The sequence below is a fragment of the Gopherus flavomarginatus genome, chromosome 10 (assembly GCF_025201925.1).
Source record: "Gopherus flavomarginatus isolate rGopFla2 chromosome 10, rGopFla2.mat.asm, whole genome shotgun sequence".
Taxonomy (NCBI): Eukaryota; Metazoa; Chordata; order Testudines; family Testudinidae; genus Gopherus; species Gopherus flavomarginatus.
In genome coordinates, this window is record NC_066626.1 from 36,702,300 (window position 1) to 37,170,074 (window position 467,775).

At 41.0% G+C, this 467,775-nt stretch overlaps 2 protein-coding genes across 6 annotated transcripts; both read left to right on the forward strand.

Moving 5' to 3' along the window:
• The first annotated feature begins 41,060 nt into the window (after positions 1-41,060).
• CWC22 (CWC22 spliceosome associated protein homolog) lies at positions 41,061-86,785 on the forward strand. 2 transcript variants are annotated; one of them, XM_050916799.1, is made up of 20 exons: positions 41,061-41,254; positions 46,641-46,761; positions 49,858-49,925; positions 50,847-50,960; positions 51,154-51,402; positions 52,526-52,654; positions 60,166-60,334; positions 60,959-61,012; positions 61,836-61,971; positions 62,074-62,280; positions 62,401-62,463; positions 63,466-63,558; positions 65,129-65,210; positions 67,739-67,799; positions 75,237-75,314; positions 76,613-76,765; positions 77,097-77,224; positions 78,146-78,247; positions 78,343-78,539; positions 84,047-86,785. In XM_050916799.1, exons 2-20 carry the CDS (start codon positions 46,735-46,737, stop codon positions 84,640-84,642), a joined length of 2,706 nt encoding a protein of 901 aa, XP_050772756.1. In that variant the 5' UTR covers positions 41,061-41,254; positions 46,641-46,734; the 3' UTR covers positions 84,643-86,785. The 2 variants fall into 2 exon arrangements, with proteins under 2 accessions (XP_050772756.1, XP_050772757.1); XM_050916800.1 differs by lacking the exon at positions 62,074-62,280.
• An 80,181-nt stretch (positions 86,786-166,966) lies between these two features.
• Positions 166,967-409,001, forward strand: ZNF385B (zinc finger protein 385B). 4 transcript variants are annotated; one of them, XM_050916811.1, is made up of 9 exons: positions 302,476-302,593; positions 303,294-303,361; positions 325,114-325,256; positions 346,898-347,008; positions 379,785-379,947; positions 402,469-402,714; positions 404,915-405,093; positions 405,386-405,487; positions 407,578-409,001. In XM_050916811.1, exons 3-9 carry the CDS (start codon positions 325,167-325,169, stop codon positions 407,794-407,796), a joined length of 1,110 nt encoding a protein of 369 aa, XP_050772768.1. In that variant the 5' UTR covers positions 302,476-302,593; positions 303,294-303,361; positions 325,114-325,166; the 3' UTR covers positions 407,797-409,001. The 4 variants fall into 4 exon arrangements, with proteins under 4 accessions (XP_050772765.1, XP_050772767.1, XP_050772768.1 ...); XM_050916808.1 differs by lacking the exons at positions 302,476-302,593; positions 303,294-303,361 and adding an exon at positions 166,967-167,267; XM_050916810.1 differs by lacking the exons at positions 302,476-302,593; positions 303,294-303,361 and adding an exon at positions 175,263-175,378.
• The last annotated feature ends 58,774 nt before the right edge of the window (positions 409,002-467,775 follow it).

The window sequence follows — 467,775 nt, forward strand, 5'->3', positions numbered from 1 at the left end:
CATTATGAGATAGGGGTGTGATTCCCCTGCTGGTGTATACATACTCACACTAGCTCTTCTCAAACTAGTGCAAGTATACATAGCAGGGTAGCCACAGATTTCGGGCAGGTTTGTACTCAGTATGGCTCAGCTGTGACTACACTGCTGCTACCCAGGCTACCACAGCTTACACTGCTAGATATATCCATGCTAACTCAGTGAGAGCTAGCGGGAGTACATGTATGTGAGTACGGGAATCACATACCCAATTCGTAATATAGACATAGCATAAGATATACCTAATATGCTCAGTCTTCAGGTCCTCTTGTGTTTATACTGTTCATACTCTGAAGGACATCTCTGCCACAAAGGTGTAAATGAAGGTGTGCAGCTCAAGATGTATACCATAACTTAACCACTCTATAGTAAATGTGTCAATTGGGTTAGGATTTGCAATTTTAAATGACTTTTTTTACACTTCTTAGTGAATATTAGGGGTGAGAGGCTTGAGTGGAAGCCTATTTTCTAAACCAGTGTTAAGAATTAAACATCTGGAGTAGGACTGATTTACTCCAAGTGCCCCACTGCCAAAGGGTGAAATGCTGAGTTTATGGTTAGAGGTTTTTTCCTAATATCTAGCCGAAATCTCCCTTGCTGCAGATTAAGCCCATTACTGCTTGCCCTACCTTTAGTGGATTGTTTTATCAGTTTTCTCTTGCCTCTTGTTTAAAAAAAATGTAAATCGCTGTCATTTAAGTGTCTCATGGCTCTTACTCTTTTCATGTCCTTTTCTACCTAATCCGCGGGAATTGTCTGACAACTATGCCTGTGTTACTTCAGATCTAGACCATCTTTAATTTAATGTGAACCTTTTCTCAAAGAACAGGAAGAAATTTTTTGCCTTTGTATTAATATTTGGATGACACATTTCACGGATACATCAGACTCCTGCACTGAATCCTAATTTTCAGGACTAAGGACTTGCTCTTGTTCCTATTGAATTCTAAGACAAAATTCCCACTGACTTCTGTGACAGCTCAATGACAGGTCATGCAGCAAAGAACAGAGAAACATCCAACAGGTAAATATTGGAGGTCCTAACATAATTACATTACTTCTTAAATTAATTTAGAAACTGAAGCTGGCACAGAGTTCGGCATCACATCTCATCGTGAGGCTCCTGCACAGGAGCGTATCAATCTGCATTGCTAGCGGTAGTGTCCAGGTGGAACCACAAGCTCTGTCTCTCACCATAGCTCCCTGCTGTGAATCCAGCCAAACTAGACTTCTGTAGGAGACCTGTCTTTACTTCACAGAATCATAAAAATGTAGAGTTGGAAGGGACCTCAAGAGGTCAAGTCCAGCCCCTTGTGCTGAGACGGGACCAAGTAAGCTTAGACCATCCCTGACTGGTGTCCAACCTGTTCTTAAAAACCTCCAATGATGAGGATTCTACAACATCCCTTGGAAGCCTATTCCAGGGCTTAACTACCCTTGCTGGCCAAGTCAGGCCTGGTAGTTCAAAAGAATGGGGGTTGAAGTCAGACATATCGGTCTTAGAATGGTTAAAGCCCTTTTTCCTATGAACTGAAAGAGGTTACCTCAGGTTAATTATGGATACCTGAGTCCAATTAAGGGCAGCCTGTGACCTTTAAAACCTCTTCCACTGAAGGTCAGGAGGGTTGACAAGGAAGTTGTGGAAGGGTTGTGTACAGCAGAGGGGGGAAGTCTTGTGAGGTAAAGATCTGTTGTTGTTTTTTCTCTACAAGGGAAATCTTGTGTTTATTTTTGTGTGAGAAGTGCAGCTGGGCTCAGAGTGGGTTGGAAAGGGTGGCTGGTGATTGGTAGCCAGCATAAGAAGAGACAGTACTCCAGTGGGAGTTAGGAGTTATTATTTTTGTTTGTTTAAAGAAACTTCTCAGGGCAATCCTAGGGCCTGCACTGTAAATACTATAAATAAACCAGTGTTAAGAATTAAACATCTGGAGTAGGACTGATTTACTCCAAGTGCCCCACTGCCAAAGGGTGAAATGCTGAGTTCATGGTTAGAGGTTTTTTCCTAATATCTAGCCGAAATCTCCCTTGCTGCAGATTAAGCCCATTACTGCTTGCCCTACCTTTAGTGGACATGGAGAATGATTGCTTGATCCCCATCCTTTTCGTAACAGTCTTTAATAAATTTGAAGAGTGCTGTCCAGTCCCCTCTCAGTCTTTTTTACTCAAAACTAAAACATGTCAAGCTTTTTTTTAACATTTCCTCATAGGTCAAGTTTTCTAAACTTTATATCATTTTTGTTGCTCAGCTCGGAATTCTCTCCAATTTGTCCCATTTTTCCTAAAGTGTGGGACCCAGAATTGGACACACTATTTCAGCTGAGGCCTCAGCAGTGCCTAGTACAGTGGAACAATTACCCATAGTTTTACATATGACACTTCCGTTAATATACCCCAGAATATTGGCCTTTGTTACAATTGCATCATATTGATCTCAAATTGAATGAATCAACTATAACCCCCAGATCCTTTTCAGCAGTACTACCACCCAGCCAATTCTCCTCCATTTAGTAGTCATGTATTTGATTTTTCCCCTCCTTTCCTAAATGTAATACTTTGCATTTGTCTTTAGAGTGCAATGATCCCAGTAAGCATTTGCAAACAAGGTAAAAATTTGTCATCGGACATACAGAATCTGAAAGGCCTTAGGTTAGCATAGAACAGCAAAGGTTGTCAGAGTTCAGACTGGCTAACACCAGATCAGGGGTCCCTTGAGCCATCTTGTCTCTCCTTGTCTCTATCCCTTTGTCTTTGGTTCCAGATGCAGGGCTGGCCTGGAAGGTAGGAGATGTGGGGCACCTCACAGGGCGCCATGGTTGAGGGGGCACTAAGGTCAAGAGGCAAGGAATGGGGCAGGCCTGGGGTGCAAAGCTGTGGAAGGAAGCTTGGGGCAATCAGGGGTGGGAGGGAAGGCAGTGGAGCCCAGGGGCAATGGGGAGGGTGGAGAGCCTGGGGAGGCAGCAGGGGCCAGCAGGGGATGGATAGAGGGATGGGTGGGAAATCCAGGGAGGCAGTGGGTACCAGGTGTGATGGGGAGGAGGCAGTGGGGGTCAGGGATGCCAAAATCCAAGTTCGCCCAGGGCACCTTTTTCTCTAAGGCCAAACTATCCAGGTGTATGTGTGCTGTATCTCTGCGAGCCCAGCCACTTGACACCTTTCCCCTTTGTTCTCTGCTTAGGACCTTTGCTCTGCTTTCCTGTAGAGAAATGGGGGGAAATCTCCTTCATTCTTGGTCACTAGGTGGTGAATACCCCAGATAGTGGGGTTCACATTGTCTGTTTCGATCCTCTATTCACAGTTATAGACTTTAGTCAATTGGTTAATTACCCTGCTTTCCAACAAGGCTGCTAAGCCAACATCTCATTCTTTCCCTTTACATTCAGTGCACAGTAATGCAAAGCAGAGGGAAACTGGGGCATGCATGGAACCATAAAAATTTGTCACAGACCTCCAAAGCTGAAAATAGTGTAGGAATCGCTTCTCCCTCTAGCTATACTGCTGCAGCTGAGATGACTGAAGACATCTAAGCTGGAACTCTTGCAGTATAGAAAGAAGGATCTGCTAGTAGGGTATTCTTTGTGAGGACCCCTTGGCCTTGGAAGTCACCCCCAAAGGTCTGTGCTCCTCCTATGTGACGTTCTATGCAAATTATTTAATGAACTTATTTGCATAGCTACAACTAACTTTCAGTCAACACATCCTTCCCCAGAAGATGGCAGGACATGGAGCTACACAAAATGTAGCGAGGTGCATCTCAGGGAGGTGTGTGGGTATGCTGGACTGTGCTGGATGGTGCCTGGGACACTGGGTTGGGTGAATTTTGAGTTGTAGCTGTGTGGGTGAGGAAGCCTGAGAGGAGTGAAGAGGCTACCTGCTGAGCAGGCAGCCTCTATCACAGAACCCTTCTGTGGCCAGAAGTTGCAAATGCTTATATACTGCCAGAAAGTACCTCAGGTGGATGTGAGACTTGGCAGTCCTACCCCAATCTCCTCATTCTTGGTCTGAAAGAAGCTGTATTTGCTGACCCTCAAGGTGTGTGTCAAAGCTTATCTTTTTATGTGAGGTGAAGGGGCGATTGAGTGGTCTCTAAAGAGAGTGGTTATTTTTTTCTGTGCTGTAAGGTGTAACTAGCTATTGCTGTATATGGGGGAGTGGTGTCTGTTTGACAATTATTTAAAAATAATATAAAGGCATGTAGCTCATGGGATAGGCACCTTGTTCGCGTGTATGTGTTGCCGTGTGTGTGTGTTGGCCTGAGTGGTTAGCCAATGGTCAAGGCCATGTCAAGTTGTTTCTGTTAGGGGGAAAAACTGATGATACGAGTCAATTATTTCAATCCTATTTATTTACCAAAAATGTACACACTGTTCTCTTCCCTGAACTCAAACAACAGCAGGCAGTTCCCCAAGTCTGCCTTTCCAGAGAGTCCTGTGCCCAAAAGGAGCTCTATCTTTTGGCTTCCTCCAAGGATCGTGCTCATGACTGTTTCTCCTGCTTTCTGCTGGTCTCTCATACAAAACAGACACAGCTACAACCAATCGATCCCCAGTCCCTTGTGGCGGGACAGTCTAGCCCTTAAAAGCAGTAGTCTCTAGTAGTCAGCCCACCCCACTATGTGCCATGCCCCCTTGAGGGTTTAAAAGGTCCAATATAAGGACCGAAGGGAGATGTGGAGAGAGAGTTAGCAGTCCCAGGAATGAACAGTGCTAGGGAAATATTTCTGTCACTCTAGTTTTAAGGGCCTGGAGCCTTGCAGAGAAGACAGGGCAAGGCTCCCTTCTTCCCCCTCTTAATCAGTTAGGAATGATCTAGGAGAATGCTGCTTCCTCCCTCTAGCAACATAGATGTCTGCAGATGCTGTAGGGAGTAAGAAGGCCCCTGAAGAACCCTGAGTTAACACAGAGCAGACACCAACAGGAGAAGGCTGCCTCCTGGGTCTTCAGGCTAGCCTGAGGATTAATTGAAGGGAGAAAAGGGCTGGCTAAGGAAAAAGCTGGCTAAGACCCAACAGAGAGATAAATTATAACCTAGCCCCAAGGAGAAGGGCTGAAGCTCCTGCTACGAGGGGAGAGAGTGATGGTTTGAAGCCTAGTCTCAGCTCCAGGAAGGGGAAGGTGGTCTCCTGAACCAGGACAGTTTGCTGACCAGCACTTTTTCAGGGACCCAGAACAGGGTGAGCTGGGGCAACTAACAGTCATCCTTTGTAGAAAAATTAATAAATCAGACGCCACAAAGGGGGTGCATGTTCTTAAGACAACCTAAGTCTGGTAATTGATTGAAGGAACCCAAGAGGGATTGAAAGTGCACTGGGAGGGCCACAAGGGACTATGCAGAAGAGGCTCGCACTTTGACTCCCCTGTGTTTCACAGTCAGTCCCAGGGAAACCCCTTGGGCCATACAGTTTAACTCTGCTCTAACCTTGACCTGCAGGTCAGCCCCTTGGGCAGTATTTTTTTTATTGTCCCTTTACCTAGATATCCCTGAAATACTTAATTGTTCTTTCCGTTTAGCCTTCATCAGCTGTAATGGGGTCTCCAGCCATTGACACCTTCCATATAGATATGCTATACTAGAGCAGAGGTGGGAAAATAACAGGTTATTTTCTGACAAATGCAGTGTGGGGTCAACTGAAACTTCACAATTTGGGTCAAATTTGGCAAGCAGTATTGGCCAAAGGGGTGGGGGGTATTCAAAGGGTCAGGTTTGGTTTTTTTTTCAAAAGTTTTAACATTTCATTTCAAGAGTTTTTTAAAATAAATATTTCAGCTTTTCATTTTTAAAACATTCCATTTTGAAATTTACCTCCTTTTATATTTTAAAAGGCAAAATACTCCAAAAATATGGGGAGGTGGAGGAACCACCAAATTTCAGATCAGGTCAAACAAACATTTTGTGATACCCAACATGATTTTTTGGGAGAAAATAACCAAAAAAAATTCCATTTTGGAGCCACCTCTTTGGATTTTTCAGTTTAGACGCCAAATTTAAAAAAAAATCAATTTGCTCAGTTCTAGGCTACATGCACAGTGTTTCTAAACTTCTTGTGTCACTGTATTCAATAATTCAGTGTTCTGAACCATAAAAAATGCTAAATGTGTACCCATCTCATCAAATAACTACAAAGTGATTGTCCTCTCAGAAGGTCAGATTAGATTGCGGCTCATCATTTCCAGGAAGATCTGCGGTTCAAACTGTCCTGCATGTTTACTGTAGGTAATCTGCAAACAGCTTCTTCTTATTACTAAATACATGCACAGCTCTCATCTGCAACTAGACCCAGTAACTACTTTTCCACATAAACCGTGCAGCTAATGCCAGATACAAAGCAGGTTTGGTTTTTTGTGAAAACTAACAGTAGAATTCTCTTCTGATGCATGCATTCAAATTCTACTGAATTTTGGGTATCTTCTGAGGGGATAGTGAAGAAATCCTTTTAGAAAATATGGTACAAGCTTTGATTAGGCAAATCTTTGGCATTATCATGCACACTTTCTCTACAGCACAAGGCCAGCTCTCATTTTGTACATTTCGTTACTTCCACTTTTTGAAGGATAGGTGTCACTTAATAGTCTCATGTATCTTGCCATTTAACCATACTGTTTTGGGGTTGTTTTCTTGTCTTCCTGCTTTTTCTACTTTAATTTGGTTTTTTTTTTGTTTAGGCCTAGGCATATCTTCTCTAAGATGCCATTAAGAAATGTTTGTCCCCATGATATGTGAGGATATTAATTTGGAGATTTCTTTCACTAGTTTCCTTCATTTTTAACCCTCTGTCCCTTCCAAAATGCAATGTCTCATTGCTAGTTTTTTGCTATGAATTCTCCCCTGAGGATGATCAACTTATATAGTGACCACTATTCCTCAATGGGTCAGCTATAGTTATGTCATGAACCAACACCTGCGTGTTGTTTAGGCAAAGTTGTGAATCCCCTCTCCCCTAGTCAGCCGTTGAATTAGTTGTTCCAAGAAGTGATTCTTTAAGGTGTTTAGAAATAGCTTCTCTACGCCTTGTCCTTCTATTCCATTTCCTCAGTTTATATGATGGTGGTTGGAAACCTCCCATTATTACTGTTTTATTAGACTCACTTACCACCCGGATCTCCCTTAACGTTATGCACTTATTATCCCTTTCCTGATGAGGAAGCTGATAGTGGAACTTATTGGTTTAAGGTGTATCCATGCAAAATTTAATGCAAGGTCCTTTCCACTCAGAAATTTTATCTCGTATTCTATGGAACTTTAGGTTAAGTGCTACTCCTGCAGCTCCATTTCCTTATCTGTTTGGTTTATAACCAGGTATCATTAGTATTGCATTGATTTCTGTCATACTACTGTGTTTCAGAAATGTCTATTGTGTCAAGATCCTATTCTATTGCCAGGCATTTCAGTTAACAAAATTTTGCTCTTAAGCTTCTCATACTGTTATTTAGACACTCAGATCCCCACCATGCAAACTATTTATGCATATGCTTTACTGCCATCAGAAATTTTATTGATTTCAATGGGGCTACTGTAAAGTTAAGTATATGTGTTTGCATATACAGTTTTTATTTTGGCCATTTTTCTACATCTTTGTATTTAACTCCTTTGTCTGATACTGTTTCCTTTCTAGAATTTACCTGTGTGATCTTGTCCTGTTTCCTCCAGTTCACCTGTAATTTCTGTCCAGTTTTAGCGGCCACATAGCTACTGTATTTGTCTCTCTAATATTCCTACCGTGAATAGTTGTCCTCCCAGAATGCTCCTCAGCATCATTTTGGTCTTCTGATAGTTCCTAGCCTGTGGGTTTATCCAGTAGCGGAGACAGGAATCAAGGGAATATATAAAGCACACCTTCGTTGTTCATTTCTATTTTACAATATTTCTCCTGTAGTGTTGGTTGTTTGTTTGTTTGTTTTAGCAGAGAGCTCCACTTCAATGAGATTTCTAAATTTGTCTTGTTAGCTATGTTTAACCAATATTGTTCCTTGTTAACTCTTTCCTTTTCCTCATTTCATTCACACTTTCTGATAAACACTTCTTCCTGATCGCTACTGGATTGCTACCAACACTCACAATGGCAATTGGCAAGCAACAAAACCTGTGCAGTAATAAAAATAATAACCTGCTGATATTTCCAACGGCAAAAAAGTATATTGCAGACTTGGCAGGTAGTCATTAATCTCCCGCTCTTTCAAACTACCAGCAAAGTCATCTGCTAAAAGCTTAGAAACACTAGAAAAATTCATGCATTAATTATGTTATATTTAAGTAAATCCCCATTATAAGACACCCAAAGGCAGCAAAACAGTGGAAACTGACTTCCTATTTCCATCTGTTCTGTTTAAACCATTCCCTCTAGCAAAAATGTTCATCAGAATCGTATCTTCATAGACTTCATTTTTGGAGGGTGAAAGGCTTAAATTAAGTTTCTTAAACTTCCCCTTTTTATACTGAAGCACAGGGGGGCAGTGTTTCACTTTAAAAAAATCAAGTGCTTATGTTGTCAGTAGTAATAACCTCTGTTACCAACACTAGAGATACAGCAGTGTTGCAGAGAATTAAATTTAAATGATAGGGAACAGCAATGAAAAGTATTCCATGTTCAGAACTACTACATTAGCAAAATATCTAGGTTTGAGATTATTCATGACTGTGACCTGGGCAACTGTGATCAGAACTATAAGAAGCCCATGAGAATACTTCCAAAAACAAGCAGGTAATTATAGCTACAGCTAGGGATATGGATAATGAAAAATCTATATTATTGCTAACAGTTGGAATAGTAACTATATAATAGATATTTGGCAGGAAATAATAATATATGTGAATTTATAGGACATCCATGCCTGGAGGTATCTGAATGAAAAGGCACTATTTCCTAGTCAAATCTTATACCAGCAAACAAGACAACTTCTTCTGATACAAAAATTTCACAAACAAAAGATCTAATACACACACTAGATAAAGGAACCTATGAACAATTCGGGCTAAAAAGGGGAAATAAGAGGCCCATGTCAGAAGGGGTGACTAGTGGTGAGGGGAGAGGAGGTGCCATGGAGAGGGGTAACTAGTGGTGTTTCCGAAGGATCAGTCCTAGGACCAATCATCTTCAATTTATTCATAAATGATCTGGAAAAAGGGGTAAACAGTGAGGTGACAAAGTTTGTGGATGATACTAAACTACTCAAGATAGTTAAGACCAAAGCAGATTGTGAAGAACTTCAAACAGATCTCACAAAACTAAGTGATTGGGCAACAAAATGGCAAATGAAATTTAATGTGGATAAATGTAAAGTGATGCACATTGGAAAAAATAACCCCAACTATACATACAATATGATGGGGGCTAATTTAGCTACAACGAGTCAGGAAAAAGATCCTGGTGTCATCGTGGATAGTTCTCTAAAGATATCCACGCAGTGTGCAGAGGCGGTCAAAAAAGCAAACAAGATGTTAGGAATCATTAAAAAGGGGACAGAGAATAAGACTGAGAATATATTATTGCTCTTATATAAATTCATGGTACGCCCACATCTCGAATACTGTGTACAGATGTGGTCTCCTTACCTCAAAAAAGATATTCTAGCACTAGAAAAGGTTCAGAAAAGGGCAACTAAAATGATTAGGGGTTTGGAGAGGGTCCCATATGAGGAAAGATTAAAGAGGCTAGGCCTCTTCAGCTTGGAAAAGAGGAGACTAAGGGGGGATATGATAGAGGTATATAAAATCATGAGTGATGTGGAGAAAGTGGATAAGGAAAAATTATTTACTTATTCCCATAATACAAGAACTAGGGGTCACGAAATGAAATTAGTAGGTAACAGGTTTAAAACAAATAAAAGGAAGTTCTTCTTCACACAGCGCACAGTCAACTTGTGGAACTCCTTACCTGAGGAGGTTGTGAAGGCTGGGACTATAACAATGTTTAAAAGGGAACTGGATAAATTCATGGTGGCTAAGTCCATAAATGGCTATTAGCCAGGAAGGGTAAAGAATGGTGTCCCTAGCCTCCGTTCATCAGAGGATGGAGATGGATGGCAGGAGAGAGATCACTTGATCATTCCTGTTAGCTTCACTCCCTCTGGAGCACCTGGCATTGGCCACTGTCGGTAGACAGATACTGGGCTAGATGGACCTCTGGTCTGACCCGGTACGGCCGTTCTTATGTTCATATAAAACAGGTGAGTTTTTATTGACTTTTATCAAATGACACTCTCTTTTAACATTAAGTCTGTGGATGTTTATAATGTCAATTCAGCTTTAAGATGGGTTAATTTGTTTAAGAGGTAACCTCCCTTAAGGTTTAACTCGCACAATTCGTGCAGAGGGCTCCTCATACAAGTAAGAGTTTTAGGCATTAGGTTCTTATGGATTAATTTTATTTTCCTAGGCCTGCACTCATTCTTAGAATGATTGGATTTTTTGTTTGTGTTTTTTTTTCTCAACCCTGTCTATCAATTGAGGAAACGGGCTGTCCTTCCCTTAACCTAGTTTCTCTGCTGAAGTCATTGTTAAGCTCCATAGAGATTTGAGACATGAAGCCAGTTTATTTCTACCCTGGTCCCACTTCATTCAGATATGTTGCCAAAGGCTTACTTGGAAATCATCCTCATCGTGTATATGAACAGCTTTTTTTCCTTTTTCATTTGCAAAAACACTAAGGGCTCAACTCAAAATTGAAAATAATTGTGAGATGTGTATACCTCGGTTCAAACAAATCACTTAATGGGAGAGTACATTAAAAAGCAAGAGATGTTTTCTTTACTGATCAGATATGAAAATCTGGCACAACTACTACATAACTGATATCTTTCAGGTGTTCTGACTCTTTTTTTAAATATAGAAAAATTCTTAGCTACTTATTTAACTATTCAAAATAAAATGAGCCAGTATATTGAACCTGACACATTTTGGGGTAATATATTTAAGCAAATTGCTCTTTGTGTATGTGCAGTTTCTCACTCTTGTTTGTGAAAAATGTTTTTTGTGCCACAAATGATGCTGCATGTGTCCCTTTATGAACAAAAATGACATTTGTAGTCAATTTTTAAACATATATAATCCATTGTATAGAATCCATTGTATTGAATATTGTATAAGAAATTCAAATATGCTTCTGCATCATGGAGTACCTGAACGTGAACACAGTGGCAAATGAGGACAGCTACATGCATGGAATTAAGTGACAGGCTACAACTTTTATTAAACGATAACACAAAGAGGCACTACCTGCCTATCACCAATACTCTCCTATATCAGGCATTTAATTGGTACCAGTGCAGGGGTTACCATAATACCTGTAACTAGCACAAGAGATGCAGAGATCCTTGCCATATAACCCATAATGCAGGGTAGGGGCTCCACAGTCTGCCCCCCAGACTGTGCTGTCTCTGAGTCCTAGCAACCTCCCCACCATGAGGGGGACAGAGGGTGCAGCAGGGTGGGGACCTCTGCTTCCAAGGGCCACATGGTATGACCTCAGCCTGTGAAGGCCACAGGGTCTCACCCTATCATATGAGCCCAAAGCCCATCACCAAAATCCCAGATCTTCTACTCCTGGGAACTGTTCATTGTATTCTCTTCACTCTGCTGGAAAATGGACGAAAAATTCATCCCCAGTATCTCTGTTCCTGTTTAACCTACTGTGGCTTGAAGCTACTGCAAGGAAGGCAAAAAACCCCAAAACTCCCTGGTCTTCTGCCAGTGGGCCCATGGGATATAAAAAAAATCTCTTTCTGCCCCCTAAACAGGTGACCCACAGCATCTGTCACGCCAAGTTTCCATTCAAGTTCAACTGGGCAGAGTGAGATGCTAGAATGAAGCAGCAATAGGCTCCACATGGCCCCTGCACTGAGTTAAACCCTAGGAGGGTGGTCAGCATTCCCCATCAGCACTCCTGTCCCCTAGCTGGCCAATAGGGGACAGAGACTCCCAGGGGGAGGAGCTACCTATTAAGTACCTAGCAAGTGTTTTGTCGCCATTGCTGCTGGGGCTAGCCCTAGGGTGACCAGATGTCCCAATTTTATAGGGACAGTCCTGATATTTGAGGCTTTTTTTTATATGGGCTCCACCCTCATCCCAATTTTTCACACTTTCCCTCTGGTCACCCTAGCCAGTACCATCAAGTTTCCCAACCTATTGGTGCGGGTGGGTGGCATTTCTGCAATGGGGAGGTCCATTCATATAAACTTGAGTAGACAGTTGTTACCCTGAGTATCCTTCATAATTAACATTGCCTTTAATAAATCCAAGCTGTCATTCCCCAAATGATGTCTACAGTGAGGGTGAAATAGTCTGCTTTGTGGTTTTTAATATGTTTTCTTTTAAATGCTTTTGTTCTAAAGAATTGATATTTTGTCACCATTTTGGTCACCAGATTGGTCACCATTTACCACTGTCATTCCCCTGGAGGGAACAGAACTGTGGGGTCTGTGCCTAATTCAGACCTGCTGAGGCAATCATGATTGAGAGACGTGCAGGCCAGGGCCCAGGCTGAACATAGGAGAATTGTGTGATTCCATCCCAAGCCAGGTGATGGCTAGAGCTCTGAGACCTGAAAGAGGATGCACTCAACAGGACCAGAAGGGGTCAGCAGTGCAGTTATCCCAGTAACTGTGACAATTACTACTTTACAGAAATACTGTATGTACATGTGAATTAGTAGAAATACAACCTTCTGGCGATACTAGAACATAACTCTAATAACCAGTATTAGTTTGTTACCCTAAATTAATAATTTGTTTGACAAAAGGCTGCATGGACCTCTGTGAACCGAAAATCCAGAGATTTGGTACATCTCTAAATATCGTACATCTTGGTACCAGGATGAAATCATTGAGACCTTGTGCAACTAATGTTCTTTGACTGACACCTATAATGGTTAGGCAAAGTTTCTGAAACAGACTATCTCACAACAAAGCTTATCTTTATATATCTATTAATGATCCTGCATTGATTAAACTTATCTATCAAAATGATATTTAAAGAGTGACTATGTCTAGAGCACAAACTTTAAGCATCTTTTTAATCCCTGAGTTTATGGCATTAATTATTGTAGGGTTTAATGGGTCAAGTGAAATAATAAAATAATAATATCCTCTCTAGCACAGTGTTCTAAAACTAAGTTATTTAAACATGGTTTCACAAAGATTTGTAAGAAGCCTCACTGACTAAGCAAAATAAAATGTTTTAGATGAAATCCAAGTGATATATGCTTGATCAAATTGCATCTCTTTTAGGGCCTTTTACAAACTGCATGGACCATCAATAATAATGAATTTTTGCTTGAAAGTCTTGTCATTCATGTTAGAACTAATAAGCTTAAATTTTTTTTGTGATAATCAAAAGGGGGAGTGCTCACTGCTAATACCCAAAGCTGTCTAAAACAGCATTAGTAGTAAACTAAAATGGAACACATGTGGAAGGCATAATCACTGAAATTCAAACACAGGGCTAGATTTAGTGGTGATGTGCAAAGTAGAGTTAAACTGCACTTCTGTAAATGGATCTAGAAAAGTTTAATCTGATGTAAAACACACTCTGGAGCTGGAATTTGTAAATTAATGTAATGGGGGCAATGTTTTAATTCACGTACTCTTGTATGCTTCTGAAAGTTGATTCTCCTCTATATCCTCTCTTTTTATCTTCTCGCTTTAAGTATTTGTAAGAGTCTAAATTGGCGTAGCTTGAAATGTGCAATTCACTCCACTTTACATATCACCTCCAAATTTGACAATAGTATTCTAAGGATCTGATTGTAGAAAAACAGATGAAAGATTTAAGCCATATTTTTTTTTCAGTAGACTGTTCCAATTGATTATTTCTGAGCCTCCAAAAATAACTAGAGAGAAAATCTTTAGGGCATTTATCCACTTCATCTCTGACCCAAGATGAGTCTCCTATGAAAAGGACTACACGATGCAGAGACTTTAAGATACTTCAATAACAATTTTTTATTTTATTTTATGATAAACTATAAAACAGAGAAAGTTTTAGCAATAAATTATTCCCAGTCCACTGAATTAATTATAGGAAGCCAATCTTGTTGCCCACAAAAATAATTACTAATAGTATTCTTTCACCTGTGTTCTTTCTTCATAATTCTTTGTCAAATGAAAAATAAACACACATTGAGAAGGCCAAAGGGTCCTGTCCTGAGAATACACATGCATGCATTATCTGTAGGCGTGTCTCCCCTTTCCAAAGTAATGTCTTTCTCTCTTTACTTGTAGAGCAATATACGAGTCTCTTGTTCCAAGGCCTTGGTGTGTCTGCCTTGATCCCAGATTTGCCTTTCCCCTTCATTGTGAGCTCTGTTGCGTCCCCTGACCCACCACCTTCTTTTCTCTTCCCTTTGTATTTTACAGGAGGTCAGGCTAGATGATCACAATTATCTCTTCTGGTTTAGGAATCCATGGATCTATGAATACTTTCCACAACTGCCACACTGAACATGTAACCTGATCCTGTTAAGGGATGAGTTCCTCCATAATATAAACACATTCTACCAACAAGAAAATAATACTGACCTCACTGTTGGACTAATGTAGTCCAGTTATTTGAAACTCTCCTGGAATTCAACAAGTAAGTTTTAAAAAGTGTAAAAATAAGATGCATAAGGAAAAGATGGCACTAACCAACAAATATCTTGGAATACTGACTGGCTGTTGTAGATAAATCTAACATTTTAGTAAAGGTAGGTTAAATTTTAGAACTTAGTACTGGTTTCCTTGATTGAATTTCCTGGCTTTCTCTTAATTGCATGGCTGTTTTATGAATGGTAATATGCAATGTGGAGTACTGTAGGCACATGCGTTGACATTGCAATGTGCTGGGCGGGAGTACTCAGTCTCCAGCTCTGCCCCAGGCAATGCCCCCATTTCACTCCTCCGCCCCAAGACCCCGCCTCTGCCTCTTCCCACCCTTGCCCTGACCTATTTGCCAACTCCCCCGAGTGTGCCGCACCCTCGCTCCTCCCACCTCCACCCCCAGAGCTTCTGCACACCACAAAACAGCTGATCATGGTGTGCGGGAGGCACACGGAGGGAGTCAGAGGCGCTGATCACTGGGGTCTCTGGCAGGCAGGAGGTGCTGGGGGAAGGGGAGAACTGATAGGGGGGTTGCTTGTAGGTGCTCCAGCCCCCACCATTTTTTCCCCAGGGGTGCTCCAGCCCCAGAGCACCCACGGAGTCAGTGCCTATGACTGAAGGGGCTTTTAAAGAAACCTTGCATTTTATTGCTGAACTGCCAGTTTTGCTGTGTTTTAAACCTTGAGGGATTAGTGCTTACAAAAAAAATAACCTACCCAGAAATTGGAAGTTGTATAACCTCTGATCAAAAACATGATCAAGGCCTTGAATCTCAAATAGAGCATTAAGGAAAAGGTGCTTGAATTTTAGTTGTAATCAAGCTACAGAATTAAATTATACAGACTGAGAAGAGAGGAGACTGACCAATTCCTATACATTCCCTTCCCATAACTGCAGTGTTTCCGAGGTCCACAGTAGGCCAGGTAGTCTGCTCCCTAGGTCTTATCTGGCAAGATCGTAGCCCCACAAGATACATCAAGAAACTGAAGCAATTTTAGAGATAATTACCAAAGAGTTTGCCAGCATTCTTAGTATCCCTGAACATAGTGTAAATCAGTGGTTCTCAAACTTGTTCCGTCACTTGTGAAGGGAAAGCCCCGGCGGGCCGGACCAGTTTGTTTACCTGCTGCGTCCGCAGGTTTGGCCGATTGCGACTCCTAGTGGCCGCGGTTCACTGCTCCAGGCCAATGGGAGCTTCTGGAAGTGGCGCGGGCTGAGGGACGTGCTGGACACTGCTTCTAGCAGCTCCCATTGGCCTGGAGCAGTGAACTGCGGCCACTGGGAGCCGCGATCGGCCGAACCTGTAGACTCGGCAGGTAAACAAACCGGCCCAGCCCGCCAGGGGCTTTCCCTGCACAAGTGGTGGACCGGCTTTGAGAACCACTGGTGTAAATCATGTAATAAGTCCCTCCCTCCAAAGTTAGTGACATACACTACATTAAAGCATCTACGTCCGAATCTGGCAACTGATTTTGTGTGAGCAGTCCCCTGCACCTGTACAAAGCCCCTCTGAAGTCAGTGGGTCTCCCTGCAGGTTCAGGGGTCCACTCACACAAGTCTCGGTACAGGATCTAGGCCTTGCTTGCTTTTTTTTTTTTTTTAAATGGACCATGTTAGATCTTGTCTGTATGGATGGAAGCTAAGTTATGTGATTGTTACAGAGCTAGTCTTTACAAATATTTAAACTACCATCCACTTAATCATTTGGCCTAGCAATGTATTTCTAGTCTTTTATCATAAATTAATCCTTCTAGTCCTTAAAAATTTCAGTTGCTCTTTTCCGAATTCCCTCCAGTTTAATGCCATTGATCTGTTATTGAAGGGACCATTACTAAACAATATTCAAAATGCCAATGACACTGGTTTAGAAATATTTGAGCTGTCTCATTCAGTAAAAGATTTGAGTGACTGCACCATATTAAGAGAATGGTCAATTAATATTTTGTAAAAGATTGGGGTAGCTAATTTTGGCTACTACTGTAACAACTGTAAAGCAAAGATTGCCAGGTCTAGCCCTGTTTACAGAAGTATGTACCAGTCCCACCGGACTCTATGGAACTGTTGTTACTTAATTTAGAACAAAATTTCAGGGGTATTTTCTAGGCCTTGGAGAATATTTTTTTGCAGCTGAGAGACCAGATGGAACTTCATTTTGTGTGTGAATATATGAATAAAGTAAAGTATTGCAACTTTAATGGCCATTGTAACTTAAAAATTAAGAGGTGACAAAATAAGATTTTACAGAGGGGCTTTTTAGAGATACATAAAAAATTTCAGCAAGAAAAAAATTCATCAAGTGGAAATAAAAAAAAAACCCAATAAGTTAAAACTCCCAAACAACTGTATACTTAAATTCACCTTCAGAGTTCATACACATTAATTCTGGTATATAGCATTTTCCTCCAGTCTTCATTTTCATTGGCTTTAGGGTGAAAATCTTGGATTGTATCTTAAGTATGTAGTCTGGTGCCTTTGTGAAAAAGAATTACTGTTACTCTAGAATTACACAGAGCAAGTAAAATTAAGAAAGTAATACTGTCACTCTATATATCCTGATAGGGCTTCACCTGGAATACTCTGTGTGGCTCCAGTCCCTGAAGCTTAGGGATACAATGAAGAACAAAATGGAACCAGGACTGGAGGATGAGAAACATAAAAAGAGAATGAAGACACTAGATTTATGTTGCCTGGAAAAAGAAGGCACAGGGAGTACATGTTCAGTCTAGAGATAACTTCAAGTCAACAATATAAATAAAGGAAGGGAATTATTCACAGTCCAAGATGATGGCAGGACAAGAGCAATGTCCTGAAGTTTAAAAAAAGAACTGGGGGTGGGGGGGAGGGAAATCTCAGGCTATGTAATAAGAAACTGTTCTCAACAGCAATTATGCAGACTTAGACTTCTCTGAGAAGCAGCTGACATAATGTCACTGCAGATATCAGAAAACAGATAAAATTGGTATTTTACACTAAGTAATTTCTGGCACCCAAAGATATGCTAACGCTTTACAGAAGTCAAAGATAGACATGGCCCTATCACAAAGAGTTTACAATTTATCTATGAGATGTGACACAAGTGGGGTAGATGAATAGCAAGGGGATAGTCAAGGAGGAATAAGGGTTACAACATGAGGCATCCACATGAAAAAGGTAGTGATTCGTTTTGCAACATGTTCCCCCACTAGATGTTAGGACACTGGAAACCCAGTGCCAGCTCTTGCCAAGGCTTTAGGCCTCAGATGAGAACTGTCAAATTCATTGCAGGAAATCACTTTGTTTCACCGGTTTGTTAGTATAGTTAAGATGGGTGTTGGAGTTACGACTTTTTTAGACTTTACGAAATGTTTGTAAGTTGCTACATGTATTAATCCTACTTATAATGTCTGTATCCCATGCTACAATGTAATTATTATTTGCTATATAGCTGGAAAATATTTGTTTTGAACTGTGTAACTAACCAAACAAGAAAAAACTTTTACCTATAAGAGGTATTACCTCTTGCTCATCAGGAAGGACTATCAAAACTAAATGGGCCAACATTGGATATCACATTACAAAGACTTTGCTAATTGTCCCTGCACACCCAGGAAGATGTTACATGTAAAAGGGCTTGTTCCATTAGCTCAAATTCTGGAAAAAGGAAACAAAGATAGCTGACTAAATATAAAATCCAGCTCCAGGGCTGGAGCTATGAAAATGAACAAGAGATCCCCTGAGTCATCCTGGGTTAGCTCCAAAAGACATTCAGTGCTGACAGATTACTGCAACTCTGTCACCTTTTGGAACCATAAACTGTAACTCATCTGTGTATATATGTTTACCTGCTTTAACATGTGAATAACTCTCTCATTTCTTTTTCTAGTTAATAGATCTTTAGTTAGATTACTAAAGGATTTGCTACAAGCATTGTGTTTGGCATGAGATCTGAGGCACAAATTGACCTGAGGTAAGTGACTGCTCTCTTGGAAATGAAAGCAACCTGAATCTTTTGTGATCTTTGGTGTGTGGCAACCAATATCAGTAAATCCAGCTTGCCTGGATGGCAAGGTAGACTGGAACACCCAAGGGGACTTCTGTGATTCCATGGTAAGACTTACCGTGCTTCAGGAGTTCATATTTGTTACTAGATGGTGAAATCTAATTATAGAACATACAACCAGTTTGGGGTCTTGGCCCCACTTCTTGAACAGTTTGCCCTGAGGTTGGCAGTCATGGTCATAAACCACTCCAGACAGCGTGACAGATGTGTGACGGGTTTGGTCACAGAGACCCCCTTGGAACGGTCACCTGATGTGCTGGAATTACCTATGAGCCAGTTTTCCCTGGCAGCTTGGGACTCCAGAACCCTGTTTTGTTGAACCAGACACACTAGCCTGCTGCAACACAGACCCAGGTCTGGTCCATGCCCTCAAAGCTTCAGGTTTTACCCAAAAACTGCTCAGCAGGTTTCCTATCTCCAGCACCCAGACATCCAGCTCCCAAAGAGATCCAAACCCCAAATAAATCTGTTTTACTCTGTATAAAGCTTATATATGGAAAACTCATAAATTGTCTGCCTTCTATAACACTGATAGAGAGAGATGCACAGTTGTTTGATCCCCTCAGGTATTAATCACTTATTCTGGGTTTACTAATAAACAAATGTGATTTTATTAAGAATAAAAAGTAGGATTTAAATGGTTTCAAGTAATAACAGGCGGAACAAAGCAAGTCACCAAGCAAAATAAAACAAAACACCCAAGCCTAAGCCTAATACATTAAGAACCTGAATACGGGTAAATCTCACCCTCAGGTGTTCCATTAAGCTTCTTTCACAGATTAGACTCCTTCCTAGTCTAGGCCCCATCCTTTCCTCTGCTATAGTCCTTGTTAGTTCCAGCTCACGTGGTAACTAGGGGATTTCTCATTACTGGCAGCCTTTTTTTTTCTGTTCCATCCCCTTTTATATCTTTGGCACAAGGTGGGAATCTTTTGTCTCTCTCTGGGTCCCTAACCCTCCTTCTCAATGGAAAAACACCAGGTTTAAGATGGAGTCCAGTATCATGTGACCTGGTCACATGTCCTGTGAGACCCCAGCCTTCATTTTTCCAGGGCTGGCCTGCACGTCCCCAGGGAGGTTTGCAAGTAAACAGAGCCATTCACAACCAATTGTCCTAATAAATGGGAGCCATCAAGATTCCAAGACACCATTAATGGTCCACACTGTATAATTATATAGGACTTCAGAGTAATACTTCGTATTTTTAGCTTCAGATACAAAAATGATATATTCATACAAACAGGTTTAACTCACTCAGTAGATTATGTATCAGAGGGGTAGCCGTGTTAGTCTGGATCTGTAAAAGCAGCAAAGAATCCTGTGGCACCTTATAGACTAACAGACGTTTTGGAGCATGAGCTATCGTGGGTGAATACCCACTTCCTCAGATGCATGTAGTGGAAATTTCCAGGGGCAGGTATATATATGCTTGCTTGCTAGCATATATATACCTGCCCCTGGAAATTTCCACTACATGCATCTGAGGAAGTGGGTATTCACCCACTAGCTCATGCTCCAAAACGTCTGTTAGTCTATAAGGTGCCACAGGATTCTTTGCTGCTTCAGTAGATTATAAGATTTGCAATTATACCTTACAAGAGACTTTTTGCATAAAGCATATTCCTGTTACATTATATTCATGCTCATAAGCATATTTCCATAAACATATGGAGTGCAACATCACAAGATGTTGTGATGGAGTAGGGGCTGTCTGTGTGGGGGATGGGAGAGCCGGGGATGTCTTTAGGTGAGGAACAGGATCTTTAAGCCTGTAACCTGAGCCAGGTAGGAGGGAGGGAGTTAGTACCTTGGCCTGGGAAGCTGGACAAAGGAATCGGCAAGCTGGAGGAGGGGCAGTTCAGTTTCGGTTTTGGGCTGGGTGAGGGGAATTCAGGGGATCCTATGCTGGACCCAAGCACCCTGAAACTCCAGAAGGACTCGACTGAGGGATCCTGACTGTGCCTGCAAGCTCTGCTGTAACCTGCATTCCTGTTGTCCAATAAACCTTCTGTTTTACTGGCTGGCTGAGAATCACTGTGGGTCCCAGGAAGAGGGGTGCCGGACCGGACTCCCCCACACTCCGTGACAGATGTATTGTCCTTTTAAACCTGAGATGGATGTTTTGCCACTAACACTGCTAACTGAAACATACAAATAGGGATCAGACTGGAGGAAAAAAGTTAGTGGCATTCTTCACAATTCCACCCACAAGTCACTAAAATGAGCTGCTGCTCCCATAGATTGTGCAAATTTTCAAAATATGATCATATGGTCTCATTGAGCTCTTTGGGCCCCCTTTGTGGAGCTTCAGTGTGCCATGGGGCTCTGATAAGCTCTTTTGGCTTGGTTCCCTGTGCAAAAAGTAAGTGGTGCTGTTTTCCAAATGCCACCTATTTATAGTACCAAACTGAGGTACCAATAATAGTAAATTGTGCAGAACTGTGATCCTCCTGCTACTTTCTTACATGAGGAATGAAATAGTAAACAATGCTGACATTTAACTAATCATCTCTGGGCATCTGAGTTAACACCTTACTTAGAGAATCTGGAACAATAGCTCATTCATTAATCATAGCAGTGTCTCTGCATCTGTTATCTGTGCCCATACTTTTGAGATTTTCTTCACTACAATAACTAGAGACTTTTTTACAAAATGAAAGCTGAGTTTCTACACAATAAAATACTTCAGTGATGTGCCGTGGATTATAGCATATGGTCACATACCAGCTGTTTGAGTCCTGCCTATAACTCTTATTTCTACTGTACACTAAAGGATCTCAATGAACATTAATGGGAGTTAGTTATGTGTATAAATCCTCCTTCCTAACTATGCACAATCAGGAAATAGAGTCCTAAATCTGTCATTATGTGATTGATTAATGAAGCAATATTAACTGTATGTGACATTTGTATTAAGCTTTTTGCTACCAGGGTAATACACTGATTTAGTGTTGCTATAGTTGCTTTTTTAGTAGTATTGTTTATTTCTAATGTGTTTGTGAGAGGGATCTCCTATTATTCAGTTGTAGTAGCAGTTAATGGAGCTATGCTAACTTACAGCTGAGGAACCAGTCCAGTTAGTTTAATACAGATGATTCTTTAGTTTGTATCATTTCAAGCATAAAGACAAAAACTGTCATGGGAAAACAATACGGTCTGTAAGACTGTTTTTCTTATGGCTCACTAATGGGAGTACATGTAATTGTGTGTTGCATTGAATTGTTGAATTTGAATTTGTGCTAGCCACATTATCCTTTCTCTCCTTCTGAAAGTCTCCAAGATTATATAATGGGAGATTCTCTAGATATGGTTTTAATTACTATTAGTCTTGGTTGAATTGTTATTGATCTCTATGTTTTCAGTGCATAGAACATTGTTCTAAATTTGCCTTATCTGAAAATATGATCTCTAATTTTGATTAGCCATGAATTGGATCTTCTTGTATTTCAGGTTGGAGTCTATTATTATGATGAAAACAGACCGTGTGTGTGTGTAACATATGCTAATGTTGAAGCACCACATTTGCAGTTTGTGATATTTAGTGTCCTTAATTCTTGTGCATGTCTCAAGCTGTCGGTTGTCAATCGAGTACAGCACACCAGCTTGTGATTACTTTAAAATGTTGTTCCTACAGATGAGTAAATCTCTCAGATAACTCACAAATACACACAATCCCATAAGAATATGAAATCATCCTAAAACACCATCTAGCCACAACAAATATGCAATTTCTTACTTGCATGCTTTAAAATTTTTTTTTTTAAATGTGCATTGTAACTGTTGCTTTATGCATTTTAGTGGAGTTGTGGGTCAGGTTATAGTATTCCAGAGGCCACCTTTCACAATAATTGAAGGACCTGTCAAAAAAGCCATATGTTGTAATTAAGTTCTGTTTGAAGCAGACACCTTTCTGGTCGCATGTGGGCAATCACCAGTAATAACATAGAGACTTGGAGAAGCTGTAACATAAATTTTTTTTTTTAACAGAATAAAATTAGGACACTAGCTAGTGCTGTATGGCAATATTCATCTTATGACCTAGATTTGAATTAAAGCTAGATATGTGTTCTTGTCTCACTACATTCAGTCAGTGTGTGTTTTGATGATGCTTCTATCTTGTGTTTCATTGTTTGAAAGTGCTGTCACACCATTGCCTGCTCTGTGCTCAACTTTGCATGTGAGTAGATCTATGAAAGTCAAAGGGGAGTAAAGTGAAATGAGTGTGAATCTATGTACAATGAAAGATCAAACCACTAACAAATTTCAGATATTCATCCTCAAGATCTACTATAAGAACTTGCATTAGATTGAGTTGGTGTCATGGCTTTTTTCATATAAAGTGCATCAGTACTGCTAAAGAAATAGTTTCTAGTAATGTGCAAGGGTTTTTTGTTTGTTTGTTTTTTCTCTAGATCTACTTGAGTTCAGGGGAAATAACCTGATGAGAAAATTTGCTTTTATATTTAGTGCACCGGTTTTGTGAGGTCAGGGAGCATTTCACTTATGTAAATAAATGAGGAAATAATAGGAGGTATCAGAAGGCAGTTCATTTCCATTTCCTTGCCACCATCATGATTTCCAGTTGTGATAGTGTATTTTTTAAAACATTGACTGAAATTTCACAAATGAGAATTTTGCAACAAGCTGGGTTGGGTTTATACAGCCAGGACACTAGAAGCAGAAAGGGCTGCTGAGAAAATCTGCAGTCATTCGCTGGGAGAAGTGTTTGGGGGCTCTAGAGATCCGTAGCCAGTGGCCTATTATTGCTTAGGCCAACAAGGCCTAGGCCGGCAAATTTGCAGGGGCGGCAAATTTGCTCGTGACACCTCCTCAACTCCACCCCTTCCCCAAATCCCCGGCCTGCTTCTTCTCCCAGGCGTGCCATGCTTCCCTCCTTCCACCTCCCTCCCAGGCTAGCTGTGCGTAAGCGCTGGGAGGGAGGGAGAAGCAAGTAGCAGTGCGCTTGGAGGAGGCAGAGCAGAGGTGAGCTGGGGCCCACGGGTGCGGGGAATAACCCGGGGGGGCCGGGAACTGCTCCCTGCCCCAGCTCACCTCCACTCCACCGCTGCCATCCCCTGAGCATGTTGCAACACCCCTTCTCCCCCCTCCCTCCCAGGCTTGCCATGCAAAAGCGCTGGGACGGAGAAGTGAGTAGTGGTGCAATTGGAGGAGGCGGAACAAAGGTGAAGTGGGACTGGCGGGTGCGGGGAGTGACTCTTGGGGAGGGGCAGGGAACCGATCCCTGCCCCAGCTCACCTCCACTCCACTGCTGTCATCCCCCGAGTGCGCCACAACACCCCTTCTCCCCTCTCCCTCCCAGGCTTACTGTGGGAGAACAGAGGTGAACTAGGGGGGTGGCAATTTTTTGAGGGCCTTGGGGCACCAAATTTGTTAATCTGCCACTGCCCGTAGCCTAAAGTTACTCCCTGGGAGGAAGGAGTAGCAAACCCAGAGAGGTGATAGTACCACTTGGTGAGGAAAGGGCTCAGGGAAAGGCAGTCAGGTCTAAAAAGGAACAGACCTGGACTGCTGACTAGAGGGTCCCTGAGCCAGAACCCAGAGTAGAAGGTGGGCCTGGGTTCCTCTATCAGCCACTGAGGAAGAGATGCTATGCAGCAGTGAATGGAAAGACTGTCCAGGATTACTGAAGGAAGACTTTGGTACCTTGGAAGGGGAAAACAGGTGTAGTGACTTGCCTGGAGGGCCAAATCATTAAGATGAGGTGCAGCTTAAGGAGCGACAGAGATGCTGCAGATCCAGAGAGAGAGGCAGAGAGATGGTGTGCAACTGTGAGGAAGGAAAGTTGACCTGACGAGCTATTCCCCAGAGTGATCAGGAGGAGGCACCATCCTAGTGGTGAGTAGAGCACCTGTCTCAGAGACAGATAATTTATATACGATTTACTTATCTCTATCAAATATTGTGTCAAAGCACTGACATTTTTGAGGAGCATCCATTGGACCTAGTGCCCTAATACACTGGAGCCCTTCATGAGATTAGAAAGATTGCCTCCTGTACTTACTCACGCCCCATTATTTGTAGTTCCTCCATAGTCCTGGGATCTGCAGAAGCCTAAACCCAGCACTGCTGCTATAATACTGTTTCTGTTTGGTGTTACTGTTGTATGAGACACTATTCCTTAAAATGCTTTTCAATTGGAGATGGTGCCAACCTGTGAAGTTTGAATCAGAATCTGAATTTCCCCAAAATTTGGGAGGTGCTCTGGCTTGACCCACAATAGAACTAGGACTGAACCACCAAGTTGGTCTTGTCATGGATTCAAACAGACTGCAGTGGGAGGGGGAAGCTTAGGACTTGTTGGCAGTGTTATGGTTTAAATTGTTTTAAATGAGATTTGGAGTCTACTATAAAACAAGAATCTAATTCTACTTTGTGTTTAAAAACCAAATAATTGTGTCACAGTTTTAGGGTTAACTGCATCTTTGACCGCCGCCCCCGCCCCTCCGATTTACCTCAAGGGCACCCATTTAAGGTTTCAGATTCCCAGCCATTATCTCTCTCAGGCTGAGACCTGGGTATCTCTCCCTCCAGACCAGAGGTTTAGGCTTGCAGTCCTTCTGCACTGCACTGTGATTTCCCCAGCAGGTCTGACCAAGGTATGGCACCTGTGGTTAACCTTTCTACAGGGGCTACAACAGTGTATACCAGTTACCAGCCAGCCTTCACAAAGCAAAATACAGTTATTTTTAGGGTAAAAGCTTTACCCTAAAAAACAAAAAAAAGTTCATATTTGCATGCTAAAAGCTTCCCAGAGGCTACCCATCAGTCTTATGGAGCCCTAGTAAGCCGAAGCCCTTCCAACCCTTCTGTAAGGGCTCGAGCTCCTCCTTGGATAGAGTCCTGTCAGTTCACTGAATCAAAAGAAGGCCCAGTGTGTCATTTATACACAGCCTTTTTAATGCCAGAAGCCTTTTCTTTGTCTGCAGGTCTCTGGAAAATCCCATCCGAACCAGGTATGGTACCTCTCTAGAGGTCTTTACCTCCTAATCACCCCTCGACACATTGTTTTTAGTTGTTGGAGTTTGGCAACCCTCAGAGTTGCATACAGACCCTGGCCCATAGTGATTCATAAACTTAATATTGCATGTGGTTGCAATATCTGTCACACATTACTCTGTCTCTTACTGGGTCATCAGCAAGTTTGTATATTTTTTCTTATTGGTTCTGTATTCTGTACTTCTGTTGTGACTCTTCTCTGGACGCACAATGGAAAATAATCTCTCTGATGCACTGCAACTTTCCATCTCGTAACAATACAAATTAATACAGCAGGAAACAGTTAAAGATCTTTAGATTCTCATTCCTAAGTGTATGTCTACCCAGAAACAAAACAAAACAAAACATGGCAGCAAGTCTCAGAGCTTGAGTCTACAGACTTGGGCTTCTGGGGATCATGCTGCAAAAAATAGCCATCTAAACCATGCAGAAATTCTGGCTTGGGCTCTAAAACCCACCCTTTTCCCTGAGCGCCAGGCCAAGCCCAAACAGCTACAGGACTATTTTTAGCACCATAGCACAAACCCCAGGCTGTAGACCCAGAGTTTGAGAATCTCTGCGCAGGGTTGTTGGTTTTTTTGCCATGTAGACATACCTTAGGAGTCACCCTTCAACATTAAAATGACCTTCCCTGCCTCTCCTTCCCTAACCAACCCTCTACTCTCCATCAATCACACAGAAAGCGACTGCTGGAGATGTATTGTAACTTGTCAGAGAATGTTATGTCTCCATGTTATTCAGTGGCTTTCAAAGCAGACATTCATTTTTCAGAGGTATTTCCCATGTGAAATATAAATATCTATTTTAGAAGCAATGAAGAATGATTGTTTCCTTTTCTTTTTCTCAAGATTGTTTCTGCCAAAAAATGTCCCATCTTTCCGCTCACTATCTTACAGTATATTGAAATAGACAGGTGGTATAACACTTCATGGGCAATTCAGCTGCAGGAAGCCGCCCTTCTGAGATGGCATTGCAGCGTTGATGCCATATGCCTCTTTATTTGACACCTGTTCACACAGTGAGCGTCAGGAAAAAGATTACTTGCACAGCAGAGAGTGAAAACTAGGAGGAGTTCATGGGCATTTGTGGCTGTCAGCAGCCAATGTTGTAGTGCACTTGGTTTGTGGAGCATCTAGTAAAACACATAACCACTTGTACTATCAAAATGTATATAACTAAAAATGGACTGCGTGTTGGCAGGATAATCACCCACTTAAGCACTTACAGTTACAAATCTAACTAAAACTAAGCAAAAGGAATTCTGCAGGTCATATCTGGTTATGGGCAGAAAAGCATCCACATAAAATGGCATCTTATCCACTAGATCCGCTGCCTGTGTGTTTTTGGAATAAGAGCTCTTTGCTTCAGTGACAAAAACAAAGAATATTATTTACTACTGTTAGCACTGCAAAGCCATAAGAGAATGAGTAAAATTCTATTCTGATGTATGCATCAACAGCTGAATTAACTGTATTTTGAATATTTATTACTGGTCATGATGGGCAGGCTAGAGATAATACTGTGGTGCTGGTGGCAGACCAGGTACCAGCTCATGCCAGGGCCCCTAAGGCTCAACTGAACACTGACAAAGGCAGAGCTGGAAAACAGTCTGGCTCTATTGGTAAAATAGGTAATAGATTTTTTTAAAATGTGTTCAGTGTTTAAACTTTATGAAATGCTTGTAATTTGCTACATTCATTAATCTCACATAATATCTATATTATAAGCTAGTATTTAAGTGTTTGCTCTGTAACAGTGTATGCTCTGAAACTGCAACCCCCACAGTCAGGAGAGAACCATTATCCAATGTGAACTATCAGTTTGCTATAGGAAGTGGTATCTTCTTCCCAACAAAAGAGAGCCCGTAGGCACCAGAGAAACCATTGTGGAACATCAAATGACAAAAGACTTTAATTGCCCCACACACACACACCCATGAAAAGGAGATGTGCATTGAGGCTCATCCCATCAGCTTGAACTCTGGGGGAAGGAAATTAAAATTCCTGCCAGGAAGAAACTATATCTCTATGTTGCTTGGACCTTGGGAGGTCAAGATTTCTCAGCATAAGCAAGGGATCCCCAGCTGTTTAGCCTGAGTTAGTCCTAGAGGACACATAGCGCTTTCATATTACAGCAGCCTCTATTACCTTTTGGAACCTAAAACTGTAACTCATTTGTGTGTGTGTGTGTTTACCTGTTTTAACCTTGGAAATAGCTTATTCCTTTTCCCTAGTTAAATGTATTGTAGAATTGGTAACAAGCGTTGTCCTTGATGTGAGATCTGAGGTGCAACTGAGCTGGGGTAAGTGACCACTCCTTTGTGACTGGGAGTAACCTGAATATTATGCTTTTTGGTGTAAGTGACCATGTGTCACGAAGGCAAGCTTGCCTAGGTGGAACGATGGATTGGAGTACCTAAGGGGACTGTCTGTGACACCATGCTGAGGCTGTTATAGTGTCTCAGAAGTTCACAGTTGATACTTGATTAGTGAAATCTAAGGATAGAACTCTCAAAAAGTGTTGGGGTGTGTGCCCTGCATCTTCTTAACAGTCTTTCCTGAGGTTGGTACGTTCCTGAGCCACTTCAGACAGCTTGACAAATACTGTTGGGCTTTCAGGCTTAAGTTTGTAGGGCTGGCCCATAACATAATGATGTTATAGCCTGTAAACTAAGAAAACTTGAGTTCGAGTCATTGAAACACAATAAACATGTTTCCCTCTGTATCCATTTTTACAATCACTGTTTAAAGTCAATCAGCACCTTTCCTTTTATGGCCACTTCATCAAAGTGTATCTTTTTTCACAGCCTTAGTTATCTACTTAAGATTGCCATCCCTCTGGGATTGTCCTGGAGTCTCTAGGAATTAAAGGTTAATTAAAGATTGTTATGTGATGAAATCTCCAGGCATATGTCCAGCCAAAACTGGTAACCCTATATCTATCTATAAACCTGATCTTTCGTGTACCATTTCCTTCTCTGGAGATCTAAAGCAAGGATTCCTGGACCATTTACCAAACTTGGTTCATTCAAACATACATCTTTCTTTCATCATATACCAGTTTATATGACCATCAACAAATAATGTCAATACATGTTTTGATATTACAACACCTGCACATCATTCCCCGCTGACATGGAGTCCAATGTGCTCTAGCTCATGAGCTTTAAATGAGTTTTTGCCCTGTAGTGTGCAATTATCACAATCAGTGCACCACAAGAGATTCAGCTGTAAGTAATTCAGAGCTTTTTAATAGCACACAAGCTGAACAACCCATATGAGTCATACAGAAGCTTTTTCCTGAGACATTAAAGATCCACCTTTTCAGTTCCAGGCGCAGATAAATGATTGGCATAAACCTATTTAAAAGACAAAATGTAAACAAAGAAGAAACACAAGGAAATTGCCCATAATGTCACACTCCCATTTTTTCAACTCTTCCTAATCTATTGATCCTCTTCTTTCTAACCAAACTAAAGGCAATCAGAAACAAGGAAGAGGTGCTAACCTTATTGACTTGCCTAGTAGCTGCTGAGAGGAAACTGGAGCCACCTGCAGGGGCTGCAACTGATCAGGAGTCATGGGGAGAAGAGACAGAGGCAACCTGGCAGTCAAGTCCAGGGGAATAGTAGAATTAAATCGGTATGAAGAGAAGCAAAGAAAGGGATGAGGTGGTAGAGAAGCATATCCAGAGCAGAGACAGAAGAACAGAAGGATTGAGGGAGAGATGAAATAAAGATCCAAGATCAAGAAATCAAAATTGGAAGAACCTTTTAAATGTATGATTTAATATACCATTGGCTACAATTGCATGGTTGCTAATCTGCAAGAATACTTTAAGGAACTTGGCTTGTAATGGAGGCCACAGTTTAGGCAAAATCCCCTGGCAACTGATGCAACTTAACTACTTCCAGTTATAATTATATAGTTGTCAGCTAATACACCAATAGAAGTTGTTTTTTTTTAAATTGGACTTGAGCAGGGACCCAGACCCATTTCAAATCTAGGCCATGTCAGTTGTTGTCACTAATAGTTGTTACCATCTGATCACTGTTCAGTTCCCTATGGAAATAAGTTAGAAGTCCTTTAATGACAGGAAAAGTCTTGAAACATTGTAGCTTAAATATTAGTCAAGAAAATAAGAGCCCAATTCTGTCTTACATTATGCTTTGACAGCATGAAGGTTGTAGATCTAGCTGAACTGGCCCCTGGAGAATACCTGTGGGGCAAGGAGGTTCCCATAGTGATATGCTATCAGAAAGGATCTATGTCAGCCCCTGGTGTAGTGGGCATATTGACCATGCCCTTCCCCCCCCGCGTACTGCTGTACTCCTGATATTCTCAGCTGGCAGTGCCACACAGCGGCATAGTCTCCACCACTGACCCCTAGAACAGTGAAAACCTGCAGGTGACTTAACACCACTGTTGTTCCCCCAGCACATACTGCACCACTATTCATAAGCCACACAGAGAATCAGGCCCTATGCGTTTTGCTTAGGAGAGACTGTGAGGACAAAAAGCAGTGGGGAAAAAGTAAAAAACACACACTGAAGAAAGAGCAGCAATTGTGAAATACTAATGAGAAAAGGTGGCCATATATAGGTCACCCACTTGTGCTGGCCTGCCATATTTTATTATGTGAATAGCTATTCAGCTGTTTCCCAGATAAATGAGATTTGTGCTTTCATACTCCCAAGTGCTTTGCAAGTGGGAAAGCAACACCTGTGAAAGTGAGCAGGGTATTTAGATTGTAAATTCCTGAACCCTAGGAGCGGATTAGGTTTTAGATGGGGGGGGGGGGTTGAGCTAACTTTTTTTATTATTCTTTTAAAAGGGGAACCATAGACACATTGAATGTGTTTCTTGTTACTGCTAGAGACCCCAGTAGAGGGTTTATGTATATGGCAGAGGCTGCATTATAATATAAATGCTAAAAATAAGTGAAGACAGAAAAATGATGACAAATTGTGGCACGAACAAGATATGTGTGGATCATACCCTTCAAACCACCTTGTTTTATATTGTATCTCTTCCCCACATTCTTATGTATTTTGTCTTTTAAGGCCTCAATCCTGAAAGTCATAGTGTACATGCAGATTCTTGCTCCTGCACGGAGCACCACTAAAGACAATGGGGCTCCACACCGGAGCATGAATCCGCCTGTACACAATCAATTGCCAGATTCTGGGCCTTAGTTTGTAGTATCTTTGAGACAGGATGGAACCATGTCTCTCTCATTCTATGTCTCTAGTACCACGCTTTGGGACATTGTATTAAAATAGTATGATTGATCTATCTGTAATGGTCAAACCAAAAACCTGAATCCAAACACTCCTCAAACTTTAGGTGGGAGGGAGGTTCAAAATTCAGGTATTAATTTTGTAGCTTGGCACTATCTGTGGGTAAGTGTGACTAAAATGCTGCCCCAAATTTGAACCAGCAAACACCAATATTATAAAGACACAGATTTTGAACCTCCTAATATATTATGGGTGTGCATAAAAAATGTAGGAGGGAAAGTTCATTGTGTTTCAAAACATCTGGTTATATGATAACTCTGTCATGTCACTGCAGTTTGTGACATGACACAGCACCAGGTGGTAGAATCAAACCCAGCTTAATGTGACATGATATAATTATGTTAACATTTGTAAATCAAATCAAGCATCTCCATTACCCTTGAAAAATGTGATAATCCAATAACAAAGCAAAATGTTCATGGAAAAAGTAAGCAGTAAGACCCCAGCCAATCCCATAATTACTAAAGCCCCAACCCAGCAAACACATATGCACATGCTTAATTTCAGTCAGGCAAATAGTCCCACTGGACATAAGTTCCATTATAGCACTGATCTTGAAAAGCAATCCATATAGACAAAATGTGGCTCACTTTGTCTGGGGACCAACTGTTTGTAGGATCTGAGTTTAAGTGCATTCTGTTTTAAGAGACATATCTAAGTAGTCTAGTCATAGAAGAACTCTGACAATCTACAACTCTCTACATTTCCAAATTTACAAACATAAACAAAATTTAAAGTGTAAATTTAATTCTATTTACATCTTTGGATTTTTTTTAAAAAGTGCCCCCACACTGCTCTGGGTACATATATATTGACAACAGATCTCACAAATAAAGCAGTTACAAATTACAATCTCTCCTCCTCATTATTAAGATTAACAAATATGCCTGTCTTGCTTTGCACTAACCTATCCTCTATTTCACCAACGTCTTCAGAAAACAGAGGCCCCACAGCATGTCCAGAATGGACCTCAACTAATGGACAGCTTTCCAGTGACTTCAATGGTTATGCATAAGGCTATGTTTTAATCACAGGTATTTTTAGTAAAAGTCACGGACAAGTCACTGACAATAAACAAAAATTCACGACCTTGTGACCTACCCATGACTTGTACTATAAATACTCCTGACCAGAGGTGAAAGCGGGCTGGTATGATGTACCGCTAAGAAATGGCCGCCGCTACTGGCCCGTACACAGTCCACATTAAAGCAGCAGCAGCCAGAGCCCTCGGCCCTTTAAATCACAGCTGGAGCCCCCGGAGGTGCAGGCTGGCAAGCGTGGAAGGGCTGACTGAGAGGCTGAACCAAAGCCCTGTCCCTACCGCCCAAGGCAGGGCCTCTGTACTGGCAAATAATTTACCTTCCTTTCACTCCTGCCCCTGACTAAATCTTAGGTTCTCTGGGGGCCTCCAGGGCGCTGCTGCTGTTTTTTTTTAGGGGGGCGCTTCAGGGCACTGCTGCTGCTCCAAGAAGGGGGCAGCCTGGGGCACTGTGGCTGCTCTGGGGCAGCTCCCAGGACCGCTGCTGTTCTGGCATCCCCCAAGTCAAGCTGTCTGGTGAGCAACAGCAGGTGCGACAGGCTCTGGGGCTGCCCCAGTTGGGCAGCCCTAGGATCAGCTGCATCACTGTTGCAGAAGTGCCGCAGGTCCCAGAAAGTCACGGAATCTGTAACCTCCCTGACAGACTAGCAGCCTTAGTTATGCTTCGAGCCCAAGACTCAAAACTGTAGATCTACTGAATCAATGAAGGAAGTAAATTAATGTACTGAAATTATCATGAGAGATTGTTAAATATTCCAGTAACCAAGAATGATCAGCTTATCACAATACTCAAACATTTCAAAAGCTTTTAAGAATAATTTATTTATAGAAAGTAACAAGATCCATTAGAAACAGTCTGATTATGAGAAATAAAATGTCATTTGTAATATAAAACCATAAATATTAGAGAATTACTTTCATACTGCATCATTCTTCATGTTCAAAGGGACTTCAGTAGGAATTTTCTCTTCCTAAAGAGCACTCACTAGGGCCGTTAATTTTTTATAATCCCTATTTTAAGAAGCATTTTCCTTTCAACATCCTCAGTAGTTTTTCACTTCAAAATATGTTGAGCTACTTATGAAACTCCCTCATTTTACTTTCCTCCCTTGACCACTTCAATTGCACTGTGGGTTTAGTACCTCTATCTTGTATTTTTCTAACTTGCTTTTCTGCACCATTTCAATAGTCTTTTACTATGTCATTTCAGAAATTTGCATCATTACATTTGATTTTTATAGTCCACAACTCTGCACCTATACTTTCTCACCAACTTGAACATTCATTGTCCTGGTTCTATAACTACTTATATCATTTCGCTTTTCTTAGCATCAGCATTTTTATTTCTGTCCATTTCAAAAGAAATTGCATATTCCCTGTCATAGTTCAGGAGGTAGTTATCATACTTTGGTTGTGTAGCATTTTTTCTCCTACCATAATTTTTTCACTGGTTGTGTTGCAAAAATCTGTAATACATTTTACTGTCCAGTTGTTTTTCTCAATGTGCTTGTTTTGCTGCATCACTGTCCGTCAGCTTTGAAATGCCCTTCCTTTACAAAATCAAGAGTTAATTATTTTCATTATTCCACTTTAAAATGAGATGTAAACATTAAGACCTTGCAAAGCATGTTTAAAATTTGTTTACAAATATACATGAGATCATCTTGATTTTTGGCATGGATGGAAGGTAAGTGTAATCGAGGTTTCTTTGTTCTCCATATAAAAAGAGCAAAGCATGTACTGTCAGTTTAAACTATCCTTATTTAATTCAAGTTAAAAGGCAAATATGTAATAGCTATGGAAGAGTGTCTCACTATGACCAGCTGTGATAGAGTAAAAGAGCCAGGAAAGGGCAAAGAACTACTGCCTGTCATATGACCCAGCACGGGGTGTGCAGGCTGAGAGCCTTTGGGGACTGCAGCCCATGTTGGGCAAAGGAATTGGTTTCTTCATGAATTTTTATGTTTGAACAATAAATTATGCCTTAAGGCAAAGCCTGAAATGGACTTCGGTGTGGAACTGATTCTTTCCTGAGCTGGTGAGGCAGACAGCTGATCTAATATATATCAGACAGCAGTGCCCCAGAGGGCCAAAAACACACAGTATCATTGTTCTGAGTCTCCCTGCATCTGCAGAGCTGCCACAGAGTGGACTAATTGGAAGAGAATACAGCTTTAGCTTTATTACTTCCTGCCAGAATTTTCATGTGGAAATCCATGGATTCTGGTAGATGGTTCACCCTCTATGATGCCCTGTTCCACTCCCTGAAACTCCAATAGAAAGGAAGGGCAGATGTTACCACAAAAGAGTCACAGGGAGATCTGCACATCGCAGACCCCTCCACATACACCTCCTGGGATGGTGATCTAGTATATTGTGCTGCAAATACAGTACATTCAAGTACATTTAAATTATTGTGGGAAATGATGCAAATAAGCTAGTTAGCTGAATGTTGTCATTACGACGTTTTTTGCTGTAAGTATAATGCAAAAGTATTCTAAGATCATCAAAATTATTCTGGTTTAGATCCCTTTCTTCCCTCTGTTAAAAAGGACAAATTGTTAGAATTCTTCTAACATTCCTCCTACCATTTTTCCCCCTTAATCTCCCCCAACACAAATCCCATGCCACTGCACGCGCGCGCACGCGCACGCACGCACACACACACACTAGCAGACTGCAGAATCAGCTGTCACATAGGTCTTACCTCTCTGGTTCCTACAAAGCAGCTCAGAACTGCAGATGTCCCAGCAAAAAAAATCTGTCTCTTTGCTGAATTAATGCTTTTCTGACCCTGATATACTGTGCCCTCCAATAGTTTATTATTTTCATTATTCCACAAACTTTAAAATGAGATGTAAGCATTTTAAGACCTTACAAAGCATGTTACTTTATTTTTTGACCTACGTGGTTAGTAACATGCTTTATATGATCTTTCACAATCCCAGTAAACTTTTATATGCTGTGAGCCAGCTTCTCTGCTAGTGTAAATTGACGAAGCTCCATTTACTTCAATAGTAGTATGCTGGGCTGGGCACACTTTTTGGCCCAGGGGCCACATATGAGTATGGAAATTGTATGGCGGGCCATGAAAGCTTGTGAAATTGGAGGTTGGGGTGTAGGAGGGCTCTGGGCTGGGGCCAGAAATTAGGAGTTCAGGGCGTGGTAAAGGGCTCCGGACAGGGACAGAGGGTTGGAGTGTTGGGGTGGGTGAGGACTCCAGCTGGGGGTGCAGGCTCTGGGGAGGGGCTGAGGATGAAAGGTTAGGGGTGCAGGAGGGTGCTCTGGGATGGAACCGAGGGACTCAGAGGGCAGGAGGGGGATCAGGGCTAGGGCAGGGGGTTGGGGCACAGGTGGGGGTCAGGAGTGCAGGCTCCAGGCAGGGCTTACCTCAAGCAGCTCCTGGAAGCAGCAACATGTCCCCCCTCTGGCTCCTACGCGTGGGGGAAGCCAGGGGCCTCCACATTCTTCCCTGTCTGCGGGCACTGCCCCTGCAGCTCCCATTGGCCGTGGTTCCTGGCCAATGGAAGCTGCAGGGGTAGCGCTTGGGGTACGGGCAGCGCGCAAAACCCCCTGGCTGCCCCTACCCATAGGAGCTGGAGGGGTACCACGCAGAGCCACGGCATGGAGCTGGGCAAGCATGGGCCCCTGCTCCCCAGAGGGAGTTTGAGGGCCGGATTAAAACATCTGAAGGGCCAGATGTGGCCCCTGGGCCACGGTTTGCCCACCCCTGCATTATGCCAATTTACACCACTGGTAAGCTTTGAAAAAAGACCTGTTAAATAGTCATCAGGTCTCCTAACAAAGCTCCTAATGTTCAATAGGAATTTATAGTGCAATGCATTCTGTGTTAAGTTAAGCTTTATGATAATCACCGTAAGTCCTGAAAATTTGCTCAGCTGTATTCATGCTTAACTAGTGACCTAATTTAAGCAGAAGAAATGTATGCTACCCTTTCCCTCACACACACATACATTCTAACTGCAGATTTAATTTGAGAGAAAATTAGACAAAATTCTCAGCATTTTTGCAGGTCCTTGTGGGGCTTCTCCCAGGTAATGTATTGTTTTCATCTGACCACCTTCAATAGATTGTTTTAAAGCCCATGGAATTCTAGGCTTTGGGACAGATTCCACCCAGTTAAGCAAGTGACATTCCCATAGAAAACTTGGGACCAAATTCAGGAGTGATTTAAATAGTGAAGAGGCAGCCTGGCTAGGGTAGTGGTTCCCAAACTTTCCAAAGCCACAACCTCCTTTTAGGCCACCAATATTTTAATAACACCTTCCCACAATCCTCCACCCCAGATAATGACTCTCTGTACCACACAAATATTACTAAACAAGATGACATAATTTGCCTTATCTGTTAAGTTAGAGATTAACTCTATTAACCTTATCTGTTAAGTTAGAGATAAGTTAGAGGGCCTTTACTGAATTAGTGGGGCAGTGCGCATCTCTTAGGGCAGGGTAAGAAGGCCTTTAAGCAGCATCCTGTTCCAGGCTTAGCCTAACTTCCCAGGTGAAGAGAATAAGTCCTGAGGTCACATGATAGAAGATTGACTCAAAGTCAAGCCTGCTGGGATATAAAGGTAATTTGAAGGCAGAGAGAGAATGGGGCAGGAGGTGCTGGGTTAGGGGATGGATATGGAAGAATGTGTCAGATCTAGGGCCCTACCAAATTCAGTCAATTTCATGGTCACAGGATTTTAAAAATTTGTAAATTTCACAGTTTCAGATACTTAAAACTGAAATTTCAGTGTTATAACCAGGGGAGTCCCTACCTAAAAGAAGGCTATACAGGGGGTTACAAGGCTATTGTAGGGGGATTGTGGTATTGCCACCCTTACTTCTGCACTGCTGCTGGTGGCTGAGCTGCCTTCAGAGCTGGGCGCCCACGCCTACCCCAGCCAGCCCAAGGCCCCTTTAACTACCAAGTGCCAGGATGCTGGGCCTGTAGCTGAGGGTCAGGGCTGGGGATGCCCTGGCCAAAGGCTCCTACCATACGCTGGGCTCTAGCTGCTGGTCCTGGCTGGGCTGGTGAGGGACAGGACTTCCTCTTCCCTGTAAGGGCCACTCCTGGGAGTGGGTCAGACCTCCCTCAGCTGCAGGAAACTCTGCAACTGCTGACTGGGAGCCCAGCTCTGAAGGCAGTGCCACTGCCAGCAGCAATTCAGAAATAAGGGTGGCATGGTATGGTATTGCCACCTTTACTTCTGCACTGCTGCTGGCTGCAGCACTACCTTCAGAGCTGGGGTGGCCTGCCAGCATCCACCACTCTCAGCAGCCCAGCTCTGACAACAAAATAGAAGTAAAGGTGGTAATGCAACCCCCCTACAATAACCTTGTGAGCCCCCCACAACCACCTTTTGGGTTGGGACCCCCAGTCTGAGAAACAGTGGCCTCCCTCTGTGAAATCTGTATGGTCTAGGGTAAAAGTACACAAAAGACCAGATATCATGGGTGGGTGGGCAGATTTCATAGTCCATGACGTGTTTTGCATGGATGTGAATTTGGTAGGGCCCCAGTCATAGCAGATGGCTAAAAGTCCTGGTTAAGAATACTGCTCTGTAGGTAGCAGTGGTAATTACAGCCCTCTGAAGCAGAGGCCTTAGGCAGGGCCAGCTGGCAGGAAATGTTTATCTGTTTTGATTAATGATGAACAATGTTTGTGCAATAAATCTATCCCTAAGAAAAAGAAATGAAATGCTGATGCTGGTGGGAACTTTGCTGATGCAGCTGGCTAGGGAGGGGTAGGCCTCATGACTTACATCAGTGGGGAAACTGAGGCAGGGGGCAAGACAGATGGGTTTTGGGAGACCCTGTTACAGAGGTCCTATTTTCAGCTGCTCTCATGGCCACCCTAGGGTAGTCACTCTGTGGTGCAATTTTTAAAATCCCATCCAAATACCCTCTAGCCTAGGAAAAGATGCATTGGTCTAGGAGTAGAGATCATGTCTGTTAGTCCCATCTCTCTCACTTGTTAATAATTCTGGGCACTTCATAACCTTTACTACTGAACAAAGCCTCATGGCCCTACCTTAGCAGATAGGCAAATATTACTCTCCATATCTTACAGATGTGATATCTGTGAGTCTGCACAAAGCCATTTCTGGCAGAACTGGAAATAGAAGCCAAATCTCTTAATAATGGGGTACAGCCAAGTTTTATCCACGTATTATTCTTCATATTACTATAGTGCCTAGGAGTGCTGTACAAATACAGAACAAGAAGATAGTCCTCTGCTTAGCCAAACTACCAGCTTCTAGAAGGCCATTGGTTCTTGTTTTGCTATTCTCCTCTAGATTAAAGAGCTCTTTAATACCAAGTATTTTCACCCTATGAAGGGAATTATACACTATAATCAAGTAACTTCTCAGTCTTCTCTTTGATCAGCTGAACAGTCAGCTCTTTAAGCCTCTCACTGTAAGGCATTTTCTTCAGTCTTCACATTTTTGTGGTTTTCTGTAGTCTCTTCAATTTTTCAACATCCTTTTTAAAACGTAGACACCAGAACTGAATGCAGTATTGATCTCTCCAATGCCATAACCAGAGCTTAAATCACCTCTCTACTCCTATGTTTATATATCCAAGGATTGCATTGGCCCTTTTTGCCCCAGCATTGCACTGGGAGCTCATGCTGAGCTGTCCACTAAGAACCCTAACTTTTTTCCAAGTCACTGCTCTCCAGGATACCGTCACCCATTCTGGAGGTATGGCCCGCACTCCTTCATTTTTATTTATATATATATATATATATATATATATATATTGCATTTGGTTGTCTTAAAATGCATTTTGTTTGAAGAGTTAGTTTACTAACTGATCCTGATTGCTGGCCATAACTTCCTTGTCCTTGTCATTATTTACCCCTTATAGCACCACTTGTTACAATGGGATTCTGAACTCAGCAAGACCACAGGCTGTGCAGCATGGCCGTGATCCATAAGCTTTCACTGTAACATAGATGCGCTGCATTTGCTGCAACACCCTCCCTGCAGTGAAACAGAGCATGGTAATGCACCCTCTCTGCAGAGATAGCACATAGCACTGGATATATGTGCTCTACTCTGCATACTCACAGAAGATGACAGCAGCTAAGGAAGATGAGGTCAGCCTAAATCCCTCTTTTCCATGTTATTCTTCTGCTTAAGTCTCCAGTTCTTCCAAAAACAGATGTTTCTTGGAGCTGAGATTCTGGCCTACCAGAGCCATCAGTCTCAATGAGAGGCAGTCTTTCTAGTTCAACATGCTAAACCTAACCTGTCTCTCTGCCCTGGAACTTCAACCTATGCTGCTAAGCCTGTTTCATAGGGCCGTTGGCTTTTCCACGGGCATCTTTCCCTACAGACCTTCTGGGAACCATGGATTGTGAATCCATGTCCATCAATGGATCCTAAATCCTGGCCTGCCTCCAACAGAGCCAGCTGCTGCACAGACCTTTTCACACTGCTGCTGCTGCTGCCTCCCATCCTCCCTCACAGGGGCTGGGTTGGGACACTCACCACCCAAGTGCCCCCTCAGGCATAAACAAGGTAACCTGGCACCATGATCCTGGGGCACAGAGGAGCTACCTAAAATGAACACCCAGAGCAAGCAGCTCACACGGACACACCTACACCGAAGAGGTGTACATGAGCTTAGAGGCTCATGTACTGAAAATATTTGACCATACTTAGTTATTTTATATGTAATTATTAATATGTTAAAATACTGTATTTCTAAGGTGACTATATCAGATGACATATCACAGGAAACAAAGTCTAGCTGTAATGCCTGGAGGCAGCAACAAGTCCATTTATGTTAAATCATTTATTTTCAAGTTGCTCTATGTACAAAGAAAATCAGCTGTTTGTAATTCCCCCACAGCTTATCTCCAACCTTACAAAACTGCATGGCTATTGTGATCAGAGAAGCTATTGTGAACAAGCTATTCTGCAATAGCTTGCTATGTCAATGCTATTACACAATAAAAATGATTTTATTCTAGAATAATTCCTCCACTTTGGAAGCACACTAATTATTCCGGAATAATCAGTTACTTTGATTCTGGACTAAAGTATCCACGTGGCAAGCTAGTAGGGCTATTCTGGTATAGATATGTGGGTAATGTATGAGCAATAGCTATTCTAATCAAATTCCAGGGTAGACAAGCCCTAAACATCAATTTTCCCCAGGAAGGCCATCCACCTCAAAAGGATTATCAGTGATTTATGATGAATCAATAAAATAAAACTAAACTTTAAAAAAATACAAGGGAAATTTTTAAATTACCTTAATATCTTTTGATTCCCCTCTGCTCCCTGGCCTGGGAAGCAGTATAGAAATTGTCAGCGGAATTGGTTTCTTTGGGGGGATGTTAGAGGGGCAGCTGCTTTTCTTACCATACTCTGTGTGACTATATAGTCACCACTTTTGCATTCTGTGACCTGACTAATGCTGGCACAGTCTGACTCATCAACATGCTTTGCTGTGATATAGCAGTAGCTGCTCCATAGTTAAGGTTGAAGTTAGTTTTTCACGAAAAGCCAGACTTTCAGCAACCCTTCATCCAAAGTTCAACATGCAGGTGCCCCTAAACATCCCGGGCCACAGCTACCCCGGGGTAGATTTACCTAGGACGTGTCTTCCTTCGATTCTTAAGATTCCTACTTTCTACTTTTAAGGGGCGGGTGATTTTAATCCAAAAATGGGGTCAGCTTTTAAACTCCCCCTCCCTGATGTGAGCCAGTGACCCCCCGGGTCGGCCCGTGGTCTGCAGCCTTTGAGTAGCTTCAAACCTATCAGCCTTCGAGAGCAACGGGCTCCTGAGCCCCGGGCCGGAAACAGCGCTTCTCTCGGCGGTGGTTATTGCCCGGGGCGGCGATAGACCTCGCGTGGTGGGGGCACCACAGGGAGCCTAGAGCCACAAGCACGTCCCTGGGCCTGCCGAACAGCACCTCGGGAAAGCGCCCGCGCGCAACATCGCCTCCGCCCAGCTCGCACTAGACGCTGGGAACTGTCGTTTCGGCCGTTTGAGGCTCCGCGGACGCCATGTTGCTGACGTAGCACCCTCCTGCTTTGGGGGTCGGTGAGGGTTGGGTTATTTTCTGCATTTCTTTCTCGCTGTTATGAACTCGGTTAAACACCAGATGAATACTGTTAAAAGTATTAACATCAACAAGGTGTTACTCCACTTCCGGCAGGAAAACCCCGCCCCCGCGTCTCAACCGGAAGTAAAGATACTTCCGGTAAGATGGCGGCGTTTGGAAGACTGAGGTAAGTTCCGACCGCGGGAGAACCTGACTGTCTTCCCCCTTCCACTCCCACGGAGGCGGCTGTGGCCTGCCTGGGCCTCCGTCACCTTGTGTGTGGAGCACGCTGAGGGCAGGGGATGGCGCGGGCTCTGACAAGGGGCTGCCTTGGTCGGGGCGGACTCTAGCCGCCCATCCCTTCCCCCCATCTGCCCGGTATCCGCACAGACTCGCTCCTGTTGAGCCCCTTTTCCTGAAAGGGCGCTGCTATCGCAGTGGCCCGCCCAGGTTAATGCACTGGCTGCTAGGTCGGCCCCTCACGAGTCTGTCTTTAGATCCGCGCTGCAGCACCGGCCTCTGCGGAATTGGCTTCTCGCCGTTTCACCGCTGCTCGCGGCCCGGGAGTGTCAGAGAAGGGAACTGGCGCCTCTCGGGCACTAAAAAGCCTGGTCTACACTTCGAAATCGCAGCGGCCGAGCTACGGCGCCCGGGGCTTTGAACGGTGTCGTGCCCTGAGCACCGTAGTTACCTCGACCTCACCCACGGTGTAGGCACGGCTACGGGGAGAGAGATATTTTTTCCATCGAACTGGCTGCCACTTCTCAGGTGTATCAATGATCTCGAAGGAAAAGCCCTTCGGTCCCCATGTAGCTATGCTGCTGTGGTGCTAGTAGTATAGACATAGCCTAAAAAAGCCGGTAAAACTGCAGGAACAATAGAGGCCTTGGAGCTTGCAGGTTGTTTTCAGGTTTCACAAATCACTGTGTCAGTCTTCACTTGGAAGTTTTAAGCTGCTTCAGCAAAGTAAGCAGTGATGGGATAACAGTTGTCTCATGGATTAGTAACTGGTTAAAAGATAAGAAAGAAAAGGTAGGAATACATGGTCAGTTTTAAGAATAGAGAGGGGTAAATAGTGTTTCCTCCAGGGATCTGTTCTGGGCCCAGTCTTATTTAATATATTCATAAATGATCTGGGAAAAGGGGTAGACAGTGAGGTGGCAAAATTTGGAGATGGTACAAAACTACTCAAGATAGTTAAGTCCCAGGCGACTGCGAAAAGCTGCAGAAGGATCTCTCAAAACTGGGTGAGTGGGCAACAAAATGGCAGATGAAATGCAGAGTGATGCACGTTCGAGAACATCCCAACTATACATATAAAATGATGAGGTCTAAATTAGCTGTTGCTACTCATGAAAGAGATCTTGGAATCATTATGGATAGTTCTCTGAAAACATCCACTCAGTGTGCAGTAGTAGTCAAAAAAGCAAACAGAATGTTGGGAATCATTAAAAGAGAGGTAGATAATAAGACATAAAATATATTGCTGCTGTATAAATCCATGGTACACCCACATCTTGAATACTGTGTGTAGATGTGGTTTCCCCATCTAAAGAGAGATGTATTGGACTTGGAAAAAGTTGAGAAAACTGCAACGAAAATGATTAGGGGTATGGAACAGCTTCTGTATGAGGAGAGATTAATGAGACGGGGGCTAAAGGGGGATATGATAGAGGTCTATAAAATCATAACTTTTGTGGAGAAAGTAAATAAGGAAGTTTTATGTACTCATAACGTAAGGGCTTGGGGTCACCAAATGAAATTAATAGGCTGCAGGTTTAAAACAAAAGGAAGTATTTTTTCACACAATGCATAGTCAACCTGTGGAACTCCTTGCCAGAGGATGTTGTGAAAGGCAAGACTATAACAGGGTTCAAAAAAGAACTAGATAAATTCATAGAGCATAGGTCCATTGATGGCCATTAGCCAGGATGGGCAGGGATGGTATCCCTAGCTTCTGTTTGCCAGAGAAGCTGGGAATGGGCGAAAGGGGATGGATTACTTGATGATTACCTGTTCTGTTCATTCCCTCTGGGCAATCTGGCATTGGCCACTGTCGGAAGACAGGATACTGGGCTGAGTGGACTTTGGTCTGATCCAGTAGAGCCATTCTTATGTTTAATCATAAAGGTTTAAAAACAGTGAAAGATCATGTGCTGCAGGAATCGGTGTAGGTCTCCTTAACAGTCCTGCGAAAGAACAGTTAATTTTTTAATCCGTGCCAAAGAACAGGGCCAGAATGTGGTTTAGCACATGATTTGGACCTTTCTATATGGTAATGCCCAACTGTTTTATCAAATGACTTTTTTGTTCTGTTGGGTCATAATTTTTGTTATAAATATCTAACTCTTCTTAAGTGCACTTTATATGTGGCTAAGATTACTTTTTAAAAAAAAGCCTCAATTTGGGGAAATACAGGGTTCTAGCATCTATAATTCAGCCCACTTAGGGCAGTGTTTTTCAAATCAGAACTATAGGACAGGAAGTGACCTCATGAGGTCATCTAGTCCAGCCTCCTGCACCTATAGCAGGACTAAGTATTATCTAGGGGGTTCTCATGACAAATATTTTGGTGGCCACAAAGTGCGGGCACCAACTTTTGCTGGTGGCTGCTCTGACAATTTTTCCTAAAATACTTAATTAACTTTAGGAGAAACAAGTATATATACATATCAAAATCCTTGTAATTTATTTACTGCTAGCTAGTAAGTCTGCTGCTGTGAGAAGTGATTTTTGTATGTTTGTTAGTATCACTTTTCACAGCCTCCCAGCTAGTTAACAAGTCTCTGCAGTGAAAAGGGATAGTAACACTTTTCACAGTAGACTTACTCAGCTCTGGCAAGTTGGGGACAAATTAAGCCCTGGATAGGGAGGTGGATGCATAGGCAGCAGGGGCCATTGGCAATGAGGGGTGGATGAGGCAGCAGGGAGCCTGAAGCCTGAGGGATGGGGCCCCAGGAAGGACCATAGCCTGGAGCCTTGCAGCCAGGAGATGGAGCCTTGCGGCCAGGGGACAGGGCCAAATCCTGAAGCCCTGTGGCTGGAGCCTGCCGTTTCAAGGCTGAAGCCTAAGCCCTACAAACCCTGGGAAGGTAGGGAACTCAGAGGCTGCCTGCTCCTCCAGGGTTGTGCCCCAGGTGTCTCCGGGGGGAGGGGCAGAGCCCAACCCCTGCCTGCAGCCCCAGCAACCAACACCAAGGTGGGACATCCAGAAGGAACAGGGAGGGGCAGCTGCTTTGCCCCCCAATCACTGCCCAACAGGCTGTGGCTGCAAGAGAAGCCCCTAGTGGCTGCATTTGAGAAATATTGATCTAGACCATTCCTAACAGGTGTTTATCTAACCTGCTCTTAAAAATCCAAAATGATGGAGATTCCACAACCACCGTAGGCAGTTTATTCCAGTGCTTAACCACCCTGACAGTTAAGTTTTTCCTAATATCCAACCTAAACCTCCCTTGCTGCAATTTAAGCCCACTGCTTCTTGTCCTATCCTCAGTGGTTAAGAACAACAATTTTTCTTCCTCTCCATGTAATAACTTTTTATGTACTTGAAAACCATTATGTCCCCTCTCAGCCTTCTCTTTTCCAGACTAAACAAACCCAGTTTTTTCAGTCTTCCCCCATAAATCATGTTTTCTAGACCTTTAATCATTTTTGTTGCTCTTCTGTGGATTTTCTCCAATTTGTCCACATCTTTCCTGAAATGTGGTGCCCAGAACTGGACACGCTGCTCCAGTTGAGGTGTAATCAGCATGGAGTAGAGCAGAAGAATTACAACTCATGTCTTGCTTACAACACTCCTGCTAATAATTCCAGAATGATGATCGGATTTTTTGCAACAGTGTTACTGTTGACTCATAGTTAGCTTCTTGTCCACTGTGTCCCCAGATCCCTTTCCACAGTACTTTTTCCTAGGCAGTCATTCCCCATTTTGTATGTGTGCAATTGATTATTCCTTTCTATGTGGATATTGAATGCGACCACCAGGGACTCTTATTGCAGCCACAGCCTCCTGGGCTGGGGGGAAGGAGTAAGAGCAGCAGCCCCTCACCCTCCCTTTTGCGCCTGGATGCCCTGCCTTGGTGTTAGTTGCTGGGGCCGCCAGCAGTGGTTGGGCCCTGATCACCTCGGGGGCACAATGCTAGAGGAGCAGGCACCCAATGAGTTCCCCACCTTCCCGAGACAGTGGGGCTCAGGCTTCGGGATTCAGACCTGGGATGGTGGACTGGCAGGCTCTGGCCGTGGGGCTTCAGGCTCCAGATACTTTTATATTACTATCACTTTTCACAACAGACTTACTAGCTAGCAATAAATAAATTACGATACGGATGTGTATATATGCATATTTCTTTGTTTTTCCTAAAGCTAGGTAAGTATTTTAGGAAAAAGTGTGAGAGTGGCCGCCAGCAAGAGTCCTTTACTTTGTTTAGGATGCACTTCCTTTTCCAGAGTGCTGGAGGGGTGGAATACCTAATTTCAAAGACAAGTGTATTTACTAAACTTCTTTTTTCCCCACAATCATTGCTGTCTCCCATAACAGCCAAATTTCAGAACTTGACTATCTGCATTTGCAATACAGCTATTTGTGCTTGCATTTCTAAAATCAGAGAATCTAGAATAATGCCTGACAAAATTATCTTAAATAAGATAAAAATATTACTCAGAACCTAAAAATATACTTCACCCGACTGAATTCAGTATATTGTGTTTGGTAAGTTATGGATGGTACTCCTTTTCCTTTGTTTGTTTGTTTGTTTCTTTACTGATTTCTTTTTCAGTTACTAGTCCTATAAACTTTATATAGAAGGGAAATATCTGTAAATCAGGAAATTAGAAAAGACAAAAGGCAATAAGAGAGAGTGATTTTCATCTGGCTCTAACATCCAGTTTTCACCCCAGATTTATAAAAAAGTGGTGGTGCTGTATTTTCTTTGTCGCCGGCCAAATGTTATTTTGCAATTGAAATGCTGTTAAAATACTGCCAATGTGGATTTTATGTTAAGAGGTTAAACCTTCCTTCCCCTGATGAGAGTTTGAGGGAATGTCTTACTGAAAAGTATAATCAGTAGGATGACAAGATTGCAGCCGGCAGCAGGCTTGGGCAAACAAAGCTGTCTTAATTTTGTCTGTGTGATATCCAGTTCAGAGAATGGAAATTAATACTGCCTTTGTTTGGAAGTGGATTTGAGATCTTTATGATCATCTTGATTATTCTAAAATTTTATTTTAAATTTTAATTAGAATCTTGTCTTACACAGGTTCACACCTGAATTCAGTTTCAGGCCATCAGAAAATACTGAATTCAGACAGACTTGTTTTTATGTTCTGATAGAATAATGTTTCTGTTATCCTTGATTTTCTGTTTTTAGCAAATTAAAACATAAATATAATGTAACTGTAGTTATGTGAAGCAATAAGAAATATTCAAGTTAATGTTTTGGTGAGATGATTCCTAAAATTGATTGATCTAAAGCTTTGTAAAGATCACAATTTATTTCTCCAGTGATTGTTTTACCTTTAAAAATAAATCTATTGTTTCATCAATTATAGAATGTGTTGCTTATCTTCTGTAGGTGAAACATTTTTTCATAAGAGACCCCACGTTTGAGTTGAGTACATTGTTGTTATTTCTGCAAGTTCTGAACTTTAAGTGAGCTACAGGAAAAAATGAAGAGTAGAGTGGCACAAATAAATGTAAGTATTGTGAAGTTTAATTTTTTGGGAGAAGTACAACATTGTTTGGGGATTTTTGTGTGAGTTTAGCATGTAGGGGCCTATGTCCACTTCAGATGTGAACACAAATGCCCTTATCTTTAACTGGAGTTACAGCATATATTGGGGAGAGAATACATGCATCATAATTAAGAACAAAAAATGTTACAGTATTACCTAAACCAGCAAACTGCAGCTGGTTGATGTACAGATATTCTTAGCAACAGATGTCCCAAGTGCTCCTGGCAGCAATGTGAAAAGGGAATGAAATGTGAAGAGAAGTGAGTAAAAGATGGAAACAGTTCAGTAGAAAGCATGAGTGAGTTGAGGCATAATGGAGGGTTATGAGAATGGTGGGGAGAGGAAATTGCATATTTCTCTGGATTATGATATTCGTTGTTCATTTTACTATTATTCAGTCAAGATTACAAGTATGGTATTTGGATTCCTACAATTCTGAGAGACTTACTGCTTACAGTGAAGGGTCCTGCTCTTTCAGAATCTGAACATTGTATGTTTCAGAAGAGACAAGTGCAGTACTGTTAGGAATGTAGCAGCAAGCAAAACTTCTGTTTAAAAGTATAGCCTTTCTTTTAGAGTATTGGCCTCATGGTGCTACCTCTATGAAGTTAAATATTTTTTATGTAATTTCATTCACAAACAATGTATATAAAAATTTCCCTTCAGATAACAAAGTAGAGAAATGTAAAAGCTGACGAAGTGGGTATTCACCCACGAAAGCTCATTCTCCAAAACGTCTGTTAGTCTATAAGGTGCCCCATAGGACTTTTTGCTGCTTTCACAGATCCAAACTAACATGGCTACCCCTCTGAAAGTAGAGAAATATTACCAATACAGTTGAGATCCAGCTAATATACTTTAAAAGCTAAGTATTTGCAGAAATAATGGAATTTTTTATTACTTTCCGTATTTTGGAGTTTCTTGCATGAGATATTGTTAAGTAAGTAATTAGTGGATGTAATTTTTAGAAATTAATTTATAGTATAGAAGTGCTCACTTTAAAGTTTTGTCTTCTGGTCATCACATAGTCATGACTACAGTGAAATTAATGTTATGCTTAGAGATTATATCAAGGAGTATTTTTTCTCATTTATTAATGAAAGGTGCTTAATCATTAGCCTGCAGGAGACTAAAATCCTGCATTTATCTTCAGAACAAGCATAGCACAAGCATCAATAATGCAAACATCTTTATGCAGCTCTGTTAATGTGTTTGAACACTGGTCTGGAAGGACAGGGTTTTAGGGCTGGGAGCAGATATTATATATGGAGTGTTGGGGAAAGCTGAATAGTCTCTTCCATGCTCTTTCTGCTTGAAATGCAACAGTCAGACACCACTCACAGTAAATCATGCAGCTGTTCAAAATGTGATCATGGATATTCTGCTGAGCTTGGCTTCCCAAAGGGCTCAGCTCCATAAATTAGATTAGAAAGGGAAAAGGCACTCACAGTAAACTGTAGATGTTCATGATATGATCCTCCCTCTGCTGTCTTACCTGATTTGATCGGCAGTAAAATAGTTAACATTTTTAATGTTTAAACATTTTTGGAGTTAACACCCATTGAGATGCTTGTGGCAGTTCATGTATCTCAGAGCTGTTTCAGAGTCCCTGCAAACTCATGTAGACATTGCATTGATCATGTTAAGGACTTGTCTATGCTGTTTTTTTTTTTTCTTCACTGCAAACCCCATTGTAGATGTGCTGCACAGGTGCAACTGGCCCATTTTGCACCGTTGCAGATTTTTCTATAGAATGAAGGAGGGAGGGGGGCATATTTCAACCCTAAGGGCTAGAAATGTGCCTTTTTAAAATAAGTTGAGATTCTGGAACACATGATGGCAGCTTAAAAACACAAAGTATTGGCTCACTGAGCCAGTATGAGTCAGCCCAGTTGGACCCTGAATGGGAGACTATTTCAGTCTTCATTTGTGCAGGTATTACTATTTCTCCTAGAAGCCTCAATCAGAATCAGGATCTGGTTGTACTCTGTACAGCATCTAGCACAAATAGACCCTGCTCCAAGTAATAAAAATATAATTTCCTTTGTTAAATATTCAAACATCATTTGGTATTGCTGTCCATCAAGAGGACCCATTATTAAGAAGATGTCACTTGTATTCAACTGTTTAGCTTTCTAAACTTATATTTGACTGGCTCCAAGGTGATATAGAAACTAGTATATCAGCTTGTTAGTGGGCACACTGCCAGCCTTATAGATGGAGTGAGGGTCAATATATATTCTATGAGTACTGGTGACAGAATTCCAGCCCAGGAATGTTGTAAACAGCTCTTGATATAGTGTTTCTGGATCAAAGTGATGGGTTACTCTACTTCATAGGTTTGGGGGGGAAGGAGGGGAGGGTTTGCCAGATGGTATCGGTTTGTGGTTCTGGTGAATCAGGAATAATATTTTTCAGAGGGAGGAGTTAAATGTTATGACAAAAGGGTAGAACTCAACAGAGATGCTTCCTAAGCATAGTCAAATTCATTGTGAAAGAGCTTGGTAAGCTGTAGGAACCTATTTATAACTTCTTTTGTAGATCTATTGTAAGTGTACTTCTGATAATTCTGAATCACTGTGCGCAACTCTGGTTCATTTTGTGAACAGAAGTATTAACTTTACAGTTAAATCTTTGTTACTTGACAGATTTATGAAGTGATTGCCATTTTAACCTTTGAAAAGTACATTTACAGAATGGTTTAAATGATAAATGTATAATTTAGAAAATGTAAAACAAGGGGTACAATGTAACTTGGACACAGATGATAAATGAGGCAACTCCACAGAAATTTAGGAGAGAGATAGGAGGGCATTATGGAAAAAGTATATGATAAAGAAAAATTTGGAGGAGAAAAAAAGGGAGAGCTTTGTTAAACAATGGGTATAGTAGGGGAGACTTAAAAATATAGGGGGTGGCATGACAGCAGGTGTAAAATTTCAGAGTGGGAGAAGGACATAAAATAACCCTTCATGTAAGAAGATAGATATGCTTAGTAAATATGCTATTATATAAAATGTACTGTGATCTAAAATAATTTAATACTTTGTTTTAAAGCATGGTTCCAGTTATGAAAGAAAAGAGAGCCACGGCTCTCACCGAAGGAGTTCCTCTCCAGAAGACAGGTAAACAAGTATTTGTTTTAATTGCCTTTAATAGTAGTTAAAATTGTGTGTAATCTTCATCCAGAGTGAATCAGATAAGTACAAAAAAACACATTTTTGTTCCATGTTTTTCACTTATGCTAATAAGTGAACATGAAAAATATAGATGTAATACAATGTCATTAATTGTGGATGAAAATGGAAGAGCGGTAATTGAATGTGTTCTTAATTAAAGATTTTAAAACTCTTCAATGTTCATTTTGAATACTGAACAGCTTTAAAATGGAAATTGGATTCCAGTCTTTTGCATGGCTCCAGTGCTGTTAATCACAATTGTCACTTTTTAGCAAGGTTATGGCTGTCAGCTGGAGACTCAAAAATACCATTTCTTGTACTGTCTACCATACATAAGGCATGAACTGAATTATTTCAGGCTAACTGTCTTTTAATTTCCATTTCACTTACAGTGAAACATTTTGTGGTACTAAAACATGAAGTATGTTTTCTTTTGTGCCAGTACATGTGGTATACCAAGTAAACAGAGGTGACAAATATAGTGAATGGATACATTTAGTGGGCTATCTTGTGACTTGCGTAGTGCTGAGTACACTTAATATTTAACTTCATTACTATTTATCATATAACTGTGAGTGCTCAGTTTTCTTTTATAATGCTTCTTTTAAAGGTCACACCCCTATCAGATTAATTTGTGTTTGACCAGGACTATATGATTTATTAAAGTGTGCATCTTTCTGTCTTGAATTATATATTAATAGTGAGGCTCAGTTCATTGGTACAAAAGTGGGGCCTACTGGTTTTTAAAACATTGGTATGTGTGCATCAACCCATGACTGAAAAACAAACCCAAGAGAGTACAATTCCTATAAACCAGAAGTTTAATAAAGCTATACTAAAAAGGTTTTTGTTTGGGGATGGGAGTAGGTATGCAGAGCGTGAGAGGTCTTGGTCCCCTAGAAACAGAGGTTACTCTGATCACAGCAAGTATGATCAAGAATATTCAGGAAAGGAGCGTGATGACAAAACTGTGGAAGCCAGGTGAGTATTAAGTATTTTGAAAATGAAAAATAGTGTTCGTTCTGCTTAATATTGTTTTTAACTATTAGTATTTTGTTTAAAAGTAAAACCATTACACTTGCCTTGGTCTGAATTCTTGACCATATGTTCAGCCTTCATCTCCATAAGATGGGAATTCTTTAACGTTTACTTTCTCTCCCCCGCCCCCTATCAGACAAAAGTTGGAGACTCCCCAAGAGAAGGGGAGAGAGAAGGAATCTGATCGAAGGAAACAGAAAAAATTCCCTTCACCTGATAGAAGAAGTCCAGAAAGATCAGTACCCCAGAACTCACTTGCTCATGATGAACCCCCTTCAAAGAAGAGAAAAGAAGAGCTGGATCCAATTCTCACCCGCACAGGTGGTGCATACATTCCTCCAGCAAAGCTCAGGATGATGCAGGAACAAATTACTGATAAAAATAGGTAAGTCAAAGTTAACAAATTTCACAATTAACAGGATTTACTGGCATAGTAGAGCACTGTAAAACAAAAGTGTAAAATATTTTTGATTGCTGATCAAACATGAAAGTTGTTCAGAACCTGTGAAATCCAGAAACAGCAATGCCATGTGCTGTAATTTTTGGGGTTTTCACCTACCTTTGAAATGTAAATAGTAAAAAGTAGTATATAAATATGCATCATAAATGTGTATGTTGATATTTTATCTTGTAAAATAGCTTTGAAATATCTTTAATTAAAATATATCCAACAATTTTGAAAAAGTTGACAGTTATGAGTACAGTGGACATACACAGCAAAAAGGAGTAGGAATACATATATTTTCCAATTTTGTTTGTTAAAAAAGGAGTAGAGTTCCTTTCATTTATAAGTATTTACTACTGGAATTTCTTTTTTTAGTCACTAAGAATGAGGAATGAATTCATATCTACACTCACTAAATGTTAATCACACGTATTCATAAATAAGAAACATGATTACATGGAAAGGGGTGTGAGTCTGTATAATTTGAGACATTTTTCGGTGACAATTAGTTTTGGCAGGAGTTGTAAATATGCCAAAATCAAATGCCTTTTTTGCAAACAAAATTAATGTTTTTCACAATTACTTAGGAAGTCTTTCAAAAAGCTATTACTGAATATTGCAGATAAGTCTTAACTATATTGTGGTAATTTTTTTTGAAGTATAATATTTTAGTATAATACTGTTTAACATTGCTGTGTGTTGTTTTGTTCTGATTCATTTCCTGTACAGAACTTGCTATTAGCAAAGAGATTTGTGGGATAAAGTTTTCTCTTTTCTTTCTTCTCCGTAGAAAACCATACTTCAGCATTAACTTCACAGTTTTTATTGGGTTTGGGGGGAGAGAGAGAGTTTTTGTAAATCAGATTAGTTTAGTAGTAATGAGTTACAGTCAGTATACCATAATCATAAAACCAAAACTGAAAAAGGCATCAAAATATATTGTAAACATTGCACCTTGGAGCTCCTATTGACTACAAATTAATTTCACATTTTTGGTATATTAAAGTGTATTTATGGTGTCCCTGGATATACCTGTATTAATAATGTAATATTTTCATAACAGTTTAGCATATCAAAGGATGAGTTGGGAAGCCCTGAAGAAGTCAATCAACGGTCTTGTCAATAAGGTGAACGTTTCTAATATAGAAAATATCATCCATGAACTTCTTCAAGAAAATATTGTCAGAGGAAGGTAAGTGTCAAATGATTGTTGTTTCATAATAAATAATTCTTTGGTTTTTCTAGTTATAATATGTAAAGAATACTAATGCTAAGACAAACTAATAATAGTCAAGTTTTTAAATAGCTCTGAAACTCTTCTATGCTATAAAAAGAAGAACCTGCACGGAAAATAAGAATGGTTTGTTTGTTTGCAGAGAAAACACATCTGCTGCTGGTAGATTGGAGAGAATAGAGTAAGGAGTTATCCACTCTTTGCCTAAGTGATTTTCATTTTAGGAATACTTTTTTTAATCCCTAATTACAGGCTGTAAATCCAGGTGTATCAGTGGAGAAAAGCACTTTTAAAAAACAATCCGTATCTAGTAGTGTGCTTGTGATCACTGCTGTCTCTTGTGCATATGCTGTGCCATAATTATCCTTGTCTTTGTAACCTGTGGAATGGACTACTGCAGTGTGTTCCCAGGCCATATGGAAACTATAGCTGACATATAATGCATAGCTTGTGTTGCTTGTGATGCTGTTGGTAGCATACCATACCAGTTTTTCAAAGACCAGATTTGTTCCTAGTTTTCAGGTATAGTTCAATATGTTGATCTATGAAGCTATTTATAGTTTGGATTTTAGTTATGAGACTATTGCTTCCCCTAAGGTCATCTGGGGTGTTTTTGCTAACACTCTCCAAATTTAAATGAAGGAGGGCCCTTGATCTGCCAACATCAAATTCTGCTGATTTTCTAGGGACCTTGCATCAGCCATCTCTTCTTTGTCTTTTGCCTGCTAATGGTTATATATTTATATTTGTACAGAGGTTTTAAATAGCTTTTAACACTTATTTTATTCAATGGGTTATTTGTATTTTTTACAGCATCAAAAGTCTTTCATGGTTAAATGGTTTTTAAAACTGAAAAATTGAGTTAAAATCTTGAAAGCAATTCTGAAAGGTCAGTTTGTAGGTAATATCTTAGCTGACGGTTTATACCTCACTTAATATAGTATCTGCTTTTCTTGGTTTAAATAGTTGAACATAATATAAAAAGGAAAAACAACACTGAATAGTTGGGAGCAGGTATAGTTACAGAATCAAAAGAAGCAGGCACATATATTGTAGGAGGATATTCTGACACGAGGATCATGAAATTCTTGTTCAGCGAATATTTAGAGGTGTCTAATAAAAATTGGTGAGGATTAAAAGGGGATTTAGTCCAAGACTAAAAATGTTGCTGCAGACACACAACTTGGCTGTAGTACAGTTGAGAAGAAATATTCAGCATTGTTACTTTCCCAACTTTGATTAATTCTACCAAGTAGAACAAGAAAATCTAAATTAATCTTATACTTGTCATTACACACACTGTCGGAGTAACATCATCTGAGGCAGGAAGGGCAGACTTCTGGGGATCTGAGTTTTACACTGTTAAATAATAGTTGTCATATTGTTGTTAGAGAAGTTTAGGGAACAGGATGGGATAACCTATTCAGTAGAAATGATTTCATCTCAAGCATTAGAATAGATCTTCCAATTCATTTCTCATCCTTGATCACTAGGCATTTCCCATGGATCTGGAAGACCACAGCCTAAAAGTAGCAGACCTAATGGGAAAGAATGTCTTAGTTTACGCCTGCTTGACTGAGTTTCCCAAGCAGCATAGGCTCCAAATGCTCTGTCTTCACTGCTTCTGCTTAGAAGTTGAAGGTTGTTTCATGTTGTCAGGGCAGCAGGCCTGACCTTCCCAGTAAAACAAGATTGAGTAAAAGTAGTGCATGTCATATGAAAACAAAAGATCTAGCATGTATGACATTTGCACATAACAAAAGTTAATTTAGATAAGGTGCTGATTTTGGGTTGGTTACAGTGCAGGAAGCAAAAATCATGTTCTGTCTATCAGTAGTACTTCTGTGGCCCCATCATCTCATTGCCTCATAATCTTTATTGCACCAGTGAGGTAAGGAAGTACTGTTATTCCCATGGGCACAGAAAGGCTAAGTGACTTGGGTTAAGGTCACAAAGGAAGTCTGTGGCGGAGCAGGGATTTGAACTCAAGTCTTCCAAATCCTAGGGTAGTGCTGTAATTGCTGAACTATCTTTCCTCTCTGTTCTACTTGTCCATTTCTCTCTGACATATAGACAGGGAGAATATCTCTGACCTAATAGCTGCTGTTAGATGGCTCATGGCCTCCCCGCGCTCCCCTCCCCCTCCTTCAGCTCCCTCAGTTTATACCTGTGTGTTTTGTCTAGAAAGATAAGTCCTCAAAAACATTTTGAGAAAGGAGAAAAATTATGTTCATCTCAGTTTTATAGTATTAATCTCATGCAATAGTTATTGCAGATTGGTATAAACATTAGATATTAAACTACCGTCAGCAGACTTAAAATTAATAAAGATATATTGATATCAGAACAGCTAATCCAGAAAAATAGAGATGCCTTCTTTGGTTTTATGTGAGAAGTAAAAACCTTTTGGTCTTCTCCTAAGGTTGGAAAGAAAGAGAAGCAGAAAAACCGAGAGCAACACATTCTGCCTTGAACAAACACAATTATTTTATGTCTAGAACTAATAATTTAAAAAATACATATTTTATTGTTGCTCTGGGTAGACTATAACACCTTCTATACTGTAAATATTACAATTATGGTACTGTTTAGGACAGGGGTCGGAAACCTGTGGCCCATGGGCAGGATTTGGCCTGCTGCCTAATTTCACCCAGCCCTCAGCAAGTCTCCGTGCTGCGGGCCATAAGCCCTGAGCTTCAGTTTTCTCCCCACCCCTATGTGTGGCTAGAGCCGTGAGTGCCAGCTTGCCCCACTGCAGTGGGAAGCTAGGGTTCCCAGGCCATTAAAAGTCAGGTCGGCACCTGGAAGCATCTGACATGTCCCTGCTGCCTATGCGCGCGGGTGCAATCAGGGAAGCTCAATGCACTACCCCTTCCCTGAGCGCCACCTCTTGTGGGGACCATGGCCAATGGGAGTTGCAGGGGCAGCGTCTGCAGGCACAGGCAGCATGTACTGTGCAGCGCTGCCTGGCCACACCTCCGCCTACGGGCTGGACATGCCAGCCGCTTCCAGGAGCAGTGTGAAGCCAGGGCAGGCAAGGAGCCTGCCTTAGCCCGGTTGTGCTGCTGACTGGGAGTTGCCTGAGGTAAGTGCTGCCCGGCCGGAGCCTGCACCCTGAGCCACCTGCCCCCAAAGTAGGAACCCCCTCCCACACTCTAATTCCCTCTGAGATCCCGCACCCCCTCCTACATCCTAACCCCCTGTCCTAGCCCTGAGCCCCCTCCTGCACTCCTAACCCTTTGACCTCAGCCCAGAGCTCCCTCCTGCACCCTAAAACCACTCATACCCAGCCCCACACCAGAGCCTGCACCCCAGCCGTAGTTCTCACCTCCTCCTGCACCCCAAACCCCTGTCCCAGCCCAGAGCCCCCTCCCACACCCTGAGCCCCTCATTTCTGGCCCCATCCTGGAGCCTAGTGGAAGCACTGAGCGCGCACACACACACACCACCCACCCACACCTACCTGTGGGGCTGGATCCACAAATGCCAGCTCACCTCGCTGCAGGGGGAAGCTCTAAGCCTTCGCACAACGCCCTATGGGGCTGTGTGCAGCCCGTGACTGTTTTTTTGTGGGTCAGTGGCTGCTATAGAAAAAAAGATTCCCCACCCCTGTATTAGGGTATATCTACACAGGGATAAAATACTCACAGCTGGGCTGAGTCAGCTAACTTGGGTTCACAGGGCTGAAAATTTACTGTATAGATGTTTGGGCTCTGGGACCCTGCAAGGTTGGAGGGTCCCAGAGCTCAAGCTCCAGCCTGAGTCCGAATGTCTACAAAGTGATTTATTTATTTTATTTTTTTTTAGCCCTAAAGTCCAAATCAGCTGACCCGGGCCAGCCATGCCATGCTGTGGGGCTTTTATCCCAGTGTAGATGTACCTTTAGAGGAGAGGGATGTATTGGGTATGCTGTTTTTTTTTGTTTGTTTGTTTTTTAATCTGAAGGGAGGGAGGGATCCAACGGTTGCAAAGAATGTAAAAAGAAGAAATAACTGTCTAGCTCCCAGGCATCACTTCTAGCAGGAGGTGACAGTAAAGTCTTTGACAGCCTATTGTAGAACAATTTTTGTTGTAGCACCTTCCTCTCTATGAATTTTATATCTCAAAAATGGTATTTCTTACAGGCAGTGATTATTTTTAAAATATGGGTTACATAACTTACTAAAATAGTTGTTCAGCCTCTTGGAGTTGTTTGTGTGCTTGTGATAAAGATTTATCTAGTTTTATTAAGTTGCATGCACTTATTTTAAATATAAAAACAGAACCATTTGGCTTTATCTCATTAATTAAATTGTAACGCCTAAATTGACACACACAACCCCCACATGTTTTTAAAGGCAAATGCAAACTTGGAAAGCCAATTTTTTTTGTTCAGCTGTTAATATACAGTCATGATAGTTATCTTTGTGTCGATTTAAGATGGTCTCAGAAGAAGCATAAGGCTAATCTTTATGCCAAGTGAACTCTTGCACTCATGGAGAGTTCTGTTGAAATGCAAGCAGTCAGAGCTCAATTGAGTGGAGAGCTCCATGTGGGTGCATAGTTCAGATTTCAAGATCGAGGTCTTAAAGGGCAAATCAGTTTTGTATGTTACATTTGTAATAAAGTAATACAGGTAAAGGAATTTTTTACATTATTTTTAGGTTCCATGTCCCACATGCTACAGAGAATGAGTAAATATTAATAAGAATTATTTTGTTTCTGTGTTACTTAGGCTAGCCAGGAAACTAGAATGCACAATCTTCTTCCATGCCATTAATTTTCTGGAACTAGAACTGTGTGAGAACCAGAATTTCAGTTTCATGCAAAATTCTTCAATTTTGAAATTTTGTTTTCATTCTGAACTGTAACAAAAACATAATTTTTGAAATTTCCTTCAGAATGAAATTTGTGAAAAAAATCTTGTTTGGGCTCTGCCAACATGTTTTGTTTTTTGTTTTGTTTTATTTGTTTCAATTTTAAATTTATATCATAAAATAAATTTCTAAACCGTCATTTTAAATCTAATTTTGTACATGTTCCATTCCAATAGGGTCATTTCAATTTTTTTTGAGACAATATTGTTATAATCAGCATATTCCCTCCCCTGTAACATTTTAATTTTGTTGAATTGACATTTTCCAGCAGAAAAAAATTGGATAATTTTCAGGAAGTTCTATCTGGAAGGAGATGTTAAAATGAAAATGTGGTGCATTGAGCCCAGTTTTGTATAATTATTTAAATTTGGTGATATCTCCACTATACACAAATTGTAATCTGCCAGTTATACTTCAGTTTAGATTGAATCAGCTAAATTTAGGTTGAATCTTTGGGGATTTATGATTAGACCAATTCACATGATAAAAGTCTCTCTCTCCCTCTCTCTCTCTCTCTCTCTCTCTCTCATATAACCTGAGACCAGCATGACTCCAGCAAAACTGCAACTTTAGGATAAAAGTTGACATGCAGAATTCTAGCCTGAAAATAAATGTTTCAGGTCTGATGTTGCACTCTTGGACACACAGAGATTCTATTATACTCACCATATGTCCTGTGAGACAAATTAACTCTTTTATTACAGTCCAGCATATATTAGTCATGATAGATTTTATGTAATGTGTTCAGATGAGTAGCGTGTACTAATAATATTGCGCTGCATTTGGTAAATGTGTTTGATACCGTAATTTAGTGAAGTGGCAAGGGATGGAGTGCCCTTAATCTTTTAGGTTCATGTCAAAACCTTAATTTAGCCATTTAATGATTTGAGTGAAGTTGGAGTCCCTGAAAATGAGGAACTAATAGAATTAGGTAGTGGCAGGCATTTTGCTAGCTTCCTCATAGCTTTGCCAGTGCACTTAAATCCTGACATGCAACAGTACCCCAATTAAGGTATTGGGTTTCTTTTGATCTGAGTCTGCCAATTATGCTGAACTGGGCCACGTTGTTAACAGTAGCAGTCTTTAGTGGGTAGAAAGTAGTTAAAATAACCACTTTATCATCTTCTCCCTGTCTCACTGTTTACTTTCTCAAAAGCAATGTTTCTGTCCTCAGCTGTCAGTTCAAAGCATAATTACAGTGTTTAAAAGTTTGCTGGTGCATGTGGGGAAAACTCATAGCATTATAATTTGAAGACTATTCTGGTCTTGCTGAACATCCTATTTTCTTTATTAGTCTTAAACTGGGTTGTGGGTTTTGTTTTATTTTTTTGGGTTGGTGACATTGCATGGAAACAAGATTTCTGTTCCTGAGAAGTTCATTTGCTTTTGATTATACTCATTATTAAAAAAGTCATAATTCTGTGTTTATCACAATTAACTGCAGTGGAGATGGCTATTCTGTCACAAATAAATATTAATTCAGTTGAAGAGTAAGGAACAAGGTCAGATGAACTCTTAACCCACAAAGATGCTGTTTTCACACACATTTCTTATTTACTGTAATTTAAAACACGGTAGCAGCAGAATTACTTTTATAAGGTGTTAATGGTCTTTTGAGTATCAACCATTACAAAATGTAGTTATGGGAAAAAAAACAATTTATGGTAAGATAAAAAGTAATGATTAAATAGTTCTCATCTAATTTTAGTGACATTTTCTGCTCATTTTTTTTCAATTACATTATATACCTATCACACGCTTTGAGATCATGTTGTTAGCTAGAATTTGTATTTATTTGGGATAATATTTTTGTATTTTCTTTAACTATAGATTTCCTATTCCCCCCCTGCCCCGTTTTCCCAAACCATCTTTAATCTTTCACTTTTTAATAAAAAAGGGTAATGAGTTTCTTGCCTCTAATTTTACTTTTTCTAAATTAAGTTGAAAAATTAAAAGCAGAGTTTTTTCTTCTTCTAATGGCTTTTTTCCCAGAATGTCATCAAGAGGGGCTTCCGAAAGGATTTCACCTTTAATCTTCATTTTCATTTTCTTTTTTTTAAAGACTAATTGGAAGTGTAAGTCATTCCTAATCTTTAGTAAAAAGTTAGTCTTTTAGTAGATAGTAGAAATAACATTGAAATAATGGCTAGGAAATTGAACTAGGTTTAATCTTCAATTGAGTGGTCTCAATATACAGTAACCATTGTGTTTTGTATTTGTACACTTGTCCCTCTCTGAAGTGGCCTACCTGCAAGGGAATGGCTTTTGTACCTTAGGGCTAAGTTAAAAGGAAGATGAAGGTGCAGAAAGAGAGAACTAGAAAGATTAATTTTTTTCAAAGATAAACTATTCTAGATCTCAGATCATACAATTAATCACTGATTTAAAATCTTATTTAAGTAAATTGTAATCCTGTTGTTAACATTAATATGATTTAGAATCGGTACTCCAAACATAATCTGTAGTTTTAGTATGAAAATAACCACTGTTTGGAACAACCTTTTAACTATCTGGAACACAGAATATGCTTCTGTTACAATGTAGATGGTGAATGAAATCATTTCATATTTTCATGATTGGCACTTATACTTTTGTGTGTACTCTTACTTACAGGGGACTGCTGTCTAGATCAATTTTGCAAGCACAAAGTGCCTCTCCAATCTTTACACACGTTTATGCAGCAGTTGTAGCAATTATCAATTCAAAGTTTCCAAATATTGGAGAACTGATTCTCAAGAGGCTAATTCTAAATTTTCGCAAAGGATATCGCAGAAATGATAAGGTATGTAAGAAAAGCTTATGTAAGAACTTAAACAGTGCCTTTAAGGGGCTGGACTTAATGACCTTTCAAGGTCCCTTCCAGTTGTAGGAGATAGGTATATCTCCAGTTATTAAATTTATTAAACCAGTGATCCCCCTAGTGTGTTATCCTATTACTGAGTGGTCAGTAATGTATGTTTCAAAGGAATGTGTCTGACTACCCAGAATCTGGCATAATATACTATATTAATTGTAGTAGTAGTGGTTTTATATCATGGTGGTCTTTTTATTAAACTGACCACATCTTATGCCCTGCAGCTTGAAGATTGATAATCTTTTTAACTTCAGTTAATGCAACAACAGTGGCTTTTATTTTAAAGTGTACAATCCTTTTAATAATCTTAAAATAAATGCTTGGGTATCCTGCACTAGTGTTTTAATAGATTCATAGACTGCAGTGCTAGACGGGAGCATTATGATCATCTAATCTGACCTCCTGTATCACACAAGCCACAGGACTCCCTGGTGAATTTTAAATTGTGATTTACATAAATACACAGTTTGTGGGGTCTGTATTTTAGTTGAGAGCTCTTTCAATATGTGAAGAAGCTGAAGTATATTTAACTGTTCTTTATTCATTTTTCAGCAACTTTGTCTGACAGCTTCAAAGTTTGTTGCACATCTAATCAATCAGAATGTGGTACGTTATTTTGTATTTGATATGGTTTCACACATTATGGTTGTACTAGAGGTTACACTTAGCAATCTTTGAACAGTAAGATGCTTAATTTATTACTTTTTGATAAATGTTTCTTTATTTAAAAAAGGAACTAAGACCACAAACAAATAATATTTGTTTAGGGAAAGCAGGGATCCTCTTATAGTCTAGCTCTGCACTTAAGACTACGTGAGCAGATCCTGGTGCTCACAAAGAGACCCAGTGCTTTCAGTAGAGCTTCTATACAGGCACAAGACTCTGTTCATGCAAAGACAGTTGCAGGATCATTGCCTAAAATAGGACCTAAACAATGTAGGGCTTTATAGGTCAATATCAACCTCTTTAATTGCACTTAAAGACAAATTGGTGTCCAGCAGTTGTTTCCTTTTCTCCCCTCTAAATAAGCTTTAGCAGTAAATATAAAGGAGAGGAGCATGAAAGGAAGATGCTGAACTTTATTTCTCTAAATGATGTTTGATGTTAGTGTTTCTTCAGAATGTGTTCCATTACCTTCATGATGGCAATGATTTTCTTGCATTGCTTGACTGAATGAGGACAGCCATATTTGAGTAGTAAAGTAGCGTCCAGTACAAATAAGGTGCAAATATAAGAATCAGAACCCTTATTTGAAATGCTGACTTTAGTTTATGTGGCTTCCCAGACTGAAACAAGATGTAGCAGTCACAAGAAGTGTAGTTCTTGGTCAACTAGTATTTTATAACAATAGTGCAATAAAATGGATCGTAATTTTGGAAGTCAGAGGTTCTTGCTTTTATAAAATCCTGGACTATTTTTCTCCCTGAAGGCTCATGAGGTTTTATGTTTGGAGATGCTCACATTGCTTCTTGAAAGACCAACAGATGACAGTATTGAAGTAGCAATTGGATTTCTAAAGGAATGTGGACTCAAATTAACTGAAGTTTCTCCTAGAGGTATTAATGGTGAGTATAATTAGCTGGAATAATTACCTTTAAATCTGTAGTCTTTTTTTATTAGTATCTGATCACTTCAGATTAGAATTAGCTTTTCTCTTTAATCTAAAGCAATCTTTGACCGCCTTCGCCACGTTCTTCACGAATCTAAAATTGACATGCGTGTTCAGTACATGATAGAAGTTATGTTTGCTGTACGTAAGGATGGATTCAAGGATCACCCAATCATTCCAGAGGGACTAGACCTAGTAGAAGAAGACGATCAGTTTACTCATATGCTACCTTTAGAAGATGATTATAACCCAGAAGATGTTCTTAGTAAGTGAGATGTAAAAATTTAACTTCCCAATTTCATTCTGTATAAAAACAAATTTAAGATGAAACATGCAATAATTTTATTTTTTCTTAGTTTAATTAAGATTTTCTTTTATTTTAAAGATGTTTTCAAGATGGATCCTGATTTCATGCAAAACGAAGAAAAGTACAAAACCCTTAAGAAGGGTATGTAAACCAGGTTCATTTAAGCACTGAGGTGGGATATAAAACTATGAAGCATATGATAGCATTCTAGCTAGTTTATAGATAGTGTTTTGCAGGGGGAAGTGGCAGAAAAAAATTTCCAACAATATTTATTGTTGAGGTAAAAGCCGATTTTAATTTTAGCTGAATTTTTCTTATTGAAATGATGATGTAGACTCACATATGCACGAGAGACACATCACTTGTTTTATTACAATACTCCATAAATATTGTCAGTTACTTACATCCTTGTTGTAGTTGCACGATTTTTAATCTGCCACTTGTGTCCTAAAGATTTGTATAGTAATTTAATACACACTTAATACAGATTTTTCTACTGTGTGTTCTTTGGCAACACTTTTGTTTCCAAATGACAATCCTGCTTTCAAATATGAAATCTATTATTTTAAAAATTAATATTAGTTATAAAGTAAATGTAAGGCAGCTTTTTCTCCACAAGAACAGGGATCTCCACCTCTCCTGAGAGCACTGAGTACATTGCTTTTCCTCCTGAGCCTTTGTCACAATGATTTTTCCTCTGCCCCAGAGTTGAGTTTCAACACAGAGCCCTCCATCGCTTGCCCGTGTCAAATCAGTCTGTGAAAGGAATTTTTAAAATAGGTTTTTGAAGAAGTACCAACCAGTTTCCCTCTCCACCAGTTTTTCCTCCTTGTATGCCTGAATTGAGTTTGGTGTCCCTATTTTTGGGGGGTGGGGGTGGGGGGAGGGTCCTTTTATTTGTCTGTCTGCCATATATTTTAATATACCTGTTACTATGTTATCTAGGCCCTCTGGAGTCCCATTTTTCTAAGCTCTGTGTCAGAGTGACTTTCCTTTCGTTGAAGCTCAGTTGCAGCATGTCTTCATGCTCCAGCTTTGTCAGGCTCTCCCTCCCTTAGGACTAGACATACCCCGAGGTATTTGGGGCCACATTTCTGCGTCACTAGGCATACAATCCATATTTACTTTGGAATTTGGTTCCAGAAATTCTTGATGAAGGTGATAGTGGCTCAGAAGCAGATCAAGATGCTGGAAGCAGTGAAGAGGATGAAGAGGAGGAGGAGGAGGATGAAGAAGGTAGGAGTATGAGTATAGACATTTACTGTTGATCTTTTTTGTGGTAGATCAAGAAAAGAATGTAACTTGCTATATGCTATCTGAAGCAATTGAGATTTGAAGTATGCAGTCAACAAAAATGACATTTCTATTTAAAATTTGTTTTTACTATTACAAGATTAAATATGCTTATTTTTCTTTTTTCAATTTGTTTATTTTGTCTTTGACAGCACTTTGTGCATATTAAGTTTCATTTTTGTTGATTATGCATGTCTTCCCACTGGTTCTGCAAGAGGGTGTTTACCAGTTATAGCAGCAGCAAGGCTAAAACTGAAGAGGTGGGAGGAAGTGGGCAGGGTCCCATAGAAAGAGAAACGGGAGTAGGGAGAAATTTATGGCTTTGCATGTTTGATTGTGTCAGTTGCATTCCCGAAAGATCTCTATAAATATAAACCAGAGAGTAGAAAAATTTATAATTTTTCTGAAGGAATTTTTAAGAACAGTTCAGGACATACTATTTGTGCTCTGTCTGAATGTTTTATGGTCAATTTCAAAATTCAAGTTTGCAATTACCTTTCAACTGATGTTTTTTAAAAAGGGAGTTTCAAGACAGGATAACTTATTGTACAGGCCATTGTTACAAGTTATTTACTCTAAATAAACAATCGTATTGGTGTCTATGCATTTTGTAGAATTTCTTATGTAATTACTGAGAAAGATATGATGGATGAGAATAAGTTTAGATGTTTACTTTGTAGGTCTGCAAAATCTAGAAGTAAAGCTCTATTCTGTTTGTAGAGCAGTGGGAATCCTTTCTTCACCAGCTTGTTACAGTATCCTACAAAAAAAAGTAAACATAGAAATGACTTAGGTAGCAGGCTGAAGAAGAAGATGGTAATTCACAGAAGCCTGTTATCACTTCTGCTGCATGTTTGAAAATTCCCATATGAAATAGGATGGTAATTTCCTTCAGAGCAGCTGTTTAGATATTTAAGTCCTTTTTAATTCTGTTCCAGTGCATGACATCAAATATCCTTTGGACATCAAATATCCACTATGGGCCTGATCCAACTACCATTGATGTAAATGGAAAGGTTCCTGTTTATGTCAATGGGAGCTGGATCTCGATCTAAATACACACAGTTGTGTAAGTAATTGCCTTTATTAAACTTTGTTTTAAACATTTTGTTTTAATAAATGTTGTAGTCTCTGTTCAGGTTCTGGATGGCTAAACGTCAGCCAGCCAGCATACGAAAAGAAAATGTTCACTCAGTTAGCCCCAGCTCATAAACAAGTGCCTGTATTCTGCACAGGCATATGGTTCTGCCCTTTGCAAAATCAGGATCTTAATACGTGTATCATTGAAAATTGCGAATAACGTGAATTTGACTTTTTTTAAGCTGTAGTCTCATATCATGCAAGTACCAGTATTTTTTGTAAAAGTTTACAGCACCTACTAAATGCTCCTAAATGTATTTATATACAATATTACATAATGGACTGAAGACTTACTGAAGATGCATATATCTCTACTTTCTTAAAATGTATGTATCTGCTTCAGTTTGTAAATATCCATTTTTTTTTCTTCAAGGACAAAAAGTGACTATCCATGACCAAACAGAAATTAACCTGGTCTCTTTTCGTCGTACAATTTATCTTGCTATTCAGTCAAGGTAAAAATGCAATATAATTTATACCGAAAAAGTGTGTGGTCCTCTAGAAATTAATGCATTTGTATGAATTTGTTGAAGACATAGTTGTTAATAGCTTTATCATTATCGTACAGTCTTATAAACAAATTGAAGAGATGTTTTAAAAGTGGAGTGGGCAAACTTTTTGGCCCAAGAGTCACATCTGGGCATGGAAATTATATGGTGGGCCACGAATGCGCATGAAATTGGGGGTTGGAGTGCGGGAGGGAGTGAGGGCTCTGGGATGGGGCCAGAAATTGAGTTTGGGGTGTGAGAAGGGGGTCCGGACTGGGGCAGACAGTTGGGGTACGGGGAGGTGGGGAGGGCTCTGGGGTGGGGCTCAGGAAGAGGGGTTAGGGGTGCAGGAGGGTGCTGTGGACTAGAACCAAGGGGCTCAGAGGGTAGGGGGGGATGAGGATTAGGGCAGGGGGTTGGGGTTCAGAAGGGGGTTAAGGATGCAGGCTCCAGGTGGCGTTGGAGGGGGTCTGTGGGGGCGGTGCTTGGGGCAGGAGCATCGTACAGAGCCCCCGGCTGCCCCTATCTGTAGGAGCCAGAGGGGAACATGTCGCTGCTTCTGTGAGCCATATGGAGCCACAGCATGGAACTGGGCAAGTCCTGGCCCCCACTTCCCAGTGGGAGCTTGATGGCTGGATTAAAACATCTGAAGGGTTGAATGTGGCCCCCTGGCCATATTTTGGCCACCCCTGGGCTAGATGAACCATTGATCTGACCCAGAATGGTCATTCTTAAATTCTTAATTTAGAGACGATTTCGTACATTACAGTTCTAAACTTCCTTTTTGGGTGAAGACTTTTAAATGTTACACTAGATCATGCTTCTGTTTTATGGAGCACTGGTAAGTTAGGGCAGATTGGAGGTACGGGGAAGCAGTACTTTTCCAGACTCTGCCCACAAAATAAGCTTCACCCATGTGAATCTCCAGTCTTACAGCAAATTGTGTAAATATGCAAATTATAATAGCATGTGTTGCTTGGCTCCCTTCTGTTGTTTCTTGAACATGCCATGAGCTCCTTGTGCTTGGCTTTTTCATGAGAGTTAAAAAATAACTGGTAGTATCTGCCAAATGCTAGCCTCTTGTGGTACCAAAATGAGTCATCGCTCAAAGTAAATTGTACAGATGTGCGATCCTCTCTCTTTCCTACATGAGGAATGAAATAGTGAACAGTAATTTATTACTGGGCAGCTAAGTTAACACCTTGCAGACATGAATGGAGGCAGTTCATACCTCTCAGAACTATTATTGTTCCAAGCTCTCTTGAGACTCTCCTCAGGACTTGTTTACCGTACACAGTTTTATTGACAAAAGTCATCAGAGCCATGAAATTGATAGCTGGCTCCAGAGCCAGGCTTTTGCCTGGTCTCTGCTGCAAGCTGGGCTGCCACCCAGGCTCTTGACTTGGGCTGCTGCTGGGGCTCTCCACAGGGAGCCCTGATGCCCCCTGGGGTCACAGCTCCCCACTGGGAGCACAGCAGCCTACCAGACTCTGGGCGTGGATCTCCCCAGCGGAGGCGAGAAGGCCCAGGCGACTTCCCCCCGCTCCGAGTTAGGTGTGCAGCTGGGCTCCTGGAGGGGAACTGCGTGGTGTTGAGAGCCTTGGCTCTCAGTCCCCACACTGCCCCTCTTCAGTTGGTGGAAGTTCTACTGGTGAGTACGCGCATCACCGACAGAAGGAGGGTAGTGTGGACATCAGCCACCACTGTAATAAGTGCGGTGGCTGTAAGTTGACCTAATGTAGGCCAACTTATCTTCGTAGCAGAGAGAGAGCCTCATTGTCAGTTACTTAGCAGTTTTAGAATTTCTTCACAACATAACAGCATAACAGTAACAGCATTTTTTAAATGAAAACTGAGATACAGAAGATCAGATAGCAAGTTCAGAAAAGCATACGGGCATGGGTATAGAGGTTACATTTTGGTATTTTACAGGAGTTAGTCAGAATGAACTAACATATTAGTTTTGTTACTAGACTTTGTGTATTTTCATTTAGTATGATGTAATAGTAATGACTCATATGAAAGAGTCATCTTGTTTTTAGTCTGTCTGCAGATTTATTGATTTTGGATTCACTTTCAGATACAAAATTGTTAAATAGCAGAATGCTATTGGAAATATGTTAACTTAAGCTTGAAAACTTTTTAAGGAAAGCTGTGGAACACAGTGCTTTTCATGAGTAATTAAAGTGTGGTGAAAGGAGAATTTATTCAGCCTTCTTTAAAAGGCAATCATAGTCCTTGATTTAGATAGCTTTCCCCCTATTGTTTCATTTGTCGTCATACTTCAAATACTGATTTCCTCAACCCCCCTTATGTTTGGAAGGAGCTTAAACTAGCATTGCTAGGGCATTTTAACAGCAACAAGTTCAATTACTTCGTACTTATATCATGCTAAAACACTTTGTACATTTAACATCATTGATATCAGCATAATTCTGTATGTTTTTAATATAATGTGTACTCAAGGGGAATACAAAACTATTTTTTCTTTGCAGCTTAGACTTTGAAGAATGTGCCCACAAATTGCTAAAGATGGACTTTCCTGACAGTCAAACTGTAAGTAAACCTTGCTTTTTATTCCCTTTCTGTTTCTTGGGGGAGGATGATGTGGGGAGGGAGTATAATTTGATCATTAACGTTTTAACAAAATAAATATTCACGTGATATACACCTACAATGCAATCATGTTACTTATAAAATGGAATTAACTGCCATTACAGTTATTTCTCAATGATCATTATGTAATTTTTATGACAAATACCATGACATTTGATTGGGATGGGGGGGAGGGGTTGGTTTTTCTTTCTCATTTAGCAGCTAAGTTAAGCTGCATAGCTGGGTGGCTGCCCAGCCAGCTATCAAGTGCCGTGCACTTCAGGTGTCCCCTCCCCCTCCCCACTGCCATGCTGCTCCTGCCCTCTGCCTTGGAGCCCCTGGCCAGCTGCTCCCAGGAGCCTCCCACTTGCTGTGTGGAGCAGTGCGGGGAGGAGGGTTGCTGATGTCAGGGTGTCCCCTGCACCCTGTACCCCATCTCCACATAGTGTGGGAGGGAACACAACAAGGCTCAGCATGGAAGAAGCTTGTTGAGACACAGCAACAGCTGCCAGCAAGCGGGCTTCAGACTGCTCAGTGCTGATCTGCTTCAAGGTGCAGTGTCTGTGTCTCTCTCTCTCTCTCTCTCTCTCTCTCTCTCTCTCACACACACACACACACACACTCCCCTTCTAACACATACTTGTGATGGTGTTGCTACTTGATAATACTTTCACAGTGTGTTTTAGTTTTTTGACTGGTCTATGCATTTCATAATTTTTATTTCTCTCTTATGCTTAAATTTAATTATTTTGAGTAGTGAGTTCTAAAATGCCTAACCTGTCCTGGCTGGAGTATTTATTCCTATGGTAGTTTTTTAAAATATATAATATCTAGGTTTTTTTGTTTCTATTGGTGATGCACGTTACCTCGCTATGGTGCACATAACAAAATTGATTCCACACATGGATAGAAAAATTAGGGGGAACACTGGTTAGCAGTTTAGACAGTTGGGTGAAATGCCTTCTTTTCAATATACATTTTTAATGATAAAGTGATGTCATTCTGTTTATAAAAATGTTTGTTATACAAACTGTTGAAATGTTGTCATTTGCCAAAATGACAAAACTACTACTATAGAACAGCTACAACTTAGAGGCCAGAGAATATCTCTGAAGGAAGATTTTTTTAGTACGTTTCTGGATAGCTATTGATTTTATCTGTTCAGCTAGAAATTCAACACGATAGCTTCAAAAGATGGAATTGCACCCTGTTTTTATGGGGATGCTTTAAAAAAAAAGTTTTGTTGCTTTCACAGTCGTGTTTGAACAATATGTACTGTATTAAGCAATCATCTCCAAGTATGGCTGTTTTGGTGTAAGCTTGAAGAGTGTCTATTTGTCTGGAGATAGTATATCTAAAATCCATTTGACTGCTATGTTTTCTGAAATTGCTGTTTGACTATCACTTAAACCAGATCCTGAAGCAGTGGGCAGGATCTAAATAGCCATGTAATTTTCAAGACAAGTATTTAGGCAGTGGTGAGATTGTTCCTCTTTCATGCATTGATCTTCAAAGTAACAATTACGATACCTAAGCTAAGGCTCACTTATCTATTGATTATTGACAATCTCTTTCGAGTCTGGGCAAGGACTCTCTCTCCGATGCAAGGACTCTCTTTCGAGTCAGGGCGGTCTGATGTATGCATTCCCAACAATCCCACTCATCAGCAGAATTCTGTCAAAGATGAAGAGAGATAAGCCCCAAGTCATCATGATCGCCCCAGAGTGGCCACACCAACATTGGTTCGGCACACTGATGGACCTGGCGGAGACCGCTCCCTGGCTCCTTCCCAAACGACCGGATTTGATTTCGCAAGATCATGGGAGCCTCCTACACCTCAACCACGACTCCCTCCACCTCATGGTGTGGATGCTGCATGGTTGAACCCGCAGGAGCAGACCTGCTCTTAACGAGGTCCAGCGGACGAGGTTCTCCCACTGGGCGTCTGAGGGTAGCATTTCTCTGTTGTGCTCCTCCTTACAATCTATCTTAGATTACCTGCATCATCTTAAGAACTAGGGGCTGACCCTCTCTTCCATCAGGATGCACCTTGCTGCCATCTCCGCTTTCCAGCCGCCGATCCCAGGTCAGACGATGTTCTTGCACATGTTGGTCAGATTCCTGAGAGGCCTCAAGAGACTCTTCCCACCAGTCCAGGCTCCTGTCCCACAGTGGAATCTTAAATTGGTTCTTTCTAGGCTCACGGGCCTGCCCTTTGAGCCTATGGTCTCCTGCTCCCTTTCCCACCTGTCATAGAAGGTCGCTTTCCTTGTGGTAACATCAGTGAGACCAGTGTCGGAGATTGGAGCCGCCATATACAATGTTCTATAAGGGTAAAGTTCAGCTGCGTCCCCATCCAGCCTTTCTGCCAAAAGTGGTGTCTTCCTTCTATGTCAACCAGGACATCATCCTCACAGTGTTTTGTCCCAAGCTGCATAGTGAGGAAAGGAGGCTACATACCCTGGACGTCAGACATGCCCTGGCATTTTACCTGGAGCATACCAAGCCCTTCCGCAGGTTGACCCAGCTCTTCGTCGCGACAGCAGACAGGATGAAAGGCCTTCTGGTGTCCTCATAGAGTATTTCCAACTGGATCACCTCCTGCTTCTGGACCTGTTACGAGTTGGCACAGATCCCAGTGCCGCCAATTGTGAGGGTCCATTCAACCAGAGCTCAGGCATCCTCGGCAGCCTTTCTGGCGCACATTCCCATCCAGAACATTTGCAGAGATGTGACATGGTCTTTGGTTCACACGTTCATGGTGCATTACGCCTTCACGCAGCAGGCCAGAGATGACGCGGGGTTCGGCAGAGCTGTGTTGCAATCTACACGTCCTTGAACTCCTACCTGCCTTTGTTGGTGCTGCTTGGGAGTCACTTAATATGGAATGGAAATGAGTGAGCAAGCAAGCGAAGAAGAAAAGACAGTTACCTGTTCCATAATCGGTGTTCTTTGAGATGTGTTGCTTATGTCCATTCCATGACTCGCCCTCCTTCCCCACTGTCAGAGTTTCCGGCAAGAAGGAACTGAGGGTGGGGGAGCTGGCAGCACCACTTATACCACAGCATGTGTTCGCCACTCCAGAGGGCGCCAGAGCTGGTCCTGTATGGATTCCACTGAAGGAGAAACTTCTGGCACTGGTGCATGTGGCGAGTACACACACCTAATATGGACTGGGCATGAGCAGCACATCTCGAAAAACACCAGTTACGAAACAGGTAACTGTCTTTTTCTTCTCCTTAGCCCCAGTTGTCTTTTTCTGATTGGTTTTTCTATAGCGGAGGTCCTTAGCAGCCGTTTTCTTTGAGTTTTCTCCACCCCCAATATGGTATAAAAACTTCACAGCCCACAGCAGCTGTTTTTCTGCATATCCAGTAAATTAAGAGCCAGGGCCAGTGTTAGGTGGGTAGCATGCAGGGCAATTCCTCAGGACCCTGCAAAGCTAAGTTGCTCAGGCTTCAGCTTCAGCCCCGTGCGGTGGGGCTTGAGCTATGGCTTTCTGCCCTGGGTCCTAGCCTAACGCAGCCCTACTCTCTGACTTACTTTGGTGGCCTCCCTGAAACCTGCTCGTGGACCCCTGGCTAAGAACCGCTGTTCTGTAGGATAGAGGTGGAAATGGAGCAGGCATTTTGGAGAGTGCACCTTTTTTTTGAGTCTTCTAACTTATCTTTCAACCACTTAAACACAGGGACACTTCCAAGTAGAGTGACTTTTCCATGATACAAAACCACATCTGGAGCTAAAGGTCTTCACAAAAATAAGTGATTCACTTCACATGTGAGACTCGAACTCTAATATTTTCGAAATACTTGGTTACATCATGATTGGAAAGGTGTTTTTATTCTGTCATTTAAATGTTGATTACAGTCACTTTTGCATGCAATTTGTGCATTAGTATGTAAAAACCTTTGAGCTATATGGTATATAAATTGTCTGTAAAAAATAAAATTCACTGGCTTTTTAAAGAAAATGATGGGCTTAGAAGTGCAGACTGTTGGTGTCATAGGCATTATCAGAAGTGTTATGAGCAAAGAAACTAGTGAAGTAACCTTTAAAGCTATAATTGAAGTTAAAATTGCTATGTGAACTTGTCACATCTCTCTAAAAATTAATTTAATCATTTCAAAGTTTAATTTTTAATGTAGAAGACAGTTATTCTAGACCTAACCTCAACTTGTTTTGATAACATTAGCAAGAATGTCTTTGTGGGTAAATCTGTTTTCATGCATGTGGTTATTCAAGATATTCTCCTAGAAATCATTGTAATATTTAATTAAAATGTTAAAATATTTAATTACTGTAAACCTCAAGGGATATCAATGTTGTAATTGCATTTAATATGAGGAAAAAGTAATTGGTTTTGCAAGTCGTGCTGACTTTATTAGCAATGGCATCAGCACTTTGCCCTGTTTTATTGTTTGAAAACTGATTACAGCATTACTGTAAAACAGGAGGGTAATAGAAAAAAGTTAATATGCATTTTAATATATCAAGCTAACACAATGTGACTACATTGAAAAAATGGCCTTTAACAGATTTGTAAGTTAACTTTTTTTGGTACAGTATTTGCTGAATGTTATTTGTTTAACACTGAATAGATGTCTTTATTTTTATTTTATGTTTTTTGTTAGCTTGTTTTGTGTATTTGAGCTGTGTAATGGGCAAAAATGTTTCTTTTAGGATTTCATGATAGAAGGAATGGAGTGCAAATGGAAGTACATTACAACAGATTTAATATAAGACTTACCAAATTTAAAATATAAATATGTTTAGACTTTTTTTTAATTGTAGTTGTATTAAATATATTTATTCTCTATTGATTGGGGGAAATTTTTGTTCTGACTTCTCAGTTTTGAGGAAATAACCATAAATGTGTGTGTTCCATTTTTCCTAAGATTTCTAATTAGTCTAAAGAGACAAATATATTTAAACTAATTGCTAAAGAGGTATGACTGACAGTCTAATTGTAACTTTTAGCATGCAGTCTCTTTTGTTTTTAACAAGTCAGACAAGTCATCTTGTTGAAATGCTATGATGTGATCTAAACAGCTAGACAGATCCTTCATTACATTTAGATCAGACATCTCCAAAAATCTACAAAGTTGGCATTTTAAAACATAATGTATTTGGGAACTACTATCATAATTTTTTATTTTTGTTAATGAAAATAAAATGTTAACTAAATTTTATGAAGTGCAGTGTTAAATGTACTGTCCATTTATATGAAAATGTTTGCTTCTGTTGTCTTAATATTAATTATTCTTTATAAATGGTTTTTAAGCTGCTGCCGCAGGGGCAGATTGTGGACCCGTTTACACAATTGTGCAGGGGAGTAAGGAGGTGTAAGGTGATTCCATACTCCTGTATGTCAGCTACCCGGATAGCAATGTAGAGAGGAAAGAAGTTATATCCCCATTTCCCCATCTCACTTCTGCCCAAGTGTACCTTCCCCAGTGGAGCAGAGGGAAACTGGAAAGCAGATTATGACTCAGGCTGTGTACACTACCACTTCTGTTGATATAATTTATGTCGTTCGGGACACCTAAATTATGCTGACATAAGCACTGGTGTGAACAGCACTATGTCTACGGGAGAGCTTCTCCCACCAACATAGCTACTGTTGCTCATTGGGGATGGACTAATGTTGGCAGGAGAGCTCTCTCCCATCGCCGTAGAGCAGCTGCACTAGAGATCTTAGAACTGCGCAGCTGAAAGCTCTCTAGCATAGAGCTAGTCTCAGAGTCATGATCTGGTCTGCTCCAAGGGGCAGTGCAACAGGGCGGTTCCCTTGTTAGGACTTTTGGCAAATTCATGATTGAGCCTTATTGTTTGATGTAGCTTTTCTTGATATATAGTAATTAAAATGTAAGAAATTTCTGATTTGAGGTGAGGGAAATCCAGATAAAAACATTGCATGTTTCAAAGTGATTTATCTGTAAGGTAACTTAACTTACACTTGTTAATCAATTATTCTTCCAAATTATTTTACTTGTAAAATTCTTCAAGAACTCCTCCTTTCAGTGACGACAGAAAGTTCTATATAGCAGAATAGAATGTGCATAAAAATATCTAAACTGGGACTGTCAAGTAAAGTGTCATTTTTAAAAAAGCCATATACTATATTTTGACAGTTAAACATATAAGAATTAGAGAAACAAATGTACTTTTCAACGTTTATGTGGTGTCTTTTTAGTTTTAATGAACTAGCCCAGATCTTATATTTGGGTTTTTGGCATTGAGAAGAAATTTAACCAAAACAAAAAAAACTCCAAACCTGTTTTAATTGGTGGGGTTTTTTTTAGTTCTTTTATTTTGTGTTCTTGTTGGGCCTTACTGAAACTTAACTTTGGTATCTGACTTACTCAACATTCCCTTAATTGTAATACAAGAAGGGAATAATTTTAGCCTTATTTGGATTAAATTTGTGGTTTAGAGTAGACATGAATGTGAGAGTAATTTAGGCCTCAATCCTGCAAAGATTTTGGCATGGTCTATATTTGAAAGTTATAGCAGCAGCAGCATTGGGGGTGTGAAAAAAAAACACCCCTGACTAACATAGCTCTGCTGATATGAATGCTTCCTTCCCCCTTCCAATCCCCACCCACACCCCCACACCTCACTCCCACCCCCACGGATGTAGCTATATCAACAGAAGAGGGCTTCTATCAATGTAGCTAATGTTGTTTGTGGAGGTGGTCTTCCTACACTGGCAGAAAAAACCCTTTTGTCAGTTAGGCTGCATCTACATTATGGGGTTATGCCAGCATAACTGCTAGTGTAGTCTCTGTAGGGTAAATGTAGCCATTCACACATGCTTAACTTTGCACAAGAGTAGTCCTAAAGAAGTCACTACTCACAAATGTAAAGTTAAGCACATGCATAAGTCTCTCTGTAGAATCAACACCTTAAGTTCTGATCTTGAGATCACAGAGCATTCTCAACTGCCATTTACTCAAGGAATTTCACATTTACGCTTGGCTTTATCACTCACTTTCTATGACCCTTTTTCTTATTGCATAAAGGTATCAGTGCTTTAAAAGTGGTTTCCTTTTTTACAACCTATTGTTTGTTTAATCTTGCAGTTCAATGGTAATGTTGAATTTGTGATGACATTTCTTTAGTAAAACTACAGGATTATAACTTCCCTACAGATCTGGGCAGGTGGAGAAGTTTGGATAGAGAAAGTTAATAGCCAAGCCCCAGATACTTTCCAAAATAGTGGAAATACAGAAAACTACTGAAATTGACCCCTCCAATCTTTCTTTAGGAAAAAATTTAAGTTCTTTCAAAGATGGCATCCATGTGAAAATCATTCTTTAATATTTTTGCATTTATGGAGTTGATTTCTACTACTACAGAGAATTTATGTAGAGGAATTTTTGTGTTATCTTAAAACAGAAAGAACTCTGCAACATGATCCTTGACTGCTGTGCTCAACAAAGAACATATGAGAAATTCTTTGGTTTACTGGCAGGGGTGAGTTCCACTTTCAGACTTCAAATTTTACAGCAAGAAACATACGCTTTATGTAATATGCAGTAAAAGTTTTCATATAGGCATCTGATATTTTATGATAAATACGTCAATTACGTGTGGCTCTTTTGTTCTGAAGTTGATTATATGAGCTGAGGTAGTTGGATTATCCATTAGATGGTAGTAAGCATTCACAGTAAATGCAGAATGGGAGCACACTTTTTCCCTGTTTTTTCTTTAATGTTCCTATCTTGTAGAAGGATGGTCCAGTGGCCAATGCATAGCAGTAACAGTAATGGCACTACATAAGTGCAAAGTACTATGCTTTGTTATAATTTTCTTGCAGGAGCAGGAAAGATGGTATTTTGGAGTTCTCCGTTGTTTCTCCACTTCATTAAGGTTGCTTAGTTAGTTAATTTAGCAAATTAGGATGACTTTACTCATTCCTGCACCACACTCTCACTAAAAGAAACAAATCAGGTTTTTCTCTTCCTGTCTGTATGTATGTAAAATTGGTTATAACTTTTGTTACAATTACTTATTAAGTAGCAGTTTTTCTTTTACTCCACCTGTAATCTCAGTATAGCTGACAGTAGTAAAGATTACATAAGTAAAACTTTTGATGTCCTTACAAGGTTTACTTACAATACAAAAGTTTCATTAATTTCTAGACGATCAGATTTCAGAAAATGTTACTGCTGATGTAACTGTGCACAAAGGACCATATTTCCTTCTCCTATTATTGAACTAGTACTTAACAATTACCTTATAATTTGCTAGTAACTGGTTATAAGAAAGCACTTGGTTCCATCATAATCCTGGATGTTGAAATTTATAGTACTTTATTACAGATTGCCACTGAAAAATATTTCAACGTTCAGGATTATGATGGAACCAAGTGTGTTCTTTCTATTTCTTGGAATTGCTGTTTCTCCCTGAAATGTCTTAACACTAACTGTGCTCCCTTCTACTTCTCTAATTTCAAATAAACTTGCAATGATGCAATTAAAAATATTATGGCCTGTGGTATTGTATTAAGGGGTCCCACCAGGTGAGACTATTAGAAACCAGATGTTGCAAGGTAGAAGAAATTACCTTATCTAGTAACATGTCAAATTTGGTAATTATTATTTCATAATACAAGATTAGTTTCCTCTGAGAAACTGCTGGAGGTAATAAATTGATCTTTATATTCCATTTAAAGGTATTTTTTCCTTTCCTTTTAAAAGGAAAGACTTGCATAAAATGTTTAGTTCTAAGTGTATTTTTGTTTAATTTTCTATTTAATCTGGTTATTTCAGCGTTTCTGCATGTTAAAAAAAGAATACATGGAATCCTTTGAAGCTATTTTCAAAGAACAGTATGATACTATCCACCGTTTGGAAACAAACAAATTGAGAAATGTGGCCAAGATGTTTGCTCATCTTCTGTACACAGATTCACTTCCCTGGAGTGTAAGTAGAAAAGGGCTTTGTCCTAGCTTCTTTCTTCAATAGTTAGTCTGTGGTGCTCAGAAATAAATTACAATATATCGTGCTTTGTGTCAGGGATACCATTTTAAGTCTAGGTTTTTTAAGCCTACTAAGACTGTCTGCTTTAAAAAAAAAAAAAAAAAAAAAAGGCAAAATGTTATTTTAATTGCTATTCTTACGAACTATATTGCTATAGTGTTGGGATGAAAGACGCTATTTTATGTATGGGCCAAAGGATGAGCTTGAGCTTCTAAAAATAAGAATAGAACCGGATGTATGTATTTAACCTGTGTTTTTTTCTTAACATTTTCAGGTCCTTGAATGTATAATATTGAGTGAAGAAACTACTACGTCGTCAAGTAGAATTTTTGTCAAAATATTCTTCCAGGAACTTAGTGAATATATGGGACTTCCTAATCTTAATGCAAGATTAAAGGATGAGTAAGTTGAATTTTTACTCTTTAGCGTTGTCTTTTGAATGCTTTCACCCTGTAAGAATACATACAAACTCTCCATTTTCAGGTGAAAGTTTACTAAATGAAAATACAAAACAAATTATGGCCCCGATTCTGTAAAGAGATGTGTGTGCACATTGATGTCGGTGTACATGCTGTGACTAGTCAAAGTTAAACATGCATAAATATTTGCAGAATCAGGGCCTGTATCTTCTTGGGTTTGTTCCACTGCTATTTCAACTTGAATAGTAACTTTCCAAGCTAAAGCACATGTATTTGTATACATCAGCATCATTCCTGAAGGGTGTGGGGTAGAATAGTCTTTTTTTTTGCAGAGCCTGAAATATTAACTTTGTATTTTTATAAGATTAATTGCTTAATTTTAAGCACAACAAAAGTAAAACATTCTCTTATGTGTGTGTTCCAGTACTTACACAACAGTGAGGATCCTTCCATTTGTTCAGGTTATTTCTTGAGGATCTAAGGCTTACTCCTTTTCAGGAGCTACGCTCCTGTATGATGGTAAATGAAACAGACACTCAGAACTCATTGAAGCCCAAACTTTGACCTACTTTAGGACCCAATTCAATGGAATTTCTACATGGAGAGCTGCTACAGAATCAGGCTCTTAAAGTTGTCATAATCTGAAGGGAAAGGCCATCTCTTTTTATAAAACCACAACAGGCTTATGGAGAAATTTTAAAATTCTGCTAAAGGAACACTTACTTTGTTGGACTCACGAAAGCATTGCTTTTTCATCCATTGCAGTGTCCACAAAAAGCTATGCATGAACAAAGGCTGTTTTTTGTCCTGTGGGATTCCTATGATGTATTTTTCAACAAATGCGTGTAGAAATTAAGAATAGTCTGCTGCGTGAGGTTTAACTTCAATGTTTTGTTTTTATCAGAACACTGCAACCTTTTTTTGAAGGATTATTGCCTCGGGACAACCCAAGAAACACTCGATTTGCCATCAATTTTTTCACTTCCATTGGTCTTGGAGGACTAACGTAAGAAATCTTTTTTTTTTTTTGGTCTTAATCCTGATTTGACATTACTTGATTTTCTGTTTAAGGATTGAGACTTGTTTTTTGTTGCTAATTAGGGATGAATTACGGGAACATCTGAAAAACGCACCAAAGATGATCATGACACAGAAACAAAATGTTGAGTCATCAGATAGCTCATCATCTTCCTCAGAGTCTGACTCCTCCGATTCCAATTCTGTCAGCAGTAATAGTAGCTCGGGATCATCTAGTGGCAGTGACTCCTCTTCTAGCAGTGGCCATAGCAGTGACTCAGGTATTAAACAACATCTCTCCTTTATCTCATTCTCTCTTTACTATGTGCACTGATATACTTACCACGAGGAAATAGCTATAGTTGATATTTAATTATTTATTGCTAAATCTGCACTTTAAAAATTCCTATCTGTAATTTTGATAAAATTCTGGAAATCCTAGAAGAAAAGAAATTGCTTTCAGTCCATACATGGTGACAGGTTTCAGAGGGGCAGCCCTATTAGTCTGTATTAGCCAAAACAACGAGGAGTCCTTATGGCACCTTAGAGACTAACCAATTTATTTGGTTGTGATGAAGTGGGTTTTAGCCCACGAAAGCTTATGCCCAAATAAATTGGTTAGTCTCTAAGGTGCCACAAGCAGGACTGGAGCTAGGGGTTTGAGCGCCCTAGGCGGACGGCAATTTCGCCACCCTGCGCTCTGGTCCCGCGGCTCCGGTGGAGCTGCCGCAGTGGTGCCTGCGGAGGGTCTGGTTCTCCGCGGCTCCGGTGGAGCTGCCGCAGTGATGCCTGCGGGCAGTCCACCGGAGCTGACCGTCCGCAGGCATGACTGCGGCAGCTCCACCGGAGCCGCAGAGCAGTGGACCCTCCACAGGCACTGCTGCGGCAGCTCCACCAGAGCCGCCTGCTGCCCCCTCTGGCAAAACGGCACCCACCAATTATTCTGGTGCCCTAGGCGATTGCCTAGCCTGCCTAAATGGTAGCGCTAGCCCTGGCCACAAGGACTCCTCGTTGTTTTTTAAATCCATAGTAATTTTAATTATAGAAGTTATAACTGTTGAGTGTCTGTTTCCAGACAGTGAAAAATGTTTCTGAGGAACCTATTATATTGTGTGCTGTTTCCTTAAACTGATGCATCCATTGCATGAAGTTACTATTCAAATTTAATCTGAGACTTCCTGATACTTGTTTATAAATAATGGCCAAGCACTAGTGTCTTTTTGGTAGGATTATCAGTGAACTGTAAAGGTTAACACACCTGGTTTTTTTATTATTATTTTAGTACAGGCCTGTCTCATGGCTCTGTCCGTTGGATTCCAATCCTTTTTATTTTTTTTTTTTCCTCCTTCCCTGTAACCACAGTTGTGCTATTTCATGTGTCAAACAAGGGATTGCTCATTTCTCTGCAATTCATTTAGCTTCTTATGCAGATCTGGGTTTCTGAATCCACCTCCCATTCCTATTGCTCAGAAGCAGTATGGTGCGCTGTTATAATAACCAAGGCTCCTGTCCCTTGAGAATTCTCAAAGAAAGATGAAACTTTGGCTGACAATCTGTTGTACAAGAATTTCATGTATTATAATTAGTATTTTTAATAAGATCATCTTGCTGATGTAAAATCTGCTTTTTACATTAAGTATAATAAACATTGTTAAGCTAAAATATATCTGCTATTCTAATTTAGAGCATTTAGTCTTATATAGTGTGGTGGGAGAGCAGATGATAGCACAGCATGAACTTCTGTAGTTAGGAAGCTTGCTGATTCAAAGTTAATTTGATTTTATTATGATTTTAGTAGCAAAAAATACTAATAAAGCAAGTACACAAGCAGTATGAATTACACATATATTAGAAATGCATTTTTGTTTTCTGTTGCAAGCTTACTTTACAAAGTCTGAATTGATTGTGTATCACTATAAAGCTATTGCATTAATGACGACAAAGCACTAGTGGAGGGCACAGTTTAACCGAGTCAGAGAGACATAAGTTCAGCAAAGAGCCAGATGGCTTCTGCATAGACAGCTGCAGCTTGGCTGAGCTGCTTGATAGGAACCAGAGAGGTAAGTCCTTAGTGAAAAACCAACTGATTCTGCAGTCTGTCAGTGTGAGCATGCTTTTTTGTAAAAGGACACACTCTTGTACTATTTTATCCTTTTTCCATTCAGAAACAGATAAATATATGCATTTTGATAATCTCTGCAGTATGCTTTGATTATGTACACTAGAAGCAGGAATGTGGCAAAAATAATTAAATTCAGTGTTAACTAATAATTCTGAGAGATAATCAGATTTCTTTTTTGTAACTGTATTCCCTAATGGTTTAAACATCACGGTTTTGCTAGAAAGCAAAGGCTAATTATTGGTTGTAACTCAGTTTCTTCACATTTTTGCATCTTTCCATAGATTATAATGAGGACTTCCCAATAGTATTCTGAAAAACATTTCCCAGAGGAATGTATTGTTAACTCTCTTACCAGTGTAGTACTGGTCTAGCAATTAAACCTGGCACATAAATGTTGCTAGGCGAAAATCTCTTGCTAAAGAACAATCTACGAATTTGTGATTCCTGTGCTGATGGAAGCTCTGTGCATATATAATGGGATATAGGCCAGGAATTAAAGAAATTCCATGTTTCTTAGAACAGAAAGGAAGTAAGCCAGATTTAAAAACATTTATTCTAGAAAGGGTGTTGTTGGTCTTCAGGTAAATTTCCAGGGTGAACTTGAAAAGAAAATTGAAAATTGCTTCAGCAATATGTTCTGAACATCTAAAGGGAACAGAGAAAGAAGGCACTGAACACATAACAAATAGTGAACTTGTCTTTTGCTGTGTCCCCCAACATCTCCCCTGTCAGCTCAACTGTGACTCCGTATTGTCTGTCGGAGCACTAAGCTTGTTCATAGTCAAATAAATTAGTTATTTTTTTATCCATTAAACTACTTTACTAAGTCTCTTATTTTTTACATTCCAGTAGAGCTATAATAATGAAAAAAGAAACTGTATTTATAAAAAACCAACATATTGTAAAATCTGACTTAAGTGACTCCCTATGGGCTGGTTTTAAACATGTCATCAGAGAAGCACCAGCAGATTCTCTCTCCATATCAGGTTAGGCAGCTGCTGTAAAATTCAGTTATATGATCTAAAATAAAATGTTTTATTTTCTCCTTGGTAGTTGTGATGCTTTCAAAAGGCAATTAAGCAGAGATAGAGCTGGCCAGTGTGACATTTCAGTGTTTAGAGTAAAAAGAAATGAAGGTTGTTCTTTGTGGTGATTTTTACTCTAGGGGATGTTCAGCACATATTATTGATGTAATGTTTGTATTTTATTTGCAGCTCATCCTTTAAGCCTTTCTTTTAGTGATCAATCCACATAATGACACTATCCATGAGTGTCATTATGTGGACACTATCATTCCATGGAATATAGGGTGACTGGATGTCTCGATTTTTATAGGGACAGTCCCGATATTCAGGAATTTTTTTATATGGGCTCCTATTACATTCCCACCCCATCCTGATTTTTCACACTTGCTATCTTGTTACCTTAAATGAATACTAAATAGTTTCTGTATTGACAGATATTAGTAGGTTAGGAAAATAAAACTTGTTTCACAAAGGAGATAGACACTAGTCTGTTCAGAAATCTAGATGTTATTTAAAGCTTTGCTTCTCTGTGAGTTAAATGTAGAACCTGGATACCTATTTTTTGGGTGGGATGCAGAGGAAAAAAACTACCCCTTCTAAGTTAGCAACATAATTTACCTTTTTAGCTGTATTGTCTTACTAAGTAGTAATAGCACAAATAAAAACTGCTTAGTGACTGTTAAGATTGCACAGGACATACCTCACCCAAAATCTTAAAAGCATGAAAATAAGGGGGAAGTCTCCAGTGTTCCTTGCCACCCTCATGTTGTCTTCAGTGCTGTCAATAACACACTTCAAGCACTCTAAGGTTTTTACTTTCATCTGTAGCAGACACTAAAAGTGCTATATCCTCACTTCAAACTCTCACTCTGAGGCAAAGCCTCAGCAATGTAAATGCAGAATAATAGAATAATATATGCGGGGGAGCTGAACTGTTGATACAAGAGCATATGAGGTCACTTAAGATTTTCTTCATGAAAGTGAGAGTTTGATGAACTTGCCCTATCTTGTGCATGGAGGAGCAGCAGGGACTGGGGAAATCACTGGAAAAGCTTCTGGGACTGGTCATTCTCTATGGTAGGCTGAAGCTGGTGCCTAGGGTAATTTGGTGGCTATAGCCTATGCGGAGGTACTGTTGCCCACCAGCTGCAACCACTGTTACATTGTGAAATGGGTCTCAGAGTGTCTCTCATGTTGCTGCAATACTATCCCATAACTGTCATGACTTTCTCCAATATCCCTTCTCTTTCCCTCAGGATAACTTGAGCAGACTACTGCAGGGACCTCAGCCCCTTTTGGACTGAGAGACTTTTGTGGGAGTATGCTTATGGAAGATGGATGATCTAATTAAGGATAGGGAGTTGGGACTCCTCCTGAGTTCTCTTCCCAGTTCTGAGTAGGAAGTGTGATCTAGCATGTTAGAATAGTGAGCTGGGAGTCAGGATTCCTGGATTCTATATCTGTCTCTGTCACTGACTCCGTGTATGAACCTGAGGATCTGTGCGATGGTCCTGCTCTCTCCAGTCATCCTGACAGCTTGCATTGCTCTTACTGTTGTAATAAATCCACGTGCTGTACGTATGGCCACAGTGGGGTCTCCAACAGGGATGGAACCCAGATCTGTCAGCTCCAAAAATGCAAGTCTTTAATACAGGGAGGTGAAGGAGAATCATGGTATGTCATCAAGGCTTTTATCCTCTCTGTGGGTGGCAGCCACATCTGCATAGTTTTGGCTATAACTCCATACTCTTGCTTCTCCTATGTTCCTTAGCCATTTAATGCACACAATAATTTTGTTTAATGATTGGTAAGGTTTCATCAGAACATTCCCATCACACTCATAAACTTAAAATAAGGGAAATATGATTCTAAGGGAAACTAATGGTGACACTTATAATTCTTGAATCAACAGATCTGAATTCCCTATATTTGGGAAGTTACTTTGCCTTAATGCTGAGGTTTCTTGTAAGGTTGTGTTTAGAGTGAGGATTTCATGAAGTTGGAATATGTATTTCTTTTTGTTATCTATTGGAGATGCAAGTGGAAGCCTTCTGTTGGATGGAGTGTGGTATTGACAGCACTTAGGCAATATAAAATAGGAAGGAATGCAGAAGACTCCCTTTATTTCCAAGCTTTTAAAATTGTGGGTGAATGCAGTGTGTCCACATGCAACCTTACTGTCACTAAATGAAGTTGTTGTTGTTTTTGTATTAATAAAACAAGTGGACGTATAGGCCAGCAACAAAACCTAGAAAATGAAGAATAAAATATGGGGAAATCTTGGGAGTGATTGCCAGTTTACAAAAATTTTTTCCTTAGCTTTCCTTTAGAGAATATCTTTCATTTTTTTTAAACGAAAAACCTGTTTTAGACTGACATTTGAAAATAAGTCATTTCTCTTCAATTAATAGAGCATGGGCAGATTTTCCCAGCATGCTTTGGAGAGACTCACATGAGGGAAAGAGATACAAAACTCTACGCTCATTATTTTGAACCCTGTGGCAAGATAAGCATTTAATATAAAATTTTGGCAAAACATTTCTCCCAAAACTTTCTACAGAATGTAACATTCTAATTCTGCATAATTAACGACACTGAATAAATTAAAAACAGTTAACTCTCATGTATGCTGTACTTTCAGATGCTGCTGAAGTAAAAAGGAAAAAGAAGCAAAAGAAAAATAAAGCACTGGATAAAGTTGCCAGGAAAAAACAAGGGAGTAAAAAGAAACTACTTGAAAAGAAAATAGAAAGGAGACAGCAGGAAGATAGATATGACATTGAGAGAAATTCAGAAAGAAATGCTGACAGAAATTTGAGAGATCCAAACAGGAGAGATGATCTATCTAAATATCCCTATGACAGAGCTGATGCCGCTGACAGGAACAGTTACCGAAGTGGAAAGGACAGATATCATGAAAGAAATATGGATTTAGAAAATAAACCCGATAATTCCAAAAAGAAGAAAACAGACAGAAGAACTTCTTTTTCTGATAATGAAAAGGACAAACACTGCACTAAAGACAGTGTACATCACAGTAGGAGAAAAGAGAGGTCAAAATCTAGAGAAAGAAACCATAATAATTCAAGTCCCAGAGAGGAAGAGGAGCAGGAGAATCGATATCGGAATGGTGCAGAGAAATGCCAAGAGAAGTATAGCAGATATTCTGACCAATGTAGAGAATCCAGGAAAAATGAGGACAGACGAAGGGAGAATTCACCACGTAGGCGAAAATAACACTTTGCCACTGAGTTTGAAATAAATGCTTTTCTGTGCAGCTAAAACTGTGTACTTTTAACTCTATTACTGAACTTTCTTTTAAAAAAGGAGCTTTTGTACAAAATGCAAGTTCGTATTTGTAAGGTTCATTGGCCTTCTTAAGGTTTTCAGTACTGAATCTTTTATAATCACTGTATGTGAAGAACCTTCTGTTAAATTTCTTCCCTCGAAGAGGATTTTCATGTGAGAGAGAGAAAAACAGAAGCTTGCGTATATTTTGTGAATAAAATAGTTGAGATCTTGCTAAAATGAATGTTTTTATCAACTTAACTTCAGATGTTTCGTAAATATTGTGTTTGAGTTATAGTATCTGAAAATGCTACTTTTTAGTTTTGTTTAGTAGTTGACAAGCAGAGCAGTCAGATTAATATACAGAGGTGAGAAATTTCATATTCCTTTATTTATATATAAACATATGGACACCCTGCATAGTTCATGCTCTTAAGATGAAAACAGACAAAACAAATTAAGGAGTCTCAAGTATTTGCAGATTACTATTCGGTATAAAAACATAACACTTTCAAAAAGCTGAGCTGAAATATTGTAAAATGTTATGCTATGAGTACAGTTTAAAAATCTCAGCTGGAACTATGAGTGATGTCTTCCTATTTTGGGGATACGTCTTCTCAGTGAACTTCAAACCTAAGAGGTAAAGCTCAGCTAAGTGTTGAAAATCTTTTTTCTTCAGTCTTTTTATAAACATATCAGCACAGACAGTGCAGACAGTATAAGTACATAACCAACAGTAGAGACCCGTAGTGCATGTTCTTCAATTTAGTTTCTCAGTTAAACTTGGAGGCAGATGTAAGCACAGACCTCTGAGTAATCCGATATAATATAAATTATTGGTTTTTTCTTTAAGACATTAAAAAATTGCACCTGTAAACATCACAGTTTGAAGTTTTAGAAACTTGTTTTTATATTACTTTTTAATCTTTTTACTTCTGGAAGATTTTAGTTTCTTGGACCAGCCTGTCTTAGCCTGCTTATAAAAATATCCCCCACCCAATTATTTTTTTCAACCAGGGAGTTTGATTGAAGGTCATACAACTCTGATCTCTGTCACTATAACTGATGCCTTAGCAGGACCTTACTCAGTAGGCACGGGACTATGTGAAGAAGTGGGCTACAGTACAGAAGATGCTCTAAAATTCCTTCCAGAAGTGCCAACAGGAGAATAATTAAGTTCACAAAATGTTATACCAGACCAGAAAAAGTAGTTGTAGAAACAGTTAGTATAAATCTGACAGACCCAAAATAGCTGAGGCAGTTAGATAAATATCTTATTAGTCACCAGAGAAATCAAAATAACCTGGTAAATATGGCTGGGTAATGAGTAATACCTAAAGAAACAGAGGGTCCTTTGATATAAGGTGTATAAAGAAGTAGTGTAGGTATATACAATGGGAGATTTTTACAAAAGTAACAGTTGAGTCAGTTCTATAGCTTGCCCTCACTGCTATATAAGATTGACTTTTCTCCCTGAACTTTTTTACAGAATGAACTGAAATGCAAATTGCTGTGAATCTGAAAACTTTCATTTTTCAGTATTCACAGTCTCAACTCTTTCTGTTTTATTCCCTGTAATGCCTTGAAGTAAGAATCCCACTGAAAAGATTAATTCTGAAAGAATGCTTGTGACAGAATTCCAACTGGTGGTTGTCCACTGATTTTCTTTACATCATCAACTCTCCACAGCATGCTGTTGAGTCATAATGGCCTTTTCTGGATTATAGTTGTGTTGAACAAGCTTATTTACTACCACACCATATTTTTCCAAATTTTGGAATAACGCTTACTCCACTATGTTAAGGGTCTGCTAACATTCACATTATAAACTCTTTTACATAGTGTGTATCAGTTAATAGAGCCTTGAAAAGGCACTTGAATAAAGGTTAATATAAAAACAAATTCACTTTTTTTTTTTAAATAACTCTATTTCTGGCATATTTCAAGAAGTGTAGCACAAATTCTGGTACTGCTATAAATTTTTTTGACTGTTTTTGCTATCAGCAAAATAATTTGCTAGAGTTAACATTAGCTTTGGTTGTGGTTATATACAGTCTGTATCTGAAATAAAGATGGCTTTTGCAAAGAGAAATTCATTGCTATTTAACATAAATGTGAACATTTTACAGTCTTGCAAAAGATTTTTTTTTTTTTTAAGAAGACCCTTTGGCTTCAATTTTGTTCCAGTTTCTTTTTATGGGAGTGTTTTTTTCATAAATCATTTCTCTCTACTTTTAAAATAAAACAAGCAGCTTTTATTAAACAAAAAAGTGTTCCCCTTTTGTGGAGGAGTGCAGTTGGTTCACAGGAGAGATGGAGCGTAACTCATTTGTCAGCTCTTTGGTGTCACCATTTTGTTGCTGGCCATGAATCAAAGATGGCTATTTCCATTTCACTAGATAAGGAATTGCATTAACTGCAGCTTTAAGCAGGATACCAATCTTACTGTTAAAAATTCAGCCCTTATTTCGCTATTGGGAGGTTAATACTGTTAAGAACAATAAAACCACCAATACATGTCTGTTCCAATATAATATTTTACCAAGTGATTCCTGCACCAAGCCCATAACTTCTGGCTGAGTTTGAGCGTATTTTTTAGAAAAACATCCAGTCTTGCTTTGAAGACTTCAGGCAACAGAGAGAATGTACCACTCATGTCCCTAAGTAAGTTCCAGGGGTTAATTATGGTGACTTAAAATGTGCCCCTTTCTTGTAATTTGAATTAGTTTAGCTTCAGCTTCCATTGAATAGATTGAGCTTTTTTACTTTCTCACAGTGTGGCTGGTTTTCCAGACCTTGAAGCGGAGTGAGATGAAAACTTATTAATACATTACAATGCATGGAGAGAGCGGAACAATATGGACATTTTTGCAAAGTACATTTTTGCCCGTAAGGTAGTGTAAGATATGTATTTAGTGCTTCACTTGTTAGGCACAAGGGCCCAGATCCATAATGGTACTTAGGCACCGAACTCCCAGTTTTAGGGTCTACTGTGATCCATAAAACTGTCAAACCCTTTAGATGCCTAAACTAACTCAGGGTCTAAATTTTTGAGGTAAAAGTTTCTTGAGCACCAAAGTTTTCTGCCTGTAGGCATGTGAACTGCTGTTTTGCTTTAGGTATTTGGGCACATATCTCCTGCTGAAGCCCAGAGTGATCCAGGAACCTGGGGAATATAGGGGTTTGTCCACCTGCTTGCATATGGGGCCGCCTCAGAGGCTGCTTACTGCTTTGGGTCTCATTCAAAATCTGACTGGTGATGGGGCCTACCTTATAAATTTTAGCCCCGTGGTTAGAGCACTCACCTGTGATATGAGATGCAGGTTTGATTACCCTTTCGAACAGAAGGGGAGAGTGGATTTGAATAGGTGTCTCCCACCTCTCAGGAGCGTGCTCTAATCTCTTAGCTATGAGATACTCTGATGTGGGACTTCCTCAGTCTCCCATTGAAGTTGTTCCACTGTGTACAAAAACTGAGAATAATTGCACCAGAGAAAAAGAGAGAGACTAGTCCAGTAGTTAGGGCACCCACAGAGGTGGGAGTCCCTGAACTCCAAGGACTCTATCCAAAGAGGAATACCATCAACAGGAGAGATTGAGAGCCCAACATCAGAGTATCCCATAGCTTAGTGGTTAGAGCACCGTCGTAAGAGGTGGAGACCCATGTTCAAATCCTTCCTCCTCCTGCTCCCCAAGCAGAGGGGGGAATTGAATTAGGTTTTCCCACATCCCAAGTGAGTGCTCTAACTGGGACAAAAAATAAGGTGGCGATCCTCCCACTCACCCCCGCTTTGTATAGAGTGAATCAGGCATCCAGCTGATATCACAGGAAACAATTTAGGCACCTAAGCTGCCTGACTCCAGGAGACAGGTTTCCAGTTGTGGATCGCTAGCAGAGATAGGCTATTAGGTGCCTCCCTACAGCCTAGACTTTGGCACCCATCTTCGTGGGTGAGGCAGGGCTGAGGATTCACTCCTTTTATCAAGGTCTTCCATTGGCTAGCTTTGGCAGCTCCCCACCTAGTATGCTGGCTTTTGTGGATCACACTCTTAAGGCATCTGTCCCTTACCACTCATTGTTTAGGGAGCCAAGGTGCCTAACTCAGGTTTTGTGGACAGGGCCAGATTTACTCTCCTGTGGGCCCGGGGCTATTAGATTTTGTGGGGCCTCTGGAAGGGTTGAGTGCGGGAGTAGGCTCAGGGCTGGGGCAGGGGATTGGTGTGCAGGAGGTGGTGCAGCTCCAGCTGTGGAGGTGGTGCCAGGGTTGTGCATTAACTCTGTGAGCCACTAACAGGACTGGATTATTCTTGTGATTTTCTGTGGGCTTAGAAGTTCCAGGCCTAAATTCAAAATAATGATCATTTACAGAAGTGTTTATGCATTTAACTGTAACTATTACACCCTATGTAATAGTACAATAGTTCTGGTTCTTTGTCAGGGATCCTGAAATGCCTATGTTAATAAAACTTGTGTATAAGTTCAGATCACCTTACACAGGTTATGATGATTTCTGGCTATGCATCAGGATTTATTCAAATAATATAATAATGGTGATAATTGGGTGATGTGCAAGATACAAAAAGAAAGGCAAAGGTTAATCAAACATTTAAATATTCAATGGTATACACTGATTTACTTCTATTGCAGTATCACTAAAGCCAGTGGTCTGTGTTCGTGGCCAGTTTTCTAGCTCAGATGCAACCAGTATTGGTTCTTTGCTTAACTGTAAACAAAGGAGCTGTTCATTTTCAGAACAAGGCCTGTTTAGCAAGGCCTTGCTCAGGTGAGCATCCATCTGCCAATTTGATTCACATGCTGACTGGGTCAGCCCACTTTCAGCTTGAGCTAATGCGTGCAAATTTCTTTCTTTAGGCACTGTCACAGTTGGTGCTTGTTTTCCTCCATGTTCTGTCTCCAGCAGAGCTTCTGCTCTCTCATTTTGTATTCTCTTTTTATTTCCTTATTAATCCTAAATATTTCAGTTCAGAAAGGAGATCCTCTCAAAATGCATAAATCCAAATGAGAATCTGCCTCTCCACAAGTCGAACTGGATCACCCCGTAGTGTGAACATTCTAATAGCAGGATGGGTCACAAATAATAAAAATTCCAGAAGGACAAACACAGCAAGAAACAGGCTGTTTTTCTGGCCTATGTCACAACACTTACACAGGCCATTGAGAGTTGAAACAGGTAATAACATCTAGGCTATCATGCTGCTCTGATCACATCTAACAAATGGGATATCAGAACACTGATGGCTTTCTTGGGGTTTATTATTATTATTATTTGTAAATGATGATTCTTGTGACTATTTTCTCTTGATTCTCCTATGCTCCATGGTGGGGAGACAGAGCATCTGGTCTAACAATAACTTTGGCTGCTCAGTGGAACTCAGTACAGCAATCAATAAGCCACCAACTAGAGGAAAGTACAGAAACCCAAAATGGCAGAAGAAAGAGAAGTTAATCTGGAGTTTCATCAACCACTGCTAACTTGATTTGGAGATACAAACAACAGTTTGAATTCTTCCAGATATATTTGTTGTGGCAGCAGCAACTTACCCATTCAGAGAACCATGGGTAAGTCAATGGTATTTGCCTAGCTTTCCAAATACCCATGAAATCTCAGCCCAATCTTGGCCTTAGTGTAGGACTTGGGTATTTTGTTTCCCCCACCCCCATCATTGAGCCTGAGAGGATCTAGGGCCAATATAATTTGTCTTCTCTCCTCAGATCTCTCAATTTAGCCTTCTTTCCCTCGAGCCAAAGAAAACATATTTTTGTGGAAACAATGCACAACTTCTTATCCAGGCTCATTCCCCAATTCCTGTTATGTAATGGAACATAGATATCATGAAGTATTTGGAGTGATATTAAGATGCAGTGGAGTCTTAACTACAATGGATTTCTCCGCTTTCAACGGACACATCAGAATGATGTGTGTCTTTTTTCTCATTCAGGAGCTCTGCTCCCAAGATTACCTGTATACAGCCCTGGATGCCTACTTGTATATGCCTATTCAACCATCGCATCAGCCTTTGCAAGAACTTCTCATGGTGTGTCAAAATTAGGAGGTATGCTGGATGTTGGCTCTGAATGATCCTTCATGCTATTTAATATATGGTCATTAATTATTTTTACACATGCCTGGATCAAGGCTGATAATCTTTATACATCAAAGCACAGAATACTTGGATGAGGCTGCAGGACTGAGTCTGACCCAGATGGTTTCGAATGGGCATGAACCAAGAGGATCAGGTAGAAGGAGTTGACCATCTCTTTTGTATCTGAACTTATATGCAGTAAGTTACCTTCCAAAAATGGTTGTAATTGAATGTCTTGTCCCAGAATAGTACATGAGTTCAACACTGATTTGGAGATAAAACAATAGTTTCAATTCTTCCAAATATATTTGTTGTGGCAGCAACAACTTATCCATTCAGAGAACCATGGGTAAGTCAATGGTATTTGCCTAGCTTTCCAAATACCCATGAAATCTCAGTCCAATCCTGGCCTTAGTGTGGGACTTGGGTATTTTGTTTCACCCACCCCCATCTTTACTCCAAAAGCCCTTGCTGAGTTTCTCCCGTTGCTCACTGTGGTGACAGTGGAAGGGCCTCAGTTTAAAGTACCCAATCAATTCAATGTTCATACAAATGATAGTTCTTCCTGGATTGTCTCTGGAATTCATGGCTACCATGACGACCACTGTTCTGCCCTCTAAACATAATTTTTGTCACTGTTTTGGGTAAATCTGCCTTGTTAGCACTGTTATTGATCCCCATCTTCAAGTCTGAAAACCATTGTTGAAATACTGGGACACTTTCATTCTATTTAGGCTATTATACTGTGCAAGTCCAGGTATCCAAGTACTTAACTGACTGGTAATTTAGGCCCATACTTTAGACTTCATTAAAAATAATTAAAAAACCTAATATATATTTATCAATATTTTTTTAAATTTTACTCAGAACTCTTTAGGTTAATATTGAAGTAATTCTTGTATTGTTTGAACAACAAACATTGCAGCACTGTGCTATTGCATGGAAAAGTGAAATTGACTAGAGGGCTTTTCTTGCTCCAGTCCAAGCTCAATAAATTGCACAAATAGAGAAACAAGGTGGGTGAGGTAGTATCTTTTATTGGGCTAACTTCTGTTGGTGAGAGAGGGAAGCTTTTATGCCACACAGCTCTTCAAGTCAGTTCTGTGTGGCTTGAAAGCTTGTCTCTTTCACTAACAGAAGTTGGTCCAATAAAATATATTACTTCATCCACCTTGTCTTTCTAATATCTTGGGACTTGCACAGCTATAACTACACTGCATTGCATAAAATAAACACACTGCATACGTATTTCAAAGTAAATTGGATTTTGAAAAGTGTCTCTTGCAACAAAGAATTGTTAATATTACAGGTAAGGAGATCTACATGCCAGAGCATGATTTTGAACCTGAAAGTGTCCTATTTAATTCATTTTGGATTTTGAGAATGATCCCTTTCTCAACATTTGAATGCAATGAACCTTCTAAAATAGTTAATTATACATCTGACCCCCACAAACAAAACAAAACAAAACAAAAATGTTGGTTAGGGTGGAGTATTTTTTCATAACTCCAAAAAAAATTTAAGTGCATCCCTATCATTAAGTTTCCTTGTGCACCTTTATAAATATAAAGGAAGGCAACAGTTTGAACTCTATTTACAACTCTCAAACTGATACATTTTCTTAGAACAGAAAAAGATTTGAAACTATAATGCATCAAAGAATTTTAAAGCATAAATCAGATATAAGCTATTTAGTGGTGGTGTTTTATCAGTAAAGGTAACTGACTCCTGTTACTGTCTAGTAACTTACAGAAAACAGGGAAACTTTCCCTTCTATGTATTTTGAATCACTATAGTTTTCCTTTTGGAGGATTAAGTTAACTAGGATTTTTTTAAATATATTCTTAATAGTTAAAAATTACTTTTGATTTCCAATGCAAAAGCATTATCATAATATAAACTAACTAGATTAAATAAATGCTTTGGACTGTTCACTAGGTTGAAAGTGACATGACCAATTTATTCCTTTGTGAACTAGAAAAGTTAAAGTAACTTCCTAGGTATTCTGTCTTATATTTAGTTTTCTTTTATCTTTTCCCTAAGTGAGTCTATAATTTGGCAGCGAGTAGAGTCAGGGAATTTATTTTCCTGTTTGCTCCTTATGACTATCATCATGCATTTTCTACAAACTGCTAAAAAAAACCCAACCAAACTGAACCCTTGATATGCATTGGTAAAACCTGTTTCTCAAAGGCTAAAATATCTGAAGCCATCCTTACACTGAGTAGTATTTTACTTCCTGAATGATCTGGTTGTGAGTCATTGCAATGAAATCAGAGAAAGGTACTTTTCAATCCTACTTAAGAGAACCAGAATCTGGTCTTCAACTTTTTGGGCAATAGAACCTTTACTGTTTTTCCTAAAACATGGTTTAATTTAAAAAAATATCTGCCTACTTTTAAGACCCATGGTAAGCTTTTTTCCTTGCCCCACATAGCTGGAAATGTGCACGGGCTCCCTCTCTGCCTTGGAGTCTGATCCAAATCTCACTAACCTTAATTGAAAAGTCTCCCATTGAGTTAAATGGGAGCTGGATCAGGCCTTTGATCTCTGTGGTTATGGCCACTTTGCTATTCCTGCCTCTCTTATATTTGGGTTGTTCAGCATTCCCACTCTCATTAGACTGTTGCTCCTGCTCAGTTATAGTTTATTCTGTCATTTTAGTGACCTATTTTTAGAGCTACTGTTCTGTTCTTTCTCTGCCACATGCAGTGTGCTAACCATTCAAAAGATGGGGAAGAAAAACAAATACCAGAAATACACTTGCAAAATACATCCTGAAAAGTATATTCTTCTTCAAGTAGATGCAGCCATGTATTCCACCTGGGTGTGTGCACACCCAGCAAAATGCATGCTGAAAAGTATATATTAAGAATAGTTTGGATAAGGGAGAGTTGGCCTATAGTGCCATACTTCCCAACCACCATGCACACTTTAGCTGGGTTACAAGACACTAAGAAGCTTTAATGGGGCTCATAGGCTTTGTCTACACATTGCAGTGCCTTTTAAATGCCCTGCTACCTGGTGGTATTCACAACCCCAGTTAGGTGCACAGGCTTGCTGTGCAGTGCACGTGGAGAGTTTAGATAACTGAAAAAGGGATTCGTAGACAGTGGATAGAGCAGCATGCTAAGATGGGTTCAGATCCCCATTCTGCCTGATGTGGAGCAGAGATTTTCACCCAGGTCTTCCACCTCCCAAGCAAGCAACCAATGTGGCAGGCACAATGGCTCCAATCCTGCAATTTGTTCAATATGAGCATACTCCATAGAGCATTGTTCACGTCGGTGGCGTTTCACTGGACTCAGAGTCTGGCCTGAAACAAGTTGCAGGATTGGGGCCTTAGTCTACAAAAAGGAAGAGCCAAGTTAGTGATGGCATAATAGGCTTCTGATTTTCTGCTTCATTTCCATCTGTGTTCATTTGAATATTGGCTGAGTTTTGTAAAATAGTCTGGTTTTATGCTTTCCCCACTTCTTTCAGTGAGGACTCGTTTATACCCCAAAGTTACACCGGTTTAACTAACCTGATTTAAAATCAAGTGAGTTATGTAAATATACCTAAACTAACTTAAATCTTTTAGACTGATGTAGTTTAACTTGCACTGGTTTAACTAGATCAATTTAGTTAAACTATAGCCACTTTTCTTGTACAGACAAAGGCCTAAAAACATTAGGCCAAGTTTACACCAAAGATTAATTTTATCCTTTTGTTTTGCAATGTGGATCTTCCATCTCTGTTTTTTCATATTTTAGTTCCTTTTACATACATATTTTATTCAGTTCTCATTCTCTTTGTATCTGATAATTTAGGGTTAGGTGTTCGTGTGCTTTAAGGTAGTTTATTGGACCAGATATTTTTTTTTAAATATTTATTTCATTTATATACCAGCTTTTCTGTGGTGCTCATCATCCCCGTGGTATCTCAACACCTCAAACATAAATTTTTCTCCCAACACTTAGGCAGTACAATATATTCATATTCTTACTATTGGGATATCGAGTAGCAAAACAAAAAACATGTACATGGTAGATAAGAGAATGTTTTTGTGATGTATGATATAATACATGTGCCTTCGAAGTGGAAAATTCCACATTTTCATAAAGATTGAGCAATGTACTATAAAGGTAGAATAATAGATATCTGCACTGTGAGAAATGTTCATTGGGATGGCTGTGTTTTGGTGTTGCCATCTGACATTTTTACTTGTACAATTTTGTAACTCTCTGTCCAGGAATAATTTAGAGTTACCAAGATGAGACTCTGTGTCTGTATGCTAGTGGAGGATGGGTGCCATGCTCTGTGGTCTGCGTTACTTTGATTACAAATGTGCTGGGAGTTAATGATTGTTTTTAGTGCACAGGACAGAAAACCATAACTTGAGGTCTACTTTCTTTTTGCTGCATATGTAATCAAAAACCTTCTCTACTTCACAATATTTATAGGAGGGCTTATTTCCATAATTGCAGTCACTGTACTGTCTATGGAAAATATAATACAAAGACAAACATTTTAATGTCCTGTAAATTGTATTCCAATTCAAACAGAGTAGTTTTCAAGGTCAGTTGAATGATGGTAGTCACCAATCTGTGAAATTATCAATCTGGGTGACACGTTTAATTTACACTTTAACTCTGGCCTTGATTTTTAAAGTCACCTCCTTCCCTGTTCTTGGCAAGTTCATTCTCTTCTTTTTTGTTCTTAAAGCCACATTATCTCTAAATAATTAATTGTTAAAAAGCCAAATATTTAGAAAAAGGTGCAAGAAATCTTGTAGATTATTATGAAATAAACTACACAATGAGGATTTTTTTCTAAATCTGAATTACATTTGTTGCCTTTCAATTTCATTTAATGTCTTCTTGTATTATGAAAGAGGATCAGTAGGAATGCCTGTTTTACCTTCTTTATACCATTCATCGTTGCTTACATCCCTGTCATGTTCCTCCTTATTCATCTCTTCTCTAAATAATTCCAATCTTTTCAATTTCTCTTCAGAGAAAAATCTTTCCATGTCTACAATCATTTTTACTGGCCCTCATCCCAACCTCTCTCTGGTCTTTCTATTTCTACTGTATCTTTTTTAGACATAGGGTGACCAGAACTAAACTCATTTTTTCAGTTGATGGCATACCATTGATTTATAGGCTGGCATAATACTTTCACTATTATTTTCTGTCTCCTTCTTTATAATTGGTTTGCTTTTTTGTCTACCACAGCATAATGAGCAGAGGTTTTTGCTGAGCTGTCCACAATGATGTGTGTGTTTTTTCTGCAGTGGTTACCATTAACACAGAACCCTGCAATGTGTCTGAGTGGTTCACATTATTTCTTCAAATGTGCATTACCTTGCACTTGACAACAGTGAATTTCATTTGCCATCATGTTGCCTGTTCAACTAACTTGGTTAGGTTTCTCGGAAGTTCCTCGTAGTCTTCTCTGGGTTTCAGTTTTCAGTAACCTAAATGATTTAATTATCTACAAATGTTTGCACCTGATAGTTCACCCCTTTCTGGATCATTAATAATCCTATTAATCAGTACTGGACTAATACAGATCCTGGGAGACATCCACCTGTTAATCTTTTGCCATGTTGAAAATTGACCCTTTATTCCTACTCTGTTTTTCTGCCTCTGTCAGTTTCTGATCCACAACAATACTTTCTCTCTCACACCATGACTACTAGTTTTCTAATAGCCTTTTGTGAGGGACTTTTTCAAAGGCTTTTTGAAAGTTCAAATAAATAATATTATCCAGAACAGTTTGCACTAGTATATCTTTGGGAGGATCTTGCATTTTAATTACAATTCAATTAGTATTTGATACATGCATATATTGTATAATCAGGAATATGCACTATAATCCCCCCAAAGCCATTGAATGCAATCTAAACTACTGAGAACCTGAAAGATATTGGAAACAAAATGCTAGTGTTTCCAAGAGGTTAATTCAAGGACTTTACATTCAAATAGATTTTTTTTTTTAAATCCCAAATGCCAAGGCAGTAAAAATGAATTAAAAATAAACTGGCTCCAGAAAAATCTCCTCACTTTCTTTGACTCCTTCATGTTTTAAAAACTTCCTTTAAAACCATTTGAGAAACAAAGTTTGATTTTCTGTTTCATACCAAGAGGCAGAATAAAAATCTGAGTAAAATATCGTACTTACCGGAGGACCAAATTGTGGCATATGGCAAAGGGCTGTCAGGGGGCCCAAAGTGCCCTCTTACTTCCTTGAGTCAGCTACTCAAATCTTGAGTAGACATGTGGGAAGAGAAGCAGGCTCCACAAAGCCAGTGTGCAGGTGGGTGGGAAAAACACTCCGTTCCATAACCATGCCAGCGTGTTGGGCAGTTTATTGTACGTCAGGTAGAGACCCCCTGCCAAATTTACACCCTCCTGGAAGCAGCAGGGGAACAGGGAGGTTAGATGTCTCCCTCCTGGCCTGCTACAGGAGAGCACACTGTGTTGTGTCTGCACCTAGCACAGAATACACTGTTCCACGAGCTGCCTCTCACTCAGAGCAGTTTGTATGGTCATGGTCTAGCCCTGGGATATTTTTCACCCCCTCTCCATGCAATATACAACAGGTACTCCTCCTTGGCTATATTTAGTTTTTTTCATAAAATATTCCCTGACCTAATCTTCTCCTCTATGGTCTTAAATTGTGTTGCACTTTACTACACCATATAGGAAAATACCATACAATTTAAGCAGCCTGGGATCTGAGGGATATTATTTGTGTTTAACTCAGGGACACATATCCATAATCCCAAAAGAGAAGTACTGGGCCAAAGGAATAAATCCTACTTTCAGTGGGCTATGTGGGCAAATTTCCCAAGTGTTGGTTCTCTGTAGACAAGCAGGATAGTGGACGTTAATCTGAATCTTCCTTTGCCTGCATCTTGCTCTGTGGGGCTGGCTATCGAGGATTTTTCCAGATATGCACTATTCATACAGATGGGGCTACATGATTTTAGTCTCACTTATACAAGTGAAACTCCACTGACTTCAATGCGTCTACTGCCTGATTCTCACAAGTGTAAGAAGAAAATCTGACACAGATCACAGGCAGGAATTGCTGTACTATCATCCAGTATGGCAACTTTTATGTATGGTCAGTGTCAGATCAACAGCTACAAACCTACTTCTGGAGATAAGTAAAATATATTTTTTCCTGGTGATTGAAGATGCCTTGATCCACTTGCCAAATATAGACTGTATTGAGGCTCCTATGCTTAGCCTGTCATCAAGTAAAGTTTACTGGCATCAAGTGGTTAAGTTCCAAAAGAAATCAGCAGGATTTTTAGCATGTTGTGGCATGTTGCATGATGCGTGTCAGTGAAGTGATGGACATGTCATTTACTGTTTCATCAGCTGTGACATGACAAGCAGTCTGTGCCATGCCACTGCTAAACTGTCAAATATTTTCAGGAGAAAAATATGCCTAAAGGGAAAAGATAAAACTGAAAAGCTGTTGCTGAAGGATCTAAAAATGGCATTGGACAGAGACTTTGCACGAATGTAAATCAGAGCAGAATTTGTCAGCTGGGCTTTTTCCTCAAGCTGATGATAAAGCTTCATTCTCTAAGAAGTGTACACTGCAGCCATTGTGAAAGACAAATTTACAGGTAAGGACAAAATTTTCTGATATGGTAGTTGGTTCCTCCTCAGCCATCTTTGCTGTGCAGAGGCACAAGTCTCCTGCTTCCATGCGTTCTGGGATTGTTCTGCGCTGAGGATAGCGGCAGTGAACACTACAGCAAAGGAGATTGGCTTCCTCACCAGTAATGTCTGTCCTTTTGCCTTTATGGGAAGGGAGAGAGAGCATGGGAGAAGTTCATAAGAAACCCCGCATTGCTAGTAGGAAGTCCACTCACTTATGGTCATCCCCCAAGTGGGAAAACAAATTATTAAATTGTATTTCCTCACGTAATGGACAGAAAGACCAACTTTAATGCAATTCACCTACCCTACACAAGACTAGAAATAGTTTCAAGAGGGTGTGATGAACTGGGAAGTAGCTATTTTTATGAATTTGATTCCTTTTTGTGTTTGTGATGCTTTACTTTGGAGTTAGAGCAAATGGAGTTTGTTAAAGGAACCAAGCAGGGAAAGTAAAACAGTGAGACAGATAAGTCCTTGAGGAAACAATGGGGAAGCTCTTTATTGGGGAACACCCTTTAAGCTTCGTATCTTTTGGGGAATGAGTAAATAGTGCTTTGTTCTGAAGACACTGTTTTTGAAGTGCTTTAATCATCTGCTGTCATAGGTCCCTGCTTATAAAGGCCAAAGGTAGTTAAGCCTGTTGCATTAACACAGCTGGGAAGTTCCCAGAGACCCAGCCAGTCCCTAAGTGGTTGGACAGTGTAGTTCCTTCCAGAGCAAGAGGCAGGGAGCCAGGCCTGTCACTAAAGGAAGGGACTAAAGGGATCCAATGTGCAGTGTGCCCCATAAACATGACTCATAGATTCCAAGGGCGGAAAGGAACATTATGATCATCTAGTTTGGTCTCTTGTAATAGTACAAGCTATATAGCTTCCCAAAATAATTCCTAGGGCATTGTGATAGGGTGGATAAACCCCACACTGAAGAATTAAGGGTGCAGGAACAGCTCTGGGTCTGGGGGAAGCCCCACCCCCAAAGGTCTGTCAGGCAGGCTCCAGTTGGAGGAGGAACTTAGAAGGGAGTCTTTACAGCCCAGCAGGGTGGTGGGTGGAGAAAGGCAGACCTGTATTTTCTGTTGCAGAGGGACTATGCCAGTGTTAGGGACTTTAACCCTGACGGCAAAGTTTGTTGTTTGATTGCACAAAATCCAAGTTGTCTGGGTTAAAGTCCCTAACACCAGGAAGGCATTCCCAGAGGGGTCAGAGCTTTGGGCTGGGTGTGTAGGCTCTCGGGTGGGATGGGGGATGAGGGGTTTGGGGAGCAGGAAGGGGCTCCAGGTTTGGGGGTGTCATAAACAGATAGCTAAGGGTTAATGTCTCTTTCACCTGAAGCACCTGACCAGAGGACCAATCAGGAAACCGGATTTTTTCAACTTTGGGTGGAGGGAATTAAGTGTCTAAGGTCTTTGTCTTTGTTTTCTGGCTGCCTGCTTTCTCTGAGCTTTGGAGAAGTAGCTCTACTTTCTAGTCTTCTGTTTCTAAGTGTAAGGACAAAGAGATCAGATAGTAAGTTCTATGGTTTCTTTTCTTTGGTATTTGCATGAATATAAGTGCTGGAGTGCTTTGATTTGTATTCTTTTTGAATAAGGCTGTTTATTCAATATTCTTTTAAGCAATTGACCCTGTGTTGTATCATCTAATACAGAGAGAACATTTGTACTTATTTTTCTTTCTTTTTATATAAAGCTTTCTTTAAGACCTGTTGGAGTTTTTTTTTTACTTCAGGGAAATTGAGTCTGTACTCACCAGGGAATTGGTGGGAGGAAGAAATCAAGGGGAGATTTGTGTGTTGGATCGCTAGCCTGATTTTGCATTCCCTCTGGGGGAATAGGAAAGTACTTTTTGTTTTCAGGATTGGGAACAGAGAGGGGGAGTCTCTCTGTGTAGTTTCACAGAGCTTGTGTCTGTGTATCTCTCCAGGAGCATCTGGAGGGGGGAAGGGAAAAAGGATTATTTCCCTTTGTTGTGAGACTCAAGGGACTTGGGTCTTGGGGTCCCCAGGGAAGGTTTTTCAGAGGGACCAGAGTGCCCCAAAACACTCTAATTTTTTGGGTGGTGGCAGCAGGTACCAGGTCCAAGCTGGTAACTAAGCTTGGAGGTTTTCATGCTAACCCCCATATTTTGGACGCTAAGGTCCAAATCTGGGACTAAGGTTATTACATGGTGTGCAGCTGGTGGGACTAGAATCCAGAAGCCAGTAGAAATATTATATTTTTCTTTTCTCTGCTAAGGGCTTTTTAGCAGAGAGAAGCAGTTGGTTTTTTAAGGGAACCAGAGAGAATTTTTTTTTCTGCTCTCTCTGGCAGTTTGTGGCTTGCATGTTAAGGGTCTTTTGTCATGCAATAGCCCTCCCATTAGGAGTCAAGTACCAGCACTTATAGGCATGCAAATAAAGTGGTTTTTCTGGTTTCCCTTCATTGAACATTAGCTAGAGAGAGAAAAGGAAAATTAGCTAAAGGCACTGTTGCTAGGCAGACTTCAGGAGGCAACAGAGAACCTGCAGTGCAGAAGATAAACACCGGAGGGCACCCCAACACAAGAAAACAGGAATCATGACTTCTAAGGCAAAAATTGAGGCCCAAGAGCAAGTCAGAGAAGCTGAACACAGGCGACAACTGGAAATAAAACAAACAGAGATGGAAATAAGAGAAAGAGAAAGAGAGGCGGCCCACCGCCGAGAAATGGAAAAGCACCAAAAAGAAATGGAAAAACAACAAAAAGAGAATGAAGAGAAGGAAAAACAGAGAAAACATGAACTGGAGTTGGCAAAAGCTGGGCTGCATGTGCCAGCCAACCCTAACAACCCGGCGCCAAATATTGCTCCACAGCACAGGAAATTTCCCACCTACAAGGCAGGTGATGACACCGAGGCCTTCTTGGAAAATTTTGAAAGAGCCTGTCTTGGGTACAGCATTCCCGAAGACCAGTACATGGTAGAATTGAGGTCACAGCTCAGTGGACCTTTAGCAGAGGTGGCAGCTGAAATGCCTAAGCACCAAATGAATGACTATAAACTTTTTCTAACCAAGGCCAGATACAGGATGGGGATAACCCCAGATCATGCCCGTCGGCGTTTCAGAAACCAAAAGTGGAAACCAGAGGAGTCATTTCCCAAACACGCCTACTACATTGCAAAAAACTATGAGGCCTGGCTAACAGGAAACAACATTCAAACCTTGGAAGAACTGAACCTCCTCATACAAATGGAGCAGTTCTTGGATGGTGTTCCTGAAGACATCACACGGTACATACAAGATGGAAACCCCAAGAATATCGCTGAGGCGGGGGAGATTGGAGCCAAATGGATGGAACTGGCAGAAAGCAAGAAAGCTACTGTCAAGGGGAACGATTACCCCAGGGGGCACACAGACCATAAACCCTACAACCGAGGACTAACTGTTAAGGCCAAAAAGTGTCAAATAGGCCAAAACAGAGTGACTTACCTGGGGCACCAGGTGGGTCAAGGAACCATAAACCCCCTACAGGCCAAGGTGGATGCTATCCAAAAGTGGCCTGTCCCACGGTCCAAGAAGCAGATCCAATCCTTCTTAGGCTTGGCCGAATACTACAGGCGATTTGTACCACACTACAGCCAAATCGCTGCCCCACTGACCGACCTGACCAAAAAGACCCAGCCAAATGCAGTTAAGTGGACTAATGAGTGTCAAAAGGCCTTTACCCAACTTAAGGCAACGCTCATGTCTGACCCTGTGCTCAGGGCCCCGGATTTTGACAAGCCATTCCTAGTAACCACAGATGCATCTGAGCGTGGTATAGGAGCGGTGCTCATGCAGGAAGCAACAGATCACAACTTCCATCCTGTCGTGTTTCTCAGCAAGAAACTGTCTGAGAGGGAAAGTCACTGGTCAGTCAGTGAAAAGGAATGTTATGCCATTGTGTACGCCCTGGAAAAGCTACGCCCATATGTTTGGGGACGGCGGTTCCAACTACAAACTGACCATGCTGCACTAAAGTGGCTTCATACTGCCAAGGGGAACAACAAGAAACTTCTTCGTTGGAGTTTAGCTCTCCAAGATTTTGATTTTGAAATTCAACACATCACAGGAGCTTCTAATAAAGTTGCTAATGCACTCTCCCGTGAGAGTTTCCCATAATTCAGTAGTTAAAAAGTGTTCTTAAAATGTAGAAGTCTGTTAGTTATATACTTAGGAGTATATGTAAAGGTGTATGTGTTGTATTAATCTGTTTATTTTCAAGTTCTAGAAGGAAATCGCCGCCAGTGAGCTTCCCCACTGTCTGCAATTTGGGGGGCGTGTCATAAACAGATAGCTAAGGGTTAATGTCTCTTTCACCTGAAGCACCTGACCAGAGGACCAATCAGGAAACCGGATTTTTTCAACTTTGGGTGGAGGGAATTAAGTGTCTAAGGTCTTTGTCTTTGTTTTCTGGCTGCCTGCTTTCTCTGAGCTTTGGAGAAGTAGCTCTACTTTCTAGTCTTCTGTTTCTAAGTGTAAGGACAAAGAGATCAGATAGTAAGTTCTATGGTTTCTTTTCTTTGGTATTTGCATGAATATAAGTGCTGGAGTGCTTTGATTTGTATTCTTTTTGAATAAGGCTGTTTATTCAATATTCTTTTAAGCAATTGACCCTGTGTTGTATCATCTAATACAGAGAGAACATTTGTACTTATTTTTCTTTCTTTTTATATAAAGCTTTCTTTTAAGACCTGTTGGAGTTTTTCTTTACTTCAGGGAAATTGAGTCTGTACTCACCAGGGAATTGGTGGGAGGAAGAAATCAAGGGGAGATTTGTGTGTTGGATCGCTAGCCTGATTTTGCATTCCCTCTGGGGGAATAGGAAAGTACTTTTTGTTTTCAGGATTGGGAACAGAGAGGGGGAGTCTCTCTGTGTAGTTTCACAGAGCTTGTGTCTGTGTATCTCTCCAGGAGCATCTGGAGGGGGGAAGGGAAAAAGGATTATTTCCCTTTGTTGTGAGACTCAAGGGACTTGGGTCTTGGGGTCCCCAGGGAAGGTTTTTCAGAGGGACCAGAGTGCCCCAAAACACTCTAATTTTTTGGGTGGTGGCAGCAGGTACCAGGTCCAAGCTGGTAACTAAGCTTGGAGGTTTTCATGCTAACCCCCATATTTTGGACGCTAAGGTCCAAATCTGGGACTAAGGTTATTACAGGGGGGCCTCAGGGCTGGGGCAGGGGATTGGGGTGCAGCTCCTAGGGGGTACAGCCCCCCCCTCAGCTCCCATTGGCCAATGGGAGGGCAGAGCTGGTGCTCAGTGTGCAGGGCCAGCTCTACTGTTTTTGCCGCCCCACGCAGCATGCCGAATTGCCACCAAGGACGGCGGGGTCAGTCTGTGTGCCATTAGGGGGGCACGTGCATTTCAGCGTCGGCAGCAATTCGGCAGCAGCTTCTGTTTTCAGCTGGAAGACAGAAGCTGTGCAGCCGTGGACAACTGAACATAGAAGCTGTCGCCGAATTGCTCCCACTGTGGGAACGCGTGAGCCGCCCTAACGAGACACGGACTGCCCCTGCCTTCCGCAGCGGCAATTCGGCGCGCTGCTTGGGGGCAAAAAACATGGATTGCCACCCCTTCCAGATTGTCGCCCCAAGCACCTGCTTGGAATGCTGGTACCTGGAGCCGGCCCTGTCAGTGTGGGGGCAGCGCGCAGAGTCCAGGGCCCCCTGCCTAGGAGCCTGACCTGCTGCTGGTCAGAACAGATAGGGACTAGCCTGCCTTCGCTGGGCAGTACTGCTGATGGGACTTTTAATGGCCCAGTTGGCGGTGCTGACCAGAGCCACCGCGACACAGTGCCTTACATTCTGCAACACAGTACCGGGTCACAACCTGCAGTTGAAAACCACTGCTATAAGGTATGCTTTCTAATCCTTTAATCCTTCTTGTGGCTCCTCTCTGAACCCTCTTCAATTTATCAGCATCCTTCTTGAATTGTGGCCAACAGAACTAGACACTTTATTCCAGCAACAGTTGCAGCAGTGCCAAATACAGAGGTAAATCTCTACTCCTACCTGAGATTCCCCTGTTTATGCTTCCCAGGATCACATGGCCACAGTGTCACACTGGGAACTCATGTTCAGCTGATTACCTATCATGATCCCCAAATCTTAATCAGAGTCACTGCTTTCCAGGACAGAGCACACTGGCTTGTAAGTATGGCCTACATTCTTTGTTCCCGGATGTGTATATTTACATTTAGTCATATTAAAACGCATATTGTTTGCTTACATCCAGTTCACCATGCAATCTGTATTGCTCTGAATCAGTGACCTGCTCTCTTCATTATTTACCACTCCTTCAATTTTTGTGTCATCTGTAAACTTCACCAATGATGACTTTGTATTCTTCCAGGTCATTGATAAAAATGTTAAATAGCATAGGGCCAATAACTGATCCCTGCACAACCCCATGGGAAACACATGTGCTTGATGATGATTCGCTGTTTACAATTACATTGTGAGACCTATCAGTCGACCAGTTTTTAATCCATTTAATGTGTGCCACATTAATTTATATATCATTCTAGCTTTTTAATCAAAATGTTGTGCGGTACCAAGTCAAACGCCTTACAGAAATCTAAGTATATTATGTCAACACAATTACCGTTAACAACCAAACTTATAACTTCATATTAAATACTAAGTTAGTGAGACAGGATATATTTCCCATAAACTCAGGTTGATTTGCATTAATTACAATACCCTCCTTGAATTCTTTTCAAATGTATGCCTTATTTCCAGTCTGAATCTGTCTACATTCAATTTCAACCATGTTATATCTTCCTCTGCTAGACTGAAGAGCCCTTTATCAATATTTTTTCCTGCTGTATGTCATTATAAACTGTAATCAAGTCACCCCCTCGTCTTCTCTTTGTTAAGCTAAATAGGTTGATTGCCTTGAATCTGTTACTATAAAGCATGTTTTCTAATCCTGACAGAGAGTATAACAAATTATAATTTCATGACCATGGACCAGAGCTTTCCCTTATGCAGAGAAATACAAGTAGGGGACAGAATATTCACCAATGTTCCCTCAGAGTTTTTGTCAAACCATTGTTTTGGGAGCCCAGAAGGAATTTGTTTCCCCTCCATGTCATGGGCAGTAGGTTTGGTGGCAGAACCCTCAGACCCTATGAAACCCAAACAGATCTTGAGGATCCACCAGAGGTTCTGTATGCCATTATTGTTCCCTAGTGCCCCACTGTACTTCCCTGTACCCTGTCAGCAGCTCCCTGAAAACCATGAAAGGGATTTGTTCCAGAGCCAAGAGAGGCTTCACTCAAAAATTAATTCAGCTTCAGGTGGTATTAACTTCATAGTAGAGTAGATTCCCCATTAGTTACCAGAGAGAACTATGCATGTAGCACACAAGGGCTTCTGGCCTTTCTACCTCCCATGCAGAGGACCATGACCCCACAGAGGGCTCAGCAGTAGGTCCAGGGCAGCAGAAGGGATGGTGTCACAAAGACAGCATTCCTTCCTGGTCCCACAACTTCTTTGCTAGCTTGAGGATACCCATGTGTGGACAATCCCCCTACACACACATACTCCACTCCATTGGGAGACCCTGGGGGAAGTGGAAAACTGGCCCTATGTTGGCACTAGCCAGTTCAGTTCTGGCTTGCTCCCTGCTATTTCAGATTCTCAAATCCTCTTGCTTTAATTATTTTGGGTAAAACTCATCTGGGTGCAGAGTGCCTACACCTTATGTTCATGTTATGCCTCTTGTATGTGATACTTGCTTTGTTTTTTTGTGGTTACACCAGATGCTGTCTGGTTCATCTTATACCATTTTGTGGCTGTTTTTGTTTTGCTAAAGTAGTCATCACATGTAGGCATTTTTTGATTTATATAATGCTGAAGTGTATACTTAAGTTGTCTCTGTCACTGACCTGAGTTACAAAAATAAATAAATTAATTACACTAAACTGACTGAAAGAATAAAACTAGCTCTGTGAGATTTAGTATGAACACTTTCTTTTGGAAATGTACTTTTTTGGCCAAGTTATAAACACTGAAAAAACAAGCTCTAAAATAGAAGTGATGACACATTTTTGTATTTTTATCTGTACAAATATTAATACAGTGGACCTCTAGTAAACTAACACCCTTCAAAGGAATTAATCTTTTATAAAACTGTTGGGATTTATTGGCAAGGTGATAATGTAGTTATAATGGTATAATTTTTTTTGGTGGGGGGAGGAAGTTATATAAATATTTATTTCTGTCATTGTTGTATAGGTTTTTTAATTTACAAGGTGATTACATGCATATCTACTAAAATGAACATTTAAAACAAGGAATGCTTTTTCAGTGTATTAAGTTTATATGTTTTCCATGATTTTACTACATATTCCTGAAATTCATTAGTTAAAATATGAATTTTAGTTAATATTAAAATCTGATTAGAGCAATACACAGTAAAGTTTCATGGTTTTTAAAATTTTATATAAAATGTCTGATACCTCTCTCTCACTGGTATAAATCAGAAATAACTTCACTAAACTTGGTGAATTTATGCAGGTGTAAAATTAGTGAAATTGAAGAGAATCAGTTCCAGATAAAACTTGCTCTTGATTTACTTTCATGCTGCATCCAGTGCAGTGTTCTTAGTGTATGTTACAAACCTCTTTCACATGTGTCCAGTTACCATGCCCCAGAGGCTCTGATTCATATGACTCAGCCTGATTCTCTGAAGGACACCAGCCCTGTGATGTGGTCACCCCAGCTTGTCTTGAAATGAGACATGCACAGCTGCAGGCAGTATTCTAAATCTTCTTAAGCTGGCTCTACAAACCAGTTGTACTGGAGTCAAAGTAAGATGCTAGATTAAAAACAAAACAACAAACGGTAAATGATTACTATATATACATAGAATACATATGAAAGCTTTTCAAATTGCAAAGTGTAAAGAACATGAAGAATCAATGATGTGGATGAAAGTACTGAAACAACATCTCAAATTAGGTAAATTATACTAAAATTGTAGAATTATAGCAGATAAGGAAGCACAATGCAACTAGATGTAGAACAGGCTTTAGGTATGTCTACACTAAGGGATTATTCCGATTTTACAGAAACCATTTTTTTAAAACATTGTATAAAGTCGAGCGCACGTGGCCGCACTAAGCACATTAATTTGGCAGTGTGCGTCCATGTACCGAGGCTAGCGTCTATTTCTGGAGCATTGCACTGTGAGTAGCTATCCCATAGCTATCCCATAGTTCCCGCAGTCTCCCTCGCCCATTGGAATTCTGGGTTGAGATCCCAATGCATGGTGGGGTCAAAACAGTGTCGTGGGTGATTCTGGGTAAATGACGTCACTCAATTCTTCCTCTGTGAAAGCAACGGCAGACAATCATTTCAATCCTTTTTCCCTGGATTGCCCTGGCAGATGCCATAGCAAGGCAACCATGGAGCCCGTTTAGCCTTTTGTCACTGTCACCGTATGTGTACTGGGATGCTGCTGACAGACGCGGTACTGCAGTGATACACAGCAGCATTCATTCGTCTTTGCAAGGTAGCAGAGACGGTTACCAGCCCTATATCACCGTCTGCAATTGGAAATTGGCGATGACAGTTATCAATCCTTTTGTACTGTCTGCTGCTGTCATGGGTGCTTCTGGCTGGCCTTGCTGAGGTCAGCCGGGGTGCATGGACAAAAATGGGAATGACTCCCCAGGTTATTCCTTTCTTTATGTTTTGTCTAAAAATAGAGTCAGTCCTGCCTAGAATATGGAGCAAGTCTACTAGAGAACCAGAGAGCACAGCTGCTCCAGGTCAGAGCCCCAGATATCCCGCAGAAATGCATGCCATTCCAGGGGGTGCTCCTGCAACAACCGCACCCATTGCTTCCCTCCTTCCCCAACCCTCCTGGGCTACCGTGGCAGTGTCCCCCCATTTGTGTGATGAAGTAATAAAGAATGCAGGAATAAGAAATACTGGCTTTTTAGTGAGATAAAATGAGGGGGAGGCAGCCTCCCGCTGCTATGATAGTCCAGGCAGTACAGAATCTTCATTAGACATGAAAGGTGGGGGGAGGGGTGAGGTGCTCAGCCTCCAGCTGTTATGATGAGGATGGTTTTCAATCCTTTTGTACCGTGTGCCGGGAATGACAGAGAGTCATTCTCATTTTTGCCCAGGCGCCCCCGGCCGACCTCATCGAGGCCAGCCAGGAGCACTCATCGGATGATGAGGATGGTTTCCAAGCCTTTTGTACCATCTGCCATCAGGAAAGGAAGGGGAGGGGATGCTGCTGTTCAGCGCCACAGCACCACATCTACCAGCAGCATGCAGTAGACATACGGTGACATTGAAAAAAGGCAAGAAACGATTTTTTTCTCTTTTCTTTCATGGGGGAGATATAGACGACATATGCCCTGAACCACCTGGGACAATGCTTTTGACCCTTCAGGCATTGGGAGCTCAGCCAAGAAGGCAAATGCTTTTCGGAGACTGTGGGGACTGTGGGATAGCTGGAGTCTTCAGTCCCCCCTCCCTCCCTCCATGAGCGTCCATTTGGTTCTTTGGCTTTCTCTTACACTTGTCACGCAGCACTGTGTTGAGTCCCTGCTGTGGCCTCTGTCTGGAGATTTTTTCAAATGCTTTGGCATTTCATCTTCTGGAATGGAGCTCTGATAGAACAGATTTGTCTCCCCATAAAGCGATCAGATCCAGTATCTCCCGTACAGTCCATGCTGATCAGTGCTCCACGCTGGGTAAACAGGAAATGAAATTCAAAAGTTCGTGAGACTTTTCCTATCTCCCTGGCCAGTGCATCCGACTCCAGATTGCTGTCCAGAGTGGTCACAATGGTGCACTGTGGGATAGCTCCCAGAGGCCAATACCATCAAATTGTGGCCACACTAACCCTAATTTGAAATGGCAATACCGATTTGAGCGCTACTCCCCTCATCGGGGAGAAGTACAGATATCAATATTAAGAGCCCTTTATATCGAAATAAAGGGCTTCGTTGTGTGGACGGATGCAGGGTTACTTCAGTTTAATGCTGCTAAATTCGGTATAAATGCGTAATGTAGACCAGGCCTTTGTATTGCTTAAGTAATGATACCAGTATATGGAGAATACTGTTTAATGCAAACAAATATACTATCAATTAGTCTTGGAGCAAAAAACCAAGCTAGGGAGTATGTGTTAAATGGAATAATCATCTAGTACACTGATCAGGAAAAGGATGTGGAGACTAATATGGAAAAATCATCATCTCAGTACTCAACAGTACTAAAAGAGGCAAACAATATGCTAGCTAACAGTAGCAAAGGGATAAAATAGCAAGCCAAAAGCTCTGTCTAAAGCATTTCTTCATACCCATGTGGAATGTTACATGCAAAACAGATCACTATACTATAGAAAGGACATTATCTTTGAAAGGCTGCAATGTGCAGCAGCAAAGAAGATCTCCAATATCAATTAAAATATCAAGAATATGAGGTTATGGAATCTAGGTAAATTCCCAGTGAGAAAGAGGAAACTTCAAGGTGAACTCCTAGAAGCTTTTACAATTGAGAGGGATTGATAGTAAACAGCAACATTGCTTCTGCCTGCACTCTCCATTTAGTTCTCGTTTCCTTAATTTTAGATTATCCTTGAGGTTTTTTTAAACTCTCTCTTAGCTGTAGTATTTATCGGGGGTAATAAACATATTAAATAGGTTACTGGAGAAGGCAGTTCAAGAAAAGGGTAAATGAGCACCAGACACACCGTTTATTTCTGCAGATGAAGTATGGTGAAAACAAAGCCGTACAGTTGTATTACAATAGCTAGAAAATCAATGGATGTTAGCCAGAAAGGCATTCTCTTGGTCCCACAATGTCTTATCTTATGTGATGACCATAGGGCCAGAATCCAGCCTACAGAGTTAGGAGGCTTGCTAGGTACTCTTTTCCACAGAAAGCTAAAGGTCTTCAGAATAGTGCGCTACATAAAAATACTGGAAACCTTTGCTACAAGTTCGAAAGCAAAAGCTTTTGCCTGCATTCTCAGAAGAACAGACAGATCAGCAGAAGCCCAACATTTAATCACTCCAAGAAAATAAAGTCTATGCTCACGCCTAGGCAGTTCTGGGAAGAGAACCTGAAGCAGATGCTTTGCTTTGGATCAGCATATTCCAGGCTAATAAAAGAGGATGGTAATCTGAAATTTTTGAGGACCACTTTACACTGCTGTCATTTATAAATGTAGTTTATTCCCAATGTAAGGCCTCTGCGTACTGCCAAAGTGGAGTAAAGAGGCTTTATTTAAGTGGGAACCAGGCCCTTAAGATTTTTAAGTGGTTCAGTCACAGCAACTTTCAAGTTGCGTGTTTAAGGGAGCTAAAATAAACACTTGAATCCACTTGGATAAATCTACCTCCCATTGTGTCACAGGGTGAATTAGACCTGTCAGTAGTAAGGCCTAAAGCTCTTGTCTGTGCCTGAGTCAAATGACTAAGAATCATGTGAGAGCAACCTAAAGCTGGTCTCTCCTGTAAGTGGGACTGAATGTACCCATTCTTTGAATGGGACTGGCAGAGCACTTTGGCTAGATTATGTGGGGATAGGTCATGGTGCCCAGGAAGGTCTTTGTGAACTAGGATTAGTGGGAGACCCGTGAGAAACACACAAATAATACTACCTAGCTCTTAACATCAGTAGAGCAGCATGTTTCATCAGTAGAACTCAAAGTGCTTTACCAAGGAGGTCAGTACCATTAGCCTCATTTTACAGATGGGGAAATTGAGTCACAGAGAGATGAAGTGTAGCAGACAAGTGGCATAGTCAGAAATAGAACCCAGGTCTCTTGAGTCCCTCTCTAGTGCTCTGTTCACTAGGCTACACTGCTCTGAAGAGAACCCTACAGCAGGATATTCTAGTGCAGGGGTAGGCAACCTATGGCACAGGTGCAAAAGGTGGCACGCAAGCTGATTTTCAGTGGTACTCACAGTGCCCAGGTCCTGGCCACTGGTCTGGGGGGCTCTGCATTTTAATTTAGTTTTAAATGAAGCGTCTTGAACATTTTAAAAACCTTATTTACTTTACATACAATAATAGTTTAGTTATATATTATAGACTTATGGAAAGAGACCTTCTAAAAATGTTAAAATGTATTACTGGCATGCGAAACCTTAAATTAGAGTGAATAAATGAAGACTCGGCACACCACTTCCGAAAGGTTGCTGACCCCTGTTCTAGTGTCTCTACACAAAGGTAAAGAAGATCCACTGAAAAGGGGAACCAGCGGGTGAGATTGCAGCTGGGAGCTGAGATAACTGGTATCTGAAGCCCTGAAAATAAAGGATAGCTGTGAAACCCTAGGGGAAAAAACTAAATGGATGGTGAAGCCCTGGCATGGGGAATTGGGAAGCACTAAAAGGACCCGGGGAACCCTGGTGTAAGGATGAAATCTTTTTATGTTATATTCCAATAAACAGCCCCAATGAAGGATACCTTAACTGCAACACATGGAGTATGTGTACTTTATGGTGCCAACAGAGAAAAAATTGAGGTATGAACACCCAGCCAGAAGGTCAGGGATAGCCTGTGGTAACACAGTGCCTTAGTTAGAATTTACATTGATTTTTTTTTTCCAGCTGAAGATCTGACCCAAAAATAAAGGTCATGGCTACATGCTTCCAGGTTTGGAAAGACGGGATAGACTATGCGTGAGCTCCAAAAATGGCTTTGAGTCAGGCAATCATCAGTGATGACTGCAGCCACAGCACAACTAGTTCAAATATGATGTGAGCTGCTGCTCTTGATTTAATTAAGGTTTCCTACCTACCTAGAGCTTTTTCTAAATCCTTGGTTTAGCCAGTGACATTTTTGTTTCTTGAGTTGATCTGCAAGATGTTTTGGAGAACGGTATCTCAGTAAGAATTTGGACCCAAGGATTTATATGAAGGTGAGTTATAGAGTCAGAGGATTTAAAGGGAACGCTTTATAAGGAAGCTCTAAATTATGGATTAAGTGACTACATTAGCATCTAAATTGGGAGCAGCTCTGTTTAAGACAGATCCAGGAAATGGCTTTGAGTTTTTATTTCACCTGTATAATGCATGTGAGCTATTCAGAACCATACACATTTATCTACTTGCCATGACATCTCTCTATAGTAGGCTAATTGTTACCATCCATTGGTATGAAAGGTGATTGGTAATTCTACAAAACACAGATATATTTGTTCTGAAGAATGTCACAACATTCCAGACCAGATGTTCTCAAATAGAGAGAATGTCTCATGAACTACTTCCCCTCCCATTCCTGGTTATTGTAGGACATCTATCATCAGTTTGGAGACTGAATAACATCCCTATGGCACATACAACAATTGCTTATATGGAAAAGTAATGTTAAGAAAGTATATAATGTATTTTAGCTCCTTTTAATGTGATTTAGCATATGGAAATTAAGAGAAAGACAGATCTCCATAGACAACCAAAGACCATGGAAGATCTGTGAATCACAGCTTGGAAGCTGCTGTTCTAGATGCCAGCAAATCTTTGCCACTAAAAGAGCTGTTGGTGAAATTAGTGACTTTAATTAATTTGGTTTAAGGTGAAAGACCCTCAAAAATCCAAGCCTTAGACATTTCCAACATAAAATTAGTCTGGCACTGTGTGGAATGCTTCTTTTTCAAGAGAATCAATTCTAATTCTGATTTGTCCAGCATTCTGCCATCAGATCAGCTCTTCTCTTTTGTACAGTGAAGGACAGATGATATTCTCTACACTAGCATTTTCCTCATCATTGGTTTAGCATGGTTGAAGTTTCAACAGTGGAAGCAGTAGTGTAGAGTAGGTTCTGGGATTTTTACTACTATGACATCTAATCCCCCAGACATTCTGAGGAAATTGTCTCTTCATTTATACTACTTCTCCCTTCCTGTCTCTAGAGTACAGATTTTCTTTCAAAAAACACAGTGATTCTTTAGTTGTCCAAACTATTTAGATGGGACTTTGTGGTTTGTTAAGACCTTGAAGAGGAAATGACTTTAGACTTCATACTTAAAAGGGAAGCTTAGCCCAAACTTTGAAAATGACCTGTGGTAAACCTGAGTTGAGTGCCATAAGTGAGCCTGTCAAACATCTTCTAACAAAGTGAGCTGTAAACAAGGTCTGATGCAATCCTTGATTTTATTAAATTGAACTAGAATTACAATTTTCCAAGAGCTCAGACTGAAGTATGGTGAGGTGTTATCCAATCAGTGTTAAATTGTTTTTCTTTTCTGCTAAGTAGCAAACAAATAGATTAAGCATCGTAGTGCTTCCTCCATCATTTAAAATCACATCCTCCAGAAGGCAGGTAGCCTAAATATTTGTTCTTTAATTTGTATTCAGACTCTAACACGTCAGTGTCATTTATAACACCCTGACTTCTGTATGAAGTACAAGTAAAATTGCTGTTTTCTGAGATTTGTCATCCATTTTTGCTCTATCATCTTTTAAATAGAAAACCTTGTTATTTTGCACAATGCACAGGTAGTTTTCTAAAGCCAGAAACTAGAGAGCCCTGAACACTTAATGTAATAAAAAAAAACAAACCTCCAGCAACGTGAAAGTGGAAGGTGGGGAAGGGGGGAATAAATATAGTATTTCTGCATGTCTTCTTCAAAGTTCTTTTATTTCTAAGACACAGTTCTGGTGCTTTTGGCATGGGAATTCACAGCTACACCAGAAAACATTGATGCTAGGCACTATGGTCTGTAACCTCTAAATTTGCAGAAGGAAAAAAAATATACTGCAACAGTTTATTTCCTATACAGATTTTCCTCTCCTCCTGTTTGAGTAATCTTTGAAGCATCTGCTCCATGATTTGTCTTGGATGTGGGCCACATTCTGTACCTTTTTAAACTCTTTGCCATTACCACGGATGTTTTTGGATACTTTGGCAGACCAGCCACTCACTCATTCTTTTTGGATTAGTTTTACAGCAGTATCTTGGTTTTGTAATGGAGGACTCAGACACTGCAAAACTAATCTGTTTGAGTGCCTCTTGCTTTGTGTGTATGTAACTGAGGCTGATCTGTATAAATTCCTCAACTATTCTCACTTGAGCTAAGGAGGGAAAGAATTTAAACCCATATATGTGCACACCACACACCCTCTTTCTCTCTCTGCACTTATACAGTTTATGAGATAGACTACTACATCTACCATAGCTGGAATCTGGTAGGAAAGACTAAAGAGGCCCACCTGGAAAGCACTGGAGTAATGCCTCAGTGAGAAGCCCACCCTCCTCTACCTCTGAATTGCTGGGATTCCTACAAGGCTATGCTCCCTGTTCCTTCATGAAGGGCTCAATTTTTCATATCAGCCTCTCAGCAGACAGGTGTCTTCCTATTCCTGTTGAAATAGACAAATATATGGGATAAAGAGCCTTATTTCCCCACCCCAAAACTCTCGTCTAGGCAAAGGTAGGGGTGGAGAAGAGACATTTCTTCTATTCTGCCCTGCTACTGGGCAAAACAGAGGATCTCAACAACTCTACCCTGGGCCAACCTAAAGACTAGGCACTATAGGGCTGCACCTAAGACTACAGCTCCTGGGGTCACCTGAAGAGAACAGAATCTCAGGGTTTTTTTTTTGTTTGTTTTTACAAAAAATTTTCTAGCCTTCATGCATGCAAAGAAAAGCTTGAAAATGTAATCTACCTCTGCCTGATGCCTACCTGAATTTGCAGACAGTCTGCAACAAATGTTCCTAGAGGTGTGAATTGCCCTGATTTTAAGTCTGAAACTTCCTGTCAGGAAATGTGGGCAAAGCCTGAGAGACTCTACCTGCAGTTTTTCTGGGCATCTGGTTGTCTTAATTTCACTCTGACTATACTAGTCCCCTACCAACTATCTTTCTGGTCATCTTGCTCTGTTTCTGTGAACAGCTGCAGTAGCCTCCGCTGAGCAAAACTGTCATGATTCTTGCGGCTTTCAGTTCTACAGAGCTCCAAATACAGCAATGAAACTGATCACTCCTGCCAATTTCATCCTGGCCTTGGGGAAAGTTATGTAGAACTCCGAAACCCTTAAAGCTGTGAGTCTGGAGCACCGCAGCTCCTTCACCTTGGGAAGGTTCTCTTTAAAGGACACACACAAAAATGCCTGCACTGTGGCAAAACTTGATGGATGAAGCCTTCCCCACTAACTACTGCAGGAAGTGTTCTGACGGGACATGAGCCAGTGGCCACACATGCACAAGCATAAACCCGCTGCAAACACCTACATACACACTCAGGCGCGCGTCCACATGACCGGGAAGCCACACGTGTGTGCACACGACGGAATGGTGCAGCCACACCCCTCTATATGTAGGTCACATAGAGTTGGGGCGCGCCCACCCGCGTGCATGTCCAAGTGCGCTGTTTGCCTGCGCCTTGCCGGCACGCGCCCATTCACCTGCGGGTCGCGCTCGCGCGCCCACGCCCCGCTCACCTGGGCGGCGGGGTGGCTCCGGGCCAGCCTCGACGCATGCGCCCGGCGCCAGCCTGTAGCTGCTCCAGCGCGGAGTAAGTGGGGCGCGCTGCCTGATGTGGCGGCGGCTGAGCCGCGCTCGCCTGCCATCCCTGCGCGCCGGAGCAGGGTAAGAGGGGAGCGGTGTCCGGGCTCGGCCGGCGGGCTCCCAGCAGGGGAGGTGCTGTTGTAACTTGCGGCTGGGGAGGGTCTGCCCCGGGGGCGAGCGGGGGCCAGCTCTGGCCGTGCCCCGGGGCTGTGCCAGGCGCCGGTCCGCGCGGAGAGCGCCGGGGGCAGCGCTGCTTCTGCACGGTGCCTCCGGCCCCCGCCCGGGTAGCTGCTCGCTCGCCCCCAAGTGCAGTGGAGCAGGGCGGACGGGGCTGGCCGGGGTTCGGGCGAGCGCTCCTGGGGGCGCACGGCGGAGGAGCGGAGGCAGCGGGGCTTCCTGAGCAGGTTCCCGGCAGCGCGGGGGAACAGACCCGGTGCGTGCCTAGCTCGCAGCGGCCGCGGGGCTCGGGTACCCCAGCGAGCCAGCGCCGAGCGAACCGGCTGCCCGGGTCCTTTGCAGCGGTCACTGCTGCAGGTGCGCGCGGTCCCTACTGTACATTAAAAGCGTTTCCGGACATCTCAAGGTGTGTGGCCGTATTGTGTATCCGCACCGGCTCCTTTTCGCTTTTTAACGGTTTTATACTGAGCTTCCCATGTGCTGTATCAAATTTCCTTCCCGTGTGTTGGGGGTTTTCATTTTATGCCGTAGCCACTAATTTATTGCTAGAAAGTATAACCCATTTCTCCAACTAGGTCAGTCTCTTTAGTCATGAATAAGGTTTGCATCGCAATGTTTCTTTTCTCTAAAAGACATGCGGTTTTTTGCTTTGCTTTAAGATTAGTTCTATTTTTCCTGCTTTTTGAGTAGGAGTTCGTTATAGTTACACTAACACAGCTTGGCTCTCTTTATAGATCAGGGAAGCTTTTGGAAGAGTGAATTTCCCTAACAAAAGAGGCATTAACCTACTTTAAGGAATCATCCTTGATGATCTAATTACATAGCATTGATGTAAGTGCTTGGTATTGTAGGTTATTTGGGGACAAGGCTCCGAATACTGTAGGTATGAGTAACGATCAATTTTCTGTGCAGAATGCTAGATTTTGGGTCTTGGAGAGACTTATTTTCTTAGTTTTCAAACTTGCCTTTGTGATGCATAGCTATTTCTACACCCCTCCCCATCTAAAAATCATGAGCATAAACTTTGAAAATTAAGAATATAAGGCCACCAGCCCCAAGTCTAGCATATGCATTGAAAAATTATTACTAAGTGTGTACATTTGCGCTTTGGCAGCACATATATTATTAGTTTTTATAAAACTTTTATACCTGAAAATTGTTTCTTTGAGGCACTCCTATCCACATGTATCTGTGCATGTGTATATGTGTGACAGTAGTTACTCTGTGCATCAGTGTCTGAGGAACTTGAAAAGTGTTGTTTTTTTCTGTTGACTTCTTCCATTTTGGGGAAAAGAAACCTTGTTTACTATCGTACCAGCGAAATGCTTCTTGAGCCTGTAAGCTATTAGCTCTTGAATATCAAGCTTCAATAGAATGGCTAGTCTGTGTTAAAGAATATTGTACTTTAAAAATGTGGGATCAGTCAAAATGTACAAAAGAACTTCAAAACTAACGGTTACAACTATTTACTATATTACAAGTGGGGAGGTGGAAACTGCCTATTGTGATGAGTCTTATTCTGGTAATATACTAGTGGTATTTAGTGAGGAAGTTCTTTAAAAATAACTACTAGATAAATTTAGAAATATATATACCTACCAATAAAGCTAATAGATGTTTTATTATTAATTCTTTTTGATACTGCATCAGTGGTTAATTTCTGCAAGTAACAGAAGATGGATGAAAATAAATGATCTAACATTAAAAAGAACATACATGTTTTAGTACCCAATTGAATAACAGTATGAAAAGGTCATCTAGCTCTTATTTAAAACTAATGGTTGACAAAGGCCACGTCTACACTACAGCATAAAATCGAAATTATTAAAACCGGTTTTATAAAACTGGTTTTATAAAATCGATTTTACATGTCCACACTAGGGCACATTAATTCGGTGGTGTGCGTCCATGGTCCTAGGCTACCATCGATTTCCGGAGCGGTGCATTCTGGGTAGCTCAGTAAAAGAATGAGACCAATAACTTCGATTTCCATCCACACTAACCCTAAATCGATATAGTAATATCGATTTTAGGGTTACTCCTCTTGTTGGGGAAGAGTACAGAAATCAATTTTAAGAGCCCTTAAAATCGATTTAAAGTGCCTTGTAGTGTGGACGGTTACAGGGTTAAATCGATTTAACGCTGTTTAAATCGATTTAACGCTGTAGTGTGGACCAGGCCAAAGAAACTTTAACCATAAGAGAGGTGTGTGGGCTACCCACTGTTTCAATTATAGTGAGACCTAAGGGCAGCACCCTGGTGAGAAATCCACATTGCTTGGAAGATAAAGGGTGCTGTTCCTAGATTCCTGCTCTATCTAGTGAGTATGTGGTGATAGCTCTTCCATATCTCAACTCTTTGGCTGCTGAAAGGTAGAAAAAGTGCTCTCTTTCTTGCATACCTCAAGGCTGTTGGAAGAGGGGGGTGTCTGTTATACTCTCCCTCCCTCCTTCAGTCCACTGACATTCTGTTACACTCTTTCCCTTTCCAAAGAACAGTGTCTTTGCTGTTCTTCACCTACCAAGTCTGTTGGCTACTGAGGGAAGGGAAGGAGGTTATGCTGTGGTGGGGGGTGAGGAGGATTTCTGACTATCTGACCCATGTCCAGTTGTTTTTGTGTTTTGCATGATTCCTTCCCCACAAATAGCTCCAGTACGTAATGCTCATTACTTTGCCGAACAGCTGTGGAGTGAGATTATGAGAGTTGTTAGTTTGATTTATATCTGCAGGATTCTGGAGTTGTGATGTATATTATCAACTTCTCTCTACTGTTGCTTGTTTTAACTTCTTGCATATCATGAACCACATAACGTAAATGTCCTTTTGTTGACTATCTCCAAATTGTATTTCCTAATCCTTTCCCCACATCTTTTCTGTGGCAAATGATACCTGGTTAAATGGAAAAGTAATATTAGAAATAGGATAGTATTAAAGAGACAAGATGACGACAAACTGTAATGTGATGGTAGTAGCTGCTTGATTCTATCCTGTTGTTGCATCTGTGCTATGCTTACTCTCCCAGATGGAGGAACATGCACTAGTAGAGACTCTCCTCTTACTCACTGCAGGCCCCAATGTTTTGATCTTCTCAAGGGGCTTTCTCCCTTCAATTTTGTTCTATTCCATCTGTTACCTCTCTAATTTTGGTTGTGTCTTCAAATTTGATCTCAGCTGAATTTCTACCAAAGATAGGGACTGCAGTCATGAAGCAGCCACACAGAGGAGTTTATTTTAGTGAGTTTAATCTGTTTTGGTTTTTTTAATGCCTTTTGAAATCCTCAGTCCAAGACTGGGCTAGAGTTAGCAGCAAGTGTAACTGCATAAAGTCTGACATCTGTCAGGCAACTGTAAGAGAAGCAGTGCCGTGGACAACAAGTGGTTCAAGGACTGGAGTTACAGCCTGGTTGTCCTTAGAGTTGGAGAACTTATGAAATAAAGACCTTAGTATTACTTAACATATAGTCCAGTTGGAATGGAGCTGTGAATCCTGAAGAACTTGTCAGTCTGTGCTAGGATGTAATTGGGTATAGAAGTTCACTGGAAGGTTGTCCCTCCTGGTATACTGAAGTCAAGTTGCAAAGATCAGGTCATCTTTACTTATTCAGAAGAAAAAGACGGCTTCACAGTCTGAGTAGCTTGAGTGTTAAACTTCTGCTCTTTATTAATTACCTTTATAATACTTTTTTGATACAACAGTGGTTTTTTCTTTAAATATATAGATTTTTAACTAGCAGTGGAGAAAGCTAGAAAATGGAAACAAATACTTTGCACTTCATTTAAGAGTATCAAATTTAAACAATACTTTGCCCATAACAATACTATGAGTATTGTACCTATTTTGTAAGCTGAGGCACATAGATATTTTACTTGACACAAGTCATGCAGAAAGCTAGTGGCAGTAGATATTTTAATAGCAAAATATTACATTTATAATAACCTACGATTCTTCAGCTGAACCCATGACTATTGAGTTAATGTTCTCAGCGTGTTGTCGGAATGCACAGAGAATTGAAAGAATTATAATAAATTTGTTCTTGTGTGCAGTCATAAAGCAAGTATTCCACCAGCTGTACACGTAAATCGGTTTTGATCACAGACATTGCTTACTTAAACTTGTGAACGTAAATGAAATATTTGCCAAATGACACAGTTTTGTTCTTATTTTGTGTGCAAATCTAAAATGTACAGAGATTCTCATGAACTGTGGAATATTTTGTTGAATTTTTTTGCTGTTCAAACTAACTGTAATAGGTTCTCAATATGAATTTTTCTATTTTTAAAACATCATGGTAAATATTTAGCAGTATCAAAACAAATTCCTTTCAAAATAAAGTTCTCAGTGATTTTGGATTCCCAAGAAAGATCTATTTATTTCCTTTTAATTTGTTTTAAAAGTCTTAATATAAAAGAGATTGTCATTACAGTATATGTAGCAAATTATTGGGTACATTTCTAATGTAAATTATAAAGACACAATCGAGTCATATAGCTACACTGTATCTTTTCTGACTGCCGAAAGTGCTTAAGAAATAATGGTTAACATTACAGTGCAGGGATGTGTTATAGTAAAGTGTACCTGATGCTTATTTAGCAACAATGCTGACATTATTTAAGCAATTTACATGATCACAAAATATTCAGTTTTGTAGGCTGCTTAATGTTAGGAAGTTTTAATGGTCTTGCTCTGTTCACATAAAACACCTTATTTCTGGACCCTGCAATGCATCATATTTCATTGTCTAACATACTATGCCAAGAACTGATGAAACATGCCCATTAATTTTGTAATTTTATTGCGTGTTGTCCCTTTAGATGAGCTTTCTCATCAGATTTTCTGCTATAATTCTTTTTAATCTCTAACATGTAATAGCATACAGTCTTAACACAGATGTTACACATTCTGCACAGAACTGTGATATTTCTAGTGTATTAGCTGAAACTGACATCACCTTCTATAAACAACGTATTAATTGACATGTTAAAAATGCATTAGAGAACCTGAGCTGCTGAGGTTTGTAGAAACAGAAGCCTGGTGAGCTAATCTAAGTATATCAGTGCAGTTCAAATCTTCACTTACCATTATTGTTAATTTACCACATTATTGTTTAATTGCCAGGCAGGTTTTATAAATGGCAAGTATTATTAATAATCTGCCAGATACGCTACAACTGTCCAATATTCTTTTGATCCTTTGATTGGACTAGTATTATGTTGACTGAAATAAACTGATATTTTAGATAATGTTTTAAAGTGAAATAATACTACTTTTATTTTTTGAAACAGCACAAATTTATGGTATGTTTTCTTTGGTCTGATTACTCTATTAACACTTAAAATGTTGGCTTTTTTGGACTTGCAGGCAAACAGATTGGAGGACAATCTTTGTGTACATGCACATGTTTATAAAAATACTTTGCCCTTAGTATCTTAGAACTATGTATCTCCTAGCATTTTACGGGCAGTAACTGAGCTTTACCATCCTCTCAAGAGTTAATTTTCCCCGCTGGAGTTTCACTACATCTATGGTGGAACACAGTATTTGTAGAACAATAGCTAGACTGTTAGTTTTGTGGGCCCACAACCTCCCATATGCTTCCAGATTTTGGAAAACTAAGTGTAAAGAATGATCTCAGCTTTCTTTTTTTATTATAGTAATGTCACAAACATTCAAATTTTGGTTAGGGTCCTACTTCTAAATTTAGGTATTTAGATAATGGAGGAATGTTATTGGTTATCTTTCAGTCAGTGGGAGTTTTAGGTTCTCAGAACCTTTGACAATTAAATCACTTACTTTGATGCCATATTTAAATAACTACATTTTGACACAAGTTTCTAGCCCTTCTGCTGGTGAAGATAGCCTTGATAATGTAAACTGATGGCAGTGGTTGAAAGTTCAATGATCTATTTTCTCAAATACCTTGAGTTGTTCATAGTCCACACCCTCCATGAGGTGGCTTCAAGGATCCACAAAGCCTTTGGCAGTTTGGTCTCGAGTTTGGGTGGGGAGCAGAGACCAATTTCCAGTTGTAGAGAATATTACTTCCCAGTTTTTTCCTGCTCATAGAAACGCAAGCTCTGAGCTGGCTGCATTGAGTCTGTGGGAGTTGCAGGTACTCAGCACCTCAGGAAATCCAGGTGGCTGTTTACATGCTGAAATATGTATTTGGTGGTGACCTTTCTACCTCTCTACCCTTGTCTACATGGGAATATTTTTTTCAGATCAACTGTAGTTATTTCATGTTAAATTGCCTGACATCCACACACTTTTTCTTCCTGAATTATTTGGTTTCTCATTCTACATTAGTCAGTTTTCTTTTACCTGTAAAATAGGGCTTATTCCTTCCTTCCTACCTACCTACCTAATGGGAGGCTGGTGGGTTGAGAGGATTAAATAGCCAGTATTGAGGACAGCTTTGACAACAGAGCAAGACTACAAAATGGTTCAGAACACGCGGAAGAATACAGTATATAATTGCAATCGTAGGGGAAGCTCAGATAGAATGTAGTTACTTGAGTTGAAGTTTGATTTAGACATTGGTATTAAAACTCCTTTTCTTTTGAAAAATGCCATGGTATTTTTTAATGACCGTAAGTGTTCTGGGTCATGGTTTTATCACAGCCAAAGGTGGCACCTCCAGAATTGGTGTCTCTTAATGCCCTGCTGGCTGCTTATTGATTGGTTTATTGGTTGTAGCATTGGTTCCGAACTGAATCCTTAACACCACTCAAACCTATTAAGCTTGTGAGATCTAATGGGCTTACAGAACAAGCTGTTATGGCTGCAGGCCATATTTCTTTATCTGTTTGTGCAGATTTCCAAAGGTTAAAGATATGTTAAGGGGACTTTACTTAGTAGTTCATGGTGTCAAGTTCTAATTGGATGCTTTTTAGTACATACGTTCTGAACACAATAGACTTCTAGGTCTCCTTGGAACCATTACAATTTATGACATAATCCCAGAAATGAACTAGTTTAAGTCTCATTCATGTGATAGACGGTGTTAGTGCCTCTATTGAGCATATACACCGAATCTGCACGCTAAAAGAAGAGAAACCATTATAATGTTTTTTCTGAGTTTTTTTTATTGCACATGCAAATAGCAGTCCTCATTACTCATCTAATGTAGCTTACTCAAAAAATCTTAGTTCATAATAGGAAATTAGGTTCTAGTGTTTTGCTACTTCTAAATTAGAGCAAATAAATTGTTTTTTGAATAGTATACATTTTGTCAGGTTTCAGAGGTACAAAACTTTGGGGGAGGGGAGAGTGAGAAATTGAGTGTTTGCTCCAAGTAAACAGATTTATTCAAGAGAAAATGTGTTTTGTTAAGAAACTTTGTAAACACTTCCTCCTCTGCAGTCTTTGCTTTGATTGTATTCTTTGAAGTATTCTTCAACAGGACTGAGTAGAGTAAAGACCTCCAAAGAGGGTTTTGCAATTAGCAGAAGTAGTTCCCAATGATTTTGTATCCTCCTTTTCTTTCCAGCACCTGCTAATATGAATATGAATCCTTGAATCAGGTTTGATTTATACATAAACACACGTGTAAGTGCCTTGATTCAGTAAATTTTCAAGTTAAGCTAAAATGATTGAATACTACTAACTTAAAACAAACCTTAATATGGAGTTCATAAACATTTTAAAAAATCATGCACGTAATAACTCCACTCCTGTTCGTTTCTAAAAATACAGCCTATTATCTTAGGCCCTGATCCTGTAACTAGCTGTATGGAGTCAATATCTGGTTTAAGGTTTTAGTTTGTTCCTTTCATTAATAAGGAAAAAAACTTAAATTGAAACCCATATTACACACACACAAATTAAAGAATACTATTAAGGTTGCAAAGTCAAGCTTTCAAAAGTTTAAAAAAATGTCAGAGTTCAGGCTTCCTGTGTACAACCTTATTACACCCCTCTTGAGCATATGCATTGTGATAGTCTTAAATTACATGATCAAATATATTTTTCCTACAGGGCCCCTGCCTCATTCCGTGCACAGGATGGATAGTGTTCCTTAAATAAGCAGCTATTCAATTTTCAGTCTTCTTCTCATTGTCTATCATGTAGCTTTAATTACTGCATGCTATTCAAACCCTGATCTGAAGACAGAAATTTTAATTTTCCTCATGGGCTTGTCACTATAGTATCTGAGTTCTTCGTAAACAATGAATTTTTTCCACAATACTCCTGTGAGGTGAGGGGTGGCAATACCACCATTTTACAGATAGGGAACTGAGGCTTAGAGACAGAGAGAGGTCAAAAGTTTCCATTGATTGAGTGCCCAGTTTGGAACACTTATAACCTAATTTATTCAATGTACTTGATATGTTGTAAAGCACAACTCCCATTGCCTACAGTTGTAGTTGTGAGTGCCCAGCATGTCTGCAAATAAGACCTCAGAGTTTCAAGTTGGAAACTCTTGAAATGAAAACGAGGAACACAGAATTATGGGCCATCTGTGGAAAGTTTTGTTTTAAGTGATTTTCCCAGGATCACACACAAACTTTGTGAAAGAGGCAGGGATGGAATACAATACTCCAGGGCAGCATTCATCTGCTTTAATGGTGAGACCATCCTCTCTTCCTGGAATCCCCTGCTTTGTTTACTACATGCTGATGCTTTTAGATCTAGAAGTCAGGGTCCAATCCCCACACATACACATTTTCCAACTTGTATAGAAAAGAAGCCAGGGATCCTACAGACAACAGCCTTCTTCACAACACAGCCCCAATTCATCTCTAGAGCAGGTCCATCTTGTGCACTGAATTATTCTGAGGTTCTGTGGAAAAAATGTGATCATATAATTAAAGACTACCATAATGCATATGCACATGAGGGCTGAATTAAAGTTGCATAGGCAACTTTAATTCTGGCATTTCCTAACTTCTGAGTGCTTGACTTCACAACCTTAATAATCTTTTAATGTGTATTATTTTTGTATGTAATTTCCTTGCTTTTTGAAAATATTTCCATCATGAGGCATCATATTTACATCCACATAATTCATCAGCAGGGTTGGAACTTTTAGATCCACTGCACAGTCCTTTGCCACTTGAGCTTACTAAGTAGTTGATAGATGAAGACAACCTATTTCTGCTATGTGGACCAGCTAGGGGACCATTGCATTGTGCCAGCGGGTTTCCCAGATATTTGCTGACAGCAGAAGAATGGTGAGAATCAGGAATCTTGGGTTGCATTCCAGGCTGTGGAGAGGAATGTGTTCTCTGCTGGGCACATTCTTCTGCCCATTTTACCCATTGATGCTTTCTGCCTCCTCACCTCCAATCAGTCCAAGTCCTATCTCTTCTTTATCCCTGGCTCATTGCCCCAGTCCTGTCCTCCTTGCCTACCCAGTCCAAGTTTCCACACTTGAGGTTTCTCAGTCCAGTCTCCTTGCCCATCCAGCCTGTTTCTCTGCTCCTGGCTCCTCATCTGATTTTTAATTTCTCCCTAACACTGGCTCTCAGGCCTAGTCTTCCTTCCCAGGCTCTTTTATTCAATCTCATTTCTTCCACCACCACCCCCATTTTGACTCCTTATCCAAGTTTTTCTCCTCCCTGGCTCCTAGTTCCCATATTTTTGCCCAGCCAGCACCAGCTCCCCTTTGTACCCTAGCTCTTTGTCAGATCTGCCTCTCTTCCCTGCCATTGCCCCTCAACTAGTTTCTAGTCCGTGTCTCCGTGTACAGCTACTCCCAATCCCTCCCTCCTATCCCCTCCCCCACCAAGTTCCTTGTCCCAATATTGTCTGCACTGGCTTCCAGTCCTAATCTCCCCTCCCAGTTTCTACATTCCTTCCCCTCCTTGCCCAGCCGGTCCAGGTCTCGCGAGACTCCTTGTCCTAGTCAAGTCCTTTCTGTCCCTCCATTGGGCTTTTGTCCCCTTTGCATTCAAATCAGATGGGTTTCCTTCTCCATGCTGCCTGGGGGAGGGGTCACTGAGATCATAGGAGAAGACCTGCTTTCTGTTTTTGTGCCTGGCCCCAAGCAACTGGGAGCAGGCATTACCGGGAAAGTCCGGCTTCACCCCTGTATCCCTAGTCTGATGCATGCTCGCTCACGCCATGGGGATGGCGCAGGCACAGTGTGGTTAGTATTAGGAGCTGAGAGAGGCTGGAGCATGTTCAGTAGGGATGGAATCTTCAGAGGTTTTAGCTGTTAAAATCAGAAGTCACTACTGAGCATGTGAACTGATTTTTCCCCCCTCCCCCCATCTTATAGCAACTTTGGGCAGGCTTTTATGGGGATGGCAAAGGGCACATCCCTGACACCAGGGTGAATCCCCTGCCAAATTTCACATTCCTGCTCCAAAGCTTGTAGGCACTAGAGCTGTTTGAAGAAATGGCTGCCAGAATTTAACGTGGAAAACAATGTATTTCTCCCAAGGCTAGTTTTTGGAAAGAGTAAAGCTGTTCTAGCTGAGATTTAAAAAAAAAAAATTCTGCCTTAGGCAGACATCTGCAGGAGAATAACCATCTGAGCTGGAGTTAAGTTAGGTAAAATTACAAGCAACTAGGTCTTACAATGGAAAGTGTTGGAAAACCTAGCAATGCTACCAACCTTGCCTATAATAAGTATACTATTATTACTAGTATGCTGTACAACTATGTACGCTAATTATACATGTTATAAATAAATTTGTTTATTGTAAAGTGTATGTGAATTAATATTAAATGATGAAATGCATGCTTTTCGTAGGCCAGTATGATCAGATTTTTGTGGCTGTGTTGATCTAGTTTTGAGTGGGAAGAAAAGCTAGAAGACCCGGTCAGAGCAGGCTGTGGACCTTTGTTTCATACTGGAGGCAGGTGCCCAAGCTATTCCTGATGGGAGGCAAACAGTCACCCCTAAAGGCGAGGCAGGCCTGGGTTCCCCTAAGGTGGTGTCTCTCCTTTCGTCCTGTCCTGTTTGGAGAAGAGGTAAAATATATCTGACTTCTGCTGACTCTCACAAGAGCACATGCCGTAGCCTCACCCAGGGAGGAGTCATGAAGAAATACCATATGAAGAAACTCAAACATACACCACAGAAAGCTACACTGACTTTTTCAGTGAAATCCAGATATTGATAAAAACATGTCCAAGGTTGATTACACAGTCAGTGATGTAGGCAATGCTGCATGGAATAACTGCATTTGTTGGCTAAGGGCAAGTATCATTTTCACATAAGAAATACTTGACAATTGCTTACATAGTTCAAATAGGGGGAAGAACGAGAGGAGGAGTAAACAAGAAAGCTGTAGTAACTTGTCTTAAATCTTGTTTGCTTTAGCCAATGTTTTGAATCTGTAACATAATGATTGTTTGGGGTTGGCAGTTTAAAAGATGGCCTGAAATTTTCTGACAGTGAAATCTATTCCCCAAAAATCTCCTTTGCAGCCTACCACTTATAAAAGCTTGTTTCTTTGCTTGATCAAATCCCTGAGAAATCACTTGAGATGTTGCAGGGAACTAGTGAAGCAAGGCATTCTTAGCTGAGTGGATCTGACTGTGCAACAGATTTCCAGATATTGGAGGAATCCAGTCTCTTCCTATCTTTAGGAAACTCTGCAAAACATTCCTAATGGATGAAATTTTTCTACCATAACCAGAGTTTTATACCCTATTTTTTGTGAAAAATTAAAACAAAATGAATACTTTTCCAATTTATTTAAAAACTTGCTGAATTTCTCATTCTTTCAACAAAACATTTTTTGGTTTATTTAAAATTGTTTTCCTCCCCTATCACAAAGTGTGTGTGTATTTTTGTATGTTTTTATTTTAAAAACAAACCTATATAATACACTTTCTATGCCCTTCCCACATGAGAAATTTCAAAGATGGCCACTATCTCATTCTGTGGGAAACATGATCATTTGGACTTTAGATACTACCAAATATTAATCATCATAATGCTTTGCATGGAATGTCTTTTCTTGCTCTTTCATAATTTTAGGACAAGGGGTATGTTCTCTGTGTGAAATTTCACAAAGAAGTGCAATTGCTGTAGTGCACGGGGAGAAGCAAAATTATCTCAAACAATGGAAAAACGTTTGTATCAGATTTACTTGGGGCAAGGTGAGGGAGAGGCTGGCTTATAGTTGCACAGCTATAAGTTGGCCCTGCATTGATGTCTCTTGCTGTGTGTGTGTTCTCTTAGATTAATTCATCCTTTTAGATTTTGATTTTTTTCTCAACACGCTCTCTCTCTGCTCTTATTTCTTGAATTTTTTTGATCAGTTTAGTCTCTCTCCTTGCATATATTATAATTTTCAGTGTTTGCTCAGTCACAGTCTTTCTCTCCACTTGCAGTGTTGCCAACTCTTGCATATTTGGTGTTTTTTTTCTTAAAGCCCTTGTTCCTGGATTCATGTTACTTCATGAGCATCTAAGCTTTATTTTGTTTACTTCCCTCCTCCCCCGACATCCTTTGTAAAAATTTTCTAGCCCTCAAAGTTGTAGAGAAAAGCTTGAACAAAACACAAGTTCACTGTAAAGACTCAGAAAACAGAAGGCACATAAAAAAGAACCCCAAATTGAAATTGTGAAAGTTCATTATTTTGAGGGTTTAACTTACAAGTTTTTGGATTCTTGGAGCTGCACCCATTGTTGACAGCTCACGACCCCACCCTCATGTAGTCAACTGAGTTATAATTCGGTGTAACTATAATAACTGAGTGCCTTTTAGTAGTGTATTAACATGACTAACATCTGTTAGGTATGGTTCATTCTTTCTTCTATGTAATAACCTTGCGACCCCCTGAGGGATCCCGACCCCCAGTTTGAGAACCCCTGGTTTAAAGTACTCTTGAGGTTGAATTGTTTATGCTTATGATCATATCAAAAGGGTGTGCTTCTGTGTTGTTTAACTTAAAGGAACTTTTGTCAACTTAAATTTTTGAATGGACTAATTATAAGAAAAGGGCATTTTAAAGTACTCCCTTATGAGCAATATCCTATTCTTTTTATTCATTAAAATAATCTGTTCTCTAGTTCCATATTTTCTGTTTGCTTTTTTTCTTGCTGAGTATACACAGAAATGGTGAAACTATGTGAAAAGTAGTGTCAAATGCAGAGGAAGATGATAGAACAAATTTGAAGGCTGCAGATCCCTTGAGATCCTCCAGATTTAAAGGCCAGATCTGTAACCTAATTCCAGGGGGAAGCGAGAGGGACAAGTCTGGTCTCCTGGGCCTCCCTGCTTCCTCCCATGACAGGACATAAGGGGATGCTCTGAGAGAGGCTCCATCTCACTTGGCTTTCTCTTTGGAACATACAAAGTGTTTTAGTGGAAATGTAACTCTTCAGCTTGTCAGTATTTAAATAAAATAGATTTTGAGTCATCCAAACATGAAATAAAACTGTTTTTCATTAGCTGAGATGTTTTAAATGTGTGTTTTCCAGTAGAATCACTTAAAATAAAGTATATTAAAACTTGGCTTGTGAATCCTATGTGATCCGGGTGAGGAGTGTATGTTTTGCCTTGTCTGAAGATATTTGGCTGGGAAATGTGAGGCATGAACACTGAGAATAATGTACACTTGCTGTGCCTGCAAGTATCAAATCTGACTACTGGTGTGCTGAAATAGTTACCTTTTTGAGCTGAAACTGTTCATGCTTTGTAGGTCAGAGGTGAATTTCTCTAGCAAGTTCAGCTGTATAGAAACTGGGCATTTAAATAAAAAAGAAATTAAAAGAAAAATGGACTTAAAATTACTTAGATTGTAATCGCTTTGGGGAAGGGGATTCTCGTTTTGTTCTGTTTGCGTAAAGCAGCTAGCATAATGAGGTCCTGGACTGTGATTAGGGCTCCTAGGCACCACTGCTACATAAATAACAATACTTAAATGCAATACTAAGATTGAGATTTTTGTTATACAAAGCCACTAAATTCAAAATTCATACAGCACTTTCATCTCCAACCATTGGAGTATAATAGGATCATTCACCACCTGATCACAGAGCACTGGACAAATATAATATAATGCAGTGATTTTCAAACTTTTTAGGCTGTGACCTCTTTTGAAATAATGTAGTCTACCACATACCTCCATCTTACAGTCAGATGTGATACATGTGGGGAGGGGCATGCAGGATCATGCCCCCCCTCCCGATTTCTACTTTTCATTTAGCAACAGCTTCTAGAGGTTTTCAAACTGTCTGCACCCCTAAGTGGGTGCCCCCCACAGTTTGAAAACCTCTGGTAAAATGTAATAGGTTTTTTAAAAGAATCTTGTTATTTCTCAAGGAAACCTATAAATAAATTGAGTTATGGGCTGTTATGTTTAAACTTAATCTATTTCCAATCTTAGATGCATGTGATCAGAGCTTTATATCACCATTAAACAGGATGAAGTTCAATAAAGATAAATGCAAAGTGCTCCACTTAGGAAGGAACAATCAGTTTCACACATACAGAACGGGAAGAGACTGTCTAGGAAGGAGTATGGCAGAAAGAGATCTAGGGGTCATAGTGGACCACAAGCTTAATATGAGTCAACAGTGTGATACTGTTGCAAAAAAAGCAAACGTGATTCTGGGATGCATTAACAGGTGTGTTGTAAACAAGACACGAGAAGTCATTCTTCCGCTTTACTCTGCACTGGTTAGGCCTCAGCTGGAGTATTGTGTCCAGTTCTGGGCACCGCATTTCAAGAAAGATGTGGAGAAATTGGAGAGGGTCCAGAGAAGAGCAACAAGAATGATTAAAGGTCTTGAGAACATGACCTATGAAGGAAGGCTGAAGGAATTGGGTTTGTTTAGTTTGGAAAAGAGAAGACTGAGAGGGGACATGATAGCAGTTTTCAGGTATCTAAAAGGGTGTAATCAGGAGGAGGGAGAAAACTTGTTCACCTTAGCCTCCAATGATAGAACAAGAAGCAATGGGCTTAAACTGCAGCAAGGGAGATTTAGGTTGGACATTAGGAAAAAGTTCCTAACTGTCAGGGTAGTTAAACACTGGAATAGATTGCCTAGGGAAGTTGTGGAATCTCCATCTCTGGAGGTATTTAAGAGTAGGTTAGATAAATGTCTATTAGGGATGGTCTAGACAGTATTTGGTCCTGCCATGAGGGCAGGGGACTGGACTCGACGACCTCTCGAGGTCCCTTCCAGTCCTAGAGTCTATGAGTCTATGTGTATAGGACAACCTAGGTATTCCTTTCCACTGCAAACTCCTCCCATTGACCTGATATCCATGTGAGTTTAGGGTACACTAGGAAAGTAGAACTGGGCCCCAAATGCTGTATATGTGTGAGTTGGTTGGTTGTGAGAAAACAAACACTAACATTTATGGGGTCTTAAGCAATTAAAATCTCAATGTTGATGTATTTCACATACCTTTCTGCTTTTTAATATACAGTTTTGTCTGAGGAGAAAATAAGCATCTGCTTGAAAATTCTTTAATATTTGGCAATATTTTCTATACAATTGTCAATTTTAGTGTCTGATGCATAACAATTCAATATTATATGCTTAGCTGACTCTTTAATTAGCCCTCATTCTGTCTCCTATGATTTATAGCTCTGTGGCTCGTATGTAGAAATGATATATGACTTACTAAAGTGAAAAGCCAGAATGTGTTCACATCTCCAATTTTTTAATGGTTTTCTCTAGCTAGTTACTACTGTTCTGGAGGAGAAGAAAGAAGCAGCAACTATGGGCTCATAATTTATTATAGCAAGGATAGGAAGGTCCAGCTTGCTGTGATTTGTAATTGTTTGTTACCTGGTCACTCACCTGCTTCTTGTTTTGGAAAATAAAAAATAAAAAATACAGTTCTTCAATAAAGCAAAAATTTAAAGTGAAAAGTTATGTTTTCATTTATATTTTCCTCAAATTTAATCAGTTTTGATGCAGCCAGATCACAAGTTGTAAATCTAGTTGTAACTTAATATGTTTAAATTCTCATTGGAGAAACAGTATTTTAATGAGTTTAGCTTTCTTGATGTTGACCACAAGTGGTTTATTTTTTAACTTCTGTCAATTGTGGATTCCCTTGGTATGTTTTCAAACAGCCACTTAGATAACTTCAGTTGCTTTTGTATAGAAAGAAATTATTTACCCTTTATTTTAATCTGTTTGAACATAAGAACGGCCGTACCGGGTCAGACCAAAGGTCCATCTAGCCCAGTATCTGTCTACCGACAGTGGCCAATGCCAGGTGCCTCAGAGGGAGTGAAGCTAACAGATAATGATCAAGTGATCTCTCTCCTGCCATCCATCTCCATCCTCTGAACAGAGGCTAGGGACACCATTCTTTCCCCTTCCTGGCTAATAGCCATTTATGGACTTAACCACCATGAATTTATCCAGTTCCCTTTTAAACATTGTTATAGTCCCAGCCTTCACACCTCCTCAGGTAAGGAGTTCCACAAGTTAACTGTGCGCTGTGTGAAGAAGAACTTCCTTTTATTTGTTTTAAACCTGCTACCTATTAATTTCATTTGCTTTTACATCTGAAATATATCATATTATTTACTTGTTAATGGGGAATCTCAGGCTACTTGTGTCTTCATGAAATATAAAACATGGTGATTACTAAGATCCAAAGTCTGTTCTCAGTTACACCAGCGTAAATCCAAAGAGTGCATTGAATTCAGTGCAGTTAACTCTGGATTTACATCGGTGTGGCTGAGAGGAGAATCTGGCCCTCAATGTGTTCCATTTCCAGTTAAAGCTTTGCCAACAATTCTGGAAAAAAAACCTGAGATACTGTAGAAATAAACTGAATTCATACTTCTCTAAGATTTTTGACATAAGTGGTGGGGACAATTACCTTTGGTAGGTAGCAGTGAGGGCAAGTTTTAAAGGTTGGGGAGAAGTATCCCATTTGTTCTGTAGTACATCTGTACAGCTGAAGTTCTGCAAGGTATAGTTTTGTTCAAAAGCTTAGAAGCACTGCACACACGCCAAGTTCTGGGAGTCAGATAGGTCTTGTTGTGGGTGGAAGGGTGGTGTAGCATTTGACTACATAACATTCATGATTTGCTGGCAGTACACAGGCATAGCCTATTTTGTATGTTGTCTGAGTGCTGTGGAGTTTAGGAGGTCTACAGCTGTTGCTACTTAAGTTTTGGCCCATCCTTTAAAAGGTTTGCAGGGCCAATCTGTGAACCTAGTAAAGTTTATGCTTACTGCTGTTGATCTTGGAAGATATGCTGGTTGTGCCTGTGGAGCTTATATACAACCCATGTATTAACTTTATAGATTACAAGTATAGACATTTGAGTTCATTTAAGGACTCACAAAAGATTCTAGGTAATGTATTTAGTATTGCCAAGTCCATCACTTCATTAATAAATATTTCAGGGCTCACAGAATTTACAGGCCACTCCATTACACTGTCACTCAAAATATCAATAAATGCAAATTCTGTGAGCCCTGAAGTATGTAAGATTCACAGCAGAGTTTGTAATCTCTATAATTCATGTATGCACTGTACCAAAGGACATTGTGAACCATAGTTGTTTCTGTATCTGACTCCTTTGTCCATCATGTTTCTAACAGAAAAACAGCAAACATTCATGGAAATCCTACAGATGCACCTGGTGCTTATTAGTTCTATGAGATTATATTTTTTGGGAACCATTGTTAACAAGCTCTATTGGTGAAGCCAGCACAGCTTGAAAGGATGGATACTCTTATTTCAGTTCAGGTTAAGTCAGCTAAGGGGAGATTTAAATTAACGATCACTCTTCAAATGAAATGTGAGCATCCATGCAGGGGTTTGTAATCATTTAAATAAGTCAGTGCCAATTTGAGGACCTCAGTCACCAACATAACTTCCTGGAGTACCTTGCATTTTCTTTGGAGATATTTATTGAAGTACTTATGATGTGATCTGATTGTATTTCGTAAAGTGATATGTTTTGCAGGCAACTGTTAGACATTTGTCTCAATTTCTCTGTGGTAAATAGGGTGTGTGTGTGTATGTGTGTGCTCGCAAAAGCTAACAGAACAAAACTGGCAGCTTCTATCATTTAAATAGTTGCCAAGCGTCCTAAACTTTGTCATCGTCAGGCAGCTATTAAATTAGCAAATTATTATAGTTCTCTTTGTATCTGGTGTTTGCAAAGCACAGATTCTTGGGAATATAAGGCTCCAATCCTGTGAATTCAATTGCACACACATTCCCAATGATTTAGTGGGGTTCTGCAGGGGTTCGCATATCCATCCATGTAGATGCATTTGCAGGGTTAGAACCTGAGTGCATGTTTACATTTGAAAGTTTTCTGATTTAAGGTAGGATATGAATTTTAAAGCAAAATAGCTATTCCTAATTAACTCTGTGTGAATGCTCTTATTCTGGAAGAAGAGAGCCTTGTTCCTGTTCAGATTAACACAAAGCGCTCTTATTCTGGAATAAGTGTGTTCATATCAGGGAGTTATTCCTGAATAGCTCCATGGGTAGGCAAGCCCTAAATGTATTACTGTTAAGTGTAATTAAAGGTAGTGATTAGACTTTCATATTGCAATGCAGTTTCTCTGTAAGTGTGGTCTTTCATTTGTGCTCTACAGTTAAGCTTCAATGAAGAATTAACTGTCTACCCAATGTTTCACATTCATTCTAAAGTGGATTTGTTATTGGAAACCAGGGACTATGATCAGATATCGCATGCATTGGTTCAATAAACACTACAAAAATGTCCTTCACATCTCATTCCACTTTATTTTTAAATGTTTTTTGCTGTGAAATGTAAAGTGCCATTTCTTGCTTAATAAGTAATACTTGTCTTAGACATGGTGTAAACCTGTCTTTAAAAAAATGCACTTACTGCTTTGTTCGCATGTTTGTGATGGCTACTTCAGTATTGCAGAACAAGATGCTTTACCCTTTCCTTTTTTCTTTTTTCCCCTATATGGAGGAAACTCAGACTATCTTTAAAACTAAAAGTAGTTTTGGTACAATCAACATAAAGTATTTGCTATCTTAGTATGTTTTATGCACCTGTCATAAAAATAGAAAAACTGAAAACCCACACTAGCAGTGTTTAGGTTTACCATGCTTTAGGAACATAGGGATTAGGGTTTCTCTCTCCCATAAAGGACACAAATCATTTAGATTAGAAGTAATCTGATTGTATTGAGGTACAAATTATAGCACAAAGGCCATTCAAGTGGGTCAAGTGATCAGGGTTGGTAAACACCATATGACCACTGATTGGTCCATGAAAGAGTATTAACTGTAAGATAATGATGGATTTCAATCCAAATCCCTAAAGCACAACAGCTGTAGCTCTCAAATGAGTTCACTGTCATGCTGAGTTTTAGGGCACTGATTTATTCATTCCTAACTCTTTCTTACACAAGAATTAATTTGAAATATAATTCTGAACCCCTGTAGTGAGCATAGCTACTGTATTTAATTTTATTTGATTAGGACTCTATCTTGCTCCCACGGAAGTCAGTGGAGTTTGCTATAACTTATTTCAATGGGAGCAGGAGTAGTCCCCTTGTAAGAAGTTTGTCACCCTGTTTTCAAATGTACCATAATGTTCTCAGGGGTGTGACTCTTGTCTGGTGTGAATTTCTTTTTAAAAATCAGCTGACTCCCCCCCCCCACTCCCTGGTTAACTATCCTTCAAATCCTTCCCTTGACACACTGGGAATGACCCTGAGGGCTATACTGGCAGCAGTTGTAAATCCTGGTAGGACCTTCCAAAGCCAGATAAGTCATAGGTCAGGGATCAGATGAAAGGCAGTCTGCTCATCCTCAGACTGGGGGTTGAGAAATAGCACCAATGAGCTGCTATCATAACTTTTTTTTCTTTTTACCTTATAGAAATGTAACAAGGTAGCTATTCTACCAAACAGTGTAATCGAGCAGGGATGGTATAGCCTTGTTTGTGCCTTAAGGGAGGTCTGGTGGTGCAGGAAGGATTCAGATACTGTTCAAATTATAGTGCTAAAGGTTTTTAAAAAATCATTCACAGCCTTTATGGCCATGGCTTCAGAATTTTAAACAAAGCAAACCACTGATGCTTTGTAAATGACAAGACAGGTACTTATCACTGTTGCTAGGTAAATGAATATGTAACTTACTTTTATCTAGTACCTTTCACCACAAATGATCCAAATATGATTTCTAAATGGAAATCTTGATGCTTATCACTAGAATGCAGCCATCTTCAGAGTGACAAGTGACAGCTGTTCAACACTGTATTACAACCTTACAGTTTAGGTAGGCTTGCCAGGATTAGTTTTTTATTGGTAATGTCAATAAATGTCAAGTATCAGAGGGGTAGCCGTGTTAGTCTGGATCTGTAAAAGCAGCAGAGAGTCCTGTGGCACCTTATAGACTAACAGACGTATTGGAGCATGAGCTTTCGTGGGTGAATACCCACTTTGTCGGATGCAATATCAATTTCACCATACACGCACAAACCAATGAAAAAACAATTTCCATCAATGATGATCGTTTACAGATAGGTAAAGTAAGAAAAATACGCTTGAGAATTTTAATTTGATTTAAGGATATTTACTTTGTTTTGATGTGATGTCAACAATTTGAGTTTTAACTTTGTAAAGCTTTAACTTTTTAAATCTCAATGTCTCCTGTTATTAAATAATTAGTCTGACCTCTTGCCATTGCCTGACCCTCCCATAGTTTTCTGAATATTTAAATTAGTATAATAAAAATGTTTAAATATAAACATCGATATCTGTCAGAATTATAAAATATATATATTCTCCCAAGCCTACATGTAGGGTATGAAGTGAAGAAACTCTTGAAACTACTGACTGCACTTAGGCAGAATGCTCTTAAAAATGATCAGGACATTGGGTTTAATGTGTGCTGCGGCCTTTTTTTTTTTTGTTTTTTGTTAAGCAGGTTGTAGTATCTTTAATGATCATGAGTGGCTTGCTTTCTCTCTTGAGAAGATTTAAGAAAACTGGTGTTGACCCAAGAATGTGGCCATTCCTCAAAGTGATCAGATAGGTTGAATGCAAAAGGAAAAGCATTTTAACTTGGTGGCACTCACCCACCTATTTGCTTGCTTTAAGAACACCAAGAATATTAACTGTGTGGGCTGGTAAACCCTTGTCTAAGCAGTCAGTCAGACTGATACAGGAAAAGGCAGTAGGACTTTGGGGATGAGGGATTCTTTGGAAAGGTTTGGATTAGTTTCAGCTAATCCATCATTTATCATATCTGAAAGTGATTTTGTATACAATTAATCCATTCCTCAGGTGAATTCGTATTCAGCCAGGCAGTCAAAATAAGATGCTTCAAGTAAGTGTTACTAGGGATTAAGGAAAATATTTTGAGGGGGAAAAATGCCCATTTGGTTATGCTGTTCTATGTGCATGTTATACTCTTTTTAAGGGCTTCATCCTATTGAAGTCAGTGGCAAAATTCTTATGACTTCAGGTGTACCCAGGTTTTGCTCTTAATCCTCTTTCACATTATTTATGATTTATTGAGCATCAGCAGTCTGGTTGATGCTGTGCAATTGTATATAAGATGACATGGCTACTGTCCCTAAAAGTCTTACCATCTAATTCAGATACAGAAAACAGTTAAGATTCTTCTAATGCACTGGTGAGAGTAAAACTCTGATGTCACACAGAAATCTTTTAGTGGTCATTACTGAATTCTTCTGCAGAAAGGGAAAGAGATTGTTCAGCACATGAGGTGGTGGACTATTGATCACGTCTCCTGTGGCTTCAGGTTAGCAAGAAGACAAACCTGTGAGCTAAGCATTCCTGCTTTCAGCCTCTGTTTCTTGAGTCTTTTTATGTTTGAGCACCATGAGCTTAAAGGTTTAGTGAGGTTGCTTAATCTGGGTTCCTTTGATACACACGTGTAATGGAAACTACTCAGTTTTTCTGCTTAGTAAGAACTATCTTCACTGACAAGCATGATAAAGCAGATTGTATCCCAGTGCAAGGTCATACAAACTGCAGGCACAAAATTGGACACACACATAACAGAATGTATACAACTTAGTATTGGCTTGTACACTCAAATCGGGTAGCTCAATGTTTAGGAGCTACCGCTTGTGCCCATAATTCACTGGGGTGCAAAGTGAGAGGCTCAGTCAAGGCCCCTTTACATCCATTGCAAGCATCTGGCCAGAAATGTAATTGGAGTGTATGTTATAGGGTAACTTACTCAAGTAGTTGTGTTAGAAGCCTTGTCATCTATCTTGAGATAGAGTGGAATAGTTTGGCAGAGATTGTTTATTGTGTTGGCAAATTCATTTCACAACTTTTTGACATGTAAACGTGGTTCATCTCTCTATGAACATTTATATAAACTCTTGGGCCCTTGGCATGTACAACTGTCTGAATAGGCGTTTCTAAAGGCAGAATTGAACCTGATAAGTGTTTGTGTGGGCTTTGTCAGTCAGCCGACCTGCCTGCCTGCCCCACACCCAAAAGCCCATTGTCTTTGGTAGGACTTTTTGTTTTTTCAAGGACTGCAGGTTTTGGCTACAAGTATGTAATATAATAATAATAATAATAAAATGTGAATGATGGAGAAAAGCATGGCTATTCCATGTTTTTCTCCAGAAAATTTACCATGGCCCAATCACCAGCTGAAATGCAGCCTAATCTGCTGAGGGCCAGATTCTGCCCTCTTTATTCATACAGATAAACTTCTTGCTCTGCAGATAGTTCCAATGGTCACTGAGAGACTAAGATGAAATTCCACATGAGGGAGGTGGCCTAATCTGGCCCTAAATGAATAACAAACACACACAATAATAGTGAAGCTCTTGATTCTAAAAGCCTCTTAATAACCTTAAGTACCATGTAAGGGTTCCTCTGAGTTAATGACATGGTGCCTCATTCTGTGGGGCACTGAGAAAACACTGGCCCTGATCGAGCAAAGCATTTAACCCCATGCTTAACTTGAAGTATGTGTTTGTTTTTTGCTGGATAATGGCCAGAGTATGCAGAATTTACCATGAATGCTGGAGCACACATGTTTTCAGGGGAAACCTCTGCTTCGAATGGGGCTGTGGATGACTCCCCCCCCCATGCTTTTGTAGAAGAGGGCTGCTGCTTCCACGTCACTGCCTTTTCTCTCTGGGACCCTTCAGCAGACCCCTAAGATGGGATGGGACTTTGTGATGTCTGGGCTCTGCACAGTTTTGGGGCAGGGACTAGGCAGAACCAGCTGTGTGCCATAGTGCCATCTTCTGCAGTTCAACTGCATTTTCGTGTGGAAAGCTGACCAGGAGTACATGGTGAGTTTCAGAGGATAAAGGAAATGAGGCTTTAGCTTTGCTGCTTTATGATATGTAAAGACGATATGAAAAAAACACTCTTCATTTTACAGTAGTAGTTGAGGTACTGTCTAGACTAGAAGACTCTTGGATGTCTGGTGAACTAGTGTAAATTATGACATCACAAAGGGGTGAAAGATGAGCTATTGAGAGAAGGGACTTTTTCCTCAGATTGTTTAAAGCTTTTTGGCTTTCATCTATGCTTTAACATCTGTTTAAGTTCAGTGGCTAGCACTATGAGCAAAGAGAGCCTCTGTTAAATTCAACACGATTACCACTTCAGTTTGTGTAGGTTGACGAGTAAACAACTTTATACCTCCAGCTGTTCTCTTACAAAACTAGGGCAGACCAGACTTTACATTCCTGATAGTCCCCTCTTACATTGCACCTTTTTAAGTAAAATAACTTTTGGGCCCTCTTCATATGTCAAAGAGAAGCAAAACAAGGTACAATCTCCATTTCCTGAAAATCCACCTTTAATGCAGCAAATCTATCACTGGTAGGCCCCTTTGAGCAGGTGTTACTGCTCAAGCTTGAGCAACACATGGGGACTCCAGTAATGGGGCCTAGTTCTGGAGGGAGGGGTAGGGAACTCTGCATTTTCAGAACTATGTGCAGAGTGTTCTGTATCTGTATTAAGTTGTTGCAGCATATTAGTGGGTCCTAAACTTTAGCTGTTAATCATCTTAATTTGAGATGTGTCTATATGATTGAAAAATTCAGGCTTTAACGGAACTTAAATGAAAACTAACCCTCATGCTAAAAGGATTTAGGGAGGAGCAATTGATTTCCATTTTTGAAATGACGTAGGGCATAAGATCTGTGATAGCAGGTAGCAAAGTCTCTAGGTAGAGAGAATGTCCTCCTATTTTTACTTAACCACCAACAGTGTTGCAACCCCCAAGCACTCAAAAATTGTCAAGCCCCAGAAAATCCATGTTGTTTTTATTTAAATTGGGTGCTTAATTGCCTTATAGTTTTGAGTTTTTAGGGTTTGTTTTCAAGCTCTTATCCACAAAGACAAGAAATTATTCTTTTACAGTACTTTTAAAAGTATAAATTGAGATTGCTAGGTGATGATATGACTCCAGGAGAAAAGAAAAACATCAAATATTGAGGGACTCAATAAACTTGTGAAAGTTGGTGTGACAGGGCAGTATTACTAGCACTCTGGTTACTGCTATTGCTGCAGCTTGAATAAAGCTGTGAGCTCAGTTATGAGTAATTAATTAAACACTTTCTGTTGGGAGATTGGCCACCTGGCTGGTAATCACTGGGCTAGTGATGTGATTGGGAGGATATAAGACAATATACAGGAAGCAAGGGAAAGAAGGCACAGACAGTGAGTGTGGGCTGAGGAGCAAAGGCTGCAGGGAAGCCTTCTCTTGGCTGTAAGCCAGTGATACTTTGTAAGGGTAGAATAAATATACAGCTGTGAAAGCGGTAACAACCTGGTGTGTGCTAGACCATGGGACAACCCGAACTGGCCAGGCAAAGTAGTACACTGGGTACTGCCGGGCACGCCCTGTGGCAGTTGGCAACATGTAGACAAGGGGGTGCTTTACACTTACAGAATCATAGGATTATAGAATATTAGGTTTGGAAGAGACCTCAGGAGGTCATTTAGTCCAACCCCCTGCTCAAAGCAGGAACAGCACCATCTAAATCATCCCAGCCAGGGCTTTGTGAAGTCGGGCCTTAAAAACCTCTAAGTATGGCAATTCCACCACCTCCCTAGGTAACCCATTCCAGTGCTTCACCACCCTCCTAGTGAAATAGTTTTTCCTAATATCCAACCTAAACCTTCCTCACTATAACTTGAGACCATTGCTGCTTGTTCGCAGTGGTGGCAGATGACAGAACAGCCTAGCTCCATCCTCTTTGGAACCCCCCCCCTTCAGGTAGTTGAAGGCTGCTATCAAATCCTGCCTCACTCTTCTCTTCTGCAGACTAAATAACCCCAATTCCCTCAGCCTCTCCTCATATGTCATGTGCCCCAGCCCCCTAATCATTTTTGCCCTCTGCTGGGCTCTCTCCAATTTGTCCACATCACTTCTGTAGTAGGGGGGACCAAAACTGGATACAATACTCCAGGTCTGGCCTCACTAGTTTCGGATAGAGGGGAATAGTCACTCCCCATGATCTGCTGGCAATGCTCTTACTAATGGAATCCAATATGCTGTTAACCTTCTTGGCAGCAAGGGCACATTATTGACTCATATCCAGCTTCTCGTCCATTGTAATCCCCAGGTCCTTTTCTGCAGAACTGCTGCTTAGCCAGTCGGTCCCCAGCCTGTAGCGGTGCATGGGATTCTTTCTTCCTAAGTGCAGTACTCTGCACTTGTCCTTGTTGAACCTCTTCAGATTTCTTTTGGCCCAATCCTCCCATTTGTTTGGGTCACTCTGGACCCTATCCCTACCCTCCAGCATATCTACCTCTTCCCCCTCCAGCTTAATGTCATCTGCGAACTTGCTGTGTGTGCAATTCATCCCATCATCCAGATCATTAATAAAGATGTTGAACAAAACCAGCCCTGGGACTGACTCCTAAGGCACTCTGCTTGATACCGAATGCCAACTAGACATTGAGCCATTGATCACTGCCCACTGAGACTGACAATCTAGCCTGCTTTCTATCCACCTTATAGTCCATTCATCCAGCCCATACCTCTTTAACTTGCTGGCAAGAATACTGTGGGAGAGCGTATCAGAAGCTTTGCTAAAGTCAAGATACATCACATCCATCGCTTTCCCCCATCAACAGAGCCAGTTATCTCATCGTAGAAGGCAGTCAGGTTGGTCAAGCATAACTTGCCCTTGGTGAATCCAAGTTGACTGTTCCTGATCACCTTCCTCTCCTCCAAGTGCTTCAAAATGGATTCCTTGAGGACCTGATCCATGATTTTGCTGGGGACTGAAGTGAGGCTGACCAGCCTGTAGTTCCCCAGGTTCTCTTTCTTCCCTTTTTAAAATATGAGCTCTATATTTGCCTTTTTCCAGTCGTCTAGGACTTCCCCTGATTGTCAAAAACTTTCAAAGACCATGGCTGTGCAATCACATCAGCCTACTCCTCAGCACCCTTGGATGCATTAGATCTGGACTCATGGACTTGTGCATGTCCAGCTCTTCTAAATAGTCCTTAACCTGTTCTTTCACCACTGAGGGCTGCTCACCTCCTCCCCATACTGTGTTGCCCAGTGCAGCAGTCTGGGAGCTGACCTTGTCTGTGAAGACCAAGGCAAAAAAAATGGAGTTGAAACTTTCAGTGTATGTGATATTTCACTTGGTGATATCCATGACATCAACACAATGAGGCAAATATTGTCCATATGATCTCTTAAGTCTGTGGGTTGTTAGGCATTTAGCCCTGAAACTTCCTGTTAGCAGTTATCTTTATTGAGTTGCCTCTTATGCGCTATCCGGCAAGTTGTAATATGAATATGGTGCAAGCTGATGAGCCAGTATCATGGTGTGTGTGTGTGTGTGTGTGTGTGTGTGGAGGTTTCATTAACCAGCTGAACTGTTGAGATGGAATAGATGAGCAGTTTGTCAGAAGGTTGTTTTGATTTACTTGGCATGGTATTTATACAGCTGATGGAGCGTTGCAAAATATAGTGATGGTATCCTTTCCCCGCGCACCCCTCTCCCCCCTTATGACAAAGTGCTTGGAGATTTGAGAAAACACCCTGTATCACAAATAGATTGGCCAACTCAGACAAAGAGGAGAAAAATCTATTGAAATGAGGTATGAAAATCAGCTTCATACTTTAATGCCCAGTATAGAAAAGAGCTGAAACTTTGAAAACCGAGCAGGCCAAGATAATTGTCTCATGAGAATTACATCTGCCTTTGAAGGAAAACCTTAGCTATAAACATGAAAGAAAAGCTTCTCATTATACACCTCAGTATTTTAAAGTGGGGAAAAGACTGTTCACATTTTTTGCCTTTGGCTATATTCATAGGAGGTTAACAGCCAATTTGTCAGTGTGGTCATCATCAAGAGTTTATTCTATACTAAGATGACATTTTTATTTTTATTGGATTAGTGTGCTTGAATTTCTGTTTAGATTTCAGATTCTTAGTCATAAAATAACATGTGAAGAAATATTTGTGCCTGTAAGGAGATAACAAATGAGCTACAGTAATTATACAAATATCAGAGAGGTAGCTGGGTTAGTCTGGATCTGTAAAAGCAGCAAAGAATCCTGTGGCACCTTATGGACTAACAGACGTTTTGGAGCATGAGCTTTCGTGGGTGACGAAGTGGGTATTCACCCACGAAAGCTCATGCTCCAAAACGTCTGTTAGTCTATAAGGTGCCACAGGATTCTTTGCTGCTTTTAGTAATTATACAGTTATCTTGAAAAGAATGTAAGAATAACTATAACTAGTACATACTTGTGAGATCTTTCATGATCATATCTCTTTGCACTAAATTAAATTTATTGGTGTATTGAATTTGAACTGCATCATGGCAGCTTGAATACATCATGTTTGTTTTATGCTTCTCACCCACAGCTGTACATACAGATTAATTGTGATTTTATTGTAGCAGCCAGAATAAATTCTCTGCTATGATGTAAGAAGAATCAGAGGTCCATCAGTTGTACTAGTATCCATCAAAAGGGTCTAAGGAAGTTGACTGTATATAGAACTTGATAAACCCTCCCTATATTTCTCACTGTATTTGGATGTTTGTGTAAAAGGGTGGTGGGGGGAGGGGAAACTAAACCTCTTTCCAGAGACCCCTCCACAAACTTATCTTTCTTAGAATTTTGTGCCTCTGGTAGCTGTAATTTTTTTAAAAAACAGTGACCAAAAAAACCCCAGTGACCAGCTATTTAGATACTTGAGCTCGTCAGTTGCTTGCTTGTGCTTGGAAGCAACATCTAATAGTGATCCTGACTCAAACATGTTGAGGGGTATACAATGAATCTTATTGCTGACTGAGATGGCATCCTGTTCACCACCCTCAACTACTTCTAACAGCCTGACTGACTAATGCAATGTGTCCTGGTATGCTCAGCTCTTCTGAAGCCAGGCCCACTTTCTGAAATCTGTGTTTTTTACGGAGAAAATTTAAATAGTAATGGGCATTTCATCAGCCCAAAAAATGATGCAACATATTGGGCTGATGAAATGCCCATTACTATTTAAATTTACTTCTTTTTTTCAGTGCTCCCATGAAGTGTTGCCCATTTGTGGTGTTTTTATTCTTCCGTGGAATTACATGGATAAAAACACATCTGGTGTGTCTGTATGCTTCATTTTTTTTCTGCAAAGTTTTCTTTAGATCTTGATTTGATTCTTCTAGTGTGTATGGCTTCTGACAGCACAAATAATTTAACATTGGGAAAGTAATAGTCACTTAACAGATAAGAAGAAAACAGACCCTTGGAGTGACCAGTGGGCAAATTGTAGGATTATCATCTGTATTCTGGAAGTGCCTTATTGCCCAAAATGAGGATTTGGTCTTCAGTATGCTCTTTACAAACATATATAATAAGAGACTGATCCTTATCATAAGAACGGCCATACTGGGTCAGACCAAAGGTCCGTCTAGCCCAGTATCTTGTCTTCTGACGGTAGCCAATGTCAGATGCCCCAGAGGGAATGAACAGAACAGGTAACGATCAAGTGATCCATTCCCTGTCTCCCATTCCCAGCTTCTGGCAGACAGAGGCTAGGGACACCATTCCTGCCCATCCTAGCTAATAGCCATTGATGAATCTATCTAGTTCTTTTTTGAACCCTGTTATAGTCTTGGCCTTCACAACATACTCTTGCAAGGAGTTCCCCAGGTTGACCGTGAATTGTGTGGGGAAAAAAATACTTCCTTTGATTTGTTTTAAACCCCTGTTGCCTTCTAATTTCATTTGGTGGCCCCTAGTTCTTGTGTTATGAGAGATAGTAAATAACATCCAAACAGATAACAACACAAGATAGAGATGAGAAGGATATAACCTAAGCAGAGTGATGAGGATGGCAAATGCCATGTTGTTGGTTCTTTTTAAGTTGTTTTCCATATTTAACTTTATGTCCAGTGGGAACTGATGGGAGCAGAGAGAAGGGATGAGTCAGTAGGAATGTGAGAGTAGGGAAAGGAAGGGCAATGTTATTTAGGGAGGGTGGGAGGAAGGACAGGGTGAAGGGAAGATAGCGAAGTTGGAATAAGAGAATCTGAGGGAGGAGTGGAAGGGAACTGGAGAAAACAACCAGTTGGAAAGAATCCAAAATCAAAATATAAGGGGAGAGATGGGATGGAAGAAGTCTGTCAGTGTTTTGAAGGAGCTACTGCTTCCAGCTACTGTTAGGGCATGGGAGTCTCTTTGCTTCAAGGAGCTAATTTCACCCCACCGTTTTCCCCAAGCCCATGTGGTTGAGGTTGTGTGGGCAGGGTACATAAGCCCTGGTATCCTGTGCAGGGGGTCGCCTTGCTGGTCTTGGACCAGTGAGTGGGGGAATAGCCCCTGTGACTTACACTTAGGGTTCACCTTGACATGAATGGGTTAAAATACTTGCCCTTGACAGCAGATGGCACATGCCTTTGTTTAGCCCTACATGTAATAATAACTTAGTCTGTGTTAACTGCCTCAGGACAAACTCAGCATCCCACCAGTCACCATCTGGCAAGGCCCAGATGATGTCAGGGATTGTCATGTGTAAGCACTGTACCATTTGTGGATGTCCAAATAAAGAAATCTGTAAACACATGGTCTGTACTGCTGAGGAGTACACAGTCTTGAGCAAACTGCTACATTTCTGTGCCACAGTTCCCCATTGGTAATAGGAAGATATTTCCTTTCTCCCATCCTTGTCTTTTGAATTTAGACCGTAAACTGGGGGTCTAACTTTGGGGCAGGGATTGTCTCTGTACATTGCCTAGCACAATGGGGCCATGATTTTGGTTGGTGCCTCCATGATAAAAATAACACTGTTGATGGGTGTCCTGCAGTTATGTCTAGATGCCTTGACTCAGATTGGGATCCCATTGTGCATGTGACTGTACATACATGTTGTAAGGGGCAGTCCCTGCCCTTAAGTCTTTCCAGTCTAAATAGACAAGATAGAAAAGGTGGGTGAGGGGAAATTGGCATAGGGTGATAAAATGAGCTGTACAATGTAACACAGTTAGTCAGAATCCAGGTCTACTGATGCTGAGTCTAGTGCCTTATGTATTAGACTACATTGCCTCTCAGTGTATATGGTTTGTCAAATAAATCACTTGCTCTAAAAATGCTATTTTTGTTCAAGGGGTCTTCTCCGGTTTGTGGCTCATATGGACAGTTCACCAAATACACAGTGCTGTTTTAGATAGTGATGCTAGTCAGGTGCAATGCTCGGGCGTATAATTTGCTGAGTGTAAGCATCTTTGAAAGGAGGAAGTCTTTGATTCCATCTTGTACTCTGTTTTATGCTATAGCCAAGTTTTTTTTTTAATTTTTATTTTGGTGTGTGTTATAACAGAAACTTTATTTGGACTTCAGCTGTTCTGTATGTGTGATCTGTAAAGCTGATCATTTCATTCATGCAGTCAGTTGTTTTGGTTTTACAATCAGCCTAAAGAAAACTTAAGTACTGTAAAACCTGTTCTAGGGGAAGTGCTTGCCTGCTCAAATATTAAGATCAACACTCCCTCAAGCCTGTGGAGGAGTTTTGCTACGTAGGAGTACCCTGGCACAGAATGTCACAATTTATGAGGTTACCCATCGCATAGCCAAGGTCAGCTCTGCATCTGGAATACTGTCATGCTGCCTACGGAATGGTAGAGGAGTCAAAATAAGTGCTAAGCTAAACATCTGTTGGACAGTCGTGCTTACAACACTTCTATATGGTTGTGAGACATGGACAAAGTATCACCATCATACAAGGAAACTTAATCAGTTTCATATGAACTGTCTTCAATCTGTTTGAAGCGTCAAGTGGTGGGATGGGGGTCCCAATATTGGTATCCTTAATTGTTGTTGAATGCCTGGGATTCAAAGCAAGCTCATAAAAGCTCTGCTGTATTGGTTTGGGCATCTTGTTCCTGTGGCTGACTTGAGAATACCCACAGCTATATTTTATAGTCAGTGCAAGCAAGATACCTGTTCCTATGGTGGCCAATATAAATTATATAAAAACACACACTGAAGTCAAATTTGAAAGTGTCAAGTGACCTCAGCAACTGGGAAGCAATAGCTCATGACAGTGCAAGATGGCGGCAGATTTGTCATGTCACTGTCTTTGGTCTGAGCTTGTGTGTATGCTTTTGCTGAATCCTTGTTTGTCAGTGTTGGTATGAGACTCCATCATAGTTCAGTTTATGAAGTAGCCATTTAACAAAACAGCAGTTTTTTACAGTGATTCGATTAGCTAAATGTGCTCTACCTGACACTGGATTCTTTATGTTGATACTTTCAGGATAATTAGTGCATAAAGCCTCCAGTTTAGAATATCTAAACATTGTGTTTAAAAAAAAATAATCTATACAGTTGTATGCAGTTTGAACTATCAGTTCTTTTCCGGAGAAGATTTAAAAGGCTGGAATACGCCATCTGGGGCTCTTCATATGTATGTTTCTTCAGTAGGCTCTCCACATCATATGCTTCTGGGATTTTGTTACTAAGGAAGCGCATAAGATCTGAAAACAAAACTATATGGAATTTTTCACAGTATTTCCTATCAAACTTCAGATTGAAGAAACTGCAGTTCTGAAATGCCATGAGTATGGAAAGATGCCACCAAATAATGCTTCTAAAATGCTAAAGTGGTCGGTGAATTTATATTTCTTTTTTTAGAAAGACTTCATCCTTATTGAACCCCAAAATTGCATTAGTGTAACCTTGTGGTAGCACAGATAAAAATCAGAAGAAATGAAGGCCTCCATCCTTCTAAATTCTGTGGACATGTTTAATAACACTGAGTACTGCTTAATCTTGTTGAGCTCAATGGGACTACTTTTAGCACATAAAGATAAGCACATGCCTAAATGTTTGCAGGGTCAAGGTTTATGATTTTCCAGCAAAACATTAATATGGTCACATACATCTTAACATATTGAGGTGTATATTCTACTATGAACAATGATGTACTAAACTATGGTTCAAATTTAACAAGAAAAATTGGAGAAGAAAATAGATGAGTGCAAGGCAGTTATGTTGAAATGACCCTGTCAACTTGAAATCTAGTCTTCTTCAGCAAGAAATTTGAGTAGATTCAGATGCTGCAGCTGGTCTGGAGTTCACCTGCCAATTCTTATGGCTTTGCCATCATATCTGTCTGTGATTTTTCTTTAAGATGAATTGTGAGTCAAAAATAAGACTCAGTGAGCATTATCACCAGACATTGGTGGTATCTCTCTTTGCCTTTGTATTCACTCCAGTACTATGGGGAAGCATTGTCTGAACATCTTTTTTTTTTTAAAGAGTCATGAGTATTGTGTCCATTTATTCTGAGTTTCTCAAATGCTGGGTTCGGTACATGTACACATGTTCTCCTATATATTGACTGCTTTTCAGTCAGCACTATGTTTTTTCTGCCTACCAATGTACTTTTTGTTGCTTTCAGTGGAATAAAGCCACCACAGCTTTGTAAATGTATTTGTCGAGACTTTTATATGGACTGCCTTCAGATACTACTTCATATGGAATCAACACTGTGGGGAGGCGATGTAGCTGCACATATTGGGAAAACGTGGCAGTGCCTCCCCTGGATCTGTTGTGTGACACACACACGGTAATAAATAGTGGTGATATAGTAACCATGCCAGTGTCTTTAACCTTTTGATCAGCTCAATAACACAGCCCAACTTTCAGAGCTCGGTGCATGAAAAAAGATAATTCCAGACCTCTTGGTTATCAGATTTCAAAATCCATCAAGCTATTAGTAAGGTCTTTTTGTATGTCAATGCTTTGCCAAACAGTGTCCACAGGTAAATAATTAACAATGTAATTTTAATAAGTTAGGAAACTTTCTAGGCCAGATTTTGCCACTACACAGGTAAAATGCACTGCATCTCTATGGGCTTCAGTGGATTGGTAACAATGCAGTTGATGAAGAATGTGTCCCCTTTTTTTATCCAGTGAGCTTTAAGTTGAAAGGTGCACCAATAAATAGCTGCTCAAGTGAGACTAGCCCAATAATAATCTTTTAGAGTTTAGTAGGGTTCACATGTCCCACTGAACTGTAAATTTCTTCTTATTTTGGCACAAATTTTGTTCCAGTCATGTCCTCTAGTTTGGTTTTCAGACATTGTACCCAAAAGTGACAACTTGTGGTTAAACTGAGAGGAGAATGGAGTAACCCGATCTTCAGAATTTGTTATGTAATTATTGTATATTTAGTATCCGTTTGTCTGGAAATGCAAACAACTTATTTATCCTATTTCTTTTGGGGCCTCTGGGGTAGCCACCTCTTTGAGTTCCCCAGCTGGGTTCTGAAGCCTCTGGCATCTGTTCCAAGAGCCCCTTTAGTGCATGTACCAAGATGTTGTTATTGACTCCCTCAGAAACTCCAGTAATATGGAGATATGAGCAAAAGTGTCTCTTCCACATCTCCAGTAGTGTCACAAGGACTGATATTTTTCAGCTCTGCAATCACATGCTGCTTAGATTTCCCTGTTGTGGCTATCTCTAAACAAAGGCTAGCCTAATCCTTTGTTTACCCAGCCCAGATCTTCTTATGTGGTTCTCAAAGTTCTTGTTTGGTTCCCTGAGCCTGTCTGTGGCGCCCCCACTGTTGTTTAATTACTTTCATTGCAGCTAAGATTCTTCTTTCCATCCTGTTGTCTGATGCTTTGGTTGCATAAAAGTGAAGGCTGCCTTTGTTGTCTGGCTTCCCATCATATTTTTCTTCTTGCTCAAGTGACTTCTACATATTAAGAATACTTGGGGTCACTCTCTTGTTTCTGTAAATTGGCTTTGTGTCCTCCCAAAATGTTTGAATGAAGGGAGAGCAACAACCAGGTGAAAATACTTTTCTGGAAGCCTTCATCATCTATCTTCCCCTTTTTACTTCTCTCTGCTACAGCCCCATAGCTGGGACATTGACATGGTGGGGGGAGGGGGGAACTGCATGACAAGAGGGGCAGTTGTACTTGCCCTCAGAACTTCATGTAGTTACAGAAAAATAGTTTGCCAGACTTTATTTTTCCTTTATTCTTATGAAATAAGAAAAAGATGCATATTAATATGATTGGTATAAGAAATATTCAAGCATTCGAAAATATAAAAGTATAGCTCCTGACATGAAAGTGTTGTGTAATGTAAAGACTGTTCATGAAGTTTTCTTGCATAACGTCATCTGAATTCTTCCACAAATCCATCCAGGTTCAGTTTTGAAGTCAAATTGCTTTCATATGGCAGGAGAGTTAGGTTTTCTTTCCTTCCGGAGTCATGCTCCTCCTCTGATATGATAAAATTCTCTCCAAACAAGAAAAAGAAGAAAAACAAGCTGCAGCTGATGTTCCAAACAATAAAACAGATATTTCAAAAATATATGGGAAAGCCTCCTTTAATTCCTTATTGGTACCTAGAACTTCTTCATATTCTTTACAATTTCTCTTCTCTTCTCTATGGTTTAAATACAGCCATTTCAGCTTTCACCTTCTCCATATCTAATCTAAGCAAGTCAATCAAAGCATACAGAGATTCCAATTTCAAGAAGTCAGGAGAGCTGGTGGAATAGGTTGCTGACAAGCTTTTGTATAACTTCGTTTTCTTCAGAAAATCTCCTTTTGCAATTCCGCACTGGTTTTATCAATCAATTCATGATAATTCTGGGACCACAGATGCTCGTTTACACTTTGGAATCCTGGCAAGTACTCGGTGACTAAGGAATCTTGGAGCAATAACTTGACTGTTTTAGAGTGATAGCTGTATTAGTCTGTATCAGGAAAAACAACAGAGTCCTTGTGGCACCTTAAAGACTAACACATTTATTTGGGCATAAGCTTTCATGGACTAAAACCCACTTCATCAGATGCATGGAGTGAAAAATACAGTAAGCAGTGTGTGTGTGTGTATGTGTGTGTGTGTGGATTGGAAAAGATGGGAGTTGCCTTTGCACTGACCCTCGACTTGGTAACGAGGCCAATTCAGTCAAGGTGGAAGTGGCCTATTCTCTACAGTTGACAAGAAGGGGTGAATATCGACAGAGGGAAAATTACTTTTTGTAGTGCTGACTGTTGAGAGTGGGCCACTTCCACCTTGATTGTATTGGCCTCGTTAGCACTGACCCCTCACTTGGTAAGGCAACTCCCATCTTTTCATGTGCTGTAATATATACACTGCTTACTGTATTTTTCACTCCATGCATCTGATGAAGTGGGTTTTAGTCCATGAAAGCTTATGCCCAAATAAATTTGTTCATCTCTAAGTTTTTTTCACCAGCCAGTCCCTGGTCAGTCATCAGACCCAGCAGGGAAGATCTATATCGACAAAGAAGAACTGGAAAATGTAGAATACTTTGTCTCTCTTGGCAGCCACCTCTCACAGAGGGCAGACATAAAAGTCAAGATTCAGCACACAATTCGCTGTGCCAGCCTTGCCTTTGGCACACTGTCTCACCGGGTGTTCAACAATCACAACATCAGAACACATACTAGACTTTGAGTTTATAAAGTGGTGGTAATCCCAGCTCTCCTCTATGGCTGAGAGACTTGTGTGATCTACAAAAAACACCTGAAAAACCTGGGATGCCAGCGCCAGCACTTGCTTCGGAAGATCTTCAACATGAAGTGGGAGGATCATTGCACTAATGTCAGTGTCCTCACAGAGGCCAACATCTTCAGTGTTTGAGGCCCTGATTACCCAACACGAGCTGAAGTGGAGCAGGCACTGTGTGCACATTCCTGATGTACAATTACCAGAACAACTGCTGTATGCTCAACTTGCCAAAAGAGAGAGGAAATGGGGAGGTCAAAAGAGTAGTTTTAAAGACACCCTCAAGATAAACATCAAGAGATGTGGCATTGACGCCGCACACTGGGGGAGAGCAGCCCAGGACGGGGATAACTGGCAAAGACTTGTCAGAGATGGAATGTTCACTTTTGAGGAAAATTGCTTTGCCCTGGTCACAGAAAAATGCCAGAAAAGAAAGGAAAGACAACAGTCATGCAGGAATCGCAGCTCAACCCTGTCTTCCAACACAACCTGCAACATCTGCCAATAAGCCTGTGGCTCAAGAATCGGACTCGTCAGTCACCTCAGGGGACCCATGAAAAATAAGACCCATGAGAGAGATCATCCTCGACCTCGATGGATTGCCAACAACACCTCTTTTGTTTATAGCAGGAATGTAATGCAGTCACCGTACTTCACTTAGCAGAAATTGGATCTATAACATACACCCCTGCCACCACAGGCTACTGGAATTGAGACTACTGTTCTGTGGCTTTAGGACTACAGTCACTTGTGTGAGGAAACTCAGACTAAGGAACTGGGCGGGGGGGGGGGGAGAAGCTGGAAGTTATTATTTCTACAGAGGGAGAAAAGAAATTTCCATGGGGGCAGTGCCTCCTCGTGTCCGCATTAACTGAGGCTCCTATGGTACATGTGGAAATTTGTTTGTTTGTAAAACCAACAACAACAAAGCTCCACACGTTTTCCCTCTGTTGGAATTTCCTAGATATTTTAAACGCGCGCATTTATCTGTAAATCTTAGAGAAACTGCTCTCAATTCTCCACTTAGAGTGAAGTTGGCATTCGCTTTACAGTGGAACTTGTAAAAGAGACTGTTACTAAGCAATTTCCTGTTTTAAGAGACCATCTCCAGATACAATGGTACAGTTCTGATCTACGTCTGCTTGAAAATATCTCAGTTAATAAAATAGGGTTTTGGAGTTTCTTTTGTGGTTCCCTTAAGCAGTTAAGAGAGATTTCACTGTATGTATGTGATAGTTATTTTTTTTTCCTGTATACAGTTCCTGTTTCTTGTTAAGTTTGGTTTTCACCAGTATTTACAATCTAATTGACATTTTATAGTATTCAATGGACATGTTGTATGTAAGGAAGGATATAAAAGCTTCTGTGGCCTGGAAGAGCTTTGAGATGCACACTATCTTAAAGAGACAAAGAGGAAGTTAAGGGGAATAACAAAAGTGGATGTTGGTGAGAGGATTAAAAGCAAACAAAGAAAACAATCCTTCAAAACTCACTTTTTAGAGAAAATCCAGTATTTATGGGAGAGGGCTGTGATAGTAAGGTACCCTTTTCCTCCCAAAATTTCTTGAAAGGTTGAGCCATACAAGTTCCTGGTTTCAAATAAGCAATTTTGGAAAGTGGAGCAGGGGAGGTGAATAATATCTCCACAAAAACAAATTTTAACACTATTTGGGACTTTGTTAAAAATCAGTTTGGAAAATATGAAAGTAATTAGTATTTATATTTTGATGTGTTTTAATCAATTTTATAGAGGGTGTTTTTTCTTTTTTCAGTCGTTGTTCTTAAAAGGGTTGACTTTGACTTATTCTAAAAGTCACCCTCTTTGTTTCAGTTTTAGCTATCTGTTCAGCATTTGTATGAAATCTTACTTGGAATAACTTAATTCTGCCATGGCTGTGAGTACAGTCACTTGTATTAGAGAGAGGGAAGGATGGAGGGCCATTAATAATGGTTAATGATAAATAGCAGCGTGTAGAATGAGAGAGGTGTCTAAGAAGCAGCCACTAGCTTGTCAAATGATGCATCATGCAGGAGCATATAACTGTGCTGCTCAAGAAGGTGGAGATAATTTTCCAGTGAAGTCCATGGTGGCCCACCAGAGCCAGACTTTATTAACTTTCTGGGAACTCTGTAAGCCCATCTCTTCTTGCAGGTGTTTAAGTAGGTTTGAGGGTAGGTAGATAGGAGGATAGCTACAGAAGTGGAGCTGATGCAAAATACTATGCATGCACACATGCAACTACAAACTAGAACAAAGCCAGCTGAATTCTGGTCTCATTTATGCGATTTAAATCCAGAATAACTCCACTTCCTTTAATGGAATTACTCTACAATTTACTCCAGGCTAGCTAAAATAACAATCTGTTCCAAAATGTCTAATTTTAGGTTAACCAGCATTCAAGTTGTCCCTTTTTAAGGAAAACAAAGCAAAACACTTGCTACACAAATGATTTCAATTTTCTGAATTACCTTTTTTCTGAACAGCTAATGTTTGTGTTGAGAAACAACCATCTGTTTTTGCAGTATAAAGAGAATCTTGTTCAAATGTTAAATATCTTCAAATGTGTTAGTGAAGATGCTGTCAGCAGGTTGTCACCCTATACCATTCAAAATAGTTTTCTCTGTACAAGAATAGCAAGATGACTTTCTGCTCATGTGGATTATCCCTTCTATTTTTAGATATGTAAAATCAAAATATGAAGGTGCCAAAAACAATATTTGCTAGTAAGTTGTATTCTGACCCAACATGGCCATTATGTCAGGAAAGTATGTATCATTAACCATTTATTCTTTCAGTCACACATACAACTCGTAACCATTCAACTTCTGGTGTAATTTTAAACTATAGTATTTTAGGAGCTGTGCTACATGCTGAGGGAACAGTGGGGGAGAAATAAGCCAGTCTTGACTGAATGTATCTTTGGGCAGTAGACTACTGGAGAGCTGGAAACCTGACAAAAGACACTGCCTCTTTGAGGATTTTAGGAACAAAATTGAGATTTTAATGTAGGAATTCTGGATGCCTTTAATTTGGACTAAAGGAAAGAGCAACAGATCTTTAGAAAGGCAAATGGTCCCTCAAGACATATGGGAGATCTTTCAGGGTTGGCTTCAAATTTCTCTTGTGCTTCTTTTAATGCTGTCGGATACCAAGCACAAGACACTATGCATATGCTGTTCACCACAGTATCTCAGTGGAACTTGTTGCCCAGATGGTGTAAACCATATGTTTTCATATATTTGTAGGTATATTTAGGAAATACTGTAGAGGAGAATGGAAAAGGTCATAAGAGTTTTCCAAAGTCTGCTATAGCAAAGATTTCTAGAATAATGCTCTAGAATCCTGTCCTTAGTGTGAAATTCCCAAGCCCTATGAACTATTTAAACTATAGAATGAAAATCACTTTCTTACCCAGCACAAGACCTCCCTTATGCTTTTTTTGTTATGCATAGACTTTTGTGGGCTATCTGCACAGAAAGAGGTTTCACCCACAATAAATGCATGAGTTGTACGATACAAACTTCAATCCTAAATTTGTTGCTGTTGGCTGAACAAACCATTTTGAAAACACAAGTATGCAGAAAATCGATTTCATTTGGTACTTTTCATGCCTGTGTCTCCCACAATTCACTTGACTATAACCTAAGGCTATGAGAGAGAATTCTGTTTGCTTATAAGTTGTTACAATATACCTTTTTCTGTATTGCTTTGTTGGCATGACTCCAGAGGGATGCTATTCTATTTACATTTCTAGAGTAGTATTCTTTTGAAGTATCAGCTAATTAGGAATGGGCATTACAAAAGTTTGGCCAATACACAGGAAAAGAATGCTTTATATGACCATCACTAATTCAATAGGGGAACCAAAAGCTTATTTCCTTTGAATGAAGATTTGCATATTCTCACCTACAAGAGTGCACTGTACATAGTCCTTTATTTGTAACTCCTCTGAAAGCATAACTCTGTTTAAAAAGTAAATTAGCTAAATTGACAGGCCAATTGCCTTGAGTATGAAGACAAAGAAATCCAAGCATGGACTGCCTTTGTACAACTGTGAGAGGCTGAGATGTGGTTTCAGAAATCCAAACAGGGTATCTCATGACATCTAAGAATTTTCAAGTAGTGGCATACATTTCTAATTTATTTTTGCTCCCACATTATCTGCAGAATCAAGTCAGACAGATCATGACTTTGGTTTTTCTGAGTCTGGTAATTGTTGTGCATTAAGGAATCTATTCCAAAACAAGATTCTGTGGCTGTTTCATTCTACTGGTCATTTGTGATCAAGAGAAATAAAGGATTTTAGCCTGTTTGAAGCAAAACTTAGTCATGCAAGAGACAAGGGAGGTGAACTGAGATGGCAGCGTTGGCGCTTCCAGGTGGAAGAGGTATGCTCCGCATAATACATTAAAAAAATTAGTAAGCTGATGAAATGGACAAAATGAGCAAGAAAATATCGGATTTTGATTCTTCATCCCAAAACCTAGTAATTTCAGGATTTGGGAAAAAAAATTTCAAAAATTTTACCCAGAAAATACGTATCATTTTCTGGTCACCTTTAGTCAAATCCTAGCTCATTGGGTAAATAGCTGAAGTATAGGTGCTCAGATTCACATATGCTGCAAAAGCAGCAGCATTAATATGTATCCTTCTATTATGATTGACAATTGCCTCATAATAGTTGCATAGTCTCTCTGTGCAGATTATTTTTGCCTATGGGATTATACTTGAGATTATATTTGCTGTTACTGAGGCTTGGGCAGTACTCTGTGCCACTGCCAACTCCTACAGAATCAAAAGCTGACACCAAGTGTTACTTTTTGAGAGAGGAATTTTAATTACTCATAGAAATAGATAATAAAGACCAAAATATTCAGAGACTTTTTCACTCTTAGCTTCTGATCCACAGTCTGTTGCTGCTTAGACCAGGGTGCCCTTCTCCCCACTTGGGGCAGGGAATGGGAGAGACCCAGCTGCAGCCAAAAGGAGAATTCAGCAAATGGGGTGGAGAAGCAGATCCGAGTGAGACACTGAAGCAGTCATGGGTTTTTCAGGAGTCCAGGTGAACAGTGCCTGCATCATTACATTAAACTTTAAAGGCTTATTGCAAGTCTGGCTTCGTGTCTGTCTGGGGAAGCTGTAGAAAATGTTATTTTGACTTTAAGTAGATCAGCTTAGGGTTCTCAAGTTCAGCCAGTAGTATATCGTTGGCCTATGCTATAGGTCTGAAAAGAGACCCCTTTTGTCCAACCAGTAGCTGAAACATGACATGTAGATCTGGAGTTGTTTTGAATAGATAGCCAGCTCCCATGGATCCTAGATTAGGTCTTATTTCTTCTCTTTGAACTCTTTGGAAGATTTTAACTTTAAGATTTAGTTCTCCCCATGCATGCATAGGTGTGTATTTTTCACAAGTCAAGGGAGCAAAAGAAAAGAAATTTGGCTGAAGACAAATCTCACTTAGTTACTTTCCAGAGCTGACACTTGGGTGGAGCTGAGTGTAGGGTAGGAGCCTTATTCATTACTAAGTGCTCCATTTAAATGTAAACTTTTTATAGACAAAAATATAACTCTTTAAATATAGCTTGTTACTGGTTTCAAAACCATTCTCAGCGTAAGAAAATATAGTCTTAAAGATACTTTGGAAAATGTAATAAAGTTTCCAGAGTTATTAATCTGAAGGTAAGTATATGGAAACCATAATGTGTTAAATGTCCTCAGATTTAAGAATCTTAAGCAACAGATCTGAGTGAAGGAAAAAACTAAATCAGCTTCAAAGGATATAACATTTTTTAAATGAACAGACTTTGATGAGACATTGTGCCCAAGACAGAATGTCTTCGTGGGAGTTGGTGAAGTGCCTACAGCAACAGCCATTGTTATTCCCTTGAGTAGATGTACCTTTCATTCTCCTTTTACCTCCTTGGTTGCCATTATCAGATGGTACAGGAGGAGAATGGAGCTGTGAATTTGCCCTTCATTCCATGCTTGATTTATAGCACTGCTCAACTCTCTGTCCTAGAGTGCAAGAAGCAAAAGGGCAGGATTGTCACTGCTTTCTGCACAGGAGTGGGAGATTTCTCAAGGTCAGCACAGTCTGGGCCATAATTACTTGAATATATGGCAGTCTTTGCAGGGTTGGCATCATTAGCTGGTGTTATATCCCTGCAGGAGTCAGTGCACCCTGAGGGTATGTTATCAAGGAGCAGTATGTGGATTGGACAACATTGATGGCTGTTTCATGATCTCTGTAAAAGCTGACAATAGGTTTGGCACTAAAGCCAGAATTTTCAAACCTAGGTAACTGCTAGGCCTTGTCTACACTGGCAAGTTTCTGCACAGTAAAGCTGCTTTCTGCGTTGTAACTCCTGAGGGTATGGCTACACTTGAAATTTTAAAGCGCTGCCGTGGCAGCGCTTTGAAGTGTGAGTGTGGTCGGAGCGCCAGCGCTGGGAGAGAGCTTTCCCAGCGCTGCACGTAAACCACATCCCTTACGGGTGTAGCTTGCAGCGCTGGGAGCCGCGCTCCCAGCACTGCAGCACTGATTACACTGAGGATTTACAGCGCTGTATCTTGCAGCACTCGGGGGTGTTTTTTTCACACCCTTGAGCGCGAAAGTTGCAGCGCTGTAAAGTGCCAGTGTAGCCATGGCCTGAGGTATACACACTGCCAAGCCACTTAGTGCACAGAAACTGCATAGTTGCAGCGCTGTAAAAAACAAAACAAAACAAAACACCATGATGAGAGGCGTAAAGCTTTCTGTGCTGAGGGTACAGCATTGCAGTGCCAGTGTAGATACCCGAGTCGATTACAGCACTGTGATTAGCCTCTGGGAGGTGTCCCACAATGCCTGTTCTCACCTCTGGTCATTGGTTTGAACTCTACTGCTCTGCCCTCAGGTGACCAACCATCATCCCCAGCCCTTGAATTCCTTGGGAATTTTGAAAAGTCCCATTTCTGTTTGCTCAGTGCAGTCGTCTCAGTGCATCTTTCCAAATGACAATGCCTGCTTGACACACCCAGCAATCCCCCACTTGGAGCAATGCCAAGCTGCTGGACCAGCATCAGCATTTGGGGAGAGGACGCTATCCAGTCCCAGCTGCGCTCCAGCCGTAAGAATTATGATACCTATGGACAGATTTCACGATGCATTACAGAAAGGGACCATGACTAGGACACGCTGCAATTCAAGGTCAAAGTGAAGGAGCTGTGGAATGCCTACTATAAGGTGTGGGAGGCAAACTGCCACTCTGGTGCTGTGCCCATGAGCTGCTGGTTCTACAAAGAGCTGGACGCGATACTTGGTTGTGACCCCACTTCCACTGCGAAGGCCATTGTGGATACTTCGGTGGCTGGCGTGCCAGTCAAGAGTGGACCAAGCCAAGAGGAGGAAATCTTGGACGAGGATGTGGAGGGAGAGGAGGGTTCAGAGGCCAAGGATGACTTGGGGTCAGAGATGCATGCAGCACAGAGCTTATTCTCTACTACAGAGGAGGCTAGCAAGTCACTGCTGTCGGAGATTGGTGAAGCGCAAACAGGAAAGGAGACCCCGGTAAGTGTCTTCGATTTTGGGAATCACTGAAGCGAGTTGTTGGGGGCAGGAGGGTTGCAGAAAGCAGGCTTGTGTCTGTATGATGCATGTACCACCACATGCCTAGTCTGAGCGGTGGAACAGGTTGTTGATTGGCTCCCTCACTTCCTGGGGATTTGCCTCAGATCTCCAGGAAACTCGCATGGAGATACTGGGCAATCCACTGCTGCAGGTTCTTTGGCAGAGCTGCTTTGTTTCTTGCCCCATTAAGGGTAACTTTTCCACGCCACTTTACTGTCACTCAGAGGGAAACCATTGCTGCACACAGGTGAGCTACATAAGGGGCAGGGCAGAATCCGCCGTCTTGGAGAAGACCCTCCCTTGATTCCCTGCTTACACTCAGCAGCGAGATCTTACATAACAAACACAGCCTGTGGAAAATGTGGGGACAAGAATCCCCCCTACAGTGCTGGCTCTTCCCAAGAGCCACGTGCCCAGTCTCCAGTATGGTCCTGGAACAATGATTTCCCCTGCCCCAGCGGTTACTCACCATTTTGGGGGTCTTGTGGCTCGTGTACTTGCTTGGGGTCAGCCAGTTAGTGACAGGTATGTGAATAGAGGCTGGGTTTTAAATAATACTGCTCTGTAAAATGTTGCATTTTGGCTTCACAGATATGACCTTGGGAGACCAGCCGCTCTCTTTATCGCCAGTTGAATGGCTGCTCAGAATTAGAAAGCGGCCACGAAGAACTTAAGAGGACTTTCTGTGTGATGTCATGATGCACTCCGTGGCTGAAAAACAAGAATAGGAGTGGTGGGACAACACGAAGAGGGACTGAAAGAAGAATGCTGCACACCAGAATGAAACCATGGAGCAGCTTTTAAAAGTTATGGAGTGCCAAGCAGATATGCTCCAGGTGCTACAAGCAGCTCCGCTCCTGCCTTCCTCTATAGCCCCTGTTTCAAAACTCTTTCCCATGCACCTCCCAGACACTGCCAACACTCTCTTATCAATCTCCTGGCTCCAGTCTATACCTGCTGCATTCCACTCCTGCCCCATCACAGTCCAGCCCTGCGGACTCCCAGTTGTCATAAACAGATAGCTAAGGGTTAATGTCTCTTTCACCTGAAGCACCTGACCAGAGCTCCAATCAGGAAACCGGATTTTTTCAACTTTGGGTGGAGGGAATTTTGTGTCTGAGGTCTTTGCCTGCCTGCCTGCTTTCTCTGAGCTTTGGAGAAGTAGTTTCTGCTTTCTAATCTTCTGTTTCTAAGTGTAAGGACAAAGAGATCAGATAGTAAGTTATATGGTTTCTTTTCTTTGGTATTTGCATGAATATAAGTGCTGGAGTGCTTTGATTTGTATTCTTTTTGAATAAGGCTGTTTATTCATATTTCTTTTAAGCAATTAACCCTGTATTTGTCACCTTAATACAGAGAGACCATTTGTATGTATTTTTCTTTCTTTTTTATATAAAGCTTTCTTTTTTAAAACCTGTTAAAGTTTTCTTTACTGGGAAATTTCAGGGAAATTGAGTCTGTACTCACCAGGGAATTGGTGGGAGGAAGAAATCAGGGGGAGATCTGTGTGTGTTGGATTTGCTAGCCTGATTTTGCATTCCCTCTGGGTGAAGAGGAAAGTGCTTTTGTTTCCAGGACTGGGAACGGAGAGGGGGAGTCACCCTGTTTGGATTCACAGAGCTTGTGTCTGTGTATCTCTCCAGGAGCACCTGGAGGGGGGAAGGGAAAAAGGATTATTTCCCTTTGTTGTGAGACTCAAGGGATTTGGGTCTTGGGGTCCCCAGGGAAGGTTTTTCAGGGGGACCAGAGTGCCCCAAAACACTCTAATTTTTTGGGTGGTGGCAGCAAGTACCAGGTCCAAGCTGGTAACTAAGCTTGAAGGTTTTCATGCTAACCCCCATATTTTGGACGCTGAGGTCCAAATCTGGGACTAAAGGTATGATACCAGTTACACACTTTACTCAACACACGTTCTTCTGCAGTTTAGCTCTGTTGAAGTACAGTATCTGCTGCACTGGAGAAGGTTGGATATAATACCTGGACATACACAAATCTTTAACCATCCCTGGATTCCATCTCCTGGGACCCTCTCTTCTATCCTGTTCAGTGCTGATGTGGGTTTTTTTGCCTCCCTTCCCCCCTCTGGTTATTGTTTTTAAATAAAATAATTGTTTTGGTTTGACAGAAATCTTTATTCCACTAGTTGAAAGCAAACAGAGCCCTGCAAAGCAACATGCAATTTTCTTACATCTTCATAGTGCATTGCCTGTACCAATCACAATCACCTCCTAGCATTACAAGCACTGCATACCTGAGCATAGCTATAAATATTAGTAGTTTTCAGCTTCAGAGTGCTCCTTCAAGGCATTCTAGATCCTTATGGCCCCACGCTGTGCCCCTCTCATAGCCTTGGTCTCTGGCTGTTCAAATTCAGCATCCAGGCACTGAACCTCAGCAGTCCAGCCCTGAGTGAAGCTTTCACCCTTTCCTTCATAAATATTATGGAGTGTACAGCACACGGCTATAAGCATAGGAGTATTGTTATCAGCCTGGTCCAGTATCCCATATAGGCCATGCCAGTGGGCCTTTAAACAGCCAAAAGTACACTCAACAGTCATTCTGCACTTGCTCGGCCTGTTGTTGAACCGTTCCTTGCTGCTGTCAAGGTGCCCCGTGTATGGCTTCATAAGCCACGGCATTAAGGGGTAGACAGGGTCTCCTGGGATCACAGTGTGCATTTCGACTTCCCTTACAGTGATCTTTTTGTCCAGGAAGAAAGTCCCTTCTTGCAACTTCCTGAACAGGCCAGTGTTCTGAAAGATGCATGTCATTCACCTTTCCGGACCAGTCTGCGTTAATGTCTGTGAAATGTCCACAGTGATCCACAAGCACCTGGAGAACCATTGAGAAATACCCCTTCTGATTAATGTGCTTGGTGGTCTGGTGCTCCAATTGGAATATGCATGCCATCTTTCACCCCTCCTCAATTAGGGAAGCCCACTTGTGCAAAGCTATCCACAATGTCATGCACGTTTCCCAGAGTCAAGGTCTTTTGGAGCAGGATGCGATTAATGGCCCTGCACGCCTTCATCGAGTTTACCACTATGAACTGGTTAGAAACCAATTGGTAGCAGTCTGTAGTAGCCAGCTTGCACAGGGCAATTGGCCTCGCACTTCTCCAGCAACAGAGCAGCTCATATTCTCGTGTCCTTGCACCACAGGGCTGGGGCGAGCTCATCACACAGTCAGTCCCATGAATGTGGCTTTCCTCATCCAAAAGTTCTGCAGCCACTGCTCATCATCCCAAATGTGCATGAGGATGTGATCCCACCACTCAGTGCTTGTTTCCAGAGCCAAAAAGTAGTGTTCCACTGTGGTCAGCACCTCCATGAATGCCACAAGCAATCTCGTGTTGTAGCTACTACGCGTGGCAAGCTCGATGTCTCACTCCTCTCGTCTTTGTAGTTTAAGGAATAACTCCACTGCCACCGTGAGTGTTTGAGCGAGCTGCATATTGGTCAACAGTATGGGATCTGTTCCTGCAAACCGAAGAGGCAGAGCGCGCAGCACACAAACCGTTGAAAGATGGCACCAAATGTGAATGGAAGCACAGGGATTGCTGGAATGTGAAGCAATGCATTACGGGACATTGGGACAGGACCCAGGATGCCCTGTGACCTCCTCCGCCTTCCCACAGCTCTTAGCAGCAGAAGAGGAAAAGATGCTCTGTGGGATAGCTGCCCAGAGTGCACCGCTGCGAATACCGCTGCAAGTGTGAACATGCTATTGTGCAGGCAGCAGACAATGTGAACACAACAGCGGTTTCCCTTCAGCGCGCTCTGAGCAGTGCTGTAACTGCCAGCGCAGTAACTCTGCCAGTGTAAAAAGGCTCCTAAAGCCATTTTTAGGCACCTTTTGAGAGATGTTTAGCACCTGTAATTCCTAGGGGCTCTGCTGGGTTTGTTGGATGCTCAGCACTTTTATTTAGAAACTCAACTTAAGCACACAGATTTGAAGAAATTGGTTTAACAATTTCTAGAATTCAGCCTTGTAGCATATGGAAAATTGCTCTAGTATGTATTTATTTGATCTGTACTAATGCCAAACAAGACAATACTTTTTATTAGGGCTGGCTGGGAAATAACAGTTGTTTTGCAAATAAATAAATGAGGTTTCAAATGTTTTTGCTCTGATGGAGAGGGCAAGACAGATTGACTCCCTCTGTAGCCCTCTGGTTAGGACGCTGGCCTGGGACATGGGAGCCTAAGGTTTAATTCCTTGCTGTGCCTAATTAGTGTGTGTCTTGAAAATGTAATCAAAACTGAGTAGTTCCCTGATGTATGTAGTGTAATTGTTGTCATGTTGATCCCAGGATATTAGAGAGACAAGGTGGGAGAGGTAATGTCTTTTACTGGACCAACTTCTGCTCTTTAGGTCTGGGAAGGTAGTTAACACATATTATAAGGGAGCCATTCAAGGTAGAGTGGCTGTTAACACCTTTCTGGGAAGCGTTTTGGTTTCAAGTAAGCAATGTATTCCAGCAGAAAACAGTTTTGTTGAAAATTATCCAACCAGCTCTACTTTATGCTTTATCTGTGTTCTCTAGTTTATCCTGAGATTAATACAGTTGTGCATTTTGCATACTTCCGAACAAATGGAATATACAAACGAATTTCATATGTCAATAAAAGTGATAATTCAGGAAACCAAAAATTCAACATTCTCGTACATTAGCAATCTTTTACATAGGAGAGAGAGAGTAAAAGAAAGTAACTGTATGAAAAATTGAAAAGTTACAAATACTGAAGCTGAAAACAGATTAAATTTTCAGATGAAAACGTATGTAAGCTCAGCTGAGTCAGGGATCTTGGTTGCTTGCATTGAAATATGATAACGTATGCTTAAATGATTTAGTGTGACAGTATCTAGCCTAGGTTGAAAGATCACAAGTGATAGGTGTTTCTTAGTCTGAAAAGTAGTTAGATGCCCAGAAACTAAAATGATTTTTAATAAGGCTCTTTGAGCATTGATTATTCAATATGCATAAATTTTACTGACAGCTACGATACAGCTAATTTTCTTGACTGTTTTTTGGGGAGAGGAATGTGATTATATATAATCTTTAACATAATATTCTGCATAAGAAATAGATGTATTTAAGAATAGTTTTTATCAATAAAATCATGCCTTAGAGAAATTCAACAAGTGCTAAAATAGACGTAAGAGAGGATACCATTCTCTAGTGGTTAAAGCAAGGTTTGGAGGAGAGATGAAATATTTCCATCCCAGCAAATGACTTGCTGTTTAACTTAGAGAAAGTAAGCCTCTTTTTGCCTCACTTTCCTTCTTCCTAAGATGGTGGCTTGAAATATTTACCAGGCACAGTAACCAAAGAACCAAACCTAATCCCAGCTAAGTATGGAATACTCGATGGGGAGAGGAAAAGTGCTCATTCGCGAGGTTCAGGGTAGCACAGTAGTACTTGGAAGGAATAGTATGATGCTGTTGGGACAGGCTGGATTCTTTGTCTTATATCAGTCTCGGTATTGATCAGTATAATACTCTGGCTCTTCTCCTAGCATCCAGATCCTTCTGGCTGATGTAAGTTCCCCCTCTAGTCATTTTTTGGTCTTCTCATGAATGAATCCAGTGTCTAACTCTGCTGATCTCATAGGGTATTTCTACATTGCAATGTAAGCTCCATGTTAATACAACTTGAGTTAGCAGACCCTGGGTTTAACCTAGAGGTTGATTGTTTACATTCATTGTAATCCCAGGTTAGGATTTGTTGAACCCTGGGTCCCAGTCTCTGGCTCCAGTATCTACATTCCATTATGTGGGCCTGAGTCCAAGCACCCATCCAAAATGTGGCCGCTGTAGCCCTTTGTCATGGTGCAGTGTGTGAGAACTTGATTGTCCACTAAACTTGACTGTCCAGAGGATGAAGAAAGTTGGCCTATGGGATATTTTTGGAGGATTGCCAGAGCACAAGTCCAGCTGGGCTGCATCTACACTGCAAAGCAAAAGACTTGAACTCTGGGTCCCGGCTTGACTCAGGCTGAGAGACCGTCCACCCCTTTGGAGTCCTGGGAGCAAGTCCTAGGTTAGTGTGATTTGTGTGTAGACGGAAGTGGGGTTAGGCTTAAGCCTGAGTTCAAACCCTGGGTTTGTAGTGTAGGTTGCATTTGCACCCGGATAAAAGATTCATAGAATGGCTGCAGCTGGGTCAGCTGAGTTGGCCTCACAGGGCCTGGGCTCTGGGGCTGAAAAATTGCTGTATAGAGACTTGGGCTCCAGCATGGGACATTCCACCCTTTTTTAGCTCCAGAGTCGGAGTGAGCCCCACAAGCCTGAGTCATCTGGTTGTTGTTTTTTTTATCCCTGTGTAAACAAATTGCAGACATATCCATATGTTTCTCAAACAGCAGCATGAAACTGACATGATTCTTGGTAGTTTAACTGCTTACCACAAAGTGGTGAATAACAGCAATGGAACTAACCAACGTTGTTTTTTACTTTGGCAAAGCTGTGAGTAGCAGAGGCATAGAACTTGGATGTTTTCAGGCTCATGAAGGAAACAAGTGGGTCTGTTTTGTGCTTGGGCTGCATTTGGGAGGTTATCTTCACAACCACAAGGACTAGAAACTCTCCCACCACCCAATTTTTTAAAAAAATTTTTTTCTGAAATTACACTTTCATAAAACTGTCTAGTGTAGGTTTCCTCATTTGCCAGGGCAACGTTCCTACTCACTAGAGGCAAGTGCATTTTTAAGCCCTATGGAAATAATGAGAATTGTAAGCTTTTGGGGACAGAATCTGTCATGTTCATTTGTATAGTGCCTCCCCCCACCTAGTTAGCCTCTAGCTGATACTGCAATATAGTTGTTTAATAATAAAATATCTATCTCACAGGTCTGTTGTAAGGCATAATTGATGATGTTGCAAAGATTGTTGGGTACTATAAATGCAAAGTATTCATTATCCTTATCTATTTAAATATTCTATTGTCCCCAGAATTTCATCATCATTTTTTGTTGTTCATCCTCTTAGTCTAATACTACTTTAGGAATTTGTGCACTATTCTATGTATCAGTGAGCAAAAAGCTTCAGAACCTATTTGTAGTGAAGGGGGGTGGACCTCAAGTAATCTCTGCCGGAATGAAAAACTCAATTTTTTTAAAGAGAATTGGTGGAACAAGATAATGAGTACTGTTGTTCATTGAGATTTGCATATTACCAGCTTATTATTGCTGAACTCACCGAAGTGACACAAATACAAAAAATGCACCATCTTGCCCAGTTTGGAAACTTTTTTTTTGGATGAACCTGGTCCTCAATGCTTGATACTTCTTAAACTTATTAAGTATATAAGATCCTTATTTCGGAGTATTATTATTTGGTTTCTGGCATCAACACTGTGTTCATTTTATAGGTATGAAGCACCCAATAAGTCCTGACCAAATCTTTGAAGATGGAATTATGAATCCATCAACTTTTCTGCGGGGCTTTGAAGAGAAAGGACTGAGGAATGATAGACCAGACTATCAATTAAGTAAAGAAAAAAAGAGGATACTATTTTCCTTCTGTGAAGTGTGCAATATACAGCTGAACTCTGCAGCACAGGCTCAGGTTCATTACAATGGGAAATCTCACCTGAAAAGAGTGAAGCAGTTGAATAATGGGAAACTACCTACAAACACAACTACAGGCACTTTGTTTGCAAGCACAAGCACAGGTACTTGATTAATATATGAGAGAGATGCTGATTTCTGGTTAGAAAAAAACTAAACTTGCAGAGATAGTAAAGCTTTTTTAATACGCCATATACAATATTGATTGGTAATACAGAATACTACTGGTTGTTATCATTATTATTATTATTATTACCCTTTATGCTATCATAGTCACTGTTACATTTATTTCCTTAAAAAAAAAATGGACCTAGGTACTCATTTCTGTGAAAGGAAATTATTCAAAGTCTTTCATCTTACAAAGCACTAATACAAGTTGATTCCTTCATGTTCGTCCAGCTTTTACTCAGGCAATGTTGTGTAGCTCAAGGACTACAGGATTGGACAGTATGTATTTAAGGTATGGAATATTAAAAAATGTCTGTATTTAAAGATGTAGCATTCTATTCTCTGATATGTAGGTTTTAAACAGACCTGAATAGTAACAGGTCCTGTATTCTTTTAATTTTGTTTTGTTTTGTTTGTTGTTCCAAGAATTCTAAATTTTGAAAAGACTTTGCAAGTGTAATGTGAAAATATCTGGAATTTTTACCAGATTATAGTTCAGGTGCATCCGTTTTTTTTTGTTTAAAGCATACCACCTTCTCGCTCTTTATTTTAGTAAAAGGAAAAGTAAATCAGGTTGCCTTTCTACCTCCTAAGAAGCAAAAAGACCTCAAGTCCAATATTTAAAAAACATCCTTTGCAAGTCACCTTTGAAAGAGGGGTAATCATAATTCATTCTTGTTCCGAGATGCAAAAAGATGATAATATGCATATCTCCATGTATTATTATCTCATAGAACCAGAAGGGACCTTGAAAAGTCATCGAGTGCAGTCCCCTGCCTTCACTAGCAGAACCAAGTACTGTTCCTGATAGTCCCCTCATCCCTAAAGGATTGAATTTACAACCCTGGGTTTAGGAGGCCAATGCTCAAATCACTAAGATATCCCTCCCCGACAAGATACCATTGTTGAGAAGAATTACTGTCTAGAGAAGGCACAGATAGCTGTTTTTAATATTTAGTATATAAAAGTATTGATCAAGTGACAGATTCCAGATCTTCATAGAAAGGATTTATTCATTTTATTATAGAAACACCAGAGCTATATTAAAGATTAAATTGAAAACTTTGGAATACTGGATTGAAGAGATAAGCCATTGCTATTTTAAATTTTTTGTTTCTCTTCCTTTTGAGTTTTTTTCTGTATGCTTGATTTTTTTCTGTTTCCTTGGTTTGGTGTTCTTATGCTTTAATTTATTTTGAATCTAAGGATGGAGTGTGTATCACTTGGTTATGTTGCTGGCAACCAGGCCCATGTTAGAAAATGATGAAATTCAAATTGATGTGCATATCCTGCTGGTTTCATTGTGAATTTTTTCAAAAGTATTCTGAATGAGTGAGACACCATCATTTAATGAAATAAAATTATCTATGTGTTGCTGGGAAATACAACCCCTATATTATTTGTTTGCACTGTATATTTTGATTTCTTTGAGCTGTGTACTTATGCTGCTGTGTTAGCAATTTAAGTAACCTAAAACTTGTAACTCTTGGTCCCCAGTCTCCTACACTCTTTTGTCCTTAGACGTTCTCCATCCCAGCTGCTTGCAGCTCCTTTGGGTGTGTGCCTTGAATGCGTACCTTTACCCACATCTGCCTGTAAAAATCAAGATTGGTTGCTTCATTAATCTGCACATTACTTGAAATTAATATTTCTTTTGTTAATCAACTTGTATCCTCCAAAAATATATTGACTAATTTTACTGATCTGTATAGTGCTTGCTGCTATAAGGGTTAGGCATTTTATTTGTGTAGTTGAATTACATTAACTTCATTATTGGTAAAAGAAAAAAAATCCTTAAACATAATGCCTTTCATAGACTGTAATAAAATATACCTTTGGTCTAAAAGCCAGTATCAGTTCTCAGTGTTTCTGAAAAATAATAGTGTAGCAATGCAAAATTCCCACAAGATGGTGCTGCAAGCTTGCAACAGATATGGTACTTAATCTACAATTCTGCTAATTTTTTGCTAAATTCTGTTGCTATATGTAGTGGATTTTTAAACAAAACTTTTTTTTATGACTGTTGCAAGGACAGCAGTGATACGTGTTATATGTACTGGTGCTGGTTTTATGAATGGCCTCCTCCTACTTCACTTCATTTCGTTTTGGACAGGTAGTTTACCCAGCAGTGCTGTCGCTACTGAAAATGCTTATCAGCCTCTTGGGATATTGGGCTTGAGGGAATTTGCTTGTGGTTTCTGCCTTGGTTGTATTAAAACTGGAAACAATGCCTGGAAAAAGGCAAAATACCTTTTACAATGAATTAAGAACATAAGAACGGCCATACTGGATCAACTCAGTGGTCCATCCAGCCCAGTATCCTGTCTTCTGACAGTGGCCAGTGCCTGATGCTTCAAAGGGAATGAAAAGAACAGGGCAATCCCCTGTCATGCACTCCCAGCTTCTGGCAGTTGAAGATTTAGGGACACCCAGAGCATAGGGTTGCATCCCTGACCATCTTGGCAAATAGCCAATGATTGACCTATCTTACATGAACTTATCTAGTTCTTTTTTGAACCCAGTTATATTTTTTGGCCTTCACAACATTCTCTGGCAACAAGTTTCACAGGCTGATTGTGTGTAGTTTTTGAGGTAGCCTGAGACCTCATCCACTCTGTAGCCTTTGAGAATGTATCCACTTGGCCTGTACAATTGCTCATATCAAGCCAGGCTTACAGCTGTGTGAAGAAGTACTTCCTTTTGTTTGTGTTAAACCTGCTGCCTGTTAAATGAATTGGGTGACCCCTTGTTTTTGTGTTATGAGAAGTGGTAAATAACACTCTCCTATTCATTTTCTCCACACAGCTCATGATTTTATAGACCTCCATCATATCCCCCTTTAGTTGTCTCTTTTATAAGATGAACAATCCTAGTCTTTTTATTTTTGCCTCATATGGAAGTTATTCCATACCCCTGACATTTTTTGTTGCTCTTCTCTGTACCCATGTACATCACAGATTCTGGAAGTGCTCTTTGTGCTCTATGCCCCACCTGTTTCTGAGAAATGAAATAATTTTCTTTGGGTTCTGGGCTGCTTTAGGCAGCAAATGTGAATTAACTTGCAGATTATGCTCAGTGATGCCATTTTGCAGTCCTTGCGTAATTGAAGGCCTGTGGAGTGGCCTCTCTGAGTTTGCTGGGGAACGGAAATTGGGTGTCTGTTTGTTTGCCACAGTATGCTCCTTCAGCAGCAGGGCCGGCTCCAGGCCCCAGCACACCAAGCGTGTGCTTGGGGCGGCATGCCACGGGGGGCGCTCTGCCGGTTGCCGGGAGGGTGGCAGGTGGCTCCGGTGGAGCATCCGCAGGCACGCCTGCGGGAGGTCCACCAGAGCCGCAGGACCAGCGGACCCTCCACAGCCACGCCTGCGGGAGATCCACCGGAGCTGCGGGACTGGCGAGCGGCAGAGTGCCCCCCCTTGGCGTGCCGCCGTGCTTGGGGCGGTGAAATGGCTAGAGCTGGCCCTGTTCAGCAGCGTGGGTACGTCAGCTGTTATGCTGGCATGCACATCTATTTGCTCACAGGTTTCTATCTGGGCAGAACACTGTCACTCTGCAGGGCTAGATCCGATAGCTGTTTGCCCAGGGGCATTCTGCACCTATGCAGCAATCCCTTTCACGTTAGTGGTGCCCCGTGAGGGCCCAGGGGAGCATATAGGCAGATCAGGTCGCAGGATCTAACCCTATAACATCTATATATAACATCTAACACATAGTAATAAAATGCAAGAATTCTATGAAATGAAAAGTAGCATCTTAGTGAATCCTGCCTATAGTTAAGATGACTCTCTGAGGCTATCAGTGAAACATTTAAAATTACTATAGGGAAACCTTGGAAGATTGCTCTAAAAATGTACTAGCCCAGCTACAATATCTGCTCATCCACCTTTGGCATGATGATGCTGGAGGGCAATCTGGGAGGGGCTAGGTTTTTAGTCTTGACTGTAAAGAAATTACTTGTCTCTGGTGAATAGGTGAGCAGAATTTTGTCAGGTCAATACAGAAAGGCTGAATAAGGGATGGACTATGCTCTGTTACAACAGCATAAATCTGGAGTGAGTAACGCTATTGACTGCAGTGGAGTTACTCTCCATTTTTTAATTGTGAGCAGAATCTGACCCTAAATTGGAATCTGGATATACAGCCCCAAGTCCTCAGCTGTGCCAGAGCTTTGTCTCTGTCCCACTTAGGGCTATTTGCACTGCCTTGTTGGAGATCAGAATCTGACTCTCAGTAATCTTATTGAACTAGGCCTTGAACTCCTTTCTAGTGTTCTCTTTGAAGAAAAATGTCTGTCAGTTTATTTTAGTGAGCATTGAAAAGCATGCTAGGCACCAGACAAACAGCCCTGGCCCAAAGAGCTTAAATGCTAATAAAGTCTACTCTCGAGGGCAAAATTACTCATGTGCATAAGTGTTTGCAGGACTGGAATATCCCTAAATAGAGAGATGGGAGGGAGAAGACAGGAAAATGGAGAACAAGGATTACAAGAACAGGAGCATGAGTTCGCACAGTTTTACTGCACACATCTTGTGTTTTTTGGGGGAAGGGGTTTTTGCTATTAGGTGCTGTGGTACCCCTAGTATAGTACATTTTCTCAATGTCAATTTTGCCTGTTCCATTTAGTTAGTTTTAACCCTTGCTATTTTATTTTCAAAGCTTGCTCTGAGAAAGAGGGAGGGATGCACCAGGGGGTAGGATACAGATCCTAGTCAATGCTACTTCTAACTTTTCCTCCTCTTCTTTGTAAAGCCCAAACCCCATGCACAATAGCTCAAAAAAAGGAGCTCCGTAGGCTTTGAGTAGGAGGCATGATGCTGTGTGGCTGGCACTCTGTCCCCATTTCAGTGTGTGCAAGAGAGTGTTACTGGATTAGGATAGCAGAAGGGGATAGTCTGGCCTTTACATAAATGATTAGTTCATATCTTTCACTAAAAGCCAAAATTAATAAATCCATTAATGTAATTTAGATGAGTATTAAATGAGGTCTAGAGGCCATGTTAGTTTCTTACTAGTAACTATTGTTGACTTTTGTTGAGTGGAGGGCAGCATTTTATTTCTGCTCCTTAAGTATCTTCAAAAAAAATTTTTTTTTCTGGGAAGATGAAATATAGCCTAAATCAATGTATTTTCTAGCCATTAATTCATTCGTGTGTGTATGTATATATGATATATACATTGCTGTTTTCTGTCATATCAAAACAATCAACCATTTTGAAACTAAGAAGGGACCTCACTGTATTGTTTTGGTGTACTTTGTGGTGTTTGGTGGTGATAAATGATTGACATATTATTATTTACATAACAGGTGTTAACTGAGAGACTACTAGCAATGAATAATGTTTGTAATTCCTCGTTCAAAGATGGAAAAGGTATAGTGTAAATCTACTGGTGACTATATTAGAAAATATGTGGTAGTTGAAAAACATTGCTTTTTTCCTGCAGCTTGCTGCAGACAGCAGGTCTGTGCAAGGTAGATCCACTGCCCAGAAAGTATACAAATACCTGGGGGAGGTCTGCTGTGGGGGAGCTATGAATCCTTCTGTATATAGTGCACATTGCCCCAGTTCCAGATATGGGCTGGTGCATAAATTGCACCCACAGGTTATCTCTTGGGATTTTTTACTTCTCCATTATTGATTAGTTAAGGTTCATTTTTAGCAGTTGAAGTATTGAGGCAGAACATACAAAAATCCCCCAGAAGGAGCGGGGAGAACATCCCTTTGATTAACTAGGAATTTTAGTGCTAATTATCCACCAGCATACTCTTAATTTTGTGCTTTATAGGACTGGACATGCAGTTGTTTTGGGCGCACAGATTGGTAGATGCCTGGGATATTTGTACATGCAAAATCATTTTGGTATGTATTTGTACATGCAAAATTGGGGACTGTAGCTGAAAGAATTGGACAAAACATTCTTGGGGCTCTTTTTACATTATTCACAGGCTATGTGTAGATTGAATATATTATCCATGTTGCAAATGTGGGTGTTCCTCAATTGTTCAGTAAATTCTCCCCAGTCGGACTTATGCCTTGATGAATTTATAATTGGGCCCTCCTTTCGATAAGGAGATGTTCACTTCCTGTCCTAAATTGTCTGACATGGTGGTTTGCTGTTAAACCTGGCCACGTTTCTGCATAGTGGTGCATGACATAATCACTAGTCAGGCTGTGGGCCCCAAACCTGCAGGGGTGGACACTTACACCTCCATAGAGACCCACTGCAGTCAGAGAAGGCTCTACATAGGTATGAGGTTGTTTCCACACAGGTCTTATTGCAAAACTGGGTCCTCTGTTTATATATGATTGCTATGTCTGTAGAGCAGCGGTTCTCAAACTTTAGCAACTCGATGACCTCCATTTTGATTTACAATTTTTCATGGACCCCCTCCCCACCACAAGACTCCTTCTCAGCCCCAAGCCCCACCCTCCCCACTCCAACCCTTCCCCCAAGGACCCACCCTTGCTCCATTACTTCCTGCTCCTCCTCTTCCCTGCCTCTTTCCGTCCCATCTCCTGAATGCACCACATCCCCGCTCTTCCCCCTCCCTCCCAGTGCCTCCTGCATGCCACTGAACAGCTGTTCCCTGGTGTGCAGGAGGTGCTGGGAAGGAGTGATTAGCAAGGCTTATGGGCCCCCTGGAGTGGACCCCAGTTTGAGAAATGCTGTGGTAAAGTGTTATAGTCCTGTGGGATGAAAGGTGCTATATAAATGCAAGATGATGATGATGATGATGATTTTAGACAGTCCATTTAGCTGTTTAAAAACACCTGGTCCCCAACACTTCTGATTTAACTAAAAAAGTAAATCAGTATTAACAGACAGTATGTATCTTGTTCTGAGATACTTTCCCTTACACCAACTGCTAGTACCCTAGTATGTTTAGATATTCGTGTAATTGTTTGACAGAAACTCATGTGCCTTTTTGCTTTGCAAACTTAATCTCTCCCTATTCTTCAGTTTATTCTTGTTGCAACAGTGTTGTGTATCTATATTTTGTATCTTGTACATATGCTCCTCTTCTTTGTGGGGAAAGATAACCTGTATGAAGCAGATGAAAAGACAATAAGGTTTACATATTGGGAAGTTGGGGCGAGTGGGAAAATGTCCTTTAGTAAGTAATCAAAGTGAAAAAGAAAAGTGCTTTGTCATATGCTGGCATGCACTTAGCTGTTGAATTATCTCTGAAAATATTTACTATGTTCTACTGTACAGACGATCTAGTCTAGGCCAATACTCCATTCCCCTTCCCCCCTTGCAAATATTTACATTACTCTTTATATTAGAGATGAACATAGCTGTGAATATTCTTGCTCTCTTACGCTGATTTTTGTGTCCTTTACATAATTGTATAAGTGAGTGCTCCTATTCGTATACAAAAGAGTCCAAGAATTACTTTGATTTAATTTATTTTTATTGTTGTTTATTTATTTCAGGCTTTTCCAATAATAAATCTCCTCTGAATACAGGCTGCTGATTCTCCTCCGTCTCCTATTCGCTGTGGAAAAGGCAGAGCTATTTTTAACATTTACACAATTTAGATAGATGATTCTTCATTCTGTGTGGTTTTGAGCTAAATCTGTAGAGCCTTTCATAATCATATCCTTTTTATGGTTTGCTTGAATTTGATCACAGTTGCTGATTTCATGTATTGATAATGAAGGCTTAGGTTGACTGTTTCTAAGCATAAATCCATCTCAGACTTCTACTTTGATAGTGCTCTGTGTTCAGTACGCATGAAGATATAGAACTGAAATTGCTTTGCTTTCTTTACAAATGACTCAGTGTGCTTGTCCTCCTTCCCTAAAATGTTGCCAGCGTGTAAAGGATTTTCAATGAGCAATGCAATAAGCCAGCATCTGGGAAGGTTTGAAGCTGCATTGATATAACAGTGTACTGTCACACAGATGATCAGGGCTGGAGCCAAGTCTCTGTAGCACCGTAGATCATATTGGTCACATACTGGAAGTTTTGTTTATGTAACTTGGTTGCTAATTAAGCTGGCTAAATAGTATTGTCATAATGTGGAGTGGACTTCCTAGTAGAGGTGAGTATGATTTTATTATTAAACTTTTCTGGTTAGCTTTGAGATATCACTACTAGATGCTTACATGTTTGGCACTATTTCTGTGGGTATGTCATTTGTATTCTAGTTATCACAGTGAAAATAGCAGATGGGATAACAAAAAGGTGGTATATGTGATGGGTTTTTTTTTATGTAAAAGTAACTCAGTAAGTATATGTGGTAAGCCTCCTTCTTTCTTTACTGGCTGTTTGCAGAGGATATCTTACCAGTAGGTGACTTCCTATGCGTTTTAAATATTTCAGAACATGTCAGTGGTACTATATGATTTGCTGATCATTATAGAAGTAAGCTGATTAATAGTATGATTTGTATACCACTGGTCACAAAGAAAGCTGTTGTTATATACATTAAATCCAATTTTAAGTCATGATGATATGAAGAATACATAAGAGACCAATGATATTCATAAGATGAACTAAGAAAGTGAATGAAATAAATTGCATGCTGGAGTTGACTTCTTATATAAACCTGACATTATTAATGTTAAAAGTTGACCTCTTATGTGCAGAACAACCTCCAATAATTCATTTGCTCTGACAACTTGTTTCATGAGAGAGGTATAAAATTACTCACGTGTGTCTAACCATGCTTTAATTAAATTTGACATTAAGTCCAGCAAGTTTTATTTAAAAATAGGGTGCTGAAGCTACTACATGACGTTTATATTCGAGAATCTTAAAATTGAAAAAGATCTTACAGAGCAATAAAATATTGTAGCTATATAAAAAACTTGGACCAGAAATTTTACTTATTGTAAAACACACTAAATTTATTTAATCTGCAAGTTACTTATTAAGCATCACAGTGCTGCTGATGTGCTTAGTCTATGTTGAAACCATCTTTAATTATGTTCCGATCTGGTGATATTAACTTGTTTAATACAGAAAAAGAGTTTAAATTGTTATGATGTATTCAAAATAGTATTTTGCTTGCTAAAATGTCTGTTTATGTAGACTACAAATTTTTTTATGAGGAACTAGCACAGCTCATGCGTCGTCTGGCTAAATTTATTTATGAGGCAGCTGTTTTATAGCTTTCAGCTCTAAAGTTATAGATAAGTGTGTATTTGTTTGACAGAAGATTCGAGAATTCCACTTACTGCCAGTACATGTAAAGCTTGGCTAAGCAGACTGCATCAGGAGCACACCATTTGTATTAGCCAATCTATCTTTGCAAGTCCCTGGGCCACTATCTTGCTAGAAGCCACTGTGTGCTTTTGAAAGCATGAAATTAGTTTTATAGTGAGCACATGGTTTCTCATTTAGCAGTTTTTAATGGTAATGGTCAATTTATAGTTTGCTGCCAGGATTTCAGTGTTCTCTCAAAGCTGATAGCTTCTGCTAAGGTGTCCTTTGGAGATAAAAAAGAAAACTCAATTAGATCCTAAATAGGGGAGAATTCTCCCCATTGACCCAATTTATTATTCTTATTCTTATTTCAAAGTTATTTATATGATAATCTTTCTGATAATACCCATCAAAATACATTTTCCTGCCATAGCCAGTTCAGGAAATGCAAAAATTAACACTGTCTTGTTACTTTGTGCATAGTTTTATAATCAGTTTGTAATCGGCTGCCTTCATGAGGTTGGCAATATTGTATCCTTTTGTCTATTTCTTAATGTATCAGGAGCACGATATGTTGAATGTAAAATAGGCGGTGCAAGGTGTATGTTTTTGTTGAATGTTGCTATGTAGTTCTTTAGACTCCAGACTGGAGTTTTAAATCTGATATGATTGGTGTTGGTTAAATTACAAGAATACAGGAGAATGGCTGTAAATAATTATTCTGCCCTCAACACACCCCAAAATGCACTTTACTCTTAACCTGATGAAACTACTTTTTATAAATGTTTTTAGCTCTGGTTAGCACTTTTCCTTTGAAAGTGAAATGTTCACTATGCTAAATTATGCACTGTTTCCATAATTGCAGATGCTGTCAGCTAGAGGTTAAGAAGCTAAAGATGTTGACAAATGTTGAATTCACTTGGTACTAGGCTGCTTTCTTAGGTTAGTTTGGCCAGTTTTTGCTGTTGATTCCTTTTGAAAGCTATGCTCTCAGTTCTGTGCCTATTTAATATAGGTCTCCCTCAATGCTTTGGAATAAATCTTGCAATAACATCAGCTTTTTCAATACAGTATATACTTCTGTGCTGTAGTTTTCTTTCCAGCTAACAAATTCTTCCCTGCTTCTTGCACCTTGGAAGACCTGATAGGCAGTGGAACTGCTGCATTTCCTCTGTGCAGGAGGCAAAGGTAAAACATGAGGAGCTCCTTCTACACCTGTGTTGGCTGAGGAAGTGGTGGAAGTAGAAGCTGGTGGATGTACAAGTAAGCTGGTACCCCAACTGTATGCCCCTTCTCCATCATGGAAAAGGGAAGGATGCAGAAGTTGTGAAGACAACTGGATACTGGGAGAAGTGTCAAAACACCGTTTTAGTTTAGGAAAAGGTTTCTGTCCATACCCGGCAGCCACAGAGCTCCCGGCACCAAACCTGTGTGTTTGGGTTGGCCCTAAGAATTGAGGCATAGATACAAACTGACACAGTTGGGTTTTATGTAGTTTTAAAAATATGGTTGCTGTCATTTTCAGACCTTTTAATTCATTGCACCATCATTTTTCTGTAAATGCTCAAAGCATACTAAGCAAAAAAATATTGGTGCTTGTATTTAGAAAAAGATGTGCTGTATATACCAGTAGCACAAGCTATAAAATAAAAACCCTCTTTTGTAAGTACAGTGCATTTTTCTTGCTCTGTTCTTTTTTGGACTTTCATCAAGTTTTTTTTATTGCTATAAAATACATGCTTGCCAAATTACGGGCAGGCTAGTTCTTTGTTCCACAACTTTTACGTTGTGAGTAAGCTGCTTTCAACTTCAAAGATCTTGCATCCTCTTAAATGCTTAGATAACCATATAGCTCTCCTTCTGCCAGTTTATACTGATGGGTAGTGAGAGAATCACCTTCCAGAACACTGGTGGTGTTGGGCAAGAAGCAGTTAGTTTCCTTGTTGGGAAATTTACTGCATTGAGATAGTACTGAAGGGTGCTATTTTTGTATGGTGGCTTGCATGACATTTCCCTATGAAAATATTAATTTTTAATCATTCTCCTTTAGGAAAAAAGTGTATTGATATATGGAACCTCTGAGGATTGAGAGAGAACTTCTGGATAAGCAACATCCCATTCTGGGCTTATCTATAAGAATCCCAGTAGGATATAAGGACACTGTAAGTGAGAAAGGAAAAGTGATTTTGGGGAAGTGCCATGGGGTTTATAAAGAATCCCTTTCTGCACCCTCTCTGCAGGCTGGGAAAATACCTGGGAGGAGTTAGGTTGTTAGAAGTCTCTCCTGGAAGGTTAGGCCAAGTCTTGGGCTAGCCTCTGAAAAAAGTTCCTGGTGCTCAAGAAGTGCAGTTTTAAAGAGCGGTTGAGGTCCTGGAATATGAAGGAGTTGAAGTCTCCTAGTGGATGGCTTAGGACCTTGAAAATAAGGAGTGAGAGCTTAAACTTGACACTGTATTCAATGGGAAACAGCTGAGGCAGTGGAGTGTGAGGCTGATGTCCTCAGCAGTTGGTAACTGAGCACAGCAGCTGGATTGTATACCAGTTTCAATTTTCTCAGGGCTGATGGTTTCAAGTCCAGTTAGATTGCATTCCTATAAGTAAGAGAAGTCACAAAGATGTGTGTTTATCAGTCATGTCATCATTAGCAAGGATGGGATTCAGTCTTCCAGTCAGTAATGATGGAAGAATGTTTCTTGTGAATTCTGTTATGTGAGAACTTTGCATTAGGAGGTCCAAAAGAATTCATAGAATCATAGAAGAGTGGAGTTGGAAGAGACCTCAGTAGATCATCTAGGCCAACCCCCTGCTTAAACAAAGACCAACCACAACTAAATCATCCTAGCCAGGGCTTTGTCAGTCTGGGCCTTAAAAACCTCTAAGGATGAAGATTGCACCATCTCCCTAGGTTAACCCATTCCAGTGCTTCACCACCCTCCTAGTGAAATAGTTTTTCCTAGACCACCTCCACTGCAAATTGAGACCATTGCTTCTTGTTCTGTCATCTGCCACCACTGAGAACAGCCTAGCTCCATCCTCTTTGGAACCCACCCCCTTCAGGTAGTTGAAGGCTGCTATCAAATCCTCCCTCACTCTTCTCTTCTGCAGACTAAACAAGTCCAGTTCCCTCAGCCTCTCCTCATAAGTCATATGTCCCAGCCCCCAATCATTTTTGTTGCCCTTTTCTGGACTCTTTTTTTCCAATTTGTCCACATCCTTTCTATAGCAGCGCATGGGATTCTTCCTTCCTAAGTGCAAGACTCTGCACTTGTCCTTGTTGAACATCATCAGATTTCTTTTAGCCCAATCATCCAATTTGTCCAGGTCACTCTGGACCCTATCCCTATGCTCCAGTGTATCTACCTGTCCCCCTAGCTTAGTGTCACCCGTGAACTTACTGAGGGTGCAATCCATCCCATCATCCAGATCATTAATGAAGATGTTGAACAAAACCGACCCCATGACCAACCTCTGGGGCACTCTGCTTGATGCTGGCTGCCAACTAGACATCGAGCCATTCTTTATCACTATCTGTTGAGCCCGACGATCTAGTCAGCTTTCTATCCACCTTATAGTGTATTCATCCAATTCCTAAACTGCTGGCTGGCTTTTTCAGGTGAAAGCAAATTGTAGCTGTAAGCTCTGTACGGTGCCTTCCTCTGCCTACAGGCATAACATCTGTCTTGCTAGGATTTATCTTCAACTAGCTCTTTCTTACCTATGTGCAGGTTTTAGCTAGATGTTAGAAAAGCTAGGTGACAGACAGTACTGTTCTTTGCATTTGTAAATCCAAGTTCTTCGAGTGCTTGCTCATGTCCATTCCTTGCTAGGTGTGTGGGTGCCGTGTGCACAGTTGCTGGAGATTTTTCCCTCATTGATATCCATTGGGCCGGCTCTAGTGCCCTTTGAAGTTGCGTGCACATGCACCAGTATAAAGAGCACCACTGGCCCTGTGCCTTCTCAGTTCCTTCTTGTCGCCTGTGATGGTTGCTGGAATGATCCTTCTTGCTGTTGCAAGGTTTCTTTCCCAGTGGTTGGACTTTCTCTGTTCATATTTTGTACAGTTATCACAGTTAGTGCAGGTAGTTCTTATAGCAGTGTTAATAGTTGTCCTTGTTATTGGGACTTTTTTGCTTTAGGGGCTGTGTATGCCACAGTCCCCAGACTTTAAGCCGTGCACTTCTTGCAGCAAACTGTTGCCAGTCAGTGTCCTGCACACTAGCTGTTTAAAGTGTCTAGAGGAGTCTCACATCAAAGAGAAGTGCCAGATCATCAGGGACTTCAAACCTGGCACCAGAAAGGACAGAGACATTCATCTGAAGACCAGTCTCTGAGTCAAGTCACTCTGAATCGGTGCCAAGTACTTTGGCATCCATGAGAAGCACTCCTACAGAACCATGTCTTCCTGGCACTGTTCTCCATCCCCTGTGCCAAGGAAGAAACATAACAAACAGTGCACCAAGAGAGGGCTTTCTCCAGTGCCAAAGAGAGACAAGTAGGGACAAGCCACTTATCGTCCCCAGAGCCACTGATGGCACCGCAGACTGCCTAGAGTGCTGAGTCCAGTACAGGACCACCACTGACTCCAGGAGCCGCTGTGGGGTCAGGTGTTTGCTGACCTTCTGACACAGGAGGTCTTTCTCATGGTCAAGGACCCCCACTAGCAAGGTGACTGGGGATGGAAGGGTAGAAAGTCTGGCAAGCTCCTTCCTGGTATAGACCACTGTGGCACCATCCTAAGGCAAGCCCTCCATGCTACTAATGTATTGGTCACTATTCTGACATGGTCTCCTGGCACTATCTGGTGGTAGAAGTAGCTACTGCACTACCATGGTCTCCAAGGGAAGAGCCCTCTTTGGAGTCTGAAGGGGAATCCTTCTCTCTGTCCAAGACCTACATGCCTCCAGACTTCAGTACTGATCCTCCCACCAGCGCCTGGCCACTGCTTGATGCAGTGGCAATATTGAAACCCTTGGTTCCCCTGGTACCGGGGCTCCCTTCCTATCACTCATACTCAGTGGTGTCCGAAAGGTGGGCTACCACCTCTTCTTATCCAGCATTCTGGCTTTGGCACCGACCCCAGTGCTAACATCCAGGAAGTGGTCATAATTGACATGATGGAAGAAAAGGAGGGAGCCCCTCCTCCAGCACAGACCTTCTCCTCCTCACCCCCAGATGAGGCAGTTGCAGGCTCTAGTACTCTGCTCCCTTAAGATGACTTCACCAGGACCTCCTGAAAAAGGTTGCGGTAAACTTGGGCCTGGAGGTGGAGGAGCTTATGGAATTGGCACACAGCCTGATCGGTATCCTGGCTGCAGCTACCTCCTCCCAAGTGGTCTTGCTCATAAACAAAGCAGTATTGGGCCCCATTAAGACACACTCTGACAGACCACTTCTTCTCTGTTCCCCATCTCAAAGAAGCTAAAGAAGAAATACTATGTCCTAGCAAGCAGGTTCAAATACCTTTACCCACAACTCTCTTCCCCTGGGATCCCTGCTATTGTCAGAGGCAAATGAACAGGACAGATGGGTAGTCGAGTGCTATCCCTCTAAAATAAAGAAGCAAAGAGACTGGACCTGTTTTGATGCAAGGTTTATTAGACGGGCAGTTTCCAACTACGTATCTCCAACCAGCAGGCTTTGCTGGGGAGGTACGATTTTAATCTGTGGGACTAATCCAAATTTAAAGACTCCCTGTTAGGTGGGACCTTGTCACTTATATTGAGAGAACTAAGCCCTTCTGCAAGACCACACAACTCTTTTTGTAGCAGTAGCAGAAAAGATGAGAGGGCTACCTGTCGTATCCCAATGAATCTCGTCCTGGATAATCGCCTGTATACGAGCTTGCTATGAGTAGGCGAAGGTTCTGCCTCCGACCATCATGACTCTCATTCCACAAGAGCCCAGGCTTCATCAGCAGTGTTCCTCACACAGGTATCAATCCAGGACATCTGCAGAGCTGCAACCTGGTCGTCAGTTCATACCTTTGCTTCCCACTACACCATCACCCAACAGGCCCATGATGATGCCAGTTTTTGGAGAGCAGTGTTATAGTCAGCATGTCCATGAACTCTGAGCCTTCCGCAGGGGGTACTGCTTGTGAGTCACCTAGCATGGAATTGATATAAGCAAGCACTGGGGGGGTGGGAAAATGGTTACTAACCTTTCATAATTGTTGTTCTTCGAGATGTGTTGCTCATGTGCACTCCATGATCACCCCCCTACCTTTCTGTCAGAATTATTGGGAAGAAGGAACTGGTAAGGCATGGAGCCGTGGCAGGCTCATGTGTGCGTGACTCCAGAGGGCACTAGAGCCAGCCCAACGGACATCACTGAGGGAAAAATCTCTGGCAATTGTGCACTCAGCGTGCACACACATAGCATGGAATGGACATGAGCAACACCTCTCTTAGAACAACAGTTACAAAAGGTTAGTAACAGGTTTTCTTTACATGAACAAAAATGAGGAGGTTGAAAAATGTTTATATTTTTACAAGTTGAGTAGAGGCACCTTTTACAATGTCTGTTAGGTAAAACTTTAAGTGAAATCCCTATCTGAACTTCATTTATGACCTAGATGATAAGCTCTTCAGGGAAGAGGTGGTCTTGTTTATTACTTGTTTGGACAATCCTACCACAGCGGAACTCTGATCTTTGACTGGAGCCTGTATATGCTATTGTAATACAAAAAATATTTATTTATCTCAGTTCCCTTTCAGGAATACTATAGGTTGTGCAATTGTGACACACTAGTCAAGCTAATAAATAAAACAGTGTCCCTGATTGTGGACTCAATTACACTGAAAATCCAGAGTAAGTTCTTTGAGTTACGTTGGTGGAGCTGAGACATGGCCCTGCGTTTTCAGTCTTGTGCAGGAAAGATTTTGTTGAGAGAATTCCACCACCCCTATGTTCTTAATTTTGGAACTCAGTAAGTGGTCTGTAAATTGTGCAGCCTTTCAGTTGCAAAGAACTTTTGAATGTTTGAGTGCTTTAACAGTAAAGTAACTGTGGTTAAGAAATTGTCTGAGAAATTAAAAGAATTAAATAGTTTTAAAATAACTAAAGAAGTCACACCATCCTAACTTGCTTTTCATTTAATCTTGTCATGCCAGTGGTGCCTGCCTCTCCATAGGTTTTTTCTAGTAGTCTCTAATAGTAATTCCCTAAAATAAGTAATATATTATTTAGAACTAAGGCCATGCCACTTCCTCCAAAAAACTCTTCTTTTTGTTTGGAGTCCTTCATGCTAGGAAACAGTTTTATCAGGATATTTTTAAATTACTTTCAAGACATGCTAGCTCAAAACTGGGTTATGGATTTTCACCAGTGTGCACGAATAGTGTGGTGATTGCAGTGACAAGATGGTAAAATATGTTTTGATTCACTCTGGAAAGGTATAAATCTATCGTTTAGGAATGACCATTTAAATGTAAGCAAAAGTAAAGACTTTATCAGTGGAGCACAATTAAATACAGTAGTAGAGCACTGAGAAAACAGAAGTGAGGTAGGCTTCCAGGCATTAATGTGGCACATGTGTATAAAGTCAAAGAAATCACTTCAAGGAAAAGCAGGCTTGGTGGAAAGAGTTAATATTTATTGTTAGAAATAGCAGTCAGTGTACAGTGGCCTGCTTTGCTAGTGGTATTATCATAGCTTGATAATGAGGCTCTATTAATGAATAAGGGTGTTTTGAGGTAATGACTTTGGTTAAAATTTTCAGTCACCTAGAAGCCTGAGTCCCATTGACTTTAATGAGATTTGGCTCCTAAATGCCTAAGTTGCTTTTGAACCACTAAGGCCCTTTTAAAAACTTCACTCTGCAGGATAAAATTTTACCTTGGAACGAAGGTCAGCCGAAGGCACAGTTATTACAGAAGAATTCATAAGTTGCTCTTATTAGAGAGAGAACTAAAAACTAACATTTCTGTCTGAAAATTAACTACTATGGTTATGGTAACTTTAAGCATTATTGGCTGGACAAGTTAGTAGGAAATATTTTCTCAATTTTTTTTCAGTTTATTTACTTAGTTCATGTGACAGCACTTGGTCTACTCATTTTCACTTTTGTTACTCTATAATGTAGTTGGTTTCTTCCCTACAGAAAAGCCCCATATCAGTTAGGGATCAGGAAAACATTTATTTTTAAGGAATTAAAAAAAATAATAATCAGGACATATTATTAAGAGACTGTCATTAAAAGGTATTTTGTTTTATTAGCTTTTTAAAAACAATCCAGTTGACATTGCCCTTAATTGTATAAAAAGTCTGTGTTTTGGCATCATTAAGGTAATTGCATAGTTACTGTGTAGCTAGTGCTGGATACTACTATAATTTCTTGAGCTAGTAAGTAGTAAAACTAAAAACTTTAAGTCACTAACATCTTTTTTTTTTCTTTTTATAATTGGAGATATACCTATCTCGTAGAACTGGAAGGGACCTTGAAAGGTCATCAAGTCCAGCCCACTGCCTTCACTAGCAGGACCAAGTACTAATTTTTGCCCCAAATGCCTAAGTGGCTCCCTCAAGGGTTGAACTCTCAACCCTGGGTTTAGCAGGCCAATGCTCAAACCACTGAGCTATCCCTCCCCCTGGAAGGTACGTAGTTTGGTTTGTTATGCTTTGAGGGTGCATATTATTGCTTCATGAATTTTTGGATGGCTACCAGCGAATATTTAAGATTAACTAAAAGACAACTGGGATCATTATGCAAATTGCTTGCTAAGCACAAAAAAAAAATCAGGTTCTTAAATGTTGCCTGTAACAAATAATTTGACCTGCTTTGACCAAAAACTACCATATCAATGACTGTAAATATCCTGTATTCTGATAGGCTGAAGCAATTCTGAATCAGTTTAATGGCAAACAGTAGTTCAAGCTAATGTTTGTGGAGGACAGCAGGAGGGGGATTTTGGTAACAGCATGTTTTAATGTAGTGATATATTTTTTTACTTACTATATAGTTTCAGTAGATATCAATATATGTCAATTTTTTACTTACCACATATCAGGAAGGCTACGTTTTAGTTATGGGTATTTTTAGTAAAAGTCATGGGCAGATCCTGGACAGGAAACAAAAATTCATGGCCTGTGACCTGGGCTCTGGGCAGTACTTACATGGGGGGCTCCCTAGAAGCAGCAATGTGCCCCTCACTCAGCTGCTAGGAGGTGGTGTGACCAAGCAGCTCTGTGCACTGCCTCTGCCTCTGCCCAGGGTACCGCCCCCACAGCTGTCATTGGCCGGACCACATCAGCCAGGTGTACCGGCTGCTGCAGAAGTCTTGGAGGTCCCAGAATCCATGACCTCCGTGAGAAACTCGCAGCCTTAAGTATCGGCAATGTTTTGTTTTTAACCCTGCTTTCAAAAGCATGTCAAGTTATGCATCATTGTTCACTTTCAATTCATAGAATAACCTCATGTTTTACTAATGCTTTTAGCAGATATTTTGCATTTGAAATCTAATATCCTATATTTGAAATCAGGAGACATTTATTTCTAGAATAATTAGCATTATAACCATTAACAGCAGCAGTAGAATTTTCTTTCCGTAAGTGTGCATTTAATTTGAAAACATCAATTTTGCTTGAGTTACAAGGGCAGTAAAAGCTGTGTATAAACACCACATCTTTTCTAAGTGACCACCTGTCATAGACAGCAACAGCAAAGGTATCTCCAAAAATGTTAAATGAATCACCTTGGAACAGGGTAAGACAAGATTATAAATCACCCTTGCCTGGTCGTCCAGTGTTAGGCCTTTGGGCCATGTCCCTAAAATACTCAGTGTAGTTGTAGCCGAAGTCAACCAGTGACTTCACAGAACTAGTCTCAGATAAAACACATCTTCTTCTGGGAAAATGGTTAATCCACTTTTGGTTAAGCCCATGTGTAACTGTTTGCGGGATCCCAGACACAGTTCATGCACAGGAGATTCTAAACTTCACCTAGTACCATAAGTGCTGGAACTAGGGGTGCTGGGGGTGCTGCAGCAGCCCCTAGCTTGAAGTAGTTTCCATTCTATACAGGGTTTACGGTTTGGTTCAGTGGCTCTCAGCATCCCCACTATAAAAATTGTTCCACCACCCCTGCCTACTTCTGTCGGTTGCTTTATTTTTATAGTGAAATACTAGATGATGACTCAGTATAATAAACCTCATATTTTTATTTCTCGTATGTCTGAGGTATCTGGCACACAGATCAATGTTTTAGCTGCACAGGACCTTTTATACTTTAAATGTCTGTTTTATGCTGAGCATTTGTATTATAAATATTTTATTATAATTCAAAATCTTTAAGTGCTTTATAAGTAGTACAGTTTTTGGTGTCTAGTATGACTTAGCTTTATTATGATTCCCTATTCTTTCAAGAAAAACTTTCAGCCACCTTTATTGAAAGGCCATGTTCCTTAAAAGAGAAGCTTTTGTCAGTCCCTTGCATTGCTTCGTTCAAGTTTCTCTGTCTAGTGATCTCGTGTATATACAAGAAATACATTTGTGAGATTGTAAATTGATTGAAGGCCAGCTTCACCATAAAAGTAATGGACTTAACTTGAAGTTGAGTTTGTGGATTTTACCACACTTAATATGTCCAACATCATAATGGCGACAGCTCTATCTTTCTGCCCTCACCCTGCTTTATTGCATAATGATTCAGTCTGTTGCACTTTATTCCCCGGAGTGTCTTCTCCAGCAAAAAAGGGCCATGTTTATAGCAAGATGCTCTTGTATGTGGTTAAAACCTGAGCATGTGCTGGAATGACCCATTTATTTTCTGCTTTAGACAGAACATACTTCATTTTCCATCTTTTGGGGTCCATTCCTGGTGCCTGTATTGAGAAATGCTCCCATTAAAGTTAGCCAGACTTACAGTGCAATTTGAGGAAATCAGAGTATATTTTCATTTGCCTTACACTTTGTTGCCATTATAATCTCATATAAGAACCCTGGAAGATGGTGACTTTCAGATGGAAAATTAAGACGAGTGAAAGTACTATGTCAAAATTACTTGAAGGCCTGACTTACGTCAGTATAAACAAGAATATTCAGAATTAGTGGGACTGTGTCAGGTCAATTTAAGCACCACATTTAGGAATAAAACGTAGGATTTTTTTTTTAATCCCATATAACATTTGTCACTTGTTAAATTTTGCAAGATTTTTTTCATAAAGGTGAAGGAAGTGAACAGAGGTGGTAAGGCCTCAGAAGGCATCAGTATCAGAGCCAGGGCTGGAACTCAGGAGTTCCTGCCTGCCAGTTCTGTTAACAGACTGATAGAGTACACCCCGTGCCAATGGGTGAACTTACATTTGGATCTCTCATTATCCAATCCATAATGAGATGAGAATGAAAATGCAGCTTTAACTCTGCTTTGGTTCTATAGAGTTAGTACAGAACCAGAATGTTAATTGAACGTATTCTTTTCACTTAAGATCAAAATCTCAATTCGTTTTGTATTCCAACATACAGATTGTCTAAGGGTTACCTGAATTCATTATGGCTTGCTGGTTGCTGATTAACTGTGAATTTGTCCAGGAGTTTAATCTAATCCATCTCTCTATGGGTTGGCCTGGTGTGGTAGTGCTCTTCATTCCCAGAACCAGCAGGGACTAAGTGCAGTGAAGGCAACAAATTCAGCCCCTGTGGGGATATGCATGCCTCACTTACTCAACAGCAATCCCTCCAGCTGTTAATGAACAGCACTGATGTTTCCAAAAGATTTCAGAAGAATGAAAGTTGGAGGAACATGGTGTCTAAAAACAATGTGAAGGGGAATATACCTGAAATGTAGGTGACAAAACAGTACGTTTTTGTGAATGCTCACATGCTCTGTATTTTTTTTTGAATGCTCAAGAAGCTGTAGTCCAGAATCCATACATGATTTTACTACAGGGTTAGAAACCAACTGATGCTTCAATTAGTAATTGAACAGCAATAAACGGTGATGGTCCACAGGGAAGTGATTCCTTACTGTATATTGCATATTAAATACCCTGGAATTCGAGAGAGATCCCTGTGGGTGCTCCACTCCAGGAGATGGTGTGTCCCTGGGCCTTTGCTTGGAGAGTTTTGCAGCAGTGCCCATACGGGTTGCACACGCGCAGTGCTTGCCTCACATGTGGTTGGTGCTTGAAGAGTTGTGTGCACAACCTGGAGCCCTCTGTTCCTTCTCAACTATCACTGGCCTGAGACAGAGCTCAGCAGTCTCACTGAAAAACTTTCATTTTTTCAGGCAAGTCTTAGGTAGTTAGTGTTCTTAGATGGTTTTAGTTTCTGTTTTGCTTTCGCCCCTATTAAAAATTCAGATGAACAAGGTCAAAGGATGCTACTTCATAGCAGGAAAGACTCTACACGCATCAGCTATTCACATAAGTGGAAGAAATTTATTATATGGTGTGCTGCTAAACAAATTGATGCAATGTTTGCACCTCTTCCACTAGTCCTCGATTTCTATCCTAAAATGAAAAGGATGGGCCTGTCCATCAGCTCCAAGGCTATTACCGCCTTTCATCAAAAAAAATAGATGACACTACTATATTTGCTCACCCGATCACCAAACATTTCATCAGGGGTGTTCAAACCCTCTACCCAGATGTGACACCACCCACGTTGCCTTTGGATTTAAACTTAGTCCTTACAGCCCTAACTCAGAAGCTTTTTGAACCATTACCAATCTACTCTTTACTACATCTATCCATGAAGGTGTCATTCCTCGTAGCTATCACATAAGCGAGACGTGGGAGAAATTGGGGCATTCATGGCAGACCCACCATATACCATCTTTTTCAAAGATAAAATCACCTTATGAACCCACCCTAAATTCCTCCCCAAAGTTCATACTTCCTTCCATATCAATCAACCCATTCAACTTTAGCTTCCAGTTTTCTTTCCCAAACCACATGGGAACTCCTTCAAAGCCATGATGTGCACACTTGATGGTAGAAGAGTACTAGCTTTTCACTTGGACAGAACCAAGACATTTAGAGCTTCACCCAACCTTTGTATCAGTTGCTGAACGCTCCAAGGGTAAATCCATATCCACACAAAGACTCTCTAATTGGATAGCTGGATGCCTTCGCTTATGCTACCAACTGAAAGGCATACAGCCACAATCAAAACACATATGAGTAGGAAAGCTACAGATGTTGATATGAATCTAAACAATGTCCCCTTTGTGGACATATGCACAGCAGCCACCTGGGCCTCTGAACACACTTTTGCCTAGCACTATGCAATCACGCAAGGCCATATAGCACATACTCAGCTTAGCCAAGTGGTACTGTCCACAGCTATTCTACCAACTCCGAAGCCCATGCCATCCTAAGGGGGCACTGCTACAGTCACCTGGAGTGGAACACCTGTAGGGACCCCTCTCTCTCTCAGAGAAATTTACTCATCTGTGTTGTAACTGAGGTTCTTCGAGATGTGTGTCCCTTCCTCCTCCCGTCTACTTCGGAGTTTCAAGTATACTCTGCAGTAGAGAAGGCTTTGGGTTGTGCATGTGATAATTCAAGCACGTGAGGTAGGCACCACACGTGCAGAACCCGTGTGGATATTGCTTCAAAACTCTTCGAGCGAAGACACAGGGACACGCACCGTCACGTGGAGTGGAGCACCCACAGGGAGACGCATCCCAAAGAACCTCGGTTACTGCACAAGTGAGTAACTTTTTCTCTTCCTTTATTCATAAAGATGCTCTCACTGTTTTGTTGTTTCTTTGAATGTCCACAGTTTTACTATTGGAGTTGTGTGCAGAACAGAAATTCTGTTTTGCAAAGGATTTTGAGACTTTAAAGTTATGTTCGTTACAATTAAGGGTGAAACTTGAAAACTTCTAAACGCTTTGCAAAAGAAGGGGGGGGGAATTAAAACATTTTATTCAACAATCTCATTTTTCTTCAATTTAGACTCTATATTATAATACATAATATAATACAAAATGTAAAAAATTCAAGCCAGTCATTTTGCATGAAGAAATTAAAACATTTTGTTCTGAAATTTTTAAAACAGAAATTCTTTCAATTTTGAGAGAACCGCATATTTGCATATAATATAGTTCCCTCAGTTTTTTCCAACCAGCCTTACTTACTTTGTCTAAAGTCCATCATTTTTAAACTTGTTTTTCCTAAGTAGAACATCTTTTACATTTGGTTAGTTAAGTATTCTTTTATCGTTTTACTGGTAGACAACATATTACTAGTATGAGCGCACTTTCTGTGGAGTTAAAATGGGCCAACTTATTTACAGACAAAGAAAAGTTTGGTTTATTTCTTTAATGGCACTTGCGTTGTAGAGGTTACCCAGTCTGTGGTGTGTATTCTTTTTATTATGGATTTTTTTGTGCTTTTAGGAAAAGCAATCTCACATTTTAGTTTTTAATCGTTTTTAAAAGTGTGTTTACACACACACACACACACACACACACTTTTAAATATATTGTGATAGACCCAGGCCAGTTGGGAACAGCAGAGTAGTAGAAGGGAGATATACTGGCCACTGGGTTAACAGTTTTCTGTTCCCTGACTGACCAGAGCAGGGGCTGCTCCAGGCTAATGAGAACACCTGTCTCTAATTAACCTGCGAAGAGTCAGGTGAGGCCATTCAGTTAATGTGACCACCTGACTGATTAAGGCCCTGCTGATAATATAAAAAGGGCTCACTTCAGTCAGACAGGGAGGAGCCAGAGGTGAGGAAGTGTGGCTGCAGGGCTAGTTACTGAAGACACCCACAGACCATTGTTAAAGGAGCCCTAAGGTAAGGGTGAAGAAGGGAGAAGCAGGAGAGCTGTGGGGAAGTGGCCCAGGGAAGCATAGCAACTCTGGCAGTGAAAGGTTGGCTACCAACAACTGCTACCATTAGGGTCCCTGGGCCGGAACCCGGAGTAGAGGGCAGGCCCAGGTTCCCCCTAACCCACCACTACAAGAGCATCTCCTGGGAGGAGAAGTCAGGCCCCTGTCTGGACAAGAGGCTGAACAGAGACTGTGGGAGTTCTCTCGCCAACCTCCTTGCAGGCCTATGATGAAAAGGGCTCAGTAGACTGTAACCCTGGTCCTAGAGAGAGAAGGGCTGCGTGGAGGGTCACAGTGAGCAACTGAGGCTAGCATAAACCACCTAGAAGCGCAGGACCCACGGGAGCAAGGTCAGAGCTCTGCCACAATATATATAGTGTGTGCGTGTGCCCTCCTGGCCAAGGTGGAGTCGGTTCTGCAGGATAGCTCTGGCTAAGAAAAAGGGTACCCAGGAAAATGGCAGGGAAACTCCCTTTCACCACAATGGCTCTTATTCCAACCCCCCCCCCACAGCCCCGCTGGAGTAAAAACACACTGGAATAGTACAGTGAATATGGGAGGGAGAAATATTTTATTTACAGAGAGAAATGAAGGGAGTAAAACAAAAGGAGGAGAATATTGGTGGAGTGGTAAAACAGGGTTACATCTAACATAAGGACGCATGGGCCTAGTGGAACCATAATATAAAAGGATAGATGCCAAGCTATGCATCTAGACTGAGAGTTCAGGAATCGTGGGCAGAGTTCCAGTCTGGCAGTGAGTCGCCTGTGCTCCTGGTTGTTTTGGTGTCCGTAAACTTTCCCGAACAAACCCTTTGGTGCCCTCTTCTGCTGCTTTCTGCAAACCCACAGCATGACAACCTCCCTCCTTATTCCCAGTACTAAGGCACAAGCCCCAGAACTCATGGTTCCATACAGTTCTGGGCGACAGTGATACTGGGTCTGGCTTTGGTTTGTCCTTCTCAGGTGATTCCTTCCTGACATGATCCTTGTCCTGGGACATTCCCAATTGTCCGCTCTATCCTTCCCAAGCTTTGGGCTGGTTTTGGTTGCTTTGCTATGGGAGCTACAGATACACATATGCCCCTGTTGCTGTCCCCACTTTGATTCCCCTCTCCTTGGAACAACCAGCACTTTCTCTGCCTCAGGATGAGATTTTAAAGGGGCTGTGCTCTCTTAACCCTAGGGGGATTATATCTGAAAGCCCTAATGTCTGAGAACTCCCAGGGTGCATCTACTCTAGAAATTCAGTACTCATGGTACAGCGATAGACAACAATAGTGTGGTTACACTGGTGAAAGGCCGCTAGTGTAAGCTGGACTTTTTATCACTGTTTCATGAAAATCTACCTGAACTATGCCTTGACTAGTACATACCCTGTTGCTACTGTCTGTAGTATAGACAAGGATCCAATGACTCTAGAAGTGCCCTAAGGTTTCCTTCATTTCTAAAACAAATAATGCAGAAAACTTAAGTTTGGTGTATTTTCAGTATCTTTTATGAAAATATGTTCTCTAGATTTCTGCTTTGGTAGGGTTTTACTGGAAACTGTACTTAGCATGCTGAATCCATAATCTTTACTTGGACAAAGCTCCTACTCACTTAATTCAAAATTTAATGAAGGACTTTAATTTAACCTCAACTGTGTATGAAGATCCACTATTCAGAGGCATCTTAATAAAGGGCTAAAAATGATATTTCAGCACCACACAATGTGGGGAGTTAGGAATATCACATCTGTAATTCCCTCTATCTGCCTTTGGCAGCCCAGATATTTTATTGTAGTATCTCAGCACTTTCACATCAAATCAACTTGAAATTTAGCAATTGTATTCTGATCTCCTTGATTAACACACATGGATAGCAAACAATACTAACCTCTGCTGGATCTCAGTTCTCATATTCTTGTCTTTTGAGGCTGCAGCCAAAAATTCTGTAGAAAACAACAATTTTGGCAGCTGTCAATAAATATAATGGACACAGAACATAAACTTTAGGGCCTGTGCACAGCTGCTCTCTATTTTGTGCATGTCCACCCATATGCACCTTGGAATCTGCAAAAGATAATCAAGAGACTGAGGAACATTGGTTTAGACAAAGAAAAACAATTGGTGGCTGGTAGGGAAGCAACACCATACTGCTAAATAAATTAATTGCGTGAATTGCAAAGATAGCTGAACAAAATCTAGGCTTTTGCATAACTACTTCTCTCATCAGTCTGTTCAAAAGCTGTTCTATAGAGTCCTAACAATGTACTGTATTATTTGCTGCCTCTGTTATTAAAGGATCTGTTAAAACTGAATTTTTCACACAGTTTTCTGTTCCCATGGAATCTGTCTGATTAGGTCCACCTAAACTGGGCTTAATCTCTTAAACAAACAAAAACTTCTGTTGATATTTGTATGATTATTCTGTTATAGCTGTGAACTGTGTTGCCTTTTCTCCTGTCTTCCCTGACTATGCTTCTAAATTTACTTTTCCATCTGACGATGTCCTCAAGATTTAAAGATGTGTTGGCTTGGCTTCTCTTAGCTCTATAAAGTATTCATCTTATTCCTCTTTTTGTTGTTTAAAAGCAACTACAGTTTTAAAATATCTTATCAATTTATAACGGGGGCAGCCAGAGCCAAAATAAGGGGGATGTGTTGTAGGTACAGGAAGCTCTCTTCTCCCCCTCTGTTTCTGCTCCCCCCATAAAGGTGATCACATTTATAAATGAAGAAGAGGGTAACAGCCTCTGAGGGGATTGGGGTAAGGATTTTATTGATAGATGAGGGAGAAGCTGATTGCTGGATATGAGAATCAGGAACAGAGGCAACAGAGATGGATTGATGAATTTGAATATCCTCCTCCCTTAACTGCCACTTTATTAGCCTAATTTCAAAATTTAGACCCTCTAAACTCCAGTTCAGCTGCTGTCTAATGCCACCTCACATCCTGCCTACCCCTGCCCAGAGCAGCCTAATCCCGATGCCCCCAGGCAGCTCAGAGTTTAAGTGCCAGCAGGATCCCCAAATTAGGTATTTGTAGCAAATAAACCTGAATATCCCACGTGAGTGCGCTGACCACTAGGCTATAGTGTCATTTTCACTCCCTCTGTGCCACAGAACATTTAAATAGCTTATACGAAGTGGAACAACTTCAACAGGCGTGACTGAGATAGACCCCATTGAATACAAAACTATTCTCCCCACACCCCCCCCCCACCAGATTTCTTGGTTCAGCCTCAAACTGGAAAAAATCAATTTACTCAGTTGTAGTAGTGACTGTCCATCTCAAAGTGGGAGTGATGGTAGTGTCCTCTACCCTTCCCATCCTTGCCAGGTGGTTCCTGATTTCTGCCTCAGCTGCCCTGGAGGCTTCAGAAGAGGGAAAGGAAAAGAGTGTTGAGTGAGCTATTCCTGTGGCTCCAAGGGACTGCAAACAGCCCTTCAGATGTCTTCAACACCATCTACAGCCATAGACTGCAGCCTTTGATCAAGCCACTGCATCAGAGCTGCCGTGCAAGCCTTCGTTCCCACAATTGCAGGTTCCGCACAGGTTTCAACCACCAGAACTGTTGATGGCAAGTAATCTATAGGTGCTGCCCTGGCATTGAACCAGGCAGCAATAAGTCCCTTTGATTGTGGCTTCATTTTCTTCCAGGATAGGATTAGAAGCTCTTCAGTGGCTACATGCTAGTCTGACGGTTTAAGGAATTCTGGAACTGAAATCTCTAAACAGGTTGGTTAAGAAATTGAATTTCAAAATATAAACAGTGAAATCCATTCTAATATCTGCTTGCAAAGATAAATTCCTAATGTCCTGGGGACCCAATGGGTGCCTACCTACATATATTAATCAAGCCCTCTCACTGAAGATGCTTTGGGTTCACTTACGTTCAAAATCACTTTCAGTATTGAGCACTTTTTTGGTCTGGATCTCATCACCATGAGCATTCACTCAAGATACCTGTGGTCATAGCAGAAAGAAACAGAACTCTGTCCTTTCATAACTCATTACTCAGGTCTGCCACCAGAATAAAGGTGTCCCTGGACACAGCCACCAAAGATTACTAGCTCTGTTGCAGACCATTTTACACCTTAGAGCAATTATCAATGATAAACATTTTTTCCACTCTCTCCAAAGGGAGTGATCTCTTCGATCCCTGGAGAGTTATCCTGCTTATGTTGTTTGTTCTGAGCAGGAATTGAAAGAGAATCGGAAAAAATTGACAAAAACAAGACTTGGTAGCACTAGTCTTTCATAGGTTCATAGATTCTTAAGGCCAGAACGGGACATTACAATAATCCAGTCTGACTTCTCTATAACCATAACTTTTTTCATTGAACTAAAATATATCTTTAGAAAGAGGTCTAATCTTGGTTTAAAGACTTTATGTATTGAAGAATCTGCAACCCTATTCTGGAGCGTAATGCCAGAATTCTTTAATTTTCTGTGTCAATGCAGGGTCACTTCCTTCTTCCAATATAGGACAAACGTCTGACTCAATGAGCAGGCCTCCACCCAGGAAAAGTCCGACAATCCATAAATTAAGCTGAATCAACAAAAGAAAATAGGACCGAAGGCTCACTATAGCAATCAAAATCTTCTTGCCCTCAAAAGTAGTCAGGTTTGGAATAGATGAAAATTTGGTGCAAATTCTTCTCCTGTTGCAAGCAAAAGAAATCAAACATCCGTCAACTATGATGAATATATTTTTAAGGCCAAAAGGTACCACTGTGATCACCCAGACTGACCTCCTGTGTAGCACAGGTAATAGAATTTCACCCAATAATTCCTGTAATGAAAGGTATTCTTTCTACTATGTAGGTGCACACTGTTGAGCCCAATAGCTTGTGGCTGAACTAAAGCATATCTTTCATATCCAATCTCAATTTAAATATTTCAAGTGATCATGAATTTCCCACTTTTCCTTTTGAAAGTTGTTCCAATGATGAATCACCTTCACAGTTAAGAATGACATGGTATTTCCAATTTGAATTTTTTCAGCTTCCAGCCAATGGATCTTCTTGTGTTTTTGTCTGCTAGATTAAATACACATTCACCCTGGTTACCTCATAGAGTCATTAGAAGATGACCTGATTTTTGGAGCTTAATGCTAACATCTTTGGACTAATAGCTTCGTAAATGATTATGTAGGTAGGAGAAGATTCTGAAGAGACTGGTAATGCCAGGTGTAGTTGCATGCTTTTTTTGTTTAACAAGGTTTTCAGTTTTATGCGACGTGCAAGGGGTGCAGCCAGACCTTTCCCCAGATTGTCAGGTCTGGTCCTGCCTGCGAGGTAACCTTCTGTCAGGAATGGTGAGACTGCTTGAAGAAAATAGATATTTGTTATCTAAAGATTTATCTTATCTTCACAATAACAGCAAACAAATATGGTTAGTCATCCAAGGAACAACCTGCTGCTTGTTTAGTGTTTGTTTCTAGGCTTATGCTTGTAGAGAAGACTTCTGTGCTATTATAAATAAACCTTCCTAGCAACATTTTTTGTGGTTGTTGCATACTTTTTGTAGCTTAAATACACGGCTTTTGTATGCTTTCTCATATTGGTTACTCAGTGTACTTTTAGGAGGACATTATGCACTTTGTCTTTTATTATCTCTTATGCTTCCTTTGATCTAATCTCACCAATTTCCCTGAGGTAAACTTCCCACAATTCTGAACAGACTAAAATAAAAAAACTCTGAGAGCATGAGTTTGCAATCACACCAGCTACGCATTTAATAAGTGCAATTCCTACAGGAAAATGCTGCAGCAGTGTAGCCTTTAAAACTTGGCTCTAATGAGTGAAAAGAAGGTGGCAGCTATTGTTAACCCTTTTGACTTAAACTTAGCTATTATCTTATCCAGGGTCTTGCAGGTTATTTCTATTAGAAGGAACAAATGATGGAGTCCAGGTTTTTTTTAATGCAATTTCATTTGTTTCCGAAGAATGTACATGCAGTCCTGTTTCCGTGAACACAGTAGGCATCAAACAAGAGGTGATTTCCCTGTTCCATATTCCATGTCTCCTCTCTTTCCAGCCAGCACCTCTGACAAGACTGCTCTCTGGGCTTTCTCTAATGGTCAACTTACAAGTGATTCTCTAGTTTTCTAACTTCTCGGTTTGTTGCTTTGGTGTTCCTGGCTGCTTCTACACTGTCAAACACCTCCCGCAAAATAATACCCGTCCCTCTGCGTTTGCTGTTGTCTCCTGTGGAACTTTTCTGTCACGTAGCTCAGCTCATGAGCAGCATTCTATGTGGCTAGTGTTTTGGAGGGTGGATGCTATGGTTTTTTGCTATCTGGTTCCAGAAGGAGTTTAACTGATACTTAAAATTATCCTGAATGAAGAGTGTAGTGGGGCAACTGCCCCACTCCTGGTTAAGAGGGATTAAAAGCAGCCAAGCTAGGCTGATTGGGGAAGCAGCCACAGCTGGGGCCATGCCAATCAGGGCCCAGCTGGCCCTGATAAAAGGGCTGTGGGGCCAGGAAACAGAAGGGTCTCTCTCCAGCCCTGGAGGGAGAAGGGCTGTTTGCCTGAGAGGAAGGTACCTGAACTGGAGCAGTGCTGGGGAATAGGGCAAAAAAGTTAGGGAGCTCCAGCCTGGTAAAACCCCAGGTTGCAGTACGTGCTGAAGGCCTGTGAAGGTCCTGGGTCTACAGAGGTGCAGCCTGGGAATAGGCTAAGGCAGCTGCTCCTAACCCCTTGTAGTCTGGCCCAGTGACTGGGGGCTAGATGAGGACTGGCAGTAGCCACTGAGGCAAGGTGGGTTTAGAGGGTTGGGGGTTCCCTAGAAGGGGAGACACAAAGTGCGGGGGTACTGCTGGGGCAGAACCACAAGGTAAAGGGGCACCGGAGTCCGGGAGGGACACGAGGCCTGAGGCAGGTGAGGCCACCGGCCTGCAGAGGGCACTCGAGGCTGGAATCACGCTATTTCCCAAAACAACCAGCAGGAGGCACCGCACTGGTGAGTCTTTGACTTTGCTACAAAGAGCAATTAATTATGCCCACCAGCTTGAACAAGGTTTCACTCAACCCCAGCCTAAGACTGCTTTAAGTTCCTATAAAGTGAACTGAATAGTGAATAGTTTTATGTGTAAGTAATGGAGTTTTAGTGTTTTTCTTTCCCCTGCTGCTTTTTGTGAGGATCAAATACTGTGCTGACTTACTGCCAAAGAAGTCAGAATTTCATTGAATGTTGTTTATATTCCTTTAAGAGCAGAATTAACCTGAGTTCTAGAACTAACATTGTGGGTGTTTTTCTTTCTCTCTTTATCACGATTGTGGTGCTGCCTTTACTCCTTCAACCTTGAACTTCGATAGCACATGCCTATTGTGCCACATACAGCCTGTGTAAGGGGCTAGTAACTGATGCATGCCATACATCTTCCTTTCTAAGGCATGTGCTTAGATTGTGCTAAATATTTTGTAATATAATTTCAAAAGGTGGGAAAGAGTTTTTTCCTAAGAAACTAAACTTGCCCTTCCTCCTTGCCAAATCATTACTAATATGGTTTTCATTCTTTTTGCCATCAGCCAGCCCCTCGTATACATCTGATGGTTCTGGTTTTACATTTAAATTTCTGTTAATTTCCTACAGAAGTTTCACCCACTACAGAAAATGTCTCATCAGCAAATATTTACTAATGTTATCTCCCCTCCCCCCACATTTACATAGTAATTTCTTATTAGATGTCTCCATTTCCGGTTGTCAAATTTGTACCACCCCTTGTCAATTTCACCAAAGGATATGAAAATGGTGATTTCCGTTTGAGAGACACATGAGTGCTTAATGAAACACCTTTAAATTGAAATTTATTTTATGGCATCCATTAAAAGCACTGAAAAATGTCTGACTTTTGGGTGTCCAATCAGGGAATCTCTATCATATCTTGATTTCAGGATGAACAAATCCTATAATTTTTCAGCTTGATCTATCAAAAAGAAACATATATAATTCATTACATAATAATTTCATTATTTTCATCAACAAATCTACAGCCTTGTCTTGGCTTAGAGCTATTCATGGTGACATCTTCAAATGAGTAGGTATTTTAAAATAAATGGATTTTGCTCAGATTTTGGTGTTCTCTATCAAAAGACAATTATTATTTATTGGTATTGCAGTAGCGCCCCATGGCTCAGGATCAGTGTCCCATTATGCCAGGCCTTTACAAACACTCAGGAAGACCTAGTACTTACCTCAGAAAAAAATTACTTTCAATCTAATGTGAAACTAAATGGACAAATGAATGGAACAAACAGGAAGAAGAGAAGGAATATGAAGGCAACAAGATGAAGATGTTACATAGTATAGCTGTGTGGACAGCTGATAACACATTTTGTCCTAGTAAGAGGACATGAAGGAAGTCATACCATAGGGTAGGCACTGCTGAACTCGGAACTTGAAAAGTAATAAACTAGAACATTGTTAAATACAGTTGTGACAGATATGGCATTTCCCTACAATATCCTGGACAAACTCATTGAAATAAACCTAATTCAATAAGGTTTATCTAAGTATCTTAGTTCATTTTATTAAAAATGCAAAGTTCATATTATTGTGGGATTGTATGTAATTTCTCTGAGGTTGGGTACGGGGGACATGGCCAGTGTAAACCTTGGGATGTATTACGAACTTCAGAGTGCTATTTTAAACAATGCACCAGACAAAGAAAGTTAAGGGGGGTTTCTAGGAAATATCTGGTCGCAGGTGAATGCAAATCACCACCTCAGGTTATACCAGGAGGGATCATTTTCTGACTGATTACCTGTTCTTAGTCTCTGCAAATCAAAGACCCCAACCTCTGTAAAGGAGCGACTCTCTGATCTATGGGGGTGCTTGTTCTTAGCTAACAGCTATTATGAACTTGTGACCACTGATGGGGTTTGAAGGACTGATGACCTGCCAGAGACTGCTGGAACTGGAATGATCACTGGTGATTGGTTAGCATGCGTGTACGTTCTTTTATTGTTTTAATGGTAGTGCTTTCAATTTAAGAATCAAGATGCTTGCTTAGAAAGGGTCTGTGTGGTAACTTATACCTTTGGGCAATTATGCTGCTTATAGCTTCTGAGGAGAAGGTAAAACAGGCCTGCTTAGGTAGTCTGACTTGCTTGGGAGCTCACAGTGTAGACCAAGAACTGCACAGCCTGGAAAAACCAAGCCAGGATGGGGAGAGAGGAGTCTCTTTGCATAAGAGGTAATGACCAAGGAGCTGGAAGCCTGAAAGTGGGTGGCCTGGTGGACCAGAGAGGGGAATACAGATGCAGTTGCTCTGAACTGTGACAACAATATTGTTGTTGTACAACATAGTATTAAAATCACTCCCTAAACATTACTCCAAAATAGGTTGGAAGAGGACTGAAACAGCAGATATTACAGATGAATAAATATATTTACTCTTAAGTGAAATGTTAACAAGGCAAAGTCAAATCTGGAGATGCTAAAGTCAGTACAAATAATGTAGGGCTATATTGTGACAGGCAAAATTCCCTTCCTGAGCTTTCTGCTCTGTAGGTGGTGGTGAAGGAGGGAATGGTAGCACAATAAACCTGCCTTCTCACCACCTGCTTTGGGAGATGGTCTCTCATGAGGCTCATAGCAGGCAAAGGTCCTTTGTACTCCTTTGAGTGCAGAGTCTATTATTGTGACTGCCCCCTGTCCTGAGCAGGGCCGGCTCTAGGCACCAGCTGAGCAAGCTCGTGCTTGGGGTGACAGATGCTACAGGGTGGCCTTCCGCCCAATCCTAGGGTGGAACAGCTGTATTGGGTTTTTTTGGTTCACTGATCTGGTCGCCTTGTAGGGGGCAGCGGCGCGGAGGAGGAGAAGTGCCCTGCTGGGAGTGGGCTGCGCGCTCCGTCTGCCCCAGCCAGTGCCAGGTCTGCAGCAAGCTCGGCAGCCCGCGTCCTTGATTCCCCGCCGACCAGAGTGGCGCGGAGCCTGCCCGGCAGGCGACACAGCAGTCGGGTCCGCGAGGCAAGTGCCCTGCTGAAGTGCTGGCTGCCTCCCTTCTCTCTCTCTCCCTCGCTTCCTCCCTTTCCCCTCCGCTTGCCGGGGCACGTCTGCAGCACAGGGAGTCCCCCTGGCTTCGGCTGCGCTGCAGGTTGTTTTTTTTTTTTTTTTTTTTTTTTTTGGAGGGTGGCAAAAAAGCCAGAGCTGGCCCTGGCCTTGAGCATGCAAAGATGGAAGCTCTTCCCACTCCATCTCTCCTGCTAAAAGCCTATTCACAACCTGGGTCATATAGTTTGCAGAAATAGGGAACTTGTAAAGTCAAGGACTATAACTGTTAGAATCAGATGTTGGTTGAATAAATTATCTTCTAATGCATTGAAACTACTTATCTTTTGTATAACTGAGCATTTGTTCAAATGGATTTAATGTTGAATTATTAATAATGTACATGTTCTGTAAAATGTTCACATTGTGATGAGTCAGGCAATATGTTGTTTAACAGATCTTGTTAATTGAAGGTTTGGATGTCAAGCAGTGTTTGTGTCTACTTTCCAGTTTCTAGCAATTTTTTTAGTTGACTGCAACTTAGACCTGAAAATTTGGGGGGAATGTCCAAAATGTGACATGGATTTTGTCAAATTTATAATTCAGAAATCTTCAGTCAGTTCTAATCTTGATGACAATTATTTTCCAGTGTAAAGTTTTAGAAAATATTCCTTAATATTCATATTCATCTCCATTTTGTGCTTTATCTGTGTAAGCAAAACAGATTTATTCATCTTGTACCAATCTACAAGCACTGCTAGCTAGGTAGCCGCAATCCTTTCAAACGCACCTAGCTAACAGTTTTCCTTTCCATTGTAAAAGGCACACTTGCTGCCAAATTCTAATCTGTTCTATTCATAGTCATATATAATTCTCATCACTGTAGTTTCTGCACACCTTCCAGAATTGCGTTAAGAGACGTGACTAGCATCTTTTTCTGCTCCTGTTCCCTGGATGAAACTATGTAGGGATTTAAAAAATAAATATGTACATTGTGCTATGTGTGTTTTTTTAATTAAAAAAGGCAATGTTGAAAAGTGTACCTTGCCCATGGAGCACAAGGTGATGAAGTTTCTGTCTATCTAGATACTTTATGACCCTCATCACTGTAGTATGAGCACCTCACAGTCATTAATGGATTTTACTCTCACAACACCCCTGTGAAGTAGAGAAATATTTTTCTGGTCCTGGTCCAGTACCTTATCCATAAGACCATTCTTTCCTATTTTCAGGTTTAGTGTGGTTCTTAGATTCTACAGGAGTTCATTCCAGTCTTGGACTAGCCCATGAGACAGTTTTAGTCTTGTGATGGACAGCTCCCTTGTTCCTGAGAGGTAGAGTTGTTGGCAGAGGTCCTCATCCCAGAGCTGTAGGTGATTGTTGAATTATCCTGGGTCCAAACCATTGTGTAAATTTGAAGATTCAGATCTTGAATTCAACATACATTGGAAATTGATAGTGTCCCAACTTGTTTTTAGCTCAGACACTCTGCTTCTTTACCCAGACATGAAGAAGAGCTCTATGGGATCTCAAAAGCTTGTATTTTCCACCAACAGAAGCTGGTTCAGTAAAAGATATTACCTCACCTTCTTTGTCTCTCTCAAAAATGTGTGCCTTATTTCAGTCTGAATTTGTCTGACTGCAACTGCCAGCTATTGAATCGTATTATACCTTTGTTTTCTAGATTGAAGAGCCCATTATTAAATATTTGTTCCCCATGTAGATACTTATACACTGTAATCAAGTCACTCCTTACCTTTGCTTCATTAAGCTGAGTAGATTGAACTCTTTAAGCCTATCTCTGTAAGGCAGGTTTTCTAATCCTTTAATCGTTCTTGTGGCTCTTCTCTGAATCCTCTCCAATTCATCAGTTTCCTTCTTGAATGTAGGGCACCCGAATTGGATAGAGTATTCTAGCAGCAGTCACGCCAGTGCCAAATATAGAGGTAAAATAACTACTCTACTCCTACTTGAGATTCTTGTTTACGGATTGCATTAACTCATTTGGCTACAGCTGGGGTCAGCAACTTTTCAGAAGTGGTGTGCCGAGTCTTCATTTATTCACTCTAATTCAAGGTTTCGCATGCCAGTAATACATTTTAATGCTTTTAGAAGATCTCTTTCTATAAGTCTATATTATATAACTAAACTATTGTTGTATGTAAAGTAAATAAGGTTTTTTAAATGTTTAAGAAACTTCATTTAAAATTAAATTAAATGCAGAGAACCCCGGACCGGTGTCCAGAACCCGGGCAGTGTGAGTGCCACTGAAAATCAGCTTGCGTGCCGTCTTCGGCACACGTGCCATAGGTTGCCTACCCCTGGGCTACAGCATCATTGGGAGCTCACATTCAGCTGATTGTCCACCATGTCCCCCAATTTTTTTTCCAGAGTCACTGCTTCCTAGAATGAAGTCCCCATCCTGTAAGTATAGCCGGCATTCTTTGTTCCTAGATGTATACATTGACGTTTATCTGTATTAAAACATATATTGTTTGCTTACACCCGGTTTACCAACCTATCCAGATCTCTCTGAACCAATTTTTGTGTCATCAGCAAACTTTAGCAATGACAATTTTGTTTTCTTCCAGGTGACTGAATAAAAATGTTAAGTGTAGGGCCAAGAACAGATATCTGCTGGACTCTCTAGAAACAGACCAACTCAATGACAATACTCTATTCACAGTTGCATGTTAAGGCCCATTAGTTAGCTAGTTTTAATCCATTTAATGTGTGTGCCATGTTAATTTTATGTCATTCTAGTTTTTAAAATCAAAATGTCATGCAGTACCAAGTCAAAAGCCTTGCAAAAGTGTACGTATGTTGCATCAAGACTGTTACTTGCAATCTCATTAAACAAAATATCAAGTTAGTTTGACAAGATCTATTTTCCATAAACCCATGCTCATTTGCATTAATTACATTACCCTCCTTCAGCTTTTCATCAATGAAGTTCTGTATCAGTTGCTCCATTATCTTGCCTGGCATCTGTGTCAGACTGACAAGTCTTTAGTTATATTTTGAGGTGCAACTCACATCAGTGAGAGGTTGTCAATATTTGTTCTGTAATCCTGAGCGCCTTAATGCTTTGCTGCCGTAGTTCCTGGTCTAGACACTCCCAGCCAGCATACAAGCCTGCGTTATCGCTGTTCAGCAGCCCTGGTTGAGTAACTCTGACTCCAACAACCTTCTTGTTATATCAAAGCCACACTCTGGTCTCTACCAGCCTTGTTTACTACTAGCCAAGTAACCCCACCATGCGCCCAGTCCTGAATTTCCTCAAAACTGCCCTGAAATGTCCAGCCTTCTCTAGTGAGCTCCTCAGCTACCTCTTTTAAAATTCTTGCATGCAGGTTATCTGGACCTGCTGACTTAAGAATGTCTAGCTTTAGTAAGTATTGTTTAACATTCTTCTGAGATGCTAGTGGAATGGAAAGAGTATCATCATAGGATATGACTATATCTGTTTTTCCCAATTACAGAAAGAAATATTTAACACTTTATTTTCTGCATGATTATTGATGATTCTATCATTTCTGTTTTGTAATGGACCAATACCATTGTTAGGATTATTTCTAGTTCTTAATATACTTTTTTTTTTAAAGCCACTTTATTGTCCTTAACTCTGCTGGCCATAGATTTCTACTTGCCCCCCTTTGCTTCCCTTATCAATTTTCTATAATTCCTACCTTCTGATTTATATGAATTACTGTTGATTTCCCCTTTATTCTATTTCTTCTATTTTAATTTTTATAGCTGCTTTCAGTTCTCCTTAAACCAGATCATTTTAAAAAAAACAATGCAGCCTTCTTCCTCAATTGTGGGGTTGTGGCTTTTTTGGGCATCTAGTAAAGTGTTCTTAAATTCCAAATAATTATTAGTTTTTTTAATAAATTATTCATCCCAGCTGATTTGACTCTCAATTGTTTTCAGCTTTGTGAAACTGGCCCTGGTTTGGACCTTACTCTGTTTAAAGAGCTGGTCATCCTGTTCTTTAGTATGATTTGGTTGTCTGTAGTAACACCAATTAGTGCCCCATTTTGTGCTTTGTCTTTTAGGACATTGATCCATAAGTATTCAAGATGATCTTCTGCTGAGTATTCAGTGTCACAGAAACAAGTAATATCACTTTTTACAGACTACTACTCTCTCCCCTTTTGCCCATTCGGTCCTTCCTAAATAGATTCTAACCATTGATTTGACCATTCCAGGGATGTGAACCAGGTTTCAGTAATTTTGATGTAGTTGGTATTACGCTCGTAAATGAACAATTCCTTTCCCTCTGATTTGTTACCCAGGCTCCTAGCAGTGGTGTGTAGGCAATTAAAGAATTTATTTTCTTCATGTCCTTTGGTTCCTTGGTTAATTTTGTTGTCAACATTTTGATTTTGTGCTAAATGAGTCCTCATATCTTCTCACTCTCTTTATTCTCTCCTTTCGTTGTTAGTTTAAAGTGCCCCTGATATTTGGCAGTAGTTAGGACCAATATATCCAGGCTGGGTTTCTTCCATGTTGATTGGATTATTGCATGTTTGAAGGAAGAAGAGAGAGATTTCTTCCCTGAATGACGTAGTGGGAAGTTCAGTCAGTAACACCAATTGCTGGTGACTCTTTCAACATCCAGAAAGGGCCTAGGTCATATATATAGGTCTTTTGAGTCTCTTCCTGTGTGCCCAGTACTTCTTATGGAGTGAGTAGCCTGAACTCAGTATGGAAGTAGGCTGTTTGTTGGTTGGCATAAGGAAACTGGATCTTGGCAGTTTGAGACACCTTCCCAGAGGTGGGTCATCTTTTCAGCAAGGTAGGAAGATACATCTTAGCACTGTTTGATGTGGGGTTTTGCTGTGGATTGCAGGCAGTCACATAGATCAGTACATGGAGGCAAATGAACAACAAACATGTAGGATGTATTTAAGCGACAGGCTGCAATTTTTTTTAATATTGGGATGGGTGTTAGGTAGCCTGCCTCCTGTTCTATCCTACTGGGCATTAAATTGGGTCCAGTGTGGCATTCAGGACTCCTACTGTGCAGCCAGTAACTTGGAGCCAACTTGCCCGGGCCTACCTGTAGGACTACCTCACTTGTGAATTCTCTTTATTTCCTCTGCAAGGGATGTGTGGGGTTGGTGTGGGGGAGACAAGGGGGTAAATGTTCTGAAGGGAGGACCACAGTCTGCAAGACTTAAGGTCTTCTCTTTTCCTATAGGCAAAAGCAATCCAAGTCTCATTTACCATGGGAGCTATTCTCTTTTTATCTTTACCCTGCACTGGACGTCTGCCACAAGTTGAGACAAGTTAAATCAATTCCTTTTCCCTAATTTAATCCTTTTAAAAATCTTTAGACTGTAAACTAACTGCTTTCATGATACTGGGAGGAAGGTGAAAAAATCCATCAGATGTTGTGTCAGCCTGAAGCAGGCAATTGGTCAGACCTGCAGTATAATAAATAACACAGTTCCAATGCTATACTAAGGTGTCCGGGAAGGTGCGGGGGAGGTAGGTAGCCTGTCAGAACAAGAGGTTTTTGAACAAGAACCTCCAGGCCAGTTTAAATAGGTTGTGAACCTACTGAGGGAGAAAACCACAAGAGCCAATCAGTTAGCCCATTCCCTTGCCTTCAGCCGTTTCCCTTCACATGCAAGGAGACCTATCTCCTTCTGCTGTCCATTCATTTAGATAACTTCACTTTCCTCCATACTGCCCAATATAACCTAAACCCATATATTTCACAGCAACCCTGACCTAATTTTGTGTGCAGATGCCTTTTTTTGGATTAGCAATTTAAAACCACACAATTTACAATTTACAAAGATATCTTGTACATATACTTTACCAAGATCTTTTTTTTTCTGGTTCTTGTAGCGAGCTTCTTGATCATTGTTCTTCACTGAGTGTGGGGCTACCATGGTTTCCCAAATGCTTTAGGCTATAGCATTATACTTCAGTTTAGCAGTGTGGAAAACAGTAGCATCTATTCCCTCATATTTCAATGGGATTTACTCTTTTAAAGCCTGAGCTTTCAAAACAGGACTCCTTTTTGTGTGTGAAATCACATTTTTATAGCTGCAGTGCATTTCTGGGGAAAAAGCATAACTGAGTTGAGGGGCTGAAGGGAAGCAAAAATGGATGCTCAGCTTGAAAATAAAGACCTTGATTTCTCATGGTGTTCCTTATGTATGTAGGAGTTAAACAGTGTTCTGTTGAAACTGGAAGTAACTAATTTGGCATTGATAGCTGCCACTTCTGACTATTTCTTGAAGGTTTTTTGTGAAGTGTCATCAGCAGTGGGAGCTATGCCATTATGTGGCATTGATAATATTTACTGTGTTAGATCATAATGGTTTTGCCACCTTGATTTTATTTGTGACCTACACAGGGTGGTTGGAACAGAAACTCAAACACTGTGGCAATCGCCACATTTGCAGACTACAATTAACACTCAGCAGAAATCATTACGAGGGTCATTCAAGGTGGCAACTAAACAATGCAAGGCTCAATTCATTACAGAAAGACACATTACTGGGGCTCATTGTCAAAATGCTGCTTCAAAGCCTCCTTGATTCGAATAGCCCCTGTTGTACCTCTCTAATATCCCTGGTGTCTGGCTGCTCAAAATCAGACACCAGACATTCCACCTCAACATTCCTGGGGAAACTTTTCCCCTTGGCTTCACAAATGTTATGCAGAACACAGGAAGCTTCTATGACCATGGGAATATTTTCCTCATTGAGGCCTAACTTGCCAAAAAGGCAGCGCCAGCAACCTTTCAATCTGCCAAACACACATTCTGTAGTCATTCTTCACCTACTGAGCCTGTTGTTGAAGCACTCCTTGCTTCTGTCCAGGTTTCTCATGTATGGTTTCATGAGCTGCAGGTGTGAGGGTAGGCCGAGTCTTACAGGATCACATTTCCATATCGCCGATTGGAATCTTCGGGTCTGGAAAGAAAGTCCTTGCTTGCAGCCTTCTGTATAGGCCAGAATCTGAAGATTCCTGTGTCATGCACCTTCCCTGACCACCCTGCATAGATGTCAGAGAAACAATTCCCTGTATCCTCCAGCACCTGCAATACCATAGAGAAGTATCCCTTTCTAATGATATACTCTGTTGCAAGATGGTCAAGGTCCAGAACTGGGATATCACCCCACTGCAGCTAGGAAATTCCTTTGCCGCAAAGCAATCCATTATTTCCTTCACATTACCCAGAGTCACAATCCTTAGTAGCAGGAGGTGATTAATGGCCCTGCACACTTGCATCACCGCATCCCCCATGGTGGACACTTCCCAACCTCAAAATGATTCATGACTGCCTTGTAGCTGGAGTTGCTAGTTATCACACAGCAATCACCACTTGCTTTTCCACCATTAAGGCATCTCTCATTTTGGTGTCCTTGTGCTGTAGGGCACAGGTGAACAGTCATGCACAGTTCAAGGAAGGTGGCTTTGCATATACAAAGATTGTGCAGCCACTGCTCGTCATCCCATACCTGCATCCCAATCTGATCCCACCACTCGGTGCTTGTTTCCTGAGCCCAATAGCAACAGTTCACCGTGTGCAGCTGCTCTGTGAATGTCAACATCAATCTTGAATTTTCTTTCCATGGCACTGAGCAAGGCAAGTAGCATGGATTCCTGTTCAAATTCACAGCTCATGAAATACTGCAGAATCAGCTATGTTGTGTTCATAATGCTTATCTCAAGACTGATGAGCAGTGCAGGATCTATGCTTTCAGGCAGAGATGATGGGCACAAAGTTTACAGGGGCAATTGGAAATTGGTACAAAGTGCAGTCAGAAGCCCTTGGAATTATGAGACAGAGAGAACTGTGTCATGCGGACGGTGATCCTGCCCACATGATGCACTGCGATCCATCCCCAGAACTCCTAGCTGGGAAAGCTGGCAATTTGCACAGTGGGATAGCTACCCATGGTGCACTGCTATCTCTGTCGATAGCAGAGCGCCAACTATGGATGAGCTCTGCTGACACAAGGAATGTTGTGTGAACATGCACAAGTGATGTAATTACAGCGCTTTGTCATTATAACCTAAGTCGATTTAACTATAGTGACCATAATGATGGCTTCCTGATACTGATGTGGGGCTTGTGTTGTGATTATTTGGTGTTTTGATAATGCCTAGAGGCCCCAGATCAGCTGAGATCAGGATCCAATGGTACTAGGCACTGTAAAAACACAGAGTAAGACAGTCTCTGCCTTAGAGTTTAAAATGTGATTTGAAACCATATTCAGTCAGTCTGTGCTTACAAATAGTTTGAAGGAACAGGGGAGGATAGGACAAGTAAATAGTAATAAGAAAATAACAAGCATTGGCCATAGGCTAGGTATTTGTCAGCTATATGGCTGCCAGTTTGCTCTAATTTCTTTATAAAGTAAATTGATTGGAGAAATATCAGAAGCTACCATTGGCTGTCTAGCCATTCTGAGTTGTCACTTCTTTGTAGACATTACAGTAGAGGTTGGACTTGAAGATTTTGAAGGGGATGGGTGGATAGCAGCTATGCAGACTTGTTCTAGGAGGGTGTGCCATGCATAAGATTCAGCATAAACACACTTACAGGAGAAGCACACTAGCTGGTGATGGAGACTGGTATTAGTAGCATAACAGAAGAGAAGATACTTTGTGAAGGACTTTAAGGGTACCATTGGACACCAAAGCAGACACAGTATCAATGTTTACCATCATCAGGTCAGAGCTCTTCAACCACACAACTCTCATAATGAAAGTCTAGGTAATAGTTAAAAGTAAAGAGTGTTCTGGGGCATGTAATTTCTGTATCCAGCCATTGCTTCAGTTTAGAGAATGGCAGATTGGTTCAGTTTTGGCCCATCGTTAGTTACTTTTTAATAGAGTGCAATCTCTACAGTTGTTTACACCAGTTAGTAGACTGCTCAATGCATGCATACATTTATTTTATTATAATGGTGTCTGTGACAGGCTGATTCACAGAATCCCCCTTGGGAGCTGCCACCTGATGTGCCTCTGCTCCTGCTTTCCCTGCCAGCTCAGGACCCCAGTGCCCTGTCTTGCTGAGCCAGACATGCCTGTCTGCTCCAACACAGAACCCAGGGTCTGAATTACTTGCCCCAAAGCTGCAACTTAACTTAAAGCAGCTTACAGAAGTGTTCCTGCCTTTAACACTCAGATGCTCAACTCCCAATGGGGTCTAACCAAAATAAATCCGTTTTACCCTGTATAACCCTTATACAGGGTAAATTCATGAATTGTTCGCCGCCTATAACACTGATAGAGATGCACAGCTGTTTGCCAGCCCGCCCCCAGGTATTAGTACATACCGTGGGTTAATTCATAAGTAAAAAGTGACTTTATTAAATACAGAAAGTAGGATTTAAGTGATTCCAAAGAAAGAACAAAGTGAATTACCAAGCAAAATAAAATAAAACATGCAAGTCTCTGTCTAATACAGTAAGAAACTGAATACAGATAAAATCTTACCCTCAGAGATGTTTCAATACATTTCTTTCACAGACTGGATGCCTTCCTAGTCTGGGCACAATCCTTTCCCCAGCCCTTTTTCCAGCTCAGGTGGTAGCTAGGGGATTCTTCATGATGGCTCCTCCTTTTCTCTCTTCCACTCACTTATATATCTTTTGCATAAGGCGGGAATCCTTTGTCTCTCTGGATTTCCACTCCCCCTCTTCTCAATGGGAAAGCACCAGGTTAAAGATGCATTCCAGTTCAGGTGGCATGATCACATGTCACTGTAAGACTTCATTATCCACTTGCCAGCACACATGTATACGGGAAGACTTACAGGTAAAACAGAGTCATCTGCAGTCAGTTGTCCTGGTTAATGGGAGTCATCAAGATTCCAAACCACTATTAATGGTCCACACTTTGCATAATTACAATAGGCCCTCAGTTATATTTCATATTTCTACTTTCAGATACAAGTGTTACATTTATACAAATAGGATGATCACACTCAGTAGTTTATAGTCTTTGTAATACCTTACAAGAGACCTTTTGCATGAAGCATATTCCAATTACATTAGCATATTTTCATAAAATCATGTAATAGTATCTAAGTACTGGTTTCCATTAGTTTGACCATAATTTTTTTACAATTTATTCCCTTCTGATTTAAATTAACTGGACAGGTTCTGATGTCACTTACAATGGTATAAACGATTAGTAATGACTTTGAAACCAATGGGATTATATGGATTATAAAACGATGACCCAAAATGTGTGTTTGGGTCAGAATCTAACCCAAAATACTTAAAGAAGCAAAGAAACACACATTGATAAGTAGCAAGGCAAAGCATAAGTTAACTGTGGAGCCAGTGTAAATATTTGAATAAACTGGATTCAGTGTTGAAAAGAATGTGCCTGAGAGAGAGACTAGCAATATCAGAAAAGAACCCGAAGGACAATCTATTGATTTTATTCATATCTTGATGACCTTGTAGTTTGAGTTAATGGTTTCTAAGCTAGACTGAAAAGTTACAGGACAAGTCTCCAGTCGAGGAGAAAGGGTTATTTAGAGCAGAAACATAAACCCAGTATTTTTCCATTATATAAAGCATTAATACAAAATTGAATTTTCCCATGTTTAGAGGGGATTTTGATGTGTTCAGAGTTTGTAGCTATGAGCCTGACAGAGTTCAGTTGTATTAAACATTTTTTCCTTTTTAATGACATAGCTGGGAGGTCCTCTGATACAGTAATAAGCATCATTTATTTGTAGCTAATATAAATCCTTGATAAAATTGGTTACTGTTCTCTGAAAAAGATAGGAACTTATTGATGAAAAAAGCCAGGCTGTTACTTATTATGGCATTTCTGATATCCTGTTAAGCAAGAATATATGTCTGTGTGTACAAACATGTACAAGACTGGAGCCGTCCCTGGAAACCAGAGAGTGAAGGGACAGAAGCTGAATCTCACTCCAGCTTGGAGAGTACAAGATGATGATGATTCTTTGGGGAGATCCTCAGCTGATGAAATTTCAAGGTTAATCTTAATACCCACCCACCCCTTGCACAGTAAAGTGAATTTCTCCTTTACTGTCTTTATGCATAATATGGATACCAAGAAATTTGGTACCATGACTTCTGTTAGCTGGAGATGACGATGTTCTCAATTCATTAACCTATTTACTGTTAACTGTGGAAGGAGTCAGAAGTGGAAGATCAAGAGGCACCAAGGGATAACATAATTGCAATTCTTCAAACAATTGTATCTGTCCTGAAAATGGAAAAAAAATAGATCTCATTGAGCATAATTATGGGCTTTGCTAGTGGCTGTTAAGGGATATTCTCTTAGGAAGTACTTTACCCTTGCCCCTTCAAAAGATTTGATGTTAATTGAACAAGATTTAATTCAGCCACTTTTTATTAACCAAGACCAGAAACCCTAATTCCAAAATGTGCAGCCAGGAGCGCAGTAATTATCAATTTAAAAAAAAAATTCCTGATGGAAAGCTCTTCAGTTAAGTGCAGATAAGGGGTAAATCATGTTAAAGGGGTCGGTGTTTTTTCCTTACTAAAAAGCTGAAGGAAAATTGAAACTACATAAGACGAAGATATAATTCTACTAACTCAGACTCACCCTTGTCTTTATCTTTCAAGACTTTAAATTACTTTGAGTATTTTTCTTAGAGGAGTTAAGCACTAAGGCCCTAATTCATGCTTTAGGATGTCTGTAACTTTGCCAGTGAATAGTCCCTTTGGCTTTAAAGAAAAGTAAAACAGAAAAACAATTCCCCCCCCCCCCAAAAATGTGTAAAATCTTGTTTCTAGCATGTTAAGGGCATGGTTGTATTATAACAAAAGCAGAACCAATGTACCTAATAATAACCGTAAGTGATTATTTTATTAAAATTCTTTCAAATGCAAATTGATTTTCATTTCAACAGTGTGCACAAATTGTTACTCTTATACAACATACATATATTGAGGTTTAAAAATCTCTTGCCTCCCCTGTCGCATAATTCTCTGATGTTCTGCACAGTGAACTGAGACAGTAAGTCTAGTAGATTTTTCAGATGAATTTAGGGTGACCAGACAGCAAGTGTGAAAAATCGGGACAGGGTGGGGGTAATAGGAGCCTATATAAGAAAAAGACCCCAAAATCGGGACTGTCCCTATAAAATCGGGACATCTGGTCACCCTAGATTAATTTTGCTGTGTCAATGGTTGATCTCTGGATTCGTGAGCTAATATAATTGGATGAAATTACTTTTCTGCTTTTCATTTGGATATTAGAGATAATGCAGTGTGTTTTAAGGAGTAAAGGGGTAGGTATGGTTGTTTAAGGCATTTCTCAACATTACAGGCCATTTTCATCAATATTGCTTACCAAGGGATGGCTGGATTGGTCTGATCATATTTATCTAAATGTCTTGATAGGTGCAGTGGCTGCATCATCTTTATTAACTCTTTCACAGCTGACTACTTTCAGATAATACCAACTAACGTGTTGGCATGTATATCAAGTACATATTGATATTTTGTTCAGCTTAATTGAGAATCAATGGGAGACTGCCACAGAGATAAAAATATTTTTAAGTTTTTTGAACTAAATGCTCTCTGTAGGATAAAAAATATCACTACCATGTCCTAACTTAAATACGCTACAAGACTCACTTCTACCATTTATTTATTTAGTATTTACATATTTGCCAACCAAACAATAGCACCGTTAGTGGCCAAGTAGAAGTCTTCTACCATAATGTCTATGATAAATTCCCAATTGTGTGGGGGGTAGGATGGGAGGAGTTTATCTGGTGGTTTTGTTTTTTTGTTGTATTGAAAATATTTCAAAGGCACCCAGAGTAGCAAATGGGTTCCTGTTTGTATTGTGCTATAAATCACAGTAAATAAATGAGGTCTATAATTACTGATATTAAAATATCTATGTTTATCTATGTTCACACAGCTGGTCTATGTAAGCACGTATTCCTGTCACTGTTCACTTTGTACATCTGTTTGTTACACTCACTTGCAGTGGCCTGTCTTAATTTTTATTGTAAACGCTTCAGGGCAGGAACTGTACTTCTGTGTGTTTGCCTGAGTTAGCTTGATTAGTTGCCACTTTGCGAATAACAATTGTGCACTACACTAGATCTCTTTAAAGTCGATTTTTCCCTTGTAAGTGTGAATTATATGTGCTAGTTCCCTCCCAGTTCATGTACTTATCGGTTTGCCTGTGGTGATATTGGTTTTTTTCCTGGTCTGTTCAAGTGTCAATGGTTCTTAAATTGTAAAGATCGTATTTTCAGTCCCCTGCAAAAATAAGGTCCTATCTACATAGGAAAGTGTTACCAGAGTAGATGATTTAAAATACCTCTCAACTATAAGTTAAATTTTAATATTGTGCATATGCCAAGTCATATTTCAACTTATGATAGTTTAGTCATAGGGGTGATGGGTTTAGCTCCATTTTCTTTCTCAGGGATCTTTACACAGACCATATTCTTAATAGGTTATAATCACTTCACACAGCCTGCAGAACTCACTGCAAGTAGCTAATAACAAAATAGATGGCAATTTTCCCTTACAGGTTGATAGCTGTAGACTTCATGAGATTTCTTGATGCTATTTTAGTGCACTAGTACTGTATGCTAAATTTAGATCTTCTATTACTGGAGATAACTGCTCCACTTCTACAGATTGTGGTAGATTTAGATGCTATATTTCTGTCAAGCAGTGCAAATTGCAGTGTCCACTTGTTTAAACAAGTAACTCCAAACATACAAGGCTACAAATCCCCAGACAATTCAGTGAGTGTTTTTCAAGAGTAAATGCTACAGGATAAGGCCTTTACTGTATTTGATGACAAGTGTTAATTTAACATTCCTGTGACATTTTTTATCTCAGTTGTTTATGACATAAGGCTTTCTTTTTCAGTTTAGCTTGGGAGTAGGGCCAAATGCATCCCTGGTGTAATTCTGTTGAAACCAATTGAGTTGCACTAGGGATGAGTTTGGTCCAGGATACCTATTTAAATAGACGATTGAATGTGTTATTACTGTCATTCATAGGAAAGCTGAGCTCTCAACTGGAATGAAATATGTTTACAACAACTAGAAAGAGAATATATTAATATCATGTCATTTACAGCTGACATTATTAGCTGCCATAAAGAGGTCTGATAGCTTTCAGAAGCAGATGTACATACAGTAGCACAAAATATATAGCATTTTCATGATAGTTGTTGCAAAAATGGCTGATATTAAGCACATTTTCTCTTGCTAAGTTTTGTTTGGGAGTTCTTGGGAACTATCAGATTAGGTATATCACCAGCTAATGCTCAAAGAGGAATACGGGATTTCTTACCATGGGAAATTGTCCATGTCTCCCTAAGAGAAGGCAAGGTGTTAGGCTCTGTCAAAAGAACAGTTGTGAGGTCATGCTTCAGAAGCAATATTTTGATGCTAATAACATTGCCAACCTTTTTATAACTCTGGCTTTGTATAACGTGCTATTTTTGTGTGCAAGGTTGATGAGAGGTTGTGACAGAGCAGCTCTGGCATTACCTAGAGCTAAAGTCCTCAGATTACAATCTGGTTTTTAAAGCTGGCTGTGGTACAAAGGCAGCACTTATCTCACAAGTCAATCATCTTCTCTTGGCAAAGGTCAAACACTAAGTGCTTGTGTTGATTCTTTGATGCAAATGAATATGAGTTGTTGACTTGGCTGCAAACTTTGGCAGGGATAGACAAAGTAGTAAAGTGTCAAGGGCGGCTCTAGGGATTTTGCCACCCCAAGCACGGCAGGCAGGCTGCCTCTGGCGGTTTGCCTGCACAGGGTCCGCTGGTCCCGCTCGCCGCCCCAAGCATGCGCTTGGCATGCTGGGGCCTGGAGCCACCTCTGGTAAGTGTGTGTTTCTCGGTTTTTACCTCTGAGATGGCTAAGAGGAAATTGTTGGGCTATTGCTTATCTGCCCTGAAAATTATCTCACATGAGACCTTGCAAGGTTCTCTTCTGTCATCCCTCCTATGCTGTGTCTATTTGAAGCCTCCAGTAGTGTGATTTGGGCTGCAGTGGCATCAATGTATTGTAGATAGAGAGAATGCAGTCTTTTGGCTTTAAAGTCCGTCTGACTCATTCTGGGGCTTAGATGAGGGGTTGCTGACTGAAGCTCAAATAAAATTGATACTGATTGGCTGGGAGAAGCACTGGGAGGAGATGGCAGAGCTAATATCTGCCCCCTTGATTGAGAGGGTTCTCCTGCCATTTGCCTGTACAAGGTGTACAATCTAGAAATCCTCTTGGTTTTCTGGTTTCTTTTTAAAGAAGTAACCAAGAGGGTTTAGTAAAGAGGATGCAGCCTTTCCTTTCAGATGTCTTTTATGATTTACCAGCTACATATTGGATTATTGCAATGCACTGTACTTGAGGCGTCCCCTGAAGACCACCTGGAAGCCTTCAGTTAGTGTAGAATGAAGCTGCTCACTTAATTAGCCATGTTTCTCACTAGTAGCCAATAGCTACTGAGCTCTGTATCCTACACTGACATCCAGTTTGTTTCCATGTGCAACTCAAGGTGTTAATTTTGAGAAATAAAGCTCCATAAAGCCTTCATCCTGTCTTAGAGTCTTTCTGTTGCATCTTCACAATTTATTTTAACTGAATCATTCAAGCTAACAGGTTCCAGAATTATGGGTCTTGGGGGAGGATATATTGTGTAACAAGCTGCTGTGCAGGCCCTTGTTCCTCCAGTTGGTATGAGAGAGCCCAAGTTCTTTGACTTTCAGGGTACGCTGCAAGACCTAGTTATTTACACAGGCTTTTCCCCACCTGGATGATATTATAAATTGTTACTTCTATGTATATTTTCTTTTCAGTAGAAATGTTATCAGCATCCTATAGCTACTCAGAGTTCTTCTATCCTTCATTCCCTTTACTTCATCTGGTCAATCAGTAGTCTTAAAACTACAATTGAAACATACCTTTGATTTGGCTCTATGTATACGAACTGTTTAAATTTTATTAAATGAACCTATAACTTTTTAAAATGGGCAACTCTGCAGTTTTCACATCTGGTTTCTAATGGACTTGGAAAAGAATGTTTAGGAAAAAAATAGTAATTAATATATCTATTTATTTTTATAATTTAGACTATCAAACTGGGAGGGGGGGAATTACATGCAACTCTGACTCTTAAGTTTAACCCTTTTGTTGCCAGTCCTCCACTGCACCTACTGTGTGCCATCTCTCCATTAAAATCAATGAAATAATAGAATACCTAATGTGTTCAATAGAACAGCAGGTGCACTTGACCTAGAAATACCGGGAACGTGTGGAAGCAGTAAAAATAGTGCCCTACTTTTAAATAATTGCAGCTAGTTTCAAGAAGAAATTTTTTTTTATTTTAAAAAAGTAAATGAAGGGATTTATTTTAACTGGTAATACTATAGTACAATAAAGAAGTGTAAAATATGTCAGTCTGTTGAAGATACAAACACCTGTGTATTTAAAAAGTGAAAAGATGGACCACTACTGTTTTGCTACATTAAACTGCATTTGATTTTAGTGAGTATGTCGTGGTGCTGCTAACTGCATCGGCTGGAGGGGTGCACAGATGATATCATTGGAATGTCTTGTGGTACAGGGGGCCAACAATACAAAAAAGCTTCCAGGACTTGGGTCTTAATCCGTATAACCAAAAACAATCCTTACAGTCATGCATAAGGGTAGCATAGCAGAGACAAAAACTCTACTGGAGCAGCCAGGAGGCTGTAGGAGAGGGTTAAGTAGCACTGCTATTGAACTCACGCTCTTCTCAGTTATGCTGTTACCTGAAGACATTTTTGCAAAAATCTTACTGGACATTAATAGCACTCGTGTTTCTAACTGACTCAACTGCTTTTGAAAATTTCCCCGATACAGAAACCAAATATTTAATTACTATTATTGTATCCCAGTAATGTGTACAGGGCCCATCCAAAACCCAGGCGTCTTGTGCTAGACCAGGGGTGAGCGAACTTTTTGGCTGGAGGGCCACATCTGGGTGGGAAAATAGCATGCAGGGCCATGAATGTAGGGCTGGGGCAGGGGGTTGGGGTGTAGAAGGAGGGTGCGGGAGGGGTGTGGTGTGCAGGAAGGGGCTCAGGGCAATGTGTTGGGGTGCAGGAGAGGTGCAGGATGTACCAGGGGGCTCAGGACAAGGGGTTGGTGTAGGAGGGTGCAGCAGGGGGCTGAGGGCAGGGGTTGGGGTGCAGGAGGAGTTCGGGGTGTGAGCTCGGGCCTGGCACCACTTACTTGGAGCAACTCCGTGGTGACAGTTGCTTGCAGCAAGGCTAAGACAGGCTCCCTGCCTGGCCCTGCACCACTCCCCAAAGTGGCCAGCACCACGTCCCTGTGGTCCCTGGGGAAGGGGGGCAGAGGGCTCTGTGCGCTGCCCTCACCTGTGGGTACCTCCCCCAAAGCTCCCATTCCTGGGGCTGGAGGGACGTGGTGCTGGCGCTTCTGGGAGTGGCGCAAGACCCGTGGTGCCACAGGGGTGGCAATCCCACAGGGCCATATTCGGTCTGAGGGCTGTAGTTTGCCCACCCTTGTGCTAGACTGTGTACAAAAACACAGTGATAGACAGTCCTTGCCCTGAAAAGCTTCCTGTCCAAATTCTAGACTTTCCCAGGGCACGTTCACTTGCTGAAAAGTTTTGTAATGTGCTCACTATCGTGTGTGTGTGTGTGTGTGTGTGTGTGTGTGTGTGTGTGTGAGGGAGAGAGTGGGAGAGAGAGATGAGTTTTGAAAGAAAACTATATAGCCCCAAACTGGGAGCTGTCTATTTTAATTCCACTTCAGGCAGCAATACATATAGAGATTTTATAAATATGGAGACTAGTATAAATTAGGGAATGCACTTTGCTTAAAATTTCTTGGTGTTAGGCAGTGACCCCTTTTTTGTCTGTTTTTAATGTGGTGCTATCATAAGTCTGCATGGGCTCCATCTGGTGGCCAGTCGGAAGGCCCTGGTTGTGTATTTTCTCCTCTTGATTAAAATCTTGGTCTGTCCTTTCAGCCAGGATTAGCCTTAGTGTTTTTGTGAACTTGTGATGCAGTTTTTCACCCAGTCATCCTCCCAGAACCAATTCCTCTTCACTGTCCTCTGTGCCACTATGCACAGGGCTTCCCGAAGGATATTTGGTGATAGCATGCAAGATGAATTTGGGCACCCCTAATTTATCTGCTATTTAATAAAAAATACAGGAGGAATTCTTCATATCAGCACCAGGCTTCTGCTGCAAGAGATGGGGAGTCTAGCTGCTCCATGTATAATTAATTGCCAACATTTATAACAGTTTTACAGTTGTCCAGTCTTGAAAAGTCCACCCACCCAGGATGAACAGAGACCTTTCCAAGGCAAGGGCCATCACCCTCTTTTGCACAACTTAAGTTTGTTTGTAATAAAAATCCACCCCCTTGGTGTTTGTAAAGAAAACCTTACAAATATGGACTCAGTGTAAACTAATGTGGTTCTGTTTTAAGTCTCCAGCTGTTCAGCTCCTGTGCTGCTGCTGCTGCTGCTCCCAAGTTGCAGCAGAATGAAATACTGACTAATGTCTTCTCTGTGACTACTGCCATGATTCAGAACCCTGCAGGAAAGAGTCAATATGACAAGCATCAGATCAGTTGAAATTCTGCTGCTTGGGGAAGCAGAAGGTTGGAGATTACAGTAGTAAAGAAGCATCACTACTCCAAACACACTCCGCAGCTAAGATGCTTTGGGGTGGAAGTGGTGGAACAGACAGTGCTCTGTTACAGTTAATTACACCGTACAACCAGCACAGTCGCTTTACTCCTGTAAATCGTATCAGTGAGGTGTACAGGTTTCTTTGGCTGTGTTTAGTAGCCTTCATTTTGTGCCTAGTAAGCAGTTAGTACATTATTTTTAATCCTTGGAAATAGGACGAGGAAGGATTTTATGTACGTTTTAGCATGTTACAAACCGTAACCATGGGACTTCTCTGAGGTGGTAAATATCTCCATCTTATAAATGGTAAAACCAAGAAAGTATGTGACTTGGCTGGAGCCATAGAGACAGTCAGTGTGTAACCATAATTACTGTGTGGAGTTTCTTGCTCTGAACTTAAACTTTGTGCACACTGGCCTTTTTATTAATGTAGATGTACCAATGCAAATCCCCAGTGTAGAGATGGTGTGCTCCACAGTGTAAACCAACACTTGGAAACCGGGGTAAGCTGCACCACCACAACTCACGCTTTACACTGGTGCAGCATGGCTACAGGAGGATAAAGCCTTCAGTGGAGAGAAGGCCTTAGTCTAATAGACCAAGTTCCCTCTCAGGCTATTGAGCTGCCTGTTGGGGCCAGAGGAGGGGACACTGATGCTCAGCAGAGAAAACTGGTTCAGCTGCATAAAGTTAGCTGGGTTGGAAGTCGGCAGTAGTTTTACAGCTATGGCACTAACCCCCACAACTGGAAATTAGTCTAGGGTTCTTCAGATTGTTCTGTGTGAAAATGGAGGTTGTCTTGAGATTTCCGGGATCACAAATCACCGGAGATCCCTAGCTGCAGCCCCTGAATGCCAGCACTCTCTGTGGCTGAATCGAGAATGCCAAAGTCAAACCTCAGAGAAGTGTTTTAATTAACAGAACTATTTTCTGTTTTATTCTACTAGAATAGAGTAAAATAAATCCTCACTATTTTTCTAAGCAGCGGCAGCTCCAGGCACCCGCACTCCAAGCACGTGCCTGAGGCAGCAAGCCACCGGGGGTGCCCTGCTGGTCCCTGAGAAGGCAGCAGTCAGGCAGCCTTCAGCAGCTTGCCTGTGGGAGGTCCGCCGGTCCCATGGATTTGGTGGCAATTCAGCGGCGGGTACGCCAAAGCTGCAGGACCAGTGGACCTCCTGCAGGTAAGCCGCTGAATCCGTGGGACCGAAGGCAGCCTGCCTGCCACTTGGGGCGGCAAAAAAACTAGAGTCGCACCTGTTTCTAAGCAATCAGAAAACATGTTTCATAATGTCTATTTTACAAGTGCAAAAATTTAGGGCCTTGTCTTCACCAAGAGGGCTTTGCCAGTGTAGCTATATTGGTTAACCATAGTTACAGCGGTGTCATTGCATCCACAACAGGGCTCATAGCTATGTCAGTAAAAAATTAGAGCCCTAAGCAACATAGTGATACCAGTTTAACTTAAGTGTATACCAGGCCTAAGCTCCTAATTTAAGGACCTGACTTGCATGGTGCTGATGCAGTGACCTGACCAGGTTAGGCTTTGCTAACTGTAAGGAGAGACGGAGGCAAACAAAGACAAAGGGGTTAACTTAACATTTTTAGAACTCTAAAAGGGAAAACCCAAACATATCAGAAGGATAAGTAAGAGAACATTTCCCAAGTCTATTTACAATAATACCAACATACTAACTTTTGTGAACTTGAACTTGCTTCTCCTCACTCTGTGCAGTTTAATACCAAACACATGATAAACAAAAACAAAAGGCATTACCCAACAATATATATTGTCAATTCAGAGAAGAATCAACTTTTCTTCTCCTTGGCTATAAGTCCAGCTCCGCTCTTGCGGTGCTGTTCATTGCTTTATTTCATCTCGAAGTTCTCCTTAGGCTATTTCTACACTAGAGAGCTTACGGTGGCATAACTGTACCAATGCAGCTACGCTGCTGTAAGGTCTCTCGTGTAGTCGCTCAATGCCAACGAGAACTGTCTCCCATTGGCATAATTAAACCACCCCCAATGAGCAGTGGTAGCTATGTCAGTGGGAGAAGTTCTCCCAACCACTTAGCACTGTGCACACCATCACTTATGCCAGAGTATCTTGTGTTGCTCAGGGGGGTGGAATAGTCACAACGCTGAGTGACATAAGTTTTGCTGACATAAGTGCTAGCATAGACATGGCTTCAGATTCGATGTTCCTGTTGCTCAGGGGTCGGCAACCTTTCAGAAGTGGTGTGCTGAGTCTTCATTTATTCACTTGAATTTAAGGTTTCACATGCCAGTAATACAGCTGAATGTTTTTAGAAGGTCTTTTTATATAAGTCTATAATATATAACTAAACTATGGTTGTATGTAAAGTAAATAAGGCTTTTTAATGTTTAAGAAGCTTCATTTAAAATTAAAATGCAGAGCCCCCCCGGACCTGTGGCCAGGACCCAGGCAGTGTGAGTGCCACGGAAAATCAACTCGTGCTGCCTTCAGCACACGCGTCATAGGTTGCCTACCCCTGCTGTGGCTGTACTTCTATTAACTCCTACTATCTGTTTATGACAGAACAGAAGTACTTTATATCTCTTTTTCCTGTAAAGGGTTAACAAGTTGAGTGAGCCTGGCTGTCACCTGACCAGAGGACCAATCAGGGGACAGGATACTTTCAAATCTTGAGGGAGGGAAGTTTTTGTGTGTGCCGTTAGTTTTTGGTGGTTGTTCTCCCTGGGTTCTGAGAGTGACCAGACGTGCAACCAGGTTTCTCTCCAATCTCCCTAATACAGGTTCTTATAGATTCAAAATAGTAAGTACTAGGTGATAAGGTGAGTTAGGCTTATGTTTGTTTTCTTTATTTGCGAATGTGTATTTGGCTGGGAGGAGTTCAAATTTGTATTTTGCTGAAAGGATTTTAATTTGTACTTGTATACTTAGGCTGGGAGGGTATTCCCAGTGTCTATAGCTGAAAGACCCTGTAATATATACCATCTTAAATTAACAAATATAATTTTTAGTGTTTTTTCTTTCTTTAATTAAAAGCTTTTCTTGTTTAAGAACCTGATTGTTCTTTTTATTCTGGTGAGACCCCAGGGGACTTGGTCCGGATCCACCAGGGAATTGGTGGGGAGAAAGGAGGGAAGGGGGAGAGAGAGGTTAATTTCTCTCTGTTAGGATTACTTTCTCTCTCAGGAAGAGTCTGGGAGGGGGAGAAAGAAGGAGGGGGGAAGGTGAATTTTCCTCTGCTTTAAGATTCAAGGAGTTTGAATCACAGTAATCTTCTAGGGTAACCCAGGGAGGGGAAGCCTGGGAGAGGCAACGGTGAGGGAAAGGGTTTACTTTCCTTGTGTTAAGATCCAGAGGGACTAGGTCTTGGGAGTCCTCAGGCAAGGTTTTGGGGGGAGTGTACCAGGCACTGGAATTCCTGGTTGGTGGCAGCGCTACAAGTACTAAGCTGGTAATTGAGCTTAGAGGAATTCATGCTGGTACCCCATCTTTTGGACGCTGAGGTTCAGAGTGGGGAATTATACCATGACAACTTCTTTGTACAGATTTTATGCACAAATAGTTTTTTTTTCACGTAGTGGGCCCTCACTTGTCCATTAGACACTTTTGAAATGTATTCCTCCAATAGATGTTCAGGCAGTCATTCTCACTGTTCATATGCTTTAGATTCTTTGCAGGTGGGCTTCCTATTTACAGGCTCTTTTTTTTCATCAAACACAACTTTGTGATCACGTCCCTTTTTTGCCCGTTATATTTCCTTCTAGTTTTTCCCCCTTGATTCATTCTCTCCCTTTATCTCTCTCTGATATATCTGTAGACTTTTTCTCTCTACTTCCCTTCTCTTAATAGCCTCTGCTCACATACCCAGGTCTATTTTTTCTGCTTTTCTTGACCTGAAATCTTTCCTGTTTTCCTTCTTTCCTCCTCTTCGCTTCCCAGTCCCTTGTTTTTATGTCCTGTTCTTTTGTTTTATCATCTCGTCTCCTACCCCAGCTGGGTTCATCCTCTAGCTCAGCATCATGATTCTTCTCTTTCCCTCCGTCTTTTCTAACAGCCTTTTCCAACTGCCCCTTTTGGGTGGACTCCAAGCCTCCTCCCCAGCTCAAGCTGCCCTCTCTCTGGTGTCTACACTGAAAATGCTACAGTGGCGCAGCTGTATTGCTGTCTCTTTTTAAGTGTAGACCAGTCCCAAGTGCCTGCAAGCTCCAATAAAGACAGAGTGCCTGATTTTCAAAGGGACTGAGTACTCACTGCGCTCATTAACTTCAGGTGGAATTGTGGGTATTTAGCACTTCTGAAAATCAGGCCCAATGGCAACTGAGAACACTTAACACTTTACAGGATTGGTCCCTAAATTAGGGAAAAGAAAAATCAGTCACATAAAGGGTGTGGTACTCAAGTTGGAATAAGGCTAAATAATTGAAATAGCCAAGTTAAATGAGGTTTTTTGGCTCAGATATTCAAAATGTGTGCTTGTTGTGTGGCTAAAAACTGGCATTTAAGTTGCATATCTATTTTCCAACTCCTGTATGCAATGGTTTAAAATTACAGAAAGAGTGCAAATCCAACCTGTCTCCTCCTCCTCCTCCTCCTCCTCCCCCCTACTTCACATACCTATGTTGGTCCTTTGCAGAAGGGGGCAGAGGACTGCAGAGCTATGATTCTATTCAGGCAAATAAAATCTTCAAAGAAAATCTGTATGAACAGATGTCTTTCTAATTGGGCAATTCTAGATGGCTGAAATTCATGATTAATAAAATTAGATTGCTTAAAATTCATAAAATACATCTGGAATGACCTTATTCACTGCTACTAGTGATTAATTGCCTCTAGGGAGTTTGGATTCATTGGGTGAATAGCCTTACAAAGAATTAAAGATCCCTTGAGCATAAACTGTCCTGTAGGAATATAACTGTCAGTCTAGAAGATGTAAGAAGAACTGTCAGGCATAAATGTGCATGACAGAAAGGCCACTTGGGGTCTCAATCAGAAACTTAGAGGTCAAACTCAAATTTTTACCCAGACTGGGAAAAAAATTACATCATACATATTGCAAATAATCTTTCAGGCAGGGGGCTTATTGAACATAACATGAACTTAGGCATAGTATTTCAAGGTGAAATAATCATCATATGAGGTGTCGCTTTGATTTAGAGCTGCAGTAGTATACCCCGCATGAAATTCATTTGACGTGATAGTATTCTATCAGTTTTAGAAGCTACAGAGCCAGCTAATATATAGTTTTTCCTGCAAGTTTAGAGAGAGTGAGCTGAAAATAAATTGCTTTGTATTGTTGTCTGTGCTATTCTATCAAGGGCCAAATTATCAGCCAGAGTTCTATCCACTCTACAGTTATTCATGCACACTTTTGGGGGTACATTTGTGTGTTCATTGCAGGTGTATACACACATGCACCCCCACTAAAATTTCTAACTGCGTGCACATCTGTACCTACTACTCCATTAGGTTACATTTTATAGATGCAAATTCAGACATTAATTCTGATGTTGGCAGCTATTTGCATTTGTAAAGTCCACCTGTACAATTTTGTGCTAGCTGCCAAAAAATTAATTTTATCTCATTTTAAAGGCGACCAATGTCAATTAATTAATGGTTTAATTAGAATTGTAAATAAATTATTTATTTTGGCTTTATTACACAAGGTTAAAAAAAATGAACTGCTAGCTGTTGCCATAGAAATCATTGAAACGTAGGACTGGAAGGGACCTGATACGTCATTTAGTCCAGTCCCCTGCACTGGGGCAGGACTAAGTATTATCTAAACCACTGGTTCTCAACCCAGGGGGCTGTGAGCAGGTTTTAGGGAGTCTGCCAGTGATGGGTCTTCAGCCCTTGACACAGAGAGCTCCATTGGGCTAAGCTGCTGAAGAATCCATCCTGGATATCTCTTTTTCTGTCAGTTCCAGGTGAGAGCTGTTCTCTCTCTGTGGGCCCAGTTCTTAGCTTTATCTCCTGTCACCTCTGTTCATTGTCTGCCTCCTCCAAAGCTAGGCTGAGTTCATGGTTCTTCCTCTTGGAGTTCCCTGTTGTTAGGTGTCAGTTGTTAAGTCACTGGGGTTCTCATTGTCTTTCCAGATCCTTGATTGATATAAAGGCAGGTTCTAGGCAGGCCTTTATGAGCCATTCATGTTACCCCAGACAGTTATGTTGCACAAACTCCTCATGTCTCCCGCTGTGCCCCAAGAGCAGCATTTTAACCCTTCTGCGCCTATCAGGTAGCAATAACAAGTTAAGTAAGTCACTGTCCTTGCATATCATTCATAAAAATATTATGGAAAATTCCTACTTCTGTCACAACCCGCCAGTGTGCCCTCCTGTTCTGGAGGGAATACCTAGAATAGAATAATTTTTAATGTCTTTGCCCATTAAAACCTTAACCTTTCAGCTAAAACTGCCAACAACATTACCTACTGTGGTGTGAATACTTGTGCATTGGGAACTGAAATGAGGCTATTGATTCTTTCACATAGCCCACTAACCAGCCACCAGAAGATAACTTTTGGTTACTACCAGCATGAGCTGCATTTAAGAATGCCAAAGGTTCTATTATATCATCCATTGTTTGAGTCTCCCAGAAAGACCTATTCCTGCTTATTTAGATGTATCACCCTGACGTTAATCTACCTATATTGATTTGCTTCACATACATTTTTATCTGATTCTTTGCTGTGTCCAGATGCTTCTTTCTATTTTTAATGTATAACTTCATTTTGAAACTCCCAAGGGAAAGGCGGAAGAATACTAGGAATGTTTTTAATGAGTTTGTCTGTAAACCAGGGGATTAGCGTGATATAAGCTTCTGTTAGCTACTCTTATAGAGTACCTGGATATGACATTTTGTTTTATGGATTCATTTCCTCAGTATAACTGACATTATGTGCTGATATTTCCTTCATGCATAGAACTTTTTTCTCTCATGCATAAGCCTCTTATGGTTTTGGGGAGGATTTGAATGAAGTTTCATGGTACATTACCATTCAGGAGTCACCTCATAAACTTGCTTTTTTCATGTTAGTGTGGATGCCTTTCAAATTTTTCTGTCGTCAGTCTGACACTTTTTGGTGACTGTAACTTATTCTGCTTCTCTTTGTCATGTGAATTCATGATCAGTTTGCTAATTTGTATTTCCTCCTAACAGTGAGAGGAACATGCTGATACAATAACAATTTATCAGCATGTAATTTATTGTTTCTATTCTGCCAAAGCAGTCACTGTATTATTTCCATATTTCTGATGTCGAGAGTGAACTTCAAAAGTAGTCAGAGTTCCTTTCAAGATATTTACAACTGTGAAGCCAAAGTCTTCCCTTAGAGATGTGTGTGCAGCTCTCACTGAAATAAGTGGGAGTCCCACATATGCATACCAGGTCATGTTTTGTCTCCCAAGGGTTCAAGGACCTTCTCTTGTCATGCCAAGAATTCCCCCTTTTTTCCTCCTCCTATCTACCTCAGCCCACAGTGCCCTATGACAAAAGAGGTGGATAGATCCTTCTCCTTAGTCTGACCTTGCAACTCTTTACATCTACCTTTGGGAATCACTAGAGAACAGTTGGGTTTCATACCTTACAGTGATTAAGTGCCCTGCAGTTCCAGGATCCAAACTGCATTGGGTTGTCACTAGAAACCAGGTGTTCCTGTATTATACTTCCCTATTATATAGTCTTAAACTAGTGTATAAGACTCGTGTGTAGTCTTGCATTAGTGGGAGTAATTCCATTGCAGTTAAGCACTAGTATAACTCCATTAACTAGTGATAATCAAGTCCCTAATATATGAAATTGAGGTTTTATAAGGCCCCCTTGCTTATCTGTATACAGATTACTTGGATTTTGATTCATTTATTGTGGGTTAGAGTAACACTAGTGATCAGCATGTACCAATTTGAGTTGGAGGGAGCGGGGGGCATAAAAACCTTTTCTTAATCTTTTCATTCTCTGAATTTGCAAACCCATTCCCTGCACTTCTCAGTGATACCTGGTATGGCGACAGCACTTTCCATCATAAATGCCTTCTACAGTCTTTGAGGTTCTATATCTCCATATAATTTGTAGCATAAGATCCAAAGCAGAAAATAAATGTGTTGCTTTTCTTACACAGCTGCAAAGCAATGAGTAATTGCAGTGGTTTCCAACATTTGTTATCTAGAGCTGCTGAAGATAAGTTCATAGCCAAACAGATCTTGGGTCAAAACAGCAAGTAATTTGAAGAGATTGAGTTGCACTGTAGTCATTGGTACTCCATGCACATGTAAGAGTTTGTGTGTGAAGATTCCTTTGCAGGATTGGGATGAAGTCCGCTAAAGTGAGATGAATTGCATAGGGCCACACTGTGCCAGGCCATTACACTGGTGTGTATAGGAAAGGGGAGCATGTTGCACCTCCTAAAGGGTGTAGCAGTAGATGTGTTCCCCCTATGCGCTGCGGGGGGGGGGCATTATGAGGCAAAATTCCTCGTGATACCCTCTTTGGTGCAGGGCTGTTCTGCACTTCCCCTAATGCAGGACTGTGCTTTAAAGCCAAAATTTAAGCACACAGGAGTCAATTTAATAATGATACAAGTCTATTTTCCTATGATAAAAGCCATAAAAGGAAACAGGAATGTTCTATTTATATTTGTTAGCATGCAGCAAGCTACAAACAAGTCTAAAGATTAATAAAATATATATGAAATGTTTCTGGCAAACCCACATAAAGTAGATACACAAAGGAACAGCAACAAACAAAACACAGGAGTTGGGTAGAAGAATGACAGTGGCTAGATGTGGTTGTCCCTCTTGCATACTCCCCACCTTTGTTTGAGCCACTCACTTTCTATGTAGAGAAACATAGTTCCCTTGGGGGGTTTTGTAGATACCTTCTGGGATTTGCTGAGGGAGAAATAGATATACCTGTGATTACCATGAAAAGACTGCCCTAGTTCTATGTCTGACAGCGGAGACACATGGTCAGAATGCTCATATGCACAGAACCAATATTTGGTACATCTGAGGGCTGGGTTGCTTTCTGCCTTCCCATCGTCCTCCAATCCTGGACCATAATTTAGAGTAATCTCAACACTGCTCTAAATTGCACTGTCTTAAAATGACACCTGGAGGTTGCTAACATGATGGTGATCGACAGAGTGCAGCATGTTCCAGCCAGGTTTCATTTACAAAGAGATGCTGAAAGCACTGCAAGTTGAAGAAATAGAACTTTATTAAACTCTTTAGACTGCTCTGTCCAGGTGGCTGAGTTGTTTCCAGCTCGCTTCCATGGAGCACTGTCAATAATAATTTCTCCATGGAACATGGGCTCTCCGACTCCAGTTCCATGATCATGATACATCTTCCCTATTTTACAAACATTTAAATATACATATTAAAAACAAATAATTGACATCCAGACCCCCACTCTATATTACTTAGATCAGAGGTTGCTAGCGTACAGCTGAGTTGGTGTCACTTCTTTACCACAGACTCTGCTAGTTGTGAAGTCTTTTTGAGAGCAGGCAACCAGACCAGGAGTGCTGTATCTCTGGTTTCCAAGTCTGGCAAACTATCTCTGTGGAGTCTCCTCCCTGCCATCAAGTTGGCCTCTGGATGGTTCTCTCTCTTCTCATTCTGATCCTCTCAGTAGGATCTCTGGGTGTTGGTCTGTGGGCTTATAAATGACTATTGTTCCTTTGGGGTTCATTATAGGTGAATACAGCATGTGGAATCCACTGTCTTAGAAAGTGGGCCTTCAATTTCCTAATCACTGACTCAGTTCTGGTGTAAGGCAGACATAGACATTCCAAAAAATTGAAGAATAATCCACTGTAATCAAGTACAGTATTGTTTTTCCCTTGTAGGTCAATAAGTCCACTTCCACCTTTCCCCATGATTGTATCGGCTCCATAGCCATCTCTGGTGGTCAAAGGCTTTGAGGTTATGCAGATGTGTAATTTATCAGATTGCTTCTTTACCACCACCATGCTGCTTATCCTGGCTATACTGTCCTCTGTAGATACTATGATACCTCTGTTCTGCTGACTTTCAAGTTCCTTACATACTGGGTTAGGTAGTGGCACTGGAATTTTCCTTCATGGTAAGCACACAGGTTCTGCTGTGGGGTCTATGTCCAGTCACAGCTTTCCTTTGAAGCACCTGTCTCCTTTGAAAACATCCCCATGTGATGTTTCATTGTCCATGAGACTTCCCCTTCTGTTTCTTGCACTGCATCTGTACAATTTTGATATTCCATCCTGATCAGATTTATGGCTTGTACATGACTATATTCCCAAGAGAGATCTTACTATCCATGACCACAAACCTGAGTAGTATAGTCTGTAATTTTTTTGGGTTCATTACTAAAAGGTCACGTTCTCCTGTGGGCTGTATTGTGCACTCATGTATTAGATTGCACGTGCTCTATAATATGTCTTACTTATCTAATTCATCCCAAGGAAGCACATTGCAGAAGGCCCCACTATCCAGCTGAAATTGCACAGGACATTTCCCTATGAACATGGTTGCGTGGACAGTACAGTATACTTGTGTTTATCCAAAACCCTGTTATCTGAACCTCCACATATCTGAATCCTTTTCCTGTCCATGTATCTCATGCTGGGGGACAAGGAAGGGCTTTGGATAATATGGAGGTTCAGATGATAGAGTAGGGACCCTTAGACATGACTGCGAGGAGGCTGACCCCTAGCTGTGGAAGAGACCACCCTGCTTCTGAATGGCTCCTGTGGCAGTGCAAGGAGTCCTCTACAACCCTGCTGTCAGGGGAGTGAGCAGGGCCATGACACTAGAGCTACAGAAGGCTCCCTGCAGCAGGACCATTGACACCTGATCCTTGCAGGTACAAGGTGCAGAGAAGGCTCCAGTTCTTTCTGGGGCAGAGCAGAGTCCTGGCCAGGGGTCTTTGCTCTGCCCTGTGCCATGTGTCGGCAGGGCTAGAGTGTCACCAGCCCTATGGCAGTGCAGGGAGCCCTCTGCAGCTCTGCTCTCTCAGGAGTGAGTGAGAAGGGCAGAACAGAAACTCCGCTGGCCAGGGCTGTGAGGAGAAGGATGACGAGCTCCTGGCCAATGGGGCAGACTGCTCCACTGCTGAACTTCTCTTCCCTCTTGACTATCCAAATAAAATGTGTGTCCCTCATGCTATTCGGTTAATCATTAATATACTGTATAGAGGAGGACTGGGGCTCAGGTTTCCTCCTGAAATATTACATGAGGCACTAATTAAAAAGGAATAGCAAATATTTTACTGTATGCTCTCATATTAGAAACAAAATTTGACACAACTACTGTATATCACGTGCATTATAGTTGTCCAGTATTGGTCAATTTCCTTTCTGCGCACCATTTTCCCGTTAACCTAAGGGAAAAACATCAATTCGAAAGTGTAAACAAAGTAACTTGTTACAAATTATGTTCAGCTAGGAAAGATTGTTTAAATATTTATTCCTGAAAAATGTTTCAGACTGTAAAGATAATCACAAACTGTGTGAGCTTTATTTTTATTCTATGAGTCTGTTGCAGTAAATGGTTGCAACTCTGTTGCAGCCCTCTGTTCCTTCCCTGAAAATGCTGTATCTTCCATTTAGACACATTTGGAGTGAGAAGGCTTGATGTTATTTCTTTGTCTTGAACTCTTAGCACAAAACAGAGTATTACTTGGCACTATACATGCAACATCTGCCAAATTGATCACCTAGGAGAATCTCATTTCCTGAGTCATTTAAAAAGAAATTCTTTATCACCTCAAGTGGAATAAAGGGATTTCCCAGGTTAAAATTGTCTGTCATCAAAAAGATTTACTGCTCATTGCTATAATATAACTTTTGCACTAGAAGACATGACCACTGGCTTAAGAGGATGTCTCTGAAGATGAGCAATGATCCTATCTTCCAAAATAGTTGTTATTCTTGATTGCATTATGTATAAACATATTGTACAGTAAAGCTGTCATAGTATCTTTCTCCAATCTGAACCTTAGAGTCCAAAAGTTGGGATACCAGCATGAATTCCTCTAAGCTTAATTACCTGCTTAGATCTGATAAGCTGCCACCAATCAGGAATTCCAGTGCCTGATACATTCTGGTCCCCCGAAAACCTTCCCTGGGGACCCCCAAGACCCAGACCCCCTGGATCTTAACACAAGGAAAGTAAACTCTTTTCCTCACCATTGCCTCTCCCAGACTTCCCCTCCCTTCTCTTCCCCTCCAGGTGTTCCCTCCCTGGGCTCCTGGAAAGATAGACAGATTCACGCTCTGTGAATCTAAACCAAAGGGATTCCACCCTTCTCCCCTCCCTTCCCCTTACCTGTTAAGTACAGACTCAATTCCCTTGAGCCTCAACAAGGGGAAAAATCAGACAGGTCTTAAAAGCAAAACTTTTAATAAAAAGAAAAAAAGTAAAAGTTATCTCTGCAATTTTGATGGTAAAAGTTAGTCTGTCAGCTTATAGACACTAGAAAGAAGCCACCCCCCCAGCAAAAATGCAATTTAAAATACTTCCAGCAAACTACACATTTGCAAATACAGAAAACAATCAAAAGACTATAACCGCCTTTCTTACTAAATACTCACTATTCTGAATATATGAGAGACTGTAGCAGGGAGATTGGCAAGAAACCTGTTGCACGTCTAGTCCCTTCCAGGACCCAGAGAGAACACAAAACCCAAAAAACACAAACAAAGGCTTCCCTCCACCGAGATTTGAAAGTATCTTATTTCCTGATTGGTCCTCTGGTCAGGTGTCTGGTTCACTGTTTAACCCTTTACAGGTAAAAGAGACATTAACCTTAACTATCTGTTTATGACAAAAGCATACACTCATTTATCTACCTAGGCATTTATGACTCATCACTGTAGTGTTTGATCCCCAAATAGGGATCAAAGCCCTGTACTTCAGCTACAGAGTGTAAAGGTGGAATTCTTGTGGTGAAACGATAATGAAGATTCTGAGGCAGAAAGGTTGAATATATATTATAGCGTTACAGTCAAACCTCAAACAGTTAACTTTGATTCTCTCCAGCTCATGTTTTATCACTAGATAGAGGCAGGACCGACCCTAGCCATTTTGGTGCCATATGCAGCTCCGCTCTGCTCCCCTGGCTCCCAGCCTTGGGGAGAGAGGAACCACCCCCCAGCACTTGCCAGCTGCGTGGCTGGAAGCCAGGGGAGCAGAGCAGGCTGTGGCCGGGTCACTCCACTTACCATGCGGTGAGTGCAGGCCTATCCCTTGCAGCAATCCTCAGGGGAGTGGAGGCAGAGCAGGGGCAGATCAGGGTGGGGGCTCTGGGAAAGGGGTGGAGTAGGGTCATGACGGGGGCCTGGGGAAGAGGTAGAACAGGGGCTGGAGCAGCATGCAGCTGTGCAGGGCACCAGGAAATGTGGTGCCCAAATTCCCTGGTGCCCTATGCAGCTGCATACTTTGCGTATGGGTAAGGATGGCCCTGGATAGAGGCAGAGCAGGCCAAATTATATCCTCTGCTACATATATATATAGCCCTATTATTTTCACGTTGTACATTCTCTGAGAACCTATGCCTGTTTGCATGCTGTGAGTTTGTATAGGTTGGCAGAGAGAATATAATCTGAATGCAGTGTAGATGAGGCCTGCAGATCCTCATCTACACTGACAATGCATGAGATAGAAAGACCCAGATGTGTGTGTGGCTGGCCATTAGGAAAAGAATCTTATCAGTGTGACACTGTAATGTTATAATTACTTACCATTGAATTCAGTGTAAATCCCAAGGACTAGATTTATGGAGGGAAAGTTATTCAGTGTTCAAGCATGCAGAGGGAGAGCCATGATAGTACAACATTCATGCTTTATTCTTTCTTGCTCTGTCATCAAGCTTTCCTGAAAGTAGAGTTCTCGAAGTTCCACTTAGACCAGGGGTTGGGAACCTTTCAGAAGTGGTGTGCTGAGTCTTCATTTATTCACTCTAATTTAAGGTTTCACATGCCAGTAATACATTTTTAACGTTTTTAGAAGGTCTCTTTCTATAAGTCTATAATGTATAACTAACTATTGTTGTATGTAAAGTAAACAAGTTTTTAAAATGTTTAAAAAGCTTCATTTAAAATTGAATGAAAATGCAGAGTCCCTCGGACCGATGGCCAGGACCTGGGCACCGTGAGTGCCACTGAAACTCAGCTTGCGTGTCGCCTTTGGCACGCATGCCATAGGTTGCCTACCCCTGACCTAGACGTTATCCTATACACAACTTATCACACTATACCACCCCCTATTGAGAAGCTGCTATAGCAAAGAGAATTTTTTTGGGGGGAAGGAGAGCATGCTTTCCAACCCACAACAGTGGAGTTGTATGTACATTTTGGTGAATTTTAGGTTATTTTCTTTCTTGCCTCTATTAGAGAAACCATAACAGCCAGCAATATTAATGCACTATTACCAATGTTCAAAATAGCACTTCTCAAGCCTACACAGATATTGAATATGTGCCTGATATTAGAGTGCAGTACAATGACAGAGCGTAAAGAACAAGGTCAGCTCCCAGACTGCTGCACTGGGCAGCAGAGTATGGGGAGGAGGTGACCAGCCCTCTGTGGAGAAAGAAGTGGTTCGGGACTATTTAGAAAACCTGGATGAGCACAAGTTCATGGGGCCAGATGCGCTGCATCCGAGGGTGCTAAAGGAATTGGCGGATGTGATTGCAGAGCCATTGGCCATTATCTTTGAAAACTCGTGGTGATCGGGGAAGGTCCCAAATGACTGCAAAAAGGCTAACGTAGTTCCCATCTTTTTAAAAAAGGGAAGGAGGAGGATCCAGGGAACTACAGGCCAGTCAGCCTCACCTCAGTCCCTGGAAAAATCATGGAGCAGGTCCTCAAGGAATCAATTCTGAAGCACTTAGAGGAGAGGATAGTGATCAGGGACAGTCAGCATGGATTCACCAAGGGCAAGTCATGCCTGACTAACCTAATTGCCTTCTATGAGGAGATAACTGGGTCTGTGGATGAGGGGAAAGCAGTGGACATGTTATTCCTTGACTTTAGCAAAGCTTCTGATACAGTTTCCCACAGTATTCTTGCCGGCAAGTTAAAGTAGTATGGGCTGGATGAATGGACTATAAGGTGGATAGAAAGCTGGCTAGATCATCGGGCTCAACGGGTAGTGGTCAATGGCTCCGTGTCTAGTTGGTAGCTGGTTTCAAGCGGAGTGCCCCAAGGATCAGTCCTGGGGCCAGTTTTGTTCAATATCTTCATTAATGATCTGAAGGATGGCATGGACTGCACCCTCAGCAAGTTTGCAGATGACACTAAACTGGGAGGAGTGGTAGATATGCTGGAGGGTAGGGATAGCTTACAGAGGAACCTAGTCAAATTTAAAGGATTGGGCCAAAATAAACCTGATGAGGTTCAAGAAGGACAAGTGCAAAGTCCTGCACTTAGGATGGAAGAATCCCATTCACTGTTACAGACTAGAGACCAAATGGCTAGGAAGTAGTTCTGCAGAAAAGGACCTAGGGGTTACAGTGGACGAGAAGCTGGATACGAGTCAACAGTGTGCCCTTGTTTCCAAGAAGGCTAATGGCATTTTGGGCTGTGTAAGTAGGGGCATTGCCAGCAGATCGAGGGATATGATCATTCCCCTCTTTTCGACATTGGTGAGGCCTCATCTGGAGTACTGTGTCCAGTTTTGGGCCCCACACTACAAGAAGGATGTGGAAAAATTGGAAAGAATCTAGCGTAGGGCAACAAAAATTATTAGGGGGCTGGAGCACATGACTTATGAGGAGAGGCTGAGGGAACTGGGATTGTTTAGTCTACAGAAGAGAAGAATGAGGGGGGATTTGATAGCTGCTTTCAACTACCTGAAAGGGGTTTCCAAAGAGGATGGATCTAGACTGTTCTCAGTGGTAGCAGATGACAGAACAAGGACTAATGGTGTCAAGTTGCAGTGGGGGAGGTTTAGGTTGGATATTAGGGAAAAACTTTTTCACTAGGAGGTTGGTGAAGCACTGGAATGGGTTACCTAGAGAGGTGGTGGAATCTGCCTCAGACGTTTTTAAGGTCAGGCTTGACAAAGCCCTGGCTGGGATGATTTAGTTGGGAATTGGTCCTGCTTTGAACAGGGGGTTGGATTAGATGACCTCCTGAGGTCCCTTCCAACCCTGATACTCTATGATTCTATTCTATAAACTAAAATAAAAATACTTTACAGGCACAGACTGGGCTAGGGTGCAGCTGAGTGTTTGCCTGGTGGCTGCTTCATCTGTTAGACCCCTAAGTTGCTCTACTCCTACATGACTGTGCTGAACGCATGCCCTGCAAGCACCTTCAGACACTTTCTGCAAGAAAACTAGAACCTTCCCTCCTAGCGGTTGCTGCTTGAATTTTTGCCAGGATAGAACACAGCTGAACAGGCACTCTGTCTTACCAGCAATTCCCCCACCCCACTTCATGAGACCCACAGACCTGCTTATTGTACACACTTACCAGAGCTGAGACAATCTCAGAGTGGAAGCAAATGGATTTATTTATTGAAAGGAAATTGTGGAGTAGGAGGACAGATGGACTTTTGAGGGGAGAGTAGGTGGAGTTTCATAGCAGTGTGTGAAGGAAGATGAATGTTTGCTGGGGAGGAGAGATGAGCACCGAAGAGAGGAAAGCAGAAGAGTTTGATAGAAATCATATATGTGTAGCATCTTATATTTTAAACAGCTTGATGATGTAAACTTTTGAGGGTTGCTTTAAAAGATTTGACCCAGGCTGATGATAAGCCTGCTAATCCAGCACTGATCACCTACTATAAGTTGTGTATGGCTTATTTTGTCATCTTCAATTTTTTCTCCCCTCCCATCTTTGATTCATGTACATTCATCTTACTGTTTTCTTCTGCTCTCCTTCCTTTCTCACTTTCTTCATTGCTCTTGGCTTTCTTTGAAAAATAGGATCACATTTCCTCCTATTTTTTCTCTATCCCATTTGCTTTATTCTTATGCTGTCTACCCTACTTCCTCTCTCACATTACATTGTATAGTCCCACTTAGATCCCTTCTGTTCTCTCTGTCCTCTTATCCCTTCTGTATTCCATTGTTTATCCTTTGTTTGCTCTCCTCTTGGCATAGCCACCTCTTTCTTATTACTCTCTCGCTTATCAAGTCCTCCCCATCCCCACTCCATGGTCCCTTCTTTTCCTGACTCATTGGTGTTCACCCTCTCTCTAATTCCCTGCTCCCCTTGGGAAGATGTTACGGCAAAGGATGAGACAAGTGGTGAGCTCCCTCTCTTCCTCTGACCTCCATATACTTCCCTTCTCTGTTTTCTGAGGACTGCTGCTGCCGCAGCCATTGTTGAAAGGAAGAGTGGGTACCTCTTACTCTGCCCACTGCTCAGTTATAGGCGGCTGCTGGCTGGCAATCTCTTCCCCCTGGCTTCTAGAGGCCAGAGGGACAATTTGGAGGAGGACAGCTACAGCTGGTGGCTGGGAGAACATTTACTATGAGTTTTGTGCTGGTGATATAGCCCCACAAGATTGTTCTCAGGTAAGAAATGCTCATGGGTGCTGAAAAACCATGGGCCTGTGAGCTTCTGGGCAGGTCCTAAAAAGGGGAGTTTGGAACTTTTCCTAATTAACATTGTGTATTCCCACCACAAAACTCTTAACCTGAAATCAGTTTTACATTTTGAAGGCAGGCTCCAGCACGCAAAAGGTTAAAAATGAAAGGTGATATTTGCAGTGAACTTTGCAAGCCCTGAAGGCTTGCTCTGCCCCCTCCACAGAGATATTTGGAAGCTGAACTATCCTCTCTCACACTGATCACTCCTGAGTGGGGTTGATTATGCTGCTGGTGGGCGGAGGGAGGGAGCAGTGTGGAGAACGATGTCAAGCTGTCCTCTGCACTTACCTGCTGTGTAGTTAAAACAGAGGATGCTGAATTCCAGTGCCATCAGTCTAGTAGCTTTCACAGGTAAGGAAATATCAAAGCTTGGCAAACAGAGAGGGTATAAGGACATTCACTGAACAAATGTAACAAATGGCTGTTATGCCAAATTTGAGTGCTGTCATCCTTTCCACTGTGTTTTGCTGTAATGCAAACTATTTAAAAAGGTATAAAATATATGAAGTGGTGTTACAAATGAATTGCAGGTATATTGCGCCATTAAACAAACAACTCAAATCTTCACAGTAAATACAAAAGACAATCATTAACAGGGTGGCAGATTGTAAATTTTTTGATAGGAATGCAGGTTCCCTATGCTGAGTCATCTGAAGCTACATAAAGATTTCCTATATCAGTGTTGTCAACTACTACTATTCAAAAATCAGGAGGCAGGTCCCCCAAAATCATGAGACTAGCTTAAAAGTCATGAGAATCTTAAAAATAGGTATTCTTTTTATTTAACTTCTGGGGTTGGAGCACTGTAGGTTCAAGTTTTCTAGCTCTTCTCTGCAACCATATGGGCTCAAAACTTAAATGTAAGTGTTCTATTGAGGATTGGGTTTGAATTTAGTCTGTCCAAAACTGTCTGGATTTGTGCTAGTATCAGTGTTAGCTGTGGGTTACAGCTGGATACTCTGATTTTTAAAAATAAAATTACCAGAAAAGGCCAGGGCAATAGAGCATGTAATTAAAATAAATAAATATACTCCTTCCTTCTCACTCCCGGTCACCAATACTGAGAGCTGAGGTGAAATAGTTCCACATGCAGAGGTTTGTACATTTTCCCCATAGCTGTCCTATAAGGGGCAAGTTGACTTTAATGGAGGCATGCTGATTTATACCAGCTGAGGATCTGGTCCTAAGACTATTGATTTTCTTGATGGATTTTTTAAAATAAAACAATTTTATTTTTCTGAGAACCCTCCTTACTTGGTTGCTTTAAAAATAATGTTTTGAAGCAGAAAAAATTGGGAGTGGTGTCTGCTCAGGCAAACCTCAACCTAACCAGGAAATGTATAAACACTGTACGTGTGTGTGACTGCCACATCATTTCCAAAGGGACTTGGAGAAGCAGTACTAGTGGGCATTGACTGCCACGTCCTCTTCCCCCCTCTCCATACTTTATGCGAGTGTAGTCCAAGAACAAATGTAAACATCAAAACAACAATATGTGGCTTGGACTCAGTCATAACCAGGTGAGACGGTTTTGTTTTTAAAAATATGAAATCTTCCCTGTTCAGATGGAACTGAGGAGGTATATCTGTCAAGAGGACTCAGACTGATGGATAGCTGAGGGAACAATTCCCGTAGTAAGCTTTTAGTAGAGCTTAATAAATGTAGGGCCACATTTGGACCTCACTTGCTTTGGTGTACCTTGGTGTCACAGCCCCAGTCAAGCGTCCCCTTTTTGGACAACCACCAGGTTGCTGTGTCTGGACCCACACACTGGGCCTATGTGTTTTTTAAGCTCCCCTTCTTAACTGGATAGGCTCCAGCTATTGACTGTAGTCTCACTGGAACATTTCTTTGGACAGTCTGATATCCACAGACAAGTGGAGGTGGAAGCCTGCAGCCCAGCTGCTTTAGACTGTTCTGTGGGAACTCCATTAGCTTAAGCACACCCTTGACCAGTTCTGCACCTTGTGGGCTTGCTGGGTCTACAGCTTGACCTTTCAGGGGACATGGAATAGTTGACCCAAATAAACACAGACTTCGATAAAGGATTTCTGAAACAATTGCCTTTTATTTTAGACAGCACAGAAGATATGCAGATCTAAGCAAATTAAGAAACACCTGTATGTGAATCCCTGTCTGTTTCCCCACCACTCTTGGTAGTCTTTGGGATTTGAGTCTGTGTCCTCTGAGAGTTGTAGATCCCCTCCCCTGGACTTCATTCTCCCAGGTCAGGCTTCTCTTTTGAAGCCTGGAGTCTCATTCTGTGACCCAAGTTGTCATTGTTCTCCAGTTCTGGCTCATCTGGCAGTCAAAAAGGTCCCTGTTCCCTCCAAAATCCTATCCCTTTGTTCCTCTGATTCCTTCTGTGTTTTTTAAAGGGCTGTCACAACACCTCACTCTGTTGCCCTTTTGGGGAGATTTCACTGCTCCTTTTGCCCCCTATCTGTTGCAAGTGGGGTGGAATTGGTTCTCCTAACCTTCAGCTGTTGCATTTTTCTAAGGTGCTTCCATGTGAATGGAGGGTATTCAGGTTAAGGACTGCCCTGTCCCTGGTCTGGGAGAGATGTGACACCAGCCCTGACAGCCAATGGCCAATTCCATAGGCACATAAGCTTTCAATTATATACCAATTTCATAAAAACAACCAGAATTCATAACCTATATATAGGTTCTCCAAATTGTCACCCTTGGATTGACCTCTCTTGGCTTCAGTGGGCTACTCTGAATTTATACTGGTGCAATGGAGCACAGGGAGAGGATTAAGGGATTGGGAGCCTGAAGTCTTTTCTTTATATAATCTATACTTTCTATACAGATTTTTGGCTTTGTATTTCTCTAAGATCTTTCTCTCCATCATAGAATCATAGAATATCAAGGTTGGAAGGGACCTCAGGAGGTCATCTAGTCCAACCCCCTGCTCAAAGCAGGACCAATTCCCAACTAAATCATCCCAGCCAGGGCTTTGTCAAGGCTGACCTTAAAAACTCCTAAGGAAGGAGATTCCACCACCTCTCTAGTTAACCCATTCCAGTGCTTCACCACCCTCCTAGTGAAAAAGCTTTTCCTAGTATCCAACCTAAACCTCCTCCACTGCAATTTGACACCATTAGTCCTTGTTCTGTCATCTGCTACCACTGAGAACAGTTTAGATCCATCCTCTTTGGAAACCCTTTTCAGGTAGTTGAAAGCAGCTGTCGAATCCCCCCATATTCTTCTCTTCTGCAGACTAAACAATCCCAGTTCCATCAGCCTCTCCTCATAAGTCATGTGCTCCAGCCCCTTAATTATTTTTGTTGCCCTACACTGGACTCTTTCCAATTTTTCTACATCCTTCTTGTAGTGTGGTAATTAGAGGTAATTATTATTGTACAGTCTATGCACAAATAGTCCATCATGGATTTCAATGTTCAATAAGGATGCCAGCAGAAAACAGTCAATTTTTTTTTATTGCTTGTTTGTTCGAACTAATCTTTATTCCTTTGCAGAAGTTGGCAAACATTCAAAAATAAGCAAACATTTTAACTGCAGGTTAAAAAAAAAAATCTCCTCACTAAAGGAAGTATGTTACATATAATGAAACCAATACAGTACTCACATAAGCAGTCACAATTTCACTGAAATCGGTGAAGTTGAACCCACTTACACAAGGACTGATTTTGGCTCATCACTGATCTTTTTCTTAATATTTTTGCTTTAAATATCTGTGTAGTAAAATATTCTGGGCTTTGTGCATATGTAGGTATGTGGGGTGGAGGGTGGGGGAGTTTTATTCCTTAATATGAGAGAGAAGATTATTTTCGAACCAAGTTCTGGACAGACACATTTAATATATACCACTTAAAAAGCTTCAGAGAAGTGACCTAGTTTTTCATGATTTCGTTGCTTCACAGTCTGAGGTGGCAACAGCTACTGACAGTCTCTCTATTGTTTGAGAAGTACTGTTCACCAGTGGGAGTGAAGTATCATACCTCAGCTGCCCTAGGGTACAAGGCATGTTTCTCAACAGCCCATACTGAAATCTTGCTCAAATCTTTAGTCAAGTCAGAAAAAGGAGTTTTTAAGGAACGTTCCCTTTGCTAAATCTCCTGTGTAGAATTTGCCATTCTGCTGAACTAGACGATAAACATGCTTTTGGGTAAGTAAAGCTGTGTGGGAAGTTGTTACTTCTCTGTTTCAACTAACTATGCTTTTTCCAGCTCTATAGGAAGAGAAATGTATGCTATAGTTTGCTAAGTTATTTTGAAGAGCAGTCCATTAACGTAAATTGTACTCATTGGCTGTGATTCAGGTACTGAAGTATCAGTTTAGGAAATTTTAGTCTCTGATTATTTAGTTGTCTGTGATGTATTTCTTTCAGATGCTTTTTATCTTTGCCATAGAGAGATGATAATGCCAGAATCAGAATCTGAACTTGTTTAGATGGTAATTATGACATTTTCTGAAGGATGCTATAAGTAAAAGTTCTTGTTAGTGAGCCAGCTGTAAGTATTTTATATCTCTGATATTAACACACGTGTTTTTCTGTATGTAAAGTGTGCTAATGGGTAATTTTAAAAAAACTATTACTTGATTGTTTAGTAATGAACATCACTAATAACTCTTTAGAATTCTGCTGCAAAATCATATTGAATGATGATGGTATGGTACATAATTCTATTAATGGTAAGAGCATTTAAAATAAATAATGTCTACACTCTATATTTTAGGAAACATTTTTAAGTTCAGCTTGTGAAATGTTAGTTTGTTGCCGTTTTCACTGTTCTGCTTGGCAGCATTGTTAAAAAAATGTGCAGGATGCCTTTTAGAAATTTCTGTGGGACGTCTTACTGAGTAGAAAACAGATGAATGCTTTCCTTCCAGCCTGTAAATCTTTGTTTGTTTTACAGTTAGGAGGATTAATTTGTAGGAGACAGATTTACTTAATACAAGACAACCTTGTCTGCAGGAATGTTATTGGCAGTTTTTCCAGACATCTAAATAAATGTTGATAAAATGTTTCATTCATTGGGAATGTTATAAAACAGCCTATGGTCTCCAGAAGCATTTTCTCATATGTGTTTGTGGCAAATTTAGATTCTCATGATTTAATTTGTTTAAAATACCCCACAAGCTTTCCTGGCTTAAACTGTTCTTTCTTTCAGCTCTGTCCTTTTATTAAAAACAATTTGTGGATCATTTATTGCATCATCATTTTTGGTTTTCATGAACATGTTTTAACTTTTTAAAGGCAGATAATTGTGTCTGGGTGATGGTTTTTTTTGCTGACAGGGTAGCTAAATTGTTTAGATTTTAACAAAATAGGTTTAATCTTTGTGTGTACTAAACGCACTTGCCATTTCAGAATCATTTCTTCCCATCTTTTTATCACTGCAGTTTGTCATTAACAGCGCTTATGTTTTTCTTGACATTCATAATGCTCAGACTTCTGCGCTAAACTGTCCAAGATTGTGTACAGTGACTGAATGATCATTTCAGATCTTCGCTTCCGTGTTACTGTGTATTCAAACACTGCCATGACAATATTTACATTATTGCAAGGAAATTTTTTTTATGGAAATTTTAATAGTTGTCAAAATTCTGAGAACAGAGGGAGCACTGGAAAGTCTGCTTCTATCTTGTCAGTTTTTTCATTTCTAGATAGGTTTAACAGAAATGCATTAGACTCTTTCAGAATTTAAAATATGCCATCCTTTAGTGTGGATGCCACTTTCAGGATGTTCAGTTCAATATAATTGGTCATAATTCTCTTGCACTGCAGTTGTAGTAACAGTAAACAATATGCACGTATGTGTATACATACATGTTGAAAATTACTGAGCTTGATTCAAGTCAGAAGTAGTTTAAGGAATTTAAGGAGTTTCACCCTTGTCATCTGTTATAGTTTCAATTATGTTATCATATGGAAGTCAACAAAACATGGACACCTAACATACACTAAAGTTTATAGCATTTCATATCTTCAGGATCATAAGATTTCTCAGTGTATATATAGTACAAGAAAATTACTGAAACAAATTACTTAGTTATTTTCCTAGATAATCAAGATTTTCAGGGCCAAATTTTAAAGACTCATATATGCACCCATTATGCAAACTGGGTAATTGTACTCATAAATAAATTGGTAAATAGGCAGTTACCCAACTGTATGCGTAATCCACACACCTCCTGGGTGTGATGATCTGTCCTCTCTAATGGCATGCATTTAGCTCTAGAGGTCCCAGGTTCAATCCTGCCCACCTGACGACCAGGGTCTGTCTGTCTATTACGCATGCACAAATTTCCTGTCCCTTTGTTGACAGGTGTTCACATTTGTATGAGCATCTGCAAATTTGGACTTAGGTGGCAAAAAATGTTGTTTCACTTTTATCTGTTGTAATACTAAAACTCTCCAAGTAAAGTTTAAGGTCATCAGATGCTATAGTTTTAGTGAAAGTCGAAACATTTGGAAAACGATATTAAAATACCTTAATATTTCAAAGTGTAATCTCTTCTGAATAAAGGTTCATCTTGAGCTCTTTCTATCCAATGCTGTAATGAAGAAACAACAAAAAGTAATCATTTTGGAGGTTAAAACGGCTTAAACCTTCTGGAGGAAAAAAGGTTACTTAAATTTCAGATGAACGGAGTGTTTGTGAGTTCATCTGAGTCTTATATTCATACCTAGTTTAAAATGAGACATGATGTACTGCAGTTTCTCTGGAACATTACATAAACGCCCTTGTTCTAAATCATGCACTAGCTTGAAATATGCAAACAGAACTGAAAGGAACCTTGCAGCAACTTCTCCACAAGCAGGAAGCCTAATATTTACACAATAATCAATAAGGCCAGGGACACAGACAAGTAGTAACCTCTTCTAGAAAACTTGGTTTAACTGGTAAAAGAAGGTAGGATCTCTTTTAAACAACAACTTTCTTATATTACCTAGAGATGAGTAAAACCAGGGGATGGTTTCTGCAAACTTTGTTGGCTGAGATTTTGAGTTGCGGAATCAAAACCAGGTGGTGTTCATAAGTACGTTTATGTTCTGTGTGGACCCGTAAAACTTGTGGGATGATGAGATTCTGGTTTTTGATCATTGCTGTCATTAACATGATCATAAACATTTAAAGATTATAACAGACCCAAGTCTACTACCGACAGCTTGCCTTCTTTTGGGTAACATAGAACTGGAAGTTTGTTTCTACATCTTAACTCTTCTGCTTCTTACCAATGATTTACCTTTACCTGATCTGTCTTGTTTGTGGCTTCTATCTTTAAGGGCAAATTCTGCTCAGCTGTTGAGGAACGTGGAAGGGAGGATGCAACAGTGTCCATGTACAATTGCAGTCCCTTTGTTCATCTGAATGCAGGGGCTGGTGCTCTCCCTTCTAGCATTCCCCGGGGTTCAAGATGCCTAAAAGGGATGATGAGGGGCAGGAAAAATGCTAGGCTGTGGTACTGACCACTGCTGAATAGTTATAACAGGGAGAGTCCTCTTCACAGTGCTCTCCCAGTCCAGTAAGGCTGCACATGATTCCCAGCACAGGCCAGTATCTATAAAGCACAGTTGAACCCTGAGCTTGTACAGTCACTGTCATGGAAAAGACTCTACAGACCTGATCCTAAGACTAACTTTGCAACTACCATGGTAGTTGTGAAGAGTTGCAGATGCTCAGCACCATTCAGTATTGGGCTATATGTATTTTTAAAAGGGAAAAAAAAATCTTATGTGCAATTGTAACAGCACGCTTCTCCCTCATCCTGCATCACCATCCGAGTTTGAACCTTGAGTGTTTAGCATTTGCAAAACATACTGTTACTAAAGACAGAAGGCTTGTCTACACTTACCGTACTGCAGCACTGCAGTTGCGCTTAGTGAAGACACTACCTACGTTGTGCTTCTCCTGGCGACGTAGATACTCCACTTCCCCAAGAGGTGGTAGCTGTGTCAGTGGGAGAAGCCCTCCTTTTCCACACCCCTGAGTTACGCAGTTATACTGATGTAAACTGGTAGTGTAGACCAAGCCTAACAACTTTAGCTGATAGCTGGAGAAGGCTGTTTTCTTAGGGGGAGGAAATGGGATATTAGATCCAATAAGTGGTTGGATAGGGAAGTTCAGTGTGGCCTGGTTCCCCCCTCCTCCCCATCCCCAAGTTGGGGCCTCCTGTACTATATGGTGTCCCTCCTGGGGGGGAGGGGTGGAAGGGAACTGATACAATGTGGTGAGTCCAATGGGTAGTTGTGGGGAGCCAAGGTCAGTCTGTCTCTCTCTTTTTTTTTCCCCAGGATTTGGGAGAGTTCCTGCCCCTTTGGTGCCCCTACTAGAAAGGACCAAGTGCTGCTATCAGGAGTTTACATGGAGAGGTGTGGAGGGCCCAGTCTGGCCTGGTCCAGTTCAGCCTGCCTCTCTTCACTACAGCTGCTCTGGCAGCTCGTTGGGTTAGCATGTGTGGTGGCTGTGGCATGAGCCTGACCTAGGGAATGTTCAGTGATTTTGGCGTAACGTTTTCCCAAAGAAAACAAGAGAAGGGAAATGGCAGTTTTTTAACACGTTTCACAACTTCTCCAACTTGAGCTGTATACAATTTCATGAATCAAAGTAAAAGCAGCCTTGTAGCCTGAACAGATTTTCCCCTGCCACATATCAATGGCCTGATGTGAACAATGGAGATTTGAGAGCTTCCCAAGGAAAAAGTCACCAGAATCTTTTCTAATGGAAAGTGTTAGGCCACCTAAATATGGAGTTGCTACCATAATTTTCTCTTCATTGTACTGCATATTCTCTTAAATTAATTTTGTAACTGTTTATCTGTGTGTGTGTGTGTGTGTGTGTGTGTAAATGGAGGCACTAGTGCTGCTCAGTTAAACGACTAAGAATTTTTTGAACACGGGCAAAACTCGTTTTTATCAAACCTCATTCAGAAATGACCTAAACCATTTAAACTGAAAACTTCAATAAATAAAATAAAATTCAGCTTTAGGATTAGACATGGCAAGTTTCAGCCCAAATTTTGTTTTGCAAAGTTATAAGCAACCGAAAACCAGGTCTTCTAATGGAAAGTATTGCACAGCCTTAACCATATAGGCATTGTTACCTACACCACCTGTAATAAAGATACAAGCAAATGAGCAAAATTGAGATTGTGTGAAACCTAACTGAATTCCCTATTTTTTGGTGACTGAAATCTCAACTGTATCATGGTGTTTGTCAATAGTTATTACCATATAAGAAGTATGTCTTTGACACCCTGTTTCAAAGGTGATACTAGGAGACCTTTCAAGCACACTCCATAAACGCAGCCCCAAACATACACCCATCTTGGTCCAGATACTTTTTTTTTTTAAATATAACATGACTTTCCCTGATTGAGAATCATGGAGTCCTGCATTCCAGTGATAAATGTGGTTATGTGACACCCACAAATGATTCGGCATCTCACCAGAAGTTACTGGATACTCTGGTGATCTTGAAGGCAAGGCACAATCAGCCAGTGAGGATTTTTCTGCTACAGTGCTTCTATTTTATATTGTTTCCACTTGACATCCTTCTTGTAAAGTCATATGGGTGGAGTTTTGGAATAAATGAGTGTTCTTCCAAAGCTTTATTGTGCAAGTGAATTAAATATCTTAAGTGTTTGTTTATAGACGTGTAAGTATTTAAGGGGTAATTAAAACGTGCTCTCTTTTTGAGCAAATAGACATTTCAGCCATCGCCCTTGATAAACATGTTTTGTTGAATACTTATCAATCTGGCATGTTATGTTGTTGTTTCTAGCTCAGTAGGGATGTAAATGTGTAAGACTGGAAAGACAGAGCTTTTCACTGAACTTCTCTATTTTGTAATTCTCTTTGGTGCATAGAAACCATACTGATATATATTATAAAAAGCCAAGATATATAGGTAAGCACTCAACACAACATATTCGTGCTAGAGTCCAACCCATCACAGCTGCATTGCTTCATCCCTGTTTGCTACAGCTTCATGTTTGTAGCAACATTGCAGCAGGCAAGTAACTATATGTTGATCTATATTAAACTGATGTGTTGTTGAGCTGTTCTCCTTCCCCTCCCCTTTACACAGAAACTTCCAGGACTGTGAAAAAGCTAGAATACATCAACTATGTAATAGAAACCTCAGGCTGTATTTTAATTTAATATAATTGTGTTTTAATGATTGTTTCTGAGACATAACAAATAAAATTACAACAGCAATTCCAGGCTCTGAGCCATCAAATTATTCCCAGAGAGCTATCAAAAAATGAATAATGGGACTGATGCTGCAAAGTAAGTAGTCCTTACTCACATGCATCAGTAAGGCTTGAAGGACTGGATTTATATTGGTCCAATCTTTGCTCTGTTTTATGAACAATATACCAAGCCACTTGATCCTCTGTTTTGGGAAGATATTGTACCCTTCACTAATTATTTAAAATGCTGACTATGTAAAACCCATATTGTAGCTTCATTTTTTGCATTTTTCTTTGTCTGAGATGTCTTTGGAGTGTTTTGAAGTCGTTCAAAAATAGCATTGTCATTACTGATGTCTGGGAGAAGTTCAGCATTTCAACTACCTGTTGTTTATTTATAGTGCTTATTTCCAAAAATTAGTCACTGATATCTGTAACAGCCTTTAAGGCCTGTCCAGCCCCATACCGTTAGTCCTGCCTGCCTGCCCGCCACACCTGGGATGAGTTTAATGAGGACCAACTTGTATGGAAGAGCTAATTCCCCTATAAGAACAGCAGGAAGCTGAAGAGAGGTGAGGAGAAATTTAGGAAACTTTAGAGAGTGAAAAGCCCAAGCAGGGAAGATCCTGAGACCAGAGGAATTGCCTCAGCTAGGAAGGCAAGTAAGACCCTGAGACACCAGGGGAGTTTGGGGCTGTGGCCAGATTAAGGCTAAAGGGAAGAATTTTGTTTGTTTTTTTTTCTTCAACTTTACTAATAAACTAGACCCTAAGGAGAGCTAAAGTTGTTGGACTTGTAAAAGTCTCTTTTGGAGTTTGAGTAACAGAGGGGAAACTGAGGTGAGGGATCATTGGGACCCCTGCCCTGAGGCCACAAGGGGGCTCCTGGAAGAAGGCTATGCATTAACCAGCTTCTAATTAGACTGCTTGTGGTAACAAGCATTACAGTGTGCCTAGTAATATTTTGCAGGCTTGAGCCATGTATCTTACTCAACTTTATGGAGTTGTCCTAATGCTAAAACAGATGTCATTGTCTGTAAATTAGTCTGAGTTCACATTAACGTTTTAATAAGTTTCCTAGGAAAAGTTGTATAGAGAAAATAAACTTTTTTTTGCAGCTCATATTTCTGTTGATTCAAATCACAGTAAATGCATTCTGATTTTTTCATGAAACTTTACAGGCATGTATAACAGAAGTTAGAGGAAAGTAGGATCTATACTTTGAATATCAAACAATTTTTTTGGTCATTCTCAAAATGTTTCTATTGCATTTTAATAGAAAAATATGGAAGTCCTATGGTGACTAAAAATTCCTTTTAATTTCTTGTGTACATTTAAACAGATTTGTCACTTAGTAAATACAGTCACTGCTTCATATTTCAGACAAATAGAATTCACACCCTGATAAAATCGTTCAGTAAAATTTATTTCTACATAATTTACCTTGCTTAAACTCTAGCTTCTTTCTTAGTACTTTTCTAAAGCCCCAAACACCACCATGTCCATCATTCTGCACATAAAATAGAGAAGGTAAAGAAACCAGTTCAGCCTTCTAAAGAGAGAGATTTTAGTCTCTGATTCTCTTGTAGCTGCTTTATGCTATATCACTGATGCAAAGTGGCTCTAAAGCTGGTGTAGCTAACCATGGAAGGATCCCCCATGTAGAGTAATCCTCTGGTGACACAAAGTCAGCATTTTGGCTCCTTCACCATCTTTCCTGTGACAAGTAGGGGTTGTGGCTCAGACTGTCTTGTATCCTGGCATTCCCTGCTGCCATGAGTGGTATTGTAATTTAGAGCAACCTTTAGTCTACTTTAACGTATGCCAGCAGTCAGGCCCAGTGCACAGCCAGCATAGGAATAAAGTGGTTTAAGCCCCCATTTGCAGCCCCTCTCCTGACTTATGCTCTGTACTACTCAGTCTATTAGAACCAGTTTATTAATTAAAAGCAGCCATGACTGAAAAAGGTCTGATGTACAAACAATATAAATAAGACAAAGGTGGGTCTTATTTTGTCAGCATTTCCCAATTTGGAATTGCTGTATGTGGGACCTCAAAATGGGAAAGCCTCTTTTATTTAACACTTTTCTAATACAGCTGCTTGTATAGGTACCACATCTCTACATGGCTGAATTATTCTCATTCTAAGTTGAGTTTTCTTTCATGTAAAAGATTTGGATCAAATAGATTTTTGTAAATAATCTGTTGTCAGCAGCTTACTCTTGGATATGTGACTTCAGTAGAACACTGGCAGAAAGTAGACAAAGAATCAGAGAAATGATTTCTTTGACAGATGATATCTGAACATTTCACTACACACACCATACCTCATTGCCTCACTGATCTGAAGGTTTCAGATTGCTTGCCTCCATAATTTTTTGTCCTCATGTAGATCCAACCCATATTTTGGTTTCTGAAAAGATTAGAAAGATTCCTGATATGTACAGGTAATGAAACTTGCCCAGGGGTGGAACTGTTCTTGATTGTCCCCTGGAAGTAGACTCCAATCGCTTACCAGCTGGTGTGTGAGAAAACAATCTCACAGCTAGTGCCTGAAGTTATTCCAGCTGCCATGTTGGGACACCATAGCAAGTGTGAAGGAAGTCTGCCACACTAGCTGTTAGACCCTTTGATAGTCAAATAACATGGCGGACTTTTCAGGCTGAGGCTATAGCATGCTAATGTCTTTCATGCAGCAGCAGAGTCCTGTGGCTAAGATATAGTTGGAATGATATGTAGAATGGACTTCCATGTTCAATGGTCCCTTGCAAGCCACCTCTTTCTGCAAGAGTATTGGGAGGATTTAGCATCATAGACTGCACATTAAAATTCTGACGCCTCAGTGTCATGACAAGGATTATAATGAGAAAAGAAATGAGCACAAATGAATCCCTTTTTATGGCAATAACTGGAATGAATAGGATATGGTAAAGTATGATCCATTCTTGTTACTGCTCTTTTAAAAGAAATTTCGTGGTTCTCCTCAGATGTTTTTGTGTGTGTGAAAAACGTTTTCAAAGGAGAATATGTTGGAAAAATACTAATTATCCATTGATGTCAATGAGTTTTTCATAAGACGTGTGGCTGCCTTTATATCAGTGAAGTGCCCTTGCACAGTAATCATTATGAACGGATGTCAGAATGGAAAAAGTTATGAAAGGGAATATTAACTGTAGTTTTAAAAAGGAAACTGGAAACATAAAGGATGGGATTTGCAGGAGGTCCTAAAGGAGTTAGGCATCTGGATTGCACTGAAAAATCAATGGAATTTGGGTGCTAAATTCCCTCAACTTCTTTAAAACCTTACCTGAAGTGTTATACCATAGTTAGGAATTTTGTATTGATTTATGTATTGCCATTTGTATGTTTTTTTAACAAAGTCAACAAGAAGAATCTAAAAGGCAAGTTATAAACTTACTCTTCAGCAGGAATTTAAAATACCAACTGAATCCGCAGCTACATTCCTTTGGGGTGGGAACTGGGCCAATGTTAATGGTTTAATACCTTAACTGTGCTAGTAGTAAGGGTGATGAACCAATGAGTCATATTTTGAGCATAAAGAATGTAGTGTAGCACTCATTTAGTATACACGTATTTACTTTTTGGCATGGGAGGGGATATACTGTAGCTGTAATGGAACACTAGGGACCACCAATGCCTATGTGGCATACGCTTCCAGATTTCAAGGTTCTATTCTGTAGCCAGTATTCGTTTGGCTGAGGACTAAGTAGGGGACCACTTTTCAATCTAACACTGCTTGTTTATCATCCAGAAGACTTCCCATTGAACTACACAGGTGGAAGAGACCACACTCAAAAGTTAGCATAGGAACACTTGCATAGCTATAGGCTAAAGAGTCGTCCGTAAGACTTTAAATTTCTTGTGAAAACTGTAGTAAAATTTAAAAAAAGTATTTTAATGATATTGTTTTGCTGTAAGGCAGAAAAACCAAACATTGCATTGTAATTCATGGTACTGTACCATATGTGTAAATGCCTGCCAAATTTGAATGCAAAGCTCAGGTTACTTCTTTACTTCACAACTCAGCCAGGACATTTAGATAGTTTTACACTTTATTCAAAACTTCATGCAACCTAGATTTTCTTCTATATTGGCCTTAACAAGCAAACATTTGAAAGCAGCTTGAAAATTCAACATTAACAGTCGTTTTTTTTTTATGTTCACATGGTTTGCCAGGGCTAGAGATTTAATCAGATGCAATGGATTTGGGAATGACTTTACAATGGATAGCTTTTTGTTTTCTGATTTTATTTTAAATGGGAGAAAATCCAGTCAGCTTGCTGCTGCTACCATTAGCAGCCCTATTGTGGCTTCAGATACCACAGGGTAAGACTCCTGCCTAAATGTGGTCATGTCTTAGTTGAAAAGTAGATAGAAATATCTATATTGTTTCTAAAAATAGTTGTCCTATTTCCTGAAAAAGTCCACCGCCAACTCCCAAACTAGACAGGTGGCCACATAATGGAAGAAATAAGAAATGTCCCAAATCACGTTTGATGGGCAAAAGTTATGATCTCTTAACAAGCTTCTTATTACAGTGTCATGTTCATAACAAAATTACACACAAATTGGTATTTAATGGAAAAGAAACTTATTTTTTCTTTTTGGAGGCTGGCTGTTAGGGTTTTTTTTTTTTAAAGTATATAAGGAGGAAAGCCTCAACAGAATGTCTAATAATAATAAAAAAGTTAAACTCTATGTATATATTTAGAATCTAATCAGACAGTTCTGGGTAGATGTACAAAATCTAAAGAGATCTATAAATTTTATGTTTGGACTAATGTCCATAACTAAGTCCTTGTCTACATTACACAGTTTTGTGTGTTTAAAAAAAGTCAGCTTTTGTTGACAAAATGGTGGAAGTGTACATAAAATAACTCCTCCTGCTGATGTAACTCCCCTGCTATGCTAACATAATAAAACTACCTCCACAAGAGGCGTAGGACTTACGTTGGTGTAGTTAGAGTGACACAGCGTCAGTGTATATACTGCGTTCCATACATTGGCTGTTGACTCCATTCTTGTCAATTTCATCGCTCCACTGGATCCCACACCGGGCTTCTGCCCAGTTTCCATTCAAAGCTGGGCTACCACCCGTGCTGGCTCCCTGGAGTGTCCCACTAAGAGCATGGCAGCTGACCAGAGTCCGGGCGCAGATCTCGCCACTGGAAGTGAGAAGCCCCAGCCGGCTTCCCCCTTACTCCCAGCTAAGAGTGGGAAGGTAAAGAAGCCAGGGGGGAAGGGCAGCTGGGCTTCTGGTGGGGAGCTGCATGGAGCTGAGAGCCCTGGCTCTGAGTCTCCCCCTACACACACACACACACACACACACACACACACATTCCTCTTCCCACTCCCTATCTTCAGTCAGTGGAAGCACTCCTGGGGAGGGTGCACATCTGTCATAACATTTTTTCCCAGATTTGGACCTTAGCGTCCAAAATATGGGAGTTCGCATGAAAACCTCCAAGCTTAGTTACCAGCTTGGACCTGGTAAAGCTACCACCAGCCAGGGATTTATACAGTGCCTAGCTCACTGTGGTCTCCACAAAACCTTCCCTGGGGGACCCCCAGACTCAGATGCCTTGAGTCTTACAACAAAGGGAAATAACCCCCTCCCCTTGTTTCCGTGTTACTTCCTCCCAGGCTCCCCTCCCTCGATGACCCTAGGAGATTCCCTGCTTCCAGTTCTGGAAACACAAGTACCGAGAGAGCTAATCTCTCTCTCCCCCCTCACCCAGAGGGTATGCAAAGTCAGGCTTAGTAAATCTAACACACAGAGATTTTCCCCCTGACTTCTTCCTCCCACCAATTCCCTGGTGAGCTGCAGACTCAATTCCCTGGAGTCCCCACTAAAGAAAAACTCCAACAGGTCTTAAAAAGAAAGCTTTATAAAAAGAAAGAAAAGTACATTAAAAATGGTCTCTGTATAAGGTGACTATCTACAGGGTCAATTGCTTAAGAAAAAAAAAGTGAATAAACGCCTTATTCCAAAATAATACAATTTAACACATTCCAGCAACTACACACATGTAAATACAAAAAAAAATATAAACTTATTGTCTTACTATCCTTGTACTTACAACTTGGAAACAGAAGATTAGAAAGCTGAAGATAGAGAGAGATCACTCTCAGAGCCGAGAGGGCACGGACACAAGACAAAGAACAAAAAACTCACACCCCAAAACTGCCCTCCACCCAGATTTGAAAAAGTCTTGTTTCCTGATTGGTCCTCTGGTCAAGTGTTTCAGGTTACTCCTTTCCAGGTGAAAGAGACATTAACCCTTAGCTATCTGTTTATGACAACATCACCAACAGAAGGGGCGCAGTGTGGACATCAGCCACCACAATAAGTAATGCAATGGCTGTAAGTCAACGCAACATAGGTCAATTTGTCTTTGTAGTGTAGCATAGCCCAAAAATGTTCCCAAATTCCTGCAAACCCCTATTCCAGGAAATGGCTAGATCGAACAAAGAAGCTTTTCAGTCTAACCTAAAAGTCAGTGGATTTGGAGTCTGGTAGGCCAATTAGGAAAGCAAGATCCAGAAATGAAGACTCGTCAGTGAGAGTGCCTCAAACTTCGTGAGGCCTGGGCTACAGTACAGAGTTAGGTTGATGTAAGTCAGCTTACACTGATCTACTTATGTCAGTGTACACACTGCAGCCTTGCTCCCACTGATTTATGTGCCCTACTAGACTGATATGAGAACTCCACGTCCATGAGAGGCGTAGGGCTTATGTAGGTGTAGTTAGGGTGACGCAGTGTCTATGTAGACACTGCAGGTTACTTACATCAACTGTTGTCTGCCATTCTTGTCAACTTCACGGCTCCAGCTAGAGCCTGTCTGCCTCCCCGACTCCCCGCTGGGATGCTGCCCGGGCTCTCCACTTGGAGCCAAGCTGCTCACCTGACTCCCTGCTCTGAGCCAGGTTGCGCCTGATCCCAGCTGCACTGAGGTTCCCCGCTGGGCTCCAGGAGGTCTGCCCAGCTCCTAGTGGGGAGCTGCATCAAGCTGAGAGCCCAAATGGCCCTACTTATGTTGGTGGAAGTGCTCCTAGGGAGAACATGCACCATCGACAGAAGGAGGGCTATGTGGACAGTAATTTCTGCAGTGGCTGTAAATTGGCATAACGCAAGTCTACTTAAGTTTATAGTGTAGACATGGCCTGAGTCAGAGTAGGCTTCAGCACTGACTCTTTCCTTTGCCTCTCTGGCACTTCCTGGGCACAGGGTCTCTGTCTCTTACCCCTTCATGGAATTGGGACTCTCAGTCCAGCTGATCTAGGCCTCTGGGATCAGTGCTGATCCCACATACACCTCAGTTGCTTGAGCACACTCTTTTCCAAAGTTCCTCCTTGTGGATGCTCTGGTTTACAGTTTGCTTCTTCAGGGACATGTTCCAAAACCAGTCACTTTTCTTTAGATAGCACAAGAAATATACAGATCCAGAAAAAACAAGAACAACCATAGGCATTTTCCTACTTCAGCTTCCTCACTATTCTGGAGAGTTTGTTGGGTTTAGATCAGAGTCCTTTAGGGTGTTCAGGATCCCCCCCTCCTGTCTATGGCTTCTCTGGATCGTAGTCTCTCTCTGATTCATACAGTCAGTGCCCTTCTGGCTCTCTTACTCAAGCTTCCTTTTAAAAGTGTCCTGTGAGAGCCCTTTTCTCTTATAACATCCAGGCTCCTTTGGTAGATGACAAAAGGGATCAGCTTCATGAAGTGATCCAGTTCCCACACCACATGATCCTTTACTTAGTTACCATCCTCCCTTGGATTCATACTGGAAAAAGTGGTTTCCTCTAGGTGACAACCAACTCTTTGTCCAAGGGGGCTTCCATTTGAATGGCTGATCATTAAACTTTAACAACCTACCCTTGTTAAACATGCAAGTAATTTCTCATGCTACCACGTTTTGAGTTGTAGTTCAATATGGAGGCAAAAGATAGCAGAAAAGGCAAACAAGACTGTCATTCAAAATGAGCTTTACAGTCTGACAGTGATACACATGGAGAGTCCTCAGTGTCCAACAGAATTCATAAGCTATACATTAGTTTCCCCATGCCAACAAATAATGGGAGAAAAGAGAATGAGAAGCCAGTAAAGATAGAAGGAGAACCTGGTCATGAGACCATAAAACCATGAAAGCTATAAGTATTGAGCAAGTGAAAGACAGGAGAATGATCACCAGTGTTTTAAGACAGTGTAGAGATCACGAGGGGCAAGAAGAGAGAATTACTCCGTTAATTGAGCTAGGAAATGAGCCTTTGTATCCTGGGTTAGGGTGGTTTTCATGGAGTAGACAGGGCAGACATCAGCTTGGTGGGGGAACCAGGAGTTAGAGGAAAGGTAGCCTAGCCAACAACTTTTTACTAGTTTCACTATAATTTATGCAAGATGATATATTAAAACACTTTTAAGAGAGTCATTTGCAATACTTTATACTGAACATTTAATTTCCTTTAATATTTAAATATTTTCATTAACTCTAAATTATTAGGACCAAGTCCACTTAAAATTTTTATATTGATTTCCATGAGAAAAGAAGCTAGCTTAAATGTATTTCAGCAGGAGTACAGTAACTGCTGACTTTTCAGTTAAGGGCCAGTTAGCATTCCCACTATAAATCAGTACTTCTGTATCAGTAGCCTAATGCACTGCTGTGCAAGGAATCAGTTAGAGCTGTGAGAGTGTATCTCAGCTGCAAAAGTGTTGTGACTAGCTTGGTCACTTGCTCTGTTCTTTTCTCTCACTGCTGAGGTTAGTAGAGTTAATCCTCATTTACACTAATGAATGTGAGAAGAAAATTAGGCCCATGGTGTTTTCAAACAATAACATGAGGAAACTTACCAACAGTGTTATCTGTCTCCAGAATGTTTCGGAAATCCATATGAGATCCTGGAAGACTGGTTTTAGGATTTAGATCTCTCATTTACCTGAAAGATGTTTAAAATCTCTTGGAGACACAGTTCATGTGATTCTACATTTGAGGAGATTCAAGAGCATACATTAATTCTTCCAAGGTCATTTTCAATTTGTGCTCAGTAAACTGGTCCAAGAGCTATGTTTTTCAGATAGTAGCATATAGTTAATATAAAACTTTTATTAAGAACTCCTATTATGGAACAATAAATCAACTTTTCAGGGCCACCCACACAAAAGTGGAGGGTATATAAACCTCCAAGATGAGCACTTCTTAGAGGATGAGAGATTACTGTTCAAGTTGGCTCTGAACTCCTTAAACACCTAGAGATAAACATTTAAAGTTCTTTAATATTACAGTGATTGGCATATTATAAATGCATGGAATCATAATTAATATTAATAGTGTCTGATCCACTATGGAAGTGAAATGGATGTCAGTAGAAGTTGTGTGTTGATCAAAGGTAGTACTGTATGTAGCCTTCTGTTTAATACACCTCTGAGAAATATAGAGTAGATTGGATGTTCCTGGATGGACTGCAGTTGGTTCATTTACCAGCTTTAAATTAAGACGATTTAAAAATACACAATAACTTTGCACATCCCTATTTTCCCATACATTTAAGTGAGTTTCATCTTGAGTCCTGCGTTGCACAATGGGACTGCTGAGAAGTATCCATTCACATTATTTATAATTATGGAGAAAATGAAACAATAATGGATATTTCTATAAATGTGTTTGAAGTTCTAGGAAAATATAAGCTATATCACGATCATAGAGGTTAAAGGTCTTTCCACCTCTGTCATCTGGGCCATCCCCTTGCAAAATACAGGAAAATGTACTGTGGGCAACTGTCTAGTGTTTTAGCCAATATTGTTTTAAAAGTCCCAAAGCATGGGACTTTACTAGGGAGACTATCCTATTGTCTATAAGCTTTTACTGTTGGGATATTTTTCCGAATATTCATCCTAATTTATCCTTTTCTTTGTTTCATTCCTTTATGCTGGGTATAGCAAAGAGTATCTTAGCACTGCTCACAGTAGTATGCACTGTGTAAATGTTTTCAGTATTGGGTTTAAGAGTTTAACCAAATACTAAGACAACATTGACATAAAACATTTTCTTAAAAAAAATTAGAACATACCTTATAACAACTTTTGAGTCCCTGCTTCCTTCTACAGTTGATCTATACTCCCTGAATCTTACTCTGTATTACTAGGTTGTGCAGATGGCATTTTGCCATTTGGTTGTTAATTCTTCTTTTATGTTTAATAAGCTTAGATTTATTTTTACTGATTTACTTTTCTTTGTAAATAGATGTGGTGGTTTAGAATACCTTTTATATGATGGTAAAGTTTTTTCTTGAAGCAGAAGGGTTATTTTTAGTATCTGAGATGGGTGTCTGTTTACTGTTTTACCTGACTGCTCCAGCGGGGTCATTAACAGTGTCATTTTACTTTTTGAGTCCACATTGAAGTACAGTCATTAATAGCGGTATCAGTTAGTGAAAGTTGTGATCTTTTTATTTCTTAGTAGTAGGGCTTTTTCCTAGCCAGGAATCTGGTTAAATTCCAACTAAAGGTGTATTATGCTAGTGTCTCAGTTTCACTCTAGATTTAAAGAGCTGACAATAGGCTTAAAAAATTTAGTTACATTACAGAGTTTAAATAGCCCTTTGACTTAAAAGTAAATGAGAAGAGGTGAGGAAAGACTGGGCTGCTAAAAGAATAGACAAAATACAAATATTAGAGACTTCTAATATTTGATTTAGATAGCTAGGATTCATGTAAGCATGTGTCCCCGGCTGTGTCAACAAACTCAGGGATCTCTTTTCCTTAGTTGGAGGGGCAGTTATAAGAATCAGAAATCATATTATGTATTTGTAGTGGATATAGCAATGCATACAGTCTGACTAAAACTAAGATCTAGGCCAGTGTCTTTACCTTTAAAAATAAAACAAAACCACAGAAATTTCTAGGAGAAAATCCTTTAGGTTTTGCTGGAAGTCCAAAGGGTAGTGATGAAATCTAGTAATTTAGAGCAAAGAAAGGGTAGAGTTTACAACGGAACCTCTGTTCAATGTTTAACAGCTGAATATTTTGAGGCCTCTGACATATATCTTGTAAATATTGCATAATACAAAGACAGATCAGACAGAACTGGAATCTTTTGGTCAAATTAGCTCACCAAGAAAAGGAAGATACTATTTAAATAAAATCATAAAGGACCTAACATTGATTACTGGGGAAATAGATGAGTTCTTGTTACCTAACATTTGAAGTGATTATTCAAACAGACAACAAACCTGTGAGGAATGGTGGGAACCATTCAAGGAAGAGTCAGAGTTGTGGAGTTAGAGCTGTTGCTGCTACAGTATATAGTTAGAGCTGTTCTCAGCTCTGCCATACTCTACACACCACCTTTGCCCTGAACTGCAGACTAACAGATCTCTAAAGGGAAACGCTTCCAGTACTCTGTAACTCACTAAGGTACAACTGGCTAAGCTAGTGAAGCCAAGATACTAAGGAAGTCTACTTGTGCCTGCATGTTGCTGTGAATTGCTAGATTCTCTCTGTGCATGGTTTTCACCTCTGTAAGCTGATCTGGACCATTCTAACAAATTATATATTTGTTCTTTATTTATACTATACCTTATATACTCATCTTTTTTATTTGGGCCTGTTTTATTTGAATTTCTTTCAGCTCTAAGTCTCACTAAGAGTGGTAGTCATTTAGACTGACAGTTGAAGGACCTTCAATTATAATCTCCAACCTAAAATTAAAACGTTGGTTATTTTATTTTTACCACCATCTGGATTTTTTTCAGTGTCAACTGCTTCTCCTCTGTCATTCCTTTGTGAAATAACCCCACCTCCTTGTTGGTCCAGTACTCCCTTTGTGGATATCAATTTAATCTCAACCCTCTCTCAGTGCTGGACCATTTTACTTCCTCCCAACCTGTGCTTGCTTTCACACGTTGTGGTTAGAAAGTGATTCTTCTCTGCTGGGATAGGAGGCATTCCAAACCCAACTGGCCAAGGAACTGAGCAGAATTCAGCTGAAGCCTTGAGCCAGATGAGCTCATTCCTTTCAACCCCATGTAGTTGTAGGTGGGCTGTCCTGCCTCCTATCCCGTTTGTATTTCTTCAGGCTGGATAGTGGGGAGATGGAAGATAAGCTACATCTTTGTTTTGAGAATGGGAAAAAGTACCTTGAAGGCTAATCTATAAATTTGCTTCATATAGACCTAAGCGATGATGTGGAAGATGTACTGAGTCTCTGCAGCACCCTTCATCTCTTTACAGAGTTGGCTTTGTCTTCTGCTGATTATCTTCTGGGGAGAATGAATAGGCTGCGAACCTCCAAAAAGGCTTTCCTTAGTTGGATAGGTCCAAAATAGGACCTACTTAGGAGGAATGGTGATTGGAGTAATAGAAGTACTTGGGGAGCTCATTTGGAATAGAATCTTTGTTCTTTTGATCAAGTTACTTTTTTTTATCTTCCCTATCTTGATTTTGCTGCTGTTTCTGTCCTCTGAATCCTGTACCTCATGCCTCAGCAGCAGAACTATAAGTTTGTTTCCAAAATGCTGTAATTAAAATATTTTGGTAGCACAATTCAAGATAAGATGCAATTCTCCACTGCCTCTTCAGGAAGTCACCTTCTTCCCCTCCCACTCCCACCTACTCCAGGGAATAAAGAAAATGGGTAAAGAAAGAAATGGGAAAGGACTTGTTCATAATAACAAAAAGACGTTCTTTTAAAAAGTTGTTTCTACACAGAAATACCTCTGCATGAAACAGCAAATGTATGAAACCATAGGCATTGTGTGTTTTTAAAATAAAATATAGGTATATAATCTCCAGCTAAGGCGACAGAAGACTTCAAACATGAGAAGCAGCCTATGAAAAGCTCTGAACCAGACAGACTTCTTCTGTTAATATTCTAAGGCTTCTGTTCATTAATATTTAACTTCTGCATGTGTATGGTATCATCAGTTCAAACACTTCACATTATTCTGTTAAAAGCCAGGAACTAAATGAAGCAGGCCAAAGGAATCTCTGTATTTTCTAACCATTGATTTATTGAGGACAGTTGGTGGTGCTGTAGAGATAAGTGTTCGTTTGAGGGTTTGTTTCAGGGCTGTCACTTGAAATAATAAAGGAGCAAAGTCTATTAGACTTACATCAAGACAATCCATTCCATTAAATACACATATTATACAGGAGCAGGTACTGTGTCGATATGAAGACACTTGAGTAAATCCATAGGAATTGGTTTTGACAGCCTTTTGCTGCTGATCTTTATCCTGCACCTGGTGTCCTGATCTCATCATTAGCATTTCATTACCAAAGAGTATGTCAAGATGCACCAAGACCATTCAGCAGTACAGCAGGTGCATTCTTCAGAGATGTACCTGTACCAGTCTGCAGCAGAGCAGATGCATGGGAATGCTGCAATATTCAGGGGAACAGGCATGTTCCTCCTGAGTATACCTGCAACATCCAGTGAATGCATTCTGCTGAGAAGTATCTGCAGTGCTTTAGCAGCATAGTGGGTGTATCCTATCTGGATGTACTGTGTAACAGGGTGGCTTTCCCTAGAGCCTGGAGAGCCTGGGGCTAAAGCAGCCTGGATTACAGGATGAATCCCACCTAAGTGGGACCAGACAATTCTCTATAAAGGACAGCAGGTAAGGCGGGGGATACTCAGCAAACAGAACCCTGAGGAGCAGTAGCTGGCATGAAAAAGCAGCAGAAGTAAGGAGTAGGATTTGGCTCTTGCTGAGATGATAAACTGTTCCTAGCTCTGAGAGCGCGCGCTGGGACCTCCCACCTAAGAGGAGAAGAAAATTAACTGGGGTTGGGGCCTGGTGGGTCTGAATAAATTGGACTCCAGGTGGGGAAATGTTTTATTATCTTTTGGATCGTCTTGAGTTTAAGGAACTCTATAAAGTAGACAATAGTGTTGGAGCACTGTAGAGGCACCCCTGCCCATGAAAGGGTGCTTGGGTGGTGGCCAACCCTGTTACACTGACATAGTCGGCAGGACATCTGAACCCTCTTCCCGTCAAGGAGGGAAGTAATAATAGTGCAGCAGCAGAGAGCAAGATGGAGAAGATATTGCAGTACCTGGTGTGATGACAGCAACCCCAGGCTGTTTTCTTGCAACTTGTACGGGCTGAAGTGCTGAGGGGGCCCAGCTGGGGAAAGGTTGGAGGGAAAGAGAGTGCAGGGAGCAAGAAGGCTCCTACAGGGCCCTAAATGAGCAGGGATGAAAGCTGTCCAGGAAGGGAGGCCTGAGAGAGAGACTAAATAACTAGGGAAGAAATTGGGAGACCCAGAAAGGAAGAGAAGAGATGAGGTAGGAAGTGGCCCAGGAAAAAAACTGCAGTACAGGTAGAGGATTTGACCTAGTTGTGCAGTACAGGGTCTTGAGCTGGAACACAGAGTCGAGGATGTGACTGCTACCCCTACAGTCCCTAAAGAAGAGACATAGTTCCTTCATGAGGGTAGTTAAGCTGAGCAAGTGGGCTGCAGACTGAATGTGACCTGGCTGAAGAAGAGCCCCAGAGAGGATGGAAGCTTTTTGTTTCTGTTAGACAGTTTAGAACTATGGTTTGGACAAGTGTTACCCTGGAAGAATGGACTAAAGACTGACTTGGCCAGAGGACCGAGTTACCTAACACAGAAATCATCATGGTGCTGGAGCAACTGTCAACACTGGGGCACTAGCCCAGTGAGGAGCTGCTGTGTTGTGCCGGGCCACAAAGGGGGGTGTATAGTGGTGAGTGGACTCCGTTACATACCTGTAATGTTTGGCAGCAAAGTGGCTAAACTACCAATAATATTAATATTACTTATACTGAAATGATACTGAAGGCCTGACCTTCTCATAAATTAGGGAAATACAACCTAAATGGAGCTACTATAAGATGGTGCATAACTGGTTGGAAAACTATTATCAGTGTCTCACAATCAAACTGGAAGGGCATATCAAATGGGGTCCCACAGGCATCAGTTCTAGATCCAGTTCTGTTCACTGTCTTCATCAATGATTTAGACAATGCCATAGAGAGCACACTTATAAAGTTTGTGGACGATACCAACCTGGGAGAGGTGGTAAGTGCTTTGGAGAATACGTTTAAAATTTAAAATGATCTGGACAAACTGGAGAAATGATCTGAAGTAAATAAGATGAAATTCAATAAGGACAAGTGTAAAGTCCTCCACTTGGGAAGGAACAATCAGTTGCACACATACAAAATGGGAAATAACTGCCCAGGAAGGAGTGCCATGGAAAGGGACCTACAGGTCATGTCATAGTGGATCACAAGCTAAATGAGAGTCAACAGTGGAACAGTATTTCCTCCCCTCCCCCCCCCCCAAAAAAAAAAAAAAGGGACAAACATTCTGGCATATATTAGCAGGAGTGTTGTAAGCAAGACACAAGAAGTAATTCTTCTACTCTGTTCCGCATTGATTAAGCCTCAGCTGGAGTATTGTGTCCAGTTCTGTGTGCCACATTTCAGGAAAGATGTGGACAAATTGGAGAAAGTTCAGAGGAGAGCAACAAAAATGATTAAAGGTCTAGAAAACATAACCTGTGAGGGAAGATTGGAAAAAAATAGGTTTATTTAGTTTGGAGAAGAGAAGACTGAGAGGGGACCTAACAGTTTTAAGTACATAAAAGGTGATTACAAGGAGGAGGGAGAACCATGTGTTCTCTTTAACCTCTGAGGATAGGACAAGAAGCAATGGGCTTAAATTGCAGCAAGGGTGGTTTGGGTTGTGCATTAGGAAAAACTTTAACTGTCAGGGTGGTTAAGCACTGGAATAAATTGCCTAGTGAGGTTGTGGAATTTTCATCATTGGAGTTTTTAAAGAACAAGTTAGACAAACACCTGCCAGGGATGGTCTAGATAATATTTAGTCCTGCCTTGAGTGCAGGTGACTAGACTAAAGACCTCTCAAGTTCCCTTCTAGTCTTACGGATTCTGTGATTTATTACTGAAGTTTTCCTCTTAAAGATATGCCTTGCTTTTTTTATTATCACCATAGCAGTCCGACATTACAGAATGGGGTGTTGCATGACATCAGCTATGTGCTAATAATCCCAGCATATTACGTAAGATGACAAAAAAAATTGGCCCAGTCATTGAGGACCATATTGTACTAAGTTTATGAATGGTTTATGTAACACCGAGGGCCAGGAACTGCATGCAGCTCCAGTGAGGAGGGTTATCACAACTCCTCCGGGAACCAAAAAAGTGTGGGGTGATTAAGGTAAATCACTTAAATTGTAAATCCTGCCAGAGAGGTACCACCCCAGAGAGATTTGCATATACTGGTTGAGACTTGGTATTCGGGAGACGAACAGAAAAAGAGAGAACTTTTAATATAAAAAGGCTGATTTTAAACTATTCAGATCGAGCAAATGGATAGTACTTTCTGTCCTAAGGGGGGTCCCTACCTTTGCAGAAAGTTTGGAAAGACTTTAGCCTACCAGAGCTCCGTAAAACTGATTTTGTTTAGTATATGTTTAAATCTGTTTATTGATTTTTGTTGTTTTTTCTGCAATGCTTTTATCTTAAGAATTAGTGTGCTTGCTTAGAAGGACCTATGTGGTAACTTGTAACTGCTGGCAATACACTGTTCATAGCCCTTAGAGAGAGAGCACAGTCCAGACCCTGGCCATTAGGCGAACTGGCTTGCTGGGGGTATCACAGGGTAAAGCAGGGAGCTGTGCAGCCTTAAAACCCCTGGTCAGAAGGGAGTGGGATAAGGATCCCTGCCCAGAGACAGGTGGCAGCTGGAATCTTGAGACTCCTGGAGTGGACCATAGAAGGAGGAATACAGGAGCACTTACCCTGAAACTGTGACAGGTGCAGTGCAACTTTTTACCTGGATTGCAGGACCTTTGGGACAGGCACTGTCATTTCATTGTGTGCGTGCACAGCATTTAGCACAATAGGGTCCTGATCCCTTAACAGGGCCTTTAGGTGCTAGCACAATACAAATATTAATAATCCTGTTCCATTAGGCTTCTAACGTTAGCCAGCAATATAGGCTAAAGATGGGAAAAGGCCCATGCTCTATTAAAGCTTGCCCCATTTATCAGCCTCTTCATACAACTCTTTGAGGTGGCTACAAGGGTTTGAAGTTCTGTGTTTATTCAGGACGTATTGGGCGTAAGGGGGGCAGCTCTATGCGTTTTGGACTTGAAGCTACAAGGTGCTGAGTTTCCTGAAAAGTGTGAATGCCTCCTTTCTCGACTGCAAGGGACATGCATGTGCATAACTTTGAGCATGTGAGTGAACGGATTGTAGTGGAAGCTGACTGAGGGCATTCAGCACCTTGGAAGACTGAGCCTGTAGTGAGTAGATTATGTACTTTGTAGAAAGGCTTATGTTGAAGACAGTGTGGAGCTGCACTGCCCTAATGGGAGCTTAGAGAGGGACAGTGTCTCCACTGGCTCTCACCTGAAGAGGAGAAAGTGCAATTTGTGTAATTCCTTTGGATGACGCAGCATGCTCCCTTCTCTTTGATTGGTCAGCACTCTGTATTTGTTGGAAGGATGAAGCCATGGACCTGCCTCCTCCTTCCCTCATTTGAGGACATTTGTACCCTGCAGGCAGTAAGAGGGAAGATAACCTGTGCTCCCCTGAGTGCAGAGACTGCTAATGCACAAGGAAAGCAAAGGCTGTCCTCACACATCCTTTACATTTGCAAAGGGTCAGGGCACAATTTAGCCCTCACTATTTTATGGTCAGTGTCAGAATGGCCAATATGAAGAATCACAAGCCAATACTAGAGAAGTGAAGTGAAGCTTTGTTTCAGTAATTTAATATTATAATTTGAGATCAATCTGTACTGTGTGCTGACACAGTGACTAGCATCCCCTATTACAGAAGAAGCATTTCTTATGAAGGAAAATCACTATTCAGCTGTTCTGTTGTCTCCATGACAACAGTAAGAGTATAACAACAAAAGTTAAAGCGCTGATGCTGTCAGCTAAAAAAATCTTAAATGTTCAAGTGATTGTTGATAGCAACAGAATGGATGCCAGGACAGGATCACTTACAGACAATAATAGTCATCGCACCTATCACTGAGGTATCATATGTGACATTTCTTAAGTAGAATACATGCCACGGGATAAGACTGATGCAACTGGCAGTTTTTATAAGTTATCTATGATGCACTGTTTTTTCTATTCAACAGGAAGCTGCCATTCAGCTTCTGTAATAGAACAGATTACATACAAAAATGAAGAGCTCCTTGTGCACACATTATATGAGACCACTAGAATAGATCTTAAGCTACCCTCTCAGCTTTCTAATGTGATAGAAAGCAGGGCCACACTCAGGAAAGCAAGGTTGGCTCCTAAAGAAGGAGAATAGAAATTGTAAAAGCTTTACATGTAGGCAGAATGTTGTTTTGAAAAAAGCATTTAAAAAGAAAAACTTTCCCTTTTAAAATGTGACTTTACAATGAGCTTTTGACCTTAACCCATTGGTTCCAGAAGTTAGGATGCTTTCTTGTCAACTAGTGCTACAAACCATTCAAATGCTTCGGGACACAGCGTTGAGAAAATCAGAAAGTGAATGCCATTGGGCTAGCAGTGGAAACCTACGATGAGATGAGCCCTTTCATGGTGAATGTTTCTTGCTAAACCAGAAAGATTTGGAATTAGGGGCAGGATTTATGTAATTGAGGTGCCGGCAAATTGGAACAAAAATTCCTAACCAAAATCAGTGATACAGGAACTAGTGAAAGGAAATTTGAATAATTGAGTTTGATCATTTGTGTCAAACACTTGCAAAATTCAGTTGCCAGTTTTGCAAATTAGAATTCAGAGATGGCATATGCTGTAGCAGAAATGTTTCCTTTTAATATAGGATTAGGCTTCGGCAATGTACTCTGTGTGGGACAACACTTTGACACCCTTTGGGAAGTTAACTTGAATGAAGCTGACCACTTTTTCAAAAGGCAAAAGCAGGACACATGCGGGAGCCCTGCCCACCTCAAGTCTCCACCCCCCAAGGTCAGAACCTGGACTCCTGTAGGGAGTCCCAGACCCACTACCTGCCCAGGGCTGGGGGGCTTGAGAGTAGTCCCCAGCCCCTGGGGCATGCTGCCCATGGCAGGTGGAGGATCTGGGCCTTCCCACAATGGCCCGAGCTCCCTGGGCCACTCTTACTACTGCCTGATGTCGGCTCCTGGCCTGGCCCGGGGGTGGGGCCTGGGGGGGGGAAGAGGAAGAGCAGAGGGCAGGGCTTCTTGACAAGGGCGAGGGCCTAAGGCCCATCTCAGCCCCTGCCCACGGAAGCGGCTGGTGCTGCCCCTGAGCCTCAGGCATGCACAAAGCGGTGCAGCAATGAATCCAAGGCAAATGTTTGTGCCAGAGTCTTTCAGTCCAGGACTCGGACTTGAACTGTGCATTTCGAGATTGTTCTGCCCAATTCGGGAGAGGTGTCACCCTAGTTTGGATTCCAAAAGTTGCTGCTTGCTTATTAAACAGTGATTTCCCTAAATAGTACGTTACACCAGTGCTCTGTATTTGGCAGTTGTTGATCAGTTTCTTGAATTTTAAGTGTTGATTTTGACCTATAAAATTCTAAATAGTGTGGGACCAGTGTACTTGAGAGACTGCTTACAGTCTCTGCTGCAAGTAGCATAACTGCTTCAGTTTTCAAAGAGACAGGCTGTTAGGATAGTCATCACTAGAAGTCCTCTACTCTGAAACTTTCCCCTCTCTCTGCAACTAACAACTTAGGTGGCAGCTCCTCAGTCACCACAAGGGCAGTGTGTTTACCATATGTCAGGTCAGGATTCTAACCTGTTTTATGTCAAGGTAAAGGAGAGGTGTTAATGACCAGTGACTCCACTTACAGCAGCAATAGCTTCCTAGAAAAATGTGTATGAGAGGGAGTGCCCTTTCATTCTTTGCTCATTTTTGTGAACTCTTCCCATACCAAACCATGCTGGTGTATGTTACCAGTCCAGCTGGCATAACAGAGCGAATATAATCTTCCATGTTCCTGACACCTCATCACATGTCCAGTAGAGCATTACTAGGAAACGACTATTTAAAAGGATGAGATATAAACTCCTGACGGGCTGGTACCAAAGGGGCAGTGACAAGAAAATCCAAAATTCATGAGGCTTCTGTTTTTAGTTTGAACCTTTGGGGGCTGAATGGTACAGTACATCCACACAGGGCTTTTACCTACTCACCCATTTGGCTGGCAGTCTGGAAAATTCTAGCGCAGGGGTAGGCAACCTATGGCACACGTGCCGAAGGCAGCACAAGAGCTGATTTTCAGTGGCACTCTCACTGCCCAGGTCCTGACCAGCAGTCTGGGGGGCTCCGCATTTTAATTTAATTTTAAATGAAGCTTCTTAAGTATTTTGAAACCTTATTTACTTTACGTACAACAAAAGTTTAGTTATATATTATAGACTTATATAAAGAGACCTTCTAAAAACGTTAATGTATTATTGGCACGCAAAACCTTAAATTAGAGTGAATAAATTAAGACTCAACACATCACTTCTGAAAGGTTGCTGACCCCTGTTCTAGTGGTTCACATGGTAATGAAGTTGAGGGAAAAGGACAGACATCTGTGGGAGTAACCTACATGGGAAGCCGGTAAGCTTAGGCAAACTGGTTCTGATATTGATAACGGTCACCAATGTAACTTGAAGGGGAGAGGGGGCTTCGCTAAACTTCTATAAATTTTGTTCTGATAAGTGTGAGACCAAAAGCCTTGGAATCTGGAGGCCTCTTTTTATTTAGAGAATGAGTACAACACTAGCAGTAGAAGCTTCCCTCAATCGACTTGTCATTGTCCCTTAACTTTGAACTACAGGCATTGCTCATGGAGAAGAGAAAAGATGGTTCATTCTGCATATCTATTCAGTCCCTGGCTTCTCTGCTGAGACTGCCAACCTAGGTATTTGTTAGTGCCAAATGTGACAATGATTTTGTGATGTGGACACCTGTGTACTATGAACTAGGCTGAGACCACCAGATCATTTTACAAAGGCCACCAATATGTAAGAGAGCTTTAAGCCATTACCAGTTATACTGGATTCCAACCAGTGCCCTAGAGGTGAAAGGTTTTATATCTCGTCCTGTCTGTCTTTGTAGAATCTTTCTGAAAGTCATTCTAATCTGGAAAGTGTCTCTCTAAAATGTCTGTACTGTTACTGGTATTAGACATGTACAACCTGAATATTACATTAACAGGCACCCTAAAATGCCTAAATAGTTGTATCGGCTTACGTACTATTTGATTTTTTTCTGTGTAAACATTTTCTATTAAATCAATGCAATTTAATCCAGAAGAGGGCTTATTAAAATCATAATTACAAACTTTACATCATTTAACAATTTGGTCCATACATTTGGCAATTAAAGTTTCAATTTAGCTGTCTGTCATGCACTCTGCAAGTATCACAAACGACTGCTGACCCCTACGTTAAATGTGAAGTATATTATTCATCTTAGTGGGCCATAATGAATGGCTGATTATAACTCAATAAACCCTGCCTTAGAAGACTGACCTTCCACTACAGCTTGACACACAGAAAGGGCACTAAATTCTATAGTTCCCGTGACTGTGATCTTATTTTTGCCTGCTTCCAACTTTTCATTTAATGTCCCCTCGCCCCAAAGTTCTTGGTTTCTTTACTGTAGAAATAATCTGACTGTAATTAATATGGATTTTGATTGACCCAGTAGACTAAGCTAAAAGCATTACCAGGAAAAATGTACAATTTTATGGTATAATCTACTTTAATCAGAATGCCTTAGAACATCTTAAATAGAAATGTTTGTAAGTTCTGTAGTCACACTGGAAGAGGTGAGTATAAATTCTTCTTTGTGGATTTTTTTTTAATTGCTCCGTGTAAATGTCCTGTTGTGACCAAATGAAAGCTGCCTTTCTGTTTTCATTGATTGAGCTCATAGCATGTTGCATTCTATTAGTAAACCTATTACAGTAAGTATATATAATAGAATTGTGACTAATAGCTGTGTTGCCAGCATTTCACCCTAACCTTTATTTAAAATATAGTGGGAAAACTAGCAGTTAAAGCCAAATACCAGCTATATTTGAAAATATTGCCACTGTCAAATTTAGAATTTAGCACACAGTTAAGAATTCCTGTTGTTGATCAAGGACAGAATTTGGTATCAGTGGGAGATAGATTTGCTATGAAAGAAATAGAAGCTCCATCAAAGTAAAATGTTTTTCAAACTGAAAATATGTTTATCAGTGAATCAGAGAAATTATTTTGACAAAAATCAGTATTTATAGGATGGAAAATTGCTTTTCCTGGGAATAAAAATATTGTTGCATAAATTCTGGGAAAGCAAAACACCTAGTACATTGAGCTCGCTATGAAAGTCTACTGGTCAAACACATATAGGGTGAGTCCATCTTTATACATATAACAGAGCAGCAGCAAAAAAAAAAAAAAAAAAAAAACCCCAAAAAACCAAAACTTTTGCAATGTTCCTTTAACTACTGTTATCAGAGTACCCACTTCTGATCATCTAGTCCCTCTTGCTACCAGTGCAGGATTGCTCCCTATATGCTCCCAGTATATTTATATTCTATTGTTCGGTCTAGATACAAATGTGCCAGTCAGTGGGGCTCCCACCACCTCTTTGTGAAGATTCAAAGAGCCTAAGGATTAATCTCCAGAGGATGCTACCATAAATACATAATAAATAAAAATAATCTCACAGTCAAATTGCTTTGCTTGACACTCACTCTAAATATTTCTTTTTTAAAACATATCTTGTTACTCCTAGTTCTCCACACGCTCCCAACATCCATTATGCTACATAATTCTCTCCATTGGCGTTCATACCCGTCAGATATTTGTAGACTGTTATCATGTCCCCACTTAGTCATCACATAGCCAGGGTATACATATTTAACTCTTAATCTTTCCTCATAAATCAGACCTTTCAACACTAACCATTTGTTGCTTTTCTTTGATCACTCTCCAATTTGTCAGTGTCTTTATAATAACGAAGTGCCTATTGCTCAGCACAATAGTCCAGGTGTATCATACCTTTAGTCCCAGATTTGGACCTTAGCGTCCAAAATATGGGGGTTAGCATGAAAACCTCCAGGCTTAGTTACCAGCTTGGACCTGGTACTTGCTGCCACCACCCAAAAAATTAGAGTGTTTTGGGCACTCTGGTCCCCCTGAAAAACCTTTCCTGGGGACCCCAAGACCCAAATCCCTTGAGTCTCACAACAGAGGGAAATAATCCTTTTTCCCTTCTCCCCTCCAGGTGCTCCTGGATAGATACACAGACACAAGCTCTGGGAATCCAAACAGAGTGACTCCCCCTCTCCGTTCCCAGTCCTGGAAACAAAAGCACTTTCCTCTTCACCCAGAGGGAATGCAAAATCAGGCTAGCAAATCCAACACACACAGATCTCCCCCTGATTTCTTCCTCCCACCAATTCCCTGGTGAGTACAGACTCAATTTCCCTGAAGTAAAGACAAACTCCAACAGGTCTTAAAAGAAAGCTTTATATAAAAAAGAAAGAAAAATACATACAAATGGTCTCTCTGTATTAAGGTGACACATACAGGGTTAATTGCTTAAAAGAAATATGAATAAACAGCCTTATTCACAAAGAATACAAATCAAAGCACTCCAGCACTTATATTCATGCAAATACCAAAGAAAAGAAACCATATAACTTACTATCTGATCTCTTTGTCCTTACTCTTAGAAACAGAAGATTAGAAAGCAGAAACTACTTCTCCAAAGCTCAGAGAAAGCAGGCAGACAGACAAAGACCTCAGACACAAAATTCCCTCCACCCAAAGTTGAAAAAATCCAGTTTCCTGATTGGTCCTCTGGTCAGGTGCTTCAGGTGAAAGAGACATTAACCCTTAGCTATCTGTTTATGACACGCCCCCCAAATTGCAGACAGTGGGGAAGCTCACTGGCGGTGATTTCCTTCTAGAACTTTAAAATAAACAGATTACTACAACACATGCACCTTTACATATACTACTAAGTATATAACTAACAGACTTCTACATTTTAAGAACACTTTTTAACTACTGAATTCTGGGAAACTGTCACGGGAGAGTGCATCAGCAACTTTGTTAGAAGCTCCTGTGATGTGTTGAATTTCAAAATCAAAATCTTGGAGAGCTAAACTCCAACGAAGAAGTTTCTTGTTGTTCCCCTTGGCAGTATGAAGCCACTTTAGTGCAGCATGGTCAGTTTGTAGTTGGAACCGCCATCCCCAAACATATGGGCGTAGCTTTTCCAGGGCGTACACAATGGCATAGCATTCCTTTTCACTGACTGACCAGTGACTTTCCCTCTCAGACAGTTTCTTGCTGAGAAACACGACAGGATGGAAGTTGTGATCTGTTGCTTCCTGCATGAGCACTGCTCCTATACCACGCTCAGATGCATCCGTGGTTACTAGGAATGGCTTATCAAAGTCCGGGGCCCTGAGTACAGGGTCAGACATGAGCGTTGCCTTAAGTTGGGTAAAGGCCTTTTGACACTCATCAGTCCACTTAACTGAATTTGGCTGGGTCTTTTCGGTCAGGTCGGTCAGTGGGGCAGCGATTTGGCTGTAATGTGGTACAAATCGCCTGTAGTATCCGGCCAAGCCTAAGAAGGATTGGACCTGCTTTTTGGACCGTGGGACAGGCCACTTTTGGATAGCATCCACCATGGCCTGTAGGGGGTTTATGGTTCCTCGACCCACCTGGTGCCCCAGGTAAGTCACTCTGTTTTGGCCTATTTGACACTTTTTGGCCTTAACAGTTAGTCCGGCCTGCCTGATGCGCTCAAAGACCTTTTCCAGGTGTAGTAGGTGTTCGGGCCAGGAGTCAGAAAAAATGGCCACATCATCGAGGTAGGCAACTGCAAATTCTCCCAGTCCAGCTAGTAGACCATCTACCAGCCTCTGGAAGGTGGCGGGAGCATTTCGAAGGCCGAAAGGAAGGACGTTGAATTCATACACCCCCGCATGGGTGACGAATGCTGACCTCTCCTTGGCAGGTTCATCTAGCGGTACTTGCCAGTACCCCTTGGTTAAGTCTATTGTAGAGATGAACTGGGCACGTCCCAACTTCTCCAATAGCTGATAGGTGCGTGGCATTGGATAGTTGTCCGGACGAGTTACCGCATTTAGCTTACGGTAGTCCACGCAAAAGCGTATTTCCCCATCTGGTTTGGGTACCAGAACCACTGGAGATGCCCATGCACTGGTAGATGAGCGGATTATACCCATCTGTAGCATGTTTTGGATCTCCCGTTCTATAGCAGCTTGGGCATGAGGAGACACCCGGTAGGGTGGGGTTCTGATTGGGTGAGCAATACCTGTGTCAATGGAGTGGTATGCCCGTTCAGTCCGTCCTGGGGTGGCTGAGAACAATGGGGCGAAGCTAGTGCACAGCTCCTTGATTTGTCGCCGCTGCAGACGTTCCAGGGTGGTTGAGAGGTTCACCTCTTCCACGCCACCGTCTTTTTTTCCGTCGTAGTAGACACCGTCAGGCCACTCAGCATCATCTCCCTGGACTGTAAACTGACAAACCTATAAGTCTCTGGAATAGAAAGGCTTGAGAGAATTAACATGGTACACTTTAGGCTTTAGTGAGGAATTGGGAAATGCTATGAGGTAGTTTACAGTTCCCAGGCGCTCTTGGACCGTGAATGGCCCTTCCCATGATGCTTCCATCTTATGGGCCTGTTGCGCCTTCAAGACCATAACCTGGTCTCCTACCTTGAAGGAACGTTCTCTGGCATGTCTGTCATACCAGGCCTTTTGCTCTTCCTGAGCATTCTTTAAGTTCTCTCTAGCAAGGGCTAAAGAGTGTCGGAGGGTGCTTTGTAGGTTGCTTACAAAGTCCAGAATGTTAGTTCCTGGAGAAGGCGTAAACCCCTCCCATTGCTGCTTCACCAACTGTAATGGTCCCTTAACCTCATGACCATACACAAGTTCAAATGGTGAAAACCCTAAACTGGGATGTGGTACATCCCTGTAGGCAAACAGCAACTGCTGCAACACTAGGTCCCAATTATTGGAGAATTCGTTGATGAATTTTCGTATCATGGCCCCCAAAGTTCCATTGAACCTTTCCACCAGGCCATTGGTTTGATGGTGGTACGGGGTGGCAACCAAGTGATTCACCCCATGCGTTTCCCACAGTTTTTCCATGGTCCCTGCCAGGAAATTAGATCCTGAATCTGTAAGGATGTCGGAGGGCCAACCTACCCTGGCAAAGATGTCTGTTAGGGCCAGGCACACAGTGTTAGCCCTGGTGTTGCCTAGAGCTACTGCTTCCGGCCATTGGGTAGCAAAGCCCACTAAAGTCAGTACGTACTGCTTTCCTCTGGGTGTCTTTTTTTGGGAAAGGACCCAGAATATCCACAGCTACTCGCTGAAATGGGACCTCAATTATGGGGAGTGGCTGGAGAGGGGCCTTGACCTGGTCTTGAGGCTTTCCCACTCTTTGGCATACCTCACAAGACCGGACATACTTGGCAATGTCCTTGCCCATCCCCTCCCAGTGGAAGGACTTCCCCAACCGGTCCTTGGTTCTGTTCACCCCAGCATGGCCACTGGGATGATCATGGGCTAAGCTTAAGAGCTTCCCCTGGTACTTAGTTGGAACCACCAACTGTTTTTGCGGCTGCCATTCTTCCCGGTGTCCACCAGAAAGAATTTCCTTGTATAAAAGTCCTTGGTCTATAACAAACCGGGATCGATTAGAAGAGCTGAGAGGCGGTGGGGTGCTCCGTGCCACCTCCCAAGCTTTTGAAGGCTGTCATCTGCTTCCTGCTCAGTCTGGAACTGTTCCCTTGAGGCTGGGGTCACCAGTTCTTCCTCAGACTGTGGACTTGGGCTTGGTCCCTCTGGAAGCAATGTAGGTGATGGGGTTGTTTCCGTTGCTGGTGAACCGCTCTCCGCTGGTGCACCTGAGGTTATTTCAGGCTCTGGCTGAGCCTTTTGAGTATGGCTGTCTGTTGCTTCTGCCAGTTTTGGCTCGCTGGCGCCCTCTGGCTTTGAGTTTGAAGATGTGGTTGCACTTGCTGGTGCTGGTTGCTGTTCCAGTTCCGGGCCTGGGACTGGAGGTGTTGTGGCTGTTTCAGTGGTTGGCATGGAATCCGGGCCCATTACCTCTGTCTGGGTCTCTGGTAACCCAGACGGGGCGTCTGTGGACGGTTCAGGAACAGGAATGGGTCTGGAAGCTTGCCTGGTTTGGCTACGTGTAACCATTCCCACTCGCTTGGCCCGCTTCACCTGGTTGGCCAAGTCTTCTCCCAGTAGCATGGGGATGGGATAATTGTCATAGACTGCAAAAGTCCACATTCCTGACCAGCCTTTGTACTGGACAGGCAGTTCAGCTGTAGGCAAGTCTACAGCTTGTGACATGAAGGGGTAAATTGTAACTTTGGCCTTTGGGTTGATGAATTTGGGGTCAACGAAGGATTGGTGGATAGCTGACACTTGTGCCCCCGTGTCTCTCCACGCAGTAACCTTCTTTCCGCCCACTCTCAAATTTTCCCTTCGATCCAATGGTATTTGAGAGGCATCTGGGCCTGGGGATCTTTGGTGTGATGGTGGTGTAATGAATTGCACTCGCATGGTGTTCTTTGGGCAGTTGGCCTTGATATGTCCCAGTTCATTACACTTAAAGCATCTTCCATCTGATGGGTCACTGGGCCGAGGTGAGTTACTGGAGTCTGGTGAGGTGGAAGAGTAGGGTGTCTGTGGCTTTACTTGGGTGGTATGTGGGGTCTTTGGCTGTCCTCGGTTGTAGGGTTTATGGTCGGTGTGCCCTCTGGGGTATTCGTTCCCCTTGACAGTAGCCTTCTTGCTTTCTGCCACTTCCATCCATCTGGCTCCAATCTCCCCCGCCTCAGCGAGATCTTTGGGTTTTCCATCTTGTATGTACCGTGTGATGTCTTTAGGAACACCATCCAAGAACTGCTCCATTTGTATGAGGAAGTGCAGTTCTTCCAAGGTTTTAACATTGAGTCCTGATATCCAGGCCTCATAATTTTTCCCAACGTAGTAGGCGTGTTTGGGAAATGACATCTCTGGTTTCCACTTTTGGGTTCTGAAGCGCCGATGGGCATGATCTGGGGTTATCCCCATTCTGTATCTGGGCTTGGTTTGAAAAAGTTTATAGTCATTCATTTGCTGCTTAGGCATTTCAGCTGCCACCTCTGCTAAAGGTCCACTGAGCTGTGACCTCAATTCTACCATGTACTGGTCTTCGGGGATGCTGTACCCAAGACAGGCTCTTTCAAAATTTTCCAAGAAGGCCACGGTGTCATCACCTGCCTTGTAGGTGGGAAATTTCCTGTGCTGTGGAGCAATAATTGGCGCCGGGTTGTTAGGGTTGGCTGGCACATGCAGCCCAGCTTGCACCAAGTCCAGTTCATGTTTTCGCTGTTTTTCCTTCTCTTCATTTTCTTTTTGTTGTTTTTTCCATTTCTTTTTGTTGTTTTTTCCATGTCTCGGCGGTGGGCCGCCTCTTCTTCTTCTTGCTTCCTTCTGTGGGCCAACTCTTCTTCTGCTTGTTTCCTTCGGTGGGCTACCTCTTCTTCTTCTAGTTTTCTTTTGTGTGCTGCCTCTTTGGCTGCCTGTTCTCTTTGGTAGGCTGCCAGTTTGAGGCTTTCTTCCTTTTCTTTCAGCTCCACCTCTTTTTGTCTTTTTTCCAGTTGTCACCTGTGTTCAGGTTCTTTGATTTGTTCTTCGGCCTCCATTTTTGTCTTGGTAGACATGGTTTCTGTTTTCTTGTGTTGGGATGCCCTCCGGTGTTTCTCTTCTGAACTGCAGGCTCTGTTGCCTCCTGGGGTCTGCCTAGCAACAATGCTTTTTTCCCTTTCTCTCTCTAGCTAATGTTCAATGAAAGGAAACCAGAAAAACCACTTTATTTGCATGTATATAGTGCTGGTACTTGCCTCCTAATGGGAGGGCTATTGTGTGACAAAAGACCCTTAACAGTCTGGTAATGGCTTCTTGCTTAACATGCAAGCCACAAACTGCCAGAGAGAGCAGAACAAAAAATTCTCTTTTAAACCCAAACTGTTTCTCTCTGCTAAAAAGCCCTTAGCAGAGGAGAGAAAAAAATAATACTCCTACTGGCTTCTGGATTTTGTCTATCCCGTAACCGCTGCCACTCATATCATACCTTTAGTCCCAGATTTGGACCTTAGCGTCCAAAATATGGGGGTTAGCATGAAAACCTCCAAGCTTAGTTACCAGCTTGGACCTGGTACTTGCTGCCACCACCCAAAAAATTAGAGTGTTTTGGGGCACTCTGGTCCCCCTGAAAAACCTTCCCTGGGGACCCCAAGACCCAAATCCCTTGAGTCTCACAACAGAGGGAAATAATCCTTTTCCCCTTCCCCCCTCCAGGTGCTCCTGGAGAGATACACAGACACAAGCTCTGGGAATCCAAACAGAGTGACTCCCCCTCTCCGTTCCCAGTCCTGGAAACAAAAGCACTTTCCTCTTCACGCAGAGGGAATGCAAAATCAGGCTAGCAAATCCAACACACACAGATCTCCCCCTGATTTCTTCCTCCCACCAATTCCCTGGTGAGTTCAGACTCAATTTCCCTGAAGTAAAGACAAACTCCAACAGGTCTTAAAAGAAAGCTTTATATAAAAAAGAAAGAAAAATACATACAAATGGTCTCTCTGTATTAAGGTGACACATACAGGGTTAATTGCTTAAAAGAAATATGAATAAACAGCCTTATTCACAAAGAATACAAATCAAAGCACTCCAGCACTTATATTCATGCAAATACCAAAGAAAAGAAACCATATAACTTACTATCTGATCTTTGTCCTTACTCTTAGAAACAGAAGATTAGAAAGCAGAAACTACTTCTCCAAAGCTCAGAGAAAGCAGGCAGGCAGGCAAAGACCTCAGACACAAAATTCCCTCCACCCAAAGTTGAACAAATCCGGTTTCCTGATTGGTCCTCTGGTCAGGTGCTTCAGGTGAAAGAGACATTAACCCTTAGCTATCTGTTTATGACAAGGTGACAGAGCTGCAAAGAGAGGATCTAATATTTCCCTGCCCCATGACAGTTGTGTCTTTATTCTTACAGCTAAATCTTGTCCCTTTTGCTAAGTATCAGTAATCAAATTTAGAGCAGAAGGCTGGTTTACCTTCTCCCCTAAGCTACTCCTCAGCTACTGTATCAGCTCTGTCCCATGACCCTTCTACTTCCTCACCCTCACACTGAGGGTACGTCTACACTACGGGATTATTCTGATTTTACATAAACCGGTTTTGTAAAACAGATTGCATAAAGTCGATTGCACGCGGCCACACTAAGCACATTAATTCGGCAGTGTGCGTCCATGGTCCGAGGCTAGCGTCGATTTCTGGAGCGTTGCACTGTGGGTAGCTATTCCGTAGCTATCCCATAGTTCCTGCAGTCTCCTCCGCCCCTTGGAATTCTGGGTTGAGATCCCAGTACCTGATGGGGCAAAAATCATTGTCTCGGGTGGTTCTGGGTAAATGTCGTCACTCATTCCTTCCTCTGGGAAAGCAACGGCAGACAATCATTTCACGCCCTTTTTCCCTGGATTGCCCTGGCAGACGCCATAGCACGACAACCATGGAGCCTGTTTTGCCTTTTGTCACTGTCACCGTATGTGTACTGGATGCCGCTGACAGAGGCGGTACTGCAGCGCTACACAGCAGTATTCATTTACCTTTTCATGATAGCAGAGACAGTTATCAGTCGTTCTGCACCGTCTGCTGTGCCATTGTAAATTGGCAATGAGATGACGGTTATCTGTCATTCTGTACTGTCTGCTGCTGTCCTGGGTGCCCCCAGCTGAGGTCGGCCGGAGGCGCAAAGACAAAAATGAGAGTGACTCCCTGGATCATTCCCTCCTTTGTTGTATCTAAAAATAGTCAGTCCTGCCTAGAATATGGGGCAAGTGTACTAGAGAAGCAGAGAACACAGCTGTTCCGTGTCAGATCCCACAGAAATGATGAGCTGCATGCCATTCTAGGGGGTGCCCCTGCAACAACTGCACCCGTTGCTTCCTTGCTCCCCCAACCCTCCTGGGCTGCTGTTGCAGTGTTCCCCCATTTGTGTGATGAAGTAATAAAGAATGCAGGAATAAGAAACACTGACTTGTTAGTGAGATAAAATGAGGGGGAGGCAGCCTCCTGGTGCTATGATAGTCCAGGCATGACATTAAGCAGTGCTGGGGAGAGGAGCCCAGCATCCTGCTGCTATGATAGTCCAGGCAGTACAGAATCTTTTCTTTACACGTGAAAGGGAGGGGTCTGATGGAGCTTAACCCCCAGTTGCTATGATGAGGACGGTTACCAGCCGTTCTGTACCATCTACTGGGAATGACGGGGAGTCATTCCTATTTTTGCCCAGGCATCTCTGGCCGGCCTCACCTGAGGCCAGCCAGGAGCACTCACAGGCTGATGATGACGACAGATAGCAGTCATATTGTACTGTCTGCCACCAGGGAGGGGAGAGGAGTGGATACTGCTCTTCACTGCCGCAGCATCGCATCTACCAGCAGCATGCAGAAGACATAGGGTGACATATAAAAGAGTCAAGAAACGATTTTTTTCCCTTTTCTTTCACGGGGTTGGGGAGGGGATAAATTGACGAGCTATACCCTGAACCACGCTGGACAATGTGTTTGACCCTACAGGCATTGGGAGCTCAGCCAAGAATGCAAATGTTTTTCGGAGTCTGCTGGGGACTGTGGAATAGCTGGAGTTCTCAGTACCCACTCCCTCCTTCCATGAACATCCATTTGATTCTTTGGCTTTCTGTTACGCTTGTTACGCAGCACTGTGCTGTGAACTCTGTATCATAGCCTGGAGATTTTTTTCAAATGCTTTGGCATTTCGTCTTCTGTAACGGAGCTCTGATAGAACAGATTTGTCTCCCCATACAGCGATCAGATCCAGTATCTCCCATACAGTCCATGCTGGAGCTCTTTTTGGATTTGGGACTGCATCGCCACCCGTGCTGATCAGAGCTCCACGCTGGGCAAACAGGAAATGAAATACAAAAGTTCGCGGGGCTTTTCCTGTCTACCTGGCCACTGCATCCGAGTTCGGATTGCTGTCCAGAGCAGTCACAATGGTGCACTGTTGGGATACCACTCAGAGGCCAATACCGTCTATTTGCGGCCACACTAACCCTAATCCGATATGGTAATACCGATTTTAGCGCTACTCCTCTCATTGGGGAGGAGTACAGAAACCGATTTAAAGAGCCCTTTATATCGATATAAAGGGCCTCGTGTGGACGGGTACAGCGTTAAATCGGTTTAACGCTGCTAAAATCGGTTTAAACGCGTAGTGTAGATCAGGCCTTAGGGAACAAGGGCCATTGATTCTGTCTAGTAGTCAAGTCACCAGCCCTCCCGTCTTCTCTTTCACATCCCTAAATCCCTAGCTACACATGCATACTGAAGAAGGGGTATGTGTGAAGCCACAGTACAATCAAGGCCAGGTTAAGGAAATGCAGGGGCCTCTTGTGATGCATAGGCACCATTATAGCCAACTCTGGAAAAGGGTTCAGCATTCTTTACAAGTAATTTCTCTCTCAGACCTGACAAACTCACTGCCTTGTTTTCATGGTACTTACCTATGAAGAGTAGCATGTGAGGTCTCTACTGAAAGCTCATAGCTTAGCTTATCAATACTCATAATTGTGAGGTGTGTATGGGTAATATTTAAGGAATATAGTAACTATTAAAAACTATGCCCTTATGATCTTGAAGTGAAAGTGAATCACCAGTGAATCATTATTGGGTAACAGTCCATTCCAGTGGGAGGGAGTTGCCAGTCATCTTGGCCCAGCCAATTATGTAATATGTTACTCAGTTGTCACCAGCTGCAACAACATGGAAAGGTCTATGGAAAACACCAAAGATAAACTATAAACATCCAAACCACTTGGAGGTAAAAAGGAACATTTGAACAGACAGTGTATTGCCCCATCTGTGAATAAAGACAAAGACTGATTCAGTATGTCATAGGGTGGAGAAAGACACTGGATCAATTCACTGAGGAGACATCTTGTTGAGCAGGTGTGTTTTGTGAAAGACTGGGTCCTGGGAAGCTACAATAGATTGAACTTTGTGGGGAAACCCATTTTATTAGATAGAAAAGTAATGTTAATAATTGTAGGCCCTAGTTCGCCTTTTGTGATTGTTTTGTATTGTGATCACTTTTGTTTCTGGTGGAACCTTTATTCTTTGTTAAATAAATCTTCTTTTGTTTAATTGTAAGCACTCAGAATGGTGATTTAAGGCTAATCTGATAAACTAGGGTACACTACGTTAATCGCATGAGTTAACTGCAATTAATTGACAGTCTTAGAAATTAGTATAAGGTGGCTGCTCGTCTGGTTATAAGGCCATACTCCAATAGTATTTTTCAGTGATTTGCTGTCAAACTGACACTGCATCTAGAGGGATAGCAACAGGTATAGTCATGAAGTGAGAGTCTTGGCTGCAGTCCTCAGGGTTCCCCAGGGAGGTTCAAAATACCATAACTTTTGATGAGAAGACTGAGTACCTACACTTGGTGAAAGACTCTAGAACATCCCTCTGCTCCCTAGACCTTTACACTGTGGCCCCAAAGAGAAAACGCTGTAAACAGATGTATAAGCCAAGACCAGCTCCTCAACTTTTCTACCACCAGCTCTCATGCAAACCACTGTACAAATGCCAGAGGATACAAAGACCCAGATACACAGTTCTCTTTCCACAACTGCTACTACTGAGCCCCATCACCATCCAAGGGCCATTTTTGATTGGATGACTGAGAACCACCTAACCCTATTGATACCAGTCACTTCCGCACATCCAACCTTTGGTTGCCTCCTCACCCTCTTCTTCCACAAGTGTGTGTGTGTGCAAGGGGAATCACAACAATTGGATTTCACATCGAAGTATTCACTAACCAGTATTATTCCAAAAACTTCATGCTTCCAATGAGGAGAGGAGACTTCACTCTTTAGACATCAGGCGAGCTCTACCTGCAAAGGACAAAAACCATTAAAAATCACCAAGACTATTTGTCTCTATAGCGGAACGATCGCAAGGACAAACATCTGCTCAGAGACTCTCTAAGTGAATCTCTGGCTGGATCATTCTGTGTTGCAGATTGATATGTATTCTGTCCCTGGATGGGCTAAGAGCCCATTCCACTAGAGCATAAGCAACCTCAAGGTCATCTCTAGGAGAAGTACTTATAGTGGACCTCTGTAGAGTGCCTACCTACAGCTATATCCATCCATTCATGAAAGATTACGCATTAGTACGAGCTTCCTCTGCAGATGCAGCTGTTAGGACTGCGGTACTACAAACATCTATACCAACTGCATCTTTGCACCACCTGTATAAGTACCGATTATCAATCACCCATATGTGGGATACACTTAGGGACCAGCACTCGAAGAAGAAATGGAGTTACTTACCTGTAACTAGATGTGTGGTCCCTATCTATATTGCACTATTCTCCCTGCTTCCCCTCGGCTTTGTATTTTATATGATTCACAGTAAGAAGAGGAACTGGAGAGGCACTGGTCTGCACCATCCCTTCTGCCCTCAATTCAGAGCTTGAGGAGAACAACTGTGCAAGTGTGAACCAACAGACTTAGGCACATTTTGGGCACATGTAGCCATGTGTCGAGTACACACAGGGACTACGCATCTTGAAGAACCTCCAGTTACAGGTAATTAACCACCATTTTTTGTTCATCTTCCATTCTTACTTGCTGTCAGTTACTAGAAATGTTTTTTCTTCTGGCTAGATAGCATTATTTACATTAATGTATGTAGCTCAGTTTGGGAATAACAACATGGATCTTTTTCTTTTTCATTCTTTTCTATTATAACATAAGAACTAAGGCCCATTTTTAAGGGTTTTAGGCATTGCGGTACTCAATATTAAGTACCTAAATCCCTTTTGAAAATGAGACTTAGGCTCCTAAATCAGTTAAGCATTGCTATACTGACCGCAGCAATGCCTAAATACCTTTAAAAATCTGGACCGTAGTAGTAGTCTGAAAAGGATCATGTGCTCATATTCATGAAATTCCCATTAATCTTGATCAAAATACTTGTGCACATAGATGAAAACGTGCCAGCCAAGTCCTTGGTCTTCCTATTCAGTTTTCTCTGCATAGAACTACACCCATCACTATGGCTCTAATGCAATGGGCCAAATTTTGTGCACACATTTGGTGTAAAGCTAAGTAACTCCATTGACGTCAATTGAATTGTTGCAGAGTCACACCAGGATAACAGACAGGGGCGGCTCTAGACATTTTGCTGCTCCAAGCACGGAGGGTCCACTGGTCCTGCTGCTTTGGTGGACCTCCCGCAGGCGAGCCTGCAGATGGTCCGCTGAAGCTGCGGGACCAGCGGACCCTCCGCAGGCAATCCACCGAAGGTGCCCTGCCTGTCGCCCTAGTGGTGACCGGCAGAGCGCCCCCCGCGGCTTGCCGCCCCAGGCGCCTGCTTGGAGTGCTGGTTCCTGGAGCCGCCCCTGGTAACAGATCAGAATTTGATCCACATGGACTTGTGTGCTGTAGCTCTGAGAGTTTGGTTTATGGCAAGTCTAAAATGGAGCATAATTTGACGTAAAGAAAATTTATAAATATTTTTCCATAGTAAGGAGAGAAGATTAAAGATGAAACACGGAGGATCTGTGAAAGTAAATTTGTTTGTGAGATCCCAGAATGTTGAAAAAGTATACAACATTTGTTTTAAAAGTTTATCCATGTTGTAATTTAACAAACTTGAGAAAAGATTTATCTGCTAGACATCCAGAGAATCTGAACTGCAGGTTTTCTTTTTAATCTGTTGGTGTGAGTAGCATTAGAACTACAAGAACTATGTTTTTTAAAAAAACATTGCTTTGTAAAACCCTAATTTCACTCTTCCATCAATTTGTTCAAAAAAATTTAAAGAGAACTCTTTCATCTGAACCTTCTCATATTTCATTTCATCCCAAAGGATAAAGTTTTTGAAAGGTTTCAACAAAATTAATTGACGTATTTGAAATAGGGAAGGAAGAAAATGTGCCTATATTTTAAATAATATTATATTTCACTTGGATAAGTGGCAACAGTCTAATTTTTAAACTTCAGTTTTGCCATGATCTGAGTACCTCATAAGGATAAGTGGTATGTATTTGTGTTTTGGTTTTGGTTTTTTTTGGACATGTTTGAGACATAACAGGCTTCAATGAGGGAAAATGCTTACCTGAATTAGGAACTAAGTAACTAAATCTAACATACTGCTCATACATAGTATGATAATTTCATAACATAATTTCACTTGGTGACATCTTTTTTCCAATTTGTGAACCAAACTTCAGTTCTGGAAATGAAAAGTAATATAAATGAAAATTAAATATTTTTAAAACTTTTTATTACAAATATAAGAATATACATGTACCTAGTGCATTTCTTTTGTTTTCAATAATATATCTAAATGCAGGAGAAGCACTATACTTATTTAAGATAAAATAGATTCAAAACTATATAAAACCAGACATTAAATGTACATTCTCTTGGAAATACAAGTAGTTTTGAATAAATGATTAGGTAACCTTGTCTTCAAGACACTTATCAGGACATCTTTTTCACCTGAGTACTCTGTGATGATCAATAGAAGAAATTCCTTGTGTCCTGGGGCAGTTCTCCTGCACTTCCATTCTGCCAAGCTTTATCTCTGTTAAACATATAGTCATTGTCCAAGGAAGGCTTTTGGTGCACAGTGCGCCAATACATTTTTTGCTATAATTTAGATAAGATATAAAGTTGAAGCCTTGATCTCTTGTTGTCATTAAAGACTTTTTTTTTTTCAAAAAGATGGTAATCCCAGGCTCTTGGTTAAATTTCAAGTCAAGTTGTTATGTTCTGCTTTTCTAAACTCCTCCTATAGCTAAATAAATAACATTTGATTTCCCATCCTAAACTGTTGTGTAGTGTTGTGGGTAATATCTTTTATGGGACCTTCTGTTGGTGAAAAAGACAAGCTTTCAAGCTCATAATAATATAATATATATAACATATAGGCTTTACTCACAGTGACTCAGAGGGTTTTGTGTGTGCAAATTCCACCCCTCTGTGCCACCAGGGCCTGCTGCACTCCAATGAGGAATCACTCCAGGGGTGGACAGATAATATTTACACTCGGGATGGGCAGTTTTAAAATACCTGGAGCTCATTAGGATCCTTGCTGGATCCTTGCTGATGGAGGCTACTTAAAGCATGTACTGAATTAATACAGCTCACTGGAATACTGGCTATGTCTTCTCTATGGCCAACACTGCTCACAGGGACTTGTGCAACTGTGATCTCCCCTGTGTGGGTTGGCCACTACCAGGGCCTCTAGCTTTTTGTGCAAGAAGCTGGGGTAACTCAGGACTAAATCATGATCCTAATCTCTAAAGCACATAGGAGTCTAGATGTTCTATACAAACGTAAAGTGGTATTTTGCAGGCACTAAATGGGGAAGTGTGACCCTTAGAGCCCCTCAATGCCAAGGGTACAGTTTCATGTAACAGCAATACCTATCAAGCCTGACAAACTCACTACACCTAACACATTGGTGTCATGCTAAAGAATGTTGTGTGAGATATCAGATGAAAGCCAGTGATACACTTAATATAATTAAGTGATACTACATTTAATATAATTGTGAAATTGTGTATTATCAATATATAAGGAATTATGGGTACTTACTGATATTATGCTTTAAAGTCTGCAACCAAACAAAGGGAGAAACAAGTCTTCTTCAAGACAAGAGAGGACAGTTATCTCCCTATCTCTAATGTAAATTCAGCGTGCTGATGCCAGAGACATCAGGCAGTTCATTTGCATCTGAGGTAAATGGGAGGTACAAATTGACATGAGGATGTGAAATCAGCATAGGAATACGCTGGTGTCTGAACTCCAGGGGTTGATGACACAGGCAACAAACTTTGGGAAATGTAAGGAGAAGCAAAATGCAATTTCGGTTAAGTTCAGTGCTCTTTGCATCCATGAATGGTGAGTCCTCAGCCATGTGGGTTGTTGATGCTAAGAAATAGCTGTAGGTCAGAAAACTGCTTTAAACAAGGATTGTAACCTGGTAAGTATTTTAATCACTAGATAGCATGTTATGTTTTTGTTTAATTTGAAACCAGTTTCGGTTTCTATTATCCTTGCTTATTATCACTTAAATTTCTGTCCTTTATCAATAAACTTATTCTTGGTTTTACTGTAAGTTCATCCCAGTGCAATGTGTTAAAGTAAAATGTGAATCCTCAGCTGAGCCAACAGGCTGTTGTGTATCCTGTCTCTTTGGAGACAGCAAACTTGGTAATTTCTGTGAGTGTCGAGAGAGAGGCTGGATACTGCAGTGGAATGCACTTCCGGGGAGTTCAGGGACAAGAGCAGGCAGAGTCCTAGGGAGCCTGTTGAGCTGGCTAACAAACTGGAGTGACAGGGAGCTGTCACTCAGTTTAACACAACTAAAGCTTTTGTGTTAAGGCAGGGTGACAAGATCACCCCTAGCTCTGGATGCCCTGAGGAAGCGTACAGGAAGACCAAGTGGAATGCTACTGCTCATTAGCAAATTCCACTGGCACATTGCTAGTCTGTGGCCCTGATGGACAAAGCATAAGGAAATTCCTATTCTGAGGTATTTGCGGAGCTCTTCCATTCACAGCCTTCCTCGTTTGTTGGTGGAGGCAGCCAGCTCTTCATCTATATGGAAATTTTCATTCCTAAAGCAAGGTCTGATGAGATAGGATATTTGAGTTGATATACAATATTGGGAAAATAACAAGTTACTCTTTTGTGTTCAACTGATTACCAAAACCTGGATTACTCACACCACTAATGTCTCTAAATCACCCGATGAATTGCAGATCATGATGAATAAGTTCTCCGATACATGTATCAAGTTTGGCATGGTAATCAGTATCAAGAAAACAGTTGTCATGTCACAGCGCACCAACAGCCCATCTAAAATCTAAGTCAATAATGAAGCTCTGGACTGCCTTGTCTTAACATTAACCAGCTGACTTAGCCTTGTAGATTCATAGACTCATAGTCTCTAGGACTGGAAGGGACCTCGAGAGGTCATCGAGTCCCGTCCCCTGCCCTCATGGCAGGACCAAATACTGTCTAGACCATCCCTAATAGACATTTATCTAACTAACTCTTAAATATCTCCAGAGATGGAGATTCCACAACTTCCCTAGGCAATCTATTCCAGTGTTTAACTATCCTGACAGTTAGGAACTTTTTCCTAATGTCCAACCTAAATCTCCCTTGCTGCAGTTTAAGCCCATTGCTTCTTGTTCTATCATTGGAGGCTAAGGTGAACAAGTTTTCTCCCTCCTTCTGATGACACCCTTTTAGATACCTGAAAACTGCTATCATGTCCCCTCTCAGTCTTCTCTTTTCCAAACTAAACAAACCCAGTTCCTTCAGCCTTCCTTCATAGGTCATGTTCTCAAGACCTTTAATCATTCTTGTTGCTCTTCTCTGGACCCTCTCCAATTTCTCCACATCTTTCTTGAAATGCGGTGCCCAGAACTGGACACAATACTCCAGCTGAGGCCTAACCAGTGCAGAGTAAAGCGGAAGAATGACTTCTCGTGTCTTGTTTACAACACACCTGTTAATGCATCCCAGAATCACGTTTGCTTTTTTTGCAACAGTATCACACTGTTGACTCATATTAAGCTTGTGGTCCACTATGACCCCTAGATCTCTTTCTGCCATACTCCTTCCTAGACAGTCTCTTCCCATTCTGTATGTGTGAAACTGATTGTTCCTTCCTAAGTGGAGCACTTTGCATTTATCTTTATTGAACTTCATCCTGTTTACCTCAGACCATTTCTCCAATTTGTCCAGATCATTTTGAATTTTGACCCTGTCCTCCAAAGCAGTTGCAATCCCTCCCAGTTTGGTATCATCCGCAAACTTAATAAGCGTACTTTCTATGCCAGCATCTAAATCGTTGATGAAGATATTGAACAGAGCCAGTCCCAAAACAGAACCCTGCGGAACCCCACTTGTTATACCTTTCCAGCAGGATTGGGAGCCATTAATAACTACTCTCTGAGTACGGTTATCCGGCCAGTTATGCACCCACCTTATAGTAGCCCCATCTAAATTGTACTTTCCTAGTTCATCTATAAGAATATCATGCGAGACCGTATCAAATGCCTTACTAAAGTCTAGGTATATCACATCCACCGCTTCTCCCTTATCCACAAGGCTCGTTATCCTATCAAGGAATGCTATCAGATTAGTTTGACACAATTTGTTCTTTACAAATCCATACTGGCTATTCCCTATCACCTTACCACCTTCCAAGTGTTTGCAGATGATTTCTTTAATTACCTGCTCCATTATCTTCCCTGGCACAGAAGTTAAACTAACTGGTCTGTAGTTTCCTGGGTTGTTTTTATTTCCCTTTTTATAGATGGGCACTATATTTGCCCTTTTCCAGTCTTCTGGAATCTCCTCCGTCTCCCATGATTTCCCAAAGATAATAGCTAGAGGCTCAGATACCTCTTCTATTAACTCCTTGAGTATTCTAGGATGCATTTCATCAGGCCCCGGTGACTTGCAGGCATCTAACTTTTCTAAGTGATTTTTTACTTGCTCTTTTTTTATTTTATCTTCTAAACCTACCCTCTTCCTGTAAGCATTCACTATATTGGACATTCCTTCAGACTTCTCAGTGAAGACCGAAACAAAGAAGTCATTAAGCATCTCTGCCATTTCCAAGTCTCCCGTTACTGTTTCCCCCTCCTCACTGAGCAATGGGCCTAACCTGTCCTTGGTCTTCCTCTTGCTTCTAATGTATTGATAAAAAGTCGTCTTGTTCCCTTTATTCCCATAGCTAGTTTGAGCTCATTTTGTGGCTTTGCCTTTCTAATCTTGCCTCTGCATTCCAGTGTTATTTGCCTATATTCGTCCTTTGTAATCTGACCTAGTTTCCATTTTTTATATGACGCCTTTTTATTTTGTAGGTCACGCAAGATCTCGTGGTTAAGCCAAGGTGGTCTTTTGCCACATTTTCTATCTTTCCTAACCATCGGAATAGCTTGCTTTTGGGCCCTTAATAGCGTCCCTTTGAAAAACTGCCAACTCTCCTCAGTTGTTTTTCCCCTCAGTCTTGATTCCCATGGGACCTTACCTATCAGCTCTCTGAGCTTACCAAAATCCGCCTTCCTGAAATCCATTGTCTCTATTTTGCTGTACTCCCTTCTACCCTTCCTTAGAATTGCAAACTCTATGATTTCATGATCACTTTCACCCAAGCTTCCTTCTACTTTCAAATTCTCAACGAGTTCCTCCCTATTTGTTAAAATCAAGTCTAGAACAGCTTCCCCCCAGTAGCTTTTTCAACTTTCTGAAATAAGAAGTTGTCTGCAATGCAGTTCAGGAACTTATTGGATAGTCTGTGCCCCGCGGTGTTATTTTCCCAACATATATCTGGATAGTTGAAGTCCCCCATCACCACCAAATCTTGGGCTTTGGATGATTTTGTTAGTTGTTTGAAAAAAGCCTCATCCACCTCTTCCACCTGATTAAGTGGCCTGTAGTAGACTCCCAGCACAACATCACCCGTGTTTTTTACCCCTTTTAGCCTAACCCAGAGACTCTCAACACTTCCATCTCCTATGTCCATCTCCACCTCAGTCCAAGTGTGTACATTTTTAATATATAAGGCAACACCTCCTCCCTTTTTCCCCTGTCTATCCTTCCTGAGCTAACTATACCCATCCACACCAACATTCCAGTCGTGTGTATTATCCCACCAAGTTTCAGTAATGCCAACAATGTCATAGTTGTATTTATTTATTAGCACTTCCAGTTCTTCTTGCTTATTACCCATACTTCTTGCATTTGTATATAGGCATCTGATACTGGTTTGATCTTGCCTCCCAGCTTTGCCCTGACCCTCCTTTCTCTCTGCCATTATAGCCCATGCTCCCTCCTGTTTCCGACCCATCTCCCAGGTCTTGTTCCCCACTTACCTGTGGGGTTTGCTCACCTGTCCCCATCGAACCTAGTTTAAAGCCCTCCTTACTAGGTTAGCCAGTCTGTGCGCAAATAAGGCCTTTCCCATCCTCGAAAGGTGAAGGCCATCTCTGCCTAGCAGTCCTTCCTCGAATAGCATCCTGTGGTCGAGGAAGCCAAAGCCCTTCTGGTGACACCGTCTTCGCAGCCAGGCATTCACCTACACGATGCATCTGTCTCTGCCTGGGCCCTTACCTTCAACAGGAAGAATCGAAGAGAATACCACCTGCGCTCCAAACTCCTTAACCCATACTCCCAGAGCCCTGTAGTCACTCTTGATCTGCTCAGTGTCACACCTCACAGTATCATTTTTGCCCACATGGATGAGTAGCATGGGGTTAGTAGTCAGAAGGCTGGATAATCCTTGACAATGCCTCTGTAACATCTTGGATATGGGCCCCTGGCAGGCAGCATACCTCCCGGGATGAACGGTCAGGGCGACAGATGGGTGTCTCCGTCCCCCTCAGCAGAGAGTCTCCAACCACCACTACCCTACCACTACCTCTAGCCTTGATAGAGAACTTGGCGCGAGATTCAGCAAAGCCTCTTTCATCTTTGGCAAACTTACCTCACAGGTCTGGAACAACAAGCTGCTAACCCTGAAGACAAAGGTGTCTGTTTATTAGGCTTGTGTCCTCAGTATTCTCCTTTACAGCTGTGAAAACTGGGTCACATACTCCGAACAGATGTGGAGATTGAATAGCTCCACCTTTGCTGTGTCAGAAAAATCCTGAGAGTCACTTGGGTCTAATGGATCACTAACAACAAACTTCTTGAGAGAACCAGCCTACAGTCTCTGAAGACTGTGCTGCACGCTCGCAGGCTTCACTGACGGGGACAAGTGGAGCATATGCTTCAAGATCATTTGCCGAAGACTGTGCTCTGTGGTCAGCTCAAGAACTACCTGTGATGCAGAGGAAGGCCAAAGCTGTGATACAGTGGCAAGGTCTCAGGAAATTCAGCATTCCCACTGACAACTGGGAGAACCCTGCCCACAACCGCTCAGTCTGGAGAAGTCCAGTCAGGGCTGGTGCAGTCATCACAGAGAACCATCAGAGAGCCCAAGCTGAGGCCCACAGGAGATCCAGGAAACAGTGTGTTCCAGCCTCCATCTCGCAAGTGAACCTCTAGCTACTGTGGGAATGTCTGCTGCTTGTACATTGGGCTCTTCTGCCACACAACTGTCAAGCACCATTGACTGACGGACTTTGTTGTGTTTCCTTTCATCTGTCAAGATGTTGGCTGGTCATACAAGGGAATGCGTAAAGTAATCGTGTATGCACATCAAATGTGTGATCTCTTTTCTTGTGGAAAAAGTTGATATAAGCATATTCAGTGCACTTTCTCAAATCTCACATTGCAGAATTGTATGAAGGCACATTACTGTTTTCATTAATGAAGTCTGATTAGTTTTCATTATAAGTGGAAAGCTGTCTTCATCTGTCAAATGGTGTTGCACTTAAGAAAAATGAAACATTTGTGCCACTGTAGAAGGAAAAAAGCTAAATCCCACTTAATGACGTTCATTTTTGTGAGTAGAATTTTACCCACATAATCATTTCATGTATTCAATTCGCTCTTAGACTGATAGCTATTTGGGGCAAGGATTGTCATTTACTATGTCTGTACAGTGTCTAGCTTAGTGGGGCCCTGACCAGCTGACCTCTAGACTCACTTTTCTTGGACAATAATAGCAATGTCGAAAGCTTGGAGTTGGATCTCTCAGCAGAACAGCTTTGAGAAACAAAATTTTAAAAGAAAAAGGTTAAATATAGAGTAAGCAGTGTTTGTAGTATAGTTGGTTTATTTGCTTGAGTTTCTGACTTCACAAGAAATGAGCAGTTTTCTTGCTAAGTTACACAGAAGACAACTTTGAAGTATAAAAGCAAAGTGCCCAACCTTTAGGAAGCCTTCATAGAAGTGGCTGTGAATGTCAAAGTAATTAGTTTTTTTCGAGGGCTGTCCCAGTGAGTGCTCCACTGCAGGTAATGATGCATCCTGGCGCTGTTGATCAGAGAGCTTTGATAGCAGTGCCTCATTGGGATGCACATGCTCAGCTGCTGTCTCGCAGCATTGTTAGGGTCTGCCTGAGTGCGCGTGTCCCGCACTGCCCTCAGTTCCTTCTCAACCATCCTCGGCTGAAGACGGGACTCGAGGCATTGCTGAACCTCTTCCCTGGTCACTGAAGGAAATAAGTAGAAAGAAGTAGACTTAGTTAGACAGAAATATCCCAGTTATCTCTCTTCCTTTAGAATAGTTTGTTAGTTTCAAAAAAAAAAAAATTCCCTCACGTTCATCTCCTGTTGAGAGACTCTCCCCAGGCAATCATACTTCAGTGTTGCTGGGGTCCCCAGTCTTTAAGAAATGCGACTCTTGTAAGGAGCCTATTCTGTGATCTGACGGACACTTACACTGTGTGAAGTGCCTCGATGAGAGACACGTCCCTGCAGAGTATATTCATTGTACCAGCCTGAAAACCAGGGCTCGTTGTGACAGGGACTTGTGGCTAAAAATGCTCCTGATGGAGAAAGCTCTGCAGCAACCTTTGGAGATGGGCACAAGTAAACCCTCTCCCTCAAGCTCCCCTGCCAGGTCAGAACCAATTGGGAGTGTAGCTTCACCCACTTGAGCAAAGAGGCAGGAAGCCCCAATGTCTCTGCGCAGAGACTTTCAAAAGGGTAAAGAGTCTCCTGCGAGATCTTTCTGGTGCTGACAGCGCCAAAAGCAGGCACCTCCAACCACCCCAGCACCTCAGTCACAGGTGATGCAGGGTGCAACAGTGGGAAGCTCTCCGTGGCACTGGTCCCGTTGGCACCAAAGATAGAGCCGGTACCGGCAGTGCATTCCACCCTTGTCAGCACTGAGCCTGCCCAACGCCCCCACAGCAGATGTGGACCCATGGATGGTGCCTATAAACAGCCTGTCACACCCGCAAAAGCAAAAACAGTGGTATCCTTGGTCGGTTCTTGCTACCACTCCTTCTTGCGGTCCTTCCACCAGACCGCAAATCTGCTCTGCGCCTCTGTCTTAAGCTCTATCTACATATAGAGCTCCTGAACTCCCTCCTGAAGGGGTGGGCTATAAACCCTTCCCTGACTCACCGGCTCCTAACTCTCCATCAGCTGCAGAGGGAGACCTCCTGCTTGACACAAAATGTGGATGACTTAAAGCAATTCCAGGAACTTTTCAAGAGGGTGGAGGTCAGCCAGGACATTCCTTTGGAAGAAGTCCAGGAGACACAACACAGACTCTTCAAAATCGTCCAACTCTCTGCACCCTCAAAGATCGTGCTGTCCATAAACGAAGCTCTCCTAGAACCAGCTGACACTTTCTGGCAGACTCCTGCCTCCATACCACCAACATGCAAAAAGGCTGAACGAAAATATTATGTTCCCGCTAAAGATGTAGATTTCTTATTTTCCCACCCACAACCAAATTCTCTTGTAGTGGATGCAGCGACACATGGGACAAAACAGCCACAATACTGCCCCACCCTGGAAGACAAGAATCTCAAATGGCTTGACCTCCTGGGCCGCAAGGTTTATACTTCCTCCACTTTGCAATTCAGGATTGCAGATTACTCCACCTTCCTCGCAAGCTATGACTTCGACAACTACAACAAGCTCTTTGATTTTACCTTCTATATCCCAGAGGACAGGAGAGCGGACTTTAAGTCAATTCTTGTTGAGGGTCAGTTGGTGTCCAGGACAGTGCTAAAAGCATCCCTGGTCGTGGCGGACACAGCAGCCCACAGTACCATGACTGAGGTGGTCATGCTCAGGTCTTCCTGGCTTTCTGCATCTGGTGTCCCCAAAGAGCTGAAGACTAAAGTGGAGGACCTTCCCTTTGTCAAAAGATAAACTTTCTCTAAAAAAACCAATCAAATCCTTCACACTATGAAAGACTCTAGAGCCGCCCTGCGTACACTGGGCATATACCCATCCCTCCTCAGGGGGCAACAGTATCAACCTTATCAGAGGCATGGCGCACAACATCACTGACCCCAGCCCAGACCATTTGATACTGGGAGGAACCGCAACAGACCACCTAGGCGCAGACAAAACCATGCACAATCAGCTACCTCCCACCCATCGGGAAACAAACAACAATTTTGAAGTGTTGGTCGGGGGTCTGCACAACCACCCCTTGACTCTGCTGCCTATTTGCCCATTCGGCCCCCGCCTCCAGGCTTTCCACCATGTCTGAAAAAAGATCACACAGGGCCACGGGGTCCTGGAAATAGTTCAGTTAGGTTACTCCATCTCTTTTATTTCCTGCCCGTCCACGCTTCCCTGTCCCCCTTCAGGAACCCTTCTCACAAGCACCTACTTTTCATACAAGTGGCTCATTTTCTGCAGCTAGGTGTAGTGGAACCTGTACAACACAACATCAGGTTAAAGGGTTCTATTTCCCTACTTTCTGACCCAAAAGAAAGGTGAGGGAAGGAGACCTATATTAGACCTACACTGACTGAACAAATTTGTGCATGTACAGAAATTCAAGATGGTCACATTGGGCACAATAATACCCCCACTGGAACAAGGGGACTGGTTCACAGCCCTTGACCTACAAGATGCCTATTTTCACATATCCATTCATCCAGCACACTCGAACACAACTACTTTCAATACAGAGTACTTCCATTCGGACTCTCCACAGCACCGAGAGTATTCTCCAAGACCCTAGCTGTAGTCGTGGCCCACCTCCGCAAGCACAAGACTATACTTTCCCCCTACCTAGATGACTGCCTTATCAAGGTTGGCTCATATGATAAGACATTAAAAGTGACGCATTTTACCATCTCCCTCTTCCACAGTCTAGGCCTGCAAATAAAACTTCCAAAAATCTACCTCGATACCCCCACAGCAGATCAAGTTCATCGGAGCTCACCTGGATTCAGTTCGAACCAAAGACTCACTTCAACACAACAGATTCCTCACTATTACACATCTCATGCACGCTGTCTGTTCGCCCCAGAATACAGGCAAGAACATGCCTTCAGCTTCTTGGTCACATGGCAGCCACCACCTTCATGGTCAGAGAGCTCATATGTAGTCTGGCTTATCTCCAGGGTTGGCTCAACTCCAACTACAAACTCAGCACACACAGCTTCTGCATGATGCTAACTCCTCCAGCGAATGTATTGGCCTCCCTGCAATGGTGGACAAAACCAGATAACTTATGCACAGGTGTCCCATTTCATCAACACTCCTCAGTGCTCATGCTGACCATGGACGCTTCCCTGATAGGGTGGGGGTGCAACTAGAGGAACAAATGACACGGGGCTGCTGGTTAAACCTGGTCTGCTGGAGACCTGCTCAAAGATCTGTGTCTCGGGAGAAAATAAACAGCATGGGAAATGTGAACTTCCTCAACCTGACTTACTTATGTGACCCATCTTCCTCACTCCTGGTTAATTCAGGTGGGCAGGCTAGGGGAGCAGTTTCAGGTCATTACTATTTCCTCCCAAGTATCCTGACCTGCCCAGGCTCCCAATAGCCAGCAGGTCTCCAGCAGACCAGGTGTAACCCCAAGCGAAAGGCCATTCCCCAAGATTTTAAATACCTTGACCTTAGCGTTTCCAGCAAGGCAGAAGCAGGTGGTATATCAGGTTGATAATATGCATATGAAAGTTTAAAATACTCATTTAAAACAGATTTAATGATGACTGCAATTATTCCCAAGGAACCATTAATACTATTGTCAGTAATCTAGGTACTGAGAAGTTAAATATCTGATTGTTAGATTCCCCACTTGTATCATAAATGTACCATTGAAGTATATTTTTACACCATCGTGTTAATAGGTCATATATTAAACAATCCTCAGTTGGGCAGTGAAATAACAGACTATAATAGCTTTGAAGGAGCTTTAATAGCCTAGTGTATTAGTAAAACACAAATGAAAGAGTCCTTAACATAGGTTTTAAAATGTTTCAAAAAGTATGTTGTTAATTTATTTTGTCAGTTATCTGCGTAGTGGTGTGAAGGACTATTGATCCATTAGGATTGTGGGGCCCAGCAGTCCTGCAATAGAATGTCAATATTTCAAACAGAAATTTTGTTTGTACACTTGAAGCAGTTTGTTAGATGAACCCAGTACTGTAGTGTGTTAATTACAGAGAATTTTTTGCAGAAACTGAACTTATGATTGAAATCAATATTTTTGCAATTATAGTTTCTAAAAATACAAAATTAAAGTGGCCACCTATCGACTCTGTTTGACCACGACAAATGTTTAACAATCAATAGGTAGCAAACTTGTTTTGCAGATTAATTTGGTCATCTAACAACTGTGACTCTCAACAACGTACTGTATGTCTCAGAAGTATACTTCTACTGTTATTACTGTCCCAATTCAGGGCAACTGCACTTAATCCTGCTCTATGGTACAGCAAAAGCACCCACTTGCAGGGTTCTCCTGGCTGTCACTTCTCTTGCGTATCTCTCCTTTTGGACAAGGGTATTTCAAGGTTGAACAGCTTCCTGACTTCACTGTGGTGTTCCCAGCAGAAGATAGGAAGAGAAAGCATATGTTTAGGCAGCCTCTTTTCTTGCTTTCTCTTCAGAGACTAATAACAGGGTGATGGGCACCAGTTGTAAGTTACCATGCAGCGGTTGTCAGGACCCCAACTTCCATCTCCGAGATATATGTCTCTGTGCACCCCAGGGCAGGACCTATCCCCTGCTGACCTGCAACTTCCTGGCTGGGAAGGCCTCCCTGTTCCAAGTTGAAACATCCCTGTTCCCTAGGGAGAGGATCCCAGGACAGGAGCTGACTCTATCCAGTCCTTCCCACAGGGACTGCCTTGAGCCCCAGGGCTACATGAACTGGTTACAACCATCCCTGCTGCTACCGAGGAATTAGAGAGACTCTCATATTTCCCCAGCAGCACCTGTGACTTTATCCTCCCCTCTGGGGATTTGAGCAGAAGATTCCTTCCTGCTGCTAACAAATCCTGGGACAGATTCTGCCATATCAAAAAAATCATTCCCCAGTGGAAAGGGTGCAAAATTGTGTGCCACCACTGCAACAGTTATTTCAACCTGCAAATCCCCAGTTTCCATGTGTACCTTGGCTAAAGGTGCAAGAACTTTGTAACCTCTCACTAATTCTAATTCTGCCATTTTTCCTGGTAACAAATCCGTCTCCTGGATCAGCTCCCTCCTGACCACAGAGATCTCTGCACCAGTATCCCTTAAACCTTGGAGCACTCTGCCATTCAGCTTAACAGCATGCATGTGCTCACTGTTTGGTTGTGTAGAAACAACCTTTACAAATCCTGTGTGGTAAGAAGCAGTACCCTGAGATACCCTGCAGCTTCATGTGTTACCTGGTGCCTTTTCCCACTCAGCCAAGGACATTTATTCCTCAGGTGCTCAGTGGACTTACTGATAGCACCTTTTGGGCTCCTCTGCTTGTACAGCAGACTTGGGATGAGTAATTGAGGAATGGAGAGGTGAACTCCCAGCCTCCTCCTGATTCTGCTTTCCAACAACCCTGTACCCCTCTGCCAGTGGTTTGTTTAATTGCAGTTTGTGATTTCTCGAGAGTCTGCAAACTCAGCTAGTTCACCCACTGTACCCACCTTTTTGCCCCACAGATACTGTTTTACATCATCACTGTTCCTGAGTAACTAAATCACACATTTCTTCCAAGCTTGTAATACTTTTTCCTCACCCACTTGTCTAATAAATCACTAATTTCATTTACATAAGTCACATTACTCAATCCAGATCCTCTCTTAAGACTACTGGATTTTACCCTGTAGGTTTCAGGTGTAATCTGGAACTGTTTCAAAACCAGTTCCTTAAATTTACCATAGTTTGAAGCATCAGCAATAGGCATCTTATAGAATATGTCCAGAGCTCTCCCAGTCAATTTTGTAACCAAAGTGGTCATCTTTTGATCTTCAGGAATCGTGTGGAGAGTGCACAGTCTCTCACAGGTGATGAAATATTCGGCAATGTCACTGGATTCATCATACTGTAGGCATAATTGCTCCCACTGATGGATGTTTGGGAAAGTGGAGCCAGCTGCTGAAGGGTTCTGTCTTTTCCACTCCATTACAGCCAGTTCATGCTTCTGGGTCTCAATTTGGGCCATATATTTTTCTGTCTTTTAACTCCAGGACTAGCTGCCTCTCTTTCCTTCTCCTCCTGAGCATCTTGCTTCTCCCTTTCCTTCTTCTCCTGGGCAGCTTTCTGTGCCTCAATTTCTTTGGCTTTTAAGTCCATGGCTCTTTTGTGAGTAGCTTCCTCCCTGGTTGCCTCTGCTTCTTAGAGCCTCATTTGTAACTCACAGTCCTTTGCCTTCTCCTGTGCTTCCAGTCTGGCCAGCTCTAGTTTTGTAGCTGCCTTACTGGTAGTCATTTTCCTGCTTTCTTGTGGTTATTTCCCTCACCTGAAATAAACGAACAGAAAATAACAAACCAGTAACCACTTTGTATGTTCTCCAGCCACCACACTCAGAACTCACTTAAAATCACTTGCAGTGTCTCAAAGCAATCAGCTGTGCACAGATCCTGTTTGACTATGCCACTGTGATGGGTTCGGTCACAGAGTTCCCCTGGGGACTGTTACCTGGTGTGCTGAACTACCTCTGAGCCTGTTTTCCCTGTCAGCTTAGGACTCCATCACCCTGCATTGTTGAGCCAGACATGCTAGTCTGCTGCAGCACAGACCCAGGTCTGGTCCATGCCTCTAAAGCTGCAGACTTCTTAATCAAAAACTGCTTAGCAAGTCACCTATCTTCAGCACCCAGACACCCAGTTCCCAATGGAATCCAAACCCCAAATAACTCTGTTTTATTCTGTATAAAGCTTATACAGGGTAAACTCGTAAATTGTCCACCTTCTATAACACTGATAGCGAGATATGCAAAGCTGTTTGCTCCTCCAGGTATTAATCACTTACTCTGGGTTTACTAATAAACAAAAGTGAATTTATTAAGTATAAAAAGTAGGATTTAAGTGGTTTCAAGTATTAACAGACAGAACAAAGTAAGTTACCAAGCAAAATAAAACAAAACACGCATGTCTCAGCCTACTACATTTAAGAAACTGAATAGGTAAATCTCATCCTCAGAGATGTTCCAATAAGCTTCTTTCACAGACTAGACTCCTTCTTAGTTTGTCCCAATCCTATCTCCTGGTACAGTTCTTGTTAGTTCCAGCTCAGGTGGTAACTAGGGGATTTCTCACAACTGGCAGTCGTCTTTGTTCTGTTCCACCCTCATTTATATCTTTTGCACAAGGTGGGAATCCTTTCTCTCTCTCTGGATTCCCACCTTTCCTTCTAAATGGAAAAGCACTAGGTTTAAGATGGATTCCAGTATCATATGACATGTTCACATGTCCTATGAGACTTCATTACTCACTGCCTGGCACCCGCGAATACAGGAAGGCTTACAAGTAAACAGAGCCATTTACAACCAATTGTCCTAGTTTAATGGGAGTCATCAAGATTCCAAGCCACCATCAATGACCCACACTTTGCATAGTTGCAGTAGGACTTCAGAGTAATACTTCATATTTCTAGCTTCAGATACAAGAATGATGTATTCATACAAATAGAATGAACACACTCAGTAGTTTATAAGCTTTGTAATGATACCTTACAAGAGACCTTTTGCATAAAGCATATTCCAGTTACATTATATTTACACTCATAAGCATATTTCCATAAATATATGGAGTGCAACATCATACATATCATCCTACAACAACATAAACTTTATTTGTAATGCACTGGACCCCAAAGGTATTAAATCCAATTCAATAAGGCTATATTTATTCAATAACATTTGTCATAATTCCATAAGATTTGTCGAGGATATGGCAGGCTGTTGTCAATCAGTCACATGTATGTATTGGCATACATTAAAATTATTCTTGAGGACTGTCATGACTGGGGCTTGGTCAGTCATGACTAGTGGTTGGAGCAGTGGAAGTCAGGCCTAGTAGTCTTGCAGTGGCGATCAGAGGCCAGAAAACCTGCCAAATCAGAAACAGGGAGTCAGAGCTGGAGGCGGGAGTCAAGCCGGGGTCAAAGCTGGAGCCGGGGTCAGAGTCGGAGTTGGAGACCAGGGGCAGGGATCAAACAAGGCAGGTCAGGAAAGCAGTGCTCGGGAGTCAGACAAGAAGCCTGGGTTCAACGTTGCAGCCAGCCAGATATTCACCCAGTTGCACAGACAACTTCGAGTGCTGCCTTCTGGCTTAAATAGTGCAGCCAGACCAATTGGTGGGGCTGGGCACTTCTCCAATTAGCACACCTATGGCTTCTCTGGTGGGGCACTAGAACTCAGCACATTAGTTACTAGCAAGTCGCTGGAAGGTGACTGGGATGTGAAGGTTGTCTGGAAGCCTGTGGTTCAAGATCTGTGGATCCTCACAAGGACTATCTGTCAAAATGCATGTAGGTGTTAGGAGCAACAGAGAGCTTAATGGATATACATATACTTATGCAGCCGCAGTCCTGTCACTCCACAGTGCTATTCATAGGGCAACAAGTGAGGGAGGACGTGGGGAGAAAAGTGAAGAGGTTGAACTCTACCAACCTATGAATTTTGTACATGTATATGCTATGCTATAACAACACTCATGTATCTGCCTATATATTCACCTACATGCTGACATCTGTGTTCAGTAAACTGCTAACATTGCTTCTGATTTGGAAGCATAAATTGTCATTGGAGTCTTGCTTATCAAAAAAAAATGTGCATCAGTGATGTAGTTTTTAATTTAATAAAAGAATACTCTGGTATTTTAATAATAATACATTGTATTTACAGGGAATCTTTCATCCAAAAATCTCAAAAAGCACTTTTCAATTTAACCTCCAACACCTGTGTGTGTTTTGTTGCGAAGGATGGTGGGAAATAATATTTCAACTCATAAGATTACAGCATAAAGAGACCTAGAGTGTTTGGCTGATTTACCCTGATGATGTAGCCCAGTGGGAGTGGTATCACTATTGAGGCTGTCCTGATGTAATGCTTATAAACTTGAAGGTCAGAAGGGACTGTCATGATGATCTAGTCTGACCTCCTGCCTATTACAGGCCACAGAATCTCTCTCATCCACTCCTGTAATAGACCTCTGGTATATGAGAAATAAATGTTAAAGTACCTGCCAAAGGAATCAGAGTTCAAGTTGGACTTTTAAGATTTGGAATTTCCTGTTTGGGTTATTCATCCGAATATTGCAATAGTAGTAGTTATTTAAATGGAATTTTATGAGTTCCTTGGAATTTTCATTAGAAAGCTTTGTCTCCAGTATACATTAAGTAAGTAATCCATAAAGTGGATGAAGGTAAATCAGACAAGGGTCCCTTATTTAGGAATAAGAGTATCCAGATGTGGGGTTATTCTGGAATAGTTATTGCAGGTTAAATTCACACCTACCTTAATTCAAACTAACTTGCAAGTGCAGAGAGGCCCAAAGTGCCTGATCTGGAGAGGTGTTGAGTATCTGCAATGCATCTTGAATTCAGGGAGTTGCAGGTGCAGTTGCCAGCTCAGCATTTCTCAGGATCACATGCTTAGCTCTTAATAGATCATTCACTCCATTCTGTTTGTCACCTTAATCCTCCATCTTTCAGTAGACTTATCTATATGCTAGCATAGTAAAAATAAATAAATATACTCTCTCTTGGTTGTCTGTTTATGCCAGCCATTAATCTCTGGCCTTTTTAGTGGAGCTTCCATGTGGTTATATTTATGGACAATCTCTATTTGTCTCTTTACACATTTAAGAGCTACAATTAATGCACTTTAAACATGTACTCCAGTATTAATTGTCCTGGCAGTAAAGGAATAGAATTAGCCATGCTTTGCTATAGGATCTATCAAAACAAATGAATTCTCTTCTGTTTCCATGGGATAAGGTATGCTATATTCAGAGCTGGAATGAAAGTGATTTATAACTAAGAATAGTGTGCAATTTGAGAATATGAACAAGAGAAGTTATTTTGGGACATGGCTCTGAACAAATACAATGAACTAAATTCATCTCTCTCTCTCTGTAACTCCATCCATGTCAGTCCAGGCCGAACACTTTCTCATGAAAACTGGTGTGAACAAGACCTATACATAGAGGAAGCATGATATTGTCATCTAATAAATTGGAGCCTTTTGTTAGATTTGAACAAAATCTGCTGCATCCTGAGACTAAAGGATTATAAATAACTTGGGCACTGATCCTGCAATGAATTGTGTGTAGACAGAGTCCTGGAGCTCATTGCAGGATTTGTGTCTCAATCAGGAACTCTGTGACTGCAACTGATTACTCGTTTTGAACTGTTTTACAGCTGTAAAAGTGCTTTGTTTGTACACTTGAAGCAGTTTCTTATGTTAGATGAACACAATATTGTAATGTGTTAATTACAGAGAATTTCCCCTCCCACTTCACCTAAAATGCCCATGATTAGGGGCTAATGCTATTTGTTTTTTCAAAATCTTTAAAAACAAGCCATAAAAATGCACAGCTGAAGTTTTAATCTATATAAGAACAATCGACTTTTCAACAGCTTAAAAACGGTTTGTAGAAACACTATTAAAATATATATTGTCAGTCTTTTAGGTTATATTTGGTCTGATGATGTCATTAGGTAGGCTATCCTCCCTCTGGAATCAAGTTGCAAACACGGTCCTGAACAGTAATTAGAGCTAAGCAGCAATTACAGCACGTATGATTTGTTCAGACTTATCACTTGCCTGCCGTCTCCTCACACCAAACATCACAAAAGCACCCCGGTGAAATGAAGGAATTATTTATCTCTAAATCTGGTTCCACATATTATGCTGAAGTGGTCACAGGCTATGATCTTGCACACTAAGGTAAGCATTACTCTGTTTTTAGCACGTACAGGGGTTTTCCCCCCACTGTGAGTATAAATATAACACATCGGAAATTAATTTACGATAAAGTGAAGAAGTATTTAGTTAAAATAGCTGTCTTTTGTTGTTTTTTGGAAGGTGGTGGGTTTGTTTATTGGTTAATCCAATCTTTTCCTGAAAAATGTTCCTGCAAATACAGTAAATATACAAGGGAAAATGTAATCCCTGATATAACTCCATTGACATCAATGAAATCATAAATGCTGGTCCATGTAACCCTTTTGTGAAGTATCAAAGCAAGTTTTGCCTTTTTTCCCCTTCTGTGTTAAAGAAAGTTGCTAACTTAGTTGTTGTGTAGCCTAATAGTCCTGTGTATGGTTTGCTGTCATTCTTGTTCCAGTGATTTTATCACATTACAACCAGCACTTGTTAAAAGTTGGAACAATTATTAGAAGCTTTCTGTGTCTCCACATACTCCTGCTGATCCCTCTCAAAGCATTGGGGTAGGAGAAGGAGCTGTGATAGCTCACAGTTGATGTGGGGGGATTTGGCTAGTCGTACAGTGTGTTGAGAGAATGTTCCCAAACACTGAGAGAAGGAAGAGTAATAACATAGGGAGGAGAGGGGTTGCAGAAGATGGGGAAAGGAGTAGCAGTGAGAGGAGGAAGATTAGAGCAATAATAATTTCTTGTTTCTACAGTGACTTATCTGAGGACCTCAGAGCACTTTACAGACTTAATAAGTTAAGTCTCTGAATACTACTGTGAGGTGAGTATTTTGAACCCCATTTAACAGATTGGAAAACTGAGATTAAGGGCCTCATCGTTGGCCACACAGTATGTGTCAGAGCCAGGAACAGAATCTAGTCATCCTGACTCCCAAGTCTTGCACTTTACTCACAAAGTTATTTGGGCTGCATTATCATCAGTACACAGCTCATACTCGCCTCAACGTCTTTACATTTCAGATTCGACTCATTCTCCTACCACCTGAATGGGGTAGGGATCTGGAAAAAAGTAACTGACTGTAATTCATCTCAGATAAGATGTAGCAATGGCTTTGACATTGCTTGTAAATACTGACCTCACAATAGTCCTCCATGTTTTGTTTTGTTTTTTTTTACCTCCAGGCTAAAATACTCTACTGTACTCAGATCTATACTTGATGTGTCCCTGGAAACGCCAGTAAGTGCAGAATATGGGTGCTGCTCTCCTGAGTGGGGCCAAGGTGCTGCGAAAACATAACACTTGGGTTAAATTCAGCTTGGAAGCAATTCCTGTCCACAGCCAGTTTAAGGCTCCCAGCTGCAAAATATTTTCCCTTTGAAAGTTTGTCAGAGCCTGAACCTTAAAAACGTTTTCAACACAGTAAAGGATACTTTTATTTGGTTTGCATTGACACCCCTTTATCCAGCCTCCAAAAGACTGCTTATGCCTTGAGTAAAACACCTCTTTTGTAAGAAAGAACCTATCTGTAGAGCTTGTCAGAATTTTTTTTTCAGAAAAAAAATTGACTTTCCATTGAAAAATTTAAAGTTTTCAGTTTTCAGATTTTTGGCTTTTCTGACAAAAATTGAAGTATTTTTTTATCAGAAATACATTCTGTGTAAATAGTCATTTAGTTGAAAATCCAATTATCTGTGCCAAGCTGCCACAAAGATTATTTTTCTAAAAGGTACTCAAATACTAGGATGATGGGTGCCAGTATAAGAACCTAGATAGAGGGAAAAGTGAAGTGTTTTGTGAAGTCCGCAGCCAGGTGGCCACACTACTCTGAGATGATTAAATATACAAAAGGTAAGGGGAAAATATCAAATTCATAGGTCTGTGGCTGAATTCCAAAGGGTTTGGAAGTTCTGTCTAATTTGGATAAGCCTCAAAGTTCTTTTGGATAAAACTAACTCTGTCTTCAGAGAAGTGGCTAGTGTGATGTATGAGGAGTTGCTTGGTCGTGAATATGCATCTGGAGCCAAAATGTATTTCAGCACACTCTTGGTAGAGATAAGGTTGAGTTTAACTCCAAGTCCCCCTCTATAGTCATTAATACCAGCCGCTAGCCTCAGTTAAAAGCAGCATTGCTGTGTCTTCACTGCTGTTTGAACTTGGGTTAGGTAACTGGCGTTAAGAACACTCCTTCTATTTGCAGTGAAGGTGTACCCTCAGATGAGCTGGCTGGCCAACTGGGGGCTTGGCTACACTGGAGAGTTGCAGTGCTGTAAACCCACCACCAGCACTGCAACTTGCTCACCGTCCATACTCCAGATCAGTGGCACCACTATGGGCACCCGCATGGCCCCACAATATGCCAATATTTTTATGGCCGACCTGGAACAACGCTTCCTCAGCTCTCGTCCACTCACGCCCCTTCTCTACATATGCTACATTGATGACATCTTCATCATCTGGACCCATGGGAAGGAGACTCTCTGGAAAAATTCCACCACGATTTCAGCAGCTTCCACCCCACCATCAACCTCAGCCTGGACCAATCTACACGGGAGGTCCACTTCCTAGACACCACGGTGCAAATAAGTGATGGTCACATTAACACCTCCCTATACCGAAAACCTACCGACCGCTATGCCTACCTTCATGTCTCCAGCTTCCATCCCGGGCACATCACACGATCCATTGTCTACAGCCAAGCGCTGAGGTACAACCGCATCTGTTCTAACCCCTCAGACAGAGACCAACACCTACAAAATCTCCACCAAGCATTCTCAAAACTACAATACCCGCACGAGGAAATAAGGAAACGGATCAACAGAGCCAGACGTGTACCCAGAAGCCTCCTACTGCAAGACAAACCCAAGAAGGAAACCAACAGGATTCCACCGGCCATCACATACAGTCCCCAGCTAAAACCCCTCCAACGCATCATCAGGGATCTACAACCCATGCTGGACAATGATCCCACACTTTCACAGGCCTTGGGTGGCAGGCCAGACCTCGCCCACAGACAACCTGCCAACCTGAAACACATTCTCACCAGTAACTGCACACCGCACCATAGTAACTCTAGCTCGGGAACCAATCCATGTAACAAACCTCGATGCCAACTCTGCCCACGTATCTACACCAGTGACACCATCACAGGACCTAACCAGATCAGCCACACCATCACCGGTTCATTCACCTGCACGTCCACCAATGTAATATACGCCATCATATGCCAGCAATGCCCCTCTGCTATGTACATCGGCCAAACTGGACAGTCTCTACGGAAAAGGATAAATGGACACAAATCCGATATTAGGAATGGCAATATACAAAAACCTGCAGGAGAACACTTCAACCTCCCTGGCCACACTATAGCAGACCTTAAGGTGGCCATCCTGCAGCAGAAAAACTTCAGGACCAGACTTCAAAGAGAAACTGCCGAGCTTCAGTTCATCTGCAAATTTGACACCATCAGCTCAGGATTAAACAGAGACTGTGAATGGCTTGCCAACGACAAAACCAGTTTCTCCTCCCTTGGTTTTCACACCTCAACTGCTAGAACAGGGCCTCATCCTCCCTGATTGAACTAATCTCGTTATCTCTAGCTTGCTTGCTTATATATACCTGCCCCTGGAAATTTCCACTACCTGCATCTGACGAAGTGGGTATTCACCCACAAAGGCTCATGCTCCTAAACGTCTGTTAGTCTATAAGGTGCCACAGGATTCTTTGCTGCTTTTACAGATCCAGACTAACACGGCTACCCCTCTGATACTGTTCAGTCTAAGTCCCCCTGCAGCTGTTTGCTTTCCCCAACGCACAGAACCCCAGTACAGCCCTGAACCAATCAGTCCTGCACTCATTCCCCTCACTCACCATGTCTTCGCTGCTGTGGGTTCTCTGTGCTCTGTTTGGTTTGTGGAAACTATGCTACAGTGAGACTGTAAACTCCTTCACTGTGATTATACACAATGCTATCTCTCAGTTAAATATTTCAATTTTTGTCTTTCTAATAACAGTGTCCTTGACTACTACTACTCCACTGGCCGTATCAGACACTGCTGAGAAACTAAAAAACCTGAGGAAGAAGCCACGGAAAAGCAAAGAAGATATAGTGAAAGTAATTATGAATCAGTCTGCCAGAGAGAGTAAGAAACTGCAGGACTGGAGAGAAAAAATGCAGCAATGGAGGGAAACAGAAAGCAGGAGAACGTGCTTTTCTTCTTAGCCAGTGCCTAAGCAGCTGATAAGCCTTCTGGCTCGCCAAACAGACTGTATCCAGTCACTCGTAGCCATGCAGTGACTGGCTACGAGCACTACTGTGCCGCCCCCGCCCCCCCTCCATCCCAAAGCTCTTTCACTTGTGCCCCAATGTCAGCTCCAAACCCCCTTCCCCAGCATCCAGGTTCTTACCACCACCAGCTGCCCCCAACACCTGTACGTTCACCTGCCAGCCCTGAGAACTATGACCCTTATCCTCTGCACTCAACCCCCATCACCATGCAGTATTTTCATCCTGAAGTGCAGCAGTCATTGCACAGCACTCCAGACAGGACATATTCAAACCTATGACTGTACAGTTCACCACCCCACCCCCCTGCCCTCTAAAGTTCCCAAAATGTTGTGTGTCTGTCAATAAAGTTATTTTCTTTTCAATAAATGAATTCTTGGCTTTGAAAACAGTCTTTATTATTGCAGAAAGTGAAAGATACCGTAGCCCAGGAAAAAAACGGGCACTGCAAATCATTTTAGGAAAAACAGATTCCTGCCAACAGTGTAACCACTGCACTTCACTGCCATGCAAGGCACTAAACATTACTGTTGGCTTTCAGCCTCAAACTCCTCCCTCAAGGCATCCCTAATCCTTGTAGCCCTGTGCTGGGCCTCTCTAGTAGCCCTGCTTTCCGGCTGTGCAAATTCAGCCTCCAGGCGTTGAACCTCGGAGATCCATTCCTGACTGAATGTTTCACCGTTGCCTTCACAAATATTATGGAGGGTACAGCACGCGGATATAACCACAGGGATGCTGCTTTTCCCCAAGTCTAGCTTCCCATAAAGAGATCTCCAGCGCCTTTTAAACGGCCAAAAGCACACTCCACAGTCATTCTGCACCGGCTCAGCCTGTAGTTGAACCAGTCCTTGCTCCTGTCAAGCTTCCCTGTATACGGTTTCCTGAGCCAAGGCATTAACAGGTAAGCAGGGTCTCCAAGGATCACAATGGGCATTTCAACATCCCCCACCGTGATCTTCTGGTCTGGGAAAAAAGCCCCGGCCTGTAGCTTCCTGAACAGGCCACTGTTCCGAAAGATGCGTGCATCATGCACCTTTTCCAGCCTGTATAAATGTCAATGAAATGCCCACGGTGATCCACAAGCGTCTGGAGAACCAAGAGAAATACCCCTTCCGATTAATGTACTCGGATGCTAGGTGGGGTGGTGCCAGAATAGGAATATGGGTCCCATCTATCGCCCCTCCACAGTTAGGGAAACCCATTTGTGCAAAACCATCCCGAATGTCCTGCACATTCCCCAGAGTCATGGTTCTTCTTAGCAGGATACGATTAATGGCCCTGCAAACTTGCATCAACACGATGCCAACGGTCAACTTTCCCACTCCAAACTGGTTCGCGACCGATCGGTAGCTGTCTGGAGTTGCCAGCTTCCAGATTGCAATAGCCACCTGCTTCTCCACTGGCAGGGCAGCTCTCAATCTCGTGTCCTTGCGCTGCAGGGTGGGGGCGAGCTCCTCACAGAGTCCCATGAAAGTGGCTTTTCTCATCCGAAAGTTCTGCAGCCACTGCTCGTCATCCCAGACTTCCATGACGATGTGATCCCACCACTCAGTGCTTGTTTCCCGAGCCCAAAAGCAGCGTTCCACGGTGCTGAGCATTACCGTTACTGCCACAAGCAATTTAGTGTCATACGCGTCAGGCGACTCGATATCATCGTCTGACTCCTCACTGTCACTTTGGAGCTGAAGGAATAGCTCAACTGCCAAACGTGATGTGCTGGCGACACTCATCAGCAAAGTCCTCAGCAGCTCGGGCTCCATTTCCCACAGAAATCGCGCTGCACAGAGACTCACAATGGTGCCAAACGTGGACGGGGAAACAGTGACTGCGGGGATGTGAAGCGATGCACTACGGGGTGTTGGGGCAGGAAGCGGAATGACCCGTACCCTTCCGTCCCCTTCCCACAAGCCACGGCTCCAAAATGGGACGAGGTGCCCTGTGGGATAGCTGCCCACAATGCACCACTCCCAACAGCGCTGCAAATGTGGCCACACTGCAGCGCTGGTAGCTGTCAATGTGGCCACACTGCAGCGCTTTCCCTACACAGCTGTACGAACACAGCTGTAACTCCCAGCACTGCACATCTCCAAGTGTAGCCAAGGCCTGGGAAAAAACAGTCTCAGGTAAAAGGAGGACTTCCCACCTAGGCCCTCTAAGACAGTGGTTCTTAACTAGGGGTACACACATCCCTGGGGGTATGCAAAGGTCTTCCAGGGAGTACGTCAACTCATCTAGATATTTGCCTAGTTTTACAACAGGCTACATAAAAAACACTAGCAAAGTCAGTACAAAGTAAAATTTTATACAGACAATGACTTGTTTACACTGCTCTATATACTGAAATTTAAGTACAATTTTTGCATTCCTACTGATTGTTTTATAATTATAGGGTAAAATGAGGAAGTAAGCAATTTTTCAGTAATAGTGTGCTGTGACACTTGTATTTTTATGCCTGATTTTTGGAAGCAAGTAGATTTTAAGTGAGATGAAACTTGGGAGTACTCAAGACAAATCAGGCTCCTGAAAGGGGTACAGTAGTCTGAAAAGGTTGAGAGCCACAATTCTGAGAAAAAGCCATTGAACAATAGGCTAAAGGATGATCAGGCATTCAAAAAGAGATTGGGACTCTGAAAAAAGGTTGTTCCTTGAGAGAGGGAAACAGACTTTCTGTGAAGGCAAACTGAAACCAGGTTGGATCCCAAGAACTCTAGAGTTTGCTGAAACAATGTAAGTTGGATTTGTTCTGCACTTATAACACAAGTAGGAAGCCCATATAACTTAGTTTGTAGTGAAGTGTATGATTGGATGAGTCTAAGCATGCAGGTAACCTGTTTCTTGTTTTAAAATCATTTTCTTGTATGTTTTGTTCCATTTACTAAATAAACCTACTTCTTTGAAGAAGGCTGTTCATCTCTGTTTGTTTAGTCCTGGTCACAGACTGCCAAAGGGAAGAGATGTAGGTATCCATTCAGACCTGCATAACAATAAATGGTTGGCCAAGATGGGGTGTTGAGCGCAGATTCCGGTCTAAGTGTGTGAAAATTGTAAAATTCCAGCCCAGACACATAGGTGCTTGAACTAGGGGCGCTGGGGGTGCGGCAGCACCTCCTGGCTTGAAGTAGTTTCTATAATATACAGGGCTTACAGTTGGGTTTAATGGCTTTCAGCACCTGCTCTGTACAAATTGTTCCAGCACACTTGCCCAGATAAGTAAAGGCAGAAGCCTGACACCTAATGGGGTACACTCAGAGAGACCAGAAAAGGGACAGAGGTTCAGATAGCCCTGAAACTATGATACATTGGTGGGATTGTGACGGTGATAAGCAATATATAGTAGAAGGAAAAAATAAGAAAATTTATTTTCCTGTCTTCTTTTGGGGAAGATAATAGGAAAAGACAGAAATAAAGAGAGATCTACAGCTCGGGAAAAGTCAGCTAGTAGAATTGTGCAAAGAAAGGAACTTGAACTGTAGAGAGCTGAAAAAGACACAGCTGGTTAGCTTGCTATGATCTGATGACCAGAAAAGAAATGGCATCCCAGAACCAGATGAGGACTGGGGAGGATGACCTAGTTCGTTCAGGGCACCCGTAGATGTTAAGGAAGACAGGCTTGAACAAACCAGGACATTATGAGGAGGACAGTGGGGTCTCAGACATTGCATGTACAACTGGACCCTGTCGAGATGGAGTTCTCTGAACAAGAGGAGTCTAGAGTGGGAGAACCTGCAGCATGGGAGAGAGAAGCAGGAGGGCCAGAAATGCTGGTCCTAAGCTCATGCTAGTGCAGCCTCAGGGAAGATTTAATTTAAACCCTGCTACCTATGGTCCCAAAAGGCTGTTTCCCCTTTTCTGGGATTGAGGTGGTGTTGCACCACCTGTGAATTCCTCTATTGTGAGTGAATCCTCCATTGACTGGTTTGACTGCCTTTCTGGCTTTATGCCCTGTAACAATTCAAAGCAGCCATTCTGAGATCCAAGATCTAGCCAGTTTTGTATGTGATAATCTTTGTTTAGAAATAAGCTGAAGAGTCACAAATATATAGGGTGAAATCCTGACCTATTGTGGTCCATGGCAAAACTCCAGTTGTCTTCAGTAGGGTCAAGATTTTGCTCATAGTACCTAAGAGTACTGCAGGTATTAATAGCCAACCGTGTTTATTTAGAATGGTGCAATCCAGTGCAGCAAAGTAGAATATGCTAGGTTATGACATGCCACGCAGCTTTCTAATTGAACAAATGGCTTTGTTGGTTTTAGAAGTCTGCAAAATTAGCTTTGTAGAGAAACAAATGACAAATATTTCCATGCTACCTGCAGATAAAAGCAAATCACAGTTGTACTGCAGCCAGTACATTGCTTCTAAATATAGTGAATGATGCATCTTAATTTATTTAATTGCTTAAGCTTGACAAACAGCCAATACTAATAAATATGCACTGATATTAGTATGGTGTTTTTTGGTTTTGTTTGACTTGGAAATATAAATATTGAAGAAGAAACAAGTGGAACAGTACAGCACAGTGGCTGCCAAAATGAAATTGTATATGGCATGAGTATTTCCTCTCCTGAAATTTGTATTATTCAGGAGCACATGCAGGACAAAAGTTGGAGAGAGAGAAATACTGTACAGGTTACAAAATCTACAGGTTAAAATCTGAACAGATTATCATAAAGATATAGGCAGTATGAAGGTTAATTCAAACAGCTTTGACGTAACAATTTTAACATGATTATTTCAGGTGAAGAGGTAAAAATACCTTTCTCAGTTCTACTTGTTTGGATGCTTTTTGCCCTTTTTGGTATTTACAATACAAAGTCCAGGATGATTTGTTCTTGCTTTTTAAGATGTTTAACATCCAGAAGAGTTACAGGTGTAAATTAAGCTTTTCTTGATTAATTGATTCATTTTCCTGTAAAATATTGAAAGTATTGTTTGTCTTTAACAACAAAAAGCTTTAAGGTACATATCTGTTTTTTTTTCTGTTTCTAATTTTTGATACATGTACTGAATTCTAGAGATTGGAGAACAAATTTCTAGTGTCTTTCTTTCATATATTATTAATTATAAATATTATAACTGATTGAAAACATCAACTTTTTGTGATAAGCTCCACACATGTGAATTGCATGCACAGTATTCACAATCTGTTTTAAACATGAGGGAATTGAGAGAGAAAATTCTACTGAGGAAAAAACATCTTAATTCATAGAAATGAAAATGGTGCACAATCTTCGGTATTCCAGAGTACACAAGTTAGGCAAGATAATATCTTTTACTATACTAGAAATTGGTCCAGTAAAAGATATTACCTGATTTACCTTATCTCGATCATATCCTGGGATTAACATGACTACTACAACACTACAAACAGCTCACTATTCTAGTGAGGAGGGCCCCAATCTCTCTCAGCCTTGCGCATACACTTAATTTCAAGGATGGTGAATAATTCCCATTGATGTCAGTGGGACTACTCACATGTTTAAAGTTAAGCATGTATATAATGTTTGTAGGGTCAGGGCCTAAGAATGGAGCCTATTTCACAGCATGCAGTGCATCTATAATTAGGCTAGTGGAGTAATTAAAAAGTCTAGTTATAGTATTATCCTTTATATTATATTTAAACAATTTAAGATATTGGGCTTCATCCTGCCCCTGCTGAAGTCAGTAGCTCAGAACATTTTTATTGGTGGTATGTTTTACTTTGATAACTCATGCTGTTGACATTGTGAGGTTGATATTGGGAAAGAGATTATGGGTAAATCATTATACTGTGTATTTTGTAGCTACAACATTCCAGGACGAAAACCTCATAAAAATTTCCATAGACGTGAAGTGAATGAAAATGTATTGTCCTGTCATGTAAATTATTTACCCAGTTATTTACTAGCAATCATTTTTATCTAAACTAGTTATTCTGGGAACTCTTCAGATATTTTTGCTATATATCTCTCCACTGCATAATCAATATGTAAATAAATCCTATATATCTACTGTAAACCTTTTTTATTGTACACTTACATTTTTTGCAATCTGTTTTTATAACTCCTAATATTGTGTGGGGAAAAATAGGTAAGCAGGGGTGTGAAATTCTGGCATGTTAAGTCAAAACTCCAATTAACTGCAAAAGGGTCAGGGATTTCATTCCAGGTTTGTATACTGTATGGCATGTTTAGGAGAAATCCTAAATACATTTGACATGTAGAAACACTTTATTTCAAAGTATCTGCTTTTCTACAACTCAGTGTGAGAGAGCATGCATGTAGAATCCTGTTAATACATATAATCATAAGATATTTCATCGTGGATGATTGATAATGGAAATATTAGTGTTACATTCCACATTTTCATTTCGAAGGACAGAATGATTTTCATAGTCTGGCTTGTTTATTTTGTGAAGTTGAGTTAGTTATCTATAATAATGCTATGACTTATCTATATAGATCCTGCAGTTTTATACAATATGGTCATGCCATATGAAATGAATGCAGAGTTTGTTGCAGCAGTTATGTCAAAAAGGCAAAACCTTTCAGAACCTAATGAGATCCAAAATGTTTGGTGTGTCCATTTCTCTAGTTTTGTTCCTATGCAAGGTCAGACACGGACTAAAATAAAGTGTTTCTGTGGATTGCCTTGCCTCCTGATTTTTGGGCAAGTGGACTTTCTACTAATCATATCTTACCCGATAGCCATTAGTAACCGGTCTGGATGACTAGTCATTCCTACTGCCTTTTGAAATACCACCTTTGACAATTCTACAGGTTTTAAATAGGTAGCCATGTATGTTGATGCAAGTACTTCATATTCTTTAGATCACTTCATAGGTCAGTGAAAGAATTGACTGTTCCATTGACGTTTGAATAAGGTTTGAGGAATGAAGTCAATACAACTTCTAGATTTCAAATTATGTATGCAACACAAAGATTTTAGTGGTAATTATATTGACTCTTGAAGGAACTCATTCATTAATTAGTACAGTGCTCTGGGGATATAAACTGCTTAGTATTTTTCTCGTTGTCAGCGGAAAGCAATGGAAGTGTCTCATACACGCTGCTGTTTTGATTCACAAGTTATTTTTAAAAAATAAGTTACGTTGCCTGGGCAGTGCTGCTCTCTCAGGATCATGTTAATTTGCCATTTGGGAAATTCAGATAAAGAATTGGTCTTGAAAGTCACTTTCTCTCCTTTAGTTCTGACAAGCCATGGTAGCCTAGTGGTAGCAAATGGCAAGCTCTAGCTTTTATTCTGCTGACTGTGTTTTAGGGGGAAAAAATGGAAGAAAAACTGATAGATTTATTCACATAGCGTTTTGTTTTCAGGGATCATATATAAATACTTAGATTTAGTAACATGCAAGGATCCACCATATTTGTATGTCATTTCTGGAAATATCAACTCCTAATGAAACTAGATAGTAATGGGTCATATTGTAGCAGGGATCCAGATAATAGAGCATCATTTTAATAGTGATTCAGATCTGAAGGGAGAACCCTAATTGGTTATTTTTAATACATATTTCATTAGATCATTAAAAACATGATTTACTTGAACACATCATTCTTTCCATATAGTTGTCTATAAATAAATGTACTAAGGACTCAAAGGGAGGGATAGCTCAGTGGTTTGAGCATTAGCCTGCTAAACCCAGGGTTGTGAGTTCAATCCTTGAGGGGCCATTTAGGAAACTGGGGTAAAAATCTGTCTGGGGATTGGTCTTGCTTTGAGCAGGGGGTTGGACTAGATGACCTTCGGAGGTCCCTTCCAACCCTAATCTTCTATAATTTTATGACTTATTCGAGGGATGTCAGAGTCCTTCGAGGAGTAGATGCTGTCTCAGATCATTATTTTTTATTGGCCACCTTACAAGTTAAACTCAAAAAGATCACAAAGATGGACAAGGACAAAGAAACAGGTCAGATTCCAGATTGCACTTCACAACCATACCAGTGTTTTTAGCAGGACTGAGCTGTTGAAAGGCAGGAGGACATATGGTCAAACTGGAGGAAGATGGTAGTCAAGATATCCGAGAAAGAAGTGGGCTGCCAAAGATGGCAGAAGAAAGATTCACGAATTGCATCTGGAACATGGGCAGTTACTGAGTAACAGAAAGCTATAAATGCAAAAAAGGAACAGTGCAAGACACATGCCCAACTCTTAAAGGTAGATGCAAAATACAAAGAAAAGGATAAAGAAGAGTTTCAGGGAAGATAGAAATGCATGGTACCAGGAGAAAACTGCAGAAGCAGCAGCACAGTGGGGAGACTTGAAGAAGCTTCATAAAACACCTGAAAGACCTCTCAGGAAGAACCAGATTCACTGGAGATAAGAACATAAGAATGGCCCTATTAGGTTAGACCAAAGGTCCATCTAGCTCAGTATCCTGTATTTAGACAGTGGCCAGTGCCAGGTGCCCCAGAGGCAGAGGTGAAAGTAAGCTAGTATGGTATGAAAGTAAGAGCCTGGACCGGCTTCCCCAGACAGCAGTCCTCGGGCAGCAATTTAACGGGCCCGGGGCTCCGGCCGTTGCTACTGCCTCAGGCTCTTTAAATTTCCACTGGCTCCAGCAGCAGGGCTCTGGTGGCAATTTAAAGGGCCTGGGGCGGTATCAGCAGCCGGAGCCCCGAGCCCCATTGCTGGAGCCCTGGGGTAGTGGTGGTGGGGCTCCAGCGGTGAGTTAAAGGGCCAGGGGCTCCCAGCCGCCACTACCTCAATGGGCCCTGGGCCCTTTAAATCACCAACGGCTTCGGCAGCGGGGCTCCAATGGCAATTTAAAGGGACCAGGGCGGTAGCGGTGGCCAGAGCCCCGGGCCCTTTAAATCACCACCCGAGCCCCACTGCTAGAGCCCTGGGGTGGTGGCAGCAGCCAGGAGCCCCCAGGGCTCTGTCAGTAATTTAAAGGGCCTGGGGCTCTGCTGCAGTAGCGGCAGCTGGAGCCCCAGGCCCTTTAAATGGCCCCCAAATCCTGGGGCTCTCAGCAACCTCCACCACTACCACAGCCAGAGGGCTCCCCCCCCCCGCCCCGCTCAGGACTCCAGTGTACTGGTAAGTCCTTTAAGTCAGTTTCACCCCTACCCTGAGGGAATGAGCAGAACAGGTAATCATCAAATGATCCATCCCCTGTCGCTCATTCCCAACTTCTGGCAAACAGAGGCTAGGGACACCATTCCTGCCCATCCTGGCTAATAGCCATTGATGGATCTATCCTCCATGAATGTATCTAATTCTTTTTGAACATTATGGTCTTGGCCTTCACAACATCCTCCGGCAAGAGTTCCACAGGTTGACTGTGCATTCTGTGAAGAAATACTTCCTTTTGTTTGTTTTAAACCTGCTGCCTATTAATTTGATTTGGTGACGCCTAGTTCTTTTGTTATGAGAAGTAGTAAACACTTCCTTATCTACTTTCTCTGCACTAGTCATGATTTTATAGACCTCAATCATATCTCCCCTTAGCCTTCTCTTTTCCAAGCTGAAAAATCCCAGTCTTATTAATCTCTTCTCATGTGGAAGCTGTTCCATACCCCTAATCATTTTTGTTGCCCTTTTCTGAACCTTTTCCAATTCCAATGTATCTTTTTTGAGATGGGGCAACCACATCTGCACACAGTATTCAAGATGTAGGCATACCATGGATTTATATAGAGGCAACATGATATTTTCTGTCCTATTATCTATCCCCTTCTTAATTATTCCCAGCATTCTGTTTGCTTTTTTGACTGCCGCTGCACATTGAGTGGAAGTTTTCAGAGAACTATCCACAATGACTCCAAGATCTGTCTTGAGTGATAACAGACCCCATCATTTTATATGTATAGTTGGCATTATGCTTTCCAATGTGCATTACTTTGCATTTATCAACTTTAAATATCATCTGCCATTTTGTTGCCCAGTCACTCAGTTTTAAGAGATCCTTTTGCTCTTTGCAGTCTGCCTGGGTCTTAACTGTATTTAGTAATTTTATCTTCTGCAAATTTTGCTATCTCACTGTTTACCCCTTTTTCCAGATCATTTATGAATATGTTGAATAGGATTGGTCCCAGAACAGATGCCTGAGGGACACCACTATTTACCTCTCTCCATTCTGAAAACTGACCATTTATACCTACCCTTTGTTTCCTATCTTTTAACCAGTTACCAATCCATGAGAGCACCTTCCCTCTTATCCTGTGGCAGCTTACTTTGCGTAAGAGCCTTTGGTGAGGGACCTTGTCAAAGGCTTTCTGAAAATCTAAGTACATTATATCTACTGAATCGCCTTGGTCCACATGCTTGTTGACCCTCTCAAAGAATTCTAGTAGATTGGTGAGGTATGATTTCCCTTTACTAAAACCATGTTGATTCTTCCTCAACAAATTATGTTCATCTATATGTCTGACAATATTGTTCTTTATTATAGTTTCAACCAGTTTGCCCAGTACTGAAGTCAGGCTCACAGGCCTGTAATTACCAGGATCACCTCTGGAGCCCTTTTTAAAAATTGGCATCACGTTAGCTATCCTCCAGTCATCTGGTACAGAAGCTGCTTTAAATGATAGGTTACAGATGACAGTTAGTAGTTCTGCAATTTCACATTTGAGTTCCAGAACTCTGGGTGAATAACATCTGGTCCTGGTGACTTATTGCTGTTTAATTTATAAATTTGTTCCAAAACCTCCTCTAATGATACCTCAATCTGTGACAGTTCCTCATATCTGTCACTTAAAAAGAATGGCTCAGGTTTGGGATGCCCATCAGGAATTCTCATGGACAGAAACTACATGAAGAACAAGTCAGACAATGGAAAGAACATTTCCATGCCGAATTAACTGTCCAGAATCAATGATCATGCACATGTTCAAGAGAAATGCCAATGCTAAATTAGAAATAGAAAAGGGGCCAATAACACCCAATGAAATTAAAGCAGACATCAAAGGTCTCAAACAGGAGAAAGTTCCTTGGGTTAACAGAATTCAAGCAGAGGTACTAAAGGCAGGAGATGAAATTCTTACTGAGCAGTTACCAAGACAGCGTAATGGAATATGGATGAAAGAACAAGTGCCACAAGACTAGAAAGATGGAATTATTATGGTGTTGCCAAAAAAGGGTGATCTTACTCAGTGCACAAATTGGAGAAGTATTGTACTATTATCAATCCTTGGCAAAGTATTGACTACTAGAATGAAGAAAGCAGTGGATGAAATATTGTATGAAAAATAGGTTGAGTTCCATCTAGATAGAGCATATTTTGAACAGATATTCACTCTTTGACAGATCACTGAAAAAGCTACTGCTTAGCAGAGCCTCATTTTCATCAATTCTATTGACTTTAAGAAAGCGTTCCATAGTCTCTGCAGAGACACCCTGTGGAATATTGCTAGAAGCTCTGAGATATCAGACAAGCTGCTCAACATAATACTTTTATATAATGGAAGTAGATATACAGTAAGATTGATACAGGCCTGGATGAGTGGTTTGATATTATGACTGGAGTTAGACAAGGTTGTTTATCACCAATTCTCCTTGCATTAGCAATAGATTGGATGATAAAGTGGTCAACAAGAAGCATAGTAAATGGTGTAAAATGGGTTAGCAGGGATGAATTAAAAGACCATGACTTTGCTGACAATATTGCTTTACTAAGCATGGAACACAATGATTGCTCTTACATCAGAGGTACAACAAGAAGCAGCAAAAATTGGACTGAAAGTAAATGCAGAGAAAACAAAGACTAGGAAGATAGGAAATGGAACAAGAGATGCAAAGGTGCATGTGGATGGAAAAGGAATGGAACAGGGTGGAAAAGTTCTGCTATCTGGGGAGTATGATGACATTTGAAAATGGCTGCAATAAAGCCATTCATACAAGATTAGGAAAAGCAAACAGCACTTTTGGAAGGCTGAACACCATCTGATCAAAGAGAGGTCTCCCCACTAAACTGAAGACTATACCCTGCAATTGCGCTACTGTACAGAGCAGAGACTTGGCTGATGGTGGTGACTAACAGGATGAGACCAGAAGCTGCCCATCACAGATGGCTGAAGATACTATGCTTTTCATGGAAAGACAAAATAACAAATGTGAGAATAGGGGCATTGACAGAACTGGACATACTAAAAAAATTTATCAAAGAAGGAGGGCTCAGATGGTTGGGACATGTACATTGTATGGAAGATGGGAGACTTGCTGAGCAAGCATTAAATTGCATACCTACAGGAGGGAAGAAAAAGTGAGGAAGGCTAAGGAAGAGCTGGCAGAAGAGAGTGAGAGGATATTGAATAAGCTGTCTTCATTTAGGAAGAAGTACTACAACTAGTGAATAACTGTGATCATTGGAGGAAGTAGACTGCCTGATGTGTCAGCAACACAAGAGGAACTCAAGTTTAAGGTAAGTACTCATACAGGACTTGCTGTTTTTAGTGCAGTGATCCTTTTCAGGATATAGGCAGTGGAACTGAAGCAAACTTTATTCAGTCTGAAAGCCTCAGTTTTGCCTCTGGCTCAGAATTGTTTATATTTAAAAACTACTTCAGCCTGTTGTTCAAAAATATTTTTGACAATGTTCAGAAGTTCTAGTTCAAATTAGTAAATGGTACTGAAAGCTTTACAGCCCTGAAAAGGGTCACAGATTAGTGCACATAGAATTTTCACAGTGTGTGAGTTTTAAACCATTTTAAACATGTCATGTCTGCTCCTCAGGGTTCCAAACCTTTAAAGGGAAAATCAGGGACATTGGATGACAATCTAAGGTGAGGGTTGTGATGGCAGCCTATGAATGAATTCAGCCAGTGTCCGCACAGCCAAGGGGATGACTGTTGTCCATCTTGAAGGTGTGTTCTAAGTTCCAGCAGTTGATGTTATGATCTGGCCCGATGTTCTGAAAATGCAGCATTAAAGAGAGAAAAGAAAACACAGAACCCCACCCATTCCTTCAGAGGTTCCTGTTTTGCTACCATCCCGCTCATCTGCAACTTCTTCTTGCCTTGAGTAGTTGTTGTTACTATGCAAAGCAACCCTAAGAGCTTGTCTACACTAGCACTTTACAGCACTGCAGGGGTGTGAAAAAACACCCCCTCGAGCGTTGCAAGTTTCAGTGTTGTTAAGTGGCAGTGTAGACAGTGCATGGCTCCCACCGCTGGGAGCTATTCCCCTCGTGAAGGTGGGTTTTTATAATGCTAGGAGAGCTTTCTCCCAGCGCAGGTGCCACAACTACACGGCCATGTTAAAGCACTGCCGCAGCAGTGCTTTAATGTTGCTAATGAAGACATGCCTTTAGTGATTCAGCATGGTTGGAACTAGTGGAAGGATTTGAAGATAGGGAGAGAAGGATGGGCCGCTACTGAACTGAGCAGATGGTAAATTTAGATTTAAAAAAAGAGCCCTTTCTAAATAGGGATTAGCAGTGTGCATGACAATATGTAAACTATCACCTCTCTGCCAATACTCTTTAGAATAACTGGTCTTTCCTGTCCTGCATGGTAGCTTTGTGAAGCACACCCATCTGGTACTGGATGAGATGCACTAGGGATTTGAGTGTAGATTTTTAGAGGTGAAAGATTGTTGCCCAAGTCTGTGTTATCTAACCTCCTCCCTATTCTCACATAGCAAATTTTGTTGGGACAGGTAACCTTGCATTGGAACCATGAGAAAAGTCTTGTGTTATACAGGAGATTGACTGAAGTATTGCTTCCCACCATTACTAACAATACAGCAGCAGTTCTTTCACCATCTAATCTATTAACTATACACAGTTATTTGCTATCAAACAAATCAAACTACAGTAGTTAACTATGACAGCTTTTGATAATCAGTGGGGAAAAAATCTGTCTCTGATTTTCAGGTAGCTTGAAGCCACACCTGGGTGATAGAAGATGCTATCTAAGAGACACAGTATTTGTTACATTGTTCTTAGACACCTTTGTACAGGAAGTGAAAGGTGAATTTATTCTAATAAAATGGGAAGCACTCTGGATCTTCAGCAAGGATTTAAGAAACTGATTTCGTCCCTTAGCTTGTCAGAGTGGTTCTGCTGAGGACTAATATTTTTTTTGGCAAAGTCTCTGCCTGTTTCTTGATCCTGATGACTGTAGATAATTCAGGCAGCTGCAGTCAGAGCAGAAGCAGCAGCAGATGAACTAGAAAAAATAAGTCACATGATAGAACACCAGGAAACAAACTTGCAGGAAATCTTTTGGGAGGGGGTTTAAATTATTATTTTAATCCAAACACCAGATATTTCTTTGTAGAATATATTCTAATAGTACATGTGGAAAGAATTTTCTTATTTCTTGAAGGCATTACAATAAAAAAAATGTTAAAACAGTGTTTAAACTAAAAACTAACAGGTTGAGGTGTGTGAATGAATTTGCAAGAAAGATCGCTTATGTTTATGCCCAAGATTTACTAATATTTTAAAACAATCCGACACAGTAAAATGTCTGCATCATTAAAATGCTAATGAAATGGGTAAACATCTGCTAAATTTATGATGATAAACATTGTCAGCAACATCTTTGTTGTGCCAGTATTCCTGCTTGGTTCATATTTGCACACAAATTTCATTGGATGATAGTGGGATTGTGTTTGACCTTTAGTGGGAATTTTGGTGCAACTCGGTGTTCCATCCTGCTTGATCGGATGACTCTCAAGTATAGAGGTTCTAGCTTTGTCACTTTTGGTCATCTCTTCCTGCTTACATTGCCAGGGATGTTTACAGGGAGGTTGGGGAGAATGAGGAGAGTCAATGGGCCTCTGTGACTTGACTGGCAGGGGTAGCAGAGGAGAGGAATTTTTTGAGTCAACTGGGGTGGAGGAAGAGTGAAAATAGTTGAACACAGGTTTACATGTGAACTGCCTTCGTTAATCAAACTGTGGGTGCATGTTTTATGTAAGTTCTGTAGAATATCTGAATTTATCCTAGTATCCTGAAAATATTCCAAATTTAATTACTCTGACATCCCATATCATGGACTGCACAAATTGCAGTGAGGCTTCTGGTATATGTTGTGTTAAATTTGAGATCAGTAGTCAGCCAGGATGTACCAAGAAGAGCGCACAGAGATATGGAAAAAATAGTGAGAACTTATTTCTATGATGAATACTCACCACAGCCTGGTTAGAAGGCATGGGAGGTCAGTTATTACAAAAACTCAGCCTTAATTTTAATTTTAAACTGAAATTATAGCTCACTTGTAATTGAAGCAATATTTATAAGTTTGGCTAAATCAAAATATGTAAATATTAGTTTACTGAAGAATTAAATTGACAATGGCTGGAACATTACCTAATTAGAACCACAGTGTGTAATTAAATACATTGTAGCAGTATGAATACAATACTGTATTCTGTGTATCTGATATATCAGAATCAGCTAGTAAAAATACAATACAATCATCTTTTTGCAGCTGAGGAGACATCCTTTGGTAAATCTCTTGATGCACTATTATCCTGTTGATCTATCTTTTCATTGCAGATCTAAGGATGAGGCTGTATGTGCATTAGACTGCTATTAGTTTTTTAGCATTTATGAATTCACACGATTAAGCTCTGACCTACAGTTAATTAAGCACAATTCTTGATGAGTTTCACAAGTCTATGCAAAATATAAAATCTAATTTACTTAAAGATTTCAAACAGTATTTTAAATTTTGCAAATGATGGGGTTGGGAAATGAGAAAATGTAGGATAATTTTATCAGGATTAGTCTTCCTCTCAAGAAGGAATGTAACCAGCCTGGTGGGGCACTGCTGCAATCTTCTGTCCATCTTTTCTGTGACCCCAGGATTTACCAATGTACGAAGAGTGGAGGATTGTGGTCTGTAATTAATCTAATAAACTATAACATTACATTCTTATGCAGTGGCTGAAACTAATGTATTTACCCTCTCCTATTCAGTAGTATCTACAAAGGACCTGTCTTGAATGGCAGACTATCTAATCAACCCAGGTAGCCACAGCATCACAACACTCAATCTGTTTCTCAAATATAGTAGAATAGATTTTACATAGGTTCATACACACTATGCTGGTGAGATCAAAAGAAGAGGGAACAAATGCATTGCCTTCTCTGAGTGAAGTTTCACTCAGTGTCCCACTCAGAGATTCTAAATGCACTGGGCCAGATCTACTTAGCCAGCTCCTACAAACTGCCTGGCATCTCTCAGATGGGGAAAGGAGGAAGAAGGTAACTGGAGGGCTAGTGGTAGGAACAGTATTAATGGAGAGGCAAAGAATCTGTTAGATGGGGGCAAAGGAAGCTAGCAGGTGGAGAAGGCAGATATCAACTGGCTGTGCTGATTGCAGGGCAATGGACGAATTGACTGGGGTTGGCTGCGTGGTAAAAGGATCAGTTGAGTTGTTGTGGGGAAGAGGATGGATTCCTGATGTTAGAGGATCAGTTGCTTGGTTAAAGATGTATGGGGAGCTGAGGATGTGATCAGTAGGATTGCATGGAAGGGTGTGATACTTTTGATTGACTTAGTGAGCTGAGAGGCTGCAGGGGCTGTGCAGCAAAGGTGATGAGTTGAGCAGTTTCAGGGGGAAAAGAGTAGGTTTGGGCAGAGACTGAATTGGCAGCGCTGAGGAGGAATAATGATGGGTAGGGACTCAGTTGACTGGAAAGCCTTGGAAGGGTTGAAGGTCAGTGCATTGTTTGTATTAAATGTTTTTAATTTACAGTATCTAGAAGTCACTTGACATATGAATTGAAGAATATTTTGCAACCCCAAACAGCAGAATGTAAATCCAGTTATTACAGATTTGCATTTGGAGCTCCAGAAATAACATTTTTAAAGTAAGGTATATAATGAAAAAAAACAGTCTAATCTGGGGTGTGAATGCCCTGTGTTTCAGAAGAAGAGCAAGGGAAGGGAGCAGGGGGAGAAAGAGACATCTTTGGTGAATGAAGTTCCCTGGCAAATATGCAGAATTCCCACTGGAAAATCCAGCCAGAGATTAGGCTGAGAGTTGCCTTCTCCTGCCCTCTGGAATGGATGAGGAGAAGGGAAGTGTACAGCCAGGGAACCAGCAAAATGTGGCTTTGCTGTGAACCATTCTGCAAAGAGGGAGAGCATGACCTTCTGCAGATAACTGACAAGCAATTTCTTTGTGGCTATTGGGACACCTATGCCATTAGATGGACAAATCTCCTATAATTTCTGCTGGTGCAAACCCCTTTGCTCCCCTCCCCCTGTGAGATGAGGGAGTCAGGAGCTGTATAGAAAGAAAGGATATAGGCCTGCTTTTGTATTTAATATTTATCTATTCAGTTTTAGACAGTCATCAATTAGGAAAGATTCCACCTGTTTGAGGCCACATTTTGGCTGTGCATATTTATAAAAAGGGTTCCCATTGGCTGAACATTTGGAAAGCCTTAGTTTGGAAAGAAAGATGTAGGGTTAAATTAAGAAAATATTGTTGAAGGGTGATGTTGAGGCAAAGTAGGAAATTTGGTTTATTTTTATGCTGTATGGCTATTTAGTATAAACATGTAGTGGGCTTACTACTCATTTCTTGTCAAGTATCAGAGGGGTAACCGTGTTAGTCTGGATCTGTAAAAGCAGCGAAGAGTCCTGTGGCACCTTATAGACTAACAAGACGTTTTGGAGCATGAGCTTTCATGGGTGAATACCCATTGGAGCATGAGCTTTCGTGGGTGAATACCGATGAAGTGGGTATTCATCCACGAAAGCTCATGCTCCAAAACATGTTAGTCTATAAGGTGCCACAGGACTCTTAGCTGCTTTTACTTATTTCTTGATTTCTTACATTTTTAATCAGTAGGCCTTTTTTTAGATTAAAAAAAATCTGAGTCATGCTTGTGCAGCATTAAGCACATTACAGATGCCATTATAAGAGAGAAAAATGAATGCACAACACGTGTTAAAAATACCTCTGTATCCCAGCTTGCATAAATGTCCACTCTCACTGATCTCATAGGCAACCCTGAATTGCAAAAGCATCTGTTTGTAATAGGTGCCAGCCCTGCCTTTCTGGCTCATCAGAATTTTTGAACCTTAGAAGTGTTTTTATTCTGCCTGTCCAATGTGATTTATGCACCATATGTCTCCTCTTCAGAATCTGAGCAGCTATAGGCATGGGGAAGTGTTCTGCCTCATCTAGACTGAGAAGAAGTACGCATGTTTTAATTGTGTTAACTCCTACTGAACCACTTTATCAAATGTGTGTCATGTTTATTCCTTACAAGTTGTTAGCCAGAGGTGATATTTCTCTACCTTTACAGAGTGTATGTGCGTAAAGAAAGGGCATTTTTGTCTAAGAGGGAATGATGAATTCCTATTTTTGGTTTGTTCTTGGCAGGCAGTACATGCCATACTACTACACTTCCTGCCCTTGTGCGCACACCGACTCTGATGATGCAGCCTTCACTGGATATCAAGCCCTTTATGTCCTTTCCTGTGGACAGTAGTTCTGCTGTTGGACTCTTCCCAAATTTTAACACAGTAAGTAAACTTGTGTTGATGTTATTAGCTCCCTCCTCAGTCTATGCTTTCTCTGCAGATTCTAATAATCAGTACATGAAGCTTGCCTTACAACACTGTGTGTATTGGTTACATCAAACATTAGATAACCCTTTTCAACCCTTATGATAGCTAATTTCTAACATATGGAACAGTGACAGAATGAAATTCAGTATTCATTTGTATATGCCTTCCCTTTTAGCCCATCCTGTTGCATGATTACTGATGCATGGTTACTGTCGAGGTTCCAACAAATACAAACTATTTACTTTTGGGGATGTGGTTGACATGTACAAAGAACACCACAATGTACAATTAGCAAGCAGTAGTGGTCTTGTGTGAGTGTGTGTGCACATGGACATGCATGCATATATTGTGAAATAGAGAGACTAAAGACAATTTAAAAAAAAAAAGATCATTTTCATATTTAAGATAATAGGCAAGCCTTCAGCTGATACAAATCAGCCTAAAACCATTGTAACCAATGGAGTTACTCAGACTTTCACTAATTGAATATCTGGCCTATCACTAAATGAAGAGAAGTGAAACTGAAATTGATGTTTAATCAGCCAAGGTGAAAAACAATTTCTCATTAACTCATGTTTACTTTTGATTCATTTTCTGTTTACTGTGTTTTTCTTCTGAAGAATTGCACCTCTATTTTTGCAGTGCATTTTCAGTAAAATGATGGCAACATGCAGTTAAATCATTGACAAAGCTGCTGCCCAATTTTTTGAGTAAAAAATAACTGTTTTTACAGTCTAATCTTTATTTTTAATTGCTCTTCCTTCCTTAATTGCCCCATAATAGATTCTAAATATTATTGAAATCTCTATTGTTAATGTCCTTTACAGTTCATTAAATTATTCCCATATGCTTATTGCATACAACTTAAAATTAATATTTTGTATGTTTGCTGAGCTTGTTTTTTTTTCATGTTCAGATAATTCCTCAGGGAATCAGTCTGTAAATAACAAGTTAATAGCAACAGAAAGGGGAATGGTTCAGGTCATTGTGTGAATAAATTCTATCCAGTCAGTAAATATAGTTTGTTCATACATAAGGGTACATGAATTGTATAGCATCATAGTTGTCACTGCAGTCAGAAAAAAATTGCATTATCAGCACCACCAGACAGTGCTTATTTGAACCACTGCCAAATGTTTCCTTTTGCAAACTTGTATGTATGACATGAAAACAGCAAGAGGATTTTTCCTCATGACTTGTAAATATATTCTGCAGAGAGGTCTTGTGTTGTGGTACATAGTGCTGGAGGGGATTATGGAGTAGCATGCCAGCAACTTCTTTCAAAGACCATTATAAGACATTTTGAATATTAATGTATTCATTGGAAAATACACACAAGATGTATGTGTGCATATGCAAAAAAGCATTCCAGATGTGCTTAAGGTGTGAGGGAGTTGGAACCAAAAATGGTACTGCAAATGAGGGCATACCATTCTCCAATACACAATCATTGTGATATGTTCTGTTCTAAGGTACTTAGGCCTCTTATTTGTTTTTCTTTGTTTAATGCTGCTGTATGTTAGCCAGACTCTTTAACTGAACTTTTTCTTTGAGGAACCTGCAAATGTCAAGCCTATCAGTATGCATTATTTATTACCATTATTATTGACCATTTAAATTGCAGTAGTATCTGGAGGCCAGTCTGACTGGACATGTTGACTGTTTTTGCCTACACGTATTTCTTTACACTTACCCAAGCTAACGTCCGTCTGCCTCGTCCCCTATCCAGTGTTTAAACCCACCTGGAGCCACTCACAATTCTGTGGTATTTAGTATCCAAAAGAGCAGCATACTTCAGCTGCTTGCTGTCTACTTTCTCCCTTGAAATCACTGATAACTATATTAAACAGCACTGGTACGTCTCACAGACACACCGTATTTTAACCTCCATTCTCTGAGAAGCAGTAGTTTACTTCTATTCCCTTTTTAATTCACAAGAATTTGCCCCCTCCACCGCCATTATTTATTTTCCTTAATAGCCTTTTATGATGGGCTTTGTCATTTGCTAATGGGCACAATCATCCCTGACTGTCTTGTATTCATTCTTATTAACTAAACATATGCACTGAAAATATATATTTTACATCATGATAATATGAGTGATGGCTTTAGGACCAAACCCTGTTATTTTTCTCTGTCATTGTAAGCCTGAGCAAACGGTGTGTAAGGCGGGGTGGGAGAGGGGGTGTATGTGAAATCTGATCTCTCAAACATTGCAAAATTTAGGTAAATAAAAGGGAACCCAAATGAATACATAATGTATGTAAGATCTAGGTCACCTAAGTCTGGGCCTGAAGGAAGCCATATAATTAAAAGGGCTTTGCATCATCTTCCCAAGTGCCAATAGCACATCATGGATTAACAGTATGCATTAGATATTGTAGGACCCTGTGAGTTTCCAGGCCTAGAAACCTACAGATTTCACCTATGAGAGTAATTAAAAGAAATGTAGGCCCTGATCTCACAATGAATTAGCATTAACCTCTGTGAAGTCCAATTAACTTTGACGGGCTAGATACAAAGGCTGGATCAGGGCCTTCATTTATGTCTCCATACCTTTTTGAGGTTTGGAAAAGAACCTCCTGGAAATGAAACATCATGGGATATACTTGTCTCTGTTTGTATTCAACTGTCAGTTCGCTAAATGTTTTCTAAAACTTGACATAGGTGGAGACAATTTCTGGCTTGTTAATTGTAATGACTCAACAAGAAAAGAGCTTCTACTTTACATTTGATGATGCAGCAAGTATCAGAGCAAGAAAATATAATGATGATAAATGGTAGTAAATGGAAAACGTCTTAAAAGGAACATCCCTGAGACAGCATGTTCTTTCCTGAAGAGCATGGTATTTCCAGAAGAATTCTCTCCTTTATTTATGGAAGTATATATAAAACTAGGTTAGACCCTTTTGTAAATAGTTAATCTTGACAGTTTTTAATACTGAAAACATCTGTGATACTACAGATGTAAGTATTCTCACTTCATTTGCTAAAATATTCCGTTTTCTAATTAGTTGTTTCTCTGCCTGCATGGGTTATTTTTAAGTGTAATATACATTTTCTGCACTGATTTGATTTTGTGTGTGTGTTTATTTTCCTGACTGAATTGATTATGTGGCTCAGTAAGGAGCTTTAGAATATGAGGTGGCTCTGGATTTTAATTACATGTATATTCTATCTATGAAGGGGTAAATTCAGCCTACCATTGGCCTTATTTAAAATGTAATTTAAATCAAATTGCTGCCTCCCTGGGTGGGTGCAGTAGATGGGGGACAAAAATGAATGGATCCCCCTCCCATGGTATTTATTTAAGGAGAAGCCTTAGTTTGGTTGCTGCTGTTTAGGGTGCTAAAGGGGAAGCTAGCCAATGCAGACAGCACTAACAAGGCCAGCAAATACGTGTCAGGGCGAAGTGCATGGAAAGTGTCAGAGTAGGCGTGGCCCTGCCAGGAACTGGACCTTGATTGCAGAGTACCCCTTTAACAGAAGTGTAGCAACTGTCACCTCAAGTGTGCTTCCCCAATCAGACTTCAGATATTGTTTGCCCTCCTACTGAATAGAAGTAACGACTTCAAAGACCTTTGCTCAGCTACTGATCTTCCCTGTCCTACATAGCTCTAACTCATCCACAGCAGAATCCTATATGTACAACTTGCACTGGATCCTCAGCTCGTGTAAATTGACACATGGATCTGAGGATCTAGCCCTTTCTATGTAAGATATGGCATTTTATGAGTTGTATACCCAATTTACAGGTAATATACTGTACAACAATGTGCTTATTAATCTGAGTTCATTTTTAGCCTGCAAAAAATTGTATGTTTAGAAATTATTAAAACCTTCGAAAATTGGTTAAGTAATTGATTCTAGACAAGTATATTTTTAGACATCTATTGTTAAAACAATAGGTTAGCTCACCCATCACCTTCAAGCATGTCAGCTGAAGTTATCTCTGAAGGAAATGTATTGTTACATTAAAAAAAAACAAACCTAAGATAAAAACATTAAGGTTGCAAAGACAAGCACTCAAAAGTTAGGAAATGTCATAATTAAGGATGCCTGTGCAACCTTAAAATGGCCCCTTATGCATATGCATTATGATACAGTATTTAATTATATAATCACTGCCTCATTCACCACACAACTTCTAGCTCCTGCAACAAATAAGGCAAGGATCCTACAGACAATAGCCTCTTTCAGCACCCGGCTATGATTAATTGCCTGATCACCATCCATTCTGTGTACTGAATGGGGGCTCTGGTCTCGCAGAGAAAATAGTTTGTGATCAGGTAGCAAAAAGTATAGCACAGTGCATATGCACAAAGTTATAACTAGCTGGGAAATAGAATTTCAGTCATACAATAAAATTCTGTTCTTGGAAATTGCAATTTTACCACAGAAAATTATGATTTTGCAGAAAGTGAATTTTCAGTCAGTTCTCAACCAGCTCTAGTGACAAGCAACTGAAAATAGGATCTTTTATTAGAAAGTGTTGAGTAGCCTACCTTGTTGCTAGCTGTGTCATCTACAATGAGAGGTGTATGTTTTACAAAAGACAAGAAGGTTTCTACTGTCTCCTCAGAAGAGTGGATTTTGGAAGAGAGCAGCACTCCATGATGTAAATTTCTTCAAAATAATACAAGCGAACTGTCATTCTGTTGCTGTGTAAAAGCAATATCAAACAGTTTCTGAGTATCATAATAGAAAGTAATCAGCAATTCATATGCTTTCCTTCTGAGTTTGCCTTGGCCTCGGGGATAATCAAGCATTATAATCTCAGTGGCAGCTTTCATATTAGTGAAATATTCCACATCTAACTAGATCCTGATTTGATTTCTAAATGCCAACTTGCACCTTCACGTTTTGGAAAACTCAGAGGGTACCGTGGTCTAGTTATTACTGCAGTGCCTATTCCTCTTCAAGCAGGGCACATAGGCTGATTCTGTACTCATATATGGGTCCCCTCTCACAAACTGGACAGAGGCATCCAGAGCTGTCAGTCCAGATGAGACAGGTTGGTGGGAGGGAATAGCAGCCTGATAACATACTGTCAGAAGCCACTGCCTCTGCTCTAGTCCTGGGCAGGCAGCTCAGGGCCACTCACTCCAGACATGTCATGGAGTCACCAGGCCAGTGCTCTGGAACTGTTCTGTATGAAGCCAGTCAGGACTCTGGTGCAGCATGCCTCCTCTCTCTAGCATGCTGTCTCCAGGGCAAGAAGTTTACACAGCTTCGGCCTTCCTGGATCTGACCTCGGAGCATTCAGCATCCCTTTTTACACCGTGCGCTTCCTTCAATGAGTCTGCTTGGGCGGGGCTCCTGGGGAAGCAAACAGTCCTGCAACTCAACTCTATAGTCAGACATGACTTTCAGCCAGTGTGTGAAACAGAAGGTTTATTAGTTGACAGGAACATAGGGTAGAACAGAACTTGTTAGCATAGAAATCAGCCAAGTTCATCTTGAGGGAACCCTGGCCCACATACCCTAGAGTCCCCCACAGCAGACTAAAATTGACCCTGCTGCCTCGATTCCGGCATGTCCATTGCTCCTCCTCCAGTCTTTGGGTCACTTTCCTGGGCAAAGTATCACCTGACTGCATCCCCCTCCTTGTACTCAGGTTACAAAGGGCACCATCCATAATTTACATGCAGGTGGCTGGACTGTGCCCAGAGAGGGCTGCTGAAGACCAGGGGAGCTAAGAAGGAGCTCCTGGCTAGCTGTCGGGCTGAGCAAAGACTGAGCCCAGAGCCTAGCCAGACCAAGTGAGGGTTCCATGATGGACCCTGCTGGTCTGGTTAAAGGCTGAGCCCATTTAGGGCTGCTGAAAAGGACACACACAACTGAGGGTACCACGATGGATCCCTGTTGGACTGTTAAAGGATAGCAGTTTCTCTAGGGAGGAAGCCTTGGCGGGAATGTAAAGACTGTATACGCTGGAAGAGGTGGGTTTGGTTGTTCCACCTGCAAACAGCTCTGGTCACTGAAGACCTGCTGAAGAAACCATCGGCCAGCAGGGCACTCACAAGAGGCAAGTGCCACCCTGTTCCAACCAAGAACTAAGAAATAGCAGGCTTACACCTGACCAGAACGGGGTGCTCTTTTGAGGCAGGTACTGTCCCATTCCAAAGCAGAGAGATTGCAGGCTCACATCAACCAGGAGGTGACACTCGTGAGGCAGGTGCTGACCCTGTTACAGTCACATAAAAATTGCAACTGGTAGGGAGAAGCTTCTACTTTTCTATTGAGACTTTTGTCCTTATCGTCTCAATTCATGTTCAAGATATATTCTTTCTTTAAGTTTCAAGTTAGATCTGATTAATCATGAAGAAATCCTTCATTGATTTCCTTCCACACTTTACTTTTACCAGAAGTTCTTCAAAGGATACTGGTTAATGTGTTTTGCTGATCAAAAGACTATTGATTTTTAAGTCAAGAAAACACATTGCTCTCTTAGTTGATTACAAGGAGTGGATGACAGTTATCAACTGGTATACCAATCGCAGACTCAGCCCTGGTCTGCCTTTCATCTTTATATTTGGGATTTTGCAACATGGCTATAATAAAAATGTGCTCTAGGTTAACATATTGTTTCTAGGGCTGTGAATCACAGTTAACTCCCATGATTAACTCAAAAAAATTAATCATGATTAATTGCATTTATAGCAATAGAATACCAATTAAAATTTATTAAATATTTTGGATGTTTTTCTACATTTTCAATATTGATTTCAATTACAACACAGAATACAAAGTGCACAGTGCTCACTTTATATTATTTTTATTACAAATATATGCACTGTAAAAATGATAAAAGAAATAGTATTTTTCAATTAAGCTCATACAAGTACTGAAGTGCAATCTCTTTATCATGAAAGTGCAATTTACAAATGCAGATTTTTTTTGGTTACGTAACTGCACTCAGAAACAAAACAGTGTAAAACTTTAGAGCCTACAAGTTCACTCAGTCCTTCTTCTTATTTTGCCAATCGCTAAGACAAACAAGTTTGTTTACATTGACAAGAGATACTGCTGCCTGCTTCTTATTTACACTGTCAACTGAAAGTGAGAACAGGCGTTCACATGGAACTTTTGTAGCCAGCATTGCAAGGTATTTACATGCCAGATATAAAAGTTTATTAGAGAATATTTAAATAAAGATGATACAAAGAGTTCAAAGCGTCAGTTGTTGGTCATTGGGGGCAACATACAGAGTATAGGGGGATGCTGGTATTTGGGAATTGGTTAGCACATAACATATACAGTCTGTAAGGTCCCCCAATGCGGGGTGTACGGTGGGTGGTATCAGGAAGCAGTAGGGAAGCAGTGAGGGTACATCGCTCATACCGTGGGTTATAGGCAGTCATTGGTATAAGTAAGTGGGCCGGGTAATGGGGACAGGATGACCCTCACATGGTGGAATCTAGTTCAGTGGCTTTAGGGCTTAGGGGATATGGTTCAGTAGGGGGGGTTTATAGGCCTCCTCCCCCCCGTGGGTGCACAGAGCCACGCCAGCTCACTCTTGGTATTGGCGGTGGCCGGTGATGTGCTCTGTGTAAATGTCCCTAGACCACCGGATAGTGTCCGAGACCATCAAACGTCTCATGAGCCATGCATAGCGACGGCCCACCCCACAGGCCCTAAGTACTCGTTCATTACAGGGGTCCCAGGCACCCAGTGCCCCGACGATCAGGGCATCGGTGTAAACCTCGTAGCCCTTTGCCCGCAGGATGTCAGCCACTCATGTGCCCCTTCTTGCTTTGGGCACCATTCCAGGGACATGCTTCCATGCTGACGATGCTCGTTAAAAAATAATGCATCAATTAAATTTGTGACTGTACTCCTTGTGGAGAGAATTGTATGTCTCCTGCTCTGTTTTACCCACATTCTGCATATATTTCATGTTATAGCAGTCTCAGATGATGACCCAGCACGTACTCGTTTTAAGAACACTTTCACAGCAGATTTGACAAAACGCAAAGCCATGTGAGATTTCTAAAAATAGCTACAGCACTCAACCCAAGGTTGAAGAATCTGAAGTGCCATCCAAAATCTGAGAGGGACGCGGTGTGGAGCATGCTTTTAGAAGTCTTAAAAGAGCAACACTCTGATGTGGAAACTACACAACCCAAACCACTAAAAAAGAAAATCAACTTTCTGCTGGTGGCATCTGACTCAGATGATGAAAATGAACATGCGTCAGTCTGCACTGCTTTGGATCATTATCAAGCAAAACCCATCATCAGCATGGAAGCATGTCCTCTGGAATGGTGGTTGTAGGATGAAGGGACATATAAATCTTTAGCACATCTGGCTCGTAAATACCTTGCAACGCTGGTTACAACAGTTCCATGCGAATGCCTGTTCTCACTTTCAGGTGACATTGTAAACAAGAAGCCAGCAGCATTGTAAACAAGAAGCCTCCTGCAAATTGTAACCAACCTTGTTTGTCTGAGTGATTGTCTGACCAAGAAGTAAGACTGAGTGGACTTGTAGGCAATAAAGTTTACATTATTTTATTTTTGAATGCAGTTTTTTTGTACATAGTTCTACATCTGTAAGTTCAACTTTCATGATAGAGATTGCACTACAGCAGTGCTTCTCAAAGCTGGTCCACCGCGTGCTCCTGGTGGTCTGGGCCGGTTTGTTTACCTGCCGCATCCACAGGTTCGGCTGATCACGGCTCCCACTGGCTGCAGTTTGCCACTCCAGGCCAATGGGAGCTGCGGGAACCAGCACGGGTCGAGGGATGTGCTGGCTGCCCTTCCCACCGCCCCCATTGGCCTGGAGTGGCGAACCGCGGCCAGTGGGAGCCGCGATCAGCCGCACCTTTGGACGCGGCAGGTAAACAAATCGGCCTGGACTGCCAGGGTCTTTCCCTGAACAAGTGGCAGCTCGACTTCGAGAAGCACTGCACTACCATACTTGTATGAGGAGAATTGAAAAATACAAATTTTTAGTTTTTACAGTGCCAATATTTGTAATAAAAAATAAATATAAAGTGAGTACTGTACACTTTGTATTTTGTATTGTTATTGGAATTAGTAAACATCCAAAAATATTTAAAATAAATGTTATTCTATTGTTTAAAAGCGCGATTAATCACGATTAATTTTTTTAATCACTTGACAGCCCTACTTGTTTCCTCTCTCTAGCTATTGTATTTTATATGTATATGGAAAGTAGCAGTGTTAGAGTTGGCCCGTAAAGATTAGGCTTCTCATGTCTTTTTCCTTCCCCACATACTTGGCCCAGCCTAAGTTCCCTTTATACGGCTCAGCATCGCAAAGGGGACTTAAAGCTGCCTTTGTGGGGATGCTGGGAATTTCCATATCATCCAGAGATGGCATAAAGTCTGTACTTCCCACACCCTCTATCCTTCATAGCATGAGCATTCTGGAGGTGAGAGGGGATTCCTCCAGCTAGCACAATTTAGAGCAGCCCTCTTCTAGAGAAAGGGATTGTTCAATCCCCAGCCAGTTTCAAGTTGAGGGGAGATGAAAAGGGGGCTTAGACCCACATTTGCTTCTCCTCGCGTCATTTGCTTCTCCTCGCGTCAGCATTTTTTCATGTAGATTTTCTTGTCTCATTCTAACAGACCCACTGTAACCAGAATAACCCTGCTTTCAGTGTATGTTAAACATTTACTATAAAGAGACACATTTTGAGTAAGGATTTGACTTCTTGCACGTCTTAGAAACAGTAACATAATTTCATTCTCCCTCTGCCCCCACTCCACTCTCCCGATCTGAAGGCAAAAATAGGTGTGTTTTTTCCAAATGTGAATCAGATTTTGAGTAACAGCATCATTAATAATAAATAACAGTTACATAACATCTTCATCAGAGGCTCATAAAGTGCTTTAAACACTTCAAATAGCCTTCTCAACATCTCTGTGAGGTTGTAAATACTACAGCCATCACTGTACGGATGAGTAATACAAAGCATAGAGTTTAAGTGACTTGCCTAAGGTTAAATGGTGAGTCAGTAAAGCTCCTAGTAGATCCCAGATTTTGATATTCCCAAACTTATGCTCACTAATCAAGCTTCCTTCCTTGAATTTCTGACTTGTCTTTACTAGTTTGCATTTAACAGTCCTATATATTTTCCATACAGACACTAATGTAATAGCAGTGGTGTACGCTGGCTGAGCTGAAAGAGAAGCTGTTAACTTAATACTCTCAAGCTGGATTCCATTTCCAATAAAAAGGAAACATTTAGTCTCAAATTCACCAATTTCTCTCTCTCTCTCTCTGAAATCTTTTGTCAGTGTACTTATCCTAAAGTGTCTTCAGCACCTTTTAGGTTGTTTACATCAGCTTCAAGCTAGCAGTCTTATCCAAAGTGTAACATTTCCTGTCATAAGGGGAACCTGTCTTGTAAACAGTTCTGGATGGTATCCTGAATACCATTCTCCAGTTAAGGATCAGTTGTCACTGACATTATAAACCCAGTTTTTTTAGAGAACAGTGCTCCCCTCCTGAGAAGACCCTGCATAGGAGTCTGGGCCCTCTGTCAGTACTGTCCTGTAGAGTGTCCTTCTGATTCTTAATAGTTTGAGCCAGGATCTTTGTAAAGAACAGACAAGGGGTTTACTCTATTATAGTTTTTAAAATTATCCTCTTCATTACTTTCTATTTTTTTACAGCACCAGCAGTATGTATGCAGAGCATATTATTTCCAGGGGCTCAGTTTCACACACTGAGAGCACCAAACAAGAAATTATTTTTAGCCTTTGTTAAACACATACAAAAATAATGAATGGGGGGGCAGAGAGAACAGTCAAACCCCCCAAAATAGTAACTTAAAAAAATTCCCATAAATGTGCATTTTTCTGAGTTTCTGAATCTGTCTCTGTAGAGTTTTTTAAAGGCCTAATCCCTTGCTTGAATGTTTCTTAACTCTCGTTACTGGAGAGAGAGGGAAGGAGATCTAGTTTTAGATGACAGTTTATTAAAGTCTGAACTTGTTTATTTTTCAGACAAAACAAGACAGACACACACATGAAGGGAGAAAAGAAAAGGAATAGCAGAAGATCAGAAAATGTAACTTCTGTGTCTGATTGTTGTTCAATTCTTGAAAGACCACAGATAGAGAAGGTGGTGCACTACTCAACTTGCCACTCCTTGGGTAGGGAATTTGACATGCCTTACTCTGAAAACCTTTTTCTTGGCTGATTTCTGAGATGCAAAGTTTTACTGAAGTCAGGCTGTTGGGCCTTACACTTAGGCTGCCAAACTGGGCATAGCAAAGCATTGCAAGATTATTTTTGTCCGAGTCAGACTCTTATTAGAAGGAAAAAGAGAGAGAGGTAGAAGTGAGGTGGAAATTAACACATGAGATGGAGAATAGTAGGCATCTTAGAATAACATCTCAAGAGGTTTTCAAGGCACCCCATAGAGATGGCGATCTCATCTGGTTATTTTCTTCTTGTATGATCTGTTCAAAACATCTTTCAGGGCCAGGTAAAGGAAGATCTAACAGTGTGAATGATAGTAAATCCCTAGGTCTCTTCCAGCATAGGATGGCAGAGAAGGATTAGTGACCGTGATGGTGATGGAGAACATTAGTTCCCAGTGCAGTGCTGTTGGCAAAAGGATTAACGCAATCCTTGGGTGAAGGTACAGGGGCATATTGATTAGGACCAGGAAAATATTACAGTATTGGTTAAACTGCTACTGGGATACTGTCTAGTTCTGGTGTCCACACTTCACAAAAGATGATGAAAAAACTGAATAGGTATTAGAGAAAAGCTACAAAATGATCTGAGGTCTGGAAAAGATGCTTTATCATGAGACACTTAAGCAGCTTAATCTATTTAGCCTAACAAAGAGAGGGTTAAGAAGTGATGCTATTACAATCTATAAGTACCTACGCATGGAGAAGGTGTCATACTCAGGCTGCCCTTCTAATCTGAGAGAGACAGGCACCAGTTTCACTGGCTAGAAGTTAAAGTAGGAAAACTTCATACTAACAATAAGACTCAACTTTTAAATTGTGAGGGTAATTAGTCATGGGAATGGTTTCCTGAGGGAGGTGGAAAATTCATCATCACTTGGAACTTTTAAATGGAGATTGGATGTCTTTCTAAAAAACAATGCTCTGGCTGTCCACAAGTTATGGGATTTCATAGTAGGGAAGGGTAACTCTCCACTGGATGTGGGTCAAAGGCTTATGCTACTCAGGAAGTCAGACAAAATGATCATAGTGGTCCCTTCTGGCCTTAAAATCCATGAACCCATACATTACTGAAGAGTTTGCTTACAGTAATCTCCATTGCTGCATCCTGTGGATTTAAGCAGGTAGAAGGAAAATCTGATGGAGTAGAAACAGTTTTTGTCTTGCTCCATCCAAGCCTGCTGGTTTCCCATCAATCCACCAAAAAGAGGTTTTCGTAGGAAAACATGCTACAGAGGCAGTACTCCCCACTTCTGTGGGCACAGCCTCCCCTCTCCATAAAGGCAAAGGGAAGGAAGGGGAGCCTAAATGGTAAGTCAAGAGAGAGAAAATCAGTGCCAAATACTCAGCCTAATACTCACGGCTGCTAATAAAAATAATGCAGAATTCAAAACAAATTATAAAGGCCTAATTTACACTGTCGAAAGGGAGAAGGTAAAGAATTGAAATTACTAATCTAGCCTCAGTTAACATTACTGTGTAACATTTGGGGCACAGACACTCCCAGCTCAGAACACTGCAGGACAGTAACAAATCAGGGACTGTTAGGATGGAGCAGAAACCTGAACTCTGAATTTTCTCTGTCTGGGCACCGCACATAATTTTAACATAGTTTTTGGTGTTTTTCTGTACTGTCTGGCACATCAGCAAATGGGAAATAATGAATTACTATATTTTTTTAAAATTTGTCATTTTATTAGACTATTTTGGGCTCAGTTTCACTGGTAGAGCCCAGTTTACAATCCCCAGGCCAGTGAGAAGTTCCAGAGTGCGGGTCACAGCCATATGTGTTGTTCCACACCTGGAACTTGCTGGCACAGTTCACAAAGTGATCAGTGCTGATTTGGGGCAAATGCTATTTGGTTCACAGTCAGAGTTCAGAGTTTCTCCCATCATGGAAACCCCTAGGAGGTGAGGAAGACATACATTGATATTGATAAAACCATCCCTTAGCTCTGATTTCTACCTCAGGCACTTCTGCCCCTGTCAGGGCAAGGGTTGCAAACTGCACCCTACCTGTGCTCACACAGGAAAAGCAAGACCAGTACTGAAAAACAATAATGATGGCAGAGATAAATATCCCAATGAAATCCTGGCTCCACTGAAATCAATGGGAGTTTTGCCATTGACTTCAGTGAAACTAGGGTTTCACCTTCTATGCTGATACTATGTGTAATTAAGAAATCAAAGCAGATAATAGCTATATAAAGATGATGGTGTTAGGAGCACCCCTCAATGCGGTGACAAGATTATCACAGATGACCACAATTGGAAGTTACTATTCTTTCTTTTAGAATTAGCCATTCTCATGTTCTTGGAGTCAACTGCTAGGGATTTTGAAGAAGCTGTCTCTTGCCTCAAATCCCCACCGGGGTGTGTGTGTGTTTGACTTTTCCAACTCCAAAACATTTTACAATACACCAGCAGGGCATACTACAGCAGAGAACATTGACGGTTTTCCAAATTAAAAAAAAAAAGTGTCGTCAGGGCTGACTCCGGGGTGTAAAGTGATGTAAAGTGAACAAGAAAAAAATATAATACACTGTTCAGTTGAACCTTAAATTACACTTGGCTTTGACCCAGTGACAAGGGTTATGGCAACATTTATCTAAGTATGTGTGTGTGTTATATACTGTGTATTGTGGCAAATGTAGTAGTAGTAGTAGTAGAAGTGAATTGTAAATGATTCTTGCTGAAGTGCATAATTTATCATTGAGCAGAGGACTGGGATGGAATAGTTTTTATTTACCTAATATTTTAATTTTTTTCACATTCAACTTTTTCTACTGTCAATCTGTGATTTTTACAGTGTGCATTTTAAATGTGTGCTCTGTTTTGAATAAATGTGTCTATCTTAATAACTCTTATCAGTCATCAGAATATGTAGAGTACTGGGGAGAGATATGGTGTAAATGACAGAATTTAAATTAAGCTCCAATATATAGCGGTTCTTCATAATGGCAGCATGCCCACCTCTCCTGAGGAGGTTTAAAGTTGAAATGCAGAATGAAATCATGTTGGCATCAAACCTAGTGCGCTAGAGAGAAGTTGAAAAATAGACTGGATCTGACCCAGTGGGTTTGCTTGTTACTGGTTGCCGAACTATGTATTTTAAATAATAAAAGAAAAAAATGGAAGAGTTGTCTAATGGATTTGTACAAATACCAGCATTTTAAACGTTAACCCATGCCTTACCAATGGGTAGGTAATTATGTGTGAAACACTTTGTCTCCGACGAAGTGGCTATTTATCCACGAAAGCTCATGCTCCAAAACGTCTGTTAGTCTATAAGGTGCCACAGGACTCTTTGCTGCTTTTACAGATCCAGACTAACACGGCTACTCCTCTGATACTTGACACTTTGTCTCCATTCACAAATGGAAAACATTGCAAAATTGCATTTATAAAGCAGTAGAGCTGATTGTGCCAGCAAAGCAATTATTAGTTTCTCTAGCAGTAGATTTTTTTAAAGGATTTTAGGAGATCAAGATGAGAGAAAAGGCATCTCGACTGGTGACTCCCAGATTTTGAACACATACTAAGTCAGAAGTCACACCAATTTAAACTTTTATACCCACTTATCAACATATAGTTTACAACCAGTTTCCTTGCACACAATTTCAAAATGTCGCTCAGGGTTGCTCTCATAATTTGTAGCAACTCCAAGGAGTGTTTAAAAACCAGATGGCAATTTTGAATTGAATGGAGAGCCTATGGAGGAGTTAGAGTATGAATTGCAGTATTTCTGATGTGAGAGAAGACAGACCTCAGATGGAGGCAGAAGAGTCAGGACTTGTAGAGGCATCAATGTGGAAATTGTATTCATTGAGGTGAGAGAAGAAAAGGGTTGGGTGAAAATTTCATCAGTGTGGAGTAGTGGCAGCAGAATACCTGGATGCCTGACAGAGGTATGGATATAAACGATGGGAGGAAAAGGGAGAGTTCTTAAGCCAGGCCTGTGCCAGAGTTAGTCAGTGGAGAAAAATGGCAGCCACATCTCTAGGTTAATATACGCCCAAAGCTGGATGACTGCCAAATTTGTTTTATTACCAATACCTCTCTAGTAATAGGCAAAAATCAAAAGTTTCCTTTCAGAGAGGCATCCAGATACTTATCCAAGATTCAGAACTACAAATCGCCAGAGAGTTTAAATCCATAAGAACAGGTAGATTTGTAATGTGGCAAGAATAGCTCATCTTGTAGTATTTGGTAGTTTAGCTGAAGCAAAAGGTTTGGAAACACCTAGCTTTCTTGGAACAAAAGTGGTTCACATCTCGGCAGGCTCTTCACCTTTGAGGTACATAAATGGGGTTCTGTGCAGCTGTGTGTGAATATTGCACAAAAAGTTCTCTATACTATATATATAACAAAGATCCTGATATATTTTATAATAGTAGGGTTTGTTTTGGTGTTATGGGCCAAACATTTCCTTTCCTCCTTCTGACTCTTCTGTAATTTACCATAACTTTTTTGTTGCTTCCCTCCACCCCAGAAATGACTGCATTTGACAGCTATCCATGTACTTTGGGAAGCACCTTGGGAGCCTTTGAAATGAAAGGAGTTATATAAATGTAAGATAAATAACAGGAGGATATTCCTCATTCTGGTCCCGGCTGAAATCAGGAAGTGTAGAGGGGAAAAAAATGAACGACCAGTGCTGCAATCCCCTGAAATCTAATAATCTATGCTCTCAAGAGATAGTCACTGTGATTTCATTGCAACTAATAGCATGAGTAAGGATTGCTCAGATTAATATGGGTTTGCACTATGTGTTTAAGCTTTTGGCATTATTTCTGCTTAGTTTTATTTAACCCAACTGGTTTTCCCTTTATTTCATATATGTATTTGCAATAAAAGAATGAAATAGAAAATGTTTTTAATCTTCAATATCATTACCACCCACCTTCAGTGCAAATGTATTAACTCTTTACTATGCCTGTAGCTCATATTATAGTCACAATAATAAGCATCCAGATGCTAGATTGTTGCTTGTATTTGTAACCGATATATTATATAGCAGATGTTCATCTTTCTTACAGAAAAAATTCTTAACTACTGGAACTTGACAGACCGCAGTGTTTCCATTGAGTTACAAACACCACCTAAATCAGCAAATTACCTCCTTACTCAAAACGACATGTATCTAATTTTATTTGGTGATACCAGATCAGTTTACCCCACAGCATTAACCGTCTGGCAGACAGATACTATGTTACTATTCAAACATGCTGTAATCCAGCCTAGTTTCTGACATATTTAAAACCTATTAATTGTTAATGTTGCACCTTCTTGAATTCTAATCATGACCAGACTGCATTCAGTTCTTCTTTGGGAAAGTTCAACAACTACTCCCTTGGGAATCTTGAGCTGTAGCTTCTGGAGGCTGGGTGCTCTGTATTGTTCATGAGAGTTTGTCCTTGTGCTGCTGTATCTGTTCGAATTTGAGACGTTATGCATAGTCTTTGTTGTAGTTTCTAAACTGCTAATTGTCTAATATTAATGCTGTGGATTATTATCTGGAGTACATAGGAGAATCGCTGCTGGTTTTACTTCTTTAGTAGTTCTGCAGATAAGTGTTTTCTTCGCTGTTCCTTTTTACTGATCTCAGACACCTCAGATGGGTTGAGGTACTTTTCATCACTAAACTATTCTGTTCTAGATTAGCAAGCCTAGCTGTTTAATTGAAAAAACAAAACATATGTTGTGCTAAAATACTACTGCATTAGGTACAAACATTTAAATGTCGGTTACATCCCAACAAATTTGGTACAGGAGCAAATTCTAAATATGATCTCATGTATGTTTCTGCTAGATTAATATTATACAATGAATGATCACAAAGTTTGCAAGCAGAAGTTCTGTAACCTGTACTTTAGATCAGCATTCTGCTACACTGTGCTTATTTTGTAGAGTGATACAATAAGGGGTAGAGTTCAGAAATAGAAATTGTTTTACTAATTTTTATTTAATTTGCTTAATGTATTTAATTTTACTTAATTTCTAGCTTTGGAGTTATTCTTAAGCATTGTCACTGTATTCTGGAAACACTAGGAGGTTATTCCATTCTAATCATTTTGATACAGTCCCACATGACATTGTCATAACCAAACTAGGGAAATGTTGCCTATATGAAATTTCTTAAGATGGGTATGCAACTAGTTGAAAGAACATACTCAGAGTAGCTAGCAATTGTTTGCTGTCAAACTGGGAAGGGCATATCAAGTGGGGTCTCCAGGGGTCAGTCCAGAGTCTACCACCATTCAAGGGCAGGATAAGCATTTTGGAGGACAGGATTAGAATTAAAAATGATCTTGACTAATTACAGAATTGGTTTGAAATCAACAACATGGAGTTCAATAAAGAAGCACTACACTGAGTAAGGAAAAAATCAGATGCACGTATACAAAATGGGTATTAAATGGCTAGGCAAGCAGAAAAGAGTCTAGGGGCTATAGTAGATCATAAATTGGATATGACCAAACAATGTGATGCAGTTGTAAAAGGCCAATATTCTGGGGTGTAACTGAAGTGTTTTATGTAAGATATAGGAGGTAATTGTCCCACTCGGCATGGTGAGGCCTCAGCTGAAGTATTGTGTCCAGTCTGGATGCCACGTTTTAGGAATAAATTGGAGGGTCCAGAGGAGAGCAACAAAAATAAGTTTCAGAAAACCTGACCTATGAGGATATGTTGAAAAAATCTGGGCATGTTTAGTCTTGAGAAAAGAAGACTGAGGGGAGAGGGACTTGATAAATCTTCAAATATGTTAAGGGCTATTAGAGAGAGGAAATGGTAAGCAAAAAGTAATAGGCTTAATCTGTAGCAAGGTAGATTTAGGTTAGATATTATGAAAAACCTCCTGTCAGGATAACTTAAGTACTGGAACAATTTACCAAGAGGTGGTGGAATCTCTGACGGTTTTTAAGAACAGGTTAGACAAATACCTGCCAGAGATGATCTAGGTTAGCTTGGTCCTGCCAAGTGCAGGGAGCTGTACTAAATGATGTCTCACAGTCCCCTCCAGCCCTGTGTTTCAATGATGTTTTATTCAGGCTTTATCATTTATTATTTTTCTTATTGCTCTTCTCTGACAGTGTTGTAGTACCAGTTTATAACAAAGTAATCCGCTGTAGTTGAGCTGCATTTGTTTTTTAATTTTTGTTTTTCATGACTCTTAAGGCAGTGAAATACAGTATTTACTATCAAAAGCAGGTAAACATTACATCACAGTTCCAAAAAGGATAAATGCTAGCTATGAACTTTAGAAAACCCTCTTTTTTTGGATTGGAGGTAATGGGGACATCATCTCACTATAGTCCAAAAAGTTGTTAATCTGTTAAATGTTAGTAATAGAAAACCTCCTAGCTATGTTACAAAAGATATTTCTTGAATGTATGTATGTGTGCACATGTACGTATGTGTTTGTATTAAGAAAATCCTCACTAATGCAGTTTTCTTTCTCCAGAAGCATCAAAAATATTTTAAGGGGGACAACTAGAATATTTAGCCATCAGCTTCAGAAAATCTGGAAGTAGTTAATTCACTGCAAAAACCTGATCTAAAGAATAAGTAACTTCAACTTTCTTTCTCCATCTCTTTATCAACTTAAGTTTAGTGTCAAATGCAAGCTTTGCATCATCCTAGTCATATGACTCTTTTATATATTATTATAGCAAGAAAATCACTGCTGAGACTGAAAAATAATCCGCAAGAAAAATATAATCTTTTAGCAAAAATCAAACTACTCCCTCCTGTGATGGGAAATTACTCCTCAGGGAATTCTGCACCAAAAATTAAAAATTCTGCTTACAATATTTTAAAATTCTGCAGATTTTATTTAACTGCATAATCACACCAGTTTCAATTATTTTGGTAATTTATTTCAAAACACTTGTCAGCAACGATGTCTGTAACAATGCAGACAACAACAAAAAAAAGATTCAGGAAATGTTTTTTGACAAATAAATTCCTTACTAGGCATATCAATACAGATCTTTGAGTAATAATTCAATACAGAAATTTTTTTCCTGCATCCCTCAGAAGTAGTTCAAAGACTTTGAGGAGTCAGGGGTAACAGAGGAGATGAGAGAGAAGGAAGTAATTGCTGGCAAAGAGCCAGGGTGTGAACTTGGAGGGATGTTGGATGTGGGTGGGAGAAATATGGAACAGGTTTTTTGGGGGCAGGGAGGGATTGTTAGGGAGTTTTCACCATGCAGACCCTGAACTTCTTTCATTCAGTCAGGCATATCTGCCCTTGTCCCCAATGTGTCTCTGCACCCCTCCATCCCACTGTGTGCTTTCACATCCATTCAGCCACCCCTCCCTTCCCCATCCCTGTGTATTCCTGCATCCCTCTCCCTCCATCCCCATGTGGTCCTGCAACCCCACTCAGACACCCTTCTCCTATGTGTGTCCCTGCACCCCCTCCCTGTCTGTCATTGTGCCCCTACTCAGCCACCCCATTCTCCATGAGTCCCTGCACCCCCAATCCCTTTCAGCCCCTACCCTAGTCTGTCCCTCCACACTTCTGAACTCCAGTTTGTGACCTGTCCATTTCCCCCCCTCCCCGCTCCATATCCTGTGCCTCTGTCCAGGGGTGGCTCTAAGTATTTTGCAGCCCCAAGCACGGCAGGCAGGCTGCCTTTGGCGGCTTGCCTGCCGGAGGTCCCCGGTCCCACGGATTCGGCGGCACGCCTGCAGGAGATCTGCCGAAGCCGCAGGACCAGCAGACCATCCACAGGCATGCCACCGAAGGCAACCTGCCTGCCTCTCTCATGGCGACCGGCAGAGTGGCCCCTGTCGCTTGCCACCCCAGGCATGCGCTTGGCGTACTGGTGCCTGGAGCCGCCCCTGTCTCTGTCCTGACCTGGCCCCACCATAGGGCGCTGTGAGGAAGGCAGCCTCTGTCTCTTCCCTATCAATAGCTGTGGCCCCTGGTGGGCAAAAAGAGTAACTGCAGCATATTTCCAGAAGAATGTATTTTCTGCAGGGAAAAAAAATTCTGTGCCACTGCACATGTGCACAGTTCATGTGATACACAGAATTCCCCCAAGAGTAGGAACCCTAAACAAAGTTAGGAAATGTAAACTTTGTTCATTGTAGACTACTATTTTTCCTCCCCATTTTTGCCAAAACTATGCTTATCTTTAAATAAATTAATCACGTATAAATACATGTAGATATAGAAGTAAAATACATTATTCTAAACTGTTTGGGGTGGGGACTACATTTTTCTTTGTATTTGTACAGTGGCTCACACAATGGGGCCTTATTTTTAACTGGTGCTTACGGCTGCTACCGTGATACAAATGTGAGATAACAATTATAATTTTTCCCCCCTCAATACCCTGAACAAATCCCTCAGAATTAGCAGAGGTACTAATAGAGCTGTCTGGAATCCTTCAGGTTTCTCAGTTGCCAATGGAGGCAAGCTTGGAGTTCTGATACTTAGGAAAGGCTTCTTCAGTTCCCAGTTCCTGAGAATTCTCTGTCAAGCTCAGAATTCAGACACTTTGTGTTTTCAGTTTGTCTCAAGCGTGTCTTATTTTCTCAGTGTCAAAGCATTTTTGCTGGTATGGTAACTGCTGCATCTTTAATTGGTGCAAAGTCCTTTTTAAACACTTCCTGGGTAGTACTCATTACTTGAATATTCTCTTGGATTGTATCACTCATCAATTCTATTTTGGAAATCCTTGAGGAATATGAGTCAATTTTTCCAGGCAAGTAAGTGTTGTAAAAGAGTCTGTAAAGAAACTCCTCTAACAAAGATGTCTCCATGAGAGATGATTTTCCTAATTTGTGTGTGTGAGGTGAGTGGGAAGCTGCTACAGGTCTGCTGCTACTTGCAGCCCCTTTGTGGGGGAGGGGGGCGGAAATCTAGATTTAAAATTGTCCCCTTCTCCCTCTAATGCCCCCAAACACCCATCTCTAGTTTTACATCCCAAAGCCAGCTTAGCTACATGTACCACATAAGATGATTCTGGAGCTTACTTGTGCCACAAAAACCAAAGACACTTATCTCCCACCTTTCCAGAGTGCTGATACTTTTCCTTGCAAAGAAAGAGACAAACAAATGTTAGTGCTTCTGGGGGAGGCAGGGTGCTTAGCGGTGTGGCTATCGAAGCAGCATATGGTGCAGGAGAGATTTATGAACTCCTTGCCTCTTGATGTGATAGTGGTGCTCTGAGTGATAAGGGAGGTGGACCATCCAGTGGTCTGTGATGGGGGTAGCTGAGGGATACAAATTCCCTATCTTGAGATAATTCTAATCATTTTTTATTATGAGGTTTGCAATACTCTTTCCTCCTGTTTTATTAACATTTTCCCCCTGCAAGTTCCATTTTTTTTATTTTGAGCCTTTTCTGCATTGTTTGTTGGCCTGTGAAGTTTGTTAATTGAGTATTTTATTGTTTGCTCTCCAGATGGATCCTGTGCAAAAAGCAGTCATAAACCACACATTTGGAGTATCCATTGCCCCAAAGAAGAAACAAGTTATTTCCTGTAATGTCTGTCAGCTTCGCTTTAACTCTGATGTGAGTATCATTATATTTTTTCTAGCAGTGCGTCTAATTAATCCAAACATCTTTTTCTCAATTAAATCCTCTACAGTTCTGCCCACGCTTATGCCAGCCATTTGGGATGACATTTTGCCCACTCACAAGTGAGCTTGTAATGGCATCCCACACTGTGATTTTTAACTTTTTTTTGGTACTTGGCTTAGACTTAGTTGCTTAGACTTAGTTGCCTGACCATGACTGCCACTACCAGGGGAAATCTACCAAAAGAGCTGAAAGACCTGACTAGTAACTTGCTCCTTCTTTCTGTAGTTTGAGGCTAGATAGTGTTGTTTTTCTAAAGTCCCAGTTTTGGAAAGCATCCCTCTTCAGTACAACACTTAAGCACATGTGTAAGTGCTTTTCCTGAATCAGGACCTAAGTACTTTGGGTTCAGGTACACTGGTGAACTACAGAAAAGACAAGATCACAATCCAGTGTCCTACAGGTTAATGATACTTTATTTGCCAACCAACTAATATCTAAGATTTCCAGAAAGCCTTTAACAAGGTCCCTCACCAAAGGCTCTTACGTAAATAAAGTTGTCATGGGATAAGAGGGAAGATCCTCTCATAGATTGAGAACTAGTTAAAAGACAGGGAACAAAGGGTAGGAATAAATGGTAAATTTTCAGAATGGAGAGGGGTAACTAGTGGTATTCCCCAAGGATCAGTCCTAGGACCAATCCTATTCAACTTATTCATAAATGATCTGGAGAAAGGGGTAAAAAGTGAGGTGGCAAAGTTTGCAGATGATACTAAATTGCTCAGGATACTTAAGACCAAAGCAGACTGTGAAGAACTTCAAAAAGATTTCACAAAACTAAGTGACTGGGCAACAAAATGGCAAATGAAATTTAATATGGATAAATGTAAAGTATTGCACATTGGGAAAAATAACCCCAACTATACATACAATACGATGGGGGCTAATTTAGCTACAACAAATCAGGAAAAAGATCTTGGAGTCATTGTTGATAGTTCTCTGCAGACGTTCACGCAGTGTGCAGAGGCGGTCAAAAAATCAAACAGGATATTAGGAATAATTAAAAAGGGGATAGAGAATAAGACAGAAAATATCTTAATGCCCTTATATAAATCCATAGTATGCCCACATCTTGAATACTGCATAGAGATGTGGTCGTCTCATCTCAAAAAGGATATACTGGCATTAGAAAAGGTTCAGAGAAGGCACCTAAAATGCTTAGGGGTTTGGAATGGGTCCCATTGAGGAGAGATTAGAGGCTAGGACTTTTCAGCTTGGAAAAGAGGAGACTAAGGGAGATTTGATAGAGGTATATAAAATCATGGGTGATGTGGAGAAAGTGAATAAGGAAAAGTTATTAACTTGTTCCCACAATATAAGAACTGGGGGCCACCAAATGAAATTAATGGGCAACAGGTTTAAAACAAATAAAAGGAAGCTCTTCTTCACACAGCGTGCAGTCAACTTGTGGAACTCCTTGCCTGAGGAGGTTGTGAAGGCTAGGACTATAACAGCGTTTAAAAGAGAACTGGATAAATTTGTGGAGGTTAAGTCCATTAATGGCTATTAGCCAGGATGGGTAAGGAATGGTGTCCCTAGCCTCTGTCTTTCAGTGGGTGGTGATGGACGACAGGAGAGAGATCACTTGATCATCACCTGTTAGGTTCACTCCCTCTGGGCACCTGGCATTAGCTACTGACAGTAGACAGGATACTGGGCTGGATGGACCTTTGGTCTGACCCAGTACAGCCATTCTTGTATTCTAAGTGAACAGTACAAAGAATTCAAGAGAAATGGAGGCAGACAGACTTCCTCCAAGTGTATGTGTCCTTTTATATTTTATATCTGTTTCCTTTTTAGAAGAAATCTCTTCTTCCTCCTGTGTTCCTGCATGCTTTACTGATAACCTCGCTTCAGATCCCTCCAATTATACCCTTCCCTATATATACCCTAGTAAATATTTTCAGTTCAGATAAGTGGGAATTTTGACTTCCTGTTGTCCCTTTAGTCTGGTCAAGTTCTGTGAAGCTCTGTCTACTGCAATGCAATTCAGGTCAAAATGTGCTCTAAAAGAGCTCACTGAATGAATGCATATGAGCAGATTAAGATTTTTTCCTGACTAGTTAACGTCAAGAGAACTAATTTCCATGTGCAAGACTCTTAAGACATGCCATACCCAATCATGAAGAATGGCTTTTAATGCTATTAAGCAATCATTAACACAAATGAAAACATCTCCGAGCAAACATAACGTTTATAAGAAGCAAGTGTATGCTGTCGCTAAATGATACTGAAGTATTAAAATATTTGCTATTTTTATCTCCTTCTTATAAGAAATACTTTTTAAAAGTTTTTGAAAGCTGCTCCCTAGAGCCCTAGGTTTTTTCCATTCTACCCTTTTCTGCTACTGCTTTGACCATGCTCTTCGCTGATTTACTGCTTTTCAGCTTTCTTACGGAGGCCACAAGACTGCCCCCACAATTACATCTAGGAAAGTCTCCTGAGATGGAGTCTGTTCCATTTGGCCTTCTTTTCTTTGCTGGCAGAGGTTTGTAGCGCTGCCATCCCGTGTCCATAGCTGGCGTCAGACTGGATTCATCAGATTATACTCTCCTCCCTTTTAAATGTAGTTCCCTTATTTTCCCCTCTGAAAGAGAACAGTTCTTCCATTACAGATCAATAGATTTTCCTTTATTACCTTACAAATGAAACATACATTTCTCATACATGGCTATTTCCTGGACTGGATGTCACTCCTAGGTTAGACCTACTCCTGCCGCCTCAGCGGAGGCACCACAGCCTTTTTTTCTTCCTTTCACCTTTTGAACTCAGGCTCCCTCTGGTGGGCTGCTGTATCACTGCACTTTGAACAGTTTATTCAGACTCTGAGAGAGCAGTTTTGTTCTCCACAGCGCATAGCAGTACAGTAGTAGCAACGTTTTCCTTTAATCAGTCTGCGAGAACCTTCTTATTTATGGGTTTGTCAGTCATCAGAACCACACTTTTCACTGTTTTCCCTCAGCAGTGGACCAGAGTGGTCTATTCCATATCGCCAGTCTGCCTGTACCAGCAGACCATTCCAAGAGTTGGAATCTGCAGGATAACAGCCTGCTTTTTTTTCTCCTCTTAGATTCATCGGTATGCATGCCAGAGCAGCCTGCTCTAAGCTGCCACTTTACAGGGCCTGCCATTCATTCTGTACACAGCAATATAGCAGAAGCTAGCAGCAGAGAGTCTAGTAGGATTGGACCTAGTGCAATGCACAATCCATGTGCCTGTAATCTGGCAGTAAGAGAAAGTGCTCATATGTGACAAAGCTACTGCAGCTGGGTCTATCTCTACACCATTTTAGAGAGAGGGAAGGTTCTCAAACATAGGCAAACCTGTCAGCTCTTTACTCCCCCAGTTTCAATCTCCACTTTGTCAGAAGACTTTCTGCTGTCACTTCAAGGCAATCACAGAAGGGGTCAAAAGTGAATAGTTGTAAAAATGGCAGTTTTGCAACCTCTCTAAAGCATTATGAGTCCTGATGTATAGAATACCCATGAATATTAGAGTCAAATGGGGACCTGGAGTATTACCACCACCTTCATTCCCTTGCAGTCTCTCTCATTTTGGGGAGAGGACAAATAAGGAGTTTCAGTAGTGTTGACTAAGGTGAGATTCCCTAAAGCATTTACCCCTACGTTAGCTGAATGACTTAGTGCTAAAAATGTTTATAAAAGGAAAACTCTTTCCACATAGCCCAGTGCACCAGCCGCAATTCCTAATTAACAAAACCCACTAAAAAGTAAACCTTCCTTGCTATTATGTCAGGGTCTTGTTTTTCTTGAAGCTCAAATGGTAATTATCCCAGTTTTCAAGTTTTAATTCTTCTCTTTACTGTTCTCAAGTAGTTTGCCGCCAAGTGTTTGTGGTTCGTGCTCATGTTGCTGTTCTGCACATACAAGCCACGATCCCCAATCCCTCCAGTTCTTCGGCCTGCACCATTAGCTCTACTGTTGGACACTCATAGTACCTCCAAGGCAGCTGACAATGATTAGAAGCCCCGCTTCACAAAATTCTCAAAGAATACCTTCACATTCCACATCAAGAGGGACAATTAGACCATGGTGGCATATGTGAATGGCCGAGGAGGAACAGAATACAAATCTGGACCACAGATCACCAAACTCCTTTCATTCCATGAGAAGCACACCTGTCTGTCACTGTGGCATTCCGCAGAACAAGACAAAACTTCAAAGCTAACATGCTCAATTGTCATTTGTTAGTAGAAAACAAGCAGAAGCTGAACAAGGACATCCTTGGCTCTGTGAAACAAGTGATTCCCCCCACTCCTTCCCATATCTAGACTTACCCACAATTTTTAGAACAACTGGAGAAGTATGAGTATTTTGGTCTCATCGATGGCATCTCTTGGCATGGAAGAGGGACACCTTTTCCTTCGAGTGGGCAGATGTATTCATGTGTGCCCTTCCAATTTCCTGCTAATCACCAAATTTATTTGGAAAAAATAAGACTAGGTAAAGCATCAGTGACCCTGACTGTATTGGCCTCAGTCTAATCTTTGCAGATTTGATTTTACAGCACAGAACCTGAGTCTGAGCTTTCAACAACATGGCTACTCCTGGGAACTGGCTAACTTAAATAGAAAGTCTCTGAAACATTCCATAATCACAGCATACGAGACTATTTGGAAGATTTGTTCACCAGGTATAGAGGTTTCAGCTTAAATCCACTCCAAACATATGGCATTGGGTCCTTCATAAGAGATTCCCAGTTACCTACAGATTCAATCTTCTGCCCATGGATTTCTGGTGTCAGCCTTCTCTTGACAGCTCCTATGTCTTCATAAATTGCATTGGCATAAGAATGCTCCTTATCAATCCTCTAGTGGAGACCTCCCAGTATGTTTTTTTTCCTTATAGCAATTATGGAAAATGGAAGAATAAGTGAAATATGTCAATTAAAGAACCCTGTCTTCAATTCTTCCATGAAAAGATGGCGCTTAATCCTCATCTGGACATTGTTCAAAGTGAAAAAGAACAGAGTTCAAATTAATGTGTTTTCACATTTTTTTCATCAGCCCAAATATTAGAAAAATACCTTAATACTTACCATGTGAAATGGTCTTTAAAGTTCATCTTCATTGGACTAGAGTAGAGAAAGTTCTTCCTTCGAGGGGAATCCTAAAAAATGTATGAAGCACTTGAATTATGGCTCAGATCTAACATGGTAGCCATTAGATGCATCTAGTCAGACCCTTCCTAGGATCATCAGATTACATTCAGTAAAAGTTTGCATTCAAACTGTTGGGCTGAGAAGCACAGAGTTTTGTACAATGAGGTTTATAATACAGCCATGTTGGATTTGCAATTCCTTCTCCAAAGTCTACACAACTGGCATTCTTTCCTTGGCTGGCAAAGGCTTTGGTCATTCCAGCTTCCCTCAACTTAAACTATTCAAGCAAATAAAATGAAAATGACAAAAAATGATTAAATTTTCTATTTCTGTTTCTCCTAAAAGAATCAGTAGTTTTCCAGTTGAAGTTTCTTTCCTGGATCTTAGCGCTTCTTACTTTTCCATGAGTAATATTTAGACCAGTGGATGCTCATGTATGAGAAAAATAAAAATTACACATAAGGTGTAACTAATTTTTTCTGTCATATGAAGGGCTCACACTGCTCTGTACCAGTAGATCAGAATATTCCTGATTAAAATTCAATTGGGACATGTCAAACCTTCCATTCAATTAATCATATACCCTACAGTGGTTTCAGCAATGTCTTCTACCAGTTTACACAATTTTAGCTTTAAATGTAGTCTCCTAACATCAGCGTATAGTGTTGCAGCTGTCTAGCAAAAAGAGTCTGAAGTCAAACGAGGAAGGATTTTTAAAAGTCTGAACCATCTCCATTGTGGTAGAATGAGCATATTTAGTGCATGAATCATGTCCAAACCTCTGGGTGCCCTCTGTTATGAGAAGTAAAAATTGCAGGTTAAAGATGTTCATTTTCTCTTTCACTATATTTATCATGATTTAGAGAGATGCAGTTTCCTGACTGAAATATTCTACTGTGCCCAAGCTTCAGATTCTTTTCTGTAGTTCAAAAAAGAAATGTTTAGGATAATGTCAAGAAAAGATGTATTTATGGACTTGAGACCCACCTGGTTTTGTCTTCATTTTTTTTTCTTTCTAACTTCTTGAAAAGAGACTGTTGGAGCCTAACAAACATTTAGAGAAAACCTCTTCTTGTCAGTTACAGATTAGTCTGTCTGCATGTGTGGAAAAATATAAGTCTTCAAGATAGCCTGTCCTCTTATTCTGAATCTGACTTATATGAAGTCAGGCAAATTGAGCCTTAACATGATGCACACACTTGTATTTGGCTTTTATTTGTTCTCTCTTTCAAAAACTCACTATCAAATGAAAATTTTAATAGAAAAAACTAAACATGTATTTTCATTAAAGTCTAATACTTCAGGTATGCAAGTTTAACCATGCCAATGGTGACAACTGGTGGTAAAAGTAATAGAATCCATACTGCACAAAGTGGCATTTTTTCTGTAGAAGTCCCTGCTTCACTGTAGTAAATCCACATTAGTGTCACATGCCTTGTTCTGCTCAATCAAACCTGTTTGCATTTGTTCCAAAATGGTAATACTTGACTAGCAGATAGTAGATTTAGAGTTACATGCTACTGACAAGTCAGGTTATGGTGGAAAACTAATTAATATCACAGCTTCTAACTTTGTTCCTCCCCATCAGTTGTGCATATAGACTCTGCAGAAACAATCAGGTAGTTAACCTCTCTTGTGTATACAATATTAGGGTTTCTGATACCAAACATATGGTAGGTGGAAGCACCAGGTGAAAAGATAACTTATAAAGTAGTCAAGTTGACAGAACCTAAATAATGATATCATGCATTCTCTCAGAGAAGTGGACAGCCAATCAAAGGTATCCAGTCCTAACTAGTTAGTAATAGAATGTCAGATACCCTTAAACATAGAGCAAAGTCAAAAGACAGATGTTGCACTTACAAACTAATTTTTATTAAATGCTGAACTGGAAGCATAAAAGACCACTTCACTTCTTTCAGCACAGAGATGGTTTAAAAATTGATCTTTATGGTTAATTTTGACCATCCTATGCAAAAGCCCATGAATTTCTATTAGCAGAGCATGAATTTCATGCACATTCATTTAGATTTTAATAAGTCTTCATTGTTGGCCATCTTTCAAATCTGAGAATAGGCAGATGTGGGAGTATATGCCTAAGGGATCACAGGAAAAGCTCAAAGAGCTCCGTGACACAGTGGAGAGAGAAATTACATTTCTGAATGAATCATATTTAGATTCACAGAAGCCCACACAAGTGTCTGTCGGAAATCCACAAGTGCACCAGATACTGCTTATAGTCAGAGTATATATAATAATAGTGAAAGAATTGTATATAATGTTCCCTTTGGTATTACTAAATGCTAATTTCTTATAATTGCACTAATTTTACATTTTAATGTAAGAACTTAAATGATAGGGATCTACATGTTCTTCAATAAGATTTCTAAATCAGAAAGAGACTGAGTTGATATAAAAACAATAAGGAGTCTTTGTGGCACCTTAGAAACTAACAAATTTATTTGGGCATAAGCTTTCATGTGCTATAATCCACTTCATCAGATGCATGGAGTGGAAAATACAGTAAACAGGCATAAAGACACTGCACATGAAAAGATGGGAGTTGCCTTACTGAGTGGGGGAGTCAGTGCTAATGAGGCCAATTCAGTTAGGGTGGATGTGGCCCATTCTCAACAGTTGACAAGAAGGGGTGAATATCAACAGAGGGAAAATTACTTTTTGCAGTGCTAACAAGGTCAATTCAATCAAAGTGGGTGTGGCCCAGTCCCAGCAGTTGACAGGAAGGGGTGAATATCTACAGAGGGTGGGGTAGCAAATATGGAAGGCAGAGTTGAAATGTAAGCAGCTGAACACCATTTCTGATGTATCTGAACAAGTAAAATATATTGGAGAAGACACTGTGCATTACAATTCAATGTGATTGTGCCCAATTTTAAGTACCAGCATAGCCTCCTTTGTCTTTTTCTCCATACTCTCAGCAGTACACAGTGTTGGAAGGCAAAAAGCTACAGTTTTATTTACACAACACAAAGATATGCAAATATACAAGCACTGATAATAAACAATTCCCAAATGAACTTTTATAAATTAACACTAGTCATCAGAGCCGTCTCTTGGGTAAGGCAAATTGGGCAACCATTCCAGGCCTCGCACTTTGGGGGACCCCGCGAGCCAGTACAATTGGCTGTCGCGGTCGGTTCCAGAAGAGACACATCAGTCACTTCCACCCCACGCCCCGCGCCCCCCGAGGCCCTGCTAGTCAGCTTGCCAGTGGGAAAAGCAGTTCACTCTAGGAACAACATGTCTTTTCCATCTGAATAGTACCAATTCATTCATAGTTTTGTCATTTCATATTTTATATGCAGTGATGTGTGCATATTACAAAAATATGTTCACACATTAGTAAAGTTGCACTGTTTAATTTTTTAAAAGAAATCTCAAGATGCAAAAATTAATGTTTCCACAGAAATGTTAACTCAGTCACATTGCCCAATGGGTCTGATTCACCATGTGTTAGTTCAGTTAACACTGACAGATCGGCACAGAGCTACACCCACATAAAATATGAGAGATGCTGTAGTAAATCAGGTCCATTCTGTGTATTTTTGGTAGATATTTTAAAATATACAAAGTAATCTATTAAATTATGCATTGAGAAATTGATTTTCAAAAGTGCTGCACACTCAGCTGCGCACTGTAGTTGCTCAGCATCTGTAAAATAAAACCAGGCCTTTAGCAAATAAAATAGAAGGATGAAATGTTATGTATGTTCAGTATGACCAAGTTAATGTTGCTGTAAGAATCTTATCTTTCAGGTTTCTTGACTTGAAGTTTAACTGTGCAGTGCCAATGTCAAAATAACATTAGTTTCCTTAGCTCTAATAACTGACAGTAGAGCTCAAATAACCTAATGAAGATGCTTGAAGACTTGGTTCTAAGAGTGCATCTGCACTTCTAGCTGGAGGTGCAATTTCCAGCTCAGGTAGACATACATGTGCTAGTTTGACTGAGCTAGCGAGCTAAAGACAGAAACATAGGCGCAGCAGCATGGATGGTAAAGCAGGCTGGTTGCCCAAGTAAATACTTAGGATATGACTATACTGCTCGGTAAACCCATGGTTCAAACTCAGGTTCAAGCCTAACCCCCCTTCTGTCTACACACAAGTCACACTAACCCAGGTCTTAGACCCCAGGTCCCCCTGGGGATAGAGGGTCTGAGTCTGTATCAAGCCTGCACCCAGAGTTCAAGCCCTATCACTTTGCAGTGTAGACACAGGCCCACAGGACTAGTGCTCTGGGAATCCGCCAAAAGTATTCCACAGTCCCATGGCTCGACTTTTTGTACTCTGGACAGTCAAGTCTTCTCACACTGCACCATTAACAAAGGACTAGAGTGGCCACATTTGGGAAGGATGCTAGGAACTCAAACCCACATAATGCAGTGAAGATGCTGGAGCCCCAGATTGGGACCTCGGATTCCACAATTCCTAATCTGGGATTGCAAATGCATGTTGATGCTCCTAAATTAACAAACCCAGGGTCAGCTAACTCAAGTTCTACTAACCCACAGCTTACATTGCAGTATAGACAAACCCTCCCCCCACATGAGGTCGCAGAGCCCAGGATCCAGCCTGCACCCGAACATCTACCCCACCATTTTACAGCCCCAGAGCCTGAGCCCTGCGAGCCCAAGTCAGCTGACACAGGCCAGCCATGGGTGTTTAATTACGATGTAAACATACCCTTAGAGTCCTGGGTGGGATTGTACTCAGGGTGGCTAGCCTGTCCTGCCCACCCACACCACCACAGCAACGCTTCTATTTTTAGCATGCTAGTTTGATCAAAGTAACTGTGTGGATATACAAACAAGGTAGAAATTACACTTCCAGCTCAAAGTGTAGATGCATTCTTAGTTTGAGCTACCTTCACATGGAGGACACAAAGTAAATCAGCTGACTAGGGGATAGGAAGGCACAGGTTAGAGCGGCCAGAAAAAGACCCTTTTCTGCTTCTTAAGCTGTTTTGGACGTCATTCCTGCACACACTCACAGATGTGATTATTTCCACTACTTTCCTGTCACTGGTAGCAAAGTTTAGCATGGGATAAGGGTTTGCAGGACTGGGGGCTCATCTAGCTGTGCATACATGCACAGTATGATCCCTGACTAACTAAATTATAAATCCCAGAACTTTCTGTGGAATGCTCAAGAGAGAATATGCTGAGGTGGAGTGCAATCAAATGACCTTTTTAACTTCTTGTAGTTTACTAGTGTTCTCAGGCTTTTAGTTACCATGTATCCTGTAGCTAAGTGGAAATGTTAGCACATGATTCTGTATGTGTAGTTAGCCCTTATCTGAATGTTTCTGCAGGCAAGAAATCTGCTCTGAATGCTATTAGTGCTCTTTGCAGGCCCCTCAAATTCATCCTGGTTTATACTTCTGCCACATTTTGATTTGACCTCTTGCTGAAGTGTATTGCAATGAGCTGTAAACCAGCGCAGTTAGAGTATCAATGCCAAAATTTGTAGTGCCTTGGCACCTGCTTTAGTCTGACAGTGTAGGGCTTTATACTGATGGTGGTGGTTGTGATCATTCATCAAATAGAGAAAGAGTGATGGTTTGATAATATAATTGCATCAGTTAATGTTTAGCTGAATGTCAACTTTATTTCAATCCCTATCACTGTGTCAATGAATCTCAGCTGTTCCGTAGACATACAGGTTAGTATATAACAGTATGTCCAGATATCTGGAAAATGAACAAATTCAGCCTATTTTGCCCTGTGACAGTAGCTAGCATGGAAGAGGCTAAAGTCCAATGGGCTACTAATTATCTTTGCTTTTTTTAAAGGGTGGATTTTGGTGCTATTAAAGAGGAAGAATTGGCAGGATTTAGTGAGAAGACTGCAAATGGGGGTAAAAGGAGAGAGAAGAATGGAAGATGACACCAAGATTATGAGCCTGGGAGACAGGAAGGTCAGTAGAGTTGTCAATGGTGACAGAAAAGGGAGGTGGTGGAGAGGGACTAGAGGGAAGATAAGAAATTCAGTTTAGGAGAATCTGCATGATGGTGAGGCAATCTAGAGAGATGTCAGAGAGAGAGTTGATGCTACACTGGACATAGATGGAGGTTTCAGAGATGGGGAGAGAGATCTGAGAATCATGTGGATGGAGGTGGTAGCTGATGAGATGGTTGAGCACATGGAGTAGGTAAGATTTCCAAGGGAAAGTACAGAGAGAGAGAGAGTAGGGGCTGAGGTATGGAGACAGATATGGGAAGAGAAAGATGAGGAGCCACTGAAGGAGATGTTGGATGATTGAGCTGCAATGTAGGAAAAGAAACAACAGTTATGGGAAATAAGAGAGGAGAGGAATCTGAGAATGAAAGATGATCAATAGTGGAAACTTGTAGAGACATCAAGAACAATAAAAATAGAGAAGCATCCCTTTATAGCTGGGAAGAGATTATTACTGACAGTAGTCAGTTTTGTGGATGGCCATCCACACACTGCTAGATTTATCAGAATTATTTAACACAGGTGATCAAAAGGCATTACTAAATCAGCCTTACAGAGGTGAATTAACTTGCATTGTACTGACTCCAATCATTTCCCTTGGATTGATCTCAGGTATGTAATGAGTAGCTACTTCTCTGCCTTAAATGCCTTACCTGTGGGGTCACATAATGCTCAATCCTATTGTCCACTTTTAGGCTATATTTTGAATAAGATAGAACTCCACAAGTAAATGGTCTGAGGCAGTTAATAGGAACTGGACATTCAAATCTCGGTGGTGGCTTTAAAAATGCAACTCTAAATCTCTTGAGGAGATTGTAGGATGCCATGGATTTAATACCAGAAATATGAAGCTTATGCCCACTTCTGTATTTCCTTCATGGAGCACCAGGTCTCCTAACTCTTCAGGTATCTGAACAGTACTAGTGTGGGTGAAAGGACACAGGCTGAAAGTTATTTTAGCCAAGATAAAGTTTATGAGATCTGTAAAATGAAATATTCCGAGAACATTTATCCGTGCTTTGAGGGCATCAACCCTCTGATCATCAAGGTGATATATGTGGTCTGTGATTCATTCTCAGCCCCTCATTGAGGCTGAGCACCAAAGTCTGATGGGTCAAAAATACCTTCCTGTCTGATCTTGACCTGGATATCCTGATGTATGATTTTATCATTTCCAGGCTCAGCTTCTGCAACATGCAGTGGCTGGGACCGAAAGTGAATAACTCAAAGAAACTCCAGATGGAACAAAATGCAGCAGCCCTTTTTATAACAACTCTGGGGCATCATAACCCATCACTTAGTGTTCCTCACACTACAGTATCCTTGTTGTGAAATTCTGGATCCAATATAAAGCCCTGCTCTTAGTTATTAAAACCCTAAATGGATTGAGTGCCAAATATCTTTGAGAGCATCATTTTCTCTGTGACCAAAGCCAGTCTGGAGAGCTGCATTCCTCAGGAACTCTTGTTGTTAGTGCCTAGTTTTGAACATGTACATGAAGGGGATCAATCCATCTCTGCAGCTATGGGATTTGCTTCTACAGAATATTAGAATAGCCACAGACCTCTTCATCATCGAATCAAAATGTAAACTCATCTCTTAATAGAGCTTAGTCTTCCCACATTAAATTCTTCAAGATAGCAAACAATACATTACTAAGTTAAGCCTTCCAAATGGACATTATCTCAGCATATGAAAGGCCAATGGGAAAATGGTGTGGAGACTCCACACTGGAGCACATGGCACAATGGCCCCCTCAGAAAAATGAAATCGTAAATTTAAAGTAAAATGCATTTACTTTTCTCTCATTTTTATGCACCATTCTCAGCTTCTCACAGAAAAACAGTTTTTACAAATAAGGGATGCACGTGGCACAGCTGCTATAGTGCCCCAGACTTGATTGTGCATGCTCCAGTAGAGGTGGCCAAAGCAAGCAATGGGATTGCATTGGGAGACCTGGAAGCCAGAAACGAGAACCCACCTAAAATTGATATAGAGCCAGCATGTGTGTGTTTTGAAAGTGCTATTTTTCCCCTCTCAAAATTCTAATAGTGCTCTCATGTTATGGGTGGATAGACAGGCTTTCATAAATAATGCTTTGATATTTAGTATATATTGTCTGGTTTGTTGTTGTTAATCAGCTGCATTACAGTAGCTCTCAGTCAAGCCAGCAGGCTGCTCAAATTATCTGGATCCTCTGTGTCATCCAGCAGAGGGCCAAGTAGCAATGGGGAAAGGGAGAAAACATCACAACTTCCTATCCCACCCGGACTTGCTTTCTGTCTGCTCTTGGCTGATTCTTCTTCTTCATTCTGGCCACCAGACCAGTCTACAGCTTCTCCCACCAGCTGTCATGTGGCACTAGTCCCCGTAGCAGCTGTAGAACCTTAGCCAGATTGTCCTGAGACAGCTACGCTATTAGAAGTGTCTGAAAATTCAACATGCAGCCACAACAGAAGAGAGAGTCACAGCTGCAAAGGCATTTGTTTGTCTTCTGCAAAGCATCATGCTTCCTTTTCTTCTTACATAAGAGTCTTCGGTTTATGCTCAAATAATTTTTCTGCTCTCTTGTCCTCTTCACTTTATGTTGATTCTTCACTGGAAGTGTTGGAGCCGGGGCACTGTGAAAGCACTGAGTGCAAGATCTATTCTCTTGCATTGCCTTGGTCAATTCTCCTTCCTCCCCGTGCCCCACTAGCCCCCCATACAACAAACAGGCTCATGAGTCTATTCTTTATGTACATGTGTCCAATCATCTTCCTTTTAAAATCTGAACATTACCAGTTATTGATCACTTATAAAGCAAAGATGTGTATGTTTTGCTTCCTCCCCACACACGTACACCATCTCCTGGGGAAAGGTCTTTGGCTGCTCAACAAGCACTAGCTCCAGTTTAAGTCTTTAGAGAGAGTAATAATTTCACAATTAAAAGCTAACTCGATTTCTGTGAAATATGGCAGTATAATGAGTATCAAGATAGCTCAGTAGCACTTTGTGGTGTCAACTAAGAGGGACTCGATTCAGGAAAGAAAACAAATTTTACAAGCAACTCAGAGAAGGCAGATTTTATTGCAGGGCGACAAATCCTGGCCCTCAGAGATGCTGAAGGCCACATTAGAATTGAATTCAGTAATAGCTGATTAATTAAAAAGATACCATGATGATAGTTGTTTTTGTTGTTTTTTTTAAGTATAAGTAGCCAAAAGGCAAGTTTTTGAAGTTTAAATAAAGGTTACTGGAAAAATGGTAACTTGGTAAGTTTGAATGACTAGCTGGTGCTGTCAAAAAAATAACACAGAAGAGAATCAATAACATCAAATAGAAATCTACAAAACTATAGCCTGCTTTTGTCAAACATTTTACATTTTCCATATAAATAAGACTATTTATATTGATTCTTTGGGTTTGGAGGCAGTGGAGCAGATAGGAGGTAATTAAAAGCATAAATCTCAGGAGCTTTGTGAAGGTAATTCTCAGCTTTGTAGACAGAGCTGACAAAATGATGAACATTTTTAGCTTCAACATGACAGAAATATTGCGTGATTACAGGGTGCAGGGACATAATGTGCTGAAAGTTCTGTTCAATAGCAGCTATTGAATAAAGCTTCTAACTAAGTTCAGTTGGATTTTTAAAATGTAGCACTTACTTATTCCGGGTCTGATTTGCACTGTATTTCTCCGTTCTTTCCATGTCCTTTTCAATAATACCCTATTTTAAGTTAATATTTGGGGGAACCAGACTTTAAATAGAATTGCTTTATTTTCCAACAATTAACACTGAGAAACCAGGATTTAAAAATATTTAATGTATAACTGCATTGTAACTAAAGTTACACTTTAACTTTGAATTTTTCCTCAACTCAGCGTTTAATTTCAGAGAAATTACTTAATCTGGAAGATTCTTTTTAAATTCTATTTTGCTGTTTGACAAACAAATTTTAGTAGAGATTATACAGAAAATAGTTTTATTCTGAAATCCCCAATAATATATGAACATTTAAATGTACATGCTGCTACAAAGTGATAGTTTTTATATTTTACAAAACGTTCTATGTTATCAAAAATTTGGTGGGCAAGTTACTATTTTATGGAAGCAAATTTGATAGCTCATGATGTGGAGTGAATTAAAAGGTGAATTCATGTGAGATGTTAATGCTTCACTACAACTCTCAGCCTATAAAATTAAGCACATGTGTAAGTAAGTGTGTGACTAGTCTCAATGACTTCAGTGGGACTACTTGCACGTTTGAAGTTAAGCACATGAGAAAGCAGTTGCAGGATCAGAACCTAGAAAAACTTAATCCAGTCTTCATACATAAATGTGATTAAAGGCATTGCACTTGAACCAGGGCAGTGTTTGGCCTGAAATATCTGCATATTTTGCTGTCATGATGCCAAAAAAAAAAACAAGTATCTAACAATCTATGTTTGTGTAATACTGGATTTCCTGCTTTATGTAAAAAAGCAAGATGTGCGTCCATGTATGAAGGGGTTCTACTCATGGCAGGTTCGCCTCCTTGTAGCTGGGTCTGGGAATTAGCTTTTGCTGTATCCAGTACACCCTTCCATCAGTTGGAATGACTTGGCACGCTCCCATTGTGTGTCTCAACTCTCTGGCCAGGTTACTGTACGGTCCTCCTGCTTTGGGGGTAATAATGTACTGTCACACACATGTCCAGACTCTCTCATACCGTCTTCCATTCCAAGTCTCCAGGTCCTGTGCCACTTTCTAGTGATGGGTAGAGGAATCCAGGCCTGCCCACTGTTCTGGGCTTGAGCCCAGAGACCCTTTGATTAGCAACCTACCTCTTCCCCCCCCCCCATCTAAAATCCTGTTGTTTCCCTAGGCTCCTTCTTACCTCACACCTCTATCTCCTTGCCCATCTCTGGGTTTACTGCTGGAGAGTCCTCTGCTTTCCACGGCTACTTCACACCTCTCAGCCTCTTGCCAGACTCTCTAGTACAGCGCAGGACCCCGGTGCTCTCTCTTCCCCTGGATTTCCTCCTTGTTCTTAGCCAAATCTCTTTCACTCTGGGAAATGGCAGCAGACCTCCTCCGCACAGCCCTTTCCTGTTTTCATTTCCTGGCTTTACACTCCAATCCCAGTTCCTCCCCAGCTGGGATTTGTCTGCAGTTAGGCCTTATCAATCCCTGACTTCCTTCCAGATGCAGCATATAAGGTAAATTGGCCCCTTTGGCCCACATTAATTTGCTCAGTGCTTGTATGGGTTGGACACCCCATGACACTGTGTGAGAACATTTGCAATCTCTGTGTGCTTCTGTGTGTGCATCCAGTATAAATGACTTCAACAATTATAAGTCAGAACAATTAAAAGCTCACAAAGAAGGTGCCAATTTCTTTGGTGGGCCATAATCCATCTTTCCTGGGGTTAAAGCACAAACCCTGGAGTCAGAAGATCTGAACTCTCTTCCCAGTCACTCCAGGTTGATTTTGGGAGGTGCTGAGAACCCACTGCTCCCATTGATTTAAACTAACATTGTGAGTGCTCAGCACTTCTGAAAATCATGCCCTTAATTTGCTTAGTTTCACACTTAAAATGAGAATAACTACATCATTGTTAAGGGGGTTCTGAAGCTTTATTTATTAATTCTCAGACAAAAACTACATCAAGGTGGAATAAGGCATGAGAGTATGTCTCAATAATTAGGGGTAAAAAAAATTACAGGGATACTATAATTATGCCAAAACCAAGCACTGTGAACCCAGGAAATTCAGTATTAAGGTTACACTTGCAGGAAATCCAAACAAGTTAAAGTACTAAAATATTCAGTGAAGGTGTCAGAGCAACCTTAACTGTACTCTGCAGTTATAGCATGCAATTACCATAAAATTATGATTAAGGCATTTCAGTGTTTACATTAGATGTTGACATGGCTTTTTAAGACACACAAGGTTTCATTCACCCTCATGGTGACACTGTAGGGCAGAGTTAAGGTCGTTTGGGTTTTTAATTGTGCCTTTAAGTTTCTAACCAGGAACAGACCCAGAACATCCAAAATCAGCTTAGAGTGTTGAGTTGCTAGGGGATTTCCACTTAAATTGAACCTGATGAAGCAGAGCAATACATGTTCCTGCAGAAACAAGAACCTTCAGTTTAGGGAAATTTTGCTGCAGGTTGTCATTGAAAAGAGCTGGAAGGCTAGTATGTCATTTATTTAGAATGCATGTGACTGGCTGACCCTACTGAGATAAATTCATGTAATTACTCTTTCATATATCAGCTAGAGATTCTCAAACTCATTTACCTGTAAACTGTGAAATGAATAGCTGACTATTTACAATTTATTGTCAGACTTCAGTCATGACATAGTTTCCCATAAATTATCCTTTGTTCTACAGTCTTACTTGGATTTAAAATGTTTCTTTAAGGTCATGCCATTACAAAGGAATATCTGTGATGTATCCTTATTATTTTAACAAATAACATGAAAAAGTTCTATGTAAAGCAAAACATTTTACAATTAATGGGGTTACAATATAATATAAGATAGCATTCATGCTGTCATGGAAAGAATGTGTACATGTATTCCTTGTATAAAACAGGAAGATTTGTAGTACAGATGATGTATTGGATGCAACCTGGCATGCAAACCAATAGATTACATTTTTAATGTATGCATATTTAATTCCAGAATTTTAACATCCTGGTGTTTACATTTCAAACTGGATGTCTTCATAATTGGGAAATGAATATGCTGATCTCAATTAACAATCAACTTCAGGTTTTAAATAAAACTTAACGTCTGGGAGTTTGTGTTTCTCCGTGGGAAATGTTTTCAAAAGAAATAGCCTATCATAAACTGTTCATTAAAATCCAGTATACTTATAGATTAGAAGGCTGGTTGATTTTTGTTGTTGTTGTATTTATAAAGCTTTCATTGCTTGTTTTGTCTTTTACTTACTATTCAGAGATGTTGAATGGCACTAAAAGATCAGATTCATCAAAAGGATAATGAGCAGATATTTTATGGGGTAGAGATTTGAAGAACAGTGGGGTATGTCTGGCATGCATATTGGCATTTCAGTACCCAGAACATTCTGGGCTATTTCATAGCAATGTTGGTGTCTGAAGAGACAAATTTTTCACTAAGTCCAAATCCTATAAAGACTTACACGCACGCCTAACTTTATGCACTGAATCCCATGGAATTCAGCGTGGCTTGCTGTGTGTAAAGTTAAGCACATATGTAAGTCTTAGAAGGATCTGGCCCAAGTCTGTAAGTGTTTCCAGTTCTTTTTGGCAATCTATGAAAGGTTTTCCCCACTGTTAGCCTCCAAATCTATTCTGTTTTAGAGTTGTTCCTGTTCATTAAACTTTTAAGTCACTAATTATTGTTTCTATCATTTATAGAGAAACATTGAACTTCTAAATTAAACAAATGTGAATTAGATGTTGGCAATAGAACAATCAGGAACTGGATTTCCTGTTTCACAGGGAATTTTGCTGTTTAGATTTTTTTTTTCCCCATTCAGAAACAGATTCAAAACAAAAGAAAATCCCACAAAACAAAATTTTAAAAAATCGTTTCAGGTAAGTCAAAACATTTCATTTTGATAAAATGAAAATACTTTGTTCCAATTTCCACAATTTAAAACTTTTAAAATGTTTTTATATAAAACAATTAATTTCATTTTGAAAAGTCATTTTAAAATGACAGATCAAAATGTTTCATTCAAAATTCGTTAAAATGGGACGTTTTGCTATTATCAAACACTTTGTTTTGTTTTTTCACAAGATTTCATTGAAATTGGCACATATTGAAACCTTTAAATACTCACCCATTTAATTTATTTATTTAAAAAGGGGATAGAGAATAAGATGAAGAATATATTATTGCCCTTACATAAATCGATGGTATGCCCACATCTTGAATACTGCATACAGATGTGGTCTCCTCATCTCAAAAAAGATATACTGGTACCTGAAAAATTTCAGAGAAGGGCAACTATAATGATTAGGGGTTTGGAACGGGTCCCATATGAGGAGAGATTAAAGAGGCTGGGACTTTTCAGCTTGGAAAAGAGGAGACTAAGGGAGGATATGATAGAAGTGTATGTAAGATCATGAGTGACGGGGAGAAAGTAGATAAGGAAAAGTTATTTTACTTCTCATAATACAAGAACTTGGGGCCACCAAATTAAATTAATGGGCAGCAGGTTTAAAACAAATAAAAGGAAGTCAGGTTCACTCCCTGTGGAGCACTTAGTATTGGCCATTGTCGGTAGACAGGATACTGGGCTAGATGGACCTTTGGTCTGACCCAGTATGGCCGTTCTTATGTTCTTATGTTTTCATTTTGCTGAAAATATTTGTCAAAAAAAGTTTCAATGTAAAATTTTCTGATCAGCTCTATGTATAGTACATTTTTATATCAAGTGCATTTTTATAGAAATATAGAATATAGGGCTGACCTTCTGAAGACAGTTGGCTAAAATTTTCAAACTTGGGTGCATAAAGTTAGGCATCTAACTTATTTGGGCACCTAATTATTTACCATGATTTTCATAGGTGTGGAGCAGCCACAGCTGCCTTTGATTTCAATAGGGAAAGCTTGAGTACTAAGTCATTACTCTTTGAACTCTTTATTTCCAGTCTCTGGAATTTTAATAAATAAGAAACAACACTAATTGAGATTCTTCAGAATAAAAAAAAAAGATGAGTAGCAAGTCGAGCATTTTCTTTAAGTCTGTTAGCCTGTTGAACAGGCAGCTGGAACTTGGAGATATGATATTCATATACTTGTAAGCTCCCTTCCCACGTTTTAAAGTGGCTGGTTCTAGATTATTGGAAACAGTAATTTTCTCATTCAAATTCGTACTATTTCTGCTCCCCAGTACACTGCTTTTAAGTAGCATTTTAAGCACCAATCAGACCGTATTTCCCCTTTCTAGGAATACAAAAGGTCCTATCCATTAACTAACTACTAAAATCTGAGTTAAGCTTTTGAAGTAATATTTTCTCTTATCCTACTATACTAGGTACGGCATTCTGCTTTTTAAATTAATATTAAAAAGTGCTTATAGTGACCAATGTAAACTTGCCACTTTTAACCACATTTTACAATTGCATTTAAAACTATATTTTTATATTCCTAAAATCATATAATTTCTCCTCCTGAGAGACCAAAATCTGCCCTCAGTCATACCATAGCTCTCATTGACTTTAACGAGAGCTGCCTGCATACTCTCGAGCAGAATCTGGAACATCGGAATTAAGTATATAAAATACTCTACTTATAGATAAGGGAGTAGAACCTTCTCCATACTTTTCCTTTTTGAGAAAGGATTTTAAAGTATGAGGTATATTTATAGCCTTGATATATGGCATTGGATAATGACTTTTAGCACATTGTTTTCTTGGTTTCATTCAGAGAGTGAAGTAACATATCTATTAAGCATCTTTTCAACATTGCTGTATATTTTGAGTTTATCCTTTACTTACCCAAGCTCTCCCTACCAGTATATAGCCCAATCCTGCAGTCCTTACACACACAATTTCCACTGCAGTCAATGGAAATTTTGCATGAGTAAGAAAAGCAATATCAGGTCTCAAATTTAAAGTGCAGGACAAGATGTTTTATTAACAATAACTGTGACAAATATTGATCTCACTTTACAGTACACAATGCAGTGTCTACTGTATTTGTAGTTTTCAAGTTATACCTGTTTTCAGGTGAAACTTTCATGCTAAAATATGAATATAAATTGCTCATTAAATACGTAGAGCCAAGTCCTGGAGCTGAAGTCATTGTTACAAAGAACTCTTCAATGCAATCAAAGCACTGTGTTCCATTTTATTCTGGAGGGTTGTGGGATTTGTTACAGACCGCTCACGAAGGAGTCTGCACTCCTTGTGTGCTGTGAAACTTCCCCTGTGCCCCAGTATGTGGCAAGAAGGGCAGAAGAGAAGAGTGATGGGGTGATTGCTCTGCGATTGTGGGTCTGCTATCCCAGAGATTCTCAACCTTTTTCTTTCTGAGCCTGCCTTCATCCCACCCCCCTAACCCCCCTGCAAGCTATAAAAACTCCACAGCCTCCCTGTGCCACAACAACTGTTTTTCTGTGTATAAAAGCCTGGGCCAGCATTAGGAGCTAGCAAGCATAGCAATTGCCTGGGGCCACACACCGCAGGGGGCCCTGCGAAGCTAAGTTGCTCAGGCTTCTGCTTCAGCCCTGGGTGGCGAGGCTTGGAGCCCCAGGTGGTGGAGCTTCAGCTTTCTGCCCTGAGCCCAAGAAGTCTAATGTCAGCCCTGCTTGGCGGACCCCCTGAAACCTGCTCACAGCCCCCCAGGGTGACCCAGATCCTTGGTTGAAAACCACTTCATTTTCCATATGCTCCTTCACCCAGAGGTGGGGATGCAGCAGTCATGAGGAACATGAAGTAGCAGCTACCAAATGGCAAGGAAAGGAGGAGCCAGTCCTCCACTCCAACTCCCAGAGACCTCCCCAACTTACAAGTTTCCCCATGTTAGTGGTCGTCCAAAGATTCACTTGGGCCCAAGATTTGTCCATATGACTTTTATGAAAAATTTGCTGGTAGCACTGCCTATGATTAAGGTTGCCTGACATGTCCCATTGTAAGACTCTCTTTTCAGTTGCTTAAACTTTGCTGAACTTAAACAATTTCAAGCGGAAATTTCCATGCCAGTCTGGGAATGTATAATTGTTTTTAAATTTTAGCTGATTCTGAGAACAACAATAGAGGAAAATATATTGTTTTACTCAAGTTAAAAATGCTGGTGATCTTTTCTTTAAACAGGTCTTGCACCTTGATGCATGGTGTTGGGACTTGAAATTTGCTAGAGATGTGAACTTTGTGTTAGGGATATGCCTTTTGCTGTCCCCATGAAAATCTCCCCAAATTTGGGCAAGTTATAAGCATTTGAAAAATCATGGGTCAGGCAAGCTTCACTTTTAGCAAGTAACAGATTTGAATTTCCATTCTCCCTGAGCATGCACAAGCCTCTCATAGCTCCTGGTGCTGATCAGACTGCACATGGCCATCACCAGTAAGTGAATGAATGTGTGCCAGCCCAAGACTACGAGGGGCAAAGCTGGATTTTCTGTGTAATTTCTTCTCCCAGCTGCTCAGGCCAAGGGAGGTGCCAAGCACTAAAATTGGGAGCAGGGAGCCTGCCTCTCCTGTGCTTTGAAAGATATCCCTCCCAGCCCCTCCCCCCCCACAGCAGGTATCAAGGCAGTAGCTCTCTGATTTGAATGCATGAGGTAACAAGAAGTCTGGGGCTGTGATGGGATGGGAGAGTGACTGGGAAAAATACTAGGGGTGATAGAGCTGGGGTGGCTGGAATGGGGAGCCGTGGGGGGTAATGGGAGGCCAGAACTGGTTGAGCAAGCAGATTTGGCCTGGGAACTTTGGGTCAAGGAAGATGGATGTAACTGGTTGGACAAGGAAACTGGGAATTCAGGGAAATGGTGGGGACTGGTCTCAAGTTGAGTGGGAGGATAACCCTGAAATCAGACAGGAGGTCAGGGATGGGGGTGAGAATGGGATTGGGAACCAGTGGGTGGAGAAATGGAAATGGCGTGGGGGAGAGGAGACCAGACAGACGAAGAGCTGGGATACAGGGAAGAACTGGAACTGGCTGGGCCAAAGAGACTGGGAAAAGGAACTGGGGCAGGAAACAGATTCAGTGAGCAGCCTGGGGAGGGGGGGAACTAGGTCTGGGAACCAGTGCAGGGGATGGGGGAGAGAGCTTGGAGGTGGGAGTGGGGAACTGGGACTGGCTGGACAAGAAGACTGGGAGACAAGAAGTTGATGTTAGAGGAGGGATTCAATAAGGAGTTTGGAACAGGGCATGGAGAAGGGGATTTGGGGATAGACTGGGACCTGGACAGGCAGCCTGCAAAAGGGGGTCAAGTTTGGGGGGAATGTGCAGAAGTATTTGTGCCCACTAGAGTATGTTCCCCTCAAGAGCCTGGAATGGAACCTAGGAAAAGTCTGGTTCAAGTGACATGCCCATCATTCCATAGAACTCTGTCAGAGTCAGGGATAGGATCCAGTTCTCCAGGGCAGCATTCAACTACCTTAACCATAAGACAGATGTTCCTCTTCCTGCAGTCCCCTGCCTCATTCATCTACACACTTTCCAACTTCTGCAGCACATGAGGCAGGGCCCCATAGAAAACAGCCTCTTTCACTTCACAGTCCTAAAATTAATCCACAGAGCAGGTCTATTGTCTGCACTGAGTGAGCAGGGGTTCTGTGGGAAAAACAGCATGTGATCACATAATTAAAGACTGTATCATATTCCATATGCACATAGGGGTCAAATGAAGGTTGCACAGCCAAACTTAATTATGGCATTTCTTAACGGTTGACTGCTTGACTTTGCAACCTTAACAATGGTAGTGTGCAGTGTTTTTCCCAGAAATTGAAATAAGGAGGGGTGTTCAAAAGATACGGGGTGGGGGTGAGGACCGATGAGGGGTGAGACTACTAAGGCAAAGGTGGGCTATATGGCACCGCAGTAACAACTGAAAAATGTTTCATGACTATTTTATTAGTTTTAACTCGTTTTTAAATCATCACACCAATTAAAGTTGGCCACACAAGCCTACTGTGAAGCACTATATCTACATCCTTCTTGGTTTCTTGTTGTAATTTTGCACAATTCTGTTAATCAACTTCTTGAATGCAGCGCATTTGTTTTTGGTGGCTCCTCATGTGTCCAGAACTTCCAGTCCTTTGATATCCTCATGATCAGGCAGAAGGCGACTTCCTTCGGAACACAAAATTCTATTCAATGAGGAAAAAGGAATGCTCAGCTATAGCTGTTGTGACCAGGGGTAGAAAGAGATGAATTCCTACTTCTTTCATCCCAGGAAACAGCACAAAAATTGGGTCAAACTGCTAGTGATGATAAGGAAGTTGAAGTCAAATCTTCATTCATTCATTGTATGATATTCCATCCTGTGTTCAAATTCTCTATTTTGTCCTGAACACATAGCAGCCCCATTGCAGGTAGGGCCTCACTCCACTCAACTGTTCATGTTTTAGAAGACGGGCATCTGTAAAAGCTACCTAGAGGTTGATAGAGTCCAAAAGCTGTCGTTGTAGAGAGCCAGACGTGTACCCAGAAGCCTCCTACTGCAAGACAAACCCAAGAAAGAAACCAACAGGACTCCACTGGCCATCACATACAGCCCCCAGCTAAAACCCCTCCAACGCATCATCAAGGATCTACAACCCATCCTGGACAATGATCCCACACTTTCACAGGCCTTGGGTGGCAGCCCAGTCCTTGCCCACAGACAACCTGCCAACCTGAAACATATTCTCACCAGTAACTGCACACTGCACCATAATAACTCTAGCTCAGGAACCAATCCATGCAACAAACCTCGATGCCAACTCTGCCCACATATCTACACCAGTGACACCATCACAGGACCTAACCAGATCAGCCACACCATCACTGGTTCATTCACCTGCACATCCACCAATGTAATATACGCCATCATATGCCAGCAATGCCCCTCTGCTATGTACATCGGCCAAACTGGACAGTCTCTACGGAAAAGGATAAATGGACACAAATCAGACATTAGGAATGGCAATATACAAAAACCTGTAGGAGAGCACTTCAACCTCCCTGGCCACACTATTGCAGACCTTAAGGTGGCCATCCTGCAGCAAAAAAACTTCAGGACCAGACTTCAAAGAGAAACTGCTGAGCTTCAGTTCATCTGCAAATTTGACACCATCAGCTCAGGATTGAACAAAGACTGTGAATGGCTTGCCAACTACAGAACCAGTTTCTCCTCTCTTGGTTTTCACACCTCAACTGCTAGAACAGGGCCTCATCCTCCCTGATTGAACTGACCTCGTTATCTCTAGCTTGCTTGCTAGCATATATATACCTGCCCCTGGAAATTTCCACCACATGCATCTGAAGAAGTGGGTATTCACCCACGAAAGCTCATGCTCCAAAACGTCTGTTAGTCTATAAGGTGCCACAGGATTCTTTGCTGCTTTTGAAGATTCTGCAGCTCATACTAGTGCTACTTGGAGTAGATGGCCTCTGCAGTGTGTATTGGAGAGATTAGAGTTACACTTTTCTCTGAGCAAAGCGTGTACTCAACTATGTCTTCCAGAGAAGTTTTTGCAGCTCCATCAAATGCACAAGCAGCCATCTCTTTGGGGTTCAGTTTACAAGCATTTAACTTTTCTAAGTTGTGGGTTGTCAGAGATGCAGCCTATGTGTCTTCTAGAATCTGAACATCTAGAAATTCATCTACTGGCCTACCACTGACATCAAGATAATGTATGCAGTGACTTAATACTAGACACCCATTTGCATTGGTGCATTCTTCAGCCATGTATGCACACTTCCTGAATGTGGTGAGAGAGTTCTTCACTTTTTCAACTGCTAAGTCTTTTATGTTGCACTGCATGCTTCTAACCAGTCCGTTCTGTTCCTTGCAGAAAGATAGTGAGCATTTGCTGGTCTTGGTCAGAACCAGTGTCCAACTTCAGGATTAACAAATGACAGTGCACTTAACAATGCCTCCAGTTTGTAGTGTGTGGTATCTCTTACTTAAAGAGAAAGTATGTTGTGACAGCCATGTTTGTTCACATAAACTGTATTAAAAATGCTGGAGTCAAAACAGCCTCATTAAGTGCTTTAACAATGACTGGCTTATAAGGCTTTCTGCATGTTGATGCAGTCCACAGGATTGGTGTTTTGCAACCTTTTCACATCATTTGTCAGCATTGGCTTTGCTGCTCAGTCTGGCAAACCAAGCTCCCCCACTTTTTCTATATAAATCCTTGCTATGCTCACATCTTCAATACTGAATTCAATTCTGGTTACCCAATCTCAAAAAAGATATATTGGAGTTGGAAAATGATTAGGGGTATGGAACAGCTTCCATATGAGGAGAGATTAAAAAGACTGGGACTTTCCATTTTGGAAAAGAGACTACTAAGGAGGGATATGATAGAGGTCTATAAAATCTTGACTCGTGTGGAGAAAGTGTATCATTTCCTTAACATAACACAAGAACTAGTGATCACTCAATGAAATTAATAGGTAGCTGGTTTAAAACAAACAAAAGGAAGTACTTCTTTGACACAACGTACAGTCAAACTGTGGAACATTTTGCCAGGGGATGCTGTGAAGGCCAAAACTAGAATAGGGCACAAAAAAGAACTAGATAAGTTCCTGGAAGATATGTCCATCAATGGCTATTAGCCAGCATAGGCAGGGATGCAACATCATGTTCTAAGAGCCTGTGTGTGCCAGAAGCTGAGCGTGGATGATGGGGGATGGATCACTCTATAATTGCCCTATTCTGTTAATTCCCTTTGAAGCACTTGGCAGTGGCCACTGTTGGAAGACAGAGTACTGGGCTAGATGGACCATTGGTCTGACCCAATATGGCTGTTCTTATGTTCTTATGTAAAAATTAATTATCAAAATGTTTATACAGAAACTCCCAACACCAGCCTGTCTGCTGGATACATAGGCAGAGTAGGTGAGTTCATGTAAATACATTCTGGTCCTGAAGCCTTCCCCTCACTCTGGTTCATCACTAGCTGTCAAGGGAGAGCTCATTCAGACCTTGCTTACAAATCGTGATTTGAAAATGATACGGTTGGCCAACATTGCCGAAACAAATGTGCCAACGTTGTCAGAAAAAACAACAGCTGTGTAAAGAAGCTAGTCTTTGTTCATACTTTTCAAGCCTATTATACTTTTTCAGGTACAAGTATTTTATCATACAGTGTATATGTTTTTAAAATGTGTATTAATGTTTCAGTTTCAATTCAAATTTCCAACCAGTGACTAAACTGGCAACACGGCATGTAACTAGTTGATGTTGGGGTGTGGAGGGTTGTTGGAGGAATTCAGGGGGCATGTAGGGAAATCCCTAGTAGTGTGTGTGTGTTTAACCTTGCTTTTTTATGTGTAATATTGATATTTCTGGTATAGAATTTGCATGAATTAAATTAATTTAATTTGGCCCAAATTAACTATTGCCAAAAATGTCCCTTCAGTTTGCCCTTGAAATATTGTAGCACTAATATAGTAACTTTCGGTATTTTATTTTCTATTGGGTTTTAATCTCTAAGTAGCAAATTATGTATCTAATAAAACATAGGCTAATTTCACATTTGGCTTTTTTAACCTTATATGCAAATTTCTTTTATATTTTCTGCAAAAATGGATGTAAATGTAATATATCCTAACTTAATTAAAAATTAACACTTGGAAGTCTAGTGGGCTAATTTAAAAGATACTCAGAATGTTAGAATTATGTGTGTAGTCACTGCTAGCAGGCCGTATTACATCTTAGTGTTTGTTAATTAGAACGGAGATTATGAAAACATACAATACAAAGAAGTTTGCCTCTTAATGTGACTTCTGTACTAAAGATCATCTCAAAGTAGGAGGCAACTGGGTAGTAAACAGAGACAAATCAATTACCCCTTGATGGACCTGCAGTTGCAAAACAGCCATCATTTCCTCCTGCTTGCAGGGCTCAAGGAAAGTCCACAAAGTACTACTACTTGTAATATAACAATATTACTGCCCAGCTACCAAAGAAAAGTAGAAGTAAGTGAAACATGTAGGCATGGAAACAGAAATGTTTTAAAGATTTATTTAAAGGATAGTGGATCAAATTCTGCCTCCCACTGCACCTGTGCATTTCCTTTGGAATTGCTGTCTCTAGGGACAGTGAATCTTAGTGACGATAAAATTTAAAAAAATTGTGTTTAAAAAGTAACGCCTGTTTTTAATTCTGTCATTATGTAGGATAATCCTTGGGTAAAATGCTAACAGTTAGCAATTTACTATCAGTATCATAGTAATTATAAACACTGTATGGATTTTTCTTTTTCATCTGGTACTGCTACTGGTATATGCCAATAACGTAAAAGGATATGTAGTTTTGAAAATATAAGGTCATCTAAAACTGATTAACGTTTGCAGTGTTTTATGTGTTATGCATCTCCAGTGACTTTACAATGAGTTTCAAACAAAAATGAAATATAAAACAAAGATATTATAAATGATATCTTGTATTATAAATCCTTGCTAATAATTACTCCCAGTAGAAATAGTGGTTCAAAATAAATATTAGTAAAAAATACTGGTTTTGATTACCTAGATTCCATAAATTAACCCCCAAATTGACACTCAGGCTGGGATTTTCAAAGGAGTATAATAGAATTAGGTTTCTTTAGGCTTCTTAGAAAAGCCCAGCTTCAAATTGCAGTTGGCAAATAATTTGCAAAACTATTAAATTCTATATGTTTAAACAATCATATAATTTCTAGTCTTTTTCTAAATATAATGATCTGTGGCAGCTTTTGCATGCTACAAGCAATTGTCTCCTTTTGCCAACTTTTTGACTCTGTAGAGTAATTTCAGCATTGAAATATATGCTATGGAAATGAAAAACAAGTTTGCTAGTTAGCTGAAAAGTTGTATTACAGCTAAAAGTATATACTTAAAACTACAAATGACCTTTACCTTTAAAAATTGTACTATGTTGCCTACTTTTGATCATCATTAATTTAAGTGTTTTTTATTCCAAGATGGCACAATTGTGAAAATGCTGAAATATAAGAATGTTCGTTATGATTTTTCCCTTACAATTCTGATGCAGTCTAATTTAATCCTATGAAAGTTAATCTGTTTCACATAAAGCTAGTTCTTGTATTCTGTATGCAGCCTGTTGGGAGTTTTTCTGGCATAAAGGTTGTGTGATTGAGTCTATATTTTGTATATTTTCTCTGTAAGATAAATAATGCCAAATATTAGTATTATGTTTGCAAGAGACAAAATAATGTCTTATAATCTATTGCTGAACTAGTACAATCTTTACTGATATGAAGACTTCAAAATTTAGAAGTGTTATTATTGGTCCTTCGCCTTACACTAGCTAACATTTTTTATCAATGACCTGGAAGAACGCTTTTAAAATCATTATTGGTGAAGTTTACAGATGCCTCAAAGATTAGAGGAGTGGTAAATAGTGAAGAGGACAAGTCACTGATACAAATCAATCTGGATCACTTGGTAAACTGGGCACAAGCCAACCAAATGCATTTCAGTACAGCCAAATGTAGAGGAACAAAAAGTGTTGGCCGTATTTACAGGATAGGGAACTCTATCTTTGGAAGCAGTGATTCTGAAGAAAACTTGGGGGAATGGTGGATAATCGGCTGTACATGGGGTCTGTGTGATGCTGTGGTCAAAAGGATGAATATGGCCCTGGGTACATAAACAAGAGAATCTTGAGTAGGAATATAAATATATTTGTATTTGGCACTAGTGTGACCATGACTGGAATAGTGTGTCCATTTGTGGTGTCCATGCTTCAGGAAGGATGTTGAAAAATTGGAGAGAGTTCAGAGATAAGCCATGATAATGAGAGAGAGATTCCAGTTCAGTTTATTTAGCTTAATAAAGTGAAGGCTAAGGGGCATCTTGATCAGTCTTTAAGTATCTACATCGGGAATAGAAATATGATAGTAGAGGACTCTTCAATCTGGTGGACAAAGGTATACTAAAATCCAATAGCCGGTAACTGAAGCTAGACAAATTCTTATTGGATATAAGGTGTAAATTAATCATTGGTACAATTTACCCAGCATTGCGTGGGATTCTCCATCACCAGTCACTTTTAAATCCAGATCCGATGCTTTTCTAAAGGATATGTTCTAATTCGAGCAGAAATTAATTTTTGGAAGTCTTATGGCATGAGTTATGTAAGAGATTAGAATAGATGATCACAGTGGTTCCATCTGGCCTTATAAACTATTAATTTGTGATTGTGTGATAATACGTAGATGTAATTACCATCTAGTGGAAATCAGAAATGAAATATTATGGCTCAGCTTCCCAGCAGAATTCAGTGAAGGCTTTGCATATATTTATAAAAAGTGAACATTATTTTTAATTCTATCTGGACTAGTTAGTTTTTGACAGATCTCTTGTACAATAGATGACGATTGAATGAAGTGAATCAAAAACAATAGTTATGATGTAGCAGGTACAAATATTGCAAATATCAGCAGAAAGGCTTATTAGCAATCTACTGATGTAGTAAGCCTTTCTCTTTGGTGCCCCTATGTTTTTTATGTTGTAGATTTTGGCCTCAGAAGCACATGATCTTGTCACCAGAATATGTATGCATAGAGTATAATTGTAGTTAAAATATTTAAGGGGACACCATCAACTTGAAAATCATATTTGAATCTGGAAATTTGATGGTGGTTTTTCCCCCAGCTAGCCCTAAAGACCCTTTCTAAACCTAAATAGGGGAGTAGAAAAACCCTTTAAAAATTAAGATTTTTTTTTTAAACCAGGACATACTATTTAAAGGGTGCTTTATCAGAAAGCTGAATTTTTTTGAAATTAGTTTCAAAAAATTCAAGTTGTCCCTTTAAATACTGTATGTACAGTAGTGATTATGCTGTACAGTTAGCTGCTGCTCTATAATCCTTGCATTGTTTTTGTTATATGTTAATACTGCAGAGGTTTTGAAGTCTAGAGTAGTTTCATCACAACTAATTGTTAGAATCTGTACTGTAAATATTGTACCCAGTTTTTTAATATTAGGTTGTTTCTTGGAAAAGTTTGCAGAGTACAGTTAACCTCATATTTCTTATTGCTGAACACTTGCTTTGCAAAACTTTTTCAGAAGTATACAGTCTGGTAGAACATGCGGTCTATTCTGTTCCTTTAGAGCAGAAAGCATTTACTTTTATTTTACAGTACATGTGCTCACCTATGAAGCCCCAATATACACCAGTATAAGTACTTCATCTCACCTAAGCGGCTGTTTTAGCTGCATGCCTTGGTGATTTTAATGGTGTCAATAATTTTCGTGAAGACATTAATGAACACAGATTTGTGTGCATTCTCTTGTCTGTTTCACTTGTTCCTGCTGTTTGCTTGCATACCACCCTCATGATAAGGCTCTGTGATTACATGCTGTGCCAGAGGTGACTGTACTGTGGTGCCTAGTTAAATTGAGCCCTCAGACAATTGCCCTCTTTATAGCAACACTGCTTTATAACACATAAAGTGTTTGGATCCCAAAGTCAATGTTCATAAAGCATGTGTAGTTCGTTTCACTGTTTGCTTCGTTTAACGTAGTGAGCAAAATGCAGTAGTCCTAATCCAATGATAGAGGGATGTTAACAATGTACATTTGCATGAACACAATAAATGTTTCTTGTGCTGATATTTACATGTGGGGCACTGAGATATGATCATCTGTGTCAGTATGAAAAACATGATTGCTCTCAACATTTTAGTTTGAATTAAATCACAATATTAACTTACATAGTTAATATGTGTCCTTCAATAGTGGCACCTATTTAACAGAAGTTTAAAATCTTTAAAAGGTTGATTTTTACAAATAGATACTCTCATTAGTAATGAAAAGCTATTGCTAAAAATAATGTTTAAATGTATGTTAAAACATCTTATGGATTGTGTATAAATGTAAGATATTTCAGCAATTTTCTATTCTATAAAGGCTGTTAATGAAACTAGTTTTTTGGAAGTCAGCTTTTGTGTTTAAAAAAACCCATAGCTTAAAATTTTCAAACTTGGGGGTCTAAATAAGTGGCCTGATTTTTATAGGTGATTGGTATGTACAATCAATGGGTGCTCAGAGCCTCTGAAAATCAGTACACTTATGTAGGTGCCTAACTTTAGGCATGCAACTTTGAAAACTTCGCCCTTAGTTTCCATGAATAACTTTTTGTGACAAAAGTCTAACATACACCAGACGTTATTTTACACTACTAATTTTGTGCAGAACTGTGTAGTATAAATTTTATAACGTTTTAGAGAAGAAGCTAATAAGAAGTATAACCTTTTCCAGGTTGTCCTGTCCTTCATATTCCAACATTTTAAGGATTTGGAAAGAGTTCTACAGGACTATTGATAAAATATAACATAAATTGATAACCATTTTATGCATTTCATATGTTTCATTTGGAGCTATTAAAGTTAATAGCAATTATGTTTCTTTTTTTCTTCCCTTCCCCCTTGATCTAATAGTGAAGTCATAATCTTATTAATGATTACACTAATAGCATTTCAATTGGTATTAGTGTAATAATGCAAATACTTTATAACTCTTGTACTAGGTTAAGGAGCAAAATTGATTATTTAATTACATTACAGCATAGAATACATCTTTCTAACTATAATCAATAAAGATTAGGGAATAGCACATAAAAATTAAATAGACGTTTTCTATATTGGATGTGTTTATATTTATGCAGAGGTTTAAATCTTTCCTGGGTATGAGAGAAAGGAGTTAGATAAGCAGCTGTCAATGTTAATATACACTTGAAACCTCATGTTCCAAGGTGCTGAAAGATCATACTCTTCATTCAAATCTATCAAAATGCAAGTCTTCCCCTCTGAATATATAAAACACGTTAACCTTTGGAAAATAATTAACAAGGTGCTACTAAAGTTTGTCAGGTGGAATAATATGGTGCCTATTATTGAAAGTATCATTTTTTCTACATTATCATCCATTGTGTTATATGGAAGTACAAAAAATGAGCCTGATTTGTTCTCCTTTGTAGAGCCAGGCCGAGGCCCACTACAAAGGAAGTAAACATGCCAAGAAGGTCAAAGCACTAGAGGCAACGAAAAATAAACCAAAAGCTGGTTCTTCCAAGGACAGCGCAAAGGCTAACACAAGCTGCTCTGCCACGCCAGTCACAGGCAACATCTCTGACAAATCAGGTCAATGACAATTTTTGTTCTCTACATTCTTTTCTTGTCCTTTTTTGTGTTTGTGTGAGAGTCTGACTGAGTATTAGTGGTCTGTGACTTGTTTTTGTAAACTGCTAATATGCTTTGCTATACAGGAATGATTGTATTTGATATTTAGTACCAAAACATCTTTAACACGCATGAAACATTCCCTATATCACAGTGCGTGCTGAGGCTTAATTTCAAATAATATTTATAAGACTCTCCTGTGAAATTTATATTTACAAAATATGCAACATATTGTCCCAATGCCATCTAAACTTGTGATTGTGAATAGATTAGAGTTGCTCTATTCAGCTTCCATTGAAGTCATTGTGTGTGTCTTGAGGGCAAAAGTTGTCTCCACGAAACTCCCTTTCTGAATAGGGGAGGCCTGCTCAAACCAAATGAGGATAGTTATGGCTACAAAAATCTCCTTCAACAAATACATGGGAGCCTTTTGGCATAGATTTTTTTTTTTAATGGCTTCCACAACGTCACGTAAGCTTCCATGTTGTTTGTTCTGCTGTTTCTTCTTGTAATCTCAGAAATATTGTTGACCCTAGTGTGTGTGAGTTAGTGTTTCAGTTTTACTCTGTTCCCTCTGTGATATGTTGCTGAATAAAGCAGAACTGTTTACTGAACTTTCTGGCACAGTGTGAAATACTAGTATAATCCTTATCCAGTAGAAAGCAGCCTCTAAGGGTTTTCCAGGCTATGAAATGCAATAGACTTTGTCTGAGAGGTTTGCTGCTTCCTTCATGACCACTGTTTATCACCCTTTTCCCAGGAGCTGTGACTTATTCTCATGCTAATTGCTGTTTAGGACTCAATCCTGCATTCTTTACACAGGCAAAACTCTCATGGATTGGGCCTTTAGCCTGAAAAGGCTGAGGTTCAGTTTGGTTTACCTAATCCGCCTACATTTTGGTTTCATGTGAAACAATATAAACCCAGATAGCATTTTCCAATAAATAAAACCAAGATTTTATAAAACAATAAAGCAGATGGCGGGCACACAGTAATGGTCAATATAACTGAAGTAAGAGAAGAGTGAGTGAATGGAGAGGCAGGTTCCGGTCATGTTCTAAAATTAGACAATGAAAGAGAATTTAATTGCAAAAGGTATGTGCAAATGCTAAGATATTTTAAAGCACTCTAACTTTGTAGGTCTTGCAATGGAAAATATCTCATGTTTTCTCCTTGAATGTAAAACTAAAAAACAAACAAACCCCTAAAACTGAATCTACTGTTTAGCTTGAAAATTTCAAGTCAAAATAGCCTGTCACTCCATTTCTACTGCCACTTGTCCAGGTTTTACTGTCATACGTGTTTCATTGTAGAAGCCCGTGGTTGCAACTTTATTAAACTTGACGAAAGCCTGGGGTTACCCAGCAAATTTTAATCCCAGCAATGACAATTAAATCAAAGAATAGACCCCCTGTTGGTCAAAACAAGGGTCCAAATAATGGGAGTTGGAATCTCCTTCAATATATCACAAGACCAATCCTTCTTCTGGCAGATGGGGCCCACCAGTAGAGAGATATTTTGTATAATGCTTGAGCTAGACCACAAGCCTGTCCCAGGCATACTTGCCTCATGCCATGTGCCTTTACCCACTGGCTCTCTAATCCATGCCTAGTTTTAGAAAGGGATTAAGACCCCTAATTCCACTACAAGGGACTCCAGCCTACAAAGTTGTTACCATATCATTATTTATTTGTTAACATGAACTAAAAAAAATATCCTGGGTACCTTTCAACTTCACACTAATGCAGGTTTTTCTAGCATTCAGAATAAATCACAATGGCAGATCAGTGAACTGCTGCCTTAGCAGCTAAGAACAAATGAGCCCAAAAGGTACAGGTCCCTATGGAAGAGGCGGAGTCATAACTGCCTGACTTTGCTCTGCTGAACTTGGCAAGTAAGATCCTGGTGGGGAGCTGGGAACCTGTTTGAAGCAGTCGATTCTACAAGTATACTTTCAATGACCATATCACCATCTAATCCCAGAGTTACTGAGTCAGAGATGGAGTGGGAAAATGCAAGGGAAGTTTTATTAGGTTACTGTCTAGAAAACCAGATAATGCTATCTATTAGATGTGATATTTGTAAAACTGTAGTAGAAAAAATGTGTATGTTAGAGTGGGTTTTACCTTGTTGTATGTTTGCTGCAACAGAGAGAATCATTTATGTTGCCTTTGGGAATCTGGAGAGTGATAGGTTTTGTTTTGTTTTTTTACTCTTAATATTTCAGCATATCTTTGTCTCTGAGAGATGGGTTCTTTTTAAGATCTGTATTATGGGTACATTTATTTTAGTAGGTCTTAAAGATTCCTAATGTGGGACCCTTAGCTTGCATCTGTATTTTTGTTTCTCTTTAACTCTATTTCTCTTGTTTTGCATAGCTTTAAGTTCTCTTTGCTCATCTTTGGTTCTCTGTTCTTTTTTGGACCCGTTTTGTAATTTTTCTACCATTGCTGTATCAGTGCAGTTCTGCTTATGGTAGCATAGCATGGATGGGGAGTGTTTATGTAGACTGACCTCTGGCTTTTACCACTGTCATCTACATGTCCTCTGAACAGGGTTAGAAACTTCGGTGGTAGATTGCCAATGACCTGTTTTACATTAGTGCTTATGTGATGGTCACCATCTTGGCCAACACAATGGAGATTGAACTGAGGACTTCCAGAGCTGAAAGAGCTAGCTTGAGCTAAAGAGCCAAACAGTCTAGCTAGGAACAGGAGCGGCACCAGGGTTTCTGATGCCCTATGCGGACGGCCATTTTGCCGCCCCCCGCGGGTCCAGTGGACCTACCGCAGTCATGCCGACGTATGGTCTGCTGCTGGAAAGGCTCAGTGGAGCTGCCGCAGCGATGCTGGCAGGCGGTCCGCTGGTCTAAAGGCTCCGGGTGGACCTGCCGCAGGCATGAGTGCGGTAGGTCCGCCGGAGCCTTTAGACCAGCGCACCGTCCGCCGAAATGACTGCGGCAGCTCCACCGGAGCCTTTCCAGCAGCGGACCGTCCGCCGGCATGAAATAGCGCCCCTCAAAAATTCTGGCGCCCTAGGCCATTGCCTAGGTTGCCTAAATGGTAGCGCTGGCTCTCAGCCTGACTCTCAGCCTCCATGGATCAGGCACTGGGGGGGACCTGAAGCACTCACTCACCAGTAGGTTATGTTTGTGATGGTGTGACCGCAACCATAGGAGAAATTTCAGTGTAAACACTGCTTGCATGCGTGCACGCTCTCTCTAAAAGACCAAAGGCAAATTCACATCAGTCCTTATTGTTCAAACATTTTGAATAGTCCTCGGAGAACTTGGTTACTGCAGGTAAATATGATTTCAGGCAGATGTAGGGGGCTGAATTTGGACCTAGAGAATGATGCTACTTTTTGAATCCGTTGCTGTGAGAAGCAACAATCTCCTCTTGTGGTGTTAATAGGATAGTGTGACTCAAAAATAAACTATTGTATTCACTGTTCATTAATCACCATGATATTAAAAGCCAATATTATGCTTCAGTGGAGCTTATCTGGCTTTGTGTAGCCAGAATACAAGAACAGTGGTTACTGGTGGATTATATTCCACAGGTTTGGAGTTCTAGCTGAATCATACTTTGGTGAGGTACTTACTTTTGAGCCTCCAACTCTCCTCTGTTTAGGAATATCTAACATTTGTGTGTTCTTTTCTCTGTCCTGTATTATCTTATCCTTATTAGCTTGCTTCAGTTTTTCTTGACCTTTGTATGTTTAGCTGTTGAAATTTTACTGTTAATTTTGTTGTTCTGGTAAGGGGTTCTCACAACAAAATTTTGGTGGCCTCAGAGTGCAACCACCAACACTCACTGGTGGCCACATTGACACTTTTTTCCTAAAAGATTTAATTTAAGTTTAGGAAAAACAATTACATATGTACAGATACACATCCAAATCCCTGTAATTTATATTTGTAGGGTTTTTTTGGCAGACTCAATAAAAGTAATGCTGCCTCCCCGTTCCGGAGTGATATATGTATATATGTTAGTATCACAGTGCAGTTAGTAGCTATCTGGGAGGCTATGAAAAGTGATAAGTGATATTAACAAACATACAAGTATCACTTTTCACAGATAGCTAGTAAATCTGCTGTGAAAAGTGATACTTGCATGTTTGTGTTTATCACTTTTCTCAGCAAGCCCCAGGACCCATTATGCCCTGGAGTGGGGGATGACCAAAGGGGGATGCAGCAAGGGACAGAGGCGATGGTGGGATAGATGCATGGCCAGTGGATGCAGCGAGGGCCCCGGGCAATGTTGGGGGGGATGGATGTGGGGCTATGGGAGGTTGTGTGGGCCACGAGCAATGAGGATGGGTGATGAGTCCCACTGTCACGTGGCCAGAGCCAGGGCCTGGTGTCTGCTGCCATGTGGCCAGGGCCAGTGCCTGCTGCCACAAGGCCAGAGCCCGGGGCTGCGTGGCTGGAGCCAGGAGTCGGCGCCTATCGCTGCATGATTGGAGCCAGTGCTCATGCCTGCAAGGCCAGGGCTTGGCACCCGGGGCCAGCTCCCGCCACCACATGAACAGAACTGTGGGTCGGCACCTGCTGCTGAGCAGCTGGGGCAGGGGATTGGCACCAGGGGCTGGGGCCACACCAGCCAGAACTGGGGGCCAGACGCTGACCAAAGCTCCACAGCTGGTGCTGGGGGTCAGCACCTGGTGCCCGACGGCCAGAGTCAGAAGTTGGTTCTGAAAGCTCCGCGGTTGGAGCCCACTGCCATGGAGCTGGGGCTGGGGGTCGTCGGCACCTGGGGCCAGTGCCCACCACTGCATGGCTGGAGTCCAGGACTAGAGCCGGGAGCCAGGGGCTGAAGGCTGAAGCCCCACAGCTGAAGGCCACGCTCTTGTGACCGGAGCCAGGGTGCGGGGGGTCAGTACCTGCTGCCCCATGCACAGTTGGAATCTGGGGCTGCACGGCCAGGCTCCTGAAGTCCCACCACTGGAGCCTGCAACCCAAATCCTCTTTCCCCAAGGTTGGTCACCTTGCTCCTGCAGCGTTGTGCCCCACCTGTCTCCAGAGACGGTGCAGGGCAGCACATCCAGGAGCAAAAAGGAAGAAGTGGGAGGGGCTGATGCTTTTCTCTCCCCTCCCCCCCCCCCTCAAATCGCTACCCAGGAGGCTGTTGTGGCCGCAGAAAAAAACCCTGGTGGCCTCATTTGGGAAATGTTCTAGATCATTAGGGTTATGAAATGAGTCATTCACTGTATAACCTCTGGTTAATTCCCTCTTCCCAGCTAGTATTAATTTGTGGAAGAATTGGTCCTCTTAAGGAACATTAGCAGAAGTTTGAGATATCATGTTTGGAGAAAGGGCCATATGGCTGGTAGTTTTTAATGGCACTGATGGAGGGGGCACAGTGGTCTCTTGTTCAAACCTGTGGCCCTATGAAGATGAATCTAAGTCATTTTTGTTTTTAAGGTAAGTTTCTAGCTCTTTTTCTGAAATAACCAATATAAATCAATGTCAACAAATAGTGAGGGTTTAAAGACCTAGCAACTAGCTTCCTTCCACAGAAGTGGAATCCGGGGGGCAGCAGGGCAGGGAGACCTAATTGCCCTATTCTGCCATGCCACACATGTTTATGAAAAAGCAGACAGGTAAGTGTGAGGTGTAACCCACAGAATCACCTCAAACCCTATCTAAAAATCATCAGCCTGAATCTGTGCTGAGTGGTTAGACATGAAACAGATAAATTTATGGGAAGAGTTGTTTTGCAGGTCTAGCCCAAAATACTAATGCTCAGCTCTCTTTGAGGCTGCTGCTCCTGTGGGCTCAAACCCTGCAAGGAACTTTTCTAAGTAGTAGAACTGAACATGCTGAGTCACATTTCCTCCAGAAATCATGATGTGATGGGATCTTTCCAGTTTCTCAGTACTGATCCTATTTCTTCATAAACTAGGAATGATGTGTGATGTCCTGAGACAGGCCTCAATTCACATTTCACAAGTCCATCATCAGGTCACTCCCTAGTAGTGTCACTTCTGTTGCTTCTTAAAAAATAATCTTTCTGCCAAAGGTAAAGATTTAACTCTTCCCATATGCCTCTTTGTGTTTTTAAAATGGATTATCCAAACAAAATCCTTATATTTCACCTGAATATTTACCTCCATTCATAATTTCCTGCTCATTTTAAAGAGGGTATCTGCATAATTGCCAATATTTAGGGGGCTTTTTTTGCCAGTGATAAGTCTCCAGACAACCTAGTGAATTTGGGGAAAATAAGGCCTCTGCAGTTGGACATAATTCTGTATGCTCTGGTAAATTCAAGGTTATTTCTTGTTAGTTACCAGGGCCTTGAAGTGCAGGCAGTTTTCAGGGTATTTATTCTTTAAGAATTTTCTCTCCTATTAATTAAACATCATCCAAACCTTAAATTCTAAGCCACTGATATTGTGATATAGTATCCATACATGTCTCTTAGTTCTGTGTGTGTACAGCGTCTAGCGCAATGGAGTCTTGATCTTTGACTGGGAATCCTAGGCACCACAGTAATACAAAAAATAAATAATGTTGATGATGGAACATTGTATGAAAAGTGCAGAAATCCGAGCACTAGCCATGCAGAAGTGCCTATAAACCAATGTGAGAAACAAAATGGGTGAGGTAATACCTTTTATTGGACCAACTTCTGTTGGTGAGAGGGACAAGCTTTCAAGCCACCCAGAACTCTTCTTCAGGTCTGAGAAAGGTACTCCAAGTAAATGCAAGATGGAACACATTGCTTAGCATAAGTAGTTAGCACATATTCTAAGGGACCATTCAAGGTAGTATCATGAAAGTGGTGAATCCAATAGGAGAGTGATAGCTCTAGCCGTGTAGATCCTCTAGGCAAGCAACAGTGACTTTTCTTGAGCCCTGCTGCTCTGCTCAGGTACTGTTCTGCTGCGTGCAGAATAAATCTCTGCAGTCCTGAAGTCTTAAACTCCACCTGTCCTGCAGGAAGTGGGGTTGTGGGATTCTGTAAAATAGAAACTCATTGTTACTCGTTGGGTTTCACCCCATGGAGCAGGAAATTCTCTATAGCACAGGTTAAATGTTAAGGCTCTTAGGCCCTTATCCAGCAAAGCACTTAACCCTATGTTTAACTGGATGTATGAATAGCACTGATGTCCTGCTTCCTTGACCATTAGCCTTTGCGGACAACATTGGCAGCATCCACAACACGAAAGGGGGAATGTAATTTGAGAGGAAAAAGACTAAGAAAGGTAGGGGCACCTGATGGGGAGACTGAGATGACTTCCGGGGAGAGCAACACACATAGCCTTCTTAACAGTGGGAAGCTGAAAAGCCTGAAATTTTCATGCCTCAAACTCCTGCCTCCAGTCTCATGTCTGCTATTTGAAAAATAAAATAATTTTGTCTTAAAATCAGGAAATAATATGTCACGTACCGCAAGAGAAACTGTCTGGGTACAATGCCTGGCCACAATCTAGAACAGCCCTTAAGCACTTGCTTAACTTTAAACACATGATTAGTCTGACTGAAGAGATGCTTTCTTCAGCTGGACTGCCCTAACCAAAATGAGAAGAGTGTGCGCCAATCTTTCCCCAGCTACTGCAGAACAGACTTGCAGTTGGCTCTACGGTGTTATTTTATGGAATACAGTAGATTTATAGTTGCATCAATGCCATGCATGGGTGTGCATAGACATAATAGCAATGTCAGTGTTCATAGTGTATAGTAAAAGATATTGTCGATGGCATGTACAGCACAGACTTTGCTCCTATAGGGAGAGACTTCATAAATTTGGTAGGCGTTTTCAAAGGAGCTATTTATATATTGAATCTGTCAACAGCTTTGTTGGGTTGCCTGCCCACGCAGCTTTTCTTATCCATAGTAGTGTGGTGTGTTTGTTAAATATCTTCTCTGTGGGTTTGCCAGAAATTCCATTTTCTCAACTTTATTGCAGGCAAATACACTAAGAATAACAAAAACTGATTGAAAACAATCCCAAAATGTACTTACAATGTATTGAAATGGTAAACTATGTCATAGTCATGAGAAATAATTTTAATTGATACAATAGTCATGGTGTCTGTATACCACACTTGTCTGTTTATTATTGCCGGGGGGGAGGGGAGGTGTTTGTTTAAGACAGTGCTTGAATTTTTAAATAAGAAAGCAGTAAGGAAAATAGAAATGGGGAAAAGAGGTGTGGAAGAAGAAAGAGGGTGGAAAAGAGGATAGTGGATAAGTAAAAGGATAAATGTTTGGGAAGAATGGTGATCTAGACACAACGTGAAAGGTGAAATTTATGGGCTAAAATCTTGTGGAAGATCCCAAAAGGAAAAGAATTCATGCAGGTTGTTGTTTCTTAAAAGGGTGATAATCTCTGTGATGAATGAGGATATCATTTGCTCCTGTTTGGGCAGGATTAATTTAATCCCCTATATAAGTAATACAAGTTTTAAAATTTAAGAAATCCAAGTCAAGTCTGCTCCTACCAGGGCTGTAATTGGCCATTTGAAATGGAGGGTTTTGGGTCTTTCCGTTAGAATAGGACTAGCGCTTCTAATACTGGTCTTCTAAAATAATCCTGAAGAAGATTAACTTCATCTATACCTAATAAGGACAGTCTGGGCAAAGTTGAGGGGGAAAAGTTAGTAGTAGGAGAAGTAAGGTTATACTCTTGGTGCCAAGGCAGTTAGTTTCATCACATCACCAGAGTGTAGGTAGTAGAGATGCCAGAGTGCTAATACCTCCAATAGTTTGGAGTCTAAACTGAGTAGAATTTTGCCCATGACTAATATTAGTTCTGCCATAGTGAAGGCTGTGCTGAGATGTGCGCTTGAAACAGGTTTAAAATTCCTCTTTCACACTTCAGTAATTGAATTTAGTCTCCAAATTTCAAATGGCCCAGGTGCTGTGTGGGTGCTTTGTGCTACACATTTTTGGCTGTAAAAGTGACTTAGCTGCCAACACAAGTATTATCCTAGCAAAGAGGGATCCTACAGTTGCATGAAGTCAGTATAGCAACTACGCTCCAAATACCACACCACCACAACCACCCCCGCACGCACACACCATGATTTTGTTTGTTTTAGTCAATGTTCATTTTTATTACCATCCTTAATGACTTAAACATTTGAAACAAACCCATTTATATCTATGGGTTAGTAGTTGCTGGGGGGTGGAAACCTGGTTTAGGAAGTGGGGACATTCACAGCTGTATATGGAATCTGTGGAGACCATTAAAAAAGTGCAGTTTAGATGTCTGGCATACAAACACATCACATGCAAAGCTTTTTATTATCACTCCAATTTTAATTCTGCAACTGCTTGTAAAACTAAGTTATAGTATTAGTGTGTGAAATGTATTCTGTTTCTTATAGCCTTAAAGCTGTAAATACAAGCAATAAAGTTGCTCATTATTTCCAGATAAAGGAAATATATTTGCAGCTTATTTGAAATGCAGTTTGTGGGTCAAATCCTGATGTCCTTACTCAGTACTTACAGTACTCAGGCAAAACTGCCCCTGAAGTCAATGAGAATGTACAATTACATGTGTCATTTAACTGAAATGAAGATGGGTGTTCCACAGTTAACTTCAGTGGTGGTTTTGCCTGAGCAAGTACTGAGTAAGGAGCTCAGATACAGCCCCACGTGAATATACTTGCATGCATAATGCCAGTTCATCATCTTTCTTACATTTATTTAGACACCCGGGGGGGCGTTAATTGTTTTCAATCATTTTAGTAGCTGTGGGTTAGAATTTTAGAATTAGTTTTGCCCCAAATGCAAGTAAAACATGTTTTCCAGTAAAATGTTTCAGATTCAGAGATGCAGGTAACATTATTTTTGTTGTTTAGCAGATGAACCAAAGCATTTTTTAACACAAGTGAAAGGTACCTGGATGTAATACAAAAAGTTGGCTTTATTCTTTTAATATTTTTTCTAAGCATTCCTACATCATTGTATGCTTGAACAGATACATGCAGTATTGCAAAAAATTTCCCCTCCAGTACCTATAAAATCCATATGACCAAGTTTGCAACAGGAATATAAAATATTTGCAAAATAATAAATATCTGGTGTCCGCAAAAGAGAGATTAAACAAACCAATACATTTACTTTTGCCCATATGTGAGCCATATATTGCAATGAAAAAGTCTACAATACTGGGTACAGTATTTCTAGTTTGTCCACTCTATATTATAATTTCCCAAGCCTGGCGTAGGTTTTCAGCTGTAGCCAATATACATCAGTACAGCTGAGGAAGGTGAGAGACAAAGGTGGTTTTAAGTTCTGTCCAGCTCCCCACACCAGCAAAGTATCCCTAGAACACAAACACCCCCTGACCTTCATACTTTACCCCAGGAATGCACCTTATACCAACGGTGGCCATGGTATTCCCTCATTTGGGCAGATCCACCATATTTTCTGCAGCATTGAAGTGTTGGCAGAGTAGGGACATGAATCTGGCTTAATGTGTGTTAATTTCTATTGAAAGTCTTCCCAACCTATTTTGCTATGGATGAGGTATGTCACTGGAAAGCCAGAGACCTATAAGTGTGCATTAAGCTCTTGAGTTGGCTTGTTGTTTTTGTGTTTGTTTTAGTAAGTGAACTGGTTCCTTTTCTGTTGTGAATTGACATATCTCCATAGAAGTCAATGGAGCAATGTAAGTTTACACCAACTAAGAATCTGGCCCTCTGTATGCAAATTTGCATGTGGATAGATGAAGTATGAGATTAGATTCAATTGAAAATAAATCCTTATAACTACTACAGTAGCTTTTTGTCAGAAATTCAGTCTTTGGCAAATAATCCTTGGTATACTAGTAACTAGGAAAAGTTTACAGTCTCACAGAGGTTTGCAGGTTGTAAGTCTGAAACCCAGGCATTGTATCTATTTGGTGATGGAGAGGGAAACGGGTGATGGGAAAGTGAGGCCTGTAGCCTGCCTTCAACAAACAGAATAAGAGAATTGTATTGTTACATAGCTATATCCTAGTCCTACTCACACTCCTCACAAAACCCCCACAATACTTAGCACCATAGGCACACTGCTCAGGAGAAGCCCAGGACTGAAATATAAGGGAACATTGTGGGTCAAGATTGTGCAGTAGCAGAGTTGCATGTGGCTGTTTGTACTTTTCCTGACTCTCTAGCCAGTCCATTTTCATTGGTACAAAACTCACCCAAACTTTCAAACAAAAGTATTTGAGGGCATACATATATTTTGATTAGTTAAAATCATTTGAAATCCTGAAAACAAGCCAAATTTTTTATAAGAAAGTAGCCTAAGGACCTTGGAATGCAGAATCAGAAATAAAATATCACAGAATTTAACAAGTGTCAACATCACCACTGTACCAAGTCCAAACAGATAATACTTCTGGAAATGACAGTTCATCTCAGCAACTTTAGCAGTAGCAGTGTGGTTAATCAAATAATCAGTTTAGTTACAGAGCACTCCCATGTTTTCAGAGCTGTCAAATATTCTCTGATGTAGCCACAACATCTCTAAAATAAGTATTTAGCTTATTTCAGTCTACGAAGATATTTGAGATTTAATACTATACATTTTCTAGCTTCTATTTGCTACTCTTTTTTTAAGCAAAATTGTTGTCCTTAGACTATGCAGACAAAAATAGCCTTTTAATTAAATAAAATCTGGCAGTTTGTTTCAAAGTAGTATGTTGAAGAAAAATATTTACTAACATGAAAAGTAGCCAAGATGTTAAGAAACATTGCACTGTGCTGATTTGCAATGTTGTTTTTCCAGTACAGAGCCCTACAGGCCTCTCACTCACTTCTCACTACACTGCATAACTGGTTAGGTTGTAGATATGCTGACTACACCCATTATTTTCTCCATATTGAGAAAATGGAGAGAGCAGAAAATAATTACTTCAGAATCTCTTATCAAAACTGGCTAACTTGTCTTCCTGAGTGCCAAGGAGAGTAATGTAGTTATGCTTTTTCTGTTCCTTTTTTGGTTTGTTTTTGAGTGATATGGAGATGTAAGAAGGGTGCTTATGAATGCAGTAAAGAATGTAACTATTAATGACTTAATTGCTTTCTTACTTCTTTCTAATTTATTATGGAGACAAGGTGAGTGAGGTAATATCTTTTATTGGACCGACTTCTGCTGGTGAAAAAGATAAGCTTTCAAGTTTCCACAGAGTACTTGGACAGAGCTCTGTTCTTGGTCCTCTTAATTTCTCCCTCTACACCTTATCTCTGGGTCTTCACATCCACAGAAACAATTCTTCTACCGTCTTTTTGCTGAAAAACTCACTTACATATCTGCTCCAGACCTATCTCTTTCTGTTTGAACTAAAATCTTGGACTGCCTCTCTGCCATCACCTTGCGAATGTCTGGCCATCATCTCCATCACGACATGGCTAAAACAGAACTCCTCATCTACACTCCCCCTCCCGCCAGCATTCTAACCCCCAGCACTCCTTTCTCAATTATTGTGACAGCACCACCATCCTGCATGTCACTCAAAGCCCTCTGGGCATCGCCTTCAACTCAGTCCTTTCTCTAGGCTGTGTCTAAATTTTGCAGATTCTTTCTGCATAACATCTCTAAGATGCACCCTTTCCTATCCAACCTCACCACTACAACTCTCATCCAGGCTCTCACCTTACATCTCAATTACTGCAACATCCTTTCTTCTGACCTTGAGAGATGCAGTCTTACCCCCATAGCCATTAAAAATGCTGCTAGGAAAGATAATTTTCCTACCCTGTCACTTTAACCCTGTCACCCCTCTTTTTGCATCGCTGCACTGGCTCCCCCTTCTTTATAGCACCAAACATAAGCTACTTCTCTTCAATTTCAAAGCTCTTTATGATCTGTCTCCACACTCTACCTATCATCTCTTATTTACTATCAAGATGGTGATTCCTTCCTCCAGTTGGCCTATGATGCCAGCCTCCATCACCTGCTTGCTAAATTTTCAGTCACCTTTGTGCCTTCTTCCATGCTGCCCCTCATGCATGGGAGGAATTCCACATAAACAATCCACAAAGCCACTCCCTTGGTCTTCACATCTCTCCTTAAACTCTCCTTTTCTGTGATGCCTACAAAACAACTTGACAATGGTTAGGCTACTGGTGTGCTGAGACCACTGCCTGTCATGCTGACCAATACCGTCTCACTATTTCCTTGTACTCTTCCATCCAGCTGTGTCCATCTACTGTCTCTTGTCTTATACTTCACTTGTAAGATGGTTGGGGCAGGGAAACATCTTTCAGTTGTGTGTTTGTGCAATGCCTAGCAAAATGGGGCCTGATCCATGACTAAGGCTCCTAGATGCTACAGCAGTGGCTCTCAAACTTTTGTACTGGTGACCCCTTTCACACAGTAAGCCTCTGAGTGCGACCCTCCCCCTTATAAATTAAAAACATTTTTTTATGTATTTAACACCTTTATAAATACTGGAGGCAAAGCAGGGTTTGGGGTAGAGGTTGAGAGCTCGCAACCCCCCCATGTAATAACCTCAGGACCCCCGAGGGGTCCCGACTCCCAGTTTGAGAACCCCTGTGCTACAGTAATATAAATAATAAATAATATCAACTAACTGGCTTCTTTTCAACATATTTGGTTGCCATATTCTGTAATGTATGGGAGGAAGAAATGTGCTGTAACTAACATACAAAATAAATGTCAGTTTCAGTTTGTCAGGTCAGATGTGCCAAATATCGAAAACGTTAAATCCAAACTTCTAATTTCAGTAGTAAAAGTTTTTACCCTTTGATGAGCACTTTCACTATGGCCAGGTCTAAACTATAAACTTGCATCGGTATAACTATGTCGCTCAAGGGCGTGAAAAATCCCCACCCTGAGCAATATAATTACACCGACTGCCGGTATAGATAGCGCTATCTCAGCAGGCGGGTTTCTCTACAAGAGAAGCTCTCCTGTAGTAGTAGTAGTAGTGCCTTTACAAAGCACTACAGCAGTGCAGGAGCACTGCTGCAACATTTTAAGTGTAGAACTGCCCAAAGTCTGTCTGTAATGATGCCAATTTAATTACATGCGTATGCATTCCAGGGAACATCCTTGGATCGTATACAGTTGTAATTAATTTAATTAACATCACTGTTGCTTCACACTAGAGTGGAAGAGTATTTTTACAATAAGAACAAAATAAGTGATAAACCACTATGGGCCTCTCTCTCACCACTGCACACTCCAAAGGCCACTTACTGCAGCCTAGGTATTTTCGTGGACAGGTATGGTACTGTTGCAATTACAGTGCCAAATTCAGACTTGGTATAACTGGTCATGACTCTGGCTTCAAAGGAGTCCTGCCTACTTTACATCAGGTCTGAATTTGACCCACAATCAACACTTGAATATCATGTCAGTGCCTTGTAACTCAATTTGTATGAGAATTCTGGGATATTATGGGAAATGGCTTAGCAACAAATTCATTAAGGCTCTTCAGAGTAATCAAAAATAATACATATTTATAAAAGTCATTTCTTCAGCAGTAACATTGTGGCACAGGGAAGCACTTATCACAACTGAAGTCTATAAACTTTAAGTGTTTCAGTCTATACATGTATATCAGTTCCAATATTCTCAAACACATTAATCTGTTTAAAGGAAATTCATTCCATTTCTGGAATAATGAAGCTGAGATAGCTATGCTGTGGTTTGATTGCATATTAACCATTTTATTTTATTTTATTTTACTGGCTTTTTCCCTGCAACATTGCTGGCCGTCATCTTTAACATTTTACAGACAGAAGCTGAATTAGCAATCCTGTGGAGTTTTGTCACTCACTTTTGCATAGGACCAAAAGGAAACCATACGTAAGGAAAAAAGCTATTTTTTCACCTTCTTGACCATATATACCCAAACTTTTCAAGAATGGTCTCTCCATTATCCTCTCTTAACAACCAGGATGTAGATAGAGGAAGTTCTGAAAATGTATAGCCATTTTTAGGAGAGGGGACTGGTAAATGTTTTCCAAAATGTCAAGATGTAGGATTCTCTAGTGCCTAGAAAAGGAGTCTTGGATGGAAGGACTCCTGGTTTCTATCTCCAGTTTTGACATTGACTTGCTGTTGGACTGTAGCAAAGTCACTTACTCTTTCATGTACTTATTTGCCTTGGTTTACCCATCTTAAAAGGGGCAGTTTACCTTCTTGTTGGGTTAATAGTGAGCTTTGTTAATGTTTGCGAAGTAGCCCCTCAAACACATTGTAATGTATTAAGATAAGAGGTTAGAAAAGCATTTGCAATGCCTCATTCATATCTAATGTATCTGTTATCCATTTCTTTAACTTTTGTTAGTACCCAGTAATATCGTTCCAGTCCATTTGGAATTGGACTCAGGATGCTAAATTCAACCCTGGTATAAACAGAGGCAGACCCACTGAAGTAAACTAATGGGAGCTATACTCATTTGCACCAGGGCTAAATTTCATATACAAATTCATTATAGAATTATCTGTAACTATCAAAGACTAAAAAGAGTTAACTAACAAACCCTACATAGATAACTAGGTAGAAGACATGCATATAGATATAAGACCCAACTAGCCGATATCAGGATAAGACCTGTCCTATATATGCATTATTTATTAATCCTGTGTACGTTGACACTGAAGTATGAAGTTGAGCTTTTTCACTTTCCTGACTTTGCTAAAGTATTTCAACAGCAAGTTACATTTCATACTGGATTTCTATTTTATTTTTATCAACATTTTCATGGCTTTGTTTTATAGATTTTTATTGTAAGTTGTGCAAATTGCCTCTTATGAACTACTCTTGTTGACTACCTTTGGACCGGGTCATGACTTCTCATAACAAATCAAGCTTTGTGGAAATGTATCCAATGTTACTAGAGAGAGATTCTGAACTGTGAGAAGTGCCACCTTTCCATTAATGTGCTAAATCGAAGTATTCTATCCTTCTCTATGCGACTGTCTAGATGATGTTAAAGATCTTTTAATGGCTTTTTCTTTTTTTTAGAGTAAAAATAACTGATCAGAATTCCTTCAATCAAATCAATTTTAACATCCAACACTGTAACTATTGCTGAGTATACAATAACTATTACTTTAGTCTACACTGGCACTCTCTTTTAGCAAGATGTACATTTAATTGTAAAGTGCTTTGGGGCACCTTGAATATGTAAAGCATCATAAAATTAAATACAATTCTACTTAAATATGTCATATGAAATTCAGGAGATCATGTCAGCCTCTATTATGGTCACATATTTATTTGTGATGACTTGAGACAAGATGTTTATTTACTCATTTGAGAGATTAATCACAAAATTTCCAGGACATGGTAGAAATGTATCTCTCAGTGTGAACTGAGATTCTTCCCCTCACCCTCCGCTTATAACTTGGTATTTAAGATTCCCCAAAAGAAGAAATAAAATGAATTGTCCTGCATCCAGCTATTAAGTGCACAAAACTAATTATGGAACTGGCTTTCCAGATTGAAATATTATCCATCAGTGTTTTGCTTTTATCAGTAGGGCCTTAGATATCTGAACACGGCTTCTTTCTTTCTCTCCAAGAAGGCCTTCACCTAGCTAAGGTAATTACTCTGCTTAGCTGAGTCTCCAAATGAGGTGGGCTTAAGATTTCACTTTCTCATTCTTCTCAGCTGTCTCTTCTTCCTTTTGCTAATTTTGTACCCCTTACCATGCGCTCTTGGTGTCTGTGTTCTGTGCCTTTAATGAGCTGGTTTTTTTAGAAAGTGACATTTAATTTTTTTACAAAAATGTCCCACTTTCTAACAAAAAAACAGAATCCAAAGAGGGCCCCAGGACAGCCACATTTCACAAGAGGGGGCTCTAAGGACTAAGTGTGATCCTGGATTCTAACAGCATCTGGGCTGATGCCCTAGTCACCTTTGGGAAGACAAATGGCTCCCTGATGCCCTAATCAAAATAGCTGTCTACAAAGCATAGGCGGGTGGGAGGAGGAGGATGCCAGAAAGGTAGCACTTCTCCCTATGTGCAGAAGGGAGAAGAGTTCTGCATAGACGGCTCCCTCTGAGTGCACATCCTCAGTGTGTGAATGGGGCCAAATTGTGCGAACTCAATTGTATAGGGTGAGCCAAAAAAATGTAAGTCTGAGTACAGTGAATAGAGCCTGAATGTTAAGGGTAAAAAGTCCTAGGGTGAAATCCGTGGCATTACCGAAGTCAATGATAGAACTCATCTTGAACAGCCAAATCTATTGGACTGTGCAATAGCACTTCCCAGGAGTGAAGCAGAAGCTGCAAATTGTAAGTCATTTCAAATAAACCTGCATTGGCAGGGAAATGGACAAGTTGACCTGCCTAGATCGTTTTCATCTCTATTTGCTATATGTGTGATATGCAAATCCAAACAGAAATAGTTCTAATTAGCTAAATATGCCTCTGATTCTAGAATCTAATTCTGACACTAAATACAAGCCAAACATTCATACATAGATGAAAGCAACTTCAAAGCCAAGACTGAAACAATGGAGGTAAGAGACAACAGCATTTGTATTGCTGAGCCCAAAGCGATACTTAATTAGTTTTTTCTGATATCTTATTTCCAAATAAACACAGGATTCAGTAAGAGCTGGGACTCAGCCAGCAATTTTACTACTCCTGGGGATTAAGAAAAAAAGGAGATGTAATCCTTAATTGCAGACAAGAATATAACAGACAAAAAAATCCTCCGTACTTAGGAAAAGAGCACAGTCATATACTGTCCAGTAGTATGGGGTAGATTGTGACTAGTCCCGCATGGGGTAAGTGAAAGAAAAAAAAAAAAAGGACACACAAGACTTACCCAATCATTTTCGGCACCACACAGAGGCTAGGCCGAATTATAGCTCGTGTATTCTCAGTGTGTCTTGTGCTGCCTGTAGTCACAAGGATGAGCAGCAGCTCTAGCCTTTCCAACAGGGTCTGGGAAAAGGAAGGGCCTAGGCAGAGTCGCAGCCTTCTGCTCCAGCTAGTGGAATTGGGCTGTCGTGGGGGTGGAGGGAGCATTGCTGCATTCTTCTAAATCTTACGAGTATAGCAGAGGCCACACTGGCCTGAGGTACTGGATGCTCCTGGAGGTGTTGAACTAAATTCTGTACTGATTTATTCCTTTTCCAAGTCCATTGGCTTCAGTGGGCTTGGACCAGATATAAGAATTATGCCTCCAGGAATGCCAGCAGAGCAGCCTTACAATGGGGCTGTAGCTTTACAGCCACATCTCACCTTATATCTAGATTTTATATAATGATTCCAATAGTATCTAGGATGAAACACTTCTAAATATGCCAACATTTTATATATTATGAAGTCAACTAGGCTCTTAAGCAGTATGAAAGTGACCGGTTTCTTCTTTAATATTAAATATATGTTATAAATACAAATAAAATATTCTTCTGTATATATTGTGCACATGAATATGATTTGTGTTTATCTGCTTTGCACAGGTGAATACTCAGAAGGCATTTCTAAAAGTGGTAGTTAATGGTGATGTGGCTCCGAGTGATTGAAAACAATAAGTAGTTAACTAAAACCCATTTGAAGAAATGTAATTTAATGATTCTAGAAGCCAAAAGAGCCAGATTCTACTCTACTGGGTAGCAAAACACTTGTCTAGCTTATTCTACTGGATATAGAACTAAAATGTTACATTAACTGTTCAATCAGGATTTTAAACACATTCTCTAAGTATTTAGAAAGATGGAAGGAAACATTAATCTAAATGGGGATGGGAGGTAGGGTACACGTGTATGTGTGTATATACAATACATGCTTATGTGCTCTCTCTCTCTGGGTGGAGTGATTATTTTAATTGAGAACCTTTTCAATATTTAAATAGCTGACAGAACCTTGCCTGACAACATGCTAATAGCCCCTTGCTAGTTTCCTAGATGTTTGCAGTCAGTTTGTTATATAGTTTGGTTCCTTATTAAGAATAATGAAAATGACAAATCTAGGGAATATTTTAAATCCTGGCTAAAGTAGTACATCAGTTAACATTTGAGGCACTGGATTTACTACTTGTTGGCTGAGGTGCTTGGCAATGGGACACAGAATCTTTCATTTCAGTCATCTGTTAAATCTAGCGATGGAAAACTGTCGTCTGATGGTGATTGGTGGCCTATGTGAAATGGGTTTTGTGTTCTCAGCCTAGTGTTCACAGGGATGCAGCACAAAAAATATCCTCACAGGTGGCCACTGTTATAGAAAATCTGAGCAGAGAAGCCAGGGATTGAATGGGCATGGAGACTGAACAGTCCACTCACTCCTAGAAGACAGTCAGTCTCTTCAGGACAGGATGGAGAAGCTTGCATTACTGATGCTTGTCCTATACCTTCTCTTTAGAGAAACAGAAGACTTGAATTTCCAGGATTGGCACATTTTGCCAGCACTGAATTTACATGAACACATTTAGAAAATAAAATATTAAGATGCATACTACAGGCATCAGGGTTTATAAACACAAGGCATCAGCTATTTTCTATGGATAAAACACAATGGAAATATAGTCAATGTTTTGGGTGAAGATTATAGCATGTAGTTCTATATTGTTTTTAAACATTTCATGCTATTTTTTGTCACTTATCACATGCTTTTAAAGGCCTGAGCCTACAGCATACTGAAGCCTTCTCTTTAATGGGAGTCAAGAGCACAGCACCTCATAGCATCTGGACTCTTCATACAAACAACGCAAGTGATAAACTATTCTTATATAGCCTGAGTCCATGAATGAATAGCCGATAGATGTTTCATTTGTACGTTGTTAGCACCTCTACTAGCTTTTCCTATTATTGTTTGTCTATGGGGGTAGCAGGGGGAGAGAGCGTATACTTTATAAATACTCATTTGTGATGTTATTTCCATGGATTGGCTTTCTGCAGATATGAATGATTACTACAGCCATATTAAAATTCTGAAGTAGATGGTGAATGATCTAATATCACTTCCTTTGGTAATATTTTATAAATTAAAAAATGGTTTAGAGTACCCCTTTCATAAATCTGGCCCTCTGAATGAGATTCACTTTTGGTCAATTTAAATGTTAAATATAGTTTACTTGTGTTGTGTAATTTTAAAGTAGTTTTTATGGCTATATTGAAGTATATAACCAAATATTTATTAACATTTCTTTTCCGTTTATCTCAGTGATCTAAAATTCAAAGATTTAGTGCCCTGCATTTCTGGGAAATATGCCAATTACTGTCTCTGCTTTCTAGTATCAAGTGCCTGTTCATATTTTATATATGCTTTTAGGTTTGTAAGTTATGTTAATACATACAATGCACCAATGAAGAGTTCAGTCCTGTGCTCAGCACCCCTTTAGCATCAATGGTAGCTCCACACACAGAATGATGGTAGAACAAAACCCTGGTTTTTGTATACGTAAATTGCAAGGGCCAAATTTTGAAGATAATTCTGCACCCGCAATTCAGCCCAGATTTTCAGAAGACCTCAGCATCCATCCAAATAAATGGCCAGATTTTCAAATTAGCTCAGCACGCTGGGTGCTGATTTTTCTTGAAAATCTGGCCAATGGGAGCTGAGCACTTTTGAACCTCTTCTCCTTATGTAGGTGCCTAATTGAGAACTGGACTCTTGAAAAATTTGATTCCAATTGTGGGTGCTGAGCACTTGAAAATCTGGCCCCAGATGCACGTCTGTTAGAAACTGAAACTCAGGAGATGGCAACCAGCTTTACTTACCTAGGAAGAAAATATCCACTGAATACATTGCATTTCTCAGAGTTTGAGGCATATGCTTTTTTCATTCAAGTTAAGCTAACATCTATCAACCTGTTGTATTTTACTGGTTTGGGAGTATTGGACCATATCCTTGAGTCCTTTCTTAGCCAGAAAGCCATAGACTTGGGTGCAGGCCTTATGTAAGCCTGAGGATGTGATTTAGCAGTCCATTCGTGTACTGCAAAGCATTTTAAACATAGGATTAACTTTAGGCAGTACCTAAATCCCATTGCATTCAATGGGGCTTACACACACAAAAGAATTTAAGTGTGTGCTTAACTGCTTTTGTGACTAGGAATGGATTTAAGCTTGCACTTAAGTGATTTGCTGAATAGGTTCTGAAAGACTGCACGTAGTATCACTGCGGACAGCTGTGGGCCTTGTGATATAAATTACATTTTTAAAGCTACTTTTAAGAGCTTCTCTGCTGTTTAGCTGATTCCTGCTTGACTGTGATGGGAAGGTACCAAAGCAGCACTGAGTATAAAGATAAACAATATATAAATGTTTAAGAAATGTATTTTGAGCTTAAGTTGAACAGTTTTAATTTTAATTTTTTCCGGCAAAGTAATATACAAAACTGTGCTTTTATATGATCCTATAATCTGCGTCTTTTCATGCAAGTCGTCTTCTGGGCTTTTGTCTTTGTGTCTTGTATCATGTCCTCTCTATGTGCTTGTCTAGTAAGCCATAATATGACTAATCCTAAATGCGGAGCTTGCCTTTGAGACTCTGCTAATATTTGGGACCTAGAAATGTCAAGGCTAATCTCGTATTTTAAAAAATTAAGTATCCAACTCTTTTCCATGCAAAAGTATTCTTGTAAATACAAACTGGCAGTCACACTGCTGTCAACTGATCAATAGAGTTGAAAGTTTCTCAATGTAGTTTTTCCCCCCCATGATGATAGCAGTTTTATTCATGTAGCTCTGACACCCCAGAGGTAGCTTATGACACCTACGCTGCCTAGGCTACTGCTGATGATATTAAGGCCACCTCAGTCTCCCACCCCACCCCAAGGGGCTGGATGGTGCTTATAGGTGTGCTTTCTTCTCTGCTAAGCAGCTCAATAGCACAAGAGGCAGTAAGATCTAATAAACTAACCATATGATACAGCAAATTCCTACAGTCTCCTGCAGCAGACTCCTACATTCTAATTGGCTCTCACAAACACCCTCTGCAGCTTCAGTCAAGTCACTTGATCTCTCTACTTTGGGACCCCTACCTGTAAAATGAAACAACAATACCTACTGACCAGTCTCAGAGGAGGCCTGGATTATTGATTAATGGGTGTAAAATGATATATAAGAGAATTGAATTAAAACCCTTAGTGCCCTCAGTTTATACCAGAAATTATGCCTTGAATAATCTTATCTAAATATTGGCAGCTATGCACTGACCCCCTATAGTGAGTAAAGCACTATATTCAACTTGTATAACTGAAATGAGGGAAGTGGATCTCAAGATTATGGCAGAACTTCAGGGGTATCCTCCCCAGTGAAATTATTTTGAAAATTCCTCCTATTTGATGCAATTTGGGCCATTCCAAAGGCAAACAAAGTGCTCTTCAGAAATATTGTTATGATCTCAGGGTTAAGTCTCTAGTAACGATAATTTAGCAGTTTCCCAAGAGCCCAGGAAATCACCCTCAAAATCAATTAAGTTTGATGGCAAAAATTTTGCAAATGTTCTTGAGATTTCCCCCTCTAGGACATCACTGCCCTGTGTATATTCCCTATGTGATTTGATGTGTATAAAACCTAAAAATACACATTTGTTTCTTTTAGAAGATAAAGGGAAAGCGAAAACCAGTGGTTCTAGTCAGTCTTCAAATACTGAAGTGGGCCTGTTCCTTCCCAAACCTGGAGCTATAACATTAGCACCTATAACATCGACATCATCCTCTAAGAGCACAAATGGAGCAACAAGCACAGTTTCTGAATCAGAAGAGGAAAAAGCCAAAAAACTACTTTACTGTTCACTATGCAAAGTGGCTGTGAACTCCCTGTCACAGCTAGAAGCACACAACACAGGTGAGTTCCTACAACATGTAAGTATGTGACTGTGTGTCATTTAAAAAAACCAAAACACTATAGAGTTAAAATCCTTTATATTTTCAGGCACAAGAACTTTTAAATACCTATTTTTTAAGATATCCTTTACGCAATCCCCTGTTGTCTAGACCAATGATTTCACCAAACTTTCTACAGCCCATGATTTCTAACTGTACTTTGTCCTGACTCCAGAGGTGCTTCCAACTAACATGAAGTGTTCAACTTCATTGTAAATTCTGTACTTCTTCACTTTCCAATATATAATATATTTATTCTTATCATGCCTAGTTAAATGATGCAGTTGGTAAAGTATAGTTTTTATGCAATAACTTGAGGATTTACTTTTTAGATTTGATGTCATAGAGGCTTTGAACAATTGAGAGAAGATGCTTATAAAGTATATGTTGCCTTTAAATCTATCTTTCCTTACCTCAAGAGAAATATTAAGTCCAGGAATCCCTTCCTTTGTAGCTCTTTGAGAGAGGAAGGAAGGAACATCTATCCTCCCTCTTCCCACATAAAATTGGATGGATGGAACAAACTCCAAAAGACTTTTGTGGTGCAACCTTTGCTTGGCATCCTCTCTCCTGGACTGCAGGCCTCGAGAGGATCAGGACCCCAACAATCACATTGATTTATTCCAGAGATGTACATCATTAAGACCAGGATTTCTTATGGATCCTCATTCTTCATGGATTCCTACACTTAAAGCCAGGGGGTGAAATCCTGGCCCTACTGAAGTCAGTGGCAAAAGTTTCATTGAGTTAGTGGAACCAAGATTTCACCCAGGATCTCTTCCTCCATACTCCTCACACTGCACTAAAGGCAACACAATTAGCTTCCATCCATATTTTCTTTTAGTTTCTAAGCTGCAGGTCTCTAACTCCTTCACTGAGGAGCCACTGAATAGGAAGAGGTAGCTAGTGCTGCTTTAAACAGGATTACCCAATTCCTGTTGATATGCAGATTTTAGTATCCTCCTTGGCCACACCTAATGTGACCAGATGTCCCGATTTTATAGGGACAGTCCCGATTTTGGGGTCTTGTTCTTATATAGACTCCTATTACCCCCCACCCCTGTCTTGATTTTTCACACTTCCTGTCTGGTCACCCTAGCCCAGAGGTGAAAGTAAGCCAATATGATTCAGCTTCTCCGGCGGGGATTTAAAGGGCCCAGGGTTCCAGCTGCTGCGGGGAGCCCCAGGCCCTTTAAATCACCGCTGGAGCTCTGGCAGCTGGGCTCAGATGAAGATTTAAAGGGCCTGGAGCTCCAGTCCCTGCAGGGAGCCCAAGGCCCTTTAAAGCACCTCCCAAGCCCCGCTGCCGGAACTCCAGTGGCACTTTAAAGGGCCCAGGGCTCCCCGCAGTGGCTGGAGCACCGGACCCTTTAAATCCCCAACTGAGCCCGGCTGCCAGAGCCCCAGGGCCCCGGCAGTCAGGCTCCAGATGGGATTTAAAGGGTCCAGGGCTCCCTGCAGTGGTTGGACCTCTGGGCCCTTTAAATCACCACTGGAGCCCTGCCGCTCCGGGGTAGCAGCAGCAGGGCTCCCGCAATGATTTAGAGGGCCCGGAGTGCCATGGCGACCTGAGCCCCAGGCACTTTAATTCGCCCCAGGGCTCCCAACTGCCTGTGCAGTTGGGAGCTCTGGGATGATTTAAAGGCCCTTGGAGCTCCCAGCCACAGCCGGAGCCCCAAGGCCTTTAAATCTTGAAAGGTCCCACCTCTTCCGGTTGAGGCCACGCCCCCAATCAGGACTCCCACGTACCGGTAAGTCCTTTAGGTTACCTTCACCCCTGTCCTAGCCAAACCCCCTTATTCCCACATGAGCCACTTGCAGAATGGAAAATGGCAATAACCTGGATCATGAGATGGAGAGGGAAATATTCCAATGTGTCCCTCTTTCCTTTCTGCACAAACCCTCAGACTTCTTTATGGTTTGCTCTCTTCTGTACCATGCAAGGGTGAAGTGTGTAGTATAGTAATCAAAGTCAAGATAATGCATAATCTAAATGTGTGTGGAGTATTTGACCATTCTAGTTCTTAAACAGTCATTTCATGTTATGGAAAATCCAAAAGGGGATGGAAACTGCAGCAATTCTCTATAATAAGTTTGTGATTTGTAACTTAAGAAAAAACATTCCATCTTCGTTAATCCTTATGCATGTAATTGTCCATTAGGTTCCAAACACAAGACAATGGTGGAAGCTCGGAATGGTGCAGGTCCAATTAAATCTTATCCTAGGCTTGGATCCAGGCTGAAGATTCAGAATGGCAGTAAGGGCTCAGGACTGCAGAACAAGACATTTCATTGTGAAATCTGTGATGTCCATGTCAATTCAGAAATTCAGCTTAAACAGGTACCTCAAATACCTCGGAAACTTTTGCCTGAGTGCTAATGCTTTGTGCCTTTGCAGCTTGGATCACAGTACCGTGTGTATTTGATTAATTTTTAGTTCATGTGATTTACTCCAAACTGTTGGCCTTTATTTAGCAAGACACAGCTACTTAGATCATTGCTGCATCCCATAAGCCTTAATTGTCTCTCAGTGTCTTCGATAGGGGACCTGGTACATGCAGCTGAAAAATCAATTCCAAAAAGAATAAAACCATGAGATCGCTAAACTGCTTTGTGTTCTTTTTTTATTTCAGCACATTTCCAGCAGAAGGCACAAGGACAGAGTGGCAGGGAAGCCTATGAAACCTAAATATAGCCCTTACAACAAACTTCAGCGCAGCCCAAGTATTTTAGCAGTAAGTACTGTTACTATGCAGCATCACTGCTGTATATGTGAGCTTGTGACCTTGGGACTCCCACTGCAGAGACTAGGAGTATGACGGGGTAGAAAGCTTGTGAGTATCTCCCCCTGCAGGCTGAATCTGTATTAGCATCAGATTTGAAGATGGTTATGTATTCTGTCTGCCTCCTCAAAGGCAAAATAGCACTCCAGAGTTATTTACTGCTAGACGGGAGGGAATAAACAGTGGGCTGTGGAATGGATTGTGTATCTAGTGGAAAGATGTGAACTCTTCTGTTTTTAGTACACTCCCTCTCTTTAAGGGGCACACACTGCCTATGTGAGCATTTAAGAAAACATGATGATATGAGGGATGTAGCCTGGGAGAAGGGCTTAAGATGTAAAGCTAAAAACATACTGACTTATCCTGCACAAACAGCAAAGTAAAGTGTGTGCTGTATTAGGCTGGTGTGGGAGAGTTGTGAGGAATTTAGGAGCATTAATTGCTTATCATCAAGGCATTTATTACTGGGCTACTAGATCACTATTTCCTGCCTTGGTCCCCAAAAATCCTCAACCCTTTGTTCCCCTTTCTCTGGGGTTCCTCCCCACCAGCATCCCCCATAATACTGTCTTGCTAGTTTCTCTAGCCTAGGGGCAGGCCGCTCACCAGTCAGCCTGATTCTAGCTCAGGAAGAGTTGCATGCTCTCTGCTCACTAGTTAAGTCATCCTGCAATGGTTGCTGTACTGGGTTCATTAGAGAGCAGTGTGCACAACCCATAGAACAACAGTGCTTTTATGTGTTGGAATTAGAGATGGAAATACTCACATCCCAAAGTGAGACACTATCCAAAAAGCATATGAAACCCCTGCAGAAGTTGAAGTATTAATGTTTCTTTGTAATCATATAGTCTAATGAAAATGCTTCAGGCTTTCTCTAACACTCCCCATTCACTAGCTTTGGGTCACACTAATGTTTCTCACTTCTGGAAAGCATTATATTTTTATCTCTTGGGTTTAATACCGATGGTAATAGAGCCAGGACATAAGTCTCTCTCCTCCCACCCACAAATACTTAACCTTGAAACACACCAACCCACAAGTGGAGTTATACTGTATATATTTCATGGGTAATTTTACAGTACTCACACCAGATTTGTTGAGGATCTCAAATTGACCCGTCTTTTTTTTTTTTAAATGATTGGGTTTTTTAAAAAAAATTAGTCTTGGAGATTAGAAAATATGCTGAAAGGAACAAGTGTGCATTAGCAGAGAGAGAACTAGATGAACTGATGGGTGTTTCCCATATCTGACTTTTGCATTTTTCTAGCTCATTTTTATAAATGAAAAGAAATGAGGAAAATGTACCTTTCTATTTTGTAGAGTCCTGTCAAAGTCATGATCTTGACCCTTTTTTTCCCAATCTTGAGTTTCCTGATGGTGGTAGTTATAATTTACAGATATTCACTCTTGTAAATTACCTCTAACCTCCACATACTGGAGCACCCACATCTACTCCATGTGGATTTGTGTGTACTTAAATGTGCAGTTCGTTTGTTTAAATTGTCCTGTGTGTAAGAAGACAGCATGGATACAATTTTCAAAATTGCTGAGACAAGGTTTCCCATTCAGTAAATGCAAATTGCACCTGCATTTTTACACCAGCAAAATTAATTGCAGGTGAATATTGGAGTACTTGTACTTTCCTGATTTGCACCTGTAGTCAAGCAGTTAAGATTACAAGCACTGACATTTTCACCCATAGTTCAGGTGCAGGTGTGAAAATGCCAGTGCAAATTTTGCAGTTGAACATGTGGTCTAATATCTCTTCTGTAAAGCAGCCTGTGTTCATTTGCCCTTTTGGCTACAAGCAAACATCTCAAACAGCTGCTACTAGAAATGGTTATAATTAGAGCAAAGGAAATACAGTAATTATAAATCAGGTGTGAAGTACTAAGAAGCAATTGAAAACAGATTTTATTCATGCTATCCAGAAAGGTAAAAAGCTTAAAAGCTTAATGAACATTTTGCCAGGGTTCATGTTTTTACTCGTTTTTAAAATGGTGGCGGGAACAGTATTTACATTTTTTTTTTCTTTTTTTCAGGCAAAACTTGCATTCCAAAAAGATATGATTAAGCCCTTAGCACCTGCTTTCCTTTCATCTTCTCTTGCTGCGGCTGCAGCTGTGTCATCTGCTCTGTCCCTCCCTCCCCGTCCGACTGCCTCTTTGTTCCAGGCACCTGCAATCCCACCAGCTCTCCTAAGGCCAGGCCATGGTCCCATACGTGCGACTCCTGCATCGATCCTTTTTGCACCGTACTAATTTTGTAGTGATAATAAGATAACTATGGCCAGTAGAAGGGGGAAAAAGAAAGCAAAGCAAACAAGGATTTTATTTTAAAATGTCTTTCTCTTTTATAATGTCGGGCAGTGTGGCACCCCAGCACTCCAAGTCATAGAATTTTTCATGGACAGATACTGTACTCTAGAAGCCTAGGCAATGTCTCTGTCTCTCTCTCTCTCGCTCTTTAAATTAAAATAATTTGTCTGAGAATGGTTTACCAAAAGCTTAATGGCTCATAAAAAGCTAGCATCAAGATTCATTCATCTGTTTGTTGGTTGGGGTTTTTTAAATATGTATATCATGCACCTTGTAAACAAGGAACACAGAATATTTCCTGAGTGACTTGAAAACTAGGGTCTTCCTCGCTCACACATGTAAATAGGTCTCTGGAATCCAACTGGGTATATTCTAGTGTGAAAAAAGGTAGATTAACCAAGTGCTTAATTGTGGATAACATCTTAATAACTGACTGCATCCTTTTCTTTTCAGTGTGCTCTTGTTGACAGGAATTGTGTACTGTTTTAGACCGCAGTACTGGTGTATCTTGTGTAGTACTAGAGATGTATTGCCTGTCTCAGTTAGACATTTTTAGTTGCTGTGCAAATGTTTGGAAGCAATGCAGCTTTAAAGCTTTTTTTTATTAATGTATTTCTCTTGTTTCACATTTTAGTTAGATTAAAAATAGAAAGCCATATAACATATACTTACGATTACTACTTGTTTACTATTTTCATTTTAACTTATTTTGTAGTTTCCTCACTGGTGTTGCTAAGCAATGTTTAACATTAAAGAAAAAGCAAGCTTTTTAATTGCACATTACCACAACTCACATGCATTGTTCAAGAAGACAATGGGCCGTGTATTTATACATAAATATCCTTTCTCTTCATTTCTAAACTTGTTTCCTTTGTAACAATGCTGCATAATGTTGTGGCTCCCTAATGCAATAATGTACAGAACATACAATATTTATAATTGACTGACTGTCTTTTCTGTTTACTGACTATATTGAAGTTCTGCCCTCCCTCGTCTCTTGTCCCTACCCCCTTTTATAAAGGTAATATCAATATGCAGCACTCAGACTGAAGTCTTTGTGCGATATTGAGGGCAACAAGTATAATAAAGGAATAAAATAGAGTTAACTCTTTTAGAACATCTTTATCTGCAATCCGTAAATAGTAAAATGTCTGTGTATTTTTTTTAAATGTATCTTTTCAATAAAACAATATGAAAAAATAGAAGCACTTTTTGTGTTTGGGGTATTTTTTAATGGGCAAAAAAAATTGCATGGAACAAACAAAACAGAGCCACTAAGGCAGTAGTTCTCAACCTTTCCAGACTACTTATCACCTTTCAAGGAGTCTGATTTGTCTTGTGTACCCGAAGTTTGAGCTCACTTAAAAACTACTTGCTTACAAAATCAGACCTAAAAATACAAAAATATCACAGCACCCTATTACTGAACAATTGCTGCTTTGTCATTGTTACCATATCATTATAAAATAAATCAACTGAAATAGAAATATTGTACTTACATTTCAGTGTCTAGTGTATAGAGAGCAGTATAAAGTCATTGTATGAAATTTTAACTTGTACTGACTTCGCTAGTGCTTTTTATGTAGCCTGTTGTAAAAGTAGGCAAATATCTAAATGAGTTGATGTACCCTCTGAAAGAAACCTCTATGTACCCCCAAGGGTATGTGAACCCCTGGTGGAGAACCAGTGAGCTAAGGGAATCTCTAGTCCAGTAGACAGCAATATCCCAGAGTATAATTATGGTACCTGTAATACTTCCTTTAAAACTGCCAACATTTTTCTCCTACATTTTTTAGGCTTTTTATTGGTGGTTTTTGTAGCTCATCTTAAAATATTCAACCTTTTGGCAAACTCAAGGAAAACTGCTGAACCAGATGAATGTATAAGATCAGAAATGAAACACCACTCTAATATGCTCCCAAATGGCCATGTATGGGATTATCATTAAAAACGCAATTGATTGTGGTTTAGACTGGAAGCAGGATATTTTGAAAACCTTTATTCTGTATTAATACAAAAAAAGTCATTGTGAAGCAGTTAGGGTTACTACATACACAAAACACATCTAACGCAAATCCATAAAAGCAAGGAAATGAAAATTTAAGCCACTTAACAGTACATACTTTATACTTCTCTATCCCCAAGCATACACCTAACTACTACAATTACCATACACCACAGGCCATGTACCATTACCTTAACTCTGCCCCCTTGTCACCCTTCTGCTCACACCCTTTACTTTATTATTTCTGCCGCCCCCCACCCCACCCAACACTAGTTCTGGATATTTGGTGTTGTGGGAAGGTAGTTTGGTAAAGCATTGTGTGAAGATTAGGGAATGATAGAAGGCTGATGGCCCTCAGGGGGTGGAGTTAAGGTTATGGAACATGGTCTGTGGTATACACGCGTGAGCTCTCTCACTGTATATATGTGTGTTCTTGCTCTCTGTCTCTCTCTCTATATATATCTATATATATGAATTTCTACATACCGTGTAATAATCCTATTGAGAATAAGGGTTACAGTGTACAGACAGATGTGCTTTCGTGCACACTGATTTGGGCCTGATGCTGTAACTCCTACTCATACTGAGTGAGGTCTACTCACCCAAGTAATGTCAGTGAGTACCTGCATGAAGAAGTGTTACTCAACATGAGTTTGTTCTGCTGAATCAGAACTACAGCTGGTTGTATGGGAAAGGGCAGTGTTTTATGGAGTATAACACTCACCTTTTTGCTGTTGCCTGAAAGCTCTACTTTGGGGGGTGTTATTTACTGTTCAGGTACAATTGTGTGAATAGGGCTCAAATTAAATAGCTTCAGGTTAGTACAGTTTCCCAAAGCCACAAAGAAATACCTATATGAGGTGCATATAACCCTTAACCATAGGAGGTGCTATCAAATAATAGATTTCATAGACAATTGACAGTTTTAATATGAGGTTTTTTCCAAAGGGATCCTAGGTAGAAGAAATACTCTATAAGATGTCATCCACAGTGGAAGAATATGTAATTGCATCCATGAATGAGTGAAATCACTTAACCCATAGAGCCCAAAGGGCTCAAACAAACAGGCTCTGAGCCAAGAAACTAACGCTCCCATTCAAATTCATGTCAGAACTCGTGCGCTTTTCTTTGTTTATCTACATTGTGTGCTCCACTTTCAACTGAAGTCAAATCCATGGCACACATGGGACTGAATGTTTGAGGTAATATTTGCATGATAAATAGTAAGCACTCCCATTAAGGCTGCTAGTATTTTGCATTTTATAGCCAAGCTCTCAATAACAGGGATCTGATGTATCCACCCAGAACAACATTGTATTTTATCAGCTGACTTGGATTTTCCAGGATCACGTCTCCTGGGATGTAAAGTCATTACAGACAGCTGGCTATAAAGTTCACAGATTCACTCAAAGTATTACCATTTAAACACCTTTTAAAATTGGCAATGTCATTAGTGTTTTAAATGAGAATGTTGAATGTTTGAACAACCAGATTATTTTTAAAGTAATAAAGCCAGATTCTTTCCTATGCCAGGGCTCCGTTCAGTGCATCAGATGGGATAGGGTGTCTTGGCACCAATTCTAAGGTCCCAGTCCAGTGCTGCTTAGAATTGTGTAAGACAGCTTTCAATTGTGCCACTAGTGTAAGGTGTTTAATGGATCCTATACCAAGAGACAATTGTAGCAGAGCTCCATCACATCTTCTACATCTGAAGGGATACAGGGCGTAGATCTGGCACAGATATACCAGCAGGAATTCTAATTTGTGTCCAGATTAGTCTCTTAATGTCTCTGAGCGGTGTAATGGCGCCAGAGCCTAGCCAGAGGATCTGATCCATACAGTTTTTCAGCAGACAAATGAAAAAAGGTGATCCTTTCTGACCACTAGAGGGAGCAGGTTTGTCTTCCCTTACTACAGGTGGGAATTTTTATTAGAATTTTTTCTTCTGATTTTGGTAGGGTGGAGGATATATTCTCATATTAATTTCATCCACTGCAGTTCCTATCAGATAATATTATGTTGGGAATCAGTCTATCGGCTGATAAACTAAAGATCATTAGACATTTGCCATGAGAGGGAGATTAATTCTCTCATAAAAATAAATAAGGAAAAGGGACACACAAAAGCTACCAGATGGCATGTGGTTTATTTTATTCCCTTTCTTTGTGACCTGCCATCCTCTTGAGTAATATGTTACAAGCCTGGACCAGCAAAGATTTTGCAAAGGGAAGTCCCATCACACTTATGTGAAAAAGAGAGATCACAACTGTTTTAGGCTGTGGGGTGGAATATGCTCTCTAGAGGTCATTTCACCATATTCATCTACCCAGTAATAAACAGCATAATATGAAAAATGTACACAGTAGCCTATGGTAACTTTAAACCATTCAGTCCGTGATGTTGATGATGCATATTTTTATAAGTTTGAAAATACAGTATCAGCACTCGTACTATCATTCAGCCAGTAGAGCTATACAAGACCCTACAAATGAATTAAATCCATACCAAAACTTATAACTAGCAGGGGAAATATGGTTCAAGAGTAAACCTATCACTGAAGAGCATAACATTAAAGGACAGACAAGCAAAGAATTTCCTAGTACAAATAATCTCACCATGTAAAGTATAAGAATTTGATAATAAAGTAGAACCTATCAGAGTTACAAACACCAGAGTTCTGAACTGACCAGTTTCATATCCCCCGTTTGGAACTGGAAGTAGGCAATCCGGCAGCAGCAGAGACCAAAAAAAAGAAAAGCAAATACAGTAGAGTACTGTACTGTGTTAATCATAAACTTTTTTAAAAAGGGAAAGTTTAAAAAAAAGTTGACAAGGTAGGAAACTGTTTCTGTGCTTGTTTCATTTAAATTAAGAGGGTTAAAAGGAGCATTTTTCTTCTTCATAGTAAAGTTTCAAAGCTGTATTAAGTCAATGTTTAGTTGTAAACTTTTGAAAGAACCACCATAATGTTTTGTTCAGTTACAAACATTTCAGAGTTACAAACAATTGCCATTCCAGAGGTGTTCGTAACTCTGAGGTTCTACTGTACCCCTTTAAATAGTTTGTAGGCCCGCTAGGTGGCTTTCTTACTAAATCTCTTCTCATACCACACCCATCATGGTAATACCTGAACGCCTTCCAGGAGTGCATTAAGCAATGTAACCAAGATCTGTCACGTGTTTGTTTTCTCCTCCTCTCTCCCGGGAAAGAAGTATGTGCAGCAGAACGTTTCGTTTAGGAGTTTGTATACATATTTCTTCCACACACTATGCACTGTCAGACTGAAAAGGGTAGTGAAATGCTCAGACCAGTGCTGACTGACTATTTGGGGGATATCTCAAACGTCTTGGCTGTAAAAGGGAACAGAGGGAGAGTGCAACCTAGCATGTGCAGAGGTACTAACTGCAGCCTAACTAGGAGCAAGAAAGCACATTGAGAAACATGGTTGTGTGACTGACTGCTCTGTGGAAAGTAGAATTTACACAAAAATTCAATAGCAGGTTTGCATGTGATACGCTAGGCACTGAGATTTGTCTCTCCAGAGAACTGGAACAAGGAACAGTATGGAAAAATCTACTTAATACAGGTCTGCTGTCACGCTTATATCTGCTTGACAGAACATCTCCCACTGAGAACAAACCCAGATCTATGCATCTCTACAAACGGGAATAGCTCCTAGCTTCTCTCTCAAATAAATTCAGACAAATTCTTCAGCAGTTACCATCTGGTTGTCATTACCAGTTCAAACAAACAAACAAAGCTGGCTTACATAATAGAAACTAGTTATTTTTCAATTATTGCTTTAAAATGTGCACACATCTGTAGTGTCTACGGCTAAGCTGTGTGTGTGAAAGTCTGGGGGATGTGGGAACTGTAACTCCCAAGGGGTGGTAGGAAGCATAATGCTTTTTCAAGGGATGGTCCCTCTTGGGGGTGCTGGGAGAGGGGAGATGCAGCACATTCAGCAGTGGCACTTCCTGCACCTGTATAAACAGTTTAGTATGTCAGGTGGCAGATGTGGAGACAGGGTCCTGGTCATGCTCCCCCGGCCAGTCAGGGTTAAGTCTATGCAGTTTTTTCACTTTGTGCTTAGGGAATGCTTGCAGCCACCTTATAGGTTCATCTATGGCTGCAGCAAGTGTGTGAGGTGACCTTTCCCACCACAGTGCACTAAGGAAGGGACAGGCAGAACTGGATTTGTAATGGCTGTGAAATTAAGGCAAACTGTGTGTTCCTGCACACCTCACCTGTTTGCACATTTAACAATGGCCTTGTCTAGCCTAGGAAAGTAGGTTGTATTTAAAAACATGTTTTCTGGTTATGGTGAACCCTAGATTCCTCAGCTAAAAGGTGTTAAACTCTGTTTATGTAAGTGTTCAAAATGTGTTAATTAAGAGATTTTTAAACATGTCCTCTTTCCCAAGGCTAGACAGGACCAAGGTTACAGGCTGCTTCTTGTAACCTCACATATAGCATGTAATCCTGGTAGGTATAAATGTCAGACATACACAGCAGCCAGTCACTCATCACCAAAGCTAAGACTATAACAATTTTGTGCTAAACGCCTTCCTTGATTGTCAGCAGATGTAAGGTAATGGGCACCTTGCATCTGACCTGGGATCTGAGTTTAGTCCTTAACTAGCATGAGAAATTTCTATTTCTTTTCATAGGGATTTCCTCTTTCCCTCACTGTCACTTAGGCCCGGAACCTGGGTGTCTTCTTTGACTCAGCCTTCTCCCTACAACCATATATCCAAGCAGTGACTAAATCTTGGCACTTTCCTGCACTAAGATCCAGCCTTTCTCCTTCACCTACAAGCTACACCTCACATCCAGTCTTTCATCATCTCATGACTTGACTATGGCAACCATCTCCTCTCTGCTCTTGTCCCCATGCCATCTTCCCCTGCTGATATCCATTCACAATGCTGCTGCAAGGATCATTTTCCTGGCTTGTGCTTCAAGCACGTCATATCTCTTCGAGTCCCTTCACTGGTTCCCTGTTACCACCACATCAAGCATAAATTATTTTCTTCATTTTTAAGACCCTTTATAGTATTCCCCCACTTCACTTACCTCTCCTATGCTATGAAGATGTCAGCCCCTGCCTCTGCTCCACCACTGATGTCAGTCTTCATTGCCCGGTTGTCAGATTTTCCAACAAGCACCTGTGCACCTGCCCCCTTTCACGTGGAAGGAGCTCACCATAAATAGCTATCACATCACCACCTCTTGTCTTCCTCCCAAACCCTCCTTAAAACTCATGTCTGCCATGATACCCACAAAACCTTAAGTCATCAGGCAACTGGTGTGCTGAGATCGCTGCTTCTCAGGCTGATTATAATCAGCGTTGTTAACGTTTGTTTCCTTTGTATCCATCTGTTCGCTCTCATCTTAAACTTCGATTGTAAGCTCCTTGGGGCAGGGACCATCTGACTTAGCTTTGTACAGTGTCTAGCACTGTGAGGCCCTGACCCCTGCTTGGAGCCCCAGCCATTGCCACAATACAAATAAATAACAATTGGCTTTTCCCTCTGATACCCAGGCCGCTTTCCATTGTCTCAGCCTCACTCTCTTTTCCTACCTCTTTACTTTCATGTCAGTTTAAAGCTGATTTAAAATCTAGTAACTGTCAGAGCTGCTGCTACCTCTAGTCACTCTGCCAGTCCCACAGTATGCTGAGTTTGGCCCTAGCTTCACTGACGGACAGGCCACCTCCAAAAGGTCATTTCAGCATAATATGGCACCTGCAGTGTGACTGAGTAACAGCAAGAGGAGTTTCTGTGGTGACAAATTTTAAAATGGTGCAAGGCTTTAAGAATGGGAGACAATATTCCATCAGGCTGCTGTGATCTGAGCTCTGTCACCCTTCACTATGCTAAGCAAAACTTCTGACAGATCCATTTCTCACTCAGGCATGTACAGATCTCTGCAGCACTTTCCCTGCACCAGGAGAAGGTGGGCTGCTGCCTTGCTATAGATATTGTAAAATTAGACCTGAATACCAGTCAGCTGATATGAGCTGGTAGACCGAACAGCCCACTCATCCAAGGTCACTAGCTGTTGGAAGTGTAGTGCTGATCTGGCCTTCTAATCATAGTAACAATATACTGTGTATCATGGTGGCTGAGGCAGATCTCTTTCTATTTCTGCATGGGAGGAACTTAAGTCACTATCGGAACAATAACAAAGCAGGAACCAGATGGCGTTTATCCAAGAGCACAAAGCAAGCCCTAGTGTCCTGAATTTCCTGTTTCACTACTTTTGCACTGGTGTAACTTTGATTGTAAATTAATTAAGAGATCCAGCACAGCGCATTGTTTCTCTTTCAGCTGCATGTTCAGGAATGTGTTTTGGTTTCCTATTTCTTGGCAATTTGTGCTGAAGGTCATGCTTGCAAAATGGGTGCTTTTATTGAGGGCATGATACTTCATCCCTGTAATGGGCAGTTTTGTGTTGGGACTGCCTCCGTGTTTATTTCAGATCTGGCCTGTGGGGCTTGTTTACTCTTGTATTCTGTCTTTTTGCTTCTTTTAAAGTAGATGCATTTCAATTCTTTCTCCTCTTATAAATACTTTGTTTGGGGAGCATGGTTTTCAGTAGCCCTGCAAGCAGCTACTTCTCTTTGCAAAGCTACATCAATTTTTCACACTAACTTTGCTTGGACCAGGTTAGCAGTGGTACGACAAATAATTCAGTCTTTAAATAGTCTAGTTCAAATTCATGTGACACTGGTTTATTCTACAGGCCAGGAACATAATGGGCTGTGGTCACACCTAGCACCTTGTTCCTTGTAAAGAAAATGTGCCTTGCTCAAAAGATTCTTGTCGGATTCAAAGCACTGTTGACATTTTTGAATGACTTTGTCTAGCAGTTTACAGTCCCTTTATACACCACATTAATGGGCTCTGTGTGTGTGTGTGTGTGTGTATATATATATATATATATATATGTATATGTATTTGTATGCATATATATATTTTTTTAAAAAGTTGAAGTTATGTTCACTGAATATACTATGCTCTCCCCACAATTGTGTTCAGCCATGTCAAGGATCCCACAACGCTTTGCAAAGCTGATCTGAGCTTGGGCATTAAAAATAGGAAGCCTGTCAAAGCCAAGATACATGAATGCTGTATCCTCCTAGCACAGGTTGGGATGGACCTCCACGCCCAACTGGTTTGGAATGTATATCCAGGGGGAAAAGAATATGAAAAGTACAGCACAAAACAATAAGTTAAGAATCTGTTATGAACTGTTTTGTTGGATTTTAGTGACATGTAAAGTTTTGTAACTTATAAAATTTTACTATAAATACTATTAGCTGAAGTGGGTATAGTTGCTACAAAATAAGAATTGCTGCCCGGAAGGAGGGTATATACTGCTTTGTCTTTAGATGCTAAGTTCAGTTATTTGGTCCCTTGAACATTTTAAAGAGTGAACCACAAATGTAGTCAAGCAACTGGCTACACCTTTTTGTCAATACCACTGACTCCAAAGCTGTAGTACTAGTAACCAATCCCCTTTTCTCTTTTTTTAAAAGATCCCCTGAGCAACTTGGAATCCACTTCCTGTCCCCACACACACCTGTTCTCCTAGAACAGGGACACATTCCATATGTCTGTGTCATTCTTTTCTCTCGTATCTGCAGGGAAGTAATTAGCATCAATTTAGAGCATGGAAAAAACTCCAGTGTGAGATTCACCAGTGACTTTCACAAGTGAAAAGTGTTTGCTGATGAATTATTCAGAAAGAGAGAGGAGAGAAGGAACACAATGTTTAGCTGACTGAGTTCAGACTGCGTTAGCTAACTGGTGGCAGTCACCAGTCCCTAAATCCCAGACTGGAGTTTCTTGCCTATGCTAAATGGAATCCAGTTATACCTCCATCCCCACACTGCTGCCCCTCTTTGGACTATGTAAGAAAAAAATTCAGGCAATGATTCCTCCTACCATACTGAGCCTCTGCACAGCTAGCCCTGGCACTGGGATCATAAATCAACATCCGTGATCTCACTCTGTAAATGATTTAGTGCAAATTGAGGGGAATTGGTTCATGGTACCAAAGGCACCACAAATGTTCAGAGGAAGTGTGCGCTACAAATTAGAGCCGCATTTGCAGTCCAAAAGTTATTTTAAAAATTATGGTTTAATGTTCAATTCCTGAGAATGAGCTCAGGTAACTCCTGCTTCTCACTTCTGAACTGTGACACCCGCTTGGCTGTGCATTATCCTGCCCCGTGAGTTACACACCCATGAAAATAAACCACAGACCAATGCTAGCCTGCCCCCTATCACCACTTCTTTCTCACTCACATTTTGTATTTCATATCTTTATTGCTTTCTATTTCTAAGAAAATGAGTGGGGAGTTGGGCTGTTGGGCTTTTTTTAATTCCCATTTTGTGGGGACTGTTCACCAGTTTCCGGAACAATGATTCCCCACCTCAGGAGAGTGGCTGGTTTTTATAACAGCTCGTTGACTATCAATGACATCAGAAATTAACATAGGTTGGAACAGGATGTGGATCTCTCACCCCACTGGCCAAGGAGGTGGGGAGCTGTGAGAAAGCACCACTTTCCCAAGCCTCGGAGAACTCTTGCTCTGCTTTTAGCAAAGGACAGGGAGCTCTGCTTCTCCCCCATATTGCTTTACTTCTCAGGCCAGGTCCACACTACAGCGTTAAATCGATTTAAACAGCGTTAAATCGATTTAACGCTGTACCCGTCCACACTACAAGGCACTTAAAATCGATTTTAAGGGGTCTTAAAATCGATTTCTGTACTCCAGCTAAACGAAAGGAGTAACCCTAAAATCGATATTACTAAATCGATTTAGGGTTAGTGTGGACAGAAATTGAAGTTATTGGTCCCATTCTTTTACTGAGCTACCCAGAGTGCACCGCTCCAGAAATCGATGGTAGCCTGGGACCATGGACACACAGCACCGAAGTAATGTGCCCTAGTATGGACACGTAAAATCGATTTTATAAAATCTGTTTTATAAAATCGATTTTATTAATTTCGATTTTACTCTGTAGTGTGGACGTGGCCTCAATCCCTGATTGACAGCATATTGTACACATTCAGCTATATTGGTAGATCCCTGGGTCTTCAGGAAGATCCCCACAATAGATGTATTTCAAACACCCTTTTAAGGCATGCATAGTTTGTTTGTATCAAGTTACTTCTGGTTTATCCTACGTACCTTTTGAATATTTATGTAGCAAAGTCCTGTGCTGCCCACACACAGAAAGAATGGTTGCCAGCTAGCCTGCAAAACAATTTTAGAGACAGAAACCAGGGATTTCTGCTCCTGAAACACTGGGATTTATATGATGGGGCTGTTCATGATAGTCAAAGGCTGCATTTGACAAACCAGGTGATCCCTTCTAGTTCTATATCCTATGTTCCTATTGAGCTAAATGGGAAACTTCCTTATCTGTTAGAAGCACTCAGGCTCTTATGCCGTACCGGTCAGTCAGTCACTGAAGGGCGTAATGATCACACTCACTTAGCCAGGATGTTGCATGTATAGAGGTATAAACTGTTACATGTATTTAGCAACAATTCCAAAATTAAAGGAATTTCGGATAAGAAACCAACGGCTGATTGAAAAATTAGCACCTAGTAACCTGTAGAACAAAAAACACAACCACTGACAATGAGGATGGGATACTAACCTAGTTTGTAGATGCTGCATCTGGTCACTAAAAAACTCTATGGGCACCTTTCTCTTTCCATGTGTTGTCTGAACAGCCATAAACACATTTTCGTACTAAAAACCTTGAGTTCTTTTCAGACTTCCAATTTTCTGACGATAGGTTGAGCTATACTTCTCTTTGCCAAGTCTGCTTCTATGCTTTGGAAAAGCTTGGGCATATATAGTAGAAATCAGTTCAGAACAGTCACCTATTCATTTTTAATAAGCCAAAATCATTCACAGCCTCACTGCCAATGTACTAAAATCTAGAAATATCTTCAAAGCAAGGAAGTCCCAGACAGAGCTGAGGTAACTTGACCAGTCTTAACTATTGCCTCTTGTTGCTCAGTGCACCGCATGTAGCATTCAAATCCACATCTTGGTGGGTGACAATTAACATGAAAGAAGGAACTTTCCAAATTTTGAAGTTTCAATTAAAAAAATCTGCTGAAAAATCAGTTAAAAAAGTTAATAGGGAAGGGGTGCTTTTAAAAACCTTTAAAACAATGATATTCTGAGAGGGTATAAACTGCACCAGGATGTCTGGGCATTGTTTCTCATCACCATTCCTTAGCGTCCTCTGCCACAAGAATAGGGCAGGGACCGCACATCCCATTCCAGTTGCCATAGACGAGGCAACAATGGAGAGCTGCAGGACCCTGTTGCTTATTAACACATTCCCATACTATATAATGGGAATCCCAGCTCTTGGCCTCATGGTCTTCATTTGGTTTGACACCTCCTTCCTGGAACAGAGACAGGAGCCAAACCATTCACCACTGTCCATGGCCAATGTAAATATGTAGGGGCCAGACTACAGCTTTTGAATGGGAGTAACTGCAAATATTTCCAATGGAAAGAGGAGGAAATCCTTTTAAATCTTGGAATTCTTTATTTTGCATGTGGTTTCACTTGTGGCATCAGAGACATGAGCATTAAAGTGGAATGACATTTGAGGTTGAAAAGTATAATTTAAATACTGTATATGCACCCCAGATACTGAAGTCCTCTCAAGACTTTTATCAACAAGACCGGATGTCCTTTAGAGCACCCCATATGGGAAATTTATCTCTGCCTGGCCACCTCTTAAATTATCTGACTCCTCCAAAATATACATAGACTTTTAAAAAGGACTTCAGGAGAGGTCAATAAAAGCAGGGCCCAGAAGGCAAGTAAAATTTCTTTTAAGGAAATATAAAATAGAAAATGAAGAGAATGCCATTTCATGACAGAAATATATTTCATAGCATTGTCAAAGGAGTCATCTGTATGTTCTGTTCTTATCAAAGAAACAAAGTGAGCAGATTAAAATGATCAAACCCTTTTTGCTTGGTATTTCCAGTACAGAGAGCATACAATTATTCCCCCTTCCTCCAGAGACTGTCTGCAGATTTTTCAGGAGCAAGTTAACACAGTGATGAATTTCAACAGCTAACCCTCTTGTTTTCTATTCCGTATATAAAATGGGGGACATTTTAGTCCCCAATGTACAGTAATTGAGACTAGAGGCTTTTGATGGTCAGCCTATTAAAGGAAGCTCATGAACTTTCAGGTAAATAGAAATTCCTTAAAAGGGGAAGAGCGTGAGCAGCAGACTTGGTAGCCTGTAAAGATGGCTGTGAAACTGGCCAGTCCCAAGCATTAACTCCTTTAGCCCTTACTGAAAGGAGGAGGAGATCAGGCAAAACTGAGATCACACCATGCCACTGTCCTTCACTTTATAATGATGAGAAGGAAGAAGAGGAACTAGTTTCTCTTCCATCAGCACAGTGTACTGGAAATGTCATTTGGAAAACTCCTGGGGCCTGGGTAATCTGAGCTGTGGGAGCTAAAATGCAATTTGTGATGCTGTAGCCAATCTAAAAAGTCAACTTGACTACCCCTGAGGGTGACAGCACACTAGTTAGGAACCACTGCCTTAGACTATTTAAAATGAAGGTATTTCAGAAATCTAATTTACTTTTCATTACTTCTGCTGTATATTGCATGTCTGTGGCCTTGGATGATGATAGACTTGTCAGTTTCATCTTCAAGTTCTCATGCACTGGCCCAATGGTGCAAAATTTGGGTTACAAACTTTCCAGGAGAATTTTTTCTGTTTATGAGAGAAATACCATTTCCACTGGCATTTTAAAAAACGGAAACATTTCTATTGATCTGTAACTTATTTTTTTTATAAAACTTAAAATTTGGATCAAACTTTGTCTGTCTGGGCCTGTTGACCTAGGATTTCAGACAGGGTAAAAACCCATACACCTGACAAAGTAGAAATGTAGTTAGTTCATTTTGGCACCAGTTTAAAATATGGAAATTAGATATGTGTACCCAAAGAAATAGCTCGTTAGTCATTGTACAGGAATTGATATCTGCTGCCAAGAATTTTTAACGTTGCTACAGAATGTTCATACCACAAAGACAACATCAGACTCCAGCCAGGGCTTCGTGGAATTTAACAGGCCTGCAGCAGCTGAATGTAACCTTGCCAGCATTATAGTAAAATAGCTTAATTCTGAAGAGAAGTTTTCAAGCTGATAAAATAAACTATTTGGCTTTGGCTGAAAAGTTCATATTGACCAAGCTTGATATTTTCCCTTATTTTGTAAAATTTACTGGAAGGCACTGAGAGTAATCTTTAATGCGCTCGCTATCCAGCTGAGTTAGAATGGCCATTAGAATTTGCATTTTTATCATTTCCGAAGTGTCCACCCTTTCTCTTTATAACATTTTCAAATGTCTGGGGCTAGAGACAGATCCTCAGCTGATCTAAATCAGCCTAGCAGTAGAGCTAGGCAGATTTGCAGCAACTGAGGATCTGTTCTCTGATGATGTTCTCTACTTACACTGACCCAGGGAAGCAAAGGCTGGTGGGACTCAAGTGCAGAAGACAGGGAGCTGTTTCTTTGAGTGAGGGCGTTCACCCTGAGGAATCCCCTCTTCTACCTCACTGCCCTTCCTAGAGAGCAGAGGAAAAGTGGCACTAGGGGTCATTGTACTCTTTATCTTCTTTGAAAGGTGTTAAAGAGGCCAAGTTCACATTTTTCCCTATGTGACCAGCACAGGGACCTAGCCAATGGCTGCATATTTCCTGCTGGACCCATGAGCTCAGGAGAGAGGGGATCCAGCAAAACAGTACAGAGGATGGAGACATCTATGCTGATGGGAGAATTGAACCCTCTAAAATCTCAGGCCTCTAAATCCCTTTGAGGGGAAGTCTTGTAGGAACTCCATGAAGTGAGCCTGTTTTCCTGCCTTCTATGCCTCTTCCATAGGCTGGAGAAATATGGCCCATGCTGCCCAATAAAATTTGGTTTGATATATAATTAAAGATCATCTCTGCTAGGTGACTGATTCTTTTTGGCACTGCCTATATTTTCCAGTTGCAAAACTTTAGGGACCACACTGATCCCTGATGTAACTCCAGCTGATGTCAGTGGAAATACTACTGGGGTGAACTTAGTCCTATATTTCATTTACACTGCAGTTGCCATTAAAGGAAGATTTTAGACAAGGCTTGCTGATGCCCATTTTGTGATCCAGACTCAGCCACTGTCATGTTGAATGTGTACAGTGAAACTCTCTAAGAGCAGGGAATAACAATTTTTAAAACCACAGCTTTTAAACTGCAGAAGTCCCATCAATGCAACTACAAAAACAATTGTCTCCAACTCTTGTTTAAAGGAATCACACGCCGCTAGTTTCAACAAAACACATCATCTTTTCTAGGGAAAACGCATGCATGTGCTCCACCAAAATTCTAGTTTTGTTTTCCAAGATTAATTAATCACAAGGCAAAGAAAGTTTCTGTCACCAAGGAAAAAGGAGGTTATTACACTACTTTAGCATTTACTGTTCTAGGTAAATGAAGTTATTTACCACAGAACTTAACAAGGAATCTGGATACAAACTTTACAGTTGGGCTCAGCTCTAGTAGGAACAAAGGTGTAGTAATTGCTGCATCCAGCTGAGCTCACAATATAACACAAATATAGCTCTATGCATATAATATTAAACATTGAAAATGAAAATGTTCTGTGCTGAACTCACATATTGCACTTCCAAAAATGGATGGGAATTCTGAGGCTATGGCTACACTGCAGCTTAAGTTGACATAAGTCATGATGCTCAGGCGTGCAAATTAGCCATCCCCATACTCCCACCCGAAGCGACATAACTTATGCTGACTTAAGCACTGGTGTAGACAGCACTTTGTTGGCGGGAGAGCATCCGTAATTTATAGCCAATCATACATCACTTCTGAACTTTGTCCACTGAGTAAGAGAATTTAAACTGCTATAACTTACATGTTCGGGGGCAGCCAGAATCTGGCCCTAACTGACATGAATTTGAAATTACCAGCTCATTACATTTGAGAAATCAATTATTTTTACTTTAAAAGTTAAATTTAAAAGTAGCTCCCTGCAGCCTACTGAATGAAGGTCAAACAGAATATTAACACCTGCCAGTGCTGTGTGAAAGCCACTGCTTTCATAGAAACGTAAGTTCATTTTACACAGTTCTGAAAACCTTGAGTTTCATGAGAGCGTTGAGCTTATTCAAAGTCCAAACCCAAAGTTACACTTTTGCAAATGGATGAAACTCTCCTGGCTTTCTTCCTTTCTGGCTATAGGTCTTGGCTGCCTAGGGACATGGGGCATTCTGGGGTGTCTTAGCCTCACAAAGAGGTAAAGGGCCTGTAGAGTGGCAGCCCTGGGACCAGTGGAGCCCCCTCCAGACTCTCTGTGGCACAGAGAGGTGAGGGAAAAGGCAATTCTCCTGGTTCCTTACAGAAGATACTAAGTGTGGGGGTAGGTGGGCCCTACTGACTGGCCCTCCAGTAAAGGAAGGCTAAATGAAGAGGTTTGATTGGCTGTCCCTGAAGATCCAGAGGCAAGATGGCCAACCCCGCTGAAAAAACTGAACGGGGGGTAGTTGGGTAAAAAGTGAACGTGCCTCATCTCCTCCCACCAGCCAATGTTAGAAGGTAAGACAGATGTCCCGGGATTGCAGGATTGGTGACTTGGTGAAGGTGTTTTGGGCTGGCTGAGCTACACGGAGCCATGGAAACTTCAGTTCGTTTTATCTTTGAAGCCTTCCCACAATGCTGTATTCAAGCCATGGTAGTGTTCTGGGTCTTTCACTTTCATGAGTATGACATTTGCTGCTTTCTTTCTTTTTTTTAATATGATTTCTGGAGGAAATTAGATACTTTGGTCAAACTGTTCTTCACCATTTTTTTTAGTACTGTGTGCTTTATAATTTGTTATAAATAGCTTCATAGCTAGGAAAATAAAGGCCCAAATCTTCCCCTGCATTTGCATTCCTTGAGTTATACCACCTGTCCAAGGCATCCTGAAACCCAGCACAGACAACCATGAATGATCACTCTACTAGCGGGAATCCTTCAGAAGCATAGAGCCAGCATAATGATTTCTATGCTGCCCCACATTCCTTGTGGCCACAGCAGGGGACATGGCCAAGGCTTCCCAGCAATCCCCACCTGTCTTCCTTCAGACTGCTCTAATTTATGCTAGGGAACTGCCCTGACACATAATTGACCGAGAATCAGTAGAATATCCATTCCCCCCCTTCCCTAAAGTCCTACAGTCCTCAGCCACAGCTATGAATCCAGACCAAGTTTCAATCTGTACATGACAGATAACTTAATTGTACCAAGGATCTGATTAATAACACAAAGGAACTATAATAACTTAATCAAGCTTCTGGTCCAGATGGTGAAAATACTCTCAACACTGTGAATTTAACATTGAACTTGAGAACTGAATATATTATTGCTTTAGAAAATGGATATTTTAAATTTAATAAAAGTGGTTTCATGGGTAGAGACAGCCTTTTCCAGTTGGCTGAAATACGCACAGTCAGTTTCTGGGTTTGGTTTGGTTTTGTTCCTCCCTCTAGTTACAAAGTCAAATTTATGTTTTGAAAAGTAAAATGCTGGAATTTGCAATTGTATTGTTGGAACAAGTTGAAATGCCCCATCCGCTGTGTCGTCGATCTGTGTTCCATCATCATACTGCTAAATTTTAGTAGTCTGGGTGTGGTGGAATTGGGAGATGTATTTCATAGCTACACTGGCTTGTGGGTCTAGCAAGAAACTGTAAAGATGTTGAGCCATTGGGGAGAAATAGTTTCTTTTGGAGCGTTGTGTCAATGAGCATGCTATATTTGGATAGAAATTAGTGTAACCCCTTTGGGGTTTAGAGAGCATGGCCACTTTAATCTTTTTCCTAAGGAGGAGAGGGAGCAGTAAGAAAAAGGAGGGAAACTCCAGAGAGAGAAGGGCTGCAGCCCATAGGCCCTCACAAAGGAAGCAGCAGAGAACCTGCCTGAACCCTGGGAAGGACAGGGTGGCTGATTGGGGACACCCCAGGACAGGAGCCAGGAGGAGCACTGTGCCAGGGAGGAATCGCTTGAGAAGGAGCTGGACCCAGTATCACTGCTGCCTAGAGCTGCATGGGGCTGTGAGTACTGGGGATTGTGACTGCATTAGGAACAAGGAGGGATGCTGCTAAATAGTTAAGTGGGGAGGTGGTCACTCTGTGTAGTTTTGCAGAGAGCGGCAGAAGAGGGCACCAGAGGAGTTTGTTGGGGAAAGTTTACTGGCACCGAAGAAGACCAGGAGCACCCAAGACTCACCACTGGACTGGAACTTTGCTCAGGACTCCTGAACTCTGTGTGCAGACACATTGCTTGTGTCTGCCCTTCCAGACTGTGCTACCACTGGGCCTGTGAGGCCTTGATTTAAATGCAACCCTGTTTTACGGCTCCCCCTATATTTCCTCTGTTGTTTTTCTCCTCTCATCCCTCCGTAAATAAATATTTCCCTTTCTTATATCCATTGTACTTTTCCTGTGGGTGTGGGTGTTCACTCCGGGGGGTTTGGAACATGTGCCCCTGGGGTGGAAGACACTTTTCCTGCTGCATTCCTGCACATGCTCTCTCTTGGTCAAAGCTGCCTGCAAAGCAGACTCCATCTTGGCTACAAGAATGCTAAAGTTACATTAGGATTAACCCTAGTATGAAACTGAAGATTTAGGGACTTTAACCACCTGAGCTGTTCAGTAAATAAACACTCAGAAATGTACTGCCTGGAGTGTCTCATTGCATAATGCAATAGACTTGCTAAACAAAAATGATGGGGCAATCAGAGGTATGGCCCTATTGCCATGGGTCTGACTTCACTGACAGCTAATAGAAAACTCCTTAGTTGTCCAAAACTCCAAAGCCATTTATTTAATTCAGAAGAGCAGAGCGAGAATGCACAAATCAGAGTTTTGATGACACTGATGCTTAGATCCGTAAAAGGGATTTAGGTGCCCAACTGCCACTTAAGGTACCAAATTTAAAAGTTAGATCTGCAAAACCCCTGCTTATCTGCCACCTAAACCTTCAGGCACCTAAGTTTCCAATTGTAATGTCCCTTAAATTTAGGAGGTGGTGCAAGTGAGAGTCCCTTTGTGTAATTTCTGTTGTTTCCATTCCTTTGAAGTTCTCTGCAATAGCTGCATGCTGCTCCAGCCCCTGATCTGCCTCTTCTCGATGGCCTCGCCCCCACTCCACCCCCTCCCCAAAGTCTCCATCCTGCTCCACTGCCACCCCACCACGTCCCACCCCTGCTCTGCCCCAGTCCCGCCCCCACTCTGCCCTGCCACCACTCCCGTGAGGACTGCAGTGGGGGTTGGGTGCCCTGCACCCACTGGGCTGCGGGAAGTGGAGCGACCCAACCCCAGCCTGCTCTGCACCACCAGTGAATGTTGTGGGGTGGTTCCCCACCAAGCCTTAAGGCTGGGAGCCAGGGGAGCAGAGTGGAATGGGCTGGAGCCAGGTCACTCCACTTCCTGCCACCCCATGAGTGCGGGATCGGACCCGTCCTGCAATCAGCAGGTGGCAGGAAGTGGAGCGACCCGGCCCCAACCTGCTCGGCTCCACTGGCTCATGGTTCCCCCTGGTCCTCCCCACAGAAGCCTGCCCCCCCAATGGGGCATTGTGTAGGGTAACAAAATGGCTAGGGAAGGCCCTGCATGCTCTAACCACTGGGGTATAAGGGGGGCTGATAATTATCATCTCATTTGTGACAAAGGACTGACCTGGCTTAGTTGCCTAATTCCAGGAAAAGATTCATGGCTGTAAGTCCGAAGTGGAGTGAGGCTCCTCCTCCTCCTCCTAGCCCAGAGTTAAGGGATCAAGTCCCTTTGAGGAGAGGGGCAGGAGTTAGGCCATGACCCTCTCCTCTGAAATTTTTGTGGGTTAGCTTAGGTGGCTCCCCACTCTGCATGCTGGCTTCTGTGAATCCCACTCTTAAGCATCTAACTCTCCCATGCATTGTTTAGGGAGCCTGGCCGCCGAACTCAGGGCTTCAACGTGCCTAAGAACTATTGACAGCTGTGAAGAGTTTTCCCCAGACAGACTGTCTGGGATTCTGCCAGGGCAGCTAGCCTCCCTGCAAGCTTTCTGTAACTTACCCTGCCACCTGCTGATGGTGTGTCACTGACATGAGCCCGGTCACTGTGGCTATCCACAGGAGCGCTTGGTTTAGGAGGACAGCTTGTCAGCATGGGAAACAATTGTACATAAACCAGCAGTCACCCTCAAAAGTTACATTAATACCAAAAGTCACCTTGATTGTGTCTTCTGAGCAGATGAGAACAGCTGTCTAGTTCATGTTGTGAAATGTGTCAGCCACTAGGGCACAATTTTCGGAAAAGCTGTCCCTCTTCCCCACCTCCTGTAAATTAATAAAGACCCCCAAGATGCCTCCGCTGCTCATCATACAGCCGATAGAAGGGCTTGTCACAAATATGTATTTTAGCCACAGTCACAGGCCTGTGTGATGGACTGAGAAACATGAATGAGAGAATAAATATTTATAACATGTAGTCACTCATGTTCCTTTATTTATTACTCATTCAATGCAGATTTTTATCATAACAGTAAAACTGAAATTCTGGGTAGATTTCAACATTTATGATTCTTCTGCAGTGGAGATTTAAATTACTAGAGGTAATTTCTACTAAATGGAATGTTTCTGAACTAAATCATGTGGTGTTTACGTATGTCAATCTTGCAAAAACAGGAATTTATGCATTTTTTGCTTAGTACCAAACTCTAGTGAAGGTTGTCTTAGATGCTGTCAGATTATTAATTACATCTTGAACTCCAACAATGAATCTCAGAATAGGTGAATTTTGGAGGGTAAAATACTGGCTTGGACAGTTTTCCAAGAAGAAAATATGATTTGCCAGCTGTCCCGGCTCTTCTAGCTATTTATTGAAATGTTACCAAGGGTCATTTGTGCCTTGTATAATGTATAGCGTGTCACAGATGCAGGGAATGAGGGTTGAGTTGCAAAGTTGCTAAGCAAATATAGAGGGAGAATTGGCAATCAATTTAAAACAAAATCCTATTCCAGTCACATCATCATTCTGTGATTTGAAGTCCCAGAGGCATTTTTCATTCAATTGCAATTACTGGGGTTGCGCAGTGAAGTACTGTGCCAGGTATACCGTGACTTGGAGACAAGCATTCTAGGTCTTATAAGTGCTAGCACTGGTGGGTCCCAATGGCCACTCAGACACAGGGCTAAGTGAAAGAATATTTTACTAGGGCTGGCAGGAAAGGGAAAGGTTGCAGATACTCTAGTATAGAGGCTTAAATAGTTATAGTTCAAAGTGAGCAATAGTAGTAAATGTTTGAGTCCTGGACAGGGGTGAAAGTAACTTTAAAGTCTTATTGATACGGGGCCCGGCTCTGGGCCCACGGAGGGGGCGGGGATGGGGTCAGCCTCCTCCAGCCAGCCCTTCAGTGCTGCATGGCCCGTGCCACCTGGAGCTCCAGCTACTGCATCGGTAGCAGCATCTGGGAGCCCTGGGCCCTTTTAAATCGCCGGGCCCCAGGGCAGCTGCCTCTTTTGCCCTCCCCTCTTGGTGGCTCAGGGTGAAAGGGGCAGCAACGTTTAAGCATTGCCGCAGCAGCACTTTAATGTCGGCTGTGTATGGGCCTGTACCGGCGGCCGCCACTTACCAGTACACTGTACCAGCCTGTACTGGCCCACTTTCACCTCTGGCCCCGCAGCAGTCCAGCTGAGAGTCAGAGCTCTTTAGACCTAATGCCCACAGTGCCCTCTCCATTCTAGTCTCTATTCAAGCAAATAGGAGTTCTCTGGTTTCCAGGCCAGGTTTAGTTAGTCTCTCTCATTGGGGTCCAGGGCCAGCTCTAGCATTTCGCCGCCCCAAGCACGGCAGCACGCCGAGGGGGGTGCTCTGCCGCTCGCAGGTCCTGCGGCTCCAGTCCAGCGGCTCTGAAGGACCTCCCGCAGGTTTGCCTGCGGATGCTCCACTGGAGTCGCGGGACCAGAGGACCCTCCACAGGCAGGACTGCAGGAGGTCCACCGGAGCAGCCTGCCTCTCTCCCGACAACCGGCAGAGCGCCCCCCGCAGCATGCCACCCCAAGCACATGCTTGGCGCGCTGGGGCCTGGAGCCGGCCCTGTTGGGGTCTGTCTGCAGCAGCTCCCTCCCCAGCCACTGCTGCTTTCCCCTAAGCCCCATGCAGACCTGCCTCTACCTGTAACATCCAGCAACACAGCCTGTTCCACCAATGCCTCTGCACATGGTTCCTGGGTAGTCTTGTCTGTACCTGGCTCCCCTGCTTGCCATGAAGTCTCCGCTTCCCCACAGAGCCCAGCTACTTCCTGGTTCAGGACTTTGCCTGAGGGGAGTTGATGAAAGTTTTATTCCCCTGCTTAGAAGATCCATCACACAGTGCAACGTTGCCCAAGATAGATTTTTTTTTTCTCTAACACAGAAACATATTTTACCACAAAAGTTGATAGGGAGGCAGAAAGCCTTTTTTGTGCGATAGGTAAAGTTTTAAGTAGATGTTTCAAAGCTCTTACAGGCCCAGTTCAGCCACTTATTTTCTCCATTTCCCATTACTATTATTTATTAGTTTGTATTACGGATAATGCCGATCGTGGTCTCATTTGGTAGGCGCTGTACACACAGCCAATGAAAAGATGGACCTTGCCCCAAAGAGCTTATAATTGAGGTATATAATGAGACATGTGGATACATAAAACTGACTGGGTGGGGGTGAAGCAACATAAAGTAACAGGAAGAAGTTTGTTTAATACAACCAGCATTTTTCTAGCAGCCTGATCCATCCCTGATATCAACTGTAATATGACCACATCCTCCCTCACTGGAGGCTCCTTGGTCTACTTTGCCTGACCAGTTTGGGGGGATGAGTGTTCTTCCTACTCTCATCACTTGGTTTGATATCACTGTGTTGAAAGTGTCGTCTCTTCATAATAGTTGCTCAGTGTTTTCTGTTGTTAGCTCAATTTACTCTAATACTCTGGTCTGCGTATGTTAGCTATCTGATCCGATATCTCCCCTAGTGCCAGGTGGTGTACAGACCCTCCTGTACGAAACTTTGCAGCATCATACTTTGAAAATACAAAACCAGCATTTTCCTTTCTCTCCATCCAATATTTTTCTTTATGAATGGTAACTCAGAACCCATAGGGATGTGTCTTCCTCAGTTTGAAATGTACATGTTGCCCTACCAAAAGTTTCCTTCATTTTCACTGCTACAGCAGCTCTTTCTCCTTCTAAAACTAGGATTAAGCTCTAGGATAATGTTAATGGCTCACAATCATTGATTTCTTGGACTGTCAGGATTCTCTAGAATGCCCTTGCTATTCCTTCATATGCCTCCATATTGAGATTACTTTCTTTCTAGTGCCTAGAGCTGGACAGAATTCCCTCAGGGACATGTCTACCTTTAGTTCAGTCCCCCAGAAGAGGTCACTCAAAATATGGACTACCCGCTCCTGCTTCAAAGGTTGACTGCACTGCTTCCACAGCATTGCCAGCCTGAGTGATGAGACATCATGTTCAGGATTTGAACAGTAAAAGATCTAATGTAGGGCCAGGATCTAAGCTGCATAGAAACCCTATAATTATTGCTTTTGATGCGATGCATATTTGATCAGAAGCTAAGTGAGGACTTCTGTTGCACTGAACTGACTTAAAAACCTGTAGCTTTTGACCATGTACAATGCCTGCAGCAGAATAATGGTCTGCTCACTGTGACGTCTTTTACTGGCAAGTCACAGTAGCAAGAATGGTTAATCCTCATGTTTGAAAGAAAAATCAAAATCATGGGTATTACCTGCTGAGCACCTCTCTAACCTGGATGGTATACAGGGCAAAATCTTATTCCCCTCCTCTTGTCCCTCCCCCACAAAAAAATTGACAGTGAAATTATATAATTTTGTTCTCTCGGACATCCTATTTGGAAATGTATTTATTGTGGCATACAGCAATGTCCAGGCTATGGGTTACAACTTCAGTTCCTTTTGGTTGCAGTTGTGAAAACCTGGGTTTATCCTGCTAGGAAATTGTTTGTTTGTTCACTGTGTTGCTGAAGGGCAGTAATCACCAGGTCTTGAGAGACTGAAGTACACTCTCAGCCTTAGAAGACGTGTTGCCCACAGGTTAACTTTGAGACACATCAGTCAGTTTGTGGGGCTATCATCTGGTTTTCCCATCCTTTGGTTAAGGAGAAGATTTCAGTCTCCAGGACCAGGGCTTTCAGTCTGATACCTTGCATGAGTAAGAAATTCAAAGCATACAATCTAAGGCCCTGAGACTCACATAGGCAGGTCCCTTCATTGACTTCAGTGAGACTTTGTGCTGGCTGAGGGGTTTACTTTGCAGCATTCAGTACAGGGTCAGAGGCTCAAAGCCCTAATTAGAAAGAAAATGAAGCATTTGATAGCACGGGTTTAACAACTGGATATTCAATGTGTTCTGCTGTTTGACTGGTGAAGAGCAGTGCCATTTCAGTTAGTGTCCCAGGCCACAAATTTACATCCGGATCCAGATCCACACTTCCCCAAAGTGCAAGGTTTTTGAATGCAGAGGCTTGTTTTGCACCCATGTCTAGTTTCATTTAGGTCTCAATCACATTAATTCACAGGATATTTAATTATTATAATTTGTTTTAAAGGCTTCTAAGATGACATTGTTTTGTTGATGATAAGCATGTCAATTTCCAATGGAGCAAAGTCTTTGATTTCCATACATTTCCATACATAGCTCTTGTTAGCAGGAGCTAACATTGTTTGTTGCTTTTTTGGTTTCAGAACCAAATAGAACAAAATACAAATTTGCATGAGAGAGGAGCAATGTTTGTTTTAGTTGCAAGCTAGATACTAGCTTTGGATGGCACCTATATGGCAGATGTTTGTCCAGGTGATAGGCATGATATATAGTCCCCACCTTCTATGGGCAACAAAGAAGTTTTTTTGCAGGGGGAGGTGGAAATAAGTACTTTCCAAACTCAAAGGGTGCATTGTTCCAGGCTGACTGGTTAATTGACCAATTTGCCTTTCTTCCCACTCTATAAGTTTCCCTCTTTACCACTGCTGTCACTTTTATAAATAAAGCGGGGGAGGTTGATCCCTATTCTGGCAGCAGGGCCTATACAGGAGTGGGGGGAAAGTGGCTTGCATTTCTCCTATTTCAGGTCTACAGGACTGAGCTATAGCACCCCTGACTTGCACTCCCCAATGCCATGGCCCTTATGGGATTTGTGACAATAAGGAAATGCTGAGGCGCAAGCCCTTCTTTGGCTCAGTTCTGCTTCCAGAATGCCCTCGTGCACTGTGACAGGGTATACCAGACCCTCTGAGGCCTGCTGCTGGAGGCCTCATGGCCTTGCCACACCCCACCCCAAAAAAGGGCCATGGAAAGGGTCCTCCAAGCTGCCTAGAGTGGCTGTGTGAGACACAGCCAATCAATGCCCAGCAGCCTAGTATAAGAAGAGCTGCAGGGCCAGAGGAAGTTCAGTTCCTTGCTGGAGCTGTAGGAGCATGGATGGTGTGTTTGGCTGATGGAGCTGCAGAACTCCAGACAGGGCAGTGCTTCCAGAAGCTGGGGAGAGCGAGAAGGAGCCTTGAGCTGGTTGCTGGGACTCCATTAGGACAAGGCCCTGAGATAAGAGTGAGGATGGTAGTGGGCCATGGGGAAGTGGCCCAGGGATTAGAGAAGCCGTGTGACATAAACGGACACAGCAGACAGCTGCTATCTACAGGGTCCCTGGACGGAAAGTCACTTGGTGACAGAGGTCAATCTGCCTTTTTTACACAGTACTAAAGCAGCAGTTTGTGTCATTTGCTCCATGAGAATGTCTTCCTAAGGCAATGAGCCCCTGGAGTGGAAGAGGCAGGTTGAAGAGAGCAAATAAGAAGTAGGGCAGATAAACAAAGGATTTTCAAGACTATCCATATTCTTTTTCTGGGTAAATGGGCTGGAGCAAAGGGGTGTAGAGGAGAAGAGGAGGTAAAGAAATTTTTGCATGTAAAAAATCCAAACTGGCAGCTAGTCTCAGCTCTAAAACGGGCTGGCAGCTTCCCTGCTTGAAAAAGTAATATGCCATGCTGCCTGCTTTATAAGTCTCTGGAGAAAACTTGCTCCCCGTTGGTATGCTGGCACCCAGTTTGCTTGCTTATACTTTGTATACTGCTGTATAACGCACAGATATGACATCAGAGTTAACTTGGTGTTAGTCTTCAAGTACAGTAACTGGTTTCTAAAAATATGAAAATGCATCTTAGACACAAAGGCAATCTTATCTACAGCTTTATCAGTTCTTGACCAGGCCTGAAGTTTTAATGACGCCAGTATTACAGTGTTTTATTTTCTTATAGTACATAATTAAGCAAAAGCGTATGCACTAGCTTTTCCTATTTTCGTTCTGCAGGTACCAAAGAACAGTCTGTAAAATGTTTAGGAATACTTTTTCCCTGGAATAACATTTTTTTATTGATTTTCAGACTATGTAGGATTAGTATAGCAGGTTAATCCAGTTAATCAAGAAAGGGAAAAACCACAAAAAATAAAAACATATATTCATATGATTATGTAGGGAAGAATTACAAAATTTCTTTACTACCAGTGTACATGATCATAAAAAGATGCATGTCTTAAATGAATAAAGATCTAATGGACTAGGTTCACCTTTGGTCTTCAGTCTATGTAATTCTTCTGTTTTGAGAAGGTTGATCTGTTTTATTTAGCTTGACAGGTTATTTTCGTATTTACCAATTGTACAGAATGAACAAATAGCTTTTCAGCTCTATACTGTAACACAGGCAACTCTTAGTGGTGTTCAAAAGGTTCCGATGTTGTAATATAGAATGACCCTAAATTCAAATCCTTGATCTAGCTCTCTCTAAACCTTGGAAGTGTTCATATCTGCATCTGAACTTCTGCTCTTTTGGGCTATACCCATGCCTACTGTAAAACAAAACTCCCCATTTAACTGTAACGTTTATAACAGCATGGGAATTTCCTATCTTTCAAAACTATCTGTGTAGAGAAAGGGAGTTGTGTTTAAATAATTAAAGTTAAGGGACAGTGATGGCTTTGCTTGCCAAGGAGCAGGGTCCAAGACTGGGACAACAGCAGTAACATCTTTATGCTGGTGACTCATTCTCCCAAACGCATATGTGACAATAATGCAAATCAGACTAGTTCCAAAAAGAGAGCTTAACGGAGAGCTCTTATAGTGCATTGTGACCGACTATGTAAAATATTTGTTTTAGTCTGGGGTTTTTACAAATAGATTTGGTAAAATCCTAGCACTACTGAAATCAATAACCATATTTTATAATGGGTTGTATATTATGGTGCTCATAAACCTCAGGAATGTGTGTTGTCAGGAGTGACAAGCTGCTAATACGCAGAAGGGATAGGTTATCTTTCTTGTTTCTCATGTATATTTCTTTATGTTAACGAATTGTTGAGGAGCTAAAATTGCATGTAATTTATGTAAATCTGTTCAGGCTTCTTCTGCAATACAACTGGTCATGACTTGACTCCCGTGTTTAACAATTTGGGACCACTGATCTCGACCATACATCAGTGTGATAAATTATGGACTTTTGTGAGAATACAATTTCAAGTTAGACTAGATGTTCACAGCGGTCCCTTCTGGCCTTGGAGTCTACGAATCTATGAATGCCTTAAACCACAATGTAACAGTTTTCTAAAAATGGAAATCTGATTGTTATAGAAAATATTGTGGGCATTTATATTAGCTGTTGTATATTGCAAGGTAAATGTTTTTGAATTAAATAATTTATGTTATGGAAAAAAAATTCCTTTATATACTCATATCTATCTTAGTATGAAATCTAACTTCCTGTAGCCCATAATCAGGTTGAAATATATCACTCTCAGGCAGCAAGCATTTAAGTGAGGAAACTTTCGGACATCAAATGCTTCTCAAGTAAACCTAGTATCGTTTCAAACTTTTTGCTCAGATTCTACAATAAAAAAGGCCATACAAGTACCTAGATAGATAAAATTCCCAAAGGTTTACATTTCAGTCCCCAACCTTCTCTTTTCTTGTTTTAATAAAGTTTTTAAACAAAAATCTGATTTTTTCCCCAAACCTCTGTTCCTTTCCAAACTCTTCATCTGGCATGAGAAAACCACAGTCACCTTCTGCACTCTAACTTTAGTAAGATCTTGATTTCAGTGGGACTCTGCAGGATTAAGTGTGCACATGTGCAGATTCCTATTTATTTGAGAGAGTCCAAACAAGAGACACAACCCTCAGTTATCTAATTAGTGCCAGTGAAGGGATCTGCCTGAATCAAGCTAGTTCTAAGACATTCCTTCCTAACAGTATTGCAGGTTTGAATGACCTTGTCTTGCTCCATAACCAGTGACAAGCAGAACTATAGCTATTCTGCACATTCCCTCCCTAGCGCTGCCTTAACAAGTCTAGCAAATTAAATAAACACTTTCCCCAAAACTATACAAATCATTGACCCTGTTTCAATTTGAATCTTAGTTACAGTTCCCTTCAGGAACATTAGAGCCATTCATTCATCACTTGGAATAAGGAAGTGGGTCCAATTATTTGATTCCCTTTCAACAATACCTTCACACCCATTACAGGGCCTAGGATTTTTATAGGTTCCCTGAGACCTGAATTACTACCTCTTCAGGGTTCCTACTTTACACAGTTTGGAAAGTGATTTATATTTCCAGTATTTGAGATATTAATAAGTATTACATTATTATTACTGTGCTTTACAAAAGAATTAGGCCCCTTTGGAAAGATCAAAAGCTGTAAAAAGAAAAAAATCATTAAAATGAAATAAAATACCCTAGGCTGTATAATAAGGGAATATGAAAGGACAATAGACAAAGGGAAGGCAGGTCTCAGTAAACACACACACTCACACGGCCTTTGATGCAACAACAATACAGAACTATGATCTTTCTTCAGGGACTTTTTTCCCTTGTAAAATGGTTTAATAATAAATTGGTGCTTACTTGGAATCACAGATTCTTATACTGCCAGCTGTTAACCCCTTTTTGAGAAAAAGCAGCTTTGTATTAAAAAAAAAAAAAGAACATTTGCTGCTTTGCCTTCTTTTGATGTAAAAATGACCATTTTTAAAGGAAGCAATATTTCAGGGTTGCAGAATTGTGCCATATGAAACATTTTCAGCAGAGCTAGTTTAAAATTTCCATGCACTTTCTTTTTTATGAAAAATAGCCTTTTTTATAAACTAAAAGGCTTGTGGATTATTAACTGAGTGTGAGGTCTGAAACTTTCTGGTTTTCCAGCAACAACAACAAAAAAAGAAATCTAAAACTAAACAATAAAGTTTTCAATTTTTGTTGAAAAGGAAAATGTTGATGAAAATTTAGGGGAAAAAAATAACATTTTTCATTTCTTTCAAAAAATGTCATAGAAAATACATAACACTTTCCAACTAGACAGAGCTTTAATACTAAAATAATATAATAACTAAACATGGAGACAGATATTGCTTTGTGGTATTTTACATTTCAAACTATTGCTGCCTTGGAAGGTAATAGATCATCATGATACTCTGAACCGGATTCTAGTGTTGAAATCCTGCTGTCTAAGATACAAAGCTTCAGTGCTACATTTTCAACTTTTATCATTAATAGAGGTAATTACCTCCTGCTGAGAATCTCAATGTTTGTTCATGACATCATTACTCTTAGTAATTAAGTCTATAACTTCCTGTAGAATATGATTCATTCCTTCCTAAGTGGTAAAAACAAGGCCTAAATATTACAATTCAGTGGGTATAAATCATTACATTCACACATGCAGTGCAGATATGTTAAACCTTGATCTTATAAAGTGAATCAAAGGATTTTTTTAAGTTCCATCTTGGCTACTAGGGGTAGGGGATGAGAGGCAAGACATGAGATCTAACCCAAGAGAGCAGAGACACTGCCAGGGGATGGCAACAGAGACTGTTGAGATCCCCTGACCAACCCCTCTTCTCCATGCAGGGCGGATAGAGAGACACAGTACCTACAAAGTGGCTCCATAGCCAAAGAGGAGGTGAAATTCTGATCTTGCTGAGGTCCCATATGGACAGGCTATTATTCATGCTGTGTGCAGGGAGCAGAATTTGGACTCTGATGAGCAATTCAGATTTGCATTGCTTTGCCTTTTCAGTTTAGAAAACAGAGTACAGCTACAACAATCTAACCCAAGAGAGTCTGTTTTCTTCTTGCTGCATCTACTCTTTATGTGAACAGAGAGAATAGGGTATCAACCTAAGATGGGGTGGGGGAACAGTTTTATTGTAGGTTGATTTTGACTGAGTTGGTTATATTTTTAATTGGTTTTTCTTTTAAGGGAAGGCTGCGCTCAAGCTGTGAGATAGCATGTTTTCCAGGATGCACTACTAATTATTACTTTTTATCATGCCAGTATCATTGTATAAATTGAGTATTAATACAGTACTTTGCTTTCTTTTATTTGGTACAGTCTGCTTACAATATTTCACCTAAAGAATCCCTTTTTGCTTCTATTAAAAAAAACAACCCGACGCTACTAGTTGCTAAGTAACTGTAGCAGTATTGCTGCAGATGTGAAATAAGCATATGCATTTATCATGTTGTCTTTATTTAATTTTTTAAAATTAAAATACATTTTGAAAATAATTATGGCCTGAAACAAGATACTTTCTGTCACCCCCAGTATCTCTACCCATCCATACCTCGGCTAATACTGTGCAAACTCTAGATCTTTTTACAACTCTCATTACAGAACAAGATAGGGTAACATCAACCACCATTTAACATAGGACAACCTCCTCCCAGAAAATTGCAGACCTGCAAATTATGATGCATGTGGCAGCCCTGTCATACCTGTCTGCTTCTCAGATGTGAGAGACTTCCCCCACAGAATACCACTTATACTAGGGAACATATACAGGGCTGGGAGAATGGGTTGTAGTTTCTCCTCTTCTACTGATAGCTGTTAATATTTCTGTGTAGTTCACAGCCCTTATTGTTGACTAAGATCTCATATTCCTTCCCCAGGAGACAGGCAAGTATCATAGTCCTCCCCCTGGTTTGTACAAATAAGGTAACTGAAAGGTTTCCCCAGCATCTCGTTGGCCAGAGCTGGAACTATAACCTAGGTCTTTAATATGACAAACCCAAGTCTCATTGATTCAGTCATACTGCCTTTCAGAATGAATGTGTCAAGTATATGCACATGCTTGGCTATCCTGTCTGTAACCAGTGCTCTAAACACTAGCCAACACCCTCCTTTGTCAGAACCTGGGAATTTTGACACTTAACATTAAACTGTTGTCTCACAAATAGTTGTGTAGTTTATTGGCAAAGTGGCTGTGGTGTTTCCTTTTAGCAGCTGGTTCACATGGTCCACTTTTCAACCCTACTAAATTAATGACTGATCATGTAACTAAAGAAAGACTTTACAGAAGGCATACTAGGGGGTAGGATTAAGGTTGAACAGATAACCGTAATTGTTGTATTTTGTAACTTTTGAGTGCTTGACTTTGCATCCCCACTTCAGTTAGTGCAAGAGCAATGGAATAATTGTTGAAAGTATTGTACATTATAATTCTTGTACGTTGTATGTAGAAGTGAATTTGGATATTGTGTTAATCTTTGTGTTGTTGTGGTGGGGATTTTGTTTGTTTTATTTAATGGAAAATGTCCCTTTAAGTACAGGATGTGGCACTTGATTGTAGAGTATGTTTGCTGGACATTGAGAGCAGTGCGTGGAAGATTTAGCCGGTGTAAGGGAATGCTGACTCTGTGAATTCCAAAAAGGTGAAAACTTGACTTAATTAATGGATTTTTCAGGAACATAAGCCTCATTGTTGAAGGTGTAAAATTAATACTTATTGAGGAACTAGGCGCCACAAAGCATTGCTAATTAGCTACAGAGCATTTTGCATGTATGTCACCAGTTTAAATTCAGCCTAGCTCTGTACAGATTAAAAATTGTTCCCATTGTGATAAATCTGCTCAACAGGAAACTATAATTCCCACAAAACCTCTTCCTGCTGAGCTATGACCTTCTTGGTTTGATGTGCAGTCGTATCTCAGGCTTGCCAACCCCAAAGGTTTAAAAAATCATGACTCAGACCCTGCCCCCCGAATCATTAGATTTGGGTTTTTTTTACATTTATACTGTATTTTTTGGTCTGGCTTTTGTCAGGGACCTGCAGGCAACCTACTGAGTGCAGCTAGCCTCCGGTAGGACTAAAGTGGAGCCGATCTGAGCTGCAAGGCTCTTTCTGCTCCCCGCTCCCTGCTTCCTTCCTGTCAGAACAGTGTCATCTCCTGATGGGAGAGCTCTGCCTACTTCTGGCAGCAGCCTTGATTGGCTGGTTTATCCCAGAGTGGCAAGTGGTCCAGGCAGCTAAGCAGAGGGGGTATTCCCCCAGGTAGGGCTGAAATAGGCTAGAAGACTGGAGTTTCTCCTGTCATCACCAGGCAGGATCCAACCCTTGTCAAAATCCCATCACTCATGGGAAAATGGTGAACAGTTGGCAACGGTAGAGTCCTGGCGAATAGGGAAGGTGGAGGAAGCTCTTTGAAAGGTTACCCTTAAACAGCTGATAACCTCTCATTGGGGAAAATCAGCAACAGACTCATGGTGAGCTGGGACTAGAGTTGGCAAGCTGATTACTGGGAAATCTACTAAGGAGCTGTGTGGCTAGCAGGACGAGCAGCAGGAGCTGGAGAGTCACATCTGGAGGAGGCAGAGACGGGCCGACACTGCAACCAGATTGAGGTCTCTGAAGAACCTGTGGGAAAGCAGCAGAAACTGGGCTGGGTCCCTGCAGCCAAAAGGCTGAGCACAGAGGAGAACTCTCATGGACATAGAGCCAGTGGCTAGCTCAGGCTTTCAAAGGGACAGGGCCTGAAGACGGCTGCTGCAGTTAAAATGCTCAAGACACTGGGGATTGCCCTGGGAAGCAGTCAGTGTGTTCTAGGTAGGATTGAACCTAAGAAGAGAGTCTACTGTCCTTGTAAAGAACCACTGTATACAGCCAGGAACCGTGCGGGGTCTTTCAGCCTACTGAAGCAATCCCCTATTAGGAGCTGTGCAGGATGTTCTGCCACAGCAGGAGGTAGATAGTGCAGCGAGACTCCACTGAGACACACCCTGGGCTAATCCTAGCCAGGAAACTTGCAAACTAACGACTTGCTTTTAATAGAAATTCTTTCCCTTTATGGAAGGTCCTAGCATCTGACAATGAATGATTTGACAGATGAGCCCTGCATTCCTATACAATATCCTGGATATCATGGTAAGTTTACAAGGATTGTAAGACTTAATAAGCTAACTACATGTGGCTGTGGTCATCTTAACATCTGTGTGGTTTTGGATTTTGTCATTCATAGGTATTATTAATTCAATTTTATAAATAGAGAAACATTAATTATTTCAAAAAAGCATTACATAAGCCCTGAAGGTTTAGAGGGCAAGGAACAGTCTGCTCCCATCTGTTGGTGAAGAGGGGGAAAAATGGTCACAGAACACCTTCATCTGCATAATCTTTCTGCCTAACTGCCCGACACTTTGGGAACCACCATAACAGTACACAAACTCAGAACTGAGTGGATAGTGTGGAACTGAACTGAGAGAGAAAAGAGTTCCCATCTTGTGGCAAGGACTCTACTCCAGGATACGACTTGTTCTCTTCCATTGAAGATTCTCTCTGATGGGAGTGCTCTTCAATAGGAGATGATGCAGAGTTGGTTGGTCAGTGGTGCAATGCAGACAGGGCTCTTTGCTGAAGCTACAGAGGACAGCAAAAAAGCTGTGCAAACTCTGGTGAGGCCCCTCCAATCAAACCACTAAATGAAGCTGAAATCACTAGAGCTAAATTAGAGTTGGAGCCTCAAGACAGGATCAGGCAGCACTTCCCCTGGGATTGGAAAAGGTTTACTGAGTGTACTCTCAGACTCTGAGATTAGGCTGCCCACTGACAAGCTCTGATGTAGTGGATTCTGAAGTGGTGTGGTTTAAGGCCATTTGCCTATTGAACATTCACATCAGTGGGTGCAGAACTGAGTTAAAGGACTACTGCCAAAGTTACCATGGGGAAGTGTTTTATTTGACATTCATACGGATATATTGGTGCTGTTTCCCCAAGCTTGATGCAGTGTTTCCTTTTGCCCTAATAGAGATTTCATACACAGACTTAATTCTTAGGAGTAGAAAAGCATTGCCTATTAAGGGCACTGGGGAAGGTATTTAGTGATCCCAGAAATTCTGAGTGGGGGCATAAGCTTATGGTGTGTGTTAGTTTTAAAAGCAATCCTTAGATATATTGAATCTGGCTTTTTTTTTGCTGCAGCTGACCACCTGGCAGAAGGGTTACCATTATATAATCTGATGCTTTTATTTCTTTCTAATGCATGCCTCATGCATGTGTTTGCATTCTGCTGAGAACTGAATGCAAAGAATGAATTATTCTTCAGAAGAATTGTGGCTCTCTCTGACCACCGTTTCTGCTTTTTTCCTTACATGAAAGAAATCATTTATCTTTGTTTAACAAATAGGTATAGTGGAGAAATATTTGGTACTGCAGCTATGCAAGGATTTGTTTAGGAAATTCCTAGAGGGAGAAGGCACACAAAGATCTTGAAGCTGCAATCCAAGATAAATAGGGCTTTATAATTCATTTAGCAAATGCAAATCACAGAAATGTATAGGAGGGAAAAATAAATTCACTGGCCTGGAAATTATTGAATGTTTAAAAGAAAGAAAGGAGGGTTGGCATTGAGAGTCTCATGCTAATTGAGCATTCTCTTCAGGTGCGCACTGCTTGGTTGTTTTTCTACAACTAAACTTATTTGCTGAAATGCCAGTCTGCCATCTGACCACAGAGGGAGGTGATGCATGTTGGCAGAGAAACAGCCCAGTTGCAGTTAGTTAACACTTAGAGCCTGGTATAGGCAGCTAGGCTCTGAGATGGCCCACCTGTGTGAGCAAGCAGTGAGCAATGGTGGTGGTCTCCAGAATACCCCTGCACACATCAGGAGTCCATCCCTAAGAGCCAGTAAGCAATTGAAGATGGCTGGGGCTCATTTTCAAGGATATAGTGGGCAGTAGAGAGGCAGCCATCAGAGTAAGGACATAGTTTGAAGGTCCTGATGAAAGGGAAACGATTGGGAGAAATGGGAAACAGATGAGGGGAAAATGTGAGTTCTGAGAAGAATAAAAAGATGGGGAAATTGAATGGAGGGACATAGTGTGGGGGGGGGGCGGAGGTCGAAAGGAAAGAATTGATACTTAAAAACAAGGATGAAGAGAGAATGAGGATTGACACAGAGGGGAGGAAAAAAGGCAGGTTGGAAGGAAACAGTCAGGGAGAAAAAAAGATGTGGCAGCAGAGGGGTAGAAATAAATGTGGGGAGAGGAAATAGGGAAAGATTTGGCAGAAGAGGATGAATAATAAAAGGAAGCGAGGAACAGAAATGAAAAAATCAGAATGTGAAAAGGAGCAAAGACAACACTTAACTTTCAGCTCAGTAAATGTTATATTTCTGTGTGCGCTTTTATATTTTATTCTTATGATGTTACATCACCAGCACAACATCAAAATATCCTCACATTCCATCACCACACCGCGATGTGAAAATAACTGTGATGTGTTGCAGAGCTAGAATGGAATTTAAGGGCCCCCAAAATTATCTTTCCAGTTTGCAGGAGAAACTTTCTCTGCTATCTCTGATTTCCACCTTTGCCTAAAAATAAACCAGTGGGCATCTGAGAAAAGTATGAATGTTCATAGCTTGTTTAGAGCAACAAGTTGATAGAGGTAATATCTTTTATTGGACCAACTTCTGTTGGTGAGAATCAGAAGCTTTCGAGCCACACAGAGCTCTTCTTTGGGTCTGGAAAAAGGGTTCTCTCAGTGTCAAAGCAAAATGCAAGGTGGAACATATTCTAAAGGACCATTCAAGGTAGAATGGTCCATTAACACCTTGGCAGTCATGGGACAAAAAGAGGGAATTAGTGGGTTAGAGATTGTAATAAGCTATAAATCCAGTGTGTCTGTTCAGTCCGTGATTTTCAGTATCTAACAGTACCAAATTTAAGCTCTCAAACTCATCGTTTGGAAGTGATGTGCAGGTCTCCTTTGAGGTTGGGGACTGATAGGTCAGATATAGAATGACAGCTTTGTGAAGTTTTCACCCACCGGTGACCATATGGCCACAATATGTGCTAACTACATATTCTAAACAATCTGTTCCACCTTGCATTTAGCTGTGATGCTGGGAGTACCTTTCCCAGACCTGAAGAAGAGCTCTGTGTACCTTGAAAGCTTGTTTCTCCCTCACCAACAGAACTTGGTCCAATGAAAGATATCACCTCACCTTGTCAGTTTAATTTCAACAACTTCGGCAATTAGGAAAGTAAGATTTTAATAGAGATTTTGATTAATTTAAATGATTGCACCTAATGATTCTTCCTTCTAGTATCCATCACATGGATACAGAATATGTCTTTTAAAATAATAAAATCCGGTGAAAAATTATCTAAAGGCAGGATTACATTGAGGCACACTGTCAATAAAATGCTACTTGACACCTGTCAAATTCCTTGATATACTGTGCAGCCTGTGATACTTTGCCGTGGATTTATTGATTGGACCCTGTGATCAGGGCAGCACTGGTGATCCTGCCCTGACTGCAGTTACAGCTGTCTGTAGACATGCTGGGTATGTACAGGCCAGCTTTCAGCAGAATCAATATGCCTCTGCTTGTTTTCAAAACATTAATCACTGTGGAAGAGTAAGGAGAATAATTGACGTCCCATAGGCATTCCAAATACTTGAGATGCTCTGTGATCTGAAGGCTGTCAGGCTTTTGAAGAGAAGTGGAAAATATTTGAATGGGGTGGGATGGGTGGAGGAGAATAGTTTAAAAGGCTACTTTCAATGCAAAGCACCTTTTTCAAACTGCTGACCAGCAATTTGTGGGTTTGACAACAGTGTTGGGTAAAATTTTATTAAAGCTAATGTTAAAATAAAATTTTATAATACATTGGTTAAGAAAAAAGTGTCTGTACAGCTGGGTATAGTGCTTAGATTATCCACAAATACAAAGTTTTTTTTAAAAGTCATAAGATACGTACAGTACAGTACAGTTACAGCACTAACCCAAATTTAGGTGAATAAATTTAATAATACAGTTTAGATATTAGCATCCAGGTATTTGGGTATATCACTCATAAAAAGTTGTACAGGGAGTTGGTCATGGAAAGCAAAATATATCAATGAGTAAAGATTGTCCCTCAGTAATTGAGAATTTAGTGTACGCTGTCCCTCTAGAAAATACAATCTATCAGGACAGTATTTCAATTACTTTCCCAACTGCTCTTCTCATCGGCTCTCCAGCTCATCCCTCCTGGTATTGCTGATGTCGGGTGATATGTTTTACATAGATGTTCCTTGACCACCTGATGGCGTCCGACACCATGTGTTGCCATATCAGCCAAGCATAGCGCTGACCAGTTCCACATTCTTTCAACACTCACTTGTTACTGGGGTCCGATGTACCCAGGGCTCAGATGATCAGCGAGTGTCTGAACCTAGTAACCTTTAGCTCTCAAGGTTTTGGCCAGAGGAGCGTATTTCTCCACCGTTCGAGTTCAGGTGTCACAGAAGGCAGGGGTCCTGTTCTCGAAGGGCACTGTGACGTCCACCATCATGATCTACTGTCAGAGCTGCACCTACTTATCTCTGAAGAGTCACTTAAGTGTGACATGTTGTGATATGTTGATATGTTGTGGCCTGAGCTACTTAACAGATTGTTCTTAGAATTGTTCTTCATTCGAGAACTTCATGTCTGAAAAATATGCTGTCCTACTGAGCTATTATGGATTCCAGATTTAAGATGAGAGAATGAGGTTCATTTTTGGGTATGTTATTCCACCCCTAAGGCAAACCTCTGAAGCTGTCATTGGTGTGCAGCCAATTGGGAGCTGACATCCAGAGTGTGTTTGTACAAATGTATTTACTAATGGAAAGTTTTACCCCCTGTTTTGTGTGTGAGCTCGGCATCCAGTCCAGATGACTGCCTTAGGAACCAGTGCACGTGGCCAGTAGCAGAAATTTAGGCATCCGGGGAACTTTTACAGTGAAAGTTTGGGCATCTATTTGGTTAGGTGTCAGCTGAGCAGATGTTTTGTGAGTTGCAGGGACACCTAAAATTGGGACTTACGGGCCTATATCTGGGGCTTAGGCTCCTAAATTCTTTTGTGGGTCTGGCCCTCATGTGTTTTGAATGATCCTGGAGGAAATATGTTACATAAGACCGTACATATACATACACATTTATAAGACATGCAACACATTTCATACTTAGTAAAGGGAAACTGTACCTGTTTACCTTCAACCAGCACTGTGAAAACTCAAAAGATAAGAAACATCAGTCCTCAGCATGAATAAATTCCAAAGTATATATGAAACAAACCTGGATTTAGGCCATGTCAAAATTATGTCAACTTAACTTACATTGGCATACAGCCACCATAGTTATTAAATTGCTTGTAAGCCCACTTGGCTCCTTGTGTCGGTGGTGTGTGTCCTCACCAAGAGTGCTTGTATCGATTGTATTGTCAGTGTGGGGTATTGTGGCACAGCTCCTGAAAGGCAGTAACGGTCCATGTAAGCAATGCGATGTCTGTACTGACACTGCATCGACCTAATTACATTGACCATGAGGTTATGCTGCTCAGGGAGGTGGTTCTTTTTAGTTGGCTAGAGAAGCACTTACATTGGTGGGAGACAAATTTAAGTGAAGACACTTCCAAAGCTAGTTTTGGTGCAAGGCAGCTTACATCAACCTAACTGTGTAGTGTAGAGCAGGCCATAATCTTTTGACTGGTATTAGGGATGAGAGAAAGGGATATCATTTTCTTCAAACAGTTTATGACTACTGTATATGAGAAAATAAAGCAGAACCTGAAGATCTGAGAAGTGATTGTAGAATTTAATAGCATCTGAAATGTATGTCTTGTGAGGTGAAAAGGCAGGTCATGCTTCTTTAAAGCAGGTTAGCAGCTATGTGTCACGGTTTGGTCACGACAGAAACAAAGGGTAGAAAAGGAAGTGCATGGCATGCATTTCATTCAGAGTCATACTTGCCACAAAATACTGCATCACCACTGAAACCAGGGCCCTGTGGAACCACAGAGGAATTTACATTTATAAACTAGCTAAAGAAGAGCTCCCCTATAGTTTCCACAAATGCAATATTGCGTATTACAAGAGAGAAAGCATAATGATAAACACTGATTAAAATTCCAACAACATCAATTCCCTGATGAACATAAATTAAATATACACGTAAAATTTCAGTCAAATCAGACTTAATTTACCAGGTATTTTGCTTCTTCAAAGAAAAAAAGCCAAAATATAAACTACCACTTTCCTACATTTTATCCATGAATGTCTGTAAGTATGATATCTACTAAAATATTTTATATGTGATGTTTGGGTGATTAAGCCTCTGTAAATACACAAAAAGCATAAGGACTTAAAGCTTGTTATTGCCAGAGCAACATGCAGAATCTTCAAGTTCACAGTGTAGTTGCAGTGTTTTTCTTCCTAGTGCAGCTTGAGTGAGTCTCCTGGCTGTTTCTATTAAACAAAAAGGTCAGGGCTGACTCTTAGTACTTGTTTGCAGCATCCAATAGTGTGCTTAAGTGCCTCTGTGATATATGTGCCTCTGCCTGTCAGAGCTTACATTTTAGTTTCCAACATGATGCAACACACAGACAATAAAAGCCATAAATGGCCTGAGAGCCTACTGAGAGACTGCTTCTCTCCCCATGAGACACTGTCACAGTTGTGACTGGCCGAGGTGTTACTATCAGAACCCCTTCGATATAATACAGAGGGGAGGGTGGCAGGGCATTATCCTCAAGGGGACCCAGGGCCTCTGGAATGCCCTTTGGCTCCTGGTTTGAAATAGCCTGCATTTTAAAATATTTTTAGGGCATTCAACAGGGCCCATTTGTTTCACCTTGCCTTGTAGAGAGTGGGGGGGACTGAAGTGTAGGGTGATGTGTGGGGCTATTACTGTTTGGTTTTGAGCTGCTGCTTGGAAGAGGGGTTGAACTTACTACATTATTGTTTTTGTAATGTTAAATAACTGGCATGGTGCTCAGGCTCTGTAGCTGAGCAGCCTTTATTCTAAATAAAAATAAAATAAAAAACATAGGGGCAGAAAGTGAGAGTGGACCCAAGTTGTTGTCATTATCTGAGCATGCTATTGATTGATAGTAGCATGGGGCCCATTTACATATATGTTTAATTTAAAAACATCCAGGAATTAACTCATCTGTATCTGGCATAGTAATATGTGGGAAAAAATCTTGTTCCTAAAAAGACAAGGAACTTTGTATCACTGCTATCAAAACCTATGTCTGCTCTGCTCCTGGACACTGACAGCGGAGGAAGTCCAAACCTCAGGGTGGCATTGTGTGTTCACCAGGACTTAAATCAAAATTCTATTTCTGCAATGGATTTTCCCAGGTACTAATTTCACAGTAGAGAATGCATGTCAGTCAGTCAGATTGCTACCCTTTTCCAGCCCATTTTCTAAGCGATAGTCTGTTATTTCAGAAAATGTAAAAATAGTATGTCATTACAATCAAGCACCAAACGAAATTATTTCATTTTAACCCATCGCTCCTTACACTGGCTCTGTGATCATTTCTAACCTTTCATCAGCATAATTAGCAAATAATTAACAATGATAAAGTGATTACTACCTGAGACATTTGAAAATTATTATTAAAGTACATAACACATTTGACTGAAGTGGTGACCTATATAGCCTGCATTTATGAATGTTTTTCAAAATAAAAATTGTGTATTCAGAAGCATTTGCACATATTTCCAATATACCATTTCTTACAGTTATAGTACAGTTATAGTCACCCACTTGTGCGTGAAGATCAAAGATGTTCCTTAATTGTTCATACCAGTCTGTGTACCTGTGTATGAGTGAGACCAAGTGCACAGCACTATTCCAAGTACAAGCTTCTTACTGCAGTTTGCTAAGGGACTCCTTGTCTGCATTGTGTGCATTCCTCTCACTCCACTTCTCCTCAAAGATCCTTTTATAGTGTCCTGTATAGCCTCCATTTCCACTAACCCAAGTTACCTATTCCATAAGGGTTAGCAGAGGACACCGATTCAAAGTAACACTTCCTTTGCAAGTACTATGATGTCAATAAGCAAGCAATACCTACAAACAGCAATTTATTTCAGAGTAGAAGCAGTGGAGCTGAATGCAATGCATAATAAAATGGCTAGCTGTCTCTTAACTATCTACAACAGTCCAACCTCCTTTAAGGGCCCAATCCTATGATGAGCTGAGTACTGACAACTCATTTTGAAGAATTTGGTCCTAAACTTCCATATTTTCCCACATTTTTCTGGGTTTTTAGTACAACTGGGTGGTTGACTACTTCAAAAAATAAAATAAAAAATTAAATATTCTCAATGGTTTGTTCTGCAAAGTTGTTGGCTATCACTATTGTGACAGTCTGTGTAGCCCTGTGGTTCACCCTTTTATAAGACTAAGTTAAATTTTGTACAAAGCATACTATGTAAGGTATCATTTGAAAAGTCATGATTTGCCAATCATCATCGTCCTGGTAAAATGTGTGGCAACATTGTATGTCAAGATATAAGATTCCACTGGATAATATTACTGTGCTGTATGGACTAGGCCTGAAGGACCCCTGCTGAAGGCCTCGTGGCTTCGCCACACCCCATTCCAAAAAAGGGCAGTGGAGAGTGTCCTATAAGCTCCCTAGAATGGCTGCATGGGATGCAGCCAATCAAGAAAGAGGCTGCAGGGAGCAGCCAATCAGGGTCCAGCAGGCTCATATAAAAGGAGCTGCAGGGCCAGAGTGAGTTTAGTCTGCTGTCAGAAACCAGGGGAGCAAGAGGTGTTCCTGGCTAGCTGCAGGTGCTGAAAGGCTGGACAGAGCAGCTGGTGGCAGGAACCAGGGGAGCAAGGAAGGGGCTCCCTGGTTGGCTGCAAGAGCTGCAAAGGCCAAGGCAGGTAGTTGCTAGCAGGGACTGGGGGAATCAAGGAAAGTGTTCCTGGCTGGCTGCTGGAACTCAACAAAGATAAAGATCCTGGGGAAGTGGCCAACGGAAACACAGTAGTTAAAGGGATGTGGCATGTGGCTGCTGCTTAAAGAGTTTCTGGGTTGGGACCTGGGATAGTGGGTGGGCCTGGGTCATCTCCCACAACAGTCAATAGGAGAGTGGCTGTGCCCTGAGAGAAGGGAGTTTACACAGGCCCGGAGAAGGGACTATATGTGGAACTGTTACTCCCTGGAAGGGTGCTGAACTGAGGCTGACCCAGCTGGAATACCAGGGTCAGAGGACTAAAGGACAGGCAAAGAGCTTCCAGAGAGGAAGCCTTGGGATACTGCTCCATCCCAGAGCAGGAACTTTCACATATATGCTGGTCAACTAGGGTATTGAGATAGGCCTTGTTGGTCAAAACTAAGGATTGAGCTTGGGGAGGGCTGAAGGGACATCCCAACTGATGGACCCTGTCGGACTGTTAAAGGACTGAGTGTGGGGAGGACTAGCACTGAGATAAGCCCAGATGGATAGTATACCCTGGAAAGGGTTTGTTTTGTTCTGTTTCACACATGGACAGAGTGTCTCTCAGCCAGAGGACTGAGTCACCGAAGACCCACCTGACTAGTACAGGGACTGATGGGGTACCGTGAGTGGAGGAAATTGAGAACACTGCAGGTGCACTCACACTCAACCAGGGGGTGCTCGTGAGAGGTGGGCGCCATGCCATTATGATTACCAAGACGTGTTCTGGAGGGCAGTCAAAAGAAGTTCCCGAGACAAAAGGCTAGCCAACACCTCATCCAGGTTCAAAGAGATCAAATGGACCATGACCTGATTAAGTGGCCACTGTCTGACAGCAGAGAGGGTGTGGGCAAAAGATCTACATTTTGACAAAAAAGCAGCTTAAAATTCCTTTATGTTTCCTGAACATCAGCTGTTAGATGAGTCTTGCTCAAGAGAAAGGGCTATAAGAGGAAAAGGCAGACTCCCCAAACCATCTCTCCCTTGCTCTCTACCCACAGCATCAACAACCCCTGAAGAACAAAGGAAGCAGCATTAGACTGAGGGGGAGATCCTGACTGAAACAGTTTCAGCCAGTAAGGCTGCTGGAATATGTGGTGAGAGAGACCTTTGCTTTGTTAAGCTAGGTGTTAGTTGTGTTTTACCTTTTATTTCTTTGTAACCAAATTCTGACTCGTATGCCTCATTAGTTGTAGTCACTTAGTCTTTCTATAGTTAATCAATTTGTTTTTCTTTATCTAAACTAGTGTGTTTGGAGTGAAGTATTTAGGATAAGATCTGTGCATATTTTTTCTATTAATAAATGATGTACTTTATGAGCTTGTATCATCCAGAAGGGTGCTAGGCATAATACAGGGGATCTTGAGTGACTCCAAATTGTTTTCTTCCTCCATCTTGTATTTGGCAAGTACATCATTAGCTGATGGCTGTCTGGTCATGTAACACTGAAATTGGTGAGAAGAAATCGGCAGGGGAGAGGCAGTTGTTGATCACGAGGCTGGGTACATGAAAAACTATGTTGCAAAATGTCAAGCAATGAGGTAATTATCTCTAATGTACTCAACCTCATGTTCAACAATGTTGCGACGTGGCATGGACTCTGCAGAGCTCTGACAGGAAAATACTAGCGAATGTAAGCAAAATAACTGTCAATCAAGCCTGTCAGTAGTGTATATAAAGAGAGGGAGCCCTGTCACTGGAGCAGAAGGAGAAAAGACCAAAACCTGAGACCAGAGAGAGATGGAACCTGATCTAAAGAACACTTAAGAACTGTCACCAGCAGCTGTCATCGACCTGTGGAGGACTGGCCATCTGAAGCGGACACTGCCACTTTACCTTACAATTTGAAGTGATGCTATGTGGTTTGGGGTGCTTGTTAGCTTCTTATGAGGGATTTGTGTTTGCACCAATAAAGAGTGCTGTGTTTTGGAAAGAACACTATTCATGTCAATCATTTATCGGAAGACTGTATCTGTGTCCTCCAGGGAATTCCTTAGCCACCCTGGAGACCCATACTTGAGGAGAGTAGATTGAAGTGAACAGGTGGGCTGTTTTGAGGGAAACCTTAGTAAACCCAGGAGGGGGCAATAGGTAAGCTATTCTGGGGGTACCTAAATTCTGTTTTGTGGGTAACAGGCAGTACAAGATGCACAGTCTGGGTCTGGAGTTTGCTGGTGTTGCCCTGCAGTGTACTTCGTGAGTGGCTGGCTATAGCACTCATACAGTATATAACGGAGTGATTTACATGCTGGAGGCTATATGAGCAAGCCAGGAGTGGTTGCTCTCACAGCAAAGCTGGTTAAAAGACATCCCAGGCTGGAGAATTGAGGAGACACAGCTGTCTATCAGTTCAGACAACTATGTCTCTACTACTTATGGGGTTCAGGCTTTGTCATCAAATTCCTGCTCCTCTTTTTGCTCCTAAGCCTCTTCAGCCCTCTCCTCTGCATCCCCATTTTCCAGATTGATGACTTTGTCACTGTTTGCCTCTCAAACCAGGGCATTCCACATCTCATGCCAATAATGTGTATCAGGGATATTCTGTTAACTCTTTGGGGAGTATGTGCCTCCTGATGTGGACACCTGCATTTATTTTGAGAAGCCCAAATACCCTTTCAACAATTGTTTTGGTGAGTCTGAAGACACTGTTGTGTTTCTGTTGTGCCCTTGGTTGAGGGTGTCCTGAGAAAAATGATTCATTGATGTGTGCTCTTCCCTCCCTCATCAAAACAAGCAAGTGGCCATGTGAGCATCTGTATGGTGTGCATATGAGGGTCGGTCTGCACTAACAACTTATGTCGGTATAACTACATCGCTCAGGGATTTTCCACACCCCTAAGCAATGTAGTTGTACCAATCTAATCCCCAGTGTAGACAGTACTACATCAATGGAAGGGCTTCTCCTGTCAATGTAGCTACAATCTCTTCACTAAGCACTGCAGCAGCACAACTGCATTGGTGCAGCACTGTAAGTGTAGACAAGGCCTTAGATTCTGTCCCTCCATGCCCAAGATGAATCCAGAGTGGATGGCTCCTGTAATAGGATGTGCTGAGTTCAGAGCTAACTCAGCATTCTGTCCCTCTAATGCCCATGCTATATGCTAAGTGGGACCTAATTGGAAGACAGGTAATTAACAGAACATGCCAATTAACTGAATAGAACTACAGTGAAAGGACTCTTTGAAGGGGAAGTAACCCCCACAGGTGGGATTATATAAACTGACAGAAGGAAGGGTAGGAAGCACTGGGAGCCTGAAGGAAGACAAAAGTAAGTAGGAGCACTGTGGCTGCCACCTCCTAAGCAAATGGGGAAACTGGAAGTTCACTAAATATGTAAGACCATAAAACACACCACAACCTTGAGTGGCTGTGGTCTGTGGTTAAGGTCTGAGGTAACAGAGGACAATCCTGTGACACTCCACTCTAGAGCAATGCTGAGTGGGCTGAGGACATGAATTGTGACATAGTCTAGGGAATCTTGTTACCATGGTTGCAAATATCTTTAGGTCTCGAACACACCATATTGCTAGATTCTGTGTTTCTTGTTTATGATGGCAGTGTTGTTCACTGTAAGAGCCCATGGAGATACTTGTGCCCCATCTACTTTCCCTGTAATTGTGGGAAAGTGGACTAGGAAATGTCCTAGTGGCTAGTATGTGCAGTGCTCTGGTGATTCTAACTGGGCCTAATAAAGCTTGGGTCTGGTTGGTTCTCTTCACCAACTCCCACTCAATTTCATCACACAAGCCCTCTGGATAATCTGAACCCTGGTGAGGTCAAGGTAAGGCCTTTTTGGCTCATAGACTCTGTTTTGAAGGGTCTAGACATCTATTTTATCTCTGAGCCAGGGCTAGCAATGCCCTCATCCTCCTAGTATTTTGCTCCCTCATGCTATACCATCATTAGCATGGTTAAATTGTGCTGATGCAATTCCACCTTTGAATTGCAATTCCCTATATGAACCCTCCCACACATTGCCTCCTGCACTGCTCCAGCCTTCCTGAATCCCTTTAGCAACTGCTTTCTCTCTTTGACTGGTGTAATGTGGTCTTGTTCTCTCTCACACCCATGCACTTTTCGGCCAGGGCTGCTTTTTTTGTTTTTGTTTTTGTTTTGTTTTATTAAATCAGTTTAGAGTTGGGTTCCCAGGTGTTTGCTGGGCTGAGGCACAAATACATAACTGGCATCTGAGTGGCTGAATTTCCACCTTCTTATTTGTGTCTCTGATATGGTTAAATCTCAAGCATCTGTCTGGATACCTGGGGAGACGGGATGGCGGGGGGAGGTTCTGAGTGCTTTTGCAAATGAAAACAGTGTGTCTGCTCCTTTAACCACATTCTGGCCATGTAGTGTTCAGTGCCCAGTGTGCTCAGGGGACTTGGGCATGACTAAACACCTGTTCTGAAAATCCCAAGTACCCAAATGTGCTCCAAGCCCCTGTTCAAATGAATAACTAGTTATTTGTGTTAGTGGCTGCTTTTGAAAATGTTGCCCTTAATGTTACTGTCATATTTGTGATACTTGTATGATAGGTGTTGTAAGTGCAAAATTTTATCATTAGTGCCCTAATTGTCACTGCCATCATCTGAATTGTCATTATCTTCCTGGCAGTGAGGTGTCCAGAACTGAAAGCAATATCCCCTGAACTGTACTGAAAGGGATTATCTGCTCTGTGATGGCTGTGTGTGCAGCCTAAAGCTGCATCTTGTTTTGCTGTTTCCAGTGCAAAAGGTTCCATTGTGTGAATGCTTGCTGCCATTTTTCAGTCTTTACAATATCACTGAAAAGCTTACATTTATTTTATTAATTACATTTGTTTTTTATTAATTACATTTGTTTTTGTATTACTATTTCTGTCTTAAAGAACATCCAACATGGTGTTTCTGCACGGTTGTCACTTATAATTATTCTTAAGAGATGCTAAAATCAAGGTGGAGCCAACATCAATCAAGTTCTGTTATAGAGTTTAGTTACATTGTAACTGTGTAGCTCCTTCTGTTTCCCTTTCCTTCCCTTGCAAACTCCTTTTGTAGCCTTCTGCCCTCCTCCCTTTTTTTAAGCAATTGAAAATTATTAGATCTGTATGTAAGAAAATGAATTTTTATTGGAACAACTTATTAACAAGATCACTAAGCCTCAGTAGACAGTGAAACCTGCTCACATTTAAAAAAAAAAGGGGGGGGGGGGGCGGGAGGGGAAGAATTTTCTCCTTAAAACTAGACGTGAAGTTCTTTGGCAAGCTAGTACTCATTATGCTTTTCTCCGTTATCTTTGAAAAGGTGTAAATAGAACTAAAAAAAGTATGATTCTTAACTTACAATTGCTAGTAATATAATTGTGCAAAGACTTGTCTCCATTACTGATATGAAGGTTTATTTATCCTTATAATAATGTAAAAATAATCTTTTGATTTAATTAGGTTTTCTGTATTCCTTGATTTGGTGAAACCTTATTATATCTAACTACTATATATAAAATCTAGTATTTCTAGTGTCTATTACTGAGAAAATAGTATAACGAAATTGGGATGTAATCATTAAGTACAATCGGCTACATTGAACAACAAATATAATATACATTCTATCTTTTTTTCCCTTTAAATGGAAAAATAAACCTTTGGGGTTTAGGGGGTGGGTGCCTTTAGCTGAAATTACAGATGTGGCTTGATACAGTATTATACAGACTGTAATAAATTCACTACCTCACAGGAGATTTCATTTTATTAATAATTTCTGGAAGCATGTTCTGCTAGTGAAGACCAAAAGCATAATTGAAAAATATATCTTTAAGCAGCATGGGACCAAAGATAAAATAAGGATTCAAATCATTTACAGAAGGAAAGGCTGGGTAGAAAACTTGAAACCTAATCTGGGTTGAACTAAAATCCAAGGTTTGATTTAACAGACAAGGGATCAGAGGTTTTATTTGGTTGGGTTTGGTTTGGTTTGCGGGTTTTTTACTTCTTTCCAGATGTGTAGCAATGTACATTGTGTACAATATATCTTTAAAAATCTGCTACTGCTCTGTAAGATGTGAAGTGCCATGCATTTGAGATATGATCTGGGAGGTGCTTACTGCACTATTACTCTGTAAAGTATATACTTATTATTAATTTAAATCTGGTCTCTAATACCTGCTTTCCAAGGCACTATAGAACAGAGCAATCCTACAGCATTTTTGTCTATTTGAATTCAATGTGCTTCATGAAGCTGAAAGGCCAATTTGTATAGGTCCAAAGAAGGGTAGGAACCTGACTGAAAGTCCTTAGAACCACCTATATGGCTCATAAACATGATCTAGAACAGGGGTTATTAACCTTTTTCTCCCTGAGCCCCCCCTCTCCAACATGCTATTAAAAACTCCACGGCTGCTCTCTGCCACACCAACTGTTTTTCTGCACATAAAAGTCAGGCCAGCGTTAGGGGCTAGCAAACAGGGCAGTTACCCGGGGTCCCACACCATATGTGGCCTCATGAAGCTAAGTTGCTCAGGCTTTAGCTTCAGCCCTGGGTTTCAGCCCCATGCAGTGGGGCTTCAGTTTTCTGCCCTGGGCCCCAGCAAATCTAATGCTGACGTGGCTTGGCAGTCCCCCTTAAAATTTGCTTGTGGGTCCCCAGGGGCTCTCAAGCCGCTGGTTGAGAACCACTGATCTAGACTACAGTCTTACTAGTGGATCAGCACAGTGGCCATTGAAATCAATGGGTCTCCTTGCCAGTGAAAAGATTTGTTGCATGCAGATCTGATTGCAGGATTGGGGCTCCAATTCACAACTTATAGTTTTGAATTCATAAGTACAATTACTCAAGATTTTCAGTTACATTAAATTTCTGGTCTGCATTTAAAAATAATGCAAACTAAGTCTCTAAATCTTCAAACACTTATACAAGTGAGTAACATCATGCATGTGAATAGTGCCCTTGAATTATAAATACATGGGAACTACTCATATGCATGAGGGCTTGCGGGAGTAGGAGCAAAGTTATAAAAAGTTTATTTGTTTAATATCCAGTCTGCATTTCTCATAAACAAATTGTTTGTTTGCTTTCTGTTTTTGTTTTTTTTTTGTTTTTTGTGAAGCACAAAAATATGAATGAAGAGGAAATGTCAAGGTATTTATGACCAAAATATTTCATAACTTGTCCTGAAAGCTCTTACCTATTTTAGATCCTTTGTTTTGCTCCAGAGTCTCATTAAATTATTACTTTTAAACACAGGACAACATATTTTAAACAAACTGTCCATCTTTGGAATCTACCAAAGATAGAAGTGAAGCCAGTTCCTGATTGCAATTGTGGAGCTCTTACAAATTTTGCTTAGAGTGTAAGGTGTAATGGCGCCACTTCCTCCATCAGGCAGTGGCGTGCTTTAAAGAGAAGCATATTGCCCTCAAAGCTGAAAAAAGAGAGAGAAGGAAAAAGAAAGAACTTCCTTCCAGCAGGCAACTGACCCACCCGGAAATGTCTGCGGGCGAATCTGTGGTTCCTGGATCGGAATCCTGAGTCATCTCAGGACCCATATGTAAATCTGTGGTAGAGATCATCCTTGAATAAAGGGATCATGGGTTATAATGATAATTGCTTAACAACCTCCTGAGCCTAGAAGATTAGTTCACCTCTCGTTAAGATTGAGATCATCCAAACTGTACATCCTCTTTCCCAAGATGAACCAATGTTACACAAAACCCAAACCCTAAACTTTACACCACTTACCTAGCCAGTGGTTCACTTCCAGAATCATCTACCTCCTTTTGCTCATGGGACAGGAAGGGCCTCCAAGAAGATCACTTGGACAGTCTTCTCCTTCTGCACCATTCTGAGTTCCCTGAAGTCATCTACTGTGAGAGACTCCGACATACAATGTCATTAGTGCTGATATACATCAGTGGATCCTTGCCTATCAACTTCAGAAGCCTATCCAATCTTAGTGATGTCTTATGTCTTGGCTCTCAAAGAAAGCACACCAGGGTCTGCTTATCCTTTGCATTCTTTCTATTCTTCTTAGTGTAAAATCTCCAGCAAGGATTTTCAGTCTTCCCTGGATGGTTGAAGAGCTCTTTATGAGCAAGCTTGATTTTTTTATGGTTTGGGCTGAGCATCCATCTACAGGTGTTTCCTGTACACCATTTGACCACTGGATTTTTAGTGATATCTTCCTCAGTCTCCATACTGATCAGGCCCAGACTAAAGAGTTTTGGGAGTTTATATACTATGGAAATTTTTTTTAAAAACTAGACAGAGCATGTGTTATACAAGACAATTGCTGTCCAGAGCAAAACTTTAGTCCCTTTCATAGCCCCCTAGATCAGAGGTTCTCAACCAGGGGGTGCACCTGTTGGATAGGCGGGTGGAATTTCTGGGGGCAGGGCATGACAAGCCTTCTAATGGTTCAGTGGTTATGATAGAAGTGGGGGAGGACCAACTGCCAGCTCTTAGCACCACTCACTCAGGTTTGGCCTAGCCACCTCTCTGTCATGAGAGAGTGAGTGGCTTTGGAACCTGGTGCACACAGTCACAGGGCCACTCAATTTTTTTTGTAGGGGAGAGATTGGAACGGGGTTCTGGTGGTTGGGGCAAGTACACTGAGTGCACATTTGTTAATCTGGGCCTGATACTGAGGACCCGGTATTAACTGGAAATTTCAGGCTATGTAGAATTCTTCCTGTTCCTATTGTCTGGTGGTCACAGCCTGCCCACCTGTGTCTGCCTCCAGTTGTGCAGAATACAGCCTTGTTCTATTGGTTTGGTGACTAAGAACTGCCAAGCCTCCTATCTGATTTCCATTTATTTGATTTCTTGAGGGGGCCAGTTCCTTTCTTCCTTTAATCTGATGTAGTGATGCTTCCCAAATCTCCTCAGCTTCTCTGATACTCCACAGCATCTGTACTTGCCCTTCTAATCCAAGAATCTTTTCTTGCGGCACAGCCAGCAACTTGCACTTCATACACAGGAAGTCCCTTTGGCTTCAGACAAGAAAAAGAATATGAGACATCTGTTGCAAGTTACAACCACTGGTCAATCATCATGCCATCACAATATTGAATGTAGAATTCTACCCAGAAGGAAAGTCTCTCCCACTCCCTCGGAAACTCTCCAGTTTGCACCTTACAAGTTTGCCAAGCAACTGGCTTTTTTTATCCTAAGTCCCTCTTCTGAGCTCTACTCCTGAATACCAGGGATTGATTACTCAGAAACATAAAACAGTGGTGCTAATCAACTGTAATTCTTTTCACAGGTAAATTAACAAAAATTATTTCTTGAAGCTTTAAAATTCCATCTTTCCTGCAGAGGATTTCTTGCCCTGCAGGGTGAATTCCAATGAATAATGCTGAGTTTCTATAAAATAAGGATGCTCTCTTTTCTTGAAATACAAGTGTAAATGTAAGGCTCCAGAATGATAAAGAAACTTAACAAACTGTAGAGTCAAGCAGCTTTCAGAACATCTATGGCCTAGCAGGCACAATGGTGAATTTTGACTGGAAAAGTTCAAGATGACAGAAGAAGCCTTGGGATTTAGAGGCCCCTGAGAAAATGTCGTTGAGAATCCTGTCACTCTTGCTCCTCTGCAAACCACTCCCACAACCCTCCCTCAACACACACACAAACAGAAAACTTGAAGCAAATAAGAAAAGTACATATTAGATACATACCAATGTATGAAAACGTACTTTCTACGTTGCATATCAGATCTTCAGTCAGTGTTAACCAACACAGCTCCACTAAAATAAATGGAACTACATGTGTTTATAGTATTTGACAATCTAGCTCAGTATTTTACTAACTTTTTTCCCTCTTTCAGTTACCAAGATTTTATGCTGTTATTAATTCTCCCCACTAGTTCACTTTTTGTACCACCTTTACCAGAAATCACTAGAAAGTTGCAGGTATTTTTGGCAAATGGTAGGTAGGTATGTAGCTTACTTGAGAATTCAATAGTAGTAGCAAAATTTCTAAATATTGGTTTTATTTCTGCTGATTTAGCAGGTGTGTATCTGGTGTATTAATTTTCCTATCACTACAATTTTCCAAGCCTTTTAATATTATTTATTAACATTGTTTTGCCACCACTAATCTGGCTGATACCAGTAGGTAAGATATTAAAACACCAGGTTTATGAGGCTAGTTATCCACATGATGATATTGCCTTATCATGACTACAATTCTCCATGTACAAATACATGTCCCTATATTCACTTCAGTGACCAGATGGATTTAAGATATACACAATCAATGAATTACAATAGTATGCAAATTATATCTTCTATACACTTATAACATGAGTCTAAACTTACAATAATGTAACTATTTACACTATTTTTAGAATAATGATTAATATGGCCACCCATCTTTTGCATCTTTTGTAGATCTGAGCAAACAAATAATAAGTAAGATTAATAATCTCAGGAAAGGGATGTCTGAGAAGAGTCCAAAAGGTCCATCTCTCTATTCACAGTTCCTTTATTTAGCAGTAGGTGGAGCCAGAGAAAATTTCTAAAGTACCCCCATCTTCAAGAGTTGCCATGTGAATGTCAGTAACAGATACAGATAATCTGAGGAGTGCAGCAAAAAAACTTTTATTACAAGACAAGGCATCTAGAAAGTAAAGATGAGGCCAGACTCATGACTGCATGTGACAAGTTAAAATACTTCAAATACTGTATTGCATAAACTGTATTTTTGGAAGAACATCAAGAAAGGAAGGAAGCAATATGTAGGTTATTGCCATAGTATGAGTGTTGCTGTGGCTATAACAAAGGCTCTTTTGTGTCATCACACAGCTCAGTTAACAAAGCTCATGACGGTTTTTCCTTATTTCCTGTAATTCACATTTAGTAGCTCTAGCAACACTTTTGGAAAATAAAAACAATTTTAGCAGAAATGATGAACAGCATCAATGATAGAAAAATATATTATGACCAGATGGAATTATGAATAGATTCCTGTTGGGAGCCCCTGTAATTAAAGCATCAGCCAGCACTCCTGGCGGTGACACAGACTGCCTGTGAAACCTTGAGCAAAATACTTAGGCTCAGATTCTCTCTTGTACCAAGATCGCACAGCACAGGACATGAGGAGAAGATCAGTTAGGGAGTCAGCATTGACTCCCTCATACTCAAGATTTCTCAGCTATGGCCCCAGTATAAAGTTGAGTAGTCCCTAGTTTGCTGTAACTTTCACCACCTCATTATGGCTCCAAGGGACCATACACAAGCTGAAATTTGGCACAGCATAAGCACATTTCAACCTCAATATGTCCTGGGCAAAGAGTCAGTTAGCAGAAGAACAGGCCATACCATTTTATGCTTACACTAGGGGAATTATTTGCTGGCCATTGAAGAACAGTTCCAGCTCCAGCACCATGACTGAGGCCTGGTCTACACTATGCCTTTAAACCGAATTTAGCAGCGTTAAACTGATTTAACCCTGCAACCGTCCACACAACGAGACCCTTTATATCGATATAAAGGGCTCTTTAAACCGGTTTCTGTACTCCTCCCCGACGAGAGGAGTAGCGCTGAAATCGGTATTGCCATGTCGGATTAGAGTTAATGTGGCTGCAAATCGACGGTATTGGCCTCCGGGTGGTATCCCACAGTGCACAATTGTGCCCACTCTGGAAAGCAATCTGAACTCGGATGCACTGGCCAGGTAGACAGGAAAAGCCCCGCAAACTTTTGAATTTCATTTCCTGTTTGCCCAGCGTGGAGCTCTGATCAGCACGGATGGCAATGCAGTCCCAAATTCAAAAGAGCTCCAGCATGGACCGTACGGGAGATACTGGATCTGATCGGTGTATGGGGAGACAAATCTGTTCTATCAGAGCTCCGTTACAGAAGATGAAATGACAAAGCATTTGAAAAAAATCTCCAGGCTATGATACAGAGTCCACAGTGCTGTGTGACAAGCGTAACGGAAAGCCAAAGAATCAAATGGATGGTCATGGAGAGAAGGATGGGGGGACTGAGGACTTGAGCTATCCCACAGTTCCTGCAGTCTCCGAAAAGCATTTGCATTCTTGGCTGAGCTCCCAATGCCTGAAGGTTCGAAAACATTGTCGCCAGTAGTTCAGGAAATATGTCGTCAATTTACCCCCCTCCACTCCAAGAAAAGGGGAAAAATCGTTTCTTGCCACTTTTCAATGTCACTGTATGTCTATTGGATGCTGCTGGTAGACGGGGTGCTGCAGCGCTAAACAGCAGCATCCTCTCCCCTCCCTTCCCCGGTGGCAGACGATACAATACAAAATGACTGATAGCCGTCCTCATCATAATCCTGTGAGTGCTCCTGGCTAGCCTCAGTGAGGCCAGCCAGGGGCGCCTGGGTAAAAATGGGAATGACTCCCTGTCATTCCTGGCAGACGGTACAAAATGCTGGGTAACCGTCCTCATCATAGCAGCTGGAGCCTGAGCTCCATCACCCGCCCCCCTTTCGTGTCTAAAGAAAAGATTCTGTTCTCCCTGGACGATCATAGCAGCAGGAGGCTGCCTCCCCCTCACTGTATCTCGCTAAAAAGTCAGTGTTTCTTATTACTGCATTTTTTTATTATTTCATCACACAAATGGGGGGACACTGCCACGGTAGTCCAGGAGGGGTGTGGGAGGAGGAAAGCAACGGCTGGGGTTGTTGCGTGGGCACACCCTAGAATGGCATGCAGCTCATCATTTCTGCAGGATCTCTGGGGCTCTGACCCAGAGGGGCTGTGCTCTCTGGCTCTCTAGTAGACTTGCTCCATATTCTAGGCAGGACTGACTCTATTTTTAGACAAAACATAAAGAAGGGAATGACCCGGGGAATCATTCCCATTTTTGTCCATGCGCCCCCAGCCGACCTCAGCGAGGCCAGCCAGGAGCACCCATGACAGCAGCAGACGGTACAAAATGCTTGATAATCGTCATCACCAATTCCCAATTGCAAACGGTACAAAATGATTGAAAACTGTCATCTCATCGCCAAATTACAATGGCAGACAGTGCAATAGGGATGGTAACCATTTCTGCTACCTTGCAAAGGCAAATGAATGCTGCTGTGTAGCACTGCAGTACCGCCTCTGTCAGCAGCATCCAGTACACATACGGTGACAGTGACAAAAGGCAAAACAGCTCCATGGTTGCCATGCTATGGTGTCTGCCAGGGCAATCCAGGGAAAAAGGGCGCGAAATGATTGTCTGCCGTTGCTTTCATGGAGGAAGGATTGAGTGACGACATTTACCCAGAATCACCTGCGACACTGTTTTTGCACCATCGTGCATTGGGATCTCAACCCAGAATTCCAATGGGTGGGGGAGACTGCGGGAACTATGGGACAGCTACGGGATAGCTACCCACAGTGCAACGCTCCATAAATCGATGCTAGCCTCGGTACATGGATGCACACCGCCAAATTATTGTGCTTTGTGTGGCTGCATGCACTCGACTTTATACAATCTGTTTTACAAAACCGGTTTATGTAAAATTGGAATAATCCCGTAGTGTAGACATACCCTGAGGCAAAGAGGAAGAGAATTTGGCCTGTAACCTTTCTCTGCCTAAATTTCATTATTAACCAATGATGTACACCTACCTACCTGCAAGGGTTTTTGTTAAGCTTAATTCATTAATATTTCCAAACAGTTTAGATATCCTCAGTTGGAAAGCGTCGTAAATGAGCAAAGTCTTATTTTAAAGAAAAGAAAAGTACATTTGTGGTAGTGTGTAGCTTAATTTATAGGATAGGTGTCAAGAACACAATGTGGGCACCTTTAGGGCTTTTTATGAATTTGAATTAATAAGTAAAATAGTCGTTACTGAAGTCATCGGTATTTTTCTCTTTAATTTATAGTTTTGTTGCTTTCCAGGATTATAAGTATCAGTATATGTTGTTTCCACTGGCTTTGCACTTCCTACTCCAGTTTCTGATGGCCGTTGCCTCTTCCGCCAAGCATTCCAAAGTGATCCTTCAATCTACAATGCAAAGTCCAGCAGCACTTGGAATCTTGAGTAAACATTAGCCAGTCCAATAAACCTCTCTGCTCCTCCCTTCTACCTCTGAAGGTATGTAGACTGTACATGCACATTGAAAAGTTAATGAAGGTTGGGTTTGGAGAGTATTAAAAATACAGTGTTCTTAAAATACTTGTTCTTTATTAACTATAAAATGTTTATATCTGGTCCTGCATATTCAAGTATTTTCAATTTGAAATTGATAAAAATAGATGGCTCTTCTCCTTTCACCATTTATAGCAGGCTGTTAGGAGACTTTTTTTGTTTAATGTTTTGTTGTTAATCTGGTGGTTGTAAAAATCCTTCCAGTTATGGGGGAAAGCTTTCACAAAGAGGAATGTCTTACAGCTTATCCTAAAGGTGGCTAGCCTTTCGATTAGTTTAATCTCCTCTGAAAGTTTGCCCATAGAAGATCCTTTTGAATAAGAATTGTTTATCTCTAGCTTTAGTGTCCCAGAGGTGTGTTACTTTTTTGGCAGATTATGGCTAGGGATGCAGTCAGTGACATAGCTTGGACCTGATTTTTATTCTAACAGAAGAAATAGAAATATATTGGCAGCTGGTCTAAGGACTGGATCCCAGAGACTGTACAGTGGTCCTTCCTGTTGAGGAGCCAGGTTGCTACATTCTGCAGAATATATGGGTTTCACAGTCAGCATGAGATATAGTGCATTACATTAATACAGTCTGGAAGTGATAAATGTCACTATAGCCAAGTACTCATTTGGGTGGAAGGGGGAAGATTTTGTAGCAAGCTGGAGGTGGAAGAAGGCATGTTTTTTGCCATGAAAGTTACCTGATTATATAGCCTCAGAAATAAGCCTTAGAAGTGTCACTTCCTTGACAAAGGGCAGCTGGCTTTAAGGAGAGGACAATATCCTGGCTAGTTTTCCTGAAAGCATTTCTCCCCAGTTCCCCTTGTGACAAATATTGCCTCAATCTTTACCCAATGGCATTTAAAGCCACCCTGTTCTTTCAGGAACTGAAATCTCGTAGGCACTGTAACAACCTTATAGTGGTACTGGTGAAATCTATGGAAAATGAGATACATAACTGAGTGTCATCAGTGGTATTGTTGCCAGTGGAGCCTATAGTATCCCACTAACTCTCCAAGTTGTCTTTCGTAGATATATGAAGAAAAGGAAAGACGGAATAGATGCCTACAGGGCACTGACAAGGTGGGAATTCGGGGAACAGAAACAGATATCCAGGGCGGGTGCAAGGATGTTTCACCCCCTACGTGAAACTTCCACCTTGCGCCCCCCGGCCCCCAGCCCTGTGGCAACTCTCCGCTTCCCCCCTCCATTCTGAGGCACCCCCCCGTGGCAGCTCCCCATGGCCTGGGGAGCTGTGCGGCAGCTCCTCACCCCAGCTCACTTCTGCTCCGCCTCTTCTCCGAGCACACCATTGCCGCTCCACTTCTCCCGCCTCCCAGGCTTGCGGCACTAATCAGCTCTTTGGTGCCGCAAGCCTGGGAGGGAGAGAAACAGAGCGGGGCAGCGTGCTCAGGGGAGGAGGTGGAGCAGAGGTGAGCTGGGGGGGCCGGTTCCCCTGTGTGCCATGCCCCCCCTTACTTGCTGCAGGCAGCCCTTCCCGCGCTGCCCCGCCTCAAGTCCCTCCATCTAAATGCTGACGACGACCGGGCTGGTCGAAGATCTGGCCGCAACGGTTGTCACCGAAGGACCCAAAATGCCGCCCCCCAAATGGTAGCATGGCGGTCACCTAATGGGTTGCACTAGCCCTGCAGATATCATCCACCACTCTGAGTCCTGCTGGAAAGGAGCAGATGGAGTCACAGTAGTTCTTTGCCATGTATGTATTTGTTTACTACTTCTGCCTGGTGCTATTACAGGCCCCTAAGATATGGTCTCCATCCTGTATGTTAGCAAACCTTTCCTCTGGTCACTTCACTTCCTCCACTCATTCATTAGGGTTTCCTGCTATCTTGTCCACAGATAAGAAAATGATAATCTTAAAATGTCAGGCAGAGGAAATGACAGATTTCATTTTATGGTCATTTCATTTAATTGCTGCAAAATAAAATCTTTAAACCACTGCAGCTTCTTGCATGATCCATCTCTCCTGTTAACTCTTCTTATAGGTGCTACACAGCTTTGGTATGTTTTTGCATGTTTTTCTTAAGATAGTGACCAGATAGCCCCATAGTTGAAAGGCAATATCAATTATAGGATATCATTTGCCAAATAATTATTTCCCCCTTTCAAGTAAAATAAAAACAATCTTAAGAAAAGGTGCATGATGTGTAATTTGGGCTATGAAGCATTATAATCCAAGTTAGGTGCCTCCAGCTGCCCCCGACTCCAGAATTTGACAAGACTGCATTTGAGATTGCACAAAGAGAATGAGACAAAAAAGCAAAGAAAACAAAAACCTAGCACAAAAAGCTGTGAAGGCTCCACACTCTGCACCTACTGCTGAGGTTCTGCTGTTGTTGCTGGTGAAAGGGTGGCAAAGAGGAAGCAATGGTTCACCACTATAAGGCAGCTGGAGACATTGTGACCTCCTGCTCACTCGCTCTTTGGGTATTTCTCTGACTTTCCTGCTGGGAGAGTACTGGTTTTTGGTCAGGGTCTACATTTGGAGTTTCTTGAAAAGCCCCTTGCTCCCTGACTCTGCAGCTGGTGGTCTCAGAGTGGCTTAGGTAGAGGAAGGAGGTGACCATTCCAGCTCTCTTTTCTCCAGATCTCAGGACCCCTTTTTTAGCAGACTCTTTTTTTCCTTCTGCTCCATGGATTGGAATAGTTAGTAACTAAAAAATACTATGTGCCCATTTGAGCCCTAAAACCTCAATCCTGCAATTGACTCCATTCATGTTGTGATCAATGGGGCTCCATATGGGTGCAGGGATCTGCCTGTGCAGTTACTGGTGCAGTTCCATGGCCTAAATTTCTATGTACTATGGCAGAAGTAAATTTAAATAGTGAATTAAAAATCTGACATTTGGTTGAAAAAAATGATGATCAGATATAGGCCCTGATCCTGCAAACATTTTACAAACATGTTTAAGTATGTGAATAGTCCCATTGACTTCAGTGGCCCCAATCCTACAACTGACTCTGCATAAACTCAGAGGTCCACTCAAGCAGTCAGTTGCAGGATTGGAGCCAACGGGACTACTCATGTGCATAAAGTGAGCATATGCTTACATTTTTGCAGATTGAAGAGTCCTGAAGCTCATGCCTCACAGCTTAAGAAGTGGCTGAAAGAATTTTTAAAAATTTGTAAATAAGAATAATTGTTTTAGCAGTAACATTCTGAATGATAAGTTTCAGCCTTGTTAATTTTTATAACATAAAATATAAATATAAAGCTCTTGAAAAGCAGGGAGAACAACAGAAGTGCTGACACAGTATGAACAGCACCAGTAGCTAGCCCATTGTCTGTTCTGCCTCCAATCAGTCCATATACTGGAAATTTACAATGGCCTCATCTCAATCATTAGGAAAAATTGACTGACTTTTATTATTGTGACTTTTTTTATACTCTGGGTTTCGCTGGTGAATATTTTAAATCATAACCAGTCCTCACTGAAGGAAGCTTGCAAGGTAACATACACAATGCTTTTGGGGGTGGAGTCTAGGTTTTATTTTAAGGGTGTCAGTGATACCTTCCCACACCAAAGCAAAATCATAGAACTGTAGGACTCTAAGGGACCTCCAGAGGTAGTAAGTCCAGCCCCTTATGTTGTGGCAGGACCAGGTAGAAAT

Bases quoted from the DNA above. Each gene is read 5' to 3' on its own strand.
- CWC22 (XM_050916799.1), top strand. From the start codon at position 46,735: ATGAAGAGTAGAGTGGCACAAATAAAT. The intron at 62,464-63,465 runs GTATGTAAACCA...ATTTGGTTCCAG, and splicing joins GTACAAAACCCTTAAGAAGG to AAATTCTTGATGAAGGTGAT. The intron at 63,559-65,128 runs GTAGGAGTATGA...TTTTTCTTCAAG, and splicing joins GGAGGAGGAGGATGAAGAAG to GACAAAAAGTGACTATCCAT.
- ZNF385B (XM_050916808.1), top strand. From the start codon at position 166,967: ATGAAGCACCCAATAAGTCCTGACCAAATCTTTGAAGATGGAATTATG. The intron at 347,009-379,784 runs GTGAGTATCATT...TCTCCTTTGTAG, and splicing joins AGCTTCGCTTTAACTCTGAT to AGCCAGGCCGAGGCCCACTA. The intron at 402,715-404,914 runs GTGAGTTCCTAC...ATTGTCCATTAG, and splicing joins GCTAGAAGCACACAACACAG to GTTCCAAACACAAGACAATG.